At 40.1% G+C, this 576,716-nt stretch overlaps 1 protein-coding gene and 4 long non-coding RNA genes across 17 annotated transcripts in view; 3 read left to right on the top strand and 2 right to left on the bottom strand.

The window, feature by feature from the left end:
- LOC119716106 (uncharacterized) overlaps positions 1-3,498 on the bottom strand; it is a 12,829-nt gene extending 9,331 nt beyond the window's left edge. Inside the window, exons 1-2 of the long non-coding RNA XR_005263812.2 lie at positions 3,158-3,498; positions 565-672 (exon numbers count right to left, since the gene is read on the bottom strand). This is a non-coding gene — a long non-coding RNA (uncharacterized lncRNA). The remainder of the gene's footprint in view (positions 1-564; positions 673-3,157) is intronic.
- Positions 3,499-85,439: 81,941 nt separating this feature from the next.
- On the bottom strand, positions 85,440-88,512 carry LOC140001912 (uncharacterized). The gene is made up of 2 exons (XR_011807692.1): positions 87,122-88,512; positions 85,440-85,915 (listed from the first exon to the last, which is right to left on the bottom strand). It is a non-coding gene; the product is annotated as an uncharacterized lncRNA (long non-coding RNA).
- A 9,210-nt stretch (positions 88,513-97,722) lies between these two features.
- Positions 97,723-128,274, top strand: LOC140001911 (uncharacterized). Its single transcript, XR_011807691.1, has 6 exons — positions 97,723-98,757; positions 105,330-105,419; positions 107,240-107,321; positions 115,398-117,272; positions 122,683-122,766; positions 128,086-128,274. It is a non-coding gene; the product is annotated as an uncharacterized lncRNA (long non-coding RNA).
- A 15,942-nt stretch (positions 128,275-144,216) lies between these two features.
- Positions 144,217-527,121, top strand: FHOD3 (formin homology 2 domain containing 3). 13 transcript variants are annotated; one of them, XM_027451784.3, is made up of 30 exons: positions 144,220-144,623; positions 175,725-175,831; positions 191,485-191,549; positions 316,092-316,159; positions 334,012-334,117; positions 369,825-369,919; positions 400,340-400,451; positions 406,659-406,753; positions 412,186-412,329; positions 415,828-416,066; positions 417,325-417,411; positions 429,919-430,020; positions 432,488-432,868; positions 436,355-436,480; positions 447,623-447,757; positions 451,123-451,173; positions 455,617-455,831; positions 462,301-462,606; positions 466,435-467,324; positions 472,310-472,468; positions 480,723-480,905; positions 484,941-485,060; positions 485,539-485,700; positions 494,130-494,320; positions 496,030-496,222; positions 501,547-501,570; positions 504,100-504,271; positions 506,580-506,741; positions 507,543-507,580; positions 521,136-527,121. In XM_027451784.3, exons 1-29 carry the CDS (start codon positions 144,459-144,461, stop codon positions 507,557-507,559), a joined length of 4,872 nt encoding a protein of 1,623 aa, XP_027307585.2. In that variant the 5' UTR covers positions 144,220-144,458; the 3' UTR covers positions 507,560-507,580; positions 521,136-527,121. The 13 variants fall into 13 exon arrangements, with proteins under 13 accessions (XP_027307589.2, XP_027307585.2, XP_021132128.3 ...); XM_021276453.4 differs by lacking the exon at positions 507,543-507,580 and having other exon boundaries at positions 144,223-144,623; XM_027451788.3 differs by lacking the exons at positions 462,301-462,606; positions 507,543-507,580 and having other exon boundaries at positions 144,217-144,623.
- An 8,628-nt stretch (positions 527,122-535,749) lies between these two features.
- LOC110353823 (uncharacterized) lies at positions 535,750-542,342 on the top strand. The gene is made up of 3 exons (XR_002404875.4): positions 535,750-535,909; positions 540,779-540,903; positions 540,999-542,342. It is a non-coding gene; the product is annotated as an uncharacterized lncRNA (long non-coding RNA).
- Positions 542,343-576,716: the final 34,374 nt, after the last annotated feature.

Raw genomic sequence — 576,716 nt, 5'->3', positions numbered from 1 at the left:
TTTGATATTTACATGTTCAGTAAAACAGAGTACGTGGACACTGTGAATGTTTTAATTTATGTGAAGGAGTTTTTCATCAATGATTTTTATCACTGCAGATTTTCTATTCCCACCAGAGAAAATGCCTCACTCCACAGGGGAAAAAAAAAAAAAAAAAAAGAAAAAGAGGTGAACATAGCTATGGTAAAGTTATCCATGTAAGGTATACAAAACTGAAAACAGTTGGGAACTAAGAAAGGCAATAAGTTGTGAAACAGATAGGGAAGAATATGCAACACCTCACTTTGGGGTGAAATGAGTTGTATCACAGATCCAACCAAACGAGATCAGAAGAAATCATGAAAGACAATCGGGAAAGTGTTAGTTACAACAGCGTATCACAGAACTGTTTGGACATACCACATTGGACGCAGTTATACGGAACTGTATAACTATCCCACCCATACACTGATATAGCACAGCACTGAACTGTAAAAGCTCCTGGCTAGCCAGCATTTTTATGGCGGAGTGTTTATGCCTATACAACAGAATGGTTAACAGCAAGGGAATATAATGCCACTGTACCGAGCTGTTATAGATTTCAAACGGCAGGTGCTATCACAGTCTTCGAAATTGGCTGGGAAGAATGAAAGATTCATGTGAAGGTGAAGTCCGCAGAACTGCACAGTTTGACTACAAAAGAGAAACACAAGAGGTCAAGAAGCAGCTTGTCTGACAGGAGCAACTCCTAAAACATTCACACTGAACACCAGGAAGAAAGGCATTATTTTCATGTTTTACTGCAACAGCTGCAGAAGTATGTCATGGCTTGTGGTCTTTTTAAACACCAGGTAACCAAAACAAATAAAAATAAGGTTATCTTAACCAAGGCAAGCACCACACATAATTAACTGTAAGAAACCTTTCTTACATACAGGAATTTATAAATATTAATAAAACAAAATGAACAAACAAAAAGATTAAGCTGATTTGAAGAGGTGATACACTAACTCTAAATGTCTGAAGCCATTTTACACAAGTAGCCATGGGCATGAAGGGAAATTGCAGTTTCAGATGCTATTTCTTCTTCTGACAGAAGATGTATATGGGATCACTAACAGGAGTAAGGAAGTTAATAGCAGATGCTATTCTGATGGATGCATTTTGGTCAAGCTGCTGGGCTCAACACAGAGATAGCTGAAGTTTAGCAACCTGTGATCTGCAAGAGATTACACTAAATGATTCTTCTGCCCTCAAACGTATTGAAATTTCTTATTGCCTGTGTTGCACATACACCTTGCTGAAGTTCACTTTGCAGATGTAGAATTTGATTATTACAGATCGTAGTATCTTCCAAAAGAAAAGAAATCAGTAACAAACTCTATAGGACCTCTTACACATTCTCCTGCAAGTGAAGGAAATCTTTCTACAAGCACAAAACAGGATCTTATTTTATAAATTCTTAGGAACATTTAAATATTGATGGCAATAGCAAGAGTCATTCAACAAATTATTTTCCTATTTCAGAATCAGCATGAGCAAATTAAATTGATTATATCATCACAGAAAATAAATTTGGAAATGTAGAACTACATCTCTGACTCATAATATTTGCAGATATCAGATCAAAGAATAATCCTTGAGCTGTTTCGATCAGATATTTCTTTACATGTCATCAAGATTCACTCCAGTAGATGTGGAAAAATATGTAATTAGGGCTTTTAAAATTTACAAGTGATCACTCATGAAAGACATGGGAAAAAATCAATTTCCCCTTTTTCTCTAGGATTCCAGCCCCTCCTCCCCAGGCAACATTAACATAGCTCTAGTTAAAACATCATTTCAAAACCTGGTAGCTGACATCCACTAGAGGATTGTACTGGGAACCCTGCAGAAGTCTTCAAGCAGTAAGTGATCTTCAACAGGCCTTGTCTGCTCTACTTATCCTTATGCATAAGCCTTGAGAAACCCATATGTTAGCATGAGTAGCAGCTGAAAGGAGGTCTGCCAGAGTGCACTGTGCCAGCTTGTGCTGCGCACTGGTGGATGTTAAGGGATAACACGCCAATCTGTCCGAAGAAGATGCATGATTCTGTTTGTTGTTATTACAATGACAGGCACAATGGTATGCGAGGGAGGAGGAACTTCTCCATGAATGGGATTGGCCCAGCATGCTGTGGGAAAATCCACGCAGCATCTATCCAATGCTGCACAGAACTGGGATTCCCAGGATCTGTAGGGACATAAGATTTATTTGCTGCCTAGATGCCTCTTTTTAATCTATCTTATTAATACAGCTGTTTTATGATGCCATTTGTTGTCAGGTCTTTCTTACTGAGATGCAGTAAGAATGCTGCACCATCTCTCTCTCCGCTCACCCCCCACCCCCCATCACTCCCAGTGCAGAATAAAGATGCAGATGTTATTCACATACAGAAGTTCTACAAAAACAAACATCTTATCATTACTCGGCTTCTCAGGTGTCAGCACAGCAAGGGAGTACAACAGCAATGAACATTTTGCTTATCCATACAAACGAGGTTAAACTTAACTCCACACAGACCCTAGTATGTATATCTAACTGCAAGAACATAAGAAGATATTACCTTCTATTGTACATTAAATCCTTCTGCCAGAGACGACTGCTTTGTAACAGGAGTGATAGAAGTGCTGACTAAAGTGGGGACCATAACTTCTTCAAGAGGACTAGAGGACATTTACAGTTGCAATAATATCCCAAACACTGTAATATTTTTATTTTAGAGATCATACCTCAGAGCACTGAGAGATGGAGTTACAATGATCCCTTTTATACGCTTTAAACAATAATGTAAAAGAAATAGTGATATGCCACCCACATACAAGTTTGTCAAATTGCTCATTGTCACGGAATTGATTTTACACACCTCTCATGTAGCAGTAATTAAGGATTTGTTATATACTTTTACGGTGAATAGCAAGGTTAGATTGTATTGTATATTGAATTTAACAGCACTTAATCAGCATTTAATCATCAGCCAGTTTAACACAATAATTTCAACAGAATTTGTTACAATAGAAACAATGACAATTAAAGGCTAGAGAATAGTAAGGTTCACCCAAGACTTACTGCAGGGTCCTGGGGGGGTTCTAAACCTGTTGCATGCTTCCAAAATACTCCCTAGAGTGAATTACTCACCCTGCACACTCATCAGCATTTGTCCATGGACAAGCTTGTTCCTCAAGGAGTCAACCTTGAGATGCACATCCCCTCAGGGGTACCCTGAGAGGCATCCCCGCTCAGGGGGAGATCGAGGGTGCAGCCTGCTGTGGTTCCTGGAGATCTCAAGGGGCTCTTTGCTTCAGACTACTATTTATAGGACCGTAAGATGATTGTTAGTCAGTACTTTTCCATCCTGCCTATGGTTCAGATAAGGCAATTTTGGTATTTTCCACTAACGCTGCCTTCCAGAATGTACAGTTCTGGTACTTGCCAGATAGGGCTTGTCCACGCTGCAGCGTTCAAGATGTGGTCGGGGTGTGCCTGTTTGTACTCACCCATTATGCTTGTTGTCTATTGACAAGGCTGGTGTAACATTAGTTAATCTTGTACCAGAGCTGAGTTGGAGAAAAAGCTACTGCACCACAGACATCAAGGGTTACTGCCCACTGAGATCCATGGAGAGCTCCAATAAGCTTTTCTCCAGATGCTGTATTTATAAGATAAAGATACTGACTCATGGTCATACTCAGATTCCTTACCATGTTCTGGAACTGCTGTGCAAGGCATGGCCAAATTGAGGCATACTTTGGCTCATAAGCCCGAGCAAGACTTACATCAAGTGCAGGAGTAGAGTATACCCTCCACAGTCATCAAGTTCTCTAAGTAATGCTGCAGCTTTAGCTGTCCAGGAACATGGAGAACACCAATCGGTAGAAGTAGTTGTGCCAGAGAGACATATGACCACATTTTTTAAACAGCAGGAGAGCTTATGAATAACCCAAATTTCTTTAAATTTTAAAACTACAATAAAGCAATAAGAACAATGGCATACCAGTTTTTCTAGGTTTTGTATCTGTACATAACTTTAGCAGCAACCGTGCTGAAGTACATTTTTCCCAATGTCACTTGGAAAGAACCACTGGAAATAATAAACAGAACACATTACATATGCAAACAGCTGCCGATTACAGTTACCTATTAATCCTCTGTTTGATTTCAGGACTAAGATTCCCTTACAACTTCTAAATCTGTGACTGTCCACATAATTTCAGTAAGAATATTGCAGACTGTGTGCATGTACCACTCAGTAAAAATTAAAATAAAAACAAAAACAAATAATAATAAAAAAAATAAAATAATCAAAAGGGTATAAAATACAGGAAAGGTTTTTCAAAACATGAAACTCCATTTCTAAAGCTTTCTCTTTTTATAACAGCTGCAAGTTTTACCACCTAAGAACCACAGAAGAATATTTTGTAAAAAATTTTCCCTCATGATAGAGACATTTGCTAAATAGAAGCCTAAAGAAGCAGAAGATCGGTCTTTGAAATTAAAACTGCAAACCATGCATGAATACAAATAATAAGTACAGATATGCAAACAACTTCATCATCTTACAACAGAAAAGAGAGCCTAGATGCCTCCTTATTATTTAACACAAAGACAGCGAGTGGGTTAGGAATGGAGGGAAGAATCTACTGATTTAGTCCACCTACACATGACAGTAAGTAGGAATTACTTATATTAATATGACTGGCAAAACATTACCTGGTTGTTTTGGTTTAACCCAGCAAGCAGCTAAGCACCACACTGCTGTTTGCTCACTCCGCAGTGGGATGGGGGAGAGAATCCAGAAAGAAAAAAAAATAACAACAAAAAAAGTAAAACTTGTGGGTTGAGATAAAGACAATTCAATAAGACAGAAAAAGAAAGGAAAATAATGATAATAATTCTAATAAAGGAATATACACAGCAAGTGATGCACAGTGCAATTGCTCACCACTCACTCATTGATGCCCAGCCAGATGCCAAGCAGCAGCCTCCTCCCCCTCCCCAGGTAACCCCACAAGTTTTATTGTTCAGCACGAAGCCACGTGGTGTGGAATATCCCTTTGGCTAGTCTGGATCAGCTGTCCTGTCTGCCTTCCCTCCCAGATCCTGGTGCAACCCCAGACTCCTTACTGGCAGGGCAGCAGGAGAAACTGAAGTCCTTAACTCTGCGTATGCACTGCTCTGTAACAACTAAAACACTATCAACATTATTCTCATCTGAAATTCAAAACACAGCACCATACCAGCTACTAGGAAGAAAATTAACTCTATCCCAGACAAAACCAGGACACTGGTTCTCTTCAGACAGGAGCTGCTCATGAGTAATTGCAATTTTCAGCGCTGTGCTTTGAGATGAAAACTACAGTTCACGAGCAAAGGATGAGCAGCACAGACAGATACAAAAGGGGTAGAGCTGTGGATGGATCCCATCTGCTTTTCTTTTCTTTTCTTTTTTTTCCCATCCCACACATCAGCCAGAGACCCCATTATGTCAGATATTTTCATCTTTTTTTCTTAATTCTTTTAATTAATATTCTGAAGTACATTTAGAGCGAAGGCGTGCAGCAATATTAAACATAAGTCTAGATTTTTGGAAAGTTACTTTTTACAGCATTTTATTGTGTGTTTTTATAGGACTGTTCAGAAAACTGTCAGTTTCCTATTTCCCTGTTGACACATTGGCTTGTGTGATTTGTCACAAGGGTTGTCTGTGTCATATTATGTGACATAATACAAAGAAGCTGAGAAAATGAGATGTGACAAGCCAACTAATGCACTGAGCCAACAGGGAAATTTAAAAGCAGTGCATATCTTAGAACAGAGTTGATATCTCCCTTTTCCCTTCTCCATCCGTCCTGTCCCCCAAGCCCACACAGTTTCTCCTGCAACATGGTGAGGGTCAGTTCTTCATTACCTATGTTTAAGCAGCAAATTTTCCTTCCAGCATTGACTGTGACAAATACGTATTTTCTCATAAGCTAGAATACAGGCAACTAATTTTTATTTAGTGCTGTCTGGAGTCTGAAATCATGTGTATAAAGCATCTTCCAAGAGTAAAGAAGTATGCTATGAAGAAAAAAGCAATATTCAGAGAAGATATATGAATAAAATTCCAGTCTGCAAGCAATAATAAACAAGGTTAGCTAGAGAAAACTGCAGTAACCATGGGCAACATAAAAGTAAAGATGCATCCTTTACATAGGTAGTGTCTTTCAATAGCAGTAAATAATTTTATTATCAGGTTCATTTAGAATTGCAATACTACAGCAGTATCTGTTTGCCCCTCCCTTATCACCTGATTCCTGCTGGCTCTGGTTTGCAAAGAAAAACAATGCAACAAATTCCCCATTATCAGTTGTCAGCATTCCTGGAATTATAGAGAAACCTATTCTCCCAATACTGAACTCAGATATTAGTTTGTAGCAACAGTGTGAGACAATAAGTCCCTTTTTCACATAGCCTATTCTATGCTTTCATGACACTGGAATACTTCTAGGGTAGATATTCCAGATTTAGAAATATTATGCTAGAGTAAAAATATTCTTAGAGTAATTTCAATTAAATTTGAGATTTACAATTAATTGTGGGCAAAGCCTGAATTTTTGTTTAAAGCATTTGATCAAGCTACACAAAGACATTCTCAAAACATTTGGATGACCAATGGGACAATTTAGAGTTACTGTGCCTTAATAACCACAATATGAAGAATATTCTTTTCCATAATGGAAACACTATGGATTTATAAGAAATCATAAAACAGAATACAGGAATCTATGTACTCTCAGACTTCTATTTGATCAGTACCTTGTGTTTTTTTTTTTTGGTTGGTTGGTTGGTTTTGTTTGTTTTTGTTGCTTCATAATAGTGTCATCCTTTTCCTGTTTTAACTAGTGGTAAAACTGTGTATACTTAGGGAACATATGCAGAACATAACATTTTAATCACTTTTATTCTTCAGATTTAATGGATACAATCAAAAAAACATAGTTAAAAAAAAACTCAAATCCCAAAGCAATGTCTTGATTGAAGCAGTTTTAAACCATAGTGCAATAAAATCATACTTTAAAGTTTCTGTAAAAAGAATTAGGCAGTGCAGAATATCACTTAAAGTACAATATGTTTTAGGACTTTCCATTTAGATTCATTTTATTCACCTCTTTCTTTCTTATTGCAACCCTTATAAAGCTACGGTAAAGTAGAACCCATTAATACTTGTATAAACATTTCCAGATTTCCTCATAGAAACTTCTACAGAGGTGTAAAATAAACATTATTGTTTTGCTGATGTGTGGTCTGTGAGGTGGCTGACTTTCGTATCATCATTACAATCATACCTGAAACTTGGTACCAGTAGCCCTGTTCCCTCAGGGCTGTCTAACTCTGTGGGGCTGGGACGCCATATATACATCCTGTGTTCCCAAACAGAGCATAAGTAACTGGGGCTAGATATACATGCACAGCATGGAAACTAAAAATAATAATAATAATAATAATAAATGCTGGGACCCCTAAGTCTGGATAGGATAGGGTCACAGTTGGACCCCCAGCACAAGAAAGATGTGGACCTGAGAGAGTGAGTTCAGAGGGCTACGAAGTCAATCAAAGATCTGGAGCACCTCTCCAAGGAAAACAGTGCTGGGACTGTTCAGCCTTGAGAAGAGAAGGCTCTGGGGAGACCTCATTGCAGCCTTCCTGTACTTAAAGAAAGCTTTTAAAAAAGATGGACAGTGACTTTTTACACAGGCAGATAGTGATAGGACAAGGGGAAATAATTTTACAGTAAAAGGATAGATTTAGACTACACATCAGGAAGAAGTTCTTCACTGTAAGGGTACTGAGGCACTGGAGCAGGTTGCCCAGAGAAGCTGTGGATGCCCCATCCCTGGAGGTGTTCAAGCCAGGCTGGATGAGGCCCTGGGCACCCTGATCTAGTGGGAGTTGTCCCTGCCCACGGCAGGAGGGTTGGAACCTGATGATCTTTTAGGTCCCTTCCAACCCAAGCCACTCTATGGTTCTATGACTGTGATCTACTAAATGTCTGTAATCAGTTCTTGCTTTCTTATATTGCCTTACCTTGAGGAAAAAACCTGAAGTCTTAAATCATCCTATAAGAAACATAAATATTTCATCACAAAGAAGGTGGCTTGCATGATTCTTGACCTTGTAGCAATTAATTTTGTACACATTGACCCCTGTGGAACTGAAAAAGCAACATGAAAGCATTTTGCTTTCTGCCCTATGCAAAGTATCTCTAAGCTGGTCACAGGAATCAGGTCTATGTGCTGAAGACATAATTCAAGGTTACTGAAATCTGAATCTCTTCCATTGGCTTTGCATTAGCTAGATAATTCTGCAGTCAATTATGCCATGCAAACCTTGTTAAGCTGCACTAAGAAAGTGACTGAGATTAGATCCTATATGGAGAGCAATCACAAAAATTATACTCAAAAGACACACTAGGTCCATATTTGCAAGTCAAATTACTTTTGCCATAGCGTACTAACCATCTTTCTTTCAAGCTAATCAATGCAAGAGACATGTCATGTCAAATCCTTTTATTTTTATACCCTCATTGCCCTTAAAGTTAAATGCTTAGTATGAAGGGACATGCATGATTATTAGACTAAATATAATTAAAAATTGACTAATGACTACTTTGCATTCACACCATAAATATAGGACAACTGAGTCAGGCTTACCAAATGGTTAGGAGTTAAGAAATTTACAAGTGATATTAAAGTGTTTAAGACTTGTATGGATCTCCCAACCTATGCAACTAGTGAACCGTCTGCACAGAATGCCATGTCGTAAGCACCTACATTACAGAACAGATGCTGTCTTCAGGATGTATAGGAGCTTACACCCATCAAGATCAGTACATAGAGCACACAAAAACTCTTGCCACCTTGATGTTCCCTAGGTCACAAATACAGGGACAAGACAGGTGTACTGTGGGGACCCATCAGTTCTGTCTGAGTTACCAGAAGCTGCAATTAACTTCTCAGACTAGGTCTCAGCCAGAGAATTTTACATTCATTCAAGTGGGCCTGGGTCACGTAAACTAAAAGTGATAAACAAGGTAGATAAAGGTTGAAATGTAATATGTAGTCAGCAGAGGAGAGACATGTAAGAAGGCTTCTTCAGTCTGGTATTTCCTGCAAAAGAGGACAATTAATGACCAGCAACCTTGCAGGTAATCTAGATGAATGAAGGGCAGCAGAATTCAAGTGAAAAAAAAAAAAATACCAAATTCAAAATAATTGCTTCTGTATTTTAACTCACCAGTTCCTAACAACAATCGAAAAAAAAAATTCCTTTCAATGGTGCACAAAAACTGTAACCCAAAGACCCATAAGTGATCTTTTTTACTGAAATCGCTTCATTATTTTTCCCAAATAATTTCACTATGCTCAGACTTCTCAGAGACTGGTAACATGTCAATGTATTATCAGCATTCATACATTCGCCTTTGACTTTTGAAATGTCTTTACAATTGAAATGTCACCACTAGACTTGATATGGTGTCCAGAAAAAGGAAGTTTTACTATGCCTTCATTTACACTTGGTACGTCTTTGCTACAGGGACACTGTGAGTCCTTTGCTACAGGGACAAGTGCAGGGTTCCCTTTTTGGTAAGTTTGCCTTGGATTCATGCAGCACGCTCCTGAATTCAAAATAACTTCCCTTCTGGGTGAGTCAAGGTTGAAACTGTGCACTGGATGACCCCACCTACAACACAGACGAAGCATACCTCCATCAGAAGGGAAGTGCACCTTTTCTAATGTCCTTCAGCATTTGCTCTCTACATATGCATGGGATTGTATTTTTAAGATCAAAGCAATCTGCAATAGCTGTACAGAAACCTATTTCACATCACCTGGTAGATAAAAATGCATAGAATACACCCAGAAGAGACATCTGGCATAAAAATCAGTGCCAGGAAACATGCAACATGGGCATGCTAAAACCCTAATGGATCACACCAAATCACACTAACTGTGCTTCCCTCTGCACAACATACCAGTTGTTTATATAGATACACCTTCTCTGACCAAACAACTTTTCCCAAACAGGAAATTTTCTCTCTTCCCTCAGCTTCAGTGATCTTTAGAGGTCACCTCTGTCCTTCACATAATAAAAGAACAAGGTCATTATCATCTTCATCATATTCATGTTCTATTCAACAGACTGAATTTTTCATGTTAAAAGTGGAACTGCATGTACACGTAGATAGTTACAGAATATTGGTTAAATGATTTTTTTTTCTGTAGTTTGTAGTGAAAGGAAAGTACCTTTCTTTTTTCTCGAGAAGAGAAAAATACATAAAAAATAAATATTTGGAGGGAAACTTTTTAGGTTGATCAGTTCGAAGCAAGTTGAAAATAGCAGATTACCTCCACATGCATGTAATAAGAATACATAGGAAATAAAGTAAACTTCATTATAGCAATAGGTATGAAAGACCTTATATTTTTCATCATTTTACCTCAGCACCAATAGTACCATCAATGACAAACCACCTCACAAACACACAAACTAACTTCACTGGAAAATGCTGTCTGACATCTCCCATGTATTTTTGACATCAAGTTTAAATCAAGTTTAATTTTAAAACCAGCAGACAGAGTCTTGAGAGCTGCAAAATGGTTGCACAATGATTTTAGAAACAGAAACTCTTAAAATGCTTTACAAAAAGTTCATACAACCTATCTCCCTATGGTGGTGTTTACCCTGATAGTTTTTAACATTATTCATTAATGGTTAATTTTCAGTCATAACAGTATTGGAATAGGCTAAAATTAGATATGCATAAATATAGGATATAATATAGGATATAATATTCACTACTTCATAATTGTGAAAGTAAGGGAGACCAAATGAAATTATAAATGCTATGTAATTTAAAAAGAGTAGGACAACTAAGAGATTTTTTTCTTAAAACTACAAGAACGCATCAGGGAGTAGTAAACTAATCACATTCTCTGCCTCAAAGAAAAATTAATTGCATATGCAAATTTGGCAAAGTAGCTTAGCCTCAGTGAAAGAGATAATTTGACTATATTGAAACATTTCCCAGCAACAGTTTAAAAACAGGGCATTTCACTCTAGAAAGTTGTAAAGTTTCATTGTTTATATTTTCAATATAAAACAATTCAACTTTTCAAAAGGTATGTCAGCAGGCAGAATTTCTTCAACAAGGTTTTTAGAAATCAGAGTCATACAGGAAGGAGAAAATATAATCCAGTCCCTCATCCTATATTCAAACCAAACCGAACACTAAGAGAATGGAACATGAGTACTCAGGACATAGTTCTTACATTATTGCCTAAAATATCAATTCATAGCCCTGTGCCCTATTATGGAAGTCAGTTTCCAGTCTTATAGTACCTCCTATTGAAGCTAGCACTTTTGTGATGAAAATCTTCAAGTCTTAGTAAGGAGATATAGAATCTCAAAATATAAGTTGTTGGGAGGAGGGAAAGAAACATACATTTTTTCTTACTATTTGACAATATATATGATCAAGAGAAGAAACAAACAAACAATAATTAATTAATAAAGGTGCACCAATTAATTGATTAATAAGGTGAATTAATAATTCACCTGCTGAACCAAAACACAAATCTTGAAAAATGTTTCCCTCTGTTTGTCTGAGCAATTTGCATCCATTTTGATTAAGACAAAACTTACCTCAAAATACAGAAACATTTTGGAAAAGAAAAGAGCATGTTGTTACAGTGCTGAAAACTTATATTTTCAGGAATTTATAATCAAAGAAAATCAGAGTACTGATTAAAAAAACTGCCAGAGACAGCAACAGCAATGGTAATAGTTTAGCTTTTACCCTGTAAAGCCTGTTGTTTCTCTCTGCATGGACAAATACCACCAGCTGTAAAACACTGCCAACAGATATTAAAAGCAACCCATCCTAAGACACCTATGGTGGTCATATACACACATACACAAACATCTACGACATGATTAAGATTATACGTATCACTCTAAAGGCGTTGAACGTCTGCTTGAAATTAATTTATCAAGGAAAGGAAGTATAGGGCAAAACTACCCATGCAACATATTCCTTACCAACAGGAATACAATCATTTTCAGCCACAAACATGCCCCTATAGGAAAAATATACAAAAAAAAAAAAAAAAAAAAAGCCATAGCAAATCACCTACTAAAGTGATGCTACAACTGGTCTGTGAGAAAATGGACGTGGAGGTTTGTGGGTTTGTGCAAACCTCATGAAAAAGCATCTTACATAATTGCCTTTAAATATGTCCTGTTTGAAACCAGACCATGTTACTATAATCTTAAAAAAAAAAAAAGTCACTTTTTATTCAAGTGACAGAATTTAATCTGATGGAAATGAGATAAACAAGATTTTATGCTGAAGCAAAACACTCTTTAGGTTAAATAAAATGAATTGGAAAGAGATCATGTTTAGGATTACCCATTCACATTACCATATGTTAAGGGATAAAGTGTAAAAAATGTGGTATGCGTGAATGAAATGTACCAGTACATGGCTTATTAAGCATTCCTAGTTATCTTCAGGAAAGCAGAGCAGTTCTAATAAAACACAGACATGTTGATGTTTTTCTACTTTCCAGTTAAATCATCCCTTTTAGAATTTAAAGAGCCTGAATGAATTTTCCCCTTAAAAATACACAGCTCCTCTCATCAAAAGCAATCGACTCAGACCCTCTTAAGTTTAAAGGATTGCTACTGCTTGGGTTACATGCTGTAAATGGTATGCCCCAATTTACACATTCATGAATTAATTTCTACTTGATGGCAAATAGAAATTAATGGCATACTTTTCTTAAGACAGACTGTGAGACTGTTATTTTTGATCCTGAGAACACCTGCTAAGACACCTTTGCTATGCACAACAGGTGGACCAAGACAGACAATAATTCTCAGACAATTGCACATGAAGAGAAACCAAACACTGCGAAATGAGCCCTGGTTTCCTTCTAGGAAGAGAAGACAGACATTTCAGTTACTACTTATAAGAAACGAGAAGGGGGAAGTAATGAGAAAAGAAATTGAGAAAAAATGAATGTGGCAGCTTTAAATAAATACTAAGAGTTCTGTAGCCCCTATACAGGAAAGATTTCAGGATTCAACAGAAAAAGCATCAGAGGAAACTAAAGACACTTGAAGTACACAGAATATCTAAATTATGCAAAACAACTGGACAAAAAGATATTGAAATGATAAGTTTAAATGAAAGTACACATTTTTTACCTCTTTATTAAAAAAAAAAAAAAAAAAAAAAAAAAAAAAAGAGAGAGATTTGGAAAGATCCAGAGCAAAAGTGAGAATTTTACTTCAACTGTTTCAAACAATATTTTTTTAATATAAAAGGAACAATACCAGGTGTCATAAAACAAGATCACATGGTATAAAATTTGCAATTTAACCTGTTCTATGCTTTTCAATATGATAGAGTACTTAAGCTTCACTAAACAAAGCTGTAACAATACTATGAATTTTAAAAGATGCTGGCAGATAAAGAATAACGTAAAAAGCAAATATTTATCAGAAGCATAATTTAGTTTAATTTATGAATTTGTACTGAAGTTGTATCTACCCAAATTGAAGAAGATCAATGAAGTTACTATTTACATTTCTGCAAATTATGAAGCTTTCTTGTATATCACAAAATGTTGGTACCACAACAGCACGAGGTCCAGGACTGCCCTTCAAGCATACAGTAACAGGGTGCCTGGGTACCCTGGTGCAGTGATAGTGTGGGGCTAAGGCAGGAGCTTCAGCCAAACATACGTGTGGAGCAGAGGCATTCCCATTGTCCAGAACACAGCGTGGAACCTAGGCATGCCCATAAGCCAGACAGCAGCATGGGATCCAGCCATGCAAATTGATGATACGGTGGTATGTTATGTAGGCATGCAAATTGACCACATAGTGGTGTGGCACTATGGCACACCAACCAGCCTGAAAATCACACGGGTCAAAGGCATTGCATTCGTCCTAAAATGACATGGGGCCCAAGCATGCCTATCAGCAGGACAACAGCAAAGAATCCGTGGAGGTGGATTCACAACAAGATGAAGAGGAACCGATGGAGGTGAATCCACCACAAGATAAGGAGGAACCAATTGAAGTAGGTCCATTGGTTTTGGATTCATCCAGGTTTTGTTTGTTTGTGTTTTAAAGTAGTAAGCTGTTCCAGGGGCCAGTCACTCCCACTAAAGTTTGTCCTTGCTTTTATAGACACAGGTCTTTATGCCAGAGGTCTGGGCTGTTAATATTACCTGCAGTGACAAGATAACTCAAGTAATAAATGATATATTTTGTAAAGTAGAACTATGAGTGAAGAGTAAGCAGTGCACCAAGAAAAAAAAAAAAAAAAAGAAAAAAGAGAGAGAGAGAGAGAGAGAGAGAGAGAGAAGCACATATTTCCATAATTGTAGCTATATTTTCACCTGCACTAGCTCTGTGACGGGAAGAGAGCTGGTGACATTGGTTTAGAGTACAGAAGTTTAGCTTAACAGAAGTGAAAGCTCTTTCCCATGTACGGGAGTGTTCTCCCATCACAGTAACAAGAAGGAAAGAACATCTTGTGATCTTGGAAGAAAAGCTTCTGTCCTGCTCTTCCCTCCCATCCATCTACGTCTGCATGAAAGACCAGCTCACAGAAAGCCTTCCTATGGATATTTGATTCCATCTCTTGTTTCCCACTTTTCTTTCCCCATCTCAATTATAACTAATAGAATCAGTTTCTTTGTTGGGTTAGGTTGTCAAACAGCAAGAGCTTGGGGCCCTTTCACAATATCTATATAAATATGACCCACAGCAACCTCCAAATACATGCAAAATGTCTCTCCAGCCATAAAATATCTAGTTAACTGTCTGATTGCTCCACTAGTACCTTCTTTATTTAGAGTTCCCTAAGTGACTTGCTTTTCTTGTTTCCACAACAATCAGTGCTCTTTTCTGTACTGAGTCTGGCTGAGATGGAGTTAACTGTATTCACAGCAGCCCATATGGAGCTGCATTTTATATTTGCGATCAACAAAAGTGTTGATAACACACCAGAGTTCTAGCTGCAGCTGAACGGACCTTGCACAACATCGAGACCTTCTCTGTTTTTCACTCTGCCACCCACAGGGAGCAGGACTGGGCAAGAGGTTGGGAGGGGACATAGCCAGGACATCTGCCTCAAATTGACCAAAAAGATGTTTCATACCATCTGATATCATGCTTAGCCATAACACTGGTGGGGACATGTTTTTCCAAAGTAGCCATTGCTCAGAGGCAGACTAGTCATCGGTCTGCTGGTGGGAGGTGGTGAGGGCTTGCTTTTGCATCACTTGGTTTGTTGTTTTAGTTTTTCTGTCACTTAGTATACTGCCTTTATCGTGCACTACAAGTTTTCCTTTCATTTGCTCTTCTGTTTCAGTTCCTCACCTGGGGTAGTATGGGGAACACAGGACATGGGACGCAAGTGATTGGGTGGGGGCTTAATTGCTGGCAAGGGTCAATCCATCAAATTTTCAAATGGAGAGAATGTATTATTTTTTCTAGAGATCAAATCTCTAAGTCTTCACAGAAGTATCAGCTTAACAGACACTAATAATTCAGAAGCCAGCATTTGTTAGTGTACATTTTTCTGTAATATCCTGGCTCAGACTGAGGATAAAAATGCAAATGTTTGTTTTAGCAAACATCTGATCCTGATCTGCACAGCTGTCTACTGAAAATGACTTGAACTACTGCTGTGAAAAAGTCAGAAAATAAACATTAAGCCCTAGAATATGTGAGACATAACACCAACTCTAATCTTTTGAGTTGCTCCTGCTTAAACTTGGGCTAAATTTAACCAATTTCATTAAATAGTTTATTTCCTGAAGTCACGACATGCAACACTGTCACTGAAAAGACTCAGCTAGCTGAAGAAACCTGTTCAAGACTACCTATCTGAGGTTCTGCGATAAATAAACTGCAGAAAACATGGAAAATATTTTCACTTCTCATCACTTTAAATGTAAGTATTTGAGAAACATTTGCTGTATTATTTTTAAAATGACAAAAACATTCATAAAATTCAGATATTTATATCGTTACTGTTTTCAAATGAGCATACATTATTCATATGGTCTGTATGTCAATACGAGGATGACTACTACATGCAGTGCTTACCTTACTTACAATACTTCAAAGAAAAGGGATCAAAACAGGATAACAGCATGTGTTCTGGGAGGGAGAACAAAAAAAATTGGAGAGAGAGGGAGATAAATCCCATAATTGACGGGTAATTCACCATCACTTCTTGACTTTTCCATCTTTGTGTTGTCACTGTAAAACTTAACATTTTTTTCATCAAAACCTGCATTCCTCTCGGCAGCAAAGAGTTCGGGAACTTTTTGGATTTATAAGCATACACACACTAACCCTCACCTGAGCAATCTCTTGTAGCAACATTAAAGGAAAAAAAAAAAAAAAGAAGAAGCCTTAACACACAAATAAAAATCTATTTGTGACAGCATTTTACTTATATTATTTTTATGACTCAGTGTCTGATGATGGGAAAAACATTTAAGAATAAGCTCACTTTTCCTCATCAAACACAAGCCTTTTAGTCTGCTGAAGAAAAAAATGAGAAAATTTAACAGGAATATATGGTTTACCGCATGACACATCTACAGCTGGGGGAAAGGAATTATTTGGCAGTTATAGGTATATTTCACCTTGGAAAGCCAAATGCATCTTGCCAGATAATCTATCACTATTTCTCCATTTGTCCACAGGGCAGAAATTGGTCTTTCTATTGCTTCATCTCTACAACAATAAAAACATCCTTTCCTGTAAAATGACTCTCAAGATCCTGAAGACTGGAAGTCAGATTTTAAGTGTTTTAACTTACTCTAATTTATGCTAATATTTTGATAAACATGTACTCCCATACTATAATTAATAAGAGCATTACTATGACTAAGCTATCTAAAAGTTAATTTCCAATTTTAAAGTGTTTGGTTGAAACATACATACATAATAAATGATATTCCATGTATTATCAGCTAAAATGAGCCAATAGCTGGCACTGAGGGAAAACAAGCCAAGCAGTACCTGTTCAACTAGCCATGATTGGTGAACATACTTCATTCTTTGCTTACCAAAAAAATTTACATAATTAATATTTATTCATGTTCCACTGCACAAGCTAAATACAGAGAATATATACACATATGCATAAATTTCTGTTTTGGTGCTTCTCTATACATATATTTAATTACTCAGGCATGAATTTTTAAAAAGAAATGTAATATAGATTTAAACTGTCTAATAATTCTGCTTTAATTAGCCTTTCTTGTAATTCCTGTTGGTTTAATATCATATAAGTATTGTTTCACAGTGTTGTTTTTGGAAATCGGCAAAGTCTGACTAATTAAACTTCCTGCAAAACTTCCCATATTAATTAAATATAGAAAAATATGTTCAAGACATTTAAATAGAAAAAGGGTGCTATATCACTAAGTGGACTTGTGAATGTCCAGTTTGCTCAAGTATTCCCTGAACTTCCATTGAAGGCACATCTTCCTTGTTCCAGCTGTTCAACCTGGTCTCTGGGACCTGGGATTCCTGAAGAGCAGTCTTGCTGGTAAAGACTGAGGAAAAGACGGCATTCAGTACCTCAGCCTTTTCACTGTGCTGGGAAAGTAACCAGGTCTCCTGTTTTCTTCAGCAGTGAACCTCAATTGCTTTTTGGAGATTTCTAATTGACAGAGGAGACTAATCTGTCATCCTGAATTGAGGCTGCCATAGCTTCATGCCCCCAGGTCCAACCAGTAGCAAGGCTGAGAACATACTGCCAGTAGGCATGCACGCAAACATAAGTATGCACTACATATATGTGTGTAAACATGGCCAGACACACTTCACACTCAGACAATGTGCAACCCTGAAATGCCCTTCCCTTATATCTCATAAAGTGTCCTATGCCCATAGCCAGTGACCTCCTTAGTCCAAAAGGTGGTCCAGAGAGCTACTCTTCATTGCTCATCTTGATGGGTTTCACACCAGGACATCGGTGTGAAACTAGTGGCTTGCCTGGTACAGCCCTTGGTTCCTGCCTGTGCTTCTGCCTCTAGGCATACCTGGGCTTGTGGAGATGGACTGATGATGATCAATGGGCCTGGAAAGGGGACAGAGCAAGGTATTACTTGGGCTCTCCCACCTACCGTTGTCTCTCTGTGTTCCTCTGTGTGTATGCAGATGAGTTTTTTATTACATAACCTAACACTGATATATTCAGGAAATATATATATTTATACAATTTGCTACTCATCGCTGACCCTAGTCTACGCTATACTTGACGAAAGAGTAACAATGACAAATAAGCTATGCAGTCTAGTGCCAAATCATTTTCTGCTGTATTTTGTAGCTCTAGCAAAACCACTACGGTATTGAGTTGATATGAGTCTTGCTGACTGTTAAGATGAAAGTTAGGAAATGGTGTGGGCAGTTCCCACATTATAATCACTGATGGCAGTTTTGTTAGCTAAAAGAATAAACAAATTTAACCTTCAACTTCTCTAAAGGAAAGCCTACTTTGCCATAATGGGCATAATCGGCAGGCTTTTGACATCAATGGGAATACTCCTATTGACTGAAAGGGAGCTGGAGCACACCTATTACGTGTGTAAGAACTCTTGAAATCTGATTTTACAAACTGAGCTCTTGGTGGTGCTTGACTGATGGTTTAAATATGTGTTATAAACTTGTTTCTTTTTAGTCTTTCATAGGCTTGAGTGTGCTAACTTTAAAAAATCTTAATTCTGTAGAGACCTTGATGCCATTCTCAATTGAGGCAGCACAATATGCAGGTAAAATGCTTCCCAGTTTTTTTCCTTGTTAAGCCAAGCAGTACTAGTAACAATTGTGCTGTAGGAAAGTGTTATAAATGTCAGGCATTCTTAATGGTTTAAGCATGACTCAAAACTCTCCATGGGAACATTTCTGATTGACTGAAATACAAAACGAGAGGCTTGATAAAATAAATGGTTGTGCATGTTTTGTGCCTGCATAGACACACATCGTGTCCTTTGGTCAAACCAGTGCAGACAAGAGTGTGCCTTATTCCTCTAATTCCAGTGTAAGGCACATGAATAAAAGGATAGAGATGATAACAGGAAAACAAAGCTTTTCCTTAATAACTAGTTTGCAGGCACCATAACATTGCACAGATCCTTGCCTCTTCTCAGTGCCCAATTTACTTTCCACTCCTACCACTGGTCTGGCCGTACACAGCAGTTACCAGGGTACATGTTGCTGAGCCATGGTGCCTCTGCCAGGAGCTGGCAAGGAATCATACTCAATCCTCATGACTAAGATGGATGCATCTCTCAGTGAACCCCTGAGACAAGTTGATAATGTACAGAAAAAAGCAGGTTAGTAGTATTAGTCAGACTTAAAGGGCATGTAATCAAGGAGAGATGCATGGCAACCTTGAGATGAGAAACTTGTTTAGCAGCAAACTCATACTTGTAGCTAATCCTCTAATGGACAACATGACAGGAAGACTATATGATGGCTTTCTCTGTATACAGCCTCTGTGCTTACCAAGTTTCATGTTTTATGCTCCTCAGTTATAGCACATCTAACACTCCAGTGCCTTTTTTATTCTAGCATGCAGAGTGTCAGTAGAGATTTACCTTTATTTGCAGCCTGACATTTAAATATTTTTAGATGTCTTTTCAGGCTTTTTCTTGTATTCTAAATACTCAGACCTGTTGATTTCAATATATATACACAACTATCTATTTGCATTTGCTGGCTCTGCTGACATTTTAGAAAGCAGTAGCTATTTTTTTTTCTTACTCCTTGTGATGGTATGCTTCCTCGCTCCCTGTCACTTCTGGCCTTCCGTCTGCCTGTTGCCTTGTTCAGACACTGGAATCACAGATTCACAGAATTGTAGGGATTGGAAGAGACCTCGGGAGATCATCGGATCCAACCCCCAAGTTGAACCTGAATCCTTGCTCAGACGGATAGTGACCACAATATCATTTCAAGCTGCTTGCTGGAGAAACTGACAGACAGAGAGCTTGCTCAGCAGCTGAAGACCAGTGGAACACATGCACGTGCACACACACACACATACATATATTTATATATATAACTTATATAAGTTATATAACTATTAGTCCATCATCATACCCCATAAACAGTGAGGTGCAATAGCCCTAGCCCTTTGAGCTCTTCTGCATGGCAGCTGGCTGCACAACAGGATATCCCCTTGAGCTGGGATGCCTCTCAAGGTCACTCCTGCTGCAGAGATCCCTTATTCCTTGCTAGAGATGCCTTGCTGCAACAGATTCTTGGAAAGTGATGAATAGCTTGCTGTACTTTGTAAGCTTTGGTAAGGTTAAATCTGAGAATGATTGTGCACATATAATCCTTAGACATAAACCGTTGACCAAATCAGGCTAGGAGTGGATTCAGCAACACCTAGGTTCCTTACTTCTTTGGTTCAAGGAGTTTAGGAGGCAAGGGAGTCCACTCTGAACTTTGTGACTCTGGAATAGTTTCCCTGACAAATCTGATGTACTCTATCTTCTCTGTAGTAAATAATCAAGGGTACCATGCTATCTTGAATCTTGTTAACTCACTGTCTTATTTACAATTAAACTTTGTTAGATCACTACTTTATATCAATAAATATATTGCTGCTTCTTTCTCATGTCTGAAATATATAATTTCATCCACAACACTCCTTTATGCTAAAAGATATTATTAAAGCTTCATTAATCAACTGTTCAGAGTGTGATTGCTCCTGAAAAGCTCTCAAAATCTGGCTTTTTACTACTTTCATTAGTGCTTAATTAAGAGAGGAGATGTAAACTGAAATCTTCAGCCCACTTAAAGATGAGATAGTACTTCTCAGAAGAGGGGTTCAGAATGTGGTCTGTTTCACAAGTAAGTTGAAAAAAAAAAAAAAAAACTGTAAATTTAGACCAATGTAGACTAGACCATGTGGAGTAGAAATATGGCAGTTCTGTGCCAAGAAGAGTGGTAAAATTGGGCCATCACCTTAATTTGTAATCTGTAACTTCACTGAATGCAGAAATAACAGTATATAACAATAAATGCCTGAGAAAACCATGAAGAGATTTGCAAACAAGGATTTCCCATGGATAGTTAAAATCTTCACTCTATGCCCAGTCTTTTTCTCAGCTTGTGTAATACTGCTTTGATTCTCTACTCAGTGTAGTGTGATCTACCTAATGCAATGCTATAAAAAGGATGCAAATACTTGTGGTGCAAAAGAAGCTTGGGAATGATGAAGTTTGATGAGCATCTTGTTTTGTTGTTGTTGTTTGCTGGGCTTTGTAAGTAGCCCATGAGAACCAGGCTTTGTGCTATGACAAATGTGCTAAGCTCGAGTAACTGTGTTATCATATTATAGTTACCCTTATTACTCTTCTCTTTAGTCAACATCTGAATGCTTGGCACTTGTTCTGATTTCCTGTAATAGAATTAAAGGTATTTAGGGAAGAAAAAAAAAAAAAAAAAAAGGAACCATTTTTCCCCTATGCTATGGGGAGTCAGCTGTCATACTCTCAATTGCTTAATAAGATCAGAATGTGATTTCGCACTCAGGAAGGCTAACTATTTTAGTCTCTGATTCAAATTTAGACAGTGACACTGAAATTGTAAGTTGTGCTGATCCAACTAAGTGACTGAGCATCATGGCCCTAGTTGTTTGCAAAAGAATACATGGGCTTAATGTTCCATGGAAGCAATAAATGTTATGAATTCTGATGATGATGAAAGAGCTGCTTACAATGGATCTATGCATAGATCTGGAACATTTAGTAATGCTTAAAATTTGAAAGGGAGGATTTTTATAAAGGGTGTGTGAACAAGATGGATAGAAGTGTATGTGAACAGGAAGCAGGTGGTATTTTAGGTCTGAGAATGAAATAGGAGACTAGCTCAATATTCTGCTTTGAATTTTAGATCTTTGAACTGCATCAAGAATTAAATAATATTTGAGATCAGTGTCTGTCATCTAGCCCTCTTAGTGTATATATGCTTATTAACCCTAAATTAAACCCCATATCTAAGATTTTTGAGACATTGATGCTGGAGTTTGTGCATAAATTGTAAGGTGTCAACTTGTTGCAGAGATAATGAATTGGATATAAGTTTGGTGAAGGGGAAAATGGTTTGCCTAGGCTGGACAGAATGCATTTTAATTCATTTAAAAAGTGATGGAAAGCTATTGACTTTCACTGCATCAGTGAATCGATTTGATTCTCTGCATATTCTACATACAGGAGCACTTTGCAGACCAGGTTGTGCTATACCTGTGACAGTAGCCTCAAGACACATTTCTTTCCTTTGTACCTGTAGTATTTAATATTAAATTATTCCTTTGGAGCAGTGGCAGAGAGGAAGTATGATCTGGCCTCATCTTGATACATTCCTGTTGAACAGACAGAGATTTGCAAGGAACTGTATTCTTTTCACTGTAATAATTAAAAACATAGATAAGATTTGCTGATGCTGGGAAACATGCATACTTCTTAGTAGATACTCTCTGACTATGGTACTGATACATCCCATCTTTTACCCTAGGGAAGCTCAAAGCACACCTCTTGTTATGCATTCATTACAGAATTTTAATGAATTACTCTTTTACTTTGCATGTCATTTGTCTAGTCAATGTTGCTTTCCTCTGCATCGTAAACACATTTCTCTTGTTCTTGGCAAAAAAAGAACTTTGTTATTTCTGATGCAATACACATGTATGTTTTTCTCTGAGTCCTTTTGTTGAGACCCTATCACCATAATGACAGAAGTCCCTGTAGAACACAAAATTTAGCAACATTGAACTAAAATTTGTATGAAAGCAATTGCAGCCTTGTTACTCACACAGTTTATTCTCCCTTGAATGGAGTTTTGGTTATACTGGCTAATTACATTTTTGACATACCACAGCCTTTTTAACACAGATTTATTAAGGTACAGAATATTTATTTCACTATCTTCACTTTCTTCGCCCTTTCACCTGGGGAGGAAGAACCCCGGGTACCAGGACTTGCTGGGGTCCACCCATCTGGAAAGTAGGCCTGCTCTCATTATGAAGACATCTGTCCTCCTCAAAAAACACTACACATACCAAAACCCTGCTCCCTAGGACATGGCCAAACATTGCTCATTTTGGGGAAGAAGATAATATTTTTTCTTCTCTCTCTCTGTGCTTCTGTGCAACCTTTGATTGTTTTTTTTCTCTCTTTCTCTTCCCTTTAATTAGATTATTCTTATCTCAACAAGTGAGCATTTTTTTCTTTCCAATGTACTTTCTTCTCCCCCTCTTCTGAGGAGGAAGGAGAGTGAAAGACCAATTGTGGTGGAATTTGTCTGCACAGCATGGTAAAAACACCACAGTTCTTTTTGGCATCCAATGTGGGGCCCAAAGGCCTCGAGATGTTGACAGATTTGATTGCAGTGTGGAATGTGCTAGACCAAATTTATGGATGTTCTAAACCACAACATCAGTACAACAGAGATATGGACATACTAGAGAGGGTCCAAGGAAGGGCCATGGAAATGATGAAGGGACTGGAGCATCTCTATGGGACCAGCTGAGAGAGCTGGGACTGTTCATCCTAGAAAAAAAAAAAAAAAAAAAGGCTTGGAGAGGATCTCATCAGTATATGTGAATTCCTGAAGGGAAGAAGCAGCAAGGACAGAGCCAGAGACAATGAGCAGAAACTGGAACATAGAAGATTCCCTCTGAACATCAGAAAGCACTTCTTTACTGTGCAGGTGATGGAGCACTGGCACACAAGTTGCTCAGAGAGTTGTGGAGTGTCCTTCCTTTGAGAATTTCAAAAGCTGCCTAGACATGGTCCTGGTAACCTGCTCGCGAAGGGGGTTGCACCACATGGCTTCCAGGGGTCCCTGCTAACCTCAGTCATTCTGTGACTCCATGATATTTTAAGAATAAAATGTGTGAAGATGGTCAGCATTATATTATAGCTAATAATTTTTATTTTTTTTTCCTGTGAGTTGACCAGAGAGAACCAAGTGCAAAAACAGCCTGCTAAACAGCCTGGATCTATTTGGCCTGGATCTCACTGAAGGCATTTCTAGACATATTTCTGCTTTTCTTAACAGTGAAATAAGATTCAGAATTTACTTAATTTTCTGGGGAAAAAAAAAAAAAAAAAAAAAGAGAGAGATAGAAAAAGAAGAAGAAAGAAAAATTCCCTCTATGCTCTCTTCAGACTCTTCTCTGATATCCCTTCTGTTCAGAAACTCTATGTCATCTAATCACGGTCTACAAAAAATACATTTGTTCCAATCTCCAAACATTTAAAAGGTGAAAAAAAACAAACAAACAAACAAACAAAAAACAGATCTTAGAAACTAAACTCTGGGTTTAAATCTTCTAAACACCCAGAATATATTTGTTGAAATAAAAGCAGGACTTCACTCTTTTTCATTCTGCTTCAAACTACTGACAACTAAAATTAGTTTAAAACATCATATGAGACAGGTCATTCAGCAAAAGAAAAAGGTTATATACAGCAAATACGTTTTTCACAAGGAAACCAACCAACATATGCTTCTGTAGTCACAGAGTACAGAACATGTACAGACAGGTAATAATTTGCTCATTAATGCTTTTGGCTAATAACATTTTGACAAAAATAAATTTGGCTGTCTTAATTGCAAATGTTTCAGTCCATATGCAACAGCATTGCCAGGTGGAGCCCCAAAGCCTGTGAATCATTAAGAAAAATGTATGTGACAAACCTTCTGAAGTAAAAAGGGCCTTTCATGAAACATTTAGTCAATATGGGCCATACGGAAGAACTTTAAAAAACATATCACACAACAAACTATGGTGTTGTATTGAGTTCTTTGTTCCTCTCTAAAAGTAAAAAGACTTAAATGGACAGAAATGATGCAACTGTTCTTTGTTTTCCAGGGAAACAAAATACTTGTAAAAGAACTCTGTAAAAAATCTGTATGGAGATCAAGAACTGATGGTAAATCAGTCGATGTAATTATACTTTTAAGTTATTGAGTTTTTCTCCCAGTTCGTTTCCCAGAATCCTTTTTTTTTCTCATTTCTTCTTCTATTTTTATGAACAATTATCATTTTTCAGGAAAAGGAGAACAATCAACACGCAGTGCAGATTGTCCTCAATGCACAGTGCAGATTGTCTCTGTTGTTATAAATGACAGTCATTTTATGTTACAAAAACTGTTGCCAATAAATTGATATTACTGAACAGAACAGTAGGAATTTTTACCACGGATTCCAATGACAAAAATATGGTCCATAAATGATCTAATGATCCCGGAAAATATATTCTGAGGAGTCTATCTGAACCAACAGCCAAGAAGCCATAGTGAAATCTGGTTTATAATGTTAGAACAACATTAAACTGATGAAAGAATCCTCAACAAAATACTTGCAAACATTGTCATCAATGAGATTCACATGAGCAAACCCCAACCTCATTTCTCAGCTTGAGTTATTTCAAGGAAGTAGATAATTTTAACATTATAAAAGTGAACAAAATAGAAGCAAGTACTTTTTTTTTTTTTATGTATAACTTTTTTCTAGACAGAAGCATACTTCGTAAGGAAGCCCATAAAGTATGAGAGGTGATTCACAACAGTTACAGAAGTAAAAATCTGACAAAATTCCTATTGCAGATTGGGTTTCCTTTTTAATATTTCATCTTTATAGCTATTCTTACTCCATCCACAGCACATTAACTGTCATTTCTTACAATCTGCCTTAAGCACTTTAATCATCAGGCACTTTTCGTTATTCTTATCCTCATGCTACTTACTAGCCATGAACAGAGTTGAACAACTAGAATTTCTAAGTTCCAGTGCTTCATATTTTGTCTTAAATGAAATGCCTCAGATCACACTGGTTCTATAGGTATCATGACTAAATTTTAGAGCAAGAGAAGTTAGCAAATCAGGAAAAAAAATCTCCAGTCCATTAGAATATTGCTGTAAACTCCACTTCCTTCCCATGGAATGATTTAAGCTATCAAAAAATCTCAATTTCCAGTGTGTTTACTGAATCATAAAACCTGCAAGTGACACTCCAAAGTAAGAAGTACTGAAGAGAGCCCAAGGCTGCCACTGGAAATACCACCTGTACAGGGTGCAGGAATGAAAACACAAAATTCAATCACTTTATCATCAGCAAACCCAGGATAAGTTAAATGTGAAGGCACATTTTTATTTCATTAGAGAAGCATTGAAATGGCAATGTTGCCACAAAAGATAAACAATCTATGTTTGCTTCACTTTTGTGAAAATGGAGTGTTCTACTACAACAGAGATGTCAAAACAAATAATCATCAGCACTAAAATACCATTTTACATTTTCATAATTGTTCATAAATCAACATTTCTGAACACAGAACCTAGCACATACTCAGGAATCATAGAATCATAGAATATCCTGAGTTGGAAGGGACCCTTAAGGATCATCAAGTCCAACTCTTGACACCGCACAGGTCTACCCAAAAGTTCAGACCATATGACTAAGCGCACAGTCCAATCTCTTCTTAAATTCAGACAGGCTCGGTGCAGTGACCACTTCCCTGGGGAGCCTGTTCCAGTGTGCAACCACTCTCTCTGTGAAGAACCCCCTCCTTATGTCAAGCCTAAATTTCCCCTGCCTCGGCTTAACCCCGTTCCCGCGGGTCCTGTCGCTGGTGTTAATGAAGAAAAGGTCTCCTGCCTCTTGATACCCCCTTACGAGGAAGTTGTAGACTAGCTGTAGGAGCTAATGATAATTAAAAAAAAGCAAAAAAAACAACAACAACAAAAAAAAAAACCTAATCTGTAAATATTTCTATATGTATCCACACACGAATAGTCTTAGAACATGCCCGTCTTTTAAAAGCAGCAGTAGATTTACATTATAGATAACAATAGTTTTTAAAGTGATGTCCCTCCACTTAACAGTATGAGAGAAAAAGAACAGTGTAAAGTCCACAAGAGTAAGTGGTAGCATTAACTTCCACAAATAAAAACTGTAACAGATTACTGGTTTTCCATATAAGCATGAGAAAACTAGCCAAGACAGATGCTACTAGTGTAAAATAAATAAATAAATAATAAAAATACTTTAAAAAACAATCATAATAAAGCTTCATATCTACACCTGTTTCCTATCAGGCTTTTTTTATGTTTGGCCTTGGGTGCTAGGCTTTTAGGTTGGATTTTCATCAGGTTGTGGGAAGAAGGTGTTGAGGAAAAGAGTATAAAAGAACAGGATAGTTCATTAACAAGCCATTTCCTTACTTATGGGTAGGGAGACTACAGGCTTAATAATAATAATAATGATAATAATACACTTTGTCACTTTCACTTAAACCATTCCTTCAGAACGTTACACCTCCAATGAATGCTCAAAAAGTACAATTTTATAAGGAGCTAACACATTTTTTCACATCATAAAGGTGTTTAGAATGGAAACCTTTTCAGTTTGAATATTAGATACAAGAATGTAGCTATTTATAAATAGTAAAAGTTGACTGTTTTATTTATAAAGCAAGTTCCTACAGCTAGAAGAAAGTCACAGAAATTCTGTTATGTAACTCCAGCTTAGTAAGTATCTACTGTGTAGGCAACCACAAACAAAGATTCCCACTCCAAGTACAATTACATTCTGCAGAAAAGAGGCGAAGGGATGGATGTCTGGAAACAGGTATGACAGTTTCTAGTGTAAATTCAAGGGATTTGAGTCTGGCCTTTAAAGACCCGTGATGTAGCCTCACTATCAAGTAGACAGGATTGTGTTTTATGCAGTTAATGAATTTGGACAGTTGGTACTTCAAAGCATTCTCTCATGCCTAGGTATTTCTTCCACCTAGTGACAAAGTTATTACAGACATTAGAGCCATGCATTAATGAAGACATTATTGCCTGATAACACACAGCCATTAACAAGTTTTAGTGCTAATTACCTGTGTCATTAGAAAACAATAGCCTACAGCCATGAGGCTTTACAGGAAAATATCAGCAAAAATGGCTATCATCTTGTGTGAAGCACACAACAAATGGAAAAGTTTTACAGAATTTCATAGGGTTTCAGCCCTATGATAGGACTTCAACAGCAGCTATTTTACAGGCTATAGAAATAAATGGAGAATAACATACCACCTTGCTACAGTATTTTACAGATTAGTTTATAGACTTACCTAAAGGGACTAAGCTTTACATTTTATTCACAATCATAACTCAAGGCTGAGAGACCTGGGACTTTTTAGCCCAAAGAAGAGAAAGCTCAGAAGGATCTTATCGATGTTTATAAATACCTGCAATGAAGACGGAGCCCATCTCTGTTCAGTGGTGCCCAGTGACAGGACAAGAGACAAGGGGCACAAACTGGAACACAAGAGGTTCCATGTAAACATTAGGAAGCACTTCTGTACTGTGCAGGTGATGGAGCACTGGCACAGGGTGCTCAGAGATGCTGTGGCATCTCCCTCCTTGGAGATCTTCTGAGTCATTTCAATCTCTCAATCTTCCTTCATTTATTTTCTTAGTTATCTCTGCAATCTCCAAGCAAACCTATGATTTTTGCAAACAATCTGAATATGTTTCCCTGAGATCCTCCCAGAGATGCTGCAATTTTAAGTCTAAAGGACTTCAGGACAGATACAAACACTTGGGAAAGTTTATTAAAGAGCCCTAATCCACAAGATAAGGATCAAATTTTATCAAAAAGGATTTTGATTATATGTTAAACGTTCAGAAGAGTTTAGATCGTACATGGATGCACCACATATGACAGAATAAACTCTTTCTTACTTGACAAAAAACTGTTTCACTGACAATGAAAATCTCATTGTTTCACTAAATTAAAATGGCTCTTAGGGAAGAGCTAACAGTAATCATCCTACTGCTTAGTGCTTTAAACAGCAACAACAACAACAAAAAAATCTATTAAAATGATCAGTAATAATGGCTCTCTTGGGTTCTTATTGCTTATTGCCCCAGTGGTCTATTCAACTTCATGGAACAAACCTACTTTACTTGCTAATCCAACTTGGCACTGCAAAATACCACAAACCTTCCTTTCCAGATCTCATAGAGCTTTGAGTTTCTTTTCTCATCTCCCTTCCATTTGAAGCTGCTTTAGCCTTGTCACCTCTCTCTCAATTACTGCTTTGACTACACTTTTTTAATGTTTAGCTCATTAATTTCAACCTAGACCTTCTGTGCCACATAGCTAAGCCCAATGGACAGGCTCCTTTTTCCAGAAGAAATCTTTATTCCAAACACACCAGAAGTCAACAACCATCATGACTACTAATACAACATCATGGTTCCATTGTAGAATTCAGATCCCCACATTAAACCTGAGGTGGTTCACATTGCTATTGCTATTACTATTTCACAGTAGTGTATGTGAAATTATACATGATAGACTATAATGTAAATGGCTGATCTGGGCTTTGATATGGACCACATCCATAACATTTCACAACACAAGATCAGATCTGTTTCTTGACAAAACCAGATCCCAGACACACACCTTTTTATCATGAAGCAAGTCAAAGATTCATGTTTAATGCACTAAACCTTCATAATAGAACAACCATTAGAAAGAAGGAAAAAAATACCCTTTTCTGAGTAAGATTTAAAATTTTATAAGGCTAACTAAGGTACCTGAGCAGGAAAAACATAAAAAATAAAAATTCTTCCATTGAGATGAATGAGCAAGTAAAAGAAATTTAAAAATATATTTTCTAACCATAAAACTATCAGTTCTCATTATTTTGCAATCTGAAAGCAGTCTGTTATAAAATTTTAAGCATCTTCTTCTGTAAATTTTTACAGTTTCGATAATGTATTGAGAAGTGGTCTTTTAAAAAGATTTTCCTTTACATTTTGCTTTTTCTTTAACATTAATCCAGCTGTTTTGCTTACTAGAAGATGAGTTTGGAGCTCCACCTACAGGTACAAATACAAATCTTTCCTTGACAAACGACAGACCAAGTAACCCAAGATGCCCCTTAAGCAAAAGTGAAAGGGGGGCAAGTTTATTGATTGCGTTGAAAACAAAGCACGGAAAGAGAAGAGTACAGTAACTTCAGACCCAGAAGCAGTATAGCTCTGCTTCTACCATACTCCACTTGAGCTAATTACACCTCCAGGGTAGTTATCTTGAGTTCAGTGCTGCAGCCAGATGGCCTGGCTTTGTGTACTATGAGAATGCTTGATCAGAGCAACCTGTCTTGAGTATCTCTCTACAGAATCCCACCGCAGCCCAGAAACGTCCTCAGACATTTCCAAAAAGCAGGAGAATAAATGAGACTTCATTTTTCCTCTACACTGCAGTTGTCTTCTGAGGTTTTATAACCCAGTAAGCCTAAAGAGTCATATTACAATGTGTAATTTTACCTAAATGCTAAGCCTAGATCATTTTCAGTGGAGACTGGAACATGTCAATGGCTCTGCTGTTTAGATGCCACAGAATTCACCATTACAGTTTTGGTATTTGATCAAATATCTGCTTTGTAGGTCCTCAAATTAAATCATACGTATTTGTACTCAATGTATATTCTTACTGCTCCTGCAACAAGCCTGCTGCACCACTCAGCTTAGTGTCATATGCAACCTTTCTGAGGGTGCACTCAATCCATCATCTATGTCACAGATAAAGATATTAAACAGCAACAGTCCCAGGACAGACCCCTGAGGGACAACACTCATCACTGGCTTCCACCTGGAAATAGAGCCATTGACCACAACGTGTGGGCTGCAGCCGTCCAGCCAATTCCTTATCCACTGAACACTCGACCCTTCAAATCCATCTCTCTCCAACTTAGAGATGAGGACGTATGGGTCCATTCCAAAGGCCTTACAAAAGTCCAGGTAGATGATATTGGTTGGTCTTCCCTTGTCAACTGATGCAGTCACTCTGTCATAGAAGGCCACAGATTGGTCAGGCATGATTTGTCCTTGGTGAAGGCATGCAGGCTGTCTCAGATCACCTCTTTGATTTGCATGTGCCTTGACATTGCTTCCAGGAGGATCTGTTCCATGATCTTCCCAGGCGCAGAGGTGAGGTTCACCAGCCTATAGTTCCCCAGGTCTTCCTTTCTACCCTTTTTAAAAATGGGAGTGATGTTTCCCCTTTTCCAGTCACTGGGGACTTCACCTGACTGCCTGGACTTTTCAAATATGATGGCGAGTGGCTTGGGAACTATATCAGCCAATTCCTTCAGGATCCTGGGATGCATGTCCTTGGGCCCCATAGATTTATACCTGTTCAGTTTCATCAGGCAGTCTTGAACCTACTCTTTTCTTACAGTGGGTGGGACTTTGCTCCTCCAGCCCCTATCTAGAGGTTCAGCGACTCAAGACACATGGGGAGCCTGAGTGAAAACTGAGCCAAAGTTGTTAAGTACCTCAGCCTTCTCTCTGTTGTTATCAGTTCTTCTTTCTTGTGTATCAGAGGGGGTATCATTTTCCTTGGCCTTTCTTTTCCAAGCAGTGTACCTCTAGAATCCCTTCCTGATATTCTTTGCATCCCTGGCCAAGCTCAGTTCCATTTGTGCCTTGGCTTTCCTCATCCTATCCCTGCATATCCAAAGAGCATCTCTGCACTCTTCCCAGGCTACATGTCCCTGCTTTCATTGCCTGTGCTTTTCCTTCTTACACCTCAGTTTGAACAGCAGGTCCTTGCTCAGCCATGTTGGTTTCTTGTCTTTCCTTCTTGATTTCTTGCACATGGGGATGGACAGCTCTTGCTCTTTAAAAAAAGTGTCCTTAAAGAGTTGCCACCTCTGATCGGTTCCTCTGTCCCTAAAGACGGTGTTCCAGGAGATCTCATCCATCCACCAGTTCTTTAAATAGATGGAACTTTGCTCTTCTAAAGCTCAGGGTCCTGACTTTGCTCTTTGCCCATGTTCCTCAAGATCACAAACTCAACACTGGCATGGTCACTGCAGCCTAGAGTGCCTCCAATCTTAACCTCTTTAATGAGTTCATCTGCATTGGTGGGCACCAGGTCCAGTTACACTTCTCCTCTGGTTGGTTTGTCTAACACCTGGACCAGGAAGTTATCCTTGATGCACTCCTGGAGTCACCTGAATTGCTTATAGATTGCTGTGCTGCTTTCCCAGAAGACATTTGGGTGGTTGAAACCCACCTGAGTGGCTGTGAGCATAATACTTCTTGTAGCTGAAGCAGGAGGGCCTTGTCAGCTGGCTTTCCTTGATCACATGGCCTGTTCTAGACCCCAACCACAAAGTGTCCTTCATTGGTCTGGTCCTTAATTTTTATCCACAAGCTCTCAACCTGTCCATACCTGTTTCTCCAAGGCAGCTCTTTGCAATCAATGCATTGCTTAACATAGAGGGCAACATCCCTGCCCCTCGCTCCCCATCTCTTCTGAAAAGCTTGTAGCCTTCAATTCTGGTGGTCCAGTTGTGCGATTCATCCCACAAACCCTGAGCATGGCACCAGCCACACAGCTAATCATACATCAGATCCATTTGTCTTCTTCTTGTGTCCCGTTCTCCAACTGGAAGGGTAGAGGAGAACACTATCTGCGCTCCCCCTCCCTTCAGTGTATTTCTGAGGGACATAAAGTCCCTTCTGATATTTCAGTCTCCCCAATGCAACCTCATTTAACCCTACAAAATAGAGTAGGAATGGGTGGTAGTCATCTGTCTCTACCAGGCTTGTTAGCCTCTTTGTGATATCAGGAATGCAGAACCCCAACAAGCAGTAAACCTCTCTAGAGAGATTGTCTGGATGGCAAATAATTTTGTTAAAAAAATGCTTATACAAAGAGCTAGTACACTAACTCTATTGGAAAATAAACAAAATAAAATAAAATCAAACTGGATTTTTATACTATTGGACATTGTTGGTGCGTGTTTCAAAGCTGTGCTGACTTAAATCTAACATTTCATGTTATCCATTGCTTGAACTTTTTGGTGGTGTGCTCATGGTAGTATAATCCTCCAGCCATAGGACCTTTTTCACTAGTACAGCTAACCACTGAGTGGCTTTGAATAACTCTAGCAACTTTAGAGATCTTTGACTTGATATTTTTCATGAAACAGTTATTAACAAAAATATTAACTCTGCTCATGGGCTTGCTAATGAACTGTAATTAGTGAAAAGGCTATGTGGTAGCTAGATGCCACCTGTTTCATGACACATAACAAAAATGGAATATCATTTTATCATTTTACCTTTTTATTATGTTAGTGGGAAAACCATTTTAGAAAAGAAGTCCACAAGTACATGAAAAATACCCAGGCGTCTTGCTAGTTTCTCTCTACCTAAACATATTTTGTATACAATTCACAGATACTGAATTCAGTACGGTCATCTAATTCTTCATTTCATGTTCTTTCTTCTGTTAACATATTATGCTTTAGAGCACAGAGTTCCTAAACTTTCAGTTTTTAAAAAGGAGAGAAGTGAAACAAACACTGGGGCCCCCAGCAAAGGAAGGACATGGATGTGTTGAAATGAGTTCAGAGGAGAGCCACAAAGATGATCAGAGATCTGGGACACCTCTCCTGCGAAGAGAGGCTGAGGGATCTAGGGTTGTTCAGCATGGAGAAGAGAAGGGAGACTTTATAGTGGCCTTCCAGTACCCAAATGGGGGACTACAAGAAAGCTGGAGAGAGACTCTATCAGGGATCACAGTGATAGGCAAGGGAGAACAGCTTTAAGCTAAAAAAAAGGGCAGATTTAGATAAGATATAAGGAAGACATTCTTTGCTAACAGGGAGGTGAGGTACTGGAACAGGTTGCCCAGAGAAGTTGTGGATGCCCCCCATCCCTGGAAGTGTTCAAGGCCAGGTTGGATGGGGCATTGAGCAACTTGGGAGGTGTCCCTGCCCGTGGCAGGGGGGTGTAACTCAATACTCTTTGAGGTCCTTTCCAATCCACACCCTTCTGTGACTGAATGCAGAGAAGAAAACAGAAAAGATGTGGTTAAACAACCAACAAAACAGTAACAAAACAATGGAAGGATGCTTTTAGTATCAACAGATTGATGCTGACAGCTGAATTTTTAAAAGGTGGAATTTCAAATTGCAGTGGCAGGAGATTAAACAAGAAAAACTCCTCTTCAGCACGTTGAAAATAATCACACCCGGAATCAGTGCTGACTTTTTCAATTCTGTACAAAGCTACAGAAACAGCAAAGTAAAGAGAAAATCTTAGGTACACTATCCTAAAGAAAACATAGTTTTGAGTGAAAAATGTGAAATGGGAAATTTGTTCTCATTAACTCATCTCTGTGGAGCTGCTTTAATTTACTTAGCCCAATTAGTGAAGTAGTCATTAAGCTATATTATCCCAGGAACACACCAGTGGGCTTCCAACATTACATAGTTTTAATACCTAAACATTGTTACCAACTAAACAGCACAATGGAACAATGGACTTAGGAGACAAGGAGCATAAGATGTGATGAAAAATGATGGAATCTATGCCAAAAGAGTAAAATTAGAGTCAGAGGAGAATTCTGAACATCAAGTCAGAAAAAAATGACCAATATATAGAATTGAAGAATATCCTAAAGTGAGAGAAGGCCACAGCAACTGGGTCTACTAAAAGTTAAAATGCAACACTGAAAATCAGAGGACCAACAAAGAACGTGGGGGATTGAGGTGGTAAGAGGATGAGTGAAAATTCTTATACCAACACAACCAACCAAACACAGAAGAAAATTGCACCCAGAAAAAATAAAATAAAATTCAGTAAGGAAAATACACCAGGAACAAAGAGAAAGGAGGGACAGGCAATCAACATCCAACCAAAAGTGCTGTAGGCATTCAATACAAGAGCAGAAAAAGCAGACATCTGGGGTAGGGTGCCAAAGTTGCATTAGAGAAAAAAGGCAGCAGTGGAAATAGGTCATTATATAAATTGAAATTAGACCTGTAATTATCTTTAATATCTAAATTTTAGATTAAATATATTAAAAATTTGGAGGCAAAGCTTCTGCCAGTTACAAAACAAAACCTCTGAAGAAGCTGGTCTTTTTGACTAAGTGATGGATATGAGTCATAGAACTGGAAGTAGCTGGAAGCAGTGAAAGCAGAACATTGCACATTGACGTAACTCCTTGTTTCCAATCTTTGCTGCTTCTTCACATTCAATATACAGTACAGATACTCCTAATTAATTGCAAATTGCTTCCTAACTTACTGCATGCATACATAGCTGACAGATAACTATCAGGATACTTATGTACAGAAAAAAAATATGCATCTTGGATTCACAGTTGTTTTTTCCTGTTCTAAAATGCAAAGTATTTCCAATTAAGTGTCTGCTGCAGCAACAGATTTAGCATTCTTCAAACAAGTTGGAAGATTTAGGATCAGCTAAACTGGAATTGTGAATGATATTTAGCCCCTATGTCAGCAAATATCTGAAATCACGATCAAACAGCTTTCCTATTGCAACTATGAAACCTTATTCAAATACCCTAAAGAGTAAACAAATAGACCATAACAATTCTGGAACCAAATTGGAATATTGATACATATAGTTCCCAATTGTTTCTTTTCATCTTACAAGTTTATTTAAATATTATTATTTAGACCCTGTGAGGAATTACACATGCACGCATTCTCATTATGTGTGGTATTTTACAGATTTCCTTGTAATTGACAACTGTATCTAATTCAACTTGTTTCAAAGTTGAATGACTTCCAAAACAGGCATTCAGCAGTTTTATTTATGAAGGTAATCACATTATACAAAGTACCATTGCTTAAAATATGCTTTATTGTACAGAAGAACATTTTCTTTTGAAATCCGTACAGTCTTCCTACCTGCTGTGCTTCATTACAGAATCCAAAATTATCACGGAAACAAGCAAAAAGCAAGTTTGTCTTTTCATCTGTGCAGAATCTTTCATCAAAAAGTTTCAAAGACTTTTTAGGGAATATTGTTCACTCCTCTTTTCTCCTCCCTTTGCAAATTTCTGATCAGTTCATATGCTGATCCTAAATCATCAATGTAACACTAAAGGAATGTGTAATGTCTGCAAGATATGAAAACTCCACAGCCTACCAATATAAGTAATAGAACTGTAGCAAATCATTCCAGACCATACTGAATAAACACAGCAGACTGAGCCAAAGCATTAACAACTCCATCTGGGCACAACATTGCAATCCAGCTGGGTCTACCAGATGCTCTCCTATGGATTCACTGGAAGCAACATCACTGTTCCTTCAATGGTCAAAGGCAATGCTTTCTTCCTATCTTACCTTTATTCATTTCTCATACAATGAAAGAAACCATCTGAGACCCTTCCATGCAAAGAAGCTATCCTGTACAGGTGAAACATTCTCCCAGACTAGAAGATAGACAGTGCAAATTTATCCTGAGTGAGGACTAGATGCATCAAATCATCAATCACCAAATACGTGTTCCACTGAGAGGAACCATCACCAAGGAACGGGGAAGGATACGAAGCATCTGACTTGATGCCAAAATGCTGGAAGGCTGTGGATACGTACTTTTTTCTCTTATTATGATTTGCTGTTGTGCTTTTCTTTTCAAGATCTAGAAAGAACCCTGCACCCCCTCCACACAGAAGAGCAAGTAGCTAAGAAACAGCAGAACTGTACTCAAAACATCAAGCCCACTACCCAACTTCTTATAAAACTTTCTGCTGAACATCTTGTCAACATAAGAAATCCTGCATTAAGTGCATGTGTAGAAATTATAAACCTATCTCTTCCCAAACATTCCCCAAAAAACTCTTTCCAGAAATGACTAATTAGAGACCTACTGTTTCAGGTTGGTGATGCCTTCTGATACTCCCAAGTCAGGAAAATAAAGCAAAGGTATCATACCAGCCTCTGGGAGATGAACAAGTTGTCATTGAGCCCATGAGGCAGGCTGTCCATGAAGTATTTTTTCCTGCACAAGCCAGCTATACTCACTTCTGAGCAAAGCAGCAGCCATCAGATTGCCACAGGGCTCAATTATACTGATGAAGTAAGCCCACAACCCATTTCAACTGAGGTTCCTGTTCCTGCATCTCTTGCACTGCACATCCGTAGCACTATTCTTGGGCAATGTTCTGCATCAAACTACTTATTTTCTAGCTTTCTTCCTCATTGCACTTCTCCAGGGACAGGTCACACCAGGGGCTGCTCCCTTCAGGCAAGACAGATGATATCATTACAGATTTGGCATTCTGCTCCCTTTACACAGTCCTCCAGAACTGACCTACCACTTCAAGCATCACTCTCTGGGACAGCTGTCTCTACCAGGGTAGACTTAATCAGGTTGCACTGTTCAGAATACAACCACTTAGTTTAAAGACTGTTGACAAGCAGTTGTAAAAATATGTAAAAGTTGTCTTGAACTATGCTTACAAATACTGCTGTTTTGCTTTCTGTTTTTGACATTCTTCAGGTTGCCTTTTTTTGTTTGTTTTGTTTTGTTTTTGTGCCTCATATCTGTACCAATATTTTTCAGGACCTCCTCTGAATCTTACCAACTTCTTGGCTTTAGCAACAGCTAGTGGCAATGAATTTGTTTGTGCAACATTACCTAAGGCCTTACTGCGTGAGCTGTATTTCCTTTTAACATTTTGAACATCATCATCCTTTGATGTTTCACTATAAAATCATCAACAAAGGCTTTTCTTTGTTATTGGGTTCAGTCTCTCACCTTCTGTTCTCAGAGGTCCACAGGAGCTTTAAGAGTGATTAACTTAATTCTTTCGCCTGCACAGTATTCCTTTTATCATTTTCAATTGATAATATGCGTCCTCTTTCCACTTTTAAGAGGTGGAAATTAAACCTTATTTGAACCTCCAAGGGATATTTTTTTTTTTTTTTGGGGGGGGGGGGGGGCAGACTACCTCTGAGAAATCTGAGACTTTCCTAATTTCCCTTAATCTTCAAACACTCTGCTCTTCTATCTACAGCTGGAGAAGTAGCTCTTCTAATCAACTGCCCAACTGAAAGCTATTCTAGCACAAGATTTACATTTTCCATTGCCCTGGATCATCTTTAATGCATCCACTTTCTTAATCTCCTTTCTAAAATAGGTGAGCCTATTCTCATTCATATCCTTTAACAAGGATAATTAAGTCTTAAATGATTTCCACCACTTCCTCCAGTGGTATTTAGTAGCATGAAGGGAGGTGCAAAATGTATTCCAGATGAAATTACATTTATACTTTTAGAAAGGAATAATATTTTCCTTTCTGGCTTACCTGTCTATCACTGTATTCTACCTCTTTTTTTTTTTTCCTTTTTCTTTTTTTTTTTCTATGTCAGGATCCTGTTTGCTTTTTTTGACTGCATATGAGCAAAAGTCCTTTGCAAACTGTCCATGTTGATGCTCAGGTCCTTCAGCTGACACTGTTTATTTACTACAGCACAGGAAAGGATATGGATCTTTTGCATATTTTTCTCGTTCTTCTTCCTTCTTTGCTTCTATTTTGTTCCTTCTCCAGTATATTATTTTGCATTTATCAATATTTTGAGCTAAAAGTTCTGTGGCACCTCCATTTCAACACTTTCCACATACATATAATGACAGGGTAGACAGTCACTACATGACCACAGGGCAAGGCAACATCTTGGTAAGTACACATTAGCTTTATAATTGTAAGCTAACTATATAGAGATGCTGAAGTATTTCACATGCTAATTGTACTAAATTATCATATGATTACACAGGTAAATTGACATCTGCAAAGTTCTCTGAATACCAGGCAAACCCAGCAGCAACATATTGTAAAAAATCACATTTTATCAGCGTGAAGCACACTCCCACCGGTCTGCTATTCAGTTGTTGCTCTCGATCAAGCTCTCAGTATTATTTGGCATGATTCAGGTGCTTATATCTGTCAATATTGCTATATTACCTCATTCTGAAAGCCAAAAAATTAGTATACCCCTAAATATGTAAAATAGGGTAATAATTTAAAGTAATTACGCTCTGCTTATATATCACCAAGAAACTATTGAACTAACTGAACTCAGATTTCCAAACATACATTCATCTCCTTATTCACTTCAATTTGTCCCTCCTATATTCCACTGCTTATCACTTTCTCTTTGTAAGTTACAGCTATTATGTTATTTTACATATACTATCTTCTATGTTACAAAAATTATGCATAACAGCTTTTATCTGAGAGATATTTAATCACAACATTTTGTACTCTGCATAACAGAATTTGTGACAAGGTCTCAGAGAACTTTAGAGATGTCAGCAATGATTTCTAGCTTTTTTTCCTCAACAAACTGCGAAATACAAGATAAAAAAAAAAAAAAAGAAGTTTAAAAATTATACTATCAGCTACCAATTCTGCCCAAGAGTCCATCAGCTGAGACTCAGCTCAGATATCCATGGAACTCAAAGGGACTTTCTATGGGGGCAAGACAGAATGCCAGGAGGTGCTGGAGAGGTAAATAAGCATTCAAGGGGAATAAGGAAGAAAATTAGATTTCTCCTTCAAGCACAGTCCCAGATGCCCTCAGTCTTGAAACAACTCTTTATACCTTCCCATTCATACAGTGAAGCCTTACAAGCTGAAGTTCATCAGGATGTAATCTTCACCTTGCTGCTAAGGGGGGACAAAATATATAGTATTGAAGAGTATGCCTGAAGAGTGAAGGATATGCCTATAGAGTGAAGAATATGTCTGATTCTAGGAGCTCAATTTAAATAAGACATAGTCAAAAACTGGAATATCTAAATCAGTCTAGTTGCTGATTCCACAGCTGGTTAAAAAGTTACATTGTTAGTCATAGCTCGGCTTGGGGATTTAATTAAAAATAATGCAAAACAATGAAACCAGCCACCTTTTCTAAAATGCTCTCATTTTTTCATATGGAGTGATAACTTAGCAAATAGCTCACTGTCTTTTTCTCTTTGGTAACGGTGAGTTTAAATAAAACCCACATCAAATAGCTTTTGTTTGTTTGTTTGTTTTTACACATTTTATACAACATTCTGTTTAGTCTTCACCAAACAAATACAATATTTAAGAAAAGCAAAGCCGATACATTTAATTTGCAATAACTGATTAAAGTATCTCTTGAAAAACATCCATTCACTCTTGTCTTCTGCCATCCCAAACTCCCAGTATATCCATGCTGATATATTCTCAACACACAATTTGTGTCTCAGCTCCACCTTCAAATCTACCACTTGCTTTTGACCTCTTCTTAGGATTCATGAACTTGGTTAAGAAAAATTTTTCCTATATGTTTTTTGTGACCAGTATCACCCAGTGTTTCTAAAGGAAGCGTCCTAGGTTAGCCTTTGCCAGCAGCTGAACTCCCACCCGGCCACTTGCTCACTCTCACCATTATGTCTTCCCACAGCGGCCACCCTTGCAGCCCCCACTCTGATGCTACCAAAAACTTGATATCTATACCCAGTACAGTAAGATACATTTCATTCCAAAACCAGTAGTTCCAATTTCCCTGTACTCCATACCAAGGACTTTTAATAAAACACATATACACACACAGGAAACACAATCTTAAGTGAAAACAATGAGAAGTTTTTCCAGTTTCCCCAAAGGAAAATGCTAGCATTAAACAGTTTAAAATTGGACTAAACATCATTGTTGCCTCAGGATGGATAGCTTGTTTTTCAAAGCCAGACCTGACTGTTGCTGTAGTCTTGCAGCAACTTTTTTGGCAGAAATGTGCATCTCAACCAACATACCAATGAGAAAGGTAAGAAATTTAGGTCTGCTCTGGTCACTGAAACATGCCACCACTGAGACAAACTGCACTCACAAGGGAGCTTTCCTCATGCTGTCATCATAACATCCTTGCTGCCATAGGAGAAATTCAAAGTGATGCTGATCTGCTTCCGGCAACCTTTAATGACCAAGTATGTATTCTGTTGTGCTTCCTAATTCACTGAAAAATACTGTAATACTTAACTTCATTTCGGATAGATGCAACTTTGTTATAACCTTGATGTAGCTTCAGATGAAAGAGTAATATTATACCATATCTTTAGCAATAAACAACGAGTTGCAGGGAGTGAGACTATGAAATTCGGACAGTAGAAAAGAACTGCTTTTAGTTAGCCATGGTCCCACTGTAACTCCAAGCTATATTATAAACTGAAGTGAACCAAAAGAAGTAAAAATTACATACTGTCAGATTCAGTGCTCAGGGATGTTGGGTTCCCAGAAATACACTTCAAATGCTAACTCTTCGGAAGCAGGCATTACTGCAAAAGACATTTTCAGGTTGGGTATCTGGCAGGTAGCTTCTTCTAGCAGGATGCACTTCTGGGGCTTCTAGAACACTAGTGGGTTTCTACTGCCTGGCCATGCAAGGACCAATCCTGAAATACCACCTGTCTGGATTAAATGACCTTAGAAGTTCTCCATCTGTAGTTTTTACTTTGTGAATAGATGCTGCAAATGAAAGTGACTGAGGGATGAATAAAATGCCTTTATTTTCTAATGGTAATTTTAAGAGAATTGCCTATGCTCATAACTGACAAAAAATGTTTTCAATCTGTTGAACAGGTATTTGTTGAGATGGCTCTATAAACAGTTTAAATGATCCCGTAGGTAACTGCCCATATGGTTTTCTGTATTTCTTTGCTGGCCAGTATTAGAAACAAATAAAGTAGCACATGCTATAGTATTCTGAGCTTGTCTATTTGCCTCATTCTTGATATGCATTCCTATTATTTTTTGTCCTTCACCTTTAGCAACACAAAGATATTAATATTCAATTACCTTGATGGGTATTTTACATTTACGGTTTTTAGCACAACATATCACTTTAACAAACCAGTCTACTAACTAATTCCATAATATCATTAACCTTAGTACTATGCATCTGTGAATATATTCCATGGGGACTTAAGTCCAAGTTTCTACTTATTAGGGAAATGATTCTGTTACTTCTTCCCTTTGGTAAATGTAGCTCATTTAATGTCATCTATCCATACTAATGTATATTGAGAACTAGATAATGTCTTACAGCTTACACTACACAGCTGTACTACCCTAGTTGAATTCAATAGAAGTACAGGAGAATGAATACGACTTTTTCTGTGGCAAGTATTAAATCAGAAATCTTTATCTCCATGAATCCATGTACTTTACTTCTCAAACATGATTGAAACTAAATTTTACTCATTCCAAACAAATTCCTTGTATTTATATTCATAAGAAAGATCCCACCTTAAAAAAGTAAATTCCATTAGGACAGCTGTAAAATGACAACCTCATTTGTAACAAAATTATTTTGTACCAGAATAATGGAAGATTTATGACTTACTTTGTGAAGGGAAAACTGAACAACATTCTCAGTATAATTTAAACAAACTGATATTCAGCATCAAATGTTAAATATTCCAATACCCTGTATAGATCATTAATATCATTTAGTGTTCAGATTCTAGCAGCGCATAATGCTTAGAACCACAAGCTAGCTTTCTCCCTTTTTTTCTACTTTTTTTTTTAAGAAACAAAAAGGCTTTTTTTTTTTTCATCTGTATTCTTCAGTGTCAGTGAACAGGGCCACCTACAACCATTTCAGGCCTCTTAAAAATGTAGTCTAGAGACATTTCTGGGACACCGCTGTTGTACAATGTGAGCAAACAACAGCAAAACAGCCAAAGGGAAAAAAAAAATAACCATTCTACCATCTTATTTCCTTTAGGACCTCTTGCATTCTCACTTTTGCAGAACCGCAGCAAGACTACCCACAAATCATCCTCCTTTCGTCTCCACATAACATGTCCCTAACTTGTCCCTTCACAATAGCCTTAGCAACAGGAAACTACAAAACAGTCCTCTGTGCAACAATCTCTAACTGCAACATCTCTTCTTGATGTGATACAGCTGGGGGAGGAAAGCATCTTGTAGATGCTACCCTGGACAAGTCATAAACATCTTACTGTCTACTTTATATACCAGCAAAATAATAAAATCCCACCACCTTCTAACATCAGAGGCAAAAGGCACATCAACTTGCAGAGCCAGGCATTCACCCAGCAGCAACAGCCACCACCAATATGTTCAGTGCAACTGATTTAGATCTTCCAATGTGCTACTTCATTTTTTAAATCTCTGTTGCTTTGATTTTAGAATTACATCTTCAAGAAAGTTCATTATTTTAAAAGAATTGAATTTTATGATACAGTTCTTTGAAAACAGTTAATCAGTCTTCGATGGTTATTTAAGATTAAATGATTATTGCACATACTTTTTATTTCAGTCTTACCTTTCTCTAAAAATCTGTTGATCAGTGTTAGTTACAGGTACTGCAAAGAGGGAACATGCAATGCATGAACGTAGAAAAAAAAATAAGGACAGAGGCAAATGGCACGCAATGTCCCCATTAAAAATATTTGCAATTCAATGAAAAACAAATCTTCGTTTAGAAAAGAGCATGCACTTATGCTAGGCGTTGAAAGAACAAAGGGAATAGCATTTCATAATCTCAGTAGTGCAACATGAAATGCTGAATATAGTCTTCTGTAGCAGTCACAATAAGACCCAACAAGACGTTATTTTTACCCTCAATAGCTGGAAAGAATCCTGTGCCTCCAAATAGCTGGTGTAAAAGACATCAACTCCTGAAGAAACAGGCAATTATTAAACTCTGTTGCACTACAAAGAAGAGAAGCCCAGGCTACAAAATTCAAATTTAACTTTGTGAAAAATATGCAACTCAAAGGCTGGGGAAGGCAAGAAGGGAGGAAGAGAAGGAAGGAGTGAAAGTAAGGAAGAGAAAAGAGAGTTAAAAAAAAAAATAAACCAGGATTTTTCAGTTAGCAGTGATGAGATATTTGCACAGTAAGTAACTAGATGACTTTCATGCACCCATTAAAACAAACAAACAAACTATAAATGCACGAGTAACTTTTCATTATTCAAAGTGAACAATGAATCTAGTCAAAAAGAATGCTGTTTTCTAGTTCAGTTAATTACAGATTCAATACTGGTATTATTCCCTAATATATTAAAATCTTTTGACAGAGAACCTGTAAAAGTACACATTTCAGAGTTTGGGGGAAAACTTCCAGTTCAAACATGGTTACAGTAGCCACAGTTTCATTTAAAATTAACAAAAGAAAAGTCAGGAACAGGAAGACAGTTCTGAACTCACCAGAAGTTACCATGCGTGGGGTGAAAAGATGCATAGCGAGTGTTCATCAGAAGAATTGGTTGCAAACTGGAAGATTGTGATTGTGATTGGATTTAAATGCAAATTGTGCACCACAACACCATACAGACCTAAGTCTCTAATAATTTTCTTAATAGATATAGTTTTAACTTTTTAGAATTGTTATTTAAATCAAATAAGGAAGTAACAATAAGTTAAAAGTCAAAACGTTTTCATTTTCAATTAGTGAGATAACATTTTTGATACATCAAAATAGCTCGACTTGTCATCAGCTGAAACACACACCTATTCAGGATAGCATCCCCTTGGCTAGGACAGCACACAAGAATATTTTTAGATTTAGATTTTAGGCATGTACAAAAAACAACCTTAACAAGAGACATATGTCTATGTAAGTGGATTCCCACATCAGTATCTAAGGTTGAGGGTCTTCCTGATTAAGCACAAAGGGTTTACTTATATCATTTAAGATGGCTAGCAGAACTTGAGTTTTACAATGTTTAGGCATCTTTCTTCAGCATTTCCCTCTACTAAACTTAGTATCGTACTTATCTTTGCACTTGCCTGTCTCTCCACCTGCTTTTAATAACACTGCGCTGTTAATCCTAAATCCCCCCCCTTCCCTGAAAAATGATTTAAATCTTGGATTCAGGTATATGAGTGTCATTCTCTCAACATATGTTGACAGATGAACGTCTACAGAGCACTGAACTGACCAACTGGTTTCTCTTGCATTACCTCATGAACTCAAGGTCATGTGCATGTTCAGTCACTGCTCAAACACTCTGTGACTTTGTTCTTCATTCTTGTATAACAATGCTAAACAGTGAGTGCCCTACACTCTTTCAGCATTCTACATCTTATTACGGTCAGTTAGGAAATTACTGGTCAGTGGGTATGTATTCTTGCTTTTTTACAATGCTACTTCAAGCCTGACTGACAGTTCCACAACAACACGTAGTATTCCATCTTATTTCTATTCAATGATTTTCTGAAAACAACCAGAAAAATCTCATAGATGACACTTCCAGATGTAACACTGATATTTTTGCTTGTAGTGCATGTTTTGACTCTTGTTGCAATTTTAAACTTTGAGAATCTATTTTTATTTTAGTCTAGATCTCTCTCTCTCTCTCTACTCACAGATCAAGTCATTCTGCTCACCTTCTCCCCATTACGTGTCATGTCATTTGTCCTCACAAAATGTGTAACTCTTTTCTAAATAAGACATAAGAACAAACACCTTGCCTTGAAAACTATCACGTTAAATATGACATTTGCCTGTCTTAATTACTATAGTAAACTCCATACTCTTGAAATATGGTTATGAAAAGTGGTTGAAACAAGCACAAGTGTCTGGATATGGACTATTGGCCAGCAATGACCATAAATAAACTAGCTGGTTGTCCACTCCCCATCAGTACTCATCTTAAATATTGTGCAAATTTGGGTTCATCCGTAAAATAAAGGCTCAGCTGTTGGTAGAACTATTGCTGTCTGAAATGCTTTTCAGATGCTGAAACATGACAAAGAAATATATTCCAAACATTGGAACAAGGCAAACAGGATGATTTGGCAATAATAAATTTTTCAAATTCAAAAGAGTTAGACCTGCAAATAAAGTTTATTACAAAGAGAAGATTGATATTCTCTTGACCTATATCTCTTGATACTGTTTTACCTCATCTCCCAGAGGACAAACAAAACAAAACAAAACAAAACAAAACAAAACAAAACATATCTTATTTCACATGGAGTGAACAGCATTCTCCACACCTGTTGGACTGTTTTATAATACCACTGGCTTCTGACCATTTTACTTGGATTCATTTTGCTCCCCTTGGAGAATGCAGAACAAAGTCACAGGTGTTTGAATCCAATGAACTTAACTATTCAGTACGTTCTCAATCAATGAGTCATCTTAACAACAACAATTTCTAATGGCTAGCTGAAAAGTTTCTGAAGCCACTCTACACAGTGTCAACATTAATAAAACCTAGTTTAATATAGGAATATAATCTCCCTGGGTCCATTTGCATATTGCTAAGCTCCTTCATAGGAATTAAAGAGATGCTGCTATATTACTGCTTGAATTAAGACACTATCTATGCTGCCCAGACAGTACACAACTACCTTCCACTACTACGAGGAATAGGAACTGCAGACTAAACTCTACTTCTATCCACAGATATGCTAGAGGAGAAACAGAAGGTAAACTGAACTGCTGAATTTTGGGCACTAGCTTAAAAATTTTATACTGTGTTAATTTAAAACCATATTGGCCCACTGACTTCAAACTTTCCCATTCAGTTGGAATGTTTTTGGTTTAATAAATAAATAAATAAAAGAAAAACAATTTTTTTGTTTGTTGTTGGTTTTAATTCTTGCCATAAGTATACTTGAGTTTTATCATGCAGAAAGATCAAGCACAAAACACACTAACAACATAGCCAATGCACCCATTAAAAATAATAATATCAGAGTTAATTAAAAATAAAGGCATCTTAGTTTCAGAAGATTAAGATGTACAGGCAATATACATAGTATGACTTGTGTTGAAAAACATCTCCTCAATACTGACCTCTTCCCATCTACATCATATGTAGAAAGAGGAGCTTTTTGTCTAAAAATGGCACTGTCTCTAAATCAAGGTCTGTGTATTAAAGCGATCTTTCTTTTCTATTTCCTCCAGTGCTGTCTTTGCATTTTATTCTGATCCTAAAAGTACTAATATCACTAGTTTACTTTAGGCAGGACTAAATCGGAGGACAGCTCAGCTTTTCCTATTCATACACACTTTCAGTAGCAGATAAAAACTTAAAAAGGTAAATGTTAAATAGTCAAGGTAAATCGAGCTAAAAATGTTAAAATTGCAAACGTCACATACTCATAGAATTCTGTACTCGCTTCATCATAAACATTTTAAATGATGATAAGTAATTTCCTTTAAGCTGTAAGTCATAAAGAAAGATCACTTTTATTTATTAGTATTGCCAGCACCATGCCAAAGTAGGAAACAGAAACAATTTAGTTACTGGAGTTCATGCCATTGCTTCATAAATCCTAAAGCTTTCCTGTGAACACATCTGGAACTAGTTTTTGTTCAAAACAAAGGTATATCTTATTTCATAAAGAAACAAGTTTTTATGAACTTTTTTAGGATTTTTGAAATTACTTAGGCTATTCAAATGTAAAAGCCTGAACTTCTGGAGATTCAGTGGTGGATACCATACTTACCACATAAACAGGTATTTTCATACACACACAGATACACGTAGACCGTATGCATATAGATGGCCTGAACATTCTGCCTAAACAAGGTAAAAATGCAATCATCAAGAAAACTTTTTAGAACTATGCGAACACTCTTCAGGGAGATGAATACATTGAGAATGCAGAATGCAGAATGGCTTTAGGCTCAGTTTTCAGTTATACCTATATTCACCCATCTAAAGCAAGGCATACATAATTTATTTTGATCAAAAACAAAACAAAACAAAACAAAAAAAGCACAATAAAGCACACAAGCATTAATGCTAAAAAGTGCTAGTGCATTGTATATATGCAGTACAACATGAGGAAAAAAAAAAAAAAATTACCAACTTGGTGGTAAATATATTTTGCTTTGGAAACTTTTGTGAAAATTCTAGACAGCCTATCTGTTAGTAAATTCTTATTTCCCTTACTAAGGCTTTGCTTTTATCTCTACTTGTATTTGCTTTGTTTTTAACCTGTGGAAAGTCATGAGTTCTATGCATAATTTATTTTCGTAATTTTGGTTATACCATGCAAATATGAAGAAAATTGTTTTCATTCAGAAAAAAAATAGTAAAAAACACAACAGTATAATAATTCAATTCACATAACTGGGGAGAAGGGCCTTAATGATGAATTTTACTCATTGATTACCATGTTGATAAACCTACATGATATAAACATTAAAGCCTCCAGATCAAAATCGGGTTTCAAGAAATCTCCTATTCAATATAACTGCAAGTTAAATTAGACCCTGAAATAAGTGCCATCAGTTTTGGCTAATAATACAACTAACTAAATCATCAGTATTAACTGCAACACCAGCAATGAGGTGTTACATTCTTTATGTTCTTCTCACCATATACATATTTTTTTTCAGTTAAGACTCCTGACTCCTCAGTGACTCTTCTCCATTCAACTCCATTTATTGTCCAATTAATTGGTAATTGGGTCAATGTAATGCTGTTTACAATTTGCATACCCAGAATATAGTGATCCAATACTAAACCATAATTAGGAAAAGCTATTATTGCAGCATGTCCATTTTAATATCTAAAAGCTAAATCTTAGAAAATATGGTAGATGCTTGTCCAATATGTCATATTTCTTAAGAGATACTCAACTGTCTTTTTGTCCTTTTAAAACAATAAAGTGTTTCTATGATTTATGTTTCTCCTTAAAAAACACTTGATCTCAACTGAGCATTAAAAACATCTTCAGCCTTGAAAATTAGCACCTGGATTTTGAGTAATTAAAAGTAATTTGTTGCTTCCCCACAGAACCATTGTCTGCACAGAGTTGAGCAGGACTGCTAGAAGTAGGAATATGAAAACGAAGAAACTTGGTACTCAAAAAGAAAAGTAGAATTTACATCTCTGCATAGGTGGCAGATTCCGTGGCTGTGAACTACAGATGTTCCCTCTGAAGCCTATAACACGTAGTTTTCATAGGTTGTCAGCTCCTCACATACATACTACAGAGGCTCTGTCAGTTCTAATAGCCATACAATAGCAAGTGACCAACACATCATAAGGAACCCAACATGTTACTGGTAACATTGTGCCTTCAGGGGCTAGTGCTGTTATCTTACTCATACTATTTACCATGGGCAATATGGAAGAAAAAAGGCCACTGACCCTAATGGTTTAAGTGATGTCTAAACTTTGTACTGGCTACACAAGTGAAGAAAATTTCACCCAGAATCTGTAAGGTTCACTGCAAACAATTGTTCCCATAAGAGCATTGCCAAGTTTTTAATAAGACTAGTGTTTCATTTTTCAGAAAAGTCTAGCAGCTCCTAGAAATTCCTTGGGGATTTTTCTTTTTAATATTATACAAAATCCTTGTCTTCAGGTATGTCAATTTTTCCTCATTATATCCTACCTAAAGGCTTTGTAGCACTCAGAGCCACTTATTTCACAATTCCAGAAACTTCAGAACATTTACGGTCTTTGTTGTTTATTCAATGTTTTTACTGCATAATTATGTATGAGAGTAGATCTGTCTTTCCTAAATCAAGGGTATGAATTCATTAACTGTTTTTAGTGTTCATCTTAGCTCACAACATACTTATGTATTGCTTAGCACCTCACAAAATATTCTCACTGCCTCAGAGTTAGCTAGATATGATTTTTTTTTTTTTTTTGCAGCAAACCTGCTTGTGTGCACTAAGTAAACAAGGCTTAAATTGCTTTCATTTTATGTATGTGATATTACCTCCAGTCATTCCTGCTGTGCATTTTTTTTCCACAAATGCACTAAAAACAGGCTTGTTCCATATTTTTCTTCACTCAGTCTATGTTGTGATCTCAATACATTGATATTTTGTTTGTCCAACGTAAAATTTTTGGATATACATACAATTTTTACAACTGTTTTGCTCGTATAATAGCATAGTGCCTATAGTTACTACATTGTTTATCTATCTTTTCACAGAGCGATGATTTTCACATGCTTTTCACAAAAGCATTTGATGCTTTTCATAAAGCATTTCTGATGATTACGATCAGGAATCACAGAGTCAAAACAGGCTTTGACATCCAGATGCTGAGACAGAATAATCTTATTGTCCAGCTCTTTCTCCCCCAGGAAGGGAGAAGTCTTACAGGTATGATATGAAGGAAACCCAGCAGAAAGTATCTCTCACCGAAAGACACTTCTTTTTGTTCTGCTTAGAAGAACTACATTTAACCTACCCAACTGCAAATGGAAATCTTGGTTTATTTATTAGTATCTGTGCCTCCACAAATACACATACCTTCATTCCAAATGCACTTGTAATGGATAACTCTCTCAAAAACATGTGTCCTGAAAAGACTCAAGCATGTATCTACCCTAAATCACACAGTGATGTAACCCCATAATGCAATCAACATTCTTTTCCTGAATAATGAATACAAACATCTCTGTGTATTACACATCCTTGAATACTGAGAAAGAATGCTCTCAGAGATGAGAAAGATTGAAATGTTCTTACTGAATGAACTAGCAGGTTCAAATTGCAGTATTTCATCAAGGCCCCATGGGGATCCAGCACTTTCTTCAGTGGCCAATCTGCATTGCCTTGATGAAGAGTGGAGGTCGCATAGTGGATCTTGGCATCTAAATATTCTTAGAATCATTTTAATGAATTATTTACCTCTCTTATAGCAGAAATGTTCTCAAGCTTATCAAAATTAAAGCTGGTTCACATTGTCAAAACTGGCATTACTCTAAAATAAGCCTTTTTCTACTCTCTACTCTCTACTTTCTCTACTCTCACGTAGCATAAACCCATAGATTTATTGTCCACTACAAAACAAATAAACAAAAAACATAGTAGAGTTTAGAGCCACTAAGTAATCTGCATAACTGATGCACTAACTAATCTGTACTTATTGTAATATATAATATATATATTTTATATATATATATATATATATATATATATATATATATATATATATATATATATCATATACATATTGCATTTCCAGAATCAGGTTATATTTTACTGCTATGAAAAGGTAGGCAGCTAAAGCTATTGAAATGAAAGCTAAGTATAGATATTTATTTAATATTTAATGATTATCTATCATTATTACATCACGTATTCATCATTCTCAAGTTGATAATATTCCAAATAGATCATAAGGTGGAAGAAAAGCCCTTAGGGAACTAATGCATTTGAACTGAAGTAATTAAAGGGTTGAAAATTTAAATTTCAGAAACATAAAACTAGTCAATGAGAAAATGCACATATTTAGTTTGTTACCTCATAAAGATTGGATTTTTATTTTTATTTTTAAATTTGCTGTAAGGGAATAATTTGAGGGAAACTGTCCTATAAAACAGTCCTTTTTCTTACCACGAATGGAGTCAAGTCTAGCCTAAGTTCACAGATAACTGCATACTTGTTCTCCTGCCAAACTTAGTCAAAGGCTTTAGCTAGACAAGTAACTAGATGTTGAGAAAAAGTTTCTGTCATTTAGTACATAAAATTTACATGAAGTTAGGGTCACTGAAAAGATCACCAGAATACGTTAACTTTTACAAATAAAATACAAAATTTCTCTAAACCGCAAGGAAGTACAACTCTCAGTAATTACAGGAAGATACAGAATGCCAAGCAATGTCATACAATGCTATACAATTTAGATGAAGAGCATCCTCACATCTGTTGAAAGAAATTTGCTTCCTTACCAAGCATCATGTAGATTTTTCATATTTTTGGAATAAATACATAATTATGCACTATTTTTAAACAAAATCTTGATTTTTGATTATTTACTGCAATTGTTCTCTCTCCTTCCTCCCTCCTAAGCCTTTTCTTCATAACCAAAAAAAGTATATAGAATTTCTTGATTTGTTCTAATAATCATTTTCTTCAATTGCGTTTTTGCCAGTATAACTTTGTGATATAGGAAACTGAGCAGTTTTAAGGACTACGCAGTACTCAGTTGAGAAACCATCTGGTTTTCTCAATATCTTAATAATTCTTTCTCTGAAACCCAGATCCCATAAACTGAAGTGTGGATTTTATATACCATAATAATAAATGTAATTCAAATTATCTGTTTCATTGCTGTTATCAGAATCAGACAGACAGAAAGGGAAGAGAGAACTGGAGATCTCTGAAGCATTAAGACCAGCAGTTCATCAATAAAATAAGTACTATACTTGGTTATAATGATCCATCCAATGATTTGCAGTTGGACTTCATTATTTTTGTAATCATGACATTCCTTCATGGTCAATTAAATGCTTGACAGGCAGCTTGACACAGTAAACCTCATACGCGGACATGAAATAAGTTCATAGACCAAAAATTTGAGTAACACACACAGTACTTTCTTGATGCATGACAACAGTGCAGATCAGATAGGATGTGCTTCTCAACTTACAACCACCTGCACTTAAACCCAAATTGGTATCATACTAAAGGTGAGCACAAACAAAAGTCAGAGAAAAAAAAAAAACTTAAGTTTGAAGGCTAATCTGACTAGTTCCTACCTCAAATGTTTGCTAACAGTATATGAGAAACTACTGAAGGTGACATAAGAAATTGCCAAACATAAACGTGTGACTGAGCAGCTAACAAAAGTCAGAGAGCACCATAAGGTATAGCTGGATTTCAGAGATGGTTAAGAGGAAATTGTGCAAGAAAAATCCAAAACCCTGGGGAGAGTAGGGGTTCTTTTGAGAGGCAAACCTTCCTAAACCAGCAGTATCCAGGTAATCCCATTAGTACTACCATTCTTGTGAGCTGGGTGGAGGTCTTTGTGTATTCCACTAGCATAATTTAAACCTGACTAGCTAGAGACAAGGGTCAGGCCAGGCCATTAGTTTTGTTCACATTTTATGTGGATGCAGTTTGTGTTTCTGTAGATGCCTGTACGGGTGTTTTTCTCCTGCCCATTTTAATCTATGTGCAGACAGTTGTGCCTGTGTTGTGTGAATGCACAAACTGGAAGTATATGCTCAGCCTCACAACTGCCTGAGTCTAGAAACATCCCACAGATTTGGAGCAGAGGAATATCTCTGAGTCTTCATGCCAAGGTATTTGGCTACCCTTGGCAATATATATGGAGATTTGAGAATGCCAGTATGAAAAAAATAAAATAAAATAAAATAAAAATGATTTTCTGTTTGAGAGAGGAAAGAATAGTGTCAATAATAAACCAAGAATTTAAGGCATCTGTTTTTCTGATGGTCTTTCTAATCACTAAATGCCTGCTCTGATGATGCTACTTTCACAAAAAGATACTGCTTTCCAGTGACCAACTTGTAACAAATATAGAAAGCCAAAGCTGTCATATTTTATGGCATGTTGTATTGGTACACATATTTGATTAGAGCTTTTTTGTTTGTTTTTGTTCTGTTTTGTTTTTACTTAAATATTTTTGTGAGCAGATTCATCCTTTCACATCATTTTGGAAAAAACAAGTTTGTAGAACTATCTGCCATCAATGTTTTGGCAAATGCTTCCATAGTGACTTCCCCTTCAACACCACAGGTTATACTGACAAAAGCAAAAGGCAAGGGACTGTGAAATCTGTCAGCAAACCAATTTATCTTCCTTACAGATAATAAAAAAAGGGTTACTAGTACTGGGCCCATAACTGCATATTGTTGGAAACAAACATTCTGTTCCCAGAAAAAGAAATCTAGCATCCTGATAAAACTCCATGATATCCAGCTTCCCTTATTAAATCAGGGGAGACGTTTTTACTCCCAGAGGTATCCGTTCCTTAAATACTTAAGATTTGGGACAATCGCACCTTTTGAAAACTAAAATGTTTGCCCTCAGAAGTATCTCAAGGGACAATTAACCTTTGGCAAGGATTAGAGAATTAGTACATAACCACAAGGAAAGGAAACGCCAACCTATTTTGCATATTCATTGCATCTGCACACAGGGAGGTATAAATTGAGTTTTTATTCTTTCAAGTAAGCTTCAGTAAACACATACAAGTAACCTGATAAGATTCAACCAACTACTTACAGAGCATCTATCTTTTCCACCACTCTTGCTTGGTGGCTCAAGTCAACAACAGTGTACTTCTGGTCCTTAAGGAATAGTGGGCTTTTGTATATTTGCATACTAAATATCTATTTCTGTGCTCTTCCTTGGTCATACCTCTACCCAGCTTTCAAAACAAAGTGATTAAAACAGACTGCATTTAAACAGATATATTGTGGAGAACAGCTCTGTTACTGTGTTCTACCACAATAAAAAAGATTAAAAAAAAAAATCCTCTTTTAAATGTGGAGTTTTTCCCCTGCCAAGAAAACTTACTCTGTTCTTTTTAAGACAGAAAAGTGACATTAGATTCTTTCAAACATTTTAGGGATGAAACCTTTAGAAATGTACTCCTTAGCACTGAAGCCTAGGTATTCTGTCGGTCTACACATAGAATACCTGCAAAACAGAAAACTGTTTCCCAAGCAGTAGCAGACTAAAATAGAACGACACAGAACTGGCCCTCTTGAGAGCTGCCTGGAGTACTTCAACTTTCCGCAGAAGTATTTCCGAGGAAAAAAAAAATAGTTGTCAAATATACCCACTTACATCTCTTTACAAGACCTCTTTAAATGCTGTTTCAAGGGGTTGCTGATGCTGCTGTGACAATAGAATACCTTTTTTTTATAACACGTTTTGTGTGAGTGTTTAGAGAGCTGTCATTGATCTTACGATCACAGGACTAGTAAGTTCAAAGATATATAAATTAATTTTACCCAGGGAACAGTCCAGTCTAGTTCAGAATCAATTATGATCAAAACAATTTTAGTTATCAAGGAACAGGGGGGAAAAAAAAAAAGGAAAAGAAAAAAAGGATGCTGTGCTATCTCTGAATTTTAGGAAGCAAGTAGCAACAAAGCAAAACAGAGCTGTCTGTGCTGCAGTCCTAATCCACATCCCATGCTGAAGACAACCAACCACAGGGACTCATGCGGGCTGGAACAGCAATTAAAACCCTCCATGGATGCTCTGACATGAATTGTCTCCTTGGTTCATCACTCCAGATATGCTTGGAACAATTACGTCATATGGGGAAAGAAAGATTTTTTCTCTTGTCTAAATGATGACAGTTCAGTTACTGCCATCTAGATAATATCGTCCTGTTTGCTGACCTGAGGCAGAGGTGGTTTGAGCAGCACCATACCATTACTTTGAAGAGAGCTTTTTTCCAAACCTATGCTGCTACCAATATAGCATCAGGACAGAGTCTACACTCCAACGACAAATTCTCCCCAGAGAAAACAAGAAATTCCTTCTTTCTCTCCTCCATAATGCACTATCAAGAAAAGCATTATCGTTATTCTTAGTATGAACTCAGTTCTTATGTCTCCTAGCTCTCAAATACAAACAAAAGTAGTTATGAGGAACAGCTCTACACCCCCTACTTAGGAGTAAGGTGACAAACCAGAGTAATTTTGGATATCTGGGGAAGAAACAGCATTCAATATCTTTTCCAAACTAAATGATCCTGATTCTATGAATGCCCAAGATGGCGAGCCAAATGATATTAAGACAGGATTCATAATCATTTGCATGGGCTGAAATATGCACTATAAGAATAGAAAGAGGAAGAAGAGGCTGTTTGAAAGCCTGCAAATTCTAACACTGTCACAGGTTAGGTAACTTTACAGCTATTTAGTGATATACTAGTGGGGAGGTACAAAGATGTTTAAGTTGTAGGTTAAAATACGCCACAGCATTTCTGGATAAGCTTTCTGGAAAATCCTGTATTACGCAGGAGTATTGAACTGAGATTTTTGGCAGAACTAGTGCAATACAAGCAGCTGCTGTTCTAAAAAATAAATGGATACAAAGGAAAGTACTGCTGAACAGAAAAGCATGGCTTGGATGTATTGCCAGAAATAAGACAAGTTTTGGAAGTATTTTCCTTTAGGTGTTTCAATATCTTGTCCTTGCAGAAGACAGCTATATCACAGCTTTTTGAAAGTCAAAACCAGCTGACAAAGCTGACCGGGAAACAGCGTTCAAGTCACAAAGTATTACCTAGCATATTTATTCTGTGATTCATTGAGCCTTTTATTTGTTGTTATTCAGGAGCAAATGTAGTAACAAATTATCCATAAACACCATTTGCAAATCCCAAAAGTCTTACATATTTTTAGAATGAATGCTTATTCACTCTCATTAGGAGGATAGTGTAGCATTCCTCTTTTCTGCAAAAGCCAAAATGACAACACAACAAGAATAGCACAGAGAATCAGAGAGAGAAAAAATCAACAACACAACACAAACCAAACAGAGACTGATAATGACTCATCTAGGTTATTTTGGAGGTATCTACCAATAACTACATACACTGAAATCAAGACTGAGTTGTTAGAGAAATTATATAAATAATGATACAAAATTATTCACTGTGTGAAATGAATGAATTCATCTCTGTTTGTTTTCACATGACACAGAAACAAGGGGCAAGTTCTGCAAACAGTTTTAAAATGCAATACAATCTATTTTTTTACTTGAAGTGTCTTCTCAGCTAAACTACAGAACGTAAGAAACACACTCCAATGTAAACATAAGTAATATGTTTGTTTGTATACTTTGAAGTGACTTGTTTGGGTATAAACCAGGAAGTTTTAAAAAAATAATAATAAAAAAGTAACAAGCTTTAAATTCAGATGTTACGTATTTCATGAAGCATAAAGTACTGCTGAAAGGACCAGTTACTCAAGCCAGCATTTTTAACCAGTTGCTAACTATTGAGTTCTGTACAACCTTAAGACACAAATCTTACTGGTCCAAGTCCTGAGACACAGGTTCTTCATTTTAGCAAGAAAGCACATCAGACTTTTGGGTTTTGGATCTGGTACAGCAGAGTGTTAAGATGCTGAAGTGTAAGTCAGGTGTTTCACACTACATTTAGGATGCAAGAGACATGTCCAAGCTCTTCGTACAGTCACCTGACTCATTTAGTGCATTTTCCTCCTAGAAAAGACAAAGAAAATAACAGCATATGAAAGTAACAGGAAAGGAAAAAAAAAAAAAAAAAAAAAAAGGAAGAAAGAAAATAGAAAATAAAAAAGAAGATGAATAAAGAAAGAAAGAAAGGAAGGAAGGAAGGAAGGAAGGAAGGAAGGAAGGAAGGAAGGAAGGAAGGAAGGTATCTAAAGAATCTCCCCTATTTAATCTCAAATTCTTATTGCCAAATCTTGCTCCTTCCCAAAAGGGTAGTAAGATCATTACTGGAACAGGTTAAAATGACTATTGTCTCTCCTTATTTCAAATTTGAACACAGTTAAATTTAATTCTTTCTAAGGCCTTGCTCAATAACACTCTGATTTTTATTTTTCAATTTCATTTGTTTTTCCTTAAGAACTACTCAGCCATACATGACTCTTCTACTTTTATATGACCATTGGGCACATACTTGGAGAGGATTGTAAACCACAGCTAAATGCTCTGTACTATAGCTTTTACAACACTCCTTCCTCTTTAACCACTTAACCACCTAGTTTTCAGTCATTCCAGACAAATTTAAGAAGGAATATACACACATCCAAACCACGGCTTTCACACTCATCAGCTTGATCATCACCACCAGCAAGCCAACAGAGCATGGGTTAGGTAAGTGGATAATGAGGTGGAATGAAAACTGACTGAACTGCTGATCACTGGCACCAAGTCTGGTTAGAGGCAAGTTACTCTTGGTGTACCTCGAGGGTTGATACTGGGGTAAATACAGTTCAACATCTTCATCATTGATCTGGGTGATGGGGCAGAGTATGTCCTCAGCAAGTTTGCAGATGACATAAAAAACAAGAGGAATGGGTGATACACTAGATGGATATGCTGCTAATTTGGTGGGAGCTGGATAGGCTGCAGAAATGGGCAGAAAGGAAACTCAAAGTTTATTAAAAGGAAGTACAATTTCCCTTTGTAACTTGGGTTGCAATAACCCAAACTGAAAAGTCGCTCTGCAGAAAAGGACCTTGGTGGACAACAAGCTGACTGTGAACCAGCAATGCACCCTCATATCAAAGCAGGCCAGCAGCTAACTGGGCTGCATCAAAAATAGTTTTGACAGCAGGTCAAGGGTGGTTCTTTCCTTCTGCTCAGCACTAGTGAGGCTGCATCTGGAGGGTTGTGTCCATGCCTGGGCTTCCCCAGTACACAAGAGACACGGGTACAAATTATTCACCTGGACTTAGAACTGGCTGAATGTTCTTAGGAGCACTGTCTCACCTAAAGGCATTTAGATCAAATTTGCAAATTTTCCTTCGACATCATGGAGGCTAGAATAACTATTTTAAACAAAGTCAGATTCCAGATGTTAAGACTCATTCCGGCAGACAAAGTTCTCTAACAAGAAGTTGCCCCTTGAAAACTTAGAATGACTCAAAATTCCACCTCTTCCTCCTGAATCAACCTATTCTTTCAATAAAGATTTTCATTAGTGTGGTCTCATAAGCATTCAGGTATCATTTTGCCAAGAAATAGCAAAAAAGAAGACAGCATTAATATACTACAGCAATTAAGCAAGAAAAGTTGAGATAGTTTTCTCAAATCCTGAGGAGAAAGTTAAGCTTTTCTTTCAACACTTAAGATAAGATAAGATATGATGCACTTCTAACCAAAAGCAATAAGACATCAGTGAATTTGTTGTGTCTGACCATGTTATGACATGTAATAGCATATACGTTCCTCTTGCATCATTCGGGAACAACTCTGCCTCGGCATCTCCTTGTGTTTGGAAGTGATTTTTTTTTCTTATCAAAATCTTCACCACCAACCTAACACGTTTTGTACACCAATCATCATTTCCACTCAGATTTCATATTTGAAAAATTGATCTCTCAGCAAGATGTAGGTGCCCTTAAAAACAGGAGAATAATGAGTTATTGATTTCATCCAGCACTGCCAATGATTTGAGCACCCATACTGAATTTGAGCAGAACAACTTGGAGACTGAGAGAACACTGACTGAAACAAGTTGGGGAAAAAAATAATGTCCAGTTAAAGGGTATATATTTATTGATTAACCTTTTATTTGGGGTGGGAAAAAAAGAAAAAAAAAAAGAGAGAGAGAGAAAAAAAAGAGCTAATCAAGCACTCATTTTCTTACATTTAGGGACAAAATTGTTGGACAGAAACAGAATGAAGAACTCCCCCTTCCCTTCAGGTAACAAAAAAGTCAGTCTCATTTTAAATCTCCCAGTGAAAATTTACTTCTTCCCTCACTTACAATCAAAAGTGACAGATTAGAAGACCAGCTAAACTACACCATTAGTACATATATTGTGAGCCAATTTGTCCAAATCTTTTCCAAGAATACAGTAAAATAACTGCTATAGTTGCTCCCAGTTATGTTACTGAAGAACTCCTGAGAAGTACTAAATGAAACTGCTGCCATGATGGCATTGTACCCAAAGTGTATATAAGCACCAAAGCACATAGTGAGAATTGGTCAACAAAGCAAGAGCCAAACATGGTTCATAGCCTTCCCAATGCTTCTCCCTCTAGGAGGATGGCCAAGGCTTCACTTTGTCTTTTGAATCAACCAGTAAAACCAATGGGTTGATACATCATAGACAAGTAGCAAAGACAACATAAGTTTTCATGAAGTGGAAATCAAACGAACAGCTAGGTAACTCTTAAAATTATCTCAGAGGCCATTTGCTATTTCCTTCTTGCCTTTGAGAAGGAGAATAAACCTACACTAGCACATACAATTTTTGAAGGAGTGTGCTTGCTTACTGATTAGTTCAACTCTTTTGAAGAATACACCATGCTCCAAATATATATACGAGAGTGTTTATAGCTAGGATTCATTATTGACAAGGTCATCTCTGGCATTTGGTTCTCATATAGAAACACTTCCAGCAATTCAAGCTGCTGAGTCAGAAATTCATTTCTTTATATCACATTTAGTTCACAAACATTCCTCACTTCATTTACTTGCACTGTTTCTTTTCTTTCCCTGAAAAAAAAAAAAAAAAAAAAAAAGAATTTTTAAGTAAAGGTACTTCACCATGCCTCAGTAATTACCTCTATCTTCAAGCATAAATCCTTCTGCTACACACCAGTGTTGCATATTCCAAAAACAAGGTTTCTCAAGCAGAAAAGTGACATTTTCAGGCTAAGCCTTCAGAAGTTTTATTACACAAGTTAGAAAGTTACAGAAGTAGGATTTCAGCCTTCAGAATACCCAGGGAAAACTCACTGCATAAGCAAAAATGACAGAGTAGGCAAATAACAGAAAAACTACTATCAGAAGAATGACCCTAGGTCCTGCCCATCTCAACAGGTCACTGGATTCATAAAAGGTTGCCAAACAGCTTCAAACAGTATGGAGAGAAGCAGCGTTACCATCTCATTCAGCCATGCCCATACGTTTGGGGAGATGGAGCAGAGAAATCATGCTACTCTTAACCAGACCTCAGCTCTATCTCTTGTGCCAACGAATTTGGAAGAAATGTCACCACAATCTTCCTACATATCTGAAATCCCTCCCTCAAGCAAATGTCACGACCAGATTTACAGTTTTCCAGGTAGCAGTGATAAATTTCAAGAACAGGCACGTATGTGTATGCCATACCCACACATCTCATTTGTTCATACCAACAGAGAATGGGATGGTGTTATCTTCCTCACGTCCCCAAGTACTACCAAACACATGAAAAACTAATTCTGCACCTTGCAATGAACCCAACCAGCACAATAACTGCAAACCTCCTTACAACTCTGATTATAGCTTGGGAGTACTTAGTAGGGGGCTTTTTGTTTGTTTTGTGGGTGGTTCCTCAAGCCACTTACCCCCTTTTCAGTCTCAGGCTCCGAAAGACCAAAAGCAAGCAGTAAGTACAAAGATGCACAAACAATATCCATTAGCTGGTCTTAACACAATTTCTGCTGTAAGAATTTATTGTAGTTATTCTGATGACAAAAAGATTAGCATCTAAGATTAAGTCATTTTCAGTAACAAATTCCAAGCTGACTACAGAACATCTTCCAGAAGTAGCAACAGCAGTAGCTGGAACATTGTGTTTAGGCTGCTATTTAAGGCTGGCTTTACAAAGACTGCTAACATGCAGGCAGACTGGGAAGCATCTTTTAACTAGATTCACTTGGCTCCTTTTCCAAATCATTAAGAATGAACTATTTTCACAGAAGACCTCCACAAATTAAAGTTAGATACTCAGTTCCTTTGGCATAAGTATGATTCAATGTCTCTGGTAAACTTTCAATGAAGAACTGAGACAAGACAGGATGACAAAAAGACAACCACTACTTTCCTAATAGCAAATACACTCGTCCCTTTTTAAAATTATAAAATGATCATTAAATCATTAGCTCTCTAGTCACTAAGGAATGTACCCAGACTACAAAGGAAGCTAACTTGGCATAAGTAATGGTACCTCTTTCAGAAGGTAATACACAAGAATTCATAACAGTTCCCACAGTCATGCAATATAACTCCCCATAAAAATGCCAACAGACCATATAGAGCCAACTAGCCTGCCTATAAAACTGATATGATATGCAGGGCAATAACATAAATAAGAGGAACATTATTGCATGTATGTTCTGGCAGAGACATTGTTAGGTCCACGTCCAAACACCTTACTCTGTTTACATTATAGCTGCATTACCTGAACAGGGATACCACAGCCACTTTATTAGAACAAATGCTGAATTGAAAAATAATGGTTACACCAGACTATCACCCACCCCCTTGAAAAAAAAAATTACACGTGAGAGGAAGGGTGAAGCTCTCAGCAATGCAGTGGCTCATGTTAGGGTCCTGGTCTGCTTTGCTATAAATCCATGAAAAACAGCATTTAAAGCACTGTCACTGTCATTCAGTCAGAACCATTTTAAGAATTTGGCACCTTTCACTCTCTGAAGCATCTAACTATCAAAAAGATAGATAAGAAAAGTGAACTTTCATATAATAATGAAAGATCAGTTATTTTTAGCCAAAACATGAATATTCCTATCAAAAACTCCTGAGTGCTTGCAAAGAAACCACTCAGTTCAGCAGGGGTCACCAGTTCTTTCAGAGGTGAAGGCAGCACATGTAAGCCTGCTACTCTTGAGAAAAACACGTCTGAAACAGAGATGTAGCTGCCTCTGAAAGCATCTCTCTAGTCAACTTCATTTTGGCTTAGCCTAAACTTTTACTTAGCACAACCCTGTAAAATATTCCTTCCTATTTATATGTTTGTCAGCATATAGCTAAGCACACGCTAACTGCGCTTAGTTTGTACAATTAGTCAAAGCAGGCTACCCGAGCTTTAGCTCAAGAGCTTTTGATAAAAAACACACATAGCATGGGGAAAAAACAAGAGAAAATAGAGATGTACACACACCTGCATGGCTATGACCTCCCTGGCATTATGGGACGTGTTAGGACCCCTCCCATGACTGGGGTGTTGGAATGGGAGGATACAGGCTAACTTAGGAAGGACAGGCTGGGGAGATGAAAAGAGGGCATCACTCTCTATGTCAACGAGCAGCTGGAGCGCGTGAAGCTCTGCCTGGGGATGGGTAAGGAGCTGGCAGACAGCTTATAGATCAGGACTAAAAGGAGGAAATAGACAGGTGATCTTATAGATAGCTTGTAGACCAGCTGATCAAGAAGACCAAATAAATGAGGCCCTTTATAGAAGCAGTGTCATGTTCACAAGCCATGGTCTTCACGGAGGACTTCAAACACACCAATTATCTGTTGAAGGGACAGCACAGCAGGGTATAGGCAATCCAGGAGGTTCCTGGAGTGCATTGATGATAAATTCCTTCTCCAAGCGATGGAGGAGCCAACAAGGGAAGGTGCTGTGCTGGACCTCATTCTCCCCAACACCTGAAACTCAAGGGCAGCCTTGGCTGCAGCTAAGGATCCTGAGGAGGGAACACAGTAAGCTCACTACCCTGTACTGCGGGAAAGCAGACTTTGCTCTCTTCAGTGATCTGCTTGTGACAAAGCTGGTAAAGATTTACAGAGATGCTACAGGCTTTTATCACTCCCACAACACAGAGATAAATCTGCTGAACAGGTAGGTCTGCTGCAGTCCTCATGTGAGATGGGCAAGAAACCACTGCACTCTTCCATTGTGCGTTTAATAGAAAATGTGTCTTCTGTGGCATCATTTACATACCTCTCGAAAGTAACTGCCAAGGCAAGGAGATCCACATGATATAAGACTGAAGAGGTAGTGGATATTTATGGCTGTTTCAAAGGTTTATAATATCTTTATTCTGAATCTCCCCATAATGACACATCAGACTCCAAAATGACTTTACAGTGCTGATTTTTATTAAGCTTATAAAGTGGTAGAACATTTAAGATTTTAAAGATACACAAGTAGCACAGATCCTGGCACAGAGGTATTAAGTGAAGCTCCATATACAAACAATAACTTTTTCCCCAGCTTCCTCTCATGGTGGTCTTGGTTGCTCCACTCTATGATCTTGTCTTGTCATGCCAAACTCTTCACAAGATCACCACACTGATGGTGTGAGGCAGGACTTGGAGAAAAGCTGATGTAGAAAAATCTTTCTATTTTAAAATTCATTTTGGGAGTTGGCACAGTCTTCTGGGGCAGCAGAAGCATTAGAGCTAAGACACCTGGACTTCAAAGACTTCGGGGAAAAGAAAGGATGAGGGATGTAAGTGGAGGACTGACTTTTCACCATATAGTACAGTTGCTTAGCAATAGGCTTAGAGATGCACTTTGGTCACAGCAGCAAGAATTTCTACTGGATCAGAGGTGACTGTGTACAACACAGTGGGAGGGTTGCTTTAAGGGTTTTAGGGGCTTTCTGTATAAAGGATCTCAGACACTGGAATTACTCCTGTAAGATAAAAACATAAAAACAACAAAACCACACAACCCACAGATAAAAAAAAAAACAACCACTGTACCACTTCCCAGTACCTCCTCCCTTCAAGCGTTCCAGATTCAGTAAAGCGCAAGGGAGTCTGTTCCATTGTGATCAAAGAAGAATTGTTAATTTATTTTAATAAAAGAAAAAAAAGAAAAAAGCACAAAAGAAATCTTCAGAAGAGCCTGCAAAGACTGAGTGTCCTACTGCATAACATGTTGGGAAGAAAAGGCTGATTGGAACAGTGGCCAATGGTCATTTAAAGAAACATTTGCACACTGATGCTGGTAGGAATTTTTGCTCCTTCAGTTCTCTCAAAACCTTAATTGAAATAAGTAGATATTACTGACACTCACAAGTGATTAGTTACAAAAAGGAAAACTAAGAAAAGAAAACATCTTAAGCCAAACCAAACCCAGCACCCTTCTGTTTAGTTACAGAAAATCCTGAGTTGGAAGGGACCCACATGAAACACTGAGTCTGACTCCTGACTCCACACAGGGCAATCCACGAGTTAAACCATATATCTAAGAAGCATTGTCCAAACACTTCTTGAATTCCAAAGGCTTTGCTGGCTGTTACTTGGTAACAAGTGGGGAGGGGTGGGGGGAGTGAAAAAACCTGCTCAGATGCTTAAAAGCAAAAAAAAGACTAATACTTTACTTTGGTCTTTGTATTGTACAGGACTGGGTTTACTTCAATTAACTAAACTATCAAGTCAGGTAAGAATCCTTACTTATAGTAAAGCTCAAAACAGTTCAGTTGTTTTAGTTCTATGTAGGCTTTTGCCAATATTAGCAGATACAATTTCATTAAATGCATTACTGCAAAAGACTATTTCAGATCATAGAGCTGCTGTTACCTTGTTTAAAGAAAAGGAAAAACTAATACACTTTTCCTAAAGAAATATTCCTTTATACTTGGATAAATATTAATATTATTTTTAGACAACTAAAAACTCAATTGCTCATCATTTCCTACAGAAATGACTGTTTACCATTGTGTTCAGACATTGAACTTCATTTGAGATAAGCATATTCTGCCAACAGATATATTAAACAAAAATAGAGGAGAAAAGGTACAAATAATTTTGAAAAGGTCTTATTAAAGTTTTCAATATTTTATAAAGCGCAAAGCATTTCTGTAATCTACACACAGCTTTCACATTTAAGTTTGTGTTGTTCTGACTCCAATAAAAACTGAGTGGCACTATTCTAGTCATGTTGCATAAAACCAGAATTTATTACAGATCAAACAAAATGGGGAAAAAACAACACAAGTGTTTTATTTGAATCTGCATCTTTCTCTGGGGAGCTGTTCAGCAGAACTATAGGAAAACACTGCTTAGAGTGCTTCTAAGAAGAAGGGGGCAGGGAGAGCGAAGGGGAAACAGCGAAGACTTCATTCCTGCCACAAGATTTACAGATATCCCTTGTGCAGAGGGGATCACTCTTAACCTAGTGATGATAGCAAACATCACTGAAGAATTACAGCACCATAAAACAGTAGCTAAATGGGTGGCCTCAGCTACGCTGAGTTCCCAGCTTTCGTCTGTGAGCTAAAGGTTAAGAAGTAGGATCTTTGCAATCCATAATAAAGATTCACTCATTTTTGTTCTACTCACCTTCATGCTACTTTATACATGTTAGGACGATGAATATAATCAGCACTACAAATCTCAAACTCCATCACCATAATAGACTTCCTCCTATCCAACGAGGAGGACACACACATACCCTGCACAACTAGGTGAATGGTTCCCCCTAAATTAATTTTCATTCTAGTCTGTGCCTTTTGTTTGTTTAGCAAAAACTGTAAATCGGGATGACAGGAAGTTTTCTTAAATCTTCAAATTTTTCCAAGGAGTTCATCATTTCATTATTTCTTTTTTACCTGTATTCATTCAGCTTCAGTTTTACGTCACTGGTTCTTGTTTAACTTCCAAGAGCTTACCAAAACACTTCTGTTACTGAGGGTTTTTCCCCCCCCCATGTAAACACTTTTAGAATGATCATAACCTTCTCCTTCCTATAGCAAAACCAACAGATAATAATAAAATGCTGCAGGCAATATAGCCACAGGCATCCAAACACAAAACATTAAGTATTTGCTATGTAAGCAGATCACAAGGGTGTTTAACTGTCAAAATCTTGAGGTTGGGAAAAACTTAATAACCTCTGTTTGGAATTACGATGAAAATGAAGTTTGACAGAACTTTTAAAATCTTTTTCTAGCAAATGTATACATATTTTTGCTGTGGGAATTTAGTTCACTATCAAAGAGCATCTTTTAGATAGCCTGCTGTTTTTCAAAACGGACAACAGATACTATTTGGAGTGTTTTAATTTTATTGTTCTAAATAAATTTGTTCTGTTTTCTTCAGATTAGCAGGGCCATCCTCTTGCTTGTGATATTCCATATGCAGTGGTACATAAAGATATAAGGAAGTCATTGATTTTGCTTTTTGTCTGATTTGAATTTTGAGATTCCTCTAGCTGAAGCATCCTGATTTTGTTTTGTTCCCCCTCCCTCCCCCCCCAAAAAAAAAAAAAAAATAGCCTACCACCTTTATTACTTCTCTGTAGACCTCCACAATCATGCATTCCTTAAGCTGCAGTTCAGCAAGTATTAACAAGTGTCATACTACATGCCTTCAGCCTATGCTATTACTTCAACACACCTGAAATAAGTGCAAGTCTTCTAGGACTTCTTTGGAATTATGAAAAATCACATCATCTTTGGAATTATGAAAAATTCTTGAACTAGAAAATTCTTGAACTATTACTTGAGGAGAGTTCATCTTGCAAAAAGGTGCATTGCTAATCAACATCTTGTCCTTACCTGTTTTGTACTACCACATCCAAAGAAGACAGACAGTCATGTCAGCTTCAGTCCTTGAACATCAGTTTACTGTTGTTCAGTTGCTACCCTATGTCTTCTTTCTGGAGAAATTATGGCCTGAGGTGTGAGTCTCTCCAAGATCTAGAAAACCCCAGAGGATACAGAGAAACCTCCTGCCCCAGAGAAATCCACGGGAACAGAGGGCATCCCTGCAGCCCAGCTCAGTCCCCAGCACTACCCCTGTCAGGTCAGGTCCTTAACACCTTTGGTCATTAGCACAACCTAGTGTTAAGCAGCCGTAGTGGTTCACGTTGTTCAAGTCCTGGTTCTCCAGGTCTGACGAGTTCTGAAACATTTCAGATAAGTTTCCACTGACCTTACATGCTAATTGTTGACTACTACAGTGTTTTGAGAACCTGTAATTGAAAGCTCAATAGCTATTTATTTTACCAGTTACTGCCTCGAACAAAGCAAGGAATACCTGTTTGGGGATTTCAGTTCCTCCGGGAACCCTAGGGGATTCTGCAGTCCCTATGAATTATCTTCAAGACAAAGAGAGAGGTGCTTATATTGGAAAAATAGTAGCAACAGACCTAACGTAAATCAATACTGATTTTCTACATCAGTACTTACAATATAATAAATGCTTTTCACAGTTGACAAATACAACAAACAGTTCTCAAATATGCAGATCCAACTATCTAGTGTCTGTAGGAATGAACTCAGAAAGCCAAAATGCAGTTTATGCTTATATAAACTAATATAGCACAAAGCAATGCTGCTCATTTATCACAATCCAGTGCAATCTAGCTACACAGCTCACTAAGGAGTATCAGATGATAGTGTTAGTGCTAACAGTGTTCAGAATATGGCTCAAAAATATGGTTCAGATTTCATCTCAAATGATAGTTTTTATACAAGGAGATTGTTTGACCAAAACAACATCTGAAGTGCCCAAGGAATTGTCGAAGGGCATTTTGGTATAGGCTTAATAAATAAATAAATAAACAAACTCACCTGTAGAAAAAAAGCACAAGCAACTAAGTATTCCAGATGGGTAGATCTCCAGAAACCCCCCAAGGGCAATGTAATCATTACAGGAGACTTGTTTTAACAGAAAATACAGAGAAGAGGGTTGTTTTCTGTCATTGTTTTTTCTTTAAATCATAATCACAGAAGGTAGCTAGAGATCCTAGTTACCTTAAAACATGCTAGTGACCGCCAGGCACCTCTGCAGATACACAGTTTTGAAGACTTGGAAACACCAAAGATACCCTAAAAATGGCCAGAAATCAAAGCATGTTGCTGACACTGAGGACTTGGACACTGAGAGGCTCTGGTACTAACTTCATGAAAGACTGGCTCCAGAGGAATGATTAGAAGAAATAAAACTCAAAGATACACATCCACAGGCTTAGCTGTTTCCTTTTGTTTTCTGAGAGAAGCACAGAGGAAATAAAAATCTTCTGCAAACTTTTAAAATCTATTTTCTTATATGACATATCAACAAATAAAAATTTGCTAGACTGGAGCTTTAGTCTGTAGAATTTGCTATATTGCATAAGCTTATTAACATGCTATTGCACTGCAGTTTTTCCCCAATGTGGGCTTTTTTACCAAAAAGTAAAACTGGTATTTCTCACTAAAACACCTTTTGAGACTAAAAGCTAAACCAGCTAAAGGCTATTGGCAAGAGATTAGACAGTTTGTTTAAAGGAATACATAACGATCAAAAGAGTGATTTTTGCTTTTGTTTGGGATGGGCAGGGAGGGTTGTTTTTTTGTTTTCCTTCACCACAAATAAATCCTAACAAAGCAAAATGACAAAGGTCAACCCTGTCCCTAAAGGAATATGTTTGGATAATTTCTTCCCCAACACAAATAGAGTAAACATATACTAACAGTCAAAAAAGAGCTCCTGCAGTATGGCACAGAATAAATCTGTTAAACGTGAAAGCAGCTAAACACTCAGAATTGCTACCAAATAATGCCAAGAAAAGAAGAAATATAAAACTGAAGTGACTTCCAAAGCTCATGCACTATCCAGTCGTACTGTTGTTATAGGCAACATCTATTGTTTAACCTACAACAGATTCATTCTGTTGGTCTGAAGTTATTATGAGTAACAAGCTTTGGGGAAAACCAGCTTCTTTTAATTCCTTCTACGAAGTGACAGCAAAGTTCTTCTTAGTCCATGATGTCACCAAAAGGCAGACAAAGAACAGGACATCTAGCTGTTCCATTGCAGGAGTTTTTCATTACCACCTCAGCTATGGAAAGACAATGGAAATCTATTTGCCAGAGGACAAGAAGAGAATCCTCTATCATCTCAGTTCAACTTAACCTGCTTTGTCTTCTCCCCCATTTTGTTTCCTGAGGCTTCTCATTCTTTATAGGGTGATAAATCCAGGAGGCACTGAAGGAAAAAAAAGAGGGGGCAAACACATGAACAAAAAAGAATTAACAGAAAGTGAGTGTTGTTTCCTGGAAACAGAAGAAACTGAGTGCTACATCTTTTTATACAAGTTCCCTATGTACTGCCTTGCTAAAGAAGCCATCAGTTCTTGGAACAACTCGGTTTGCTGATTTTAAAAGAAATAAAAGAACTACAGGAAAAAAGAAAAAGCGCAAAACACAGACAGACCAGTCCCTGGGGAGAAATAACATCATGCTGCAGTACAGGCTGGGAAAAGGCAATTCCACTAAAACATAAGAGAAAAAAAAAAAATGATCTGTTTACTCTGAAGGTGATCAAACAGAGGAACGGATTGCTCAGAGAAGTCACAGAGTCTCTATCCCTGGAGAAATTCAAAACACGAATGTCTCAAACATCTGCTCTGAGCTTATCAGGCTCTAAGTAGAGGTGTTGGACTGAATGATCTGCAAGGGCTTCCACCAAATTGAGCAATTTCGTGACTGGAAGGTAAAAAGAAGTAGTCTGACTGAGGTGGAACATTGCACACCTAGTGACAGTAAGGCACAGAAACCCTCCATTTTCCTTTTTTTTTTTTTTTAAATGACTGTTTTTGTTGAATTACAACAGAAAAACAAGTTCTTCATTCTAAGCCCTATCTTTAAAATCTTTATGATGGTGAGATGCTAGATTGTGAGAACTGGGCTTGGGCTACATTGAGATAGCATGCCGTATTCTCCCTGCTGGACATCAATAATGCTGAGCATTATTTTGTGAGTTAACCAGAGATCAGATGTTAGTTCATGGAGGCAAAAGAAAACTCCAACAGAGTACTAGCTGTTAGCATTTTCTTACAAGATACAAATGATATTACAGTGATTTTACGGTGTTATCGTGATCACATGCAAGACTGATACGTATTTTTCAACTAGGTAGTGATATTTTTTTACAGTTCATGCACAATACAAGATGCTCTTGTGCAGCTATAAAAAGAAAGTTTTAGAAAATTAAATATTTTAAGAATCTGAAAACAGGTAAAAAGCAGTGTATTAATTTTGTTGTGCTCCCCACCAATGTCATTTTTACCCAGAACCTTGTAGTGAACCAAATGCCACCAAGTCTGTATTTGAGCATCTTCGAATACTGGATGCCTTGGGAAGTTACTTGAAACACTGGGTATGCTGGGAAGTAAAGCTTATTATACTCACTGAACAGAATGAAGAAATCTCCGACGCTATTTCTCCCCAGCCACTGGAGTGAACAGCACAACACAAAGGAATTCATGTATTCTTAGAGTGGCTTTACTCTCCATAAAATGCTCAGAATTCAAACAAAGTGTTATTTTCTGGTCATCGCCACTTGCTGTACTTTCAAAGCACGCTAGCTAGCTTTCTTTTGGATGATACTACACCCAAAGGTGCAGTTAAACAACTTATGGAACCTGACTAGAGGAAAAACCCTTGAAGAGTATATAGTTTGGCTACAGGATCCACAACAGCAACTTTTAGCATTACGGTTTTGCTCCTTTTAGGCTGCACTGCTTGCAAAGGTAGACACAGCCTTAGTCTAGCAGAGGTGGCTGGCAAAGGTAACCCACGAGCACAAACATAAGAAGCATTAGAGCACAAACAACACAGGAATTCCTGTGCATCTTGTACACTGCTTCCAACAGAGCAGGAAGCCTCAGAACTCCTTCACGGCAGTAGTTTCAGCCTTCGACCCTGCCAACAATTTTGGAGGTGCAGAGAGTGTGCCCAGAAAAATACCCAAGTTCCTCACAAGGAAGAAAGGAGGGCTTAACAAATGAAAAATAAGCTAAGTAACAATTTGTTGATTAAATCACTGACTGAAACGATCTGATTGATCATCACTCAGGAAGCTCCTTGTGGGAAAGCATCTTGAGGATCTAAGCATGAGTTAAGATAATTTCGGTATCCGTAAGCTGCAAATACTGACAATGTTCTCTTGTAACACTCGTGTCACTTTCAGTGTTGCTGTGTGGCACATAAACACATTTCTGCAACTACCTAGTTTGAGTGTTAGCTGTTATTCCACAGGCTAAGCACGAATCAAAGATCTTCATGATCTACTGGTCAAGCTGCTGAAGACTGAGGAGCATTCAGACTGAAGCCAACTCTCCTCATGCACCTAGGGACTTCAATAACCCCCACCACTGGATGACTAAGGCAAGATCTGCCACAAATACACTCATGCTCACACACACATACACCTAGAATACCTTCAGAAAGCATGTAGGTATTTCCATGTAAAACAAACTATTAGAAGCAAGGTCCTAAACTGCACATTCAGAATAGATCCCAGTAATGCAAGTGAATGCCATTGTATTCCTTACCTCAAAGGAACTAAACCAAAGGCTTAATGCCAGCTCAGTTAAGAGCCATTGAATTGACAGTCCTCTCTTCAGGAAGAAAAGGCCATCCAAATGGCCTCTCAAGTATTAACTAACCAGAAGGATAAAATTGCATGTGGGATAAATGAAACAAACCAGCAATACCCATGGAGTCAAGTGACAGCCACAACTTCCTGACACTAGTGTATCACAGATATTGTATTGTATTTCATGGTACCCAGGGAAGAGACAAATTGAAATACCATGGAGATTGTACTAATTTTGCATAATTTCCTATGCTAGCATAGGGAAAAAAAAAAAAAAACAGCTCTGAGGGCTTGATACATTGCACCATTCTGCATTACAGTGTAAGGCTGACCTACAGACACACACGTTAATGTGATTACACTTCCTTCACTCTTCATGAAAATGAAGAAACCCCATAAATCAGAACTCCTAATGAATTAGAAAAAGACACCACATGCATGCATACACAACAGATAAACTGCAACAGTGAAAGCAGTCTACAGAAAAACAAGATGTAGAGCTGAATGTGATTTCCTACAGCACTGCTAAGTATACAGTTCCATTACACATTTCAGCATGTTTTCAAGTCATTTTTCCTAAAATAATCCCCCTCATGCAAGCACTCTTGTTGAATGACACAGAACTGTTTAGAGAGGCTTTTTTATTATTATAGATGTAGTACTTAGCACTTCTTCCCCATTTGAAATAATGGTCTGCTTTTGTCACACAGAAAAGCTTCAGACACATTTACATCTTTATACATTTTCAGATATAATCATAACCCATTATTTATGGGGGAAAAATAATCACCATCCCAGGACATTTCAAATTTAAATTCTGATTTTATAGCTACAGTAAAATACCATCTGTCTCATCAAGCTAGAGAGACTACTAAAGAATCAAGGTGAACAGTTGCACAGTAACAGGACAGCAGAAGAAGCACGCTTTCCTAATGAGTTTAGATTTGGGCTCAGTCTCACACTTACTACTTACTGCTCTCTATCCATATCCATGCATACTGTCAGCTGTGACTTCAATACTACAATATGCTTGCTTCAGAGGCAGCAGCAAAGAAATCTAAAGCAGAGGAATCCTCATCTTTATTGATTTAATAGCAGGCATATTTTTCTTCACTTAAAAACAAAGAGTAGGAAAAAAAATAAAAGAATGTGGTACTGTAATCAACTTCTACATTAACATTAATACAAAATATGGATTGTTTGTCCCTCGTATTCCTGCTGAACTCAGTACAACACGAAACGCCAGTTAGGTGACATGATGTTGTGGTCTACCCCCAGCAGGCAGCTCAGCACCACCTAGCCACTCACTCACACTCACCCCAGATGGGATGGGGGAGTGAATTGGAAAGGTAAAAGCACAAGAATTCATGGGTTGGGATAAAGACGTTTTACTAGGTAAAGCAAAAACTGCGTGCACAAGCAAAGAAAACCATGGAATCCATTCGCTACTTCCCATCAACAGGAATTGACTGAACCGCAGCCAGGAAAGCAGGGCTCATGCGTAACAATTTCTTGGGATGGCAAGCGTCATCACTTGAAACATTCCCCCTTACTCCTTCTTTACAAAAGACTTTGTTGCTCAGCATGATGCCGTATGGTCTGCAACATCCCTTTGGCCAGTCTGGGTCACCTGTCCGGGGTCTGTCCCCTTCCAGCTCCTGCTGCACCCACAGCCTCCTCGCTGGCAGGGCAGCACGAGAAGCTGGAACCTTGGCTCTGAACCCCATTCAGACTTGCTATTTATTCATTCTCATCTGTCAGCGCAGATCTGTCTTCAGTTAGTGACATGAATCACTTCCATTAAGGAAAAGTGTGGAAAACAAAATATGGTATTTGTACAAATCAGAGAACAGTCAACACACCTGAACTACCAGAAACAATGATTCCTGATCATCACACCTGTCGTATTCCTTTGCAGATTGACAAGCCCCGCATTTATTTGGGGTTAATTGATATATCCTGTGTATTGCACTGCCTTTACTACCTTGCTCCCTCTTCCATGTTAACGAAGTCAGAGCTAATAACAAAGATGCTTAAACATGTCACTGTAAACACAATAATGGACATAAAATATATGCCAGCACCACACACACACAAGAAGTGAAAGCTGTTCCACTGAAATGGTATCTTTTTCAGGGTTTCTGTAACCTCTGAAGATGGAAGGCGTCCATCTCCACAGCCCCATTCTGCTACTTAAATTGGAGACTAAAATTGTCTCTAAAATACTTAAATTCTGAAACTCCTTGCCAAGGATATAGTACATATAAAAAAAAAATCACACTAGACACATTCATGCAAGAAAATCTAGTACAGGTTAAGAATGGAGAAACCACAAGTGGCACAGGAAGTGCCTAAGAAAGGCCAAAACTGGATGAGAATTAGGAATAAATATTGGAGACTGTATAAAAAAGGTAAAAAAAAAAAAAAAAAAAAGCTCTGCTCTTGTACTCCTCAGGTACATGTTTTTAGCCATTTAATCAGAGATAAACAAGGATGAGTAAAAAATTATTAGGTATGATCCAATACATATACTCCTGTGGTCTATGTTTTGACATGGAAAAAAATCTTTTTTCCTCACACGTGGACAGTTCAGACTTCTGGATATCAACATCAGCTCTTGGTTAGTAAAGATACTAGCCAGTAAAAATTGCCATTTAAAAATAAACATTAATGGCATTGCAAGTCATAAGAAATCTAGAAAGCAGTGTTCTCTATTGCTTTGTGAGTAGTTTCCTTTCTCAATCCAACAAATGTCCTAGAAGGGTTTGCCCCAAAGGAAACATCCCAAGATCTTCTGCCCATTTCACCGCAAATCAATGGAGTCAAAATAACGTGTCACTTCTTCAAACATATGCCTGTCAGTTCCTGTCCTCCCTTCAGCCCAAATGATGACTGAAACTGGTAACTCGGTCAGCTGTGTCTCTCATGTTGTCCTCAGTATTGTTTTGCTCATATCTGACTACATCTGTAAGACATATCCCCCAGATGCCATTGTTTCCCAATGACAGCCGCTCTGTGCATATGACATTATGGTTCTCCAATTCCACCTGGGAACACAGCCCTTTTTCTTCTGTTTTATGCCCCTGAAATACTGCACCCCAACCAGCATATTCACAATGGCATTGGAGTCATGGAAACCTTTATCAGCTTACCTGTAATAACTCCGCTTATCAGTCCCAGCCATGCAGTCAAGCACAGCTGCTGACAATGCCTAGCATCTCTGGCTCTCTGACACATTTCTGGTAAACCTGAAAATATTGCCCCATAGTTCATCATTCCTCTCATTGCAATGAGGTCCAAAGTCATCCTCAGATTTAGATGCCCAAGGCAATACATAAAAACAGATGAAATGTTTTCCTGCACTAACTCAGAACAATGAAGACTAAGGAACTTATGTTTTCAATATATATCAATACTTCAAATTAAGACCTCCAAGTACAACTAGATCTATATTCTATTTCTGACATATTCTACCTTCACCTCCCTGTTATCTTAAAGAAAATTAAAAGCACTGCTTTGTTTGTATACATATTCAAAAACAGAGACAAAGCCAGCCCATCCAAAAGCACATTTATGTGCATCTGTTTTGATATCTGTAACAGTGCTTACCACAAGGAGAATTTAATGACTTTTAAGCTGTCCTTATCCTCATTCAATTTATTGCCTAAATGCTCTTCAAAACTCATTCCCACCAACTCCACTTTCTTTTTGTGTGAAATTCTCCATAACAAGCTTCTCAAGCTGTGTGTTTTCTCAGTTTTCATAGTCATAAAAAGGGATGAGGTGCACAGAAGTGCACGTACATACACATGTTCAGAAAACAGATTTAAGTGGCAGAAAGTTATGCATTTTTTGTTTTACAGATGCCTTCCTCGTGAAAATGAGCATCCCTTCCTAACAGCTGGCAGTGCTCCACAGAACAGCACTTACTTGTCCACTGACTACCATGTAAGAACGTCTGGTACAAAAAAAAATTAGCTGAAATCATTAAATAATTACTCTGTCCTGCTATATATAAAGCATCCAATAAATTGAGATTTTGACATTGGAAGTCTTTATCTCAAAAATCTTTTTGTCATTACAACTTAAATAGCTCTCCCGGGTGTATTGAAGACTTACTCATTTGTGCACAGCTGAAGCATTCCTTTGCTTGCAATATAATCCTTAACTGTCAGTGTCTGAGTGATAGCAATTACTTTATGCAATGCAACTTTTAAGTGATTCAACTATTCAGAGTACTGCAAAAAGAGAATTCAAATGACATATAATTTTCAAGTATAAGACTCCTGTGTTCTTCCCACAGTTAAGAAAGATGCTGCTGAAAGGGAATGGTTTGCCACTGCCTTCCCATTAGGGGGTTGTTGTTGTTTTTTATTTTTATTTTTTTTAAATGCACTCAAGATTCTCCACTAGGCTACAGAGCTTGTGGACTTGTACCTTTATGCTTAATTACAAAAATATGGACTAGGGACAGTGTTCTCTTGTAGCATGTGTTTAAGGGCAGTAAATGCAGCAAGATCAGAGTTGAGAACTGAGCAAAGCAGTTTTACAAGGACCAATATCATGCTTCATTTCTGTACAAGACACTAAATAGTGAGGAAGACTATGAGTTGGACAGAGCAAGTCTTGGAGATCACAATGGAAAGCCTTATTTCTGTAATCCTGGATGGACTGGGATTAGTCAGATTTTTAGGTAGCATTATTGCTCTGTGGTTCTTTTAGACCACTTCATCTACTTTTAATATATACTTTTTAAATTCTTTAATCAAGCTCCAGTTGAATACAACTTCTATTTTTTATACATACAAACATTACTGCTGTGACATCTCCTCTGCAGAATGCAGGACTTTCATCTTGCATTTTTTGGTCCATGGGCTTTCTGGACTTAGGTGATATAGCATATAGACAGAAGTCTTGGCCTCACTGTACCAAACAGGACCCTTGTAATGGATCTCATCTGGATCAGTTTCAGCATCCATTTAAGATTAAGAGTAAGGTGAGCTGTCAAATATTTTCAAGGCTTTGGCCTCCTTTACCACAAGGAGGCAATGAATTGAGCTAAACTGGTATCACTATGGAAGAAACATGCTAAACAGTCACATGCACAGAGCCCCATGGAACAACATGTTTTGATCAATAATTGTGGATTTGACAAAAATAATAATGATAACAAAATATAATTGAAATAAGTGAGTGCCTTCAAATCTGTGGGTCCATAGACAATGTTGTCGTAACTTTTCTCTCTGAAGTTTCCACATACACCCTTTCCCCTGCTTTCACAAACACAATCTAACTGTTAGAAGGCATTTCATTTGACCAGATTTCTCCTTCCTTCTGGTATCACACTAACAATGCGGCAACCAAAGCACAGCCACCAGAAAGAAAGTTGAGGGAGGTAAGTAGATTTTATATGGAAACATAGAAAACAGTAATGAAAAAGTACTTTCAAAAGATGCACTTTACTTTAAAGGTTACAGAAGGCTAGCTCTGTGCCCTTAGGAAGAGAAAGGCATTCCCTTCTCCTCCCAGTCCGTACCACGGTTTGATGCTCTTGGTCTTTCCAACTCCCCTACCTAGAGATTGATGTTCTGCATTTACTGAGGCCATTTTTCTCAACATTAAGTGTATTAAAAAAATGCACACACACGGTAGCTTCACTGCTGGTAGAACAGAAAAGCCTCTTTTCATTTTCTTAACGTTTTCAGTAGCACTCTACATTTTTCTCTTTAATGGCAGAGCATAAGTATATACTTTTAACTTTTATTTCTTGCCTGTAGGTTTCCCTAGGGTTTCTGCAAGAAGACAGTCATTTTACTTCCACAGTAACCTTTCAAGATGCAATCACACAGCAGCCAATATGAAACATCTGGACAAAGTACTCAGAGAGCAAAGAGAAGGCTCCCCCACAGTAAAAGGATTGGTATGACTGTCATCATTTTAGCCTTAAAAGTTAGAGTATTAGCTGTAACTATTTCGCAATATATTTGTCTTGCCTGTCTTCTGTTCAAAAGACTAAAAGAAGTTTCCTGTACACGTTAATTAGGCAAGAAAAAAATATTATCCTCTAATATGCATCATAAAAAGGGCTTTTATATATATAAAGTTTGGTGACAGACAGTAAACACTTTCACAGCATTATGCCTGCAAAATGCATCCTAAATGACTGAGCAAGGGAAGGGGAAAGAAATGAAGAAATGTCAAAGACAATTAATTCATAGGTACAGATGAATTCTGCCAGAATTCTAAAAGTTCATATACTTAGAGAGACAGCACTTTTGCTTATTGCCCAAGCCCTTCATTCCTACAATAAATAATAATCTCTACTGGAGACACTGCCTTTACACATGCAATTAAATACAATTATTTTATACGCACATGTAGCTGTTCTATGGAGAGACACTCAATGCTTCTACTACCTCCACAATGAAGATGAAGATCTAGAACTATGTAGAAGCTGTGTCTACTTAAATTGATTCATCTCAGGTGTCAAGCAATTTAGGAATACAGCCTTACTTTGAAAAGCATCAAATCCTTTAAAAGGTTTACTTCTCATTGGGGTGGGGAAAAAAAAAAGATAAGTTCTAGGACTTATTCAGTAGCTAATGCACTTTAGATACTATCTGCTTTTATTGACAAAAGCTTACTTTACAAGTTTTCCTTTATAAATTAGGCTCTCAGTCCCACACTGCACCCTCCTCTTTTCCCCATATTGTATGGTATGGTTCTCCTTTCAAAGTGTTTTAGCTTAAGTAGGAACAAAGCTTAGAATAGAAGGTCTTCAAAAGATGAAAAACTGAGAACAAATGCTCTTTGAACAAGCCACTGTGCAGATTTTTAACGTAGTCGCTGTTGCTGTTCACACTCCACTTATTTTGGCACCTTGCTTAAAGAGGCAGAGATTCCAACTAAATCTGCTGGAGTGCATACATTTGTACTGCTCAGAACTGTGATGTTAGTATCACGATTCAGTTTAGCATAAGATCCCTTGGAAGACATAAAGGACAAAGCTAATTGAAAGCCACAACACTTAGTCTGACTTGCTATTAGGAGCTGATTTGTGCTATGGGAGAGATGCTTCTTATAATACCATTTATACACAAAAAAATCTCTCTGAAGTTTCCTCAACTGAATCAAAACTAAGCAGTGTTTTATTTTTATTTTTTTTTTTAATCATTGTTATTTTCTTCCCTGATAGAGCAAACAGCATTTCCTGGATGCTCAAATAATACAGATTTAGGAGGAAGTCTGGGTTTGTGGGTCTACTCCAAGAAGTATTTTATTGCATCACTCCTTTGCCTACAAGACTCAGAAGTAAGAAAAGCCAATAAATTACCTGGCCTCTCTGTACCTCAGAGTGCTCAGGAGATTTCTCCAGCCACAACAAGAAATACAAAGCATGACACATTTGTACGTTTTGGAACTCACCAGCCACACAACATTTATGAACCGCGACAGTTCAGAAATTCTCTCGTCACTCTGCGAGATGATTTTCACACACGTTGACCTAGACTATTCATGATTTACACTTAGGTATGTTAAAACCTTAAAACCCCACAAAACTTGAAAGCATAGGCTGAGGTTTTTTCCCTCATTGATCTATAGTTCATATAGCACTTTTCTACACATCGAGGTTAAAGTAAAGAACTATGCAAAACACGTGACTTCAAGTCACTCAGCTGCAATACTCAAGCTCTGTCATCAGAGCAGGATGAAGGTAATAAAGGCAAAAAATGTGGCATCTCGGTGGCAGAGGAATTTCTCCTTTGTGGCTAATCAACTGTAAAGCTGGATACATTAAGTTGTCTGTAGCTACAGCAGTCAGACCTCTTCACTCCGTTCAAGAATTTTAAACATATATTTAATATTTAACTAGTTCTTCAGTGAAAGCATAATCTAAATGCTGCTCTTGACTGCCAAAGATGGTTTCAGGGAATGGAAATCAAGGCAGAATTTGGAGCATTCATCCTTGAGGCAGATCCTCATCCTGGTTGACTAGGCAAGACAGAAAGAAAAAGGTTGGAGTTTTTCTAAAAATATCACTAAAACTGAGTCTGCATTGTTTCCTGCCCAATCTGTTTTGTTGGTTTGCTAACAGTGAAGTTTTGTTTAGCTAAGGCAAAAGATATAGAAAACATTAATTTTCTTCACAAAATATCACTCTGCTCTCATTCTGATTTTGTTATTCTTTCAGGCAGAATCACAGCAGAAGAGTGGAGCTTAAGAAAGATTATCTGCGCTTATTTTGCTGCTTCAGCTTAAACACTCATTTACTATAGAACAGAGAAAAAAAAGGAGAAAATAAGGATGACAAGAACAGTAATAGTAAAGGACTTAGAATAAGTAAACTGAACTATAATACTAAGTAAAAATTAGCATTCACAAGATTAGGATGAAATACAGGTAAGGCCCTGGACTTGGTTTGCTTGTAAACCAGAACTAAATCTATGCTTAAAATAAATTGAAAAGTGGAACTGGACACTCTCCAGTCCCTTAAGAGCTGAACACTATATTTTACTTAAGTAATAAATACATTTTACTCACAACTTATTTTCATGCTTCTGCACTCCCAACATAGCTGTGGAAATTCGCAGAAATAGATGGCAGGAGAGGGTTAATTTCCTTCCTCAACATTTAAAATATTAACATTTACCTGTAGATTAAGATCTATTTATAACAAATGCAGTGTCACCAATGTCATCTTATACTAATCACTGGCAAATTACATGATTATATACAGATTCTAGGGATGCAGAAGTGAAATTGATCAAGATGTCACTCTTTCATATTAAACACCTGACTCATTCATTGCATCTCCAGGGTACCACTTAGCAAAAATAACTAATCCAGCTTTGTCTGTTACTTCCACTGTTTCCCTTTATTAGATATAAATTATTAATGCAATAAAACTAGGAGGAACTTCTCACAGAATTGCAATTAAATATAAAATAGATGAGGTTTCAGGAACTGAAGCAAAACAGTAGAAAACAAATGCTTGGAGTTGTTCGAAAGTCACCCCAAAGAGAGTAAAACCAAACTTCCTTAATAAAATTAATCCATTATGTGTCCTCCAACAATGAATGGATACAATTTATTCTATACAACAGCAAGTAAATAAATAAATGAGCTGGAGCCTTGGGTAGAAACAAAAACCACTATTTTTTAAAACATGGAAACAGCAGCTCTTAACAGGAAGATAGAAACATTTCCTTGTAGTTTGGCTTAATTACTGAAGTAAATCCCTCTCCAGTAGATCTCTGTGTTATATTTTTTGGCAGTGCATTTTCTAAAACTCAGAATCAGCAGTGGCACACCACTCACTTCCAAAACTTGCACATAAGCTGCATTAACAATTTTTCCTGTGGTCTCCTTCTGTTTGCAGAAACAGACCTAACTTCTTTTCAAGACAAGCTAAGCCAGCCCAGCAATACAGATTTTAATTCCCCACACACAGCAGTTACTGGAGAACAGCATAGACAGGTCACCCACACTGCAGAAAGGGATGCAGCCCACCCCAGAAGTTGTCCTGTGCCCAGCACCAGCACACTTGTAGTCAGAGTGCAGGGGGTGGTGAATCAGCATCAAAGAACAGTGGTAGGGGAGGTTTGGTTTCTGTGATCCTTACAGTTGCCTTAGAGCCAAGTTATTGCTTAAACCTTGGAAAAATGGTAGAGGTATTCCACTTGTACAACGACACAAGTGAGGTCACCCACCAGGGGAAAGGAGCAGACTTTACAGTGGGTAGGAGGAAAAGTGCACAGGAACACCACACACAAAAAAGATGAAACTCTAAATAATGAGACATAACTCCACAAGTTAGTCTTTTGTCCACAGAGAAAAATAAGATGACAAGCTGGATATACAGAATAGTTTTTGCATAATTCTGTTTCACAGGAGATGCATCTGTTTATTCCCCCCAATTTCAGTTCATGCTAATTACAGCAAGCTCCTTTTGAAGTACGGCTTACCTATGGGTATAAATACAAGTTGTGCCTGTATTGTCATTTCCTCTGAATAGAGCATACCAAGTACGATGGAAGCTATTAGAAAATGCATTTAAGAATTGATCAAACAAACAAACAAAAGCCTGAACAGCATTTCCTGCTTCGATTGCTATTATTCACAGTAAAGGCATTTTGCTGCCAAGAAATTATCATATCAAGGAACTCTATTATCTCAGGCCATAACTTGCACATTTCAGTTCAAATTCTAGATTTTTGTCTGGGTGCAAAGTTGTGCTGTTAATAAATGTGGTTTAAAGTTTACTTCATACATACACAAAAATGAAACTAAACTTTTGAAGAGAATACAGAAATAGCACTATAAAATAAAAACAGAGAGTTTAGCTGAAATGAGCATCAAATGTCAGTGATTGCATTTTTGTGCAACATTTTCAAAAAAATAAAATGTGCGAACCCATCACCATAGAGCAAAGCTTGGTGTTCACATTGAAGTCTATGATTATACAGTCACTCATGTAGAATCAACATAAAAAAGCATCAGGTTCTGCATCCAGAGTTGGCCAAGTTTTGAATCTCCACATGCCTTTCTTCAGGTCATTAGTCTTTTACCATTGGTTCAAAAATTGCTATATAATCAGAAATACATGAGCACATATATAGCTCTCCAGAAGGAATATGTCTTCATTACATACCTAGTATTAATAAATATCTATCACTGGGGGGGGAAAAAAAAATCTGTTAATAGAAGGACATTACAGACTAATCAAGGTGTCCTTGGCTGACTTACACAGTGGTATTTCATGTAATGAGGACCATGACAAAGTTTGTGTTCCAAAACATTTTATGTCATTTTAACCTTGCCACAGGCATCAAGGTTGGTGTTAATCACTCCAGTCAAAGCCATTAACTTTGAAAAGCTAAGAGCTAAAAAAAATTACATTACTGAACTCAACAAAATACCAGATGTTAATACGTAGGCTCTTTAGCTGAATTCATTATTCAGACACTGCACAACGTGGGTCTCAGAGCAGCAGCAGCCTTACAGGGCACTGCATTCTGTTACAGAACAGATTCTGCTCTGAAACATCTTTTGTGAAACAAACTGGTCAACCACAGGAAAATTTCAATTCCCCTGTAGTGTAGGGTATTGCACAAAATGAAGGAAGTCAAATGATTTAATCCATTATTTATTGTTCACTGTCTATTCTCTACATTAGCAGTTTGCAAACTTTCATAGAATCATAGAATATCCTGAGTTGGAAGGGACCCTTAAGGATCATCAAGTCCAACTCTTGACACCGCACAGATCTACCCAAAAGTTCAGACCATGTGACTAAGCGCACAGTCCAATCTCTTCTTAAATTCAGTCAGGCTCGGTGCAGTGACCACTTCCCTGGGGAGCCTGTTCCAGTGTGCAACCACCCTCTCTGTGAAGAACCCCCTCCTGATGTCAAGCCTAAACTTCCCCTGCCTCAGCTTAACCCCGTTCCTGCGGGTCCTGTCGCTGGTGTTAATGGAGAAAAGGTCTCCTGCCTCTCGACACCCCCTTACGAGGAAGTTGTAGACTGCGATGAGGTCTCCCCTCAGCCTCCTCTTCTCCAGGCTGAACAGGCCCAGTGACCTCAGCCGTTCCTCGTACGTCTTCCCCTCCAGGCCTTTCACCATCTTCGTAGCCCTCCTCTGGACACTCTCCAACAGTTTCATGTCCTTTTTATACTGTGGTGCCCAGAACTGCACACAGTACTCGAGGTGAGGTCGCACCAGCACAGAGTAGAGCGGGACAATCACCTCCCTCGACCTACTAGCGATGCCATGCTTGATGCACCCCAGGACACGGTTGGCCCTCCTGGCTGCCAGGGCACACTGCTGGCTCATATTCAACTTGTCTACCACAACCCCCAGATCCCTCTCTTCTAGGCTGCTCTCCAGCGTCTCATCGCCCAGTCTGTACGTGCAGCCAGGGTTTCCCCGTCCCAGGTCAACTTTCTTTGATTACACTCTTATTAGTAAAAAAAATCACTACATACATCTTAGTATATTGATTTCTTCAAAAATTGCATACATATAGAACTGTACTAATATATTATGTACATTATAACACACAATAAAAAGAATGAGATAAAGGTGAAATAAACACTAGTTTTAACTTGTACTTAAAAAAAAAAAAATCAAGTATGTAGCTGCAGACTATAAAATGCCAGAGATAAGATTATCTCAATTAACTAAGATAGTAACTAGAGGAACAATAATATGTGCAATTTTTAAAGGCTGCATAACAACAAGTGTATGCACAGAAAAATCTTACTAGATGTAAAGTAATGATTAAAAAAGCCTAGTGAGACCTCATGTACTTTTAATCTCCGGAAGTATTATTTTTGTCCTGAGTACCTCAAATGCTACACCACAGGTCAGTTGTTCCACAGAACAATGAAAATAAGGTCTCAGAATCGTATTTCTTATATCTTCAAAGCATCATCAACCAAAATGCATGCTACCAACAGAAAAATTCGTCAGTTCTTCACACAGCCACCAACTCCAAGAAGCGAGGATGTTGCTTGCTCGCTAAATAAAATGTATCATTTGGATGGGATCCAAAGCCCTCTCATTACAGGCAATGACTTCATAAATTTGACAATCAAGCCCTTGAATTTCATTAACAGAAGGCAAAGAAAAAAAAAAAAAGCTTAGACCAAAGCTTTTGATAGTGGCATTCATGCTCCACAGAGGCTGTGTCATCAAGATCACTTCTTAAAGTGATATTCAGTATTCTACTCATTAGCATCTCTCAAGGCCTTGTTAGAAGTTCTGTTCAGCAACACTGCAGAATTCCTGTTCCTCGTACCAATGAGCTCATAAACTTTGTTCGATATCCACAGTCTCCATGCTGCAGTATGTGAACAAGTGGGACAATTAGGAAACCTTGAAATGTTTTAAATGATCATGTGTGCTTACTTCATCTTAACATGCATAACAATAAAATAAACCTAGTGATGATTTGAAATTTCTATGTATGTCTCACCTGATAATTGTTCCTCCCTTCCAAATTATATACAACAGATACTGTCAATTTGCTAGAAAAGTCCTGTTTATCTCTTGGATAAACAAACTGTTTGGTAAGAGGATTGTTTTATGCATAAATGGATACCAGACATAATAGTAAAAAAATAAAAAATTGCTAATTTAATTTTAAAAAGCAATTAGCAAGCACTTTATAAATCCCATCCACTTAATGAGTCCAAACTGAGGGAACAGTGACGTTACCAACGCAGCCAAGAGACTCCAGGAGTAGATCCACAGTTCCAGCAGCAGGATAAAAGTAACATTCAGCTTGCCTTCTTGGTGGCCAACAGATGGGCCATCTAAACCTCAGTACCACCTCTTTACACATAAAGGTCTGTGCAATAAGGTCTTTTCCAGGGTATTTCTGTATTCTACCTATATCTAATAACTAATCACTTTTACAGAGTAGCCATTAAGCTCACAACCATGAGTGATTCATGATGAACAACGGGTGCAGTTGTTAATGAAAAGCTTTCTGCTTCAGTCTTTCTTTCTTTAAGAAGGAGCAAATTGGCAAAGTTCTAGGAACAGCAAGCAGATATTAGGAGAAAAAAAAAAAAAGCTACAGAGAGAGATCTCCCCCCACTAAATTCAGGCAATGTGCCATTATCCCTTCATCTCAGGCATTTAGCCAGATTCTTCAACGTGCAGTTTGGCACCCCACTTTAGAGAAAGGGCACAGCAACAACAATCCTACAGAGCTTCACAAAAGCTAAATACCAATATGTTTACTCAGATATTCGTAGTCAGCCTATAACATCACAGTTACTGCATTAGCCATACACAGACTAGTTAATTTAAACCTCACACATGGGTGCCTCATCTACCTATCACCACACTTCTAGAGAGCATCAGAGGTTAAAGAACAAAAGAAATAACAACAACAAAAAGCCATATTCTGATTCCTTTTAACTCAGTCCCAATGTGATAAAATTAACAGGGGTATGCAAGAGCACCGTATAAGCTAAACACCAGCAGCTGCTAAGGGCTCATGTGAAATAACTTTATTACAGTTTTACAGCATATGAACTCATGTGCTTTTTTCCCCTCTTAGTAACGCACGCATTGCTGTTTAACTTCTAAATTCAACATACTTAAAATCATTTAACTTTCATCTACATCAAACTTAACAGTTCAGGAGCATATATGTGCAGTGGGACTCTAAAATAACCAACACTGAGCATATCCATTCTGCAAGACAAACTTCCACTTAAGGCAGAACCTGCGCCTTAGTTTTCAGATCACTCCTCCTGGCCTTTCCAGAGGCTCTGTTCTCTTCCTGCAATATCTGGAAGCCTTCTTGAAACAGAATAGCAAGGGTGAGTGGGATGCTCAGGGAAGATGAAGCTCCTCCTTTATGCAGCAGGAACTGTGAATCATGCAGATCCTCTAGCAACAGACTCAGTGAATTGCTTTCTCTCAGCTGAGATCTCTGCTTGCCTGAGCACTCTTCTGCTGCTTCAATGCAAAAGGAAAACAAGTGAGCTTCAGCATCTCTGAAGGAGGAGACTGATACATACTGATTCATTCAAAATATACAGAAATTATCAGCAAAATCCTGAAACACACATGATTATAGTTTACAGGCAACTGACTCAATAAAAGCAAGTCTGAAGCTTAACCACAGCAAATCCATTTTCCTCTACACGTTCTGTATAATTAGAAAGTAACATCTATTCTGTAGTACAGGAACTACTTAGCATGATTCATTATCACATGAGAAACAGTCAGTCAGCCCTACATATTCTGGCCTGTGCTATTTAAACAAGACAATCTCTCAAACATTGAGCACTCGCTCTTTGTTTTCCCAGGTGGGTGCCTCTACTGTCAGCCTAACAACTCAGTCACACCATCAGCGTCTTGAAGGGCGATGCTCCCTTAGCCAGTATGCTCCTTCTGTTCCCTTTCCAATTAGCCAGCATGCTCCACGGAGCAGGAGGAATACCTTCCACTCCAGCCACATAGGGATTAGGACAAAGAAAAGCTTCTCCTACATCCTTGCATCTAGTATCACAGAATTTCTAGGTTGGAAGAGACCTCAAGATCATCAAGTCCAACCTCTGACCTAACACTAACAGTCCCCACTAAACCAGATCACTAAGCTCTACATCTAAACGTCTTTGAAAGACCTCCAGGGCCCAATCACAGCTGCAGTTAAATGGTTCCTGCATCAAGCCAGCTGACAGGACACTCAAAAGAGATGTAAGGGCAATTTGAGTGAAATTACTCTCTTAACAAGCATTTTAAAATATCATCAAGTACTGGAGTATGCTTCTGTTTCCAGATACAGTAGTTTCGAGTCTCTGTGACAACAAGAGATTGTTTGCTTCCTGACCTTAAACCACCATTTTAACCTTCATCTATTAGTGTCTTCCTCATGCAAATGGGTTAAAAACACCAGTCCCTCTTCCAACATAAGCTCCCAGACGGTCCCTCCAGCTAGGCTTCACTCTAAATTGACTTCAAATCTCCACCCACAGGAACCTGTAATTTCAACAAGTTAAGCACAAACATGTTACTTGCCCTTCCGCAGTCACCAGGAGCACCACTGCGTACACACTTTTGCTCTTAATTAATCCAGTTCCCCACGTGCAAGTACCAGGATTTCCTGCTGTTAAATGGATGGGACCTCTCGAAGTGCCAGCAGGCGGCACAGCCCCATACCTGCAGGTGCAAACAGCGTAGGTACGGTTGCTGAAGCAGCCTGAAGATTTAGCTCCACCTTGTCCTTTGGCACGGTGACTTTTCCTGGAACATTCAGTATCATCTTTGCAGAAGAGGCTCACTGAAGTGTTTTCTACTCTTGCAAGCACCACAAAGCCAAAACAGCCACAGGTGAGGAAAACACAGTTTGTTTAAATATATAAATTCTGACACATCACTGCATTGCTTCAATTTTAACTGCTGTGCCAAATTACTCCCTCCATAAAGCCTAGTCCCACTAAAGACAATTAAGTGCATCTGTGCAGCCTCAGAGTCATAGTCACAGGTGTAATGGCACATGATTTCAAAAGGGGTTATTCCACCCTGTTAGGCTTACCCATGTGTGAACAGTCAACAGCTGCAGTTCGTGAGATGTCTTTCACAGACAGACACCACTTAGATATTTTTAAGGTCTTACACTATGCTCTAGTTCAAATAAATTACGCTGAAAGTTCTTCCATCTCATTTGGGACATCACACGGGTCATAGGAACCTGTAGTCATCCACCTTGGTGCCACACAACTAAAACCATTAGCATGTTTTAATGACAGCCCAACAGCATGCAAGATAGCCTTCCAGCAGGAATTTAAACTTGTTAAAAACTTGTTTAAACCCATAGCAGCCACTTAAGGCATCAAAAGTCCCAGATCAAGAACACCATGTACCTCTGAAACTCTTTGATCTCTGTCTTTCATTGCCCCAAGGCTATAAAAAGCTAATTTCTAGAAAGATGAGAGACAGAATAAATAAACATCACAGAAAAAGCTGCATACACCACACAGATGAGGCTTTCATTTATGTAATCAGGGCTGTATAGGTGGAAGACACGGGATAATTAAACAGTTTTGTCAGTGGAAATCTCTGGTGTTGGCAATGAGACATAAATTAATGTTCTAGTTTGACCTCCTGGTCCCAAGTGTTGGGATGCACAATTTGCACATTCCCTTTCTTTCTACTTTAGAACTGAGCAGACCTGGTCTAAAAGTAAACAGAATAAAGATGGAATTATGAACTGTTTTTACCACTTCCATTGTAAAACTTCAAGGTAAAACATTCTGCATAGCCTATGGCAGCATATATTTCCTGAATTCCGGTCTAGTGCTCCATGCATTTAATATTTTCTCTAAGGAGTATTGCTACAACAGCTTGTTTTTATTGAAAAACTACTTCCCTAGGCACAGAGGACAGATACAAAGATGTACACAAACTATAGTAAAAGGTGCGGTGAAGGCAGGGAGGAAAAGGAGGCTGTGAAGAAAAGTGTGCTTTCTCACAGGCTTCCTAACAAACCTTGCTGCTTCTACCACCTGTGAAATCTGAAATGGTTAACTGCTATACCATTATAAAATTTAGGCTGGAAATGGGAAAAAAAAAAAAAAAAAAAAAAAAAAAAACAACACGATAGCCTTAAAAGAATAAAAACTAAATAAATAAATAAATAAATTCAAGGTTTTACGTTAACAAAATTGTGAGTGAAAAAATACAGATTAATTGTGTTGCCCTATGAATAGCTCAAATTACATAATAATGGCTAGACTCCATAATGAGATAGCTATACTGTGAAGGGTGTAATAAATTGTTAAAAAAGGAGACGTAATTGAAGGGATTACAAAGGATACCAGATACCTTAAGGTGTCTGAGGGGAGCGCTTCCTGACAGATATATGGCTGCCATTAAAGAGCAATCCATTATTAGCTTAATTATCCCTGCTAATAGTCAGGTGAACATATAAACTGCCTTAGAAAAGAATGGTTTACATCTCCCCAAGATGCTCCCCAAGAGCAAAACTAAAATCCCCCCTAGATTATTATCTTGTCCACACAGAGCACGCTATTAAGAATTGTGCCTACTTTTGCTTATTGTTCACCAAGAGGTTCTCTGCTCACAAAGAGAGATGCCCAAGAAAAAGCTGCAGGAACACGGCTACCAACAAGCCAGCCATTGTCAAGGACACCCCTTGCTGCGGCATCCCAGGGCTTCTAGTGCTACTGACAGAAGAGGGTAAATCCTTCCAAATGAAGCAAAAGGGACTAAATTCCCCACAAAGCCCCAGAGAATTGCCGGCTACTTATTAACTATTTTTCCCCAGACTAAAATATCTGGATTGCTTCAGTCAGTGAGAAAAATCTTATCCAAACTGCATGACCAAAATAGTCTTGACCATTTGAAGACTACAGAAAAGAGAAAACCTGCAAGAAACCATGTCAAATACCTGTAGTCGTAAGCCTGCTGGAAATAATATGGAAAACATTAGCTAATATTGCACAGTGTCTTCCAAAACACAGATGTGGACAGGGCAGCCGTGAAACACTGACAAGAAATGCATCATATCTTTCCCTTTCTACACAGAGCACATGATGGTCTGCTGTAGACCAAGACATGCTAAAGTTACCACTGACAAGGTTGGGGTCTGCACCATTCTCCCTGAGGTATCCCCTCAGAGTTCCCTTCCTTCAAATAGCTTGCCATACCTTTAAGGAAATTTAAATTCAAACATCTGCATCAAAGAACACCTATGTTACAAGATTAAGGATAGAAGCAGGTTACTCAAAACAGGTAAGACAAGGAAATCAATACTGAGACAAGCCAGTGATTCTCTAGACTGCATTAAAACCAACAATGTCTGGGAAAAGAAACATCTAACAAAAAAAACAAGAGTGGGTGGAACACGATCTTCAGCTATACATTGTACGGTCTACAGACATGGGGTCAAGACTTCAAGGCAACCCTCACTCCAGAATCTCCAAACAACCTGAAAGTACAACATTTTTTGGAGCGTTATATAATGGTATGCGATTAGCCCACCAGTTAACTGCTTTGACTTTCCCACTATTACACTACTGGAAATCATTGTTTAAGTTGCTCTGCTGTAAGACTGGAGCTGTAGTTGTGAACTCAGCCCCCAAACTGTCAAAATGTATTATTTTGCTGTGGTGTGTTTAGTTTTGCCAGGAAAATTAAAGTGAAAAAAAGGTATCTTAAGCGCAGTGCCAAGTCTCTCCTTGGTTAGACAAAGTGCTCTTCTCTGCTGCCTCAGCCCATTTCCCAGTACAGAGAAAAGGAGGATTTCAGCTCCTCTGTCTTCCAGCTGGCAAGGCTCCCCAGCTGCTCCATCTCGAAGATCAAAGAGTGTGACCAATACTGCTCAAAGAACCTGGCTAGCTGTAAGTACTCACGGCAGCCTCATTTCTCATAAACTAGATCATTTTGTACATCTAATTTAAAAATCCCTGGAAGACATTTTTTTCAAGAAAGCCAATTAGTTCTAAGCCCTCTCTCCCTCCTAAAATCTGTTGGTTTTGTTTTCCCATCACGTATCTTGGTCCAAAAACTCATGGCAATGGATCTTCCTTTAGGCTTTTTGGAATGAAGTAGAGACTGCTGTTCCAGGGAGCAAAAACTCTCTAAGTCACTGTAACAGAAGAGCAAAACACTCATAAATACACAAACTGAAAAGGAAAGGAGGAAGGTTAAATTCTGCTGAAAGGAGCTTGCATTAAAAGATCAGAGGCCAAATGCAGCATTTATGTCATCACTTCCTTAAATAACTCCAGCAGCTGATGGACTGTCGATGGTATGACTTCAAAATAGCTCTTCACAGCTTTTCCTCACACCGTTCCCCCCAGTATGTCCTTTTGTGAATAGATGTCTGTGTGAGGGGAAAAACTACCACATTACACTTGAAGGTCCTCACCGTACTGACAGGTTAGGAGAAAGCTACTGTCTAACCAGCTTGGCATACTAAGCTATTAAAGTTTTGCCTGCAGACAAGCTTCTCCATATTTCGTATGCTCAAAGTGCAAAATCCTTTTTGGATGAATATTGAAATAGGCTTACTATGAGAGTGGCATGAGTTCCCACCGCCACTAAGGGAAATGACAGCTTCAGTGTTCATCAGACAGACTCGCAGGTTCAAAATACGTAATTAAAAATAGGTGCAGAGGCAATAATGACTTTAAAAGGCTCACACTGATTACCATTATCTACTTTACTACAAGTGAAATAAGAACAGCATCCAATTGTGCACAACAATCCCTCCCCCGTAAGATGACAGCTTTTGTTGTCCTGCCTACAGAGCATTTTCCTGCACTAGGCTGACAAGAAGCCTTTTCTCTGTATCTCGGGTTGATAACCCCATTATTTCCCATCGTAATACCAAAACAGTGCTGCAGTATCTCAGACAATAGTGCATGCAATCTACTGTCTATTAGGGTCAGAAAGCCTGCCATTTTTTTCACCTGCTGTGATATAGTAGGACAAGATTTCAGCTGGCATCACGACGCTCTCAGCAATGGAAGCTCCTCCAGGAAAGGCACCCCGTAACATCTGTGATAGGGCAGGCAGAAAACACTTCACTGCCTGGAGCTGAATTCTCATCAGAACTGATGATACACTGTGACATTGGAAAGGGTGGGATTAAAATACATTTTTAATAACACGAAGATAAAATAAATCGAACTTTCTGTTTTTTCCTCCTACCTCTTGAACTGACCTGCAGCGTCTGCTGCTTTACTCTTTTCTCAGGGCACCAACACACCCCATTATCTCTCTTGCTCCTTCCTCTGCCTTAATATATTCGCTAGCCTCTGTCCGGAGTTTTCTTGTTAGCCTAGACTCTGATGTCCTAAACCTCTGTATAGTTATATGGAGATTATGCAAAATTTAATTTTAATGGGTAGCCTTTGGCAAATTTTCCAGCCACTTCAGAGCTTGCAATTTTTGATTTATGGCAAGAGGTGAATGTCCTCCCCCCTTCTCCCCTCCCAACCCTCCCTTTTGCAGTTCATCCCCTGAAGATCACTTTTAATGTGAACCATGAAGTTGATAAACACTATTAAAATTCCCCATATTTAAGGATTTCACCAGTCTTATAGAGAGGGAGAATGCGAGTTAGTGAGCTTGCTGAGAAGCAATCATCACAGCAGGCCCCGGTATCTTACCCCTCCCTGCAAATCTTCACTTTGTTGTTCTTTTTATTTTTTTCCTTCATTTTTTTCCAAGACAGATTCTGAGTAGTCCCAAGTTTTATATTAGAAAACCATCCATTATATATATATTATATTATATATATATATATATGTTTTTGAGGAGAGAGAAATGGAATACAGAATTGCTGTTTTTCTAATCAGAAGCCTTCAGTAATAAAGACCTAAAAGCAAGCCTACACAGAATCACTGCTACACTTCAGCAGGCAACAGAGTTCAAAGGAACATTTGTTGTGTCAGATAACCACTTACGGAGTCAACTGTGAAACCAGTGCAGTAGTAGGCTAATTTCTGTGGATTGCATTCCCAGCTATTCCTTCTTTTTAATTGCGTAGCTTTAATCACTTCAGCTCAGCACTGGTAGTAATCAGAAGATTCCTACACCAAATAAAAACCCCCAAAGTGCAACTCGTGAGGCAATGACTCAGCACCATCTGCGGCACAAACCTATCAAGGAGAGAGCACCCCAGCAAAAAATCCTGACAGGAGAGGTGTTCGGGAAGACACGCAGGGATGTCTAACAGCTGAAAGGTCACTGCTCTGCAGATGCAGGGAACTGCTCCTGCTATTTTTGCAGTGTGTGAGCGGAATGGAAACTTCAGGACCAGAAATGACATCCGTAACATAGTTTACAGTCTGTTTGACACACTTCGTAAGTTTCAGCCTGCAATTCACATATACGAGTAGTAACAGCATGTTCTAAATAAGTATGCAAATTGAGTAAGATATCAATAGCAAGAAGGATTATTAATCCAAGTGCTGCATATACTGCAGAGTCTTTCAGTTTAGTGCTCAACATTTAAACACCAAGATGCTCAGTGAGGAATGTATATGAATGGTTTAAAATCTTATTTGCAATCCTTGTCCTCAGTCAGCTACGTGACATTTCCTCCCATGCCTAAGGATCTGGCCCCCAATTTCAATATTGCCACGAGACTTCAAGCAACTGAGATTCTTCCCAAAACTGAGACTAGGATTAAAGAAGTAATCTATTCCACCTGCACCAGTCCTAAAATTCATTCCTTTTCCACTCCTTGGAGACTCCCTGTGGGACAGCACAGATTTTTCATTAAGCAAAGCAGAATCTGACTAAGGTTCAAACCACAGCAAGTACAAGGGCAAGCTACTCACCTGAAAACAGAATGGGGGAGATGCTAACATATCACTTGTATAGCCACTTGGAAACTTATTCAGCATAAATCGAAGAGGTTAAAAATATTCCATATTTGATGCCTGTGAATCACTGTAGTATGTCCAATTTAATAAAACTTTCCTGTAAAAGGAACTGAGTGAACTGTGTAGCTGGTACATTGGCATAAATATTTATGAATTGTTACGAAAGCTAACAGGATCAATCAGGGTGCAACTTAAAAGGTTACATCGCTCCTGGTAAGTACGGGTCCAATTCTGTTGCAGGTCATGTCAAAAGAAGAGTTTATCACTGCCTCTCAAAGACTCAAGACAGGGAGCACAAATGCGCAGAACTAGTCTGCAGCCTGTATCGTGCTCTGAAAGCAGCACTCATGGTTTAAGGGTTGCTTGCAATATATCGGGGCTGGTGAGAAAAAGTATCTTGCAGTCTAAAAACAGCAACAAAAATAATTCTGTAAAATGGCAAGGGGTAAGCACAAATATGGATTGTTCTGAACAACTTTTTTTTTTTTTTTTTTAATCTGAGAAAAAGCTGATCTAACGTTCCCACTAATATCACCGCTGGACAGCTGCTCCCTTCTCATTCCCCTGGGCCCTTGAAGTTAAATATCTGTATGGGGAGTTTTCTATCTGCTGTTTTACCTTTCTGTTTCTGTGGGGGTTTTCTGTACCTGACTCTGCAGCACCACTGGCTGAGGGCCCCTGCAGTTTCTTCTGTCAGATCCCACTGTTTCTCTCAGAATTAAGACGGTCCTGCTGGCTTACAGTCAATCAATTAATATTTCAGTGTTTGCTTCAGGCAGCACATTATCCATACCCAGTGTCCCACTACAAAATACCCTGTAGCAAAGCCTACAGAATAATCCCAGGAGGGTTCAGTTTGAATCTGCATTGGTGCAGGAGGAAGGCGGCCAAGCACACCCCTGAGAGGAGCATAGCCCATGAGAGGCCCACACCAGGCTGGAGGAGCAGCAAAGGCCCTGAGTTCAGAGGTGAGCAGCCAGGGCTCCTTCCCTGGCCCTGCTGCTGCTGGAGCTGGCAACCAGCTGGGAGAGAGGCCAAGACTTGCCCAGGGGAGTGTCCCAACGCATCAGGTGGAGAAACAGAGGGCAGCAGCAGCAGGCTTAAAAACTGAGCATTTTCTGCCTGCCCCTTACAGCAATAGAGCAGACCTATGGGAAATTGCTCCCCAGAGTGCAACCACGCTCTGCAATTCCCCTGCTCCAAGTGAAATTACAGAAATGCTGTCATCGTAGGAAATGCTGCAGTGGTAATGCTGGGAAACCAGCACTGCTGAGCTACAGGTGATGGCTGTATGAGAGCCTAGATATGTGTAATTTGGGAAATCAGCACTTTGTAAACACTGCCTGGTAGAATAAAGAAGACTTTGGGGTCAGAGATGGCCTGATCCTGTTAAGGAGATACCCCTTTGCAGTGAGAAAGTGTGGAATTTGTAATGCGTGTGTAATCAAACTGCTGTCGAGTTCTTGGCTGGGAGTTTTACAGGAAGAAATTCAGAAGTCTGTAATGGAAGTTAAAATTATCATGAGGACTAGCTGTAGAAATAAAGGGTTGAGTCTGTAACGGGCATGTGAGCCCAGCCCCCAGCACTGCCTGTTGCCTCACAGAAGGAATCAAGAGGGAACTGAGCATAAATAAAGGTGAAAACAAAGGGAATTAAGACTAGAAAGAGAGGAGGACAGGTGCTAGACTGAAACTGAGGATGGGTAATGGAGAAGAAAGGTGCTTCTATAAGTGTTATAATTGTTTATCATCTTGCTTTTGTAAATATTCAAATCAGTAGGTTAAAGCTTCCCAATAGAAAATCTGTGAAATCCTCAAGTCAAGACTGTTTTATCCACACCACTGGTGTTTAACCCAATTCCTGCACAACTTTTGTAGTCCTGGACTACAGTAAAAAGTGGAGAGGGTTTTCCACTTCAGATTTGCGAAGTTAGCCCTTTTGTTCTTTTGTTTTTCTTTCAAATCTCTGGATTGAAATATTACATTTCTAAACAAAAAGAAATTTAAATTTTTGTTTCGTAGGGTTCCATCACGGTTTTTGAGTTGAAAGGTCAAACAGAAAAACAGCCACATAATCATTTTTTCATGCAGCTCTACTGTAAACAACATGTTACAAGTTTCTGTAGGACATTAAGTATATTTAGCAGTCTAATAGTTGTAACACTATATCTTCTCATTACACTTTCATAACATTAAAAGTCCAGATTGTTCCTGAAGTTGTTTTTAGTTAGGTTGCAGGATGGAAAGGGGTGGGTTTTTTTGTTTTATTTTTTGATTGTTTGTTTGCTGTTGGTTTTGTTATTGTTTCATGTCAGAAACTCATTTAGGCAACAGTAACTGGAAGGAATGTCTGAAGACATAAACCAAGTCCCTCTCAGAGAAGCACCATTCTTAAGAGCAATGAGTAAGAACAACATAGGGGAAATCAGTAACAAAACTATTTTCCATGGAAATTGTCTGCTGTATTAAGGCACAGGGGATAACGAGTGTTGTACTAGAAAAAATGCACACACAAAGCACAGAGCATGATGTCTTTGGGTTTAGGGGGACATATAAGCCTTACTATGATTGCTGACAAAGTGCAAAAGGCTCTTCTTCCTCTGAGTGGGTGCATCAAAAACACCAGTAAAAGAGAGTCAAACCTCCCTTGCTTAGACTAATAAAATGATATTGGTCACCAGCAAGGGATAAGGTCCTAGACATTTCAGAAAACATTAGAAAGCATTGAGGCACAACAAGATGAAGGTGTGCAACCTTAAATTCTGGCGTGTTGCTGAGACAGCTTTCCAGTACTGGAACAGTCTATTCAAGACCTGAGTTAATGAGTTTCCACTGAAAAAAAAAACAACAGCCCGCTTAACTGGTTAGGGGTAGCAGCCTTCAAGGCCCCTCGGTGAGGAAGGAATTTGAGGGCTTACTTGTTTGCTAAGTCTTGGTTGCCAAAAGTGATCAGATTCAGAGATGATGAAATGTTCTCTCTGTCCTTTTTTAGGCAAGCTCTCAGCAAAATCAGTAAGGATTCATCTCTTTAAAAATCTGCTCTTTTCATGTCCTTTCTATGAGGCATATGAATAATATCTTGCTAATGATTTTTAAATGCATCTCAGTAGGATATTAAATGTGGATTTGCATGGACAACTTTAGTGGTTTTGAAATGACAGTTAATCTCTAATAACCACTCAAAATTCAGTGTCAGGGTTTGTGTACATGTACTTGCATCCCAGCAGCATCTTAGACTTGTCTTATATAATGGCACTTTTAATTCTTTTGGGCCTCCTTTTTTTTTTTTTTCTTTTTAATTGGCTTGTTTTGCGTATTGAAACAGATGCGTATTTTTCCATCCTAAATATTTAAGTGTTTGTTGTACGTTTAGTAAAGAGGTCACTCTTCCCATTTCCTCTTCCCTTACTCAACACCACTCTAATAGCAATGGAAGGGGTCTCCCTCACATTACACAGGACCTTCTAGTCAACGTGATGCACTGGATAGCATAGGACTTGAGCAAGGTGCAGGCAGAGGAGATTGCCCTGGTCCTGCCTGGGAGGGAGGTGACTTTCTTCAGTGCAACCCCCATGCTGCTGTTTTGGATGTGACTTGAGACAAAGAGCCACCACAAGAAGGCTTGGGAGGGGGCATTTGATGGTGGAGGGAAGGTGTAGCTAGGACAGCTGACCCAAAGTGACCACTGTGGAACATCATATTCAGAAGTAACACCCGTGGGTTTGGCCTTCCAGAGTAGCCATTGCTCAGAAACTGGCTGGCCACTGGTCTGCTTTTGGGGGTGGTGAGTGATGGCTCCCCACTTCAGCTTACCTCTCTTGTTCTTTTTCTCTGTCCTTCTTCTCTCCCACTTTCCCAGAGGATGTGCATACCAGGGATGGATGAAGGCAATACAGGCAACCTCTGTTGTTTTACTTCATACACGTTATTCACTGGGGAGCAATCCCCCGATTCCCTCCAAGAGCCTCCTGGGAGCCGTGGCTGTCCAAGCAGGTGGAGCAAATGCTCTCCCCCTCTTCCATGTCTTCCACCTTTCTCTTCTTTTTGGCTCTCTGGGTCCTGCCAGCTTTTGGGTGGCAGAGGTGAAGCTCTCTTAGGTGCTTCTGCATCAGGACAATGTTTCCTTCCATCTGGCATAACACCTAACAGCTGTCGTAAGCGCTGTGGCAGCACGTCCCAAAGGAAGCTGATGTTGCTCATCGCCTAGAAACAAGAGGACAAAGGGGGTAAGGTGAAAGGGACATGGGTCTTGGGAGGCTAAGGGCAACTGCAGCTGGGCTTGGCCTCATCTTGAGAAATTTGGGTCCTGCTGGGCTGCTCCAGGCAGCATAATGCACAAAGAAAGCCTCAGGCAGGCTCCATATTTTTCTCCCTCCTGGGTCTTCCTGTCCCTTTTCCTCTGCTGAAGATGAGACAGACCTCTGCCTCCCAGAGGTGGAAGACCCAGGGCACCTTAGGGTCCCTACTGAGTCCTTCATGACCACATGGGCTGTTTCTCCTTGTCCTACCCATTACTGACCCAAAGTCCAAGGCCCGGCAGTCCCAGCAACCTGGCACTGTCAGGCCTGCCTGACCTCCGTCACTCACCTCTCTGTGGCATCTCCTGGCTTTTCTCCACATGCAAATCCCCACAAGGAAAACGCCGCCAAGCAGGCACAGGGCTGGGCTGCTCCTGTATAGCACCTCCACGTGCTCCTGTATAGCACCTCCACTATTTTGGCTGTGCTCCAAAATGCTCAGTGAGGAGGAGCTGTGCCAGTGCAGGGGCATTGCCTGGGCACTGTAGACCCATGTTTGCTCTCCTGTGCTGCTCCCACAGGCTGTGGGGCAGCCGTGGCATTGCCCACAGCACCAGTGGGGTGCTCAGGGGCTGTGGTGGCACAGGCAGGAGCAGATTGCGGGTCCAGCTTTGGCAGCTCTGGGGTTGGAGTGGCTGCAGGACCTGCGGTGGGAGTTGGATCCGTGTTGGGTGCAGCTTGGTAGGTGCAGAGCAAACCTCAGCACCTTGTGCTTTGTGTCCCTTGGGGATTGCCAGTGTGCTGGCTAATATGGGCAAATGGACAAGAAAACTGACAGTTTCTTGGTTTGTATCAGAAACTGTGTGACCAGCAGGACCAGGGAAGTGATTGTCCCCCTGTACTTGGTTGCACCTCAAACTGTGTTCAGTTTTGGGCCCCTCACTACAAGGAAGACATTGAGGTGCTGGAGCATGTATGAAGAAGGACTGTGAAGCTGGTGAAGGGTATAGAGAACAAGTGCTGTGAGGAGAGGCTGAGGGAACTGGGCTTATTCAGCCAAGAGAAAAAGAGGCTCGGGGGAGACCTTATCCCTCTCTACAGTGAATTCAAAGGAGGTTGTAGCGAGATAGGGGCGGTCTCTTCTCTCAGGCACCAAGTGACAGGACAAGAAATGGCCTCAAGTGGCACCAGGATTGAGGTAGGGTATCAGGAAACGCTTCTTCACTGAAAGAGTCGTGTGGCACTGGAACAGGCTGACCAGGGAAGTTGTTGATGAGGCACGGGCAGAGCCAGCAGCAGCAGCGGCAGCAGGACATTTACACCGGGCGGCGCCGCCATTTCGCAGCCCCTCGCCGAGGCGACCGGCTCCGGGGCAGTCCTTTTCTGCAGCGGAGCGGGGGATGGAGGCGGGCAGGGCTTTTTTTCGGCACCGAGGCCACTCGAGGCAGCCGAGGCAGCCGCCAGGGCCCGGCAGCCCTCACAGGAGAGGCTGACAGGTGATGGTGCCAGCAGTGTCCCCTCCGCTGCTGTACAAAGGCACCCCCGGGGAGTGGAAGGGACCTGTTCAAACAAGTAAGTGTGTAAGTAGTTCAACCCCACTGAATTTCTTGACCTTTGCTAAGTAGGAGAATTCAACAGCTCACGAAGAAACACACAATGGCAATGCACCTGAAGCTTTATTTAGTTAGAGTTCCCAGTCCCTGCATGAGGTGCTGAACGTGTTGCTTCTTAATCGGTTTATTTTGGCAAATGAGTATAATCTAAATGCTCTCAATATATATTCACGAAGGTTAAAAGGAAAAAGCAGTATATGTTCCTAACAATACCTTTTTATTAGTCTAAGATTCTTACTTGCTAGTTGAGAAAAATTCCCTTTGTTGTCAAGCTGCTACAGTAGGAAGCAGATGGCTGTTCAAATCCCAGAATTCCCACCAGGAAATGTGAACAGATGTCTGTAAACAGGAAAAAAAAAAAAAAAAAATCTTTCTGTAAGTCCATATTCTGGAAGCAGAGCTATTTATCAGATTTTATAAAAATCTGCTTCCAGAAGCTAATAAGCCATTTTGTTTTCCATTACCTTTTTCCTGTTCCTTCCCCACACTTTGAAAAATACCTATTCATGTTACCTATCGGTAACATGATCAAAGCCTATCGGTAACATGAATAAGGCTTTGATAAATAAGACTAACTTCTAGTAGTGTAGGAATAGTTCCAGTAACCCACCTGACAATTGTGTATGTGTGTGTCATCCCCAAAATGATAGCTGCTTTTTCAGATTTGCAAACATCGCAGGCACAAAGTCTGTCATTGGCACAAGCGTTGTGCTAAAAAGCAAGGCTCAACACAAAGCTGAATTCATTTCTGGAGACCTAGCCATTATAAAAGTACAGAGATGGTGGTAGGAAAAGTTTGAGGCTCAGCTAAAGTTTTGCTAACACAGCCCAAATCCTGTATCATTTTCAAATACTCATTTGTCTTCCTTGTTTTTCAGCGTTGTGTATCCAGTGTATCCAGTACACTAGAAAGGAGGACTACCTACTCTTAATAATGCCATTTGATCTCTAACAATACATGACATTTAATGTATGAACATGGAACAAGAGATTGACAGCTGGCCATAGGCACCATTTAGTGTCATGGATGCATTTTTAAAAAATTACTGGAGGGGTGTGTGTGTGTGTAAAGAAAAGAAAAAAGAAAAATCAGACTTTCAGATATGACACCCCTTGGAGATTACAGAATATAAAAACAGCTTAAACTCAGTTATTGTACCCTTAAGGATTCCTCTCTGATTTTCTCCTACAGCTGACTTTCAGACCTTGAAACAAAAACAAGCGTGTCTGAGCTTTCGTATGTCTGAGTTTTCTCAGGTTACTGAGAAATAAAGTGGCTTTATTGCAATTAAAGGAACATCAGGGAAACAATTCTGTCTTATATTCACATATAAGACAAGGGGTTTCAGCCAACAGAATGTGCTCTTGGGGTTGCTGTCAACTCAGTGCTCAGTAGTGGTCAGAAAAGCAAACTGAATGGAAGGTATTAATAGGAAAGAATTAAATAGCAAAATGGATAGCGTCATTCTCAGAACATGTACAATCATGGCGGAACACCATAAACAGCAACAGGCCTTCCCATTCCCTCCAGAGAGGGTTCAGAGAAGGACAATGATAGTGATTTAATGTATGCAATGGCTTCTGAAAAAGAAGAACAGAGTAGGTCTGCTCAACTTGGGAAAAAGACAACTGTGGAAGGACATGACAGAGGTCTTTAAAACCTGTGTGCAGTGATGGGAAGATAGACAAGAATCAATTGCTCTCTGTGCCTTCCAGTGTAAGGGCTGCAGGCCTCCAATAAAGCTACTGGTTGCCTAGTTCAGGATAAACAGAAGGACCTAATTCCTCACACAGCATGTAGTTAAACTATAAAATTTATCATGATACGTGGTGGATGTTAAAATTTTACACCAAATGTAAAATCACTGGGTAAGTTCATGCATAAATCCACTGAGACATTATAAATGCATAGAACCCCTCAGCTAAAATGTAAAATGTTTGAAGGTTGAGAATGCATATGAGCTTGTTCTGCTCTCATTCCCTGACATTTTAGTGCTTTCAGAAAGGAAGCTGGACAAAACAGATCTTTGGTCTAGCTCAGTTTGGCTCTCTGTTATTTTGTGCAGACAAACATCTACTGCCACCACAACTGAACTGTAGAAAAGATTAAGTACCTCTGTTCTTCTACATACTGGGAAACTACAGACATCTCTTTTATGCTGTAGAGAGAAAAAGAAAGAAAATAGAGCCATGGCAAATGCAATGATGTATGTAAATCGTTTAATTTTGCTAGGAGAATTCTGAAGGTTATTAGGCCCCAAATTTATCCTATTTCGACTCAGGTATGTTTTGTAGATACAGACTTGCATGCTATAACAAAATATACACTTTTCATGTAGCATGCATGGGAAATTCAGACAGCAGCTGCATGCATTCAGAGATAAAATAAGAAATAGATGTGAACACAGAACTATTGCCAAAAGGACTATTGGAAACAGTCATCCCATTAGATATAACATCTTTAATTTTTTTAAATAAAATTGGGGAAAACACTGCAAAAAGAACAGGTATTAACCAAAATAATGTTTCAAAACAACTCATAATAACATACAAAGAAGCATTCTCTTTTTACTAAGAGTTAACCTAACACATTAGCATGTTTGGCAAAGCTGATAATCTGAGTGGAAAACATCGTCATTGGCACAGACACAAAAGATTATTATTTCAAGAATTTTAACTTTGCATCCTTGCTCTCAGTCTTCATTTATGATGAAAAGCTGAAGCTGTGAATCACACAGATCAAAGCCCCTTTGTTTATGATTAAATGTAGATAATGAATTTGTAAATCCGTGCCAGTGGCAATTTTGAAATCCATGATTCAGCTCAGAGCTATGAATTTCAGCAGGTTATGTTTTTTTCCATCTTGCCATATATACCCACAGTTACAGTATGAGTCTATTCCTGACCAAACACAAGGACACAGTCTAGCTGTCCCGTTAATTCTGATAAACTCATAATGAATTTTCCACATAACTTACACAGCCTGTTGTTTTTATTCAACTGTAGGCACTGCCTAGGTTTTGGCTTTGATTAAGAAGTCCCTAATTCTGCAGAAACTATGCTCCTTTCTTCTTGCCGGGGAAAAGAAAAACTGAAATCCATAAAATGAAGATTGTTTTCTACACCTTTCTGTCTCACTTTCCCTCGAGAATCTTTCAGTATTGACAGACAGTTATTACTGGTATCAGAGTTAATTTGATATAGAGCCATCATTTCTTTTACTCCTCAACCAAGAGATGCCAGCATAAGATTTAACAGAATACACTGATTTAAAGTGGACTGTCTTCAATGCTACTTCATTCGATTACTTTGCAAAGTAAACTAATCACGCAGGAAAGCAGACGATGGATATGGAGGTGAGAGGGTAATATTCAGGCTTCCTAACAATGAAACTGCTTGAAATACCCAATAGCATTGTTTTCTAAGCTGACGCTACTCTCCTGACAGCTATCGTGTGTCTTTGCCAGAGGGCCTAAGTGACCAAAGCACCTACTTTCAAGTGACACTCACGAGAATATAAGTAGTTCTTTATCACCAATTAGCCGTGACCTTGGCTTGTGAGATATTCCAGCAAGAGCTGTATTTTTAGAATGTAGGTTAATACACTGAACTCAAATCTGCAGGGTTCATTGCAAGCCAGACATTCATACGTGAAAGAGGTGTCATAGGAAGATCGTATATCAGGATAAGGAGCTCATTAAATGGAAAGGAAACCTGCAGTAATTTCAGAAAATCTATCACTTTTGTTAAGTACATGGTCTAAGGACTCATGACAAAGTATTCAATTTTAATGCTTCTGTAAAACCAAAATCAATAAAACAGGAGCCATGCTATGTATTAGGATCAGCGTTCCCAGGCCGTGCACAGTGCAGCTATTTAGAACCTCAGAGCCAAGATGTCTCTGTTTTCCAGAAACAGTGAAACAGTTTTTCTGGTGGCCTTCTGCTCTGGAATGAACACTGGGTGAGAGAAGAGAAAAAATAAAGCTGTCTACATTTATGCAATGAACTTCTAAATAATAATGATAATTAAAGCCACCATGCTCGAAGCAACTAGCCTGTGTATACAGCAATGCGCTGTTCAACCTTCTGCAAAGTGCAAGATGTCTGGAACTTCACCTTCAGCTGCACACAAAATAAAATGTTCAATTTTGATTAAAAAAAAATCTAAATTTAAAAATTTCTATCAAATTTGTGATCTGACTGTCTTTAGAGAAAGCATCCAAACTAAGCCTTCAAATGTCTGTTCCTTCCACCTATCCTGACATGTAAGTAAATGCAATTCATTTCTCCCCTCCCTTTTCTCACTAGGCTTTATTTTCTGATGAATGAAAATGAGAGGGTCTTCTTCCAGTGAAATTGCAACCAGAGTGCACCTGATTTTACACTTGCTGTCGAGGAGTCGTACAAGCCAGCAGAGCCACTGTTTCACAAACACACAAATGCTGCGCATCAAGTGGTGCAATGCAGAAAAAGCCCACATGAACCACATGCCTTTGCAGGAATTGAGACAGTGCTGGAGCCTTCTTTTCTCACTGAGGATGCAAGAATGAGGCAAAGAGAAAGTTTTGAAGACAGAGAAAATAATAACAGAGGGCTACAGCTGGGGGCCTGGCTAGTTAAAGGAAGAGCACAAGAGGAATTTCTGTACTTCCAGAGTGCTGTTCTCTCTCCTCCCTATATTGAAAAGAGCTCCACAAAAGGTGAAAGAATTAAGTCAACTGCTTCCTTTAGGATTTCACTATATTACTTTCAGAATTAAATGTCTGTGACACCAGATGTCTTATTTAAGATGTACAATAAGGTGAGCTGGAAAACCCATACAAAACGTTTCTTTACCCTTAGCTTATCATCCAGCTGCATTCATCTCCAGACATTTTATGCTGTTAAGGGCAGTAATTTCTTTCTCCTTAAACTGTTTCTCTGACACAGCATGAGGACTTCCCCATTACAACTCCTGCCTCATAGACAGCCCCTCTGCGTCTCACTCCAGTGCTTTCAATAGTAGCAAACTGGCAAGTCGGTTCCTTTTTTTAAGGTCATATCTCTGAAAAAGTCTGTGAATACTGACAGGAGCAAAATGTTTTAAAGAAAAAAATACCAAAATCTAGATTTGGGTTTTGATTTTTTTTTTTTTTTTGTAGTAGTGTTGGTTGGTTTTTGTTTGGTTTTTTTTTGCATTTCAATTCAGAGTCCTTCTTGTAGAATATTTAGTATATAATGAAAAGGTTATTTAATTATCACAACAGTAACACACAGTATTCTACTCCTTTTCCTCCTTTTTTTTTCATAACAGAACAACTATGATTTACAAAACTTTGCATCATTTAAGAAACTAGGCCACTGGCAGTAGGTGTTTAATTTCTACGGGTGCTGTAATTTCCTGATGCCCGTCTCTCCAAACTGTTATTTGGTTTGCCATCTGTTTGTGTGTGAAAATCTGCACCTCGCTGATGATCTTATACAGATTTGTCAAACTGCCTGGAGTTCTGTGGGTATCACCAGACCACAATATTAAAGAGGCTGTCAAAAGAGCATTAAACATACTGTCATAAGCATCGCATGCAAGCTGGTTTTAGCAGGTTTTTCTGCGTAAGTGCCTATCGCATACACCAAGACAGACTTCAAACAATGGTGTTCTGGATGTGCCTTTTGCATATAAGACCATGCAATGTCAAAAACAAAACACATTTCTCTTTTTCTTGGAATCAAATTACAGGCACAATCCCTGATTCCAGAAGTAAAACCTCTGTGTAAACAAATAGCTGTTTCATTAGAGGCAAAACACTTTAAAAAAGACTTTTTTTGGTGGTGGTATAATGCCAGAGTGAGTTCTTTACAACATAAAGGTCTGGACAACACAGAACATGAGGCTGTCTCATAACCGATCAGCAGTGGACCTCTATGGAGCTATTCCATACAGCTTTAGAGTAGCTGTTTGGGAGGTCCGGAGTTTGCTCACACTCATTTTTATTTGCAACCAAGTTTGAAATTGGAGATAGCAGTTTGACTTGAAAGTAGCTTTCTGCATCCTGCACACGGTGGTGGTCAGTCACATTCTTAAGTCTGGGCAAAAGTAAGACTGCAATTACAAGTCAACTGCATTGGAACTAAGAGTCTGCTCAGCACTGGAATACATTTGTACATTTTAATTTCAGATACTATCTCATTTGAAATACTTTTGGGCACACTGGAATTCAGGGAATAATGAAGAGTCTGGCTACTACAGCAGGAGGCATTAAAACAAGGTGAGCAGGGCTGTCATGGATGGCAACGCTGCATTTGATGGTGGTTTTCTCACTGCTTTGGCTATATAGAGAAATAGTGAGCCACTGGAAAACTAAACTGGAATTTGTGTGTCAACCAGGTTAAGTGCTCTGTTTATTCTCTTAGATTATGCTCCGCTTGTTATCTGCCACTTCCTATACATTTGCTGCTTTAAAAATATTTTTGATTTGTACGTTTTGTGTATTAGATGAAATGCATGAATGACAGGAAAAAACAAGGGACGCTAAAAAGCATATGATAGATTTTGCTCAAGAAGAAATAAAATGTAAAAAAAAAGAAAAAAAGATGAGGCAAATAAGTGGAAAGAGAATGTGGAGTGATCTGGCTGTATATTCTGGCTCATGTATTATTTTTATTTTTTCACTTAGAAATCACTCAAGTCACCACAATTGCCTAGGCATTAGATGCACAATAAATATTACATCTGGATCTTTTTTAGCTTTGCCATTACTTCTTAATCCTGCACAGCACTACAGCACATATATATCACTACCTCAGACTCCTAGACCAGAAATCAAAGTATAAGCTGGCTATACTTTGCTGGTACAGTATGTTAATGTGCTAGTTGCTATGGCAATGCACTTATCAAGTTAACTCTTGACTAACAGTTTGCCTAAATAACGCGGCAATGTGAGTCAGTGCAGAGCGCTGTGCAATGACAGCTGGATCACTCCTGATTTTTAAGTTGAGTCCTTGAAAATTAGCAGAGGCATATCTAAGTTACATGGCATTTTTGCAGTGCAGCTTTTCGATATGCTTCATTTTCAGCAACTGAAAAATGCCTCCCTGTGTATCAGAAAACAAATTCTGCTTTTCTTCTCCTGCAGAAGGATAGCAAGAACATCGTGTTCTGGATGCTGTTACAGAGAGAAAGCAATTGAGACACAGGCTGTCGTCTCAATGCTCACTTGCAATCTATTCATAGCTGAGTGATGTTAAAGCCCTAGTAATGAACCCACAAATTTTGGATGCTTGAGTCAGAATAAAGATTAAGGGAGCAATGAGAAAACAACCTTATTGCATTCTCCTGCCCTTCTCTATCTGTACTTGTATCTCTATTCAGCCAGAAAACATTTCCCCTCCTTGCAATTTACCGAAAAACATTTAGTGACACTATCATCTTCCTACTTTGTACTTCTAGCCACCTACAAGTGACATTGTGTTTCTCTAATAGGCCATTATGTTGTCTGCCTGAAAGCGTTTGTTTGATATAATTCCTTACAAATGTACTAGAAAAGACAGATTTGTTTCTAGCTTTCTAAAAATGTATTTTAGATTTATTTTTTTTAATGATGCTGCTTTTATTTCAAACCTCTTTACCTATAACTTCAGTTTTGTTCTCCCATAGTATGATGGATCTTTCCTGCACTCAGGAAGGCTGCAGTTAAGTCATTCAGTTTTAGCACTCTTCCTGAACTGACACACAAGAAGCCAAGTTTTATGAAAAATAAAAAATAAAAAATAAAAAAATCCAGCTCTCTCAAGGAGGGCTGATTCATTCCCAGTGATGTGGAGGGGCACAAATGCTATAGGTCTGCTATGGGAGTAAGGTTTTCAGAGCCAAGCCAAAAGAGAGGAGAATTTCAGTTCTGCCCTTAAGTTGCAGGCATTTTTGAAAAATGATTTTTCTAATTGAAGTACTAGTTGCTATTAAAAAAAAAAAAAATCATCTGTTTTCTGGGCATAACAATTGTACATCCACATTGAAAGCAGGGGGGGGATTTTTCACCAGATCTTTCATTTTATAATCTTATTTCATACTTATTCTGCTTTGAGATAGCCCGGATCGACCGGAGGAGCCAGCTGATGCATCCTGAGAACAGCAGACTGGTCCAGGCACGTGGCAGAAAGCAACCACCAAGGTGAGCATTTGTAGATGCAGATGAGCTCTAATACCGAAATGTCTGATGTGCATTACATGAAGGCCACTCTGCACCAGCACTGGGTGATTCCAGATGTATCAGTGTGTAACAGGTTGAGAGGAAATGGGATTGTTTACTCATCCACTTCCATTTTATCATTCAACCCACAAGTGATTTCTAAAAGCAGAGATATCCAAAACCTGTGTGTGCAGTGAGGAGTCTGTTGAACAAGAGAAGTAGCAGGAGAAGGTCCTGACCCATAGAGGATCTCCACACTGTACAAACATTAGCCAGACAGAAGTAAACACAGGGAAAAGCATTAATTCCTTTATAAGATCAGGCTGTTTGTAATATATTTTGATTCAGCACCTTGATGCCCCACTTTAACTGATCTTCCTTGGAAGTTTTCTATTCCCCGAAAGATTTCCCTCGAGCAGAGATAAGAAAGAAAAAGCAATTCAAGTAGTAGTCTTGAGGAGCTCAAGAGGCCACAATGGGACTAAGCAGAAATATTTATTGCTGCTCTGTGTTCCTTTTCCATAGCAGGGGAGCATCCTAATGTGAATTACAGGAAAGAAACTTACTGAGAATTAATTCTGTTTTGTTGACAAAGCCAGCAGTATAAAAACATAGTAAATTAACCAAAATAAATAACTAGATAATAATAATAATAATATAAAGAATGTATTGTATGTTAGACCAGTTGCTAGTATTCTGTCTCCTGTCAAACTGTTGATACTCTTAAGGACAATGCTAGAAAAATGAGCTAATATGAACTAACCTGAGATTCAGCAAGGACAAATAGAGGAAACAAGAGCCCCTTGCAACACCATGGGCTGGGGATGGACTGACTGGGGAGCAGCTCTGCTGAGAAGCCCTTGGGGCTGTTGGTGGGTAAGTGGCAAGCTGAACATGAACCAGCAATGTGCTCTGGCAGCAAGGACAAGTAACAGCAGCCAGGGTTGTATTAAGAGGCAAATAGCCTCTAATTTGATGAAAACAATTATCTTTTCTTTCTCAGTGCTCATTAGAATACATCCAGGCACTGTGTCCAATTTCCAGTCCTGCAACACAAGAAAGTTATCAGTAAGCTGCAGCAAGGTCAGCAGTGGCCCCTGGGATAGTGGGGGCTGAAGGTTGTGGAGTTTCTTTCCTGGAGACATTCAGAAGCGGCCTGGACATTGTCCTAGGGAACAGGCTCTAGGTGACCCTGCTTGAGCAGGAGGGTTGACCAGATGATCTCCAGAGGTCCCTGCCAACCTCCTGTGATTCTGTGAACTAGCGAACTCCAGAAGTCCTTCCACCCCAAGTGATCTTGAGATCCTAAGAAACACTTCAAAGAAAGTAGGCATATATAGCCACTCTCTGCTTCCCTAGCATTCGGAATTGGCATATAAAAGATACTGGAGTTTATATGCCTGTTGCTTTTTGTCTATTAACTTCTTGTCCGTGAACCTGTCCAAAACTATTTTCCTCCCTCTACTAATACCAAGCATATGATTTTGCAATGCTAATTTTAGAACAGTTTACAAGTATTCCCCAAGCAGAAAGAAACTAAATTTAAATTCCTGGGGGGGAATGATTTGCCTAGCTCTGATGGCCACAGTAGCAGCTGCACTTTTAATCTCCTATTCTGCAAATATTTATGAAAGCAATTTTACTGACTAAGCAGTCCATCCACTCTTCACAGGATTTCTATCCATTTTTCACAGGATTTCTCATCCGAGTGCTAACACTTATGTTCATGTTTGCAAGAGTAGGTAATTAATGCTATTTCTGATTTTATCTTCAGCCCAGTAGGAAGACAAAGTACACAGAGATCTGTTCAGAGAGTTTTTTGAACATAACTATTTCCAAATCCTTAACTGCATTTTCTTCCATGCGTTTGCCTTCATGCTATCTCTCAAGCAGCAAACAAATGAAAAGAATATAGGCCAGAATATGTCATTTCACTGTTTCTGGAAAGCACTGTGAGCATCCAGAGAACTGTTTCACTTAAACACATTGCACAGTGGCCACTGAGTCTCATCTCTCATTCTTTATTCTGGGCTCCAACCTGAAATTATTAAAATCTCAGAGGTTTTTTCCTGCTGCAAATATTCGTATTACTGTGAGCCAAATAAGCAAGCACATCACGAAGTGAAATTAGCATGTACAATTTGGTTGTAGGATGGTTTTTATTTTTTCCGATGTAAGGAGGGGATCTAAATTTGACTTTTCAAGTTGTTTATTCTTTGTAACAGCCTCCTCTCCCTGCAAGAACCCCAAGGCACAGACCAACTATGAAGCATGTCTGTAGTTGTCTTGCTGATGGTCTCCTACACCAGGCGGACCTACTTGCCCAGTGCTAGTGCCAGCCCTGTGAAGTGTATGTTGCTTTTTCTTGTCCTTTTGGATAATATATCTCTTGCGAGTTTCTCAGGATGGGATTCCAGAGGCCCTTAAAAGAGAAAGGGCACTGTGCTGGACTACAATGGTGGATTTCTGTCTGTGCCCAGCACTGTGAGGCATTTATTTCATGTTCTGGCTTTCTTGTGCTTTGCTCTAAAATCACAAGAGTTTCTTGATTGGCAAGAGCATTGATCAGCCCAGTAATAATCTGCTTACATGCTTCACTGATGAAACAGAGCTAGGCTACAGCAGGATTGCTCTCCATGTCATTACCATACCCACTGGGGATTGGGATGCTTATTGCAGTGAGCAAGGTCATGGAGAGAATTTTGTCCTGACCATGCTTTTCCCGCTGATGCGCTGTGGCAGCCATATCCCCAGTCAGGTTAATCAAACCCCCTTTAATTTGTATTTTCTCCGTTAAGATGGCAGCTGCAATGGAAAAGATAACCTCTCTGACCTCGGCGATCATCTCTCACTGTGTTTTTTCATCCCTGAATCTGTTAATTGAAACTACAGAGTGACAAGAGCAGCACTCCACGTAGTTTAGTCCCGAATCATGTAAGGCCTGCATCTCAGCTAGGAATTTATGTATAACACTAATTATGACTGACATTGCCTGTTAGAGTGGGAGATAAAAATCACATCGCAGTGTAGCTGGAATGGTCCTGCAACCTCTTTGCAGCTGGCTTAATGTTTCTTCACAAATAGCTTGACCTTTAGAAAAGGGAGGGGGAGGAAACGCAGGAGGTGTTTTGAGCTTTAAATGATTCCCATTTGTAACTCCGTGAATGGCACACTGGGTCCGATTTCCAGTCTCTGGCATTTCTAAACTGACATGTTACAAACAGGCAGCAGGCTATAAGCTACCCCCCGGGGGGAAGGAAGGAGGGAAGGAAGGAGGGAAGGAAGGAGGGAAGGCGGTCAGGTAGGTACCCGGCCAGCAGGCCTGCGGTGCCACAGGCACCCACAGGCCATGCTGCAGCTCCACAGGGTTATGGCACATTCGTAGCACCGTAAATACGTTGGGCTGGTGCCCTGTTGCTGTGTACAGATTGATGATACCTCTGCAAAGCGATTCTGGAGAGGATATAAAGGCTGTGGAGAATTGGGACTCGGTGCCTTTTACCCACGCTGCTCTTAATTCACACAGGTACCGGAGAAGGCGGCTCCAAGCCTAGTATTTCTTCCTGCCATCCTCAAATGGAATAAAAGAGACTGGGAATAGAAAATAAATAAATAAATAAATCAATCAATGTGGAAAGAAAATGGAGGCTTTGATTGAAATCCACAAGAGGAGTCTGTAACCCTGCAAGGCTTGCCTCGTGCTGGCATCACTAAGAAAAGCTATTCTACTCCAGTTCATACACTGAATTTCAGGAGTAATCACTGATGACAGCCAGCCACTTTACAATGTAAATAAGTAACACAAGTGGGGGATTTGTTAGAGATTAATTTTTATTTTTTTTTTAGGAACCAGATCTGGTTGGTTTTCTGCAGACTTGAATTTACTTCCTATTTCACCCTTAGCTGCTCCCTGATCCAGGAAGTATTGAACATTGGCCTACAGATGTGCTCAGGCAGAATAAAGTCTAATGGTTCCTCATTTAAATATGTCACACATACCCTTGCCAGAAAGCTACTTTGTGATAGTAGGGATCATCTCTCAACTGAGGGCAGTAATCCAGAACCAAAGTAGACAGTACTGATAAAAGTGGAAAGCAAACCCACACAGCGGCTAGCTGTACATGAGGCAAAAGCATTTGCTGCCCCAACTGATGCCAAAAGGGAGAAGCCCTTTGTTATTAAATCAATGGCCAGAGAGACAAGATTTATGGTCTCAATTTAGTGACCTTCCATTGGGAAACAGGACACTCATTTACTCCCCTGAGAGTAATGAGGAACTTAATGCAGGAATTGTTTTACAATAGCTTCAAAACAGCACCAAGCTGTCAGGTGGCAGCTGGTGACCCAAGCTCACAGGAGCTACGTCCCTAACTGGGGATGGTGCGCTGTGGCTGCAGACCCTGGGTGCCCAGCCACATGCCCAGCCACTCCACGCAGTGTCTGTGATGTAGACAGAGCTGCAGTCAGTCACTTCTACTCCTTGTAGGTGAAATGCCTGCACGATATCCACCAACCAAGCAGGCAAGCTCCCCAGGCACACACCAGCTGCTAGGTACAAGCTTGACTGTTCTCAAGTGCAGCTCTCCAGTTGCCGCGTACAAGAGCAATTCGCGTGTTTCTCATGCACTCAGTTTCTGTATCCCACTGGGTTGAGCACCGCAGGCAGGAACGATGAGCTGACAAGTACCTGAGAGAAGCCTCTCCTGCCTTTCTCCAGCACCATGCTATGCTCAAGTCGGCAGCAGTCGGAGACCAAACTACAGTCAGGCTTGTTTACTTCCTGACCTAGCTTAGACGTGCACAATCTGCTCCCCACTCCTTTGAGGCTGCTGGAAGCTTCTAGGAATCAGTGATTCCTCGGGCATGGATCTTGCTAGGAGAAGAGTCTGTCAAGGCGTGTATGAACAGAGGGTACCTAGAGACTGGCAAACTACCATTAAAATATCAAGTGGAAACATCTACAGTTTATAAGGAAGGTTAAGATGCTGGGGGAAACAAACTTTGGGGGGCTCTAGTTGGCATTAAAAAGCTTTTCAGTTGAAATTCTACAAATATGTGTAGTTAAAATGTTTAACAAAAGCATGAGAAAGTAACATTTAAAAAATAATCAGGAACAGTTGAGGCATTTGCATGCTACAGAGAAGGCAGGCAAAACAAAGAAAGATGACTGAAATGAGCTGAAAAGAAAGAAAAAAAATCTGCAAAACCTATATGAACTGCAGCCCCCTTTTTATGGCTCCCTTAAGCCTAAGGCCTTGTGGCTCTGTTAAGACAAAGGGTCATCTTTTTTGATTGCTCTACCCTCAAAATGCAGTTCAGCTGTTCAGTTTTAGTTAGAATAATTGGGCTTTCTGAATTCATTCTTCTTTCCCCATTGCAGGAGAATTTTAAACTGCCTCAAATCTTGCTAAAGCCCTTTGTATGAGAAAGATAGTCACGTAAGTCTGCTTGAATTTAGGCAAAGCTACTAGTTCAAATTCAATAAAGAATGATCTGGAATTTATACTAAAGAGAAAAGGAAATAAGGCTTTCAGAGAAAATAAGTTCAGAAGATCATGCTTTAAGAAAAACTGAGGCAGCACACCTGTGCATGGATAAAATCAGTCTCCAAGAGTAAAAAAAAGTCATCCCTAAATAAAAGGAGAAAAAAAATTGCAGATATATAGTAGAAATGTTTAAAAACTGTTCAGAGAGGTGTAATTATACAGCATCTAAAATGAGGAGGAAAGAAATGATGGAAAGCGTAAACACTCACTAAACAAATTACCATCCGTGGGTATCCATCTATTTGGTTAAAGCATCACAGTGTATCAGTAGCACAGCTAGTAAGCTTTGTACTAACGTTGTTTTTTGTTTTTTGTTTTTTGTTTTTTTCCTTTTATTTCATATGTTTTTCCTCAAAGCTGGTATGAAAGATAGGATTTTTTTCCTCCTGTAGTGGTCCCGGCAGACTTTCAACCTTTTGGCTGGTATCGGCTATCTTCACAAAAGAGAAAATAAACACCCAAGACTCTGAAAACATGCTCCTTCAGAAACATGCCTCTCAGCACGTTAGCCTCATCCAAACTCTCTTCTGCAGAGAGAAAAGTTGTGCAGGATTTAGGCCTGTAGGGACCGTGCTTAGACTGAAGGGTTTTATGTTTGCAGGGAGCGCTATGCTCACTTGAGACGCGCTGGGAACAATATGCACTGCAGGTGGCAGAAAAATACTGCCTTGGAAGTGACAGAAGACACTAATTACTTTCAATTTAAAGCTGAAAATACACAAATTTACGTGGCGTTACACGTCAGTAGTCAACTTCTCCGTATCATTAGTCCTTCCACTGACTTGAAAGCAGAGCAAATATCTTTCACTAAGAAGCATACTTTCATTAGTGGTATAGTAACATGGACTAGTCCTTCTTTTCCTCTCTTGTCCTTTCTCCTCTCCCTTCCTCTCTTTCCAGTTCCCCACTGAAAAGGAAACTAAATTTCAAATCAGCTTTCCTATTTTCTTGCACAGGTGCTCAAGACAGACCCAAAAGAATAGCAGTTTAGGAAACAGTGGGAGAGAGCAGCCTTTGAAAACATGGAAGAATCCTACTGTGAGAGTCTTTCTTGATGGATCAAGAGCTGTATTTACAATAAGGGAATTAAAATAATCCTGCGAAATAAAATGCTCATTTTCACTACTTCACCAATTGGGTACATGCAGAACTTAAATAACTATATGCATGCTGCAATATAATTAACAACTCCATTACATGTACTACACAACTTCTGCACATAGCTTAGAGAAGCAATTCAAGGATAAAGTCTTCCCCACAGTGTTCAAAATCTGGTGGTCCAAAAAGCTAGTTTTGAGCAAAACAGTAATTTGGTATCTGCATGCATTCATATACAAGGCCACTTAAAATGATTTTACTAAGCTTGACAGACAGCAAGATTGGCTCCTGAATCAGATTTCTTTCTTTCCTTCTCATTTTAGCCCAACAGGAAATCCATTTTTCTTCTCAGACAATAGGTGAGGAGGGGGAAGAGAAAGATAAAAGCAGCAGTCTTACACTTCTTCAAAAGCATTCAGAAGAATGGGGGCTGGAGTGCAGGAAAATAAATAGTTAGCCTATTATGGGTGTCCAAATAAACAACAGAAACCTTCTCAAGTCTGTACACATAAGTTTTGCATTTAACAGTCGAAACAACCTTCTGGTAGTGTGCTGTCCCAAACTGGCAATTATTAGAACCCTGTCTTTCTGTTTTATTTAAATTTTATCTTTTGGAGGCAGGCTAGTTCAGTTCCAGTGTCACCACCTCTGCTTCTCCAAAATGCTGGAGATTATTCTATATGAAAAGCTTACTGAATTGAAATTACACCCTACAGCATTTTGTAAACAAGGGGAAACAGGGACAGGAGACAGCATGGAAAAGGACAGGCTTTTATTTGCAGAAGACAGACAGCATAACCTGGCTTGTACATGCATTTTAGGTTTGATAGCAGTTTCTTGTGGAACTGCATTTGGATGTATTTCAGCTTTCTGCTTTGGACTACAGCTGTAGCTATTTACTTCATATAGCTATAAGGATTTAAGGTAATTAAATATTAATGAATGAAAACAACCATTCAGGCATTCACCACTACCCCCACCTCCTGTTCTTTCAGCATGGCCTTTAAGGCAGATTTCTATAGGGTTTAGCCAAACAATACATCAGATTGGCAACTAAATTTGGTACAGAAAGAACCATTGCTAAGCAAATGCTAGGTAGCAAAGTAATTTGACAGGAACTGTGCTTGTAGATTAAATCAGGAATAAAGGGAAATCTGAAAGAATCAGTATTTGGGTTTGAAATAGGCTAGTTCAGACCATATATTTAGTTGTGCTTTTGCTTGGAGCAAAGATAAAATACAGGTGTCAAGTCAGGAAAAAAAAAAGTGTTTATGTTTTAATAATATTTCTTTTTTCCTCATCAATTTCATGAAATACAGGCACCTACATATGTATTTTACCAAATCTGCCACTGAAGTTTTACAAACAGAAAGATGAGTTAAATGTTTACCATCTTTTTTTTTTTCACTGACAGGTGCACCAACAGAGTAATTTGCACATGGACAGAAGTATACCGGCCTTCTTCATTTCAATTTTCCAGATACAACAAGTTATAGCATAATTGGCTGCTGTGAGGAAAAAACAAGGGAAGATTACATCACTGCTTTAAGTACAATGCTACTTCTCTTAGAGTCAGTAAAGATTTGGGGTATTTCCAAGCTGTATCAACCAACTGTATGAGCTTATGAGGCAATATTTCTATCCTTCACCAATATTTCTAAGTGTTAAGCCAATAAATTATTATGATACTTTTTTTTAGCTCTTGGAAGTCTTGCATTTTTAGTAAGAGAAAACAGATAAAATGACATGCGTGTTATTGCTTTAATTTAGAGATATATCTAATATATCAGAATGTAACCTACCATTAAATGCTTCATTCTGCTTTTTCTCCCCAACTAAAAAAAAAAAAAAAAAGTATGAAGAGAAATGAAAACCTATTATAGTTTTTGTCTCACTGAGGAAAGTACAATGAAGTTTCATTCTCCTTTATTTATAAAGCTTTTAGATTATGCTAAAAGTGCTCCAGGCCAACTGTGACAGATGTGGTAAATATAATTTCAGAATTCACATAAAGAGAAACAGCAGAATAATATGTTCAATCCTTTATGTCCCCATTCTTTTAAGAACACTGAAGGAATAATTCATTCCTGTTTAGTGACAGAGCATTGGATGGTATTGTTCAAGTATTTGCAGTTATATTTTTAAAGGTTATGGATTTTATTTTATGAGCAATTCACCTTTGTTCTGTCTTACTCCTGTTTTTCTAATCTAATAAAAAAACACAAAATTGTTCCTAAGTGCTATGTAGCAGGGCTATGTATGTAGTTAGCATCCAGGTTCCAGAAGCTGGGTCAAGGAGCGAACTCGTCTCAAGAGCTGAAGGCATTTCTTGTAAGAAGGAGCCACGGGGGAGAGTCTTCCCCATCTCCATTTACTTCATGTAATGTTTTACAAGAGCAAAGTTCAGGAAAGTAGCTCATCTTCTGCATGCCACTTCATGCTGGAAAATGCAGCAGCACAAACAGAACAGCAGCAGATGAGGAAATAGGATCCACAAGGTGCCTGTTTTCATGGTTTCTCATCTTCAGCTCTCTCTCTTCCACTTGGAACAATGCTAAGATATCCGTTGCTTTTACAGCCACCCTATTGGGTGGATCTTGGTACAAGTTTAGCCATAGATTTCATGTTAATTGTGCCTAAAACCTGCATATTTATACCTACCCACCTAGGATTTTTAATTAAACAATACTGTTCAGAGAACCCAGACCTCCAAATATGTTTAGGTACATAATTCCTACTGAATTAATTTATGTGGGATTGAAGCATTTTCATATTTCATAGACGCTTGAAAACAGTCATCACCCAATTAATATCTATAGATTTCAGGTAGTGCAGATAAGAAGGAAGGAAATACTCAGGAGATCTTTTTGTAGTAGATACAATTTCCATAAACATCAGACATAGAGAAAGATTTGTTAGTCTGGAAAATAATCATACTATGTCTAAAATATCACACAACTAGCTGTTCGAAATTTTTAAGCCAAGAACTAATTCGTTTCTAAGTGCACACATTTCACTGCTGTTCAAAGTTGCTAGATAACTCTGGTCCTCTGGTCTCCATGTCTGTTATGGGTTTGTTGCCCTGGATTACCCAGCAGGGACATGGCACTCTCCATTCTCTCCTTTGCATGCCTCAGTGATGTACACGTGAGCTACTTTTGTGACAATTATGAAGGCATTTACATTCCTACACTTTTTTTTTTTTTCTTTACAGAGAAGAGTACAGCTGACAATGCAGGATCCAGGAGGCGGAACCTGCGAGCAACACAGGTCAGCCTGTTCAACCAAGGTATGATAAGTCCCCACCCCAAGCCTTTCCAGGATCACTTGTATGCAGAAAAGTAACAAGTGCATATGCTTGCAGTCAGAGAAAATATCCATTATTTTCCAGAACTCATATAGCTGTATAATAAGTTTCCACAAGGTGATATTTCAAAACAATCATGTTAACAGTGAGACTTAATCTGTACACTGAGCAGCTTCAAGACCCGGCAAGGGAAATACACGAAAAGTCCAATTTTCAATGCAATTTGCAAATCACCAGTTCCTCACAGCAGGAGAGCAGTGGCATTTTACAGCTTTCAGGTCAGTCACAGAAGCATGACCTCTCTCACCTAAATTCACTGGAGGATTCAGAGTGAAAACTTGTTTGGTGTTTACTAGCAGCTGAGCATCAGCCATCATAACAGCTTCAGTACCTGGGCTTTCTACACAGCCTGTTGGTCAGATAACCAAGAGCTCACGAACAAACAGATACCTTACTGAAAGCACAGGCTGTCCAATACCTGAGAGGCAAATTTGAAGTTCATACCCTCACCACAGTCCAGGAGGTACCTAGAGAAAAGGTACTACTTTTTTCCAGCACTAATATGGAGGAAAAAAAATATATCTTAAAAAACTACTAGCAGAATTTGAGTGCCAGAATTCTTTTGGAAAATAAATAAAATAAAATAAAAATACAGGAGGGGGGAACACTTTGTATGGCCTTGCATAGTGAACCAGCAGTGGAAGACAATGAAGACCTACTTGCCTCAGAAGAGGCAGCAAGGGGGAGTTTCAACTCTTATCTAGATACGGTTGCTCTTTAATCATGATAAACAACAATATGAACAGGAAAGACCTGTGCTGCAGTTCATATTACTCAGATTAATACCCTAAACTTGGAAACAAATTTAAATTTTTGCTCTTGTGAGCAAAACAAGCATTAGAACACATATTCCATCTCTGTTTTCCCATAAATATCCAATTTCCTTGAAATTATCATATTTTCCTGTTAGTTGGAAACTTCAAATGCTCTCTCAAAGAGAACATTTAATCTAAAAATATCCTTACTTTAGGTTAGTGATGTCACTGCTGTTTTCTGCTTAAGGATCAGGCCACTTGTGGCTGTGGCCTACTGAAGCACTTCATATTAAATGACTTTACTGATACACTGACTCTGTTTCTGATGCTCCCCTCCAACCTTGAAACTAGTAAACAAGTACTGCTAACTTTATTTGTATTATGCAACTGAAAACTCCTGTTCAATACCAGAACTCCTCTAGCAGAGAACAGCAGAGTAAGACACAAGCTTTACCCTGAAGATAGACAAATTAAACTGCTATCTCCATTGTACAGACTTAAGAAGCAGAGGAAGAGATTAGGCAGGTTGCCAAAGGTCACATTAGAAAATATCTGCGATAGCATAAGGAAAATGCCTTGAATCCCATCCAGAGCCACCAATCATCGTTTTTCTTCAACCTCAGAACTTGCTCTGCTGCAGGAAAAGCTTTACCTGCAAGAGCCTGGAAGGAAGGCTGTTTTTCAGATTTATTAACTTCATGAATAGCTTTGTTGATCTTCCCTGTCAAATTCCATGCTGTTGTTTATAAGGGTCTCACACTGCAACAAGGAAGAGAATATTGGTGTTTGAATAGCCAGGAAATATAAATCTTGTGGAATCATCAGAAGATCTAGCAGGCAGGCAGAGCATCCTAAACCACTTTAACACATTCTTTAATTGAATTGCTTTCAAGCTGATTGGGCCCCTTAGGTTTTTTATCCTAGTATACAGACCATGTATTAAAAAAAAAAAAAAAAAAAAAAAAAAAGAACCGTCATTTGGTCTGCATTTGTAACCATATGATTCAAGGTCAATTCCAAGTATGAAATCTTCACACAAATCCTCAAGATGATTTAAAGATGATTTAAGAAAAAAAAAATCTGGAAAGAAAATTAACCTCAGATGAAAGCTAGTAATAGTCTTGACTTCTGACTCCTGATGCTCTTCTCAAAGTGAAAGAGGGTTATTATTTCCTCCCATCCCCTTAAAAGAGGAAATCCCAGACACAAGCTAAAAAAAATAAGAAATAGATTTTTCTGAGGCTACACTGCCATCTATTGTCACTGCTACACTTTGCCCACTTTTAAGCCTCATTTTGCAGCCCATCAAATGAGTGTTCAAAAACAAAACCTTCCCTTCTCCCTCAGTCCAAAAGTGAATTAACTCCAGCTCTCATATTCTGCTGAAGATGCATTCCACAGTTTCAGAATTTTATTACCAGTCTTTACAGCTACAGTAGACAAAACAGATTTAACTGAGATGAAGCTCATCTCCTAGTCTACATTTTGCAATTTAGACTCTCATTTTTTTTTTCATTTAGTTACCTTTATTATTCCTAATTTCTAGTTTTTACAGTGTACATCTTCCTTTTACAGCTCATTTCCTTGTACATATTCACACATGTTCTACTCTCAGATCATAAATACTAAGATGTTTTCAGGAAATACCTAATGGCGCTGCATAGGTCCATGTATAGCCTCAGTAAAACCGTGAATTATATCTACTCCCATAGACTGACTTTATTAAGAGGCATGGCAAGGACTTACCTCCTGAGCCAAACCTTGAGTTGCACCTCTAGTGTAGCCTTCTGAAAAGGCCTGAAGAATCACCTTTCAAAATCACCTAGCAGGTAGGTGATATGAGATAGAGTCATTTCTCAGATTTTCACCTGAAGGCACAATCTTCAGGTTGTCAGATATCCCTCAAAATATTTATTTTTTTGGCATTGCTGGGCTATTTCAGAGGGAGCCTGCCGGCACCACCTGCCACAATGCTTTCAAATACAGTAGATCATGCTCTGAATATATATTAATACCTTTGCGTGTTGGTGACTCTTTGTCTTTCTACAACCTGGGAAAAATGTTCAAGTGAAGACTAGTCATGGTACCAAAATCAAGTGCAGGCTCATGTGCTCACATACTATTATTACGATGAAAACATCACGGTTAGGACCTTTGTACATCTTACTCAGATATAATGGGAAAAAATACATCACTAAAGGCTTCTACTATGGCTAGAAGTAAATGAGTCACCATTGCTAGAGGCGTATTTTTGCTATTCAAACATTCGTGTATTAACTTTAATTTGGAACTACTCATGTATAAATGTAGAGTGAATATATTAATATTGATGCATAAGCACTGAGTAGGTGAAAAGCAGTGAAGGATCATGTCCTAAAGGTAACTTCTGGAACTGTTTCTGGTTTTTGTCAGTTACTCTTGGTGTCTGGGTTATTGTACAAGGAACGCTGCTTACAGAGGTAAAAATTCATGAGATGAGTTTAAATACAAATGCAAATATTTTCATATTAAAAACCAGTTTAATGTTTGCTGCCTAGAACCACCAAGTAGCAAATCCCATTACTAAACTAGAATTTCCCTTTTTAAAGGCAAAATTTGCTTTCTCTGGTATTAGAAACCTTGCAGCATCATTTATTTCTGCAGCATTTTATATGTAGAAAAATCTAAGGATGAATATTTTCAGTCTTACATATCAAAGAAGCTGAGCTGAGAGAATACACATATCTTTGAAGGGAAAAGAGGAAAACTTGTATGTTGATTTCATTTTTAAAATTACATACACTTTGAGGTTCTCTGGAGATCAAGATGCTACGTTTAGCACCAGAAATAGCACAGCAACAGCCAAAGTAAGGAGTGCAAAGGCAGCAAACATACAGATTTACTTTTTAAGTGGTTCAGTGGTTCATCACAACTTCCGAGTGTCACCTGGGGAAGCTGCAGTGTTAGGCAGGGCCATAATCCCCTCCTCAGCACTGCCCTGGGGGTCCCTGGTGTCCTTCTGCAAACTGCTGTGGTCGCAGTACCCCAGATGCTTGTGTTTAGTCTGGATGGGGATGGCTAGGTGCTAGAAGTGTGATAGATGGCAGGAGAAATAAGATTTTAAAAGTTATTTTTTTCTTCAGCCATTCTTGGTTGTTTACTGCCAGGGTGATGATTCCTCCTCTGGCTGGATCTGACCCCAGCTTTGCCTCAGAGAAGGTGAGGAAGGTCCCTCCTGCCTTCAGGCCCTCTTTGCTCAGGCACATGCACACACCCTGATACTTCAAACAGGAGCTGCAGACACTTCCCATAGCCCCTGAAGGGTCTCGAGTGCCATCCTTCCCCTGCCACTGGAAAGGACAGCCCGTTTGTTGTGCACGCCGTAATTCTTTCAGAGATGTACTAACAGTTTCACTCCACAGAGAATTTGCTAGAAGCAGTTATTACAATAGCAGTTTTGAAGGGTATGATCGTGCCTTGCAAGTTCTTCCTCTAATGTGTTTTAAGTAATAAAATTTAGTGCCAAAGGAACTTCTTGGCAAGACATGATCACTCAGGCATGAAAATCCATTTGAAATATAATTACTTCAAGTAAAGCCAGTCCTAGATACTCACCAGAAGCTGTTAAATCCTCCTAGTTAACAAAATAACAAATGGGCAAACAAATCATGTGGGGGATGGGGGCAATAAAAAAAAAAAATTAAGTATTTTGACAAAGACCCAATAGCAAAACATGATAGGAAGTTGTTTTCTGCACAACTGGAGGCAGTGATACAGTGATGCAGGAGCTGGGGAATGTTTCCGTCAGGTTTTTTGAGCCATTTAGTGGCTGACTGAACCCTGCAGAAGAAGTCATGAGGTCAACCTGAGGCATACACAGAGCAGTCCAGTGCTGTATATAGCCATTAAAAAAGCAGGTTGGGGTAGGGTGTGAAGGGGAAGAGAAATCATCTGGCTCCACGTCTTTGCTTTTCCTGCATGATTTGTTAAATGAAGATACAACAATTTTGAAGATAACTTCTGTAGCAGATCTCAAGCTGAGACTTAGTGTTTTAAAGCAACCTTAATCATATGGAAAAAAGCTTTTGATTGAATTGTAAAGTCTCTACAAATACAAGCCCCTTGGGGAGAGTATTTTTCCTTATTATAGTCACTTCTGTTTATTTTTTCTCTTGATGATTCTTGCCCTTTGACACGGCTGAGCTACATGGGGTAGTGAACAAATGTGCAGCCCCAGCAAATGAACTTGTGGATCCTGTGGGATGGAGGGACACAGGGCTGAGTAAACATCAGGAAGCTGACTGGACCCCAGACCATCTTATCCTCAGCACGAGGGCCCATGCCAGTTGTTGAACACCATTTGGAAAAAGTACAAGTTTGGATGTGGTCTCTTCCTTGTAGCTGGCAATAACACGAATACCAAGGAGACATATTTTCCATTGTATTTTTCTCTTAACCTCTCTGCAGTGATTTCACTTTCCCTTTTTTATCTCAACTGTTTGAGATTTGTTATAATTTCCTCCCACAGCCTTCCCCCTCCTCACCCTCCAACCTCACAATCTACTTTTCTTAATGATTCCTTCAATTTATTTTTCTAGCTTTTCCCTACACGAGATCAAAATCCCCCGCTGTCACAGCTGTGTGCTGCTCACTCTGTTCAGTGTGACAGTCCAACAAGCCAAGTAAGTATATATGCTTAGATTATCTGAGTAAAGCCATTAACTTCTAACAAGCTAGTTAATATGAAGCGCAGCCTCACATCATTTGCTAGGCAGGCACTAGTTTTTATGGAGCATTGACCTCTAGAACCTCATTTCATAATATTCTTCCCATCTCACCAGGATGACAGGGGAGATGGCAATAATATATGCACATACCCTGTGCAACAGAAAACCCAGAGAATTGATATTTGCTGCCCACTGTTGACTTAATCTCAGACTAAAGAGTTTTATCTTACAACTCAGGTAGTCCTACGCAAAACCGAGCTAAAATAAATTGCATCTGATGAATCATATTGTCAGCACCACCTCCTACAAGCAAGTAATGCTATTTTAATATTTATAAGTGCCATCTTGTGGAGATTCCAGTATTAAATGTTCTTATTTTAGGATGTAGCCCCAAATGAGCTGTTGTCAGAGGGATGCTCTTTTTTTTTTTTTTTTTTTTTTTTTTTTTTTTTTTCCCTCCCCTCCCCAAGACCTGGCCAACAAACTTCCTATAGAAGTGAAAGGGATGCTTCCTGTGCTTTGGGAAATTTTACATTGTGGGAGCCCCTTCGTAAATATCCCTCAAATCTTAAGGCAGCATTTCATGAAGCCTAGTTCAGACTGGGACACCTCAAAGCCCGCTGGCCATAGCCAGCCAAGAGGCCGATTCCTATGGGACTTCACAACACAGAGGCTTGTCCAGGGTGTCACAGCAGTCACTGTCACAGCAAAGGGACACAGGGGCAGCAGCTCCTCCCAGCTTACCTGTCCCTTGCCCTGGCTGAGGTGGGCGGTAGGGACCAGACCCAGTTTAGGCAGGAGCCACTGGAGGTACCAGCAGCATCTGTTGATTCTCCTGCACACAAACCTCAGGCAAGGCTGCTCGGCCTCCGGACATGCATCCAAAAAGGGCCTCATCTCACAGCCTCCTCTCTGAGCCTTTTGGTGGTGTTATTTTCGGTGAGTGACAGACTGCCAGCTCCTGTTCAGTTCTCAGCCCACCTCTCCCTCACCAGCAGTGGGAGTTGTAAGACTACTGTGAGCTATTTAGAATTGAATGTTTAATCTTTGACTTTCAGACTTCTCTTTCAGGTTCCTTAATATTACCCAGTATAATGCAGTGTGCATGTATGTATGCACATATAAATATATGTATGCATATGCATACACATACATATACAGGCACACAAAAAGGACTATGCTAGAACTGAAAGTACAAGAAAGGAAAAATAGTAAGCATTGCATTCTCCCGCTGCAAATCCACCCTTACTGCATAATAGGTAGTATTTAGAAATGAGAGCTACTGACAAGACATTGAAAACTCAGCTTGCTACACTACTTTGCATTAGCTGAAAATCCAGTCTTATGATTTCAGAGCTTTCTTCAGAAATGACAAAAAATTCTTTTCATTTTTTTGTATTTTCTTTGAAAAAGATGACAACATCCTTCCAGATCCTTCAGCTATAACCTAAGAATGTTGATTCTGTCCTTTAACTAATTGAACTCTAACTTATTGAGGCGCACTTGGGGGACAAAGCAGTCACTGGTCCCAGCCAGCATGGGTTTGTGAAGGGTAGGTCCTGCCTAACTAACCAGATTTCCTTTTATGATAAGATCACCCGTATGGTGGACCAAGGGAAACCAGCTGATGTGATTTTTTTGGACTTCAGCAAGGCTTTTGACACGGTTTCCCATAGGATCCTACTGGACAAAATGTCCACCATACAGCTAAATAAAAACATCATACGATGGGTGAGCAATTGGCTAACGGGCAGGGCCCAAAGGGTTATGATGAATGGGGCTGCGTCAGGCTGGCGGGCGGTCACAAGTGGGGTCCCTCAAGGCTCCATTTTAGGGCCGGTACTTTTCAATATTTTTATAAACGATCTGGATGTAGGAATAGAAGGTATTTTGAGCAAGTTTGCCGATGACACCAAACTTGGAGGAGTTGTGGACTCGAATGAGGGTGGAAAGGCCTTGCAGAGGGATCTGGATAGGTTGGAGAGCTGGGCGATCGCCAACCGCACGAAGTTCAATAAGAGCAAGTGCCGGGTCCTGCACCTGGGACGGGGAAACCCTGGCTGCACGTACAGACTGGGCGATGAGACGCTGGAGAGCAGCCTAGAAGAGAGGGATCTGGGGGTCGTGGTAGACAGCAAGTTGAATATGAGCCAGCAGTGTGCCCTGGCAGCCAGGAGGGCCAACCGTATCCTGGGGTGCATCAAGCACGGCATCGCTAGTAGGTCGAGGGAGGTGATTGTCCCGCTCTACTCTGCGCTGGTGCGACCTCACCTCGAGTACTGTGTGCAGTTCTGGGCACCACAGTATAAAAAGGACATGAAACTGTTGGAGAGTGTCCAGAGGAGGGCTACGAAGATGGTGAAAGGCCTGGAGAGGAAAACGTACGAGGAACGGCTGAGGGCACTGGGCCAGTTCAGCCTGGAGAAAAGGAGGCTGAGGGGAGACCTCATCGCAGTCTACAACTTCCTCGTAAGGGGGTGTCGAGAGGCAGGAGACCTTTTCTCCATTAACACTAGCGACAGGACCCGCGGGAACGGGGTTAAGCTGAAGCAGGGGAAGTTTAGGCTTGACATCAGGAGGAAGTTCTTCACAGAGAGAGTGGTTGCACACTGGAACAGGCTCCCCAGGGAAGTGGTCACTGCACCGAGCCTGACTGAATTTAAGAAGAGATTGGACTGTGCGCTTAGTCACATGGTCTGAACTTTTGGGTAGACCTGTGCGGTGTCAAGAGTTGGACTTGATGATCCTTAAGGGTCCCTTCCAACTCAGGATATTCTATGATTCTATGATTCTATGAACTCATAAAATGAGTTTCTATTCATGATAATCATGCATGACTAGCTTATTTTGAGTAAATTGGTTGTGTCTAATAAGAAAGTAGAGGATATTTTAGGGTAAAAAAAAAATAAAATTAGAAGTTATCTGTATTTCAGTTTTTATTTTCTGTTGTAGTATTACACCTTTCTTCATTTTCACCCTAACCAAAAGAACAGCCGTGTCCCCTGTATCCTCTTGGCTTATTCACAATACCCAGTTCCCAAGATGATGCTCTAGCAGGTTAATGACAGGTTTTCTGAGATTAAATTTTTTTTCCCAAAAAATCCAGTAGGGATTCAAGGTTTTTTATTCATTTTCTTGTCTGAAGTGTTCTTTTCTTTAAAAATCCTGCAAAGGGTAATTCAGAAAAAGTAGGAACTTGCACAAAATATCACTCAGCCTAATGTATTACAACAGATATTTTACACGGATCATAAGCAGACATCCTTGAATGTAGAAGCTGCAATCTGTCTCTATTTCAGAATGAAATGGAGCACTTCTGGGTACTTTTGTATCATACCCTGCTTTCAGGTATTTTTTCCTATGACTACAGAAAAGGAGTTACGCTTGAAAGAAATAATATTTGAATTCAGTCCTAAAATTCAGGCCACTTTTTCTGTCCTTGAACCTTGACAATGTTGTTTAAAGGCCTGAGGTATATTATCTTCAACTCAGGTTGGTAGTAAATAAAATGAAATTGCTTAGAGCAATTCCCAAGGCCACTTTATAGCACTTAACTCACTCCGCACAACTCATCACGGCTAATGTTCTGCTTATTGCCCACCTCACCCGGGAGCACAGCAGCACCAACACACCTCGCCCAACCTCATGGGCACAATCTCCAGGGAGCAGCAGGGAGACCAGGGATTTCCAGGGCTCTGACACATTACACAGTTGCTTTGCTTTTTTGGGATAGGTGGGGATTACTCCCAGCCACTCCAGGCTGGGTTGAAAGCCATACCCTGGTGACACAGGGCCCTATGCAGAAGACAAGAGAAAGGTTGTATGGGCAGTAAGCCCATTTATCTGTTTAGGAGGAAAGGAGTCTTCATCCATTCAGGACAAGGAGTAACAATTTTAAACTCAAAGAGTAGTTTTAGATTAGATATAAGGAAGAAATTTATTACTATGAGGGCAGTGAGCCACTGGCACAGGCTGCCCAGAGAAGCTGTGGATGCCCCATCCCTGCAAGTGCTCAAGGCCAGGCTGGATGGGGCTTTGGGCAACCTGGTCTGGTGAGAGGTGTCCCTGCCCATGGTGAGGGGGTGGAATTAGATGGTCTTTAGGGTTCCTTCCAGCCCAAGCTATTCTATGATTCATTTCAGTGATGATTCATTTCATGATCAAGCTATGTTTACATATTGACTTTTTTTTAACTAATACAAATAAAGTGTGCATTTCCCTAAGTCTTAAGGAGTTTTGGGAGCAAAACTTAAACATAATTGCAATAAATATTTGCTATTCATGATGCCTTTTCACATACATTTCTATATATACATGTAGTCCACTTAAAGCTTCATAAAATATGAGATCATTTTACTAAATTATGTACTGTCTGTATCAATTTGTTTACTCCTTTTGATGATTCATTAATTTCTTAGAAGTATTTCAAAGGAAAATAAGAAGCACCTTGATTTTTAAAGGCTCTAAAATTTCAGTTCTGTGTATTTGTCCGTTATGCCCTTGAACAAATAAGACTTCTTCATAGTTATGGCTATATTTTTATTACACATAATTTCCAGCTGCAAACTTTACTGTACTGTAGGTGGCAGTGTAGGCCCAGCAAAGAAATAATTCACCTTCAGCACAGTAAAGTCTAGCTGGTTTCCTGTCCTCCCAGTGCAGGAACTGAATAAATGATTTAAATCATTAAAACATGCACTAGGAAATAATGGTGCTTATCTAAAAAACAAACAAACAAACAAAAAATTATGGAGAAACTTTTGGAGCACCTAAATCTTCAAATAAATATCCAGATTAAGATAAATAAATAAATAAATTCATTTATCTGGAGGGCAGATGGACTAGTAATTTAAATAAGGAAGCTACTTGGTAGGTTTTGTGTGTAGCTAGAGCACTGCATTGCACAGTAGCTACTCATAGAGATAAATGCTAGGAGGTTTAAGCAGAATTCAGTAGAAACTGAATAGAGATAACATAACAGGCTCCTGGTACCCTCTTTGAATAATGAATTGCCATGTTTGCCGGGCTCTAAGAAGAATGCCTACTTCCCAAATAGTTTATTTTCTATTTTGTGTCCACTTTAGCATTATAATCACTTCTGTGGATGCAGTCTCTAACACATATTTGGATAAAGCCTTACACCACTGGGACCCCATTCTCTTCTAATCTCTACACATTACTGTGAAAATAAATGCAAAAAGCTTAAAAACATGATCTGGAGTGAAGATATTTAATAACTTTGTTTTTTGTTGTTGTTATTCTCCCCCCTATCAGCTGATTCATAATGAGGTGGGCCCATCTGAGGCTCTAGTTTACTGTTTTGTAAGTGAAATCAAAACCAAGGAAACTAAGAAGAATGAAAAGAATGAGAGGCTACATTCTGACAGAACAGGCTAAAGAAGCTACACAGAAAATATGGAGGAGTAAATATATTTATGCAAGCATGATGCCTCCAAGAAGCCCAGTAACTCACACGCTGCACATGAATGAAAGTTACAAGTGACCCCCAAAGGTACAAAGTCCTTTTTCACTTTCTAAAAGAGTTAAATTTCAATGAGTTAAATTTCTTTTCCTACTGCTGACTAAGTCAACCCAGTATCCAACTGCCTTGGGCACTACAGTCTGTACAGACTGATCCACTTCTTCATGTTTTCTATGATGAAGCCTCATCACTCGGATCACCAGCCCAGCCCACATACACCCACATCTTGGGCAGAGGTAGCCAGAGCACTGAGACTTTTCTATTACCATGAGTTCAGGAGAAGCTCTGTTGTCTCAGTAGTCATTAGGGCTACTGACCTGAACAGCACCCTTGAACCCAAGGGGACCTCACCCACGCTTTATTCAAAGCATCTGACTAGAAGTCTTCCTTCCCACAGCTCTGTAAGGCCAGGGACACTCTCAGATAGATGGGATGGGAGCCTGTGGTAAGGGCTCTGGTTGCACTGATAGGCCTTGATGGCCCTGACCATGCTCACCTGCACATCCCCAGCTCTACCAAAGGGCCCAGGAGCACTAAGCTCAGTCTAGGGGGCTCTTTCCTCTTCTCTGAGCTGTGGGTATGCCTTTTCTTAGTGCTGTTGTCTGCTTTTCACAAAGTGCTACTTGATTGCCCTGCCGTTATTCCACTTTTTGGTGCTCAGTGAGGTGCTGATGAAGCCTGTGCGTATCCTGTCCTTCACCCTAACCCACTGACGTGCTGTGGGGCAGTCTTGTTGGTGAGACATTTGTCTGGCTTGTGGCCATCCTCAATTTCCAGCTCTCTCTTAATTGTGGAGTGGCTTTGCCCTCACTTTTGACCCTGCAATTTTTGCCTATGCTGTGGTCCCTTTCACACAGAATCACAGAATCACAGAATTTCTAGGTTGGAAGAGACCTCAAGATCATCGAGTCCAACCTCTAACCTAACGCTAACTTCCTACACTTCTGACTTAAAAATGGGGTAGTGAGTACAAGGATTTTTCCGAGTGTTTCTCCTGTTTATAGGAGTGAGACAGATGAGTTTGGGAACCTGGTACCGTAGGTGGGCACTCAACACGTGAACTGGTCTGTCACAGCCCGGCCTGGTGTGAGGCCTGGTTGTGGGAGGTGCTGTGACCCTTGGCTGTGCTTGCTGTTGTGGTTCTGTGCCCCGTGCTCAAAGGGGACCCTGAAAAGCCCTTTCCCCAGACAGCAATATAATGCTAATTCCTCCTCCTTCATGTGACTCCGTGATTTACGGGTCTGTGGCACTGCCAAATACCAGACATCTGCCACTGCTTTCTCACAAAACACGAGGCATAGTGTGTCACGGACTGGCGCTGGGCTAAACCGAGAGCTTTGCCTAGGGAGTGCCAGAGTATAAAAAGTTGGGTGCAAAATGCAAATAGCATGAGATATCCCACTTGGCTGGCAGCAGAGCCAAGTGAGGCTGTGGCTCAGGATATAAATGTACTATGCATGGGGCAGGAATTGGCTTATCATTTGATCGTAACAATTATTTCTGGAAGATGTCAGTCAAGGAAAATATTACGATGTTGCTTTTCACATTACTTTAATTGGAACAGGTTGGGATGTGGAGCTGCTTGCTCCCACCCATGAAGAACAAAGGTTTAAGAAGACAAAGGGGGAGACTTAAAAGACAGAAAAAGCAGAAGAATGTAAAAATTGAGCTTACATCAATATTTTAAAGTATGGAAAAAGGTAGTAAAGCAAATACTAGTTTTCTTCATTACATTCCTGGCGGTTTATGACTGTTAAGCTTCAGTTAATTAACATACCTAAGCAGCGACGTCATGTAAATACATTGTTAGTATTTTAAGTAACATGTAGAAATTACAAACAAGAAAGTTGCTAGCACTTGTGTAGCAAAGTTTATTTTATCCAAAATGTGTTCATATTTATTATAACCTTATGTGAGAATTCACTGCTGTCAAGGTATATTTACTGACTAATGCCAGGTGACATGGAAGGATTAATTCTCTGGCAGTGGCAATCTGCAACACCAAATTTATTAGGTCATGTCAGTGCTAACACTTCCAGTACTCTACTCCACAATAATTACTTGCAATACTGACTTGACCTAATAGCACAATTGCAAATGCTAGCTGGGATATTCCACAAATTTTTCTTCCAGGACTCAAATACTTGTGGTTTTTCTTCAGAATGTCCTGGAGCAAACATTTGTGGCATGTCTAGACCAGCACTTAGTGTTGAATTCAGTTAACCTAAGTTAATTGGTGATCAATTAACTGGAGGTAAAATAGAACCAACCCCTCTATTCTAGGCATATTCAGACCCATCAGGCAACAGAAGCAGTGCCACAGGCTGACTCTGCATGATCCTCATCTTTTCTGTTTAAGTGTAAGGTACTTTGAAAAACATTAGCATTGGAAAGTCAGCAGCAAAAGAAGTTATTTGTACAAGAGCCCTGCATCTGTCTGTAAGCTCACTGTGTCTCAGAGGAGTAAATTTTTCCAGTTATGATGATCTCCAGGGCATAAAAATGAAAACTTTTGTACAACTGGTCTACAACTGATCTGGAGAAGTAACGCAGTGGGGATGTGCATGGGGGGCACACAGCTGTAGGTGAATGCATGGCACGGCTGGAGGCTGATTCCCCAGCTGCATGACATGAGGTGGCCGCAGCATCAGTCACAGGGGGCATCACAGACTGTCGGGTGGCTGCTGTTGGGGCTGACTAGCCATAAACAAGGTTCAAAGGGCACACTGGAAATTGCCCTCAATACGTGTGCTGTCAGTGGGTACTGAAGCAAAGTGTTGTCCAGAATGTGCAGTCTGTGGGCAAGTTCCCCCAGGGATATTGCCTGGCTGAGCAGTGCATTTATTAAATAGCAATTGCTTTTGCTTTTTTTTGTGTGTGTGTTCTTGGCTGGTGTTCAGTTGGGTGCTCCTTCACAGGTCCTGTAGCCTTCACAGCAGGTAAACAGTACTAGTTTTTTGACCTGGAAGTGATTGTACTTCAGTAGTATTTCTGTTTGTGTGCATAACAAAAAGTGCATCAAGTGTGCTGAGAACCCAAATCTTTATTTCACCTCTAAAAATGAGGCAAGCTAATCATCTTGCCATGATGCCACCCGATGATCTTATAGAAATGGCTAATCTGAGGGCTGTGTTCATGTAAACAGTAGCAGTGCTCGTTATACATACATACAAATGTAATGTCTCTGTAGACCCATTGATAGATATTTTTTTTATATATATATATCCCGTATTGTAGAACCTCTGCGTTCCTACATTTGAGCTATGTACAACAGTTACAGTATTATCCTTTGATAACCTAAGTGTGATTCACCCACTAAAAGAAGTGGGTACAGCTTAGTCTGAGTTAGCTGTTCAGGGCAGGCTTCAGCTTTAGCTCTGTTATAACACAGTCGTTCCTCATGTGTCAGCCACTTGCCAAAGCTCACTTTATGATTTTATTGATGCATTCAGCTTTGTCTTTGTCTGCACAGAGAGAGTTGGGGCTGCCTTGCTGCTAGTTTCCAGGCCCAGAGGATCCTTGAACTGCTTTCCAATTAACTGCTGGAGGTGCAATAGCAGTTTGTAGCAGACAAGGTTGTCAAAGCCTGAGGTTAAGCTCCCAGGACTATATTTAGGCACTTCAGCAGGTGGTCTGATGTACAAAAGTGCTCAGCCTGCAAGCTCCTACTCAGCTACTTAAATACTGAAATCCATGGACCAGCTGAGAGGTCAGGACTAGTGAATATCCAGACACGTGCTAAGTGCCTAAATGTGTTCATAGGAACATACTATGAAGTCTTTCCTTTTAATTTCCTTAATCTATTTCTACTTTTGGGTTAGAAACAGCTTCATCTAGGTAATCGTATTCTCTTCACTGTTGTAGAAAAGATGATGCCTTATTTTCCCGATCAGTTCTCTTCCTCATACAAGTGTCAGTTCAGTTTAGATCCCACAAGTAGTACTGGAGCAATACTAGCTAATTTCACCTTTCCGTTAGAAAATAGATGGCAAAATTCAGCGCTGATTAATTATCAGTCAGTGTTTCACAGGCAAAAGATGAGCTATACTTTAGTTTCCCCTTGTGCAAAATAATTTTGCCATGTAGGAATAGTTTATGGAGCGCTGCTCAATTTCCTGACAGGTTTTGAAGTCTGGGCATCTATTTTTGTTCACACTGGGTGGAAGACAAGTCCTTGGAAGAATTTCACAAAGCAGAACTCTCTCCAAATTCTCTCCAGATACACAAATTCCGATCAAAAAGAGCATCTTGATCTTTTTCTGAAGTTCATATGAGGTGTGATAAATCCTGCATTGAAACTGCTGTTAACACTGACACATCTGTATGAAATGTTTTAATGTTGATGGAATCGTGTATTTCAGGGACTTACACGTTCTTCAAAATAATCAGGATTCTTGCAGAATTCCTGAGTGTTTGAATGCATCTGATTTTGCAGCCTACTATTGTTTTTCTCGTGGAGGTTATATGTAAAGTTGCTTTTTGATACATAATACAGCTGTTGAAAGTTTAGTGATCTTTTGGTATGTGTCAATTTAAGCCATTATACCTTGCAGACAGTTCATAACTCCTAGACAAAAGCTAAATACTGCTTTATCCAAAGTTCTTAGATGTGGCCATTGCTTGGATCAGAAACTCCCTTGTTTGGTCTAGAGGCAGACCTGAATGTGGGCTGATCCAGCGCAAAATCTTGCTGCCCAGATTCTGAGATCGTATGAACAACAGACTGCGCCTGTAGTGAATAATTAAACAAATGAGCCTAATGTTCCCTGCCTGTGTTGGTTTTGGCTTATTAATTGTGTGTGTGATCCCATGGCCCATACTTCATGCTCCGTGTTCACTGCAAAGAGCAGCCCCCTCCCTGGCATCGTGTCGCGCTGCCTCCTGCTTTGTTCTCCACCACTGAACAAACACAGTATTTCTAATGTATTTAGTTTAACACCCCTGCATAAGCAGGCTCAGGATTAGACCTTCTGTTTATAAGACGAGGTTTAAAGCAAGTTTGTTTTCTCTGCTTAATCCAGATTAATAAAAGATTTGCATTTCGTGTCATTCTTTATTAACTATAAAGTCCATTAGGATATATTGCTTGCTGTGGGGTTGCACAGACACTGCAACAATACTCTTTGATCGTGAACTCAGATATAAGGACATGCTTTATAACTGAGTGCAATGGATTCTCTAATTGCTTTAACATGATGCATCAGTTTTGTTATACTTTTAAATTCAAAACTATTGACTCTCTTGAGAATTATCAGCTGCATTAAACCTTGATTTAGAAACAGTATAGGGCAAGCACAATAATTTATTGGTCATAAATCATAATTGCCTGTTTCAAAATAACAATGTGTATCCATACACTGATATTGTTGTTGATGTTGCATTACTTTTAGCTGAATATTCAAGATGTTCTTTGCTTTGCTTGAGCTTTGTGACAAGGTAACTCTTAGCAGGGTTTCACAATTGTTTGTTTGTTTTTCTTTTGAGGCTGAACTCTGCTGTCATGGAATCTGATTGCAAATCTCCCTTGAACATGGATCTGAGAGTGTGCCATAAAAAAAGAAAGCAACCTTTTTACATAATAAAATCATAATAAAGTGCATTTATGCTTTTTTTGCAGTCATGCCTGGGTTTGGAATGAATATGACCACATCAATGAAAGTATTCTAAGCAGTTTTTGACTACTAGAAACCAAAAGATGGACTATCTATTAATCTGAATACCACAGAACAAAATGGTAGTTAATGTTGCAGGTATGAATTCCAGTCTCACTTCTGAGAAGGAAACAAAGTGTGTATTATTAGGGGGTCGTATGCTGTGTTGTTGCCTGTCCCTCCTTTCCCCCTCACCATAGACACACAGATTTTTGCAATACTAGTCCTTCACAGATTTTTGACTGTTGCTTTGATTTTTGGTACATAGCCAGCTCAAGTTAAAATGAGGACAGAAAGAAGGGAAGGATGTCTGTGATATCTCAAGGATTTTTGAAATCAAAGTAGATAGCCAGATTCAGACTAGTTCAAAGAGCTGGAAAGGACTGTCGCTGATTCTGCAGCCCAAACTGCTGAATGTCAGGCAGTCCTTTATCAACCATCTGGCCTATCCAGGACTTTCCTCCCTGGCAATGTACTAATTCACATGAAACCTGGGCGCTGTGCAAGTGCCATATTTCATCATCTGGGTAAGTCCGGGAATGACCAGACCCCAGCAGTGTATGGTGCAGGGAGGGGAGATGTTGGGGTCGCCTCTACTGCTGATGCAGAGCTGGGAAGGAGCAGCTTCTTGCTGAGTGGTAGACTGTCTATAAGCCAGATTCGTGTATCCCCATGGGAATTAGGACTTTTCTCCTCTTTATCTAGGTCCCAGCTGAACATCATTGCGGACCCACTATCTTTCTCTTTAACAGGAAAGCTGTCTGCTGTCCTCCTCTGCCATCTGTGCTTCATCCATATTCCTGCATGTCTTATTCTGGCTGCAGCCTCATGAACTTTCAATGCTTGCAGCCTAACACGACTTACACAGGGGCTTGAAAGGAGAGGTAGGGCAAGGTCATGTTCTGAATCTTGATTAAATGGTTTAGTAGGAGCTGCCTGAGTCTGTTTGAACACAGAGGCCTTGAGCAAAAATTCCCCTTGCTGCTCCTTATCTCAGCAGAGATCTACAGGTTATCTGCACTGTTCCAGCAGTGCTCAGCAGTTAAGGGGGGGAAATCAGACTGAAAGCTTTTCATAGAGATAAGACTGTGAAGTGCCTTTGTACAACAGAGCAATAACAAGCAGAGGGCAGCACTTTGATGCAAAGGAGATCATCCTTCCAATCAGAGGACGTTTGCCATATTAATTGAGAATCAGTTCATAAATTATTTTGTAAAATACTGTTTCATGATAAGGAGAAAGTGTCCTCTGTCTTTCTAAAACAGAAAGGAGGAAATCATGTTACATTAAAGTACAGGTTTTAGTGCCTCCTGAATTAGCAGTTTAAGTGTTAAGCTGAATATACCAGTATCCAGAAGAATTTTAGGATTACAATAAACTGAAGAGACAGCTTCTCCAGGAGGGGCTCTTTTATGGATTAAAAATTCCGTCAGTGTATTATAAATATCAGATGTCACTTTCACAAGTGAGATCTTCTGTGCATGTGAAGTGCTCAGCTGGGTTAGTTTTTATCACTCTTCCTTGTTAAGAGACGAGTTTTGGTATGACTGGTGTTGGAAGCATTAGCCCCATGTTTATTTCAAAGGCTCTGTAGTTCACTAGAATAAAAGACCCCCAGTGGAAAAGAAACAAAACAAAACAAAAAGTCAAAGTTTTAGACACAGAATGTATTAAAAGCTTTCAAGCTTTCTAATACTGAATCGCTGCCCAAGGTGAAGAGGAGGATGTCTGTCCTTGAGCCATTGCCTGTCCTAGGTGAGGGCTGTGGTTGAACTCTCAGAGAAGAGCCTGTTTGTTGGGACCATCTGGCACTACAAATCCACCTGAGGGAACTGTTGAAGTGCGGCCTCTTTCCTTCTTTACCTAACAGTTCAAGGAGACAGACAAGCAACCTCTCTGTGGGGTTTCTACTTGCTTGTTTTCTTTATCACTTAGTGGAAGTCCAGAGGACTAAGCTGAAAAGTAAAATTGAAAGGCAAACTCCTTAGTGACTGGTATCAAGTGGCACAGGTCCAGGGATTGGGCCTGCAAGCTTTAACCAGTGGAGCGGGTTTCTCTCCTTCTGGAGCACCTAGGGATGCCTTCATGGTCCTTCAAGGCATTTTCTGACATGCAAGACACAAACTCAGGCTACAGCCCAAGTAGAAAACTTTATAAATTAGCAAAACAGAAACCAGCTCACTGGTCTGAAGGCAACAGGATTCTTGCCCCATTCAGCTCTTAAGCAGATTTTAACCTAGAATCCTAATCAGGAATATTTTGTAAATTATCAAAAATCCAGATAGACACCTGCAGCCCAAGAGAGAGATTTAATTGTTCCCATAAGCATGGGATCTGCACGAGATCTGTTTGCTTATGCATACAAATATTTATGATCAAATTTACATTCATACTGATTTACACAAGAGAGATGAGGTAAGACTAGTCTTTCTGACAAACTTTTCAGAAACCTGAAAATATTTAATGTGTATCTGCTATACATTGGAATAATCAGTATGCATCTGGTACATTTTCTTATTAGGTTTTATATTATTGTGCCCATTCCAGGAAAATATCATGATTTTACTGCGAAGAGTTAGATGAGACTCCTGCTCTGTGTACACCAGGGGCCTGAAAGGCAAAAAAATATATATAAATAAAAATATTTGGAAGCATAAAGAATGGGATGAAAACTAATACAGAAAATATTACAATGGCTTTATGGAGATAGTTGCTCTTTTCTCCTACAATTCCCTGTCCAATATTCATCAGCCCTCTTCTAAAAATGTAAACCAACAATACAGCACATTCAGAGATGGATTAAAAAATAGCAGAGGAATGTAAAACTGCCATGTGAAAAGAGGAGGAAAATATTAGATGTGTTCATATTACAGAGGAAGTGTAAAATGAAAAATAAATTGATAGAACTATTTAAAACAATGAGTGCTGTGAAAAGGAAAAAAAATAAGTATTGAGATCTATACAGTTATCTTGTAACACAAGCCTTCTAGAAAATTGAAAATATGGGCATTCCAAGTGGAAGGAATGCTTTAAAAATACATATTTAGCCTGTTGAACTCAGTGCTGTGAGACAGTGGTGAGGTCACGTAGATGCTGGCACTCAAGAAAGGAGTGAATGTTTACACTGATAAGAACATCTGAACTCGGGAAAGTCCATAAAGGAGAAAATTTATAGCCAGAACCGTTGTGGAGTATACAAAACCATCTGTAAATAGGGATTATCACAGAAATTGTATGCATGAATTACTTTGCAATTTCTTACAATGAAGTCTCTTGCTCTCCACTCTGGGATAGGTACTATCGGCTACTGGATAAGACTAATATTCTGCTGATTTAACTGTTCCCCCCAAATTGTTTATAATCTTGTGTTTGCAAAATTAGTAACAAGTAATTTTGCATTGAGGATGTTTATATCAGCACGGGACTTTTTACGTCAAGGTAAATAATGCTGGATTATCTCAAGTCACTCCAAATGTTTATATTAATTGACATGAACACTCCCCCTGGTTTCTTCAAACTACAAATATTTATTTTTGGTCAAAGCTTGGAATACACTTGTATGTGTACACGCTGACTGGGAAAAACACATTTTAAGTAGTATGATAATTACCTGCTAACTGACATAGGATGCAGAAGTCTGACCATGAAAACAAGTTTTAAATCCCTGCAGGAGCTCATTTTGTTGACATAAAGACAGATAAACTATTAAGCACGTGTTTGAGCATTTGTCATCTTTTCCCATAAACACTTTTCCCTTGAAACATGTTTGTTTTAACTTTCATATTTTCTAGATCAATTTGCACTAAGTGAGCATCCACAATGCGAAATTAAAAGGTGTTTTTTTCCTCCAAAGTTTATCTTATGGAAGTCACCAAGACAAAGCTCAGTACTACACTAGTGAAACATAACGGGATGTGATAACAAGTACCTATTCAGTAGGTTAGTGCTGATGGTAAGATAGAAATTAAAGCAAATTCAAGCTTCAAAACAGTTGCCGTTTCCCTCAAGAAAAGGCTGTTCTTACTTATATTAGAATATGCTTTAAAAATATACTAGCAAATGGCTATCACACTCCCTGCTGTTGGCTCTTGAATGTCCTTCTTGCTTGTGTCTTGTCTGATGTAGACTGGAGGAAAAAAAAAAAAAAGAAAACAAAAAGGTAACGATGGCTACAGCATTCCTGTATGCTCCTTCATTCCCATTTCCTCTTCTCGTTAGTCCTTAAATAACAAACTTTTTGGAGAAATGGGCATGAAACACAAGCTTTTTGGCTTAGAACCATGTTCCTTTAAAGAAAGTTAAAACCAGTGACACAGATTCCATCTGAAAACATAATTTCCTTGCAAAGAAATGTAAGCCTTGTTAGTCACTAAACCACATACACCAGTAAATGTAGTCAATGTCAATGTCTCAATGTCTTGCACTTTCCAAGAAAGGCCAATTAGCTGAGTGTTATGGTAAGATCTCATAAACCTTTACATTTGACAAAATCAATGCCAATTTATATTGAAATCCAAAAGCCTTTAAAAAAAAAATAATAAAAATAAAAATAAAAATGCTGATTCATTTATTCATTTGCTCTTTTAACAGGGATAAGTGGGATATTCTTTATTTTACTGAAATGTAATTATCAACTTCCACTGTTGAGCCAAAAAAAATCAGTTCTAATGATGTTGTCAGATGACTACTGGGCAGGAAATGTATGTATGTATTTATTTATTTTGGAGTCCTTACAGAATTTGCTATACCAGGATAGACAACTGGTCCACCATAGCCTCATCTTGCTTCTGGAAGTAGCCTTTGCCTCACATTCTCTGAAGACCAAGTTCTGCAACCCCCTGCAACCACTGCATTGTTACCCTTTAATGTACAGCTTGCATCACAGAAATAGATGGAAAGTGAAGAAAGACTATCTCCATCTGCACTGTTCCCTAAAATGAACTTGTCAAAATAGATCAAATAGCTTCTCAACTCAAAAGTCAAATTGTAGTAGAATATATTTTCTAATATATAATTTCCACATATAATACATATTATATATATATAAGGCATTCTATGATGGTGATGAAAGAAGAGGATTTTGATCTGTATGTTAGTTGACTGTGATTTTAATAGCCAGATCTGGAGAATCATTCGTCATTCAAAAATCCCATGTGGTTCTGGCTTCGTACATTACAAATGGTAAAAAATAGGTCTTAAGGGATGCTTTTTTGTTCCCATTGTGTCTCATCTATGTCCTTAAGATACCTTAGCTACCTTTGTGGCCTCACTGACATCCACAAGCTTGAGAGCTTGAGCAGTTACAATTAACTGGAACTTGATGAAGCATAGACAGTCCTTGGTCTGAGGTTAATGAGTAAACAGCAGGAGTCATTCCCTTTAGAATCAGAGAAAATGGCTGTGAACACATATACATGCTTTAACGGATGCAGAATTAATTATTTTCAGAATACGTTTTACTTTACAACTTTGTATGCCACATGCTTTCTGAGGAAAAATCAGGACTGTCCAGCAGAGGAGGGCAGTTTCTCTAAGCTCACCCACCCCCTCATTTTTTGAGGAACTAACAAGTGAATGAATCTGGTGACTTAAAGAATCAGGCAAGAGGACTTCATAAGTAAGCCCTGTAAATGCCCCTATAAAAAAAAAATGTGAGTGCGATGATATAATTAGTTACAATGACTTTTTCGGAGTCTTGATGAGTGCATTTCCTTCTTTTCTTCACAGGCTGGTGTCATTTGCAGAGCATCCATCCAGCCTAAGCTGAAGTTGCTGGCAGCTACACTTTTAATGTGCCGTGTTCGTCAAGGTTTTGAACTCCAGTCAGGGGCAGCCTGGACTTCGGCAGACAGCCGTGGTGGTTACTTTTGACTTTGTCTCCATTTTGTCTGGTAACACTCCATCCATAAAATGGGGGTAAAATTACTTCCACCCTGCAGAGGAGTGCTGTGAATGAGTATTAATAAATAGTTGTGAAGCATTCATCTGTTATAGTCCTGAGCACTGGAGGAAATCTCTTGAGGAAATTAGCTCTGTCAACAGAACAGGGCTTAAGCAGCATGCAGTGATTACAGCAGGAGAAGGCCTTGAGCATGAAACAGTGAAAATAAAATAAAATGCCTGTGCATATGAATTAAACTCCCTTGCCTATGGGCTCAAGGAGGCAGGAGTCCTGTGAGAGACTGCAAGTGTGCTGTATGAAATGGCACTGTGCAATGTGCCCATCACACAAACCTTATTTTTTCCACCCTTTCATCAGTGGCAATATCTTCCAGAATTGGCTACCTAAGGGGAAGAAGTTGCAGAGGGGACAGGGAACGCCACGGCACCACTGTCAGAACATCCAGTGGGGTCCAACATCCTGCGACAGCACGATCCATGGAAAAATACAGCAGTTGGTTTTTCCCAGTTTGTGCAGGATATTCAGATATCTACGGCCCAGTGATTTTGGAAATGTACACCGTGAATTCATCTTCACCACCAAAATACAGTATTAGCCATTTTTAGTAATATAGACTATTGCTTCCTTTACATTATTACACAGCCATGACATGAGAACAATTTTCAGTAACACCCAACTGATTTTGTATGTGTTGTGCGGCTGTTAAAGCTTGATTCAGACCACTGACAAACTTCTGGACCGTTACAAGTCCTTACCTCCCAAATAAGAAGTTTTCTGTTAGTTTTCTTTATTATTCCCCTTATATCTTATTATATAGGATATTTTCTGTGATTCAGTCATATGAAACCCATTGCAACCAGAATACCTTCTGTAAAATAAAATAAAATAATAAAATAAAAAATCATATTAGTATTGTATCCCTGAACTACCACTCCTCAGTTTCCCCATCTGTAGGGTGAGAATAAGCAGGCAAAATTTAATGATAACAAAGTGCTTTGAGATCTGTGGATGAAGGAAGCTGAAATCCACAGTATTATTCTTGGTCTCATGACAGACTAGATTTCACTTACACTCCATATTTTGAAAAGTGTGTTATGTTATTTGCCTGTCCACTTTAACAATGACAATAAATCATTTCCACACTTCAGTAAGAGAACTAAGTTTTATTTATAGATTATAGTGCGGATAACGCAGAAATACTGTTCCCATCACTACAGTAAAGGATCTGTCAGCGCTTTCATTAGCGCACTTTAATTCCAGTGGTTTACAAGCCCATTTTGATTACCATTACCAAATAGACTGCTTTTTTTCAGCTTTATTAATGTTAAGTGAATAAATCATGGAAGTTAAAATTACTTTTGTTCTCCCACAACTAAAGTCGGCTTGAAGTTGAAAAATGAAATTTGGAGAGCAGTTCCATTTGTCCAACAGAAAGAGAATAAGAAGTGGAAAAAACATTTGTTTCATATGCTCACGTTATAATTTAGCAATCATGCATTCTAGATCTGTATTGACATGATAATATACTGGAGAGAAACTAATATTCCTGTGGAGCTAGTCCAGTTGCTTAGATACCTTGCGTCTTTTTTTTTTTTTAAAAAAGATGGATCTGCTGAAAAACCTATTAACGTTGTTTCTGGGTGGTCCTTGGATTACGGAACATGCTTTCAATAACTTTCCATCAAACATATATTTTTTTATTTTTTAATAAAAAAGAGGAAATTAAAGACAAAAAAAAGTGTTATTTTAACATTCAGGTTTCAACAATAATGAAATTCAAAGTTAAGCTTGACACACCATTTTAACTCATTCAACAGTGTATTTTTAAGAAATGCCAATAATGGGATGAGTTAAGAGGAATAAATCAGCCCTGAATGAAAACTCCTAAGTTATGTTTCATTCCTAAAAGAATGTGCGCGCATGAAGGATTTCCCTCTTACGCTTTTGTAATAAGAACTCGGGAGCTTAGAACTGTGAACTCCATTTGATCATGCACAAGCTTTATTGTTTTGGAAAGTGCTTGTGAGATGCACTTGGGGACCCCAAGGTCAGCAAGTAATGGAGTTCGCCTTGGTTGCCTGCCCCCAGAAGGGGACTCGCTCTTCCATGGTACTTCCAAAGGTGTAGGGACCGCAGCCTGGACTTGGCTGAGGCTTCCCCAGAGGTTCTGAATGCCCCGGCTGATTTTGTTCAGCATGAGCAAGAAAAACAGTCTCTCCCCCTGAGAAGACCTTATCTTCTGTGAAGAGAAATGCAGTGAGACAACCACATACACCGTTCTTGTCAGTGTTTTTGAGACATTTACAATAAGGAAAAGGTATAGGTAGATGTGACTCAAAGCTCTGGCCAATTCAGGATCCCTTCATGTTTGCGTTCTCTATTTTCTTTTCCAGCAGTCTGGCCATATGAAGCATCTCTGCTGGCCACTTTGTATCTGGAAATACAACTGAAGATCATGACGCACAATGTCTGATTCTTCCTTATGTGATTTATAGTCTGTGGCTAGCTGTTTTGATGTTGAACCATCCGATTTCTATTGGCTACAAGGACTGTATTCACCCTTTGCTTTTGTGTTCTGGTATTGGAGGAAAGATAGCTGATGCTGTCACACAGACACTATATAAAATCTTGGATTCTGTGATTTATCTAAAATTGTCCTCCAAGCGTTAATGCCTCTGTAACGAGGTAAGTGCCGCATATTCATTTAGTAAAATTCAGGATTAATACAATGAATGGCAGTCTTATATCACCCAGTATTGATCACCGATTAGCAGCAAATGTACTGATTTGTTTTATGAAAATGAAAGTTCAATATAAGTGGCACTTGAGTAAATTATGATTAACAAAAACAAAATATGCTGGTTAATCTTGGCTTTACATTGTGACAGAAAAATACAACATATATAAGCAGACAGATATGCTTTAATATGGTTTTATCCAGAATCTAAATATACAGTACTAAAGCAGATGCAAAAATATATTTTCTTAAAATAGGAATTTTAAATTGCTTGGGTAAGAAACTCAAAACGAAGACTTCACTGAATGTAGCTTTTGATGGTGCTTGAGGATCAAAAGAGAGAGGCAGTAATGAGAAATGGGGTGAGACGACCCATATGCCCTTTTTTTTGCCGAAGATGAGGAGGAAGAAGAAAAAGAAGCGTGTAACACATTGGCTGTGAAAGTTCTGAAACAGCAAAGTAGGTCCTAAGTTTTAAATATTTGTTGATTTTAGTCATCTGTGTGCTCTTTCCTGAAAATATGCATAACTGTAGGCAAAAACAAATCATGACAAGTCACTCCTGAGAATATCAGAACCAGTGGGTCAGACTGCATGCATGCAGAAATCCCCTTTCGTCCTAGGGCTGACAAATATTCCCAACCCAGTAATCATTTTGGGCAGGAAACAGTTGCTTCATCCGTATATTACGACCTAGAGGTCACGCTTTCTTGCTCAAGACGCTTCGTTTCTGTGACAAATCCCCCCAATTCCTCACAGCAGTCCAGTTCCCGTCCTGCAGCCCCCTGCACGAAGGACGAAAGGGCAGGCAGTGGTGGATCACGGCCATAAAGCTCGGCGCACCCGGGAGTGCTGACAGACATCAGGCCCGTGCTCAGTGCCTGGAAATGCAGCCAGTTGTCCTCTGGTACTGTGAGATCCTCCTTGCCTGGCCTGCAGCTTGCTTCAGGTCCCTTCTCCTGCTGCCTGTGCCTGTAGGAAAGAAGAGCAGGGCACGTTCCCCACAGGCAGGGCTGCAGAGCGATTGGGGCACACGCAGAAGGCTCAAGGAGGAGGCTGCCATTCGGTGTGCACACCGGGTGCTCAGCTCAGTCCAGTCCTTTCCCTGAAACAGGCCAGTGTGATGGAAAATAGGGCACAATACAAAGCATTACTTTTAAGATTTGTCTTTTGGGGGTGTGGGGGATACAGCGTGGGGTGTGTGTTGGCTGATACGTCAGATAACCCCCCGAAACATATATATCAACCCCAATAATTACAGGGGGGGGGTTGTATACATCCTGAGAAATCCACCAGAGACACTTGATGCCCAGGCTGCAAGCCGGTTCCCGTTACTCGGTAGCAAAGCAGGCATTATTTCCATTTTCCCCTCTTCACCCGCATCAGCACCCCCCACAGCCGACTGGGTTGACCTGGCCACCAGCTGCCCCCCGCCATTTGCAGCCCCTCTCCGGGAAAGGGGGGGGGGGGCGAGCCAGGAGACCCCCCTTCCCCTTCCCCCTCGGCTTGGGGGATCCCGGGTGGCGAAGAAGGGCGAGGAGGAGGACAAGGAGGAGGAAGAGGAGGAGGAGGAGGAAGGGGCCGGCCACGATCCTTGAGGCAGTGGCCGCGGGGGGGAGCTCGCCGCCCTGCGCTGCCCGCGGCAGCCCCGCTGCCCCCTCAGCGCGCTGCGGCCGGGCACGGGGGAGCTCTGCCCGCGGCTCCTCCTTCTCCTCCTCCTCCTTCTCCTCCTCCTCCATCTCCTCCTCCTCCTCCTCGCCTGCCGGCCCGAAGCGCTGCCGCACTCCGTCTCCCGGCGGGGAAGGGGCCATGGGCCGGCTCCCCGGGGCGCGGCGGCGGCTGTGAGGCGGGGAGCCGGGCAGGCAGCGCCCAGCCATGGCCACGCTGCTCTGCCGGGTGCAGTTCCTGGACGACACCGACCCCTTCAACAGCACCAATTTCCCCGAGCCCACCCGGCCGCCCCTCTACACCTTCCGCCAGGACATCCCCCTCGGCACACAGCTGCCCGGCGTGCACCGCCTGCTCCGCGCCCCGCACAAGGTAAGGCAGCGCGGCGGGGACGGGGAGCACCACAAAATGCCCCAAAATGACTCTGTGGGGTGCCTCTGGCAGCTAAAGAGGATGGTTTGGGGGTGGCAGAGCTCTGTGGGGCTCTGTGGGGCTCTGCGGGCCCGGCGGCTGCTGCAGGGGCTGTGCTGGCTCCAGGGCTGCAGGCTGGTGCTGGTGGCAGCCGCTGTCAGCTCTCACCTTGCTGCCTGCTACCTGCTGGCAGCCTCAATCCTGCCCTCCAAACCGAGCATCACCCTTGAATTTTTCAGGTTTTGCGGCAACGCCATCAATTAGCGGAATTTTAACATCTTTCCCTGTCAACCTTGCGTCCGCACGCTGGTTCTGCAGGGTGTGCCGGAGGAAAAAAAAATAAAAAAAAGGCAAAGATGTGCCCTTCTTTCATTTCTTTCTTCCCCCCCAAGACAACAACAGTTGTAAAACTTTTATGTGCTTCTCTGATGAAGTGGGAGGAAAATGCTCTCTGAACATCACTTGTTGCGCTGCGTCTTCCCCTTGGGAGCCTGCCGGAGGATGACAAAGGGCTGGCTGTGTGTGCTCCTCGGTGTGAGGATATCCAAAGCCCAATAAAAGTATTGCGGAGAAAAGCTCTGGGAGCAGACAGAAGTTTTGCATTTGTAGAACAGTTTCTTGCATAATAGTTGCCAAGGATACAGCATCCAGAGAGCAGAGCGCTGCCTAACGCACAAAAACTTTGGGAGCTCGCGGTGCTCTGGGTCAATGCTGTTTTCATGTGCTCAGTAGTCCCTCATTCAGAGGCTGGTCCCATTGTTTCCAAGGGAGGCTTTTTTCGGAGTCAGAGCTAATTAAAAGAAGGACAGGGCAGATTCTGACACCTAATAAAGGGAATAAAAAGATCGCTTTTATCTGAATTTACAGCTAATTCAGCCTCATTTCCAAGAGGATTCCTCTGTGTTGTGTTTCGCTTTTACTATCCATTCAGTGCTGCCCTTGCATTTTTTTTTGTAACTCTTTACTAGCCAAAAAACCCCGAGGTTTTTGTGTTTTAGGAGCCACCCCAAATTCAGGATCGTTTCCATACGTTTATCTCCTGCCTGCATTTCAGCATACGGCGTGTTTCTGAAGTTTACTTCGTGTTTGGAGAGTGGACTTACAGGCTTTGGATGAAAGATGGCAGAAGTCCCTCGAGGTGCCACTGAAAGCTAGCTGCTGGGCTAGAGGCCGCACCATCCTGGTGGCTTGTTAATGTGAGGCTCTGGCTATTGCAAACATTTGTTTCTGCCCGTTTAATTATGGGTAGGCTCATGGGAATCTGCTTACGTGGTTAAAGTTACCTTTGTGCTTGTAGAGTCAGGGCCTGTTTCTGGGGTGCCTTAATTGTGTCTCTTGGCGTTCCCTTAGCTTTTACTAGGGGAAAAAAAAAGTTGATTAGACTTGTTTACCTTTACTAGATGTACGTAAAGCTTAATTCTGTGTGTGCACTTGCTGTTAGAGCAGCGATGCGGTGTTCATCGTTAGACCTTGTGTGTATGCTTTTGTAAACCCACTGGTTTGTGTCACTTCTTAAGGAAAGGCTTTCCACTTTTGCTTATGGTGGCGAGGATATTTTTTTCTGCAGCTTTTCCTTCAGACTGTATTCACTGGGTCTTGAGGAGGTCACCACGTCAGTTGACCCAGCAGGGCTTTGCCCCAGTTGTCCTCAAGTTTGCCCGGATCTCAGTGATCTCAGAGGAATGCATCTGTCAAAGCGGAGTGCAGCTTGAAGCTCAGTTGTCAGTTCAGCTTGATGTATTTGAGGCTTGATTGATTAATTAATGACTTTGAAAATCAGTGAGTTAATCGATTAACAGTCCGTTTGGTGTCTTGACGGTGACTAGTGTGAAATATCTTGAAACAGACACAGGCGCGTATAGCTGAAACGGGCAGTAACACTGATGTCTAAATCATCCTGAAATCTTCTAAGCTGTTGGCCTTCTTGCCAATCAGTCCTGCAGGTGAATGATCGATGCTTTCTTCCTATCATCAGTTTTTAAGTTATCACGTTTTGACTTAGGTGAATATTGACTGATACTTTTGTTTGGAAGCGAGGTGCCTTCAGATCACCACTTCGTACATCTGCATGCATGTGTGCGACTTTGTGGGGTTGTAACTGGTGGTGACACTGGTATTTTTATAGCTAGTAAGAAAGTAACTTGTGTATTTCAAGTCACTGTAAACTGTACATTATAATAAATTATTAAGAATCCCCCCTAAAATTCAAATGAAAAAGCCTTTGACGTACTGAGCTGCTAAAGAATCACGTTATTAGCTTTTTTTTGCAACCAACAAATGTTATAGTTTGGCTGCAAACAGCAATTCAGTTCTTTGGAAATAAAGCCAATGTATGAAATCAAGAGGTGTGTTTCTTCTTCTGTGTAAACTTACAAAAATTTGAGTTTGGAAGCAGGTCTAGAACCGTAAAGTATCTTTTGAGACTACAGTGTCTGGCAGTGCCTTTGGTTCCTTGTGGAAGAGTGCACTGAAGCTGGATGGCTAAGATCTGGGAGCACTGGCTGGAATGGGATGGACGTGGATGAGGTGAAGCACTGCAGCAGGGAAAGCTGAAAAGGAAAGGATTCTGCAATCCTTTTTTTCCCTTTGGATTTAGGTGTCTGATTGTAACCTCCTCCCTCTCCCCATTTTTTCCTTGCTTCTCTATGTGCACACACTTTTTCCTACGGCCATACCTTTGGATGAAGCAGCTCACCGTGCGCGGTGTTGCATCCATCCCTGCCTCGTGCACCCGGTAGTTGTTCCCAGGGTTATGTGCTGAACTGAATCCCATGGGGTGCTGCCTCCAGGAACGCTTGCCTGCTGTGCCCCGCGAGGTTTACGATGCCTTGATAGGGGGTTTCACAGGGATGGTGACTCATGGAGGTGCAATTGAGTGCCACAAATTCTGTCATATTATTTCTGGTTGTGTCTAAAAGTTCTTGTTGAGAAACTAAGCCATGCTACCGAGTTTTTATGTGTTGCTCGTGTTGGTTTGGTTGCCAAAGGTGCTATTTTACTGCATAGTTTCAGAGTATTTTATGTCTCTCTTTCTCACTGTCCGTGGTATTAATGAGAGCTGGATCCAGTCTGGTCTCTGAATTCAGATGTCCCTTTTGCCCATTTCTGTGAACCTTGGGAAAATTCAGAACTGGATCTAAATTTGTGGCTTGGGCCCTGTGCCAATCATGTTCTTTGAATCTAATTCGGTGCTTTGGGTTTGTTGGTTTTGAATTGCTTTGAGTTACTTGATACCTCTGACTTGCTGACACAGGGTCATTCAGGAGAGTGGATATATATACATGGCCAATGTCAAGTGGTATGCTTTTTTTAGAGATCTTCTGAACTTATTCACATAATTACAGCATGCTGAGTGTGTTACCCATATTTCGTTTTCACATCCCGACCATACTGCTCAGTGTTAGGACAGCTCTGTAAGAAATACATGTCAGTAGTAGTATAGGAAATCACACTGTTTAATTTATAAATAAAATGTAATTGAAATACTTTGTACAACAGCGGAAAACCAAGAAATCTCATGGTGCGTGTGGTGTGCTGGTTGTCATGGTGGAAAGGGGGAAGATAAAATGCCATGAGGATTATGTGTTTGACCTCTCGTTCCCCCTGAAAAAAGTTGAGGCAACTTCTCTTCCAAGAATTTGTAAGCAGGAGCGGCGTCATTTAAGAAATAGTGGTATGAGGAAATAAATCCAATCAGTGCTACAGGGCTCGGGCAGTTTCATTCATAAAGCAGCCATCCGGATTTCCACCCTTAACTGCTGTGATTTAACCCTAAATTAAAAGCCCCGGCTGAGCCTGGGGCATGGCATGGTGCAAGCTGATAGCAGGGACTGTTCCACCAGGGACTGTCGTGTCCTGGTCTGGGGCTCAGCCCTGGCACTGAACTCATCCTGGTTTTCTGAGAGCAAAAAACATATAAATGGGCTCCTTTTCCCTAGGTTTCCTTGAAGCACAGCGGCATTAAGTGCCTTGGAGCATAGAGGCTATGCAGAAGGATAAAAAGAATAAAAGAGAGGAGCTGCAACAGTGTTGTACCTTGGAAAATGATCCCACAGGCAAGGGAAGCTGGCTGATGTCTGCAGGTATCGCTGTTAAGGGTTGTGATGGTGTGGTTGAGGAATGTGTTCATCAAGGGCTGTCGAGATGCTTGGGTCTTTCAAATTCTCCCTGTGGCCGGTGAACATCAGCCCTTTCTCATCCCTCTAGAGACGAGGGGATTTAATAGAGCAGTTATTTCCAACAGGTTTTAGCGTTTTCTGGATTTAACCAAGTATTTCTGTAGTTCACAAAATCTCATACTTCAAGGGATTGACCCTGGAGGGGTCATGTATGTGTGAATTTCCTGGGGAAGCATTTACAAGGGCAAACGAGGTAAAATCAGGCTCTGTCTTTCGACTTGAGAGCATGGACCGCATCAGAGCCCTTTATGAACCATGCTGCTCTGCAGGAGCATAAACATACTCAAAAGCACACACGTGAAAAGCTGCCCAGGCTCTGGCAGCTTGCTGTCTTCTGCAGTTTGGACCTTCACAGAGGCGAAGTTTGCCCTACAGCACGTACGAATGAACTGTAAGACGCTGGATTTTATCTCAGGCAGTTTAATGTCACTGAAGTTCTTGCAAGATTCATTGGATGAGTCGTAGCTTGGACAAGTCGTAGTTCAGTTTGGTTGCAGTTCAGTTTAGTTGTTTGGTTTGGGCTTGAGAAGTGGGTTGTAAAAGCAGCGGAGCAGACCTGTCTGCAAGCTCAAAAGTCTCAACTTGATGCTTCACCCTTGCAAGATCTAAAACTTGTCTTTCTAAACTTGTAGATGCATCCTTTCTTCCAGACTCATCTGGAAGTGCTCTGTGAGGATTGCTGATGGCTTCAGTTATCAAGAGACTAAGAAGACATCAGTCTGTGTCTGTGGAGGAATGGTCAGGGAAAGACATGGGACTTGCTGTGCTGTGGTCTCTTCATCCTGTGTTGCCCCAAATAAGAACAAGACTTTTAAAAACTTTTTGGAACAGTTTTCTCTTGCCTGTGCTTTCACAGCCATCCTGCTTTCTAACCAATTAGGGTCTGAATCAGAGCCCCTTTTCTTTGTCTGATGGGCCGTGCGTGGCTGTGAGGAGGAGTATTTCTGTGTGCAGTGCCCCATTGTAAGGCCAGCAGGCACTGAGTCGTCCATCCATCATGTTATCACCTATCTCCCATCTTTAAAGTCCTCTTGGCTGTTTAAACATCCACAACTCTTTGCAGCATCAGTCTAAAAGGTTCACGGAAACACCCCGACTGGAAGGGAAGCTGGTACCTACACGAAGCTTCAAAAGCATGCAGTCGTCCTGCCTGGAATTCAGCCAGGTTAATTCAGGTTAGCACCTCTGCTCCTTCAGCAAACATCTTGTGGTTTTCGGTGGCTGCAGGGGGTCTGGGCAGGGGCTGTGCACCTTCTGTAGCATACAGTGCTCCGGGAGGCTGTGCCTGTGTGCGAGGATAGGATACTGCTTCGGTACGGGCTCGGGAAAGGGTGCCAGCTACTACGCCTCTGTCATCACTTTCCACACCACCTGGATTGCATTATATTCATATTAACTTTATATTGTATTACGGTTATTAAGAAGACAGCAAGGAATGTTGTTACATATTTTTAACAGAGGAACAAGTTGGGACAAAAGTAGCAGGGAGCTCTCTGGTAGGCTCAGCTCCCTTGAAACATCTGCAACCACCTGGCACGTGAAATTATTGAAGTGAAGGTGAGTGAGACTTAAAAGTTCACCCTCCACATGTCATCAGCTTAACACATATATGTTAAAAAATGCATTGCAGTTTCCAATTCCAAACACGTAAGAAGTAATTCTATCATTCCCATAGTTTTAAGAATGCTTAAAAAAAAAAAAAAAAAAAAAGCTTAGATGACCTTTACTTTTACTTACAGTATGACTGAGTGACTTTAGTAGTTGTAGTACTAAACTGACCCTCAGCCTGTTTTGTGAGTACAATATTCACCTGAATTACAAAGTCTGGAAAACTCTTACTTTTGATCCTGGATGACCAATCACTGTTGCTAAACAAAGACTTTATTTAAAATTCTCCTATATGACATAAGCTGATAAACTCACTGTGTGTCATTCCTCATACAGTGAAGATCACAGAATCATGGCCTGGGTTGGAAGGGACCTTAAAGATCACCAGGTTCCAACCCCCTGCCATGGGCAGGGACACCTCCCACCAGACCAGGTTGCCCAAAGCCCCATCCAGCCTGGCCTTGAGCACCTCCAGGGATGGGGCATCCACAGCTTCTCTGGGCAGCCTGTGCCAGTGCCTCACCACCCTCTGAGTGAAGGATTTCCTCCTCACCTCTAAACTAAATCACCCCTGTTTTAGTTTAAAACCGTTCCCCTTCATCCTGTCATTATCTGATTGAGCAAAGAGTTGCTCTCCATCTTTTTTTGTAAGTCCCCTTCAAGTGCTGAAAGGTTGCAGTGAGGTCACCCCGGAGCCTTCTCTTCTGCAGGCTGAACATCCCCAGCTCTTCGTAGGAGAGGTGCTCCAACCCCTTGATCATCTTTGTGGCCCTCCCCTGGACCTGCTCGATCAGCTCCACATCCATCTTGTGCTGGGGGCTCCAGGGCGTTATTATTAGTCTCTTGGTAATATCAGTCATCATCTTACATGGCAGTGCTCAGTAGGTTGTATAGCAATGAGTGGGATGACTGAATCTCCCTTGAGTCATTTTTCTAGAGTGTTCTTAAGACAAAGTACATATACTTGAAAAAAATGGACTCTGTGGTGCCTTGTGATCACTAACAGTTAAACTCTTGGTGTTGTGAAGATGAGAAAGAGCTGCATAAGTAAACAAGCTGTAATACAAAATCATGCCAGGTAGGTATTCTAACGCATATGAGTGAAGCTTTATGGCCTTAAGCCATAAAAATAACAAATCATTTCTTGTGCTTTGTGTAAGGAAAGTTGTTGTATTGCTTTTAACTGTATTGATACCGACAAAGCAATACTCTTGTACATAGCAAGCTGTAGTGTTTTTTTTTTCTGGCTCTGTTACGAGCAATGAGAAGATCAAGTTCTTGGCCCCTGCCTGGTGGGGCTGCTCAGCATAGTCTTTGCGAACCACCTGGCACATTTTGAGGACTGGCAAAGGAGGAAGCTGTAAGCCGTAATTTGGCTACCTTGGTTGCCCATCTAAGGGTCATGTGCGAGGTAAGGCTAAATGAAAGACCACGTGTCTTGTTTTCGTTATTGTGAGGCTATTTTGCAGCAGAGTTTGCAGGGAAAGAGCATTAATGGCAGAGCATGCAATCAGGACACCAGCAGGAAACTCATTTGTGCTAGTGAAATGCTGATCGGGGACCTGTGCCTGGCTTTTGTGAGGGCAGAACAGCAGTTCTGGGTTTTCTTCAGAGCACCGGGGATGGCACCTTTCTAGCTGTGCGGTAAATAGCAGTCTTTCAGAAAAAATTGGCATTTTTTGTCTACCCTGTGTTTATTACCATACTGCAGCTGCTGTGCCTGCAGGGTGACCGTTGGCTCCGCATCCAAATATTTATGTATTTTATCCCCACCACCCCATCTCTGGTGTTGTGAGGAAGTTTGCCTGCAAAAATCTGCAGTCCTCAGCCCTCTGTATGGTGTAGGCCCAGGCAGACCCCTAGATTTGCCAGGCAGAGAATTAAGGATGCCTAGTGAGCTTTATTTCTTGCACCTGTGTGGTGCAGCAATCCTGCAGGGGCTGGGCAATTAAAGATAATGGGCAGCTGGAGAAGAAGGAGGAATCACCAACAGTGGGGAGAAACATTTTCCTGTACTCTGAGGAGTCCTATATCTGAGGAAAAAGAGGTACCGGAGGGCAAATAACACTACTTGTGCTTTTCAGTCTACACTTCTTGTTCTCGTTTTCATCGTTACTTTTTTTTCAAGTAATCTGTATTATGCTACCACCTGAGTTAAACTTCTTTTATCAGTGCAGAGGGCCCCTAACTCTTCAGCAATGCCAAGTAAGGTATACAGTTTTATTAATGGGTGAAAAAGTAAAACAAGGTATTTTAATTCAGGCAGACATATCAGATTTAATCTGTTAGTAGTCTAAATGATTCATATATTGTAATGATCATTACCAGTCACAGTTCAAAGGCTGTTATTTCACTGTGAATTTCTTGTTCTGGTTTTATTATAATACGTGACACATTTTTTCTTGTGGCTGTACAAGGCAGAAAGAAGTGTAAATTGACTGGAGTTGGTAGATGTTGCCTTGTTTGTGTGTTACTCAAGCACTCCTCTCCTGTCTTATGCACCTTTCATTTTATATTGTAATGTTCCTCACTGTGTGTTGCTTTTGCTCCCTTTTCACGTTTTTGAACGGAATAGGGACTTTGAATAATTAAAATGCATTAAAAGTAAAGCATTTAAATTTAGCATACCTGCCTTGTAGATTGTGGTGTGTTAGATGCTGAGTTCAGTTGTTGCTTTTTCAGCCTTGTTAATCAGTGAACTTGTGTGCTGTAGTTGTTCCATCTGTTGTGCGGTAGGTTTACTCTTCATTTGGGTGTTTTTATGTTTCACATGTGTTGTAGTTAAGAAGCTTCCTCTAGGCTGAATTTTGGTTTAGGAAGGAGAAGAGGTTATCTTTCTGATAAAGCTGGATGTGCGTAGGGAGGGGGAAGAAAATTCTGATTTTCAGGAAGGCAAAGAAAACATAGTAGTTTCCCAGACTTGGGCTCTTTCTCAGTTCACATGTTACTGAATTACGCTTTTGGGGATTACTGTTTTCATGGTGAACTTCTACTTGGGTTTGATATATAGAGAGGGGTGGGAAAGCTACCACACTTACACATGTGAAATGGTGCCAGTCTTAGGGTATGCCATTATCTTTGCTTTTCTGTACTTGGAGTATTCAGAGTTGGTTTTCCTGATGCTTTATTTCACTTGCTGAGGAGAAGTGATCCACACCCAAAAAAGCATCCTTCAAGAAACAATATACTGAAGTAAGTTTGAAACGTGGAAGCTTACTGTAAGGACCACAGCTATCTCAAGATGCAAATATTCTTTCTTTGGTAATTAGATGTGCCTTAATTTATAAGTCTGTTGAACTTGAAAGTCTTCAGATTTACGTGTTCTTGTAACCCCTCTTGTCTCATCAAAGGGTCTGTTTTAGAAGCAAGTATCTCTGCAGAGATGGTGAACAGGAAAATGGTTTAGACTAGTTTTCAGAAACTCTACCAAAAGCAAAATTTAAAAGATTATTTGTCTTTGGAAGCTGGTGATGAAATAGTTACACTTAGGCACTTCATTGGTTAGCGTTTAGCTGCAGTTTTAGTGTGTGAAAGTTATTGCTATTTGGTATAGTATTTAGATATATTGTAGAGGATAAGTGATTACATTTTTATGTCATTACTTTTTTTGGTCTGTTTTCATAGTCTCGAAACATTAGGACTTAGGTCTGAAATCTAAAGCTGTCTATATAGTCAGATATACACCAGCAGGCTGTATGTAACAACAACCCTATTTTTTTTTTTCTTTAAGTCTGTATAGGTGCAGAGTAAAGGCCTGAAAAAATGTCTCATGGAGATTAAAAGTAAGAGTTCACGTTCAAGTGTTAACTGTTAATTAAAATGCTATAAAAACATACTGGGTGGCTAGAAGAAAATACATTTTGCAATATTTTTCTTCCTCAGTCATGTGACGGACAGGTATTTCGAAGCATCCTTGTAAAAGCTGTTTAAGTACAGGTCCTGTAACTGCTACCTCAGCACAGAAATTGAGGATCTTGCAGGACGAGGATGCTCATCTCCTCCTTGGTAGTGTTTTCAGGGCAGGATTGAAGTGGGCTACTTCAGTGTTGGCAAAGCTAAGTCATCTGAACAGCTGCCAGTGAAGGTAAAAGGATATTGATTTTTCAAGGTTGCCAAAATGTTATCTTCCTGTCATAAGCACTAGATCATATTGAAAGGAGATGGAGTAAAGCTGTCATTTGTTTTAATGTTTTGCTTTGTGGGCTCTTAATCGAGACGGGTGAGATACAAGCGTGAGCTCTACTGATAAATACATTTGCTAGCACACAGTAAGCAGCTTCCTAGTGCTGCTCCTCACCACACTGACTGTAGCTCACGATCACGTTTTCTCAGCATGTTTCAACATGTAATCGCACTGGCCTATATACAGTAACTTGGCTGTCTTGAAGCTTTAATCCCAGCCATTGTAAGAGCGCCGATTGAATTGCAGGCTAAAAATAGGCTGTATCCAGACATGCTGTGTGCTATCTGTCTTGGCAGTTTGCTGCTAATATGACATAATTAAAAGTTGACAAAGGCAGCAGGCAGAATGCTGTTCAGTGACTTCTAGGATTTTGTGCTTGACCAGGGTGTTTTCTTAGCTTGGTGAATTTGACTAGTATGCTCACACCTCAAGCAAGTGGCCTACTTTATTAAATTCTCTGGTGGTTCTGCTAGGCTGCTGAAAGAGTGCCTTTGCCTTAAAACCATTCTGTAGATTGATGTTACTTCTGCGGGGAAGCTGCTGGTAATAGGCCATAGCATTTGGAAATCATTACAGCTAGGTGTGATCGGAGTGACAAAAAGTAGATTAGATATATTTTTCAGTGAGGTGTAAGCTGAGCTATATTTACTTCCTTTATGTTGTTATGGTTTGTCACTGGTATTCCAGCAAATGCTTCAGGAAGATGCATGCAGCTGGCGAGGAGAGAATAGCTTGCTATCTCACTAGTAGTCATCAGCCAGTGTTATTTTAAGAAACCTCAAGGGAGATTGATTAAAACTGTACTCTCGTGTTCTTCATCCACCAAATTAGGTTCCTTGAAATAAAAGCTGTAATCTAAATCTCTGAGATAATTAAGCACCAACTCATAAAATATACTTTGGAGAATTAATCAAATGGAAGGAAAAAAGAAAAACGCCTCAATGAATTCTTCAGAAGGAACTGGCATGTGATAGATGCTGGAAAGCAATCCTTTTCTGTGTTTTTAATGCTAAGATCAAGAAAAGTACAATCAAGGCAAAATGAACTACAAATAATTACCATAACAATATTATTTCTAGAATTGTTCTATATGCATATGAAGAGGAACTTAAAGCAGTTTTATACCTACCTCTGTCTTCTAGCGTTGATTATTTGTCCATTTCATCTAAGTAAAGTCAATACTGAAATGTGTCCTGTAGGTGTGTCCTTCAATATTGAAGTTGAACTTGTTCCTGTGTGTTACTTTTTAACAGGTTGTGTGTTTGACTACTAAAAAAGAAATGTGACTGATCTAATGTTCTATTTTCATGTGGCTACTAATAATTATTATGGTTTCAGTTATTTCTGAAGCCAAAATCCCAACAGAACTGAAGGTTCTGGAAATCTGAGTGTCACATTTGCTGTTGCAGAAGAACTTTTAGTGGCTTGATTGTGAAGGTGTTACTGCTGAGCTGTGACCTGAGCGGTGCTCAAGGTCCACCTTTATGAACTGCAAAAGGAAATGGAAAAAGCTATTTACTTGGTCAGATACAATTGAAACTAATTACAGTAGTTAGTTCCCTTTTGCTGGGGAGAAGGGAGGTGAATGCAAATCCACAGCCACAGAGTGTTTATACAAATACATTTTGGTGTTTGGGCAATTAGGATTCCCTGTGTAGCAAAGCAATGTTTGTCATCTCGCATTCTTCCTGCCTTCCCCTTGCTGTTTGTTTGGTGTTTTTTTTTTTGTTTTTTTTTTTTTTCCCCTCAATATCACAGCCTGTGCTGTAACAGAAGGTGCAAGCTCAGTTTACAAGTTGAGGTGGTTGGCAGGTCAGTCTGAGACAGCCTCGTCTAGGAGACAAATTTTTGCCCTTGAGAATAACTTCTGAGTTCCTCTTGCTTGACTGAGGCCGTGTTGATGGATGTTTTCTGCAGTGGGACAACTGTCTCAAGTGTACCCAGTGCCTGCTGCTGTCGTTACTTACTGTAGGCAACAGTGGAAGGAAACTGTCCCAGGAAGAGGGCCATTTTTGCACTGGGTGGTGTAAAGCTGACTTGTAGGTTTCTGAAGTCTAAGCGAAGAGCTTCTGTTAAAATGGAGCAGAATTAAAGATTTGAAGCTCCCATGTGCAGGGGACAGGTCTCAAAAGGAAGAAACAAACAACCCTTCTTACGTAGACAAGGTCTGACTTGCCCAAAGATGCATTAGTACCTTTGTGGCGGAATGGGGAATGCAAAATAAATGTCCAGTCTCTTTCCTGTGCTAACTCTTGGATATTGACTATTCCTTCTTCCCAGAAACACGAGAGGATTTGGAGCCAAAGGCTTGTGCTACTTGGGCGCAGGAGTGGGTGGACAGAGGAGAAAGGCATTTGGGATTCCTGGAGAAGTGCTTTAGCTGAATGCTTCCTAATGGCAAAATGGTGTGACATTTAAATACCCATGTTGCTGCTTGCAGATTTTGAGAGTTAACACTTTGTTTATGTGGTTCTCCTGTGGGTATTATATTGTGCCCTTAGCTCCTAAAGCTATGCAAAACAAAGTACCAAACTGATGAGCAAGCCTTTATTGCGTATGGCACCTTGTTTTGACCTTGTCAGTAAGAAAATAGGGTCATACCTCTCTTGTGCCTGAATTGTAATATAACTATTCATATTACCATCTTTCACTTACAGAAGCTTGAAGAATTTAAGGTTAATGAGGTATGCCTCTTGCTTTGAACAAAAAATATTAAGTCTTCCCAGCTTCAGTGGAATAAGCTGTATACCTGAGCTAGTCCCTGTGAAAACTCTCACAATTCACAAATGAAGTGGTATCCAGCTATTTTACTAGTCCGGGGGAACAACGATGCTTGTATCTCAGTCTCATCAGTATCATAGTGGCAAGTGTTTAAATTTGCTGTGAGGAAAAAGTGTCATGTTAATATATCCCAGATGAAACACATTTAAGTTGTTAAGATTTTAATACACTAGTTCAATGTGGTAAAAATGACTGGTTAGTGCAATAAAACTGTATCTGGATGGACTCTTTTTTTTTTTTTTTTTTTCCCCCCAAGTGTAAACCTCACACGCTACAGGTCAGAGGAGGCATTTTTCTTGGAAGTATGGCCTTGAAGTGCAGCTCAGCTAGCCTTTCAGAATGTCTTTATCCAAGAACTTTTGTTTTATGGTGGAAAACAGCTTATGGAGTAAGTTTCTGTGGTAAAACTATTCATGTGTAAATTATAAAAAATGTTTTATTATTCAAAACAATGTGCTTCTTTCAAACATAAATACTATTTGATTACTGAACAGGTGCTTAGGTGCCTTTTCAGCACAGCTGACATACATCATGTATCCTACTTCTTGTGACTTCATATTTGTATCACCTGTTACTCCCTCCTTAGTGTGCCTTGATCATGCTGTCAAATTATTCAATATATATAAGATTAATCTCCTTCTGTTTTTTACTTGTCTATTGAATTCAATAGTTCTTGCACTTTCTTCTTTTTCTTGGAAAAAATACATCCTACTTGGTATTGGAGTGTGTTTTTTGTCAAGAGACATTATTTAGGCTTGTGTAGCAGTCAGCCAGCAGCTGCTGAAGTCTTTGCATAGAATTTGTTGCATTTCTTTTATTATTGTTCTAGGCTTGGAAGCAAAAGAAATGCTGCTCCCTCTTAGATAAGGGGATACCCAAGACTATAGAGCTATGTGAAGCCTGACATATTTAAGAGTAACTCAGCACAGTGGTTTGTGCATCAAAAGTGCTCTCAGCACAAATTTAACAATATACAGTAATGAATATAGATTCCTTTCTCTTAGCATCCTGTTGAGGTTTTGGCAACCACTATACAGTTTCCAACCAAAGAAGGGTCAGCTTGTTATCATGACATCATTATTTAGTAGGCAGGGCTCTGACCTTTCAGGGGTGGAAATTACTGAATTACTTGTGTCTGCTCTTTGGAAGATGATCATAGTGTACCAGAATGGTTTATGACTTCGGAAAGGAACCTCTTGAATATTTTGTGCTAAATGTACCACTGTTCTCAAATGTAACGTGTCATCTGAAACTGAATTCCAGCGAAGACCATGGTGGGAGGGAAGCCTGGATTAGCCCCTGAGAATCTGCAGGCCCACGTGTTACGGTTACATTATATGCTGAGGGGCTCGTATGCCCTTCTGCCAGATGACCCTGTGTGCACTAAAGCTGTGTAATCTTTGTTGTTGTGTGTTTTCAGTTCAGTGTCTGACCAAACTGGGTGGCTGAGGGCAGGGTTCTGTCACTGCACTGGGGCTGTTGCCTTTGCTTAGTGAGGAACCCAGCTCCTGTAGCTCATGCTGCCACTCATGTGCATGAATCTTTAAAATCTAGACCATCTTAGTAGAGTCAGGTTAAAAAAAAGTACTGCTCATGTCAAATGACTGAAAACTTCAGTCCACTGATGCTTTACGACTTCGGAGTCATTGTAGATCTCACTTGTGGTGGTGGTCTGATCTCTAACTCCCTTCTGTAAGGACTGACAGGCAGTCATTGGGAAACCATATCAGGTGTTTTGGTTTAAATTCAAACTAATAACATGAAGCTCGAGTAAAATTAAAAAAAAAAAATGTAGGTGTGATTTAGAGTGATGTGGCTATATTCTGGGGTGCATCAGGCACAACACTGCTAGCTGGTTGAGGGAAGGGATCACCTGAATCTGCTCTGCACTGGCGTTGCCTCACCTTGAGCACTGTGTAGTTTTGGGCACCACAGTATAAGACGGACATTATTATTTAATTAAAAATATTAGAGAGTGTCCAAAGGAGAGCTATGAAGATAGTGAAGGGACTGGAGGGGAAGTTGTGTGAGGAGCGGCTGAGGTCCCTTGGTTTGCTCAGCCCTGAGCAGAGCAGGCCGAGGGGAGGCCTCATGGCGGCCTGCAGCTCCCTCATGAGGGGAGCAGAGGGGCAGGCGCTGAGCTCTGCTCTCTGGGGACAGCGACAGGACTCGAGGGAACGGCATGGAGCTGGGACAGGGGAGGGTCAGGCTGGGGGTTAGGGAAAGGGTCTGCATCCAGAGGGTGGTTGGGCACTGGGACAGGCTTCCCAGGGACATTGTCATGGCACCGAGCCTGCTGGAGTTCAAGAAGCGTTTGGACAATGCTCTCAGACACATGGTCTGATCTTTGGGTAGACCTGTATGGAGCCAGGAGTTGGGCTTGATGACCTTTGTGGGTTCCTTCCAACCTAGGGTATTCTGTGATTTTACACCCTTCTCCTGAGGGATATTTCCTTATTGGGAGTGGTATTGTTTAATGTTTTTATTAATGATATTGACAGTGGGATTGAGTGCACCCTCAGGAGTGCTGAAGATGACACCAAGCTGAAGTGCCAAGCTGGCACTTCAGAGGGATGGGATGCCATCCAGAGGGACCTTGATGGGCCTGAGAGGTGGGACCACATGAACCTCATGAAGTTCAACAAGGCCAAGTGCAAGGTGCTGCACCTGGGTGGGGACAATCCCAGACATGGATACAGACTGAGGGGATGAATGGATTGGGAGCAGCCCCAAGGAGAAGAACTTGGGGGTAGTAGTAGATGAGAAATTGGACATGAGTATTTAGTGTGTGCTTACAGCCCAGAAACCCAGCTGTATCCTGGCCTGCATCAAAAGGAGCATGACCAGCAGGCTGAAGGAGGTGATTGTTCCCCTTTACATCCAGATCTATTATTTCCTATGAGGCTGGTAAGGCACTGGCACAGGTTTCCCAGGGAAGCTGTGGATGTCCCGTCCCTGGAGGTGTTCAAGGCCAGGCTGGATGGGGCCTTGGGCAACCTGGTCTGGTGGGAGGTGTCCCTGCCTATTGCAGAAGGGTTGGAACAACATGGTCTTTAAGGTTACTTCCAACCCAAACTGTTCTGTGACTCTGTATTGCCTTCTCTTTGGAGAACAGTGGTCGGCTGTGCATTTATAGCCTGGCTTTATTTCTCGCAGTCTGATGGCAGCCAAACAGAGATTGAGGTGGTTGCTGCCCCAGTCTCTGCACAGAGAGTCTTGGGTGAGACTTGAGTCTCAAAGGTTCCTTTTAGGAAAGGGACCAGCTGTTTCAGTACACCCTAACCTCAGCTTTTCTGGCATTTTGGGTGGATGTGGTCACAGACCCATCTTTTTAGGTTGAGCATAGGAAAGAGGTAGGAGGAAGGAGGAAGACAGAGACCAGCCAAGGTCCTGGAACTTAGGATCTGGTGCCTCTGTGGCCAAGATTTCAACCACTGTATGTAGGAGGTTAGTTGGATGGTTTATTTATTTTTGGTTGTTTTTGTTTTGTTTTTCTTCCTTGGTCTAAACAGGAAAACCAGGATTGCCAAAGCTAATTGCAAGGAGCCTGACACTGAAGTTAAGAGACACTAGACAAGCTTAAATAGTCATGTGCTTGCAACATAGCTGGATTTTGTATGGCACGCTGAACATGGAGTTTTATGGTTCCCCTCCAGTGTAAGGACAAGGTTACTGTTTATATAACAATTGAAAAGTATAGCAGAAATTGACTGCAGCTCTGTACTGCAGGCTGTTTACAATCCCCTGACTATTCAATAAGTCACTTCTAAAGAAGAACCATGTTTATTCACTACTAATCAATATTTTCTTATGGTTCAGGAATTGCTCTCAGGACAAATGAACTGTGCCTATGAACTTTTTAGGGGTTGGCATATTTAGGTCCAATTACTCCTTGGTGCAATTTCTTATTATAAATGTCATGTCTAACTGAAAAAGGGGAGTAAAAGAAATTTTTATTCATATATTAAAAAGATTTGATGCCCCTATAAACATCAAAGCAAGAAGTTTAGTGCAACTCAAGGTATAACATACTTAGTCCTTTTTTTTTTTTTTTTTTAATGGTATCTATCACTCTGCTACAGATCATCTTCACTGAACATGGTCAGGCTAAATGAGAGCTAATTGAGACGAGAACAAACTGCCTCCAAAGCTAAACAAAACTAACACACTGTAAGCAAGTCTGTGTGAAGCAGATTGCCAGGGTTACTCTGAGTGGAGGCAATGAAGACAACCGTGTCCAGATTTGTGGAGGAGCTGGGCTTATGGTGAGAATGTGAAGTCTGTGTGTAACTGTGCTTATGACATGGTCCCTCTCTTACTCCAGAGGGGCAGGATGCTTTTTTGTTTGTTTGCTTGCTTCCTGCAAATCAGGGCCTTGATTTCTTGTGCTGCTGAGGAAGAATGGTCTAAAATAAGCAAGACAAAGCTGCAAAAAGTAGTGGTATCCTTTTCTTAGATGGGTATGAGAGCCTTTTCTCAGGTCTGAAGTAGAAATAAGATACCTTGTTGGCCTGGATGCTGGGCACACTTGCTGATAGTTTAACTGGATCATGTTAACACACTAAACAATTAGAGAAGATGGCTGATAACTGTGGTGCAGAGACAATGTTAGCAAAGGTAGTTGGCTCCTGTATTGGTGGAAAGACATCAGTTGTTGCCTGTAAGGCACTGGGAAGCTACCTGTTGATGGGGAGATGCATACTGGGGACATGACATATTGGCTACTGAAAAATCATGATCGGGGTTATGCATTTTAGCACTTAATGATGTCAGGACCCATAAAACACTCCATAAATCCACAGCAAAACTGTCTGCTCAAAGTAGTCATTTCCAAGTCATTTTATATAAAGGAAAACAAGCCCTCATTTTGACCTACCTCATCTAATTGCAAATGGAGATCATGCAGTTTTTAATTATGTTATTTCTGACAAATTTTGTCTTCATTGGTGTGCCAAGTAAGAATAAAGAACGTGCAAGGTACAAGGACTAGGAAGACTTACTTGCTGTTCACTCTGCCAAATGATCCTAAAGCCAGCTGCAATGGGTACAGTTTGCAGCCGTAATATTGGATACATTTATAATAAACCCATATGGAGATTACTGGGGGGAGAGAGAATATTCATGGCTCTCGTGTAGGAAAAATAAGTTTGGACTCAGAGATACCTGAGACATCTGGAAGGGCCGTGAGTTTCCTGGTGAAAAACCTTCTCAGTGAAACATCTGGGGCTTATTTCTCTGCCTAAACCAAATAACCTGAAAACTGTTTGAAGCATGTATTTAAACTTAAAAGCTAGCAGGATGTTTTTTTTCTACCAATGAATGCTTTAGGGAAAATAAAAAAGAAAAGAAAAAATACTACTGATGTAAAATTTAAAGTATCATTTAAAAAAAAAAAGGTAGGAATGGCTTTCTGTGTGCATAGTTGCTCTTTACGCTGCAGCATTGCTCAGAAAATGTTTCCTGATTTTTTTGTGGAGAGGAAAAGTATATTTTTAATTTCTTACTTTGAACTTTTCTTCACGCATGACAAAAAGGCACATTCCTCTTCTGTTTTAGGATGACTGAGTCAGCTATTCCTTGCCTGGCCAAGCTGAACGACCATAGCTGTTGTTTGCGTTTTAGCTGGACTTCACAATGGCTTTTGGATCATCAGAAACATCCTACTACTCAGGTTGTCAGCAGTTTTCCCATCTGTGAATCTTTTCTGGTTCCTGAGTGGTTTTTTTTTCCCCCTTTTGGATGACAGCTGGCAAGGTCTTAAGCATTGCCACTCGCTTTATTAAGTTGTGGTTTGGTTGGTGGGTTTTCTCTTGTTTTGTTTTTGTGGTTTGGGGAACAAGAGCTCAGTGGGAGCAAGCGCAGGCACTGGTAGCATGCATCCGCATGGCGTGGGGGTGCTGTGGGTGCCTACATCTGCTGCAGCCCAGTGCAGCCCCTAAGTGCCTGCAGAGTTCCTGAACTTGTTCCTCTTTTGCTGATGGCCTCCTGAGTGCATCCTCAATATCTGGTCCTTTTAAATAGAGCGGAGCTAGCTTTCTTTGCAACAGGGGAGGAGGATTCGGGCGCTGAAAGCCTCCCCAGACAAAGGTTTGGGCTGCCCTGCATGCTGAAAGGACCTGTTTCTTATTTCCCCGGCACGCGGCTGGAGCAGATGACATCATCCCGTTGGAGCTGATAGAGTTACACCGGTGTATAAATCCTGAGATTAGCGTGGTACCAAAGACCTTCATGCTTTGCACACTGCTATTGTTCTTATGCTTTTTTTTGGTTTTACAGAACTGTTCAAGAGTTTTGCATCTGTCCTCTTGCTGTGTAGTGTAAGACAGCTTAACCAAGCTAAGCTACTCTTCCCTCTTAAAGGACTGCTTTTAAATTAATTGGCAAACAAAAGTACCATGAATAAAACACAGCTTTGTGCATCATGTTTCAGAGTTTTTGATTGTAGCTGGCTCATGCTAGTGTGTGTGAGCTATTTGAGACACTTTCCTGTAGTGAATGGAACTGGAAGGATGAGCAGCTACAGCTCTGAGGTAAAGAAAGCTCAGCTAGATTTTGAGTTGTAACAGAGTTAAGCTCATACTGACAATAAACTAGTTCTTGATGTAATTCTTAGTGAAATCAATACCAAAGAGAGACTAATAGCTGTTCTTTTTTTACTTGACTGTGTTATTTATTTGTGTTTTAGGATCATATTTTTTTTTTATTAAAACAGCAAAGAGAGCATCATGACTATAGAGGGAATACAAAAAGTAAGTAGTGTGGAAGGAAAATGTATTTTATTCATTATCATTAACTAACACGGTGCTTTATCTAGCATAAAGCAGTATATAATTACCCTTTCTTCTTACATGAGAATTGTACTTCTGGTTTCAGACTTCTGAGAATGCAGCAAGTACCAAAAGGCCTTGCTTAGAGAGGAGGAAGGATCTTGCGATGAATGCCCTGATCTAAGGATTGGGGAAACATTTGCTCTTTCTGAATGTGCCAAAATCTTGCTCTGTGTCTGTGGGCTAACCACTTCAGGATTGGTTCAACTCTAAGTGTGACTCTTCACACTGTTTAAAAATTACTCGTAACTTTTGATCCAAACTGCAAGGACTGGGCATGTTTCTCCATGTGAAAAGCTTCACTCTTCTCTGCTTTTAATATTGAAGATGTCTTCTCTAAATAGTTAACAAACTGACTGCTTTATAACCACCTTTGCATTTTCATTCAGCTCTGAAGCATAAATCAGTGTTTATTGCAGCTTTTTTTTTTTATTTTGCCAAAGAACAGCCCTCCATCACAGCTGGGAAATCCCTGGTTTTATATGGTGTGAGTGTAGCGTTTCTGCACCTTCTGGGAAGTAACTGAGCAGCAAGTTCATACAGCTTCAGGATGCTTGTGTGCATGATACGATATTCCAAGTGACTGTGCTACAGGTAGCTGTGAGGAACACTTGAACTCAACCAAAGGGTTATCAAGGCTTATCTGTGGAACAGAATGTTTCCTCAAATAATTTGGGATTAGAGAGGTTTGTACAGTCTAGGTATACTCCTAAATAACATTTTCCCCAATCAACTTAGGTGTCTCTAAAATAATTTTGACAGCTTAGTCCTCAAAAGATGTCCACAGAGTCTCCTCTGTCCTTACTATTTTCTATTTTTATTTTTATTTTTTTTACTATTTAGTTACTATTTTTTAGAAATTTGTTCTTCCATAATACATTGGCTTTGGTGACAAGTCAATATCAGGCATTTCCAACCAGGTGCTCCTGGGCTGTTTCAGGAGCTTGCTGCTCAGTTGTGTTGCAGGGAAAGCCTTGTCAGGACTTGGATGTTCAGTGGTCTGTGTCAAAAGGAACCACAGGAAGGCTGTTGCAAGTGAAGGACAGTGGAGTAGGGTATGGAGATGCAGCTGGGCTTTAAAGCTGAGAAGTGCCAAGGCCTTGGCTAATGACAGCATTTATGTACATAAAGCTGCTGTGTGTGTTTGGTCTTGTATGAATAAGTAGAAATTCTCAGCATCTCTTCTGAAGGCAAATAGGTTTGGAATCAACCAGCCAGACATGTGCAAGCTTAATTCATTAAGGACTGCAAAAAATAAAACCTCTTCAGTCTTAGTGGGTTTGACCAATATTACCTATTAAAGTTACTATTACTGTGTTTTATTTTGGTCATTCAAATGTTTAAAAAAAACCTAGAAGTTGAGAGCAGGCACTGGAGTCAAGGACCCCATGAATATTCATTTATAGGAGCTTTCATGCTTATAACAAAGTGCAGGCATGTTCTGGTTCTCTTGTGCATAGGAAAAAAAGTGGTAACTATGGCAGTGATCTCTTACAGTAGCTGTACCAGATGGTTCAGAGGGATATTTGAGCACTACCATAATGGATAAACTCAAATAATAGGTATTGGATGCTTGTTGTCTTGAAGCATACATGTTTTATATGCTCTTAATTATGAAGTAGTTTTCTAATTTCTAGAAGCATTTAATTGCATTTGATCTCTAAGCTTTGAACTCTAATTATGAGCTTTATTGGCCCATTTTGTACTGTATTTAAGTCTCACTTTTAACTAGTTTCATAGTTTTTCATTAATTTATTCCTTTGTTCTGTAAAAGTCTGAGCATAATGGACTTTTTTTTTTTTTTTTTTTTTTTTTTTAGCTTTTCAGTACCATCATCCTCTCAGCTTTTTCTGAGCTATCTCAGTTGTTTTGTTCTCTTACGGCATGGACTAGTCCTCACTGATACCACTTAGAGCTTGTTCACTTCTAGGGAAAATAGATCAGGAGTTGTTGCTGAAGCCATTTGTATTTAGCTATGTTCTCTGTATGCCTTTTGAAACAGGACGGTCAGAGTGTAAATGAGGGATGAATACTTGATATATGTCTGGTGATAATACTACACTCATCATTTCCTTACAGAGTTGTATTTTGCTTGTAAGTGGGTTTGAGTGTGCGGTTTTCTGTTTGAGTATTGTTAAGTCGTGCTCCTGATGAATGCCAAAGTTCTCTTTTGTTTTCCTATTCTGGTCCAGGCAACTCTTTTAAAGCTGGGGCTTGAAACTGCTGCTTGGCAGCTAATCAAACGGAAGGAAAAATGGATGATAAAAAAATAAAATAGGTGAAGCAGAAGTGCCAAATAAATTCTGCTTAAGGGTAAAAAACTTTAGATCCTTTGTGCTTTTATAAATTTGGGAGTAGGAGTTAAAAGAATCAGCAAGGTCCATGATTCTTTACCATTTGTCTACTGCTCTCTATTGAATTTCATTCTCATAAACTTCTTAATCATGGTCTTTTAATGATTTTTACAGTTGATGTTAAAGGTTTTGTGATTCAAAACTTAAGAGTCAGTGTAAGTATCAGAAAGAGTTGATGACAGTAGTCATTAGAGCAGTTGTTAATAGACAAAATCTTTCACCTAAACCTCCAAGATTCAGGTTGTGTCTGAAAAATGGTTCCGTTGACAAGTGCGTGATGTTTTCTTCAGTGATCCTGCCATGCTTTATTTTTTTTCTTTCACATTTCCGTATTTTTTTTCCCTTGGTGTTAATGTGTTTAACACAATGCATTTTCCCTGTACGTTAACCCAAGGGGTTGTGCTTTTTTTTTTTTTTTTTTAAATAGCTAACCAGAATCCTCCAAGTCAAATTTTGACTATAACGAAGGATAGTTTACCCCGGGCTTCCTGTTTCCACTAGTGACTCTCTTTGACTATCGTTAACTCTAAATCTCCCCTGCTTTCACTCTGAAATGTGTAAATTTTGCCAGGACTGCTGTCAGGTCCTCTCTCACTTAAGCTGTCTCGTTTCCCCCCAAACCTCCCTGCTCCAGGTTTCCAAATGGCCTGATGTCTTGTCTCTTCTTTCCCTGTTTTCCTTACTTTTGACTTCTCATTGAGGAGGAATTAACGATGCAAACACCCTGTTCTCTCAAATACTGGTTTGAAGCAGAGCTGATCTCAGGACTGATGTTCCAGCTGCCCTATATATGAAAGGGTGCAGATGTGGGTCGCGTGGTTGTGAACACAGAACGTTTGTGGGGTTTTGGTGTCTTGCTTTTTGTGGTATGCTGTCTACTAGGTGCTTAGCCACTTCATTGATGAAACCACTGCTAAAGATGGATTGCAATTCACTGCTTACTGCGTCCTTGTTGCGCCTCTGTAAACTATGCAGGTGGTGGTGTGGCAGTCCAGTATTTTAGATTTGTGGTAAGGTAGTGAGCAATCCATAGTGTACCACATGCAAATAGAGTAGCAGAGGTGGAAGTGCTAGCATGCAGCCTGTGTCTTCAGCTGCAAACTGGAGGGTGCTGGGAGACAGCTTGTTCGTAGGGACATGCATTAAAATAAAAGGCTGCAAATCCTCGATTTGTTCTGTGACATCACTTAAAACATATTTCTTAAATATGACATATTTCACAGTTTGTAGTTCAATAAGTACAGAAAAAGTGGTTTGAAGATTTGTCAGGAGTTCAGTGCAATTTTTGCTTCCTTGGACTGCGCCTTATCTTTAAAAGAACGATTTCTGTGGTTTCCTACACACACAAGTTTGAACAAAAGATTCCTCAGATGATAAACTCCATTGAAGCTAATCCTTTCCCTCCTCCTCTCCCTTTTCTTGACCTATCTGCTGCTTAGAGATTATTTCCATTTCCCTGGATACCTTCACAGTAATTCCAACCAAATGGTAATGAGAGCATGTCAGCTGTAGGCATCCCCTGTGTACCAGCCAAAAAGCGGTATAGGCTTCCAAATAAAGGCTCCTGTTCTTATGGCTGCTCTCCTTTTTGTTTGGCTGAAAACATACTTAACCACGAAGGCCAGAAGAGCTAGCTCTTTGTGTTCGTAGTGAGGAAAAGCTGAACAAGGATGGGGAAAAGCAATGGAAAAATCGAGGTGCCAAAAAGTTAATGAGCAGATGCAGAGGTTAGCTTTTTAGCATCATTGTATGTTCATTATCTTTACCGTGAGAAAACTAGAAAATGCAGTAGGTTTTTCTGGCTTGAAAAGCTGGAGAGATTTTTGGTCTAAACAATTTCACTTTGAGCTGTGCTGTTGGCTGTTTGGTTCGTGTGTTGTCTCTAATTTAACTTAAAATGATTAAATTAGGCGGGGGAGGAACGTGCGTCAGTTCTCATGCAGAACGAAATTTTGCGTGGTTCTTATGCAGAATCTCAATTATTTCTAATGTCTTCTGGTTTCTTTGTTCGTACGAAACATTTCAGTAGCCCCCATCTCTAGGTGAATTTAATTTGCTTTCTTGTTCCGTGCTTGTTGACATTTTGAGCCCTCGCACGCTTCCCAGCAATGCTCATGTGGCTACTGATGGAAGCCCTGGTGTCTTGTTTGGAAGCAGATACTCCAGTAAACTCTGAACAGCTCCCTGTAGAGCACTGTGTTAAAAGGGGTCACAACGTGAAAGCTCTGGCGAGTCAGGGGCATAATCCACTGCCTAGGAACTGCAACAGGTACGCATCCGTGCGTTACGCTTTCACTGCGATGCCTTGCCTGTGTTTGAGACCCCCGAAATAGCACAGCTCCAGAATTTTGAACTCTGAACTTCCTTTTGTTATTCTTAAGTCAAACCCATAATATTAATGTAACAGCTTTCAGTGTTTGTTTTCAGTTTCTTTGTTATTTCAGCAGAGTATTTGTATTGGCAGCGTGTTGTTGCAGTGGCTCTCTAGGATCTCACGTGGCATTAATGTTTCGCTTTGTGCGCTGTCGTACCTGACCCCAGCAGTACTCGGTGGCGTCAGCCAGGCCTGAGAGAAAAGCTGCTGTTTCAGACCAGGACTACAGGCTACATATGAAATACCAACATATTTTCATCTTGGAGTAGTAGTTCCTTTCAAAGGAATTGTGCTCTGACTGCCCTATGCCTGGTCATGCAAACCTGCAGCCTGTACTTTGTGTAGGTGCCATCGATGAAACTGTGTGTAAGCTCTTCAACATGCACAGGGGCTGTGGAGCAGTTTGACATTAGTGTGCTAAAAAATAAACCAAAGGTGCATTAGCATTAATAGTTATTCCTACGAACTATGCTAATTGCTCCTGAGGTGCCACAACACTGGAGAATGCTGTTATGCCCGCTAAATTAGTTGAAAAGGTCAGTGGTCTAGCAAACAAGTTTCTTTCCCTATCCTTGAAATGGGTATGGAGGAGTGAGTTTGGTAGGGTTTGGAAACTGTGCTGGATTTTGGGAGAAGAGCCTTCTTCAGAAGTAGCCATCTGTACAGAGCCTGTGGCTGAGCTTAACTTGAAAACTCTGACCTCTTGGAAGTATGGGCTTTAAAATAAATTAAGTACATGGAGAAGAAAACACAAAACTATTAAAAAAAAAAAAAGTATGGTGGGGGGTAAGAAGTTTAAAGCTTTGTTTTAAGCAATTGCAGTGGCGTTGCTGAGAGCATTGAGATTTTTAGATCAAGATTCAGCGATTGTATGCTGTTTTGGGTGTCTGTCAGACTGGAAGATGAGAGTAGTTTTTAGCATACACCATTCATTTTGAGTGCTGACATCTGGCTTACAGATTACTTGCTCTTATTTCATCCCATCGATGTCAAGCTTTGTACCTGAGATGGATCATGCAGCATCACTCCTGAGCTGGATGCTTTGGTCTCTCTTTTGTTATATTACCTCATGACTGGCATGTGCATGTCCGTGGCATTCCTACTCTTACAAGAAGGAAGGAATCGAGGCCCTTGGCCAGAGGGTAGATGATAGCAGTTCTGAAGACAGGTAGGTGGGTTGCATGTGGGATGCGTTCAGACCACCCCCTTGTTTCGTTTCTCTGTAAGAACTAACAGAGACAGTGATGCTGTTATGTTTTAAGAGGCTAGCAATGTGCAAATGCAGAAAACTTATGTCTGGTGATCCATACTAAAACTTCAAAAGCATTAAAATGTGATGCCATCTGAATAGAACATGGTCGTTTTCCATTTGAAGCTCAGCTGTGGGTGAGAGTATTAAATATTGATTTGCACCATTTTGGTTTCTGCAGTTTTCTTAGGAATACATAATATGTTTGGTAAGCAGGCAGAGCTGTTTTTTTTTTTTTTTTTTCACGTTTTTGCTGAGTAGAAATTGTTTGTTTGTTTTTAATTTAATTAAAAAAAAAAAAAGTAGGGGTAAAGGGATGAGACGGCAAAGCAGAGGGAAAGCTAGCATTTGTAGGCCTTGGTAACAGGATTGCCATCCCAGTAGAAGCAGCTGAACCGGAAAGGAGCACCTTTTAAAACTGTGTAGCTGGAATGTGCAAATGTGTAAAGCTTGTGAACTGTAAAGCAAAACAAGGCTTTGGATTTAAAAATGGAAAACTGAGTGTAAAGGGACTGTTTTTATTGTCAACCATTCCACCTATTCTGCAAAGCATCCTGTAGGTGAGTAAGGAGCACGCCAACACTAATAGGAACAATTACCACCAAATGATGTTTAAATGAAAGATGAGCTAAGACATTTGAGTAAGATAAGGATTTTCCGAGTCTGTGCCAGAAGCTAGAACTGAAGAGGGATTTTATTTCTACAGCTCGTACTGGATTATTCCAACTTTTTTTTTTCTTTAAGGCATTTCCTTTCCCCCTCATTCTGGAAACAACAAAATGAGCAAAATAATCTGCCCAGTAACTTTAGCTAGAAACGTGGTGAATCTGATGTAGTTCCAGCTGGTGGCTGAGGAGCCGAGCAGTTTTGATAACTTGTGTGGTAACACTGGAAAATAAATTTATCCTTTGAACTCATAACGTAGGCCTCTTCACACTGTGAATGGGACTTGATTGCTATCTGAACTGGATCTCTGAGTGGTGCCTACATTTATTTAAATGGAAGATAAAATCAAGAAGGTGTTAGGAACTGTCTTTGCACACGCTTGCTGTTGACTTGTCAAAGCCTTATGGTTTGGGAGACGCGAGCAGCCACTTGGTCAAAATCTGAGTGGATTCTCGGGGTGAGGGAAGAGCAGCTCCCCGAGACTGGTTGTTGAAAAATGCACTGATGTGGTCTCTGAACAAACAGTGAAGAAAAGCTTTTCTAATGGTTTGTGGTTTTGCTGTTGTGATTTCTGAAAAGCAGGGAAGGGTACATGTGGCATTTCCACTGCCCTTAACCTTTTCCAGCCTATATTGCCTTGGGACGGGGGTTAAAACAAGACGAAGGAAGGGAAGCCCACCTGGGACATCTGCTAATCTTGCAGAGCCCTGTGGAGGAAGAGAAAGCAGACTTCCAGAAGTTTCTCTTGGCACAGTACGGTGCACGTTGCCTCTGTGTTGAGGCATTTACCCGCAGGCTTCTTGATCAAGATGGCCGGTGCGTGCGGGGGGTGCTTGTGAGGCAGACCCTGGCGCTCGGCCTACGCGTGGCCTGCTTCACGCGCCTGTGCTCCCCTCTTGTGGCCGCCAACACCTCGCTTTCAGTGTTTCTCTTGGATCATGAGGAGTAGATGAAAACAACAACTGAACTCTGGCTTTTCTTTATTTTCATTCAACCAGTTCCTCTTGTAGGGTCTGAAGGCAGCAGTAGTCACTTACTGGCATTGTGTGACTGGTGGATGGTTGTCTTGCTGTGCTGCTGCTTTTTTTGTTTGCTTTTGTTTGCCCTTACAATAACTTGTTCCTTAAGCTGTGAAATCTAGTGATCACAGAACGGTTTGGGTTGGAAAGGACCCTAAGGACCATCTCGTTCCACCTCCCCCCAGACTAGGTTGCCCAAAGCCCCATCCAGCCTGGCCTTGAACACCTCCAGGGATAGAGCATCCACAGCTTCTCTGGGCAGCCTGTGCCAGTGCTTCACCACCCTCTGGGTGAAGAATTTCCTTCTAACATCTAATCTAAATCCATGAACTGGCGAGCCTTCCTGTTGCACAACAAGGACTTCTTTATGATTTTCTCGTCAATGAAGAGAAATGGGTGTTATCCCTTCCTTCAGGTTACTGTGTAAAACAAAGCGAAAGTCATTGCCTGTGTACTGTCATCAAACTAATTTGAGTCCTGTGAGGTTCAGTGGCTGTGCAATGCAAATGACTTTGGCCCCATGGGCTGAGGGACTAGACAAAACTGACTGAATTTGGTTCCCTGTGGAAGATAGTGACCGACTGAGCTTCTGTGCTGGGTTCTTTGTTTCCTGGTGGCCCATAAGGAGCACTTGCAAGAGATGCTGGCTTGACATTGCCCTGCCCGTGTGATTTCATGGGGAAAGTGGGTAACGTTTGGGCTCATGGGGACTCCCAAGGGCAGGACAAAGGAGCTCAGCAGGGCTGACCTCGCTATGCCTGCTCCTGGCCAGGACTGAGGGCAGGACACCTCTCCTCGGGTATGGTGTGCTGAAGCTTCCCTCTGGCAGCGTTAAATGGCAGCAGATGAGGGATTAGTAAACACTGGTTTTAAGTGTTCTGGTATTTTAACAGTTTAATCAGTTTGTTTGCTTTTGCTTAATTATTTGTGTTCAGTGTAACTATAAGCTTGTAGTAGTGTAACTGTTGCTCATACTCTTATGGTCTTACTATGTTCTTCCTGTTTCTTTTTCTTACATTTCCCTGATATAATTATCTGTGGGAAAACTCTATTTCAGGGTTATTTAAAGAATTTCTAATTGTGGTGATGACTCACTGGGGCATCGATACCATTTCTTCTGCTGAAACTATCATTCTGTTTCAATTCTTTGTTTAAAAGCTTTTGAGTACTTTTGTGGAAACGATTAAAAGACGACAAACTTTTATGATGCACAAAATAGAAATTGTAAATGTCACCTTGACTACTTTGTTGTTATATTACATAAAATTTTGGCTCTTCTGGGCAACATACAGGTGTGATGGAAAAAATGATTAATGATTTGAAAGGACTGGCAAGAGAGATTCTAGAAAAATTGCTTTTTATGTTTATGAAAAAAAATTGCAGCAGTAGTATTAACAAGTTGAGCAGTTCAACAACAACAAAATGCTCATCTGAGTTTTGGGACCAGTAGGGAATATTGAAAAGTCAAAAAGAATAGTAAAGAATAAAGTGAAATAAACAGAAATAACTTCTAAAAAGTTGAATAGCCATCTTGTTCATGGTTATGGAAAACAGCTCTATTAAATATTTTTGAAAGACTCTTTATAGATTCTGCCTTTTGATCATTGTCGGAGAAGATGCGTGCTAATAAAGATTTTTAACGTGCATTGTGATCAATGGGAAGAGCACGTCTGAAATGAGCTGGATAGAAGCTGTCTGCGAGGGTCTCCAGAGACAGGAAGAAGTGATGCGTGTTAGATAAACATGGAATTAACACAGAACAGAGGGGGGAGACCTAACATCTTGAATTGCTACTAATAAGCACTAATGAGTGAACATTGGCCAGCCTTTGTGTTGAAAAAGACAGGCGATTTACTAATTAAAAAAAAATCATAAGGTAACAAATCTGTGTGTTCTGTCTATAAAATACAAGTCCTGGTGAAGCTTGAAAGGGAAGATGCGAAGCAGCATAATGACCCTATGTAAGGGTGATTCCAGAGTTTATTGCATTAGTTCTTGCTCCTTTTCAAAGTGTTGTTTTGCTCCTTTTCATGTCTGTGTGTACACAAGCAAGAGAGACTTTTCTGGCAAGATTCACTGTTAAGTAAGGGAAATAAAAGATACAGTAATGGAAGCAATTGCAGTCACTCCTATTAATGGATAAATGGATACTGCGAACAACCCTTTAAAGCCTGGGTGAATGCTATGTTCAGCTGAAACTATGGAGATGAGATGAAAATAGGTAGAATGCACTATTTTCCTTTATCTTATACGCGAAGTACTTCCTGTTCTCATCATGCTTTTTATACGCTAAAGTCAGAAAACATTAGTAAGGCACTGTTCCTTTCCCTAATTGTGCAGTATAATTGGGAATTGTGGGCAAATCTCCTAATCTCCATAGTGACAGCAGAACATTTATCTAATTAGTAGTTTGCCTTTTGGCATTACTTTGAATAAATTAGCATTTCATTTGATATCCTGGGCTACTGGGAAAAAGTTTCCCAGAGCAGTATTTAGTCTTTCTTCTCCAAAGAGTGTATTTTGAATTAGCATAGGTTAATAATATCCTTTGTACCCGGTGAGATGCAGAATAGTAATACTGTTGTAATTCTTAATATCAGGGAGCTGGGCCTGGAGGTGCTTTTCTTTCTTTAATCCCCAGGAGTCAGGGTGAGAACTCATGCTGCATTATTTGGTGTGCTTACTCTTTCACTGAGGGGGAAAAAAGAGAAAAGAGAAAGTGGAACAGGTTCAAACACAGCTTCACCTCTTCCCTCTACCCTTTCCGTTCTCCAGAAAATGAACTTTTTTCTTGCAAGCTGTAAACAGTGCTCAGCACAGTGATGTGGGCTACCTCGAAAGTCATGCTCTATCGGTTGCATGTTAAAAAGTTGCTCTTCTGCAGGATTACCAATGCAGTTAATCCAGAATGACCCTGAGAAGACTTCTGGTGTTTTTTCTTGGACAGGTGATAAACAGGTGGTTCATCTTAGATGGAGTTTCAATTATTTTCTAATGTTAAAAGTGTCATTTCTTTGACTCATTGGCTACTTTGTACCCTTGCTAAGTTCTTCTAAGAACTGGTTTCCACCTGCAACAGCAGGTTGGTATGGTGAGAATTGTTCTTCTCTTCCCAAAGTGGTCTCTGCCGTGGGGCTGTAAGTTCATCCTCCCTCCAAAAGAAGCAACTATGACAGTGGTAGGGTTGAGAGGTATGCAATGGAGCTGTCATCTTGTTTTGCCACAGCCAGAGGGATGAAGTGTCTCCTGTTTGGCAAGTCAACCTGAGGCTGGCTTGTATATCTAGTAATGTGAAACACCTGGGGCTACAATACTGTTGAACGTGAAACTGGTTACAGAAGGACCCCAGCACTGTGACACACCGAGGTCCCCAGCAGCTTTTGTCAGACTGGGCTCCATGATAGCAGCTCCTCTGCTTCTGGGCAGGGTTTCCCAGGGTGTCTGAGGTGGATGGTCACTTCTTCCCTACCAGGAAGGTACGACACCCCGTATTTCCACCTGCCCTTTTTCTTGTTTCCCTGCCTTGGGAAGGGATTTTCTTTGTTTCTTGTGATTTGACACTGGGCCGTCATGGTGAGAGAGAAGTTCATGTTGCTTCTTAGCTCTTCCTTCAGGCTTGTTTAGTTACAAATTATCGTAGTGACCAAGCATTATCTAGTGAACGTGGACTTGGGATTGTGTACAATGTCTAACATCACTCTCTTCTACTTCCAACATATGGTTTGTTTTAGGGAGATTTTGGACCTGGAAAACGGAAAGCCTATGTTAGAGCTATGTCAAAAAATTACTGCTAAAATCTGATGTTCTGAATTTTGTCCTACAGCTTGATGACTGCACTCTACAATTGTCTCACAACGGTACCTATCTGGATTTAGAATCCACTCTAGCAGAACAAAGGGATGAGTTGGAAGGCTTCCAGGAGGATGCTGGGTAAGTCAATGTTTGCTACATTTTGATTAATAAGCATACTTGTCCCAGAAGCATTGAGGTTTTGGGAGCTTTTGTGGTTGACGTGGTGCATTCAGGTCAACGTAGGAACAGAAAATGTAAAATTCTTTCCTTAGTAAGCACATGAGCCCCTTCCCCCCCTTCTGTAATTAAGAATTTTTTGACTTCTCCATCTATGTTCACTTATGCGATCTTCTTTTAGAGAAATGGTACTACAAGAAATCTGTGAGGAAGACTATTGCGACTAGTCTAATCCATATTATAGCTCTTTGGGGTTGGTTAGTTCTGGGAGCTCAGAGGTACCAACCTGTATCATAACAGCCAGAGTAGAAGAATACATTGAAGTTGTGCTCTTGAAATTACAGACTCAATTTCTTTGTGCCTTGAAATTTAAGTCCTTGTTACATATTCTTGAAGAAAAAACTTGCATTGGCTTCTTTTCCACTCTGACTCACAGTGTGTGGGATTTTCTGTGGTGATGGTAGTGTTTTTTGATGATCATTGTGTTGCCTTTTTTTTTTTCTTTCTTGAATTGCTGGCATACATTTGATGCTATAACACAGCTTTCCATAAACTATCTGTGGTGAGAATTGTGAAAACAGAAGGATGTTTTCTGGGCCTTCAGGTGACTGTCTTGCTCCAAATGTAAAATGAAGAGACAGTCTAAAGCTATTTTAGCTTTGTTTGTTGCTATATTGGACTGGGTAGTTGTTATTAATTGCATGGGTGCGTTTTGGCATAGACTTGGTGCATGTGAGTAATGTAGCTGTGCCAGAAGGAAATTAACTGCATTCTTAATTGGTCAGGGCTTGTTAACGTTAGGAGGTGTAGCCCTTTTGCTTTTACTGTTTCCTCTACCTTTTGTGGTAGCTGTCATGCCTCTGATGAATACAAATACGAATTCCTAAAACTTGAAACTGTGCTTCTGATGATTATTTTATATGGAGAAGATTTTTAAATAATGTTACAGATGTCTTTCACACATACCAGTTTTGGGCATGTTTTTATAACTATTGGAAGACAAAGAAATGGTTCAAAATGAAAGCAGTTACAAAGAATGTTGCTCAACAGATAAGAGTAGCCAATAAAGCTGAACTGAGCATCGCTTCCTGTTCAGTAGGAGCGTGAAGTATAGAAGTTGATCTAGTCATCAGTTTACAGCAATTTTTATCACTGCATAAAAGAATGAGAAGTACTTATTCCCTGCTAACTTGATAATAAGTTAAAATCAAGTAAAGATAGACAGTCTTCTGATGGCTGTTTACAATGCTGTAGTAACTTTGTATGCATGAATGAGTTGTCACCTCACATTTCTTTTTCCTTTCCACTGATGTCTCCACGATAATTCTGGTAATTTTAACTCCATTGCCTTTGATACCCCACAGTGTCATCACTGAGCAATTTGGCAAGCCAGAGGCCAGTTGGTGCTTTTCCTGCCAGACTTCTCACTCACAATTGCAGGCAACCTTCCTTCCAGCTTAGTTTTAATTTCTGCTGCCTTTGGGTGTATAAAATCCGTGATGTGAACTGTTCCTGAAACACAAGTCTAATTTTGTCTGGCGTGGTTTTCCTAAGGAAGAAAAGATAAACGAGCAATCCATCCCATCTCCCCTAAACCAAATACCAAAAAAAAGTAAACAAAAAAAACAAAGCACCTGGACATGTGAAACTGTATCTGGGGACTGCATGACTATGGTATCGATCTGATCTGAAAAATCAGGTAATATTTCTGTGTATTTTGCACGTATGTGCAGGCTGCCTCTTGTGCAACCAACCGGCTGTCAGTTGAGCAATTCATTCTTGCAGTGGTTTGTGCTGCCAGTTCACGTGGAGCGTGCTGGGAGCTCCTCCGTTCCCGTGCCAAGAATGGGTAGGGAGGTACGATGCACCTTCATATGCTCAGCTTCATAAAAGCTTGGGATACAAATCATTATTGTAATAGTTTTACTAAAAGGTTCGTATGAAACAAAACAGTTTCTGCTGTGTAGCCCTTGCCTTCGTCGGTCTTTGCCCTGTTCTCTGAAGTTATCCCTCTAGTAGCTGTGGGTGTATATTCCTAGAGTGTGCTTATCAGCAGCGCTGCTTAATGACATGGGGGTTGTGTTTTAACATAAATCGTTGTGAGGTTGAAGAAATTTTAGTTCCATATTCCTCCTCCATGCACACATCTACCCTGTAACTTGCAGGCTGGAGCCTTGAAAACTTAACGTTTTGCTTGGCTGCAAGGGGATTCTGCTTAGTGAAGTACAAAACCTTACATTTAGGAGTAATTGGTTAAGGGACAAGCAGGTACTGGTCAGGCAGAATGTGAAGCAAGAGGAATATTTGACTTGTCAACAGCTTTTCAGGAATGGAGCTGACGTTTTAGGGAACTGCGTGCTGAAAGCGAGACTGATTACGGTTCTGTGTAAAAGGTAAGGAGAGCCCTAAGGTGTAAAGCGCGAATTTAGCCCATGGAATACAGTGAACTTGGTATCTTCAGTACTGGTTAGGCTTCAGCCATGGATTTCTGCATCCTGCTTTTGTCCATGTTTAAAGGGAGTATTCTCTCTGTAATAAAAACAAACAAGGAAAAAAACAAAAAATAAGAACAATCGCCAAAATTTCTGAAATCTGTGAGGTAGCTTCCCTGTATGACTCCGTAACTTTGTCACTTCAGACTAAATGCAACTCTTGTGAAACTATCCAGGAAAAAAAAAATGAAAATCAGACATAGGATAGCTGCCATACTAAGTTTCTGGCAGACTAAAATCTGTTTTGGGGACTTGTGGCTCTGATCTTTTGCCCCTGCAGAGACCAAAGCACTGAGCTGGAATACTCCTGAGCCGGAGTTGGCTGAGGGCATCTGGGGCTTAGCAGCCTGCTTTCTGCGAGTGACTGGCTGCAGAAACCACTTAGTCTCTTTCTTTCTCTCTGGGTCATTTCAAGGTCCTGCTCTTAATCTTCAAAGCTTTTAATTTTCTGAGATTAGGCTACCTCAGGATCTGCCCCTCTACCATTCCAAGGCTGTTGTGCTCATCAGGGTCACTGAAGCTTGCTGAACTCTGAATGAAGGATTTAGTAGCTGGATATTTGTGGCATTTTTTTTGTTTAAATTTCAGATCCTAAACTCCTATTAAAAGTGACCAGAATGTACTGGAATTAGTTTTCAGCAACTTTTTCCCAAATGTTCCTGTTTGAACTGGCAAAACTGTTAAAATTGATTTTATATATATATATATATATATATATATATATATATATATATATATATATATATATATATATATATTTACATATAAAAATACTTTAAGCACACTGCTAAAATGAGATTTATAAATAAAGAAATAAAGCGTTCAGGAAATGCAATTTTACTTTTTTCTTATTGGTGTGGGAGATAGTAGGCATCTCTTTACTCTAGTAAGGATGGGATGAACATACTGAAAAAATAGGAAGGATTTTTCTTCAGGAGGAGGAAAAGGATGGTGGCAGTTTGGCTGGAATCTATTTATGTAAAATTGTAAATAACAGGGATGAGAAGGGCATGCACCCATACATGATTTCGAATGACTCATCTTCACTTGCTGAATACAATGAAAGAATGTTTTTAGTAGTTGCTATCCGCTCCAGGAGAGCCTAAACTTCTATGTAGGGGAGGAGAAAACCCAACCCACAAGCCAGCTCCTTTTAGCCTGTAGGGCTAACGGTGAGTGAAACGCAGCCTGGGCCAGGACTGTTTTCCAGCATTCACAGCTTTGTTGCATAGCTGTGGGACTGGGGAGAGCAGGAGCATCTCTTTTGGGGACGGGGAGGATACACAGCCTGGCCTAGCACTGGGGCTGACCACAGAAATGGTGGCCCCGCAGAAGGTATCAAGGTCAGGAGACAGGTCAATAAGAGCACCTAATAATTTCCTTCCTCTTTGAGCCTGGCATGTATTCATATTTTTTTTTTCAATTATTATTATTCTCACACAAATTGTTTTGTGAATCACTAATTGTGTAAGGAGGCAACGTGGAGGCAGGCTGAGTTGGCTGTCTGCTTCTTTAAGGAGTCTGTGACAGATAATGATCTTCCCCTTTGTTTACTTGCAATTTTGTAGGATGAGCAAGAACTCTCACGAAGTTTGTGTGTTTGTATTAACAATAATTGTCCAAGTTCTCGTTGTGGGCAAGTCTTAACAGACCCTAATGGTAGTCTACAAGGTAACACAGTCCTGAACCACAGAATACAAAAGCTTCTTCAGACAGCATGCTGCAAGCGATGGGGATTTCCTCAGGGAACACATTCTGAAGGTTTCTATTTAGCAGAAGGATTGTTTTGAAGTACTTCTGACAAATCATTTCACTGTTGATGGTTTTGCATCCCTTTCACGCTCCTTGGCTCAAACCAGTTCTGCTGGGTGAACCCCAGTCCAAGTTGGATTCCCCACACTTTCCCCCTCGATGCTGCTCATTCTGGACTTGATTCAGGATCTGCTGAAGGCAGGGAAGTCTTGCAGGGATCTGTAATATTTTTTTGATGCCAACGTACTATACTTTTTACCTGATTACACTTTGCAGCTAACTCAATTGCAGAAATGAAAACTTCTGTTGTGTGTCACTTCTTTTGCATGAGGAAGTTGGGAATGCACTTGAAGGTTGACTTCAGTTTTTGCCTAAGAAAAATGATGTGGCTCATATTTTGAAGCAGTAATGCAAGCTAGCAGATCGTACACTGATATTGTGTTATTTCGGGCAGAGTATATTTGTGTTGGAAGACTTGACTTCCGACAGCTTTCTCGCCAACTTTGTCATCTTCTCTAATGTTTCTCAGTTCAAACAGCAAGGTAAGTTAGAGAGGTGCCTATGTAAGATTGTCATGGTGTTACAAACAGCAGAGACTGGAATAGTTTAGTGTAATGGTTTATCTGTGTTTTGCAAAATGCACCTGATCACCTGAAGCTTTTGATTTCTGTGATGCCTAGTTATTACTCTGAAATGCTGAATGTGGAAAAAAGTGATGAATGGTCACAGAAATTTGGAACAAAGGAAATAAGGTTTTCAGGTTAAAATAGCATCAAGAAAACTTCTTCATATTGAGATGGATTGAATTGTTTGAAGTGGATGTGTACCTAGAGCAGGTGGGGTGTGGAAGTCTCACATTCTGTTTAAGGTATTTGTATCTTGTGTAACATCCCTTGTCCTTATCCACTGCACAGATGCAAGGAGTGCAGAGGCTCAGAAATCCAGAGGAACGTGCTGCTGCATGGGGCCGAGTGGCAAAGTACCCAAAGGACTGTGTTGTCCTGGCCCTATTAGGCCCCGAACAGCCTGGTGTGCTGAAGGATTTCCCTAAATGTGACCCCCCTGCTGTTTCTCCTGTTCTTTGGTTAGGGTCTAGATCTATTTGCGTTGTCGTATAGCTGAGAGGTTACAGTAAACCTTGTAAAGCTCATGACTTTCTATAGGGCAGCAGTATTACAGTCTATAACATATCAGATGAAGATGTTGAATTGCATTTTGAAGTGAATAGCTAGCCAAAACTTTTCTGTTGCAAAAGAAATGGTTATAAAGTTTTCAGGTTTCTAACTAGTTTTTCTGGATGGATAGGTCGCAGATTTTTTGCTTCCCTCCCTCCCAAAGCTAGAGAGAAGTAGTTGTTCTTACATGTGTTCACAACTTTAAGTAGCTTTTAAAATTCTTTATGTTCTTTTAGTCCTAAAAGCATTTGCTTGTTTATTTAAAAAAAAAAAAGTTGAAATTTATATTCAGGTGGAACTATAAAAATTAATTTCCATAATTGCCTTGCTATATTCCTTGACAACAAAATGAAATAAATCTCAGGATTTCAGGTTCCATCCGCTTTCCCAGCATCAGAACAGTAGGCAAGCCCTAAAAATGCTCTGCAGTCTGGTTTTCGGTGTGAGTTCATTTATTTATTTATTTATTGGGGACGAGGAGGTGACTTTTATAGCTTGGGGTTGTCGATAGCTGTGTCCTGCTTTGCCCTAGATTTTACTCACAGCCCTGCTATAGAGGGAATCGTCTACATCTGAATTGGATATTTTGGAAACGTTTAGAGATCTACTCTTTTGTCGTGATCATCACTGGCAAATGAACGTGCTGAGCTTTTCAAAATCATTTACACTGCAAAATGTATTGTGGAAATATTGTGCTTAGCTGTCTCTCAGCATGTTGCGTGCTGTATGCGGTGCCAAACCAACAGATGTGTGAATGACTCTTACAGCTTTCCCGAGGACAATGCTTCTTAACATGAAGTCTAATTTGGCATTCAGGTTTGCACATGCAAATATCTGAGGAGCCCAATGTTTTAAGGTGGAAACTTAAAGAAAAACAACTATAAAACAACTGTTGCCAGTTGTTTTATTTATAAAATATTTAGTTTTTTTATCATTGGAGCTCCCCAGCAGCTGCATTTGCACTTTGCCACCCTCACTAATGAAGAGGTCACAAAGTGAGCAGCTCCTGAGGCATGGAAATGTATTGCTTTTCACTTTGCAAGGAGGAGACCCCTTCCCTTCTGCATAAACAGATCATTGATAGGGCTGTCAGGAAGAGCTGTAGGGCTGCTCAGAGCCCGACTCCTGTCGGCAGGAGAAGCATCAGTGTGAGGGTCCAAACCTTGAACAACAGCCCGCAGGAAAATGTTGCACACCCGCTGTCTGCTGTTGCAAGTTTCACACTGGTGTGGAGTTGCCCAGAGCATGCAAGCAGCCGGGCGAGCTTCTGCTGGGTAATTAGTAAAAGCTGTGAACTTGCTACACTTCCTATTCCATAGCAACTGTTCGTGTGCTTGCTCTCACCCTGTGGTAAGTACAAAGCGGGTTTGTATAAGCAAGTTTACACTCCTGTTTATCCCACGGGAATTCATCTGCCCGTGTACTTGGTGTGTGGGTTTTGTTTGCTTATTTGCTTTCCCACTGGCTAAACTAAGGCAATAATAATCCACTTCTGATTTAATAAATAAATAAAAGAATCTCTGGTTTAACCTGCAGTGAGGAACTAACAGCTCAAACCACAGCAAATACGGGAGTAGCCCAGGCTCTCCTGTAATGAAGCTGTGGAACTAGTGACCTATGCCAGGGGTTAAGAACATAAACAAGCACAGCAAATATTAATTTGCTTTTTCATGTTTATTGCTCAGTAATTATGCTTGCTAGCAAAAGCATTGGTGGCCCAGCAATAAATGCAAAGCCTATTTCAGAAGTGGGATTAATATGGAGAAACAAGATTTGGCTTGAGGGCAAAATGCTGTTTAAGATGTCAAATTATGAAGCAGCCTTTGCCAAATATGAAATAGAAAAGTTCCAAAAAGCAGAAAGAAAACCTGAGGAAGTATACTGACCAATTTGAAGTAAAACCTATATCTATGTATATGTACTTACAGGTGTGTATATCCTACTGCAGGGTAGGACAGCTCTAAAATAGTTGTTGCTGAGTCTGGATAAACTGATGACATTCTGGAAGTGTAACTGGCTGATTAGGTCAGTAGGACATCTCTTTGACATGTGTTTTCTGTCACCTTGGGAAATCTCATCTTCAGGCTGTTATTTTTTTAGTATCATCAATTAAACTGGAAGAATTGCAGAAGCTAGGGATTCTTCCTCAAGGTATTAGAGCATGATTTCTAGGAGAAGGGAAAAGTTTGTGTAAAAATCATTAAAGCTACATTTTTCCAAGCTCATTTTTGATTATTTTAATTATGAAAAGAGTAGAGCTGTGTTTAGTACTGTAAGTCAGGTAAGTTAGTAGGGGTCTTTGTGCGAATGAAAATTACTGTGCGGGTGTCCACTGCAGTTGCAGGACAGCAGCAGTTTTCCTAATGAGCTCAATCTGTCATTTTGTTCTCCTGGAAGCAAAGCTGAGTCCCACAGCGTGACTGGAAGCACTGGAGGAGCTCTGCCTGAAGAGGTGGAAGTGCCACGTCATGTAGCAGTAGGAGATTTGTTTCACTTTTTTCCTTGTCCCTTAGTCCCAAGGTTTGTGGCTGATCAGTAGCATAGGATCATAGAATCATTCAGGTTGGAAAAGACCTCTAAGATCATCTAGTTCAACCTTTAACATAGTACTTAAGTCCACCACTAAACCATGCTACTAAGTTGCACACCTGCATGTTTCTTGAAGACCTCCAGGTGTGGTAACTCAATCACTTCCGTGGGCAGCCTGTACCAATGCTGCACAACCCTTTCAGTAAAGACATTTCTATTATCCCTTTTCAAAAGTCCTGATTATTTTAAGGCATCTGTTGCTTCAAGTGAAAATCCAAATGTAACATGAATGTCAAAGTGCAGGTGACACCAATACTACACGACCAGAAATTACCCAGTCTAAAGTTGCCTGTGAGGAATGTGTAGCCAGTTTGACAGTTACTGACAGCAATGGGAAATACATGACTTGAGGCTGGAAAAGCACTGGTCAAGTGATGTTATCTCTGCAGATGAACACTCTGCAAAGTTGACAAGAAGTGAGGAAACAAGCCTTTTTTTTTTTTTTTAACCCAGGAGCAATCTTATAATTACAGTAGCACTTCTAATGCACATCTCTTTATGAGATGGCAAAGAGTAAAGTTTGTGTTTTCTTCATGCATAAATAAAGATGGAACTTTAACTGTAAATGACAACAGTGTTTCACAAAATGAAAAGATACACTTACTGCTGAAACAGGTGTTTATGGGTTGAGATTTTGATTAGCTTTTGGGGAGGGAAGGGACACACAACTTTGTATGTGAGTAAGGACAGCTCTTGAAGAATGGTCACTGTCATACTGAAAGCAGCAGACAACCCTTAAGAATTTCAGGGGCCTTTAGAAGTTTATCGTTTTACTGTGTGGAAAATGAGGCATTGGAAACAGAGAAATGACCATCACGATGATTCAGAAAGCAGGGGGAAGGGAGCTGAGACACAGATTCTCATATTCCAGCTCCTGAAGTTTGCCTGCACAGAAACTACTGAAAAGAGCAAATGAAACAGATGTGTGTCTCCCCCCCACCCCCATTAGGCTTGCTACAATTTCATAGCGTATGAAAGTGATTCACTCTTTGTTGGCAAAAATCATTGCTTTGTGGTAAAGTACACAGAAGACTTTATCAACATTTACTCAGAATACATTAGTAAGAATAATTATGCACTATTAATGTAGATCATGAGACATACTTGGTGAATCCTTTGAAAGTTTTACTCAGCCCTTTTTGATGTTTCTCATCCTCTTCCCCCTTCTGTTTCCAACCAATTTCTTTTCCATTTTAAAAGGAAAAGAAAGGAGAACTCTGCCCCGTTACTGTTGTTCTTGGGAGGAGCAGGTGGGTGTAAAGACCATGACCTTGCAGTGGCAATCTGTGTGTAGTCCTCCCTGCCACAGTTATACAGGCACTCACAAATTGCTCCCTGCATTGTGTATAGGTTGTTAGTAGGCAAGAAGGCAGTTAGTTGTTATATTCATGGTGGAAAATACAGAACATAATAATATTGGAATAATCTCTAGGGAAAAAGTGCATGAGTTTCAGCATACTTTGTTCCATTGCATACTGTTGCTTTCGCTGATTAGTCTGCAGCATTTTGCCTGCTTAGTTTTCTTTCTGGGAATATGCTGTAGGAGTTATTTCTACCTGCACTGGTAAAGTTTTAGGGTGTGTTTTTTATTTTTATTTTATTTTTTTAATAATGAATGGTCATCTGACTAGTCTGTCTACTTTTATCCGTTTGAATGGGTTTTGCTTTAGTCTGTGTGTTATTGTCTAGCAATGCTCTGAATAAAAGTTCTGTGAAATGATTAGATGACTTGCAAGAGTATTGCAAGAACAGGATGCAGACACATTATGACTTCAGTCTAAATTTTTCAGTGGAAAAACTGAGGTAAGAAAGGAAAGTCTACTGAAATCATTTAAAGATGAATTTGTGTGTTTGCCTCTAACTATTTCTTGTACCAGAGAGAGCTACTATTGCTGTCATCCATTTGTAGTGTACTTGGAGGTAAATTTTAGCATTTGAGAGTATCTTTTCTTGGTTTTTAACACACTCCTGACCCCTTTGTTTCTGTTATTTAATGAGAATGTGACAGTTAAATGGTCAGATAGTAAAACAAACAGAACCCTCAAAGGTTATTTGTTTGGTTATGACTTTATGATGACTTTCAGAGAGATTCTTAATTCCTCTCTCCTTGCACGTGCATGCTCTTGGCTTTTACACAGCATTTTTTTAAAGTATCAGATTATTTTTTTTTTGCATTTCTTCAATCTACAACTGAACGGGGAAGCATATCATATTGAAACTGCACTCAAACCATATCATAGTGGCTTTGAAATCAAAGCCCAGGATTTATGCTGTCTGATTAATGGCAGATTAAGAAACACTTTTTTTCTTATTGTGTACGATCTGGCTTGCATATCTTTTTTCAGGGAAAACCTGATAGACGTGAGTGCTTGAACTCTTGCAAAAATTCCATCTCTTACACACACAACAAGGAATAGTTTGTTTTCCTCTGATCGGGAATAACTTAAACTATGAAGCAACTGAGTATGAGGCAATACCCCATTGTAGCAGCATTTTTCACTGTCTGAAAGGTGTGTGCAAGTGAAGATGGACATGTATAGGTGCTGAAATGGAGACGTGAAAACCAGCTGCATTGTAAAAATACCACGCTTTAGGGAAGGCCCATTGCCATGTGTTTGCTTCTGGTGGCATGCTATTGACCAGGCTCTACTCGGAGGAGGCAGTGGCTCGTTCTTGAGCTTAGGGATTGCTGTTGGATGCTGTTCTCATTAAGCTACTCCTCTTGAAAAACCTGGATGTGATTACTGGGGGGAGGTTGATGGTACACCAAGAAACCTGAGTGCTGTGAGAGGCTGTAAGAAAATGCAAAGCATGTGTTCTGCATGTGTGCTCTGAAAACTTTCCACTAAGAGCAGCATCTGTGTTAGATAGGTTTTCATAACATTTGGATCGTTACGTCAGGCAGTAGTAGATGCAGAGCTGTTATATGGGAAGTTGTCATGTTGGGCTGGCTTTATGTGCTGGCCAAATCTGCAAACATTTCCAGTGCTTATTATGAACTGGTAGATGTACACAGGTACTAAGTTGAGGTTAGTTTTCAATCCAGCCTGATGCTCTCCTTGGGGTGAAGGGGCAACAGCTGAAGTGTTAGTTAACCTCGATTTGGTAACCTGGTGTCTGCTTTGCTAGTGGTCATGAAGGATGGTGAAAATAACAGATTATTTCAGAGAGGCTTGGGCTAGTTATGTGGATGCCTGGCTCATCTGATACCACCTGGTTCACAGTTGGCCTTGCTGTGAGGGATTTACTGACACTGAACTTGTATAACAATGGGGAAGACAGTGTAAAAGCAAAGACAGTCCGATAGCAATAACGAATCTGACATCAATGTAGATCTTAGCAGAATCTGACATAATCTCATGATGTAAAATTTGCCTACTCTAATATTGGTCTTAAGGCTATTGAATACTTCTTGGCACTTCCTTAACATTAAAACAAACACCACCAACAAAACAAACCCAAAGTCATGCTAAGAAAGCTGCAAGTCTTATAAGCCCTAGGTAAGAGTGGAAGTACAGTCTTTATGACATGCGTAGGTTTTGTTCTAAATAAATCAAATAAACCTGTTTATTTGAAATAATTTCTTCCCCCATATATTTCTGAACCCTTTTTGTTTTTAGCCCAACTGCTCTGTTATGCTGTGGAAATTAGTTGGCCTCCTCCTAGGCAATAATCTATGAAACCAAGTAAGATGAGCTTTATATTGATGGTTTAACTGGCTGTCTAAGCCAAATTTTGGAGATTTTCTTTGATATGTAAAGGGTGAGGGTGGGAGGAATTCAAATGTCTTTATTTTTAAAAGAAAGATCTGATCCTTCACACTTGCTCTGTGTAATTATTAGTGCTCTTATTAAATGAAGAAATGCATGTAAAGAACATCTCCATAAGAAATTTTTCTTGTTTTCAGGTAGAAATGTAAGGTGTTTTTTTTTCTTTAAATCACGTGCAGGATACTAGGAAATACGATTTTACACTGGGGGAATTCAGGTGTTGCTGCCCTGAATTGGCAGCTTACCATCCCGCTGGCTTGGTGTGGTGGAAGGTAAACAATGGCTTTAAACAAATCGAATCAATCTTCCCCGTGCAGGACTTGAAATCTCATATTTAATGCTACCGTATTGTTACTTAATTTACAGAAACCTGATGCCAGTTTTCATGCACGATAGTTAACGTGACCAAAGGCTGGTTTGCTTCTCTATCCTCTGCCTTTATTTACTGTGGGTTGGTGGCAGTTTCTGGAAAAAGGATCGAGTTCCCTTCATCCATCTCAGAGCCACAGCATGGCAGAGGCTGGCAGGGCCCCCTGGAGGCTGCCTGGTCCAGCAGGCCGCCCAGGCCTGGATGGCGTCCAGGTGGGTTTTGAAGATCTTCAGGGAAGGAGACTCCACAGCCCCTCAGGGCAATCTGTGCCAGCGCTTTGCCACCTTCACAGTACAGGAGCTTTCCCTCATGTTCCTAGGGGACTTCCTCTGTCTCAGTTTGCCTCTAGTCCTGTTGCTGGACACCACTGAGGAGTCTGGGCCTGTCATCTTGACTCCCTCCCCTGGGATATTTATGTACATTGATAAGATCCCTTCTCAGTCTTCTCCAGGCCTTTGATTTTGGTAGGGCGGCCTACACATAACATAAAGCGTTGTGGACACTAGTAGGAATAACATTGCAAATGAGCTTTGCTTTGGTTTCAGATCAGTGGGTAGAGTTTTGGTGTAATCATGAGAGGACTGTACAAGAAAAACTTGAATTTAACTGCATTGAGAGCAAGTTTTTGAATTCTGACTTGTATTGCATGTAACTTTCTTGTCCCTTAATAGGATGTTCCAGTGGATTTATTGCCTGGGCTGGAAAATCCAGCCTAAACTACAGCTAGAGCCTTTTGCTCAGTGTAAAGGAATGGCAGGAAGGACTCTATTTCTCTCACATTGTTTTGTGTCTGGCTCTACCTAATTCCTAGGATCCCCTTCCTACTTTGCTGTTTCAACGTCCATCTTCAGGCTCATGTAACTTCTTTCGTTATCACCTTCGTTTGTACTGAGTTTCTCTCCACTTTCGAGTGACTTCCCCAAAGTTTCTGGAGAAAGGAATTTCCATTGTTGTTGTGAAGAAATTTCTGAAACAAACAAACAAAAAAAGATTTTGAGCAATAATGGTTGTTTTGTGCTTTATTTTGAAATGTATGTGGTCAACTGGTTTCCTCCTCCCCCTTTTTTCTTTATAAAGCTTTTAGTAAAATGAATTACAAGCCAGGAAATGAAGGTGATACAGACTTAGTGCATTTAAACAGATAATTTTCCTTGCTCAAAGAAACATGCATTGAAGCTTATGAATAGCCTCTGAGTAGTTCTGTCAAGGTCAATGGGCTCACTCATGCATTCGAAGCTGTGTGTGTAAGGAGCAATCTAATAGCACAGCTGTCTTGGGACCTTACCATGAGATGTTGTCTTTGAGGATGAGTACTTCAGCTTGCCAACAGCTTTGAATCTTGAGAGCAGATGAAGCAGCTAGCTGTTCTGCTGATGGCGTGCTGCATTTATCTGCGCTTTCCTTGTCCTGTAACTGAATGGATACAACTGCAGCTTGGCAGTCAGGGGCATCTTCATGAAGGAGAGCATCTAACCCAAGGAGCTTAGCAAATTATTTCCCATTTACAGAGGTTTCAGTGACATGAAGAACTGTGGTGCCCTTGAAGGTAAGACTGGCAGGATAAGGCATCAAGGAAGGGCAGGTGAAAAGAAACATTTCTCTGCACTGAATCTGGTGCTGGGGAGGGCAGGGGATGCAGTAAAGGGCAAGGTGGCGGTGTAAGGTTGTTTTGGCAAAAGTGCTCAAGAGTCCTGGGTGCCCTTCCTGTCAAAGAAAACAGAAAATCAAGGAAACCATGAGGGAAGGGTGGGGAAATTAAACAAACAAAAAAAACACCACCACCTGGAACAAGACATTAATCTTTTCTTTCCATAAAAGATTTCTTCCTTTCGTCTCAAGTAATGGGGGGTGAGTAGGATAGTGCCATCTTCAGATGAGTTACTAAATATACCATAGTACAAATATGGTGAGTCTTGTTCAGGTGAACTTGAAACATCAGCAAGTGATGGTAGCACTAACATCACATCTTTTTCTACTGTGTCAAAGATTCCTCTAGTACTTAATGAATTAAATATTTCCCAGGTGTCCTGGCACCCTTGCTGAGAGGGACAGCTGGGAGCAATACGCAGGACGTGAAGCCCAGCAAAGCACAGTGTCCAGTTGAAGCAGCAGGAGGAGTTTAGGTAGGCAGGGAGTCAGTCCTAATGCTGGAATTGCTCCAGGAAAGTTTCAAGTCTAGACTGCAGACCATTTTTGTGGGGGAAGAGCAGCAGCATTAAGGCAACTTAGATACTTTTCTTGCTTTGTCCTTGCAGAACAATCAAAAACTGATTATTTGATTTAAAGTTTGATTTTTTTACTTTTATTTTTTAACCTAATTAGAGAAAAAGGTTGCCATTTGGAAACTAGAACCAAGTCATTTATTAGCAGGTACATAATTTCATGTTAACCACTTCATAAATTGTTTATTATGCTTCTTTTTCCCATTTCCTTTTGATAGTGATGTTTTTCTGAAAGTTTCTTGTCACTACTTTACCAACATGGTTTCCCTGCAGAGTTTTCTAGCAGGTAGTATAGAGCATGCTATTTTCTTGTTGAAAGTAATGAAAAATATTTTTATTCCTCATAACAACTATGGACAGAAAGCTGAAATACAGCAAGGTGGGGGAGAACCTTTATTGTTTTCTGGGAAACGATGGTTTTGTTCTGATTAAGTTATATCCAGTGGGAAATCTTGCTGGATGTCCATGCAAAAGATTGAGCCCTGAAACTTCCCAGCAGAATCATGAAGCATGACTGAGGCTCCAGTATCATGGTCATCCTCATGGACATCTTCTGGACTTTCTCTAACAGGTCCATGCCCTTCTTATGCTGGGGGCCCCGGAACTGAACTCCAGTTGGGGTCTAATAAGAGCAGGACAGGGGGGAGAATGACCTCCCTTGCCTTGTTGGCAATGCTGCTTTTGATACAGCCCAGGATATATTGTAGGGACTTCAATGACAGATCAGGGTATGTGAGCAGAATTGTGAAAGTTCAAGCAACTTCTACCTTGACCTTGCATTTTCTTTTCACATCTGACTCTAGCTTTGAAGTATTTATGTGAAAATTAAAATGTGCAGTCATCACTTGATACTTCTTTAATATAAATTTCTAGAGAATCTTTTTGGTGAGTTTACCTTGGACTAGCTGCTAGGTGCACCCCTAGCTGCAATCCCCTCTTGAACAAGACAGGGAGAAAACAAGATGGAAAAACTCTGGGATAACGACTGGGAGATTACTTACCAATAACTATAAGGGCAAAACAGACTTGACTTATGGAAAAGTAATTTATTGTCAATTAAAGTACAGTTGGATGGTAAGAAACAAAGACAAAAGCCAAAACACTATTCCTCATCTTTTTTTTTTTTTTTTTTTTTTTTTTTTTTTTTTTTTTTTTTTTCCCAAGCTCAGCTAAACTTCTTCGTTCCTAACTCCTCTATATCCTGCCTACGTCTTCATATATTTTTCTTTTCTTCTACTTTTCAGGAGGGGCAAGAAGCACAGTATAATTTTGAGGACCCAGCTGTCAGTGAGAGTCCACGCCTGCATCGGTAAGTGAAGTTCCACATGCCTGAAAAAAAAATAGACAAAATGGATCCCTTTGAAGCACATCTAGGGAATATGAATCAGGCTTGCTGTGTTAAGGATTGTAGGCCAGTACATCTATTTCCTTGTTGTGTTTGTTGCTCTGTAAAATTGTTATTGGTTACATTATCCTTTAGTGATGTTAAACATCTCAGAAGTATATCATTTGAAAGTAAAATGTGATGGTTGGAGATGCTTTGGAGAAGAATTTTGGATTGTTTGTCTTGCTGCTGCCTTCGTATGTGCCTAAAGAAGATGGTGTTCTGAACTGAGAAGGAAATCTGAGGTATTGTTGGCTCACAGCAGCTACAGCATTTTAACAGTGTGTAATACTTACTGCTTCACGTCTTTCAGATCTTGGCTACTTACTGTCATTATCGCAGTGTTGGTTTCTTGGAAGTACCCTGGTTAAAACAGTGCTGTCATGAGGAAAATCTGAATTAATAAAGTGTGTCACAAGAGCTTTAAGACTGCCTGCGTGGAAGCAGACGTGCTGTCACAGAGCTCATGTTCTCCGCTGTTCTACAGACCAGCGTGTTTCACTGAGTGTTGGTGGCAGAGCTCATGCTCATGTTTGGGTAATGTTAAGAGATATTAGAGATGTCTGGTTTAAAATCAAATCCTGTATCTACATGCCACAGGTGCTTGATTTCTTTTCAGTTTTTCTGTAGTAGATTCAACACCCTAACTTGTTTACCTTGTGGATGGTTTTGCTTGAAGAGATCACAGCTGAAGCATTAGAACTTAGACACCTTCCTTAATAAAAGAAGAATAACAAAGTTTGTGTTACATCCACAGTGCTGTTGCTGTTGGAGGGCTCAGGCTTTAAGTACATCTAAACTTCTTTCCCCTGCCCCCAGGACGTGTTATGGAATGGCCTTTATGGGAATTTGAACTGAGTCTAAGCAACCTACAGAATTCCTCAAATACCTACCATTGAGAGCAAACTTCAGGCTGCGTCGTGCAGGAACAGATTCCCAATTACTACCGTTGCTGGAGAACTACAGCAGAGCAAGCCTGTGTGTTAAATATTGGAGGAGAAACAGAGATAGTGCAGAGTCTGGGCTGATTTTATAAATATGAATGAAATTATGAACAGCTTGGGGAAGCTTGTTTTTGTTGGGTCTGTGGATATCTTCAGCAAATATAGACCAGTGCAGTGTGAGAAGATTCCGTATGTTTTCTGCATTGACATTTTATAAAACACTTTTAATGTAAAAGCTATAATTTTCCCAGATTTCAGGAATTGTTGCCAGCTTCTTGGCAACAATTGTGGCTACTTGGTTTTGATCCGTTTGCGATCAAGCTTAGTGCAGGCAATTAGGCACATTACTGTGCGTGTATTGTCACTGATCTTGCATGGAAGCATATTCCTTTGTCAGGTGCTGCTGTGCTCTGGCAGCAGCGATGCAGTCAGTGCTCTGAGTACAGAGGAAGCCAGGCTGCAAAACTCGAGTCCAGATTTTAGCATCCTAGAACTGAGGTGTGTTTGGATGTGGGTTTTTGGCATGGGTCAGTACAGGCATAAAAGCCAAATGCAAGATCTGGTTCTAATTTCCAGCCCCCCTCCTGAAGTTTAGATTTTCAGTGTAAGTATTTGTTTCAGCCCATAGTTTGTTGTAATGCAGTTTCTATGCTCTCCTTTTTCATTTTGATGTATCAAATGTGTCTTATTTTTGGGAATGTGTTCATCTGCAGTTCTTACTAGTGGCATTGTGTGATAAACTTTGTCTGCCAGTCAAACTTGTCACAGGACAGGAGGGTTGTTTCTCTGTCAGTGGTTGCTTTCCTTCACCCTGCATGTACTTCCACGTCAGCTGCCTGTTAGGTCTCTTCTGAAACAGAAGTATTAGGTTTTGAGGTTAAAAAATGCGTTACGTATTTGGAGCAGAAGCCAGGAGCTAGAGCAACCTGAGATACTGATACGTGGCATAAAAACATCTTGCTTGGACTATTTTCTTTCATTCCCACCTGCCTGTTGTTAGAATTACGATTGTCTTCATGTTATCCCTGGAAAGCATTGTGGTTAGAAATGTTTCTGACTGTGCAAAGTGAACACCAGCTAGCCAGGGCTGCCTTCTGAGGAGTTCTGGCTTGTTCTGTAGTGCCCTTGCCTCAGAGCCATCCTTGCACTGAAGGTTTGTAAATCGCTTTAAAGGGCCAAGCGGTGTACAGAAATAGCTTTCATGTCACAAATTCTCCCATTGGGAAGCTGTACCAACATCTTCTTCTCTCCAATATGTTATACTTTTAATTGTGGGAAATGCACAGCTGTTTATGTTCAGATGTCCAAGTAAAGTTTTCCAGCATTAGTGGCTTCGATTCTCCAGGGGATTCAGTGGGCCTTAGTGTCAGGATGTATTGACTACAGGCCAGTATTTTTTAAGACTTAGGAAGCTTTAGTAAACCCCAAGTCAAATGTGGTGGTGTTTTTGTTTGTTTTGTGATTGTTTTTATTTTTATTCTATTTATTTATTTATTTATTTTAGCAGGGCAGGGAATGAATAAATAACCTGTGAGTGGAAACTGAGAGGGAGAAGTGTTCTCTGCTCTGTTGCATACCAGTCACTCCAAAACATCTCACCTGAGTTTAATGCATTGGTATATATATTATTTTCTCTCAAATTGAGTTCTTGTCACGTGCTTAGACTAAAGGACTTTCAGCATCAAGGAGCAAATTTTCATTTAAATATAGCTCTGCTTATTTTCCCATTTTGGCTTGATCCTGATTACAATGTCAGTACTAATTAAAAGATAATTTCAAATATGAAAGTGAGGGTTTTTTTTTCTGTACTAACTGCCATATTTACAATGTTCTTTTGTAGGAAAAGATTTGCTGAAACCAGTTTTGCTCATAGAATCTAGGTAACTGAAAATTACAGAGGTATTCTTGCACCTGTTGATGTTAAGGGTACTTAGTGGAGGAAGATCAATTATTAAATTTTACAATGTCAATTGTTTTTTTCCCCAAATCTGTCAAATTTAGCCTTTTATTTCAATTAGATTTATTGTGACTTAATACCCTGTGGGAAAAGTCTTTCTGGTATTTTTGGCAGCCATGTGACTTTCCTTTTTTATATTTAGTTGTGCCTTACCATAAATTTCATTTGTATGCATTTAACAACTACAGGGCTTCAGATGAAGCCCTGATAAAGTCTGATGTAAATGAAGGATGTAGCTCTGAAGTGGGAACCCCAGCAGGGCCAAAAACTTTTGCCCTTAAAACTAAATGGAGGACTTTAGTAAGAGTGACTCTGACAGGGAGGTTTTAAAGCTGCTGTGGAGTTTGAGCTCTGCTTTTCTTGGGCTTGGTGCCTTCGCTGCGTGGCTGTTTGGACAGCTCTGTTTGCTTCAGCTGCTGCTTCCTTCGTGCTTCATGGGCCTGTTGGTTGCTTCTTAGTAGTTTCCTCTCAAAATCCTGGGTTTCCCTGAGGGAAAAGGCACCGTTTGCTATTGTGTACCTGTGTGCTGTACCTAGCCCAAGAGTCCTGTGTCCTCTTTTAAAAAGGTTAGGTTTGGGACTGAATACTTAGGAGAGTTACTCTAAATATTGTGAACGAGCTTGGGCACACCCATGACAATAGCTTAGAATGCTTCTGCCAAAAAAAAGAGTGAGATTTAGGTGTTAATACAATGTAATACAAGAAAAATGCTAATATTGATGGCATATGTAGTTCTGGATACATGTATTGGCCTGGGATTGGCCAGAGTTACATAGCTTGGAGGAACAGAAAATGTTGCAAGGTGTATTAAATGTTACTTCTCCTTTACATCAGTCCATTATTAAAAATGGAATACAAAACAAAACGACCTTGGTTGGTTACTTTTTTTTTTTTTTTCCATTATAAAATTACACTTTAGGATTGTTACAGCCTCGTCCTGCATTTAAGTGAAGTCTTGCTTTCATCTGCTGCTAAACAGGAAACACCAGTGTGCGTAGGTATTTGAGTATTAAGTTTGTAGCTTGAACCAGGTAGGTCCTTACACAGCGTACAAGTCTATGACTGCAAGGGTCTTGTTAAAATGTGTAATCTAGCTTCATTATTAGTCATCATAACTGTTTTATAAGCCCATTCTCTTGGCTTTTGCACATAGGCAGTTGCAGATTTACTGGAGCTTAGCGGATCTACAGCGTGCCTGCCCTTCCCCATCCTTCCACGAGTGCTGAGCCGTGGATTGCTCCCAAGTATGTGATGTAACGTTGGCCGTGCAGCACTGCAGCTGTTTCTAGCCCCTGTTATTAGGGCATCTGCTTTATCTAGCCATGTTAGCACCAATATTAATCTTTTTCACGCAGATCTTTGGGCTGCCTTTTTGACATCATCTTGCTCTTGATACCTCTTATGAAACCTGGCCATAAATATCTTTGAGTTGTTTTTGTTCTGCTGTACCTGAGGGAAACTACAAGCTAGCTGTAACTACAGGGCTAGTGCAAGCCAGCTGTTTTTATTTGTCCTTTCATGGCTGAAATATGCATCTAGTCCTCTTTTCCATGTACAGTTTTCCCTTCTGTTTCCCATTACGTGGACTTGTTGTATGTATTAGGGCAGATATGATTAGGGCCTGCAACTATTTACGCATACATTGAACCTTTGGTATGACCTTTCGCTCCAAGTGCTTGAGCTGCAAGTCCCTTCCCGGTGGAACCGTGTGCTTTCCTGGAGACAAAATCAAGGCTCGAGTCAATAACTGCATCTGGCACTTTGCTGCAGGGATGTAAAGGTACACAGAGGTGGAAAAAAAAAAAGGGGGAAAAAAAAAAGCTTTGTCCTTCTGTGAATATAGTATAGAAGAGTTGAAAAGACAGCGTGGTTCTGGTTAAGAAAACATGAAACCATGTTTTATCTCCTTCTCAGAGGGCAGAGTTAAACTTGTGCCTACAACCCATGTTATGTTATTGGTACTTTATCACTTCAGATGCTTCTCCCTCCAAACCTCATTATCATATTATCATATTGCATTTGTCTGGCCCATCCACGTTTGCAGTGTGCTGAGGGCTGAAATGGAGTCCTCAAAGCTATGGAGACTGGGAATGAAGCTCCTGTAGTTGATGCTTCAAAACTTTCTGCTGTCTCTCTTTGTTTTTCTTTTTCTTAAAAGGAATAGCTTATTGAATTTAAAATAAACAGCTTTCTTGTGCATGACTGTCCAAAACACACTACCAGGAAGAGTCTAATTAAAAAGTTTTCCTAAAGGAAGCTTAGATGTGGCATTAGGTCTTCCCTTTGAGCTCTTCATTTGGGCCAGCTTGATTTATATACTCAAGTCTCAAGAAAAGAGGTACTTTGGGTTGTTTGAAGGGCATTTTACGGTTTTCTGTTCAGAGTTAGGCATTCCTAATAGAAAACATTTTCTGCTGGGGAGAGAGAACATGTGGAGAGCATTAGCATTAGGATTAGCATTAGCATTAGCATTCAGCAAAACGTGCAACCGATTCGGATTTAATTTAAGGGGAACAAAAGAGGTGCCTTGAGAGTTTGTCGGAAGCGCTGTGGTTTTCAGTTCTGTGCGCTGCTGGTAACAGAGAGGTGAGTAGAAATTGCTTTATCAAATACGTTCTTAGCATAATTGGGACGGAGGAGATGGTGATAAATGGGTTTAATAGTGCTACGTAGGGATCCCATGTACATTATGGATTTGCAATCATGATACGCTTCCTATGATTCTTGCTGTTACTTGCTAAAAGTCCTGGCTTAAATGAAGATCATAAACAACATGTTTATTAGATGTAAACTGACATCACACAAATTGAAAAAATGTGAAAAATGATGCTGGAGTTCAGAGCCTTTTTTTTTTGATTTTTTTTTTTTTTTTAATGGTATGATGAGTTCTGCTTAGGACAGTGCAGACAGTATTGCGGCCTGCTTCCAGATGTGGTTGGAGATACGATTGGTTCAGCTTTTTTTTTTTTCCAACTTGAGTGAATCATGAAATAGCTGCAAAGGCTACGATAAAAATACCTTTTTGAGCTTTTTAGGCTTATTTAAATTTGCTTCACCGAGAATGTGGGACACAGATGCTTTAAGTGAAATCCTATGGTCTCCGGATCAGATTGCTTTGCAAAAATTTATCTGTATAGATAACTTATGGTGTTTCTCTTCAAAATGTACACCCCTTTAAACTGAAATATTAGACTCATGTTGTATTCCTAGTGCATGGTTATAGTCAGCCTCCTTTGTCGGATCAACCTCAGCTCTTCCTCATAACCTGTTATTTGCCTGCCTGTGTTGGTTCTGTATGATTTGAGACGGTGTTTGAGACGAAGCAGGGAGCTTTCCAGGAATTGTCTCTGGATTTCACGTAAATTGCAATTCTTAAAGTAGGCTTTGCAGCGAAAATAACCAGGAAGCTGTAGAGCAGATAAAAGCCTCTGTGAGCAGTGGGTTGTTGCTTTAGAGCGCTGAATTCCTGTTATAAAAGGACTTGTTCCAGTTTTGAAAGGACCGCTGTGGAGCATGCAGTGGGACGCTTTTCTTGTCTTGGGAAGCTTTGTGTTACAATGTGGAAGCTTATCTGACTTGACTTGCACCTTGAAAGTGCTGCAGAGAGTGAGTGAGATGTCTTTGAATGGGGATACGCTCTTTATGACTTTTTTTAATGACAGCTTATATTTCCATTGCAATTCACTTTTCTTACGTGTTTAAAAAAATAAAATTGCAAGGGAGAAGAAATCTACTTTTAATTCTTAACAAGTGAGAAGATTTAAAACAAACTTTGTTTTTTGAAAAAGCAAACTAAAAAGTCAAGTCATCTTCAGTAGTATCTTAAAGGAAACCACCTCTTCATAAGTCAGGAAAAGACGAAGTGTGATGCTTTGTTTCCCCCCTTTTCCCTGATACAAGCCAATTTAGACTTGTTTCAGATACATACACATTTTGAACGAGTTATTAAGTGCCATGTTATTGGTAAGTGGATTTTTTTTAAAAGTGGATATTTTTTTTTTCATACAGTCTAACCACACGTTCTTCTGAAGATTAACAGATTCTACCAAAATACAGTGTTGGTCTTATTTTGTGTATGTAACCATCTGCATGGTGTTTGGAAAGTACTGCACCCGTGCTAATGAATTCAATTTCATGAAAGAAAAGGAGGACTAAATTATCAAATTAACGTGAAACTTCATCTCGGGTCACCCAGGTGGGACAGCTGGGGGTCTCTCATCCCCTGGGCAGTGTGAAGGGGAAGAGGTGCTCATAGCTGTCCTGCTACGATGGAGATCTACAGAAATCATTACTGCTGTATAGCTGCTCGACGTGAATGTGGCAAGCCTGGTTTTCGTACCTCTTAGCAGTCCCCAGATTTTCAAGGAGGTATCCTAAATTTCATTAAATATAGGAGTTTGTGTAGTTTTCTCAAAAGAAAAATAGAAAAAAAAAAAGTTTCTTATAACCTCTTAATTGCATCAGTAGCTCTAGTTAGTTTTCATATAGTTTCCCTCCAGCTGTTTATGTTTCCTACCTCATAGCCTCTGTATTGAAAGGCAAAGCAGCTCTCTTTGTCTTTTGGTATATCTAAGACAGTTGAACTAATCTTGCTGCAGACTGAAGCACAGCACGTTCAAGCCCTTAACTAGGAAAAAAAGGTTAAGTTCATGTTATATATCTTCATTCTCTTCCAACCATAACACTAATTTATTTGGAGTGATTTGTTTCCTGCTGCTATCTAAACCTGTTCCATCAGAGCATATAACCCAAATGAATTTGGTTCAGATTGGTTTTCTTGGGACAGCACACAACTCAGGCCTATTCTAAGCTTTGCCCTGCAAAACTTGTTAGAAATGCATCAATAAAAGAAAATTAAGCACTTAAAATTATGGAAGAGAAGTCAGGAACTGCTACTTAAACGCTGTGGGTTTGGAATAGGAAATGTTGGTAAATCTTTTGGCTGTCATTCTCACTCATACTGCTGATTTCATCCTTGATTATAAGGAAGGTGGAGGGATGCTGCTTTTGCTCATGTGGAATTAAGGTAAATGCAGCTCCTACCTTGCTCAGGTGTTGTTAGATCATGGGTGGAATTGGCTTTGGTTTGCCAGTTGTCTCTAATCATATATGCTGAAGAGGCTATTAATATTACATATGTTTTTTGTCTACTAGCTTTGATGTATAGAAGAGTGTTATTCTTCACCTCAAGTTGCCCAGAGTGGTTGTGGAGCCTCCCTCCTTGGCGGTCTCCCAAAGCTACCTGGACGTGGTCCTGGGCACCCTGCTCTGGGTGTCCCTGCTGGAGCAGGGGGTCGGATCAGGTGGCCTCCAGAAGGCCCTGCCAACCTCAACCACGCTGTGAGTCTTACTCAGCTGTAGATTTTAGCTCTTGGTTTGCTAAAATTTTGGGAGTTGTGTCGTGATTCTGAAAGTGTCTGTAGTGCAAGCTGTGTCTCTTCCACAAGTTTTTGGGTAAAGACAGAAGTGGATTAGGGATGATTATTTTTGTACAGCATACTTCTACTATAATATAAGAGCAGAAGTATTGTTAGTCCATAAAGTATGAGTTGTGCTACTATGGAAAGGAGGTACCAGTCTGTTTGGAGTGAATCCATCACATGGAGGGCGTTGGAGTGGGAGTCCTGGAAGGGTTTTGGTGTAAGGAAACTTTACATATCCTCTTTAGTACTAACAAAATACTAAGCCTCTCAAAATACAAAACCTTTACGTGCCTAGAGAATGTATGGGCTATTTTTTCCCCAATAAATTGCTGAGGGAGATCCTGTGCAAGAAATAGGGAAACATTTCATGTATGTATTCTCTCTGTATGATTTTTTTTTTTTTTCAGGCACTACGTGTCTGATTTCTGCTTTCTGGTGGATGGTTTTGTTCTGTTACTTGACTGGCATGCACCACAGAGGAATGCACGCTCAGTTACGCTTTATGGGGTTTTATTTCTTACTAGCTTAAATAAGATAATGTATGTATGTATACCATTGAAACACAGAGTCACAGGATCATACATCTGTTTCAGTCTGCTTATCTTTAAGACATTAAGCAAAATGGTCACTCGTGCCTCAAACTGATGCAATTTTCTAACTTTTCGTGAGCTCACTGCGAAGCCGAGTATACGGATAGCTTCTTTCTCAGTCTTTGTGTAATGACAAGTCAGTTAAGTTTTGTTACCATCTCAAGATCTTATAGTGGGTGGTGTTGTGATATAACATACATCTGGTTTCATAAGGTAGTCACACTAATTTTTAATCCAGTTTGCTATGAAATGTAATGCTAAATGCACTAATAATTCAACAGGTGAGATACAGTTGCTCAGGTACCTGTATTACTCCTGGATTGCACGTTACTCAAGTTTTCATTGTGCCATTCAAATAACGTTTGCTGTTCTTTTATTGCCTTCAGCTATCCTATTCTTCTCTCATTTATATCTTTTGATCTTTTTCATGTGCAGCTGCTTTTATTTCTGTATAAGTGAAGATGATTTAATTTGTAAATTGGACGCGTATCAACTTTCTTTCCTTCTTGAAAGAAATATCCCAAGGACTATGGAGCTTGATTTAAAATAGGTGGCATAGCTCCCTGGTGTAACATGTTGCCTTCTGTAAGACTTGCAAGTGAGTATATCTGCTCGTATTCAAGAAAAGACATGTACTATTGTGCATAGTATTTCTATGGTGCCTTCAGAAGCATTTAGATAAAATGTTCATCTCAGTTTCAGAGTACACCACAAGCAGAGGTGGTGATCACTGATGGCCTTCACTGAGGTTGTCGCTATCGTTTTGTACCTGTATGAGTCTGATGAAGTTAAGGACATCGTATCTCCATCTGGAAATGGGAGGGTTGTATGGGCTTTTTGGAGTATTTCATTGTCAGTATGGTAAACAATACAAAACGTAATGTAGATAATTTCCCGTATTTCACAGCTTTTGGTATTTTCTATTGTTACTCTGTTAGCTGCCCTCTCCTATATTTTAACAGTAACAACATCTCAGTTAAGTTTTTCTTTTCCCCATGCAAGTTTCAATAAAATAAATAAATAAATAAATCAGGCTCCAAAGAGGTAAAATTGCAACTTCTTAATGTAAAACCGAAGCAGAAGTTACTGTGGTTGGCCAGCATGCTATTGTAAGTGGTGGGATGTCACAAGCCATGTCAATTCATATTTAGCAGGTTGAGATGAGCCTGGTATGTATGGAACTATAGCTCGGGTTTCTTTTAACCTTTCAGGCATTAAATATTTAGCTCTGGTCTTATTATTAAATCGTGAAGAGGAGTGCATGAAGTTGACTTGTTGATATGCTGAGGAGGGACATGTAACTGTTGGATGTGTTCCTTGCTTCTGCAGTCCAAATTTAGGTTCACTGGCTGTTTAGGAGCCTGCTCAACATCAAATGCCACTGGAGAGATTTGCTTGCTGCCTGGCCTCATTTGTGACACGGACAGGTGAGAGTGTGGAAAGCTCCTTGGCATATTGGGCACGGGAGGAGGCCTGGGGTCTACTCACTGTGCCCCAGGGCCAGGGTTTACAGCTCAGCCCTTGCCTGGCTGCAGAGCTTGTTCTGATAAAGAAAACATGGGCATGTCTGGCATCATACGAAACAGTATCCTGAAAATCTTTGGGTACAACCCTCAGAAGGGAGCATCATCATCCATTGCTCATTTGTGTTCATTAATTTCTGATACCTTACAAATATTTCAGATCTAGAAAGATTAGGTGAGGAAATAAAATCCTCCTTATTTCTTTGCCTGGGTAGCCAGATAGTACTATGATATTTCTAGGGGTTGTGTGCTCTGGGAGATGGTAGTAAAAACCGTGCTCGGAAGAGCTCCGTAAAGCCTGGGCATGTGTATGCATTGCACCACGTTCCAAAGGTTCATACGAGGGGTGAGTATAGTGCACAAGCAGCCATGCATACCCTAGATTATTTGCTGTGGGATGCCCTTGTAGCTGTCCCTCTGTCTCCTGGGGTTTCTCTCTGAGGTTAGTGGTCTGTGCATTGCTGTTGCTGTGGTCTTGCTGTTTCACGACGTGTACCTGTGCTGTGGGTGTTGTGTGGCTTAACCAGCAGCTGTTTTCTGTTCTGTGCTCCTTCCTCAATGTGCTGTCATTCAAGTATCTCGTGTATTTCCAGCCACCCTCTGAGACTGCTGGTCAGGGAGGCAGGAGGTATAAGCAATCCAAACACAGAGGTACCCAAACAGCCCCTAAGTTTCTCTGTAGTGAAGATAGGAGGGGAGGGCCCATGCTACACAGAACAAGCATTTTTGTAATTGCATCTGCTTTATGGAGACTGAAAACCTGTATTTCTTATTTTTATAATTCATTTATTTAGAAAAACAACAAAAACAAGCCAAGACCACCACCAACAAAACACCATGGACTTAGTTCCTCCCTCTTCTCCTTGTTGCAGGAAGGACGTAGGAGCCTTGCAAGCCTAATCCAGCTGACAGGGAGCTTCAAGTCAGGGGCCTTTGTTTTTCTCCAGATAGCTTGAGTTGCTCCTAGCTGTGGTGTGTGTCTGAGAATAGCTTCTAGGTGAAGCTTTAGTGCTGTATCATTGCCATGCTGTCTTCTTGTCAGCCTCCCAGTCACTCCAGACATGCAGCCTGGCGTCTGTGTTACCCTCTAGGCTCCCTCTGTCATCGGTGAACAGAGTTTGTCTAGAGGGCACTTCAGAGCATCCCAGTTATGCTCCTGCCCTGAATTGCTCTCCTTCCACTGACCATAAAGGGAACGGACAGGGAGAGGAGCTGCCTGGCTGAGAGGGTGATGTACTCGCCCTTGTTCCTTTCTGTTTTCTGTCTGTAGAGCCCCGGTAGTCATTCTGGGGTGACAGCACTTTTCAGTGAAATCGGGTTCTTTGCCAAGCTCTGAAAATAGTTGCACTGATTTCTTCTTCCTAATTTCTACCAGCATCTGATGTATTTTGCCATTCAAGGTGGAGTTGTCAGTGAAAAGGCTTTGACCAAGGACAAAGTGGGAGCTGAGGAACAGCTGCGTTGAGCATTGTATTCTCCTCTTACCTGCCTAAAAGATACCTGCTGTATTTTAGTAAACTAATATTGTCTCTAGCAGAATTAACCTGCCTCAGTGAATGAATTTTTTCTGCTGGATGTTGTTCTTGTTATGATGGTTGTGCTGGGATGATGATGAGGTCCTTCAGCCCAACGTGCTATAGGAAGAGCAAGAAAGATGTCAGGGGCCTGGGCAATGAGTTACCCTCCTTGTCTCTAAGAGCCGTGGTGTAGTTGGAAGCAAATGGAGAGAGAGGGGGGTCTCTGTGGCTGTGTCCAAGAGCTTTGTTAGGGCTGAGGCAGAAATTTTGGATGTGGAGTCACCAGTTTGTCTGGGCAAGTTCCCATCTCCCATAAGATAGTTTGGGGTAAGAGGTGATCATTCAGCCTCTGTGGAGCACTTGAACCTGATGGTGCTTTTTGATAGCTTGTACTGGTGTTTCCTGGAGGGCAGGTTTGCAGGCAAGTCCCTTCCCAGGAGAAGGAGAAAGTTACAGATCTGCTTTAGCTCCAGGCGTGGTATTTCAGAGCAGAACTTCCTCAAAGTAAGCCAGCGCTTCCAAGAGTCACAGCGCCTGCTGTGCTGCATGCAGAGCTGCAAACACCTCCTGCCGAGCTACATACATAGAAGAGGAGGATTTTTTTCCTCCTCACGTCTTTCCTGGTGCTGTAGTTACTTTTTTTTTTTTTTCCTGGTTCCTCTGAGCCCGTGTAGGCTGGTGCCCCATCACCTCACCCCTCACCTGGGGTTTTTCAGCTGCTGCCTGTCTGCTCCTGTGGATGGATGGATGGATGGTGGCACAGCACGCTCGCCCTTGCTCATCCCTCCCTTGGAGGGTCAGGTCGGCTGTACTTCAGCGTTAAGCTCCCCGCTGGAAAGATCTTTTTCCTCGTTTCCTGTGAGTAAGGAGGAAAAGGAGGAGAGAGGGGCTCTGCAGGCTGCTGCCGTACCTGCCCTCCCTTCTGGGAAAGCAAAGGATCTATTTTCGGGGCAGCTGCCTGCTCGGGGGGTTGAATGTGATACCTTATCAGGGGCTGCTGTAGTGCGTGTCACCGTTCATCCCTTTCACACCATCTCATTGGGAGATAAGAAAAGGGTGCCTTTTGCATATCATTTCTGCCTTCATTAGGTGATACCACCAAGAGCGTTACGGTGACCCAGCCATGGCCCTGTGACCTGATCATAGCTCCTACAGTTCGGTGCTGCTGTTCTCCACATGCTTGCTCATACGTGACAACGTTGTCCTTCAGTCTTCTCTCTTCTCCTACCTTGATGACAGCATTTTGAGTGTATCACAGCCTTAGTGCTCCTCAGGGATGCCTTGTTTTCTCCAGAAAGAAAAGCAGAAGCATGGTTTGGACAAACAGCTTAAATTTCCATCCCTCTACCCTCTTTTTCATGATTTTTTTGGTGTTAAATAACATCAAAATTACACAGGGAAACTCTTACTTTTCTCAACCTCTAATTTATGAATAAAACAGCTACTTGCTCACAGACACGTATTTGGGGCTGCCTGGGGCTGTGAGTATTTTAATGTTGGAAGGCTTTTAGTTGGCTTACACTGGCACATATCATCCTCTCCAGCATCTGCTGCTGGCTCTGTCTGTTCAGCAGTAGCCAGGGCAGTGATGTCTACGTCTTTCTTTTCTTCCAATGCTTTTTCAGTTAATCCTGTGGTTAACATAGGGCAGAGAGAAGTGTGCATGCAACTGAGCCCCTGACTATTTATGCCTGAGACTGAGATTTGTGAGCTGCTGACTGATAAGGTGGGCAGCTTCATGGTGGTGTTCAGGAGTTTCAGTCTGACTGAACAAAGCATGCATTGGGGAACAAGTTGGTGATAATGGCCTTCCCTTGATGCCTCATTGTGCTGCAGGTTGCTGTTTCAGTTCCTCCATTCTGATGTTGTTAGGGTTACGTTTCACAGGTTCATTTCCTTGACAGTCTCAGGCAAATACAAGAAAATTAAATATCTTGGAAAAACAGGGTTGCTTAAGGATTGGCATTTCTCTTCCATTTTGATTTGGGACGCTTCAGTTAAGGACCTAATAGCACAATTTTCTCAATCTTCTGTTTCTTGTCCCACGCTATCTTGTGCTATGTGACTGTCTCAACTCGATAGGCACGAAGGCAGTGGTGTACTGATAACTTTTGCAGAGGGTGACTGAACACCTCTGTGCACCTGTGGTACAAATGCTGGTTATTGAGACACTCGATTCTCTGCATTCCAGCTCTAGTAATTTCCAGTGTGGATGTCTTTTCATTATTTTTTTGATTGCTGCCTGTCTATAACTCTGCTTTCTCCCTCATTATCTCTTGAAACCCATTATATCATTCCTATTTAGCAGCTGAATCATTTTCACATTTTTTTTTTTAAAAGGGTTAGCTTCTTGTGACTGGTGTGCAGGTAGGAAATAGGGTGTCTATGGGCAGGATCTCTGTGAGCATTCCTTGGCAACAAGCACGATAAAAGCATATTCTGCTTTCTAAAAGGAATGTAAATGAAACCGTTTCTTAATCCCTAGCAACTAAGCAGAAAGAATAATAAGGACTGCCCAGTCCTTGCAGCATGGATTTGCAGATTTGGAAAAATAAGCAGTAATAGCTTAATAGGAAATAACTCTGATTTTTTCCTAAGGAAGTAGCTGTTTGTAGGGAAAGTGTGTATATATTGTCTTGCTATTGTGCTTTACTGAAATACATTACAAGTACACATGGCCAACAGGTATAACGCAGGTGAGTGCAGAGCTAATTTATGTTATCTTGCATGATCAAAGACATGATCAAGGTGGTTGCCTTATTCTGTAGAGGGTTATCTTGCAGAAATATTTAGATTATTCCTGAGGGATAACTTATGAAAGATTTTCATCTTCTCTCATGCAAAGAGTGGGCAAGTGTGAAGTCAGTCATGAAAGGGCTGTAGGACAAAATGTCCTTGCTGGGTCAGATCCAAGGTCCCCCTGCTTCTTTCTTAATCAGCCAGTAACAGCTGCCTAAGGGAACAGTACAAGAACAGAGCAGGCATTTCACCAGAATATTATGCAGCTTCTTTCCGTTTTGTGCTTCATGGTTTTCGTGGTGTTGTCTTTGCAATTAGTAACCCTCTGGAATTTTATTTCGGGAATCCATCCAGTTACTTTTAAGACACCATCCATGCTTTTTACTGTATAGGAAAGGTCACAGCTGTGAGCTCCTGCAGTTCAGCTGCACTCAGGGTGAGACAGCAGCTCTTTTTGGTTAGTTGGGACTTTAAGCTTTCATTTGGTAACCTGTAGCTGTGTTGAAAAAGCTACTACTGGTTGACCATACCTTGCACTGAAAGCTCGGTAGCGGTCGATGTCTGTGTCTGTCCTGCCCTCACCCCAAGCAGTCATTCTGCAGGATGGAAATCCCTTGACCTGACTGCCCATTCCTCCAGAGGAAGCCTCACTGTACTTGTTATGTGATGTTTCCTTAAAATACTTCAGCAGTTATTTGCTATTAATCAACCTGGTCATTGTGTCTTTTCTAGTTCTGCTATGTAGCTTCTGAGACTGGGAACCTCAAATGTACCCCCTATTAAAAATGTCACTACACAATTTCTTTAAATCGTGCTTATAATTACATTTTCTACTTTGTTTTATGTTCCCTTTAAAACAATTCCCAGGGCAGTTTAGCTCAGGAGTGGATAAAAAGCAGACTGGCTACTTACCTGGCATCACCTGAGCATCCTTTAGGTGATAACAATCAATTCAAATCCACAATTGTATGGAAGGTTTAAACACTTTTTCTTTTTTTTTCTGTGATGCTTCTCTACACTGAATTTCCTCTGTCACTTGTATCATCCAGCCAGGGCCGTGTGCTCCTTTGGCAGTTCTTCACGCTTGGAGCTCATCTTACCTACTCTGAGTATCTGAGGAGTAAGAAACTTTGCTCCTTTTCTGGGTACCATTTTTGTTCATATTCATTGTTTGCAGGGATCAGTGCAGGCCCTAGCACCCCTTCAGTTAGACTGAATTGTAATGTTAAAGTAATAAATTGGATATAATTTTAGGTCTGGAATCTCTGAGGGTATAGTGAAAGGTCTGCATTTGCCCTAATAAATCCACTCTGATGTGAAAATGAAGGTGTAACCATATACACGTTCAGGTGTATTGAATGAGCCAGAACTAACACATGTTCATTGTGCCAGGGTAGGCTTGTCTTGACTTGAACGTGATTAGCCACCACACATCTGTTTTCCATTCTAATTAAAACGTAACCAATACCTCTTTCCGCTTGTTCACCATCACTGCTTTTTTCAGGGATTCATAGCAGCTAGGCTCAGGAAAAAAAGTTCAGTGCGTTTGGCTGAAATTTGAGATCATTTCTTCTCGGTATAATTGATTGAACATGACCCCTACATTTTAATTAACAATATTGAGTAAGAATACCGACTGTAATGACTTTAATTTGACACAAAGCGGGTCTTTGCCGCATGAGCTCATTACCATACCTGAAATAACACAACTCGTCTGCTACCACACGCTCCTCTCTTGTTGAGCTGCTGCAGGGACAGCACGCATGGGGTAAATTTCACTTCTTCCTCATGGTGGTAGGTGCAAACCATCTGAACAATAGAATTTTGTGTGGAAAATTGCCTTTTTAAAAAAAAAAAAAGTTTTGGAAAGGTGACTTGGTGAGCCTGTTGATGACTTTTTCTGTTGCTAGAGAGCGCTTGTCTTGTGGCTGTACCCACAGGTTTTTGGCATGGGATTGGGAACGGGGCTGCTTTTAACCATGGTACGTAGCACTCACCACTTGTACACACAGAGAAGCTGGTGCCATCACCTCATCTCTGTCCTTTACTTTTGGCTAGAATTAGCTTTTTTTTTTTTTTGCCACTTCCTGAAATACCTAACTGGTTTGTTTCCTTGGATGACATGGATGACATAAATGACTAAGTTCTGGATTTTTATGGAGTGCTGACATGTCAGGAGGTCATTCATGCTACATGGAGAGTTGGTGTGTGGACTTTAAAGGCTTTTGTGATTAGTCAGGACCCTGCTTACGTGATCTTATTATTGGGACTTAGCCAGAGATTAAAAAATTGTGGAGGTGCCAAGGCCATTGCATCAAGCCCTTCAGCTGATAAACTTGGTTTCTGGGTTAGAACACATATTTAAAGAGCCCTAATTTAAAGAAAAGGGCTACTAGTGCTAAAGGACGTCCTATACACTCCTCAACTGTAACAAAAGATGAGTTCCATGTTTAAAATAAAATATGGAAAGAATTTTCATGTAGATGATGAACTTTGGAGAATTGAGAAAAACCAACATATGTTCCCTGTTCGCACTGGGGAGTATATCATCCAAACCAATAAAAATGTTCTGTTGAATTTATTTTCCTGTCCTGCTTCATTAACACATCTTAAATCTCCCATCTTTGTCTTCCTGGTACTTTTATTCTCTGATCAATTTTTTTCCCAAGTTTCCAGCATGAAACAGTTGCGTTAATTTCTATTGAAGCTCCATGTGTTAAGCTTGCCTGAAAATCAGTCCTTGCATTTGTCAAATATTTCTATTTTTGAGATTAATGTTTTTTCAGCTATAAATTTTGAAATTGAGCCATTGTAATTGCTTGTCCCAAGATTACCTTGTTGCAATTTATCCTTAGGTCTAATTTGAGGAAGAGAGTAAATTGTTTCTTGCTGTTGAATGAAAGGTTTGCACAAATGGAAAAAGTAAAAACTGAAAAGGTAAAATCTGACCATCCACCCACAGAAGAAAGTGGAGAAAAAGCCAGTCCTTTCTGCAGTTTTATAGGACTAACCCCTCTGGTCATTTGTTCGCCAGCAGGCAATATGCTGGTGACTTCAGTTCTATTATTTACTTGCTTGTTAATTGTGATTTTTGTTCGAAATTGCTCGAAAATCCTAAAGCTTCAAGGTCCGTTTTCATGTGTAAATCTGTCCCACAGAGGCACAAAACAGTTTGAGCATGCTGAGGGCAATTAATGGTGAGCGTAGAGGGCAACTGATCTACGCTTGCTGCGGAAAAGATCAGCTTACCACAGAAACTCACAAAAAGTCTCTGCAAATCTGCTACGTACATCAGAAACATAAAGCTACTAGGGAGGCGTAAGCTTTGCTTTTCATGAGAAAAAATCCTCCACAGCTTTAGTTTTTATGCACAAGAGTGTTTATGGATGTTAATTTGAAAAGTTGTGTGCACTTTCAAGACGCTGTAAAGAAAGTGCTCTGGGAAATCAGTAATATTTTGTTCTGTTTTGTATTAAAGTTAGTTTACTCCATCATGTCTAGTAAAAATCACTTTAGAAGAGTATTTCTTTTCTGATAGTCTCTATGCAGGGATTTAAGGCTGGAAAGCACATCCTCTGAGACCAGTCCTCTGCTGTCCCATGTTACATAATCTCCTCTATAAAGTTACTACCTAATATACATGAATGTAGCAATATTTTTTTTATTTATTTTTTTCTCTCAGCTGCATTTACAAATTGCTAAGTTTGCTCTGTAGATACTGGATAAAATCGAATTTCTGCTGGCTGTGCAGCAGCCTGAGATTTAATTACTGCTGACCTCACTTGGCATCCCGACTTGGGGAACAGCTGTGTGTGCTGAATCAGATCTTCAGCCTGTGCAAAGTAATTCTCCTCTAAGTCAGCTGAGAAGCTCGTACAGCCTGTATGTCACTTCTGTCACGTATAGACAGAAAACACTTGCGCTGACTGAGCTCCCTTGTTGCTCCGTGGATCCTGGGTTCAAAGCAGCGAGGAGTTTTCCTGGAGGAACCTCAGGGTGGAAAGAAATCAATATAAACATCCTTATACTGAGGGAGGAAGGAAGGTCTCGTGCTTGAATTTCAGATGGGGTGTTTCTGTGCCTCAGTTATCCCCTGGGTGTCCTGTGGAGCTTGTTTTATGCTGAGCATCCTCTCGTGGCACTGATTTTAAACAGGAGAGTGCTCCAAGTGGCGTGTGGTCACTGAATAATTAACTTAGAAGCATAAGCATGTTCGTGTAGGGAGGTGGGAAGGCAGAGGGCACAACTTGGTGGCTGGGTCTTGACTTTCTGAATCTGGGCTATTTGTCTTGAGCAAACTGTGACAGAGACCGCTGCTGGATGCGGCCGTGCTACATACCCTGCAGGTTTCTGAAGGAGCAGCTGTGAAAGGAGCAGCGAGGACTTCCACTGGTGTTACAGTAGGCTGTTTGGCACTGACGGTGAAATGTGAGTACGTAGAAATACACAGGAGGCTACTGAGTGGGCAGAGGGAGGGGAACAGGGGGTGCTCCCCTGTTAATGAAGGGAATGCCCGCCTCTGAGGATGAGGAACATGTTGCTGGGTGTATCTATACAGCAGGGTGGTCACATTCACCATCGTATCCAAGGTGAACACTGCAATTTCATCACTGTTTAAGAAAAAATGATACCAGTAGAGGAGATGTGGCAGGGCTGGCGTAAAGGGACACCTGGATTTAAATGAAGCTGAGTTAATTCGATACAAGCTCGCTGCTAGAGGGCAGGTCAGCTGAACAGGGGTAAAATATTGCTGTAACAGACAGATAACTGCTTGGGAAAGAGAGATTGAAATAGAGTAAGGTAATTAGGGCGAGAGACAGATGTATTGCATGACACTAGGTACATGAAAAGGGCTGGAATCAACAGTTACCTTCCTGAAGGCTTTTGGCTGTAACACCAAAAGGGAGGCATGTAAAAATGGAAACAAAGCAACGTTTCTATTATCATTGCTTTTATACGGTTACAGGCAAGGTACTTTCCAAATACTTGAAAAGGATAATCCTGTCTTCAAAGCACTCATTTTTGAAAGGTAGAGAGAGGTTAGGGGAAGGGTAACTAAATCAGGAAAGTATATTTAATTGAAATGCCTAATTACATATCCAGAAAATATTTGAAATGGTCAAGGTTGAGAGTTAAAAACCTCAAAAGTCAGAAAACACTGGAATTATGGTAGGGTTCAAAGCTTTAATGGTTTATTTCAAAGCTTTTATTTGTGCATCTCTGTTCTTGGCTATGCAGGCTGTAGAAGAAGGAAAGACTGAATGGAGATCCCTGGCTTATGGAGCCTAGCCCCTGCTATTTCTGACCCCGTGCACGTTAGGTGTCTAGATGAGAGGAACCTGTGAAGCACAGGGCACGGTCTGGGTCACAGAAGACTTCTCACAGTCCTGCAGGCAATCAAAGAGCAGCAGTGAGTCCTGAAAGATGTGGATATAGCCTAGAAGAGGGCATTTCACAGAGAAGTGTTCAAGGAGCTCTGTGTCCGACTCGCAGAGCTTTGTGAAAAGGACCCTGAAGGGGTCTGCTGCTCGGAGCTGAAAGCTGGATGCAGTGCTTCTGGCAAATCTTCAGATCAATTTCTTGGCACTTACAGTGGCATGGTAATGGATGGCAGGGGCAGGCCGAGGTCTTCTGTAGGAATTTGTATTTTGCCAGTGATTTTTCTTGGTTATTTGCTGACATCAAAATAATGTTTACATCAAAAAATAAGTTTTAACTTCAGGTGCTGGAGGGAATTTGCTTTAAAAACCACAAGTTTTTTTTCCTGTATCAGTAGATACAGATTGTTCAGGTTCTCTTTCTAGTTACTGGTACAGGGGAAAAAAAAAAGGCACAAAGCAAAGTTTCTCTGTTGTGCAGAGTTAACCATTTTTTCCCTCCTTATCTTTCGCTAACTACCTCTTTGCCTCCAAGGAGGGAGCGAAGAGGATAGAGACAGCAGACCATATGGCTGAAGCTGGGCTAAAAAAATAAACAGCAGAGAGTGGAGTCTTACAATAACAAGTGTTAGGTGACGTTAACTAGAGGCAAGGCTACCAGAGTGACTTGTAGCTAACCTCCTGGTGTTCATGTGGACCAGAAATGTCACTCAGAGGTTGTGAAGGATGACTGGTAAGACATCTGCTTCTTCAATCAGCAGTGTTGGTCTAGGGATAATAAGATTCTCCTTAACAAATAAACGTAACTTTGATTTTATCACGTTTCTCTGTTACTAACACCGAGTTGGTTGGTGCAGTGCAGCACGGAAATCTTTTTTTCCTCCTATTTTTAGAATAGTACTCAGTAGGGTAACTTCTTTCCTTTGGTAGAAATGCTGCGAGAGGAAATCTTCATTAACTAGCACACGTTTGAGCTGTTTGAATCTTCTTTCAACTATAAATATCTTTATATTTGGACAACTCAGTTGTCCAAATATCTTTCTGAAAGGAGGTTCTCACCAAGGACTTCTTGTAGAGGTGTACCATGCGTGATTGCCAGCACCTCCAGAATACAATTTATTGCAGGAAAAGTGTCATGTTGAAGCATAAGTACCTCAGTTGCCAGACACTGGATTTTGGGCTGTAGTGTTTCTATTTGCAGCTCTGTGTCCAACATACATGTTGCATGCTCGGATGTCCATTTCTTTCAGATAAACATCATTTTGAGAAGTGTACAGTCATCTCTCCTCTCTGCATTGATACAGTCAAAATATTTAATTTGAATAATATATATTCTCTGCTGCAGAGCAAGCTGGCCAGGAATGGGTATATAATATATGTTTAAAATATCAGCCACTTGTTTCTTCATATTCTTTTCTGGAGATGGTTAAAATACTCAGGAGGTGACAAGGAGGTGACAAATTTTCCAACCATTTTTTTAATATTATGAATTCATATATTCTGGCATTTGAACCACACTATTTTATTTAGTTGTCTGTTTTTTTAGAAAAAATAATCTGTTCAACTTTTCCCCCCCATTTTAGGAGATGCTCACAGCAGTGTGTATGTTCATTCCCTTTTTCTGTTTTCTACTTCAATTTAAGTATCAGTTTAAGTACTTTTTTAGAGGCTATCACTGATCTGCTATCTGTAAAAGTCATGAATAAGAGGCTGAGAGAAACGTGAAATGGTATTGCAACGTGATGGTTGCAGGCATTACGAGAGAGTTCGTAACCTCTGCACAAAGCCTAAGGCTCAGTTTGGGTGGACATCACCATTTGGTCTGCCAAAATGTAGATGCATGTCTGTCTTCTGAAAAACACTTGGAAAGAGCAAACTTTCTCCAGATGCTCAGGTAAGTAAAGATTTTAAAGACTTAGGCTAGGACTCTGAAGTGTTTCTGTGATCAGTTACGTATGATGAGGCTCATGAGTTGGTTTTGCTGTTCTTGTTGTTTTTTAATTTTTGGCACATAGTGTTTGAGGTGGTCTGGGTTGAGCTACTGCTTGGCTGTCCTTAGACAACGACGTGTTTTAGAGGTGGTTTTGGTGTGGAAAATTACCTGGTGATAACAAAGCATAGATCATTTTCATGAGACTTCTGATTGAGGGAAACAAATTGTGGATGGTTTCTTTTGTTTTGCTTTTTTTCCCTTGTGTGATAGACGAGCCATGAATACTTATACTTTAAAAACAATTAAAATATGCCAGCTATTAAATGCTTTCTCAGACCACACTGACAGCACAGGCACATGTTCAGTCAGTCAGTCTGCTATGTAAGTTTCTCCTCTTGTCTCCAAGTAGTTTCCTTTACCTACACGTTACTTCTGTCTTAATAACTATAAAACAAAATAAACTAAACCTTGCTTATTATTACTTATGCTTATTATCATTACTTATGCTTATTATTACTTGCTTATTATTACTTATTATTACCTCTAACCTGCTTTGGCAGGGGGATTGGACCCGATGGTCTCCTGAGGTCCCTTTCAACCCCTGCAGTTCCGTGATTCTGTGATAAACCAAAACAAAATAAACTAAACGAAAACAAAAATCACCTCCACATGATAGAGGATCTCTTTGTTCTCTTGATAAGCTTACTTACTAGGTTTGACACCATACTAGACTTACTGTGCAACTGTGAAAGAGAACTGTTAGGCTACACATGCTGCATCTTTGGTTTGAGCATCTTCAGTGGTAGGACGCATCAGTTTGGTGGGTCATGTTTTGGGCATCTTCCACAGTAAATGTGAAGCTACAGAAGCAGCATTTTTGTTTATCCACCTATACAGAGGGTAATGACATTGGAAAAAATGATCACCTGTTAAAAGGGGTCTGTGCATACGTGTACAGGAGTACATCCATCCATGTTCAGCAGGGAGAGGCTGTTGGGCATTTGGAAAGAAGTCTGCTTTTCTTTGGAGAAGGAGAGAGAGGTGGAAAGAAGAAGAAAAGTGAGGGTATCGATTAAATACCAATAGTTAAAGTAGAAATATCCTTGCCTCCTTTCTCTTTGTCATCCTCTAGAAGATGGGAGCACTTAAGCGTTTCTTTTGACAGTAACCACCACCACGTTCAGCTTCTTGGGCGGTTTGTCTAGAGCAAACTGTAAGGCATTGCTGTTTATTTTCACTGTTTTGAGAAAAAATACTTATAAATTGCAAAAGCATTTTGTAATGTAGACAAAGGAAGCTAAGTGAAATTTATGGCACTAAATCTCATCTCTGATGGCCTGTATGTTATTGTTTTGTATAATGTCTTCATTCATTTGTCAAATAATGTTGACAGACTGTATCATATTTGCCAGATGAAGATTTGTCTGCGTTTTCTGAAATAATTTTCACTTTTCAAATAGACCAGAGAGTGTGCTGCTCCTTGAGATTCAATGAGCCCCTGCATCTGGCGTGGCTATCATTGCATGTGTGCGCCACAGCAGTGCAACAGCTCTGTAAGAATTCATCATGTACATTTCCTAAAGCATTGCGGAGTTATTTTTTGTTGATGCCATGTACCAGGCCTTCTAATTAGCGAAGTTCAAGAGTCCTATTACAGCTAAATTGCTTCCGCCCTTACTAGCTTCTCAGAAGACTAGTGAAATATATCCTGGATTAGAGTGAACAGAAATAAATGGTCAAATTAATACGACACTTTCTCCTTTGAACACTTCTGCATTCCTAGGATTTGGATAGCAGATGGAGGTAATCAGATTTGGTTCCTTGCTGAAGCATTCAGCTGGGTACTGCAGGGCTGCTCTGTCTGTCAAAGGAAATCAAATCTCTCCTCTTGGGTAAGCAGAAACCTGTTAGGATGGAGGGAAGTGCAATTACAGCTTAAAATTGGATGCAGCACTGATGTTGTCCTGTTGTAGGAAAGTTTTGCTCTTTATTAAGGATCCAAAGTTTGCACTTTTTAAAAGAGCTGGCACAAGGGTGAACACGTTGTAGAGGCGGTCTGCAAACAAAAGGGAGATGTTTTCTCCCTTGGTGTTACCAGGCACTGGAAACTGCTGGGTACAACTGCTCTCAGTGATGGAAATGATGCTGAAAAGATGAGAGCACGCACTTAGCAACGTGTATCTAAAGGAATCAGGCAAAAGGTAGAACAAGGCTCTGGAAAAACCATCAGTAACACCCTTCCTCATCCTCCTGAGCAGAAGTCAGGACAGCCCCTCAGCATTTCACATTACTTTTTGCATTAGATACCTTTCCTTTTAGTAAAGTGTAGCCTCCTGCTTTGTTTTGTGTCTCTCTTTTTTTTTTTTTTTTTTTTTAACTTAATTGTACCCAAATCCCAGTTTGTGTCTCCTTCGTTCTTGTGATTCCAGTCCTCTAAAAGGACCATACAAATCCCAGGTTATTTTCTTTAGATATGCCGTATCACTTGGTTTGGGAAATGGCTCCATTGACATACTTCAGCTATGACCTTCAACCCGAATAAGGGGCTTTGGGAACTGGGCAGTCTTTCTGAACAGCAGAACTGTTCAAAGAGCGCAGTAAGCATTAGGAAACATCAGTTACTGTGGCACTTACCAGATACGTAACACTTTCTAGAAATGCTTTAAGAAAAAGAGCAGAGCAATGGCTTTCCCAGACCTGTCTCTGCTGTGTGGAGAGATCTTTTCTGCGTTGCTGGAAAGTTAGGTTCAGATTTCTCTTCTATGCTGGAGAGGAGGATATGTCAAAGAAATTCCAGGCTGGCTTTTCTTGCTTGTCTCAGCTGAGCCCTACCGCTTAATAAATGTTTGCTTTGCCATCGGCATGGATCAGGGAGCTCTAAATGCCTCATGAAGAGAAAGTTGCTCGTGGTAAAGCACTTCCTTTCATTTGGTCTGAAATCAATTCTTCCTGCATTTTTGCTGCTGCAAGGCTCAAACAGCCTGTCCTGGGGCAAAGACAAACGCTAATGGTGGAAGCCTTGTGTATCTTCAGGTAAAGTTATTTGCTTATTTTAAAATAAATCTTTGAGAGAATGGGGTGAATGTCTCTCGGAGAATAGTATAAGAAAGTTGCTTGTATAAGAAAGCAACTTGCAGAACAGTACCCAGCCTACCCCCAAAAGCCTCAGCCAAAAGCTGTCCTTAATCTGCAAGATTTTCACATTCATCCTTCTCACTTCTTAGCGTGGATCGTTTCTGCTCTGAGAGCATTCTGCATGGGGTGTGGGAGGAGAGGACAGCAGCAGATGTATGGGGTGTGGGTGGCAGCCCTCTGCCAGTACCTGGTGGCTGTGGGAGTCTGGCTACAGAAGGGAGACTTGGCCTGGGCGTTTCCTCCTTTGTTTTGCTCAGAAAACAGCATCAGGGATTTTTCTTGTCCTCACGTTGAACAAACTGGGGGGTCCGGGCACTTCACACTTGGGATGCGCCACTGTCATCTCCTCCTGAGGGATTCCAAGCTCTGGGATTTGCTGCGAAAGTGCAGGGATCGATGCAGCTGATAAAGAAATGATTACTTTTGGGTGGGATGCAAACTCTCTGGTTACCACTGAGCACAGTGGATAGCTGCCAGTGAATTAAGACAGCACTGTATCTAGAGGAACATACAGAGCCAGTGGAGATGATGATTCATAGTGGAATTTATAGACACACAGAAGTTTTCTCCCAATGCTCAGACCTATGGTCTAGTAATTAGTTATTGCTGGGAGCACAAAGGTAGCAGGAGATCAGATTTTAACTCGAGGTCTGTTGGAGCTGGTGGAAAACTGCTTTGGCTTGAAAAGTGCTGAGAATTTGTTCCTTCTGTGGCAAAATATTAAATAATAATAATAATAAATTATATGAAGCGCTCTTCATCTAGTGAAGATTTTACGTGATTTAACTCCCGTGTTGTATGTTGAGATCTGTATCTGATATAATATAAGCAGCAACTCCTTCTTCACCCTTCTTCAAGAAGCTGCACCCTTCTTTAAGCTACCCCATATTCTCCCGGTTCAGTTGCGTGATAAAAGGTGCCTCCTGGCTGGGGATTGTGATGAATGTCACTTACTACATCTATTCCTTAGCTGGCAACTGAAACTGCCCCAGTGAAGGGCTGAGTTACACACAGACAAATACTTATTTTCCAGAATACAGAAGAAATCTCAGTGAAAAGCAGGTAAGTATCTTGCATGCTGTAAGGAACATGCTGACTCTAATTGGAAGTAGAGTTTGGCAGCTTTAAAATCTGCACAGTTTAGCACTTAACTGCAAACATTTTGATAATAGTGTCCCTGATCACTGCTAATATAATGGTTGTCTCACCAATTGCTAATTTTATGAGATGAGAAACTATTGTATATTCATAACGTGATTGTGAAGTTTGTATATTAGATTTTCTCTGCAGTAGAATTGATTTTGACCTGTCATCTCCTGGCACACACCTGAGGAATCTGGACTAAAAAAATCCTTCTATGTGACATATATAGTTACATATATTATATATGTATTCAATCTAGAAGCTCAGTAATGAATTGCTGTAGGTCAGAAAAACTGCTATTGCTATCTTAAAGATGATACTTTTTTCTTTTTTTCTTCATTGAACTTAACAGTAATGCTCATTTACATTCCTGGCTCCATCTGTGCTCAGGCTCCAGCCCAAAGGAGATCCTGTACCTTTCAATGCCAGGTTGTTACTTCTAGAGATTTGTGGCAGTGGACTGTGTTTGCTGATTAGGCAATGCAACTAGAAATGCAAAAACATGTATTTTTAGATTAGGGTGTTATTTCAAAACTGGTGTTTCCTTCAGGCTTAATGTGCTATGTAAGAGCAGCCTGGGTGTATACAAGCTCCCGTCCTCTTTATGGTTAACATAAACCAGCCAGTGTGAGAGAATGGAGGAAAACTGAGATCAACTGTATTCTGTTTGTCTAGTGAGTCATGAATGCTGTTTTGTGATAGCACTAAGAAGTCTGATTGCTTTCATTTGAAGTAGCAGTTGAGAAAAGTAATTTGAGTGAGTTGATTTTCATAGTACCGTAGCAATTTTTTCCTAATAACTTGTCTTAGATGAAATCGATTAGTTTGTCTTCTGATTAATATTGGCTGTGCTCTAGAGGATGTTTGAAAGAAGCATTATGTTATATACCATGACTGGTGGAGTCCTTTCTCCTGCAATCTCTGTGTACTTGATGGAACAGATCTCTATTTATATTGGTTTTCTACATACTTTGCTGTATTAACGTGAGTCTTAACTGCAGTAAAAATCTCTCAAAATAAAACTAGATTTGTGTCTATTTTCCCATCAACTCCGTTATTAAAGGATTAAAAAATTGGAGGAAGATGTGAGGTGCTTCTTTTCGGTTTTATGCCAGAAGAAAGAAGTTAACGTTAGTTAATTAGAGGGAACGTGCCTGAAAGATTTTTGTTCCAGCTGAAGTAGTTATTTTGCTATATTAATAAGTGATACTGCAAATGATCTTTGTTACGATTTTAATCTGGTAGAGCAGTGTTGCATTTAAGTAACTCTTGGGCATGGGAGTTGGCTTCAGTAGTTCTGCTCGGGGCCCTCTTTCAGGTGCTGTTCTCTAAATCAGGATCTTGTATGAGTTAACGTGCCAGCAAACTGACAGTAATATTGCACCTCCCAGGAGAGAACGATTGCTCTGTAGCATTCAGAAGTGGGGGACAAACAGGACAACCGTAGCCGACCAACCTTTGTTGCATCTCAGGTGAACAGAGGACACACGCTCTGTACTGGCCTTTGCCAAGTCATGGCTGGAGAAACTGTATATGTGGTCCGTAAGCGTGCCAAAATGCAGGACAGGTGTAGCCTGCTCGCTTGTTGTAAACAGGAGAGAATGAAAAATAAGCCTGTGACTAACTTCTGAATTTAGACACGAATCCTTGATGCTCTCCTTGCGCTAACGCCTTTGGTTTCTCTGGAAGTGCCAACAGAATTGTTAAAACTAATTTGGGGTGATACCGTATCCTCCAGCAGCTCGCTGCAGGTCTTTTCTTGATGCTGGAATAAGTCTTGAGCAATGCAGACATGGAGTGTGGTTTGGGAGGAGGTAGGATTAGCTGTCAAGGAGGACTCCAGGGAAGCCACCTGTTAGCGCTTTTCAGCAGGGTTGTGAAGTAAAAATACCAAACTTTTTTTGTTTGTCCTTGAACAAATGTATTAGAAGCCACTGGATCAAGTCTGCAGTAAGGTTTTATCAGTCGCTTTGTCTTGTCCTGTATACGTCTCCAGGGTGTTCATTCTTCTCCTTCGCCCTCCCTGTATCTCTGTTCTCAGCAGCACTGCTCTGAGATGAATATCAATTTTTCTCTGGCAACATGGGAGGTTATTTTGTCCTTTCAAATGGCTTTAGTGTGGAGGTCTACAATGTATATTTGGAATGAATTAAAAGGTTCAGCCAAAAATATCCAGTCCTCCTTGTGTGACACTAACTATGGAAGTGTGTGCAGTGTTCATGAGAGGTACGAGCCATTCATACATGAACACGAATTCAGTATAGCCTTCTCTCCATTTTTTCTGCTGGTGCTTAGTTGTGCAGTGTAGGCTGTCATAGACAAAATGGGAAAGAAGAAACCTGTTAGATAATGCGGTCCTTTGTTCTTCCACTGTAAGTTAGTGTTTATATATTGTTTTAATATGCTTTTTTTACTGCATTTGAATAACTGGCATTTTATGAAAACTTGCTTTTCATCTTCACACATGTGGAAGCTTTTATCCCTTTGGTATTGGTTGGTGATTATTGCTTTTATTTCTCATGATAGTTCACTGCTATTTGTCCACACCCTTTAATCTTGAATTCATTACCTTGTAGACTGATCCCGCAACTCATGATTTCAAGAGGGAGGATGGAAAGAAGTTTCATTTGTGGTGCCATTTTTTTTTCCACCAGTAGTGCTTCAAACAGCATTTTTCTTCCCCCTTTTTTTTTTTCCAAACGCATGAGATGTTTTAAGCCAAACCTTTTTTCACTAATTAAATATAAAGCTGCATCAGCCGGCTGCATAAAAGCTATTGTAACTCTGTTAACATCTCAAATGGCTTTATTTTGCTTGTTTTAGCGTTACATATTCTGTCTTGGTAAATGCTGCTAATCAACATGTAGAATTGCCCCGTATCTTCATTAGGCCCCTTATTCCCTGTTAATGAAATAAATTGTTCTAAACTACCAGCTGTCATGTTTACCATTAACAAATAATTCATCGTCAAAGAGCAGAGGTAAACAAGGCAGCTGCTGTAGCTTGTTCACAGATTACAGTGATTTCAGCAGCAGCTCAAGTGCTCTGCTTCCCATCTGCAGGGGCCATCACAGCTAAAACCAGAAAGCTGGTGCCTATTCTTTTTTCATAAAATAAATACTCGTGCTTTCAGCACTGCAGACACCTGTTTCAGTCTGCAGTGGGTCAGCTAATATGAGAGATCTGGGATTTAGAGGGACTAGATGCTTGCTGGCTTACTGTGTGCATCATCTGGCATAGTTAGGTGTTTTTTTGTGTTGCTTTGTTCACTATAGTTTTCCTAAGAGTAGACTTCTGTGCTGTCTTTAAATTTTAGAGAAGGCAGAATCCTTATTAGTTAACATTTAAAACAAATGATGCTAAAAATCTGTGCATGTTTACCATATGCAAATTGCTGTTGGGTGAGCATTTGGTGAATATGAATCTCATATTTTGCAGCAGATTACAAAATTTGTTTATGCTGTTGTATATCCCGTTGCTTTTGCTGGAAAGCTGTAATTATTTGTATGAGTCAAGAATAATGGCTCACAACAGAGCTGCTTGGGAGAAACAAGGAGACTTTCATAAATTCTCGGATAAATATGTTTTTATAATTTCTACTTCTGAACACAAATAAGAACACGGGAAGTGTTTTTTCATATGGATGTCCTACTTTTTAGGAGAATTATTACAACCTCTTTCCTCTTTTTCCCCTATTTATGGGCAGACCTTGATTTCTCGGCCATGCCAGCCTCTATCAGGACAGTTCCTCTGAAACCAGTGAAGCTGTGCTGTTAAATCCAGCTCAGAGTTGTGCCCACAGGAGATATGCCAAGTGTCCTGCAGTTGACACCAGTGCACCTGTCTGATGCATGTTTAATGGAAGTACCCTGCTGTTGTTTCTCCCTTGCTCCAAACTGCTGGTTCCCCGTGGCTGAGGCTGAATGGTGACAGAGCATGGTGCAGACAGGAGTCCTGCTGGAAGGAGGGTTGTCCCCTGTGCTGTTGTGCCATGGCCCTTAGGAAGGTGTGTGCACTCATCAACACAGCCAGAAGAAAATTTAGAGCCTTCCTGTGGTCTATAGGAAGCATTTTTGTAGTGTTTTGGTGAAAACAGATTGGTTGGCTTGAGCACGCAGATTGCAGGGACTGGGTGGCAAAAGGTTTTAAGGAGGGGAAAACAAAAGGAAAAAAAATCCTTCTAAATGAGCTTATTCACTAGGAAAATTCTGCTTATCACAGGGTGCTGCCACCAGGGAAGCCCCCTGAGGTGGGCACTACCAGTGTGCAAGGCTCAGTATAGTAACACAGACATCCAAAATACTGTTGGTTTTTTTTTTTTTTTTATGGGAAAGATTCACTTTTTGAACGTAAAATCAATTCAGTTCTGTGATGTCCTTCGCCTCTGAACTGCAGGCATTCCTGCTGCCAGCACTGTGCGTTTTGGAGGCGAGTCATGCTGCAGGCATTTGACAGGTGGTGACTCCACATGCCCAGCAGTTAAGGAGCCTCTTCCGAGTGAAATCCCCATCCCAGTCAAGTCAATGAGAACACTATAACCAGCTTCAGAGCTGACATTTCTGCTAGGGGCATTTGGCTTGTCTGTGGGCAAGTAGCTCGTGTCACAAGAGAAATAGAGTTGTACTCTGCCTACTCTAAGAGAAGTTTAAAAGTCTCTTAAAGAAAATAAATGAGCATATGTTGAACAAGGAGGCACTGATAGTTTTCATCTTCAGTTATCAGCGCTTCTCAGTTTTCGTAGTATCAATATCTACAGTAAATTACTGCGTCTCATCCACTGCTGTGGTTTAATACTAAGCTTTACCTTTCATCTTTAAATGTTAGACCTTCAAATCATGTGCATAGCACCAAATGCTTATGCCATGAAAGGGGGTGCTTGCATGCATGTGACTAATAGGAAATGTTTTACATATTCAGAATTTGCTACAAAGGCTTCCCTCTTAGGCTGTGCTTTCCAAGGTGTTTGGGAAGGATCATGTGGTGCATCAAAATTACCAAGGTACGTTGGACTTTGGTAAAATTGTTTGACTCTGTGCAGAGTCCAAAGTACAGGCATGCCTGCTATTACTTGTTTCTGTTTCCCTAATTTGCCAATCGTTATGTTTTGTGTTCTGCATTAAGCAGAACATCACAAGCAGAGAGAGGCATGTGTTTGGAAGGAGATGGTGAGCCAAGCAAAGCTGTTGTTTCGAGCTAGTAAATAATCACCAGTTCTGGCTACCAGGCCAAATACTCATTTGTTTCGTTTCATTCTGGGTCCTGTAGTGTCTGAAGAAGTAAGCTGACCTCTGATTTGCCTCGTGTCCAACCCGTGTATGAGCACAGGTTCCAGTGAAGAGCTGAAATACTCCATGCTTCTGCAGAGAAGGATGCAACCTCTGGCCATCCATCTGATTTCACACTTTGTTCCTTCAGCACCCTGTTGATGTGGTTCCAAGTTTTATCTGCTGGGCAAATGGAGACATCACTACTGGCTTCCAGCTTTTGCCAGAAATTAATTATGATGTAAAAAATAACCAATGAAAAGAAAAATTGAGGTGTGATGGAAAGGCTGAGGTCACTCGCAGTGCTACAACTGCAGCATTGCACAGGTTGCCTGTGTAGCTTGAAGGATTTTTGTAGGCATAAATGATTACATACTTATCTCATGTTCTTTTACATCTCATCCATATGTCTCAAGAGCAAGGAAGAAAAATGCTTTTTAAAAGCTGTGTTAAATGTTTGCTTCCAAGACATTGTTTCTGTTTTGCTGTCCAGTTTCGGTATAAATGCTATTTGGTGTCATGTCCCATTTCAGTTCAGGGAATGAAAAATAATGAATGGGGTATGAAAAAAATGAATTTTCCCAGTGGTTTCCAAGTAACAAACTCTTCTTTCTAGACCCATTCTTTTACTTTAGAGAGTGGAAACTGAAAATAATTGAAATATCCTCTTCCAATAAATGCTGTGATGGGTAGGACCTGTTTATGCACTCTGCTTCTGTTGCCATCATTCTTTCCCTTCCACACTTTATTTTCCACAAGTTTCTCCAACCTGAGAGTTCACTTTACAGTGAACTCTCCTATGTATTCCTGCGTTTTTCAACTGTGTCTATTAATATCGTTATTTAGCAACCTAAACAGAAAAGCTTTAATTTGCAAACTGGGATGAGTGTGGACTCCTCTGGTTCAAATCTTTGGAACACATCTGTAATTTTAGTGTTTCTGAAAACAAGTCTACTTTATTTCAGGTAACAGCTGAATCTTGAAATCTTGAGCCTCCAGGTTGAAAATGTTGGCCTCAAGTTATGCTAAACTGGAGGGGAAAGATGCAGTTTGATTTTGGATGTGTTTATAAGTAGGGAGATGCAGCTTGTTCAGGTTGAAAATAACAGTGGAAACCATTAAAAAACGAAAAAAAATAATGGGGGGGACTTGGAAGTTATCTGCAGGATGACTTACCTGTGAAGTCACTTGGCTCTAGAGTGAGTAAGCTGTATTGAAATTGGTTGGTAAACACTGGTGTGTGAAGCAGGACTGATATAAAAAGGAACCAGAGCCTTTAATTAGGAAATGCTTTTTTAATGATTTACGTTGGATCTCCAAATCTAGCGTGTGTATATGTGCATATATAAATATAAACTATATATATACTTAAATATAAACCAGTCTTGTACTGAATCACTTGTCAAGCAGACAAAAGCGAGGTTCTTAAGATCATCTGTTCTTATTAGGAAGACGAATGGTGGTGCTGTGGAGCCCCTGCCTCCCATTCCCCTCACTGGTCTCCTTTAAGTCTTTCAGATAATCTCAAGGAGAGCCAGGCCAGCAGCAACCCAACTGTACTGGGAACAAAGAGGTGCCAACTGGGGAGCAGCCGCGCATGGGGACGCGTCCGGGGCCCTCCTTCTCCCTGCTGGGATTAAAAACTGGCATGGAAAAGGAATTAACGTAGAATTGGTTGGAAGGAGGTGGCGTAGAAATGCTTCCTGAGACTCACATGCTTTAAGGATGATTTGGAAAAAAATGACTTGCCAATGAGCTATTGGTATTTAATAGACCTACCTGTAGGCGTTGTAGGGACTAGCCCTGTTAAATTACTTGGAAAGTGAGGTAGTAAAGCAATGGGCAGTTGCATCAGTCATTTTCTAAGTCTTAATAAAATAAAAAAAAAAATGTTGCAGGCATTAAAACAATTTAAAAGTCTTGGTATCTTTGTATAAGTTAATCAAGTTTCATAGTAGAAGTGTGATATAAGTAAGCTTATTTGTCTGGATGACTGACTGTAAGTTTGTTTGACTGGATCTTAGTCCACCATAAAAGAGTTTCCACCGGTGCTCCTGTGTTCATCTGGACTTGCTGTTGAGGCTGAGGAAATACGCCTCAAGTGGAGCTGACAGCAGGACTGTTCCTCTGCTGGGTATCTTCTGTGCTTCTCCAGAGTAAATCTTCTGTGGCGCCCTTTTCGCTTATGGCTCCTAACATAAGGCATTCACCCTTGTATGTTAGAAAAGATTTTATGAAGTTGGTTAGGTCTCAAAGTTTGTTTGTTTGTTTTTAATCTGTCAAAATTTGATCAATTAATACACAAACACTTTAGTGAGTGGTACCTTCAAGGTTAAGAGCACTGCAGGTGCTTTAAGGGTTGCTCTTTGAGCATAGCGCTCAGTAGCAGCATTTGGGTTTTGGTCATGAAAGCATGAAGTGTGTCGCTTTCCACCTTGTCTGTTTTATTCCTGGGGTGAGATAAATGCTGCTTATTCCAGGTTTTTCATGAAGTGCTGTCCTATAAGGAGCAGAACAAGTATCCTCCTCTCTGAAAGTTGTTTCCTAAGAACAGTTTTACACAACTTACTTTTGGAGTCAAATCGTATGAGCTTTGCATTAGACATGCTAATGCATCTCTGTTGAATCTGAGCAATGAAAACTGTGGGAAACACTTCAATCTGAAACAGAATCTAGGAGACAATTTTTATTATTTGAGCTTGGATCCTCAGAGGCACTATGAGTAAAGTTCAAATTATTTAAATTTTTTCTAGTGCCTTCAGTCCCTGTTGCTGCAGGCTTCATTTTTGAGTCAATGTCCAAAGAGGACCACTTGGTTATGTTAGCATAGACAATCCTAGATCCCCTAAGTGGGGTCAAGTCGGTATCATTTTAGGATTTCCTGACTCATTGCATTTGGGTTAGTACTGAATAACATTTAATAAAGAGGAGCAAATATTAGCAGCTCCTACTGATGGAAGTTGCAATAATAAGATACTGCTTGTGACTACAGGTTCTGGTGGGGTCCTGTTCTGCTACAAAATCTTCCTGTGAAAGTGTGAAGCGTATCGGTGGTGTCACAGCTGCTTGTTGTGGGATAAAGTCTCAGTGTTGCTCCTCTTGATTTCTTTGGATGGAGACAAAGGCTGGTTTGGCCCATGCATTTTTAAAGAGTGTTTTTTCTTAGTCTGCCAGTGGAAGAGGCCTTAAAAGGAATATTTCAGTAGACCACAGCAACCTAAGTGAGTTTTAGGCACTGCTGCTGTCTTGTAATAATATATTTCTGAAGGGTTTCTTCTGATCATTTGATGCTTAAGAGCATAGTAGGGGACTCTCAGGAAAAGGTAGAAGAAATTTAAATTAGCCAATGTTTTCCAATATTGCTCCCTCTGTGTTTTAAGACCTCACCTTGCTTTCAATGAATTTCCATTTTGGAAGGTGCAATACTGGCTTATTCAAATTCTTAAGATCACCTAAAGTGAGAGGATAGGAGATGCTTGGAGGAGAAGAGAAGAAGAATAAAATGAGAAAAGAAAAGAATATATTTGACACTTTTGTACACTTCAAATTTCAGAAGAAGGAGGAATTTTAAGTAGAAGTTCTGTCGGAAGACTTTTAGGGAGTCATTTCAACCAGTATGATTATATGAGTTTGCTTTCTTATGGCATGTGTTATATTTAATATAACGCAAATGAAGAATGACTCTCACAAATGCAGGACCCAGTCGAAAGTCTACTAAAGTGATCTGGATTCTTCCTCCTAGCTTTTCTCCGAGCACTGGGTCAAGCCCTACAAAATCAGCTTTCAGAAAGGCTAAACCTAAGAAAGCTTGGAAATGCAAGAAGTTTCATTTCTGTGTCACCTTAAGAAATGGTCAAGGAAACCATACCACGAGAGGAGAAAGCCATTTTTGAACACTTGTCAGCAGTGGTTTGAATTCAGGCCTGAGAAGAGACCTCTCGTGGGACTGGTGTGCACCTTGGAAGTCCAGTTCAGGGCTTCAGAACAGAGCAAGTTGTGTGTAAAATGTACATAAACCTGCTCGGGTGTTTTCCCCAGGAGCTGGGTGATTTGTATTGATGTCTTCTTGGAAGTGTCTAAAATGCTTTTGGTCTCATGGATTCAGTAATTAAGGTATTATGGTTTTGTTTGTTTTTAAAGGTAAAATATGTCTGATAAAAATGAAAGCCAAAATTCTCGTGTAATTGCTGGATTACAGGATCTCCAAGGAGGAGTGAAATGCTATGATTCACAGGATTGTAATGTTGTGCTGCTGGCTTTAGCTACTTTTAATTGTGCCCAAGATGGTATGGCTGTGTTTAAAAAATGATCTTTGAAAATTCCAAGCTTTTGTTTATAGGAAACGTGGGCTCCCAACATGTTAGTTTTGCCTATAGATGATTTTATGCTAAATTAATTTTTTTCTTCCTTTTTATTCATAATTACTATTAAATTATAAGGCAATTAAAGCTGAGAGGTCCATCTGTGAAGCATAGTACCTGCTTGCTGGAGAGGAATCAGCTGTGCTGTAACTGTGCTGCGTTCACTCTCCAAGGATGCTACAGAGCCGATGGCAGTCATCTGCATGCTGAATTTAAGCTTGACAATAGGATTGCTTTCTTAAATATTGTTTTCACACCTCTTTGAAATGGTCTGTGGACCAAAGCTTGAAAGTTGCCAGTGTAACATAGGATGTGTGAGAGCCTGTACCGCAGGGCTGTGCAGTAGGATGTGGATATAACCACCTGTAACGTGGCTCAGTGCTGCCTGCAGCTCCGTGAGGTGCACCACAACGTGGAGACGCGCCTTGGATGCTTGCTGTGACGATAGTGGGTTTCTATTTCCAGCTGCTATTATATGGTCTGCGTTCCTTCTCAAATCCCTCTGTTTCGCAGGAGTGCTGCTCGGTGGTTGAAGTCATTAGAGGGTTGCTTGAAGAGCTTGGTCGTGCATTCTCCATGTAATTTTAGCAGACTGCTCACATGCTTAGTTATGCCAGGCATGACACTGAAGAGCATTTATTATCTTTGGAAACTGTTGACATGACATAAACATATGGGCTGGAAATTGTTCTGTAGGCTAATGTTGTAAGCGGTTGAAGTCAGCCTCAGATAAAAATGTCATATCTGCTCTCTGAGTAGCCGTTTCATTGATAAGTATGGTGAAGCTGTAGTAGACTCGGGGGGCAAAATGTAATGCATAACTTCCACTGTTTTTCATTTTATTGTGTTTCTATCATATTACTTTTTAATTAATAATGATAGTTTAAAACTTGCAACAAGCCCAGAGTATCACTTGGTGCTCTCAGTTTCCAACCCTCTGTTGAGCCCCACTTCGGGGCAAATGGGAGAATCTTTGCAAAGGTCAGGACGAATGAAAATCCTGATAATAATCCTTATTAATCCTTAATAATGTGTTTTTTTTTTTTTTGAATGCTGGCCAATAACGGTCAATGAAATTGTGGAGCCGGAGTTGTAGTGATGCTGAAGGTAAGGCAGTTTTGGGGAGTCTACTAGTCGGAAAGGAGTTAAGTGTCTTCACTTCCCAGAAACAAAATAAATCTCCTTAGATGATGTCAAACTGAAATCATGACCGTTTGGAATCAAGAGGAGTGCTGGTAGTGTAAAATTAGCATCAGTCAGATAAGGGTGGGGACTGAAACGTTAGTCCTGAGCATTATTTGATAAAGTAGCAACAGATTTTATTTCGTGGTGTGAGGGCTCTTTGAATTCCTGGCTTCTTCTGATATTTATGTTTATTTCTTTATTAGACCAAAAAAGGGAGATTGGGGACAGAAAGATGTTTGTCTTTAAGTATGGATGCACTCATGTTTGAAAACATGTATAAATGTGTTAAAAGGAAGAAGCCAGAGCCTCGGAAAGATTAAAAAATGTACTTCGGTGTGGTGTTGAAAGAAGAAGCTATTGTTAGAAATACAACACCAACTGGGATTTGAAAGCGCCTTTCTTGCCAGAGACAAGAATAAATTCCATTTTATTTTCTTGCTTCTTATTTCAATAGGAAGGATTTTGCCTTATTCTCATGGGAATGGTCACGCTTTTGAGCAGACTGATCTCTCTTTAATTAAGTTCTTGGGTCTTAATCACTAACCAAAGTTTCCATGTAACAAGTTTTTCTTAGAGGAATGGGAAAGTTGTTTGTGATTTTATTTTTACAAGAGGTTTTTAGAGAATGCTACAATGAAGACAGAAGGTCAACAATGAAATGTTGGATGTTCATAGGAAAGGGAGAGATAATAGCGTACGGCCATTTTTAGGCCCCTTTGTGCATTCCAGTTTGAGTTTTATGTTCTCTGTTCGTAAATACATGGTCAAGCCCATGTCCTTAGAGTTTTTAGTACTGCAGGTGGTTTTATACAACGAGATTCTGAAATCATATGGATGGTTCATGAAAAACCACACCTATTAGTGGACAAACTAGCTGGAGAAATAGACTGCATGTTGCAGGGTAGGTCTTAGTGTACCATGAGCATCACTCCATCCTCTGTCCTCTATACAGGACTTCTTTTTAAGACCCTGAAATGTATGGGTGCAGCCTTCCAGTGTGAAGGGGGGCAAACCTCTTAACTCTTATACTCCGTGAAAAGTAGGAGCGCTTTCATTATTCAAATCCCAGTGGGCTCTCATCGGCTGTGGGCTTAGCATTTTAGATGTAATAGCCCCAAACCAAATGGAGACCCTCAAAATTACCTTTTATAATGCTAAAATTTACGGGGCTGTAAAGCTTCTGGGTTACTCTTATACTGTGCTTTTGCATTTCTGGATCCTTGTAGTATGCTACAGAGATGTTAGCTGTGATGCCGTGGTCAGGATTTGGCAGTGCTCCATCGCTTCCTAGAAGAGCTAGAAGAAGTCTGTCTTGGCTTGCAAGCAGCAGGCAGGCAGCTGTGCTGTATTGGCTTTCCCTCTCATGCTTTATTTTCCGATTCAGAATTGTTGTTGAGATTTTGCACTAAGTGGTGAAAATAGCTCTTCTTTCCTTACTGCAATGTGTGCGTGTGCTTTAATCAAAAGGCACGAGCTACATCCAGAACTGACCCATTTTTTAGTTGGAGGATCATGGTGTTGGTTCAGAGACTATCTGCTGCAGGTCTCGTGTTTACAGCTGACTTCACTGGGTCGCCTCGTGAGCCGAGGATATAACTAGGTTCTGGACAAGAAACATCTTTCTGAGGGGTGGGCTGTTACTCCATGAGCACAAGCCACCTGTTTGATTTAGTTTTTCTGCATCTGGGCTTTTTATCTTGTTAGGATACAATGTTCAAGTGTTAGTAGTACTTTAGTGTTGGTTTGCACTCTGATTCCTCTTATGGTGACTATGAATTGTTAAGGACACTAGGAATATTAAAATATTTGTATGAAGAATTGCTTCATGCAAAGTATCCAGGTAGCTGCTATTTCATTCTCCTCCTACAGTCCTTGTGATTTTTTTGTAGGTGCCTTTTCATAGCATTGCCTTACAGATTCCTGCCAGCCAGCCTTTTAGTCCTGGCCATTCCCATAGAGAATTAAGAAATGTGAAGACAAATTACTTAACTATGAGGCAGATGGGTGGCAAAAGTTTCGCTAACTGCTTTGAATCTGCAGGAAGAAGACCTCTGTCTCTTTGAAACTTGAAGAAGCCTTCTCTGCAGCCGTGAGGCTCCTTGGAGTGTACTGCAGTCCTGGGGGTTGCATGCAGGATGGGTGAACTGTGCTAGTTGTACGTCACCTCTCCTCCTAACGATGTGAACTGCAATTAGTGTAAAGCTCTTCTGGTAACACTCAAAACCTGGTCTCGAAAAGGCAGTGCAAAATGTCCTGCAAGCTGGCCAAGTGCGTTTGTGGGGTGGGCTTGTGGCGTGTGTGCGCACGCAGCTTTACCCTCTGCAAGATAAACGAGGAGTCTGGGAAGTGCTTGGCAATCCTGTGAATGGGCTGTGCCCGCTTTCAGGAAGATAGCACAGGAACACCAAAGTGGCCTTTTCTTTTCTTAGTCTGTTTACAGATAGCAAAGGGCTGCTCAAAGGACTCCTGAAACGTGGTGCTTAGGCTCCCTCGGCCAAGTATTTTGGTAGGGCCTTTTGTTTGCTTGTTTGTTTTTAGAGTTTGCTTTTTCTTTTTTCAATTGCAAACACCAGGAATAGTTAATTCTTTGGTTTTCAAGATGACCTGTGGGAAGCTAATTAGGAGTTACTGTTTCAGATGTCTTCAGTTCTAATTCAGCTGAAGGAAAAATTATCTTGACGGATTCGTATTTTCTTTTTGAAAGCAATGTTAAGAACTCGAAATAACGTGGCAAATACTAGAAGTTCATATGCATGGCCTAAAATCTCTTCTGTTCACAGATGTTCAGTTTCATCCTCTTTATTCTTTCAGTGCTCTCATTTTACTACCTCCTGTTTCTCAGAGCGTCTCGTACGGCAGGCAAGGCTTCCTGCATGGTTAGAGCAGAATATTCTCCCTAACAGTCCTGCAGTGCTAGAGGTGGGTCTCTGTTCAGCCTCAAGTGTGTATTTCCCACTTTGCTTATCATGTTTAGTGAATGCATTTTTGAAAAGAGGAAGGGTTTTTGCTCGCCCACTCACAGCAAGGACTGGGGTAAAATGGGGTGAACTGATGAACCTGCCCTGCAGTGTGCCATAGAGCTGGTGATAATTGTGAGGGCAGAAAGAGGGGAGCTCAGAAACACTGTAGGGGCTCCCTTTCCTCTCTGCTGGCCGGTGTTCCCAGGAGGCTGGGTGTTAAACCTCCATTTCACTAGAAAAAAGCTAGTCCTAAATCATGCTTATGCTGTACCTGCTGCTGCTAAAGGGGAACTAATTGCAAAAACCTGTACTCTGAATAACTTGGCAAATAGCTGGGATTTACAGTGTATAATGGACGAAACGCTCTTGAAATTACATTTTCAAACTGCTGCAGCCTCGCTGAACTCCAGTGCTGCAACGTGCTGCTGGAGATTAGAGGTCGAAACACAAGCACCAACTCATCCACAGATTTGTAGCGTAGTGACTCGTGTGTGCATGTACAAGAGAGAAAAAGAATGAGCTCTTGGCACTGTGTGGCATTCATCACAGTGTACTTATTAAATTGGGTAATTTTTTTCATACTTACTATTATTTCTCTGTGTATACTCATCATAAGGAGCAGGAAGGAGTAGCTTTGCACACACTTGCTGTTTGTCCTCCCATTGCTCCTGCGCTGGTGTGGAGCGAAGAAGCCTGGCTGGGTTTTGTGCCATCTGCAAGGGATGCATTTGGAGGATGATGGCCTGGCATTGATGGAACAAAGTCCACGTGGAGAGAATAATTTGCAGAACAAGCCACAGGGCTTTGAAAACATTGCCATTGGACAGGCTCACGTTTCTTGGATATGCGTTTGAAGCAGTTCTTTTTAGGGGTGCCTGTGAATTTTGTGGGGTTCATGCTCTGCAGAGCTCCGGATGGCTTTTGTGATGAAAATGGATGGATCACTGCACAGAACCCAACTTTGCTTTGAGTTTCTGTGGATTCGGGGTGCCCCCAATGCAGCTGGCCTGGAGGAACTACAAGTCCTTTTATTTTCCATGTGCCCTTTGGAGGGAAGACTAAGGCTTTCCATAAGTCTGTTGGATGCTGGGGAAGGAGCCGTCAGCCTGGCCCTTAGCTTGATATCAGTGTGATTGCAGCAAGTCTAGCAGGAGATTCGAAGCAGCTCCTCTGGTCGAGGCTGGTGCCAGCCAGGAGTCAGCCAAGTTGCTGCTTTCCAGCTGAACTTCTCTCCTCTCCATTGCATCCAAGACTTCCAAGCAGCATCCTGGAGCAGTAAAGTGACTGGGACTTTCTGGCTGCTCTGAATGGAGCTGTATTTATTTGACCCGAATGTGGTGGGTTATGTGCCTTGCCACAAAGCAGTCTATGTTCTTAGGATCAGGCTGACATTACTTTTTCTTCTGTCTCCTTCCCAATGCCTACTTGTTTGAAAGTACTCTTACTGGTCCAGAGCTTCCTTTGGTAAGATGCTTAATGCCTTACTGTTCCTGCAGTGTACCCTGCAGTAGAAGGTGGTTTGTTTTCTCTTTTTTTCTTACTTGTTTGTTTGTTTGTTTCACAAGAAAGGCCCTCCCTTCTGCTTCCCCCCCTTGATGGATCTATTGTTTTGTCCTGGTTTTTGGCACTCAAGTGCCAAAGCATCACGCATTAAATGTGAGGCAGCATTCCTGCGAAAACCAAACATGAATAAAATGTGTTTGTGTTTTGTCTGACCTTTTGTGAAACACTCTTTTGTGTATTATAGTTGCACAGCCTTTTCCACTTCATTCGTGTGCTTTGATTGTTTTGTAAGTTCCTTAAAGTGACAAAATTTAGACCTGCCTGGCTGGAATAGCATCTTATGTCTTACACGAAAAATAGGAAGGTAGTGGGACTAATTACTAAGTCACTAGTCCTGCTGCCAGCATCCTGCTTTTAACATGTGTACTGTATTAGAGCCTGGATTCTTCCTCATTTTGATGTTGTTTTCACCCTGCCAAAATAATAATAATATTTAAATAAATAAATAATAATAATAAAAAGGATGAGGCTTGCTTCATTATTGGTGCTTAGCTGTTGCCTGCAGAACAAAGGGAATAAGAAATCTCAACCAAATCCCAGGCTGCCAATATTTGTTCCATGATTGGGTTGATGGTGTTAATTTAAAACAAGAGGAACAAAAAGAAAAGCATGTTGATCTGTAACAGAAGGGCAAAAGAAAACAATAGAAGAATGTTTTCCTCCTGTTCTCACCCTGCCATCCCTTAAGGTTTCAACAAGATGTTGAAGCAGTTCTGTAAGAACTGGTACACAGATGCCTTTTCTGTGCAACTTCAGCCAGCAAAACTGGGCTGAGGTGTGTCGCTGAGCTTGAAATCTTTTGAGAGAGGTGTGAGAGCTTTGGAGCTGGCAGGAGGAGGGCATTTTGCACTGAGAACAGCCTGATTTAGCTGCCTGCCTCGTAACTGTCTTTGCCTGAAACTGAAATTTGCCCCTTTTTCTTTTTTTTCTTAAGGAAGTAATTCAAACAAATTTGCTAAAAGCACTTGCAGAATAGATTTCTAGACAGCTCTGTGACATTAGTCAAATACCATCTATCGTTTCATTTCTCTTGCATTGCAAAGAAAAGAGTATTTTGTGTGACTGGCTTCTACGATTTGCCTGAGCCCAGCCTGCAAAGCAAACAGATAATCTGCGATAGCCCCTAACCTGCAAGAGCGGCGACACAGGAGGAAATCTCAGCATCAGCAGAGGAGCACCGTTGAACATAATATTGAACAAATGTTTGTTAAATACCTCTCACGAGGCTGTTTGTGAGAATTCAACTGAATGTTCAGAATGTTTACATGATAATCATAAAATAATAAAGGAAGCCAGTTATGGCAGTAACTGCTGGAGGTTTTAAGAAGGTTGGGCTTGGGTGTAAACTTTGAGCAGCCCTGGCAAGTGCTGCAAATGGTGTGAAAGAGTGGAAAAGGGACTTTTGTTTGCTGCTTCCTGTGTGCCATTGTATTGGCTTGCTGCTCAGTGAATAGTAGGTAGGGGTGGAAAAGAAAAAGCTAAAATAGTGAACAGCAGAAGACTCCTAAAGAAATAGGTTAATGTCTCAAATCGCTGAATGGCTCAGAAATGCTAGCTTGCTGTTGTCAGTTTTAATTTTCTATGGGTGCATTTCACACGTTGCATGCATCGATCATCTGCAGAAGAGAGCAGCTAGTGAGCCTTAACCCTTTGTGTCACTGTATTTTCTCCTCCTTTTACTCCTTGTGCTTTCACTTGTGCTGTCTTCCAAGATAAAGGCAACACAACAACAAAAAAAAAGATGCCTTAACTCATCATAACTTAAGAATTTCATCATTCAGACTCCTTATTTGTTCTCTCTCTGAAATACTTTTTGTTTGTTTGCATGATCCAGGTGATAATGATGTTTATATATTTTTCATTTGGGAAAAGGTGCTCTGGAAAATTTTGGCTTTTTGGTGATAAATGTGTAGAGAGAGATAAAAGGCTGCTGCTGCTGTTCTTTAAACTTTTTAATAAACACAGCCATTAATAATGATTTAATTAAGAAATAAAGATTTGGTTTAGTTTTTTTTTGTTGTTTTTTTTTTTTTTCTGTGTGATGTTGCCATGAATATCACTTCTTTATCCATGCATAGAGCATCCTGGAACTGTATGCTGCTCGCAGACCTGTCATTTAGTGGTGAATGATGAGATGTATGTGAATTTACCATATGAACTGTATTCTTTTTTTGTTCTTTTAATGGAATATATCCTGATTTACTTTAGAGCTGTTTATTTCATTTCACTTCAGTGAGCTCCAAATGTGTTAATGCAGTTTAAAATCAGAATGCGAGTGCAGGTGCAGAATTTGTGTGGTGACTTTATTGACCAAATCACATTTTCATAAAAGTATTGGTAGGCTTTGTGCAAGCGTAACCATGGGGCAATGACTGGAATAAAAACTGCTAATGTTCACCCAAAGGTTTCTGACATTATGGCCAGGTATGTTACCTTCGTGGCGCAGTGTGCATTGCAGTAGTGGTGAGGGTTCAAAATACCTGACTGTGCTGCATACATATTTGTCTACACAGAGCTATACATATATTAAGTATCTGCCTGATTCAGATCTGGAAGAAATGAAGGTTCCTTTATTGCAGGTAGCCTATGGTTACATACAGAAGTGACCTGTGCCTAATTCTGTTTTAATATCTTGAGGAGAAAGGGCTGTAGAAGAGTGTGACTTAAAAAGCAGGGATACAGCTACATGCAACCCATGTCTTCAGAGGAGCTTTTGACAAAATGGTTAAGTAGCTTTAATGCCACTATGCCAGAGATGAATGAAGCCTAGGCTGCATGTAACTTAATTTGGAAAAAAAAGGAAGGTTGGCTTCCTGAGCACACAGCAACAAATGCGCAAGGCTTAAGCCTCAAAAATTCACTGCTTACAACAAATATATGTAGAAAGAGTTTTATTAAAATACTGTATATTAAATGCCATTCAGCAACTCTGTTAAAGCATTAGAGCATATTCTGCTGACCATAGTTTGCTGATCACTGCTGAAGTAGGGGATCTAAGGTGGGGATCTAAGACGGAATGTAAAGTATGATGTTAGGGGTTCTTGCCTTGTTTTTCCTTCATAATTTGCTATTTTAAGTAGCAGATAAGTTTCTCATGAGAGGCTCAGATTTTTCTTGTTTCCAGCTATCTCCAGTGCCATCAAACTGCAGAGCGTTATAATGCCGTATTGTAGTATTGTTTATCAAATTGAAGTTGAAGCATTTATTCCTAAGCTGTTTATCTTGGAAGCTTGCTACTTCTATTTTAGTCCTGAAGAAGCATTTGAATTTCTTCTACGTTTCCATATTTCTTCTAATTGAGCCTGTTGCTCCGATGTCTCTTCCTACAAACCTTGCTTGGAACAGTGGACAGAAAATAATAGCAAAAAGGAAACTGGGGGCTTCTGAATTTGCTTGAGAAGTCATAAACATCTAATTTTCAGAAACTTTAAGCCTTTTCCTTTTGAAAGCCTGATTCCAGTGGGATTTGTCCCCAAAACTGAGATGTTTAAAATCCCACTTCATTTTCCCTTTCTCTTGCCATGCCTAGACCAGGTAATAATGCCAGGTAAACTAATGAAACACATCTGTGCACAACAGAAGCCAATTGAACTTCGGACATCCATGGTAAAAGCTCTCAACTGCCCTGTGGAAGTGCCTACCTCGGCCAGTACATGCGTAGGATACATACATAGTTGAGTCCTTATCTTACGCTGGCCTTACTTTCTGTGTTAGGAATTTAAAGATTCTTACAGCATGGCAGTGATCTCCACCGCATGCCGATGGAACCACCTAAGCATGGTAAAATCTTGCCAAACATAGATGCAGTATTATTGAAAGAATGATGTTCTGTATCAGGAGTTATTCCTTGCTGAAAAGAAGTGACCCGTGCCAGCTGAATTCCCCTCAGCTCTCATGCTGTAATGCAACTGCAACTATATAATCACAGAACCACCAAGGTTGGAAGAGACCTCCAAGACCATCTGGTACAACTATCACTATACTACTACTGTTACATACTAACCCATGTCCTTAAGCACCACGTCCAACTTTTCCTTGAACACACCCAGGGACGGTGACTCCACCACCTCCATGGGCAACCCGTCCTGATGCCTTACTGCTCTTCCTGAGAAGAAATGTCTCCTCATTTCCAGCCTGAACCTCCCCTGATGCAACTTGAGGCCGTTCCCTGTAGTCCTGTCACTAGTTACCAGAGTGAATTGGGTGACCCCCAGCTCCTCACACCTTCCTTTCAGGTAGCTGTAAAGAGCACTAAGGTCTCCTCTGAGCCTCCTCTTCTCCAGATAAACACCCCCAGTTCCCTCAGCTGCTCCTCACAGGACTTGTGTTCCACAATGAGGAGTGTGCTAAAAGAGCCTTTGACTTTAAAAACAAAAAACAACCAACCAAAAAACAAACAAAAAAAAACAACCCACAGAAATCTAGAAATGTGACCTGTTCAAAATCAAGATCTTAAAGGATACACCCTATTTAAGAATTGAAATTTTGAACCAAAGGTTTTCCATTTGTATGTTCCAGTAATCCTCAAAATAAAGATCGAGCTTTCTCTTCTTGAGTGATCAGACTTTCCAAAGAAGCTTTTGAATTCCTACTTGATAAGCTTAAATGCAAATTCTTATCATCTAGCAATTCACTTTTCATTTCTCTGTGCTTGAGTCCTTAAATAAGTTTTGAATTTTCCAATTTTTTCTTATATTGGTGGTTGACTTGATTTTCTGCTCATGCCATTAATATGCTAGTAAGTCTTCTGCAAATAATTTACAGTATAATAATTTACTCTATACTACATGTATTTTGCAGCTTTCTTAATTTTTTTTGTTCTTAGTTATTTACTGTAAACAGCGCCTGCATTATTTCTGCAAGTAATGATTGTTCTCTAGATTTTGTGAGAAATTCATTGTAAATAGCAGTATTTCAAATCATAGTTGACCTCTAATTAATCCCTTGGATTAGGTGGTATTCTGATCTGTTCTCTAAAGCAAAAGTGATTAAAATGCATTTACAGTCTAAACATTTGTATTTGCTTTCAAGTCTCCTCTACAGAAGTTCCCAAAACAATACTTAAACCATATTTTTTTCAGAAAATCCCATCAAGATCTTCACTAGCATCTCTATAAAACACAACTCAGATGAAAGATGATTTTTCTTAAGCATTTTCAATGTCTCCTCCTTAATGTTCACCCGCTATTTTATAAGCAACCTTACTTATTTTCATTACTGTTTTAAAGGTTTGATGCTTCAAAAATTGTCAACCCTGGGCTTACTTACCATGTAAAGAATGACTGTTAATGTAGTAGTTACACAGGAGCTGTGAGACACATCCCGTACCACTGCCTGGTCAATGGCATCTCCACCACTATTTCAACTTTTGGCTCTCCACAAATTTCTTGAAGACAGCTTAATTTACCCAGGGTTTCCAGAACGTTGCTAGAACAAGGAAATAATGCGTTTCACTTAATCCATCTATATACCAAAGAGCGAGACGGTGGTGTTGATGTTGAGCTGCAGTTGTACTCTGCTGCAGCTGCTGTTGGCATCCAAAGGCCCTTTCCTAGGAGCATCCTGAACCCAGTGTTCCTCCCCAAACAGACAGTCCTCGTTGTTGTGACAGGTGAGAGCTCGGGCATCAAAGTGAAGCAGGTACTTGAGGAAGATGAAGAAAATGCAGAACGCCTAAGCAAGCATGTGTGTCAGTGGTAGTAGTGCAACACAAGCAAAGACCTGAGCTCCATCACAGCCGGTGCTTTGCTTAATGCTCAGCACCATGCAGGCTGCTTTTGATAGCAAATAATTGGCAGCGATACATCAAGTTGGGTTTGTTCTGTGTGCTGCGCATCGCTTGCGTCCAGCAAATTACAGATGAAGCAATAAGATGCTCATTTCTCTGTGTAGAAAGAGGATTAAGTTTTACCTTCTGCTTGAAGGTAAGGATTATAGAAGATGATTTTGGGGGACAGAGTGCAAGGAACAGAGAAAGTAACACAAGTACCCTAAAAGTACCATGATATGGAGCCTGCATGTCTACATCAGCAATTTAAAGGGATTATAGCTTAACTAGTTGGCATGCATCATTGTATTTCAACCTGAAGGGACCTCTTTGCTCCCCTGCCATCCGTGGAAACATGAGAAGCTCTTCAGGCCCTCAGCCTGGTACAGTTGCTGTGAGAAAATTGCTAGTGTAAGCTCAGTGTAAGATGAAAGAGCCTCACACAGTAAACTGTTTGCAATTTAACTTGTCCTGTCCTATGGGATTTTGAATTCAGTGGTGTCAAAGCATTTGTTTAAGAGTGGACACAGTAGGAATCCCACCTGTTTTGAACCCACTGACTTCATCCTCATGCAGACGCACATGTAAGTGAAAATACCCGGCATCTGGAAGGCTGCTGTAAATGCCATGGGCTCTTCTGAACGGTAAAAAGATTGGGCAACGTTTTACACGAGCTTCTGATAGTATCACTTCTAAAGAATATTATTAATGTCTGAATCATCCATTTGTTTTCATGCTGTTCTGTCACTACAGCTACTTCGAGACTTTCTCACATGAGCTGCCAAAGATTAGTCAGTGGCCCTGTGACGTTGTACTCAACCTCTTCTTCTCCCAAGGGCCAAGGATTTTATTCCCCTTGCCTTGTGGTGGTGGTTTGGGTCAGTGCTTTTCTTGTGGCTCTCTGGAGATAGGTTCACAGATTTTGGCCGATGTTTGGTTTAGGAATAGAAAGGGTATAAAAAGAGCCTGTTGTGGTGAAGCAGCAGAGATATCTGCTGAAGGGAGGGAAGAAGAGGAGGAGGAGGAGGAGGAGAAGGTCGCTACCCAAATGCAGCAGCAGGGAGCTCGTGGTTCCTCCTCCTCTGCTTGCCACTAGATGTGAACCTGCTGAAACACGAGGCATGGCACCACAGTACAAGCTCCAGAGGGAAACGGGTCTCAGGTCAGCCAGGTAGAGAAACTTCAAAAGAAGACATTAAAACTGCATAAATATTGGTAGATTCACTTCCCTCCCTTTGGTCCCTGATCCAGTTTGGAAGTTGTGCGTAAACTCCAGTGAAAGAGAAAGCAGGGCATAGCCACGCAATCTGCTGCTGCAGAAAGTAATGGCAGCCCTCATACACACCTCAGCCCTTTGGATTCATGTAGGGAAAACAGCCAGGGATCAGATAATAAATGACCGAAGGTAGGTTTCTAATCGCACCCTGCAGTACTACCTGAAGCGTACAAGCTTCTGGCTTGCTGCAGCTGGGTGTATGCAGGCAGACCTCTCTCTGCTTGCTTGGCTTACGCGGTGGGAATGGGTCACAAAACTTGTGTGCAGCATGCAGGATGTTGTGATCCTCTCAAAAGCAAGCTGCTGATTCAATTAATGGTGATTTATTGCTTTTATTAGGACCAGAAGGCAGCAAGTTCTGGGAAGGGGTGAAGAAGGAGGGGAGGGAGATTTATTAGGAAACGAGCTCCAATCCTGATCTCGGAAGTTAAGGGTGAGAGCTTTCTACAGGAACAAAGTAAATATACACCAGAAATTTTGTAAGCAAATATTACATCAACTTACTGAGAAGATTAAAAAATTAGGTGAAAGTTTTAAGTTCCCACCGTGTAACTTCAGGGTCAAATTGTTGGCTTTCGTAGCCTTACCACATCCTTTCAACTTCCCGATTTAATCAGTGTTCGTGCTGTCAGGACAAAACGCCGAGAGCCAGCGCAGGAATCAAGTAGCAGCCCACGTGTTTGATCTCCCCTCTGAAAACTGTGCTTGTCCTCTAGATTTACAGCTGTGTTTGCTGCAGATTGCTTTTTGTGGGACCAAGATGCAACGAGCAGGGTAGAAACAGAGCCCTTGTGTTGCCTGTCCAACCTGGTGCTGCTTTTTGTTAGAAGGAGGAGTGGAGCAGGCGACGTGTGGCCAGCCTGGTGTTGTCCCGTAGCCCTGTGGGGTGGCCGAGTTTTCCTGCCCAGTGCTCCCCAGCACGAGGAGGAAAAGACAGGGATTTGAACATGTCTTCAGACGATGATCTGCAGTGACATAAAGCATTTGTGGTCCTGGGTATCTTCATGCTGAAATTGCCAGTGTGGGTGTTTTTTTTTCTTCCCCTTCTGTTGTCATGGCACTATTTGTTGTGGCCTGATAAATTTTCCAACACTTGAGGTAATGCACGTTTTGGATCAAAGCTAATTTTCGTACACTCAAGATAATGCACGTTTTGGATCAAAACTAGTTTATAGCCTTTCACGTTGGCCATCTAAATAGCATGTCTAAGTCTAGATTGTTGCTAGATACCACAGGCTTGGCAAGCTCTGGCTTTAAGCAAGGCAGACAAAGTGCAGAGCTTACCGTTGAGTGGTACTGGACTTCTTGGTAGCAGCCCAGTGATCAGCTCCGTGCTTACAGCTAAGCACAAGGTAGCAGCTAATGGAGTTAATACCCATCATACTGGGAATTACTTTGGACATTGTTGTCACCGAATTTTGAAGTATAGGTCATCCTTTATCCTTGGTGATTCGATTACATGCTACAGGAGGCAAATGTTATGAAGTTATATTGTTATGCTCAGCAGTGCAGCCTTTTTCTAATACATTAAAGCTGATGGAAGACATTTTTGTAAGCGTGGAACTTGTCTTACTGTCATTGTCTGTATGTCCTTGCAAAAGGTTCTGGCTTCGTATAAGAGAAATGAAACTGAAAACTGAATTGCAAAGCAGCTCAGAATTGGTGTATTTCATTTTAAGCTTGTGATGGTTTTCCTTCTCTTCGCTTAAAAAAAAAATGCTCTCGGTGGTTTAACTTCCCTCTTAAACCAGCTGAAATTAGTGGTCATCTCTTCTTTGTGAAGACATTGTTTAGTCTGAAGAGGAAAGAATATTTAGGGACAGTAATTTGAGACTTGGGTCAGTCAAAAAAAACCCTTGCATTTCGAAAGTTCAGTTCTTCTCATTTTTAGAAAATTTTGGTCGCAATTTTCCTTTATACTTCCGTTTGTTTGATTTATTTATTTATTTATTTTCAAGTTTTGAAACTTCCCTCCTCCTTTTTCTTGTCATTTAGTCAGCCATATCGAAGAATCAAATTTCCTAAAAAACCTCAGTTCATGAAATCAAGGGTTTCTACTGGAGATCGTAGCTTTGGGTGGGAGAGTAAGTCTGCGTATTTTTTGGTTTGCTTGCTTTATTTTTTTTTTTTAAATAAGCAATATCAAATTTTGATCTGCTTAAACTGAGTGAAAACCTCAGTTTAATGAAGTATTCCACAGTTAACTGTTCACATAGAATGGAAATCGTTAATTTTTAATTATCTGAATGATTTTAATGAGTCTTAATAAAATATTTTTTCAGCACCCAAGTGTACTTGTTGTTTTTGGAGCTTTTGTATCCAGACATAGGTACTGACTTGTGATTTTTTACCCCCCTCTTGTTATGCAGTGGTTTCCAGAAAGTGTCAGGGGGTAAGTTGTTCCTTTCTCATCTCATCAGGGAAAAGCAGATTTGCTCTTGCAGCCTCGTTGCTTACACCCGAGCACGAAGCGTGCGCTCACCAGCAGCGAACAGTCTCTGTATCGAGGTTCTCTAACAACAGAAACTAAACTTCTGCAGGTTACTGACAGAAAAGCCCACGTGAAGTCCAGCTAGCTGGGAAAACGTTGAATTGTGAGCTCATGCTCTGGGGTGTTTTTGCTTGGTTTAAATCCATTTTTGGTTATGTTTTACGTGCTGTTGGCAGTGCGATGATAGATCCCTCTGTGTACACGGAGCGTGGCACACGGAGTACTTCATGGTGGTGGCTCCAAAGGGCAGCTCAGATTCCTGGTCACTAAAGCGTGAGATAACAACCAAATAAAAAATAAAGGCAGAGAGCACTTCGGGATAACACCGAGCTTTTACTGTTCTTGCTTTTGTAGCTTTTGTTTTAGGATGGCATTTAAAATAAATAAGGGAATTCTCTCGAGCTGAGCAATGCTGAGTGAACGGCTTGTCCTTAATCCTTGTGAAGGTACCTGATGTTAAGCAGCGCTTTCTTTCCTCTGGTAAGCAGTGTTCTCCTGCAGACACGCAGTGCTCTGAGTCCCATCGTATGACACCCGCAGCCAGGCCTATCAGAGCTTTCATCTGATCTGTCCTTACTTTTTCCTGCTGTGAGAAGGGATGACAGCTCATTTTATCTGCCCTGTGAACAAACACAAATGCTGGATTTCCTGCGTGCTTTTTTTTTTTTTCTTCTTCTCCATGGGGATGAAGGCTTGTATATGAAGCGACGCTGAGTAATTCCAGCTGTTTCGTTTGCAGTTGAGGATGGGTCCAAGCTGAAGTGCTGGAGACATTCACCACCACTGGAACCTGAACACAGCCCTGAGATCTCAAGCTCTTTCCCTTCGATAGGCTTTTCCAAACCCAGAGTTTGAGCTCCTCGGACGCGAGGTGGCAAATCTGGATCTTCATCTTGAGGCTCAGTTTTCTGCGTATGTGTATCTATCTAATCCATGTTGCCTATCTAATCTGTGCAAGCATGAATAAGCCATTAAAACACTCAGTGCTAAAATGTTTGCTGAAGCTTTTGTACGAAGGAAATGATACGGCACAGCAGATGGTTGCAGAGCAAGGGACTGATAGTTGGCTTTTGACACAGAAGCTGACTGGAAGGTCTGGCTGGGGGGTTCTGCACCAGCACCATTCTTCCCTTGTGCCCCCCTTTCGTTTCTGCCCCTTTTGATTTTCCCCCATCTCATCCCTCTCGTTTCTAGGAGAAGCCACCAGCAGTTTGTAGAGAATAACAAAATATTGGCAGCAGAAGAGATTTTTAAAAAGCTATTATGAGAAGGGCAGCTTCCTAGACAAACCTGCCCTAGTTTACATCCCCCAAAAGGGGAGTGGGCTCTGAAGAGTGCACTGAAGTTGGTGTGAAAACTTGATACTATGGAAGGTCAGGACCAAGGAGTAGGGACACGATTAGCAGCAAGGGAAAGAGGATTAAATGTTTAATGTATATTTGCGTAACCTAAAGCATATCAAATCCAACGTGAACCTAATGCATCTATGTTTTAAATTGTTTTTTATTTTTGCATAATCTGTGTTCTAGAAACTTCTGTGCAGTATATACGTTACTTGGAGCACGAAATTGTTTCTCCAGCCTTGCTGACAGGTGATTGTTGATGGCTGCATGGGTTACTGCCACATGCTGCAGGCCAGGAGCAGGGACCTGACGCCTTGCTAAGGGCCACTGAAGCCTTTCAAACAGCTTTTGTGGGCCATGTGTTGATGCGTATCTTCATGTTACCTGATACAGATAGGATACAGAACATTAACTACAGGTCATGTGAAATAAAGCTGTGGACTGTATGCATCCCAGTAAGTGCTGGGTGATGAATCCTGTCAGTTTATTTTGTATTCAGTCTTAATGTAGTTAAAAAATATATAATTTACTCAGTGCTGTATGATTCTAGTGCTACAAAGCAAAAACATACAATGTACACAGTATCTCTCCTTTCAGTCTGGTTTTGCTCCATGTGTTTCTTTCTAAAACGAGAGAAGACTTCATGTTTCCATACGTTTACACGATGTACTTTAGGATGCCTGATTGAATTTATCAGGACTGGGAAATGGAGAGTTGATCTGTACCATAGGGTATCAGTTCTCAAACCCAGGCTGCTTTCTGGAGACCTGTCCATGCGAAAAGCAGATGGAGCATGTCCAGTTTGGAATATTGGCATTAGCTTTTGAGGTAAGCTTGAAATTTGACTTTGGATGTTTTGACATGTTTTCAGCATTGAAAGAAAAAGCACAGTCCTGCAACTTTATCTGCTGTAAGATGTAACATTGACGTGGTATATAGTTTGAATTGCACAAGAAAATAGTTCTTTTTTACAATGATACTTTTAACTTATTTTCTTGACAATCCCGTTCCGCTGTTTCTGCTTTTCAATAGTTATTTGGCAAACCTCACAAAGAAGTTTAGCATGTTCAAGAGAAACATGTTTTGCAATGTGGCAATTACGGCTGGCATGGAAGTCCCTTAGAATTACTGGTTTTATGGATAGCCCTCTTGGTTTGACTTTTTTTTCCTTTTGAGAGGGACTCTGATTACTCTTTATTTTTGCCCATGATGTTTACTGCGATCTATAATTTTCTTTCAGTCATATGCGAAGCCAGCTGGATTCATGTTTCAAAACAAATTGCCGCCTTTTCTTATTTTAAAACTTTTTAAAAATTCCCTTCTTGTTAGAAATCTTTTAACTTGGCAGGCACTGTCTTCTGATTTAATAAAACTCTCTGTTCTTTCGGCTGTGTCATGGCCAAAATCTTTATTGTTTTTCTATGTGGGGATAGAGTTGCTTTTGAAATTTGTATTGTGTATTCTATTTCACTGTAGACGACTTCTGCAGAGTTGCAGTTTCACGGAGAAATTTCTCTCAAGATGATTGTCTTACATGCAGTTGCATGCTTTGTCCAGTTACCTGCTGTTGTGTTTCTCTTCCACGTTGCTCAACCTTTTCTTGCATCTTCCTTTGAGAATCTGTTGGGCATCCTTTGGTTTTCCTCTCCATGTTCTGCATAGCTTCCTGAAGCTAGTTCCATTACGGATAAAGGCTTTGGAGCTTTTTTGTCTCTTTCCAATGCAACTTAGAGCATTGTAGCTGTGTGGTCTGTGCCTGTCACTTACAGAGCTTTTTCATGGCATCCTCTACAGAATGAGTATATGGACTGGGGCAGAGAAAAGTAGATTTATACGGAGCTGTGAAAGGTGAGATGTAAATCAGCAGGCAGCGCTCTCAAAGTCATTTATAAAACTCACAAATAAGGCAAATATGTGTCTCCTTGAAAGGACAGCAGAGACTATAAATCACTGACGTCAGTGGAAGCCGCTTTTGGAGACTCGAGAAAGCTGTAAATCAGGCTTCAAGAGAAGGCTGGTGGGAAAGCACTGAAGTGATGCAGAAGAGGATGAGGCAAAAAGAGAAAGGGTAAAACCACCACAAGGGTGGTATCGGGGCGATGGGTCTGCCCATGGATGTGCTGCGGACCCCCGTCACCCATCTCCAAGTGCTTCCCTCCCTGCCCGGAGGAGGTGAGCAGCTGGGAGAAGGGCAGGCACAGGAAGAGAGACAGGGCATTGAGACAGAAGGCATTAGCAGATCTCAGAGCAGGGCATCGTGTTTGGTGTTGGGTTGCCGTGCCTTTGTGCATGTTGATGGTAGCTTTCCATTGGTTGTGTTGGAAGGATCTGCTGGTGTTTGTAAAGGTGTTTGAAGACGCAAAATGAATTCCTAAAATGTGTTGGTGTGGTCATTGCAGGCAAAGCTGGAGACTAAAGAGACTTTATTAGTTCCTGCTTATTTTTGTATAAACCGGTGTCTTTTTTGCGCCTACATCTGTTTGTAGCTATGAGGTTGTAGTATTATTTCATCCATAGACTGTTTCACTTCAAATAATATTCCATTGAAGTAAATTGCTTGTGTAAGTCTTGTGTAAGCTTGTGTAACCTTGCCCAATAAGAGGGGAAAAAAGAAATACGTGATGAGCTCCTGTTGTGCATAACCTGTGGCAATCTTAAGATCAAGGCTGAAACTAAAATGTATTAGAGGAGATCTGATCTGGGCCTGCACGCAATGGCAGACTTTCTGAATTGCTGATAAAAATGTAGTAACAGAATATTTTTTAAGGTGCTATCGCATGCAGAACTATTTTATACCCAGGTGGGGAGTGGAGAGGCCATAAGCTCCTTTGAGACAAGGGAAAACCATCTGGGCTGTGGGGCCAACTTGCAAAATGTGACTAGATCAGGATTCCCTAGCCTACTTCTCAAGGAAGAAGAAGGTATCCAACATAATTTCTAAACAAACAAACAACAAAAAGAACAAATAGTTGCACATTTGGACTAAGTTATCCTGACCAGTATTATGTATTACAGATGATTGTTTGGTTTCACAGAGCATAAATATTTATATTATTTTATTTGCAAGTCAAGGGGCATAGAGTGGTTTGACTCTTCCTCTTCTTCCCCAAACTATGCTTTGAGGGAAAGCTTTCTAAAATTTCCGATTCAAGGATTTCCAGTATCTGTGAATAATGATTGACTGCTTGAAAAAATGCATATCATAGCATAGATGCTGTTTGGAGTCCCAGCCTCCGCTCTGATTCCTTGATATCAGCCTTGCTGTCCCTTGTGGGTGGTAGCACATCCAGCTCCTTGGAGCCCTTCCAGTTGTCCTAGAGCACATTTCTTTTGGAGAGCATGTTTTAGGGCCGTTGTCTCCAAAAGAAAAGCATAGTCTTTGGTCTTCCCTGGTAAGAGTAACTGTTGGCGTGGCTTAGGAACTCCAAGGAAGATGCAGTGGGAGCTCTCATTGGCATTGTAAAGTAGCATCCTTTGTACGAGAGGCTCTGGGTGTGTTACAAGCTTCTTGTCTTCGGAGGAGCCGCTGTGCTGAGCTGCGGATGCCTCATCAGTCAAAAATTGCTGCCAGTCAAAATAGTTCCGGCAAGGAGTCAATGAGCGCTCTATCTCATTTCCTTTGTCTGGCCACTTTCTAACAAAGCGCCTGTGTTCGCAGGGTGATGGAAATGCCATTCTTTACCACAATAATCTAAATGGAGGCTACGTTAAAAGTTTCCATCTTTAGCTCCTCTTAAAATAATGAACGGAATTGTCTTGGGCAATGTTGATATGAAAAGAAACTTTGAACTATTGAATAAATAAAGCCACTGAGCGTACGTGCTTCCAGCTTTGAACAAGCCACTGAGGTGCTCAGAGTTCTTCCTTCCTCAGACAACTACATTTAATTCTTCGGTCAGCTCAAAGGTGAAGTTTGCCATTTAAAAATAGCCATTACAGAGCATTGCTGAATTCTATCATTTTCTCCCATAATAATTCACAGAAGGTACCCTGTCATTTTGTGACAACTCAGGGGCTTCCCCACTACACTGTTTCTCTCCTGGACAAAACAGGTTGCTTTTATCTGCCCCCCAGCATAAAGATACCTGCATATATCCTTTCTCCATTGCTGGTGTGTTTCAATATCTTTTCCTAGAGCAGGATACAAGGTGGTAAATGAGACTGCTTGTGTAACACATGGTTGTGTTACTGTATGTGTCGGTAGTTAAAAGACAATGAGTAACGTGCTTTGAGTATTTAAAGAAGAAAAACCAAATAACAAAAACAAAGCTCAAAAGTATGCCAGAGCTTGCTGGCACATCCACAAGGAAATCTTTTTGCTGTATGTAAATCACAAGAGAAAGAGAGGGCGAGACTCCGTATAGCTAACAAATGGGATGGCGGTCAGTGCAAGCAGAAGTGTCAGGTTATTAGAAATTTTAACTTGTGCGATTCCAAATTTACTATAAAATGATTGATTTTTAATTTGGCTGAATACTGTTAGCAAGACAGTTGTTTGTTTGTACTGTTTTGCCCAAATCTCAAACAGAAAAATAAATTGAACAATAATTTATAGGACGTATAATGGTATAACTTTTATGGCATATGTTGGCAATGGTGAATGTGTAGCAGTAGTGCTCAGGGTCTGTGGGCTTTATTTTCAGTTACTTATGTGGCCTGAAATGGTGAGAAGCTAGAAATGTGGAGAGGCAGCTCTGCAGAGCAATGTGGCCTGTTTCTTGCCCTGGTTCATGATGAGCTTTGGCAGCCCTTCACCTGGCCCTAAAGAAAAAATGAACCTCAAGGAGGTTCCTGGCAAGTGAGCAACTCTGAGCCCTGCAGAAGGGGCTCACCCTCTGCATCCTTGTGTGGCACCAGCCTGGTGAGACCCAGGTGGCCCCGGTGCCACCCCACAGAGGGCAACCCGCTCCTCTCTTGCTGCCACCTCCCTAGGGTGGCTTCGTCCTTTGTGGAGCTGAGCCACACAAGCAGTAGATACCCTTAAGCCTGTGTTTAAACCTAATGATTTTAGGGTGGTTCCACTAAAATTCTCTTCTTCTGTGTTTTTAAGTTAACTGTTTTGCTCCTTTTGATTTCATTTTTGTAGTGTTTCTGCGGTACTCTGCTCTTGTGGAAAATTCATTTCCATTAAAATAAAACCTGCAGTTAAAATAAATGAATAAAAAAAAACCCTAAAACACAAATTCAGAATCTGTGGGCCTTTCAGATGAAATATACTAAGGAAGGGAATGAAGATAGAAGACTAGAGAAGGGAAATGACTAACTAGGCCGTAGCATTTACTGAGCTCCGACTTGCAAAGGAAAGCAAAATGCAGAAGCAGATAAAGGAAGGATGAGAAACTGATGAGACTTGAGGAGGCCCAGGGAAAGAAGAAAGTAGGTCTGGTGATAAATATAGAGCTTGGAGGCAGAGATGAAGGTAGCATTTATTTATTTATTTATTTAATAATAAAAAAAGGGGGTGAGAGGAATGCTTCATGTGCACAGATGTACATATTTTCGTGATGTAGCTCAACTGGAGGATGTAGCACAGCATGGTCAGTCACTCATTGTGTTATGTCTTTATGGAAGAAACATCATCGGGGTGGGGAGTAAAGGGAGAGAAGTCTTGCTGTCTTTTAGTTGGCCTCAATGAAGTTGGTTTTCTTGGCAGATTTAGGCCGTTTATAGCATCCGTTTCCCAACATTACAAAATGTGGGAGCTTGGGAGATCTGTAAACTGGAGAAGGCTAATAAATGTTTCACTTGATACGTACTTGCAAAAGCTTTTTCTCTGCCTGCAATGAGTCAAGTGTGTATGTTAGAATGTCTTTTAATGAAAATCCTCAAATATTTTTTTTCATTATTTAAAGCTATGAAGTTGTACAAACAGTTACTGTTTTCCTAGGAGACTTAACTTGTTATTTAAATCAATACAAACCAGGTATTTTATTGACTTTTTTTTTTAGTGCTATAATGGATCAAAGTTGTATAGATTACAGAAAAATAACTGCACTTGTGACAGGCTGAGTTTTAGTGGAATACATTGATATCTTAGCCAAGGCAGATATACCAGTGATGGGTATTGTTGCCTAGTTTATAGTGTACATTTATAAGAAAGGGTGGCTACAAAGGAATAAAACAGAATATGTCCCTTATAGAAACCTGGAGAAAATTTCTTTTCAACTTGATGTTGTGTGTAAATTTGGAATAATTTCGTCTTAAGAGTAAAGATAAAACCACTGGCATTCATAGTAAATTCTTTTTATTATAAAATTTTTGATAGAGCTTGCTTATTTGTCTTCCTGCATACTTATTTGCAAGCAGATTTTATTGTGTTTTCAGCTGTCAGAAGTAGTGCGGCTCAGCATTAATGTCACTATTCCCTCCCTTTTATTTGTGAACGTTGCGCCTGTCCTTTACCTTCTGTGGCTGCTGTCTGACAGCCTTTTTATTTTACTCCTGCTTCATTTGAACGTGTTTGCTGTTGTGATTATTTCTTCTTGTATGGTAAGATGTTTAACAGAGAGCTGAACTACCACTTCTTAGTCATAGCTGGTAGAGCCAAGGGTCTGGTGGCAGCTGTCAGTGAGACTGCTAATACCCTTGCAAAGATTTTCCTCACACATGGTAGATTTGAAACTGCTGTGCATCCACACACTGTGATTTCTGCGCTGCTTTTGAGATTTTGTTTGCTTTCTGCATGTTCTACACATGCGTTTTTCACATGCTAGGTTTTGCTTTGTGATGTCTGACCCATTTGTTTTGGTTGCACAGTACCTGCTTTTTCACTGCTGCTGTTGAGTGCAGTGGGTGATCCTTTTAACATCCACCAGTTGCTAAAGATGCTTATTTTGGTACTATTTTTAAACCTGAGTGTTGCATACAGAAATCTCCTTTTGTGTTTGGATTAGCAGATAAGACACCTACAGCAGTATTTGCTATCACTTTTTCTGCTGTAAGCAACCAGAAATTGTAAGGACATTAATCCTATCAGACTTTCAAAGGTGGGAGTGAGATTTGACTCTTTCTCACTCCTCTCTACTTTCTGACACTTCTGGAAATTGCAACAAATAGGGCAAGAATCTTCATACAGACTTTGTTGGCTTAACCTCTGCAATCTGATGTCATGAATATCTGCCTTGTTTTCAGGAATTGCTCCTGGATTGCAGCATTATCTATCTGAAGTGAGTCAGGGGATATAGTCTTTGTCACTGGCTCAAGGGCTTTACTTTAGCATGTATTTGGGATTGCCCCTCTTCAGCTGCAGAGCTCTGGGGACAGGTGGTAGAAAAGTTTTTGTTCTGGAAAAAAACAGGGAGCTGTGTGTGGTTGGCCAGGCACCACCTCCATGCCGAGTAGGCATTGCCATTCATTCCTTTGAACACAAGTAGCTTTATATAATATAGACTGTGAAACACAGATAGAAGGTACTTTATGCTACAGACAATCCCTCCATTTCTCAGCAGCTTGGAAATATGCTGAACAGTACTTAGCATAATGCATGATAAATAGTACTTTTGTCAGAAGCAGCCAACACACATTTGGCACTTTTTGCTCTTCTTCTATTTTTTTGCCTTCTTCTTATTACTTTTCTCGCCTCTGGCTATGCTCTGTGGAGGAAGCTTGTTTATAGGAAACAGAAATGGTGCTGCAATACTGAAGAGTAGTGGAAAATTCAATGTGCTGTACTAGCTGGAGTGTGACAGAAAGATAAATTTGTATTAAATACTTTCTTTTACACTACGGTGGGATTTTTTGAAGACTCACTGCCCTTGCTAGGGGAAGTATTTTTAATTATTGATAAAATTATTAAACTTCAAACTGAAGTTGGAAGATTGGTAGCACACAGGGTATTATTGTTCAAGTGCTGCAGACTTCTACGTCGCCCTTCTGAAGCCGCTGCTGACCGCAGTCTGAAGTAGTGGATTAGACCAGGCACGCACTGGGTCTGGTCCAGCACATCCATTGTCCTAAAAAAGCCAAGAATAGTTGATGCTCGGTGGTGGTATTAACACATCATTTAATAAAGCTTGTTACTTTCAGTAAAGTTGTTCTCAGGAGTGGAGTGACTGGGGGAAAATTTGGGGTAAGAAGGAAATTTTTAACTGTCAGGTTCTTGGAGGCTCCTGTGAAAATGTTTCTAAATGTCTCCTAAGACTTAAAATGAAATGGGGAAGAAAAATACATAAATAAAGGCAAAACAGAACAAAATTTCAAATTGACTAATTTTTAAATGCTTGGTTTATTTTTAAAGTCTTAAGATTTCTTGGAGCAGCTAAGGTTGACAGCACTGGGTAATGGCTAGCTTTAAAGATGCTGAATACCTTTGCTGCCAAGTATTCGTATCCAAAGCAAGAGCAGGACGCTACAACCCACTGCTGGTCTCTGAAGTATCATGTGCTCAGAGATGGAGGTAGAGGTTCTTGGAGTTGGTCTGCTCTTCTGACAGCTTGCTGTGGGGTGGCCGAGCTGTGACAGTGCCAGATCTAGCAGCAGTGGTATTAATTTAGGATAAATCATGTACTCTCTTGGGTCTAGACAGCCAGAAAGTTGTAAACTGTATGGGGTACAGCTAGGGCTGTGTTATTCTGTGCTCCTTCTGCTGGAGTTAATCACTCGCTGCTCCAGCTGTCAGCATTGCTCTGCGTTTAATACTCGTGAAGAGAAAGGAGGAGAAGAACAGGGACCAGTGTTCTTTGTCACATTCCGATTTATCTCGTGATGTTGTCAGGCTCTTTTGGACAAGCCTTTTTTTTTTCTTTTTTCTTTTTTTTTTTCTGTTGCTGAAATTCAGGACCAGTTTCAAAAGTGAATATGCTTTTTCTCGTATTTCAAAGTGGAACAATTCTGATTCAGCTTCCAGGGGTTGAACATACCCCACTGTTTCCTTCTAACCACATTTTAAAGAATTGTCTGTCTTTTCTTGCGCACGAAGGAGGTGCAGCCAAAACAATCTCGTCTTCATTCCTGCCATTCAGCATATCAAACTAGTATTTATCTCTGAGCTGACCTTCAGGACTGTCAATTTGTTCAGTTTAATTTGTGTCCAGATATTGTCTTCTGAAAGTAATATACTTCAATTGCCTAAGTGAGAGAAATACAATTTGATGATGCACGTTCGTTCTTGGGCTTGCTGCCTATCAGGATTTAATGTGGTCTTACAAAACAAAGAAGGCAACCATATTAAATGCTTGTGGTGATTCCAGAAAATATCAAAAATCCCTTGTCTCTGCAGTATTGAAAATGCCCCCAAATATTGCAAGATTATTCTGTTTATTAGTCTGGGATGCTTAACAATTTCACCAAGTCTCCTGAGACGAAAGCAAATGGAGGTGGTGTTGGGACTGGTATTGCCGTTTGGCTTGTAAAAGCTGACAGTTTTTGCAGCCCAACTGCATATAAAGGAAAGTGCAGTTAAGGAATGAAAACAGCAAATTGAATCAGTAAATCTGTGTAAAATTACTGTGCAGTGGGGGTCCAGTGAAGGTGTAAGTATCTTCCAGTTCCCCTCAGAAACATCAGGCAACTCCACTTTTGAGGCAGAAAAATCTACATCTTCTGAGGCACGGGAGAAGAAGTAGATGGCTTAGAACAGAAAAATGGAAGGAAGAAAGAGCTTTATTTAACATTAAAACTCAGTCTTTGAGAAAAGCCCAGGAAGACCAGGTAAGCAGCTGGGGAGGCCTGCAGAGTCTGAGGCTGCTGACAGCGTGCCAGGAGGCCCTCAGGCCTTTTCGAAAGGGCCAAGAGAGTGACAGGAGACTGAAGGAAATACTGGAGGTCTGAGAGTCTGGGGAAACTTCAGTGGGGTCTCAATTTGGTTTTAAAATGTAAAAATGAGCCGAATCCAAGTTTCTCGTTGTGTCATACGTGCAGATAAAGACATCTGCAGAAATCTGGTGCATAGCTGCTGTTTCCACCTCCACATAAAGAGATAATGTGTGTCAGCCATTTTATTACGCTTTTCTGGCATAGCCCTGAAAAATCAGCATGGCAAATCTCCTAAATGTTATTGGGTATCTTCAAAGAACAAAACAAAAGAGAAAAAGGAGCTTGTAAGTGTTTTGGAGACTAAATGGAGACACAAGCACAGGTACACAGGCTCTGGGAGCTGCAGGTGCAAGGGCCTGTGTCCTCTGTTGCTGGCATCGACAAATGATTTTATGTTTCATTTCATTAAATGAAAAGAAATTTCAGTTGTCAGAACATCACAAGCATCAAATCTAGAGCAGTTTTGTTGTTCATGGCATTCCAGCAGTTGAAAACTTATCAACTCCTTGTGCCTGTTGACCCTGTGTCTGCAGGATGACCTGGAGTCATTTGGGCAACCATAAGAGGATTGATCAAGACCACAGATTTTTCTTTTTCCAAGGGTCCTTCATGGCTGCAGTCATGACCACAGATGCTGGAGGAATTTTCTTCTCGATCACATGAGCAGAGAAATGACTGAGGTGTTTGTCCAGTGTTGTTAACAAAAGTTTATTGAATGCAAAGTGGAATTCCGATCTGTGACTGCCTTAATCCGCTTTCCTTACTTTTCACCCAGACACAACCAACCACATACCACTGCTGCAGTAACACGTGCTGATTATGGCAGCACACCTGTGTTGGGGAGTTTTCCTGGCCAACTTTTTATGATTGCTTTTAACTGCTTTTTATCTTCAAACCATAATTATTTTATTCATCACAAAGAGCCTCTATCGAGGTAATGAAATTCATTGGAAAATGACTTTATCCAGACGTGCAAAACAAATTCCTTTTTTAAATAGCTTGCTGTTGGTCTGCTTAAGAACCTCCTAAGACGCTTCTCTGGTAGAAAATAGTGTCTAAAATGATAATACTTTCACTTTTCATGGTTGCACTACTATATTATCAAGAAATAAAAAAAGAAAAATGCCCAAATGACAAACTATTACAATCTGTGCTGGTTTTCTGATTGCAAGCTAACACTCTGTGCTGCTAGAATGCGTTTTGTGTCGTAAGAACACTGAAATACCACCAGCAAAAGAAAGCAAGTTTTATAGGACAATATACATAAGGACTGCTAGAAATAAAGCCAGACCCTTACTGTTGAAATTGTAGTGGGTCTGGAATGTAATCAGCTCTTGCTTCTTAATAAAGGATGATGTCAGTGTTGTCTATTAAAAGATGTGAAAGTAACTTTTTGGTCATTATGTTATTTATTTTTTTGTGCTTTATATCAATATGTTTTACATCATCAGTAAGTTTATAGAAAACAATGTAGGTTTCATTCATTTTGTTAATCATTACTGCTTTCCACTTCAGCTCCCTCTGAGTGAACGCAGCTGCCAACCCACTTGATTCTTGAGTGAAGCCAAACTGGTTTTTCTTTTTTGTAATTTTTAATGTGTGATGACATAAGTGTCCAGTAGCAGATGAACAGATTTTTAGGAGTAATTGGAGTAAATGCTCTGAACCTATATGAGAGCTCTTACTATTTTATTTAATTTTTATTTGGTAAACGGATATATTTAATTTTGCTATTATTCTATAATTGATTATATTACAGCACAAAATCATATTTAGGAATTGTTTGGCAATGAGAAAAAAATCTGTTGATTCCCATGTCCATTAGAGTCCTTCTTAAGTGGAACGTGCAACTGCTCTTGAGTTACAGCAGACAACACGTGAAAAGGTCTTTCTGAAGTACACATACCTTCTGTTTGCCACGTAAAGAAAGATTGCTTGAATTTCTGCAAATCAGATAACACATTACAAGTCAGAAAGTAAACAGCGTCCTTTACCATACGCAATACAATTGTTAGATCAGAAAATTCACAGTGTATTTGCATCTGTCAGTTAGGGGCGGCCTGGTCATTTGTTCACAAAGCTATGGTCAAGGAAGCTATTTTAAATTTTGGGAGTGGGATTTTAGACATGCTGCACAGACATTCATGTAGTTTCATTTTTATTGTTAATAAAGCTTTCCATGTACGACCTTTTCTTCCCCTTAAATTTCACTTAAAATGTATGTGTTTTATCATGTACAAAGTAAATTACATGCCGTGTATTAAGCCCTGAGTACCACACAAATAGGTATTCAGGCAGAAGGATGAAGTAAGTCCTGCCAAGCAGGAGAACCCACCCATGGAGGCGAGCCTGGTGATCAAAGAGCTAGGAAATTTGTTTAATGTTTTGATCTGCCTGTGTAGTTATGAAATCATTTGCAGAAGCAGCTGACAGGGCAATTGATTTAGGATCTGTGTTTGACAGTACCTTGAGATGCAAGTGCAACAAATTCAGCTTCTCTGTCAACAGTGGAGGTGCTACCACCACCAGCTGTGGCAGTTGAATTGGATAGGAGGAGTGAGATGTATCCTTTCCTTGTACTGTGTGCTGTGTATTCCCAAGTTTGGGAATACAATGGTACAAAATATATACTAAATATAATATATATAATATATATATATATATAAAATATAATATATATAATACAAAAATACATGTTTGGGAAACAATGGTAGGCATCAGGAGGGAACCACAGATAAATTAGTCATAATAGGGAATAATTAGGGAAATAGTAATAGCAGATGCAAGTTACATATTACAAAGTTAATCTGTATTTTAGTGTATTTCACTATGTTGTTTTACCACCAGTAATAGCAAGACTGATGCTTAGTATTAACCAAAATTGAAACAGCCGCTGTCAGTTTGCTCCCACTACCCCCTGTAACTCCTTCTCAAACCATCTCCACATTCAGAGACAGACATTGAATTTTAATGCATGTGCAAATCCCCCAAACGATAAAAAATAAAAAATAAAATAATTACAGGCTGGATAATTATCTGTGTATTGACATGTGTTGTGAGCAAGCGTAGTGACATGCGCAATCTCTATAAAAATCTAAATCGTGCTTACTACCTTAGGCATTAAAAAAAAAAAAAAAAAGAAAAAAAAGATATGTATTAGGAAAAAAGACTTCGTGAATAGCAGATTAGAGATTAAGGTGGAGTTTATGTGAGCCACTGTCTACACCATGCTATACATATAGTATAACATACTATACATATAACGTAATGTAGCATACATATAACATACTATACCATACAAAATACTTCTTTTGCAGAAATACCATAAATTATAAGTGTTATCTTCCTTAGTAAGAAGCCATCAGAATGTGTTCTGAATCTGTATACATGTAAAGGTTAGAGGGAGAAAGATGGGTAGCTTGGGTTATCCCTTTCAACCATCAGTAACTTTACTGAGGGGAAAGAAATAATTCCTTAGAGTGAAAACAATGAAAACAGTACCAAAATAGCATGTATTACATGACTTGCAGAAAAAGGACTTCTTGAAAGGTACTTGAAATACTGTGATATATCTTCAACTTTCATTCCATCTTTGACTAGGTGATACAATTCCTAGAAATTCCAGATTTCTTTCTTCTTTGCTAAAAAATGATACAGTGTTATCAATCCTTCCTTTCCCAGATGGATGTAGACATGAATAGTACTTGGGCATCACTATTCTGCTTCTTGAACCATCTTGGATCTTGCTTACAATTAAGGAAAAAAGTGGCAAAATAATGAATAGGTGGCACAATCTGATACAAATAGCATTCACTTTAACATACCTCAGCTGAAAGAAAGGGAAAGTTTGTCATATTAGAGAATCTCATTTCATATACGTGAAATATATGTATACATATACATTTAATGCATTTTGTTCAGCATATATCATTCAGAGATTTTGGATAGTGTGTTATATTTCTTATTCTTTGTAAGGTTTCTCATTCCTGGTTATTCCAGACGTGACCATGTCCAGTGTGCTGCCATCTCCTTCAAAAATCAGAACCAACTAAGCACCCCCTTTCCCTAAATAAATACCTAGTTTTGTTCTGAAGTGTATATGATTCATTCCTAACAAAATGTGTGTGCATGTGCATATATATGTAAAACGCAACAACATAATTGCATATACACATGCACAGAACCACATACATTAACAGGTCATGAAACAATTCCACTTAAGTAAGGCTGTGATATAAATCACGTTTCAGCAGCAGCCGTTCTGGTTTTGTCAGGTTTGTGGAACTGAAGAATGTAGCACTTAGTAAGTGATGCCATCATTATTTATAATACAAACATAAGCTCCTACCTTTGTGGTCTCTTGGCATACGTTACGTGAGAGATTTAATTCCTGCAGAAGAGATTCTTCAGTAGAAGTATTTCCTTACCACTCTTAAAAGTCTTTCTAAATCTTAACCTAACGGAGTCCTCAGAGCTTGGATAATGTTCAGTTTATCTCATACTAAAGAATTAGGAGCTTCAAAATGAATATTTACTTATTTTAGAACACCAGTATATTTTGCACGTTAAAAGTCTGCTGCTCTGGAAAGTTGATAGAGGATAATACCATTGCCTTTGTGAAATACCTAGAGAAAGGAGATATTTGGTAGATGCTATCCTCCTTTTTACAGAATGTTTTTGTTTTCTTTTACAAGCTTTTGGCATTAGTGAGAGCATGAAAAGTCAGAGTAACTCAAAACTCGTCATAAGGGTAGGTTAGCACAGGCAGGCAGCTTGCTCAGGGCCACCCGTATAGACATTAACACTGCTTCTTTCCACTTCCCTTAAAAACTGAACTGATGTTGTTCCTGCTCAGCTGTATTTCAGAGTGAAGGCACCGAAGTGCCAAGATCATGATTTACATCGTTGATAAGACTGAAGCCACAAAGAAGGCTTTTCTAAAGAAGAGTGTCGGGGTAGCTTGATGCTTTCACAGGAAATGTCTGCCTTCAGCCATCTGGTTTTACTAAAATGTATCAAACTGAACCTGAATGCAGATGATTCTTTGGAGTTCAGTTGTTTCCTCTGCTTATTTATTATCCTGAATAAAATTTCTGTGTAAGTGGGAGTTAATTGTTCGCCTACTTTTTGGTCCCAGACTGAAGAAACTGGAGGACAAGTTTGGGCTCATCCATACCATATGAACACCCCCCAAGATCCCCAAATAAATTAGCTAGAAAGTTTGGTAGAGCTTGAAGTCACCTAAATTCCTGTTTATTTTACAGAATTATGATAAACTTTGCTAGTATTTGTTCATCTGGGACACCAGGGAAAACTCTAAGGTACTTCAGTGTTTTGAAATGAATTATTAAAAGTTCTGTTTGCTAAAACCATGGATGATTAGATACGTGGCTGAAAAGAGCAGCTTCAGCTTTCTTCAGGAATTTATAAGCATTGGAGAGACTTTATTTTGTAAAGATTCCTTTGCTAAAAGCCTTAAAGAAAAGCCACAAATCTCTTAGAGATTTACTGGTAGTTATCACAAGAGCAATAAAGGTCTGCTTATATCATGACTGCCCTTTTATTTGATGTTGAGTGCATATTGGCATAGACCCCAGATACTGACTGAAACTCTACATGTGAAACCAAATAATTACTCCTGATAGGGATAATATATCAGTACTAGGACACTGATAGTGGTAATTCTCCGTGTCATTTAGATAGTAGATAACAGCACTACGGCAATTGATAAATGATTAGCTTCAATCTTGAAATGAGGTACGTGTGGGTTGGTCTTTTCTTTTCCCTGGTGAGGTATGTGAGAATTACAGATAATTTTTACTTACTGAATGCTTGCAATATAGACAATGATTTCAAATAATGGATTTATTGAATCAGGAAGAGAAGAATGTTTTCTCAGCTCCCTGTTAGATACCCCTCATTTTCCTTCGGTATTTCAGAGCATGTGGAAAGAAGGGAAAGGCTTGGTAGGTAGGTCCTATAGAGGTGTTTCTGAGTAAGACAGGAGCTCCATCATTAGTCCGTAGGGAGTTTCCAGACATCCCCATGTCCATAGGATGCTCTTTTCTATTTCCAAACCTGAATTGGAGGGGAGGTGGAAGGAAGCATCTGTCTTTTCTTCCTGTTTGACAGGCAGTGGCTCTGAGGCTGCTTCTGCTAAGCTTTTGGGCACATAGAAATAGCCAAGGGAAAGGCTTAAAGTCATTTGTCCACCCCCACCCCCTCCGTGGGTCTTTCTCCTTCCCCTGTAAATCTGTGTCTGGTTACCGTTCATGAAGAGCTGGTTAACCATTATCTGTCTTAATCTAAACTCTTACCTGTTAGAGATCAAGATGCACCTCAGGATCCTGGCTGATTATCCCACATCTGTCTGTAGTGGAGGTCTTGCAGCCCGCTCCGCAGCAGCTGGGTTTTGCAGCTGTCAAGTGGTAGTGCATCCAGGCTGATTTAATGCAGCAATTTCTGTCTTCATCGGTTCCAGCTTTGCCTTCCATTATGAACTGATTTTCATATCATTCTGAAATGATGAGCAAAATCACGTATAAAATACACATCATGCTTTTCTTAATGCAGCCAGATGTACTTAATGAAAGCACCGAGTCAGATGTAATGAGCTCATTAATGAGGCCGAATATCGATCCTTTGCCGTACATGCTACCTGCATACACTTGGAGTATGGAAACTGAGTATTTTGTATGCCTGCTGCTGCCTGTTAAATGAATTGTTTTGCTGGTAGTCACTCATTTTTGCTATGAGACTGTGCATTTGTATGAATTTGAATGAGCTTGTGTGAGGAGATTGGTTAAAATGCATTATAAAACTTGAAATTATGCCAGGAACGGATGTTCTTAACAAGGGTTATTACCTTTATAACATTTTTTATAGATACTTTCTTCTCCTACAATGTGGCTGAATCAGGCTTTAGCAGCATGGCCTGAAAGTCTGCCTGTGTTTGATGAAAAACAGAATATCCTGTAAGAGACGTAGAAAAATTGCAGTGAAAGAAGCATCGTGGAAGAAAAAGCAGATTCAACCAATTCTTTCAGCCACCCACACTATCACAGCAGAGCTTCAGGAGGTAAAGACAAAGGGTGGGGAATTTACAGTTTGATTCAGATCTTGAAAAAAAAATCCAACAGACCATACTACACGGGCTGTGGAGATGCTCCTGAGGCCAGCAGTGATGCCCTTATATTTGCTGGATATACCTTCCTCCCTTGTATTTAAATAGTGTAGCACTGTGCAGTGCATCTACAAATGTTAAAGCCATACTTTTGGCTGCAGGGGTAGCTTTTGTCTGGAGCACTGCTTTGAACATTTAGGGGAGAGACACGTAAAAATTGAGTGCTTAGTCCAAGACACCCCTAACCGCAATTAAAGTTGAAGCAGGGAAGAGCAGTCAGACTGTGTAATCACTTCTTACGCATCTTTTGGCTGCTGGAAATGTGGTCAATCACCATAAATCCCGTTTTATATAAAGATAAGTAGAAGTCATTACGGCTTTTTGGCTGTTTATGTTTCGCTGGTGGCTATTGATACGTGACAAGGCAACATTAATCTTGTCCCTCTGGCAGCTAGTAAGAAGAGAACTGCACATGGGCATACAGAGGCTGCAGAGGAAGCACAGAAATATACACACTGGAAAAGGTGGAGAGGTCAAGTTTAGCATTCAAATCCTGCTCATGACTAACTTAAAATATTACCCTTCAGCTGCTAAAGGCTGGATTTCAGCAGCAAATTTGACCAGACAGACCACACAATGAAGTCATCAGCGCTGAGACCCACCAGCTTGAAAAAGCAACAACCCCTGGTGTTAAGACAAATGCTTTGAAGAGTGGTTGATATTAATCAGGTGGTGCTACTGGTTTGGAGTTCCTTAGTCATTCCGTATGAATAAAACCCCCTGATAAAGGACATAATAACATTACAAAGCCAAAGCAGTTTTGTAACACAAGAAGCCACGCATCTGAGCCCTACTTAGAGGGAATTGGTCAGGGTCCATTTTAAAATTCCTGAAGCCAACTTTGTCTCTGGGCTAACTCCTTTGAAGTCACCGGGGTTACACAAGGAATTAATTTGGTCCTTTGGCTCTGTACTTCAGCAGAGGATCTGAGTAGTGATCCTGCTTGCCGTGTTGGAGGTTTATCGTTTCAACATGGTTTCCTGAGAGGAACTCCCAAGGCAGCCTGTTGCATTCCCGTTGCGGGCAGCCCTTGTCTTCCCCACCCTGTCTTCTCATCTGTTTCTTAATTGCCGTATCAACAGCTGAGCAATTTTGTTATATTTTTATTTTTTTAAACTATTTCATACTATGACTAGATCTCCTTTTTCATTTCAAATGTTTGTCTGTAACTATATTTGGTGACCTGAATAGAATTGCTAACGTGTCAAAGCTGGGCATGGCCTTGAGTCACTGAGAGAAATTAAAATTTGGTGTGCTTGGCTCTGCTTAAGCTGCAGGCACAGCATCCCTTGTAGCACATTGTCTGTATAGAAAACTATATTAGCTGGGGTAGATAGAAAATAAAAGGTGCCAATGACCATTGTAGCATTCCCCTTTCCAGTTCCAGTACTACTCCACGAGGTGAGGTGAACCAGGGAACCAATGCGACTAAAAATTAACCCTGCATCTCTAGGACCGGGCCCATGCTCCTGTGTTTAACATGATGGGTTGGGAGAAGGGAGTCTAAGAGTAAGATAATATGACACTTAGAGGGATAGATGATACCCAGTATTTTCCAGCTAAATGTTGTTGTTGTTTTTTTCTTGTTTGTTTGCTTTTCCCTAGAAGAATGTTTTAAAATAGAACAGACTCATATCTAAGTATTATTTCTTAAAATACATTTTGTTCCAGTACGCTTGCTTCTATCAAAGGGTGCTTTGGATTACAGCCCTGTTGCTAACGTAAGGCTTCCCCTGAAAAGTCCATGTCTTTTCCCTTGAAGGAAATATATTCTGGCTCTGGCTCTTATCAGCCGCGGGTCTTGACAGATGGTGAGAATGAATGGCAATGGAATAGATCTCATGGTATTGAAAAAAGTGAAGTTGCTTGCATACATAACTTCTCCTCTTGCTTCCCCTTTAAAAATCAAACAGCAAAAAGGACCCAGTGGCACAGGGAATACTGAAAATGTGATCTGTAATCAAGAATTAATAGTAAAGTCTTAAACAACCAATTTCAATTATTAGTTTGATTTTAATCTGTTTTTCACCAAACAGTGGCAAATGGATACTCATTTATTTTTTCATTTGATTTTTGTAGTCCAGTCCCATGCCTGGAAATGGTTACCTTTTGGCTTAGTGCCTTAAAACTAGGGTTTTACTCATACATCTGTGTCCTAGATTTTCATCATTTGATCTCCAGGTTTATAGCATATGTGGTATTCTTTTATTTAATGCAGTGCAGGAGAAAACTTTCGATCATAATGAAGGATTTTGATAAACTGAAGCTATTGTTACTATTTCTTTCAGCATTTCTGTAGGGTATCACAGGATAGTTGGTAGTTGACTCTGCAATTTCAGAGTTCAGAAAACATGTTCCTTAAAGTAAAGCACACTTTTATGTCCAAGCTGTGCAGTAGATGGTACTGGAAGTAATGACATAACATTGTTTGAGCACTAGGTGCCACGTACAACACCTGTAGAACATTGCTTGCACAGCCAGAACTGATCTCTCTGTACTACAGCTTTTCTTGCCATAGGATGTAATGTTTGTATAATTCCTTTTTGAGTACAGGTTAATATTTCTCCCATAAGGGAGAAACCAGTATGAAAAACAGGAGAAGGGGAAAGTGGTTCAACTGTAAATAAAATATCTAAGTGAGAAGGAAGATCTGATATTTTAAAAAGCCTGTTAATCTTTCTGTGCTGCTATCATGTGCTTCTGCAGACTTCAGAGGATTGAAATGGTTGTCCCTTTCTGTATAGCAAGTATTTTAGGTTTGAATCTGAAACAGATTTTTACTGGTGCTTAATTTTAAACACAAAATGAGATTACACATGTACATGAAGTTCATTGTGTAAAGATCATAGTAGACTGTGGAGCTTTATGCATCACTACTGTAATCTCCTGCAGTCTTCTGTGTATGACTGATCTTCCAGTGAAGGCATCTCTATGTGGTGGACTCATGTTCAGGACCTGAATCCTTCACCTGCCAGCTTGATAAATCTGTCCTTGATAAGGAAGCATTAAAAAGACAATGCCAATCTGAAATTATGAGCATGAACACTAATAAAAGGTTAAGGGTCATTTCTAGAACCAGCCAAGCTCTGCATTCTTTAATTTTTAATATTTTTGTGTATCCCCCATGAAAACCAAAATGTTTGTTTTCTCCTTCTGGGGCCGAAGAATCACAGACTCACAGCATGGTCCGATGTGACAAATTTCCATGGATGTTTAAAGGCCTAAATTCAGGTAGGTTTAGAGAAGTAGGATGTCAGCGAGCGACACCTGAATCAAAGTGTGGATGGGGAGTTTTGTAGGTTCTTGTAGAGCAAGAGAGAAGTTCTCTGGCAGGCTTTTCTGTGCTGTTTTGGAGCAACATAATTGAATACATTAGTTCACTTTTTTGTTTTGTTTTGTTTTTTTTTTAAATTCGATGTGCTGTCTAGGATAGGTGTGGAGATTTTCTGGTTTAAGCCAGCAGGCAGCTCAGCACCACCCAGCCACTTGCTAACTCTCCCCAGTTGGGTTGGGGGAGAGAATTGCACGCGTGAAGGTGCAAGAACTCATGAGTTGGAACAAAGACAGCTGACAGCTTACTAAGTAAAGGAAATCCATGCATCCAAGTACTTAATTCAGTATTTCCCACAGACAGGCGGCTGTACAGCCACTTCCAGGAAAGCAAGGCTCATCACACATAACAGCTTCTTGGGAAGGCAAACACCATCACTCGCACATTAACATCTCCTTCCTCTATCTCTATCACAGCTTTTACTGCCAAGCATGATGCCGTAAGAAGAGCTCACACAAGCCTCAACGCTTATCAAAAGCACTATTTATTTACACAATGTCTTACAGGCAAGCCTGCAAGACGTCCAGTCTGGTGGTTCTGCCCAAGTTAGTGTTGGGCGCGCCGGCTCTGCCGCGCGTAGGGAACTGTCCGGGCACTCTTGCGATGGTCTTGCCGGACTCTGACGACAGACCCCAGAGATTTGCCGGGGGATCTCCATGCTTGTGTCGGTGGTAAATCCACATCCATTGGTTCTTCCGCATCTTGTGGAGGATCCACCTCCATGGGCTCCTCCCTGTTGGCTGGCAGACGGACGTGCCTTTGTCCCTGGTTCTTGGCAGGATGATTGTAGGGCCATGGTCTCATGCCTTTCTTTGTCCAGGCGACACGCTGGGGCCCTGTGTTGGTTACAGCTGCCTGCAGAGCCGCGCTCTGCGTTCTGCTGGTCATGTGGACGCTGGCCATCGCCGTCTTGCCATAGTAGCCGTTTGTCATCCTGGTCTGGTTTGCTGGATGCTGGGGCCTCGCACTGCTCCCTGATGGCTTCAGAGCCGCGCTCTGCATTCTGCTGTTGCCGTGAGCGCTAGCCATCACTCTTGTGAGCAAGCCGATCTTCCCCTCCCGCTGCACTTGGTCTTCTGCTGATGCAGCCTCCTCCTTGGGTCTGAGAACACCACCAGACTCTTCAGTGCCTCACACAATGATGGGCACCCACCCGTCGTCTCGCTCTGGCTCCTCTTGCTTCCGCTCCGCCTTGGCGTTCGAAAGCCTCGAAGCCTCGCAAGTGGTGGGCCGCCTGTGGGGCTCCTGTATTTATAGGGCCCAGCAGGAAAGGCGCGTTGTCTACTGTGACAGAAGCAGGCCACTGTGATGGCCATTGTGACGGGGGCCCACACCTGTAGCCAAGCCTGGCCGTGTTGCCATGGCTAGGAGCTTCAGCCTGAGGGGCTCCCATCCCCAGGCCCTAAGGACCTCAGGGGCCCTCCAAGAGACTCCCTCTGTTGCGCTGGCACTGCAGCCCAGAGGAGGGCAAAGTTGCAAGCGAAGTTGAAAGGCAAAAAAATGTCCCCTTCCAACTTCTGCTGCACCCCAGCTTCCTCGCTGACAGGTCAGTACAGAAGCTGAAAAGCCCTTGGCTCTGTGTAGGCACTGCTCTGCCACAACTAAATCATCGAGGTGTGATCAGCAATAATGTCACCCCAAATCCAAAACACAGCATTTTGTGTTCCTCAAGTGAAGAAAATTAACTCTATCCCAGCAAAAGACATGAAGAGCATTTTGCAAACTGGGGACAACAATTTCACTTATTCACTAATGCTCACTAATAAACATTTTTCAGGCTGATATTTGAACCTGAACCTCCCCTGGCACAACTAGAGCCCATTCCCTCTAGTTCTATCACTGTTTACCTGTAAGAAGAGGCTGGCCCCCAGCTCCCTATACCTTCCCGTCAGGTAGCTGTAGAGAGCAATAAGGTCTTCCCTGAGCCTCTTTTTCTCCAGACCAAACCCCCCCAGTTCCCTCAGCCACTCCTTATAGGTCTTGTGCTCCAGGCCCTTCTCCAGCTTCGTAGCCCTTCTCTGGACATGTTCCACAGCCTCAATGTCCTTCTTGTACTGAGGAGCCCAAAGCTGAACACCACACTCAAGGTGCAGCCTCGCCAGAGCTGAGTACAGGGGGACCATCACCTCCCTGGTCCTGCTGGCTATACTATGCTTGATACAAGCCAGGATGCCATTGGCCTTCTTGGCCACCTGGGCACACGGCTGGCTCATGTTCAGGTGAGCATCAATCAGCACCCGAAGATTCTTTTCCTCTGCACAGCTTTTGAGCCACTGTCCCTCAAGCCTTTAGCACTCCATGAGGTTCTTGTTGCCAAAGTGCAGGACCTGGCACTTTGCCATGTTGAACCTCATCGTGTTGGCCTCTGCCCATCGACCTGTCCTGTCCAGGTCCCTCTGCAGGGCCTTCTTACCCTACAGCAGATCAACACAATCCCCTAACTTGGTGTCATCTGCAAACTTACGGAGGGTACATGCCATTCCCTCATCCAAGTCATCAATAAACATGCTAAAAAGGATGGTCTCTAACACAAGCCCTTAGGGAACACCACTTTTGACCAGCTGGATTTCAATCCATTCACCACCACTCTCTAGGCCCGACCATCCAGTTTTAACCCAGCAGAGTGTACCCGTCCAAGCCATGGGCTGCCAGCTTCTCCAGGAGAATACTGTGGGAGACCATGTCAAAGGCCTTACTGCAGTCTAAGTAAACTACATCGACAGCCTTTCCCTCATCCACCGGGCAGCTCACCCGGTCACTGCTTCAACCACTGGGTAATAGCCCAGTTCTCAAATGATCCAAGTAGACTGGGGGTGAAGGACTCCATGCTGAACACTTGAAAACCTGGCCATTGTTGACTGCACTTGTTCTTTCTTAGGATTCAGCAGGTATCAGGGCCAAACACTTATATATGTGGCAAGGTGTGAGCTCTGCGGTCTGTGTTTTCCAGGTAGGAGTTAGTGTCCCCATTCAAACGTAAACTATGCAGACAGCAGCATTCCTTACATTGTATGAGGCATTAATGCGCTCTCCTTTACTGCTTCAGGATAAATACATACCCCAGATTCAAGTTGCAGCAGGCGTTAAAAAAATGAAATAGTCACTAAAATCACATTTATTAAGTACGCTCACATATTGTCTTTTGAAGAGTGCGTGAAAATTCAGTTAAAGGCTGGCGTTGTCATGTTTTGGTCTATAAGAAAAGTCTCTGCTTCACCTTGAGACTGGAGGGAAAATGACAGTCTCCTATTGCAGTCTCTGATTTTAGTGTTCTTAGCACTGTTTGTGTTTTTAATCAAGCTTTGTTACTGCAAGCTGCTTTTATTATTGCTTTTTTGCATGCATGCTCGCCAGAATGTTTTGTTTTGATTTATATTTTATTAAGCAAATAATGGAAGGAATTTGGGTATGCAGTAAACCTGCATAAATGAATATAAGTTTTGCCAGACCAGAATAATGGTAAAGAGAGAATCATTGTTACTTCAGAGAGGCATGAAAGTGTAATTGAGTGAATCTGGTCTATTCAAATCTTTGAGTATTGGGCTGGGTACCCATGGACCTGGATTAACATTCATAAAATGCTTCCTTCACCGTTTCTCACTTTCGGGGAGAATGGCCTTCCCTGAGAAGTGTTTTAATCAATGCTGCTTTCCTTTGGGGGTAACAATTATTGTTAGTAAGTCAGAGTTTGGACTTCTTGAGAAAACAAGAAATCATTTAAGGCAACAACAGCTGAATTAGCAAATGAGTACTTCATTGTCTGTAGAAGCCAAAGTTAGAAAATCGAAGGGAATTCAGTCTGCATTTCTTCTTTCTTAAGGCACCATGGATTTGTGTGGAATTCCAGTGTTGGAATTGCAAAATTAAAGCATGTTTTCAAAATCGAGTCTTACTTATTTATGGTGTCTTGATGAGGGCCTCTCGAAATACGGAGTAGTCCATTTTCTTGAATAGCCTTTTGTTTATGAAATGTTTAGAAATGTATTTAGTGGAGCCTTTTTGTTCATGTTCTGCTTTGTTGCCTTATATGGCTCTTTCGCAGCTATATGCTAGATTGAAATCTTAGACTATACTTCAGTTGTAAGTAAAAAGGAATGGCTGCTTATCTTTTCTGGAACTGACATGCGGTTCTGTAGCTTAGTGTGTTTTTTTGGAGAAGCTATTAATCTTCTATGCCTTTTTTTTTCTTCTTTGTTCCTCTCCACACTTTGCCAGTGGTTTTTCCTAGCCCCAGTGTCGTGTTCAGCTGCTGACATGCAATCCTTGTCCACCTCAGTGGGAGCTGTGTGAGTCTGAATGGGTTGATGAACCCCACGTGCTCTTTGTTTCTTTGATTTTTTTTTTTCCCAGTCATTTTCTTAGCGTACAACTTCAGCCTTTTCCTCTGTTACACTTGCCTGTTTTAATAAATGATTTGATCGTTCTGACTTAAAAGCTTTGAGGATGATGGTGAGAGGAGTCTTTTAAAAGGGTAGGAGTTTCAAAAGTGTGCTATAGTATAGTATAGCGTGTGGTGTATCCGTATATGATAATATGTTATAATGCTTGCTCTTGCCAAAGCCTAATGATACTATATAGTCAGTAGCATACTAACCCCTATATAACAACTACAAAACAGCAGAGAACATACAGCTGATTTTGCAATGTTGCATACTGGAAGACCTTTTTTTTTTTTTTTTTTTTTTTTTTTGCCATTTATGTATAAATGATAGTTCATGCAATTATCATTGTTGAATAATCCTGCCTGAGTAATTTCGGTCTTATTTTGGTAATTTAGATACATAGTCTAATCAGAGATCACATTTAAGATGCAACTAAATCTCTTGACATGTTTTTATGAAGTTTTCTTTTCTTTTTTTTTCCAAGTTGCTGCTATCATTAGAATTATCTACTGAAAGATAAAATCTCATAGGATTAATTTTCTATCATTATGAGATAAAATCTTGTGCAACTTCAGCTTAGCTGAATTGGAAAGAAGACACTTCTACCCCATCCCATGTCCAAATTCAGAAAAAAGTAAAGTTTTGCACATTTTAAGTACAGCTCATCTCTCCTAAGCAAAATAATTTTTGTTCCCATGTTGTATTGCATTAAACTTTTTTTTCTTTATTCTTTTTTAATGCCCTCTAGAAAAGGTAGTTCCTTCTGAGGGTTGTTCCTGCAATAATTTTGAATTGAACTCAGTTTGTTCCAGGTGGCTTTTGTCACTACCAAAACCTTGTGAGAAGAAACCAGGCTGCAAAACTGCAAGTCGTCTTATTCACATTGAGCCTATGCATTCATCTTCTTCCAAGCTCTTTTTGTAGTAGGCTCTAGAGTCCTGCCAGACTTGTCCACTCTGCCATGTGCTGAAAAATTGAAACAAGCAAACAAACAAAAAAAGCCTTTAATCTAAAAGCAAAGGTCAGAAAAGCACAAATAATCACAATGGTGTGTTCTTGTTTCGTTTGTCTTGACTTCTACCTGCACAGCAAAAGGAGGATGGCCCCAGCTGTGTCCCGGGGTGGCTGGAGCACAGCCTCACCATCCTGATGTGGCCTCAGGGATGCAGCCCTGTCCTTGTGCTGACATACAAAGCATGAGTGAAAGCTTGGGCCAAGCAGCAGACCCAGAGCTGCAAAATACACTGCAGTGTCTTCTGATATTTGTAAAAACTGACAGTAGTTCACCAAAGGGTGAAAACAGGATATGAGCGATTACAAAGCCCGGCTCCGTGGCTCAGACTTGTCTGCTGTCTGCCTCCCATCATTGTGATCCATCTGGTGGACACCGGTGTCATAGAGCAGAACAAGCCAGTGTTGGAAACGGAGTCCCTGGACGTGCTGGTCTCCACAGAGACCAGCATCCTGTCTGGAGGATGCATTGCTGCCTCTCTTGTTCTTCTTGTGCTTTGGTTTTGCCTCAGGATGAAAGGTGTGGCTTACAAGAAAGGCTATCTAGAACTAGGATAGGTAGAAAGCACTTTCTAAGTGCCCTGAGCTTTCTGAAACTCAGTGTGTTTTATAGGTGTTACGGACCCTCTTTGTCTAGCAGATGCTTGTGCTGAGAGTTTGCACACAGATGCAGAAGTTGGCACGCTGACCCTAATTAGCTGGATCCAGTCCATGGTCTTCACGTCACTTGGCCTTATTAAACGTGTGCATCTGTGAAAATTCCCCTAACATATACTAATTCCTCATTCTAACCAGCGCCTAAATATTTCAGACAGAACAAGTAATAAATTAGACTGAGGAACCAGTACTGACTAGTGAGATAAGGGTTAGATTGCCTGTACATGGTGATGAGTGAATTATGATTCACGGGGTGGTGAGACTGTCTTGCTGATGCAAAATGAAGTTGCTGCTAAAGGAAGGAAAAAAAAAAAAAAGACATTAAAAAAACTTGTTACAGACTATCAGTGACCAAACAGCTTTTGTGTGCAAAGGTTCTCTCTTGTTATCCATACACAAAACAAGCCCTGTGTGTAAATCTCTGTATTTGAGCCCTAGCAGCTTGGAGAAGAACGACTCACTCAGCAGAACACAAAATGTGTAAAAAATGGTGTGGGTTCATTGGGAACAGTTGAGTAATGTTGTCTGGCAGTGCTGGTAGGCTGACGCTATGTTGTGAAAATATTCTGAAAAAAAGAAATAATTTGTAGCTATGTTCATGTCCGTATTTTTTATCCTCCCTTGTAATAGAGTAAGCAGTAGTTATTACAGAAACATTGCAGTGTAATGTATCCATCTAGCACGTGCTTTGGCATAACAAATGATACGTTGCAGGCATTCTGTTTTTGGTCATATACGTGACCATAAGATAATGATTTTCAAAATTAAATTTTATTTTCAAAGCATAATTCAATTAAGGAGCGAGTTTGGCGTAGATTGAACAAAAATAGTGCGTGCGTATCTGGTACCTCATTGAAAGTGGCTGCTTTGTAGGAGATCCTCGAGAAACCAGGTGTGCGTCTTTTTGGTCGCTAATGTTTCAGGTTCTGAGGGATGCCCCCAAGCAGTAGGTGCACAGCATTTAGCCAACTTCCAACTGATTGCTTTTCCTTTTGTTTCCCTCTGGTATTAAGAGTTGGTCCTCTCCAAATGCAATACTACGGCCACCTCGATGGGTATCATGCCGAAACGCATGCAATTGCAGTGCTCTGCTGAGCAGTCACCCAAAATCTGTTAAATGAATACATTGCTCACTAGTCCTTGAGCATCAGTGCTGTCACATGTAAGATATATTAGTGTTGTGCAAGCCTTAGTTGCATGACTTTTTTTTGTTGTTGTTGTTATTTTTTGGACACATTTATTAGATAGTTTTTGTTTGCTTATGTTGCCAGGGTTTGAAATGTTTCTGAAGACTGTCTTAAAATACAGAAAAGAGTCTTAGGAGAGGATCTGTTAAATCCTGAGCAAAACAGCAGTATAATTTTGCGGTGCCCTTGTTTGTGCTTGCATAACTGTAGGTGTGAAGCTCAATTGGAAGAGTGGCCGGAGGGTTTGGCACTGAGCTGATGACTCCTGTAAGGCCCCGAGTTCGAGCTTCTCCATGGTGCTGCGTGTGCAGAAAGTGGGGTCCGGGGGCTAACAGCAGCTACAATGAAATTTTTCTCTCTCCACACTTTTTTTCTTTTTCTCTATAGCAAGCACTTAGAAACTTCTTGCAAGATAAATGAACTGTGATGGAAAAGGGGAGCTGAATGCTTTCCAGGATTTAAAGAAGAGGTATAGTATTTCTGATTTAAGGAATGCTCTCTGAGAGAGAGGAAAAGGTGTGTTGTGAAAGGTTTTTGACTAAAATACTTCACGTGTGTTCATTCTGCATCGCCTAAAATCCAGGTGGAAGTCTTTTATTCAGTTTGCAGAAGAATCAGGAAGGGATTCAGTGTGGAAGCTCTGCAGAGTCACCAAGTTAGCAGTATATAGCCTGGAGTGATGGGTCGACAGAGGTTATTTGGAGGATGGAAACACCAGCTATATCAATTAAAATGTTTGTTTACTAGCTCTGTAATACTGAGTGACAGCATGGAAAAATCCTATTTGCCCTCATTTGGAAAGCTGTGCCAAGTTCTGCTCGCTCTCTGCTGGTGGTGGTGAGCCTGGTGCCCTTGGAAAAGCAGCTCACGCTGTCCTCTTTTTTTTCTTTTTTTTTTTTTAATGTGATTTGTAGCTGCTGCTTGGGGGTAGGAAAGCAGTGACTCCTGACTGTAGCACGTGCCCTTCTAATACTTTGCAAACTTGCAGAACTGTTTGCTACCAGTGATTTGCAAAGGAACCTGAGCTCTGGAATTGTGCTGACTCAGGGGTTTTCTCGGAGTTACTGCAAGAGCACAGCAGGCCAGGCGATGCAGAATCCAGGTTGTCTTGTGCTGCTTCCAAAAGCAATGCCTTTAGAAAAGCTGAGGGAAGCAATCTCTGCGAAATGGAAAAGGACAGTGGGAATGTGTAAAATGCGATTAAACTCGGAATAAGAGCATAGTTCAGAAGGAATCACTTGTTTAATTTTTAGCACATGTGGTGGTAAAAGTGCTGGTCGTCTGTTCACAGCAGAATGGATGCTCAGCATCAAACTGACTGACTTCTTTAAAGCTGCCTTCCTTTGCTTCTCTCTAGATTAAAGCAGCCAGGGGAGGACGTGGTACCAGAACTGAGGGCAGATGCCTGCTCTGCTTTCAGCCTCGCTTCCCTTTTTCAAACTTTCCTACCCCTGTCTCCCAATAGCTGCGGGGGTGGTTTTAAGGTTGTGCTGCATCTCACCTCTTGACACGAAATGTGGACAGACTCCCTGGCTGGTGCCTGGGTACTTTCATGTAGGAAAGTGAGGGTTTCTCGTTGTTTTAACGGGGGCAGCTTTAATCATTTGGCTGACTTGCATTCAGAAATCCATACTTCAGTCAACACAGATTTTGTTGTCAGAAAAATCAAGTCTTAGTGACTGTGACAAAGCAGCAGACTGTTTCTGTCAGGCCTAATTGGAAAAGCAGAAAAGAGGACAGTGAGCAGTGCTTGCCTGAGTGAATTGACAAGTTGTTACAGGGATGAACAGGAATGGATTGGATTCACGGCTTGTTTTAAATGGGTGCAGGATAAGATCCCTCTCCTTTCCCAATTCTTCTTCTTTTTTTTTTTTTTTTTTACTTATTTAAAACGATAATGTTAATTTAATAAATAAATTAAAAGAAGGTGATAGTTGTACCGTATGCAGGTAAAAATGCAAGACTTGTCCCAGAATGTTTTCTGGAACATCTAGGGACCTGAGAGCATAAAGATGAGACCATGAGCCTTAGATGATGATGACTTGAAATTTCACAATAGCATTTGTAGAAGCATTTGCTTCTACACATTGATTTCATTATTTCATAGTTTCAGATGTTTTAGGGGCTTTTTTAATCCCAAACCTTAGAAAATTGGAGCACAGAAGTTAACAAAGACAAGACTAAAAAATAAATAAATAAAACGAAACCACTGATGGTAATATGCATTGTGTGACAGAGGTTGACTGATAAACCAGAGCAAGAGCCTGTGATTGCAAACAGATTGTTCCTGCAAATAATAATACGCATCATATGTCTGTGGTTAACAGCGCGGCTTAGATGCCATGGGAGGTTGTGGTACATGTTTACTGTAAAGAAGGCAATCAATGCTAGTATGAATAGAAATTTTCTGACCATACCAGAAGATTTCTGGATGCTGAACCTCCAGTCCCAGGAATGCATGGATGGGTTTGGTTTCACGTCAGGTCTCGCAGGGCTGAGAAGAATGATCTTCCATTTCTGATGGAGCTGGAAGTCTTCGAACGTGATGAGCTACCTCATGGAATTCTTTGAACGTTTCACGAGTTGACCTTCAAAACATAGCCACCCTTTGTTAGCTTTTGCCACATAACACGTTTCGAGCAAGGATGAAGGTGTATTTTAGAAATATCATGGAGTCAGTCTGTGCATTGCCATGAAAAAATGTGTAAGTTCATTCTTGAGTATCTTCACCCTCTCTAAAGACAGTGGAAGCTGACGCTGTATATTTTAGGATATATTCTCCAGTTATTCAATGGAAATATGAAATTATTTTAATCATGAGAAGGTTTTGAGACATTTTCATAAGCAGCTGCTGAACAGATGGTAGAATATTAAACGTTGCAATGTACAGATATGTTCTATGGGTTCTGTTCAGCAGTCTTAAAATACTTGTGTTGAAAGGATTTTAAGTGATTTTCAGTCTGATACCTTTCCTCAGGCTGATATTCATCAGAAAATGACTCACTAATTGCTTTCTCAAATTGCTGTTATGTTGATGTGGCTTATCCTGTATTTTTAAGAGAAAATATACTGATTTTAATGCTTTAGACATAGGAAGCAGGAATCTTCAAAAACGTGCTACCAGCTCAAGAATTTGGACTGTAGTGTCCTGGAAAACAAGTGAGCAAACAAACTAGCTCTGGCTTCTTGGAAGGTATAGTCCACTGCTGAGGAAAAAAATGGATGCCTTCCTTCTATCCTGCTGGCTGTAGTGCAAGCGTAAAAACATAGAGAGCGGGTTATGGATGCTTTATGAGCAGCTGTGTCACTGCTGCATATAACAGCATTCTTACTGTGGAGCAGTTTTCCTAAACTGAGTTGGAAAACTTCAAAGCTTTCATTGCATCTCCAGTGGAATAACATCTGTATTTAACCATGCCTCTTTGCGTAAGCCCGGTCTTGGACGATGATGTCTGTCCATGGCTCAGAAAAGCTGTGTTTTGGGATCTCCATTACTGTCTGAGTTGCATCTGATTCCAAATAGCTTGATATTTTTGCTGGAGAATGGAGAAATCGCGGTGGAAACCACAGAGCCGGTTGGGATAGAAGTAGGATGTGTCAAGTTTTGGAATTTAATTTCCTCTGAGTCAGTCTTTTGAGGTTAATAAGCACTCATGCTGCCTTCTGTGGGATAGCTTTCTAATCCTTCATGCTGTACTATTTGTTGACCACAGGGAAACATTGCCTGGAAATAGGGAAAAAAATAATTTTATTATTGGCTAATTGTAGAGTTAGGATACAGCTAAGGATGCAGTGAGTGGTCATGGTGATTCTATTTTCATAACGTTTAGGCTATTTTTTCATCGTTCATTTATTTGTCTAGGAATGATTCTAAAAAGTCCACTGCTTTTTATACTGCTAGACTGCGGTGTTATTTTCACAAGTGTCTGAGATGTAGAGATTAGTGCTCGCATGGCCATAGGATGCATACATCTGTAAAGACACGTACAGAACATTCATATACTAAATGGGTAATTTAACCATTTAAAAAGCATTATCTACATTGCTCAGAAGGCACTTTTCAAGCAGATTTTTATGGGTGCAATCCTTTACTTGTGTTTTAAGTAAAAATGACTTTGAAAGGCTAACTTTGCAACAAACAAACTAAAATCAAGGGCAACTTTAACATGAAAACTAGTTTTCGTTTCTTGGTAATTTGACATTGGCATAAATGAAGAGCTTTTGGAAGGGATGGCAGCCTTTTTTTTTTGCCTCTGAACAGCTCTCAATGCCAACTTTTCTGGTTTTGGCTTTGTGATGAATTTGCTGATCCTCAGAGTCAGTCATAGGACGGCTGCCACACCAGGCTGCTGATTTCATTTGTGTTAATATGTTAGAAAAAGCAGAAGGTCAGAGCGATCCTAAGGTCTTCCAAAGGTATAACTGCAGGAAGGAAAAGGTCAGTTTTGCACCTCAAATGCATGTGAAGAAGAAAAGCTAATGCAGACTACGGTTTTGTAGAAGAAAGACACTTCAGGAGTCACAGAAGGCATGGCTAAGTCTGATGTATGGGCAGGGAGATTAGATTTATAAACCGCAAGGCAACAGTAATAGTTGTTCATGTTTAAGTTGCAATTTGAGATTTTTCTGCTTATTTTCTTTAGGGTGCTGGCAAAATAAGATTTTTACACAAATACTTGGCTCAAATTATTTTGCTTTATTCTCCTGTGGGTCTCGGAGCAGATACTTGAATTGAGCAAACTATTTGGCCCCCGAAGCTATTATACGACAGACTGCTAACATATCTGCTAATCTGAAATACAGTAAGCACATAACCGAAGTGTTTATTGCCATTACAAATATGCTCTTGAATCTTTTTTGGAAAGAATAACCTTCGGGTGATTGCAGTCTTTGTTTCTTCAAGGTTTAATTTTCCTTTTTTTCCTCCTCTTTTCCCTCCCCTCAGGACGCCTTGCTGTAAGGCTATCTGTGAATTCTTGCTTTGGCAGTGACTTGTCAGTTATTCTTCTTCACAAAACTGCACAGACACAGCAAAAAAAAAATTATTCAGCTCCTACCAAGAGGGTTTGCAAGAAAATTCTTGGTCCTGGGTTGCTCTTGAACCCTCTTGGGTGTCAGAGGAAAGGGCAAAAGGTTGCCTTGCTCCGTCTCCTCTCGTGACCGGTTTCCTGAGCCGGCGCCTGCCTACAGCTTGTGGAAAACTTTATCTGATGCTGTGCAGGTAATAAGGTTGGTAAATGAGAGATCCCTAAATATCCTAAGATAACCGCCGCCATGGTGTGTAAAGACATTATTTTAGCGTGAGGCTTTTAGGCATCTTAGGGCATGAATCCTTCAACTCTTCGTTAATGGGCTGAGACTTGTGCTGCAGAGCCCTGCGGTTTTGGGTAACTGCATCAACAAGCCAGGCTTGGGCTCAGTACTTGCTGCCCTGTGTTTCTTGGTGGCTGCGATGGATTTGTCCAATGCAAGAGGATTGCTTGTTTGTGCACGAGGCTCTTCGGTGGGGTGCTTTTAGTAAGCCTTGGAAACTCACAATTCATGAGCTTCTCCTTGCTCTGCCCCATCTCCCCCGCCGCCCCCTGCTGTTTTGTCATCCCCACATCAGCCAGTTTTTAGATGGAGTTCCCGTATTCTGGTCCACAAGGGTAATTTTAATATACTTCTCAGTCTTTGTTTCTGGTTCACAAAGTTTGCCTGTATCCTCTTTCACATGAGAACAAGAGTGGTCTACTGCATTGATTTCTACATCGTAAGGGAATTAGATTAACTCTTGTTCTTTGGCCTGGGCCCCAGTCCAGAGCTGAAAACTGAATCCACGTATCCAAGCATCAGTGCTTGCTTCTGTTTTTTCCATATATTTGTAGCCTGCTAATTACTCTTCTTGGGTCTTGAATTGGACGATACTCAATAATCACATGGCTGGTGCTTAATCTTCACCTGCCATTGTTTTAATTTGTGCAGGAATATAATCAGCAGTGTGTCCGGAAGGATGTACATAGCATTTACACAGGGAAATGCAATTCACAGGCTCACGGAATGGTTGGGGTTGGGGTTGATGGGACCTCTGGAGCCATCGGGTCCAACCCCCTGCTCCAGGGGGCTCAAACTCCTGATTTTTACATTCCTGGGCCATGCAGTCCTTTTGTGTTTTTCTTTCCTCTGTGCTATCAGCACTGAAGCCGCTCTGAAGTACAACAGGTATTCACCTGATTTTTGGGGTAGCCCTTCAGGATAGAGGGGTCTCTGAACAATGCTGACAATAGCATGTTACCCTCCATCTCAGTGGGAGCCACCAAGCCACAGGTATGTAACAGGGCATGTGGTGGAGTGGGAGCTTCGTGCCCTGCAGCTCCTCACAGTGACTGAAATCAATTCCAGCTTGCAGAGGACACAATAGCCCAGCGAGGCCAAGGCTCTCTGAGGCTCCTGCCAAACTACCAGCGTGATCCTCTACTGTAAGTCAGCTTAGTCTTTATTAAGATTTCCCATAACTTTCATCCTAGGCTTTTAATCAGTTGTTTAAATACAAAAGAAACATGGATGTCATGTTTTGATCCTGTGGATACATTTGGTGAGGCTGTGATTGGTCTAAGAGCAAATACGGCAACACTGCACAGAGGAGAAAAGATAATTTTATGATTTTTTTGAAGAGAAGTTTTATTAAATGATGATCTTTCTGTTAATGTGAAGCATAAGTGGAGGTCAGGAAATAACCTCCATGAACTTATCAGTTCAGGAAACTGATAAGTGAACTTATGAACTTATCAGTCAGGAAATAAACTCCATGAACTTATCTTTCTAGAAGATTTTATTGGATTCTGTCAAAAAAAAAAGACAAAGATAGACAAGATATCCAAGGAAGACTTTCTGGGTTTAATTTTCATTGCAAATGATAATTTCCCACTCTGTGACATAGAGAGCTGAGGTGAATTCGCCGAGTTGGGATCAACAAACTGTGGCCTCGTCTGTTCCAGTTCACAAGGCAGTGTGTCTTCCAGCAGTACGAATAAAAATCTGCTTTGTAAACTGAACAAGATTCCTGGAATAAACTCATTTCTTCATGCTTTTCTGTAAGTACTGGTGTTCCTTCACAGGCCAGAAAAGTAGTTTAACAATAGCTGAAGGAAATACGCAAGCATCGTGCTCTTCACCTCTTTTCTTCCTTTTATGTCTTTTTTTTTCCAGAACATCTGTGCTCAACTCACTTGACATGGCAGTAAAATGATTACTTTTTTTAATGCCAGCCACAGGTCAGTGGGCTGAGCCTTCCAAAGGAGAACTTCCCTCAAAACCAGTGTGCCGTGACAGCCAGAGGCAGAAAGCACAGATACATTCCCTATCCTTTGTTTTTTGTTGCTGGCGTTTCCTTGGCAGAAGGCTGTTTTTCGGGCACTTCAGCTTCTTTTCTCACTCTCCACCTCAAAATACTCAATTTCTTGCATTTGCTCTTATCACAGTCCTGTCTGATTGTCAGAATGAGATTTCTGTTTGAGTGGCAGTGCTGTTAGAAAGCAGTGGGGTAACAGGAGTTAACCACACGTTTAATCTACTCGGGTTGGTGTTTGCTGAGAAGGTAGCAGCCCTCTCCTCTCCATCCAGGTACGGCCTGGGAGCTGAGGAGCTGCTGCTCAGGCAGCGGGAAGGGTCCAGTGACGGTACAAAAGATGACTTGAGATAAATGAAGATACACACCAGCTGCTCTTGTAGCATTTTGATTAATTTCTTGTTCTTGGAAGGATAGCTTTTCCTCAAGGCTTTTCTTGCATTCGACAGCACAGAAGTTTCAGACACATTAATGTTTGCTTTAAAACCATCTTGAGTTAATTCTCTAGAGACAAACAAAGAGAGAATATCTGCAAATACTGCTGTTCGTGAATATTTGTATTATTATTCTGAAATATTCTTTGAGACCATTTGTTTACACAGTTTCAGTAAAATTGCATCAGAAGTGCAAAATATTAATGTGAAACTATGATCATTTTATTATTATTATTTTTAATGGAGTTTTTTCTGTTATGTACTGGGAGGCTTTTTGTGTGTCATTTCCAAGTAGTTTGTTTTTTTGTTTTTGTTTTTTTTTTTTTTTAATGGTAATCTGTATTACCTGCATTTGTTTTCTGTGTGATATCTTATCTTCCCACTCCCCCCCCCCCAGTTGCAGAGTCAATGTCCGTCTTCCCCTTGAGTCTGTAGTCTCCACGCAGACTTGTATATATTTAGGGGAGAGCCTTCCTGACAAATATGAGGTAAAGAACATTGCCTTTTTTTGTTTGTTTTATCTCAGTCTATTTGATATAATCTGCTGTGGTATGTTATGCAGGCGTGTTTCAAAAAAGCCTTAAAAAGCAAAACGAAACACATTTTTGTGTGTTTCCATTGTCTAGTGTCACTGCAAAAGCGCTTCAGAAAGCAGGGGTGCAGCAGAGCATGGTTTTGGAAAGCGTAATGCTTAAATTCTGTGATTTGTGTGAATGTGGGAGTCTCCGTTTGCCATCGCAGACTTTCCCAGTGTGGGGGTCATCTTGTCAATGCCTGTAAATTCCTGAGGGGAAGATGCAAGAAGGATGGAGCCAGGCTCCTTTCAGTGGTGCCCAGTGCCAGGACAAGGGGCAGTGGGCACCAACTGGAGCACAGGAGGTTCCTTCTGAACACCAGGCAGCACTTCTGTGCTGTGCAAATGACTGAGCACTGGCACGGGCTGCCCAGAGAGATCAGGACGATAGTGCCGATAAATTATTCTTTACAGAACTAAGAGAGGCCTCGAGATTAACTCCCCTTGTCCTTATGGGGGACTTCAACTTGCCAGACGTTAACTGGGAGTGCCACACAGCTGACACGAGCAAGTCCAGGAGGTTCATGAAGCACCTAGATGATAACTTCTTGGTGCAGGTGCTAACGGAGCCAACTAGGAAAGGTGCCCTCCTAGACCTGTTGCTAGAAAACAGAGAGGGTCTGGTGGGAGATGTGGTAATTGGTGGCCGCCTCGGTCATAGCGACCATGAAGTGGTTGAGTTCAAAATTTACGGTGACAGAAGGAAAAGTGCCACCAAAACCTCATCCCTAGATATGGGGAAGGCGGACTTCAGGCTGCTCGGGGAACTAGTCAGCAAGGTCCCCTGGGAAGCTGCTCTTGAAGGCCTTGATGTCCACCAGTGCTGGTCATTCTTTAAGCGATGCCTCCTAGAAGCACAAGATCAGGCAATTCCTAAATACCGCAAGTCAGGCAGGCGCGGCAGGAGGCCGGCGTGGCTGACCAGGAACATTCTTATGGAGATTAGGCGGAAACAGAGAGTGTTTCGCTACTGGAAGGAGGGCCAGGTGACATGGAAAGAATACAGGGATGCTGTTCGTGTTTGTAGGAAGAAAATCCGTGTGGCTAAAGCACACCTAGAGTTGAAGCTGGCTGTGTCTGTGAGAGAAAATAAAAAGGGTTTTTTTAGATATGTGAATGGAAAAAGGAGAACTAAAGAATACATAGGGCCGCTCCTTGATAGGGAAGGTCTTCTCACAGACGATGACATAGGCAAAGCAGAGACGCTTAACGCCTTCTTTGCCTCTGTCTTCAATGCCGATGATGGGCTTCGGGACCCAGGGTGCCCTGAGCTGGATGACCGGGACGGTGGGGATGACAAACTCCCAACCGACCCTGAACGTGTGCGGGATTTGCTACTCCACCTGGATCCCTACAAGTCCATGGGTCCGGATGGGATTCATCCCCGGGTGCTGAAGGAGCTGGCGGACATCATCGCGGAACCTCTCTCAATTATTTTTCAACGATCCTGGGAGTCTGGAGAGGTCCCGGTAGACTGGAAGCTGGCAAATGTTGTGCTGATTTTCAAGAAGGGTCAGAAAGAAGACCCTAGCAATTACAGGCCTGTCAGTCTCACGTCAGTGCCTGGTAAAATCATGGAGAAGATGGTTCTCGAACGTATTGAGGCGCACCTGGGGGACAAAGCAGTCATTGGTCCCAGCCAGCATGGGTTTGTGAAGGGTAGGTCCTGCCTAACTAACCTGATTTCCTTTTATGATAAGATCACCCGTATGGTGGACCAAGGGAAACCAGCTGATGTGATTTTTTTGGACATCAGCAAGGCTTTTGACACGGTCTCCCATAGGATCCTACTGGACAAAATGTCCACCATACAGCTAAATAAAAACATCATACGATGGGTGAGCAATTGGCTAACGGGCAGGGCCCAAAGGGTTATGGTGAATGGGGCTGCGTCAGGCTGGCGGGCGGTCACTAGTGGGGTCCCTCAAGGCTCCATTTTAGGGCCGGTACTTTTCAATATTTTTATAAACGATCTGGATGTAGGAATAGAAGGTATTTTGAGCAAGTTTGCTGATGACACCAAACTTGGAGGAGTTGTGGACTCGAATGAGGGTGGAAAGGCCTTGCAGAGGGATCTGGATAGGTTGGAGAGCTGGGCGATCGCCAACCGCATGAAGTTCAATAAGAGCAAGTGCCGGGTCCTGCACCTGGGACGGGGAAACCCTGGCTGCACGTACAGACTGGGCGATGAGACGCTGGAGAGCAGCCTAGAAGAGAGGGATCTGGGGGTCATGGTAGACAACAAGTTCAATATGAGCCAGCAGTGTGCCCTGGCAGCCAGGAGGGCCAACCGTGTCCTGGGGTGCATCAAGCACGGCATCGCTAGTAGGTCGAGGGAGGTGATTGTCCCGCTCTACTCTGCGCTGGTGCGACCTCACCTCGAGTACTGTGTGCAGTTCTGGGCACCACAGTATAAAAAGGACATGAAACTGTTGGAGAGTGTCCAGAGGAGGGCTACGAAGATGGTGAAAGGCCTGGAGGGGAAGACGTACGAGGAACGGCTGAGGGCACTGGGCCTGTTCAGCCTGGAGAAGAGGAGGCTGAGGGGAGACCTCATCGCAGTCTACAACTTCCTCGTAAGGGGGTGTCGAGAGGCAGGAGACCTTTTCTCCATTAACACCAGCGACAGGACCCGCGGGAACGGGGTTAAGCTGAGGCAGGGGAAGTTTAGACTTGACATCAGGAGGGGGTTCTTCACAGAGAGAGTGGTTGCACACTGGAACAGGCTCCCCAGGGAAGTGGTCACTGCACCGAGCCTGTCTGAATTTAAGAAGAGATTGGACTGTGCACTTAGTCACATGGTCTGAACTTTTGGGTAGACCTGTGCGGTGTCAAGAGTTGGACTTGATGATCCTTAAGGGTCCCTTCCAACTCAGGATATTCTATGATTCTATGATTGTCAATGCCTGTAAATTCCTGAGGGGAAGATGCAAGAAGGATGGAGCCAGGCTCCTTTCAGTGGTGCCCAGTGCCAGGACAAGGGGCAGTGGGCACCAACTGGAGCACAGGAGGTTCCTTCTGAACACCAGGCAGCACTTCTGTGCTGTGCAAATGACTGAGCACTGGCACGGGCTGCCCAGAGAGGTTGTGGAGCCTTCGTCCTCGGAGATCTCCCAAAGCTGCCTAGACATGGTCCTGGGCAACCTTCTCTAGGTGTCCCTGCTGGAGCAGGGGGTTGGACCAGCTGGCTTCAGAGATTCCTGCAAACCTCAGCCATGCTGTGAGCCTGTGAAGTTGTCCTGAATGCTACAACCAGGTTTTACTATGTCCCTGGGCTGTGGTAAATCCTGGAAATTGCAGTTCCACTGTCAATTCTGCTCTTAATTGGTAACAGAAATAAACAGTTCGGTAAGCGTGTGGTTAAGATGAATATGCCTCTTTGAGTTATTAATTTATTGGTCAAAATTGGTCGGTGCAATTGCATAGGAAAAAGGTTGAAAATGAGCATCTCTGTGGAAGTTTGAGTAGCTTCTAATATTGCTGGACATGCCAGTTCTGGAGCATGAATTGCTTGTCTCCAGTATATTAAATTCCGTAAATGAGAACAAGTCAAAATTCCCCAGGTTAACCAGGCAACATGATTCAACAGCCAGCCTTGAGGTGACTGCTGGCTTCTGGTAGGTATTTCATTTGGTAGGTAGACCCCCCCGTCCACCCAGTGGCACACAGGACTTGCAGAGCTCATTGTTCTTTCCTATTAACTTTGACACAATATATTGCTAATCTCAGAGCTGAGAAAGACGTGGGAAAGTGGAGTCACAAACATTTGTATTTTTGTAAGTCACAGCAGTCCCTCCTGATCGGCTCTCTTCTCATTTCACGTTTTAATAGCGCTGGAGAAAGTATTGCCAGGATGAAGTTTTTTTTTCCCAGGCTGCGCAAGATCTCTCTTAATAATTTATAGCCCTGGGGTAAAACTTTTCTTAGTGTATTCTTGTGCTTTACAAAATAAGGGGGATGTGTGTTTTTTATTTCCATACCTGGAGAATGCAGAAACACGGTCAACGTATATCTGAGGGTATCTTGCTGCTTTATTCACAGACGTATTTAGGTGAATTTTTCAGGCTCGTGCTTTTTGGCTGTTTTAATACCAAAGATTTTAATGATGTCCAGAAGACAGGTTTCTCAGAACAGCGAGCCAATTGTAGCAGGAGGTTTCCCCAGGCCCTCTTCCAGGGACCGCTGCTGAATTGCGCGCGTGCTTTGTTCTGCGGGCTGTGGAGAAGACAAAAGGTTGTGTGTAACTGAGGGCTGAAAGGAGCAGGTCAGGAATAAAGGGAAGATTGATTACTTTCCAATAACTTTTTGTGCCTGGGTAGTCTCCCAGTGTTTTCCTGTCACTCTCTTGCATCTGGGGAGGAGGGGGGTGTCTCAGACCATATTTCAAGTCTTAAGGCCAATTACAGATATGCAGTGATTTTAGAGCAGGCTGTAGCTAAAAGTTGGGTCTGGAACTGCAAATAACTCTTGGAGCCTCGAAGGTGATGAGAACAAATCATGTGCTCAGACGTGCTGTGGAATTTGCCTAAAGAATAAAGAATACAGGATAAGCCAAGATTAAAAAAAAAAACACTAAAATGTTTGGTGCAATTTTATATTGAGACTTCAGGCTGCATTTCTTGATCAAATTATATATATATATATATATATATATATCTAAAATTCAATTATGTCAAGGATATTTGCCAAGAAAGATAGCATTACAACCATAATATCTTTGGCCTTTCTGTAGTGCATATAGAAGAGCCTGCTTTGTGATCAGAGGCAACTTTTTGAGAGGCACAGAAAGGACTGCCAACTGCCGAGTTATTCGTGGCACTGCGTTACGACTAGCAGGGGAGAGCAGGCTTGCGGCGAGGCTCTCCATAGTCATCTAAGTGTGTTGCTGGAGGTGCATCATGAATACTGATGAACATTAGCAAAACATCAGGTATGGAGGCTGCACATACTGCTGCTCACAAGCACCTGCAGCCACTCAGGACTCAGCAGAAACGAAAGGGCAGGTGCGGTGTGTGTCTCACCACTGCTGCCAGCAGCTGAATCAGCTGGGATTTCTGTGTCACCCCTTGTGCTTCCAAGCAAGAATCGTGGAAGGGAGGAATCAAAACATTTTTGAAAATGCCTGTTTGGTTTGGGGGAACTTCACTGTGTAACTGCACTGAGTGTTCAGGAAGCATTTTCCAAAGTAGTTTCTGAACCTTCTGTAATAAAAAAATAACAAATAAAAGCAAAAATGTTGAAATAGTTCAAATTTAGAGGATGGAGCAATCTAAAGGCAGATCCAGAGGCATCTGTGGCAATGTGATTTTCTGCAGGACTGAAAAACTGACTGCCACAATGTGGTAAGTGTTCACAAGTATAACATTGGGAAAGTCGTAATCCCAACTCATATTGCCCCTATGGCAATAATTTGGCAATAGTTACAATTTTAAAAGTTGGAATCAAATTGTCATCGTGGCAAGCCATTGCAGGTTATTCTTGATTACTCACTTACTGGAATAATTTAGTTTAAATGTATGTCAGAATAAATGAAACGTCCTTGGAGGGATTGCGGATTCTCATGAAATAAGGGAATTTCATAAATGAATTTACATTAATAGAGTTTGAATTGTGATTTTGATCTGAAACTGTGAGGTAATAGGTGTGTATCAGATAGGCTTTGTGAGCGTTTGGTTATGGATGGGTACTGATGTAAACTGTTTATTTTATGAAATTAAATCCTAACTGCTTAGGTTGAAAAGATGTCGTAGATGCGATAGGTCATTGCATTTAGAAGGTTCTAAAATTGTTTACTTCAGCATGAGTTATGGGTATTTTATTTTTTATTATTAAAATAGAAAAACAAAACAAAACAAAACACGGCAACTTTTCTTGGTAGGCTGCTCTCAGATGCCTGGCATCCCTCCTTGCTGAGAAGGGGAGCTGCATGGCGGCAGTGCCCATCCATACCCCAGTGTGGGTAGCCGCCTGCTCGTGCTCTTGTCCATCCCAACTGCGTCCTCACTGTCAGATGCTTCATCTCCTCCCGTCATGCCCCGAGAAGACCTTTGAAAAGCGGGATTTTAAGTTACGTGACATGTTAAACACTGGCTAAACAGCAGCGCTCGGCAGCAGGGCCGCATTATGGCTGAATGTAGCCTCTCTCCACAGGTGTGGCTGCAGCATTTCTGCTTCCCCTCTGTCCCGGGGCACCCGTAGCTGAGCAGCACAGCCTGAGCCTCGTGCTCTGCATCGCTGCTGTGTTATTTTTGCTGCTCTGGCAGCTGCTCGATGGGGCTCGCTCAGCGCCACCAGAGGCTCCTCTTCTGTGAGAAATTACACAAGCGGCCTTGTGGTTTTGTGTGGTGAATACCCGGCCCCGCTGGCCGGACACCGAGGGTCTGGACATGTCCTCAGCATCAGAGCAGCCCCGGCCTGGACACGGGGGGTTTGTGCTCAGCAGAGCAGGGCTCCAAGGGGGACGGAGGCATCAGGAAGAGGCCAGGCCATGGCGGAGGGGGCCGCAGGCTGGCTGTAGTTGTATGGTTTCTCTGAGAGGTACCTCAGGGAAGCTTCTGCAGGGGGAAAACACAAAGTCCGGTTGGTGTAAGAAGCAAGGAGCATGGATTGCTTTGTTTCCACAAAGCTGTTTTAAGGTGCAGTAGGATGTGCGTTTAATGGAGTACTTGGCAATAGCTTGTGCAGGACTCAATATCCTTATAGGACAGAGAAGGGGAAGATGGTGAAAGTAGTACTAGAGGGAATGGCCTCAAGTTGCACCAGGGGAGGTTCAGGTTGGAAATGAGGAGACATTTCTTCTCAGAAAGAGCCGTCAGGCATTGGGATGGGTTGCCCAGGGAGGTGGTGGAGTCACCATCCCTGGGGGTGTTCAAGGAGAGGTTGGACGTGGCGCTTGGGGACATGGTTTACTGGGTGACATTGGTGGTAGGGATGGTTGGACCAGATGATCTTGGAGGTTTCTTCCAATTGTAATGATTCTGTGGTTCTATGATCCTAAAGCCTGATCCTTTAGGAACAAACATGAACCTTGCCTTTCCTTTTGGTGAAGGCAGGGTTACACCGTTCAATCTGCATTTTGCTCAGGCATTGCATGCCTGCAAGAAAGCCAGTGTGGAGGGCTTCAGAGTTGAATTTAATAAACTTTGCAAGCTGTTGGAGCTCTTCACGTGACATAGCGACATGAACATGTCCCTGAAGTCCCTACCTTCTGCAGCACTGAGCAGTACTGCCATTTTGGAGCTGAAACTCATACAATGAGAAGGACAACGGGAAGGAACAGCAGCCATTTATCTCTCAAGTACCCCTGGCTCTTCATATTTGCTCAAATGCTGTCAAACTCTGGAAACTATAAAAGTTTAAGCATTAATGCTTTCTTACTCCTTCCTTTCTTCTTTTTTTCCCCCACCCATAATGTTATCACTTCGTACATTTAGTCTCCTAATTACAACAAAATATTTCTGGTCAGCTCTCGTTTTCAGCTCAAGCAAGATGATTCCTGGTTTGCTCTATTTTTTTTTTTTCCCTGTGTAGATTCAGCCTCCCTTTTAGCCAATAGCTGCGGCATCTCACCCTTTGCTTCTAAGCACATTTCTGAATAGCCGGGCAGAGCTATTTCAGTGTGTGAGCCCAAGCAATTTTAACAGCTGCAGATTCTTTGGTGTAATGGATGTCTTTGGATAGAAAAAACAGCCCTTGAATGATATGACCCTTGCATTTGAGAACCACTCAGTGGAAGAAAGGGGATTTGATACTTTTCATTAGCGCAACAGAGACTTCGCAAGTGGATGTAGCAAACTGTGGCCCCGTTAAAGGGAATGCTGGGTTTGTGTGTCCTGGTATTTCCTGTTTTTATTGCATGCAGTGTGGCAGCTCGTTCGTGTGTGTTTTGAGCGGGGGCTTGGGCCACATGTCCTTGAGTTCCCTTCCCACCTAGATTATTTTTTGTTTCTATAACTTCAAACACTTCTTTTTCTAAATTTGGATGACGTGTAAAAGTATGTTTGCACCTTGATTTCTCATAGCACATATGACATGCTGAAACCATGGCACATCACAATTAAGGCTGTCCGAGATTTGTTCCAGAGCTGGATGATGCAATGCTGGTGATTAGAGGAGCTGCTGGTTGACACTGCTGATCCCCTGTTATGAGAATGGGTCTATTGCTCTCTGCACAGTGTAAATGGAGATCTGCTGCACCCTTGTCCTCCTTCTCCCCTCTGTAAACTCACTGCTTGTGCCTCTGCAGCAGCATGGACCCGAGAGCAAGAGCAAAAACCTCTACAAAGTGCTGAGCTCCAGTTCCTCTGTTGTATCGGAGGCTTTGTAGTCCCGTGTGCTTCATATTGCATGTTCCTGTGTTAGGATGAGGGTAGGCTCTGCTTTGCAGCAGCATCGCCAGAGTTGCTCTTGATTTACTCTGCAGCAGGGTTGGATCAGGGATCAGGAGTCCTTGTTTTATGTACCAGGAATCATGTTTTACACAATCTCTGCCTTCCTTGTACATGCTTTGTCATTTGTGGGACTGAGTAAAAACCTGCTTGAGGGACAGAACTGTGGTGTTTGAACACCATGGCCTGGGTGGGAGGGGCAACCTGTGTATCTCCCCCCCAAAACATGATAAAGAAGCTAGTAATGGATTCTGGTTGAGAAAAAAGTCATCAGTGTGAGTGAATGAGCGTCACAGCAGAGACTTTCCAGAGCTGGTCTAGGAAGCTGATATTTCATTTAAAAGGCAGTCTGTTTCGCCAGTCACCTAAGATTCAAGGCTGATGCTTTGTGGGACACTTGGTTTTCTACTATTTTGAAATTGGCTGGAGATGTTTCAAACGTATTGAGGCATCTAAATACGTTTGAAAGGCTGACATTTGCCTTAAGGTATTTGTTAAGAAAATAGTAAAAAATTACCTTTGATTTATTTTTTTCCTTCTCATGAAGAAATAAACCAGGATTGCAAGAGCTGTGCTAATAGCCCCAAGGATCCTGGGCTGGCTCTGTAGGGGCTGGCTTCAGTCCAGTGTGGCACAGTAGCTCAGGCATCAGACTTCGCTGTCAATTTTTGTTAACTTGACGCTGAATGCAACGGGATGTGTGGTGCGAGGTTGTCTGAGCTTGACTCCCAGAGATAAAAGTCAGAGAGCGGTAATGTTGGCTGTATTTGCTCTTAACGAGAAAATGAGCATCTCCCTCACTCCCTGCTAGGATAGCCAGTGCAGAGTTTACTTCAGCTAATTACGCTACTTAAGCCTAAAATCCCTGCTTCTGGGGTCTAAAAATACTTCCCAAACTAAATACTAATAATGTCTGTATTCAGAGCTTGTGAGTCATATCTTTTATACAATCTTTAAATTCTGTAAATTTTACAGTTTGTAATTTTTTGAACATTCTCTGAAATTTTGCAAGCTATGGTTTTGAGAGGAGGATGTCTTGGGATTAAGTGTGGGGTACGAATCACCGCAGGGCTGTGAAACCATCTGTTTCTGACCAAAGACAGGGCTTGGTAAAGCAGGGCAGTTGATTAGTCATCGGTAATTTTATTATGCATTATGTGAGACATTCAAGACATAACAGGAGACGTTCCAGGATATACGATATGCCGAAGATCAGGCAAAGGAATTGCGGCATCCTCCTGAATCTCTTCCCCTCTTCGTGGTGCTCTGGTGGTGCCCGCAGGAGGGGAGTGTTCTCTTCACTGGTATTTGAAACCGGTCCAGGCTCAGAGTCACTTATGCTCCAAGAAGATAAATGATGGGGAAAAGCTGAAGGGATTATTAAGGGAAAAAGAAAAAAAATAAAAAATAAGAAATAAAAAAAAAGCCCTATTCAGTCAAAACATGTTGTTCAAAATGTAACCTCCGAACCTGGACAATATTAGTGAGCTAACTATTTTAGGCACCATAGCACAGTAGGGTTTTGGTGAGAGTGTTATTCCTTAGCTAGAAATATAATACAAGTCTCTTAAAGAATTTCTGGTCTGACTGACAAAATGAGATACATTTTCATCACAGAGGGACTGAAGGTGAAAAGTTCAGGTCTGGATCCGCTTTGGGTTTGGTCTATTTATATGGATAAATGTGATAAAATGCAGCTGCAAGCTCCAGACTCATGTTTTTCTAATGTTTAGGAGAACTTTGATTCAGCTGGGTTTTGCACCTTCTGCAGTTTCCGAGGGTCTGCTGCCAGGAAAGGAGCGGTGCCACTGAACAATGGAGCTGGGCTTGCGTGGGAATCATGCTGTTCCAAAAGTAGATTGAAATCCTAGATCATCGACCATCGGAGCTAAACCATCTTGACACCTCCCTCGCCCCCCTCCCCTTTCTGCTCTAAAATTATTCTCAAGTCTAAAATCTGCTGAGTAACAGAGCAAGACGCCGTTCGGGTCTCTGATCTGGGGCTGAGGAAGAGGCAAATAGCTGGTCATGCAGCTCAGTCAAATTCCAAGTGGAACAAAATTTGTGAAGTGATTCGGCTCCACGAGCCAGCTGTGCGGAGAGCCAGGTGCAAATGGTGCATAGCAGCAAACCACATGCCTCTCAGGCTGGAGATTGACATTGTATGTAATTGCGTCGGATGAATCAGATTTGACCCCGCTCCCTTTGCATTGAAACCAATTGGGTTTGCATATAACATGTTTGGTGCTGCCTTGCATCCAGTAAAAAAAAATGTTTGTTTGACTTGTGCTTGTAAATCTATCATAAAACAAGCTAACATAGCCTGCACCAAAGGCATACCTGAATTTCTGTAAAGCATGAAAACACGATAGCGTCCATTTTAAATACAGGAAACCAAGATACAACATAATTGAGCAAAGATAGTGCTGGTCTGAGCCTTATCTCTGCACATAAATGGTAGGTTTGTCTTTGGGGCTTCGTTCAGAATTAAGAAACAAGTAGAAATTTCTTAGATCAAAGCCTGTTCTGCTTTCAGGATCATATAGAGGTTGTCTAAGATCACCTTCCTTGTGATTGTTTCTAGGCTGGAAGAAAGTGTTGTGAAGCTACTCATAGCATAAATGCAGAAGCTGGGGAGGCAAGCAGTTGATATGCAAGGAGAAACAAAAAGATGGACACATGCACGTGGCCAAACATATCTCCTAATTCTCTCACCTGAAAGCTTGAGCAGGTGTTCACTTTGATGTGATTCACAGGCAGCTGGTAGAAGCTATCAGTTGGAATGGTCTATAGGAAGGTCTTGATGAGGCTTAGCAAGCATTTCAGTGTGAAATCAAAACTTGTTCTGAGTCACCAGAACAGAGAAAACCTGCCTGACTGTAAGTCCTCTATTTCCCTCTTTCCTGCAGCGTGAGTCCCATCAAGGGAGCGCTGCTTCAGTTGAGTATCAGTAGCATGATACCTGCTTCATATGCCACAGGCAAAAAAAAAAAAAAAAAGTAAAAAAAAAAAGTGGGATTATCACTTGAAACATATTGTGCTGTTTGTAATCTCAAGTGTTGCTTTGCATGAAGTTAAGGGGCTATTGGAGAAGTTGCAATTTTAAGGCTGCTTATCAGTTTAGGGGCTGCCCATGGATGTCCTGTGACAATGGATTCAGCCTACTGAAAAGCTTGAGTTGAACCTAAATTGACCCATGACTTTTCTTGAGAAAGCTCAGGTCTTCTGGGGAGGTCTGCTAAGCAAAAGCCATCACCACACACGTTTATTTGCAAAGTTGGCTTTGTTTGGCCCATTGGGGCTGTGTGGAGTAGGGCAAGAAGACAGACAAACACACACACAGATGCACCCGTGTTACCCCAGCACAGAAATGGCATAGCTGTGGCTACCCTTGCCAATGGGATTTTGAGGCTAAACCAGAGGTTTTCAGCCCCACCAGCGTGCTGCAGAGCCACCTGGAGCCCTGACAGCCCATGGGTCCCTAAACGGAGCCAGAACAGTCCTGATTGCCTCCCCTGTTAGTGCTCAGATCCTGAGGCACCTTGGATGGAGCTGCAGCTGGCTGCACATACTGCAGTGCAGCAAACGGGCTGTGCAGTCGAGTTACCTGGGGTTTGATGAAAAACACACATTTTTGACAGGTTCTGTAACACCTCAGTTCCTAACGTATACGAGAAGTCAGGGATTTGATCTGATAATTTCATCTACTTCTGTCAGTCCTCAGTGAATATATAGTGGTAGGCCATACTGAGCACACTCAGCCTTTTCAAGAAAACAGCTTGTTCCCATTGTGACCTTAAATGAACACTAAAAGTGGTCTTCTCTTGTTGCAAAATCCCTTAAAATTACATTCATTTAATAGTAAGAGATTTTGTACTTCTACCTAGCTTAGGAATTGGGTCTTTTATTGGGAGACAGGACCACAGAGCTCTTTTTATCCCCACCACACCTTCCTTCTGAATCTGAGTGGCTCTCACCTATGTTGTATTAATATATGATGTTTATAAAATTTATTTTCTATTGAGCTATCTCCTCAAGATTTTATTGTGACGATGTCAGATCCCAGGCAGCTTTGTGTAACAAATTGTCTTTGTAAGTTACTTCACCAGAAAAGTTCCCTTTGTTACACCCCCGGCATGATCTGATAGTTAAAACCTGTGCCTCTGCCAGCACAGAAAATTCAGGTTGTGCTGTGAATGGATACCTAATGAGAACTTAATGGGGATGAGCTGATAGCTCATATAGCTGATGAGCATATATCATCACATAGCTGATGAGCAATTCCATTCAATTTAGTTTTTGCCTAAGTTACTAATTTAAAGCTGTGCTTACCATTTCAGCAAAATGCTTAGGCTGTAAATAGTACCCATAAATTTTCCAAGTGGCCTAGCAGTTGCTTTATTCCTAGTGAAATAAAAAAGCCTAAGCCTACCAGGCTTTGGTTGTAGTAGCGACTGTGGGCAGGAGGAGATGTGGGAGCACCAGCACCAGGTTCAGTACGGGTGAAAGGGAAGATGATGGTCAGCATTGAAGGTTTTGGTGTCACGTAAAGCAATAGGTGAATCAGGCCAATAAGGTAACCAATGCTGAACTGGAAGGAAATAAAATAAAATAAAATAAAATAAAATAAAATAAAATAAAATAAAATAAAAGAGTAGATGTCAGGAAGTAATTCACAGATTGAGTTTTCCCAGCCACGGCCAGGCAGCAGTGATGTGAATGTATCCGTGAGTCATCTCAAAGAGGTTTGTTTCTTCTTCCAGAAGCTCTTTTCTGCATGCTATAAATATAAAACAGAGAAATCTCCCAGGTTTGTCAGTTGTGCTGAATGGCAGAGGTGTTTGCACTGCAGTATGCATAATTTCTTGTCTTCAGAAGTATGCAAAATAGAAGTCAAGTTCTGCTTTCTAAAATACATCACAGCACGATGGTCCTGCAGTTAGATTAAGCACTTGGAAAACAGAATTTTTGTTTCTCAGCAGAGTATACATCCAGCCACACGCATTTCTGTTAATGGGGAATGAGGACAGTGAAGGAAGCCAGCATTTGAGGACCGCTTTTATGATCACCAGATGGGGAAGGAGCGCCTACATTTTGATATTTGTGCACGTCTAATCCCGCCACTGTCAATGGGATTTAAAATGCCTACTAATCAACGTGATGCATATGGTATGTGTCACGGAGTGACTAACACGATGTAATGCAGTAGCCACTGTATACAAAGAAGCCTCCCATGTGGCTGTAAACATCTGCTTTTGTTATCAGCCACTCCGGAGGCGTAATAGTTGGCAAAGGGGAAAAACCAAACAAAGGAAGGTTAGCAAAAGAGGCTTCGAGCTTTAATCTACGTGGAGGCCCCTGAAGTGAAATACCCTATGGGGAGCAAAAGGGGCCATGCGTGTCCTTTCTGCATAGGGCTCAAATAACCCCGGGCTTCCCCCTCCAAGTGACTGTCCCCAGGCTGAGGGTCCCAGCTTCCACGCAGAAATCACTCAGAGGCGGAGGTGGTGAACAGTAAGTTTTTGTGCATGGGAACGTGAGAGAGTGACAGACCCTAAAACAGGGTCTGACAGGTACAAGGGACATAGCGATGGATCTCCTGGTGATGGTGCTTCTGTCAGTGGTGCTTTTTGGGGCAGGAAGGTGCTGCTGCTGGGTGAGCACACCTGCTGGTTTAGGCAGATTAAACAGCAGAAAGTCACAGCTCCTAGGACCAGTGGCACACAGAGGTGGAAAGCACAATCTCAAGTTTAGACCACTCATCACCCCTCATTTTTTTCTTTACCAGGGTGGTTCTTGTCACTCCAAGTCAGTCTGTAGACGCATGGGACAACTTAGTTGAATAGAGACGTGGAATTAACAGAACCTCCCACCTTTTTGACAGGCTTTGTGTCATGGGTAGCTCAAGTGCCTACTCCCATTTTATGTTGGTATTGCTCAGAGACTGTAAGGCAGTCAGAAAGCTCTTAAAGAACAGTATCTGTGAGTGGTAGCAGCAGGGCTTGGAAGCAACCTTTTTTTTTTCCTTTACTGCCTCCTTGTCCTCATCTTCATTCCTGTTGGATGTAATATTTTTCCAAGGTATGAATCCAGTGAGCTTTTTCTAATATATGGGCTCTTTGTTTCAAGGCAGCTGTAGTGTCAGGCCCACCCACACCATGCTGTCCCCGTTGCTTTCAAGCCAGTACTTCTAACATAACATAGCCATCCAAAGCCTTTGGTGTGAAAACAGCAGGTTTTATGTTCTGGGCTCTCACCTGAATAAACCAAATGAGCAGAAGATTACAGGACTTCAGCCTTGGGTTGTCACTGGAACTACTTTTGAGTAAGCAGTTCGGGTAGGTGTTGGTGCATACCGTGTCTCCGTACCTTTTCTAAATTCACAGCAGTTTTTTGATGGTCTTTGCGTGAAATTGAGAAGAAGTATTTCCTTGTTACCCTCGCTTAATTTCTTCAGATTTTGGCAGAGCCTCACCTGTGGATTTTACACGTGTGGTGTGGGAAATGGGAGAGCAGTTTGGCTCCAGGCAGCACGAGGCAGCGTGACTCCGTTGTGCGCGGCCGGACCGGGGCTGCATGGAGATGCTGCCGTGTGATTTCCCCGTTCAAAAACCCCTCTGCACAGGATTTTCACGGGACAGCACCTCAAAAGGAAAAGGAAATACTCCTTCTGGCACACTGATTTAATGGAGTTTAACGCTAAGAAAATAACTGCCAGGGAAAATTGAAGCCAGATACGAGACACTGCGTATTCCTGAACGACTTAACCTGCCTCCAGCAGCACATGTAGCACGGCTCGAGCACCCCGGCTTCAGGAATGTGGATTTCTTTAGGCAAATTCTGATGTAATGACAGAAAAATGGTGCTTGATTTTAATTGCATAATAAAGTCTCGTTTGTTTTGATAGTCTGTAGGAAAAGCACGTTTACCACGTTCAGATTCATCTACAAATCTAGGGCTCGGGGAATAATTGAATCACTTCTCACAGGAACTTGGGTATTTTTTCTTTGCTTTTTTCTTGCTTTGGAGATGTTTGAAGTGAGCTGATGTTGTGATCGTGCACAACTCGCTGCCGGGCACTGGCCAGCTTGTTTGTCCAGGGCATTTCACTTGTAGCCTATGAACTGTAATCTGGCTGTTGTCACATCCCTTCATGCTGGGAAGAAGGTCAGCATGCCAAAGTAAGTGCATTTGCAGCGGGTATTGCTTTACATGTTTCAGGGCATGTAATTTTTCAGTGAAATGTCTTATGTTGGTATTCAGGCAGTTGGTAAGTACCATATGTAAGAAATCCAGTGTTTCAGTGATGTTCTGTTTCACTTATGCTGGTAGATTTGCTATCCTGTTTATGTCCCCATTACTGCAAGCCACGCCAGCAGAAAGGATGAGCTGCAGAGTCCAGGAGGCTGCTCTGGGCTCCTTTCCTCCATGCAGTTTGCCAGTGCTAGATGTGGGGCTGCTCACAGGAGAAAATCTAGAAGGCAGAAGCAAGTGGTGGGTTTTTGCAACAAGCCTTGCGTTTTGTCTCTTCTCCATCAAGGTCGGTGTTTGTATCTTGAAGCAGAGCTTGCAGAGCAGGGTTTGAAGTGTCTCTACGCAGCAGCACGCTCTTCCAAAGTGACAAATGATGGGAGCCAGCTCTTTTGCCCCAGATCTTTCCCGGCCGAATGTTACAGTGGTGCTTGGCCTTCTCTGCTGGTGGATGGTCCCTGGTTGGCTTGGAGTAGTGCCGCAGGGGAGGCTAAGTCCATCCATAAAGTCAGTTGTGTTGCACTTGATCCAAATTGTTGCCATATGCTGATTTGAGCAGTAGGTAAGATTTGTTGACATTTGTTTAAAAACCCAGACATTTGCACTGTTTTGGAGGCTGGCCTGACTCTCGTGGTGGTCAGGCAGAGCTACACTGATGCTGGAGGAGCGTTGCCCATGTTTTTGCTGGGAGCAGACACAGGGAAAGCAGGCAGCAGGCTGAAAGAGTTTTCCAGACATAACCAGGGCTGCTGCAGGCAGAGGCCGTAGGAGGCTGAGGGCTCTCAGAGCTCATTCCACCCCCCCTGCCATGGGCAGGGACACCTCCCACCAGACCAGGCTGCTCAAAGCCCCATCCAGCCTGGCCTTGAACACCTCCAGGGATGGGGCATCCACAGCTTCTCTGGGCAGCCTGTGCCAGGGCCTCACCACCCTCTGAGTGAAGGATTTCCTCCTAATGTCTAGTCTAAATCTGTCCTCTGTTGGTTTAAGACCATTCCCCCTTGTCCTATCATTATCTACCTGAGTAAAGAGTCCTTCTCCATCACTTTTATACCCCTGGGGCCAGGGTGGTATTTCGGTGCTAAAACCGAGTGCAGCGTGCTGCGCAGGGGCAGAGCGAGCTGCATGCAAACTCCTTGCTCTCTTGTTGTTTCTCAACAGATGTTTCTGACAAAAAAGCCTGGATGTCGTTATGCCACTGGAAAAGAGCAGTATTCTCCGTGTGCTTTAAATAACCTCGTTAGCTGTTGTCTCCACTAATTAAACTATGAAGTGTTCAGAGAGAGAAATGGTGCTCGTGGTGGATTTGCTGACCTTGTGAGGCATACCGAGGAAGCTGAAGGAAAAATAAAGGAAAAATAACTGTCCTCTGCTGAGTGGTGTTCCCTGAAAGAATAGGGGAGATGTAAATACCACAGACAGGCTTTCTAAAGACAGCAGTCAGAGTAAGCCAAGGTTGCCTCCCATATTTTTCTTTAATTGTGTTATAGGAAATGGTTTTGAATTGTTTTATTTCCTAATAGTCACATCCTTATTAGCCTCGTGTTTTTCCTTCCCGTGCCTCTGCTATGGGCTCTGTTGTACGTGGGAATTTCTACACTGTAAAGTCTAAAAACTTGTTAGAGAAAAGCAGTTCACAATTTATAGAATTGTTAGTCATTTGTAGCCTATTTTTTTTTTTTGCTTGCTCATCTACGTGCTCATACTGAAGCGTCCTGTGTTTTACTGTAGATATGGGCGAGATTTGAGAGGATTATTCAAGCTTTTTAATTGGCTATTTATGATTTTATTGGTCTTCATAAATTACATGTCCTCTTTATTTGGGAAGGACATGTCAAAAGGCGAGAAGGAAGGGACTGAGGACAAGAAACCCGTTGCTCCCTTCAGATGCAAATTCTTTTCTCCCCCTTTCTCCTGCGCACTGTGGGGTGACCGGAGTAGCGCAGTTTGTCTGAAGCTCGAGCTCAGCATTGCAGGGAACCCTGTGATGTTCGGAGGAAGAGGCTTATTGTTACCTTTGTCATTACATGTGCAAATTCCTTTTTTTTTTTTCTCTTTCTGCTGTTCTTAGACACTAAAGAAATCATAACACATCATTCTTGTTTGAAGGCTGTTTATGTACCGAGGAAAAGACCTCTACCAATTTGCGTCTTTTTCTGTAGCTGTAAACATTCTCAGTCGAAGCCATCATCAGTGTGCATTTAGAAATTATTCATTTTGTTTCACGGTTTTATTGGTTTGCTTCCTAACTGTTATCAGTGAGTTAGAGCTGAGCTTTTTTAATTCAAATGGCATGATGCCCAATCCTCTGAGATTAGTTGGCAAACGATTCTGGGCACCTTGCCACCTGGCATTTTTCAGAAAGGGGCTGCTAATAAAACACCGGAAAAAAATAAGATTGTTCCAGACATGCAAGCCCCTGAAGTTTCAGGGAGTGAGGAGTGACAGAGCTTTCACAAACACACCCAATATTCTGTGGCATGGCTCTGAAACTGCTCAGGAAATACCATCCTAATACCTCTGCACAAGAATGATATGGAAGCAAATGTACTTTGAGTGCAAATTAATTTTCCCTTTCTTCAGTTTGCAGCTGAAATGCTTGTTCCTCGTTTTTTTGATGCTTTGGCTCCAGATTGAGCTCTCTGCCTGCAGTGGTGTTTGGGCTCTGAGAGATTTCGGCCTTGCAGGAGCAGCAACTTCCCAAAGGACCATCTTAGGGCTGAAGACCACATGTGTCCCAAGTCCCCGACTATAAGGAATCTAGGCAAACCCCCTTAGGATCCTATTTTGAATCTAAATAACATTTGTTGGCTGCAAAAGACTTTGAATGCAATGTTTCCAACACAGTGACCAGCATTTTCTGCTTATAATTCTTGTTTCGTCAGAAAACCTCCAAGAAGTTTGACTCCTGGATAAATAGGTCCCAAGCCATTTAAAGCTTTATAGGTCTAGACTAACATCTTAAAACTAGCAGGCTGCCCAGGCAGATTGTGCCTCGCAGATTTAATATGCTCATGAATTAAAATGCCACTAACAAGCAAGTTGCCAGAGCCTGCACCAGCTGAAGTTTTCTAAACACATTTGACAGGTTGTCTCATACACAGCATATGGCAGTAGTCTGTCGGCACTCATTTGCATAAGTAGCCTAGCCAAAAGCAATAAAAAAGAGGTGCACAGTAGGAAATAGTTCTTGAGTCCAAGAAAAAGGATTTTTTTTCTTTCTTATGGTTGTTTTGTCCCTTCAGCTTCACTGTCTGCTTTCTGTGTCGCGAGGATTAGTAGCGGTTGCAGACTGGGAATGCCACTAAGGCAGCCTTGAACAACTGGTTATTTCTTCATGGTTTTCCTTCTGTAGAGAGCAGTAATAATATGTCCTGCGTTTCTTCTTAGAAACCACATTTTCCTGTTTTCTGAATGTAATAGAATATAATCAGATGTATAAACCCTTTTTTTTTTTTTTTTGCTGGAGCCTTCTTCTGTACTCATCCCCTGTCATCATCCCGATTTTCTAGCGGCTTTGTGTAGACTTTAAAAAGAATGACCATGTTTGCAGGGGTCTGGTGGAGAAGGCAGTGGGATCAGATCCATATTGGCTCCTGGAAGGTAAAGACTTTCCAGTGCAGTGTTAGAGATTTGATTGACTTCAGAGAGTCAGAGGCTTTTCACTCTGTTTTCTGCTGTAGCTTGCACCTGGGTATTATTATTGTCTCAGAAGTCCTCTTTCTTTGTGGCAGTCCTTTAATTTATATATAACTTCCTCTGTGTGTTTCTCAGCCATCACGTAACATCAGCATGGTGTGAAGTTACTACTGAACAAAATTATCTTTTAAATAAAAAACATAAGTGGTCTTTCTATCCTTCATAGATACTTATGGCTACTTTGGGTGAATGAATAACCTTAATTTCTGAAAGACCTCTGTTCTGTGAGCTGGACCAGTAGTTAAGTAGTTGCCATGATAAATGAGGCATCAAGCAAGGTTCCCAAGTTGTTGATATACTTTTTTTTTCTACCCGTTGCTAAAGCTACAAAAGAGCAGTAAGAAGGAACCCAAATTTCTGCTCTAAATAAGGCTGTAGAAGAAGGAGGAGGATAAAGCTGGTCTGCATCTGTGAAGGCCTCGACTTAAATGCCATGAGTAGAAAGCAGTAGGAGAGCACCCTTCCACCCAGAGGCCCTCCAGAAAGGTCTCCTTGGCTCCTTGGCCAGTGCCAGGGTGGTTTCCCAGTACGGGAGAGGCTTCGCAGGACAGCAGAAGCCCCCATGTCCTTTACCCAGCTGGGGTCCATGCAGCCCAGGGGGGTTTGTCAGGCCTACTCCTTCCCAAGGCTGGGGGTGACATGTGTGTCTTGTGCTTATCCTCCTTGCTCGGTATCTGAGATGCCTTTCAGCTGGCTGGTTAAATCCTGGCAGCCAACGCAGATGCCAGCAAGGGTGTTTGATGTCTGCGGCAGAAGAATTTGGCTCATTTTGATGACCGTATAAATGAATTAAATTTATGTTTGGTGTCAACACCCTTACACAGGAGAAGCCACTGGTGACAGGAGTGACTTTATTTACAAAAGAGACTTGGAGAAGTGACTGGATGCTTTTTTTTTTCTCCTTTTTCAAGCAAACTGGGATGGAGATTGTTGTTGGGAAGAGTCTAGCAATGTTTACACTCCACTTTTCCTCCTTACCTTCGCCTAACAAACGCACCAGGAACAAAGGGAAAATGCCCTAACAAAAAATACAGTATTTGTTACCTCCCATGGAATATCTGAAAACTAAAGCTGAAGTGTGTGTGTAGTACTCCTTTTGGATTCAGGCTCACAACAAATACATTTGGATAGGATCATAGAATCAGTGGGTGGAATCACAGAATGGTGTGGGTTGGAAGGGACCTCACAGACCACCCAGTTCCAACCCCCTGCCATGGGCAGGGACACCTCCCACCAGACCAGGTTGGTCTTGAACACCTCCAGGGATGGGGCATCCACAGCCTCTCTGGGCAACCCATGCCAGGGCCTCACCACCCTCTGAGTGAAGAATTTTTTCCAAATATCTGATCTAAATCTCCCCTCTTTTAGTTTAAAGCCATTACCTCTTGTCCCATCCCTACACTCCCTGACACGGAGTCCCTCCCCAGCTTTCCTGCAGGCCCCCTTTAGGCACTGTCAGGCCACTGTAAGGTCTCCCCAGAGCCTTCTCTTCTCCAGGCTGAACAACCCCAACTCCCTCAGCCTGTCTTCATGGGAGAGGTGCTCCAGCCGCTTGATCATCTTTGTGGCCTTCTTCTAGAAGAAGATCTGTGCAGCCAAGTGAAAATGTGATGCTGTAGTTCACAACATTGTTTTACACAGTTCTTCAAGGAAAAAAAAATACGTAAAATATGAGACAGCCAAACCATGCAGGAAACAGTTGCGGATTTACCAGGAGCAGTCAGTGGATCTTGAGTTCTCATAACGTGTATGATACTCCTTGAACTACGTTTTTTTTTTTAAATCTGCAAAGCCTATCAAGTACCCTGAAGGGAAGATCTCGTCCTTTAATGTTCTTGCAGATCCTAGCTGTTCACTTGCTTTTAGTTGCATGGTTATATACTTGTCAGTATGATTAATGAGCAATGTTAAGTATGCCAAAAAAAAAAAAGAGGGGGGAAAACAATGAAAGATCTTCCTTCAGCAAGAGACAAGAAATGAAGAGGAAATACATTACTTGTGCTCAGTAATCACTGAAAGCCAAACAGTTTTTATGTTTCAGTTGCAGGATCTGATTCCAAAATACATTCTCAGTTCAGTTGATGCTTATACTAACTGAATTTATGAATTTTATGTTCCAGATTTCACAGTTTTGCATTAAGTAGTTGAATACGTGTAATGTGGGTGCTGTAGTAAGCACATGCTTCAGCTCCACTGAGTGGAGAAGAAACTGCAGATTTTTTTGAAGACTCTTCACACAACCATTGAGGTGGGACATCGCCTCCGGTGGTTGTCCAGTCCCAGCCAAACTCACCTGTTCAGGGCAGGGTCGATTTGAGCAGGCTGTGCAGGGTATATAGTACTGAATACCTCCAGGGTTGGAGACTGGACAACCAGTTGACTGTTTTAACTTATGTGCAAAGTTATTTTCTTATGTTTGGTTTAGCTGAGCTGATAGGAAAACTGCCTGTTCACTAACAGAAACCGTACCTTTATGCACATTGTTGTGCAAATTGTTTATGTAAAAGTCATATTGAATTTACCGCAGTATTTCCTCAGTGAAGTCACGAGTGGTATACAAATCCACAAGAGCTTGTGGAAAGTGAACCCGGAGTGATTGTCCAGTGTTCATTGTGCCAACTCTTCCTTGCGTGTTTTGTTAAGATGGTTTTATGGTTCAAGAATGGTTGCACTTGTACAGGATTGTGATAAGAAACCAAAGTTGTGTAATGCTGTGGCTGAAATAGAAGCTGTAGTTTCATGACCTTAATACTTAGCAGTGAATCATTTAGTTTTGTAACTAAGATAAATACCCTTTCTGAGATGTGCAGCAGAATTTGTATGACCTACCCAGGAGGCATCCTCAGTCAAAGTAAAACTTTCCACATCTTCATGTACATGAGGGATGTTGGCTCATTACCTGTGAACACAAAAAGGAAATCTATGTGTTGATCCAACAGATGGAATAACTGGCTAACTTTTTCATGTAACTGTGTGCTAAGTTTATCTTTCCGTTCATCCTCTCAAGACATTTCACTGTCCTCAGAACAACTTCGAAGTTAATATTTCTGTTCAGCTGTTGTTTAGGGCGATCACTGGAACTCACCCAAGCTGGCCCAAAAGAGCATTCTCAGGCTTTAGTTAGAACAGAGACCTGTTTTAGAAATGAAGTATCCCTTTTGCAACAAGATCTGCTCCCACTACTGTAATGCATTGCCGCCCATAGCTGTAAGATTTTAGCCTACGCCAGGAAACTGGGAATTATTCATGTCTTAGCAGCTCTGCGCTGGGTGACTGCCTTTTGCTTCACAGTGAGTTGCTGTCTTCATGTCGTTCGTTGCCTCCCAAGAAATATTACTTACCAGTTATCAGCGGACAGAAGGGGTGGAAGAGAGTGTTGTCGTAGGTGAGTAATGCAAGAGCAGTTGAATCACTTGACTTAGCACTCCTTGAAGAAAGACTGAGCAACACACTGATGCGTGAATAATTTCTGCAGCAGTATCAGTGCCTGTATGTCTTTTTCTTGACAGAATTTACAGCCAGCTGTAATCATCATATTTGTGATATACCACATTTTGGTAATTGGAAATGATGGAGCTAAGGAAGATAGTAAAGTGGAAAAAGGAAAACACAAAATGTTCTGAAGAGTTCATAGTAGTTTTCAAACTCGCTTGTAACCAGTGTTTTGAGGCTATTAATATAATCCTGGATGGGGTTGTTTTGGAAGCAAATGGAAATATGTGATCTAGACAACTGTGTGTGTGTGCATAGATGTATGTGTGCATGTATACTTTAAAAAAGTGTTGGGGGTGAAGCTGGAAAGCTTTGGAGTCAAGCGTCTAGTCGGTCAGCCTTACATCAGTTCTGGTTTTGTTTGGTGTTTTTGAGGCTCTGAAATGCAGATCAGCAAGTATTTGCTATGACAAATGGGAAGCTTAAGAGGAGGAAAAAGTGCAGTATTTTATTGAACTATTAAATTAGTTTTAAATTTCCATTAGAAATCCCATTGCTGAGAGAAAGACTTGAGAAAAGGCCCGTAAAGTTTCTAATGGCCTTAAAACTGGAAACATCTGCACAAGTCAGGTGCTGCTCGTTAGGTCTGTTCGGCAGCTGAAGGGATTGAAGTTGAGCTATGCCGAAGCCAGTGCTGAAAATGGGTTTAAAGGGAGATGGAACCAGAAGCAAATGGACCAAATGTGTGTTTGGGCTCAGGCTGTGAAGGCTTTGCCATCACTATGAGTGGAGCAGAAGAACCCATGCTGTCACCCTGAGGGTCACTGCAATACTCATGTTCTCTGTAAGAGTGAGAGAAAGTGAGGAAGCAGCACTGAGGGACCTTACACTTTGAGTAGAGAAATGCTTTGCACAGCAGGCAATTGTATTTATATTACAAAATAAAATTTCCAATCCCTGTGCTAATTAAGCTGCTTTTTCTTACCACATGGAGCCTCCTAAAGGGAAACCATTGCCTTTATATGTTTATAATATGTGTAACTAATATATAAAAATATAAATATATATTTGAATATATATAATATTATGTACAACTAATGCGTGTACATGTGGTGTCTGTATATATTTAGCATGTGTGTATACATAGCTGATATTCCCCTGATTAATTAGGTAAGTAGGGCAAGGGCTTTTTACAGCTAGTGCCTAAATTAATAATGAACAGAGAAAAATGTAGTGTAGATGAATGCTTTCGTGTGGCTTTGGTCAAATTACTTTGAGGTGGAAATAATCAGCGGTTGAGTTAAGTGAGAGGCATGATATATGCTGGAAAACCTCCATCATATGTCAGATCTTTTACAACTGTGATAAATGACTTCAGATAAATAATGCTAACATGTGTTAAACAAGTTCAGGCCAAGTGCAGCACGGTATGGTAAACAGAGATTGCACTTCAGGAATGTTTGAAAATATAAATGGATGATAGATGGTTTTGAAGAGCCCTCTGAGGATAGTGCTTTCTCTGTGGAGGGTAAAAGAAAAATTCTTCTAAAAATGCTTCAGAAATAGCTTTTTATTATTATTACTGTTTTTAACAAGTACAGGCGTAGAGGTTTGCTGGTGCTGACAACGCTTGTTTGGGTTGTTCAGCTGTTAAGGGGTGAGCAGTGTATTTCGTGCCTATTTCAAACCTGCCAGGACCAGCACAGAACCGACCCATATGGAAAGGAAAGCAATAGCTGGAGTGACTTCTCTTTTAAGTTATATTTATTAGGCAAATAGTTGATGGGGGTGTGAAACCTCACCAGAAAATTAGTTGAAGTGAAGCTAGAAGCTCTGTAGGGTCCGTCACCGTCATGAGGTCTAGAGAGCTGTTTCCCCATAGGGGAAGCATGGCTTGGGGAGGCATTAGGAGGCTTTTCCCTCAGAAGAGCAAACCCGTTGATGGAGCTGTTTTTTTTGTTTGTTTGTTTGTTTTTTTTGTTTTTTTTTTTTGTTTGTTTGTTTTTTTTTGGTTTGTTTGTTTTAAGAAATCTTCCAAACTGTCATGGTGCAGAAAAATATGTATATATGCATGTACATTAGGTTGTGGATGAGCTTGACAGTATATTGCTGCTGTGGCAGGGGAAGTTGGATCCTTCTAAGTAACGTGCCCTAGCTGAGTGAATTGCCACTTGTGTGTTTTAAAGCTCATAGTATGTAAATTCAAAGATAGGGATTTTAATTACATTTTCCTTTCACCATCTTTGGCCTGTAAGAATGATCCAGTGCTTGAACTGGACAACGAAGTAATAAAAGATATTTCCAATTCCTTTGTGAAACCTATGTCCCATGTGCTAACAAACAGGCAAAAAAAAACAACTTTCTGTCAATCTAAATTTACAAATGTATTGAAAAGTCTCTCTTCATTTTGCTTGTGAAGAGATGTATGGCTCGTAGTCTGCTGAGGAAGTAAGAACATAGTGAATACAGTTGATGAGGAAAACAAGAATTTGGAAGTAAAGTTGACTCCATTCCAAAGTTTCATTCTGGTATTTTTCAGTCATGTTTTGATATAGTTTCTCAAGTAATTTTCGCTGCTGGTCCTTCTCTGAACTTCAATCCTTGATCTGAAGGGCTTGGAATTTCATGCAAAATTCATTGATTTCCAAATGCAACTGAGAGAAGCATTTAGCACGGAGGTTTTTTATTTTTTATATCGTCGATGGAGGTGAAATGGTTGCTCAGATATTTTCCTTCACACTTAATATCCAACCATGCTGTTGTGGAGATTACCAATGCTACACGTTTTGTTCCTGGAACATATGTGGTATTTTTCACCGGTAGAAATGGAGGAAAAACTCATGGTCATCAAGTGAGAGCTTCACTTTTTGGTCATTTATTGGTAATTCACTTTATTTAAAAAATAAATAAATGCGTGTGGCTTTGGGCACCTCCCTTTACCATGGCTGTGGTACATGGGAAGAGGAACAATGCCCTGGTTTTACCTCATATTTATAAACATGTGAAGGGCTGAAATGCTTTCTCTGTTTTCTTTGCGGTCTGCAGTCCATTAGATAATACAAAGGCGTGTTTCCCCACTGCTGGAGAAGCCTTTGCATTCACAACAATCAGTAGTAATTAAAAAAAAAAATCACCTGAGGAAAACCAATCTGCACAGGAGAAACAGAGCAAGTGCAGTGCTGCCTCGCAGGGCTGCCAGGTCTGGTGCGTGGAGCTCGGGACCGTCAGCTCCCACATGGTGTTACCTTGCCTGCTGGCATGCGAAGCTTATCACAGTGCCTGTGCCACGTTCCTGGGATGCCTCTGCACGTCTCTCGGGCTGCAAGGCACCGTGTGGCGGATGCAATAGCGATGGGCCAGCTGCCAGGCGTCCACGGCAGGTGAGATTCCCGCATTGGCACGGATTTAACTAGAGGCCCCCTTCTGCTGGTTTCTAAAATCTTACCCATTCCATTCCAGTTTATTCTCGGGGCTTTCTTTTCCTTTCAGTTGTTAAAATGGTACGTTTTTCATCCATCCCAGTGATGTCAGAGCAATGGGAAGCTTGCTGACCCTGAACTATTTTGACATCTACTTCAAAGTATTTGTGCTACCCTCTGCGCACATCTGATGGTTTCTTCGTTCCTTTTTCTGTTACGAGTCAGCTTATGTTAACTTAATTTCTGTTAATTTAACTATATCCTTTGTGTATACATCCTCTTCCAGGATTTGGGCTTTCATACAGCCTTTCATGTAACTGTAGCATAATTTCTCTCTTTCTCATTTTGATCTGTATATCTTGAGTATGCCCCAGGACTGTACATAATGAGGTGGGTGTTGCGGGCAACCAGGTCACGTATCCAGGACAAAATTGATCTACTGCTGCTAAGAAGAACCCTAAAACACATCAAGCTGCATGGAAAAAGACTAGTCAACTTACCTAAGCAGGTTTTTTTCACTAACCTAATGTTTTTTCTGGGATCATGTCTGCTAGGAATTGCGAGACTTGCTTATGGGACTGTTGTTGGCTGTATGGCTGTGTACTCAAAATAGGTGAAGCCTAAGTTTGGCCAGTTAAGAATGTTCAACGACTGGCAGAAAGACTGGAAAGTCTCTGAGCGTTGGTAATGCAGATTCAGGTATTTAATTAAGTATGCATCATACTATCGCAACCGCTAGCAGCATTCTGAGAAGCAGCAGCTTTATCGGATTTTTATCACTGCTCCCTGCTGATGCTGTCTCTTTTGCCTGCTGCCTTGCTGTCAGATACTCATCTGGTCCGTACCTGCTGCCTGAATTTTCAAGAAACCTCTGCTGGGGTTCAAACACCTGCAGTTGATTAAGAGGCTGCATCCTCAGGGATCTCTAGGCCGGTAAACCCTGATGCACTTCCCGAGGATGGTCTGGGGTCACTGAATGCCCTAGTCCTGCAGATATCCTCTGACCTATTTTGGCACATCTTATGCAACAGTGAAACTTGGTCTGAACTTGAAGCTCAGGAGCTCGTTCACGTTCTTGGCACCAGTCTGTGTTCTCGTCGCACTCGGATGTTTTTGCCTTTTGCCAAGCTGTCAGCACAGATAAGACAGTCGTAATTCTAGGGATAGCAGGTGTGTGCCTACATTTTTTTGGCCTTTTTTTTTTTTTTGATTGGTTGCTATAATTTGCTCATTGCTGTTTGCCTCCTAGTACTTGCTGAATATGCAGGGCAGCATGTTGGCACAGCGTATTTAAAATGGAATAAACCAGAAGACTCGGATAATGACTAGCTGACTAGCATCGTGCTATTAAGTGCTTGTAATCCAGGAGGCACTGATCTGCTTGCTCAAGCACAGGCATACAGTTCAGCATTTCAGAGACCTCACTGTAAACTAAAACAGAGATTGCAGATTCGTCACGACTCATGTTCTTCTATAATTATTTTCTAGCCTCAGATTGGTTACAGTAATCTCTAAAGAAAACAGTAGGTTCTTCTATATTATTTTCCTTTCTAGCAGTTTTCCCTGGCTCCATTCACTTGAATTATGTAACCTATATTTTAGTATAACAACTACTTTCCTACTGTATTACTCTCTAGGGACCAATTCTGCATTAGCAGGGGGATGAACAAGATGACCTCTTAAGTCTCTGCCATCACCACTTTCTGTAATACGGTGCTGTAATATTTGACCTCGCTCTGTAGCCTTTTCCCTTCTCTAACCCTTTGACTCTTACAAAAGAGCAGCTACAGCATTTTTTCGGATGTATGGAAGTGCCCTCCTCTGAAGTTATCAAAGTGCAATGCTGTTTCCTGCACTTGAGAATTAAAGAGCGTATTAGTGCCTTTGCATTCAAGTGAGGAGGACCTATCTAAATAAATCATCTCAGAGAAATGTGCTGCAGTGCCTGCTCCGTCGCTGGAATGAATATGCTGAACAGGCAGAGGATCTTTATTTTGTTAATATGTTGGCAAGGCTGTAACTTTCGAATAAGCCTTTCTAGCGCTGCTTTTTATGTCACGGAAGGAAGGAAGACCTGCTTGAGCAGCCTCTGGCAGCTCAGTGCTTGGTTCACAGACCTGCACAGCGTGCTTCACTGCCACTGCTCTGAAGAACAGAAACATCCATCCCCCTGTGCTCAAAATGTGTCAGCAGGCATCAGACTGGATGCGAAGTACAACTCGAGGGAATTCGATATTCTAGCTGGCAAAATCAGGAAGGGTAAATGTGGGAGACGTAGTTTGGGAATGGAAAGAAAAGCTGTGGTGAACTCAAGTGATTAGTGAAAGATGCCTTGCTGTCCCTGCTTGTTCGCAGCCTTCAGCTTGTAAAGAAGGGCAGATGCTTTTTGTGGCTTTGGCCTGGCAATGATTTCCGAGAACTCTCCAGCTGGTCCAGGAAAGCTAGTTCTAGAAAATACTTTATTATTATTATTATTATTATTTTCTTCAATGAACAGCCCCTGTATTTTCTTTACCTCTCCAGAGGCAACTAATTTATGAAGCCTGATTTCTTTTTTTCCTCCCACTGATTTCTGTGCAGTTAGTGTGTTGACACTGGGTTTTAATCTCCCATTTTGATTTTGTAGTTCATAATTTAAACGTGTAACCTGCTGTTATGCTCTTCTGCTGTTGGGCTTTTTTACCGCCTACATCCTTGTTTTCCACAGCACCAGTAGGAGACAACTGGGATGGCTTTCTGCAGAACTGAGTGGGGAAAATAGCAGTGAAAAGTAAGGGAAAATGCAGTAGCCTGCTTCTGTCAGCCAGCTTCACCCCATTCTCAGCCCACATCAGCTTGTATTTCCTTCTTTGTTATTTATGAGAAAGCAGGGCCTTAACTGACTAAGCAAGTTAGAAATCAAAATAGTGAAAAGAAGCCTTTAGACCATCAGTTTTTAATATTCCTTTATTCTTAGCATGACACAACGTGCAGCTATGGAGAGTACCAGACTCCAGACCTGCAGGATCCAGATGAAAACGAAGATTGCCTCTTGCACTTTACTGTGTAAATTATTAATGTGTTTTAGCTTCTCCTTTTAGTGTAAATCACTGGCGTTCGTTGTAGTGAGTATGGACAGTGTGATAAATGTTCTTCCTAGTTCCATGTCGATGGGGCTTTTCACTTGTGATAGAAAGTAGTACTTTTGGTGCTTCAGAGAAACATTCAAAAAACATTAGCTGAAAGCCTCCCTCCCCAAATGAGGTCTATCCTATATTCCCTCCTTGTGGAAATGGGAAGGATGTTTGTTGCCAGTGGCTTCTTGCAGCAGGAAAAGCACATCTAAGAGGCAAGAAACCTCTGAAGTGTGAGTGTGGAGAGTTGCTCTGGCATCCTGGTGGTACTGGGTATCTGTCACTCCCAGCAGAGGTCCCACTGCTCTCCTGAGAGGTCCCAGAGGTTCTCCCAAGCCCGTGGGCTGCCCTGTATGTACAGATGCCTTCCTTCCACAAGTGGCTTGTGGCACCCACTTCTTTAAGCCTCTGTCTTCAGGATATGGGGCAGGACAGGATGTCTGAGGCTGTTTTGTGACTCTCTCCTCCCACTCCCCACCTGTGGACCCTTCACAAGGAACAAGGATGCAGGCTGACAGCGCGCTCTTCTCATATGCATGTGCAACAGGATCCTCTCCCCACAAAGGATCCCCCTCCTGGGGTGGGGGCAGAGGACCTCATGCTGAGGAGAGGGGCTGTCCCAGCTAATTAGCTAAGCAGCTGTGCTGTCTCCAAATGAAAACGAGCTGAAATGGGTTTTGTCCTCTTTGTGAGGCTGGGCGGCATTCCTCACCAGGCAGCAAGGAAATTCCTCGGGCTCGGTCAGTGCTGACAGTAAGGTGGGCTCGGGGTCCTGCTGCCAAGCTTAGCATGAGTTGTGCTCAGCCCGTTGCTTTTCATCAGGTCGTACTTTATTGTGGAAAACCCCTTTTTCCGTGCTAAGTGCTTGGCGTTTGTCCCTGGATTAGTGGGAGAATATATGGTTTGAGATTGTGTGACACTGAGCACTCATGAATACATAACCATCTATTTGTACATAGAAAATAAGATCAGATTCAGGATTCGGGGGAAAAAAAAAGAGTAATGTGTGAAACAAAGTGATCTCAGCAGAAGCACCAATTATGTTAATTTATTAGTGGGCAATCTGCCTATGAATGAATCCTCTCTCAGTGTATTTTCTAGGGGGTCCAAGAGTAAAAGGAGAATGTATTGTCTTGGCAGCAAATTTATTACTAGCTTTTGTGGGCAGAAACAAAACAACAGAGAGACTCTTCTTGGCATAGGACCAGGTCTTTTCTTAGGGTATTGCTTGAATTTGTTTGACGTACAGTGAAAGAATGGCACACTGCACTAATTACTTTTAAATACAGTCATTCTATAGATCCATAGTCCTATACATAGCCATGGGCCCACTTGAGTAATGGGGTGAGGTCTGTCAGGCTGTTCCATGAAGCCAGATTTCAGGATGGGATGCCTAACTTTTAACTTTGCTGCTCAGGTTTTTTATCCAATTCTCTGTATTTTTTTGGTGTGAATTCATTCAGATAGAGTAACACCCATTTAAAGTTGTAGTAACTTAGTAATAAATTTGGAGGTGTGGTACTTGGCATTTACAGAAAAGAGGTTTTTCTATTTTTTTTAAACAATTTTCTTTTTTCGTTTCACCTCTTGCTGCCCCACCCCACATCAGTGCTGGTGGAAAACTACCCAGTTGATTTAAATTCTCAAAGAGATAAACTATTACTTCCTTCTAGTGAGCACTTTAAACGAAAGTGTTGTATTCATTGTTTCAGGGAGGCAAAATGAGATTTCAGTTTCTAAACACTAGCCAGTTTGCTAGAGGAAGACGGAGAATATTGCTGCTTCTGTCCCATGCACGGACTTCAGCAATGAATGGCAGGAAGTGTTTGAAATGCCTTTTAATTAGATCTGCACCAGGTATCCTGCTAATGTAATCAAATGTAGAGTTAATCTTCCTTTCATGTTTTTGTAAGGAAAGGAGCTTCATCTTGAAATTATCGTTTAAAGAAAAGAGGCATAGATGGGAGATGTGAAGGTCATTCAGGCAGCAGCAAGTGAAGCAGAGCAACTCCCATTTGTGCTCAGCCAGATGTTCGTGAGCCTTTGCCAATAGCTCAAAAGGCTGATGCTACATAAATTACTATATCCCAGGGACTAATTCAATGGGTGTGATGGAAGAGGAAGGGAGGAGAATGGTACCCTGTCGGTCAGAGGTCAGGTGTAACACATGAGACTGAACCAGGCAATATTCAGCCAGTTATCTTGTTTATATTTTTATTTTTAATTGTAGATTGAAAATAGATATTTCCCCAATGAAAGTACTGACTTCTCTTCCACTTTCTCCAATAATTTAAAGGCCAGATACTATTTTCTTTAAAAATCCCATTTCAGTGTAGTTAAAGGAGTTGAATTCTCACTGAAACTTGAGCCTCTGACAGTCATTTCTGAAAACATATAGTCACCTTTGAAAGCTACTGGTGGTCTGATAAAACAAATACCTTTAAAGGCTTTTCTTGCTTTCTGAAAAGATGCCAATTGTAGACTCTGCTGCCTCACATCCAGCATCACGTTTTTATGAAATTCGTCTAGAGAAATCCTTTTTCACCTACCGTGTGTTGTTTTTCTTTCCTCTCTAGGAGAGTTATTTTTATAGAAGTAAAAGCAAACAAATAAAAACCTAGGGTAATAAATAATGGTTTTCTTTCTGAGCATGAAGCATGTTCCCCAAGTGCTGTTATTGCAAGAAAAGAGGTACTTCTAGCTTGCTGCCTCTTGTGTATGTGTTTATATCACCAGCTCAGTTATATTTAGCATCCTGCTTGTGGGAAGAGGTGGTGAGCAAAGACTGTCATTGTGTGTCAAGAAAATACACCTTATCCATATGGTGCAAAGGATAATTTAACAAATGTGACTCTTGAGTGTTACAGAAAGGCAGATGATGATGAAGCTTGTACCTGTTTTTCTGTCAGGTGGTTTCAGAAGAGTTGGCACTGATTTTGCATGTTTGAGGATGGCAGTGCTGATGCTTTTTGTTTGCTCAGGATGTCAGGCAGGCCACAACTAAAAAGTAGGCTTTCAAGGTTAACGAAGTGCCAATTTTAGCATCACAGTCAGTATTGCTTGATCAGTGGGAAGCTGCCATGGAGGGACAGAGTGCCTTTTCTTTCATAAAATAAAGAAATAAGCAGTGCCCTCTAGTGTTAGCTACCATCAGAAGAAACCACCAGGAGACCTCTGTCATCTAGATAACTGCAATTAAACCTTCTTCACAGATATAGATGCCACTCTTTCCTTTCTGACTACTTCTGTTCAAGAAATAAAAGCAATAGCACAGTTTATCATGACATAACTGTCAGAATTTTGGTCATTTATAGCTAGGTAGACACAGTCAGATACCTCAGACTCCCTGATGTAATTTATCTTTTCCAATCTAGAAGTGTGTGAGTGTAGTTTCTCCAAGTCCATACTTGACCTGTACAAAGACATAAAGATAAGAAGTTTTGTGGTGTGGGTGTTTTTTGTTACAAAAGGGCCAGAGGGACATTATGCTTTAGGGAAAGGTGTAGCAGCACATCTTCCTGCCTGAGACTGAGAGGTTCAGTTTCTGTGTAATGCAGGCCTGGCGTAAGTTTTTAAGTATTTATACAGCACGTTTACCCAGCTCAGGTCTTCTGGGCTGTCCTTGGTCTTTTTTTGGTTCTGGTAACAGCAACTGTGGTCACCTCTGTACGTTAAAGTGGAAAGTTACTTCTCAATCTCTTTAAAAGAGAGCAATGCTTTAAATTGCTAAGGTAAAACAGCCAGCGTTAAAAAGCATTTGCTATCTTCTTTGGTTTCTGAATCACCTTCAGCGTGAAAACATTGTACATGTAAGCAAATGTGCCTTTCCATCTCTGTTTTAATTTGTTTTTCTACCACAGCAAGAGGCCTTACTGGTCATGTTTGCCTTCTGTATTCTGCCCGTGTGTTTTCATAGCTTTAGTTCCAGTCCGAGCCTTTTGGTACCAGGCCGGAGGCCCCTGTGGTGTTAGGTCACTGCTGGCAAATGGGGATCCCAGAAGGGCCAGGAGCTTCTTAACAAGTACCCTGGAGCTTTCATCTGGTGAAAACACTTAGGGTTTTATGATAATACAGCACACAGAAACAGAATAAAGCTTGTAGAAAGCAGCCCATGACAGACTTTCTTACTCGGGCTTTCCTGCCTGGGCCAAGGTTGACCCTGGACCTGAGTTCTCTAAACCAAAACACCTTCTCACAGAGCATAGCTCAGAGGGGCGACTGTTTCGCTTACCTCCTTGGGTCACGCTCTGTGAATCTTTCTGGTGGCCACCAGCAGTATCAGAAGTTGGTTGTACTGTCCTAGAGTAAGAATATTGGATGAAATGTTGAGAAACTTGAGTTTCTGAGCTGATTCAACACGATGAGCTCAACGTGAGGAGGGAACTGTGTACGTTTGTGTAGATAGCTGTACCTTTGTAATAAATGTCTGAAATGAGACAACTTACCTGCACTGTTGCTCCTCAAAACGTGTGTCAGACCAGCTCCAGTGTCTGGGCTATGTGCTGCTGTCATGTTGCCACTGCTGTTACAAAACGTGATGCTGCCAGTAGGTATTGATCCTTCAGATCTAATGATAGGCCCTGTTATGGACTGCATTCAGTAATTTGTCGTCTTTGCTGTGTATGAAGAGGGATAGCATTGCCAAGAATGATGTTATATTCTGTGAAAAGACCAAGAGAAAAAATGTTTGGCATTGTTCCCCTGAGATGTACCAAAAATCTGCATGCACCAATGAAAGCAACTGGTGTTATAGGATCATAACAATGGTTCGTTAGTACTTTACCCCAGGCTGGGATGATGACTGTTCCTGTTAAAACAAAAAACAACAGCAACAAAAAAAAAACCACAGATGGCATTTGTTAGAAAGTTGATATTTATGTACAAAGTTGCCAGCACTTTAAGAAATGGTGCCTCTCTTAATTAAGATGATAATGTGCTGCCTTGTTTAGAGAGACTCGGCTTGTAATGATGCTGAATTATGAATAGAGGGAAATTAGTAATAACAAATGCCAGATGGAGGTATCTTTCAAAGAGGAATATTTTGTGTTATATGGCATGTAAAGTTGACAGAGCAGGTCTTTAAAAGGCCTTTATTATTCTTTAAGCTTTTCTGACAAAATTACTCTTTATCCTGCCAAGAAGTGTAGTTTCACATGCCAGTGTGTTTTTAAGCTAGAGTAATTAAAGTACGCCTCTAAATTTATGGCTTCAAGTGAAATCCATTCCTCCAATGTTTTGTCAGGAATCTATAAACAGTGCAAGGAAGGAGACAACTTACAACAACAATAGTTTTGCCAATTCTACACATTTTGCCTTTGAAATCAAAGGCAATTAGGGATGAACAAAACTACTTTCAAAGTTTACCAAAAAAAAGTGTAAGCTTTGCTGAAGTTTTATTTCACTTTTTTTTCTTGGTTGAAGATGACTGTTGGGAATAAGGAATGTTTTTCTAACATTAAAATCTGCCTTCTTTAATTTAAGTTGAAAAGGATTACTGAGTTATAAATGCATTAAAGCCTTGAATGCTGGGGCTTCTTTTTTTTTTTTTTTGTAACTTCCCGAGTGAGAAAATGTATTTTCTAGTGTAAATTAGTAATTAAAGAGAAATAGATGTGGGAAAGCAAGAGAGAAAACTCAGATTTTAAAAGTTTATCTTCTCATATGAATATTCCCACTCCACAGGCATGCCCACATTGATCTCGTGGCCTGTCGAGTCCACTACTACTGCCTATTGCAGAGCAGGTCCTTGTAGGATGATCTGTGGGTCAGGAGAAGCATGTCACAGCAGGTGGCCACAAAGATTAGGTTTTTGTTTGTAATTGACCTCAGATTGCATTTGTGTAATAAAATTCAACATGGTGAAACTTAAGATTGTATAAAGTGTTTTATGCAATGTCTCTATCAGATATGCCTGCGTAGTAGGCTAGAAAGACTCGAAGAGCCGTATGTTCTTCTCCATCCATCCATAGAGTTACAAAACACTTCCAAATACACAACAATGAACTTGAGACATATGATACAAGAGTTCTTCCAAAGGCACAGATGCTGTGTTAGGATACAGTATGATAGCAGAGGAGTTCCTTTTGTCTACTTAAAATTATTTCTACGAGTATGCACTAATAGGGGAATAAATGATGGCAGATATATTTCAGTACTGGATGATGTAAAGAAGACTTCTGCTTCATTTAGAAAAAAAAGATCAAGATCAGTTTTCATGAGAATAAAACACTGTTTTGAATTATGCTTAGAACAGACTGTCCGTCTATTTCTGGTATTAATGTTCATTGCCATTGTAGAATGGAATTAACAATAGAAAGATGAGAACACAAGAAAAGAATGTCTAGAGGGAAGGCAGTCAAGGATGGGATTCAGTGGCTCTAGTTTTGATAACAAAAGCAAAGACTGCTCTGAGTTACATGTTTTGATACTAATCTGGTATTTCAATAAACCCTACGTTTGCCTTAATGCAAGAATTTGATTATTTCTAGGCATTTTTGAAAACTCCTTACAGCATAGTTTCTTGCTGATGTAGTTGAAGCTATAGTGAATTTACCTGGGAGATGCCATTTGAAGTTATGGACAACTAAACCCAGTTTTTACTTTGTTTTTAATGAGTGAATACTATCTATATCTATATCTATATATAGATCTATCTATCTATCTAAATATGTATTAAAAAAAAAAAAGGAATGTTGCTTAATTTGACAGAACTCTACCTAATGGGACATTGGAGCACTAGCCATCAACTCTTTTGATATCTGTACTGTTTTCTTCTTGGTGTTGTCAGTTTGGTTAATACTGAACTTCCTATTGTTGTCTTCTTTTTCTTTTCCAGAAAAACTTTACAATTCCAATGGACGGGAGCTGAGACGGGCACTTTTCTCATTGAAACAAATATTCCAGGTGAGCAAATACTGGCTTTCCATTCTGTGATTTGAATATAACTTCCATTTCTCTCTCTTTCTCTCATAGGGAATAACTTACAGTTTCCGAGAATTTCAGACTTCACTTGTAATGTGTGATTATCTGATTGCTTCTTAGGGCCTTTTTTCTTTGTGTTCTTCATTCCTGTTTGTTCAGTCTGTCAAAAGGCAGAACCAGATGCAAAGTAACAGCAGACTTAGTGGTTGGAACCTGACAGAAGAGAGAAGAACACTGGAACTCTTGCATGGAAACTCAGACTGCTCATTTGGACTATGGCATAGTTTTGCACTGGGAAGAGTGGAAGAGGGGCAGAGGGGGGAGGAATAAGAAAAGAGAAGCTAGGAAACTGTAAACTGAGGTGGTGGCTCCATGTTGGGCTGATTTCCATCTACAGACATATTGTTGACAAATAGACCAGGTTGAACCCACACCAAAACCTGAGACGAGGATGCAAGAAATATAGAACAGATCTGATGAGGAACCAAAATGTAGTGGTAGAGCTCTGAAGATGTTAGAATTACTTATTTATGGATTAGCTCCAAGGACTCTTTGTGGAGCTGGAGGGTGTTAGTTGTGACTGATGGGTTTAAGTTTAAGGAAGGGCAGGTGTGTTCATGCTCAAAGGAGTGTTTGTTCATTTTGGAGGAGACCTGGAAACAGCAGGATTGTTTGGGGCCTGTAGAGAACGAGCTGATGTGATAGATAATTGGTGTGAATGATATGTAAGTGAACTGGATAAAAAGCTTAGATTTCAGATTGGTTTTATGGGCTAGGGAGATCACCTTGGAAAAGATGCAGGGCCAAAAGGAAATCATTGTTGGAGAGAAGAAGCCAGGAAAAGGAAAAGGAGGTAAAAATCAGAGCATATTGCAAATGCGATACTAAAATGGAATTCAGGATGACACATTCTGTCTTGATCAGTAAATATAAATAAAATCAATAAGAAAAACACCTGTCCTCCTTTACTAATGGATCCATATGGAGGATGACAACCTTCCATATGTTATTCAGTGCAACGGGTAGGTGCAAGTCTGTGCCATAGCTGCAAAGGTTTCAAGCTGTTAGTTTAGCAATTTTTATTTTCTTTTAAATAAACATTTCTTATAGGGAGAATAACATTTCAGAATTCTAGGACTGCAGAATTGCAGTTTTCCAAAATACGCATTTTATTTTATTTTATTTTATTTTATTTTATTTTATTTTATTTTATTTTATTTTATTTTATTTTATTTTATTTTATTTTATTTTATTTTATTTTATTTTATTTTATTTTATTTTATTTTATTTTATTTTATTTTATTTTATTTTATTTTATTTTATTTTATTTTATTTTTATTAAGTTTTAAGGTAAAGCATTCAGAATTTAGTAAATGCCAGGATGACGATTTTTCTGAGCACAGGAATAGCTGATAAAGGGTGATTTCATTTCACGGATAATTTTGTAGTTGAGGTTGTTTATTTTTTCTGGGTCAGAACAAAGCTTTTGAATTTAGAAACATTTGGAAAGGAAAGGAATTCCAGTTCCCAAACAGGTCTGATCATCTTGTAGTCAACTGATTGGGAAAAACATTGTCTCTTGAAGGCATTCCCAGGGAAAGGCTATTTAAGAATTGTGATGATGCAAATTGGTTTTCCCTGTGAGGCTGCCGAGTAGGTGGACTGTTTGCTTAGAGGAAATCAGGCAGCTTTTCAAGAGTCCTTTCTGGTTGCTTTTCTTTTGGCTCACCTTTGGAGAAGTATTTGTATTTCTATCAATTTACATATTTCTTACATGAATCTAAGCATTCAGACACACTTAACTGCGAGTGCTAAGCCTTTTTCTTCCCATCCATGCCACATCTCTCACACCTCCCATCAAAACGTTTCCCAGTTTGGATGTTTTCCATGTAGGTTCTTTGAAGTCTAGTATGTATTTCTGAGTACCTAGCGTGCAGTGCTTTCAGAGAACCCACCAGTAAGATATGTCTTCCAGCTTGTCAGCTGTTTTGATGGAGATGTTGTAAATATTTATCCATCTAGTAAATTTAATTGCAGTGGGTTGAAGAGGAAACGGAAAAGAGAGGCACATAAACACTGTATCTGTGAATGAACTGTGGTTCTGCGGGAGACCGGGATAGTAAAACTGTGATGGTGCATATGAAGACTTTATCATAATCTAGTCATAAAAGTTGCATAGGTAACTGATGTTATCCTCATGTTTCCTGGCTTTTAATTTAATTCCTGGCAGGTCAGCGTTACTCTCTCAACATTTTAGTTATTACAAAGAGATAACCAGGCTTTCTGTTGGAGATGCATTGCCTGCCTAGTTTTAAAGAAAAAATTCAGTTCAAATCTAGATCATTGGAAGTGCACCAGGAGTGAATTTAGTTTTCAGGTTGTCTGTCTGACAGTTTCAAAACATAACTCTCCTTGAAGAATTTGACTTCCCTGCTCCCTAATGTATATGATATAGAGAGGAATTTGGGAATCATCTGTTAGCACATTAAATAGCTACTTCTAGTAGAGCTGTGGCCATTCATCGGATGAAGGCACACTTGGTAGATCTTTGTATACTCTCAGAATACAGGTTCTCATTAGGGAAGAACGGAGGAAAAATCTTCCACAAGCTGCAGAGTATTCATCCTGTATGCTCAAGTATTTGAGGTGGTGTACTTAATACTGGAAAATGAAATGCTGCATGATGTAAGCTTCATTTTACTTGTCAGCTTCACTGTCATTAATAGTTAGCAACATTGCTAAAGGCACGACTCAAGCATGATTTCGGTTTATCTCAGAATGAACCATGAGAGAGAATAAGGTAACTTTTGTATGTTTTAGATAAATCAGCTATTTTTTTAGTGAAGAAAAATACAACTTAACATAAAACTATAGACCAAACACTATTGTCCAAATGGTCATACCCAATGTCTCTTTTAGTCTGACATTAAATGAAATTACCATTAGAAATCTATTTTTTCAAAATAAGCATCTGTTTGATTTTATATCTTATTGTATTTAGTATTTTAAATTCTTCGGCATTATATTGTTGCAGAAATAAAATGTTGACTTCAAAGCTAGTCTTTATTTTTATTTTAACAGCTTTCAGAAAGTTATGGAGACTTCATTATGTCTTTAAGTGCCAAGACGGTTCGTAACACCATGTTTTTATAATCATTTCATCAGAGCTGAGTTAATTTGGCGCAGTTCTGTGTCAGTATCATTTTTTAATTTAAAGAGCTTCAAGGTAGTGTGCAGTCGCTTATTTGCACTAAGTGGGAAACAGACCAAGTTTTACATCAAATACGAATTCCAAATAGTCAGAGCTCTTGGTTTTTCACGCAAGGCTTCAGTGAAGCTTAGCAATGTTTGGCAAAAGTAGTGTCTTTGTTTCAGATTTTAAATGAAAGATTCATTTGGCAAGTACAAACATGGAATTTCTGTTTGGTTTCTTATGGTGGGCTGTTCCTGGCAAAATGATAAAGCACATAAGAAGCATTTTGCTTTAACAGCAACGTTACTCGATTGTTGTAATTCACTCTGAAGGGTTAATATAGTCATTGCCATGATCTCTTGCTGGACTGTACTCCAGTATTATTCTTCGGATTTACCAGTGCTCTTTTCAACAAAGAAAAGCTGATGGAGCAAAGAAAGTAATATTTGTACTAGGGTAGCACTTGACCTTAAAATAACCGTATGCAAGTGTGTGTGCCTGTGTGTGTGTGTATACACACATGCATATACCCATACAGATGTAATTGACAGTCTGAAGGACTGCAGTTTAACTCTCTTGTAATGTATTTTCTGACAGATTTCCGTGGTGCCTTAAGTATTAGTTCTTGAGGTCATTAGAAACTTGTGAATTTTTGTGCAAAGTGCTGAAAGTCTCAGGGCAGACCTTATTGCTCTCTACAGCTACCTGAAGGGAAGGTATGGGGAGCTGGGGGCCAGCCTCTTCTCACAGGTAACCAGTGATAGGACTAGAGGGAATGGGCTCTAGTTGTGCCAGGGGAGGTTCAGGTTGGAAATGAGGAAACACTTCTTCTCAGAAAGAGCAGTCAGGCATCAGGACGGATTGCCCAGGGAGGTGGTGGAGTCAATGTCCCTGGGGGTGTTCAAGGAAAGGTGGGACCTGGTACTTTGGGACATGGTTTAGTGGGTGACAGTGGTAGTATGGTGAAAGTGCCAAGTTGTCCCAGGGGAGGTTTAGTTTGGAAAGTCACCATCCATGCGGGTGTTTAAGGAAAGGTTGGCCGTGATACTTAGTGACATGTTGTAGTTGGTGATATTGATGGTAGGTGCACGGTTGGACCAGACGATCTTGGAGGTCTATTCCAACATCAATGATTCTATGATTCTATGCTTCAATGGTGACAGCTGAACTATCAGCCTGAAAAATGTTTATTAGTAAGCATTTGTGAACAAGTGAAATTGTTGTCCCCAGTTTGCAAAATGCTCTTCATGTCTTTTGCTGGGATAGAGTTAATTTTCTTCACTTGAGGAACACAAAATGCTGTGTTTTGGATTTGGGGTGACATTATTGCTGATCACACCTCGATGATTTAGTTGTGGCAGAGCAGTGCCTACACAGAGCCAAGGGCTTTTCAGCTTCTGTACTGACCTGTCAGCGAGGAAGCTGGGGGTGCAGCAGAAGCTGGAAGGGGACATTTTTTTGCCTTTCAACTTCGCTTGCAACTTTGCCCTCCTCTGGGCTGCAGTGCCAGCGCAACAGAGGGAGTCTCTTGGAGGGCCCCTGAGGTCCTTAGGGCCTGGGGATGGGAGCCCCTCAGGCTGAAGCTCCTAGCCATGGCAACACGGCCATGCTTGGCTACAGGTGTGGGCCCCCGTCACAATGGCCATCACAGTGGCCTGCTTCTGTCACAGTAGACACCGCGCCTTTCCTGCTGGGCCCTATAAATACAGGAGCCCCACAGGCGGCCCACCACTTGCGAGGCTGCGAGGCTTTCGAACGCCAAGGCGGAGCGGAAGCAAGAGGAGCCAGAGCGAGACGACGGGTGGGTGCCCATCATTGTGTGAGGCACTGAAGAGTCTGGTGGTGTTCTCAGACCCAAGGAGGAGGCTGCATCAGCAGAAGACCAAGTGCAGCGGGAGGGGAAGATCGGCTTGCTCACAAGAGTGATGGCCAGCGCTCACGGCAACGGCAGAATGCAGAGCGCGGCTCTGAAGCCATCAGGGAGCAGTGCGAGGCCCCAGCATCCAGCAAACCAGACCAGGATGACAAACGGCTACTATGGCAAGACGGCGATGGCCAGCGTCCACATGACCAGCAGAACGCAGAGCACGGCTCTGCAGGCAGCTGCAACCAACACAGGGCCCCAGCGTGTCGCCTGGACAAAGAAAGGCATGAGACCATGGCCCTACAATCATCCTGCCAAGAACCAGGGACAAAGGCACGTCCGTCTGCCAGCCAACAGGGAGGAGCCCATGGAGGTGGATCCTCCACAAGATGCGGAAGAACCAATGGATGTGGATTTACCACCGACACAAGCATGGAGATCCCCCGGCAAATCTCTGGGGTCTGTCGTCAGAGTCCGGCAAGACCATCGCAAGAGTGCCCGGACAGTTCCCTACGCGCGGCAGAGCCAGCGCGCCCAACACTAACTTGGGCAGAACCACCAGACTGGACGTCTTGCAGGCTTGCCTGTAAGACATTGTGTAAATAAATAGTGCTTTTGATAAGCGTTGAGGCTTGTGTGAGCTCTTCTTACGGCATCATGCTTGGCAGTAAAAGCTGTGATAGAGATAGAGGAAGGAGATGTTAATGTGCGAGTGATGGTGTTTGCCTTCCCAAGAAGCTGTTACGTGTGATGAGCCTTGCTTTCCTGGAAGTGGCTGTACAGCCGCCTGTCTGTGGGAAATACTGAATGAAGTACTTGGATGCATGGATTTCCTTTACTTAGTAAGCTGTCAGCTGTCTTTGTTCCAACTCATGAGTTCTTGCACCTTCACGCGTGCAATTCTCTCCCCCAACCCAACTGGGGAGAGTTAGCAAGTGGCTGGGTGGTGCTGAGCTGCCTGCTGGCTTAAACCAGAAAATCTCCACACCTATCCTAGACAGCACATCGAATTTAAAAAAAATAAAACAAAACAAAAAAGTGAACTAATGTATTCAATTATGTTGCTCCAAAACAGCACAGAAAAGCCTGCCAGAGAACTTCTCTCTTGCTCTACAAGAACCTACAAAACTCCCCATCAACACTTTGATTCAGGTGTCGCTCGCTGACATCCTGCTTCTCTAAACCTACCTGCATTTAAGCCTTTAAACATCCATGGAAATTTGTCACATCGCACCACAGCAGGACACAATTCTCTCTTTCAGCCTGTGTATTTTCCTTTACGTACACCAAGGGTCAGTGGGTAAAAGCTGATTATTGAAATAAACATACTATCTTTTCTAACTCAAATGCTTCTTTACCTGTTGGGTAGTAAGAATCTTCAGAGATGATACTATCAATAAAAGCTATTTTCTACAACTTTTCCTACCTGATCCAGCTCATTTTGATTCTCAGGATATTTTCCATATATTCTTTCACAATCACTCTAGCATATTTAGGTATCTTCCGTCACTTCTGCCATTTTTCCAAAGTCAGCACAAGCATCTCACAACATTTGGGGAGGTGTCAACACACTAAACCGAACAGTAGCAACGGGGATTCAGGGTGACTTGGAATGTGAATATCCAGTCAATTAAACATTTGACTGGATTTCTTACTGTCGTCGCTTCCCAGTCCCAAAGCTTCTCTTGGAATCACTTGACTGCTTGCTTCAGAGGGGTTTGGCAACACCTGCAATATTGGACTTGGAACATCAAAGTCAGTGTTTGGGCATTTGGTATGCATCCGTATGGGCCGAGCACTGGGGGCAGCCTCATGGCTGGGGCTTTCTGCTGCCAGGACCTTGCTCGAGGGGGACCATGGGGTGCTCATCCCCTCACCTTTTTCCCCAGCAGCACTGACAGCCAGTGACGGGGCCCAGATAAGACAAGCCAACTTCATTCAACCCAGAGAAAACTTCTCTCACGGCCAAGCTGGCCAGGTGCCCCAAGGGGATTTCAACCTCTCCCTGAGCAAGGTGCGTTGCAGAGTAAGACAGATGCTTTGTTAACTACTAGATGGGGCCAGACTTTTTTTCAGTGGTGTCCAGCAACAGGACAAGAGGGAAGGGGCACAAACTGAGGCACAGAAAGTTCCAGCTGAGCATCAGGAACCCTTTGTTTCTGTGAGGGTGGCAAAGCACTGGACTATTTTGCCCAGAGAGGCTGTGGAGTCTCCTTCTCGTCAGATGTTCAAAACCTGCCTCGATGCCATCCTGTGCAACGTGCTCTGGGTGACCCTACCTGGTAGGGGAGTGGACCAGATTATCTCCAAAGGTCCCTTCCAACCTCAGCCACGCTGTGAGTCTGTGATTCTACGGCCCCAGAAGGAGAAAACAAACATTTTGGTTTTGTGTTGTTGTGCCAGGGGAGGTTCAGGTTGGAAATGAGGAAACACTTCTCAGAAAGAGCAGTCAGGCATCAGGACGGATTGCCCAGGGAGGTGGTGGAGTCACCGTCCCTGGGGGTGATTAAGGTTGAATGTGGTTCTTAGGGACATGGTTTAGTGGGTGATATTGGTAGTAGGGTGATGGTTGGAGGTCTTTTCCAACCTTAATGATTTTACGAAAAGACTCAAAGGCATACAGGAAGAGAATACAGTGACACATGGCACTTTGAAAATCAGCATCTGAAAACAAAAACATTGCACTACCTGATCTTGATATTTTAAAAGTGATAAAAATACAATTGCTTAAAACTTTTAATTCAATGCTTACCAATCTTTAAAGCAGATAAATTAGGTTCAAGCACTATAATATGTGTAAACAGTACTATGCCATTTACTTGATACTAAAAAGGTTTATTTTACAAGACCTCTGATATAAGTAGACTTAATGTAAAGTAAGCATGTCTTAGAAACTATAAAAAAGTGCCTTGCAGTTTCAAAGCATAGCTTCAGTTTATGGTGATTGCATAATTTCACAATATGAATAAGATGGATAAGAATATAATGTAAAAAGAGCTACAAAGCATATTTCAACTATGTGAAAATCTGTAATCTTGTAAATCTACATGGCTTCCTAACATTCTGGAAAGTATTTTTAACCAATCTTTAATCAATCAATGCATTAGGTTTTCTAAAAAGCAGACCCTAAAAGATATTTTAAAGTATTAAGGAAGAAAGTTTTCTTTTAGGACATTTTTCCCCACTAAGTGTCATCTGACAAATGTGGGAGACCTCCCACTGTCTTCCTTGAGGAGCCTAGATTCCCCTTTTGTGCTGCTACCAGAATATCAGACAATGCTGTTGCAAAATTCTCTTACAGAATTTTCTTCTATTGTTTAAAACAAAAAAAATCATTAACCATTGAACAGCTGAGCTTTGTATAAAATGTTACATTCAACAGCTACGTAGGGGCCCTGGAAACATTAACTGGAAGGTGTTTGGATAAACATAATCTTATCAGTGAATGAAATCAAATGTCACACACTTCAGCTGCTAAGGGGTCATCAATCATCCTTAGCTGAGTAGAAGGAGTATTCTGTGTGTGCCTCATTGATCTCAAGGAAGGAGGCTGCTCCTTCCACTCTTGCGAGCATGACTGATGACTCCTCGGGGTCTGAAGTGGCGTGGCACTTGATTTAGGGGCTTCTGTCATCGCTTGTAAAGCAGACTGCCACCTGTCCCCTCTTGGAGGGTCTCTTGATTAAGACATGAAAAACAGAGAAAGCTCTGTTGCATATCTGCTTTAACTTCCTCAGGTAGGTAACATAATGCAAGAATATTGTTTAATCTGCTGCTTAGCTGCCATCAAAGAATATCCCTATTCTAAGAAGTTGCTTTGATTTCTCTAGAGAGGATTCTTCTAAAAAAAAATAAAAAATTGCTAAGAAAGTTTAAAACTTTTAAATCTTTTCATGAATGCATGAAATATTTGTTGTCTACCTACTACTATACTTTTATTTCTGTTTTTGTTGGCTGGAACATACTGATCAAAATTTACCTTAACTGTGTCTAATAAACACTAATGTGACTGTAAGGAATCTCAACAAATCTAATAAAGCAACGTTTGATTCTTATCTATAACTTATTTCCTCAAGACTTCTTCCATATGCTACTGGATGGCTACTGGAGTAGCTATGCTGCTGATGCTGGATGTCTTAGGTGTCTGAGTATCTGTTGTTTCTCAGGTGTTGTTCCTTGAGAAGTCTTTGCATTCTGTGAAAAGACACACTCATACAAGCGTATAGTTGATGAACAGGTGAACAAAACCTGAAGATATTTCAGATTTCCTTCCCAATATCCTCAAGGTTGAAGTAATTCTTCGTGTACTGGAACTGCATGTTTGGTATTTGAATATTGGTTTAATTTTCATGTGTTTTAATTTGAAACGTAATGAAAACTACTAAATTGAAACTTCTAATTTTCCCCTGTGTATTCTTCCAACTCTTCAGAAGAAACTGCAAAATGGCATACAATTTAAAACTGTCCCTTTATAAAGCAGGTGTGAGATAACATGTTACAGCTTCTTTGCTAATAGGAAATGCTGGCAAATGCTTATTTGTTTTGCTGGTGTTTTTAATGCAATACAAAATGTATTGATGATGTTTCAGAAGAGAGACTCCTGGGGATTAATGGCTGTAAATAAAACATTACTTTTGTTTATCAGCTTATTTATGCCAAGGTGGGAATCCATAATCAGCAATAGTATGGACTGTATTTGAATTAGTTTAATTAGAAGATCAATTTTCTTTCTTTCCAAAATGAATGGCACAGTGTTATCGCAGCTGTACATGTGATGAATTGGCAAGGTGCAAAGGCTGGAGCAGGGAAGTGAATAAGAGATGTGGAATCAGTGCAGGGCGGTGGGTGAAAGCTGTGGCACAGTCAGTGAGGGCTGCAAAGCAGCTGAAGTGCATTTGCAATCAACAGATAGCAAGCAGAAGGAGCTTTGGTTAAGGGACAAACTGGCTGCTTCTGCCACTGCCTCGTTTACCTCCAACTGATTGCAATTTTGGGACGTGGCAGACTTGGGCACTCTTGTTCTTGAGGGACTCTCCTCCTAGTTGTGCTGGGGGAAGTTGCGGGGCAAAGGACAACAGCTGACCTTGCATCCTCAGCTTGGGATAGTTTCTGAGAAGAGCTGCCAAGCAGCAGAGTAAAAAATACTTTGAGATGGGCTCTTCATGACAGCAGAAGACTCTCATCCTCACTGCCCCTGGGAGATGCGCTTGGTTCATGTTCTAAAAGTAGTGCCCTGCATCAGAGCAGGTGTTCAATGGCTAAGATTTACCTGCTTAACCCCTGACTCATCCACATCGAGAAATGTTTCATAGATCCTTAAGTAACTTAGTTTTAAACAGCAACACAATCTTGAGGGACTCATAGCACTTGCACTGACGTGTGTGTATATGCATGCATATGTGTATGTGTTTGGGATGATTTCTTTCCAGATTTGTTTGCAGTAGGTGACTTAGCTCTTAAAATGGACTGAAATAAACAGTGACAATTGAATTAGATACTATCAGGCACTTCTGGATTGGCAGTGTAATACTTTAATTATATCAATAATTCTGGAGTCCAAAGAACAAAACTATAGTTTAAAGTGTGGGAAAATAACTATAAATTATGTCTTGGCGGTCCATGCTCCTTCAATCACTTCCTGACCATGTTTACTCAGTTTTCAAGCCAAAATGAGCTTTTCTGACTGCAAGCATTGCAAGCCAATCTTGATCTATAAAATGCAACCTGTTGCTTAGCCAATAAAAAAAGCTGGACTCCAGAAACGGCCTGGGATTTCTGTTTCTAATAGAGCACAGCATAACTCTTTTATTACTACATCATTGTAGTCTTGTCGATGGGAGCAATTATTTTGCTGGTAACTAGCAGATGTGGTGTGTACTGAAGGCAGGTAGCAATAGTTAAAAATATTCTCGTGGCGGCTTTATTGGGGGATATTTCTAATGTAGGCTCTGTAGTCGTGTTGCTAGCTAGGCAGCTGAAAGGGCCGAGAGGAACTGGCTGCTCATTATCCATTGCTACTGGGGCAGAGCACCCTATAAACATTTTAAATTATATGGGGGGCCTGTGGATGTGAAGCCCTCAGGTAAGGGAAGTGCCTTCTGGCCACATCCAGGTGCTCCCACGTTGCTGGTACTGATGGGCTGTCAGGCTAGGGACCAGCTCTGGGTGGTTTTGTATGTATTAGGGTTTGCCAGAACCAGGGGAGTGCTCTGGAGAGGAAAAAAAAAATAAAATTATATATATTTAAAAAAAAAAAGAGATTTCTATTCTTTGCAATATTAGGAATGTGAAGGGTAGACTAAGGACCATCATTAATACTATTGTTAACAGTAAGAAACGCAGATCTTATAATTCTGCTTTTACTTGCTTGCTAACAGAGGAGGCTTTTTGCTTATGTTGGGCGATAGTGCTGCATCCTTCTTGTGGCAGAGCACCAGATGTATTGTCATTTGGGATTTATATGAGCAAATGCTTGCAGTCGTGCATGCTTTGCTCTTTGACCTGCCTCCTTCCTCCCTCTCCTCACCAGTCAGCTGCTGTCCCTCTGCTGCTAATTTACATCCCCCAATGAATAAAGCCTAATCCCTAACCCTTAATCCTCCTAAAATCAGCTCAACTTTGTGATCCTATCTTGACTTTAAAGGAGATTTAAGGTTTTTCTTTTTTTCTATTTTTTTTTTTTAAGTCTGTCTGTCAGTTATTTGGGTGCGGGGGGGAGTTCCACTGAGTGGGCTGACATTTTAGTGATCCTGTATTTTTCCTCCTCTTTTTTTTTTTTATTTATTTTTCCACATTGAGCAGAATCATCCAGAGTTTCTTTTTCACTTCTGCCCCCTTGCAGAAGTGAAATATATCCCTGCAACATATATCCCTGGAAATAGAATCTGAAGAAAAGGGGTTTCCAAGGAGACATCGCTCTTACATGTTAGGGTGAGGACAGCACACTTTCCCAGCACACTATGTGATTGAGCACAGCTATGAATGAAGATTTCTCTAACTCCCCTGTCAAAAAGTAGGGATTTTTACCCCTGGAGCCAGTCAACATCTGAAGGGATCGTGCCCTTCTTGAAGGTTGGGCTCTGTGCACTGCCAGCATCCTGGCCCACAAAGTTTCAGAGTGCAGGGGAGGCTATTCCTTCTCTTTGAACCAGGTAGGGTTTAAATTTTTCCTTATGCTAAACCCAGGACGATATGAATTATCACGACATTAAAAATGTGAATGCGGTATAACTTTGCGAAGTTGTCTTTTTTTGGCAACTTTTCCTTTAAAGGCAAAATCAGAGGTGGCCTAAGGAACCAGAATAAATCTCTCTTAAAAGGGATCTTGTGGAGTGACAGAGCAGCGAGGGAAGCTGCTCCACAGAGGGTGAAATGTGTGAACCCTGGGTTCATGCTTGGTGTGAGAGCAGGCCCCTCCTGTAAGACAAAAGTCAAAACTTTTTTTTTTTTCTTTTCCTATTTGTGCTTAGCAAGAAGATTCTTGTGCATGTGGCTAGTACCTTGGCTGCCTCTGCTCTTGTCACTTCTACGCTAACTTATTGCAACTTTCGCATTTTGGAAAGTTTGGTCGGTACAGAATGTGATTGCTGGCTCGCGAAAGAGCGTGTCATGTGGAGAGCACAGGCTGGGGAGTCCCACAGCTCCATATTTAAATAAGTGAACTTTATGAAATGTGCGATGTCTAATTTTGTAGCAGAAACAGCAGAGACTCATACAGCATACAATTAAATATGGGAATGCTCAGGCAACCCAAAACAATGGGATAGTTCATGAAAGGAAGGAAAAAACATAAAAATGACGTCCCCTTTGGTGGAAATCTCATAGACAAGCATCTTGTTACGATTCCTTGGAAAGACAGTGCATTGCACAGCTGTTAGCCATGTAGAAGGGAAATATGCATGTGCATATCCAAGTGTGATTATTCAGTTACTAATCCAGTTTCCCCAAATACTTGGAATAGAGCTTTCACCAGTGGTTGTTAGCTAAACCAAAAAAAAAGTTTCACTTGAGAAACTGTGTTCCAAAACCTTGATTCTTATTAGAAATCGAAGCAACTTTTTTTGTGGCAGAAAAAAAAAAAAAAAAAATCATGCTTTGGGTGAAACTTTTCAAACATATGGCTCACAGAAATAGCAGGCTTCAGGAAGATTTATCTGTAACAGTACATAAACAATTTATCTTTGTACATGTAAGCTGCACGTCAGATAAGATGCATTCTTGCAAATTAGTGTTCCTTGAGAAAAGCCTCAAGTCTTCATCTCTGGGTAAGACCCTACAAAACTGCATTAGAGATGTACCCAGTGGTGCAGAGGCAGGAGAACAAGTAGGACTGCAGGAAATCTTGGCTATGCTTCTTTGCATTAGTGGCATCCGAGAGTGCTGGAGACTCCTTAACCCCAGGGTTTAGGGGGTTGCTGCTGATAGCTAGACTCTTGTACAGGTAAAAGTATGATTTGTGCATTTTTTCAGTCATTGGTGTGATAAGCAAGCTTTAAACTTACCAGTTTGAATATATTTAACATTTTTTTTCATCGTTTGTTGGTCTAAAACAGTTCTGTGACACAGCAACATACATGACCTTGTGTTTTTTGTTTTTTGTTTTTTTTTTTTTCCTTCCTTCCAAGATGCCTAAACAAAGGAAAAGACAGGATCCATTCCAAATTTGTGAATGAAAGTGTAAAATACCCAGTTCTGTGAGGGAGGCCACCAGTATCTTTTCATAAAGACTTTAAGTAGCTCGTCTTTGTGCCGCTGCTCAATCTTTATGGCCGCAGGAGCTTAGTAGGAAGCCTAGAGAGCTTTAACCGTGTTTTGCTGCTTTTCTCATCAGTGCTCTAATGCCTCCTGATTAGGGGCCCATAAATCTTCGCAATATTAGTGGAGGAGTCCATTTCCATAGCAAATGACACCCTTTCCCTGCCTCCTTTTAGCTGTTATCACACGCATGCGGCAGCTACTTGTCCATATCGTTGTCACACGCTGCATGTTCTGTACAATGAATGCTCTCTTCCTGGAAACCCGAGCCTCCTACCCCTGCTAGAGGGTAGCCTTTCCTCTTGAGGTCACCTAACTTGGCAAGTCAGTGAGTTAATGGGTCTGAAAAGATTATCCTAGCACAAAATTGATGTAAACATTCCCCTTTCAATTTAGAATATATGGGCCTGGGTTCCTTTCATCTTTCTGTGCACATTCCAGATGTTTGCTTCTTTCCTCTCATCGTATATACATGATGGGATAGATAATGTACTGAGTTCAAATTTATGTCTAGAGCGTGATGTGTTTGTGCTCTGCTTCATTACACCTTCTTTTTCCCTTTTATTTGGGGAAGGAGAAGTACCTTAAAAGCCTTTTTTAATTCAGGTTTGATTTGTTTATTCAGTGCTTTCCAAAAGCAGTCTGGTTAAAGTCCCTCATCCCCTTCATTTCCTCTGCAGTTCTCCTGTAATATATCTCATTTCAGTCAAGGATGACTCTATGCTGCAGCAGTTTACTCCTTCGGCTGCTTTGAAAAAGTTCCAGAAGGCACAGCTCACCATTTTCTTTTTGAATGTCCTTGTTTTGTTTTTTTAAATAATAATTAAAAAAAAAAAAAAAGTCACCAACATAAAGCAGATCTTCAGCATGGGGTATTTTGGAAACTAGATGCTGCTTTTTCCCCAGGTTATATCCTAACGTGCATTCAGTGTTAAAGATCATGGGGAACATCTTAAAGTTGTAAAGGGTTTCAATTTTTCTTTCACTGCATGTCAACAGCCCTTAATTGCTGTGTGCTGTTAAAACTTTACTTTCATTCTTGGTTTTGATCTGAAGTTCTCTGCAGCTGGACTACTTTTAACTTCTCTGTGCGTAGAGATAACTTGTTCAGTATCTTCTGATTATTTATTTTTCAGAAATGGAAACATTAGGTCTACTAACATCTACTAACAAATACCAGAACCTGCAGACCATGGTTACTCCTCCTCCTCCTTCCCACTTATCCAGTCTTGTATATTTGATTGTGGGTCAGTCCTGGATGAGGTTGTTTGTTTTTTGTTTATTCTTAAACTTATTTTTAAACTTTGACTCAAGGATATGCCACACACTTCTCTCATCTTGATGCAAAATCAAGATGTCTACTGAAATATCAATAAAATATATTTGAAGAACTAGGAAGTTCTGGGGCTCCAACAATTGTTATCATTGCAAACATTTAACTTCATTCAAAAAAAAAAAAAGGCATTTATTTGTCATCAGGTTTATGAGAAACTGTTCTGAAGGATGGATTTTCCTCACAGCTTCTTTTTTGATTCTTCAGTGTGTTACCACTTTGTTTTCCTTCACTCTGTGTACATCTGCCCTTTCTTGTCTCTTGCCTTTGTTCCCACCACTGCCCACTCTCTTTGTAGGGGAAATTTGGCAACTTTGCCTCTTTAGTTTAGTAGCGGGGAGTTTTTAAGCACTGACCTTGGCCTACAATGTAACTTACTTTCCAAGCACTGTGAATGCCATGCAAAGTCCTTGTTGAATTTCCACGGAGTTTAGAGTTAGCGTGTCTCAACCCTGAAAGTACTTGACTGTAAGCTTAGCCAACATATTCCAGGGAAATCTTCCTCTCCTTTGAATTTCATGAGAAATAACTTTGAAAAATCTACGACAACAAGATTTTCATTGAGTAAAACAAACATATAGAAAGGGACTTGGGGGAGAGAGCAGTTGCCTGGCTCTGAGGGGTGGGAAGTCCTCTGGGCTCCCCAGGGTATGGCTGTGCCTTCCTGGCCCAGTCATTTTATTTAATTTTTTTACATTATGCTTTTGAATTTTGTCATGAATTTTTTAGGGATGAATTGCTTTAGCATGAAGTCGTCTTTGTGATGGCGTTTGGTTAGGGCCCTGCTGCCTGGAGGAGGCAGCCGCAGGCCTGAGTGTCCCAACTGGCCAGGCCCCTTCCTGGGCCCTCTCCTGTGCATCGGGACGTGCTGCTTGGGTTGGCACTGTGGCCACGGGTTTGGTGGCCCTGCTCCTCAGCCCTGTGCCTGCCACAAGTCCCCTGCTGTAGAGAGGTCCTTTCCTCAGAGCAAACACCTCATCTGGCTCCTCATCCCTGTGAAACCAAAGGGAAGGCCCCACTGTTGCTGTGGGGTTGATGTTTGCATGCACCTGTAAAACACCATTAAGTAAAACAGAGGAATTCAGAATGTAATTAATGTCTTCTATGTTAATAAGCTGATCCTCTGCATACTCTTTCTCTGCTATCGTGGTAGGCCCACTGTGTTTTGAGTTTGGCAAACTGATGGATGGAGGAAACCTGTCATCTTCATAGAATTGTGTGCTTGCATATATAATGCCTGGTCCGACATGGGAGTTTGTAAACATCGTGGCTCTTCAGAAAATGTTATCAAGGCATTTATCTATAGAAAGAAAAACATAATCGCCTCAAATAATAGGAGTCAGAAATAAATAAAATTTAGAGCTCAATTATGGATTTAATCTTATTGATTTTGGGGGGTTTATAGTATACTTTTGCAAAGATGTGTAGAATGATTGATTGTATGCTTAATTTTATCCAGTTTTTAAAGAATAAATAACCTTCATCATTGTAAACTTTGTCTATATGAATTAACGTACAGTGTATATTTAAATTGTTTTAATAAATTTCACCATTAAATAGATTTTTCTCATGATTTCTAAACTTCTGATGACTTGTTAGGTCTCCTTACAAATATCCCTGTATCAGCTCTAGTGAAAGAAGAAAATTCATACAGAATAAATTGCAGGGCTAGAATTTTCATTGAATGAATTCATTAAGGGACTTGATTATTTTATTTCACTTGGCAGCTCTGAAAGTGTATGCAGTGAATTCAGCAATTGCTCAAAATGAAACTATCTAATATCTGGATCTTGGCTTCTCAGGAAATGTGAATTTCTATATAATGCGCATTTATATATGAAAATAATTATATTAAAAATAATCCAAAGAGGGATTCAGCAACAATGATGATTTTCTCCACAGAGTAGTTCTGTTTCATCAATATTTCAAATTGTTTTCATTCCTAATTTGTGCAGCTAATTCATGAAGTGCTGTTTAATCAAGTCTTTAACAGCCTCCTGTTTGTCTTCATGAGCCTCTGTAAGATGAGAAGCCAAGCTTTAGATACAGTGCTCTATATTCCCTTGGCATCATTTTCATTGTTTAGCTCCTGGTATGTGATATGGTGTCATTCTGCTGCACTAAGGAGTATTTGCTTTTATATTAAGTGTTTTCCATCATAATGTGAGAATCCATGAGCATTCTCTTGTTTAACAGTATAATTTTCCATTGTAAATATAACAAGTATCACGGAGTGAAAAATATAATATGTTGTAATAAAAAAATAACTCTAAAAATTTTGTATGCACTTCAAATACTGAAACTGTAGTGATGCTATGGCATAGTGGTGGCTTTCTCTTACTGATACTGACGCTCTAAGGCTTTTAAGTTGTCTGTTTATAAAATATGAAGAGATTATAATATCAGGTAGCATGTCTGCAAGCATTTAATGAAAAATCCGAAGTTGAATGTTTTACTGATATTAATCTTCATCAGTTGACCTAAATGTAAAAGCTTGGTTTTTATCACTTTGTATCATGTATTTAATTCTGATTTCAGTATGTCTTGTATATGACATCTTCCTTATAAACTCGCTTAAATCATCTGAAAACGTAGTCAGTGTTGCAGGCATACATTTGACTTTGTTGTGATATTTCCTATCTGTTTGTCTCCCAGAATTCTAACATAGCTTTTCCTTTCTTCTGTGGCAGGATGACAAGGACTTGGTTCATGAATTTGTTGTCGCTGAAGGCCTGACTTGCTTAATCAAAGTGGGAGCAGAGGCAGACCAGAACTATCAGAACTACATCCTGAGAGGTATGAGAAATGTGTCTGAAAGGTGTTTTTGTTGCTGTGAAGCTCTCACAGGTCTGCTACAACTTGTAGCATGTTGGAAATGTACCCCTCTGGTCCAGAGTCTTGCAGGTGTAGGAAAATTAAGGTGGGATTAATGCTCACTGCTCATCAGGATGAAATGGAAAAATAAAATACTGATATTCTCTCTGTTGTCCAGCTTTTCATTTCAATTATATTGAAAAGCCCTAATTCTAAGAAAGAAAAGGCATTCTAGAGCTTGCACTGGATAATTGTAAATGTCAAAGGTCACAGAGCAACATAACTTTGTGGAATGGGATTAGTAGCTAGTCACATGATAGGGAATAAACAGCGAGACAGTCATATCTTAAGGTAAGTTGGCTGGAAGCAGTTTCAGCTATCTGATATTTTGGAGCTAAATAGGTAATCAGAGGACTGTGTTCTGTTCTTTGCACTTAAAAAGACAACTGGCAAAGGTAACATTTGGGGAGTGATGTGGAAAGAGTCGTACTGAATTAGAAAGCTGACTTACTGTATAGTGTTCCTGCATGCATATCACGTGTGCCTCCATGCAATTTTTATTTAGCAAGGAAACCCAGTCTGCAAATCAGGAGAGTTCCTTCAGTGTTTTGAAAGGTTATGACTGAAGGCAGAGCAGTCATAACAAGGGATCCATACTGGTGGGTGATCTCATAGTCAATAGAGAGCACTAATGGATGCATAACTGTGGTGCATTGCTCATCTGAATTTTCTTAGACTGACGTACAAAGCTGTCCCTGAAAATGTCAGTTTGCTATATTTAGCTGACAACACTCAATCTGCAAATTGAGGAGTAAAATACGAAAATAGAAAAAGATTTTTCGAAGAACCAGAAGTGCTAAGTTACTGAAAGCAAGAATTCAAATAGTAAGTGTGGTTTTGTGCAAAGAACTTGAAGGCTGTACAAATATCAGCTTTTGGGATTGGATAAGACACCAAATCAGTACCACAGAAATTATGTTCTATGTCAGTAGTCGTGCAGTGATGTAAATGTAATTGAATAGTAGCTTGCGTATAGTCAGAAGTAAAAGACTGTTAACCACAACGCAAGTAGACAAGAACACAGAAATATATGAGAGGAAAAAAGGCTTTCTTTACAACTGGAAAAAAAAAAAAAAGAGAGAGAAAAACTTTCTGGGAGAAAATCAGCTATCAATACTCTCCAAAAATTCAGTCTGGAAGTAAAATAAAGGTGCTGCATTAGACAGTCTGGCCTTCAGTCCAGGGGGTTACTGCTTCATCAGCTGAGCATTGATCTAGTGGCTGGGTGATGTCTTTGCCCTTCAGCAGGCTTTTGCAGTCAGGTATTGGAAACTCAAAGCAGGGAAACCTGATAGGTGTTTACACTACCTGAGCACCCAAGTGGCCTTGCAGTCCAAACACTGATTGCCCTGCAGCTCTTCTTTTCCGGTATCAGATAAGATCCAGGGCACTGAGCCTCCTCACTGACAGAATGACCCACTAATACCAGAGTTGCTCACATCAGAACTAAGATCCTTACTTTAAGAAGATGCTTTCAGGGATTGGTACTATCTTACAAATACCCAAATAATGGCTTTTGTTCAGCCCATTTTACTGGCTCTTGATACTGAAGTAATTTTCTGGGTAGTATATCCTAGAGTCTGCTGCAATAATAGGATTTTTTCCGTGTGATGTGGCTTTTATTTCAGAAATTAAAATTTTCACGACTGTCTTTCAGTAAGTTCAAAGCTTGTTGCAACTCCAAGGTTTTGTCAGCTGGTTTTCAGTTCCAGCGTGTGCTCTCTGAATAGGTCTGCATGTGCAATGAGATAAAGAGAGGTTTGGAAGTACAGTGTAGCTGGCCAATCTTATCCAAATACATTGAGAAGTGCTGAAAAGAAACATTAAATACACCAGAAAAACACTCTTACATGATGTATTATTTTTGGAAGGCCATAGACAATGGCTGATTTTTTTTGTTATTGAGATTTAAAAAAAAAAAAAAAAAGTCTGTCTAGATTTTTTTTCCCTTACTGCTGTGGTGTCCTGGTCTTGTGGTTCCTATTGGAGTGGAATATATCCTCCTTGTTTTCAATGGGCTTAAGGTGAATCATAAAGGGATAGGATTTCTCTTTAGTCCCATATCTTGTCTGTATTTCTCCAGCACCTCTCATTTAATTCACTGTTTTCCTCCTATGCTACTAACACAGCTTACAGGGCTGACAGTAAATAGCAGCCTTCGCCATTGCATTGCTTCTGCTGGCAGGCCTTACCCACGCGCTGTCATCCTTGGTTTTGATGAAGTGGTTTCTGAGTGTTTCCTATTTGCCTGCGGTCTTCAAGAAATAACTTCGTACCTAGAAGTGAAAATAGATTAGAAATACAGGTATTTGTAGATGATGTAGGTGTTCAGTACCTTATGCATTCCCAGGTACTACCCATTTCTTGAACTTGCTTTCCTTTTTTTCTAAAAGTCCGTGTTGTTTCACTCTAACGCTTCCTGATTGTGCATTTCTGCTTAGCAGTTTTGACTGGGCTCAAGGCTGGCTGAGCTGCCAAAAAAATGACTAAATATGACTCACAAAAGTTTTAGTTACTTTAATGGGTGAATGGAAGATAAGTGTGCCTTTTGCATGCAATGCTGAGAAATCAGGACAATTGTTTGTCGAGTGCTGGAGAGTGACCATTTATTTCTGGTAGGTTCTGTGAAATAGGATTGTTTGACAGCAACTTTCCAAAAATGTTTCCTTTTGTCAGTCTGTAGTCTATGGATGTGAAACAACGGTAGTCAGGGCTTCACTCTTGAACTGTTCTGTTAAAATTCTAATTGAGGAAACAGATTTTCTTCTTCCTTACTAGTTCTTCACACTAAATTTTCCTCTTTGATTTTCCTTTTAATTGTCATGGAGATGTAAAGAAACTGTGTTTTGTGGGATTCCCCCCCAAACAGGCTTGCTTTCCTTTTTTTTTTTTCTTCTCCCCACTTTGGGAGAGAATATCCGTAAGAGCAACGAACTCCACTCATTGCACTGAACTTAAATGTTTCTGTGCCAGTTACAAGATTGCCTGAATTTTCAAAGCTGAATGGAAATGGTGAAAGATAAATGAAAATAATCACAATTGATGAATGTGACACACAAGCTAGGTGTCCAGTCCAAGCAGAAAGAGGCCCTGGCCTTACTGCAGCCCACGGTTTCAAAAATGAAGGGTGAGGAAAAAATTGCAGCATCAGTGTGTGCGTGTGCTAGGGTGTGCTTGAATGAACCTCTGCAGGATGCAGAAGCTGTATGCTTATATGGGGAATAAGAATTTGGGTTTAAAGTCTGGATGAGTGATGTTTTTTGTTTGGTGGTTTTTGTAGGTCTTTCATTTTTGAAGGAAAAATAGAAATGTTTGGAAGGAGGCTAGGAGTTAGGATTTGAGGCAAAGTTTGTGCTTAAGCCACCTCCTTCCCCCAGAAAATCAAAACCATTATAATAAATCTGAAAAGAAAGACGTGATGTGTCATCTCCTGGAATAATCTGTACGCCATTCAATAATCTGGGCAGAAGACTGGGTTGTAGTGGAACCAGTTTGGGGTTTTGTATTGCAGGGTTGCAGGCCCACTGCACTTCTGATGAAGTGATAAAGTCCTGTTGGTCTCTGCAGACACTGAAACAAGCACAGAAGATGAAGGTGATGGTCCTGGCTGAGGGATAGGATATATTCTCAGGGAAAGTGGCACAGCATTTAAAAGGATTAAAAGTCTGTAGCTCCGTATATACAGTCAGCAGCATCTTTAATCTGCTAGAACAACAGTTTAATTATTATGCCCAACATTATTTTTTTTCTTAGCAAATGTGGTTTATTTTGGAATTGCATTTTTTTACAAGCATGCTTTTATCTTTGCACAGATAAAATGAGCATATAACAGCACTCATTTTCTGTCTTCATTTTGTGAGGCCTTTGGGGATTTTTAAGTAATTTAATGGGAGGCTTTTACCAGAAAAGTCCTGTGCAAGCCCTAAAGTGTAAATAAGAAAGAACAAAGCATCATAGACCACTGAAATCATGTGTGAAAAGTAACTCCAAGGCACATTCTGATCTTTGTTACATGCTTAACTTATGTAGGAGTCCATTGAATTCCCTTCAACCTTAATATCTGTGATCTACACTGTTGCAAACTGCCAATGCCAGGGGACCGGGGAGGTTACCAAAGCACAGGAGCGGGAATTCAGGAGCCTGAAACTTCCCAATCCCACAGTGGGACTTGAGGATGAGGAACTCTTTGATTCCTCGCCAGTAAATGGGAGCCAAACTTTGCAAGGAGATAAATGAAGAGAAAAGAAGTATGGCCGTGGAAGTAAGGCCACGGGTCAGGTTTTCTACCACAGCAGGCAACCAGCTCAGCCATGAACGTGCGCTGAGGCCGCCAGCAGTTCGGCCTATTTATAAAACCGGAGGCACGCGATTTCACCTGCACACCAACTTTAGCACAACCAGCTCTGCTGCATATTCTGGGAAATCAGATTAAAGTCCTAAAACAGCTCGGAGCTGTGTGGTAAGAGACCATCTGGTTACTGTCTGTCACCGGCACGCTGTGTGCCCGGGGATGTCAAGAAGCTGGAGGAAGTAGAAAGCGAGGGTGAGGCTTTGCAAGCGGGCAGTGGAAGCTGCTGCTGATAACCCCTTGCTCTGAAAGCCAAACACAACGTTATCAGCAAGCTGAGGGTATTTCTGCATCAAGCCAAGGGCTACTTGGAATGCTTGGGTTTATAAATGTGCTCTCTGTAACAGGGGCAACCCATTTCTAGGAACCAGCTGGCTGTATTTACCAAAGAGACCCCTCTTTGTTGCAAGGACCAGAAATCCTCCAGCGCTCTTGAATTTTCCTCCCGCACCTGGACAGACTGTGGGGCTTTAGCCTTTTGCATTAAAAATTGGATACTACAAAGCATTTAGCATAAACCAGCATGTGTGTCTGCAGTAAATGTATGCAATGTTTTGTATCATTGGCACTGCTTGTACAAATACCAAGAGAATAGAAATAAAATGAATAAGAGGCTATGTCTATCCTAAATAAATGTACCTTGCTGATTTGGTAGCACAGCAGTAAAACAGGTGGTAGTAACGCACGTTTGGTAGTGGAAATAGAGCTAATGCTATGTAGCGTGCATACCTTGACATTATTTCTTTTTCAGTGTGGACTGGAGAGCTGTGTGAGGTATTCCAGCTGTAGGAAGGTATTCCAGCAACTTCAGAGCGATATGCTGAGAGCTCAAAGTAAATAGAACAGACAGCACACGATGAGGCTTTCCTTTACATTTATTTCTTGTTCTGAAGCCAAATACCAAAACTTTCCTGATGCTCTGGTCTTGACCTTCAGTGCACAGGTATCCACACGTAGCTGTGAAGTTCTTGTCCTTATCTCTACACATTCAAGATGGCTTCTTATGTGCAGTCCTTTAAAAATTATGTAAACCTCTCAGCTGATCTCGAAATAGCTTCAGTAAGGGCCTGGGCCTTAAAGAGAAATCAAGTGCCTGAAGCTCGATTACTTAGGGGTATTGCTTCTGAGAGGGACTCAATGACTTAATCTCCCTGTGAAGCCAATTCTTTGATCTTTTTGCAGAGTCTATTAGAAAGAGTATCAGAGTTGGACGCCTGTCCTGTAGGGATTTGACCAGTTTCATTCACGTTACACGGGACAGCAGATTGCAGCCCCGTGAAACTGTGCCAACACTCAGCAAATCCTCCTGGAAGCTGCATGTGGAGGTACAGCCTTGGTTTCCCCTAAGCCCACACCTAAAAAAGTAAATATATAGAATCACAGCTGCATTAGCAAATTAGTGTACCTGTGCAAGGAAGACCTGCTGGTCAGCAGCACTGCTGAGCTTAGGTACAGCACCTCTGTGATGCAGCCACGAGGTCTCCTAAGAGAATTCCACACTGCCAGATTTCCATCAGAGAAATACTGAGCTCATATCGAAGGTAATAGTGATGGCATGGTACCTTTTACTATGTACACGAACTGTAGATTGTTCATTCTTCTGTGTGTTGTGAAAAGCCATGGAATCAAAAAATATGAATGGATTTGGCATCCTGGTTCATGAACTCTTTAGAAATGATGAGGTTGGGATGTTTTTCATTGTACTGGAAAAGAAGGCACAGTATACCCTCTCCTCAGCCATAATATTAACAGCAGACCTTGGCTCAGAAGCTGAATCCTCTTTCATTTCTGCAGATCTCTCGTTAAGGCCAAATGCATTTGTTTACTTTTCCAAGGGTAGCAGGAGAGCTTGACCTTGGAAACCTTGCAGTTTAAAACGACAGAAAGCATCCTACTTGCTTTCCTCTCTATCCTCAGAGCACTTCCTTTCTTGTTTTCTCATCTGCGTGTTTTTAAATGACGTTCCTTAGAGTCGACCTACACATTTATTGCACTGAGAGTTTCCTACCAAACAGTAACCTTAAGTGTTCCCTTAGTTTGTGGAGGAACCCCCTTTCCTCTCCTTCTTTCCTCCTCCTCCTCTGCTTCCCTCCCTCCTCCCTGGATGCAATTCCGATCCATGATCCGTCTGGAAGCAGAGCCAGATGGTCCTAACGCACAGCGTACAGCGCGGGTCCTCCCAGCCTGGGATGGGAAATTGGCACTGAAGCAAATGTGAGTTCAAAAGTTGAACCACCAAACAGTAATTTACACATCTACAAATAAACCCAGCGGCTCCGTGCGCCCTGTGGGATTGGCCGTCCGTGTTGTGACTGCTCGCGAGGAGAAGATGGTGTTCTCAGAGCCCACGTGGAATTCAGCAATAACACCGCCATAAAATTATGGATTTCCCTTGTTTTTAGAGCTGACAGAGTCTGGAAGGCTTCGGGTTGCTTTCTGTCTACATGAAAATGAATCTTTGGGTTTTTGTGCAATTTTTTATGCTTTGTGAAATTCCCATGAAATGTGACACCTCGGGCTATGCAGGCTCCATGTAAAACGAGGAGCTGAACCATGAAAAATGCACATCCTTAACTACTAAGCAAAGAATAAGTACTTGGAAAGTGGTCTCTGGGGTCTTTAAAGCCATTTTGGATGTTATATGATTTAACTACTCGAACTTTATGAACAAGTCTTGAAAACAAGGCGCCGGTTCCAACCGGTAGGAGCACATTACAGAGGATTTCGGCCTTTTTGTAGTGATCTTTGAGCGTGAAGTAGCCAAAACCTGATTCATTAGAGAAGGGAGAGAATGTGCAGAAAATAAAGACATTCGTAAGCTGGCTCATACTTGCACAAAGTACCCTGCTATTAGGGATTTCGCTATGAACTGTTTGTAAAGAATATATGCATTTAATACGCTACAAGGTAAAGTGGGGAAAGTAATGTTTGCTTGTCCCCATTTCACGATAAGATGCTTCTACAGCTCTTTGTGATTGCGATCATTGGGGTCGCACACGGAGTGCTCTATCCCAATATACAAGCAGGGAAAATTAAGGACTTTAAATGGATGCGGGGGGGAGATTCAAATGTGTATTTTAAATGTAGGATAATTAGAAAGCGCTGACTGTTATTCCATCAAGATGATAATTATAGTGATGTGTCAAAAATGAGCTTGTTTGAATGTCTTCAGAGTTAATTTCCCTACACAGATATACCTGAATTATTTTAAGCTACATCTGAGCCCTGTAGATGTGCATTTCTATTGCTCATGTTCTCATAGGTGCAATCAGAAAATTAGTGATAGACAGAACTCCTAAAATACTTACCTTAATTGCTATGAATGCTGACCTTCTTGAAGCCTCTGTATCAGAATGGTTTTTAAAGCCCCAGAGAATTCAAGAAATTAAAATCTAAGATATACTTGCATGTGTTAGTGTAGTATTATTTATAAATGTATCATAGTGTTCGTGCATATGTGTATAAGGAAGAAAATATATAATCAGAAGCTGACAACAGTGAGGGATGATTTTAGTGAGCATATGGGAATATTAACATTTCTTTTTGCTGTTGTGGAGGGTTCCTGCTTACCTGTTCTTCTGCACGGCTCCGAAGACCACGGAGGAGAACAGAAGGTACACTGTGTAAGGAGGCAGAAGTAGCTAATGTTTGCAAGGGCTGAAGAAGAAAAGATGGGAACTCTTTTTGCTGCTCCTTAATGAAATACAGAGACCAGTTTACAGCCTGTTAGTGCTCTGCCTCTCCCTACCTCCAACACCTTCCATGTGCAGGACTCAAGCTACTGATGGTGGCATAGAGCGAAGAGAGAACATGCTCTGGTGCCCTTATAGATGTGAAGGTAGTCAGAGTATGTGGGCAGGGACTGAGCAAACCCTGGGTATGCAGCAAAGCCCGGACACCATGGCAAGGCAGACAAGTTATTGCATCTTCCCTCTCGAAGCCAGAAGGAAAAGAGGTGAGGTTTGCAGTCCCTGCCTGCTAGAGGAGGGAACACACAGGTTTAGTGCATTCCTTAGAGCTTAACAAAAAGTTGGAATTGAAGACCACCTTAAACTGTGGATTTATGAATTTTTAACATGTTTCTTTTCTCATCACGTTTCCAGGCAAGAAGGAATTTTTCCAGTTTTCAGTGTGTGAGGCATTTCCAGTATTTTCCACTTAAATTTCGGTAGCTACAGCCTGTGCTGTCAAGCCAGGAAAGAAGGTACTGATCTCTTGCCCCCTAGCGACAAGAGGCACTGAGTTTCATTAGCTGCCAAAAGTACTGTATATGCATTATTCAGGGTGTTTTTTTCATTAATGGGTCACTTTGAAATTTCTTCCTGGAGGTTTTAGTGAAGAGAGTCTATTGATGTAGGTGCCATGCAAAATAAGTCCCTCTTTTTAATTTGTTGACAGCTAGAAAACAAGCATTCTCTTCTCCTAGAGATGATGGAAGTGATTACAGAAAAAAAGAGGAGGGATTATTCAGGTTGTACAAGAGTAGGGAGGATCTGTTGCCCTAAGGCCAAGGCTGGAGTGTTCCAGTCCCACAGACTGATGTTTCTGAAAAGCAATGAGTAAGTTGTAGGAGTGGGGTGATGTATTGATGACAATCTTGCTCAGAAACCTAAACATCTTTGGAAGAAAGAGCACGTAGAGGAGTTTCAGCTTTGCACTGATGGTTCTGCATCATACTGGGCCCAAAAGGACACATCAGAGGAGAGAAAATGGTCTGTGAGCTACAGAGAGAGTCTCCATAAAGCAAGATCTCCCCACTGCCAGGAAGCCAAGGAGGGGTAACATGCCTCAGGAAAGATTACTGATTAAGGGCAGATCCTGAGGGTTAGCTTTAAGGAAAGGCTGTGATGGACAGACTCTTTTAGAGTTGCTGGTTTTCTTTTTACATTTCACAGTTCCCTGAAGTGCAGAAAGTTTTAAATAAATAAATAATCTGTTTGCCAGGAAGAATACAGTTGGATGGCTCTGATGTTACAATGCATTGACTTTAATTGTTGAGGTGCTACTCTGGAATACCTAGTATACTTAGAGCATGTTTTAAGTGGGTTTATTTAAATGACAAGTGGGGTCTTAAAGACTTCTGCCAATATTGAGCAATATCCTGTTTCCTCCTCCTATACCTTATCACCTGCCTAGACAAGGATCTGTTTCCCCTCTACCTGCCCTTCTGTGCCTCCCCAGCCAGTGCCCCGATTTCCTCATTTTGTAGTCCGAATCTTTGCTTCAAAACCAGTTCTGTCATTTTTTTAAAGTTACACCCCAGACTGGCTGTGGGTATGGTGGGGTTGCGCAGCACTTGCTCCTGCCGAGTTTCTTCAAGTCTCTGTTTGCAGACTTTTCCTCTGGCTGCTCCATAGCTCAACAGCCTGCCCCTGTGCAGAGGGCAGTGTCAGGGAGCAGACTGTTTTCTCACCCTGCAATGCAATGAGCAGAAGTTTTGCTTTTAAGGCAAACTTTTAAAGTAACTTTGAGACATGGTTTTCAACTTCTCAAAAATCAGTACTGGGACTCAAGGTGGTTACTTTTAGTATATAGGTTAATATCAGTGATGCAAACAGTGATTGTATTATTTATTAATCATGTATACTGGCTTCTAAAAAGGATACATCTATGAGGCTTTTGATAAATGTTCCTAAAAACTATGTTCCCCAAGATGATTATGAACAGATGCAATTAGAATGCCACTAAGCTTGATTAATAAAAGTCTTGAAATCTAATAAATACCTGTATGCCTTATTTTGCATGCGTGCATGCCCCCTTTGTATGCAAGCTGATAGTCTTTGATCACACAGTGGGTATGGCTTTTTCCACAGCTGCTCTGATTCAGCTAGTGAGCCCTGTCACACCTGTGCACTTCATGAACACCTTTTAAATAGCTTGTCATACCTTCAAGGCTGCTCAAGGCTTTGAGATTCATTTCTTGCTATGTAAATTCTGTTATGCTTGTTTCTCTCATGCATTTTTCTGTGGTTTGTCACTAATTGTTATCCGGGACCTTTACAAATGCCACGCTATTTCTAGAAGCTGAAGGGGCAGCGTTATCTTTATGTGGCAGATAAGGAAATGAGGTACTTGGGACCAGACGTATTCTGAATTCAGAATGATTCAGTGAGACTAGGTGATGTTTGAGACTATTTGGGCTGGTTTGTCAGACGTCATATGGTACTTTCTGTTCATGCCTTTTTAATCTTTACTTTTTGGACTTCTTTTCCAATTTAGACTCTTGCCTAGCCTGTCCCACTTTTCTCTCTCTCTGATCTGTATAGACAAGAACCATTTTCTCCTTCCCACATCAACTTCTTTTCACCGTCACCAGATTATCAGTTTGTTTACATTATCAATCAATATTTGTCAATTAATAATAACTGCACATCAATTCTCATCAATTCATTTGCACGAATTTATTCATCAGTGTAAACTGTTTTAAACATCTTTTCTCCCATCACTTCTTCCTACCTCTGCACTGTCTCCTGGGTTCTGGCACCACAGCTGTGTTTGTGTGAGGGTATAATGAATTTGACAGAAGAAATGTGGACATTTGAAAAATTGCTCTGTGGGGTAAAGAGGTGGATATGTTGCTGTTGTTTTGGATGTTTCTCAGTGCTGTCAAATAACCCGGTCCAGTTCTCTGTGCTGGGTCACAAGCCCCTGTGCTGGCAAAACCCTGAGTTTGACCCAAAACAAACAAGTAAGGGAGAGTGTTTCAGTGCTGCTATCAAGTATGTTGTCACAGTTTCGGTCTCTTATCTCTAGTCCATTTCTTTCCTCAACATCTCTCACGTTAGTCCTAATCCCTCCAGCCAAATAGCTTTTAGTCTTTCCTGTTACTTCCCTCATTTATCCCACTCACTTCACCTCTTTGCATAACTTTCAGATGCTCATCAGCACTTTGTCAGAGTTCCTGCTTTAATTTTTCCATTTCTTTGGGCTTCTCTGAGTTTAAACTTTGTTTCCTTGTGCATTCAGATCAGAATTCTCCTCCTCACTATCTGAGTAACCAGATAGTTCATTTTTAAATAATAAATATAATAATAATAATAAAAAAAATTAAGAAATACTACAATCACGGTTTCCATCACTGATACTAACCTATATGCTAAAAGTAACCGCCTGGTGTTATTTATTTTGAGAAGTTGGAAACCATGTCTCAAAGTTACTTTAAAAGTTTGCCTTAAAAGCAAAACTTCTGCTCATTGTATTGCAGAGTAATAAATACTCACAAGCTTCTTGGTCTTATTTTGAGTGCCATGTCCTTCCTTGGTGGGCAGTTGCTGGGATTGTTACAGGGATATTTTGAGCACCGAGGACTGAGGTTGATTTCAAGTAGAGACTACTGTAAGAATCAAACATGGGTCATGTCAAAACCTTTTAACTACACAATTTGGACACATCTTAATCTGGTCCATATGAGCTTTTTCACTGACACGATGTAATAGTCCTCCTGAATTTTCCAAAGAGCACAACATATTTATTTATGTGTTTTTAGAAATCAAACTCAGCAATATTTTTAATTCTAGTAGTATGGTCACTTTTTGTTTCCTCTTCCTGCCTTCCACAAGCCCACCCTCAATATAGGAAATGTTAGAAAATTTCCATGAAAAAAGAAAGTGATGTGATTCAAACACCACACAGAGGAAGTTTTAGTCCAAACAGAAAACTTTAAAAATTATGGACAACTTAGCCCAGGAGAGTTTTCAGGGGAATTATCAGGCAATTGTAGTAACAAGCAGCAAGACCTGTGCCATATGTAATGAACCTTCAAGTTTAGTTTCACAAGGCTGATGGCTCACTCCTGAAAACATGTAGGAAAATCATGGTTTATTGGCTAAAATGTAATATCCCTCTTGTTACTTTATGCATTGCTTTATTCTGGTCTTTAGCTATCATAATATGTTGTTAATTGTGACTAATAAACTGGCTACACTCATAGTGTAATGGTTTGATTTTTATTAAGGAAGAATAGACAAAAACCTCATTAATTTTTAAGTACTATTCTAATGTAGCGTTCTTGTGTAAAATCTTCGCCGTGAATCAGCAGAGCAATACTTGACTGAGCAGTAAATTTTGGAATGCCTGTTTGGAGCTTAATTTTATATCAATAGTTCAGAGTAAGTAAGGGCAGTTAAATGCACACTGTGTAGCATTTGAAATAATCCTTTTTGGCTGGTTTGAAGGGCAGGATTCATCTCACCTAATTCCAGTTAACTTGTCTCAGGCAGTCAGCTAGACCCCAAGAGAAAACACGCCTTTGTGATTGAGCTGGGTTTGCTGCTTGATTGGCAGTTTTTCATATCTGCTGTTATCTTTTGTTTTTGTTTTCCATCTCAGGCCATTAGACTGTGTCTGCAATTACAGTTTAACGTAGGAAGAATTTGAGCACTTGATGCAATTCAGTTCATTTCAGTCTGAACCAGTTCCTCAAAAACAGTGGAAGGAACTCAGCAGAAACTGCTTCAGACCTGGAAGCTATCTCTGTTATGACAAGAAAGTCATTGGTAATATAACGTCCCAAGCTGAATGTCTGTGATCATTTCCCTCAATTCACTTGATTGGATGAATAGGTGGAAAACAGGGGGCCTGTTTCTCTTTGCAGACATTCAGTGCGCTGTCATATAGTCAGCTTTGTGAAAGTATTTGTCCTTCAGTGCCTTTCATTGCATTTTGGGTTGCAGGGTGGAGGTGGGGGAGGTATTGAGGTGAGGAAAAAGACAGAAAAGCCCAGACAACCTGCTCCTGAACTCAGGCATCATAGAAAGCAAACATCTACACTTGACATTTTCAGGCTTTATGAGTCCTGATGGTGCAACACGTTCATTGCTCTAGCGTAGTTAATAACTTGCTGTAAAAAGCCAAGCCACCATTATGTGTTTAGTGGATGTGATGGTTCCCTGAATCATCCAGTAAAAGAGCAAGACTTGCTCTTTGATTTTAGGAGCATCTTAGCAAGACGATGCCCTTTGCTGATTTCCTTGGCTAGCATTCATGGATAGCAAAATGGTTGTTTCAATAATTTTTAGCCTCATTGCTGCAGTTGAACAATGATATCAGTAGAAACATTTGTGATTTCTGAAAATTGGGAGAGAAATCCAGGATTTTATTTGTTAATCTATGCCAGCCTTGCCAGCTTTGGCCAACAGGAGCTGTAGTGCATGTCCTAAACCTGATGTAACAGCTCTGTGGTCAGATGTGCCACCTCGAGCCAGTGAGGGTGGACGTGGTGGCCCGTGTGGGCCCAGGTTTGGGGAGCTGAGTACCATGGACAGGGGCGGCACAGCATCAGCCTGTGCACTTGCCAACAGTGTCAAAATAGTCGTATGAGCCTGAACAGTTGGTGCCAAATCAGCTAAAAATAGGTGTGCCATCTTAAGCTCTTTCTCGCAGGCATTTTGGATTCAGACCTCCTGTGCAGTTGTGTTTGGTCCAGATCTGTTCAAGGCCCTAAAATGCTGTGTGATAAAGAAAGCATGAAGCTTTGAGAAGGTGCTGCATGGGTTCATGAAGTCCTCTTACCAAGTGTTTCACACTTTGTGCTGAGAAAACCCTTCCTAATGCCTTTTTGTGTGGAGTGAATGTCAGGCTGTCATGGCCTGTACCCTTCAAATGACATTTTGTTTGAACGCAGCGATGCTGTGATCTTAACCAGCCCTGTTCTAAAGTGGTTTTTGAGTTTCATGTGAGCTAAGCTGCAGACGGAGCATTGACATGCTTCTTCCAGATGTCTATAGTACTTTGTTCCAGACGGAGCGCTCAGGCGGCTCTTTGGTGGTGGTTACCCATAGAGGGGTGTTGTTGGAAACATTCCCTTGCACAGGCTATGGCAAAAAAAAAAAAGGTGTTTTTTTGTTTGTTTTTTTTCCCCATACTGAAGTATAAAGATTCATTTCACTAATGACAGCTGACAACATCTTCTTGCTTCAGACAAGGCCAGGTACAAAGGTGAGACCAAGACATTTTACTTTGTGCTCGGCATGTTGGAGAGCCACATGCAACATCAGAGCGAGTCCAGGAGGAATGATCCATACTCGAGCACAACTTCACCACTTTAATCATTGCGTTGTCTTGCTTGTAGTTAGGTTGATGGTTTTTCCTTCACTCCAATGTCATGTTATTTTGCACTCACTGCTGTAATTCAATTTACAGGCTGAATTCTATAAATAAATAGTTTTTTTTGGTCTTCCTTGTCAGTATATCAGTGCTTTGCCCTGATGTTCAGGAATTCATTCATTCAGTGTGTGTTTTCAGCAGCAGTTTCTGGCCTACGAGACTGAAGAGGGCATGGAGAATCCCAGTGCTCTGAAGTTATGACTAGTTTAAAAAACAAGAAGTTATTAGAAATAAAAATAAATATATAAATAAATAAAACAACATGGAATCTTTCTGTTTATAGACAAATTTCTGCATGTAACAGGTATCATATTTTTAATTTTTACTCTGCAGTCAAAAGACCAAGAAGCTCAGAGGAGATTCTCAGCTAATGACATCACTCCAGACCTGAGGTTGTAGTTAAAACATGACCAGATTGCTGTGGAGTTACAGGAACTGCTCCTTATCAGATGATGGTGCTGCACACAGGCACGATGCATGTACATCGTGACACATTTTGGTCTTAGGTGTTGTAAACCGGGATGGTTCTTACCAGCAGGAATTTTGGAAGTCTCATTTCAAACAAGATTAAGACCTGATTGGCCTTGGTTGTGCTTTTGTTTATCTCACTGACACAAATAGGAGTTAACTCTTGATGTGTATGAAACACACAAATTGAATCCAGAACTCTTAAAAAAAGAAAAAAAAAAAGTCCTTCATAGTTACTTGCTTGTCATGTTATAATGTTCATGCAAACAAAAACACCGTTATACTGAAAATTATGTTACTATTGAAAAAATAATTTCTGTCTTTCCTACAGCACCAAAAGATGAGTCTTGATTATATTGACATTTACTGGCTTTTTTTAATTATTATTATTTATTTGAATGGCATCATAATCACTCCCTCAAAACACAAGAGCTTTTTTTAGGTGAACACTCTGAAAAGTTCATTAAAAATAATCAGGGTAATATAGTGCTGCTTTAGCTCAAATTCCCATTTTTCATTAATGTTCTTCTGTGTTTGTTTATAAACTTTTTTTTTTTTTTTTAAAAAAAAAAGCCCAAGATTAAAACATCCTGCTTACTGGGTTATCCCATGAGAACCACAAGCACATTGCTGCACATCTTGAAATGCCAGTACATATCCTAGTATATACTTCATATAGAATACATAGGACTGTGGTTTCTCTAAATATAGTGTTTTGTTTTGTTTTTTGGCATTTCTACTCTGCCCCCAGTTGTTGTGTTCCCAACAAGAACCATATTGCATCTATGGGCTTTTTTATATTCTTTAATAGCTTGAAAGAATTTTAAATCTATGTTCTTCTCGCTGCTAATGAGGAACACTTCATGCTGTATTTTTGGAAATGATTTCTTTTGCGTCTTACTTTTCCAAACAGATGAAATTCAGAGACCTTTCAGTCAAATGAAAGAAAATTTCAGTTTATGTCATCCCCTTGATGCTCCAGTTCTTCTTTATACTGCCATTACTGCCAGCAGAAAGGATCCAGCAGATCAAAATTGTAAAGACAGCTTTAATTTTACAGAATAATATTCCCACAATAATGGGCTTTAAGCTTTCTGTTGGCATCACTTAACAACAGTACACTATGACGTATGTACATCAGCGAAAAGATAGCTTCTGCTGCCTCTAGCTGGAAGAATTTAGGGAGGAAAGCATTGCCTTCCTGTCCCACCACAGCAGAGCAAGACAGATTTGACTCTAGCTGTTTTAGTCTGACCACCTGTAAAGTCTTGTTTCATTTACTGTCTTTAAAAATGTTTTGTTTTGAATTTTGTGCGTGAAATTACATAGTCAGGGTGTTCTATTGAGCATGAAATGAGGCTCCTCCCTGTAATGATTGGACTTTGATTACACTGCTTGAAGGTGGAAGCAGCAGGGCCCTTTCTGCTGCCAGAGGAGGAGGTTGTCCTCGAATGCCACAAATGGGAAGCACTGAGTTGCAGACACCTGGGAAGTGACCTGGAGAGCTCTACTTGCTGCTGCTCTGGAAGAGATGGAGGGGAGCAGCACGTGGCTACTACTGCTTGAACAAATTTGTAAGACGAGTGCTGGGAACTAAGTGTAGAATTCTTCTAAATCACGCCAGAGAACCTGCAAATGCTTTCAAAATAATTTCATGTTTTTATATATCATATATAATTTGTATATATTTCATATACCTTTTCCTAAGTACTGAAGTATGAAGCAAGACTAAAGATGTTACAGGATTGCTTTCCTGTACCAGACTAAAATGCAGCAGAGTGAAAGTTAATAGTGTGTATTAGGAAGCACAGATTGCAAGGAGGTTTAACTTTGTTTGCCATTTAACTCATTTTCTGTGTAAATTATTCAGGATCAATGATATTTGAATAGAATCTCATTGCTGAAGAGAAAAGCAAACTGACCCCCCCCTCCCCTTTCTCTGAATGCAGTCTTACTGAGGTGTTTGAGATGCAAAAATATAAGGAGGATGAAACTCTAACAGTTTGCAGATGTTGGCTGTGAAAGCAGGCTAATGTGATTCCATCCCTGACATCTTGATTATGACACTTAGCCCGTCCTCTCCCTTCAGCTAGGTTGCACCTGTGTTCACTTTGCCTTGTAAGAATCACGTTTCTGTTTTCTCCCTTGAATTGTTAATACAGTGGTGTTAATACATCATCTCATGCCATTTTTCAGATTTGGTTGTTGTAAAGCTGTTTTCTGAAATCAATCTTTATATCTGTAATAGAATCTGTATTGTGTAGTATAATCCGTAATCTGTAATTTTCCATTACGTTCTTGACCTCAAAACTCTGGGGCATCCTCTCTTATTCCCCTGAATGCGTGACAGAGCTGGCAGTGTGGGTACTTTGACAAGATTACATGGGCTCTGTAATATCTGCCCCTTCTATTATTCTCACTCGTTTGTGTCCTGCATCAACGGAGCTTCTGTCTCATGGAAGGGAAGGTGTTCATAAGCTAGTAAGTGCTGGAAATTGTCCAAAGGAAAGGCCCGTCCCACTTCAGCAGGAAATCTGTTTTCTGATATACCGCAGAGACTGGCATAATTTAGGTAAATTGTCTGGATAGCTCTGCTCCTGTAATTCTCTCTCGTGGAAATAAAACTTAATGAGAAGGCACTTCAACTTATTAGGAAGCAGTAGGCTCATATTATCTACATTTTTCACATTTCCTTTATGGCTTTTTATAGCTGTGCAGAAAGTCACTCAGAAAAAGTCAGGAATAGGCAGTGGATGTGCATTGCTTCCTTTTTTTTTTTTTTTTATTGAAGTTTTTATTGTGATTTACCCATTAATCACGTATTTACCTCAGCTAGTAGAATCAAGCATGGTCTTGTATACTCTCTCTGTATGCGTATACATATTAGTGGAAATACTTGGGTCCCCAGTATCTCTGTTGTTCTTTGTTTTCCTTTTCTTAAATCGCACATTTCGTCCCTGCTGCTTGTACCATTGCAGTGTTCTTGCTTACAGAAGGAGTTTTCGTGTAAAATGCGTCATTTGGGCTTGTTTAATGTAAGAAATCACAGGTGTTGCTCACATGTTTTCATATTCCTTCTTTCCAGAAACGTCTTGTGACGTTTTTCTTTTGTTTATTTTCCATCAGTGAAAACTGTAGTTGTGACTTCGATTGGATGGACTTTTTGCTCTTAAAAACTCAGGCTGTAAAGGTGCCTTGCACTGAAACTCTGAAGATGAAAGCAGCAGAACCATTGCTCTTCCACTAAATCCTGTTATGTTGGCTTAAAAGCAGTGATTCAAAATTTGGGTTTGAAAAACTTTGTTAAAGTGGTGGAAAAAAAAAAAAGAGAAAAATCCTTGCAGACCAGTGGAGACAGGCTAGGTCTCAAAATGATCTTTTCTTGAGCTTTCTCTGCAGCACCAACTGAAATGAAACTCGAGTAGAAAACAGTGATGAAAGCGATGTGAAACATCAGCTTTTCTGTCCACGTGTATCGTATCATCTTGGACGCTAAGCGAGGCAATATCATCTGTTGTTTGTACCACGCATTTTTGCTGTAAAAATAGAATTCTGAAACCACTGCGAAGGTCTGGGCTTTGAAGGCATCGTCTGAAAGACCTTGTACAAACAAACTGCGGCCCTTTTTTAAACTGATCGTACGCACGTGAAAGAATTTATCATGTACTGGCTTTACTGTGGTGCTATAAGACTAGTGTTTTGGGATGGGTATGTGTAGATGTGGATACATACAGGTGGGTGTGTTTACCTACACGTGGATTTGTGTACAGGATGCATATTTATGAATATGTATGTGCACAAATGCGCACCAAAACAAATATGTGTAGCTGCAAGATGTGGGGAGAAGAAAAATGTTGCTGGGCTGCAGAAGTGACCTGGAAGAAGTAATGTACACTGTAATAAAGGATTTGATCTCCTGTCTGGGATTTCCTAATCTTTTAGCTCTCCCAAATTTATTTGCTTAATCATAATTGTAAGTGCTAATGCTAGGTGGGTTTGGAAAACTAAAAGGAAAATATTTTCATGATTGGAAAGCAAAATTCTTCACACAGATCTTGTGTGGTGTTGCTGACACCAGGGTGTTCGTGACTGGGCATGCAAGGAAATGCACAGCATGGCTAGCCCTTGAGTTCTTCAGTCTTATCAGTTTTGTGTTGTTAATGTACATTAGGTGAGCAGTGCATACTGTGCACGCTGTGTACAGAAGGCTTGTTAAAAGTTGGCAGTCTCGATTTGAGGGAAAAACATGATGAGAAGGCGGCAGAGGCAGTAAGTGCAGCTGCATCCCATTCCAGCTGTGTAGCCGTGGAAGGCTGTGAGGGCAGTCAGCTCTCGCCTGTGGGGAGTAGGACCCTCTTCAGAAGATGGGAGGGTGCAGAGGGTCTGCAGCTTTTCCATGAGACGTTTTCAAATAGCTTTTTTTTAAGGAGATGGCGAGCACAGCTCAGGTTGACCAGTTAGCCCTACAGGTGCTGTTTCCATGAGGCGGCTGCTTTTCATGAAGCATGTGAAGTGCATGGAAAGGGTTTGCTTGTTTTGTTAGTTGGATCATTTCCTGCAAGCATGTTCTTAAAGCCCTTTGACTAATGAGAAAACTATAAAGTGTTTCTTTTGGCAAGACATAAATAAAATATCGTGCTGGAAATCATCCTGAAAAAGGAGACGTTCTGTGTTCAAGCAAATCCCCTCTCTCACCTTCTGAAAACTTCTGAAATATTCCTTGTTTCCTTCTACAAGGCTCGGGGGGGAGGAAGGGAGGCAAGTAAAGCAAAAGGGCATTATGTATGTGGTCAACCCAGGGGAGAAAAAAAAATCCACAATTTAATTGCTTTGCTAATGCTGCAATTCTTCTACGAGACCTTTCCCGAAGTGTTACCGCGTTTGTGTACCTGAAATAGGTTGTGTGGTGGTGAATGTGGCTCCCTCCCTCTGACCCTGCTCAGGAATTTGGGAGGCTGTAGGGGAAATGCATCTCTTTCAGAAGCAGCAGTATGGGGCACCTTGCTCACCCCAGTTCATTGCAGGCTGGGAGGGGGGCTGGTTTCCTTTCCTGCTTTCATTCAATAAGCACGTTGCAAGGAAGAGCAGTCATTCTTCTAAAGGAATGTTTTAGAGGAAAAGGTAGCTATCTGTCCTGCTAAAAAGCAGCATTAGGAAAAACTGGAAGGTTTCGTGGGGACAGGGCCTTACAGTCTGCAGAGTTTGTCTAGAGATTTATGTAGTTTGGATAAGAATTCTGGCTCTGAGCCCTTCTGCATGTTAAACTTGAAATGAGATTAAGGAAGATGAGAAAGAATAGACTTTATTTTTTTTTTAATGCTTGTACCGACAATGTTGACTTTTTCTCTCACCACTTCATATTTTACTTTCTTGTAAAGTCACTTGGGTTGCATGCAATTTAGGTCACTAATGTCTGTAACTAAGGAGCTCTCTCGCAAGTTGGTGTGCAGCCTCTCAGGGGTTCACACAGAGCAGTGTATTGGAGTCTCAACACTTTCTCAGGAAGATGTAAAACAGTTTAGTAACGTTTATTATGCGATGACTGTGTGTAATTTTTTTACAGGTTTAAATCAGCTTTGTTTCTGTAGTGTTGATTTTTTAAAGCTCTTTGAGATTTTTTAAGCAGCAGCAAGCAGCTGTCCTTATTCAACTGATATAGTAGGATAACTACTGTTTACATTTATTTTTTCTGCTATTTGACCACAAAATGTGAATTACTGGCTTTGAGGCACTTCTGTTTCTCTTGCACTTTATGCTAACATAAATTTCTTTGAATCAAGCAGTGAATCCAAATGGGTATATTTCTGTTCCACTAAATTTTCTTCACTGATGAAGCACCTCGAGTGTTTTATTTATTTTTATATTTTTCCATTATTTATACTGTATGGAAAGCAAAAGCCTACCTTTCCGCCTCAAGCAATCAAAAAGGATGAGGTTAGTGAAATTTAATTCCCAGTTGCAACTGTGAAGCAAATTTAACAACCGTAGAGATAATAGTGATCATTTTGTGAAGCGCAAGGAGTCGTATAGCTAAAGCCAGCAGCATGTACCCACCTCATAGCTTAGTTTTCTGTGGACAGAAATATGTAATTTACCCCATTTTGTTTCACAACCTTTCATTTTACAAAGAGAAATTGTTCTGAATGGCAACGGTAATCAAAGTGTTAGCACCCAGTGCTTGCAGCAGTCTGCCAGACGTGAGAATACCAGTCCTGAAACAGGGTGAGACATTTGTCAAACAGCTGCTTGGAGCTAAAGATGCCCTTCCAGGACAAGTGGGAGGCTACAGGAGCAGATCAGAGGTCTGTTGTCTGTCTTCATCTCACAATCTTCCCTTCCCATAGCATGGTGCGAAGAGGATGCTCTTCATTCTGTAGGACTTAGGTTGGGTGATGAGAAAGGTTGGAGTTAGTGACATTTTATCTGTGCTGCTTTTAAGGAAACAGGGATATAGGTAAGAGTCATCCCAAAAATAGGAGAATGATGTGGGAATTTTAAAATTAATATTAAGAAACAAGGATACCAGCTACAAAACAAACAAAGCAATATAATGCCTCTACACGCAGGTTTTCCAGACACTGGGAAAAAAGAATTGCCTGTTCCTCTACTTGATTTATTTGAATTGTGATCCAGTCTTTAATTTTATGATTTTATTTATTTATTATTTTCTTTCTTATGCTTCTGCTTTGTTCAGTATGCAAGGTCGACTTGCTTGGACAAAGAGGAGGGGCCATCTTGTGGAGGGGCTGTGCCTGTAGTGGCCCGTGCCTTTCTTTACCTCAAAATTTAGAACACAAATGAGTTTTGAAAGTGCAGGGGTGAAAAAAAAGAGTGGTGTTATGATTAATTTTTAGGTGTCCTGGAATGGAGACAGAGATTTTGTCAGAAACTCTGCCATGGTACTCTTATGCAATGAGTGCTAGGCGAGTAACTTCAATTAAACCTTTAAGAAAGTATTGTGATGTTCCCTGTTCTGCTGTGTTTGTTGTTTGCTGGGGAACTCATCTGAGGACATATTGTGACAGCTGAACATAACCTCAGCTCCAGCTGTATAATGGACCCTTGAAGTGCTGTTATAGCACACCGTATTCTCAAAAATCAGATCATCTTAAATATGACAGCTACTGGAAGCTGCGACTTCTCTGCAGAATAGAAAAGAATAGTGAGATGTTCTTTGTGTGTGTTTTTTTGTATTTTTTAACCCATAGGTGTGCTATGCAGAAAGTGCATTCAGAGCTGAGAAGTACTCAGTATGTTGATGAACATTAGTGAGAATCCTGCAGGAAATGAAATACTTTGTCTTCAGAGGATGTTTGCACTAAAACGTTCCTAGGACCACACATTGTGAAAGTGCTTTTTGCACAGTATTTTCCAGCCCTAACTTTGAATAAGGCAGTAGTCAAAAGCTCAAAAAGATATTTCTATAAATTTAATTTTGACATTAAGTTTATGCATAGCATTGACTGAATGAAGTTTTCTACAGGAATCCTAATTCTGCCATTTCTTAAATGCTGAGTGCTTAATTTTGGTAGGTGTAACGTTCCTTTAACTTCTCTCTAAGTATCCAGAAACTGTTAATTAGCCGTGGTGGATTTGTTTTGATTGTGGACTAGCTATTGCATCAACGCATGGTCTTCTGCACCAGTTACGCACAGATGGTTTGGGTTCGGTCCATGTTAGTTACTGGAAGAGCCTGTGTAGAAGTGTCCGTGATACTTAAAGGACTGGCTTGGGTCTGGAAGTAATTTAGCTGCTTCCATGTGCAATTTGAGTTTATTTCTCACCGAGCAGACTTCAGAAACCTTAATCTAATACGAAGAGCAATTAAATTTCCCTGTCCCCAAATCACCTCTTCATCATCTTCTTCAGTGTTGGTGTTACCCAAGGATCTCAGTCCTGCAGGCTCCAGCTAATGGAGTATTGACCAACCACGCAGACAGAGAAACGTGCTTGCATTCATACAGGGGTTTACAGGGGTCACTGAATCATATCATCACAACTCCAGTGGAATGAAATGACCCCAAAATCTTTTTAGAAGTAAACAGATTATTCAGTGGCATTTCCCATTTATGTAGTTACTGGTAAGAAAGAAATTTAGACTGCCACACTGATAAATCCTCCCCTTCCATCTTCATTTTTAGCCTGTATGTGATTCTCTCCCCTGCCACCACACAGGTGAAAACTAGCTACCAAGGACAGACCTTGTGTTCAGGTCAAATGAAATGTAGGTCCCCAAATACTTTCCTTCTGTTCTGAATATATTTTGCTAACTTTATAATACAGTAAGAAAATGAAATGAAAGGCACAGATTCTGTAATTTATCTTTGTGTTGACCAGAATTTAGGATTTAATAATTTTTATAAGAGTATTTTTGCCTGAGAATTTTGAGAAAGGGAAAAAAAGTGTAATCAGTGTGCACTCTACCTGGATATTCAGCCGTCTAAATTCAATTAGAGAAGAAAAAAAGAAACCTGAGCATGACAGTGAAGAAAGTGATTTAGCTACATTTCTCTGGAAAAAATTGCTGAAAGAAGATGGGATTCAGTATTCAAAGGAGTTCTCACATCCAGTATGCTGAAGGGAAAAACAGAATAGCGGGATTAAAAGAGAATTACAATTAATTTGGAAGGAATCTTTGCTCAGTATCTGTGATGAATGAGCAGAGACACGAAACAGCAATTTCAATCGATATTTTGGAAACGTGTGAGCTCTGTACTTTAAAAGGATTTGTAATGATGTCTCATCCCTCCACCTCTTTCTCATGGGAAGTCCACTTCAAATGCGAGATACGAACTTGTGCCTCCAGCACATTCTTTACTGCAAGATTTGAAAGGAGAATACATAACCCTAAATTTCACATAGCAGTAGACATACTTGAAACAGAAAGAATAAAAAGCACATTTAATGAAGTGTTGTATCAGTTTGCTTTCTAGTGCTGACTTTGGCTTTGTTCAGCCAGTACTTGAAGAATAGAGTCTTTCATTGATTTGCCCTAACAAGCATAAAATTCGGGAGATGAAAGTGAATTCTTTAATGGCACGCACATTACTGCAGGGTGGCGTCTGTACGAAACGTTAGAGACGAGCCGAAGAACAATAAATATCTGAAAAGTGTATCAGGAATTTGGTTTTGGTATCTGTCCTGGTCTGATTCCAGTGGAGAAAATCAGAAGGATATACTCACTATTGTTTTTAAGGCAGCATAGTGAATAAAACGTGACAGATGTATATTTTTTTAAAATCACTTTATGTTGGAATGCATTCCTCAGTAGGCAAAGATGCGGAGATCTTGAATCAATCAGCTTTTATTATCAGGAGGTTTTGTTTGAGCTTTTCTAGACAGGACACTATGGTGCAGAAATTGGGATGCTAGGATAGCCTTACTTCCAGTCTTTACTTTAGACACGCTTCTTTGTCCTTTTTGGTTTAAGAACTATTTTAATTTAGCTGCTGAGCTAAAAATATATTAAATTCTTACTTATCCTGATTCGTTCTCTTGAGTCAATACTTCATAAGCAAGGGAGGAAACTTTTAATTTAAATTTATTATTCATCATTGATTTTGGATGGTTTGTTATATAGTTGGACAGGAAAAATATGGCTTGGTGTGCAGTTCTGCAGAGACTTTTAAATCAGGTGGTTTCAAAATGACAAAAGCACTGAAGAAATAGGAAGTTTATATTGAAAACAATAATTATAGAAAGTAAAGCTTCTTTATATGGTTTTGCCACTATTTCAAGCACTACTCGAGTGTCCCCAAAATGACCACAATGCTCCTGTGTTGTTTGCTCGCTTGTTGCATTTCTGTCTGTTGAGATGAAGAGATGTGTCCATTAATAGAATCTTTCCTGACTTGTCTAAAAGCCTTTCATTTTAGCCACAAGTATTAAGAAATTTTAAGTATCACCTGCTAAGGTGTTCTGTGGTGTAATGTTTCTTCTTCTATTGTGAAACTTTTTCACATCCCTTGTTTTGGGAGAAGAGGGAACACCATTTAGCGTACATGTACATACACTGCCACATGAAGAAGCAATGTGAGAATTAAAACAGCTCCTTATAGAAAGAAAATGGCTGGAGACGCTTACTTGTATTTTTTGTTCCCAGTGCAGCTCTTCCATGGTATTCCCCAAGCATAATTTATGCTAGCAGTTAGAATAAATACTGTTCGAGTTTGACTGAAAATTGGAGAGCTACCTAGGTGTAACTTTTGGCAGCACGCTTGTTTCCTGCAGAACCCTCTGTGGGAAGTGATGGGAAACACCAGCGGTAGAAGATTACTATTTTCAGTGCTTCTTTTCACTCATCTTTTGTTGCTTCTCTGTTCTTCAAGAATATAGCACGTAAATTTTTATCAGTCCGTGCTTACTGAGAAAATACCATAATATTTGGATATTGGAGAGTGGAGCTTTTGGTTTTTAAGTAGCAGAAATAGCTTTACATTCCCACAGATACCGTTTTTGACTCTGTGCACGTCTCCCTGCTTCAGTTCCCTTACCAATTGCAATACTCCTTTTTCAGGGTGCTAGATGGGCCCAGTTTACCTGCTCAGAGTAGCACCCTGACGAATGAAGTTGAACTTACGCCAGCGCTCGTGATAGTAATAACGTATTGCTACGTGACCACAGAGCATCGTTGATTGGTGTTTCTGCTTTTACAAGGACTGTGCTGAAGTCCTTTTCTTTTACTCATCCTATTGTATGGTAATGATGGACATTCTTCTTGTGTGGTTCCTCATTCTGCTTCCCAAGAACCTTCCATTTTATTTAGGAAAAGCATAAATATTGGGAAATGTGGCTTTTCTTGCAAGAAAAATAGGGAGAAAAAAAGTCAGCCAAGGAGAATCCATCATTTGTTCACTTCAAAACTGTCAGGTTTCATCCTGGAAGGTTTACTCTTGCCCTAACAAAATTCTGTTAATCACCAAAAAGATTTGGTATGTGAACAGTTACCCTACCATTTGTCCTTTGTCTGTTCCTGTGCTATTCCACTCGCTAAGCAGTCCAACTATGTTCCCCCATGATTTTCTTTGTATGTAGGGCAGGAACCCCAAGAAACTCTGTTGTTTTTTTTTAATAATCACTTCCAAAGTACCTGAGTGTAGTCAGTTAAAATCCTATTTGCATATAATAGGAGGAAAACGAAACAACTCCATGTATTCCCTCGGTTTTCTGTGCCCCAGGTGTGCAATCAAAATAAGCTGCTGTTGCTCAGACCAAATCCTAATCGCAGTTTCTTCAAAATACGTATTTGACTTCAGCACGTTTCCCTGTGAGAATGCCATATTCATTCACAAGGCTTAGTTTCTTGATGTTTAGAGGAGATGCTGGAATTCCAGCCCCATGTGCTGGGTGTAACTGATAATGATGGATAAAAGACAGCTAGCACCTGCGAGACCTTTCTTTGTGCAGGGTAAATAGGTTTCTGAGGAGTTCAAGAGAAGGGAGCTGCAGAAAGTGGTGTGTTTTTTTTTTCTTTTTTTTCCCTTCTGCAAAGGTTGGTTTGTGCTTCTCTCTTTGTACCTTCAAAGTCAGGATTAGTATTGTTTACACAGACAGAAGGCTTACATTCATGATGATTAATGGGGAGGGGAAGGCCTTGAAATCCATCACATCTAGCACATTGCCAGACTAAATTACTCAATCGGCTGCCAAATAGAATGGCTAAGGCAATTTTCTTTGCATCTTGCCTACTGAAATATGTTATTTAGGGTCGTTGCTTGTTTAACCATTACAGAGTTATTAATTGGGAGTTTGGCTAGATTTCCCTGGTTTAGCCCTAAGGTTAAGATAAATTTTCTTTTCTGGCCTTTAGCTCAGCATGGTTTTGGCTATGGATTAATTTTCAATTTCAGTTCAGTTTAATTTTCAATTTAAATATTCTGGGAGGGAGTAGACACATGGCTGGAGGAAGTAAGAAGACAGAGCCAGACCTCAGGGGTGCCCAGTTAAAGGGAAAGGGTCAATCAGCACTGTCTGAAATACAGGATGTTCTGTTTAAAGTTAATCTAAAAAAGTCTAATTAATACCAAGGGTGACTGAATACTGACACGGGTTATCCAGAGAGGCTGTTTGGTTTTGACAACTCAACACCTGGCTGGACACAGTCCTGAAAAAACTGTTGTAGCTGACCCTGGTGTGAACAGGAGGCTGGACCGGACAATCTCCAGAGATGCCATCCCAGTCTTTGAAACTGCTGCTTTAAAGCACTCGGATACCCAAGCATGATAAATCCATTATAAAAAGTTTAAAGATGCGTCTTCTCAGAACTGTACAGAGACGTGAACTGTTTTATTGGAGATTTTTTTTTTTGGAGATGAGGTGGAGACACCTAATCCTTAAAAGTAGAGATTAATTTCTAACCTAGAACAAAACCATGTCTCTTTTGCTGCGGGAAGAAGTTGTAGCCCAGGCTTGCGTGTAAGCCAACTGGAGTTAATGCTTTAGTATTTACACGGGTGGTATCCAGCACTTACCTGGTGCTTTTGCAGAATACCTCTCCTTACAAGAAGATCTCTCAGGGAATCTTACCATCGTTTTCTTTTCCTCAAGAAATGATGATAGGTGGGCATGCGTGGAAGTCTCTGCAGAAAATATTTTTAAATCTAATTTTTTACAAAAAATACATAACTACATACACATTGGAAGAACATTAAATGTTTCAGCCTATATTGATTCTGTGGAGAAGCATCTGCCCGAGTTCAGCCCTATATATGCATACATAACAATCTGTAGTCTTAATTCAGGGTTACTACATATTCTGTTTTTACACAGGAGTTTTGCTTCATAAAGCTCCAAGGAAGAATGGTCATCTTTTAATAATCATCTAGTCAACCTTTTTTTTTTTTTTTCTTCTTTTTCTATATGTAGCCCAATGCTTAACTTTACACACTACTCATACTCTTGCCCTGAAGGTAGAATGAATTTTCTCATGGTCTTTTTCGTGCTATTCATCATTAATGAATGATGCTTTGTTTACCTTTGTAGCTCAGATTGATGCAGAAAAGAAATAGGAATTCCAGAGAAATCAAGGACAAAAAACTCCATTTAAAAGTATTTCTATTGGATATATCAGCAGGAGCCTGTATTTGTTTATGAAGTTCCATCAGCTTTGTCTTTGGGCTTTTTTTTTTTTTTTCCCCCCTGGAAATCTTGGAAATATGTGTCATTATTCCTCTATGTTTTGGGGAAAAAAAAAAAAAAAAAGCAATTGTTATAAATTCTTGATTTTCATGTGCATTTGTATCGGATCAATGAAAAATGTGACCATTTTGGTTTGCCATGCATGTAAAACTCTGTCCCTGGTTGAAATTACATGCACTGCCAGGCCTGAGGATTTTATATCTTTGTCTGAGATTTTGTTAGGAAAGCTACATGAGTGTTTCATACTTAGATGCTTGTAGTCAACTTGCAAAATAGTGCTCTAATGCTAGGAGACTTGCTCTTTTATTAATATTTTTGTTACATACTTATTTTTAATGGTTAAATGTACCCAGCTTATTGCATGTTCTTAAGTCTTATTAATCTTGTAAAACATGTTGGAATACATTGCATTTAAAAATGTGAGGTCTGCAGCATAAAATGAGAATTAAAACAATTACGTTTAACCAGGCGAGGTTTTTATAATGCACGTGCGTTAAGTCAGATTTCAGTTTGTGTAAAAACACTTTTTTCAGGTTAACTGCTGACAGAGTCAACTTGGAACATATCCTTTCCTTGCAGTCGTATCGAGTGAATTGCCAGAAATATCACAAAGGAAATGTTGGAGCAGGTGCAATTCTGGTGTGCTCCTTTGGCATCTGGCTGGCTGGCGTACTGCCACAGGTGGTGCACGTCACATGTAAAGGAGCAGCTTTTGCTGAAATACTTGAGCTGATTAAAGCTGCCTGATGTCCTTTGAACTTGCTGGGTGCTGTTTTTTAAAGGGAGGGGGAAAGGGTGGCAAGAGGAGCATGAAGTGGAGGAGGGTGAGGCCTCCTGTGAGGGCTTTCTGAGGTCCTGGAGTGGCGATGGGTTGGCCATCTCTCAGGGGAGAGCCAAATTCTCTGTATTTGAATGCTTGAGGCACTAAGGGCCATTGGGTAGCAGGCTATAGGGAAAGGAGATCATTGTGTGTGTGCCTTGTTGGAGTGGTAATCAAAGCCCTGCTGATTTAAGGGCCTTGGAGCAGAGCTACAAAGGAGTGCTCAGTGCTTTTCCCTCAAAAAGAAAATGGCTGGGGGGACCCCCTGCTCCCCACATGCCACAGGCACAGCTTGTCAAGAAGCAGCGCTCACCACATCTGCTTTATCTCTGGGGTTGCAGCAATTTCATGGGACCAAAACCGTGTGTCTGTCTCATAAATATCATCAGAGGTTCAGCAAAAATTAAGGTTGTTGAAGATGAACAATTAGGTAAAATGGAGTAGCAAGAGAATGTATCTGGAAGTCTCTCTATTGTGTCAGGAGTGTAGGAATTTATAAATCTCCTTCAATATTTCCTGTGGGCTTTTGTGGGTGATGGAAATTATTGCCAGCCTGTGCCATGAGCACAGTGTTAAGCATGTTAACGGCCTGACTGAAATAGTAAGCGTCAAAACTTCTGTGCTATCTCTAGAATTAAAATAATGTTTCATCCACCGAGTAAAGCAAGATGTTTTGTTTCTTGGTGAGCTTATACGTGATTTTTAAATGATACTTTAAGGGCAATGCTTCTTTACCCACTGGGTTACACCCAGAGCCAGCAATGTCTGTGGCAGGGCCCGAGCTCACTGAGCAGGGAGCTCCGTACTCTATTTGGCTTTGCCCAGAGGAGGCCTCTGAAAGGTGTAACTGGAGCCTACAGGACAGGGAAAAATCCTGCTCAACACTTCTGTCACTCATGTTCAGCGTTAAAAATAAGTGAATTGTACTGTATCTTTGTACATTTTGCTGTTAATCTTAATCTTCTTTTTTTTTCATCTATTTTAATCAGTAAGGCCTTTGTCTCTGCACTGCAAAAAGATCTGAACTTTGAATAATGCTTTAGGTCTACAACTAGCTTCAGAAGCTCCCAAATACAAATACTTCTGAGGTATTAAAGTAGTGCATAAGAATTGCCTCCCTTGTCCCCCACTGTGCCTATTTGGGGCAATCCCAACGTGAATAGAGCCTGGGCAGTGGGTAGACAGAGAGCAGCCCTGCAGAGAGGGACTTAGAGGTGTGGGTGGACGAAAAGCTGAACATGAGTTGGCAATGCAGCCCATAAAGCCAACTGTGTCCTGGGCTGCATCAAAAGAAGAGTGGCCAGCAGGGTGAGGGACGTGATTTTCTCCCCCTGTTCTGCTCTTGTGAGACCCCACCTGGAGCCCTGCGGTCAGCTCTGGGGCCCCCAGCACAAGAAGGGCATGGGCCTGTTAGAGCAAGTCTAGGAGATGAAGAAGATGATCAGCCTAGAAGAAGGCCATAAAGGTTATGAGAGGGGTGTAAAGCCCCTCCTACGAAGACAGGCTGAGGGAGTTGGGGTTGTTCAGCCTGGAGACGAGAAGGCCCATGGGAGACCTTACAGCGGCCTGCCAGTGCCTAAAGGGGGCCTACAGGAAAGGTGGGCAGGGACTCTGTGTCAGGGAGTGCAGGGATGGGACAAGGAGGAATGGCTTTAAACTAAAAGAGGGTATATTTAGATTAGATATAAGGAGAAAATTCTTTCCCATGAGGGTGGTGAGGCACTGGCACAGGCTGCCCAGAGAAGCTGTGGATGCCCCATCCCTGGAGGTGTTCAAGGCCAGGCTGGATGGGGCTTTGGGCAACCTGGCCTGGTGGGAGGTGTCCCTGCCCATGGCAGGGGGTTGGAACCTGATGGTCCTTAAGGTCCCTTCCAACCCAAACAGTTCACTAATTCGAAGACTAAAAGCTGTACTTCAAATAGTATCAGCTAGCATTGAAAATCTCATTTCTAATAGCAATGCTATACATCTAAGTCTGTGCAGAACCATCTTTCTGGCTTAAAACTTTATTTCTGTGAGAAAGTTCAGTTCTTAGTCTAGTATGGGTTAATGTAGGTGCCCTGTAAATCAGTTTCTTAGCATGTTTCAGCCATGATGCCTGTGATGATGGGAAAAAAATAGCAAGGGCTAAAAAGAAAGGATTAGGCAAAGAGGGATTTAAAGAAACTTTGATAAGAAACAAAATATTCTTGTATTTGTGGCCAGGAATAAAATGTTTTTAACTTCCTGAATGACATTAAAATATCTTTAACAGGAGGAAAGAAATGTGAATAAGTCTACAAACAACAGATATTGCATTGAAGCTTAAGTGAAGCATACCAATAGTAACAAAGAAAGAAAAAACATAAAAACTTAAACTGATTCTAAGCCTGTGGAGTGAGTATGAATCACAAGGTTTGGCACAGTGCTGCTTAGTGCAAGATGGTTTTCAGAAGCACTGGAGAGGCCAGGTCATCTCTTTCACCTGATTTCACCTCTTACAAGCACAGAGCTGTGCTGTGATTTCGTTAATTTTCGAGTAGCTGGGTGGTAACAAAGCTGTAATTAATGATGATTTTTCATCACCATCAGGGGAAAAGGATCTTCATGTAAACTGATGATGGTAACTGTAACTCCTCTAGGCCTTTGCAGTGTTTTCTGGCTTGTTTGCTCCATTATGGCATTCCCTAATCCTGACTGTGTGCTGCTGGTTGGAAGTCTTACAGCAATGGTAGGCTGTGCCATGCAAGTGGCAATGACCAATTGCCTTGAAATCCATGTAGGTTGCCATATAGGCTCATACGCCCTGTAACTCATGGTTTTATGGGTTGTGGCATGCAATGCTTGGACATTTCAGAGGCAATAAGGTCTTCCCTGAGGTGTGGTGTGCAGGTGCCGATGCTCATCGTTGTTACACAGCTCGCAGCAAACACCGCCGCGGCTGTTGGTGAAGTGCCTGCTGAATTTGGGCCAGGAGCTTCCCTGGGAGCTGAAACCTCCAAGCAGGGCCTGGCTTTGGCCTACTTCACTGTGGATGTTTGCTTATTCTGATTTAAACACAAGGTGCATCGCTGCCATAGCTCTTGACATGATGAATGGTGTTTTGGCTCTTTGGAAACTGAAAGCAAATAGTACTTCTGCTCATTCAGTGCTGCTGTTTTCTCTAAGCAGGCTTGTGGTAAAATATGAAGCAGATAGAGGTTATAGAAGCAGGTGTGTGGGCAGGAAACAGCTTTGAAAAGTTTGACAGCCTGGGTGGGAATGTGATGATGTTTTGTGCTGGAGTTTTTCCCCTTTGGTCCTGTTAACTTTATAGAGGATCCCGGGAGAGCATCAATGCCAATACCGGCAAGTTTTTAGAGATTTTCTTAAGCCTCTTATTTCACACAAATCTATGAAGTTTTTGGCTGGTCTGTCCTTCTCTAGCTAAGCCCTTCCTAAGAAATTCAGCAATTTTCCCCTCAAAAATAGCTACGGGTAAAGTCACAAACTACTCTCCCAAAAGATTAAGGGTTTGACAAGGGTGGTGGGAGCAAAGAAATTCCAAATTAAGTCTGCTCCGTATTTAAACCCCCCTCTCCCAGCCCCCTATTGCACAACAGCAAGCTTTCCTAATGCAAGTATGCTGTTGATATACTTCCAAAGAGAATTCCAGTTGGCTGAGAGATGGGATTAAACGGATTAAATAACCTCCTCGGTTTTCAGTCAAAAAAAAGTTTGGTTGAAGGCACGTATGAATGTGAACTTAAATGGTTTTGGAGCAGATTGTCCCGCTGAACAACCTTAGGCTGCCTTGCAAATTAGCTTGCCCTTCCTGGACAAGGCTGTGTGTGTTTGTGCATGTGCAAGCAGACATGCACACACGGGGTATGGGTGTGCATGGAGCATGCACTACAGCCACAGCTATCGTAGCAATCTATGGCCATGGGATGAGATGTAGGCTAACAGTTGCAGAAAAAAGCTGCAGGGAATACCAAATGGTGTAGGGTGCCATGTGTCCATGCAGTGCAACGCTGGTGTGCCCTGCTCAGTCAGTCCCAAGCTCCAGGAGAGCCCGGGAACCCTGCAGCCCATCAGCTGGGCTCCTACACTGGTGCTTTTGTGGTCTCCTCATCTTATTCTACCTCTGTACTGTTTGTTTGCTGGGTGTTACCTCTGCTTCTTCAGCACAGACACTTGACGTTAGGTGAAAAACCTTTTACATTAAAAAAAAAAAAATACAAAAAACGTTCCACTCTTCTCATAGAATTATTTTCCTTTCCAAAGAAGTTATCGGGCATCAACATTATAGAAAGTGCACATAGATACTCCATAACTTGTTCTTCCTTCTAATGAAAGTCATTTTCCTCTCAGCGCTGCCTATCATGTCTTGCTTTCATTTTTCTGACCCCTGGAGACAGGAAGTAACAATATGAAGCTCTGTTCCAAGGTCTGTCAGCAGCTGATAACTTGCTGATAACTTGATGTGTGGCAGATAACAACTGGAGCCATGCCTTGTATGTGGACAGCATGACTCCATAGCAAACGTGTCTCCTGTCTTAGATGTTTCATGGAATTCTTTGTAATTCTTTGTCCCGTGAAGCTTATTGGCCACTACATCAAGTGGCAGCACTAGTGGTTTTATTGTGTGCTTTCACCTATAACCAAAAAACCCCTTCTGTTGCTGGAAAGATGTAGATGCTATCATATACTTGGGATAGCGTTCATAATAACAGGAAAAAAAAAAAAAAAAAGAAAAAAAGTTTGTGGGAAGGAATTGGGAGATGGGGGGCAAGGTTAGTAGTAGTAGATGAAAGGAATCCCTTAAACTTTTCTGTGGCTTCTTTCTAAGGTCTACTGATTTGCCTTAACCTATTGTAGTGAAGAGCTGCATCTAAGAGGCTGAAGTAATGCATTCCAGATCCCCATTAAACATCCATTCTAATCGGTCTTAAGTATAAGCAGTAGGGTAATTTTGTATCGTGTGCATGTTTTGCCTTTAAAAGCAGACTTCTTGCTGCCTTTGATTTCTATATTAATTTGGAAAGCATGTGCCAAGAGTAAAATTTGTTTCACATTTGTTTCAAATTCAAATTAAATCCCTTCACCCCCAACCGAAGAATTTGTACAAAAAAAAAAAAAAAAAAGGCTTGGTGACCTTATCATGACTGGATCTCATCCTGATCAAGGGCCAAATCTTTTTGGTATTGAAAGGAAGTAAAAACAAGAATTAAGAACTTTCTCTGATTACTGATGGGATAGCCGTGTTCTCCACTTCCTTAGACCTGCAAGGAGAGTGCTACAAAGAAGCCATTTATTCAGTCGGCGCACTTCTTATCTCCTTTTATTGACTGCCTTACATTTTTGTTTTACCTTAACACTTGGGCCTGTGTCCCTGCCACCTAATGGTATTCACCTGAGCCGTGTCTTAGAAGCACGGTGAAGGATTTCTTCCTATACAGCAGTGGAGAGAGATGGGCACCTCCCCAGAACAGGGCAGCCTGCCTAAGATGCCAGTTATCCCCTGGACGCAGCACTCTTGCTCTCCTTTTCTCTGTCTTCGTGACTGTGGAGGTTCAAGCTTTGCTTCTAGCTTGGTGTAACAGATTAGATAAGGAATAAAAGTCCAGAGAAAAAGGAGGAGACTTGATGTAAAAATGAAAGCTGCTCAGCTTATAGGGGTATTTAAAGCTCTCGCTTAACATGCACATTTCTTTGAAGATCTCCCCTCAAGGAAAGCAGTACTGCATGGTTCACAACCTACATAAAATTCAGCAAATGTTTAGAATGTGTTTGGAAGATTAATAATGTCGTAATATTCCTCACCCTGTGGGTTTTTTCCTTTTTTCCCCCATAAAGCGATGTATGAGGGGCTTGTCGGGTTGTGCCTTATATAATTGAGCTGTTATGCCAACAGGCTGTGCTGAAAGGTGTTACATCAGTGATTTCTTTTTCATCCCACTGTGCTTTGATCTCCTGCTATAAAGCAGAAGATCTAACAGTGGAAACTTTTGAAGATGATAGATGAATTTTGCTAATCCACTTTTCATAATCCTTATGAAAAAATGTCTTTCCTTATCAGTCTGAAAAGATTTAATAGCTGTTTTCTCTAGCCTTACATTATCAGGATTACAAACTATGGAATTATTGTTATGAAATATTTTGCTAGCATGTTTTGAAACGTTGCAAATGCTTTAGAATCGATGAATAAAGATGATTCATTGTTGACCATGCTTTGTTGTATTTTCTTACTAAAATGCAAAACTCTTACTGCGAGCGAGCACTATGCAGTGGTGAATATTTGCTGTCCTTTTTGGTGTTAATTGCCCTGCTGTAATTTCAGATTACTGAAATTAACTGGAACGGTCAATCCAAATGCACTGATTAAAGCATTATATGGTGCTGAAACAAGTGGGGAAAGTTTTGACTCACAAGATCTAACGTATTTTAGGTAATGGATCTGTTAGGATAGTAAGCAGCACGTAGGATACTGTTTTCAGAGTTTGGGGCAATAAAACCTGACATCCTTTAGAAAGGAGCAAGTGACCATGCTTGCCACTGGATGAAATTCACACTTATATCATCCAGATGAAGTCAGTAAAGTTACTGCACTTGCCCAGGATCTTGTCCAGCAGAATCCTGCCCAATGTAGCTTTTGTTAGTTGGGCTCCCTATGTCCCTGGAAAACAGTGCTTACAGCAAATGGCCAGCAATTCTTAGGGTTATAATATATATATATATATATATATATTCACCAGGTTCAATTAAATTTTTTTCTCTTTTCTTTACAATAGCTTTGGGACAAATTATGCTCTATGTTGATGGCATGAATGGAGTAATAAATCATAATGAAACCATCCAGTGGCTGTACACACTTATTGGGTCAAAGGTAAGACACTCTCCAAAATTCTTGCTTTATATGTTTTTGGTGTTCTTTAAAAGCATTCTATTTGTATTACGTATGCATTAGGGTTTTAACAGACTGTGTTAGGCTCTAAATGAGTACATAACGCTCTGCATAGAAACCAGGGCACACTGGGCTGTTACTTCTTTTTCTAACTTTTTCCTACTCTTTTATGCTTTTGGTACTCACTCTGTCTTTGAAAGCAAAGGTACTAGAATCACAGAATATCCTGAGTTGGAAGGGACCCACAGGATCATCGAGTCCAACTCCTGGCTCCACACAGGACCACCCAAAAAACAGAGCCTATGTCTGAGAGCATTGCCCAAACACTGCTTGAACTCCAGCAGGCTCGGTGCCATGACCACTGCCCTGTGCGGCCTGTCCCAGTGCCCGACCACCCTCTGGGTGCAGACCCTTTCCCTAACCCCCAGCCTGACCCTCCCCTGTCCCAGCTCCATGCCGTTCCCTCGGGTCCTGTCGCTGTCCCCAGAGAGCAGAGCTCAGCGCCTGCCCCTCCGCTCCCCTCGTGAGGGAGCTGCAGGCCGCCATGAGGCCTCCCCTCAGTCTGCTCTGCTCGGGGCTGACCTAGAGATGCGTGTGTTACTGTCTGTGCTGCCAGTGCAGTTGACCATGGAGCAGATTTTTTTTTCTTGCAGTTGCAGTTACCAAGACATTAATTAGGACCAATTTGTGTGTGTGTGTGTGTGTTTTTCCCTTTGCATTCTGTGAACGCAAATCCTTTTCTACAGTTTAGCCATTCTGTACTGCTCAACTTTGCTGAGCATGGGGGGAGAACAAGTTAGAATGGCTTCCTCCTTCGTCTCTAGAGGGCTCTAGATGACAAAGTCTGGTACCTGGCTGCAGAGGATTCTTTGTTGTTCTCTGCATATGAGGAGGCAACAACTGAAGACCTATACCAGAGTCTATGTCGCTTGAGTTGCTATCATCCAACTTTTAAGGCTACCTATGTTGAAAGTTGAAAAAGAAGAACATATATTCTGCTAAGACTCCATCCTGAACAGTGATAGGGTAGGTAAAGCCATAAATCTGCAACCTGTTGCAACTCCAACTTTAGTTGAAGTCTGTTAAGTGCCACAGGGACTGCTCCTGCTCTTGCCGTCTCCCCACCTTCTTGGGACAGATCTGAATGACACAGTAAGTGGAATAGGGCATGTTAGCTATTGTTAACAACTTGAAAGATGCCATACTTGGTGGAGTTGAATCCGTAATTAGAATTATTAAAAAAAAATAAAAATTAATGATGTCCAGAAATTTTTCCTCAAGTGGCTGAGTCACAGAAAATTGCTTTGTGGATACTGCAGTGACACAGAGATGCTACTGCTTTCCCCCTTTCCCTCTTAAAAATAGTATCCATGACAGGAAAGAAAAAGAGGTCTGTGTCCCACGGGTGCTTTATAGCCACTACAGATTTTTTTTTCTGCAGTGTGAAAATTTCACTGCTGCAGAGGGCAATCAAACAGAGAATAGAAACTGCAATATTAACAGAACTGATTCATCTGAGTTGACTCCTGTTATCGGTAGATACGTAAAAGTAAGATCATAATTGTGGTCATCAAATCTCGGGCTTGCTGAGCATGGTTAATGAGCAGTTCATGTTTGGGAGATGATGAGACAATTTTCCCCCACGTAAAGTGTTCCACTGCTGGCCGGGTGTTACGCTGGGCAGTTTGCCCTCCTGAAGCAGGGAATGTTAGCCACAGTTGGAAAAGCAGTGCCAGAAGAGAGAGAAATGGTTTGCTTGTTATGGATGCTTATTTTCTATAGAACATATGAAAGAATCAAGCAAAGAAAGGAAAAAAAAATGCTGTGATATCCATAATTACTTTAATTCTCTAGTGCACATAGTCAGGGAGATACAAGTTTGTATTGCTACCTTGCAGATGAAATTCTGGCTAGATTTTCTTGACCAGAGTAACTCTCCAGTCCTTAAACTCATTCTTCCCTCCCCCATGGTCAGCCCAAATGATTATCTCCATATATCCTGGCTCAGTGCCTGCAGCTAAGGAATGCGGGCAATGTGCTTTGAATAGTTCGGTTTCAGGTAGCATCAAAGTTGCTTTTTTGTTATTATTTGACTGTCTTGGAAGAGATGTAAGTCCTTGTCTGTGTGCCAGAAGCTAATCGAAGGTATGACAGGCTTACTATCACAATGTGGTGTGACAGCTGCTTTATGCACTTCAAGATGGTTTTGGGCTTTCTGTGAAAAAGAGATCTGTGGAATCTGCACCATACCTACAGCCTAACTTGCAGTCCTACTATGCTGGTCCCTTCTCTGCAGCAAAGGAAGGGAAAATCTGTTAACACTGCTGAACAAAAAGGAACAGTAAAATTGCCAATTAAGTATCAAGACAAATCCCTTTAAGAGGAAACAGAAGGCACGCAGCCGTTCAGCTGCCACAGCTGTGGCTGGACACATTGCTTCTTGCCCTCTCAAAAACTCTGATGAGGTTTAATAAACTCAGCAGTGGAGGTGGTTGAATTCTTTCCACTGCAGATTTTTTCTGTCAATTTCTATAACGGTTTTGGCCTTTTGCTGTTACTTGCTCTGCTGTATTTGTGTGTGGGGCTGCTTCCTCTGTCTCCCTTCCTTGCTTAGAGCAGTATATGATTTCATGTGGTTTTCCACTGCAGGACATACATTTAGCGAAGGATCTTAGGGTTTGTCACACTCAGCACTGTGACAGCTGTAATTTTGGCACCCAGCTCCTATTTAGGCACCTAGCGATACTTCTGCACTGGATTAGGGGAAGGGAGGGGACTGAAACTTGAAATTAGTGAGACAAAAGAAGTATAAGCAATTAACTGAAAGCCCTTCTGGGTTGTCACCATTATATGTGTTACTATTGATAGTTCCACTCTGGTTTTATCCCCTAAGCATCAATAGATTTTTTAACACGATTAATTTTAATGTTGTAGTTTGAATTTTCCCTGCACAAAGTTATTGGTGAGATGGTTAAAATTGGAGCAGTGTGGCTGCACTAGTGCTGCTGCCCTTACACAAGGTTAAAGCCACCAGTGGCATCAGGGTGAGGAACTGAAAACAGGGAGGAAAGTTAATCTTAGATGACTCGTGCTAGTGGAGAAAGAGCCTCTGATTCAAACTGGTATTACATAGGCATTAGATTGGAAACTTGAAGTCGGCTTCTGCCATGCTATTTAAAGGTAAGAACATTATCAGCAAGTCCCAGACTTCCAGGGCCATTGCAAGACACCTGCACCCATTCTGGTATGTGCCAGTGGCCTTTCACAGCTTCAGTGTGCACTGCTTTCCAGTCATCAGTGGCTAGTAGATCACCAGAGCATCACATCCACAGGATAACCCAAATTTCAATATATGTATCACTACTGTTTCATCATTAGCTATGTACACAGCTATGTTCATTAGTCTTTCCCCATTTAAAAAAGCATTCAAGTATGTGCTTAATTGTAGGTGTGTGGTTACATCCTGTTCGCATATAGAGACCAGTAATCCCTAACTGAAGTCAGCAGTGTACTGCTGTGCTACTACAAAAGAGGGCTAAAGCATGACCAAGGGCGTGATCATCCTATATAAGCCAGAAGTTACATGTATAGGGGGTATCTGTGTCAATAGGGTTTTCTCTCAGCATTCATTGGTAGCATGGAACATTCATGCAAGATCGTTTGCTTAAAGACAGAACCCCCAAACAATGAGTCAATGAATGTTAGTTAACAGTGCTTTCAGCATTGCTCCTTTATTATTATTAATATATTTTTTAAGTAAACTAACCTTTGAACGATCTTGCTTTAACTGACCACATGCTGTAACTCAAACCAAGATTCAACCTCGCAGCATCTGGGAAATGATATTTCTACCACTTCCTTGTTTTTTCTGCCGGCTGTACACTGCTGCTGTTGAAATTAGAATTAAGTTTTCGTATCAAATTGCTAGTTATGTTTAGCCTGGTTGCAAAGGGACCTGAGGCGCTTGTGCTGGCACCACAGAGCCCTCTGGAGCTCTCTGGTGGCTCACCTGCAGGTAGGCTTGGTTTGATGGTGATGGCAAGGACTGTTGGAAAATTTCTCTTACGCAAAACAGGGGACACCAGGTTAGAGATGTAGAAGTGCTAAGCCACATTTAGTCCTTGTAATGTGTTTTTCATCTGTTAGCATGTATGAGGTAATATGTATTATCTTTCACATGCATTGGTATTCACTCAGAACTGTTAATAGAAAGCACACAACGCTGTATCAGTGCCTTACCCTCTCCAGGACTGGTTGCCGAGCGTTTACAAAAACTACATTTCCAAACAAAACATATTGGAGAAAAAAGAACTGTTTATATCATCCAGTAAAGGAAGCAAAAGTTCCTTAGCATCACAAACCTGCAAGGTTTTGCCCCTTCACGCTGGTCTTCAAATGTATAAGACATTAAGCATTCCATATCTTGAGTCTGGTTTCACCTTTTCTTCCCCTCCATTTCTGCCTGCTACTGATAATGATTATTTTTTCCCATTTGATGATCCAAGCCGTTCTAATTCTCCCCAGGGGAGCTAAAGCTCCTTTTTGGCATTGTTTTCATTGGAAAGTAATCCATTTTCAAAGTGGTGCTGGGTAACCTCAGAAGATTGGGAAGAATGCTAGGCCTAGGCTGACACAACAAGGTTGATTAAAGATTCCTATCTCACATCTTGTTTTAATTTTTTTTTTCTACTTTGCTTCTGTCTGGGTCCTATATTGCAAGGTTAAATATGAATTTTAGCTAGCAGGTTGTCCCTGTTCCTTGTGTGAATTTTTTGCTTCCCTTTGTATTGAATAGTGACTTTCTGAATATTTTAAATATAAACCAATCCAAAAGAAGAAAAAGAATGTGTTTTTTTCTCTTTGTTTTGAAATCTGTGTTCAAATGGGACATAGCTGTAGTGTATGAAATTATTGATTTCAAAATAAAGTTTCTGTTTTCAAAAGAAAAGTTCAGTAGAGCTTTTACCTGTGAGGTTACTGTGAAACATCTACATGTATATGGTTGGCAAGTCGTTTCATGATAATTTTGAAAGAAATAATATTTTTAGTTACACAAAGCACTAAACCTAATTTTACAAGTGAGTCATTTAAGGTATGTAGAAGCAAATAGTCAGTTTAAGCACTTGATTAAATCAGTGTGTTTCACAAGCCCTTTATGCCTGCACTCAACTGAAGTCATGAACAGAGCAGAGAATGCCATAGAGCTTGAACTTGTGTGGTTTTTTTTCCTCAAGAAAGTTCTCACCAAATCCTATAGAAATGGATGTTGAGCTGGATCTACAGATCTTACGGTAAAGTGATTTATAGCCATGGAGAAAGTTACAAACCATAGGGAATTAAAAGATCTGAATAAGACTGGAGATAGTAGCTTGAGTACCGCAGAAGAGCAAAACATGTTAAATAAACTCACCACTAGAGATAGGATGGTATACTTTCATGATGAGGTTCTTGGAAATGTCATGTATTTGCATTTCATGAATTTTTCTGACGATATATTTTGTAAATCATTGTGTCTGGATGGCCTGTTTTGAGTTAACATTGCCTGGATGATGAAATGGAATACACACAGGAATATGCCCAATTTTTGAGCAGAAGGTAGTGCCGTTGAATTCTCTTGCTCTTTATTCTTAATGTGTTTGGAGGAAAAGCTGGCCTGATAGAAAAATTAAGCATCCAGGAGAAATTACACAGCTCAAAGACCGACTTCGATTAATTTCATATGCTGTCATCTTCCCAATCTGCTGCCGTGGTGGTTAATGAACTCATTTGCAGCCTTTGACAAATGAGACTCCATATACAGCTAATGTACAAACAACATAGATCGCATTATCTCTTACCTCCAGCAACAAATCCAATAACCCTGTATTTTTGTCCTGTTTTCGTGTCAACCCCAGGTAGAAATGTCCATTAGGTGTCAGTGTTTCAGTTCCTCAGGTTCCTTTGCCTCCTAGAAGTGATGACTCTCCCCTTGAGTGCCCTGCTCCATGCTCGAGAACTTGAGCTGGGGTGAAGAGGTAGGACTGCTTGGAGTTCAGCCAAACTGTGACCATTCAGGTCAGCTTAGGAACTGGCTCTTAAATCTCATCTGATATGCAGTTAGCCATTGAACTGTTGTTATGAAAATGGTTGTGTACCGGAGAAAGAAAATCCTGGATTTATAGGAAATTAACTTTTCTACTTCCTGCCTTTCAGGGGCCTGAGCCAGTGCTTACTGAAGTCAGTGGAAAGCTTCCCTTGGTCTTCCACTCAGAATCTGTAACTACACTGTTGCATGAGCATAGTTTATTTTGAATTGTATTTAATTAGTGCTTTGAAGATAAACATCAGGATGTTGCAATAAACTTGGAATAGGATAAGCCAGCCAGTGCAGACTACATTATGTGCTCGCTGTGTTCTGTCCGACCTAGCAGACAGACTGCTTCAAGTCCTCTTTTTTTACCAGCCGTATTTGTAGATGAGTTTCAAAGTCATCCCATCAAATACGGCTGTTTGCTGTAGTCCAGTCCCACAGCTGTATTTATCAGCTCAGCCTGTTGCATTCACCCCAAGTATTTTGAAGGGATAAATACCTATTTTTCTATGTTCAGAATGAACTCTTGTAGATCAAGATGATGCTTAGAAAGCACGCAGTTCCCCCATATCACATCAGAGATCTTATTTCAACTCATTTGAAGTGGAGAATGAGAAAATATAATGATTAACTGCCAACAATGTGGTGAATGTTCAGGCTCAACTTTTCACTTGATCACATCTATTCAAGCATGTATGAGAAAATGTCCTGTTAGCAGGGAGTGAAATATATCCAAATCTTTTCCAGAAAATACCCCGTTTCTCTATAGATGTACAATTTTTTTGTTGTAAATGAAAGGCATGAAGAAAAAGAAAGTGTAATACTATAATTAAGTGTGGAGAAGAAAAAAAAAAGAGAAAAACATAAAAATTGATGCTAACTTTTAGAATAGCATTGCTCTCTTTCACTGAAACAGTTCAGAGTCACAGATCTATTATCATTGACATTTGTGAGCAAATTACTGTGCCTCAGGGCCTAGCTATTAATTTTTGCTGTTAGCTGCTAGTGTTTTTTAACAAGCAGTAAGTCCAGCATTAGTATGAAAGGTGAAGATGCAGGTGGAAAGCTGGTTTGTATTGAGGCTTGTAGGGAAAGAAAACGGAGCCTGCTTGTTGTCACCTCAGCCTGCACGAAGCCACCAGTTTGAAACGTTCTCGACTATGAAATCTGAACAAGAAAAGCAGCAGATTTTCAGCCATAAAATTGTCAGATGGAAAAGAGGGAAGGAATACAAACGAGTTGTTCCAAGGATAAAAAGCAGATGATTGTAATCCAAGTTTATAGTACGTGCCATCAGATGCAAGAAGTATGCTTCCCTGAGATACTCACACATATCTAAACACGGAAATCAACTTGGCCTGTATGAAACACCCTGCTGTCAGTATGCCAAACCTGTTGGGATAGCTAAGCTGTTCTTTTTGCAGGTAGAAATATCATTATTACTCGGTCGAGATTTTAGTAAACTGCATTTTAAGGGAATGCAGAGTGTTATGGAAATAAAAGAAGCAGTTGTAACTGATTTTTCTCTGGAAGCACCATTTAATGAGCTCAGATGCATAATGCTTCAGCTTTATGGTCTCTGGTCTCTGTTCTTAGCTGATGCAGGGGTGCGTCTTTTCTGGCAGTGTCTCTGGTGCTTGGTGGAGGGCAGGTGGACTACTGTGAAGTTTTGATGAAGAACAAGGGAAGCTCATCTGGTTACTGAAATGCTACCAAATTCAAAATTGGTTATCTTGGACCTTCAGATGAGGTGGAGTTTTTTACTCTAAAAATAAATGGGTGCAGAAATCCAGGTAATACAATTAATGCACTTCCTCTGAATTTCCTCAGATTTTATTTTCATAATCATTTCCCAAGTCCAGTCAGTAATTCAATGTCCAAGTACGAGACCTTAGCTGCTTTCAGTTTTGCAGCCCTGGGACGTGGGAGGGCTCAGGGAGTGCTTATTTGTGTGCACACTTGTGTGTGGCCTGAATGTTGACATCCTGGTAGGAAGCCATTCATCCATCCCTCCCCAAGTCCTGATCTCCAAAACTAAGACTAATGCTACCAAATTTTACAGCATCTGATATTGGCAGGAGAGCAGTAAAGGAGCCCAGGAGCAGGGCATCAGCCATCTTCAGTCTGAAATGACCATTACTGAGAAAAAAAATGACATTACTTTAAACCTGCTACAGTGCTCATCTGTCAGATGAATGGTTCTGGTTTGTGTACTTAATACTCCCAGTAAATAGGCATTGAAAATCAAAGTCGTAGGCTTACGACAGTAGCAAAAAAAGACTTTGTACTCTGTCCTCATATCCCCTTGGTCTCCCATGCCTCGTTCCAGCAAGCTGCTGGACAAGTGCTTGTGTTCAAGATGGGCACCAGATGTCCTGGTGTGCAGTGGGGCCGTGAGCCTTGGTGAGTGGGGGGATCAAGGCCTGCATCACATGTGGCAGGAGAGAAGTGTACAACATCAGCAGGGAAAAAAAAATAAGAGAACAAAGCATAGTGAATAGGCATGTTTCCAGAAAGCGCTACAGACAGGTACCTCATCTGTATTTCTTGCCCAATTGTTATGTTGTTCCTCTTCCCCCACACAGCGAGACCAGTATAAGGAAAAAACTACTCGCATCCAGATTCTCTGAGGCTTAATTAAGTGTCCTGAGCTTTGGAAACAGGTTCTTGGTTGCTCTGCCAGCAGAAAGCGTAGGTATGTATGCTGAGACCACATGTGCAGTTTTGTAGGAAGAAAGGAGGTGGTCAACTTCCTGCATTCCTTGGTGTGTTTTAAGATGCTGGCTCTTTATGACTGTTAGCAGGCGTTATGCCTAATTTTCATTTATTCCCTCAGGTTTGAAGAATGGAGGCAGTCTTTATTAACAGAGCTTTGGGCTTACCTTATGAATTTATGACAATATCCCCAAGATACTCAGTCTGTGACAAGCATAGTTTAGTTTAGAAGATATGGGCAAGATGATTTTAATTGCTTCATTTTTTCTCACTGCTTATAGTGTTTATAGTAAACTTTTGGAGCCCCAGAGTTAGTCACCAAGTTGCTGCATCATCTCCCCTCTGTTCTGATGATTATTGAATTGTTACTAAAGGTTTCTGAGAGGAACTGCACTGTTGGGGCTTAACCTTTTAATGGGATTTTGCCAAAACACAACTTGTAAGGAAACAAAAGCAGAAATTCCACGCAAACTCTGTTCAAACTTTTGGCTGCAGAAGGATCTCGTACTCCTCTAAAAGTCTGAACTGAATCCACTGTGTACTCGGTGTCTACTCATGCGGGCCTACCTTTTTCTGTTGACCTGTGCTGCTTAACCTTCTCTCTCCATCTTTTGTCTGAATTTCCTATCTTTCTGGAACTAGGAAACCCACTGAGACAGAAACTGAATTAATCAGTACAGCCTTGTCTTTATTCTTCTTCTTAAATTCATCTTGATTTTCATCCTAAATCAGTCACCGTCTTGGTTGCCATACATGTAGTGCGGTAGTGGGATCCCACCTACAGGAAAGGTGGTATCCAGCATTTTTCACAGCATCGTGTAAACCAGATCTGACACAGCTCAGCCAACACAGCAGTTAATATCCCAGTGTTTCACTTGTAGCTCAGCCTGGAAGAATGACCCAGCTATGGAAAGAGTCCAGACTTTGGGACACTGAGGCTGAATCCAGAGTCCAGGCACATTCTTGAACCGGTCTCCAAATCCCTTTGTGCCTCAGTCCCTCATGTAGAAAATTGGCGTTTGGATTTTACAGCCCTGGGGGAAGAACACGAGGGAGTGGAGGGACAGATTACATGCGTTAAAGACAGATATGTAGGTGAAAGCTGAACCTGATACTAATTGTTACCATATCTTTCCTTCTGGCATCTCTCAAAAATGCTCGTCATTCCTTTATTTAGCTATAGTCCTTCTTTAAAGCAACAGCTACTAGCTGAGGATACCTGGACAATGGTTAAAATAATAATAATATTCTGTCAAAAACTGAAACCATCAAAATGTACATGATGGCTTTATATTCAGCAGGTAGTGCATCCTAAGAAACCTCTGAGCTCCTACCAGCTCAGGTCACTAAAATTCCTGCACTAGGTTGTTGCCCTAGTACTCATCTTTGTTATCTCTTAGCTTTTATGTTTGGCCTCTTCAGCTCAGGAAGGAAGATGTGTGGTAAAATATGTGGACTTCGAGTACTTTTCATAAGATCAAGATCAAAAGAAAAGTTCTCTTTGCCTTTTTTTTTTTCCCTCAGTTCTCTAGTAGTGGTTTATACCATATAAAGTCTTTTCAAAATAGTTTCCAGCGTGCCAGCAGGTTCTCTAACTAGCTCCCATGGCACACTGAAATGTGTTTCATCTGGACCTGCTGAGTACTCTCTTCCAATATCATGATCCTCTTTGATCACAGCAACTGGACGAGGAGCTCAGATACTTCCTTACTTGCCGCCCCCTCCCTCTCCTGTTTTCCTCCTTGAAGACTACATTAATAAAAAGCAAGAATGTGTTGCTCAGTATAAAAGTACTGTTAATGCCTTAACCCATGTGGATTTTTTTCTAGGTTGGTCCCTTTTATTTTTGAATTTCCTCTTCTCATTAAAAGACGCAGTACTGCAGTAAATGTTTAGTTTCTTTCATTTCCAGCAGTGTGTAGCTGTATCCTTTAGTGATAAATTTAAAGCATCTGCTTCAGAAGCCTTTTTTTTCTTTCCTCCACAGCACTTAAAATTTCACTGTGTCATTGTCTAAGCACCTTATTGTTATGATTTTGTAGGGAAAAGCAACTCCTCTAACTCAAAGTGCGAATACTTCCCTCGTAGAGCTTTGCATATTTACAGCCTTTTGTGCAAAAAGTGAACAAAAGAGGAAAATTGGATAAGAGTCCCCAGCAGTTATTAATGTATGGGATTGCCTCAAAATTATTAATCCCATGCAGACTGAATTTATGTTCACCCTGTTTTCCTTCAAGTACAGTGAACAGAATTCCACTTTGCACTTGCTCCTCTGTGTCTCTGGTGGTATAATTCCCCTCTGACAGAGGAGATGCAAGGCAAACGCCCCGTGGAAGATCCAAGTTCAGAGCAGAGTATCAGGCAGAAAATGCCCGCTTACTAAGTAGAAACTGCTGTATGCATCAAGATAGCCATGTCACTTACTAGCTTAGTTTTTATACGCAAGCAGCAAGTACTCCGAGATCAACCCGAGGAGCTGGGCCGTGGGACAGGGCCTGGAAGCTGAGCGCAAGTCGTACCTGACGTCACCACCTGATGTGGTTACTCCTGCAATTACTCATCTCGGGGGTTGTTCTGTTTTCCTCCCCTTTTGCTCAGAAGGGTGGGTTAGGATTAGTTGTCATCTTTGGCTAAACGAATACAATGTTATGTGGAACAGATGTGATGGACATCACCAGATTGACAAATAAGGGTAGTGACTTGCACTCCCCTACAGGTCATGAGCACAGAGCGTTTTGACAGATCTGAGCAGTTCGATCCCAGTTTGCACTAGATATGATGTTATGGACACGAGAGCACTGATAACATCCTGCCAATTGAGTTATTTAACTCCAGAATGAAAATGAAGTCTAAAACAGCATCCTTCCAGTTACCTCCCCTTTCAGAGTGTTACTTTCTAAAGCTTTTTCAGTAGAAAGCCTTTCCCTGTGGAAATGAGTTGTAGTTCGAAAGGAAAAAAGAGTAATATTTTACTCATTCTTGCAGCCTCAGGAGGCTTAGGACTTACCCTTTCATTTGAAACCATGCTGCTGATTTGTGTGTATGTGTATTTTAACTTTAATTCCTGCTTTGTCAATAAAAACATTATTTGCTTAAATATCCTGTACCTTCAAACAAATATCCTGTACACTTCAAAACCACTGCATGCTTGCAGCAATGTGGCCACTGCATGCTTGCAGCAAGGAAATCACAAGAAAGGAGACCAGACAGTGCCCATTTAGTACAACCAGGAAGCAGAAGCCACTGCAGCTGTTCTCATGTAGAGGGGAAAAACTGAAACACCATCAGTGGGGAGACGAAGGAAAAATAAATAAATAAATAAAATCTGATCTCTATGCCTTAGAAAAGCCATCCCACAGCACCACCTAGCAGACATTGTTGGGTACAGATGGAAATGAGCAGACTGAGGATAAGATTGGGAGTACACAATGCTGAGCACATCTGTGTGCCTTCAAAAAGTGACTCCACCTATTATCTAGCATGGGTCACTTCTACAAGCCGAGGTGCTCTGTCATGCCCTTGTGCAGCTGTTGTTGCCCTTTTAGTCAGGTATTTGTAGCCTGATGCAGCTAGTTAATCTCCGTGCATGTTCAACAAAACAGATAATTTCTGCTTTTTATTTGTATTCTGGAGTTGTGGTCTTTGTCCCCATGTATTTTTTAAAGCCCTTAGCTTAATCAGAGTGGTGGTTTTATTAATTCTGTTGCAATTTGTTTACCTTCTTGTCCATATTAGTTCAAGATGCCAGAGCCCACGTCACCCAGCATCCTGCCAGAGCACAGATTTTGAAGAGCACAGGTTGTGCAGCATGGTCTCACCCACTGCAGCTGGGGGAAAGTGTTAGAAAATAGTCAAGCTGCAGCTGCTGGTTGCCTCTGTTTGTCCTAGAGGGATCAGAACTTGAGCTTACTTTTGATCTGCAGAATATGAAGTATTTATTTGTGAAACTGTAGCAGATTTCAGACTGTGGCATTTCTTTTGTTGCTTGATTACTCTTGCTCCTCTCCGTACCTTACACTGCATTTGAACCTCTATTGCGCCATCCTGAACAGGTGGACTGTGGAAATGCCCACTTGTGGGAGACTGTCTAGGCTCTCCAAGGAAATATTCAGGAATACACTGGTCTTCCTATGAATTGTATTGTGGGTACAGGCTGGAAGAAATATGACTCAGGAATGGAAAGGAGTTGTAGGACTTTCAGCTTGCAAAGCTTTTGAGTTTGGCATTACGCGTGTGGGCAGATCTGCTTTACTACTCAGAGGTAGTAGAGAGGGATTTCTGGCAGCCATCCTGAAACCCATTCCCTTCCAGGTTCTGAGATCTTATTTCCCTGGTTAAAGCAAGGGACTGGCTATCAAGGCTCTTAATTTGCTCTGTAGCATTGGGAAAACTTTATGATGATGATGGTTATTATTATTATTATTATTATTATTATTATTATTCAGAGCCAAGAACTATACAACTAAATCCATATGTGGACCCCTAAAATATTCTGACTTTCAGATATTGTGACATTTTACTTTTATTAAAGGAAATGTGCCTATGCAGTACCTTGGAAAACAGAGAAAACTACTTTTATCTGCTATTTCCATGATCACTGTGGTAATGTCTGTCGTGCCCCTCACACAGTTGCTCCATGATACTTCTCTTTTATGGAGCTATTTAGATGCTTAAGTAAATGCTCTCTGTCAAGTGCTGTGAAAGCCTACCAGGAAACACTTTCTAACATTAGGGAAAATAACACCAAAAGTCAGTCTGGTTTCAGTACTCTTAATATACTCATATCTTCAAAAATAATACTCTGCTGAGTTGAAAGGGTCAAATCTTGACTACATTTCCCTTGGCTAAATACATAGGAACCGTTCCCGTCAGACATTACACAGCTACCACAGTGCATTTCAGTTCAGCTTTCCGGGCTACAAAGGATCATGTTATGCAGTAGTTTATTTTACTGCCTTTGTGAACTGCTGCCCCTCATTAGGGCATCGTTGTATCTACTGATTTTGCCTGCAGTTACTCTTGACTTCCAAAAAAATTGGAAGTAATCCGTTGTGGTTACTTTAGGAAAAAGAAAGGGTTGGGTGGTTGGTTTTGTTTTTTGTTTTCCCTTCAACTTTTTCCCCTTCTTTTTCTGTCTCTGCTGCTCCCAAAGAACTGAAACAGCAACCCAAAACTGATCTATGATGCAAGTCAAATCACTGCTGAGTATGATCTCATGCTTCTGGGGGTTCAGCTCTTCGAATGACCATGGCGATTACTTGGCTAAAAATTATGCAAGTCCCAGTTGCTGGATAATTTTCAAATCCTACATCACAAATACATTTCATTCTGACAATAATGAAGCCAAAATGCATGTTAAATAATGACAGATTAAAGGCTTGTCTGCAACCCAGGCAGTGGCTTGGTCAAAGGTGCTTTTTTCTCAGGTTTGGAGCAGGGCAACAGAGAAGGGTCAAATGAAAGGAAATGTGGGATGCACTGCTCTGCCCCTGTCCTGGACAGTGCTGCTGAAAACCTGTCTGTAGCTTGGTAGCTACAGACTTCTAGGAATATCAACCCTTTTTATTCCCAAAAGAGGCAATTTAAACACATGTATGGCACGAATGGCATGTTTTGGGGGAGTTTGGAGGATGTAGGTGAGGGATCTGGTCCAGCCTCATCTTGGAGACACAGATCCAGGTTCCTAGGAAAACAGGCTGTGGGAGACTTGTACATGCGCCCGTGCGTGAGCTCAGAAGCAGTGATGGACCTGTCCGTTTAGAAAATGGGTTTCTGAGCCTTGCATACTAATCATAGCCATGTTCAGGGTCTGCTGAACGTATTTCTAACCCTTTCTGCCTGTCAAACTTGATCAAAAGTAAGGGTTGCTGTCACTCTGGTACTGATGAGGATCTGAAACACAGATCCTGTGAGTCAGTGTTGTAGGAGGCTCATTAGGAAGCTGCTCAGTATTCTCTACATGCTGGGGAAAACTAAGTCATGTAAGCTTGAGCATCACAAGTGGTTACATAGTCCCAGACCACACCTGAGATGCAGAGAACGAGTAGGAACTCATTTCATAAAAGGTCTTATCTTCATGCGATTTGTGCACTGAAAAGTGCATCTTGGACATCTCCATGGACATCTGAATCTTAGTGCATGTAGGACTGCTGTTATACCAAAATTACATGATCAATGTGACCTATATAAGAAGTGTTATTGATCTGTTTGACACCCCGGTGTCCCTTTCAGTATGTGTGTGTTTGGGGGTGGCATGGGTGTGTGTGAGACAGATGGAAAGAAAATAAGTTGCAGGTGCCAGGCTTTGTGAACAGAAGAGGGTTTGAAAATAAAAATAAGGAATTCTCCATATTTTTGCTATTGTACTTGATACAGCTCTTATCATTTAGTCACGTTTAATCACCCAAGGTGGCACCCACATATATATGTCTCATAAAGAAAGAAGACAAAAAAGTCAGATATTTTTTATAAGTTGTAACACAGACATTTGCTGTCAGTCAAGCTAGAGCTGGGAGCTGGGCATGGTGAGGAATCTGGATCCCAAGAGTCCTCTTATTTGAATGAATAAGATGAAGTTGAGACGGATGTTATCTCATTTGCCAACCTTCTGAACACAAGCTACCATCAGTGTGATTAGAGTTAACCCCAGCTCAGACTTGGGAAGCCTTTGCCGTGTCACCTGAGGAGTGCTTTATAGAAACACTTCCCTTTTCTGTTATTGAGGGTTCTCTTTGCACCTCTTTCTCCCTTCTGTAATTCCAAACCAAGCATACATTTTTTTTGTTTGATTTGCTGTGGCAGCCGAGAGTGGGTGTGAGCACCCACTTCTGCTCTGGCAGAAGTCAGAGGCAGACAGTAGCTGGGGACAGATGAATTGCATTATCTCCTTGTGTGGAAGCCTCAGTACCTCTTTGTCTTCGTTTTCTGAATGGATCTTAATTATATTTCTAATTTTTGGTTTTGAAAGTGAGAGGAGATTCACTTAGTGAAGCATCTTAGAGTTTTTTCAAAGCTTTGTATTAAGCTTGCAGTAAGGGCATAGTATGCTTCAAGTCTGTTACTCTAGGTAGACAAGAACTGAAAAGTTACTATAAGAAATTAACTTGCAAATATATGTATATTTCCAAGTATATGCATATATATATATATATATGCATTTTGTAACACTGGAAAGTGTGCACAGCCCTGCCTGTATTTTTTTTTTTTTATTATGGTATGAAAAAATAGGATGCTCAGATATGACCTGAAAAACAGATGTGGCAAACCTTAGCATTAAGCCTGGGAAGGCTGTGACAAGTAGGTGATTGCTGGAAAAATGAGACTGCTTTTGATATTTGTATTTCATAGAATCCTAGAAGGGCTGGGGTTGGAAGAAACCTTAAAGATCACCTAATTCCAACCCCTGCCATGGGCAGGGACACCTCCCACCAGACCAGGTTGCCCAAAGCCCCATCCAGCCTGGCCTTGAGCACCTCCAGGGATGGGGCATCCACAGCTTCTCTGGGCAGCCTGGGCCTGGGCCTCACCACACTCATAGGAAAAGATTTCTTCCATATATCTAATCTAAATCTCCCCTCTTTCAGTTTAAAGCCATTACCCCTTGTCCTATCACTACACTCCCTGACAAAGAGGAGCAAATTTGCTCCTCAGAGTGAAGCTTTATTTATTAACTTGATTTGGCAAGTTGTCCAAACCTAAATAAATGAGTCTGGTTTTGCAGTCAAAGCACTGCTTCTGGGTTCTTTTTAGTGCATGATAATACTCAGAAGTTTGAGAACAGAGAAAAACCTTCAGTCCATACTTGAAGTGAAACACTAGTGGCCTTAGTGTTCCAGTAATAAGTGGAATATATATCCTTTCTCTAGTTTTACTTTAATAGTTACTCTTTCAAGAAGGGTTTGTGGTGGTTTTGTTCCATAGCTTTACGTATGACACTTGTTCTTTCAGCAGTTTTATTATTTCAGTAGTTCAAACCACTAGTATTTCGCTTTTTAGGGTGCTTAAAAAGGATAACCTGTTATCAATTATTTGCTTAAGAAAGATGTTGCAGTAGAGAATATAATATGGTTTGAAACCTTTGCTAATACACTGACTTTAACCACTTCCACGCATTTCATACATAGATTGTTTTCATTTTGTGTTTTTGCTTTTTTTTTTGCCTTTTTTTTTTTTTAATATATTGTCTATGATATTGTACAGTGTCAGGAATGGACTGCCAGCCGTATCATTAAACTAACAGGGGTTTTCAGGTGAAGTTACTTAAGCCCAGCCATAGTTCTGGTATTTAATGTAAGTACTTTTTAATGGAACTGTTGAAAGAACAAATTTCACGTGCATAAAACCACAGAATAATAACAGAGTAGTTTTCCACTGTACTTACAGACTCAAATAGTTTTTTCCCCTAGAGCCCTTGAACTCAACCTTGATATTATTTAAACAGGACATCGTCAAGGCCGCTAACTCTAGCAAGTTGTTTCAGGAGCGGTAGGACGAACGAAGTGATTTGTTATCCTTTTTCTCCTCCTTCCTTGGTTTTTCCTTCCCATCCCACACCCTGTTGATACCATCGGTTCTGTTGCATGTCCTGTGCCCTCTCTGTACAACCAGCAGCATGTGGTGTGGCTGGCTGGAAGGTATGCGAGGGACTAATTTTCTAGCTGGCTCCCTTTCCAAATGGCTGGAAACTTGCTTTTCTCTGATAGGAACACCAACTTGGGGTCTTTCCTAAGGCAGTTTGCAATTTGAGTCGGAAAGTTGAGTAGCTCAGCATTACGACCAGGTATGCCTGAATTCGGGGAACAGGCTTCCATTGTCAGAGGGAAGAGTTAGCCTACAAAGGGACAACGTGGCTGTCTGAGGAAGCAAAGGTGAAAATGGAGTGCTGTTTGTGGCTGCTGTGGGTTTAATTTTGAAAGGAGGCTCCGAGAGAAGATAATCTAATAGTTTTATTTCTCTGTTTTCCTCTGGCTTTGGTCATAACTCAGCAGAGCCACACATTTTAATGGTAATGACTTTCACAGGTAGGGACAGGGTCCCCTCTGAAACTCCACCTGAGCAGCCGGTCTGTGCATTGGCTAGGAGAAAGGCTTCAGCTCCACATGAGTTCCTGCTTTGTACACATTTCCCATTTAAACACACTGCAAGTCTGAGGCTTGTGTCATGAGGAAATTCTCTTTTTCATCACCTGCAGGCCAATCTGTACAAACCAGGGATCTGGCTATGATAGGAGACGGGTCTCAGATGAAAGCGATTTGGTACAGAAAATTGATGTGGAGCAAGTGACTTCCATCCACATAGTTCCTAACCCCTCCTGAAAATTACGCAAGTGATTTAATCTTAAATTGAAAGCTCGCATTTAGAATTAGAAATATTTCCGAAAACACGCTAGTCAAATATTTATTTGGAGGCTTAAAAATGAAAGGAGATGCAACGTTACATCTTCCATATGCCTTGTAAACTCTCGGTATTTCAGCTTTCCCATATGTGAAATGTGGTGAATCACTTCCTGCTCTACACAACTCTTGCATGGCTTGATTATCTGTAGATGGCTTTCAGGTCTTTAAATGCAAAGCGTGAGATAAGTAACACATCAGTAACATCTTAGCACTTCGTCGTAGTAACAGGTTGTCTAGCTGTCTTCTCTCTTAAAAATTGATCTCCTTTTGTCTCGAGTGCTGTAAGTACCTTGTTTTATGTTAGGTGCCTTCACAGAGCAAGATGGCACTCAGCTGCGTAGTGGAAGGATGATGTGATACATGTATGAAGAGGATTTTGGAGAGGGGAATGAAGAGAAAGACCTGTCTGGGATTAAGTTCCTAAAAACTCTTTTCCGCTCTTAGTTTTTCTGGAACACAGCTAAGGAAATATCAACTTGGCCCTGCCCGAGGAAAGGAAGTTGCTGAAACTGCCATTCTCCCAAACTCTTCCTGTTGCCAGAGGTTCAGCCCAGTGAACATCTGCTGCGGACAGCAGAGTTCAAGGCTAACCTCATACATCAATGGGGAGGGATAGTGGGAAGGTTCAGCATGCAACACTTCTATCATCATAAAGGGGAAGAAAAAAAAAAGGAAAAAAAAACAGGTGCCAAAGGGCCATCTCGTGTAGGCACACACCCAGCTAATCTTGTAATCAATATAACAGTTCTCAATGGTTAAATTTTAGCCTGCAAGTTCATCTGTTGTGTGGAATTCTAATTACAAGTGGTTTCACATCTTGTTTCTTATTAACTGATTATTTTATTATCAGAACGTGAAATATCACTGTTGTGTCTGTTGCTGAACAGATCATGGGCGTAGTATTCATGAGAGACAAGGTTATTTTTCATTCATTCTGCTCACCAGAAATGCACATGTTATTTAATAGAAGTATGACTAATTCCTAAGCACCATTCCTGTTTAAAATATGGGATGTACTCTTCAGCTACTTTGTTTGTGACCTGTAGAGCTCAGGGTCATGCACTTGCAGTAAATACTGAAAAATTGACCAGTCAGTATGCTTCCAAATGCTAAGTTACATTCAAATGATATCATGTACTTCATAGTTTTTTTTGTTGGTGGTGGTGGTTTTGTGTGTGTGTGTTTGTTTATTTTTTTCCCCTATAGGACTACTTTCACATGTGCCCAGCAAAGGTCACATTATCAGAAGAACTGACTTCACTAGATAGTCTTACTCTATGATCTGTAACTAGAAATGCTGGAAAACCCTTGCTACATATAAACAATTTGAGGTGTGTGTTTGTAGAAGAAAAAAAAAAAAGAGAGAAGAAAAATGCATGGTCCTTATCAAAAGCTGTTTGATAGCACATTTCATACTAGCATGAGTTTTAGCAGAAATTGCTTCTCATGCTGCTGTAGTTTCTTTCAAGTGAAGTGTTTATCTAGGATAACATAATCACAGTCCTTACCCAGTTACAGGAGGCAGGTCAAGAAGTACTGCTGGTGTTCATTTGCCTGGAGTTGTCAAAAACACCATCATTTCAGAAGGATTGATAACAGCATAAATGGGTTGAAACTGCACAATTTGAAGAGAAAAAAAAAAAAAAAAAAGAAAAAAGAAGAAAAAAGAAGAAAGAAAAAAGAAAAAAAAAAAAAGAATCCTATTGTAAATCTTTACAATTGGAGCATAGTTCCTGTTCTGGAGACAAATGGCAAATTTCCAATGAAATACTTTTGTTTTATGTTTTGCAATGGAAAAAGCTAAAAATGTAATTGAAACCAAACTCTTCTGGTTTAGGAATTTCTGAAAGGTCAAAAGAGAAAGACATTCAAAATTGGGGAATAGCTCATTGCTCTGTGATTAGGGCACTTGGCACAAGGGTGTGACGACACCATCTCAGGAGTCACCTGAGACTAGAGTTTGACCTCGTGGTGTCTGCAGGACACTAGCAGTGTCCTGTTATCTCCAGGGTCTGTCCTCTCCTCCTTTCTGGCTGCAAAATTGTGTGTAATTTTCACACAATGAGCAGTTCTTACAAGAGAAACCGAGGGGATTGTTCTGGTTGTAGGGTCAGAAAACCAGAACAGACTTCTCTCACTTTGTGTTTTGTAGGGTAAAACTGTGCATGATCTTAGATGGTATCTTGTAGAACAATGAAAAAAAATAACTTCTAATTATTTAATGGAATGGGATGAGAAAATCATTTCCCCATCTCACTGGAAGAACATCATTGTTTTTTTCCAAAAGAGGAGAGGGAGGAATACCCTAAAAACCTGTAGCATTTCCTGTCTTATTCCAGGCTCTGCAGTGCTTAGCTTTTTTAATCAATGTCTGTATGTCTGCATGACATGGTAACTGCTGCATGAGAAACTCAGCTACATCATTAGTTCGATACCAATGTTTTAATACAGGGCCAACTTCTACCCCAAAAATATTCTTTTAAAGCTCCCATCAGAATTGCACATATTCATCTGATGGACACATTGGCCTATAATATGTTTTGATTTGTTGCATGAATTGCCTGCTTCTGTGTACATTTTTTTTTCATTTTCCCCCCTTCTGCCTCTGGACCATGATTGATGATGTAAATAATCATTTCCAGGCATGAGCCTTTTTTTTTTCTTCCTTTCTGTTGACCAGTCACTAATCACTACTTGCTCATCTCTGCGTTTTGTTGGTAAGCCAGATAAATTTCTTTTTAATGGCCTTCTTTCTCTTCATGTCAGAAATCTCACCGCAGATAAATGGCAGATACACACCACATATGTAACAGTGTGCAGACCTTATAATCATTATTCGGTACGTTACAAAGTTCTGAGAAATTTCATTGTGAGAATAGTAAATGCATGCATTTCTCTGCCCTTCCTACCATTACAGGGGCTACAGAAAGAAAAGCTTAAAGCAATATTGTGAATTTGAAGGCCGTTTAATTGATATTTTTGATCATCTCTCATCTATGCTTCCAGGGTTTTTCATCTTGATGGAACTGAGTGTATCAGGAAGAGAAGTAGTGTTATCCCCATTTCTCAGCTTGGAGAAAGGAGGCACAGTGCCTTGATGGGCTGCTCAAACAGCAATTCACTGCTAGCACATAGAATCCAGCCTAATCTAATAATCTAATCTAATTTCTGCAATGTCTGCACCTTCAGTCTTGAGCCTGCACAGCATTTAACAACAGTAAATTTGCCTTATTTAAGCATCCCTCTTTGAAGATTGGCAGAAAATGGCTGCATATGAAAATGGTGTCTAGTATCATTTTAATATACACCAACTTAAAAAAATTGCAGTGCTTAAAATATAGACCATGGCATCACACAAATTCTTATTTCCGTTACTGGTATATAAGCACATCAGTTAGATTCCTAGTGAAATAAAATGCCTATGTGTACGCAATGGTTCTGTATCTACAAGGGGGGTATTCATAGACTTTATGCATACTAACTATTTTTACCTGTTGCTTCTCATGCATCTCAGCTTTGTCTATAATATTTCTATGTGCCCTCCACACCCTGTGACTTGTGCCGTTGTTGCCTCCTGATAACAAAATGGAGGGTTGGCAGGTCTACTTTGCAGCCTAGCAAGCAGCTTTTAAGGTGCTAGGACATAAGAGCTCTTCTATCCCTTCTACAGAAGGGTGATTACACTCCTTTGAGAAGTTTTGTGGTGGTCTGTAGCTTATTTAAATTTTTTATCATTCTCCTTAAAGGAGGCTTCCTAGATGTCTTTAAAGCTTAGTTGGAAAATCAGGCTGAGTAGAAACACTCAGCTCAGGTGATTCAGAAGGCTGTCATTCATCTGATCATTCTTACATTCACATGCTATGAGTAGAAAGGGAACTGGATTACTAAATAAAGTTGTCACCCTTTTGGAATAAAGGCCATTTGGAATTTGGCCTCAAATGCCTTTGGAGAAGAGAGTCAGAGAATGGAAATGACTCTGTTTCTTTGTTTTGTAAGTCATTTGAAAATCCTAGTAATTGGGCTTTCCAAATGTTTTCCCTGCAATGTCTTTCTCTTTGTTTGACACCCTATTTCTCCCCATCCACCTACCTTCCCCCTGCCCCCCCCCCCCCAAAAAAAAAAAAAATCTGATATATTTTTGTCTGGCTACATAAAGACTGTATGACACATTTACAAAGCTCTTTGCTCTTTCTGAAGAAGGTATGATACTTTACCACAAACAGGCACCCCTACATGCTTCTGAGATAAATGATCTCCAGTCATCATGCCAGAGATGGCACTCCTTGCCTGTGCAGCCAGTTTCAGAGTTCCTGCCTAGCTGGAAGCAGTACAAGTTGGCTTTCATCCATACAGATGTTAAAAAGGTCCAGTGAGGTGCTGGTCACCCTGGAGATGTGCTTGCTACATAAATATGGGGTGAATAACTTGTAAAATACTTAAACGGTATTGTTCCAGAGATTCAAGAAAATTAGTATTTATCTGAACATACCAGGATGATGTGTGAGCCAGTTATGTTTTTAAAGGACTGGCCACAGATATGCATCCTTGGCCAAAGGCATTCATGTGTCATGCATCCACGTACCTGGGACTTTGCCTGACTGAGAAGTGAGGGCAGCCTCCTCCAGCTTTGTACACATCTTGATTCGTGGGCTGTTAATAGCATAATTTCTACCAACACTGTGCTGTGCAAGCCAATGTCAACATAATGTTATCCAGTTGCCTTTCTTCTTCCTCATCTGTACAGAGGATTTCAAGAACTGATGTTTGTCTGAGACAAAGGCAGAAGTATTCCAGGTGCATTTATACCTTCCAGGGCAAGAAAGCAACAAACAAACTGGTAAGAGTTCAGGGAACCACTACGGACTACACAGCTGATGCCAGAACCTCAGTAAGATATGGGTGCCTTTTAGGTCATTAGAGGCAAATGTTCTTTCATATAGAACAGACAGCCCTTATTGCTGATATCCAGTAATGCTGAAATTGAAGCACAACTCTGAGGCCTCTAGTAAACCAATAATAAAATAGTGAGCTGAGAGCAAACAGGTAGATTGTGAAAACAATGTTTAAACACTGCTTCTTCAGATCTTCTCTTGTAATAGCAGGAATGGGGAATGGCAGCGTGCTAGAGGAATGCTTGATAAATGTCAGAATCTATGTTAAAATTTGCTTGTAAGGCTGTTCATGTTAGAACATAAAAGTTGAAATGTACTTAGAAAGTTTATTCAATTTTAAAATTACTGCAGACCCTAAAAGACTACTGTGGGGCAGCCATGCCACAGTGTGACCCTCAGGAACTGCAGCCTTGCCTCTAGCAGTAGCAAGAGTTATTGTAGCTTACACAAAATAAGATTTTATACTGGAAAATACCCAGTTCAAACTGTAGTGTTGCAAATGCTACTGTTGGACAGTTAGTTGTACATTTGGTAGAACTTATTGATTATTATTACCTGCAAAATCTTGAGGTGCATCGTGCCAAAAGAAACAACATTCTCTGTTTCTTTTGTGCTTTTAAAAAGCTGAAGGGACCCACATTTACTAGAGTAATCTTTGTTGCAATGTGATCTTCTCTTACAAGACCTCTTTGAGAACTCCCTCTTGCACTTTCAGGGCACACTTTGATCTAAAGAAAAGGCTCATATCTTGGGCTAAATGAAGTTTATCAATCTTTCTGCCAAAGCTCAGAGAATGGAAAAATCTCCCAGCAGGTAAACAGAAATCCTCTGTTAATGATAGAACTTGAGAAACAACAGAGCCAGAGAGAGATTAAGGGTGTATCTGCCTGATATTTTGCAGGTAGATTGCAAGCTTACTCTACCTTCATTCCAAATAGGCTACAAGTGCTATGAGTGAGTAGCAAAGCTTTGACTTCAGGGTGTATGTAGTATGTTGCTGATTTGTAGGGCATCTTTGTTCTTCAGGGATAGATTTCTGTTCTGATGTGTCCATCTGGTTCAAAGTACGTATGTTAAAAGACATTACCGCCTGCAAAATATCTTGTCATGCTTTCAGACAAGTCACAAGTCAATTTTATCCTTGCTGATCTCATGAGGTTCATCCAGAGACATGCAAGCCAAAGCTATGCTTTGGTCTGACTCTTCTGTCTGAACCGGAGACAGAGACAGAGAACAAGAGACAGAAATATATGGTACATATAATGGGAGAATCTCAGTGTTTTGTTTGTTTGGTTGGTTTTTGTTTTTGTGTATCTTCCTTGAAAAAACAAAAACAAAAACAAACACAAACCTTTATTGGCATCAAGTCCCTGTAACTCTTCTTAAAACACATGGGAAATTATAGATGTTTCTTTTAGCATCACATCATTTAATTATCTACTCATTATGAATAAGAGAATATTAATTTGGACGAGAATTAGTAGTGTGCCCTTACATTAAAGGTGGCCAACCACATCCAGAATTAGTGGGAGTGTAACCACCACATTGAAGGATGTGGTTCTTCCCTTTTGGTTCTGGTCAGACTACAGCAAAGTTCAAGGGTCTTGTTTTGAGATGCTCTGTACCAGAAAGATATTCACCTCCTGAAGCAAGTCTGGCAGGGGTTCACTGTGAGCTCATGATATATGAGGAAAGGGAGCTGGGTTTTTTCACCTCAGATGAGAAGGCAAGTGGGGTTGCCCTTCCAAATTAAATTATCCTAAGATGCCATCAAGCTCAGTATTTTTCTTCTTCCTTGCTTATTACAGAGGAAAATACTGTAGTACAGCTCCTCACCTACTATGAAAAAACAAGAATGGGGGGATGATTTTCTCCCTCGTGCAGTTGTTAATAGGAAGATCTCCCTTCAAGGCAAGGAGTTTATACTCTGATCTTAGGGCAAGTACAGCTTTGATGCTTTCTGCACTGTTTAGCAGCAACAATAGTAGTAATTTCCCAGAGAAGGGCCGTGTAGCCACATAAAGGTTAGGTCTCAGAGACTGGGCAAAGTAGGCTTATACTCTGGGTAATGTTACAGACATTTAGGCCATCTGAGTAAGGACGAGGTCCTGTGTCGTTTGACTCTAGGACCAGCAATTTTTTTCCCTTCCAGAAAGGCCTTTTCTCCTCTTCTGAACAGACTATGGTTTTGTCCCGCTGTGCCACATGAAATGGAGCAGAACCACAGATGCGATTGGGAAACTCACGAGCTATTTACACAGTGCTGGATCTGAAGTCCTGTGAATCCTGACGTGCCACGAGCAAGAAGGATTTTTAGCTTTTCTGTGCACCTCTCATCAGCTGGTGTGGTGCATGTCGTACTGCCATGTTACTTCACCATCCAGAACGGTGTCTCATAATGATATGATGAGTGCGTGGCCTACTAGGCAGGGTCCACGTGGGGATTAGTCCTCAGATTAGACCTCAGATTAGGCCTAGTAAATTGCTAGTGAGACATTGGGTGCACATTTCCCTTCAAATTTGAATAATGCAAATGCTAAGCATCACCCTAAGTGAAATACTGTTATACCCAATTTTGTTTCAGTTTTCTTTCTTTTTAAAAAAATATTCCTAATTATTTTTTTTAAATCTGAACTTAACAAATGTTGCTTCGGGCTCCAAGCTAATGACATTTTTAACAACGTTCCTCGTAGACATCTAAGTTTTTCTCAGCCAGTGATTAATGGGTGGGACAAACCCTTCCATGGGACATTAATTTTGTAGTCTGTTGCGTAGTCTGTTTGGCTGGGTCTGTAACATATTTCCGATTGTCTAAACGTAAAGAGATAAAAAGGAAAAGGACTGCCAAACTCTACTGTATAATGTAAAGGAATGTTTATAATTTTTCTCCTTCCTTTTACATTGCTTGCTACATTTTATCTTTCGCCAGAAGATGCTAACATCATTTCCTCTCTCTAAATTGGCTTGCAAGTGATACAAAAATATAATTTTCTTTTCTAACTTTCTCTTCTTTTCTAACTTTTTTAATAAAAAGTTTTGATACTTCAGTGCTATGAAATTCAAGAATCCTGATTTAATCCCAGAGCTGTTAAAACATCACTTTACTGAGCTAGTGGGTATGTATATTGCTCTAGCAAGCCTTCTGTTTTAACTGAACAGTGATATTTAGGGTGGAAATTTGGAACTAATCACAACAGCCAGTGTTCACAAAGCAATGATACCAGCGATTCTTTTTATTTATTTATTTATTTATTGAGGTAGAACAACATATTTCTGTCTCTTTTATTGCTGTTATGACATCCAGTCCTGTCTGAACTAATAGTATGATTGTCCTGTGGATTCTAATAGAACTGGGACTCTGCTGAAACTGATTCAGAAAGCTGTCTTTGCTACTAAACAAGAGTCCAGTAGATCCCAGAAACAGCCGTAAGGCCTTCAAGAAGTTATTAACACTGATTCAAATAATTAGTGATTCACGTACTCAGGAATAAAATATGCAACTTGTTTCTGTTGCTCCCATTACTGTGCCATCTGTGTGCATTATGTGAAATAAAATCATACCGGTGACTGGCAAAAACTCCCATGGCTTCACAAATGGAAGTCAATGATTGGCTGCTTTTTTTTTTTTCCCTGTTAAATGATCTCCCTGTTTTTGGGATTTGCAGTCCTTTTATTTGCAATGTAGCTGTCAACTGTTGAAATAATTGGAAAGGCATGCCCTGCAAACACATTTCATAATTCACTCATGAAGATATGAGGATCTCCCACTTTGAAAGTCACAATAATTAATCACAAATGGAAACTTTCTAAATAGCTCTGGTATTTTTTAAAGTTGTGAAACAATCATTCTCGTTCTTGGTTGAAACCCTTCCCGTTGCGATAACCAACACTTAAGGTGTCATCAGTATCATGCATGAGCTGCTACAGGCACGTCAAGCCCATAGGGAGCTCGTCATGAGGGGGTCATTTAATAGGGAGGACATCGCTTTGGAGGCCATGTAACAAAATTCACAGTTTCAGACAGGTCTTGGCAACAGGTGTCCCTGGTACAGGCCTTTCTTTCAGAGACTTGGTGCCATTCTGGGTAAGAATTCATTTTAGCATGAGCTCATCAGGCTCTGGAGCGTCCTTGTGTATGGGGGTGACAGACGGCCAGATCTGGAGGGGCTTTGGTTGGCTGAGGACTTCGCTTTCCAAGGGGTGGTGAAGCTGCTTGATGATAGCCTGCTGTTGTTAAGAAGCACTATTAAACCAGTATTAAAAAGCCCCGTTGCAGGATGTGTGCAAAGGCTGTGGGGGCCACAAGTGGCTAGCAAGTCTCAGCTCTGGAGCCCCTCCTGTGCACATTGTGTGACTTAGTCCTTGGACTGCACTATTTCATTTTTGTTCTTGCCCAAAGTGTCCAAAGCAGTATGGAGGCTGAAAGTGCCTACACGTGTCTCAGTGGTGATTGTCTGCCAAGCAGGAAACAGCATGTTTTAAATGCAGTTTTTCTCAGAGCTGGTGGCCATGCTGACTACCAGCAGAATGCTGTCAGTATGTGCCTTCACCTCTCCTTCCCAGAGTTGGCTGACTGTTTTGTGAGGAGCTTAGCTTGCAGTGTCCTTTTACTAGCAAAACGACAAGTGAAACAAAGCCTTTCTAATCACTCCTTTTCTCCAGAGCTGCGTCTGGATGGTATTTATTACTTGTGCTGTCATCTGCAAGCGTGGTGGATGCAGGATGGCACCTGCAGGCCGCGCTCCGTCAGTCGGCCGGCCCAAGCCTGGGGCTGCCCCGAGGCCTTGGCAGCCACAAGCTGCGAGGGGCTAGCCGCTCCTTACAGCAGCTGCAGTGGCCAGCAGGCAGCAGCTAGAGCAGAGGCGTTACAGAAGGTCGTTCATACTTTCTGGAAGAAGAAGAGAGTTGCAAATATTTGACGTAAGCCCGCTATGTGCCACTGATTGCTGTCACATGGAAACATACGGAACCCTGCTGTTGAGTACTGACGAGTAAACACATCCAGTTGTCAGCATCTGGCCAAGACTTGAGGTTTTGAGAGCCATTGTGAGTAATATCCAGGAGTGAGATTTCCTTTCTAGGGAAAGGATCCTGACCAGATTTGCAGTCAGCACACAGCTGCTTACCCAGGACGTATGCTCTTCCAAGTCTTGTTTGCAATAATCTGGTAACTCCTGTTTTACAAAGAACCTTTGCAAAACAAGTGGAGACTTGCTGGAAGTTCTCCGAATATGCCTGTTAAGCACTTGAACTTGACTTGTAAGGGAAACATCATGGTACAGCAGAGGGAGTGTGGTATTCACATGCCTGGCGTATGCATGGGTGCCCTGTGCAACCATGGGGAACTGATTTGTTGCTTCCTCACCGGTGTGTTTCCATGGTATAGTTATGCTGTGTGTCATGGGATTTCCATTTCCTTCAATTTGGCTAGCTCATGTATCACAGGGGTATCACTGTGGCAGCACAACTGCTAATTAGAGTAATCAAATGTCTTAAGGGACCTGGTCAGGTTTGTCAGCTGGCTGTGAGCCCTGAAAGTGTCTGATGCAATGGTACATCAGGACCGAAACAATCTAGGTTCAACAACAGAAGATTTTGTATCCCTAGCAGCATCATTGCAGTGCATTAAGCTCAATTCACATGAGTGGGTAGAACGTGAGAAACCAGGGAAATACCTGGGTTGCTTGTTCACAGTAAACTCTGTGTTTATAGCTATAAGCAGCAAGCTGCATTTTAGCTCATTGCCATAAATTGAGCTCTAGTACGTCTCCGTGAGTGGCAGTGTGAACACAGTAGCATGACCCTATGCTTATTGCACTTGCAGTTTTTTAAGATCTAGATACACTTGCAGTGTTTACATATATCTATAAATGATTAAAGGTGATTCCTTGCCTCTTAGGAGAGTTATGTTGTGAGGAACTGAAAAACCAGGGGACTGGGAATGAGCTAATACTGGCAGAAACTTAGGTGTATACATCCCTGAAACAGTTAGGAAATGCAGGATAATGATGGTTTTGTCTCCCACCCTGGGTGAGACATTGCAATAACCAGGTGGTTTTGTTTCAGGCTGCCTACCAACTTAATATAATGAGACAAAGAGGGATTTTCTGGAGGGTGGCTTATCTCTACATGGATGCATCTGAGAGATCATTTAAAATCTATTAATGGTGAAAGAGATTAATGACCACATTATTATAGCTACCTTATTAAAAATCTCACAAACTGTCTGATAGATTTATTGCAATATAATATAGCACAACAATGCAATAGGCTTACAAATACCTACTTTTATGCAGCCTGATTTAGTCTCAGTGGACTGAAAATTGTGCTTCTGGGACCAACAATATATCCCCTTTTATTTGGCTTTAAATCCATGGTTTAGATTGAGGATATGTCATATTTGACCTAGAATCAATTCTCCTGCTAATAATATTCCTCTCAGCTGGACATGCAGAGCCCTGTCTAATAAAAAGTCCTCATTTTTCATGTTTCATGTATTATTCAAAACTCCCTTAAGTGTGAAGACATTTCTGATCACGCCGCGTACATACCTGAAAATTCTTACTCAGCACTTAGAAAGTTCCCTAATAGTCAAATACTCTCTGGAAATGGGAGATCTGTAACAAAACTGGTAGAGTTTGACTGTTGATTTCCAGTTGGTTGGTTTGAATGATGGGTCTTTGCTGAACTCAGTCTTGGAAATGTACAAAAATTAAGTTTGAAAATGTACAGGCGGAGTGCTCACTTCCAGCAAACCACACATCTTGTGACAGGGTGGGACAGTCAGAGATTAAACACACTTTCTCCCGGCTTGTATAAACAGTGAATATGTATTTATTTAATCATTTACCTGTTAAGTAACAGCACTACAAGAAAAGAAGAAACCATGAGGAGAGAATCATTCTGTCATATAGGAGTTTCACAACATTAAAAGCTCACAATGAAAGTGGGAAGTAAATGTTGTGTTGAGAAACAGAACAATACATTTATTCTTATTCCACCAGGTTATGCGTAGAGTAAGCGTTGAACAAAGATATTGTGGATAAGCATAAGTGTATGTATAGGTGGGACATTCAGTCTTTTATTATGTGTGGCAGCATTAAGCTTTTGTTGGGATTCATTGAGTACTGGGAGACTACTTTCCAGTGAATGACATTTTCATCCAAATAGCTACCTGTCATTTTTTTGATTTTGGCACAGCTTAATCTCTTCTGCACACAAATTACTACTGGATCTGGATTGTTCTGCTTGCGCCTTGCTCAGTCTCATGTAGCTCTTCTGGCGATGCTGCGGTTTGCTGAATGACAAGTCTCGTGCTCTTTTCTTCCAGTTCCGCCTGGTGGTAAAGACAGCGCTGAAGCTGCTGCTAGTGTTTGTGGAGTACACCGAATCTAACGCGCCGCTTTTAATCCAGGCAGTATCAACAGTTGATGAAAAGAGAGGTGAGTACCCTTACTCAGGGCTGCAAAATCCTAGCACTGCTGAGACCAAGGTGGCATTTTGTCATTGATGTCAGTGATTTTAGGGTTTCTGTTATGATTTCCGCTTTATATACCATTCCCCTGATTTCTGGATTAAAAGCACACTTTAAGTATTCATACAATTTAAGATTGTTTTGAGGAATGAATTATAGTGGAAAACTAAGGAGTGAAAAGCTGGAAAACCATGCTGCTTCCGATACACTGCAGTCATCGCTTCCCCTTCCCTGCACCCGCAGGCAATGTAAGCCCCATTGCATATCCTGACCTTGAAGGCTCCTCTGGGCTGGGCCATCTTTCCACTTCCTTCTGAAAAGAAGCAGTCTGATTTACAAGAGAAAATGATATCTAATCAGCGTAATCCCTTTGAAGAGAAAGACGAGGTCAGTAATAGTACAGGCTTTATAGTAAAAGCAAAACCATCTGTTGTTACATTAAAATAAAGCCCTTGAGCAGATATTATACTATGAAATCTGTTACCCTTCAGGCTCATGAAAAATACTTGAATATGCATACTGTATTTTTTACAAATAAATAGAACAAAAATGGTTCTTTCTTATTCTTCCCACAAAGCTATTGCTAAGCTCCCAGGGCAGTCTCCCTTGATGCAAAACATTCCTTTGCCTCAAGGAGAGTTTTTGAGGTTGGGAGAACCATTGTTGTGGTCTCAAACACATGGAGGTTTAAAGCAAGATCCCCTCGGTGGAGCAACTGCCTCCATGCTGAACTTGTTTGAGCAACTTGATATGGTAAAAGTGAAACAAAAAAGTTGGGGGATGGGGAGAAAGGGGGTGCCAGAAATAGGAGAAGGTAGCCAGATTTTGCTTTCAACTCTCTAGTGTGTTGAAAAGACCATAAAAAACAACCCCCAAATTGTTTCTCATGATAGGGAAGCAGGCAGAGAGAATCCAAAATCAATGTAACACTTTTAAATGGTATACTCTTCAGGTTGGCCTTCTGTTTTGAAATAAAACCAATAAACCTTACAATGTCATCAGCAGAAATGTAATCACAGTATTCATGTAATTGTGAGTTCTATGATTTATTTTTACAGCCATTCATAGCATTTCCTCAGCTCTCTGAACCCCCTAGCATACTCAAAATGTTCAAGTTGCCATCTGTTCACATGCAAGTAAATCTCATTAAAGAAAACAGAGAGCAAGTAGGACCCTGAACATACCGTGTGCTGTGTACTCCCTTCTGTATCTGTAAAACTGCCGCAGGCAAGTATTTCCATGCCCCAAAGCAGTAAAACTTCAGTATCAAGCTAAGACATGAAAAAAGTCATGCATTAGTTCAATGGGTGATTTTTAGTATGAGAAGAGGGTTTAGGGGAATTCTCATACCTGTGGGTTAACGGAACTCTTGTCCATAACAGCCCAAAATACCCAGTTTATCCTTTTTTTTTTTTTTTCTATAAGCAATTATGCTTAGCTACGAAAGAATTTTTTTCTTGTTTTTTATTTAGTTCCATTTTTATGTCATCAGTGGAATAGCCCTTTGTTTTTAGCAATGAAAGGTCTACATTTTACATGTATATAACATTTAGAAATTGGTGTCTTATAACTGAAGGGTACCTGCCTGTAATGACTGATTTAAGGGAACAGAAATAAAGTGGAAAAATAGGGATGTGCCTTTTCTTGAAACATTGTCATAAATCTTGCAGTTATATAATTAAGTTTAGCACTGCTTTGAAAAAAGTCCAATGTTTCATGTACATACAAGGTGATGAGATATGACATAATTCCTCAACATGTGTACCACACATGATTAACATAAAGAACCCCATAATAACTCAGCCTTGTTTCAAAGTGATCCCATCTGTGGTTTCTACGCAAGAATACATCCATATGCAAGCTGAAGTACAAAGATCTATGGAAGTGTCTGCTTTACTCTCAGATACAAGCAGATTATAAGTGAATAACTGGATGGTCCTCATCATGTACGATGTAGGTTCTAGTTATATTTCCATCTAGATTCCTCCCCCCAGCTTCTTCTTGTTTCGTAGCCCCAGTGGAATTTGCTCTCTTTTAAGGTTAAGCATACCAGGACTGTATGGGCTCTGGAGAGCGCAGCTGGCGTTGCACTGTGCTGTCTGGGGCTGTTTTATCACAAGCATTTTTTAGTACAGAGATTAAAGCCCAGTGGCTGAACTGGACACTGAAGCATTCTGTTTGTGAATTATGTTTCTGCTACCTGACTTATTGCTGAATTATTTAAGTGGCTGGCGTTATCAGTTCTCCCCTTTTCCTCCCATTTCGCACACTAAGATAACAAGTAAACTAACGCCCATCCTGTAGCTGTGATGGAAACATGTTCACACATATTTAAAGGGTCGTGAATAAAAGATATTGAGGTATTTCCAAAACTTTTTCTATCCTATGGCAACTGGAGACTGTATGTTGTGTGACAGTCCTTGTGTATGGTTCCTGCCTGATGCAAAGTTTTTCGTGCTTTGCATGTTATGTGTGCATCCTGTGTAGTTGTAATATTAAAAAAAAATGTGTAAGGCATGAATGACAGGATGAAACTAATTTTTATTATTTTTTTTTTATTCATTTGCAAACATATTTGAAGGGGAAACTGAGAAAAGATCAAGACTTCAAGCAATGGGCGACATTATTCAGTAGACAGTATTCATTTAATATACACCTAACTGTTGAAACCCCACAGTTCTCTGTGTGTTGATGGACTATCTGTGACTACTCAGAATGCTGTGGTAGCATCATGGGTGATGAGGCCCCAGCCTTCCAGACAGAGTAGCCACAATAATAGCTGGTACCAATGAGAAATCTGCAAAAAGCAGTTGAGCGATTCCCATTTTACCCAGTAGAAGGCAGGAGAACACACACAAAACTCGACCTTTACTGTTTTGCTTTAGTGAGCCTGTTACATCGCTCCCAGCAATTTTACCACAAGTCCTGCCTGGAAGTTGTAACCTTACATGAACACCGCAGTCTGCTCTCAGAAAAAGATCTGGGATGCTACATCGTCATGCTTTTACATCACAACCAGGTAGAGGAGACAGGCTGAAAGTAAGGCTTTTTGACAATTGGCACACAAAAATTATTGCACTGTTTTAAAAAATAAACTTTATAGCATAAATTTTAAATGAATTTACTTTTTTTTTTTTTTTTAATATAAATACCTGAGTTTAGGTTTTCCATAATCTGTTATATTCAGACCATTGAACAGATAGCAGCAAGCAGTAGCTTTCAGCTCTGCACACTAGCTTCCTCAAAGGTTCTTCTCTGTAATCAGAGAGCTTTTAATATCTTACACAATACAAATATCTTTCTAAAGCTTTTTGTATCTTTTGTATGAGCCTCATTGTTTTACTACAGCAATCCATGACTTTTCTAAAGTCACCAGTTTTTTTAATGCATGATCTTCCAAAGTATCTTTCACAAAATCTTTCTAGGCAGCTCGTACTAGAAGGTGAAGGAGGTTTTTTTCACTTATCTACCTTACCACACACAAAAAATTGTGGCTTGGAAACTATTTTTTTCACGTAGACTCCAGCCTATGGACTCATCTTTAAGTGGTAACTCTCCAGGAACAACATACTTGGAAATCCAACCTTCAGGGCCTGTGCGTGGATGAGAGGAGAAACCTGCTTTAGATCCACCCATGCCTCATGCTGCTGGGATCATAGGTTACAAACTAGAGACTCTCATTAGTGTGAGAAGGAAGGAAATGGTGCAGCTTTCAGACCAGAACTGCCTAGTCCCCAAACTCTAGACAGCATTATGTCTTATTTTGTGTTTATTTACTGCTTGGCTGTTCAGCTTGAGATGATAATGAGGAAAACAGCATTTGAAAAGCAGGGTTTAATCTGGTACAAATTGGAGTGGCTCAGTCAAAGTCCTTGTACAGCCTCCTGGTGATACCAATTGGGGAATAGATTGAATTTCAGTTGAAAAGAATTACAAATGCAAGCCTAGATTTTCAAAGTTGTCTAAGGTTAGTAACAGCATCCTAATTAAAGAATTCAAAGGATGTGTGAGCTGTTACTGGGCTGCCTTCCTGGCATATTTTTTTTTAATTGTGGTCTGACACAGAGAAGCAGCATGCATAGAGGAAAGCTTTGTCATCCATGCATGGAAACAGCAAGGGAATCCTGAAAATACTCTGTTGTGATAATGGAGAAGTACACAGATATCCAGGCAAAAAAATAAAGAAATAAATAAAACACCAGGATATTGTCCTTAGAAAACAGAATAGGATTGTTTCACTATGAATAAAACCTGTCTACAAAATAAATGGGTATTCCTCTAGAAAGACTGTCACTGAATAATGTGGTGTGGATTAAATAATTAACTTTTCATGTTGTTGGCAACTCACTTTTTTCTAAATGGCATTGTTATAAGTCAAGCTTGTGCAGTTTCCCCATTTTGTTTCTCTTTCTTATTTTCTTCCATTTTTATTTTTCACTAGAAACCACAGGAAGACATTTTTGTAGTGAGGATATCATTCCTGCTGATCATATATCATTTGTGAGCCGAGTGAATTTGTTCCACATGTCTTTTGAACATGTACTGAACAAAATGTCTGGTAATATAGAGAGTCTGGTAAAGCAGTGTCTAGTGTGTTCTCATTATAGCAGTGTACTGAAATTAGTACTTAATCAGTAATGCACATAAATACTTTCTGAGAGATGAGGGTGAATCCCCTCTCCTTTGATTTCTCTTGAGATAAGGAAGCTCTGCTTTATTATTCAGGAGAAAAGATCAGAGAATGTCTCCAAAGTGTGGGGAAAAGAAAACAGGAGAAATACTGCTGTCTGCGTGTTCATTACTAGACAGTTTTTCACACAGTGCACTGCCATTGCTTTGAAAATGGGTGCTTGGTTAGTAGGGATCCATGTCTGCGCAGCAGGATTTATCTGCATGTATGTGCAGTAGCATCACAAATAAGTAGTGGTGGTAATTGCTGTGAGAGCAGTGTGGAAATTTAACCTCGGGGTCACTGATCAGTCAGCAACAGGTTGTTGGGATGAAACGTTTCCTTTTTACTGCCTGATTGTCTTCAAAGTGTTGTCATCATTATAATTTTTAGGGGATGTGATCTGCCAGAATACTCCGCATTTTTCTCTCTGAATTGTAAAACTCTTGCAGTTACGATCTTGTAGGTGAATTGGGCATCTTTAAATTAGGGTTATCTTTCTGATTTTTTCTCCCAACCTTTAACTTTACTCCAAACAAAGCAGTGATTTGTAGTCTTTCATTATTTACTTCATTTTCCTAGATAAAATAGTCTTTTTTTTTTTTTTTTCCCCCATTGAAAATGTTGTCATCTGCCTTTTAGCCAAATTAAATGGAATGGTTTTACAAGGTGCCTTCCACACGAGACATTATCTTGAATCTGGTTGGCATTTCCTGCCTAACTCGTTTGGTGCAATAACTCGCTAAAGCCACGTGGGTTTTGGCAGCAGATAATCCTGCAAATGTATATCAAACATACTAATGCAAATCAGGCAAATAGTTCATAGCTAGAAGCACAGATTTTTGACCTTACTGAGTAAAAAAAAAAAAAAAAAAAAAGAGAGAAATGTATCTGAAAGATCCGTGGAGGGGATTCTAATTAAAAATAATCCAAGTAAGAACCACAGCAAAAAAACTTTTTTTTTTTTTTTTTTTTTTTAATATTACACGCAACCTGTAATTTGGGAAAATTGTCTTTCTCTGCCACACTGTTTTGTTAACAGGACTTATCTTAATGCAGTGTAACTCAGTAATATCACTAGGAATGTAAGCAACAAACACACTGGAGGAGTAGCATACAGACTTCTGTGTAAGATTTATCTAAGGCTGTGGGAGCCTACAATAGGTGGGGTAAAATTCCTCCCACACGATTTTTAGAAGTTCACTGTCAATTGAGTGGGCTAACAAAGCTTCCTTCATCATTGAGGGAGAGAAATTAGTAGCTCTGGGGAAAGTCCGCCTGACATTTTAGAAGCCTGCCTCAGGATGTACCATTGCTTTCGCTGACTGTGTTTACTTGGTCCTCCACGGAGTAGGGCAGACTGGAGAGGAAGCTGCAGATCCACTTGATCCACTTGATCTTCCGCTTGGCTACATCATTCCAACTCGTGCTGCCTCTTGGACAAATGTCGCTGCAACAGCTGTCCATTTTGGTTACCTTTACTGATGTTTTCTGCTTTATCTCTAGGAGCCAAGCCATGGTCCAACATCATGGAGATCCTGGAGGAGAAGGATGGGGTTGACACGGAACTACTGGTTTACGCAATGACCTTGGTTAACAAGGTTTGTTTGCTTTGTTACTATTACTTGGAGTGATGATATTTGTATTTTCAGTTGCATAATACAGGTCTGTATTGAGAAGATATGACAAAGACTTGTCTCAGAGAAGTTGCAGGACCAGAGATGTTGCAGTCACCCAGAGGCAGCAGCTGGCAGCAGCAGAATTGCTATTTTGCTCGTTGCTGTGCATAAACATATTATGACATGATTCCTCTCCCAAAGCTGGCACTACGGTGCAAAACAAAACTCAACAAACTAGCTTAACAAATTACCCAGAAGATAATGAAAGCAAGTACTGGTGAAAAGATCAAATGCTCACAAAGGCTTGCATTGTGCACAATTTTCTAGTTCCAGATTGTTTAAATTATGTTATTTTTTTCACTGCAAACCAAATATGGTAAATTAAACAGGTCTGAGAGCTGTGAGAGTGAGAGTGTTTCCACTTTAAAAACTGAGGTAAAAACATGCTTTGATTTTTTTTTCTTTCTTTGTATTTTCTGGTACCATTTATTACAAGTAGTAGTTCTGCAGTAAAATCAAACATTTTCGGAAGCAGTCACTTGAGTGATGAGGAGGGAGAAAATGAAAGGCCTGCAAAAGTTAGAAATTTATGAGTGTAAATTCCTTAAAAATTAGTGTCTAGTCTTCAAATTCTAAACAAATCCTAGCGTGACTAAAATTAAAAGTAAATCTTTTAAAGAACACAGAAGGTCAACATACTGCTAGAAAATCAAAATAGCTTTGTGTTTTATAATTATACTTAATAGGTCAGAGAACTGCAGAACATTATTACTATTCATTATATTCACTTAAAAATCCAGAGTTTGTCAGTGGAGGCCATATACCAGGATGACAGCTTTCTGTGCTTGTGGCTGGGGCAATGGGTTGTTCTGTTTGTGTGTTTGTTTTTAATGAAATGGTTTCTTAATGGCTGGTATTATCCAGTGAATATGCCTGAGAGGGCCTGATCTCTCCCAGTGACATCCCTGTTGTCACTGTCCTTTTACTTAGAGTTGCCCTTGCACCTGCTTACATGGCAGTAAAGATCCTCTTGACTTTCAAAGACCATCTTACATATTGACGTACTCTTTCTGAAAAGCATCACCTGCTCGTTGTGTCCGTAGCTGCTGTTAAAGCTGAGGCTACTAGTTTTTAATGTTTCTGTTCTAAGCCTTGTTGTATCGTGTACTGATTCCTCTGTCTGAAATAATTCCCTTCCCCCCCGCCTCCGTTGCAACTACCCGGTGTCTAACTTTAAAAAAATTGTTCTATATTGACTCCTTTGTCATCCTATAGTTAATTTCTTTAGTCCGAGTTTTTCACTACATTTAAAGCTATTTTTAGGAGGAGGTAGTTCTTTAAAAGCAAACAAAAAGAAAAAGCATCTCACAGTCAAAGGAGTTACGAAGATCAAGGAACAGAGGAATCCCACAATGCCACACTTGTAATTATGATCTGGCTTATGGACAGTTTTATGATGTTTTTAATGGGATTTTTTTTCATGATTATAGAGAAAACAGTAAGCAGCATGTCACAGTTGTAATTTTTTTCCCCCGCAGAGAATACAAAGAAGGCTCAGATGGTTTCAGCTTCTCCAGGCGAGGAATTGTCAAAGTTTTCAGTGCAGGCAGAAACTTCATGGGGAATTTGTCTTAAGGAAGCATACTTCTCCTACTCGGTTTTCTTTTTCCATGTATACATTTATACACTGCCTTCCTTCCTGCTCAAAATCTGATACAAGAATTGTACCAATCCTTTTATCCTCATCCTCTCCTTTGTTGACACTTAACCAATTTACTTATGCTACCATTTCATTAACCTTCTCTTAATTATGGGGGATTTACTCATTAATGAATCTCTAAAATGAGATTGATCTCAATATATATACCCCAGATTCTGTATAGTCCCAGTATAACCTTTGTCACCTTCCTTTGGTTAGTTCATATGGTCTGTTAGATCTTACTCTAATCCCTCTTTCTTTATTTTTATTAGTTGTTTCCCATGTGGCCCTTTATTGGAAGTTTTACTGAGGTCCAAACAGATTAAACACTTTATATTTCCTTTTACATATAGACACACACACACACACACAAATATATAAAAACTTCTAATCACCAAATGTAGAAATTGAATTCTGTGTTAAATTCAATTGGCTTTTCTGTTTACTTCCAGACTTTCATTTATATGTTGTTTTTTACATTTGCCTGAAAAATTTTCTATTACTGAGATTATACCAGTAGTTTTGTAGCTGTAAAATTACTGATGACTTTCTTTTTACCAGTTTTTTAAGACTATGTTCGTTCTCTTGCATTATACAATATTTTTGTTTTAAACAGGTAAGTATAATTATTACTCAGTATGTAAAAATCAGCATGTTTTAGTGTAGCCAGATTAAGCACTGAGTGCGTTTTAGCAGATCCAGGATAAGCCAAGTTTAAGTACAAGCTTCCAGGCCAGTGATTAGTAGTGGGAGCTTAGAGTGACACCCACCAGCGGTCCAGCAGCAGCAGCAGCTGGAAAAGTGCTGTTGCAGGCCAGTGTGGTGTTAAAGCAGCAGCTGGCACATCATTTCTTCAGTGACCTGCCTTAAGGACATTGCAGCTGCCACACTGGAGCAATGATCTTCTTATGTCCTGTATTCAGCATTGGCAGCAGCAGATGTTTTAGAAGAAGTTGTGGTTCCTGGGAAAACGCATGCATGAGACATGCTTCCTCCTATCCCAAAGCAATTGAAAACTCGGCTAATGCCCTTAAGTGTGTTTATTTACTATGTAAATTTACTGTGTTTTTCACCAAAGCATGTAGGATTTAGATAATATCTCTATATAGTGTGTGGCCTTCTATTGAAACCCAATCTGTTGGATGTTTAGTAACCAGAGCAGTACTTTTATGTTATTTGGACTTGCATGCAAAGCATGCACACCAAATACATTTTGTTGGACTTTCTGTTGTCTGTATTCTGTCTGCACCACTGCTTTGTGCTGTGAATGTTTTCTAAATGACAAAAGACACTATACTTATTAATTTTGCTACCTAATGTCATCCAGCAATACACATTTAAAAAATCACAGTTAAAGAGAGCCTTTCAGTCTGAAGCTAGGAATAAGGTTAGTGCTAATTTACATTTGGCTTTGTTAAGAAATGGAACCGAGGACAGGTCGAGGTAAGGTTATTCTGCTGTTACCAGTTTCATATGTCATCTAATAGGATTTATCGTGTAGGAAAATATTTGGCCTGTAATTCCATAGTACTGTGGTGGGTTTTTCTTTTCCACTGCCCATACAACTTCATCAGTTTCTTGCCTTTTTCCATTGAGACTGTTACAGTTAGTGGTAGGTAAAATGTATTGTTTAGGCTTTGGTAAAAATGTGGTTAAGAAGATATATCAAGCTCAAAACTCTCAGGCTAGGTTTTTGGTTTTAATTTAGTTCACCATTCCAAAAGCAGCTGCTTGAGAGAGAAGAACTCAGTGTTGTGCAAGCATTCCCATAAGGTCCTGAGAGCAACTTGCACAACTTGCACAAACAAATAAAACAATCTTAATTCAGGGATGTTTCCTCAAACCAAAACGGGATAGAAGCGTAAGAATGACTGTTGACATTCTTATTTATTCCTCTTTTGTAGACCTGAATTCTAAAGAGTATGAGATTTGAAGTCCTTGTTTTCCTCTAAGCTAGGAGTAACACAACAAAATACTGCAACAAAACAAAGACTATGGTTTAAACACACTTCTCCAAGTGGCTATATTTTAATTCTGCCTTGCCAAGGTCAGGTTTCATTTTTTAAGGTTGCTAGGTGTCAGTTTAGGAAAGACCAAAATGTACATGGTATGTATTATCAGCACTGTTCAGGAAAATGTAGTTCCATGGTCTTCAGTGGGTTTTGAACAGACGCCCTAAATACTGTCCTGGACAGACACAAATGTTTAATCAGATCCTAAACATATTATCCTAGCACTTTATTAGGGTTTTGTGCTAAGCATTCCTCTTTATTGTGCAACTCACTAGATAATCATCAGACAATAGTCCTTCAGTGACTGAAGAAGAAACACGGCTTGGCACGTTTCCCAGTGCCTCATTTCATAGGAAAGAGGTGCTTAAACAGGGCAGGGTATGTCAGCTGTCTATTGCTGTCTCTCCTTATTCATGTAATTCCAACTAATTTTTCTGAATGTAAAGTTTCTTGGTAGAGGGAGGTAGCCCAGAACAGCTGTTCTCTTTTTCACTTTGCTCCTCAGAGCAACTCTGGGAAAGCCATGCTCCAGAAAACGAGAAGAGCACAGCTCATCCCATCCCATTCATGAGAAGGTGAAACTGGCTGGAGAGTGTCTGCTTTTTGCCTGGGCTCTCTCTTTGCACAAGCTGAGCAGAAAATAATAGCAGACCAAAATAGTTGTGTGTTCTGTTGACTTTGTCTGCAAGACTGGTGGATGAAGTTCACTTATGCTCTTTTCAGAGCTGTGCAATGTCCATGTCCTCTTCCCAAGCATCACTCTGGAGTACACTGCTGAGTGGCTTGATTCAATTCCTCTTGCTATGTGCACTGCAGTGGAGTGTTCAAAGTACATGGTACACTGCAGAAGACCGCCTTCCATTTCTTCTCATTTTTTTGTATTCACCAAAAAAGGAAAAAAAGTGCTTTCTCTCTTGAATACAGAGTGGGCACCATATAAAGCTCTGAATTCAAATAGTTTATTTTCAGTAGCTGTTATTCCTGGCATTCTTGATTTTCTAGTGTTCTAATGCTCCAATGTCACTGGTAACAACTTACCCCATAATCAGGAATCTGTAGTACTTTTAACATTGTATTGGAGCTAAGAAGTCAGCATACCTTTAGTAAGACTTTTAAGGTTGAAAGGGAGGAAAGAAGTCAATATCTCTGTAATTTAAAACAATTTGTGCGTTGGGAGAATGACCTCTGCTGCAGGTGTTGAGGACAGTAGGCACATGGTGCAGGATATTTCCTGCTGTCCTGACATCACACAGCTGTGCATTCGACTTTTTCTTCTTACGGCCAAAGTTATAAGAATCAGTAGGAAATCAGCTTCACTGGTTTTAGCTGAACCATTTTTTTCTCTGTCTTTGCTTTTATCCTTGTGTTTGATGCTTTAACATTCTCTGTTCTTTAAATCTGTACTTGAATGAAGCCAGGAAGAATCCAACTGTGTATTTTAAAGACCCGCATTTTCCATACTTTTGTATGAAATAACAACATTGATTTGTTTTGCCAATTATTCATTTTTCTACACAGTGCATCGAGTTGTTTGTTAAAAGCTGTGCCACTTGTTTTTTATTTTCTAGCGGTGTCTCTAATCCCACATCATGGTTTTGTTTTATTGAAATCATACGTAGCACCACTTGCCACCCGCTTTTAAAAACCTTTGTTTAATTCTTTTCAAAACAAACAGATTTAAATGTTTTTCCTTTGATTCTTAGACGCTGTCGGGGTTGCCAGATCAAGACTCTTTCTACGACGTGGTGGACTGTCTGGAAGAGCTAGGCATTGAAGCTATTTCACAGAGACACTTGAACAAGAAAGGAACAGACTTGGACTTAGTTGAGCAATTTAACATTTATGAGGTAACATAACATGCCCTGTTTTATACATCTTACAGCTTGTGCAAACTTCAAAGCCTAGAGGAGGGGGGAATGTAACCTAGGTGAAATTCGGTTATCTATTTTATTTTAAAAGAAAAACATCTGGCTGCTAGAAGTATTATACACATTCGTATACGTGACCTGCTACAAGTATATAGCTGCTCATACAGATGCGTTTCATACTAATGCTGGGGTGTACTGCAAGGCAAAGCAGCACATTTACTAGCCTCTTTAAAGGCAGTTCTGCCTGCAGTGAAAACTTTCTCAGACTGCTTGTTACACATCCTGAAGTAAGCAGTTCTCTCCATATGCAGAAGTATTCGGCTCATGAAAAAGGTTCAGCTGAGCTTAGTTTCACAAATACCACTTGTTCTGCAGCTGAATACCCAGCAAGTCCTTGTTTACAAGTTTACGCTGACCACATCCTGTGCAGTTTGCAGCAATGGAGTAATGAATGACTCCACATTCACCACCTAGGTATAAATTAACTACTTCTGAAGTACTTATATACAAGAATAGGATATCCGATTTCTTAATAATTAGACTCAATTTTCAGGTTTTGGGAAGTGTTGGAAGTGGGAAGGTCTAGGCTGCAGTCAATATAATGTAAATGTGAATTCGTATTCTGATGCGATGAAATGAAATGACTTTATCTCCATCCAAGTCCAGCAAAGAATGTGGTAGATATGATTCTCCATTTTCTTCATCAGCTCTACACCCATGCCACTTCACAGAATCTCAGAATTGTCTAGGTTGGAACAGACCTCAAGATCATCGAGTCCAACCTCTGACCTAACACTAACGAGTCCTCCACTAAAGCATATCACTACTTCACTAACTTTAGCAGAGTTATTTTTTATATAGACCAGACTGTAGGACAACTGTCAGGCCAGAAAAAAAGGAATGTGAGAATAAGAGGGATCCATGTTCTTCTTTTTTTATTGTTAGAGGCATCAGCTGATAATGTCCTCTGTAAAAAATGGTTATTAAACTTAAAAACATATTATTTTTATTTATGCTGTGCCTACTGAAAGACCTGATTGCAAATTTACCAGTTTACCTAGTTACATACCAGCTTTCTGTTGATAACCAGATTAACTGTAGACATATCCACATACATTCCTTCTTTTACTACCAAATTTGTGCTTTATTTAAAAAATCCTTCACACTTTGATAGATTGTGCACCTTCTGCAGAGATATCCCATTTCCCCAACCTTAATTTTGTCAAAGTCTCTTCTAGTAAGAATTACCAGAATAACAAGACATAGAAACAAGAAAATACGCATTTTTTTGGTCACCCACATATCCTTTTCCTTTACCTCTTCCTATGTGAATGGATTCTTCTTAATTAAAGGTTGCTTAATCTTTTTGCTGCATTTCAGATGAGATCCACCAGTAATTTTGTTGTTTCTGCTAGCAGTAGTTCTCTCTTTATGTACCGTATGGTAGCACTTCTCTTTTTCTGTTAGAGATGTGTCACACTGGCATTTCAATGGCATGCCATAATTCAAGATACTAGATGCTGCTGTGGTGGTTTAACATGAATAGGTAGCTAACTCCACCACACCCTTCTCTGACTCTCCCTACACTCCAATTTATTTATTTTTTTACGATGAAAAAAACCTCATGGGTTGAGATAAGGACAGGGAGATCATTCACCTATCACTGTCATGGGCAAAGCAGACTCAACATAGGAAGAATGATATAATTTATTGCCTATTGCCTACAGACTAGAGCAGCGAGTGCTTTTAGTGAAACTAAAAGCAAACTAAAAAAACACCTTCCGCTCCATCCACCCTCTTCTACCTCCTCTCCTCAGGCAGTAAAGGAGAATGGAAAATGAGAGCTGCGGTCCGTCCCTAACACCTTTGTCTCTGCCATTCTTGCCTCCTCACTCCCTGCCCCTGCTCCCCATGGGGTCCCTCCCACGGGATGCCGTCCTTCCCCAGCTGATCCCACACGGGCTGCCCACAGGCAGCAGCTCCTCAAGCACTGCTCCCACACGGCTCCGTCCCACGGGCTCCATCCATCCATCCATCCATCCCCCAGGAGCAAACTGCTCCAGCACGGGTCCCCCACGGCTGGGCGGCAGCTCCCCCCAGACCCCCTGCTCCTGCGGGGGCTCTCCGTGGGCCGCAGCCTCCTCCAGGCCACATCCACCTGCTCCACCGGGGGCTCCTCCACCCACGGGGGGGCTGCAGCGTGGAGATCTGCTCCGTGGGGGACCCATGGGCTGCAGGGGGACAGCCTGCTCCACCGGGGGCCTCTCCCTGCACAGCCCGCAGGGGAACTGCTGCTGCCTGCCTGCAGCACCTCCTGCCCTCCTGCTGCACTCACCTGGGGGGCTGCAGGGCTGCTTCTCACTCCTCTCTCCCAGCTGCTGTCACACAGCTTTTTTTTTTCCCCTTTCTTAACTCTGTTCTTCCAGAAGACCATCCAGCTCAGCTCCCTAGCTCAGCTCTGGCCAGCAGCGGGTCGCTTTGGAGCCAGCTGGAGCTGGCTCTGATCTGACATGGGGCAGCTGCTGGGCTCTGCTCACAGAGGCTGCCCCTGCAGCCCCCCTGCTACCAAACCCTTGCCACGTAAACCCAATACAGCTACATCCATATTTTGTTCCTGGACTATTTCCAGTTGATGAGCTCCCAACCAATGTCAGAATTTTCTGTCAAATGTCATTGTGGCCATGCACAATGCATTCTCAGCATTGTTCCTTCCTTGTATAATGCATATGTTCCTCTGCACTGACAGTGCTTCTGAACTGGCAGGAAATGCTGAATTTTCCACTGAATGGCAGAAGAGAAAGTAATTATGCTAACCTAAAAATTGGGAAGCTTAGAGGAGATGTGTGGTCTGTGTGTTTTGCTTTTAATCCATTGTGGTATGAGTTCACAGAAACAGTTTTGTTAGTTTCTTTTCCTTTGTTTACTTTGCAGAGAGATCTGTAAAAATAGAGACCTTAAAGAGGAATGCAGTTATGTATGCATCTGCTATTCTCTTGATTGAGAATAAGTGATGGCACTATCCTAAAATACTAACCTATCTTTCACTCAGTCATTACGAGTGGCATGTCTGAACATCAGAAGTGTTCAACTGATCAGTGCCTAGGAGATTTTCTGTTGATTTCAGAAGTGCCAAGACTTCACATATGTATTTTAGAAGGAAATAAAGAGGGCTAGGTGTCTAGCGCTGCTTGGACTCCTTGAAAATTAAGTCCATAAAAATAAATAAATAAATAAATAAAAATGGTATGAATATATGTGTTGTTACAGGTCCTGTACTGTTTTATACAAGGTGTCAGTCTATAATTCAGTTATTAGACCTGCTACACTGCACTGGTGGATAGATAGCAACGTGGAGGGACATCTGTAGAAAAGGTGCCTCACTCATGTTGAGATCGGTTGTTTTTTAAACACTAGTTGTGAAGACCTGTGGTACCTATAGGACACATATCAGAAGCCTTGCCTTTCTTTCCTCCTCAGGTGACCCTGAGACACGAGGACGGAGATGAGAGCGCTGACCCCCCACCCAGCGGGCGCAAGGACAGAAGAAGGGCCAGCCTGGGCGCCAGCGAGCGAAGGGGCTTGGAGCGCCGACGGAGCCGCAGACACTCGGTACAGAACATCAAAAGCACTTTATCGGCCCCTGCCAGTCCGTGCAGTCAGTCGAACCCCAGCTTCATGCTAGGCCACGGACAGCGCGTTGAAGGTCTCAGTGAGAGGTAGGTGCCTGAGCTGGGGAATGGGCCCTGCTTTCGCCCTACTACTTTCCATTATGTTCATTGCACTTTATTAATCTGACAGCTTTTTTCCAGCAAATTGGAAGAAAAAAAAAAATAAAAATAAAAATAAAAAATTTGTAGATGACTTCATTTCATTTACCTACATATCCAAGTTCTTTGTCACCATCTACCCTAAGTAAATGGACCCAAAACATGGTAGGTAGAGCGTTTGATTTGATGGAACTAACCAAGGTTAATATCATCCATTGACAGATTTTATATTTAATATAGGAACATAATGGGAGGTTGTAACAAGGATAAAGTCACATTAATACAGAGGTAATTGCCCTGCTTATGTTACCATTCATTAATTGTTTTTCCCCTTTGCAAACAGCCAGCATTCCAGCATAAATATTTTCCTTTGAGGCTACGCTGTTGTAGTGAATGTATCTGATGTTTTATAATTAACAAAGGAGAGACAGTAATGACTAGTTGAGGAGCAGTCTGCATCACTGGAGTCAGTCAGAGCTAGCGTCATTGCCAGTACCATTACACTTGGCTTGGGCTATACATGCTTAGAAAAAATGGGAGCTGCAGATCCTCAGCACATCTGAATACCACACAAGAGGGATGGAATTAATTTTGCCTAAGTTAGATGTCTGATCAGCTTGCCTCCCTTTGATGTCTGTGGAGTGGAGCAAGTGCTTGTAAGACTGAAGTTATCTAATGTGTTCTACATGTCTGAAATTTCAGCTAAGATGAATCATGCTGTGAAACTAACAATTTCTCTCTTTCGACTATAAAGGGAATCTGGCTGACTAACTCACATGAAGATACGTTTGCTGCAGATAGCTAAAGCTGGACACGTCTGTCATCCAGTGGCTCAGGGTGCAATTTGCAAAACCAAAGTGTGCTCCATGAAGAGTGTTTCCTGTGTTGATTATAACATTTGGGAAGTTCTTTGGGGGTTTCTGTTGGAAACTTAGAGCCCTAAAACCCTGTATTACGTATAAAGCTGCCCATCTTACAGAGCAAACTGAAATGACCAAAGTTTAATGGCTTCTGTCAATAACAAAATACAAGACTCCAGATAATTTAAACAGTAGTTGAGTGATGTGTATCATAGAATGGTTTCTTTCCTTTTTTTTTTTTTTTCTTCTTTTCTTTCTTTTTTTTTTCTTTTCTGTTTTTGTTTGTTTGTTTCCATTTGGCAACACATTCATGCTTTTCCATCACGTCCTATTGGCTGGCTGTTCAGTGAGCTGGAGGCCAAGAGCCACATGGTCTTACAGGCTGATGACAAAGATGACAGTGCATTTGAGGCTGAGTTTAAAGCATCTTCAGTGTGAGTACAGCTGGGTGTTTTAGCTGCCCTGTGTGGAAAGCCTTGTGCATGACCTTATGCTCTGTTTCATGACTTACCAATGTGACTGGGAATCTATCAGCCGATGTGCAGCAGATGTCATTGATTTGTTAAAATGCTGAGCTTGGATTAAAAATGAGGGACCGCTTCAATTCTACAAAAATTGTTGATTCTCTTACTGCAATTAAACAAATACAAGTCGTGCATCTAATACTAAAACATTTTCTCACTGTTAATATTTGCTTGCTAGTTTTATTTTGCAGTCTTCAGTAATTCCTAATGAATTTATGTTTGAGCTGATTTTTAGTAATGAGTCAGTAGAAACATGGCAGATTAGTTTTGTTAGTTCTTTGAATTTTTTTTTTTCTGTTGTTTTTTTTTCACCAGTGTAGCATAATTTCAATAATTATCTTCATTTTCTGAAAAAATAGCCATTTCTACTCCAAATCCACCTGGAAGCTGCCATAATTTAAAGCATAATTTAAATTTAAAGCTGAGAAATACATCTTCTTTTAAACATTTACAGATAAGTACTAATTTAAACACTTATTTCAAGTTTAATATCATGTTGAAGTTGTTCTAGCAAATTAGTTTTTCCCCATTAGTCATTACAGACCAATGAATACATGTTGGTACCCGAAGATACAAGTTCTATGCCCAGTGAAATGTTCAAAGTTGCCATGACAAGAACCTGTCTGTGTTGTCTCCCTTAAGTCATGATGGGTTTCTGGTAAATAAACTTTTCAGCAAAGCTGATTCTGTCACTCACACTTTTAGTATGTTCAATCCGTAATCGTGGTAGGAAGACTAAAAACAGCCTTTCTGCTTTATAATATCCCAGTAAGTATCTAAACTTTGAGTGGAATAGTCCAGGTGAACAAAACTATCTCTACACCAGACAGCTAAAAAGGGACCAAAAATAAACAAAGATATTGAAATCAAATGACTCATACAAAGTTTTAGCACGTTTATAGAATTTGAATTAACTGTAAGTTGAAAGAAGTTTTCTCTCAGCAGTGTTCCTACTAGAATCTTCAAGTTTTCAAGCTTGAGCATTTGGTCACTGAAGCAACTTTTTTATTTTATTATTTAAAAAAAAATTAATAGAGCACCATTAGTTAGGCCTTACTGCAATTTCTAATGAAATTTTAAAATTGTAAGTTAAAATATGACATCCTGTGCTTTTGTGAAAAGAAATGCTTGTTGTGCCCATTCTGCTTCCATCACTAATGTTGCAGAGAGGAATCTGTAAGAATCAATTAAAAATATTTATTGCCTCATAAACTGGAAATATCTCTGTTCATCCAGGAAAGATCTGTCTTTTGCTATCAACTTTCTTTTAGTTCATAATCCTAGTCCCTCTGAACAAAGGAAAAAAGTTTGCAATAAGGTTTTGCAGTGCTGTATTTACAGAAATAAATTCTGCAAAAGAGAGTTCAGTCTCTCTACTCCTTCACTACATTTGCTTTACCAGTAGGAAATGTGTTCATGATAATTTTATTGTCTTGCTCCTGCTGGTATCTAAACTTTGTGTGTGGTTGCAGATTCCTGCATCTGGTTTTACTGTGGATTAGCACCATCAGGTTCAGAGGAATTGCTTCTGATGGGCATGATTAGAGATTAAAATCACACTCCTACACAGTTTTAGGCAATATTCTTGGTTATTTTTGGACTTCACTACCAAAATCAGTAGAAGGTTCAAGTTCTTCCTCAGCATTCTCCTTCCCACAGTGTTCATGTTTCTTTTCTTTCTAACTCCATCAGCTGGTTTGGCAGTTACTTTGCTTTTGTTTACCACATCAAACAGGTTGTCCACAGTCATCTGCTTTGTGTCGACCGATAAGTCTTCCAAAAAGAGAAAAATCCATGATGCCGGTAAAACAAAAAAGACAATATTGGCCAAATTCTGTTCTGTCTCACAATGCTGTATATCCAGAAAAGCTGTCTGAAGTCAATGGAGTTGCTCTGATTTATGCCAGGCTAATTGAGAGCAGACTTTGGGTTTTGAGCTGGGAAAAGTTGACCGTAAATGCTAAGGGCAAGCAAAAGGAAAACTTGCAGGCCTTTTTCATCCGTTTGGCAACCTTCTTCCAAAGTAAATGTATTGCTTTTTTACTTGTGGTTCAAAACAAATAAAGACCCAAGTCTGCTTTGTGTTAAAATAGTTTTCATGGAGAGTGAAACCCAGCCTACTGTGTCTGTTACAAACTAACTAAATAAATAAATTGATAACTACTAAATAAGAAAGGCTGAAGGTTACTTTAAGGATACGTAGCTGCAGAAGCATTCTTTAATTGACATGTTTTACCTGGCCTGGCCACCACCAGGTTAGCTTCGGTCAAACCTCCTTTCTTTTACCAGGATGGCATACAGCGCCCTAAAGCCTGGGGGCATCTTCTGTCCTGTTGATGTATGACACCAAGTGTTTCACTGAGGGTACCTCCTAAGGTTTTCTGCCCGAGTCCAAATTCAGCGCTGTCAATCTGTGGTCTAGCATTCTGTTTCTCAAGTGGTAGACTTTCAAACACATTATTTCATGGTTCTTTTTTTTGTGTGCTTTTTTTTTTTTTTTAAGCTAGCTTTTTCCAACCACACAATGGATAGAGTCAGGGAAAAATGTAAGGAGTGGCATAGTACTTAACACTAGGTTGATGTTTTTATTGTATGCAGTGATTTCTGGCTATAAAAGTCTTCAAACACAAATTCCTATCTTTCAGTCATATTGTGTCTGGCTTTGAGGGAGTAGAAGGCATGTAGTTTGGGAGTTCTTAGTGCTGTCTTGCGGGAACAGGTGCTCTGCAAGAGCCCTATACATACAAACCAGAAATGACAACAATTCCCAGTTTTTTGCATGAGTCTGCTTCTCATTTTGCTGTGAATTTTCCTTTGATCAGTACTGCACAGAGACCATCCCTGTCTCTCTCCCTCGGTGTCCCATGAGAGATGTGTCAACCAGACTTAGCAAACATACTCAGCGAAGCCTCTATGAGATTTACACTGACAGCTCTTACCAGAAGTTAACTGAATGGCTCTCAAAGTTTATATTCAAAGACCTTGTGGTTTATAAAGATGTGAATAGCTAGGATTAGATATTTACCCCACTTTGCTACACTCTCTGCTGTCTTCTGTTTTTTGTTTTGTTTTGTTTAAAAAAAAATAAAAATTCTTCCATAGCTCAGAATTGGTTTACGTCTTCAAAAAAATGCAAAAGATTTATGAGGACTGGTCACCATACATGTTACTCTGGAGATACCTAGACCGTGGTCAGGAGTTCTGCGTCAGTATTGCTTGGAGCCTAACATCCAGATCTGACTGACCTCTTAACCCATCAGAGTGGAGCCTGTACCCTGACACAGCGAGAGAAACTGCATTTCACAAACTGTCCTTTTTAAACCGTGGAGCAAAAAAGTCCTAAGGAAGAGCAAATGTTTGGGTTCACCTGATCTTTCCAGATATTTTAATCTGAAGAAACTTGGCCTTCAGGAGGCCATGTACCGAGAGGGACACAAACAGCAGAACACCCAACAGGGAATTATGTACCGACCATGAAATATAAACGTGTTGAGCTTCCTAAGAAAGGCTCTAGGAAACAAGGTGCTTTTTGCCTTATTAAAACTATTCTAGATGTGTTGGATCATTACAGAAGAGCAGCAAAGTTAGAATCTCCCTGGCAGTAGTGTTAGGGTCCTGCCTGGCTGTGATGACTCTTCTTCTGAGCAAAAAGTACAGTGGGGAATTCCAAAGTTTCCTTCAAATTTCCTGGCTAGTTGGACACAGCACTGTTGCATGGTGCATACTCAACTCAAGGACTTTCACACCCCGTATAATCCCAGAGAAAATTGGAAAATCGTTGTCTAAACAAAGCAAAGCTGTGCTGAGAAGCCATAAGGGTCTTTGTTAGAAAATACGTGTTTCTGATGCTTGAGGATTGCTAAGATGCAGGAAGGGATCTTGATGCTATTTTAGTTTTACCAGAAAACAATGAACATAGCTGAGCTGAAACATTTTTTCAGCTCAACTTCGGATTCCTGTCGAGTTTCTAACCAACTGCACAGGCCTTCGTTTGGCTATTATACCCCATTAACTGATTATTCAATTTGCTTCATGTAGAGCCAGGCCTGCAGGGGTAGTTTGCCCAAAATACAGCTGAGACTTCTTAATTTTTTTTAAAACGATTTTCCATGTTTTCAGACATCCTAAACCATAACTAATCTTTGATTTTCCGTAGCATTTACCATGGCAAAATGCTAGTTTTTGTCATAACGTTTTTAAGTTCTGGTGACTTTCCAGTACACTATGTGAAATGTTTTGATTATGTAAATACTTATGGTTCTAGACTGAAGTGCTGGGTACAATGGTAGGTGGATTTTACTTTCCTTTTTTTTTTTTCAGGATGGATACATTTCATGTCTCTTAGAGTTGCTGTCAGACATACAGATAGGTATGAAACAGCAGAGAAGGGAGACTCGGTGTTAGCATTAATGGAGGACTTGGGTTCTGATACAGATACTAACAGCCCAGAAGAGAAAAATAATTTATTTTTATTGGTTTAATAGAATGAACCAAATGTATGTTTTCTTAGACATTTGTCCCCGATTCCTGTTTTTGGTTGCTTGAAGCAACCGAAGCACAAATCTAGACAAAGAAGACATTTCCAGGACAAACACAGCCACATGTGTGGATATGCGAGGGATCCATTTAATACATGTGTGTGTGTGATCTGAGCCTCCGAGCATTCGTGGTGGCTTTGAAATAAAATGGATTCTGTGATATCATCAGTTACAATTATAACTGTAGAGAAATTAACTTACATTTTGGTTGGTATAGGCAAAAATGGAAAGGGGTTGTAAAAGCAAGGGTTTTGGAAAGGAGATTTTTGTGTCCAATCAAACAGATTGGTAAAGTAGCATCTGTTCACAGCATCCAACCTATATCAGCCTTTGACAACAGTTACATACAAAAAATGATTTGTTAATGCAATTATTGTTTTGAATTTTGGAGTAGGGAGGCCATGTTTACTTCTTTCATGTGGTTAGGGTTATGTGAGGCATGAAGTCAAGCAGATTTGAAAGGAGGATGAACAAAAAGGTGAAATTTGTGATCTTGTGCTTTGTAAGAATGTCTTGGAAGCACCTGTAAGAGTGCAATAGAAGAAGAGGCATCAGAAAAGGTTAAGAAAAGTTTTCTTTTACATTCATACCATAAATACTCTGTTCATGTATTGATTAATTTCTGTATCCCATGTACTGGTCCCATTACTGCCTCAGTTTTATACCAGTGGTTTTCATCTGAATTAAATACCTCTGTAGAAATGTCAGGTTTCATAGTAGGGGGTTGCTGTTTACTGTTTGTGGATCTTGCTGGAAAGAAATGTTTTATACTTGTTATACATGCAGAGACCAGTTGACAGCACTGGACTTTGCTGTAGTAGCAATGGTAGGTTTCCCTCGTTTGAATTTGAAAATGTATGGAAAAAAAAAACACTGAGCATTAAGTGATGTGATAGTTGCATGGCAAATGCAGGCACAGCATGCATACTGTGAATGCATGTATGCTTAGTCTTTTTTTTTTTCACTGCATATTTAACTTAGATGAACTACCTGAGGAAATGTAACACGGAACCAGGATTTGAATCCTTGTCTCTGGAGGCCAGTGGTAGTGTCTGATGGACACGTGTCTCAGGTAGTTTACCTCCCCAGTGGGTTTCCAGTATTTGTAAACATGATTCTCTGATGCCAGGAAAGCTTTTTTACACGTGTGATGTGATGGGAGGCAAAAAAGACAACGAATTGGCTTGGTGCCATTTCCAGAACCCTCCCTTTGAAGTAAGGGGCAACAACAGTGACCTTGAGGTGTCAACCAACGTGCAGCTCCAAGCTCTGAAAACACCGTTTCTTCTCTCATTCTGTATATGTTTCAGTATTTATTGCCCCCAAAGTTTCTCTACATCATGATTCTGTTTCTTTACGTCTGCTGCTCATGTAGATGTAAAAACAGCCACGCTGTTGGGTGATCAGACAGCTGGGACTCTTGAACTCTTTGTGCAGCCTTGCCAGTATCTTAAGCAAGACTCTGCTGTCTTGTTCTGCTTTGATGTGTCCTATATAAACTGATGGCAGCAATGAGAAAAGTGTGGTTCATTACCTACGTATTATTTAGGTGTGAAAAGTTCTTACTGATCGTATTTTAGGAACAAGAAAGTAACAGTAACCTAACGATGAAGAGCAGTGTAACATGAAGGCATGGAGAACACATGTACTTTACATTACTTCTGATTTTTTTTCTAACCATTTTTTTTTTTTTATTTAGGGCAGAAATACCAGGATAATTTTCCTTTTGACCTTTGTAATTATGCATTTTAGTTTCCTTTCTGTACAGGAGGCCAAAGTTTGAGGCTTCACAACTAACTTGTTTTCCATACCATTTCATGCACCTTCATCTTCACATAATTGCACCAACCACAACAGCCTATCACATGTAACCGTGGAATGGAATTTGGGTGTTTAATAGGTGGCTTCTTTGTTTTTAATGGAGGAGGAAAGCATTACTGTTTCGTACAAAGTAAGAAATGATGAATTTAAATTATTAGCACTTTCAGCTTTCACATGAAAGATTAGTCGAATCTATTCTGGCAGCTAGCATAGCCGAAAAGAGGAAGCAGCAGAAGTGTACCAAAGCATTTGTTTGTTTTACAAGGACTTTGGAATTTGGCTATGAATTGTGCTGTCTAACCAATGTAAGTGGAATTTTCACTCATAAATTGAGGACAATGGTAAGCAATTGCAAAAGAAAATAAAGTGTCATCCACTGTAACTTATAAAGATCTCTCCTTGATGGAACATTTTTCATTTTCTATTTGTACACCTGTAAGGAGTTCAGAGAAGCAGCTTTCCAAGTCCTATGCAAGAGGTAAAAGAAGGACAGAGGTTTGAAGTGGGGGGGACACTTGAAAGGAAAAATCGTGAGATCAACTGTAGTATTTCATTTAGGATAATATGGCAGAATGGCTAAGGGTCACCTTCCTTCACTGAAAGTGGCCTCTAGTCCTAGTCAGTAGCTGCTCCTCTGAAAAGCAGAGAGAGTTTAAATGGGAGTAATTTAAAGAAGCTAAACTGAAAGCACTTGACTTAATTACAAAGAGAAAGAGAGAAAGAAAATTCCTCATCAGTAATTTACTGCACATAGGGTGATTTTCAGAGAGTGTGGGAATAATGGCCAACAGCTCTACAATTCCCCTGTCCTTTATTTTCGGGGTCACTTCATAACGCGAAGGTCCCTTTCTTCACTGCAGTCCAGTGTTCCCACTTCTGGGGAATTTCAATATAATGCTGTGGGTGGTCTACAAAGGCTCAGACGTGCACTTAGGGCCTTGTCTGATGACCTGAAAAATTAAAAAGGAAATATTTAGTAAGACTTCGGTAAAGATTAAATAAGCTCTACATGAAGGAAGATTTTTTTAATGTGCTATTACCTCATTTATTAAGTTATATGTGCATTATATGTGCAGACTATAAAGTCAATAGTCTAATTATGGCTTTTCCCTGTTGTTCTATATTCAAACATTAGTGGTCAAATTCTTCCACTCTGAATTAAAATGATTTAAAGTATATCTTGCACTTAAAAATTTCTGTCGGTACCAAGCAGAGTAGAATGTATTTTTGTGCTCATGCTTATTTTCTGGCTTCATTTTTGTTGTTGTGGTGGTTTCTTTCTTTTTTTTTTTCTTTTTTTTTTTTTTTCCCTTCAGCACAGCCTTAGCCTTTGATTTTTCTATTAACCATGTTTTTGTTTTTGAAATAATAATAATTTAAAAAAAGTATTTCTGGACTGCAAATGAGAACAACCAGAAGCCTGAGTTTCAAGTTGCAGTCATCAAAACTGTAAAGGGAAGTGTTTTGGGAGAGCCTGGAGAGGACAGAGACTAGATAACCTTGTACACATTGTTCAGGTGTACATGTTGGAGAGGTTGGTTGGAGAGGGCTCAGATCTTGTAAATATTTTTCACAATGGAAGATACTGATTACTATTTTTGTGAGAAAGAAGTATGCGTCAGGATTGCTACGTGTTCATGGGTGTTAGGTAAGATGCCGAGCATCTTATGGGCTTTGCCTTGCCTTCTGATAAACTTGTAGATGAGTCCCTTGACTATCATTTCCTCTCATCAATCTGTGTTCATTAGTGTCATTAGTGTTTATGTCCATATGTAATGCAGAGTGGCTGTTTAAGATCAGAAGGATAAATTTCATTGGTGCTCTTTTCATTATTATTTTTTATTATTTTAAAAAAGGAGAAAGGCTAATCCATTAGTTTTAAAATCTTTGCCTAGATTTCATTTTGATGCCCCAATGGTTCTTTATCCAGAAACTGCACTTTTGTAGTCTTTTTAAGCATACATGTATTTTAAAGCACTATAAATACTTCAAATACATCAACCTTTGGTTGAAACAACCAAGCAACACTGTTTCCTAGTAGCTGTTTGTTAGTTGCTATGGCTGATGTTACAGTTTATAAAGATTTGTAAGATTTAGGACTTCTGTTTGTTTGGTGAGGCTGTCAGCGTGTAGCAGTAATCCATTTAAAGATGAAAATAAACACAGTGATTGTTTTTTAAACTTGTTTTCACTGCTGCAAAGGTTTTGTTTAAATATTTCTAATCTGGTACTATTGTCATGGAACTGAAATAACCCAGCAGTAGTCTTAACATCAGTTGAATATATCAGAACCTTCAGTGTTAAATGAAACCCTTCTTCCCTGCCCCAGGAAAAATATTTGCCTTGTGTTGAACAAGATAAGTTGCTCTGTGCTACTGAAAAATTTGCTGGCTTCTGCAACCTCGTTTAGTTGAAAACCTTCTTATAAATCATTTTTCTTAATTTATGTCAACTATTGCACTGAAACAAAATTTGCATTTGTGTGTGGGAAAGTGTTTTTCCCTGCTATCCATTCTCCATTTCACACAGAAATGAACACACAACCCTGAAGCATCCAGATGACTTCCCAAATCTGTCTGCTGTTCTGTTTGAGCATCCCCCTGTCTGACGTTCTTAGTTTTACAAGAATGTTATCTGTCTGTAGTTAGTGTTTTCCAGTTTCAATAAAGATTCACGTGATTTTTTTTTTAGGATATCTGGTCTCTAACAATACAGACAAGCAACTGCCGTTATTGTTTTTGTTGAAAGAGCAGCAGGCTCGATTCACCAGGTCTTCTGGCTGTGAGCTTGTACACTCTTATTTCCATTGTCCACATTTCCCTTAATCAAACTTGGCTGCCCTAGGTAATAATCAACTGGAGGGGCTGTTACTCTTGTCTGCCTCTTTAGAGTACAGCAAGTCACAGTGTCTGGGAAGTGGGGCTCTCGAGTTTTCACTTCCTCAGATGAAATTATAGATAAACAGCACAGCAGACAGAAGTATTTCCTTTGAGTCACGTTATTAATAGTTGTGACCCGTTATGAAGGAGGACAGAGCCTGAACACTTCCTTCAGCTCCATGCAGGTCATATTACCTCCCAGACGAAGTTCTGCTTCTTCTTGTAGGCAGGAGTGCTTCTCTACCTATGGGCTGAAATGAAAACTGTACATGTCCCCAGCTGGTCTCTCCGTGATCGAGGTTTCCATTTCTTGTAATTAACTTAAAGGTGAAGTTAATTCCCTGTTTATTACTGAGTCTTCAGCACATGCATATATTACACAGCTTACCTGGAAGCAGGGTGTATGTAAAGAGCTATGAGCATAGTTTTTACATACACACACGTTCTGAACAGCTATTTCTACCTTAATCATGCTTTCTAAGGAAATGCTAGTGGTTATGGAAAATATGTTGTTAATAGCCCTGAGAACTAAGATACTGTAGTGGGGTTTTTGAACTCTTAACCTATTGACCTGGGTTTAGTTTGAGCATTTCTGTTGTAATTCTGAAAGCTGCTTGGTTTTCTGGCCTTTTTTTGCAAAAAAATAGCCCTTCCAGAGTAAGGTGCAGTAACTGTTTTGTGAGCGGCAGGTCATACATCCTAATTTTGTAAAGGCTTAATTTAGGGTGTTTTTGTATTTATGATTAAGCTAGTTGAATGGGGATTAGATTTTCCCAATAATGGATTAGAAGGATGCTTTGCAAAGCAGTTAAAAACCCCAAGTACTGTATTTTAATCGATTACTGCTCACCTGTTGTATTTATTGTCTGGTTCCTTAGGCAGTCAAAAACTTCTTACACAGAAGATCAATATTTTGAAAACAAGTGCTTAAACACAGAATTGTAAGTGCCAATTGAGTTCCAAACTTCATCTGTCTCTAGGGAAATAGACTGTAGGGTAAAGGAAGCTTCAGGGCTTCAGGTACCAATTAAATATCCTAATCTGATAAGTACTGATTATAAAATCTTTGAGTGGTGGGGATAGGAACAGCTTTCACTGCTGGTAAATGAATGACTTAATATTAAGACTTCAGACCATGCATTCAGACTTATAAACATAAGATGCAAAAAGAGGATGACAAGATCTCAAGAAAAGTACTCAGCATGTGTCGCTTACCTCATAAGCATTAGTTTTGGGACCAAAGTGGTCCTGAACCATGGGCCATGCCTTTCTGGTTCTGCATTTTTTTCTTCTTGTCTTCTTTTTCCATTCACTGCAAATATAAAACTAATGGTTGCCGGTTCAACCCATATTGTACAAAGTTCCATTGCATCATTGCAAGCTTGTGTCCTTAATATCATTCACTCAGGTGAAAGAATAAAGTTTCAAAGAACAATTTCAAACTTATAGGTTCCATTGTATCTGATGAATATTTCATTTATGATTTGGAGCATTTGGAGACAATCGAGGAAGGTGAGGAATTTGACATCATCAATCTGGAAACCTGGTGGGAGCTTAAAATACAGAAGTAAATGGGGCAACTCTTGCTCATGTTAACAATAGCCGTCCTCTCAGCCTTATAGGATGCATTGTGTTCTTATCACAGAACTGTGATCTCACAGAGCTTCATGAGTTACTTTCCAAATGTGGTTGCTCTAGAGCTGGCAGATGCAGCTGTTTGCTCTTCACAGGAGATAATAGCAAAGCCAGTATTGATCTGCTCACTAGAAAGGAGAAGGGATTATATATATATATATATTTTCATTTTTCTTTTAATACTTATATATATGTGTGTGGAAGTCAAGAGGTATCTCTTTAGGGGAGGCGTGTGTTTGAGGAGAGGACAAGGAGATGGAGAGATGACCTGCTGCAACTAACATGGTTTTGTCACTACGATACCTTAGGAATGTCTAAAAGCGTGTTCCTTATAGATGTTTGGAAAAAGTTCCAAGTGCTGCCATTTTTCTGATTATTATAAGGCTAACTCCATACAAATGCAACCAAATTTGGATTGACTCTCTGCATTATCATGATGAGTTCACGATCTCACAATGTGAATATTCATTGTTCTTATGACACGGCACCGTATTAATTCTAAATGAAAAAAAAATGGACAAATCACCCCTTCAGAACTAGAGTAAAGAAAACCAGCTTTCAGAAAATTGCAAGAAATATATAAGTATCTTACAAACTTTATTACTGTTCATACACAGTATTTTTTTGCATGGAACATAACCTAATGGTATTTATCATTAAATCAAGGAGAACTGGATAAATTGCAAATGCAGGAGAAGTCCAAAGAGAGAATATTTTCTAAATTTTCAATGAGTCAGTTGGTTTGGGGAGGAATAGGTATAATGAGAGGGAGAGGAGGCAGAAAATGCAGCCTTTTTGTTTTGTTTAATACAGTTTTATTTTTACTTATGTGGTTTGTAGGATATGGAAGCTTTATGCGTGACTTAAAATTCTTCTCTGCCAGACTGACTGCTGAACCAAAGCCTGCTTCAGCTATACTAATGATTCTTTACTGAAATAATTCATGTACTGGCATCCAATAACTGAAATATTGCTGTTTGCAAATAGCCCCAAACCGATTTGGTCTCTGTTATTTCTAGCTTAATGGTTCACCCTGCTCTGTTTTCTAGTTGAGCTATTGGCTGCTTAACTGGAATGTTTTATTTGTGTTAATTTAATAAGTATGATGTCCAGTGCCAGCTGCCCAATGCCAACACAGTTTGCACTGTCCTTTAAGCCAGATACGGTTTAATGACAAATGGGTTGAACACTGCTATTTTCATGAGTGTTTTCCATTAATGCCTGTGTAGGTAGCAAATGGAAAGCCAAGCTCAAGAAAAAAAACCATACATGCATATATATATATATATGCATCTTTGTGGACTCGAAAATTAATAAGATAAAACAAATGGGGGAGAGGATAAAATGATTGTATTGATAACTACTCTTACACCAACACGTACTTTGCAGGAATTTTTAGGTGGCTGTCCCCAGTTTTCCCTCTCGGTGTTGTCTTTCCATTTCTAACCTCATTGCATTTCTCTTTCTGCGGACTCATGTCATTTTCTCTTCCACCTTCTCTCTTTCCATCCTACTGCATGCCTCTTTCCTTGGTGTGACCTCAGAGAGGAGGAGGAGTGTGAAGAAGAGGACGAAGAACAGCCAGTCACAGAGCCCAATACTGAGGATGAGGGGGAGGAAGAGGCCAGTAGGCAGGTCAAAGCCAGGTATCAGCATTCAGCATTGTCCACGCACATTTCCTCACTCTGGCATTAACTCACCACCCCATGTGCATCAGCATATACCTTGTCACTCACATTCCCATCTCTCCTTTTAAAGCCACCCCAAGGAAGTCCTTCCTCATCCAAAATCGTTGTTGCTGTGTGCGCTAATGGAAACGTGTTTAGTTGTGTAACTCAAGACACTAAGAACTGTTTGCACTCCCTTACTTTGGTACCAAGTGAGGAACAGTCACAAATCCTAAAAAGATTTAGCAGACAGCATAGTTTCTAACCATGGCTTAGGTTTATCTTTTAGTTAGGGTGATGCTGAAACATTGCTGTGCATTGCTGAGTTAGGATATTGCTTGGTTGCTTAGGTTTTCATCCCTTTTTCCATAATATAGCCTTATTAGCAGTATCTGTCAATATGAAGAAGATTGACTTTTTTAATGTTGCCTATGCTTTATATCAGTGTTGTTTATGTTTTTTAATAGGAAAGAACTACTTAGAGGCAAAGCTGAAGAGTGTATGTCATTTTATACATACTTGCCCGTCTGTGTATATATGGGTATAAACAAACCACCTATCAAAACAGTATTCTCATGTAAAATTTTCCACTTATTCTGAGGTATATATGGATTTGGCATCTGGCAACTTTATCCTAATAAACTGGAAGAATGAAAATATGTTCTTTCTTCCAGACAGCCATTTGATTTAGGTTAAATTGTTTGGCTTTGCAACTCAGCAAATGAGATTGGACTTTTTTTATTTTTTTTTAAATAAACCACATTCATGCAGACACTATACAGCACAGAAGGAAGAAAGGAAACTGTTTAATGTGCAAATTCCAAAGAAAATACTGTACTGTTGTTATTAATATCTTCCAGTCTGCAAATCTAGCCAATGGCTGCCTGAAATTTCAAAATTAAGTGATAATTTCCTCAATTCCTATTCTTAACAGTCAAAGCTAAGACACAAGTTATTAGTAAATCACATGAAAATACTAAAATACTGTGAAAAAATGTAGAGTGCAGGAGCCATGTATAGGGTGTAATGTGCTGATAGGGCATGCTTGTTTTGAAATACCTCACTTGGAGGTAACAGGGTGATATTCCCATGACTTCTCTAAATGCTTTCTTTCACCATCACCGTAGCATAACAAAAATTACCTTTACCCTGGCCATTTGTTTTAAATCCTGTCAGGAAGGGTAGGAATAGCCTGGTTTCAGGGATTCCTGTCATGCACGGCTGTTGAAATAGATGGAGGTTTCCAGATTCCCACTGTGTTTCAGTTGTGAGGGCAATTAACTGGTATATACCCAATGATTAATTTCATAATATCCTAACATATATAACCTATATTATATTGTTGTTGCATAGTCTTTGCCAAACCCATACTCCTCAGATAAGGTCCATGCCTTGTATGCACGGAGGTGGTCTCAGAAGAAGGAAGTCTTCCTCCTGCTGAGTGATCCAGCCCAAAGCCCGTGCACAGTGTTTGTGCTGGAGGTACTAGTGAAAACAGATATCCAGGAGTGCAGATCCCATGGCTTTTCACCTGCTTTGCTGCTTCTGTTGCTCACCAACACCTACCTTCACCAAAGTAAAGCAGATGTGTTTTCTGTTGCACGCGGTTGCAAATCTCTAACACTGAGTCTGAATGGGATGCTGACACTTAGATAAATTTACTGCCTTTGCTCCTAGATAACTGATGTGGTAAGGCATTGCTTTTAAAATCATTCTAAACCTTAATTTCGACAAAACAATGCTCATTTGATGTGGTGGTTGTTTGTTTGTTTTTTTTGCTTTTTGTTGTTCTTGTATTTTTCATCTTTGATGAATAAAGTGGTTTTGTGTTTTTAGTTAAAAAATATTGGTTCACTGAGGAGGATGATAATCAGATACCTGGCCTTCAAGAGGCAGTCATGCAGATTGTATTTTGAAGTATTTAACTCGGTGTAACATATCATCTGATGTGTTGAGACTGCTTTGTGCTGCTCTGACAATGTTTACAACCTATCTTGAAATACTTGAAAATTGTTCAGAATGTGGTTGTGAAAAGGTTTATGAAAATTTATGAAGTACCTTCCTTTAAGCTGAGTTGCTTCCACATCTCAGTATTTCCAGCCCCCAGAAGAATCCCTCTATGATACAAAAATGCATCTCCTTACTTCTGAGAAAAATAATCATTGTCTACCATTGGGAAGGTTTCTTTTTTCCTGACTCTCCTAGACTTTTTTTTTTTTGTATGATCCATTGATCTGTCTTTCCTCTTCCCTTCCCTTCCCTTCCCTTCCCTTCCCTTCCCTTCCCTTCCCTTCCCTTCCCTTCCCTTCCCTTCCCTTCCCTTCCCTTCCCTTCCCTTCCCTTCCCTTCCCTTCCCTTCCCTTCCCTTCCCTTCCCTTCCCTTCCCTTCCCTTCCCTTCCCTTCCCTTCCCTTCCCTTCCCTTCCCACAATGTTTTCCTCCTGCAGTGAGTTCCCAGGTGCACAGGAGGCTATGAAGGAAAACCTTTCACAGTGGTGTGATTCTTCAGCCATCTCCAGTGCCATTTCTCAAGCTGAGAAGTCTCTCCCCTGCTCTAGAGCAAAGAGCTCTTCTAGCAGCTCCTCTTCTGTGCCTGATTCATCTGTCTCTCATCATAATTCTGTTCTTTCATCGCCATCTTCACCTGCGGCAGCTTTGCTAAACTCTTCCCAGAATTCATCATCATCATCCATTACTCCAAAGGCATCTCCAACGGTAGAGAAATTACCTTATGTACCACATACTCCTTTTCACCTCTTCTCATATGACTTTGAAGAGTCTCCAGCATCTGTGAAAGAAAAGGAAGCAGAGGTGATGAGGGAAAACAGGTAGATTTTATACAGCTGATACGAATTTTTAGATAAATGAATGATGCCTTTCAAGAGTTTTATAGTGGTAATAATGTGCTCTGCGTGTTGTATTATTTCCAGAACATACTGTATTAGTTTTAGTCATGTAAGCCTGTGTTTTGGTTTGATTGATATTCTCCCCTTCCCTTTGTTGCCTTCATTTCATCTAACTCCTCTTCAAGGTTTATAGTTGGTAAGTATCCTGGCCTCCTTTATGCAGCAGTAGATATATAACGTGATTTGGTAGATCACACAAAGCAGCATCATTTTGCTCTCATTTACAACAGTGTAATATGTAGGCATGATTTCGTGAAAATTAATGGAGCTCTTCTGATGTAAAACTGAGAGAGATCAGATCAGTGCTTGGAATTCAGGGATGAAATCCTGGCTTCAAAGACTGAACTGCCAAATCCTGAATTTGTTGCTAGATTACACAGCATATCCCTGCCATGTGCAATTTCAACTAGTGCTTGTAATAAGAGAGGTAGATTAAACCCTATAAAGAGAATATAGCACTCAGTTTTCCCTCCACAACATCTGGTCATGTTCAGTTGCTCATACATTTCTCATAGTTTTTACTTTTAAATTTGATTTTTTCTCCATTCTACCCATTTAAAAACAACCACTAAAAAGTTTTTTTGTCTCAGCCTGTTTCCAATAAAACAGAATGACAAAAGGTAGCACTGAAAGCAATGTTAAAGAATCACCTTCAAAAGAAGTTAACAGTTTTTAGCTGTTTTTTTTCCAAATGATCAGTGCTCCTGAATTACATGCTGAAAATGTACATATATATTGTGAGCATATGTATTCCTTCCTTTTTCCAGCAATCCTTCTGAATTTCTGCTTCTGAACAAATATTTTGAATCCTTTGTTCCTTTTATTTTTTTATCTTTGCTTTCTAATACATGGGTGTTTAAGTTGCTTTTTCATTTTGATGAAAAGCTTTAAAACCATGTAGCTACTGACAGGTACCTTAGTTCCCATATCTTTCCTAAATTGCAAAATGAACACTGGGATTCCTCTGAGTTTTCATATCCCTGCATACGTGCATTTTCCCTCAGGCCTCTCGCACTCATTTATTGGTGTCTTATTGCTTCTGCCTTTGGGGTTATACTTTTTAGAGAGGATATGTAACTTAATTTCTAAATACTTCCTGCTCCTGCAAGTTTAGTATTCCTGCTGGTATTTTTTGCCTCATCATCCTTGTGCTTCTCATTTTCACATAGGATAAAGGGGTGGTGTGGGGGAGGATTGTATTCTGGTTATTTGGAGAAAATGAAGAGCAAAGCTTGCCTAACTTGGGCAGCAATGTGTTTATAGAAGAGGTAGATATCTGAATATCTGGGGTTTCTTCGGAGTGGAGGCTCCTGGGACAAGGCCATTGCAGTCTGTGGCGGTGTATGAAACAAGAAGGGAAACTGAAAGTAATAGCCACCAGTGGAAGAAAGATAGAAAGAGAAACACCATGAATAGGACACAGGCTTATGATACTGTTCCAGCTTATGTTCCAGATACCGTCTCCCTCTAAATTTGTTACAGAGGGATGCTATGTGCAGGCCAGTCCATCTAGCATAATTTTGTTTAAACTTGTAGCCCAGAGCTCATGGAAAGTGTGTTCTCTCCATTTTAATTAGAGTTGTCATTGGACTAATTGAAATTCCTTGATCTGAAAAAGGATTCTGCACTATGTCAGCTATTTCAAAGGGCAGAGGAGAAGAAAAGTAAGTGTAATAATAAGGTCTGCTATCAGTTGATTGGAATTGAAATGGAGCATCCTGTTAGTGTTAGGAACATAGACTCAGAGCAACTGAGTTTTGCTTTCTCGCTCAGTGTGGGCCCAGGCAGGATGTTTTGTGAGCTGAGGGTGCTGGAAAGGAGACCTGGGCTAGGTCTGTGCCATCGGGGGGGGCACGTCCTGCCCAGCTACACAGCTCTCCACTAGGACTGCTTTTCTAGTTCATTTTCTTCTAGGGCGGGAATGCCATGAAGTCAGTTATTTCCCATTCAGCAAAATTCCTTTTCTAGCTCACAAATATGCATGATAGCATTTTTTTCCCCAAAATGAATCCTCAGTTCTTGGGCAGTCAGCATGGTGTCTGGAAGTTGTATTATAAAACATAAAACTGGACTGTGGCAAAAAGGGAGCATAATCCCTTCCATTATAACTTTATTTTGATTTTAGCATGGGCCTTGGCAATCAGCAATACTATTGTACCCTAAGGAATGAAGCTTGAAACTTTGAAATTTTGCATGGCTAGATGAGGGCGTTAAATGGAGCTGAAGGAAAGCAACCAGTATTTTCAAATAAAATTGCTGAGTGAGGAGAAATTACTTAGTGCTGATGTGCATGGAAGAAGAAGCAGCCCAGGAAGGATAAGGTAAAAGAGGATGTATATTGCATTAGGAATTATAATAAAGAAAATGATGTTGCCCTTTTTCCTGAACTGAATTTCAGTTTTGAGTTGGCCTTGTGAAATACTTCACCTACAGTGCATCAGATTCTTTTTAAGAGGGAAAATGGTAACTTTTGTGAAAAGAAATGTTATAATTTTTCCAAATCAGGAATCTCTACATCTCCTGGATATGCTATTTAAATACAGTGGTTAAAGGGAACATAAAAGCAGCACAACAATCGCCCTTTCTGCTCAGCACAGGAGCCAGGATGAAAGCACTGGTACAAGGGACTCTGGGGAGGTGGCCACTCCAAGAGCCCTGGAAGCAATTTGTCTTTGATCAGCAAGCTCACATTGAAGCCAAGCATTTTTGTGTTGGTGTTTAGTTGGGTTTGGTTTGGTTTTACGTAGAGGGGATGGCTGATAGAAATTCTTAAAGCCATGCTTCCAGAGACATGTCATGTTAACCATGGTGATGACTTTTTACAGGCATCGTAAGAAATGGCACACGAGCTATGACTTATGCTGGGGGAGGGGAAAGAAAATACTGCTTGCTTTAATTGGGGAGGTTGTGGATGCTTTTCATTTATAAAGCAAACATTTGCAAATTATGTATGTCCGTGTTCAGATCGTGCCTTAAGAATGCTGCTGTTTGCCTTAATTTCCCTAGGAAATACTACTGCTGACATGGACTGCTGGGTCCCTTTTCTAATGGCAGGGTATCAGCTCCCAAAACAGCTAATAAATTTGAGTAACTAAGCAGTAATTTAAGTATTTCTGCTCAGAGTTGTCACTTTAGAGGACCATTCTGATCTCTCATTATTTTCCATAACAACAGTTCAGTCTTTGAATTAAGTATTTCCATGACATGGTTTATATTAAAGTGAAATGATAGGCTGCATATTTTGAAGCTGGGGTTAAAGCAATATTTTCAAAAGGTGGATATTTGAGAAAGTCTGGGGTATGGTATCATTACCACCCCCTAAACAAGAGGATCAACTGTTACATGTCTGCTCGCTGACGGATTCTTTCTGTCTCTCCCTTTCCCCTACTTTCCTTCTCACTTCTTCAGATACAATAGCTACGGCAGCAACTCTTACTCTTCACCGCGACCTTACTCTGGTCTGAGTGCCCCTACAACACCCACTTCTCGTTATGGGACAACTCTCTCGCCGCCTCAAGAGACCAAGTCTGACAGGTTTGTACTTTAACCACCATTTTACTACAGTTACGTTATATAGAGGACAAAGGAGATAAGTATAAGCTGTCCTGTAGGGTTATTTGAAATAGCCGTATCTTTTCTAATACTGGAAAGAGAATGTACAAAACGCTCAACACAGTCATTTCCCACTCATTCTCAAGTCATTTGCTCAGTTACTGTTAAAGGCTGGATATATTTTCATCCCAATTCTGCTTCTTCCACTCAAATGGATAAAACAGAGTTGTCTCATGTATGCTGTTCTAAGTACCAAAAAAGATAATTAAAGCACATTTTATTTGTTTACATGTTTTAAATTCAATTCAGACAGATCTATTTTCACTTTTATCAGCTTAAATCAAGTATAAAAACACAGAAATATGCTTAGCTCAGAATTCCCTAGGCCTTAATTTTGTCCTTCCTTGATGAACATGCATGACCAACATCATTGTATTTCATTGGGGCAAAAAGTTTATTGCTGTCAGTAAAGGAAACTCATATTAACCTACTGGTTCTCCTCTCACTTATTAAAAAATTACTAAAAGCCACCAGAAAAAGAAAAAAAAACTATTTTGAACAATCAAAATACTGTTTTGAGTTATGTAATGTGCTCTGGGAAGAAAAAAGATGGGAAAATGTTATGGACATATGAAAAAGATAATCTTTCTGGCACGAGATTTGGACCACCAGAAATTAACTGACTGTTACAAGCTGAAAGTAAGTGACAACTTCAAAGGATATCATGCTGAGATTAAGAAGGAAAGGTAGAAGTTTTTAATTATACATGCTGTCAGGATAATCTACTAATTTCCAGTTAGGCCAGATGGGCTTCAAATTGTTGCCAAATTGCCCTCTAGTTCATAAAAATCCCATCTCCCACCCCTGTGTTTGAACTGAGGGCTGTTTTTTCAAGATCCTTTGTCTATATTCTAATTCATTTTTATTAATGACTTTTGAATATTTATATATATGTATAGGAATACATTATATATATGCTTGTGCATATGTATATGTGTTTGAACCTACCTATTGCCTCACATCCTTATGAATCTACTATTCAGAATGGTTCAAGTTAGGCTCTTCTAGCATGTATGTATTTCTACCCATGAGGTATTGATTTAATCCTTTCTTCAAGTGAGTAATTGCATTAAGTTTATCTCTGGAGAAAGGCATTGTTTTTCATTTGTTCATCTTCCACAAATAACTTGCCTTGATTTGTCTTTCCTTATCTGAATTAAATTATTGCCAAGTGAAACCATAAGAAAAAACTCCATATCAGCATTTTTACCCACTTTTACCCTGGCAAAAGAGATTCAAGATAAGCAAGAATTAAAGGTATCCCACTGCTTCTGAATGTCAAGCTTTCTACACCCCTGCCATAGTACAGCTTCTGGTTGCTACTGCAGAAAAGAAACCCAAAAGTGGTCAAATACCGAGATGGCTAAAGATAGTTGGGCTGGTCCTGCAAGAGGCTGATCATCCTGGCCCCAATCCAGTAAAGGAAGCGAGCTTTCGTTTCAGCATGCGCATAAGTGCGTTGGTGGCTTGGAGCCAAAATGCCTTGGCCCCACAGGATGAAGCTGTAAAATTCACAGATTCATAGATAGTCGGGCCAGAGGGGAGCTGTGTGATCATCTGTTCCAACCTGTAATGTGTCTCACAGAAGCTAAATGAAGGCACCCCATACCTTCATTGGTTTTAAAGTGACAGTGGGTAACTCCTGGAAAGCATTCCAGTATTTATCATCGCTGCTAGGAACATATTTCATGTTTTGGAGGCGATCTTGTCTAGCAGCATCTTACAGCCATTGCACTTTGTTCTGCTTCTCACCAAAGCTGGCAAACACTGTGCCTGCAACAAATCTCTTTTACACGTTGCTGGAGTTGCATCTCTGTCTTTCCTTCAGGTTACATTTAACAACTTTCCAGCTCACCTGATAAAATCTCTTGTTTAAATTTGTAACTTGCTATTCATGGTAGTTGATCTCATCAGTCTTTCCACATTCTTATATTTGAGGGCCTGACACATTTTGTTTATGACTCCCTGAGAAGTGTGAAAAATGCCTTTATGCCACAGCTGCATGTTGCCGGCAGAATGGTTCCCTGTTTTTTTTTCTTGAACAATAATGAAATCAGCAGGTTTGGATGCCATTTTGCATCAAGTTATATTATTTTTGGGTGTGCTGCCAATCCAGATGTAGAGTTCAGCAGGCTTTAATGACAGGACCATTTTGAAAGGCAGAAATCTGCTTCTATTTCATTGTTCTGAAGCATAGGAGTTGCAGAAATAGCCACGTAGAGATCCAGGGGTAGCATTTGCTCATCAGAGAGTAAGCTGTATAGTGCATAATGAAATGGTCATCGTTAATTAGTAAGTGGAAAATGTTGTGAAAGCTTTCACAGCTTTCTACCAACATGTTTGCTTTAGATTGTGTAAAAACTATTTTCTACCTTCTGGTGGCAAAAATCTACATGGATTCAAACAAACAAACAAACAAAAGGTTAAAGATGGGTTGTAAGGTGGGGAGAGAGGAAGACTTGATAAGAAGCAGATGCATCTCTATGGTTAGCTCCAAGGTGAGTTTTCTGCTTTCAGCTTAGGATTGCTTCTATCCAAGGACTCTGCAGAAGGATCCCTGTCTTTTATCATGTAGGGAAGAGCTTCAGAGGCAGTTCCTGGTACTGTTTATCTGACCTTCGAAAAGGAGGAGGAAGGAAGAGGCAGCGTTTAGAGCAGTGCCCCGCAGAATGATTCATGTGCCATTCAGTTGTCCTGACAGGCCTTTCAAAACCTTGGCTGGGTTTTGCTTATGTTAACAAGAGCTACAACCTATGTGGAAAGAAGCAGCGTGGTTGACATTATGACATTCATTCTTTTAAAACCCTCTTTGGCTAAGATCAGTACGGAATCAAGAAGAGCAGTATGGTTCAGTGCAAAAGCAACTAGATTTTGTTCTTTGAAATACACATAGTGTATATATTTTTGATTGTACAGTAGAAGAAAAGGCTTACTTGACTGTTTCTCGGTTTCTAAATTCAGCTGCAGCCTTTTGCCAATTTCTTGCAATACTGTTCTTCTCTCTCATTTCTCTGGATCCCCTGTGGAGAGCCATGTTTCTGAAGTGCATATTGCAGCCATGGGAATCCTGCTGAAGGAGGGCAAATTGCAGGGCACTTTCAGCCCAGCCCTTTATTAAGAAAGAAGAAGGGGTTATTGGTTCTCTCGTATCTCTCTGCTTGTGAAAGTTGCTTCTAATGCATACGAGTACAACCCAGTCCTCCTGTTTCTAACTGCCAGACTGCTTTGCTCCATAAATATCCTGCTCCCAGTTTTCATGACTTAAATCACCAGCTAACTCTCTCCCCAATTCCCAAAGGAAGAAAAAAGTATCAATCTCAATTTCATAGCCTCATAAATTTTGCTAACAAAGGGGAATAGCCAGACGTTGCTGGAGCACACCAGGGAGAAAAACATTTTTCTGTACCTCCAAGTTTCCTTCTTGTCTGGGGGAAGAAGGTGTTTGTTGCAAGACTCTTTTGTATTTCGCTGCCTTGTGCTCACATCTAGGATATTTGTTTAGCTAAAGATTGCCTTCTCAGACTCTGAATCTAATATGGTCACTGAAACTGAAAACTTGCAGCATCAATCTACAAATCTCTGATTTAGGATAAAAACTGGGATAACAAACTCTGTGTTTGCAAAGCTTTATAACTCCTCTTACTGTGTTTCTGGTGTTGAAGTGTATGCATTATTGACCGTGGCTATAGTTAGAAGAGACCTTGGAGGTGTCTAACTTCTGTGGCAGAAGCACCTAGCTTGGGAATCAGCTTTGATTCATTCTGTTGCCAGAAAAATATCTTCTGTTCCCTGCTGTTGTGTTTGCCAAGGTAGGTTTCATCTGATGCATTTGCCAGGAGACAGATCCCACTGGGCTTGGTAGCCACATAGTTGTGCAATTAGCCAAGCTTGAAAAAGCCTCATTCTCAGGAGCTCATAGTCCTCATTTTCTTGTCTTTATCTGTTCAATCAAATGCCAGAAAGTTTGGCTTGGAGTCGGGATCCTCTTGGCCAGTCAGTGTGAATTTAGTCTCCACCTCTGGCTGGTCCCTCTAATGTTCCTCCGAATCTCCAAGCTTGGTAAGGACCTGTTAGGACATTTGCAAATTATTCCAGTTTGATACGCTCTCCAGCTTTTCCAGACCATTTGAAAACAGACTAAAGAAAGAAGAAATTTGTCACATACCTTAAACTTCCCTCTGTATTACTTTCTTTATGATCTACAGCAATAGGTTATCTTCTACTTTTTTGATAAACCTTGAATTTTGATTGTTCGACTCAATGTTCTTAATATGTCTTTTAGAGGTAGTGTACCTTCCAGTTTATCCTTAAAGCATTTATTTCTACAACAGGTGGACACAGACACTGTGCTTAGCATGACTGGATTGTAGATCAATTTTCTCCGCTGATCTTAAGGATATTTTAAATACCATACTGGAAGCCTAAGCAAGAATTTCAGCTGAAGTCTATAAATACTTTTCCTTTGAATGTTGTTTCCTCTCCAGATGCCCGAAAGAGTGATTTTCTGGTAATCTGGTGCTTTTACAAATTTGCATCTCCTTTAAAAAATAAATAAATAAAAATAAAAAAGAGTTTGAGAATGCTAAGAGCAACTTTTCATTTAATTATTTTTTTTTTACTGAAATTAAATTTTCCTGTAACTGACTTCACCAAGGAGGTGCTGCTGGATGAAGTTTCTTGGCAGGGTCTCACCTTTTGTTTTTTTTTGTTTGTTCGTTTGTTTTTTTGATTAGCCATCTATTGCTAACTAAACTGCACTCTGGAGTTATCTTATTCCAGCTGTCAAGCACTGAAGAAAAGCAAGAAACCTGTGAAACTAAGCCCACTATGCAGTCTACAAAGCTGCTGCTCTCCCAGGAAGAGTTCCCCTTTCCTTGGCTTTCTTTTCTTTCTGCTTCTACCATCTACTGTGTCAGACCAGTGGCTGTGGCTATTTTTTCTTGTGGTAAATGCCAAGCCCATCTTTCACTCTGAATAGCATAATGAGGAAGGGATAGCTTGGTACTTGATAATAGTGGCCCAGAGCAAAAGCCTCAAGTTTATTGCTGAGATTTTTACTAGGAAAAGCGACCTTGGGAATTACTGGATGATTTACAATTTGGGAAGCAGCAGTGGCTTACACTGGCCGGGTTGCTCATTGAACTACTGCGTAAGCAGTATTTTTGATTGCAGCTTTGGATGCTTCATCGTATGGCAACAGCATAGGTTTATACAGAAAGCATGAGACAGTTTGCAGCTTCAGACTAAAATGTGAGTATTATTGACTGAACACACAGCACGTGTGGGGGGCATTGTCACCCACAGGTACCTTCAGTGCTGATATTTAGGGGACATGGATGCTAGCCTCTACCTTAGCCTACCTAAGGGAGGTCTCTGCAAGCCACGTCCAGGTGATTTGTGACTCGAAGAAGGCTCAGAAGCTGCAGGTTGGCCCCTGTGTCAGACAAAGACAGAAGCACAAATTAAAAACTGTAAATGTCAGTCTGCTCATAGTGCATGTCTCTAAAGTCCTGGTCCATTGCCCTGGCTCTGTGCAGCTATGCCCTGTTATAGCTGCATTTTATGGAGCCTTTCAGGGCATTTTAAAGTCCAGTGTTAATCAGTTCTTCTCTTGGTCATTCTCAAGTTTCTTCCTCAAAGGAAGCCGTAGTCAGTATTTTTTTCTCTCAAATTTTTGTTTATTTTTGAGAGAAGTAACATAAAGATTCCTCAAGTAATGTTTAGTCTGTTTGCAAAATCCTATATCAACACACTTTTGAATTTGCCCTGTCATATAGAGAGACATAACACAAGGAGAGTTTCTTTAACTGTGAAAACCAATATGGCTCTTGGCAGCTTTGCCTTCTTTTTTGTCTCTTTGTAAGCTGGAAAGCGGATTTATTTGGTTAAAGCCGAGAGGCATTTAGAGTTACTTGAGGCCTGTCTTAGACTGGGAGCTGCCGACTGTTCCCTTTTTGAAACCTTCCCATGACTGCTGGAGCAGGAGCACATTGGGAAAAAAATGAGTAATTAGTGCTTGCTTATTGAGATTATTAATGATTCTGACCCTTGTTATATTTAGGAAAATTCTGAATATTAACTTCATGACCTAAAGGGATTTCATCTCATATATCAACTGTTCTTTTATTTTAGCTCCTAAAATAAGCTTTTGTATTTTGTGTTCTTGCTGTAGATATCCACTTCCATTTAGCAAATTTTAAAAATTCAACTCAGTGAGGAAAGTGCAGCCACAAAAGAAGATCTTTCCAAATCTAATGAAGAACATTTGAAGCTGATAAATGAAAATTTCATGTTACAAAGTGGCTTAGAATAAGACAGATATACTTTCTCTGTTTTTTAACAAGATTATAACAATTCAGGTCCCTTATTCACTCTTGCAGCGTATTGTTGGGTAACTGTCAGATATCTTGTCTCACAGAGCTTTTTATTATCATGACTACTATTTCATTGTGTCAAATGCAGTAGGTCAGGTGAGCTGAATTTTTCTTCAAAAGTGTTTTGGCCTACATACAATGTTTTTATTTTGTATCCTCAGCCCTGTTATATTTTTCTCACCTCTTTCTTTCTTTCTTTCTTTCTTTCTTTCTTTCTTTCTTTCTTTCTTTGCTCTTTCCTGTCTCCTTCCAAGGTCATAATGGTATGGTACAGACCTATAATCACAAATCCCTAGACTTGGACATATTCTTGCTGTGTGTTTTCTTTCTGGAATGAGAATGTAATAGCTTATCTTGTTTAGCTTTTGCTGATTTTAACAGCAGGCAGAACAAAGCTTTTCTTGGTATTTTTATATTAACAGTCCATTCTTAATAGCCTTGTGTTCTCTTTGAGACTAAAAATAGTTGTCAGAGCAAGGATCCTTCTGGATTATGTTTTTGGAATTGAACAAATGTTTGATATTACCATTCCGTAACATAAGACACCAACATTAAAATGCTGGCATATATTAGCTATAACCCAGTTTTGTGAGTGATTACTGTTATGCTTTCATTGAGCATTCACATATTCTTTTCTTTTAAAATCTCTTACCACATTCAGTGCCAGATTCTTATTTTCTTTTTTTTAATTTATTTTTTTTCTTACATACCCATTTTTAAAATGCAGCCTAAAGCAGTGTGACTTGAGCATTCCTGAGGCCCAGAGGTCTCATCACCCTTTAGAAAGCATCAGACCACCAAAATTATCTAAAGGCTTAGCCAAGCATTCTTGCCAGCTGGTTTGGCCAATCTCACTTCCATTTGCAACTCAACCATGAGTTCAGTGAAAGAGAACATTTACTTTAAGCATTATTGCACAGAGAGAGAGAGAAAAAAAAAAAAAAAAAAAAAAAAAAAGTTTTACAGACCAACCAGACATAGAAAAATCTGTTTCTAAATTGTTTAGAGTGTTTGAGAAGTACATCTTGCCTTCCCTTCTGGCTGTTAAACACCTGTGTACAACCTGAAAGTAACACCTGTTTTCTCCAGTTTTAGTTATGTAGAAAAAGAAGGATAGAACATATTAAATCCTAAAATCTGTTCATTTGCAGTTGCAGTTTACATTAAAATATATCTGAATACCAATTTGGTTACAGTGTTTGATAGCAGCAGCGAAGCTGTGAGCTTACTAAAATAAGGCAAATCTTAGCATTTGATGTGAGGTGTGGTCTTCAAGAAGGGGAAAGGGGTCCAGTTGAGTGGGCTGGGCAGGATCTGACCACAAAGCAAGCACTAACCCAGCTCTATCAGTGCTGTTTCATTGCCAGGTGCTTTCTAAATGTGACTGGAAACCCAAACCCTGCCACAAAATGAGTGAGCTAACTATCCCCACCTCTTTCTATCTTTCTTTAAGGTGCTTTACAGTTACCTAGAAGGAGGCTGTAGGAAGGTGGAGATTCATCTCTTCTCCCAAGCACCAAGTGATAAGACAAGACCAAATGTCCATAAGTTGTGCCAGCAGAGGTTTAGGTTGGTTATTAGGAGAAATCTCTTCACTGAAAAGGTTGTGAAGTATTGGAGCAGGCTGCCCAGGGAAATGTGAGAGTCACCATCCCTGGAGGTTTTCAATGTAGATGAAGATGTAAATGTAAAAGTAGAGCTTAGTGACATGATTTAATGGTCGACTTGGCAGTGCTAGGTTAAGGGTTGGACTTCATGATCTTAGAGGTCTTTTCCAACCTAAATGAGTCAATGATTCATTGCAATATGGCAGTCCAGAAGTGAGTGCATTTGAGATGTGAATTGGTTCAAATATGTGTGTGTGCACTACAGTCTAGCTTGCAACTCAGCTGAAGTATGGGGTCTTTAAATAACCACTGGGAAGTAGGAAGTTTTGGCTAGTTACTGTAGATTTGATTAGTTTCCAAGAGGTGGTAAACTAATAGGGCGTATGGATGTTCAGCAATTTCTTAGATTTTTTTTTTTTTTCTGACTATAAGCCTGTGGATCTTTTATTTAGATTGCGAAGCTGCTGTTCATACATCTGCAAATATTAACCAAGTGAACAGTGCTAGCCAAACTGCTCTAGATCAGACCTCCAAACAAGGTGTTTTGGCATGTGGAGACACTTTACTGCTAGGGTCAGGTTAGAATCCCACATGCACGACTGAGCTGCACATCTCCCTACAATTTCCCTGTAATCCCTTGGATAAGAATTCGTATTCACTATAGAGCCCCAAAGAGCTTAGTCAGAACTCAAGGTTTCCAACCTGCTAGACGCTGTGCAGACTACAATCACTCTGTGAGTCTCTCAGCATCACCCCATCCTTTCCCTTCATTTTCCTTCAGGTTTTATTAAGTCAAAACTTCCTTTGACTCTAAATGGAGATTGCAGACTTAACGAAGCTAAATGGGATGGGACAGCAAGTTAAATACATGGAGCATAGACTTGGTAGGAACCCTCTTTTCACCATCTCTTCCAGTTTATTTCCAAATGGTTTCAAGTGGAGACACTGTCCGGTTTTTTGATGATTGCTATGGTATTTCACACTGCCACAGGGATGGATCTCTGATTTTTTAGCCTTAGTACAGTGGTGCCACTCTTTTTGCTGAGAGCTTTCTCTTGCAGCATGTACTAAAAGGTCAAGAGTTAAAATCAATTTAAAGTATGCTTAAGGAAAAAATTCACCGCACGTACTTGACTGTCAGGGGTTGGGGATTTTTTTCCCCCCTTTTTCTTAGCGCAGAGGAATATTGGAGATTTTTATGGTTTTGAGTGTGATCCAGCATTGATACTGTAGCTCTGGAGGAGTGCCAGAAAGGAGGCTTACAGAATATCAAGTTTTATACCATCTTATGTAATGTTTATGCGGGTGGGATATAACATATTGAAATTCAATTTATTGAATTTATTGAAATTATATTCATACTGCCCTGCTTCCAGTAGGGCTAAAATGGCAATGTTCTGTGACATTGCTGCTCACACAGACGTAGACACTCCGAAGATTGTTTTGCATTATTATTTTTGTTTTCTCCTACACCTATTTTCCCTGGTGAACTAATGACATTACAGAAAATGCCTATATTTTGCACCCACAGGCATGTAAATGAAAAAAGGAAAAGACTCAGAGTTTTTAATAATAATGAAAATTTATTCAGATTTCCATTGCTGGTTTGATACACATCCTTTATACAGGGTTCAGTCTCTTTAAAAAAAGAGGCAATAACTATTTCTTTCATTAATCCTTTCATAGCAAAACTCATGTTACAACAATGCACAGAAACCGCTCTACATGAGCTATGTCTTCTTGATTTTATCAGTCTAATTCAATCAGTGTGGATACATTTACATCTGTATCAAGCTATCCTGTATAATTTAGATATTTCCTGTCTGAGAGACAGACAGACACGCACATTTGCTCTGAGGGAACTCTCATGCCATGTGAAAGGTTGGTGGTACCACTACCACCACTTTGGGGAAAAGATGTGCAAGAGGAGCCACTCTCCTAGCCAAAGTAGTAGGTGCAGTTAAATAGTAATAGTAATAATAATAATAATAATAATCTGTGGCCAAACAGCCTCCCAAGCAATAGCTGAAAGTTTGATATGCATTGCTAGTGGTGACACTTTAGACCTCTTCATTACAGTAGCCTACTGTGGAGCATCTAGTTTTTGGTTATGGTAAGAGGACTGCAAATTAGTGCCCTTTTGGACTAATTCTTGTTTAGCCATAAAGCAGCTTGTTCTTTTTGTTCACTGTGGACAGAAGAACAAAACAGGCTAAACAGCAAAAAATTTAAAAAAGAGTTAAGCTCTGAAATGAAGTGTCATTATCAAGAGCTTCTGAGGCAGGTCAGACAACAAGTTTTCAGGAATGGTATGAAAAGACTAAATCCTGCCTTGGGCAAGGCAAGGAAAATAGGTAATCTATTCTCTTCCAGCCCCATTTCATCTGATTTTTTAATAACTATTTTGATTACACTTAATGATTGTTATAGCTAGCTGTGCTGTTCCTGTGTATTTTATTTACATGTTCCTACACATGATTCATTTTGCCTTTACATCACAGGCAGCAAAGAAATTATGATAACAGAATTTGGTAACATGCAAAGGAAAAATAAGCCTCTACTTAAGAGAGCATTCAGTGCTGAAGGGAGGTTCTGAGATCTTCTACTTGTGTTTTTCTGTGTACAGGACTCTCAGGTGTTTGTGACACACCTGTTTTTAACATCATTGCATAAGACATTTGGGAAGTACTTGAAAAGTATTTCAGGCTTTTTTTTTTCCTTCTAAATTTCAAAAATCCATTATAGGGTTCAGTTTTCCATTAACAGGATTAAAAAAAAGGAGAAAAAAACATTTAGGAAATACTGCAATTTGAAATATGCTGAAGAATTCTCACAGGTACTTTTTTATTTGTACTTCATAAACTTGGCAATATATGAAACCTACCTGATCTGTGATTCTTAAGCTCATCATAGTATCTAAAATCAATTTAGCAAGAAGATACTTAGTCAGCGGTTTGAAATATAAATGTGTCATGTCATTCTCTTGGTTGGGATTATGTTACTTGCTGAATGATTGCTACTAACATTTTGCCAGTATAATCAATAAAAGTGACATTGAGAAATCTGATCTCCTTTTTCTGCAGGCCAGCTTTGGGTGGTCTCCTTACATCATCTTTTCGGCAGCACCAGGAGTCCTTGGCAGCAGAAAGAGAAAGACGACGTCAAGAGAGAGAAGAAAGGTTGCAACGAATAGAACGTGAAGAAAGAAACAAATTCAAGTAGGAACCATATTCACTATCACTCTGTTGTCTTAACATGATGGGTCCATAAATCATTGAGACATTTAATTGCAAAATAATTGAATTGCTGAATAGTTCATGGATATCTTTAGATACCTTTCTTGATATGAGTATCTTAAGAACTGATATATTAAACACATTCCAATGAATTTTGTCATTAATAAACTAGCACATTCTTCCAGACAGTTATATATTTGCCAATTTTTCAGGCTGGATATCCACACAGGCAAAGTTTGTTAGCTCATATGCTCCTTCTCAAAGTACAGTCTCGGTGAGGCATAGGTTTGAAGGTGCAACAGTGGAAGGAATTTATCAAGAAGGAAAGAAGGGACAGCACTGAGACATCTTTTTGCTTTCATGTTTTGCAAAGTAAAAGCATTTTTCTGTCTTGGGGTATACTTATTCCTGCTTTTTTGAGCATGTATCTCTCCTTCCTGGAAACAGCAAGTGACAGAAAATAATTATAAAATTATTGCTCAGTCTGTGGCCAGACAAAGGCACCATCTGAATATGGGACTCTGCATTTTCACATCTAAGACAATATCATAGGATCCCAAGATATCTTGAGGATAGTAAGTAGTAAGTCCTCTCTTCCTGTTAGATACATGTCTGGAAATCTCAGTACAGGCTGCAAAGACTGCAGTGGCCTTAGGACAGATAAGGTGCCTATTGCTGAGATGTCATGCCTACCATATGAAGAGTGTGCACTGAGAAAGAATTTTGTTGGTTTTTTTTTCGTAGTTGGGAGTGAAAAGTAAGTATATTTTCAGCAGTCAGAAGATATAATGCAGTAATCTAAATAATGGTAGGATAAATGTTTTGTTGCCTGAGAGTTGCTATTTAGGGAAAAGATGGCACTGGGTTTCATGCGAGTTTGTTTATTAGTATGCAGGATTGTTTTCACTGTAATCATCTCTAGTAAGAAGTGGAAATGGTTTGTGTCATAGTGAATTTGGAAAGAGGAATAGCTTGCTAGTGGTTGGTTGGTTGGTTGAAGGAGATATTCTACTGGCTCCAGAAGATAGCTAGTTTGGAAGAAAATGAGAGGTGGAGGGAAGGTGGAAGAGCACCATAATAGGATCTTTGGCAGCCAACAGCTTCCCAAGTTCTCCTGAAACGGAATCAATCAGGTCTCAGTCCTCAAGCGTCTTCCAAAAACTTTCCCTCTAAGTAGTATCATCAGGCTGCAGCAGGCTGTCGTGGAAAGCCAACATGATCTTTCAGAAAGGAAACTCCCAGGCCAAAAAAAGCCACCAGGACATTTGGCAGCTTGACCTGTTTGAAAAACAGATCTACACTTTTCACTAAAGGTTGGCTACAGTAGTTGTTCTGTCACTGAAAGAGCTTCCTTAAAGTCAACTACTTTTTTTTTTTTTCTTTAATTTTATTTACATCTCCATCCCATTACTTCAGATTCAGAAACTGGTTAACTAAATGTCATGACTGTTACATACTTATGACAACAATTTTTCAATACCCGGTGTTTTCATCTTTCATATTTGAGTTCCCTAGTCACCCAAAAGTTATAGCTTGTGTTTGAGTAGAGGAGGGTCTCCAAAGCCACCAAACTTTTCAGATGGCATCCCACAGTTGATTAAACAGTACAGAAGGAGGAGGACAAAGCCACAGCAAACAGTCGTGGACAGTTTTGTAAAAGTTCTTGGGATTTCATTATCGTATCATCAGTCTGGCTGGAAACCCAGCCCCTGAAGATGTATTTTTGATTAAAAATAGCACTTCCAATTCACAGCCTTTAAACTCGTGAGCAGTACTGGATTTACCATCATGACTCATGTGTTGTCTCATTCTTTCCAACTCTGCCTTGACAACGTTGCACTAGATTCTGGCACCATTATTGACAAATTGAGAATAATTTAGAGGGGAGCATCACCAGTTGTGAAAGAGCTTGTTTTTAGGAGAGGTGTTAAAATGCTTTAAAAGCTACTACTAGCAAAAGGAAAGCTTTACAAAATTAATATTTTTTCTCAGTAGGACTATTGTTCCTATTCCATATGTAGAACAACATGACCTAAAAAGAGAGGGGTATGCTTCAGCTGTAGGGAGAGGTGGAAGTAGTCAGAGGATACAAGTAACTCCTATGTTTTCCTGCTGAAAAAATCCTAGTTAATTTTGTTTGTTTGTTTGTTCATTTGTTTTACTTAGAGGTTATTCCCATAGTTATTTTTATTGCAAATAATACTATGAAAATATCTTTAAAGTATAACCAGTTCATTGATTCAAAAGAATATGGAGATGGTCTGAAACAATAAGGTGTGTTCCATGTTAATGCTGACTTCTGAAGGGCAGCTGCAAAGGGGTATTTGATAGCATTATAGATGGCAGGTAATTCATTTTATGACACGATATGTTGAGAAGAAACAGTGTATTCTTCAGAAATGGGATGATTCTGAAAATCTTTCTGGTACTCAGGTTACAATGGGGAAGAATCTAACATTCTCGGCCATTGTATCCAGCAGATTCAGCTAAATATTAAAATATATTGCACAGAACTATTTTGCTGTGTTATCATGGCAGGCTGAGTGTTCATTGAGTTCTTCTCTTCTCTAAGTTAAATTTTCTTGCTGAGGAATTTTTAATCCGTGGATGTGACAGGCCTACCTGAGGTTACAGTGCCCAGGCATCCTGCAAAGTTGACTTGGCAGAAATTAAGTATACAAGTTACTTGAAGGGCTGAGAAAGGGACAGCTGAATTAAAAGGAGGTTCGTGTCTAGAACTCAGGGTGAAAAACAAAGAAGTGAAAGGATTTCACTTGTCAGATGATCTTGAATGTACTTTAAAAGATTGTCCTACTTGGTAATGCCAAAGGCCCAGACAGTCTGTTCTTCTGTTTCTAGCTGTGGCAACTACCATACAATTAGGAAAGGTGTATTAGAAACAGGTTAAGGAGTCTGCTCCCCTCCTTGATATAACATCCCAGATACCAGCAATCATTGTTTAAGGGCGTTCCAGATGGAGCTAGTGAATAATTGTTTAACAGCCACTAATGAACTTGCTTCTTAAGAAAGAGACCAATTCCTTTTGTCTAATTCCAGATATCGAGTTTCAAAATGTGCTTCAAGTTATTATTATTATTATTTTTTTTTATTACTTCTAATGACTATCCAAACTGTGTAATGGGTGTACACATATATGTGGGGTAACGTGTACATAGCTACTTTTCAGCATTTTTTCAGAGGACAAAGTCTAATAACTGTTGTTGAAAACAGCTTTCATTGTTTCTGATAAGGTTTCTTGTGCTGCTCTTGGTTTCTCCTACTGTACTTCTGCTACTTACTTTATTCTTTTGGTTTCCTCTGCAACTTAACTGCAATTCTCTTTTTAGCCGTGATTATTTAGACAAAAGAGAAGAACTAAGACAAGCAAGAGAAGAGAGGTCTGTATATGCTGCATCCATCCTTCCCTTTGGTTGTTTCCACTTCCTATACTGTGTAGCTGTTGTGCACTTAAACTAACTATGCATGCACAGAACACTTTCATTCAAAAATAACTCTATAAGAAAGCTGTTGTGTTATTAAAGAGGAAAATCAAGTCCAGCTGTAAGCACAGCAATAAATAAGGAGCAGTGGGACGAGAATACATAAGAAAGATTGATGATCTATCTTTTATCTATTTGTGTGGGAAATAAGTTTACTTGATTTGCCTCAGAAATTTGACCAAATTTAGTGTAGTTATAAATTGAACAAGCCTGTCTTTCTCACCCAGTGGGTCCCAAGCTTTCTGGAGGGTCAGAAAAGGCAACTGAGGATAAAGGAAAGAAAGTGGGATAACAAGCATTGGAAAACTGCCACTACAGGCTGATGGAAATGGGTCTGACCCACTCCCAGTGTTTTTAATCTTTCAGGGCCAAGTTTTCTTTGCCAGTCTTTCTAAACATCTGTTAGTAAATTATAAAGCTTAGCAGCATTTGTCATTAAGACATTGTTTTAGTTTTATTTAGATAGCATATTTAAAGCTTTTTTCTTTTTATCTTTTTCTTTCCTTTTTTTTTTTTAACATTCAATTATATAATTTAGAAACTCTGGGCTAGTCTGGGAGCTATGTGCTTATGAAAACACATTTTTCAAGGAATACTTGAATAAAGACCTTTGCCTTTCAGTAGCTTCATCTCTGCTTCCACTAGTAATTACACCCTGGAGGGATCTCTTGTTTTTACCTGGAAAATATGCACATTACTGAACAAATAGTAGATGAAAAATCATCCAGATTGCTTCAATACTGCTTTAATGGCCCTCTAGAGGTTGCTATATAGAGATACTTTCCTGAATTATATTATCAGACTGTGAGAGCAGTATTCTCAGCAATTGTTGTGATGCTTTTTTTTTTTTTCATAAACTCATCATACACCAGGAGGCATTTTTTTTTTTCTGCAGATGGAATTCTCATCTGCCAGCGTATCTGTTGTGGCTAAAATAACTGTATTAAAATATGATTTTGACATCTCTAAGAGTAACAAACGTTTGATGATCATTCTTTGTCATTCTAGACACAATTACAAATTACTTCAAGGCATTTTCTAAAATGAAATGCATCTGAACACATAAGCATCATACACAGATCTCAGCTGATTACCACTTTTTGCAGCAAGCATGCTCATCAGCAAGACTTGAAACAAATTAAGTGAGCTCTCCAGCACTTTCAGGATGTAATGGAACACATCTAGTCAACTGGAGAAGTTTTTTGGAAATGCTTACCAGCAGACCATCATTGTTGTGCAGTCTGAGACAATTTTATTCATCAATAATAGTGTCCCTCTGTCATTAGGGGTTTTTTGAACTGAAACGTTTCAGTTCTTCCCCATAAAGAAGAAAGACACATTTGCTTTGACAGAATATAAATATTGGAGAAAATTCCTGCAAGTGAGGCCAGACATCAGTAGTCCATTACACTGTCTTTCTGTAACTTTTTTTTAAATCACCATTTTTGCACCAATGAAGTTTCGTTTCATATGGCAAGTTGAATTTTGACTCATTTTAAGAGAATGCAAGGACAATAAGAACATGTTATATCCAAAGTGTTCAAATCTTATTTAAAATCTATCGGTTAGGAAAAATAAAGGGAAAGATTATTGAGCACGTACGTAAGGACTGTTTTGTCTAAATTTTCTTAAATCTGTGATGCATTCTGTGTACTGTCACATCACCCTTGAGCTCTGGAGTACAGGCACCCATGTTTCCAATGCTTCTGGGTGGCCTCTGTATCAGGGAGAAATAAGGGTGCAGTCTGAAGGGCTCAGCACCATTCATTTTATGTGTTCTTTCTGTTCGATGATTTGAGGTTTTTCACTTTGCTTGGTTGGGTATTTTCCAGTGGTAGTTTAAAAATAACCCAGCAAAGGTGAGCTTCCAAACCCTCTCTAGTGTGATTTACAGCTTCGATGGGATGGGTCTGCTTTCCACCCAGCGACTCTGTTGGCCCAGAAACATTTTAAGTTGTCCTCAGGGCATTGCCCTGAGACCTAGAGAACTCACAATATTTTTGTCTACTTGAAGATGAAGAAGTGGAATGTAATCTTCACGAGACATACCAAATGGATAGCCCACAAATTTTTGGCTCTTCGCCTATAGAAATGAGTCAGCACAGGCGAGAGGATGGCTGCAGTTTTCCATGATTTGCAGGAGTGTGGCAGTATACACAGGGGCAAGGCATCGACCCTATACTGGAGGGACTAAATGCAGTGGAGGGATGGTACCTCGTCCTTTCATGAGACCTTCGTGAGACCTTGTGTATTTGATGCTGGTATTTATTCATCGCTGAGACACTGGGATGAAACAAGAAATCCCATAAATATATGTTGTTTATCGAGTGTGGAGCATTAATAACTGATTGTAGAACGATTTTATTTCCTGGTTAAATTGCCACATCTGCTTATTAGCTTGCCCATTTGATAACTGGTTATGCTCCTGTGCTGCCATGGGAGCTGCCATTCTGGTTTCCTTTTTTTCTTCCAGTATAATGAGCAGATATATTTTGAGAAGGCGCATTTTCGTGGTAGTCCTCTGCTCTGCTGGTTAACTGTGAAGTACACAACAACAGAAGCTAAAATGGTAAAACAGACAAAAAAAGAGCTGGGGACAATAAAACATTGTGGTTCCCCTGTTACCGAAGGATCTATCCAGATCTTGGTTGGCAAACTGCAAAAACCTCTGTTGCAGCCAGCTGGGCTGTACCTGTGTTAGCAAAGAGATCAGTTCGAGTGGCTCTTTGTGAGACTCGAGTCCCGTCTGCTCTAATTGCGAGGAGCTGGAAGACGCAGTGTGGAAGTGACCAAAGTGAAAAGAAAGACTGGTTTCATTAGCTGTAACAAAACATTATGCTAATGCCGGCAGAAGGCTTTCTCCTCTATTGAAAAGGCAAAAATCATTCTTTAGAATTGGCTTCATGTTAGAACTGTAAACAGTTCCTATTTTATAACCATACAAGTATGTGGCTTGTTATATTTTCATCCAGAGTCCGTAGGGGTTCTTTCTCTTGCAGAATTTGTTCAAAGCGTGTGCATACCTCTGGAGGAATAAAAGAAAATGAGTTTGTTCTTCATTATTGCTGTTTGCAATAAAGCAAATTGCCTCTGAAAACACAAGAAGTGCTCTTCAAAGCCACGTTTCTTTTTGTGCTCTGTATGGATGTTTGCAAACGTGCATGTGTGTGTGGTTACCATATGTACTAAGCATGTTTGTTGCCCCATGTGGCTGACTCCTGTACCCTTCCTGCTTTTAATGCGCACTTGTACACTAATTCAGGCTGTCAGGGAGGCAGGCTGGGGGAGGAGAGGTGTTCCCTGTTATGAAGTGTTTACAACAGTGGGTTAGAGGAGGATGACCACAGCGTTTCAGGGACGTAAGCAGTAGTCTTGATTAACCTGTTTAACAGTTCACTTGTGGGCAAGGCAAACAGTCTAAAGCCCGATCCAGCTGTATTCATGGCTTTATTCGTTAGCAAATAATGGTGGATAAAATTAGCAGACATCTGGAAGAGGCACGTATTTCAAAGTTATTTTGGTCGAAATGTATAAAGCACACTATGAAGAATATGATTGGTAGCTGGTCTTAATAAACAGTTAGTGAGTTCTGCCTGCCTAAAATGCAAAACAGATGTATCTTTGTTCTTTTAAAGTGACTTTGATGAATAAACTACATGTGACGTCAGGTCCAAGCTATTGGATGTCTGAGTCCGGCAGAGAAATTTTTTAGAATAGAAAAAAAGAAAACTTTCCATTGTAGGCTCCGGAGAGAACAAAGTGAATTCCAGTGCATTGCTCTCAGAGCAAATAGAAGCAGGTTCAGAGACTTGAGATAGTCAATCCAAACATTTATTAGTGGTATTATTTTCAGGGAGATCTGTTTTTGTCTGCTGCACTGAACCATTTTCCTCTCCTTGCAGCAAGTCTCAGACTTTGGCTATTTGCATCAGTATTAAGGGGATCTGGCTTTGGAGGTCGTTTTTTTTTTTTTTTCCCCTCCCATTTTAGTTTTGGGAGAGGGAGGGCTGGGAGGAGGAGGAGGTGAAGGAGGAGGGTGAAAAGGAGGACAGACAAATGCTTCCAAAAGGAGAAGGACTATGCAGACACAATACTATATCTGAGGACTCTTTAATTCTGCTGCTTTTTGCTTTTGTTTTGTCATGAGCAATTTAACATTTTTCAGGGCAATAGTTTTTGCTTTGGTGTGCATTTTTTGGCAGACTGACCAAGCATTCGGCTTAGTGCTGTACACCTTGTGTCAGGAAGTCAGCTCATTCTCTGCAGGTGTTTCATCCATAAACAAGCATCAGCCACAGACGACTTTTTCTTTACGGAAACCCTTTGGAATTTAACTTTCAGATACAAATACCTGGAGAGGTTGGCAGCTGAGGAGTATGAGAAGGAGCTGAAGAGTCGGAGTGTAAGCCGAGGCAGAAGTGAGCTGTCCTTGAACCTGCGATCTCCTTCAGCCCCATCCTCGCCTGTGCCCAAGTGTGTCAGCCCAGCATCCATAGAGTCCCAGGAAGAGCTGAAGACCCCTTCTACCCCCTGTGGAACCCCTCAGCACTCAGAAGGTAAGTGAAAAGCAAGGCAGGGGAAAAGAGGGATGGTTTTAAGATTATTCTCTCCAGCTAGCAGTGATTTTTCATGCATGAGTGCAAGGATATAACCTCTGAGGAGCCAAAGTAAAGGGTCTTGTTATAGTGTTCCATGCCGTCTTCCTAGATTTCCTTTTTTTTTTTTTCCACATAGATTTGGATATCTTCTACTCTATTCAAGCAAAGAATACACTGCTAATCGTCACTATGATTTATATTAGCATTGTCTGTTGCTATTAGGATGAAATAATTGGAAAATACAGCATACAGAGGGTCTTAATTTTAGCATCATGTTCCTTGTATATTAGAAGTTACTGAATATTAAACCAACAGTGTTCCTGCCAACAGATTTTGCTTATGTGGATTCTCTGAAAGAAATGCAACAGATGAATGCCAAGATTATAATAACCTTCCAACAGAGCACAGGCTGAATGGGACAAACAGAAAAGCTTTTGAATTAAAGGCAGGGAGGTTGTGTTGGTTATTTTTAACAACAACAAAAGCTCTTAAAATTGTAACAGAAGTAGTAAAGGACTTAAAAGAGACCACAGACAATTAGTGAAAAGGAAAGTATAATTAGTGTTTGCACGGTTGGTTTGCTGTCATATAATTTATTGGTGTACAGAGCAATATTTTTTCTATGTGCACGTCATTCTGCCACTTGCATCATGTACCCCTCCTTCAGTCCTCAAAAAAAACATCCACCATGCAGATTTATATTTATGCCACATGATGTTGCATTAACATTGGGAGCTAGAGTGCATGTTGGGGGTGAATTATTGCCATCATTCATTTTTATTTTATTTGATTTCCTGCTACGTGCTATTGGTGATTAATGCATTTGTAACTTGCACTGCTTGGTTTTATTGAGTGTTATGGCTGGTAGCATGCTATAAAGCAAGGTGACTTAAGAAAAAAGTTACAAATAGTGAATGTTGTATATGTTTATTCTCACTGTACTAAGTAGGTGAAGTTTATTTAATTTAGGTTTATATGTTTTCTCAATTATATTCCCAGTTTTCTTGTCTGGCACCCTAAAAGTCCCAGTAGAATCATCTGAACTTATAAGTCATGGATATTTTCTTGTGACTCTGATAGTTAGAAACATCCAGATACCCATTTATTTGAGTTCAATATTGCTTTTAGAGCAAACAAGCTGGATTTTTCCACCATTAGGATTTCAGAGCTGGGTAGGGAGCAAGTATCTCTTTTATGATGATTATTTTAACATATTTCTCCTGGAAGCATTCAAAAAAAAAAAAAATGTGGCAAGAAATGGAGCAGCACAGCCCATTTGGAGAATACATTTAGAGCAGGTGTACAACTTCAGGCAGCCAGGATATGGCAAAGCTATCAACACGTGGGTAGGCAGGACATCTCTAAAAGTCCTGACAATATCAGTAGGTGTCAGAGGGCAACACCTGGAAGCCCAACGAGAGACCTGCAGGGAGACAACATATGGATGGTGTAGGGTAAGTGTCCAGGCCAGGACAATGCAAGCAGACAGCATACTTCAGTGGGAGCCATGCATGAGGAAGGACTGCTCTTTCAGGCCTAACAAAAGCATTGGGAAGGTCATTTGACATAATGAGCATGTGAGCAGGACAAGCTCTCTCTGGAGGTGGCCAGATGATTGGATCAACCAGCAGCTGGCAGGCTTCTTTGCAGATTTTGTGCCATGGCCTCTAGACTGTTATCTGGATTCCTTATGCTCCATAATGAATTTAAATCTCAACTTTTCTGTCCTTAGGAAATGTTATGAGTTACACTTAGTGGAGAATAAACTGAGGCATTAACTTCTTAAGCCAGTTGTAGGAAAGCTGAAATAGAGTCATGGGCAGAACCCAGTTTACTTGAACTCCAAATAGTTGCTTTGAACAAGGAAGTCATCAGTCTTCCAAGCAAGTATAAAACTGCAGAAGGAAAATAATTCCCCACTTCTGTTCATAGGACCTTACAAAGACCCTGCAAGAATGGTGTTAACAGAGGTGTGATACTTGCCTGCAGAATTCAGACCTGAAGTCAAACAGGAAGTGTGTTCCTCTACTAGCAAAACAATAACTGGTTTTAGGAGTTAAATTTATTTTACCTTACTTGTGTTAAAGTATCCATTGGCCTTCTAGTATCTACCGGGCTTAAGAAGGAAATGGATTTTGTCTGTGGAACTTCATCCCATGCTGTGAAATGTCTCAGTATCTTTACCCAAGATAAAAATCCGGACTTACTGATCTGAAGTGTTTTCTCGTATAAAACAATTGGTTCCACTAAAGTAATCAAGTCTTGTATAGCTTACTCTTGTAAAACTTGTGGTACGGCATTCAGAGGAAATGAAGGCAGTCCTGTAACTGTAAAATGGAACTTTTTTTTTTTCTTTTGTAATTTCATTGGAGGATATCTTATGAAGTGCACGTGTGCAGTAAAGGAAAGCAACAATAACCAAGACATCTCTGAAGTCAGTCCAGAAAATCATCAGAGATGAGCCCTTCCCTGAGAGGTGTAGCTTTATGCAGGACTTGAGGAACTAAACAAGTCAAACCCAAGAGTGCCTTCTGGACAGTGGGAAACCTTCTGAACCTATTAGTAGCTGAGCAAGGTTCAAATCCTGCATGAAGTATGACTAGTGAAAATGTTTCTGGAAATGAAGAAGCACCAAAGCGTAAGGGTGCAGTGAGACCATTGCAGCCACAGATGGAGAGCCAGAATAACCACTGTACAGCAGGACAGAGGAGGAGCTCAGGCAAATGAGGAAAGTGTCAGAACCCTCCTAGCAATAACTTTATGCTAAATTTTACCATTACAAAGGACGGGGGAAAAAGGTTAGGGATTGAGGGCAGAGGAAGAAAGAGAGAAAAAGATGGGCCCAGCAAGAGGAATCCTGTGCTGGAGGAGCTGAAGGGAGATACAACCAAGACTTTAAACTTCGTGTTGAATTGCCCAAACAATTTAATCAGAAGGGCTTGTATGGGAACAGCCTTCTTCAAACTTATTGTATGCTTCTTCAGGAGACAGATGCCATTTCCCAACTCCAAGTAGTGAGCAGATAAAAGAGGTAGAGATGTGGTTGCCTAATTTATTACACTAATAGGAGATACGGTATAGGCCTGGAGGGGTATTTGTTCTCACTGAGGGCTTATAGGCCTGAGTGGTTGAGGTCTTATCAGCAGGTAGTAAGGATATGACAGCTTGTGTCTGCTTCAGAGTTCTCTGAGTATCAAAAGAAAAGTATTTTCCCTCCGTGGCTCCGTGTAGCATCTTGAGTTCATGGCCATGTTTTTCAGAAGGGAGCAGCTTGCTGTCCTTTCTACCCTCTCACTCAGAAGATCATGTTGCTATGTTGTGTTTTGTTTTTTTTTGTGGCCAAGTCTTAAAAATGTCAGAAAATGCAGATTCCAACAGCTCTCAAACAAACAAAAAAATCTTTACACATTCATTGAGGGGCCTTGCTACCATCTTTTTCAGTTATACAACTTCTTTGGGAGATTTCATTCTTCTGAGAAGTCTTCACGTTTCTTTTTTCCAATAGCATGTTTTTAGAGATTAACTTCTGGCAGAAGAAAATAAATGGACATGTGATTCAAAAATTAGTCCTTAAGGCCACATGCTTGTTTTCCTGAGTCTTCTCACTCTTCACCAGTAGTCAAAACACAAGGAAGGCAGCGTGGTCTGTGCCTGAATTTTGTTGCTGCCTCTAAGGTTGCCACTTACAGTATTGTTTTGTCCAGTGTGGAAAAGTGAGCCAGTAGGCACTGGACTGAAAGTTCCAGACCATTTCACTCATGAAGAATTTTGTTTTTTAACATCTTTAGAAGTTCTCACCATAGAATCATGGAACCATAGAATATCCCAAGTTGGAAGGGACCCATAAGGATCATCAAGTCCAGCTCCTGGCTCCACACAGGTCTACCCAAAAATTCAGACCATATGACTAAGAGCACAGTCCAAATGCTTCTTAAACTCCGACAGGCTTGGTGCAGTGACTACATATCATCAGTATCAGTCCAATGGATTACATGGTGAAACTGCAAGTGATGGACAAAGGGCTAGCCATCTGGCTTCATTTGCCTACTGGTGTTTGTTGACAAATTTGATTTCTGAACTGTTTTTTGAGGGAAGCACTGGATATAGCTCACTATTTATAGTTATTTAGGACATAGGTGGATTGTTTGACACTATCCCAGAAATGAAAGAGAGAGACTTTCAAGATGAGTGTCAATGCATTCCTGCTTTGTTCTAGAAGTGTTAAAATTTCGATACTCCTTGAATTCAGAAAGGTAACTTGTATCAGTATATTGCTATCTACTTCTTGGCATATATTAGGATCTGCTAAGACACTGTGTCTTTCAGGTATGTGTGGAATATTTCTGGTGTTCAGAGGGTTCAGAATTCTTTTGAATACTGCTTTTGTAGGTTTACATTCTCATTTTCTCAAGCATTTCTGATGTCTCCCCTGACTCTATTCAATTGAATCTTCCAGTGTAGCTTCATGATGATGAAGGTGCCAAAAGCATTAGCAGTCCTGGCCACATTTTAGTCAGCTTCTTTCTCTGCTTCAGCTGTTGAAGTTGACCTTTCTGGTCATTGCATAACAGCTTTTTTTTCCTTTTTTTTTTTCTTGTAGAAAAGTCTACTATTCACACACACACTAAAAAAAAAAAAAAAAGAAAAAAGTGACAAGTGACTAGTGTAGGGTAAACTGAAGACATTTGTATCTGTGCAGCGGTCATAGGGCAAGCTCAGAGTCTCATGTTCATGCTACAGGACCATTCTAGTTCCAGGATCTCCTGAAGGATACCTAAGTTTGCACCCCATTTATATTCAAACCTTAGTTTGATTTTAAAATTGGATTAGGTATACATGGATTATTTATGAAACATACTGTGTATACATTTCTTTTATATATATGTATTACGTATGCATATCTAGTTATTTAACTACACATTTAAAATGGATTGTGAAAGTGCAGAAGCCTAACTCCAATGAAATCAATGACAAAATTCATTTGCAGTTTTGTACACTTGAATTAAAGGAAGTGAAGAGGAATAATGTGGGACTGAAGATGCATTCCTGAAAGCTAGTCTAAAAACGTGTGTGGTATTGTATAGATACAACACAGACCTTGTTGATAATCACCATTCTTTGAGTGGGTGTCTCAGAAAAAAGAACAGCCACACAACGTGAAGCAGTCTTAAGAAAATATTGTGACTTTATTTTGACTTCTACTTTCCTGGGATAAATCTATTTACCTGCTCCCTAGAGGACTGACATATTTGGGTTGCATTCCAGTGTGATGCTTTTTTTCCTGCAAAGATTCACTTAGTTCTTGAAGGAAGTCTCATTGTACATCATGTGATCCAAAGATCATGACAAGTCCAGAAGTCTATTTTGCAACACTGTAATGGAAAGCAGTTAAGAGAGGGAAAAAACAAGTATGACTTGGTTGTTGTAGTTTAGCCACCTGACACAAGATTTAGTGCAAAGGTAATCTGGGGAGTATGCAGAGCTAATACGCATGCCTATTTTTGTCACTTTTGCATGGCTATTTCAATTTGCAGAAAACTGAGCTGCTTGATGTGAATATGTGTGGATGCTCTTCAGTTTCTTTGCAGCATGCAGAGACCATTTGCATGTGAAAGTCTGATGTTTTAGCTTAAAAAAATGAAAAAATAAAAAAATGAAGGAATTTCACTGTCTATGATAAAGCAGAGAAGAAGAAACCAAGCATACCATCAACAGTGTTTGCCATGTTGCCAACTGATAAAAAAAAAAAAGCTCAACATATGACATATGCCAACCCGTTGGAAACTAAATTTGTGCTATATGCCAAGCAGTTGGAAAGTTTGTTCAGTTTTGATGTGGCTATTCTGAAGTAAATGTGCATGAAAAAACATATGTTTTTCATCAACCAGATGTGTGACAGTGCCATTTCCAGACTGTGCCATTTCACTGTGTTAATAAAACTAATATTTGTATTTTTTTCTGTTGAAGTGTTCCTCATCAGGTGAAAAAAGAATTCCTGCAGAAACCAAAGAAAATACAGCCAAAAGCCACAATCTCCCTCCTTTTTGCTTTTTAAAAGATCTCTTCCTTCCTGGCTCTATCTGGGCACTGAGTTTCCAATGTCATACTCAGGTGGGATGCCCATTTTCTGCTGGTTCAAATCCTTTTGCGAGTCCAACACTCCAGCTGTGGGAGTACGTATAAAAACAGTGGATTGGCTCCAGACAGTAAGCGAGGGGGATTGCCAGGCCACTCTCATGTGCAATGCTGTCGTCACACAACATTCATCAATCTGTTGCTCATAATGTTAAGCATGCCATGGACTTGCTTTTTATTTTCTTTCCATAAGGCACTTGTACGATTTTCAGATCGCTCTCATTTAGACGGGTGAGCCTGACACGACTCCTCTGTTAAGTGCATCTCTTTCTCCCATTGTTCTCTCCACCAGTGAGTGCCAGTGAACCCGAACCAGAGACAGAGACAGAACCAGAAGCAGAGCAGGAGGCTGAGGCAGAGCCCGAGCAGGGAACGGAGACACCCAAGGAAATAGAGGCTGCAGAGGTGGGACCAGAGAGTGAGGTGGAGCAAGGACCAGAAAGAGAGCCAGAAGAAAGTGCAATACTCAGTGAAAAAGAGAGGCAGAATGAGGAAGTGAATGAAAAAGACAACTGCTCTGCATCCAGCATATCCTCAGCAAGCAGCACTTTAGAGAGGGAAGAGAGAGAGGACAAGTTAACCAGTGACAATGAAACTGGTAAAGTGAAGTTTTTTCAATAATGAAGGCTTTCTGATGGAAAAAAAAATGTTAAACTAACAGCTCTATTGTTTTGTTAATTAGCAAACAAACCCTTTTCTGCCTATCTAAGACTTCCTTCCTTCTCTGTGGCCAAATCCCCATCAATTCCCTGTTTGGAAATCTGCAGACTTTGAAGGGGTTTCTGTGTTTTAAGGACAGCAAGGCCTTGATGAAAGGAGGTTTCCTTCAACTCCAGACCATTTTCTTCCGTGCGTTTAAAGTAGTAACCATTGAATCATTGTGTTGCAGTGACTTGCATCTCTAGCTCCCAGAGAATTGATTTGCCTTCTACATAAAACAATGACATGAGAGGCCCTGATGATGCAAATTTTCATGAGATTCAAAACAAGTTTTTCCATGCCATTAGCTTTTAATTCAATAAGACAAGTGAGGAATAGGGTGTTTGTTCCTTCCTTCCAAATAGGGTGTTTGTTCCTGTCTTAGACTTCAGAAAACAGAGGTATATGTAGGAGCTGCTGTGTATAGGCTTAGAATAGAATAGAATAGAATATAGAATATAGAATATCCTGAGTTGGAAGGGACCCTTAAGGATCATCAAGTCCAACTCTTGACACCGCACAGGTCTACCCAAAAGTTCAGACCATGTGACTAAGTGCACAGTCCAATCTCTTCTTAAATTCAGACAGGCTCGGTGCAGTGACCACTTCCCTGGGGAGCCTGTTCCAGTGTGCAACCACCCTCTCTGTGAAGAACCCCCTCCTGATGTCAAGGACATCACTGGTGTCCTGATGTCAAGGACATCACTGATGTTAGGCTGTGACCATCCTTAGCTCATGTGGAGCACATGAAGTATACATTCTCTGGAATGTTTATTCCACAGCCCTGTTGTGACCAATGGTTAAACATGTCACCAGGCACCTGTAAAGGGTAGTCCAGCCTGGAAAACATCAACCGATTTACTGCATGGAGAGGTAATTATGACCAGAGCTAGTCATGCCGTCGAGGCAGGGAGTAAAAAGGCAGAATTTGACCTTTGTTATTTTATTTTATTTTATTTTATTTTATTTTATTTTATTTTATTTTATTTTATTTGTTTGGTAGAGATGTAAAGAAATGTAATATAATTAAGACAGTTTGTTTCCAAGCCTTTTTAGGGCTGAACAGTGGAATGAGTTGTCCTAAGTTCTCTAAATTCTAGATAAGAAAACAAAAATTGCTGCAAAGTGTGAAACAGTCTTTCTCTTTCCTGAAAGAAGAGAGATGACTGAATCACAAGGATTACTCCACAGAGATGAGCTGTCATGTTGCATTGTTCTTGTTTAACTGTATCACTTTTTTTTCTGAGAAGCATTAAGTTAATTTCATTCTAAGTTTGAGAGTGATCTTCTTTTCAACCAGCACCCAGATTAACTTAAAATAAGGCATTTAGAATGCTCTGGTACCCTTAAAGAACATCGATGGGTACATACGTAGGAAAGGCAGGGTAGATATGGTAGATGAGTGATATTATCGCACTGTGGCACTAGATCATCCAAGTGCAAATAAAAGTTACAATTTTTCCTCCTAATATTGTCTGTTACATCCTGATGCTTTCTCTCTAAATAAGTGCTTATGTAATTTTTGTTAAAAGCTATGAAATATACCCTAGTTATCGAAAAATCAGCATCCTAAAATTGACATGTTACCAGTAGGCTAAAGATTTACTAGGTTGTGCCACGTAGGAGGTCTCTTGTAGTGAGTCATTTGTAGGAGAGGAGATTCAGAAAGCGAAGGAGAACACTTTTTGCCAGAAGTCAGATTTCCAGCAAACATCTTGCCATTCATGAGGTGGCCCATTGGTTCTGCCCAGATGCCTTAACGAATAAAGCCTTTGGTCCTGGCTCCTTTGTCAGCCATGCTGCCAAACTTGACTTCCTACAATTCTTGTTTCTCAGGTAGCATTTCACAGCTTTACCCCTGTGGAGAGGGGGACAGAAGAGGGCACTGAGGTAGCAAGAGTGGGCTTCTTCACAGCAATAACCTTTGATCATCTACGGGAAATGGAGGCAGACTTGGGGACCCCAAATTAGAAATTTTGTCTGGGGAGGAATTTTGGAAATAGATGAAATCCTGGAGGATACAGCTAATGAAAATGGGGTGCGGATAGCTCATGGGATCTGCAGAAGAGATCCTGGGGACAATCTTGAACATCTGTGAAGGAGAGGCTAGAAGGAGAAGGCAGTCCTTGGTTGGGACTAATTGGATAAAATCTGTAGTGTGGAGACAGAGGTCATGTTATCTAGTGAAACTGCCTTAGGGACAAACCTCAGCTAAAAGAAATCTTGATGAGAAAGCAATCCCATGGAGAATGACTGAGGAAAAATAAATCAGTAAGGGAGACAGACAAGCCTCCTACAGGAAAGTAGAAGGAAACAGTTTTGGAGGTTGCATCCACTGCTGACAGAAAGTCTTTATTTTATCTGGAGTTAAACCTCTGGATTCATTTTAAAAATCACCTCTGTCCATATGCCTTGTGTTGGGAGACCTGTCCTACATTTTCCCATGTTCTTTTTCTAAATGGGTGGGGGTGGTGTTGCTGCAGGGCTCTGACTGTGGAGCTCACCGAGGAGACACCTCAGAGCACAGTGTAGCTGTCATGCTAAAAAAGCACCTCGATGGATAAATGAAAATAATAGAGATACTTAAAACTCTCAAGTATTGAAAAGTCAGGAGCATAAGGGGAGAAACAAAAACGAAACAAAAGTTTAAGTGAAAAGGCAACTGAAAAGTATAAAACAAAATCTTCCACCACAACTTACCAAAGGGAAGGCAGGCTAGCAATCAAAATAAAACATTTAAGAAGTAGAATTTGTAAAAATATATCAATAAAATGTGTAAATACTATGGGGAACAGAAGGAATCACATAAAGTAGATATGTTAAATGTGAAGAATGATCTTTGTCCGTATTTAGTCACTTCATCTGATGCCCATTGGGAAAAGAAGCACCACAATTTTTTGACACAGTATCCACATTGGTTAGCAGTATTATATTCAGGAAAATGTCGTTTAAGAGATTCTCAGATCATTTATTTTTACAAATTGACTGTTGTGGTTTGTTATTTATGGTGCTGTCTCAAACACATTATTCTGCAGATTTTAATATAAAAGATTAGTAGTCGGAAACATAAAGCTTCATTACAGTGACATGTTAAGTGGCGGCGATGTGGGAAGAAGGCCATTAGGTTTTCAATCCCATCATATGCTAGGAGAAGGGTAACAGGGACCGAGGAGCTGCATTTTCAGAAATCACTTGAAGTTTAGTTAGGTGCTCGTATTCCTACAGGTAACATGATAGGAAGCAGTTACTTTTTGACCTTGAAGTCAGGCAGAGAAAATCACTTTCATAAGGAAGTTTTTCAGGGGGACTTCCAGCTTATGGCCAGGTCAAAAGTAGGACAGCAGCCTATATTGCTCCACTGTCATGATACTGAAGCCCCATTTTGGATTGCAAAAAGTTCTGAGCATTTATGGATTGTGTAAAATGAGCTGGGATAGTATGTACCAAGAGAAATCTGATAGATTTTAGAACCCTAAATCTCGAAATCCTGACAGTTACGTAGTCCCTCCTGGGCTAAATTGATTATTTTCTGCCCCCATTCCTTCTTTGAGAGGTACCTGGGCCATATACCAGCGCTGTCACTTGCTTAAAAATTTTCAGAACTGTTGCCCAGTTTCTGGCTAGTTGTGCATGCATCCCCAGAAACATTTCTGCTGTGGTAGGGTGTGTCCTCGGTGCTCTGTCTCCCTGCCCTTGACTGTTCCCATCTGTGCGTGTGTGATTGCAGGTCCCTGGTCACAGACCATCCAGGATGCTGGTGTGAATGAGCAGTGCAGCAACATCCTCAACAACAAGCGGTTTATGCTGGACATGTTGTATGCGCATAACAAAAAGCCCAAGGATGAAGAGGAGAAGGAGCTGGAGGCGAAGGAGGAAAAGAAGGAGACGGAGGAAAACGAGGAGTCACTCACTAGTCTAGCCAGTAGGATCTCTATCCTTCAGGCCACGAAGCAGGCCAAAGATGAAAGTGTCAAAAAGATGGAGATTGGAAACCTGGACAACCAAGGCAGCGTGAAAGCCTTTGCGGAAAAATTCAACAGTGGTGAGCTGGCCAAGGGGACAGCCTTGCCTGAAGATGAAATCAGTGAACAGGTCCCTGAGAAAACACCAGCACAGCCAAAGAAGGAATCTGACTACATCTGGGATCAGCTCATGGCTAATCCTAGAGAACTTAAAATCAAAGACATGGATTTTACAGACTTGGGGGAGGAGGATGATGTAGATGTGTTGGACATGGATATGGGTCCTGGGGACTCCCTTGTTCCCCCTCCTCCACCTCCACCTTCTTTTCTGGGTTTGCCTCCTCCGCCACCTCCCCCGCTGTTTGGATGTCCGCCTCCACCTCCACCCTCTGCTAATTTATTGGCTCCCCCTCCGCTGTTCAGCACTCCTCAGGGTTTAGGGTCACCCCAGGTTTCTAGGGGTCAGCCAGCATTTATAAAGAAGAAGAAAACCATCCGTCTGTTTTGGAACGAGGTACGGCCATTTGAGTGGCAGTGTAAAAACAACAAACGCTGCAGAGAATTCCTGTGGTCGAAACTGGAACCCATTAAGGTGGACACTTCCAAACTGGAGCATCTCTTTGAGTCCAAATCCAAGGAACTGCCTGTCACAAAGGTACAGCTCGTATTCAGCTCGCTATTATTTTGCTATTGTATTGGTATTCGTTTTGACTTAGACCTAAATGATTTATACTGTTTATATGAAAACAGTGGAAATTACTGGATGTGTTTCTAGCTTGGCCTATGAGAGAAGATATTCCATAATCTGAAACTAGGAAATGAGCCTAGGGGGGTGTCTGTGCCAAGTCTACCCTCTTTTCTCAGGTCCACCAGTTTGGGGATATCACCTCAGGTGGGGAATACCAACAAATTCTGCATTAGCACGTTCACACTTAGGTGCCAAACCAGGTATTGGAATATGAAATATTTTCTGTTACATTTCTGCAAAGGTCAGAGCGTGATGATTCATATCTGTGTACTTGAAAGTTCTTCACTTGGTAATATTTTCCTAATCATAACGCAGAAAGGTTAGAATATCAGCCTAGATCTGCTGCAAAATGCCTACACGTGTACTTTATTGCACAGGATTGATTTATCAGCTGTACTAAGTTCAACTGCAGTTAAACTCTGCAGGATTTGGGGGAGGAATTTTTTATTTTTTTTTAACACTGGTCAACAGGCGTATTTTAAACCCTTGATTTGGACAATGGGGCTACCCAAAATTTAGGATAGAAGCTGGCACAGGAAATACCTTTGTAGCTAGGATCTACTGTTCCTTAGGAGCATTGTTATGAAATAAATTCATGAAGGCTGGTGTTGTGGCTGTTTAACATTGGACTCTACAACAAAGTAAAGTCTCTTTTATGTACCCTTAGTAGGAATTTGAAGTAGCATTAAAAAGGTTATTAGCTGAAACGTTTGTTTTTCATGGCTACATAAACTCCCTTTCTTCTAAGCAGAATAATTGATGTCAGGGAAACAACTTTCTTTTCCAGTTAAAATGCTAGTAAAAGATGCCCATCTCTCTTCTTTAAAAGGAGTAAATAAATCGCTTGTACGTTTTATAGTGACATAAAAATCAATCAGTATCTTGAATATTTTACTTCTCTTCGGCTGACAGAAGATATGTGTTGTGTCATAAATATTACTGGTTTCTCTTAATCTGGGGAGACTGAATGTCTCATGGTGAAAGTTCTCCCTGTCACTTGTCTGGATTACTAACTCAACGTTTTCTAATGGTCATTCTTCATCTTCTTGGCCAAGGAGAAACACCACAGTTTGCACAATCGAACACCCCATTAAGTACCTACCAAAGAATAGGTACATAAATACGTGACTCACCTACATCCTACATATCACTGGTATAAACTGCATTTTTTTGTGATGCAAAAACATCTTTCAGACATATGATGCACATAGCTCTGAAACGTGGGGAGTAGTAGCTTTAAAAACACATTCAGCCGATAGTTCATTTGGCAGATTTGGGATTAATTTCTTTCTCTGATTCCTTTTCTGGTGAGGAAGGAATGTTGGTGACATTGTGGCGTGTTACTCCTCATCTCTCTCCCTGTAAATACAAATCTACCCCAGATGGTTCATAGATGGAAGGAATGAGAATGTTTTCTTAGATCTGTGAAGCATTTAATTCCTTGAATCGAATGTGGAATTATGACATAGTTGCCATTTCCAAACTTTAGCTTTGTGCTAAATGCCAATATTGTAAGGAATCAGCCTGGCTGATTCTTGATCTTTTATTCTCACCTGAAATTTTGGTAGGATGTCAAATTGCTGGGATATTGACTTGTTTACTTTTCCTGTCATTTATCACACACATTCCCAAACTGCCTTTGGCCATTTTCACCCCCTCACGCTTTCTTCCCAAACCTTCCTGGGCTGCCTGATGCTTTGGCACAGCTTTTGGCTTCTGGCTGAAAGATGAGTGAGCAGGTTTCTTTGAAATTAGTGCAAGTCTGAGGAATGATTTAGGTGACTGCTTTCCTCTTGGAGACTAACACTGCTCTCTGCATGAGACATTATACTTTTGGCATGCTTTCCACCTCGTCCCGTAACACAGACATAGAAGTATCATTGTCTCGGTAGAGAATTCAATGATGATTGAGAATTATCCCAGTGGAAGCCCACGCGGGCTTCTGAGACTCCCGTGTGTTTTTGGTGAGTACCAGCAAATGTTACCGGGTAGGAGATGGTCCTTAGATCAAGTGAGAGTGGGAATAATTAAGCAGACCACTGAATCTGTAGAGGACTTGAGGTTTGGTATGAAGATCGCACTCAAATTAGGATAGCTCTCGCTTTTTCCAGACTGCTTGGTTTATTTCCAGGGAGCACATTCCCCGTTGTGTCTAGTTTCTCATGTCCAATGGCTGCAATCCAAAACAGGTTTATTCTATAATTTCGTAAAGTCTGACTCACAGCTCAGTTGGTTCAGCTGAAAAAAGAGCACGGAGCAACAAATCAAAAGTCAGACCTCCAGATTTCTTAGCATTAGATGCAAGCAGGTGCACGGAAAAGGAATAGTCCAGAAGGAGGAGGGGAAAAGCGAAGCCAGGGTGCGTGTGTTGGGGGGGGTTGGCTCTACCTTGTGCATATGCTCTTTCATACAGCTGTAACCAATTTTACTCCAGTTTTTAATCCTTCGCTGTGATTTCCACAACACAGCTATAAACAGCTACTTCCTGGCTCATGAGAAGTTTTTCATTAAACGCAATAGGCTGCAATAAAATAAAGTGGATTTTAAATTGTAGGATATAATAGGGGAGTTCAAGGTGGAGGGTGGATCTTGATTTTAGGAAAGTTAATGCCACGCTGGGCAGTGCACACATGGATTATAGTTGGAGGAGCACCTTGTGTTGCAGAATGCTTGTTTTCTGGTCTACAGGACCATGACATTTTGTTAGTGAATAGAAAAGGTGATCAGGTACCCCCTGAAAGCCAGTCTAAAATTTCTTTCTTTCTCACTCTGCCAAACAGAACCAGGTATTTTGGTGAAGTGCTTCAAAGCATTTATTTTTGTGCGAAGAGAGATGAAAACACATACACACTACTGAATCAAAAGTTATTGTTCAGCCCTTCTGCTATCCGCTTGGTTCTGCATGTCTTTGAGAGCATTATTTTGCTGATTCATCTGTACCCCATGGGACGTAGTCATCCATCATGTGCCCACAGACATAAGAACTAGCAGGAGTGAAAAATTAAGGAATGTGTTTTCACGTACACGTGTACATGTGTGCCTAGACCCATATACTCATGAAAATGTTTGTTGCAATGTGAGTAAATGCGAAGGCAAGACATAAATGTGAAATGAGATTTCTGTAAAAGATTGTAAGTTTGTATCCTGGACAAAGTCAATGGCAGCTGCATGATTCCTTTTTAAATCCCCAGTGCTAAATCCTTGCTAATTAAGATAGAAACCAAACAATTGCCATCTCACAGTTAAGGGATATCCCAGGTTTTTCTGTACTACCGATGCAGATTGTTCTGCAGTTTAAATAGAGGGGAGATATTTTTGGCTTGGTGCTCATATATAAACACTCATTTATACAACCATTGAAAAAGTGGCTTAAACTCTTCTGTTTGCTTAGTTAAATCAAAGAGGTGTATTTTAGACTACATGCTCACCAAACCACAGGTCACCTCTGTGGGACCGCTGGTGTTTCCGAATAACCCAGCCTTCAGTGAAGGCAACAGCAGTCGGCCAGTTAGGTCTTGTAGAAGTCTAAATCCACTGTAGTTCTTGGTACGTTGTAGTAATGATTATTTCCCACAAATTATACCACATGATTTATATTTAATAATACTACAGTTCAGGGCTACGTATCATCACATTAAGTGCCCCAGTTCCTTCACCCATTTGAAGTAATCCTCTGTTAATGAACTAATAAAACAGTTCATTAATATTATAAGAGAAATTATTTTAGCTCATTTTAGTACTCAGGCGCTTACACCTGTGCAGCTTCATTGCAGGCAAAAGGGAATTGTTTTCCTCAGGGTAGGGTAATAAAGTTCAAAGGAGTAAAATCTTTTCTCTTCATCCTTTTGTTCATTCAGAAAGGGTTTCTTTCTAACCTAAGAGATTTAAAATCTCTTTGGCCACTGCTATATCCTTGACGTGCAGCTACAGCTCTGGTAAATGCCTCCATGCTCGTGTCCCCGGCACAGCTCATCTGTCTTTCATAACCCACTGCCGAGGAGAGAGCCCTGGTGCAATCGCGGTCCTCCCAGTGGTTAGCATCAGATGTCCCCTCAAATGAATATGTCTGTCTTGTCAAACTTAGGAACCTAAAAACAGAGCTGCAGATCTGAGGCTTACTTACCCATATACCGCATGTGGGAAGCCTAAATTTAACTCCTTTCCCTGAGCCTTTTCCCTTCTGCACAAGCTGCTCGGAGCGGCGCGATCCTCAGCTGCGAAGTACGAGGCAGAGGCAGAGGTGTAAAGAAGGCTGCGTGCGATACAGATGGAGAGGAAGCAGGCTCTGCTGAACCCCGCTTGTTTTTATGTGGTCCTGGCCACTAACTGTGGTCCTGAAAAAGCGATTAATGGCCCGGGAAGTGAAAAGGACTGCTTTAAAGGAGAAGCGCCATCGCAGATCCCTCAGTTAGCTCCTCCATGGAAAGGGGTCTTACTAAAAGACTCTCTTACTCAAAAAAGGGGAAGGTTCAAGAAGGGTTCAGGGGTGCTTCTAAGGTGTTAGCAGAAGGGAGTTCTGACCAAATAAAATGGAAAACAAACATCATCTTTCTTCTAAAATTTATCCTGTTTATTCTGAAAGTTGTGTTTCTTTTTAATTTAAAATCCACCACCAACAACTCATCATTTTCACCCATCGTGTACATGAGGTAGTCCCCAGCTCCTCTACACTGCCCCTGCCTTCAGCCTTGTCAGCACGCAGAAGCTGCCCCGTGCCACGTCAATCGTATTGGTGTGAGGAATTAACGTGTTTTTTTTGATGGCTGTATATGAATTAGATAAGCATTCAGTGTCAGTACCGTTGCACAGAGGAAGGGTTTGGTGAGAGGAGTGACTTTTTCTTTAAAAAAGAGTGGAGGAGTAATTTCCTTGTTCCTCTCTTCTTTATCAAGAAAACTGCTGCAGATGGGAAGCGACAGGAGATCATTGTACTGGACTCAAAACGAAGCAATGCTATTAATATTGGCTTGACTGTGTTACCCCCTCCACGGACTATCAAGACTGCTATTTTGAACTTTGACGAATATGCCTTAAACAAGGAAGGAATAGAGGTAAGGAGTAGTCAGTATGTTCAAGTCTGCATGTTCAGTGTTTCATTTTATTCAATATTGCTCATCATACCGGCCATGTATTTAATGGAAGAGAGAAAAAGTGATGTATCTGTGTTACTGAAACCTGTTAGATCAATGCAATGTACTCAGAAGCAGGTCGTGTCCACCTGAGGTTGGGAATGCTCAGTAGATGTGATTTTCTCTGCTTTGTTTGTATCCAAGCTTGAATAACAGTGGTGCTAATTCCTACTGAGATTTTCAGAGTATTATCTATTCTTCTGAAGCTCGGTTTCTTCTTATGTTTATTAAAGCTATTAAAATACTAAACAGGACAAGTTCTGCATGCATACGTCGGAAATGTATTTAATGCTGAGCACACATAAAGCACCAAAGAATAGGCAGTGACTTTATAAAGCTGATGCAACTGGTACAGAGTTTAATAAAGTTCATGCCCAGCTAGCTGTTGTAGTCATTCTAGATTGTGTATCTAATGGAAAACAAATACAGTGACTAGTTCTGCTCAAAATAGCATTTCTGTGTTACTGTTGTTTGAAGAAAAGCAGTTGGTATAAAGATTACAGATGATGTAATTTTTACCATTACATGTTTGACTTTGCAGATATTCTTACCGAGATCCAAGATGAGCTCTGTTTATTATTTTTTTTATCAAAATACTTTTCTTCTACAAAATGTAAAAGAAGCCTGCTGCTCCCTTGTTTGTTTGTTTGTTTTATTGTGTTTGTATTCATTTCAAATCTTTCTTTGAATAAGCCTATATTATCCAATAAGAGTAATCTGCACAACTACAAATCTCAACCAGTGGTTGAATTGCATCGGTCCTGCATTGATTCATAGTCACCTTTCCGTGGTTTGGCTCTGTGTTTCATGATTTCCCCCTTTCCACCTTTACGGTGCTGACTACGGAAGAAAATGAGAAAAGCTGGCTGGAATGGAAATGGAGCTGCCAGCAGTTACACGCAAAATAAATACCCAAGGCAAAAGATTGTTCTAGCTAGAAGGCATGGCCTGATTTATCCCTGCTAGAATATAATTTCTTTCCAAAACTGTATTATGTGCTGTATGCACTCTTTATTGATATTGTGAAGGTTACAAATTAGACTTAAAAATAGGGATCAACAAAGGCTGCTCTTTTTTAGCCCAGTTGGTTAGATTGCAATCTTTGGGGCAAATATGGTAACCTCAGGTTTCCTACTGGCCAGTTACCCATTTCCATGACCCAGCCCCATGTTCCCACCACTGCATGGTGAAGTACTGAGTTTTCCAGGATAGGAGAGAAGCTCCACTCCAGCCAACTCCAACTCACAGACCACCAGTTAGACCTCAGTGCCGCAGGCAGTGTTCACATGGAAAGTCCAACATAAAGGGGGCTGATAAAGGACACATCTTCATTATCTTCAGTGTATCATCTCCTTTGAATTGTTGCCTTCCCTGGTGTGCTCAACAGAAGTTCAGCTGTCCTGCACAGCTCACCCTTGCAGTGCCACCGTTTGTAGCCGGGCCCATCTGCTGACCACCTGTGGTGTCCACAGCTGTGAGTGTATGGTACTACCACACCCTCATTTGGGTGGCCTTTCCATTAGCTGCCAGGAACCCATAATTTCATTGAAAATATATGTAATAAATGCATGCAGCTTTCAAATGGGAGAATTCAGAAACCAGGAAATGATACACTGCTGATCCCCATGCCCAGTGCTAAAGAAAATGAGATTTCTGAGTGTCCACAGCTTGAAGCTAAAGGACGTGGGTAATCCTGATGTGACTTTTCAGGTATTTAAAATCAAGAGAAAGGATAAATGGATCTGAGACTAGGTACTTTCCATGTTGAGAGATGACACCTTCATTAGTTGTAAGGGATGATGTTCATGGAAAAAAAAAATCTAAATGTGTAGGTCCATGTTTATTTGCTACTTGTCGAGTAAAAACATGCATTCAGGTTCCCTTCTCCAGTTCTCAGTTTGCAGATTTTTCTTCTGCATCATTACATAGAGAGACAAGTAGCAAGACAGAGGGTTGTACTGAGCTATACAGAGTTGGTCAAGAGGTACAAGAAGAGGCATAGAATTTCACCATCTTGAGTCCTGCTCCTTTCAGCAGAGGCCTTAATCAATTTTCTGTACTCCCCCTTTGACCTACAATGTAGATAAACTTTGTTCCCTTTCTCTTCTCTAGATTCATCTGTTCATTGTCTTTAGCCTTAGAGTTAGCTTGAGAGGAACAGAGGCTGTCTAAGTTTTTAGAAAATTTTCTGTTTCACAACAACTGTTTCTAAATCCTACAAAATAATTATAGTGATGAGGAATGAATCAGTAATGGTGTAAATATCAGCATCATTTATACAAAAACTGCAGAGAGTAAAGCAAATTGGTTGGTATAGAGTATCCTTTACAGTTAATCTGTGGGTTGCATGAGTATGACCAGTATGGAAGAAGTTACATGATTTATTTATTTAATTAAAAAACTGCATTGCCATGGGTACTTTTGAGTAGTTTTTGAGTACCCACTGTGATATCATATAAGATATGCATAGAGACCATCTAGAAGAGATGTCATGGCTAGTAAGCAGAAGAGATGGATGTAAGGAGTGCAGGGGAAGAGATGTGATGTGCTATGGTGAGGGCATTACATACTCTAATAAAAACTCAGAAAAGCTGAAGATTAGGATCATCTTCAGCTTTTAAGGGATCCAACAAGGAGGAAGGCACCAACAGAGTATAGTTACCTGAGCCTTCCTTTGCCTTGGCTGTGAGTTCTGCACCAAGTCCTTCACCGAGGTGCATCATCACTGTCATGATAGCATGTGTGTCACTTCAGTTTGGCATCTTGGTCCATGAGTTCAAGTTAAATGGTGCCTTAGAAGTGACCTTAGCAATCCCTTTAAGGACAGGGGACTAAAGCAGTGCTGACAGTAGCACTAATAACTTAGACAGTGAGGCAGTGGGATGCAGGCTACTAGCGTGCAATAGCCCAGCTCATCATAAAGATCAGAGCCCAGGGAATCTTAGGCTACCCATCCTAGATTCTGCTGAATGCTACTTCGTTTGTGGCATTTAGCTGTTGTTAGTAATGCATACTTTGCTTTTTAACTTAAAAAATTAAACTATGTGTTTTATGACCCTCTGTACCTAAGTATGTTGTGTATTTTTTGCCCATGTGTTCGAAGGGGTTTGGTACCTGTGAGAATGGGGGCACGCTGTTAGAAAGGCAGACGCAGTCAGTTTAGTATGCAGAGCAGGCACTGCTAGAAACACATTTTCACAGGAAGGCACAATGTGTGTCTGCGAGCACTGTGTGTCAAACCAACTAAAAATTTTTTTGCCACCTTACATTTGCCAAAGTGGTTGTGTTTTCCTTTCTTTGAAAGCTTGGCATTCATAGTGTTCAAACAACTTGGAGCTCCGCTGCAGAACAAAGACCTTCCTGCTTAGCATGGACGAGGGCTCTCTCTGAGTTGAGCAAAGAGGCGAGCTTAAAATCCTGGTGTGCAATTTTAATGAAGTGTTTCATCGGCAACAGCAAGCATAGTGCGCCAGACCAGTCCTTCCTGCTTATCTCCAGCAAAGGAAATGAGTAGGTCCTACCACAGAATGCTGCTCAGGAAGGGAACAAGGATCAAAATCAAATCATACCAAAGAGGTTAATTCATTTAGCTGAGTAAAACTGGAGCAATGCTGTGAGGAAGTGAAGGTGGTGTGCCTTGTGTTTTAAAAGGTAGCTTTCTGATGCTGCGTAATGGTGCATTGCTTTGGTAGGTATAGCTTTCAGTAAAACTATTTGAAATAAAAAAGCTGCCCAGATATGCCAGGCCCTTAATGCCCAAGAAGTTAAGTGCTTCTAAAGTCATGTGTTTGGAGTAGTTAGGTAGCTCTGAGATGTAAAAAGGGGTAAGAAATGAGAGCCTGCTGATAGAAAGGCAAACAGTGACATTCATAAACAACAACAAAATTCATTTTGAGAAATGATCAAGGTATTTAAATTTGTTCTGATAGTTTTCACCACAGCATGTTGGCATTCGCAGTTTCCAATTTGGTTAGTTAATGCTTTGTAAAAGTCTGATGGGGCGTTTCAAATGATGCTAGCTGACCTGAAAAAACACCTTTTTTCACAAGCCCAGACAGCACAGAGAATTGACTCAATAATGCTTTGCTGGCTGTACTTTCACAGTTAGTGTATCACTGCCCTAACAAGTTTCAGACTTTATTTAATGGGGAAAAAGCTACCCTTTCACTCCTTACAGAAAACAAAAACATTTTCTATGGTTTCTGTGAACAGCACTTGCATGCTGATGTATTGCAGTAGAGAGCTGAGGAAGTGGAGCAATCTGACTGAAGCCACAGCTGTCAGTTTCTGATTTACAGAGACCATTATAAGGCATTTTAGATACAGTCTCTTTTCAGAATTAGATCATTTTTTTGAAAAGTTCAGATAAAATTAGCACACCCAGCCTCATTTACTGTGAAATCCTGAGCTTCATATTCTTTTAGATATTCTATTCTACTCTTTTGTATGTATATCCTTTCATATTTTCTGCAGGCAGTGGGTTTCTTCTGCAAATAATGCAAACCACTGATGTGTCTCATGAATAGGTGTCTGAAAAGCTGAAGTGTCAGAGCCTTTTTTGATCTGAATCTTCTGCTGAGGCTTGTCAAATATTAGATGAAATTAGGACCCCAAACCAACCAGATTTTCAGTATCCTAGTTTTTTAAGGCTCCTGTTTGCCCAATAAAATCAACTGAAATCAAACGTGAGAGCTGAGCCACCCTTGCAACCTCATCACCACTGAGAAGACCCCTTATCTCTTGGAAGAGATAACTTAAGCACCTAATTTCCAGAGGTGCTCCAGACTAACAGTTTCTGGTTAGGTACTTCCTTGCATCCCATTTTTTATACCCTCAAGCAAACTGGGAGTCTGTCTTGCTGGTCATTTTAGGCAGTTGCTGGTGTGAACCCCCCTCCAAGGTGCCCAGCTCTTCCTGAATGCCTGAGGGACAGCCCGAATCTCCTACAAACTTCACCCTGTGAGCCCTGTAAGGCATTCCTCTGAGACATTTTTGGAAATCGTATATCAGGATGGCAGAGGCCAGGAAGTGATCAGTTCGATCCCTTCACTAAAAGTTCAAGGATCAAAACAATTAAGATCGATAATCTCATGTAAATGGGCTCACCAGTTTTTTTCTTTTATTATTTTTTTATCCATTACAAGGTTTTTGCACTTCTCAGAATTTTAGTCTCTTACCCAAATAATTGTGTTAAGAGTGCCCAGAGATTAAATAAGTGTATGACACATCTCTGTGTCACATTATGAGAGGATATGAACATAGGGCTCACCAACAACCAGTCCTCTTTTAATCTGCTTGAGGAATGCTGCATTGGAGAGAGTTTTCTGAACTAATCATTAGATTCAGAGCTATTTATGATTTAATGGTCATATCAGGTGCCAGTAACCTTCTGCCCTGCTGTGTTTTTATGCTCCTTTTACTGTCAGTGATGCTAAAAAAAAAAGAAAGAAAAAGCATTCAAAATAGTAATAATAAATTGGCAGGTGATGTACTCAACAGTTTTCAGCACTGAACAAATGGTTCAAGTTAGTCATAGAGTGGAAATAGAGAATAAGAGCATTTTACTGCTTGCTCAGGAGCACACTGAGGATGATGACCAGCAGGATAAGAATTACTTGCCTGAGCAAACTCAAAGCTCTGGTGAGTAAATAGTTGTTGTGGGGGCAGTTGCTCTGTGGCTGGGGTGAGACCTGCCAGCACATCGGCAGCAGCTCTGATTCCATCGAGGCAGCACTTTCAGCAGCCGGGGTGATGCTTGACAGCTGGCACCACATCTACAGGCTCTTTTGCTTGGCATTGCCTTTTTCACATACTGCAGTGAGCAGCAGAGCAGACTTGCAGTACTTGGACTCGAATACTTTTTGTCAGATCCATCTGGCTTGTGGTGTTTACATAAAGCTCAAGGAGGAGGAGAGTCCCTTTGGAAATAGAGCTTACTGTTTCCTTGCCCTCTTTAAAATGCCCGAAAGCAGTGCAAAATCTCTGGAGTATAGGCCCTGCACCACCACAAAATAGTTGTGGGATCCCTGGGTAGCTGCCAGAAGCCCTAGTTATTTGTAGGAGGCAATTGAAAATACTGCTGAAGTGTTAGCCTTCAAAAATGCATCAGAAGCATTTTTATATCCATCACATGGCTACTGCTCAACTCACCATGTATGGATGTTCATATGATCCTCTTTGCAAGCTGCTCTGGCTCACTGGGAGGGGTGTTGGCTTCTTGTCATTGTTTTAGAGAGAAGTAGGAACTAGGAGGCCTGACTTCTTCAGAGGTTCACATTGAAAAACCTCTTCTGGGTTTCAGGCTCGGTCTCTCTTTTATGAACATTTCTAGGTGGTTATTGTTTGAGCACTGAGAAGTGCCCTGAAGCAGCTACTTAAAATCTGTAGTTTGATGCCAGGTGTCACTTAACTTACAGATTTCAGCATCTGAGGATGGATACATAGCACAGCTCAAAATGAATACACAAATGCTGTCAATCTGAACAGAACATTTTCCAAATAGACATTGACAAGGGAAATAAAAGTGTACTGAGAAATATTCTTCCTCTTCTATTTTCCTTAGGATAGGGGTAGATCAAAAGATTTGTTTTCCTTATTACAGTAGATGCTCACAGACTTTTAACTCTCTCTGTTTCCTTTAGCTATAGGTGAGAGCAAGGGTAACTTCTTGCAGCGTTCAAGCAAGGGGGATTTTCTTCTTCTTGTAAACTGAAAGACAATGTTCTGACCAACATTGACAAGAAGAACTTCTTCCCTATTTGTATTTGTGGAAGTCTGTGTAAGAAGATGGTCAGCTATATGAATGATGTGGCTAAAATTAAATAAGAAGATGGTCAGCTATATGAATGATGTGGCTAAAATTAAATAAGTCCACATTCAACCGATTGAACATTGTTTGCTTATTCCTTGTTAACATTATTTGCTTCCTTAACTCTTGTTCTTCGCCAGATTGACCAGGAAAAGTCCCTAGTTCTCCACACTTAGCTGCAGCACTGTACAAGGAGCTAGATGAATTACTGGTACTGCAATACCACTATTGCTGCTGGAATTGGTACTGGAATACCAGTACCAGTTGGGGCAATGGTGCTACTTTGATAAATTGGCTATCTCCACTGCTGGAACAAGCCTGTAGTTTGGATTGGCAGGTCTCACAGCTCTTTGGCTGTATTTTTATTTTGGTCTCCTTACCTCCAAAACAGCCCTTATCATTATAGAAAGCTACAGCAAAAACATGTCATTCCTCAGATGAATAAACATAAGTTGTGCTGAAAATCTACTGATTTGTTTTAATGAGGCATTGATCAACAGGGCAAAGACTTCAACTTATCTGATGCCTTTATGTTGTTTTGCTTTTCTTTTTCATTTGAAAATGCATTCATTATGTTAAAAACTAAGAAGCAATACCTTTGGGAAGGAAAACTGCCACATGTAAACAAGCATGTAAAATCCAAGAATTAAAAGAAAAATATAAATGTTTTGAGCCATGCTGGCAGCAGAAACTGAAAATATTGAGATCGTTTTTCATCAATATTTTGGACTTTTCAGATCAAAAGAGAAAAAGACCATATGTTATGCAGTTCATAACTGTGTATTCAGTGAGTGTTCCCTGGGAAGTTGTCTTCACTTTGGGTGACATTTTTAGGAATGCCCTAGTATGTTGCAATGGTTTTCATGTTTCATAAAAGTCAAAACAATCTAAATGAAAAACAGTAAATGGTGAGAACAGCAAGGGCCAGGAGCTCCTGTTGTGCCACACAGTGGTATCTAATCCATCCCATCTCCTCTGAGAACCAGCCTTTTCTCCTTCTCCAGGCTTCCTTCCAAAAAGCTCAGTGTGCCACTTTGCTTAGAACGAATTGTCAAGTTGTGCTGTAAGAAACCTTCCTCCAGCTGTAATAGGTCCTCAAGCTTTTAGTTTATACCTACAGGTGCACTGGAACATGCATAAATGTGGAGGATAAATTAAACATTAGTATCTAGACTGACCTGCTGTAAATCACAGACCACAAAATTTTGCTCCTTAAAAAAACTTCACTTTGTCATCAAACAAGCTTGGGTGAAGTCAAAATGAAGCTTGTTGCTGCTGGTGTTCTTGCTACTGATGCGTCCCCATGCCCAGCCCTTACATGCATCTCAGCCCCTCCAACTGACTATTGTTTTTTATCTCCCCTTGCAGAAAATTTTGACCATGATCCCAACTGAGGAGGAGAAGCAAAAGATCCAGGAGGCACAGCTGGCAAACCCTGATGTCCCCCTGGGCAGTGCTGAGCAGTTCCTTCTCACCCTCTCCTCCATCAGCGAACTCTCCGCCAGGCTCCAGCTCTGGGCTTTCAAGATGGACTATGAGATAGTGGAAAAGGTGAGGCAAACATGGGGAGGCTGAGGTAGACACTCTTCCAAGTCTTTGCTTAATCTTTCTCTGTCCTCATTATTATATGAGTGTGTATTTTGTGGAAACAGTTATTAAGTCACTTTTATTTCAGTGGCTGACCTGGAAACAGCTGAAATGATCCTTCATAATCTATTTCTTCTATAAAAGAAAATTAGAGATTATGTCTTCCTTCCTTTAATTAGGCAGTAATGACATTGGAACAAAGAAGAGGGCTAATTCCTTGCCACAGCTGCTCCAGATGTTATTCAGGAAATGTATAACCTCAGATCAGTAAGAATTTTTCCTTGGACAAAGGTTGAATGAGGACTACAGGATTCACGCATACATCGTAAAATGAGAATATTGATCTTACATCCATTTGAACTAAGAAAAACACTATCCATTAAAGTTATTTCTGTTTATAGCTCTCTTACAAAATTGTAAACAAAAGATAGGATCATCCTTCAGGGGTGTTCTTTTCAGTTTGGTCACAGTTGACTGCCACCACCTTTTTCATAAACAGCGTTTATTCAGAGAACACTACAGTCAGGTTGTATCATGTATGACAAATCACATACAAAAATTTCAAAATTACAGCATGACATTTCGGTGAGTAGATGAAACAGAATCAAACTGTGAAGGCAATTTCAGCTACCTGCTGACTTCCACAATCTCTTTCAGGAATTTCAGTACAGGAACTCTCTGCTGCACTTCTAGTGCATACCCTGTGTGTTGCTCTGAGTTCTTCAGGCAGCTCTCTCCTATATATATTATCATACATGATATTGCGTGATTGATTCTGAGAAGTGGGACATACTTCTGTAAAAATGTCTTATGCTTATCTAGCCATGGATATTTCAAAACCTATAACAAGAATGGATTGATTTCCAGATGGTATTGTCAAGATTACTCAGTCTCTGCTTCATTTTCTTAGATTTTAGGAAATATCAAGCTAATATTCATTTTTCTTAAATGTGACTTTAATCTTAGATAATTTATACTTCTGACTTATAAAACATTAAATATATGTATCTGGTCTGAATATTTTTTGCCATTTTTTCTCCTCTGGTATAGATATTTATCCTGCTTTGAAGTTACCACAAGGCTAAATTGTTCCCTTCATGTGACCTGAGCTAGCAGTAGCTGTTAATCTATGTCTATACCTAGTATTTCTAGCTTGCTCTCTGAAACATTTGAAACACTACTAAAAGCAAAGGAAATTCTCGTTCTTTGCACTTTATAGGCAGTTACAGCACACTTGCAGCTTTCACTGTAAACTGTGACACTTGATCAAATCAATGCATTATTTTGGATTGAAGTATATGCATGTGAAAGTATATGCATTGAAAAAGGAAAACCCTTTCCAAATTGTCTGTTTGATGATGTGTATAACATTCTGAAGTGTTAACATGTGTCTAACATTTATGCCTACTGCATGTTCATCACTGGAACAGTAATTTTTGCACCTTTCTTTTGGTAATGTATTTTAACTACATACACAGAGGAGGTAGAGTTTCAGCTTTAAATCTTCATTTTCAGTCTTTTGATTGCTCTGTTCATAAACAATGACACTGTGTTACTGCTACCTCTTTATACTGAACTATTTCTGGTGCAGTTGCTGTCAAATTTGATTATCTTAAAGGGAGTTTAAAGGTCTTAGAAAGAGGAATAGAATGTTCCATTGTCCTAAATCTGATTTATTTATTTTTTATTAAGGTCATTGTGGGCAAATATATCCTTATTGATGACAACTTCAAAGGATCATAAATGAAGATAAGCAGGTGTAGAAATAAGAAAAGTTTGACTGGTAAAGAAAAGGGCTTCGTTTAGTTCCTCTTCTGAGGAGAAAGATTACCCCTAAGTCTAGGCTCCCTGAAGGTGGTGTGCTAGACAAATAGCATCACAGAGATTGTGCTTTTGAGTGATACTTAACCTGTCTGAAAATTGAAAAAAATGCAGCAGAATTTAAGTTGTACAGTATGGCCTTGATATTTTCTGGTCATTTAAAATTACATGATAATTTATGCAGGCCAGTCTCATTTAAATACAAATATGGCAAATTACATTTTTGTCATTCCAAAATTCCCATCCAAAGCTTTTACCCCTCCCAATAAAGCATGCTTGTGAACTTGTATAGGTAGAGTAACCTAAACATGTTAATAACAGAAGCATTTAACCTGACTTTATCAGATGTCTCACCACCAAAAATTCTAGATCAGCCCTCAGATTTCATTCAAGCATAATTTCTAGGTCAAAAACAAAAACATAGTAAAAAGGATGTGATATAGCTAAGGATATGAGGCAACTGCATTATGTATTTGCTTTTTCCAGGTAAAAGGTGAGTTTTAAAGGGAGCAACAATGGGTATTTCCCCTGTTGATATGGTACATAGCACACTTTTTTTTGTAGGGTTTTTGTTTGTTTGTTTTTATGCTACATAAATTCAAAAGCAAAGAGTAATGATAAATGTGCACTATATGGAAGAAAGCTTAAGCATGGATAGCTTGCATGTAAATAGTTAAATAAAAGGCTACAGTATGGCCTGCTTGGAAGCCTTTTATGATCCCTTTTTATCTATCCTCAGAATATTTCAAATCATTCTTCTAGGAAAGATTTTTAAACAGTTTGCAAGTTGATGCAGGTATACTGGTTCAAAAATCTGTGTTCGCAGCAGATGGATAGCATTGTGATTCATCTCCATAATGTAACAAAACAAAACAAAAAAAAAATCAGTCCTGACTTGTAAACCAATTCAAAGAATTGTGTGCAGCAGTTTATTGATTTTAGTTTAACTTGATAAAGCCTTGGATGATTTAGCAGCTCTCCTCTGATGTAGAAGTTACTGGGGTCACTGTGCCATTTCTTAATTTATTTCAAATTTGCCATACTGTTTTCTTAAGTTGAGAGTTGAGTTGTTCTGTAGTGACTAGAAATCCATGTTTCCTTTGTATTTGTGCTCTTATTTGTGGTAAAATATCAGTATAGTTTTTGAATGACCAGTTGTATTTCCCCAAGACAGTGAAGTTCACAGTTACTTTGCCTCTTGGTCTAAAATAACAGCTTAATTTTGGCTTCTTAGCTCATAAAAAGTGTAATAATTTGGGAAAAGAATGTTGCTCGGGGATTCTTTGGATGGCAATTGGAGATAGGAACAATGTGAACTGTAACTGTGCATATAAAATAAATAACCCTGGGCCTCACACTAAGATAGAAACAAGCTCACTCAACTCAATTACCCGCACTGTCTTCCTTTGAACTCTCTGGTGTAGTTCACTTCCCGAGGTAATGGAACTGAATTTATGTTTTCAAGTCTTATCAGTTCACATACCTATACTCAGACAATGTGTGTGGATGGAAGATGCATTAAGTTAAAAGATCAAAACGGGACCACTTTTAAAGCTTTATTTTTGCAGTATTTTATGTTTTTGTTGGTGGTGGGGTCTTTCGTTAGTTTGGGGTTCGAGGTTTTGTGTTTTGTTTTGTGTGTGTGTGGTTTTTTTTTTCCCCCATTTTTAAAGTCACACAAGCACAAAGTGGTATCTAAAACTCAGAGGTGACCGTCGTTTGAAGAAAGCTTTAGGGTCAGGCTGTGAATGTCAACTCAGCCAGAGTTCTAACTTTTTTGGGGGGTTGTTTTTTGAAGATTAGAAAGAATAGTTATAAGAAGCTTTCTTTTTTCACTTGGGACCAGGGGTGTTCATGTCCCTAATTCAGGTGCAACAGCCTTTTCAGTAATACTGTATCTCCTATCCAGAATCATAGAATAATCCCAAGGACAAGTAAGGCAAATGCATACATAAACAAGCAACATTAGGAAAGTATTTTATGTATTTCTTTGCTGTCCTTGCATGTGATTTATCAACTGGAACATGGAAGAAAGCCAGCACACATGGCTAGTTTACACTCTGCAAGACGCCAGTTCAGGAACTTTTTGCAGTAATTAATCTAAACCTTAGAATTAAAAACTAGAAGCAGCTATAGCCAACTACAGCCTTCATTTTCTTGTTTCTCTTCTCATGGCAGGAAGTTGCAGAACCGCTTCTAGATCTGAAAGAAGGAATGGACCAACTGGAGCACAATAAAACTTTGGGATTTATCCTTTCTACTCTGCTAGCCATCGGGAACTTTCTGAATGGAACCAATGTAAGCCCGGTGTTCCAGCATTTCCCCTGAGCTTTTTGCTTCAAAAAGCAGAAGTGAAAACCATTATGACACTTACAACCCAGTATTTATTGCTGACCAGAAATATAATCTAGAAAACAGAACCTACTTTTTCTTTTATTTGTGTTTCATGGATGTTCTTTGCCCTTTTCTGCATAACATGAAGGAAATTTAGAGCCAGGCATTCTCTTCGTGTAACTCCCTTGAGTTCAATGTTGATGCTCCCCATTCAGAATGAAGAACTTTGTCATGAGTCATTTCACTGTAGAAGGACTCATTTTAGGTCTAATCTTCAGCAAGTTAAGACAATAAAAATAAAAGCAATAAGTTTCTTTTTCTGTAAGATTCTTCATCTTTTCCTTCTACCCCTGCTTGGTAATCATTTTAGTCTACTAATCTGCATGGGATGGGATGGAGTAGCATTTTTGTTTTTATTTTCTTCCTGTTTTCCCTCTTACAGGCCAAAGCTTTTGAGTTGAGCTACCTCGAGAAGGTTCCAGAAGTCAAGGACACAGTGCATAAGCAGTCCCTCCTGCACCATGTCTGCACTATGGTGGTGGAAAAGTTCCCAGACAGCACTGATCTTTATTCAGAGATCGGGGCCATCACTAGGTCAGCTAAGGTATGTCTATAGGGTAAATATGTAGATTTATAAGCTCCTCTGTAAAGTCAAATCTTTAAGATTTAATTTTATTCTTTGATTTGTTCTTCTCTGGTCACAGAACTTGTTATGAATGTGGACGTGTTGCATTATTCCTCACGGAACTTCAAAGATGCCAGAACACTGTGTTTTGAGCTTTATATCTGTCTATCAGATGGTTTCCTCACCATGTTATGACAACCATTTTCATGTTTCTTATACATATTATTAATGTTATATAACTATTAGGAACTATTTTATGGTTACTTTATTTTACCAATATCTTCAAATTTGTTTACTTACTCTGTGGTTTGGAGGAATCTCTTCTTTAAGGCAGATACATCTCTTTACATATTTCAAAGGCACTAGACAGAATACGCTTCTGGGGTAATAAAATTGTCTCCATAATAAAAATGTCCTTGGAATACCTTGTGTAATTCTTTTACTGTCCTCCTGACAGCAAGTTTGATGAGGAGGAGTTAAGAAGGATAAAAACAAATAAAGGAATCCTGCAGCAGACACTTTTTTTAAAAAGTGGTAATCAATTACTAATGCATAAGTCTAGTCAATGGCTTAATTTGGAATGCAGAGTATTTATTGGTAGTACTTAGGATAGAAATACTGTAACCTCATTTTTGGGGCTCTCAGTGTGTCAAATTTCATGGACGACTCTTAAAAACAATGCATTACTCATTAATGGAATAAATTTGACAGAACATCACCAGGAAATAACCAACATGAAAATTCTGGTTTGTAATTCCCATCTAGTCCAGTATCTTGAATTGGACAGTGGCTGATACCAGCTGCTTGAGAGGAGAGCACAAGAAGCTTTGAAGGAGGAGGAAGATCTCTCCTAGAAAATCTTTTTTTCATGAGTCATAATACTTATTATATGCATCAAATGGAAGAATGATTGCTTTTCCAAAAAACACATTGTTTTGATACTTTGAAGGGAAAAAACTGCATAATCCTTTTTTTTTTTTTAAACTTCAAAAATACAATCTTATTTTGGCTCATAGAAAAGTTCTTGTGACAATGATTTTCATAATCTAATTTTTTCTGTTGTTGCATTTGCCAGTTTCAGGATTTGCTGTCTTGAATATATTGAACAGTAGAAACTTTTTTATCTCCCTATTTCATAAAATCCTAGAATTTTTTAGGTTGGAAAGGACCTCTGAAGGTCATCACCCTTTTCACTGAAATGCCAAATTAAGCCAGGCTGCTCAGAACCCTGTCTGTGTTTCAAATAATCCTTCCACATCTTTTTTAGACACCCATTTCCACACTTTTTCTCCATCTTCCCTTCTGGGATGTGTTAAATAATAGTAAATACAGCATTCTAACCTCTTCGTACAAATATTGCATGGTTACTATGTTTGCCCATTCTGTTTATACTGTCTTTTGTTAGACAGCCTGAGATTTTGTGTTGGTTTTTGTTGTTTTTTTTTTTTTACTATTGATGTCCTTCTGACACCAGTCATCTTTGGACTGCTCACAAGGGCATCCAGGCAATCTTCTGAGTTGATCTGGCAATTCAGAACCCAGCCAGACACGGAGTTACTCCAAGTTACTGCCTGCAAAGTGCACTTCGTGGCAATCTAAAGTAATGACCGTGATCTGCTGAAGCAGACTGACTGACTGCTTATCACTTAAATCCCTAATAGCCCTCTGAAGTCGGGACTAATCTGAGTTAATTTCTTGCCATCTGTAGATTTTACCCTCTCAGCATGCTTCCTTGGTCTCAAATAGTTTTTAAATATTTAGTAGAAACCACAAGCTACCTGCTGTTAACCCTGTCACCAGATGACAATCAATACGTATAAACTCTTTTATTTTGCTTTCAGCCTCACACTTCATAAGTTGCCTCCCATGAGGCTTCTTGTAAAGATTTTGAAAGTCTAATTTTTGTTCCTTGCTCTCATCTGTTCACCAGCTTATAAATATATTCATAATCTAGTGATTTCTTTGATGTTTTGTTTTCCTATTTTTATTTATTCTTTCAGCCACGTAACAGTTATAGTAATAAAGCTTGAAGCTCTAGAGTCCTCTGAATCACCCTTGCTGCTTTTGTCAAAGATAGGTGAAACTTTTGCTATCCTCTGATTCCCCAGATTATTAAGTATAGTGAAGGCAGACTCATTTTAGCCTGTGGCTCAATTGCTTTATTTTAATTGCCTTCAGAATTCTTGTCTTCTGGTTGTTTACTGCTTTGTAAGCTATCATCCTCCTCCAACACACTTGTGTCTGCAATTGAATACTTGCTATTTGTTCATGTCTACTAACAAATAAAATACAGAAAATAAAAACAAACGCCAGAATAGGTTTCTCCCTGACTTTCTTGGTGATGAAGTTAGACAAAAAGAAGTCGTCTTGCTTCCCTTCTCTAACTCTTGTCTTCCTCAGTTTCTCTCATCCCCAGTGATCCAGGACCTCTGACATGATTTTCTGTTTTTTTAGATACCATAAAGGAGTTTGTGGGTTTTGTTTTCTGTCCTTAGGTATTTGCTTTTTGGATTCTGTCTCTGCTGTTCTGGTTTTCCTCTTGTACAGCCTGTGTTTGGGCTCCGTTTTATTGCCTTCGCTAAGGCTGGTTTCTCATGTTAGGATTTTTTTTTATTTTTTGTTGGTTATGTTGAATGATTCTTCATATCTGCACACTTAGGTATATTAGTGTCTCCTTTCCTGCTTCCTCTCTTTGTTAAGAATTTATTCCATTTTTTTTTACACAAAGTAAAAAAAAAAAAAAAATTTTTTTTTATCACAAAAATGAAATTTGCCACAAAAGAGAACAGTCATTTCCTAAAATCCACACCACTATATACTGTGTACTCTCAAATGAATCTTCTGTTTCTGTTTTTCAACCTTAGGGAGAGGAAGAAGATTAACCCAATGCTGTCACTTTTAAAAAAATTTTAGGTCTAAGGGCATGCAAAATTGAGCAAAGTCTTTCAGTCTGTGGTTTGCTGATCTAGTGGCCCTGCCCAAAGCGGATGAAATTCTGAAAAGGCCAGACAAAATCACATTAAGAGAAATTATAGCCTTAACCTTCTGCGTGACGCCCAAGGTCTCCCTTCTTGGGATGTTCCTACATGTGTTATACCACTGATGGATTACTGTAACAAGCTCTATTCCCACTTGATCTTAGCTGCCACAAATCAAAGTGTTAGGACATGGAAGCCATCCAAGCTGCCCTCTTCAAGCAAATGTTCACAGAGTAGGCAAAATCTTGGTTTAGGAAAGCTGACAGGAAAGGAGAACTAATATTTCACTGTGGATTAGGCTGTATTTTGAGCTCCATTTTGTCTACAAACATCTTTCAGAAGCCACAAAGGCTAAACAATTTCCATGCTGTAGATAAACAGAGATGCCCCTTCTCCTGATGTGCACATCATATGAGAATTTCCTGAGCCTTAGTTCCAAAAAAAGCCAAAAAAAAAAAAAAAAAAAAAGACCGGCTCACCCAAAAGTAGATAGGCCAGAAAAAAAATAAAATGGTACAAAAGTATTCATAGTTGTATAAAAGTATCTAGGGTCATGCAGGACTACTGTTTGTTTAGGATCCCATGTTTATAAGCACTTACATATTTGTTCTTTCTACATACTTTAATTTGATCTTTTTATTTTTTCCAATGGTATTGAACTAGAATTGATATACCTAACACAGAAGCAGACACCAGGTGTCTGCAGTTGAACTCAGGGCTGTTTCTAGCAGTTTGCTTACCAGTGTGGTAGGGGAGGGAGAGGGGATTGCATCAGCACTAGTGTCTTCTGTTACTGAATGAAAAAGTATTCTTATTTAAAATGTTTTTCTTCTTTTTGATCCCCTTGAATAATTTTCCCCATGCATCCAGAAGCTAGCCAGCTACATAGGAATTGTCCTCCTTCCCTCAATTTTAATTTACTTTTAATTAAAATACCAATTTTCTGGCTGTTTTTTTTTTTTATCTCCTTCAGCAAGGTGCATGGTTTGTTACAGGTACCAGGCAAGGGAGAAGAAGGCAGCTTTAAGAGCAAGCAGGAGGAAATTATAACATCACAGGGACGTGGGACAAGGCTCGCTGGCAGAAAATAATTTAGGATTAGACTAAGCAGGGGAGGAGGAGGTCTGCAGCTGCCCCAGGGACTCAGTGTGGATGTGTGGGGAGAAAGGAGGTGATTGCAGCAGAAGTGCTCCTCTGGAATCTGCTTGATACCCTGGGAAGCAGAGAAAGGAAAAAAAAAAAATAGGGAAGTTCGTGCCTGCCTCCTGCTCTGCTTCAGCAGGGCTTCTCTTGTCTTGCTTGACAGAAGGTATTTCTCTGCAATTATCATTCGAGTATGCCTTCCCTACGTTTCTTCAAACAAAAACAAATGCCAAAAGTCATATTATTTTCCATGGAAGGAAGCTTGCTTGGGGGTGAGGGCACGAGGTTTCTTAGGCTGGGTCATTCCTCACGGTGCCAGCTGCAAGGACGGCTGCTGCTGCTCCAGCTCCAGGCATGGGTTAGCAGAGCAAGGGGAGAGGCAGAGCAGGGGGAGGCAGACTGGGGCGAGGGGGAAAGAGCTCCAGTGGCAAATGAGACTTACAGATTTGGTCTGAGAGAGAACAAATTCAGTTTTGCAGGTGCCTGACGGCATTGTGGTGTTTGAGTAATATTTCAGGTGAAATGACCCAAGTAGTGTTGTAGATGCCGTAACACCAAGTGACCTACAACACTGCTTACTGGTGTTACTTCCCTTCCTCCCAGACAGTGTAGACTTTCATAAAGCATTTGCAAGTAGATCCCATATTAGTGTGTTTATTGTAGATTGTTTGAGGATCTAAAATGTAGTGGAAAGGTTTGTACTGTATAGGTTTATCTGATCGTACCTCAATAAGCACATATGATCTTTAATTTTTAATCAGGGGACTGATTCAGGTTTAATCATTTCCAAAACTATTCGGGCAGGATGCCAACTCTTACCCTAGAACCAGAAATGTATGGACAGAAATTCCTTTATACTTTGGTTTTGCAACCTGGCATCTACTTCACTTACAATGTGACCAACAGGGCGCAGGTTGCGCTGATGTTGGTCTTGGGATAATTCTTGTGACATCCAGTGAAGCAAGCCAGTGTGGAAATACTGGAATAGACAGACTCGAATGTATGCCACAGAAGGTCGCTGCACTCAGATGACAGTGTATTTGCAAGGAGCAATTCTCAGAATTTCCTCTGGCACTGAACCAGCTCAGGAAAAGAGGAAGATTTCATGTTCCCTGCCAGAACTCATCCCTGTAATAATGTGAGAGTGAATGGTTTGACCCTAAGTTATAAACAGCTCAAGCTCAGCTGTGGTCCACTGTAGAAACTATCTTGAACTTTGAAGAAAGAAAGATTTTGTCTATGATTATGTGCATCTTTCTAGTACCCATGATAAAATAGTTGCCATTTTATTGTGAATTTAAGGCAACATTTGTTACTGGGAAGGTATCGGTATATTGTTTGTTTTTTCTTTGATCCAGGTGTAAAGTTTTTGACCCTATACAAGGGCTGAATATTAATAGAGGAATACTTTAATCAGATGTAGCACTGGTGATTTTAGTAGAGTTCTGTACTCTCAGTAGCAGCAAGCTTAGCCCAGAGAATAGAAGAGATTTAGCTGGAAATGTGTGCAGAGCGCATACCAGATGAAGAAATTCTAAAGGAAAACAACCTGTTCCCTCACAACCTGTTCTCTCACAATTGTAAATGGAGAGGAGCCCATCAGGAGAAAGGAGGAACATATCAGCTATATCCTACAAGCATTTAGAAAGTTGTTTTTTTCTAAATTTATAAATCAAAAAAACATCCGGTGTCTGAAAGGAGAGTCATTTTTATTTTGCATAGCAGCCTAAGACCTCTGTTTCTTTCTCCTGAGATAAAAATGAGATTTATTTTTGAAGTTTTAGCAGAAGATAATAGTAAGTAAGACCAGCAAGCTTCGTATCTTTTCCATATGTGTGTAGTGAGTTGTGGAGGAAGAAGAAGATGTTTCCACCTTCCTCAAAATCCTGGGGGCTGGGCACAACATCATATGCTGCTGTCTAAGGAGCAAGCTGTAAAGGCCATTTCAGATTACTGTTTCCTTTTATTCAGTGGAGTATACTCATAAAATAATACCATAACAGTTCTTGTCTGACTGCCTCCTGTTCTGAGGTCACCTGGAGCTGCAATGTGGTGCGAAGCTCACCTAAATTCCTTCTTAGTCACAGCTGCAGGCAAGAATTAGTGCACCTTTCCCTTCAAGAAAGAACGAACAAAAAACAAATCAAACCGCAAACTACATGTCCCTGAGATCATTTCTTGCTATTATAAGGTATTTGTATTTGTAATCCTTCCATTGTTAGAAGACACCCCAAACAGAACAACAATAATAGTTAAATTGACAAGAAAAAGAAGATTACAATGATATTGCTGAACACTGTGATTGCTTTTAAAAAGTTGTTTACAGTTACTGATCTAGGTTTGGACCACTGTGCTAATCTTTCATGGTCCATTAAGATGAGGCTAAAGTATTGCTTTGCAAAAGGATTTGTATTTTCCACTGATACGAGTACCTGCTGTTTTATGATAGAAATGTGCATAAAATAGAGAGGTTTGTTGGTCACATACTGATCGGATTGATGCTGCTCAGAATAAACTAAAAGTTTATTCATTGTCCCTGCCACATTTGGATTCACAGTGAAGAGAGAAAAATGGCATTTGAGATGTCATGCAGGTAGTACTCTAAAGCTGCTTTTCTCGTGTGTGCTTTAGATATACCATCTATGGAGAGCAGCAATGTGTTTATCATCAACAATGAAAATACTGACCTGGAAGGGACTTTTTTTATTTTTTATTTTCAAAAGCATATGCGTTGATATGCTAAAGAAAACAAAAACCCCACAGCTGCTCTACCTCCAGGGCTTTTTTGAATAGCAGAATGGATCAAAGGATGTTTTTATTTCCTTATGAAGAGGAAAAAGTCACCACTTTATAAATCATGGCAAGACCAAATACAATCAATACCAGGAGGTTTGTAATCATAATGCACTTCTCATGGCTATACTTAGAGTAGGTCTCAACACTGGGTACTGCATACAGCTGAAAACTTCATTCTGTGATGTATAACCAACGGAGGTTGGAACCAATATCAGGAATTTTGGACTTCAAATAAAAAGAAGAAAAATCATGTTGAGACTTACTTCCATTGGATATTGATCTCAGCTGAAAAGACTTTACCCCAAACCTCTGCAGAATTGTAATAGTTGGTATCCAAGGCTCATTTCTTTTGCAGCCATTAATAGCTTTTAGCACAGATAGGAAAATTCACCTCCTTTCAAGCACAGTCACTCATGCTGGAGTGAACTAAAACCTGTCTCTGTCACTGATTTTCATTTAGCATTAAGGAATTAACTGGAGTACTGGATCATAACATCGCAAACTACTGTGTTTGGAATCTGACGGCTAAATCTGTGTTTTATTGCTTGAGTTCATCTGAACTGTGAAGTGGTATTATAAAATAAATTTTTCCTTTCTTGGAGTTTTAGAACACACTGGGCAGTTTTATTTTTCATGTGGTTTTTTTTGTGTTCATATACTTATGTGCTGTGGAAGGGTTTTTAAAGCACTTCGTCCAGTTGCTAGTAACATATCCTAAATGCCTTCTCTAGACTACTATGATTTGAAAACCTTTTTTGGTTGATGAGTAAAGGAGAACCTCTCTTTCACCTTCAGTGGAACGTGTTGGCCTCTGTCCTGATCAACATTACTGTAGGATGCAATAATTTATTTTAACTGCATTGACGGATTTTCAAAACCATCATATAATCTTGTTAGAAAATTCATAATGTATATCAAGGGATGAAAGTTAGTACTGAAATCACTAAATAACACTTCCTTTGAGTAGAGATTTAAATCCTGGCCCATGAATTTTGTGATCAGAAGTAGATCATCTATTAACAAGTCAGTGCACAGCTAGGGAATATATCCAAGTGCTTCCTAAATTGGCAAAGTGTTGGCTGGATACTACAGTGAGCAGCAAGCATGGAATAAAAAGCTATGAGTAGTAGAGAAAAGGATTAAGGAAAAGTGAGAGAAAGTTTTTGTTGCCTCAACAGAAATAATTGGGTCATGCAATTGCTTGATGTAGCTATGAAGATTTTAGCAAGGGAAAAAGCACATCACAGTATTTTATTGTCCTTTCTTCAGGTCCTAGGCCTCCAAGACAAAATAAACAGAAAGATATAGACAAAGTAAAACAGAAAGGGGCATTTCTTAATTATTTAGCAGTAATTAATAATGTGAATTAATATTGTTCTGCCACTAGAGTGACCCTGTCTTACACATGAGTTGCACTGTTCAGATATCCAAAGATACTGTGATAGCATTTTGAGTAAAGTGTTATATTTTCTATTATTTTCTCTTTTTAAGGTTGACTTTGAACAACTCCAGGAAAACTTGTGTCAGATGGAAAGAAGGTGCAAAGCGTCATGGGATCACCTTAAGGCTATAGCAAAGCATGAGATGAAGCCAACTCTAAAGCAAAAGATGTCTGAGTTCCTGAAGGACTGTGCAGAAAGAATCATAATCCTGAAGATTGTTCATAGAAGAATAATTAACAGGTAAAGAATTTAACTGGTGACAGTACTTGATGATATGTACTTTGCTAAAAATATAAATTATGACATAACACGATATTTTTAAGTGTGTATAGGTACATATTCCAGCAAGTACGTCTACCAGGATGTATATGGTGCATATGTTCTCATTCACACCTGTTCAAGAAATATTCTTACTCAAGGAAGTTTCTGTATTTCCTATAAAAAGAATTAATAATCCAGGCAATCATTTGTTCTCATGTTGCAATAATTGGGCCTTTGAACTCCTAACCCCTTAAAGCTAGCATCTTTGTGACTAAGTTGCTATATTTTTTGTCCTTCCCTGAATACTTTTTAGAGGGATTGGTTTGCTGTCTGGTTAACAAGAATATGCCGTGGCAAAATATTGAAGTTCTGATGATAAATTTGTCATACGTGGAAGCTGAAAGGGGTCATGTACAGTGAGTTTTGTAAGCAGCACCACCCCTGTCTGCAAGATCTATGACTACTTCTTTTATGCCTAAACAGTAGGAGACAGATTTAAGATTCCTTTCTTTAGGACTTGCCCTTGGATTTAGTTTTATCCAATGAAATTAGCCGTAATTGCAGTGTTCTGAAATGTACTTACTCATGATAATTCTGTATAAACCTAAACTTTTTTTTTCACATACACATATGTGAAAGCCATCGGATTAATGTAGCTATGTTTCTTCAGTTTATTAATGAAATGTTGAGAGATTTTCCAACTACTGAAGAATTTCCAAATTACTTTGGTCAAAATTAGGATCTGCATTCCAAATGACCCCAAATTTGTTGATATACAACTGAGAAGTTAATTCAGTACTTCCGTTTTTGCAATGACCTCTTTTTCATGCTATAATTAAGCAGAAATCCCAATTGCAGGAGAAGGGAAGTGAATTCACCAATTTACTGTAGTGTTTATCGTATGCATTGTATAAGTAAGAAAAATACTAACTTTTTCCTGTTAAGTGCTGCAGAACTTCTGTAGACTTATCCAAAAATGTCTCTGTTTAAATGCATCTTTCTAGGATTAGGAAAATTTTTATCATCAAGGATATGGATGCTGTTAAAAGGGATTCACATGCATTTTTAAACACTCAGTGTGCTATTTTTGATCATGCAAAATAGAAGCAATAGTAAAAGTTGCAAATAGTGCAGAAGCTATGAATGCCACAGAAGCAGTAAAATTGTGAATTGAGAGTATCCCAAAATAAATTACTTGGAAGATAATATAATTTTATGGTCATTTTTGTGAACGAGAAATTCTTTTCTTCTTGTGTTTGCTAGCCTGTAAATCTGCATTCTTCTTGTCTAGACTTTTCCCAACATCCTAGCAGCCTCTTTGAAGTTGCTTAATACAAATAAATAGGATTGAAACTTAATAAATATTTTTTTTCTATAACTGAAATGAAATTGGTCATTCACATTCCAAATTAATCATATAAAGTAGATAGAGTTCCATAAGCGTCTTATCTCCTGCATCAGCCTGGGAAAATGGACTGGGATGAAGTTATCATAGACTAGGCTTTCATGTTTTTAATTATAAACCATGCCAATGTTACGCAAAAAATCCATGAAAATTTTGTAGCACAAAAAAAATATGGGAGTTAATAAAGTAATAAATGGATGCAGTGAAATGTTTTGTTTTGTTTTCCTATAAATGATCGATAAAGATTTTTCCCCTTTGCATTCATTAACTCATTGTTTTCCAGGTTTCACTCATTCTTGTTATTTATGGGCCATCCTCCCTATGCAATACGCGAAGTCAACATCAATAAGTTCTGCAAAATTATTAGTGAATTTGCTCTGGAGTACCGCACCACCAGGGAACGAGTCCTGCAGCAAAAACAGAAACGAGCTAACCACAGGGAAAGAAACAAGACCAGAGGGAAAATGATCACAGATGTAAGTGGCAAAATATATGTCCCACAGCACCAATTTTTAAAACAGTCTTTCACTGGATGTCTTATATGAATTGTCGTTAATCTTAATTTTTATTATTAACGAGTTCTTCTGCTGTAAATAGTGGCCTCTGTTCTTCTAAAAGACAAAACTTGCAAGTCCTTGAGTATAGGTATGTTTTTCTTCATGCTAATTTATAGAATGAGAACAAAGCAAGATTATGCATCCAGAAAGACCATCTCTTTGTTGCACAGACAATGCAGAGAATCTCTGGTAGTCACTGGAATCTGTGTGTACCTAATAAGACAAGAATATAAAAAGGAAGATTAATACTGGAAAATTAGGATTCTAGTTGAGGACATGTGCACGTCATGAATGATGAACCATTGTAACCATTTAAGTGGTTACAAGTGAATTTAAAAAGTTGTTTTTTTCCTTTATCTTTGAATATTTTAATATACACTCTTTAGTGTTAGTATTTTACATATTATTACGTGTGTAGATACCTTTATATTCACACTTATGGGTGTTTTCTTCTGATCTTTAAAGCACAAAACAGCCTATTTTATGGGAACAAAATACTTCGGGGTTCTGAAAGAGCTGACACATTAATGTTCACAGTACGTGTTACTCTTCAAACTTTGCTGATAGTATTCCTGCATACTGATAAATTAAAATAAGATTAGTTTTCTCAGCATAGTAAGCTTTAAAATCCCCTTGACTTTTTAATCTTTTTTTTTTTTAAGTTGATGTAGTTCGACTCAATCCAAATAAAGTTCTAAGAAGTGCCAGTACTTAATAAAAGTTTCCATCTGTCTCAAAATCCAAATCTGGAGTCTCGATTAGATGAGAGTATATCATTGCATATGAAGCTATCCCTACTTATAGCATGAAAAGTCCTAAGCTGATTTCACTTTTATGAGTCCTGAAACTTAAGTTGAAAAATTTGTATGTGTTGAGATTGATATAAATTAAGATCGTTATTAATTCATTGACTCAAAGTCATTTGTAGATCTTTCCTGGCAATACCCTCTTTAAATCTGGATATCTGCCTCATTTACAGTGAATGTTAAACCTGTGCTATTATCTCAAAACGTTTTCCTTGTGGTCTTCCTTGGGAAAGGAAGGGGCTGTGTTTTTACTCAAAGGATATAATATAGTCAGGCAAATTTTCAAAACTACCACTGAAGAACTGACATTATTTTATTCAATTGCTTCCCAGTTTTTCTACAGTATTCTAGAGGACCTAAAAGATAGCATTAACCAGAGAGATTGGTAAATTAAATTTTTTGTTTCCTGAGGTAGCTTGAATACTTTTTACTAGTTTAAACAATACAAAGATATGAAGGAGTTCCTGTTTTCCTAGTATATGACATAGTGTTTCTGTCTTATTTGGTTGTGGTATGACTGAGAAGCTTCTCTAAGTCCTGCAGAAAATGTGAGAGAAAAAGGAAATCTGACGCTTGGAACCTGGATTGAGGAAGCAGAGAAGGGACCCTTTAAAACAGGAAAAGGATGAGGGTTGATAGGTAGTCAGTAATGAGTGAGGCCAGGATGATGGTTGTTTGCTGAAAATGTAAGAAAAGAGGTAGTTAGGCCTCTCCCAGAAACAAATACTATTGGGAGATGTCATTTGTTCAGCTCAAAACAGTGTTGAGATTTGACAAGAATTAAATGCCATCTGACAGCTGGTATTCCACCTAAATCTTTCAGGTCCACAGAAAGGGAGCATTTTTTGCCTACTGCTATTTAATAATTATATAATGGTTTTTAAAAAAATCCATTTGGAGGGGAAAAAAAAAAAAGCGTTCTTTGAAAGTCCCCTTATAAAGATGTTCTTTAAGAGAGTTCTTCCTGTGGCCATATGGTTATTTCAGGAATTAACTAAAACTCTTTATCTGTAGCCCAGTAGTTATGGCCTCATTTACGTTTCGTTTGATTGCAGTACCTTCTGCAGTATTTCTGGTAAAACAGAAATAAAAAGTTGCATCAGACTGTTTGTCCCAGCTTCCTTTGACAGCTGCAGTAATATCTATCTCAAAGTGAGCTTCCAAGTCAGCAGGATGGAAGATATTTGTGTGTGAAGAACGGTGAAAAAAGGGAGTTTTATTGTAGCATTGTGTTGGCTGTGCTTTGTGCCTGCTTCTGATTTTCTTACTGTCTTATATCTGAATGCATCGGAGAGGGAAGGTATATCAGTAGCACACTGACAGTATGTTGAACTAGGTAGAACTGTAACACCGATGGAAGAAATTCTAGATCTTGGCATTGGAAAGAAACTCGTTGTAGAAAGTAGTGCTAATAAGAATAGTCATGCATAATCTTAACTTCTGCTTTGGGTGACCTAGAAGGCTATTTATTTAATTGGCTATTTGATGTCTATTTCACTACCCTTTTGAACGTTTCCTTGGGATCCCCTTTTCATCGCCTTATAGTATGTTGTTTTCAGGCAGAAGAAGAGGGATTTTAACAAAAACAGGAAAGGAGTGAGCCAGAACCATCCCAGTCCTCGACAGGAAGGCACATCTCGCCTATACCTCGGCCCCCTGCAGACTTGGAAGGCAGAGGGGTGCTGGCTCTTTGCATGGAGAGAGTCTGCTGGCTCCTCGCATGGAGAACTTTCATCAGCTTCAGCAACAACTCGTAGGGAATAGGGCTGAGAAACAGGCACGATGAGGAATATTTCCATTTTTATTTTAGCCTTTTACCGCAGATCTTTATGTTTATGTGTTCTTTAATAGCTGAAATGGACTGGGCACTGTCAGTTTAAATCTCGGTGAAAGTTGTCTGCAGGAGAGAGAGGGAGCAGAGGGGAAAAAGAGAAGAACAGTAAGTTGCCACAGTTTCACAGGGAAGATTGCCTGGTCTGTGTAACTTTATATCTGGCTTTAGCCAGTGATAGCAGTCACTTATTTCAGGCACACTAAAAATAACAAGCAGGCAAAAGAGGGAAGAAATGCAATTATAGATATGAGTCTGAGCTTTTTAATGATTTTTAATAATAGTAGGTAGTATAAGCATCTGTCTCACAGATTTATGAAGCTCTGCTTTTTATGATACTTGAGAGTTTCAATTCCAAAATTACTATGTAACAGAAATAATATTTTTAAATGGCAAATCCACCATATACGAATGCTAGCCTAAGGGAAAAATGGGAGGGAGAGAGAGAGAAGCTCTGCAAATTGTCCTGCAACGTCCAGTATTGGATGACAGAAGAATGGAGCAGCCTTTTTTTCTTAAAATTAGCATCTTGTGCTGACAGGAGGTATTTAGTATAGGAATATTGTTCCAGTGCTTTTTGGTAATATTACATCTGTTAAAGTTTTCCTAATTTATTAACATTTCTCAGCGTATTTTCAATGATGAAATGAAGAAAGAAAGGCAGAAGGTACACAGCTGGGTGAGAGCAGATTCCCTCCCTGAAAAAAAAGTTCGATTGATTTTTTTGCTACTTTGGGTCCTATTCTCTGTATTTACTGATTTACTGGGGGCAGATGGCTCTCCAGATGTGGAAACATGAAGGGGACCTTGAACCACTCCTCCTGAGTAGTTATGGGTGTCAAACAACAGTGGTTCTGGGTTTGAGCCCCTTCCATCCAGAGCAGGGGGAAGAGAAATGGTAATGCCCTGAGAGCCAGAGGAGTACATTGCCCTTAAGATAAGTCCCCTGCAAATTACTTTTAGGTAGACTAAACGGTCAGGAAGGCCAGGAACTGAGACTTTCCCTGTAAAGAAGAAAACACACTTTGGTTTGGAGTGCAGTCTGTAATGTGTGTATTTTGTTCTTGTACCTTTCCCTGAGTGCCTTTGCATATTTTTAAGCTTAAATCGCTCTCTTTCTGCCTTTTATTTATTAGATAGGTTTGCATATGGGTTAGAATACAAACATGTTCTTGCTTCCCTTTCTTCTCCTTTCTGTTTCTTATTCATGCCAAAAAGTAAACAGTGGCAGCCTTCAGAAGAATAGCTTTACGGTGTGACTCCCCACCCCCCGGGGGGTGGAAAAAGCAAATGGATCTTTTCATAATGCAAAGGGAAATACCTGCTGAGGTCCCTCTGCAAAATATCTGCTTGTCTTACTGTCAGTGCCACTGTGTCCAAAGCAAAATAGACATCTCACCCTTTGAATAAAACATATCCTTAAAAAGTAATGTTAATGTGCTGCACAGCACTCTCACAACTAATCTTCTTATGGAGATTGTGCTGAAACTAAGCTAAGGGCCAAAGTAAATCAGGCTTTCATTTTTAATGATGAATGTTTCTGGAACAGAATGTATCAATCCCAGACAGAAATCACAGTTGAGATGGAGATAAGGTCGAAAATATATATTAGTAACACAAGGCAGGGGAATAGAATTGATGGAATGCTACTTAAAAAAATAAAAAATAAAAAGATGCATCAAATTTCTAGGGTATGTTTACACTTTATAAACAGTCTAAATGAAAATTATGGAAATAAGGAGCCCAGATACTTGAGAAACTGCTTCACTCTGGGAACCATCTATGTGGGGTTTTGTACAACAAAAAAGAATTCCCCAGGCACTTGGGAACACAGCTCTAAATACTTTGCTACTTCCCTGTAAACTCCCAAATTCACAAACACTCCATATCCAGTAATATTTTGATATGCCCATTACATTTTATGTAATGTAACCGTCAAGGCAGTTTTACATGCCTGCTGTCACAGAGGGTAAAAGCCCTAAATGACAAAGGTTACTTGCATGTCTGTAATTTCCAGCTACTGAAAAACTTCTAGTGCGTATTCAGAGACTGCTCAGCACTTGATTTTAATACTCTGCTAAATTGGAACTTGAAGATTAAAAACAGCTTAAAAGAAAGAATTAAAGCAAGCACTTAAGTGTAGAGAAAATGAATTGCCAAGAAGCTGACCTCTACACTGGGAGAAAGGACCTCCCTGTTCTGAACAGAGCTGGCAAAAGGAGAGAGCCCTTCCTAGTGCTCTCAATTTCCACAAGGTGAAAAGCGGGCAAGCCACAGCATGACTCAAGGGAGAGAAATGGGATGGTTTAGGGATGATCTCAGTTCATAATTTCTCTAAGAAAAACCAGGAAATTCTATTTCAAACCCTGTCCTACTGACAGTGACAGTCTGTTCTGTGTACAATAGGATAGTGGCTCATTAATTAAAAGACATTAGCCAGCTGATTGTCTAAGGAATGAATTCCTTATATGTTTTGTGTTTTTATGGCCTCCTGTAACTGCATAAACAGTACCATGGTTACTCTTATTGTTGTGGTTTGGCCATGCTGTCCTTCCTAAATCTTGCTGTTTGTCCTTCTCTGCCCTGTCCTCTGTTTCCGGTGGCAGACTGATGAAGAAGAGGATGCCGAGGTATGGTTCTTTGAAAGAGCATGCCATTCCCATGTCCCCTGTGTGCTGTGACATCTAATTCCTAACTCAGATAGTATGGACTGCTCGACTCCATCTGCTCAACTGGAACTATGAACCATGACATTTTTCTCATAGCTTTTTGGCTCTATCGTTAAGAGTGTGTTTTTGCAGTCAGCTTTAACCATATGCATACCTGCTCTCTTGAACAGGGCTATCTTGATCTGAGGCCTTAATAATTTTAAGTTTCATCATTTATTTTCTTCAGTGTCTGTTCGCTAAACTGCAAAGTAGCTCTACTACCCAAAATATCAGTGAATATCTGAATATCTGAATGTTATGGGGATCATCAGTTTCATTGGGCTAAGGATTTCAATGATAATTTCATAGTCATTATTAATCCGTGTGTCCAACTATAACTATTTTATAAAGTGTTCAAAAGCATCAGGATATAGGGATGCAAAGCAAATTGTAATGGTTATCTTTGCTGTATGAAAAGTGACCAAGATACTTCAGGAACCATAGAGGTAAGCCATGGACTAGTTCATACATCTATCATAAATTGCTCCTGAAGATGATATTGAAATTTAATAAGGGAGTGAATAAATAACTTAAGAACTATCAACATTTGCTCAAGAGGTTTGGGCTTGGGCATTAATCTACATCAGTGCCTGAAAACTAAGAAGTGAAATTAAGCTTCCTGGCTATGTAGCTTCTCCCTAGTGATGGTTTATGCTGTGTAGCTTAGGCTGCAGAAAGAAAATTACAGAAATTAGACTTTTTATGCCAAAGTTTAACTAATGTGTGAATACTAACAGTTATGTGAATACTTTATCCTGTGTTGTTTTTTTTTTTCTAAGGTGATACTCATTACATTTACAACCCATTGAATATAAGTATTCTTAGTGCAAAAACTGCATGTACTTTCATGGAAGTTTCTCTCTAATTTTGGGTGGGGTTCTTTTGTTTTGTTTTGTTTTTATGTCTTTTAATTTCACATGTAATATTCTAGCACTTGCACACTCCACATCAAAATATTGCAAGCTAGTATTTTAAAAACAAAACAAACTTCTCAGTATTAAAACTCAGTATCACACTGGTATATTTAGTTTAGTGCCTTATAGGGATTAGTGTTTCGCTACTCAGCTGGCTGTCCTACCCTGAAAAGTTATCATGTTAGCATAAAATCATCCTGTCATTGATTTCTTGATGGAATATTTTCAGTTTGCAGTCTAACAACCCAGGGAGACTTGATCAAAGCTCTGAAAGTAGGCCTGAGCCTTTTCTTTCAATTTGCTGTTCTCTGAAAGAGAGGCTCTGCAGGTTTGCATCGCCGTAGCTGACTGGCTTGATACCGTCAAGTTAATAAGTAATGTTGTTTAGTATGCAGAGGAGGAACAGAGTGCAGCACGCCTCCCTTTATCTTTCCTGGATCTGTGGGAATAAGAAAGATTAAAAGAAAGAAAAAAAAAACACTTGAGTTTCTGATAAGTGATCTGACTGAAAACACTGAGGGGTATTATTATCTGTTGATGCCTGTTTGCTGGTGAGAGCCTGTCCTTTCTGCAGCTGGGGCTGTATTTCAGATGTGCTGTCGTGCTTCTGTAGATGAGAGCAGTGGGGAGAGCACCAATACTGCAGGCCGGAGGAGGAGAGCAGCCCCCACCTCCCACATCCAGCACACCGCTGCAGACCCCTGCCCTCCTTAGAAAGCCTCCATTTCTCCCGTCATCTACCTGGCTGCCTTTCCAGGGGGCTGTTTTCAGCCACCAACACAGAGCTGTCGCTCCCGGGCGCTGCGTGCGTGCGGTTAGCTCGGCCGCTGTTGTTCGCGTTGTTGTGGTGACAGCGAAGTCACGGGTGGGCCGGGGAAGCAGAGGGCAGATTCCAAAATCTCTCTAAGGTTTTGTTTGTTCTTCTAACTGCTGACTGCAATTTTTGTGTTTTGGCCATGGAATAATTTGGCTGGGTGTTTTGGGACTGGGGATTTTTTCAGCATTACTGGTGATATATTTTAAGTTTACTGTACGTATCTGCATTTTAGAGCAGCGTGAGAGCTCTCTGTGGAGCAATGCAGAGAGGCAGGAGGGAAATGTCTTGTCCCCAGACCACCCTGCCAGTCCTGCCGTGTCACAGGACGGTGATGCTACAGGAAAAAAAAAAACAATTTACTTGTGTCAGGTCTCGTGCCGTCCCTCTCAATGTCACATCTGACACACAGCCTGGGTCAAAGGTTTCAAAGCAAGCTTTTGCTTTGTACCTTGTCCTCGCAGAGAGGGGACCAAAATTACAAAGTTTGAGCTAGTGCATCCATTTTTCCTCTGATTTTGTCCATGCCCTGCTGCTGCTGTGGTGTATTTTGGCTCGTGGTGTGTGCTCTGGGAGAGGAACCACCGTTGTTGCGCTCCTTGGGGACTATCTGTACTCCCAACCCCATCCGCAAGGACAAGGATTTAGGCTTCCACCCTTGCAACTTGCAGTGTCAACGCTGGCTTTCTTGGTTAAAACAACAAATCCTCTTTCCTCCCGCAGTCCGGCAAGTTCTCCAGCACCTCGCCCCCCTCCCAGGGCCAGCCCCAGGGCCTGCAGTACGCCGAGGACGCTGCGGAGCACGAGAACATGAAGGCCGTGCTGAAGACCTCCTGTGTCGGCGGGGAGAGCACCACGGCACTGGGGGTTCGCACTCGCAGCCGGGCCAGCCGGGGTAAGTGCCAGCAGCTTCTTCTTGGCCACCTTCCTGGTGGCACGGCAGCCTCAGGGTGACCCGAGCACACATGGTGGCCCCCTGGCAGTGCCCTCACAGCAGAAAGGGTCAGAAGACCCCGGTGGTATTTCCGTGCTGGAGGTGGTGAGCTGGGGCATGGGGACGCAGAATAATAGCCCTGAAGTTTTAAGGTGTGGGTTGCAGCTGGAGGGTGTTGGGAGCACAAGCTGGCGCAAGTTGTTTCCTCTCCCCCTGTCAACTTGATTGCCCACTCACACCGCAGTTTTTATTCCTGTTTTCGTTGTGGGGCATTCATGGTTCATGTTTTCAAAATGCATTCATGATGTAGTTTTCTCCTTATTTTCAACAGAAGCAATAGAAGGTAGCAATTCAAACTGAAGAGAAAGGGCCTTGCAACATTTTAGGAATCATGGGAGAGAAAAGGGACAGGAAAAGACAATGAAGCTTTTAAAATCTCCCCTGCTAAACTGTAAAGCTACTTGATTAAGTGGGGCCTGGGGACATAAAAAAAAATCTGTGGACAGCCCTGCATCTCCTTGCTGTCCCGACAGATACCTCCTTCTCTGAGCTCCACAGTGCTCTGCTGTTTCCGATGTCAGCATGGGTAATTTCTGAAAGCTTACATGGAGGAAATGAAAACCTGAACCAATCTGCTGTTTCCAGCACCTGATACTCTAAAAGGAGGGTTCACTGGTACAGCCGTTTTTGGCAATGAACTATCTTTGCTTCTTGTCCAAGGCATGATTCACTGATACACCTCTTCAGAAGGGCAGTCTCTAAACCACTTCCTTGTTGTTAAGTCAACTGGTGAGACTGGGCTCACCAGTTCATTTTCTGTCGTCTTCCCCTCACCCCTTCCCATACAAATGCTACCTGGAAGATAGTTTTGAAATAAAGGGGAATGCACCAACATTTAAGTTGCTACTTTTCTGTTTTCATATTTCTTTTCCCTCACATCTAGATATCTTAAACTTACTTGGTTCTTTTTGATGGCACTGATACCATGGCCAGAGCATTCACCACTAAGTGTGTGTTTGTGTAGTTTATTAAGGTTTTAAACCCTGATCCTGTCTAATTTAGAGGTTTCACAGCCCCAATTTCAGAAGCAAGCCAACTAGCTGAAGTATGAAGATGGAATAATTCAAGCTGCTCTGCAACAAGCTGAACAGCTGAAGTAATCCACTGAATGCTAACGAGCAGCGTGTCCTGATAATGAGAGTCAGCTTGTGTTCCCCTGAAGAATAGCAGAGGCAGAGGAAGGGTGAGCCAGACAGAAGCTTGTCAGGAGCACTATCATAATAGAAATGCTCTTGACGAGAGCCAGGAGAAAAGCAGCAGAACAAAGTGCTAATCAAAGCTGTTGTTTATTGACATCATGGATGTGATATGGAGCGGTCTCGCCAGTAATTTTTTAGCTGTTTGCAATTCTACCACACCCACTCTTTTGCAAAGCTCACTGTCAGTGTCCTCAATACATACTTGCCTTCAAATTATTCAAAAAACAAAAAGCATGCGGAACAGGAGTCTGTAGTGAAGGAACCAAAAGATGTGTCTGACACACAGCTATGAGGAGCAAGCAGTGCCAGAGACTTGGGTTCGGAGACATGGCTCACTTGTTTGTTTGTGGTTTTAACCAAAATTGCTTATTTAGCTTTTCAGCTTGCCAATGACTCTTGCTTTTCTGCTCATAGCAGCGTACGTGCAGTTGTGCCAGGACACATACAGCTTTGTGATGAGAAGGTGAATTCTTTCTTGTGAAAAGGAAAACTAGATATGTCTAACCACATGTTTTCTCTTTTCCATATCCTCTTTGCACAAGCCTGTGATACAGATGCTTAGAAACAGATTGTTTCCTTCTTTTGGTAAAAAAGGACCTGTCCTGCTGATTTTCATCAATTCCTAACATGCACCCTGTCTTCTAGTCAATGTGTAATAGGAGCAGAGGGGAATGTGGCCACACAATACTCCAGGAATTCTCATCTCCTAGACAATCTTTAGCAGACAGTTGCCAGTTATATGGTCATGAATAAGACTCGAATGCCAAAGGGAATCAAAAGTTGTAATTGCATTTGAGCTCTCCATTCTCTGCTGATACAGCAGAGAGTCTAGGGTATTATTTAAAGATATTCTCCATTATGCAGAATCTTCTACTTTGGCTGGTTCAAAGTAGCAATGACTGGGTTGCCTTTTGCAATTCTCAAAAAATAAAAAATAAAATTGCATAACCAAAGTAACACAAAAGACTCGTGTTTTCTTTTTTCTCAATTCATTTGCTGGACTTTTCCAGGCCGTATCGGTTCGTGGAACGCTGGCAATGACGATTCACCTAATGCAACGGATGATGCAGCAGATGAGATCATGGATCGCATTGTAAAGTCTGCCACCCAAGTGCCAAGCCAGCGAGCGGTGCCTAGAGAGAGAAAGCGGTCACGAGCAAATAGGAAGTCGTGTGAGTAAATGGCTATTAAACATCTCAGAATAAGCAAGCATGCACGTTATTTATGTATCTTGGTGTATGAACTTGGCCTGTACCATGCAGACATTCATCGGTAGTAGTTTGAGAGTATACTTATGATTGGCATATATTCCTCCTACTATTGTTTCAACAGTGTTGTATGCAGTGGGTGACTCTTTTCTACGGAACTTCAAATGTCCTTAGCAGTAATAGAAGAAGAATGTTTTATGGTGCTTTAGAGTTTCTCTTATGACAGTACTTACTCAAAATTAGAGAAGTCGGATCAGGACCTCAAATACTTGATGTTGCTTAAATGTCATAAGGTACTATGAACTGGCATAAAGATTAATAGCTGTATCTGTAGCTGAATTTAATCTTAAAGCAAAAAGTAGTTTGAGAGATTTCACCTTTAAAAAAATTTTTCTTTTTCATGTTATATACCATCCTTCCACAGCCCTGAAATGACAGATGACAACTGCTGTTTGGTTGCAAAGTGGTTGTAGAGAAGCTTCCCATGGGAAGAAAAGGTTGCACTTTAATAAGGTGGTCTAGTGATGTAGTGTGTCCACAAGGCAGAGCTGTGGCACCTAAGTTCAAGCAATTTGATTTTGTGCTGTAGAAAATGCAATGCTTAAGAGGTGATGATCTTTTGAGGTTTGCTTTTTTTTTTCCTTATGTGCAGGGACTGCTATAATTACTGTGAGATGGATAAGTACCCAAAGGATATAAGATTTTGATGTTTAATGTCATTCAACATATGTGGCTTTTTGACTACCTTTCCATCCATCTTTTTAGCATTTCTGGGAAGTTAGGACAAAGAGGAGTCAACAACAGTGAGTGAAAAATCACACGGATTTTCTTTTTTTTTTTTTTTTTTTTGCGGAATTGCTCTAACAAAGTTGGTGATCAAGAACACTTGGTCTAAGCAGTAGCTGATTGCTATAAACTAGCATGTGCTGAAAGCATATTCACTTTCCCCAACATGCTAAGAAAGGAAGTTCTGCATGTGGCAAGAGTAAAAAAGCAAAGGCAACACTGGATAGATGAGACAGACCTTCAGCAAAGAAAATGAGCTGACACTGGATTGTCTGTCTTACTTTCTGTCATGCACTGTGCCGTACCTCCCTGTGGCATCACCTTCTGCTGCTACCCACTTCCCCCACACAGTTCCGGTGTTCTGCACGTGCTGACTGCCCTAGTTGGCTTGTGCATATGAAATAAGCCTCATGAATGTGTGACTATTTCTGTTGTTTATCTTGTGCTAAAGTATTTCCTCTGTTAGCAGCACTATCCTCATGCACACACACACACACAAGTCTTATTTCTGCTTTTTACCAGGTACCTTTTTCCCAAGGAAACACTTGCTGCAAGGAAAAAAAAAAAAGGATAATGATAATAAAAATAATATATATTTTTCCATGGAGTTGGTTTTTATCCTTATTCAGTGAAAACAGTAACAAGGATTAAGCATTTAGTAAATGTTTAGGCTGTGACTGATTTCCACTGTAATTAATCATGATAGACTCCAGCTCTTTTGCTTGTTTGTTCTTCAAGATCTGGATGAGGCTCTAAAGTGGATTAAAAGGCAGTTTCAAAACAAACATTAAGTTCAGTAGTTTAGCATCTCTTTTAGCTGACGTATGCTGAAAGAAAGTGTGAAAGGAGAATGTCTTAATTGAACTATTTTACTGCAATAGATAGTCAATGTACCTTAGTGATGAAAAATGAGGTAGTTTAACTGTAAAATACACTCAACTGGACTGGTAGTCTGGCACCTCCAGGAAATGAGCAGAGACCAGCCTTTGTCAATGCAAAATATGCGTTAAACAAGCAGAAAATCTCCCTGGTAGAAATACAATGCAATTCAGGCTTCAGGCTTCCATACGCATCCTTTTGCTTAGTATTAAATCTATTTGTGAACATCAAAGTGAAACTCAGTTGTAAGGAGTGATTTTCTCTGTGCATCATGTTGCACATGTCTAATTGCTTTCAGTGTAAAAGTGGAAATCTTGCAATGCTCACTTAAAATTCAGCAAAGGTTTTCGTGAAACTGAGTTGAATTCTGTGTCTTCAACAAAATGAGAAACCCAGACTTATATGCATTGTATACGTTTCCCATGGTTTAGGTAGAAGGATCTCATGGGCAAGGGATTATTTTTTTTGCCATAGACAAAGACATCAAAATATGAAATAAAAATCAAGTGCTACTCAAGTCATTTATAACTAAGGGAAAACAGAAACAGGAATGTGTAAGAGGTTGTTAAATTCAATAAGTAGTTGTAATGGGAAAATGAGATATTTTGATGTGTTCATTTAGCCATTTTACCTTTTGTAATTGTTGAGAAATGTGACTGTATGCTGTATGCAGAGAGCTTAGTTAGATCTTAATGCTGTGGAAGAGTTTGAACTCTCAGAGCAATCAGCAGAACCATAAATTGGGAGGAGAAATAAGGCAGTGAGTCATCCAACAAAAGACAGATGGAAACGTCTGTATCTGTTAGTTGAAGATGTGAAGGTTCACTGATAAATCCAGATATGACTGAAGCTGACTGAGAACTAGTAGGAAGGAATTTGTTCAGCAGGAGCTGAAATGGACTACTGAAAGCTTATGTACAGTAAGTACATGATGACTGAGTTCCTGTGATGATCTGCAGAGAGACAGAACTTTATTCTCACCAACACAGTGAAGGCTTTTAAAGATTAAATCTGACATTTAAATGTACAGTGACCAACTGGAAATCATTGCCTCATAATGGGTGTTCAGTGACCTGCCTACCAGACATATTAGACTGGTGTTATATATGAGAAAACAACATTACAGTTGTATTCTTTCATCAGAAGCCTCAACAGAAGGCCACAGGATTGAGTGAGCCACAGAAGCTGAAATGTTCTGTCACCCCTCGAGGTGGTCGTTCAAAGACAGCTTCAAGGCAAGTTGCCATGGGAAGCTTCTGCAGTTGTTTTTTTTTTTTGCTCTTATGTCTTTATTCTGTGTGTAAACAGACTCCAGCCTCCAGAGATATCAGTTCAGCATATTTTAAAAGCATAAAATACAAATTAGTTTGCAAATATACTGTTTCCGTTCTTGAAGATTGAGGGCAGCTTTCTGTGAGAAAGGTTTTTATAGCATTATGGGGAGCTGTTCAACTCAGTAAAGAAATAAAAAATAATATAATTAAGATTGTCTGGTTCTTCTATAAGGTTAGGATGACCTTCAGAAACAATGTCAAAACAAACAAGGAGTGCAAAGGAAAATTGGAGTAAGGAAGTTTTAAAAACCGTTATTTTATTTAATAGTCCAAATTCCAATTGATACAATTGCTAAAGATAATTTTAACAGCTTACAGAACATTATTATAGATGTTGCAACAGTGGAATTGGGGGACCAAAAAATGAAACTCCCTGTATGAGATACCACTGAGATTTCAAATAACAACCATCAAGAAAGGAGTTTATTTAATACAAAGAGAGCTGAATTAAAAGACTAAATGCAAAGTGTATAAGCAGAGCATGCTGTGAAGATTACAAGATGTGAGGTGAGAGAGGAAATATGTAAAGAAGACCAAGGCTGTTCCTAAATGGGAATTTCATACTGTGATAAACAGCCTGTGTCAATTGTTGCTATTTGGGGAAGCAGAAGAATAAGTATTCTTTTCATGGCAGCTTTGAGACAACAGAAGACACTTAAAGATTAGGAATATCATCCATAAAAGACTTTGCTTAAGTACATCTAATGAAAAAGAACCAAAAAAGACCTCGATAGACAAGTAGGAAGTTGATGCAGTTTTCCTTTCTGTCGTGGCTGTTTATTTAGAACATCTGTCCCCTAACCTAAAATCATTCTTTCAGGTCTAGCTTTTGATGGAGATGCCTTGCCATTTTTATGTTGGTCCCATTGAACTGAATAGATCTGCCTCAGAAGTATGATACAATGCCCATGAGTCAGTGTCACAGAGATCATACTTCAGTTTAGTAATAGTGAATCAGCATAAAGAGGGTATTCACACTAATTTTGGCACATGCAGCACACTACCTGGAAATGTTGAGCCAGACAGGGTAGATTTCCAACCTCTGTGACCATGGCAGGGCTCTGAGAAAGAGCCAGAAGTCCTAAGGTTTCATTGCCTTGTTCAAATGCTGATTAAGCCACAATGAATCACAAACAGACCATCCAACATGCAGATACCATAAGGCAACTAGGCTAAAACGTGAACCTGCATGTATCTTCCTCCTTTACGAAGTATTTGTTGCTATTAGCGACCTTCATATTTGAAAATGTGTTTCCTGGCTCCCTAAAGTAAAGGCAGTTGACGAAGAGTAGGGATCCCATCATGTTCTGGCTGACAAATAATTTCAGATAGCTGTGCCAAGTAGACAGGTCATCTTTAAAGATGAGTTGACCCTGAATGGTCATAGTGTAGGATTCAAGTGTGACTAGTATTTGATGGTAAGGAGCACATATTCCAGTGGTGGTTGCACTGGATTCTGCTGGAGGCACTGAATGAGAAAGTTGAATAGCAAGGACTTGGTATTCCCCCACATTGTTTTTATCTTGGAGCACCTCTGTGTGTGTGTGCTCTGATTTCTCTTAGATTTTATTAAAATTATAAATAGACTTTAGATTTGTGTTGGAGAATTGGGCTTGGAGCAGATGATTAAATCAGAATTTAATCCAACATTTGAATGCAATAACTTGATTCAAATAATTTGTGAAGTTTAAGAAAGGAGACAGGACGGACATGATAACACCTTGTTCTTTTATTTGGTGTTGGAATCATATGTTAGTCCAGTAATATATACCCTGTGACTTACCTCTGGGGTATGGAAACATCTCATAAGGATTTATTGATTTATTTGCATAACGACTTGTGGGGAGTAAAAAATCTTGCAGTCTTTATGCAGAAATGGATCTGAGGCATGACTCAAGTAATCTGTGAGACTCATGCAAGGGGACTGTGGAGGAGGTAGGAATTGAACTGAGATTATCTGAATCCTAGACAAATAAGCTCAGAGCTGATGGATTAAATTTAACTACAGAACATCCCAGGTCAGGTATTTCAATACGAAATTCCACCTTCAGTAAAAGTGAAATAGGAGTTAGTATGCTGCAGTCATGTGCCAAAATAACGGTAAAAACTCTGCCAAAGGACCAGGCTTGGAGACAAGCTTTAGACAAGTTTTAGTAACACATTCACTGCTGCTTTGAAATAAATGTGTTTATAAGCAAACAAAATAATGGGTGGGAGCCTATTCAAATCCAGAGGTGTGTAACTTTTGTTTGGAAATCATAGGGTGCTTCAGTTAACTTTTTCTCCTTTTCTTTGTTTTTTCATGATTTTTCATTTTCATGTCTCTCCACTTACTTTTTCTGGCTATGAGAAGATACAGAAGTGCCAAAATACCAGGAGGGAGACTGTTCTTCTGGTATTTATAGCCTGACTAAAAGCAGGAGTTAATGGAAATTATGCTTGAAAAATATATACAAGGAGAAAGTCTATATAGAATACTTTAAAGGCAAGCAACTTTACCTAGAATTTGCAGCTAATTATTTAGGATTTGAGTAACTGAATCCTATCAGGAGTTAGAGGAGGTGTAGAATAATCTAGAATAATCACTTATACTATAAGTGATACTTATTCAGCAGCAATTCTTTGCATTTAGAAAAAGTAAATGTTTCGTAGATGGTATTCAGTATCGAGGCAGTTCGTCCTCACACAAAGTACTGAGCCTTCAGAAGGTCAATACCCAGTTAATAAAAATCCAGTTATTGGATGAAAACACAGCGTGAGATAAAGCACTTAAAACTCTGGCAGCTGGAAAGTTAGCTCCACTAGGTGCCAAGATAGCTACTGTCTTTTGGATGCCTTTTAGTAGTACATTCTTTCAGCCATAGGATGGCAAGATCTTTGTAAGACTGAAAGAATCAAACTCAGTGGTCTACAATTTAAAAAAAAAAAAAAAAAAAAGACAATAAAAAGTATTAATACTAATTAATATGAATGAATAATGCATACAGCTGACCACTGTAGGTGGTAGCAATGGATGTAACGAGTCTGAGACCTATATAGTCCCGTGTCTCATCTGTGCAAGAGGCCAACATAAACAGCTGTAGGGAAGAGAACCAGAGGGGCAGGGTAATTCTGTGCAGTCCTACGTGAGATATCCTTCAAAACAAAAGGTTTTCTGAAAGCCTGGTTTAAAAGTCTAGTAAAAAATTATCTGTAAAAGAAGCTTAAATTAATTTTCCAGTCGCTGTTTTAGAGGAATCTATGAGTCGTTTCCGTAATTAATTTTATTCTGATACAAGTTATTTGTTCTTGGGCTCATATCCTCAAACTTTCTCCTCAAAGCAGTTTTATCATTCTTATATAAGGAAAGTCAGATATAAAACTAACCTAGCCCATACCATTAAAATCTACAGTACATTCCTTAACTTGATCAGAGTTCATTGCATAAATCATTGCATAGTTCATTGCATAGACCTAGGATATCAGAATTCAAAATGTGATTTACTTACCAAAAAAAAAAAGGTACTTTTTGTCATAGGGAGAAGACAGAGGTATTGAGCACTGTACAGACATTCGCATTTTACATTAACAGAAGCACAGAGGAGATGTTGTAGGTACAAGGAGGAAACTGCTGCTGCAGTGAATTGTCCCTAGCGATATTAGAGTGACCACCACTTTGTGTGATTAAATGCCTTGCCCAGACATGCTACTCTGTGGAGGACAAGGTGACCACTGCACAGATTTTGGTCTGAGCAAAGAGTACATCCTGGTGGCAAGTGAAGCATGTCCCAGCAGGATTCCACAGCTGGCTATTAGCCAGACCATTGCCACATCCTTGTGCTGTGTCACAGCCACTGGGAGAACAAAAAAGAAGTGAGTGATCTGCAACCTCCACTGCACTTCTAGACTAACACTTACAGGTGCTGGAATTGCTCTGGGTATCTCTTCTCAGCCAAATGGCACTTTCTTTATTACAAGAAAGAAGCAAAAGTAATGTGGGAGAAACTGGCAAGCAGTGAGCAGTTGGTAAAAAGCAAGTGATGTCAGTATATGCAGGAGCTGTTCATGTTCCCTGGTTGCAGAAGTTTTGTATTGAAATCTTAATTTCAAATACTTTTGTTATGATTTACACTTTTGGTACTTTTCCAAGTGTAGTTCAGTAGAAAAAGTTAATTTTACATCATTAGTTTGTATCTTCCATGAGATACAAATAGGTGATCTCACTTTTACCAGTTTGCTTTTCACTGTGTCAGTGAATTCATTTATATTACCCTGTTTACTTTTTAGTTGTTATATCACAATGGTATATGTCAAGGCTTTTGAATTCTTGTTACAGGATTCATTCCCAAAATTGGGATAGTCACGTTTTGAGTACTAAAAAACTAATAGACGGTTGAGTTGCGCAGTGTTAGCCTAAAGTTGATAGGATAAGTATTTTGTTTGGTTTCTTTCTGTGATAAAATGTCCTTCAAGTTTACTAATGCTCAGCAGTATACTCTTTATATACATCTTTCCTTCCTGAAAGATAATTATTTTCAGCATCCAAGTAAGAAATCAGAAGCAGTGAGATGATGGCTGACAAGATCACACTGTTGTTATGGCAAGCACATATGTTTCCGAGACCAGGAAAAGATAAGGAAGTACAAGGTTGCTTTTCAAGTCTCCTTACAAAAGAAGTGCATTGACAGAAACGATCTCTCCTGGAGCTTTCCAGGAGACCATCGTGATACCACAGCTGCCAAAGAGAGCCCTCTGCTGCCATGAAGAAGTTTAACACGAGGATCTCTGAAGGCAGGAATCTTAACTACGCTGGAATGCGAGTGTCAAATGCATTTGGAGGGAAGTCTTGTTAGGAGATAAAAATACGGTCTACACAAAGCTACTTTGAATTTGTCTTTCCTCAACAACATGTCAAAAAGTTTGTATATATATATATATATTTTTTTTTTTATGGCTTCCTCTATGGAGAATTACACCACCTCATTAGCACAACTACAAGATTCTTGTGATCATAGTTGTTTTTTTTTTAATCTGATGGGTTTGTAGGACTGATCCCCTCTGCTGCTGTATTTGCCAGCACGGATTCCCAAAGGGGATAATTGATTTGCGTTCCCCAGAACCCGTCTGTTCAAACATGGTCACACTGCTCTGCCAAGTCACTCCTGAGCAGACAGCGCTGTGTTTATAAGCCTGAGCTACCCGCTTAGTGAAAGTCTATTACCTAATAATATATCACTTTAAAATAGACTGCGAGGCATTTTAAAATTTGAAATGGAATTTAAAGGCTGCATGCCCAAAGCACTTGTGTTAGATGGCTTACTTTCTGTATCCTATTTCCTGCCTTTTTTGTCCTGTGCATCATTAATGTATAGTCTAGTTTTATATAGTGCTTACATTCAGACTCAATTGTTTTTGAGGTCTGTGCTCTCAATGCTTCACATATTAATAGTGATTGATTAAATTAAGTGGGAGAAATGAGGAAAGGGATGGCGGCAGGATTGCTTCTAGTTGTAACTTTTTACAGTGGCATTCAGAGAAGTCCTAAAGATTAGAGTGGGTGGTTTTGTATTTGTTTCTTTTTGTCTTGGAAGGTTTTTGAGGAAAGAGTTATTCTCTTTACTGTTGGCACTGTACAAATGGTGACGTGAAATACACAAAGCTGGAAACCCAGTTAATTCAACACGTAGTTTCAACTGCATGTCAAGTATTACTTGAAAAGCAGTATCTTTGTGTTCTCTAAAGCAGTGTTACTTCTTGTTCCATAAAATGTAAGCCACCTACAGATGAAATTCAAGTTAAGCTTTTCATGCAGAACATGCCACTTTGTCCATTTCCACTGCTATGCTCCTCTTTATGTCACCGACAACATATATTACACCAGGAGGTGGCTGAACTATGGTTTCTTCTTAGCACTTGTGCCATCTGTGAAGCCAAGCTGAAGGGCAGCCATACATTGTTTCCTGGAGCTTTCTGTGCCACTCACCCAGGCCAAGACCACATATAAGTTGGCTGTACTTCTTCAGAAAGGTGCTTGATAAATCCAAAAATTCACCTACAAAACCCTGTGAGAAAATCTCGACACATAATTTTTTTAGGCATCTATGCCTGCTAGTACTAAGCAATGATACGTGCATCATAGGCATAAGCATGGGTTATATAGACAATGACATAAAAAAAAATACACAAATGCAGGAAAAGATTAACAGGAAAGAATGTGATCAAGGGTGTCTGTGTTAAACTATTATGTTGCAAATTGCGATTGCTGGACCCTTCAGAGTAAAGTCCAAGAAAATATATTGAATATAAGAGAAAATAGACCGAGCGCACAAGCTGTGAGCAGAAGGGTAACAGAAAAAACTATGAAATATGAAATGAAACAATATGATGGGGCTGGTATATATTGTCTCTTACAACCTGCTTTTTTGTTTTCCTTGCTGTGTATTTTACAGCCACCTAGAATTTTCTTTGTGCCAAATCAGCAAGTAGCAGCTGCATTACCTGGGCTGTTGAGCCCAGAGGAAAGTTCTGTGGCTGTCACATCTTTTTACAGTAGGAAGGGTACTAATTCTGTGACTGCTCAAGCAGGAAAATGAGCCTATCTATGCATGGAACATCCTGCATTTCAGATGACTTGTCCATACAAGTGTTGTGAACATAGATGCCAAAAGCCATTGTAAGTGTAAGAATAAATGGCACCAGCAAGATTGTTCTTTACTGTTTGTTGCATCTTAAAGAAAACAAACAAAAAGAAAATAGGAGGAGGAGGGGAAATCGGGAATGCTATTTGTCCTTTAAAAAACAATCAACCCCTAGATAATAATATTCTTTAACAAATCTACACTTAGAAAATCACTTTTTTTTTTTTCTTCTAGATATCCGCAGTGTTCTGTGAGGGCTGTATATCTATGCAGATGCTGACCCAACAGGCACAGTCAAATTCATTGGGTTCCTCATAAGCACACTGTATTCTGCCAGGATTTAAAATAAATTTTTAGATTTCCTGATTAGCAAAGAATATCATACCCTCTGACCCCATAAAAACAACATTTGGTTTCTTGGTTATGGGATCTCAGCAGTCCTTGATTGTGACAAGAGTAAAAGTTATTTTCTGTCTATGTTATGTTTCTTTAGCAAACGTTTTAAAAATTGCTTAAAGAACCTAAAAGGTCATTTGAAAGCCTTATTTTTATTGTCACTGCCTCCAAAATACATTCCATAACTCAGTTTAATGTGATCTGCAGCAGGCCAAGAGTTTTACAAGCCAAGATATTATGTCTAGTCCAGTTAGAGACACGACAGAGTTCAATGAAGAGGGGAGAATGAAGATCTAGTTTGAGAAATGTAATTTTGCAACGTCTATAAAACATGGAAGGAAAATATCTCTCTGCATTCAGTTCTGATGACTGAACGTGTCCCTGACCTCTCCTAATGTGAAGGAACCCTACCAAATGCATTATGAGGAAATAGAAGAAAGTGAGGACATCTGTTTAGCAGCATCTCAAGACAAGGTTTGCCCACCTCCCTGACTAGTCCTTGCTCCTGTAGATAACTCAGCCACCTTCTGGCTTCATCATCCACAAGACCTCACAGCCCACAAGCCTGTGCAGAGAACAGTGAGAAGCTCTCTTGTGCTGCTACTGATGCTACATCCATCAGCTGTACTGTCAGATGAGATGTACTGTAATTTGCACATACTATATATAATTTTCTTACAAAGATACCCTCTATCAGGACACTTCCATCTCCCTAAGTGCAACGTCCTGCAAACTGCAAGTGGATTCATCTATGTCAGGTTGGCCTTTGGCATTATAGGAGCCAGAAGTCACTCATTTGAGTCTGGACATGATTTCTGTCAGCTGTTACCCTTCAGGTTGCTTGTTGGCGGTGGACAGCTTTAATCTAGCAAGTAGTCGCAGTTCTTTGCAGTATTTGGCCTCACATGCTTAGTTTATACAAGTCAGCAGCTGACTGTGTTTATGGGAACCATTCTGGCATTGGCAAGTTTCTTCACATCTTTGCTTTTTATTAACCATTTTCTTGACAGTCTCATTGTGACTGCCAAGCTCTTGCATTGTTTGGGGCTGTTTCCTCAGAACTGCTGACCTTAAAAGCTCAGGTCAACGAGATGTCTTAAATCCAAGTTATCTTTCTCTGTATTACAGGGAGAGAACTGAGATAACTTAGATCAGCTGAGGGTTTCAAAGAGATTCTTTTGCTTAATTACTACTGTATGTGTCCCGGCAATTCACTGAGTGTTGTCATTCCTTCCTGCTTTGCAGTGACAAAAAAAAGTACAAACCAGGGGTTGGTCTCCATTGTGTGTCATGTGGCAAACCCAGCACAGGGCACTGGCCCTTGCCACACGCTGCACACAGTATTTTTTTAAGTCATCCAGAGGTTATTTGCAAGGCTCTCAGACTAAGACTTCAGTTCATTCAGTAGGTCTGCCTCTGGAGATTCAGAGAGAAGTCTTGTTTATGTAAAGAAAACTCCTCTGTTTCCTACTTTTTTTTTTTTGGTTGGTTGGTTGGTTCGTTCATTTTTTTTAATTGTTTGTTTGTTTGTTTTTGCTTGTTTTTTTTCCATGAAGATGGTTTCAGCTGTGGTATTGTAGCACAGGCTATGATTTCTGAAAGTAAACTCATGAAAGTTTCTTCAAAGAGACCAATACGCTATTGTAAATCTGTTTGCCTTTTCCTAGTAAACTAGTAAGCAATTCCGTAACTTGGGCTGACGGAGGAATTTAAACAGCTGTATTCTGCTTGGTGGAAGTTACAGAGGCACACGTTTTCCTTTCCAGTAGTCAAGAGTCACAGTCACATATGTGCAGTAGTAATTGCACTGGCCTAAAGAAGGTTGATCCAAATTTACTCTGGCATAAATAAGACCAGGATTTGGCTTATTCTGGTACCTGGCCACCAATAGCAGAGTATCTCAGTTCCTATCAAATATTATCAATATTACATATATTATATAAATATATTTGATATATTTATCAAATATATATCAAATAGGGATAAAAATTGCTTGTTCTCTCACTCTTCATGTCATGCCATCTGACAAGAACAATAACTTGGTTTTAGAGTGGTGGTTGTGCTCAGATTGTGAATGGGAGGTGAATGACTGCGGTCTGAGTGTATCAGGGATGTGTGTGAGAGCAGTCCTGAATACATTTGCTTTGGAAATTTGTTCTGCATTCAGTCTGCCTGTACTGGGAAGAGGTAATGTTGTTGAGGCAGTCATCTGGTGAAAGTTTTGTCTCTTGTATTCATGTTTTGTTTTATTTTTTTCTACAAGAGACAGTTTCCTTGCTTCAACAATATAGCTGTTGTGGGATAGTTCATGTTTACAGAGGAAGAGCAATTTCTTAGTGAGCAATGTCGAAATGCATTTTGAGTCCAAGTAAACTTTCAGTTGTTCTCGGAAAGCTCTTCTTAAAATCACCGTGTATCAGGCTATTTTAATACCACTCCACTGTTGGTGGCCAAGCTAGCTATGGTGCCTTCTTTGGCTGCATGTTATAGTGTGTACAGCAAAAAAATATGTTCAGGAGAGAGGCAGTGTAGGCAATTAACCAGGTGAACAGCTCAGAGAAATCTTTGTTTTTAATGGGGGAAAATTTCCTGCTGCAGCTTTCTTGTATCTGTTCTTTCGCGCCTGGTGTAGTTCATTTTGATGTAGAAATAAGCATTGTATGATTCACTGAGGCCGTAAGGCCTTAGGGTCTTACGCTCAAATCTGGAAGTGAATATTTGTCACTGTAGATATGTGTATATCAAGTCTGAGAAATACAAGAGTTCCAGTGACAAGGACTCATTCAAAACAGTTGAGTATTCAACCAACATCATGGAGACCCAAAGCCTTTTGCTCTTCGGGTAGCACTTGTTTAGTCTTTCTTAATCTTGGCTTTATCAGTTGCAGTTAATACTGTGCAGCTTTAAGCTAAGCATTGTTAAACTTGGAAGATGTTGCTGATCTGTATTGTAGGAAAAAGGGATTATCAAAAAAGGCTCCATACAGACTCCTGTGATCTTTAGTAATTATGCAAACACTGCAGGAGAAAGGAGACAATCTTGAAGGAAATCTTTCAAGTAAGTGTTTGGTAATGGTGGAACTTGTAGCACTCTAAGTTCACTTCATTTCAGTAATTGATGGAAATAGTAGATCATATTCATCTTACCTGCATGGTATCAAGTGTTCAACCATGCTGTATTTTCCCTTTCTGTTAAGTCCTTGCTTTCTGTACCGACCCATTCACTCCTCTCTCTCCTGCTAGATCCTTGAATGTGACCACCCAGTTTCAGTTCCATGCAGTAAATATCTTCACAAATTAGAGGTCTTATCTATGTTAGATGACAGCAATGCCAGAAGTTCTTAACCACTGTCTGCAATTCGTTTCTCTAGAGTTTCCTCTAGACTTCATTATTTTGGGACTACAAATGTATTTTGTTTAACATGGTCACTGTTTATGCTTTGCATGCAGCTTAAACTTTCAAACATGCATTTTGTACTTAAGGAATAGCAAATTATGGCTCAAACACCTCGTTTGCATCTTGAGCTAAAACGCATTCACCTGGAAATCTTGGCAATAGAAAAACAAAGACTGTGTGTGCAGTCACATAGTCGCTTATTTCTGAATAAAGAATGAAAATGCAAATTTTAAAAGCTTGTGTTGTGGCTACTGTTCAGAACACTTCATAGCAAGTTAAGAAACAAAAATTTGACCCAGATTTATTGTTTAAATTCGTCTAAAATGCTGAACAAATGGCTACTAATGACAAAGATAGTACAGATGGGGCTAACGTGGGGGAACATTACAGAAGAAAGCAGAGCGTGTACGAGCACTGTATTTGTAATGATTTGAATTGACTACAAAATTATCATATTTTAATATTTTAAGTTTAAGGGGTTTATGTTTACACCTTGAAAGGTTCACGTAGGATTTAATAGTGATAAATTCAACTGAGATCTATAAAGATCCAAAAGCTCTTTTAAAAATTCTTTATGAGATAATAGGGCGTATAGTACTTTCTATGGACAGAGAAGCAACTGATGCAATTTCAGAGAAGAAAAAGAATCTAAAAATGCTGGGTTATTTCCTTAGAAATCTTCGTTGTCTAAATGTCAAATGACAGATGGCTGTTTGCCTGACTTTTTGGAGTTGCTGGGTAATTGATGATCCCCTTGATTTGGCATAGGGCATTACTCTGTATTTCTGAACTTGAGAAATTGAGTACATAGCAACTCTGGATTAGATTCAGCATGCAAAGTAAGTGTTTTTCAGCTGAAAGTCTTGTGTAATTGCCGCTTCTAATTGTTTGCATTTTCTTTTGTTTTATTATTTGTATTTTGCCTACTTTTGGAACGCATGGCCACGCAGTGAGAAGGACACTAAAGAGCGGACTGACCCCGGAAGAAGCCAAAGCACTGGGCCTCATCAGCACCTCCGAGATGCAGGTTTGACGTCCCAGAGGTGGCAACAAGAAGAGCCGTCATCCGAAACACACAGGCTGACAACCCTTTGGTGTGGCGCTGTCCTGCCAGCCTTGTCTGCTGCTCCCAACGTCCCGTCCTCCATTAGTTCGATGTTAATAAGCAACACAAAGCAGAACGCCACCAGCAGGGCAGAAGAAGGGTGAGCCGCAGCCCAGCACGACATCCTGACAAGTAGCTGAGGAAGCATACGAGTGCTTGTAGGCGAAACCTTACGCCTGCTTCCCTGGTGGCGTGGGTAGGAGGGGGCTCTCTCTGAGTTATCTGTCACTATGTAAGCTGTGTTTGCGTTGGCTTTCCTTGTGCCCTGTTTTAGTCATTGTAAATGTATGGCATTTTTGTCAATGCAAGGAACAGTCCTTAAAGAGGCAAAATAACTCCTGTTACAGTGACCCCAATTTTCCTGAAGCAGATTCATTAAGCAGACACGCAGTCTGTGCAACCCTGTGGTGTTTTTTTTTTCTATTTTATTTTATTTCTATTTTTTATTTTGCCACCAAAGAATGTAAAAAATGTATGTGTACCTTTGTATATGTACAGAATGAATGTGTGGATATATGTGTGTGTATCTCTACACATACAGTCATGGTGTGAAGTCATGCTCCTGCTGAAGCTAGCTGGACCATGATTGTCACTCTGGGGCCTTACCGTTCCACCTGGACAGGAGGAAAAGAATGTCTTTTTGTAGGAACTCAGAGTTTTTCAAAGGGATTCATCCTGTGGGGCAGGAGATAGCCTGCAGTACAAGTGGAAAGTTTAGGATCCCAAATTCATGTGTATTAATACACACTCATACTGTACATAGCACCATGCACACAGAGGAGAGGTCGCAGAATACTTTCCTCTCGATGAGCTTTGGCTATGCTTTCCATTTGTACAGTTTCAAAGAAAACTATGCCAACAATTTACACACTCGATAAATGCATTCAGATGGTAAGATCAAGAAGTTTTGTTCACTTGCCTGTGCCCTTCATGCTGCTTTTCTCTGCTGCAAGATAATGTGGTGGTGATTTTTTTTCAAAGTAATTGATCTGAATATGAAATGGCCCTGCTAAAAGCCTGCTGTGTTTTTGCTGTTCTCTACTCTTTGTTTTGTGATAATCCTTGATGCAAGTGGAGAGGGTACCCCAGTGAACACTCCAAAATGCTTGCCCGTATCTCGCTGTTTGATAACTGACTTTTGTAATTGCCCTCAGCATGTGTGTTTGAAGAACCTTTAGTCAACTCATCTGCCTTTAAGTGGAGGACATGCCCACTGGTGAAGATGAAATGAATGCAATCACCCTAGCCAGTGCTGAAGCATTTTGAAGAGAACTGCGGATAGCAGTAACGTAAAAGGGAACTTTTCAAGCCAAAGTCTGTAAATGACCAGTTGATCCTCAAGGATGCACAAGATCCTCTCTTTCCATTGCCTTAGACTCAAAGATTAAGGGGGGTGTGCCTAGCAGTAGCAGCTGAGGCTTCCTTCAAATCAGGTAGCTGGGGAACTATAGCAGTTTCGTCATGGTAACAGGGACTAATCTTGGCTGCAAAACACACTTGAAAAGCAGAATTAATTATTCTATGCTGGGCTCGTCATGCCATAGCTATGTTGTTTCTGGCACCAGAGGTAGGTCAGGTATGTCCACAAGTTACTCTGCTCTCATTAAGGACAGGATAATCCCTGAAGATTGCTCAGGATACTGGCACCAAACAGAATAAATCTTTGAAACTTTGGTCATCCATTACGTCACATTGAACAGAAAATCCAAGTGAGTAGAGACCCAGGTGGCTGACAGCACTGCAATGAGACCTGTGGTGCAGCATCCTATCTACACTGCCTCCCCTCTTAGTAGTAACTTTTCAGTCTTTATTTGCTGTTGCCTTGAATCTTCATGTGTCAAAGTCTGTGGAGTAAGAAGTCACTTGTGAGTAAGGTTCTTAAGGATGGCATTGAGCTGGACGTGGCTTTCCCCTCAGTTTCTTAAAAGGCCAATTTTGTAAGCAGGCAGAAGGCAGTAGTTGTGTAATTAATAAATGTGTTGTGTGTTGGAAAGCTATGAAAAGGCAGAAGCTGGTCAGGAAATAGAAAGAAGTGGCATATAACTATCTCACTGTAAAATAAGCAAGACCTATTAGCATCTGGGCTTGAAAGTGGATCTTTATATGCTGCTTACCTTTATGGAATTTTTAAATCTCTTTTAAGGATGCTTTGAACAAAGAAATGAAGGTAATGGGGGTATGTGGAGGTCTTTGAGGTCTGAAACAAAGAGGAAGACACCCTGAATGTCATGATTATGTTGAGCTGTTATACCTGTTTAGTGATAGAAGAAGCCCAAATGCAACAAAATGTATTTACATCGACAGAGGTCCTACATATGATTGAAGGGAGAGAATTAAACATTTTTCAAATGTAATTTTTAATAAAAATATGCCGAATGTGCAAAGTGGTTGGTGACCACTCGCTAACAGGAAATAAATCTGTGTTTTATTTTGACACAGCGCAGCATCTGTGTCTGAAAAAATGATGTTGCTGATGACTTTTAAGTAGTTGGGTGTATGTATTTTCTAGGAGTTCTGCAAAAATTCTACAAAATTTCACGTACTCCGTATCAAGGAGAAAATTAAATATGGTGAATGGGGTTGGAATAAGTTCAGAAAAAAATACCAATTTCTTTCAGATGAGCTGGATGCTATTGTATACGTGTAAAGCATATCCTTCCTTGTCCATTTTTCCACTATGTTTTTCTGTGCTTTTGCCTGAGCTTTTTCTATCTACCTGTAAAACTGATACCATTTTTTTCTGAAGGATAATTTGTTCTTCTTTATGCAGTAGTACGCAGTAAGATCATTGGCAATGTTTACTGCAACGAGGTTATCAAAAACAGTAACAATGCAATAGCTACAGAAATGTTTTCTGTTTCAGTTTTGCCTAAAAATGGCCAGTAGCCCAGAGTGCTAGTATTTAAGGTGTTATTATTTCCTCCTGAGTCTGCTGGTATGTCCTACTGCGGGAATAACATTTGTTCCCCGTCATCTAACCAGTGGATTCCAGATGAAATGGAGGAATTGGCTACATTTGCATGCCTCTTTCTGTCTAATCACGTTGTAACCTTCAGGATTTGAGTTGCTGCCTGCCCCTTCACCATCCAGAGCTCACCGTAAGGATATACCAGTTGTTTCCAAATGCATGTGAAAGGAGGTTTATTTCTGTGACAAATAGAAAGGTCTTGGAAATTCCACCTAGTAATATACGGTCCCATTTCTCACTTAGAGATCCATTGAGGCTATGTTAAAACACTTGCAGCCATAATAACTACCTCTCTCCTCTTTCTCATAGTACCAGCCAGTTGCAAGTTTAGGGCCCAGGGTTTTGTGCCTCCACCAAGTTCTCAGAGTCATCACTGGTGTTCGTTTCGGCACCCATCTGCTGCCAATAACTTGTCTGTCCGTCTGCCACCCTAATACCTTCCTGATCGGGATGCTGAGGTAAACTTTAGCATATGAAATGGCTGCCAAAGGGAAGCTGTCCTAGTTTCCTTTCATCTCCCTTGGTGTTTAAAAGCAGACTGCATACAAATACTTTGTGTTCCCTTACTCCCAGCCAAGGGATAACTTTCAGCAGCAGTTACAGGGCTGTGGTGAAGAAACACCCCCAGGGAACGCTGTGTGCCACAGCCAGGAATGAAAGATCCCTCACAAAAACTAAATGCATCGCTCTTCACCTTTCAGTAAGTCCAGGCACCAGCCCCATGGACTCCAGATGTTTTATAGCCCATTGGCTGCTCCGTGTGATACCTCTCTTTGTTATACCCCTATCCATAATCCAAAACCAACAAAAACGAAAAAGGTGTTTTAATGAGGGTCTTTCTTGCTCCGATAAATACTAGAAGCAGTGTCAAAAGCAGTTTTCAAAATACATTTCTTTTCCCTCTTCTGATCCCTTTTCATTGTAATTGTCTGTACTAATTGACCCTTAGCAAAATCAGGCACCAGATTTGCAGGTAGACAAGAGCTTGGTTTTCCCATAATGAGAAGTCACATGCAAGTATCCAGCTAAGCCCTTCTGCCCCACCTTAACAGAAATTTGGAGTCAGAGCCTTGACGTGACCCATCAGCGAGGGCCTCCGGCAAGGTGCTGCGTTCCTCTGAGGTAGCAGATAGCAACGAGGCAGGAAAAAGCCATCAGTCCCTGGAGTGCTGTGCTCTTAACAAACCCTGGCTAGCAGCTGCTGAAAAGTCACCACAGAGGACAGAGCAAATGTGGGCAGCTCGATGCCACTGCAGTTGCAGTGATTCCTCTTGCCAGGTGTCTGCTTGACGCTGGTGTCCCCATATGTTGGTGCAGCAGAAGCCAGCATCTATCCAAAATGCTCTCAAAACCATCTGATCGATGATGTTGGTCTTCATTCAAGTGTGCGTAGGCTGGGAGTTGTTTTTAGCAACATTTTGACTTCATCCCGACGAAATGGGGACAAGGAGGCAGCCCAGCAGTTTCCCATTCGCTGTCATCCCGTGACCACTTGCAGGCAGGTGTCCATGCCACCTGCCTTTAGCTACAGGACGTGCAGGGGCACAGTGTCCACGGGCACACCTCTCCTCTCTCTTTTGCTCCTGCACACTCACAGCATGCACACCGTGCACACCGCTCCTCTCGCGACCTTCAGGGCGAGCTGTGCGTGCCGATGCAGGCAGAGAGCTTGACCCCGCGCCGCGTTCAGACGGCGCTGGATTTCCAGCATCTGGACTCAAGAAACTCTGTCTAAGCTGTAAGGACTGTGACTGTTGATGTTTCTCTGCAGGGAAATCTGCCAGGCACTTACAGGCTCCGAAAGAAAATAAACCGAAGCATTTTCGTAAGGGAAAATATTTGATTGTGGGAAAATATTGATTTGCGAATGCATGAGCAACACGTCAGGTTGGGGCAGCAGCTGGCTGGACTGGCATTTCAGATGCAATACCAAGAGGTTTTTGGCAAGCAGTTTAGTAGTTCCATAGCAAGTAATTCAAGGAGTTTCAGAGGTGTTGTATAGTTCTATGTTTACGCATAAAAAATAAAATAAAATTAAAATTATTTCTAATTAGTCCATTTCACATTGAGTGGCATATAGAGATATATTTTGTTTAATCACTAACACAGAGGCTTCTGTGAAAGAAAAGGTTTATTTGTAGTAATGGGTGCATTTCTCCTTTTTAAAGACTGTCTTTGCGCGTATAGTGTCCTTTTTTGTGAGCTGGGAATTGTAAAAAAATGTAAAGTAGAAAAGGACGTGTTTCTTAGACGAAGGAGAAATACTGTAAAATTGTGTAAATGTCACTACTCATGTTTTTCGTGTTCTGTGTAGCATAGTGTAAAATAGGCTTTCCAGCAGTGTTATTCTGTGAATTGTAATTTAAAAAACAAGCCATGCATGGTCAGAGATATTATCTACAGGTCCTTTTGGTTGGTTGAGTTTTTGTTTGTTGTTTTCTCAGTCTAGGTAAATTTGTTCTATGTTAAATTTTATTTGTCCATGAAACTGCATATTTGTTTCTCAGTTTTATTTCATAAAGAACTTGAATTACTCTTTCAGATTTTACTACACACACAGCTCACCTACAGTTTGTATTCATCATTCAGAAGCTTTGTCACATTTGTTGTAAACCAGGAGGGTTTTTCTTTTCAACACACCCCTTGTCTGCCTCTTCTCCCCACACTCTCCTCACTTGACTGTCTGGAAAGATGCAATCACACTTTTTTTTTTTTTCTTTTTTTTTTTTTTTCTGTGCCATGCAGGGTCAATATGGAAAACTGACCACAGACCTGTGTCCAAAATTTCTTGATATAAGTAGTTAAAAAGCTCACCTCTACAGCATTATGTAAACACATCTTGCAATAAAGCTTTATAAGGCACTGACTGTGCTGGTTCTGTTTTTGTTCATGGAGCCAATGATGGGAGCTTTGGTGAGAAATGGGTGGGAAGGGGACTCGTGGGTTGTTTTTTCTCATATCCCCTAAGTACCTGCAAAGCCGGCAGGTGGACTACAAAACGGCTATTATTAAACCATCTGGGTGGTCTGAGCATAACAAAGTGATCCTTCACCCCCTCTTTTGCAGTTTGGATCCAGTTCCTAATCTGGAGTGAGGAAAATGAAAATGTGTCTCTGGTTCTCAAGGATTTCAGTAATCCAGCCCTACAAATCCTCACTAAGCATAAAGGGTTACTGCTCGCTGCCTTTGGCTCTGGGTTGGTTCCTGTCTTGAAAATATTCTGTGCTCAGAGCACTTTGTGTCAGGGATGGGATTTATAGCAGCAAATATAAATAAAATGAATGACTACCTGTATGCGGAGGAGCATTTCAGATCGCCTCTGCATCAAGACATGAAATACTTGCTGTGTCTGCCAGTGCTTCCAAACTGTAAAGGTGGCCCGTGAAGCGAGACGTGCCTTTAACGTGGCTGAAATACATCGCATGCATCACCCGGCTGCATAATTTGCTGGTGGCCACCTCTGGGCGCCTGGACAGGTGATGTTCTTGCCACTTGCCCTAATCGCTGGGGTCTGGTTCTTTCTCTCTTGCAATTTCCCAATGCTTCTGAGAGACTGAGTCGGCAACCAGAGGATCTCTGAGCCTACTGAGAAGAAGCACAGTGATTCTGGCACCTGCCCTGCCCGCAGGTTCGGTGGCTGTGGTGAGGAGCAGGGCTCAAAATGTCACACAGAAATGTGAAATGCTTAGATTTCCCCTGCTAGTCCTGCAGCACACTGTTCACATGCATTTGGCCTCTGGTGTTGTGCATATTATCAGGTCAAAATACATCATTCCGAGACAGATAGGTACGTTTATAGTAGCATCCTGGGGGATAAAATAGGTTAACTGAGAGTCTGAGAGAGTTTTCACCTGAGGTTTCTGAGGATGTAGAAGCTGATATAAAATACCAGGCATGTAAGCCTCCCTAGGGAAAGGCACCACCTTCCTTCTTTTAATTAGTTTCTGAAGTTATTTTAAATATAAAGAGTGCCTTTTGGAATATGGCTACATCCCCAAAAGAGCTGCTTAGCATTCCAGATGCACTGGTGTAAAGTCTAGAGGATGAAAGGCTACTAGCCAGAAATGTGGTAATGCTTTTTAAAATAAATATATAAAACAAGTTTATTGGCCAGACACTTTTCTTTTCTATCACAGTATATCCATTAGTAATTCTGAATTCCAGATGTGCAATGACAATGCATACATATATTTTTCAGACCCGGTGCCCGGTCAGAACTCATATGTTGTCGCAGAGGAGCCTCTGGACTGCAGTCAGGGAGCAAATAACTTTACAGCTTATCCATTGCACAGCTGCATGCCCTGGTTTATAGACCCTTCATAACAGTTTGACTCTGAGAACACACAACTAAAGAAAAAAAAATACGTGTTTTTTTGTTTTTTTTTTCCTATCGTAACTTCTCCAAGTTTTCTGATGGGAATGCAGTTTGGAAAAGGGAGAGGGCTGGTCTTGAGTCTTCACCTCTTGCGAGTTTCTTCACAGGAAATGAAGACTGACAGCTGCACCACGTTACTCAGCTATCTGATGAGACAGACCTCTGCTGGGAAACCCCGAAAGGAGCACAGCCTACGTGAGGTGTCATGCCAGCGAGGGCCACTGCTCCCAGCTCCTTGTGGATTATTTTTGAGCCGGACACGTCTGTCGGCAGAGGTATTGCACAGAGCACTGCTTTTCTGTTCCCGGTATTCAGAGGGGGCTCTTCTCCTCCCCGCTGCTCCACCAAGCTCTTGCTTTGTTGCTTGGGCTGAGTCAAGGGCCTTTTCTTTATTATTTCTCTTGGTCTATCTGGACAACGCCATGGGGCATTTCCATTTCCAGATGCTATGGAAGCACCGTGGAAGGTGAGATCCTTTCAGGGTCACTGGACACATCCTATGATGTTATTTCTGTAATGATGGCCAAACATTCTTTAAGCAAAGGTTAAAATCCAACAAATGAGTTTATGGCCCTCTCTAGGTGGGCGTTCGGATCCCTCTGCCTAGACAGCAGACAAAATGACCAGTCTTAAGTTGTACATATTTTCCCCCATGTGATCCATACTTAGGGTAATACAAGAAGAGCAGCAGTTTCAGAGGAAAAGAAATATCAGTGAAACCCAATGGCAGTTGAAAGTGGACAGAAAAAGGCAAAGGTGAGGTCAAAGCCATTTCATAGCCTCCAGTAAACAGCAATATCTTCTGCCCGGTACAGGGCGCTCAGAGGCACACCAGAACCAGGCAGAATTCGGGTACGGGCCCGGAAGGTGGAAAAAGCTCTGGAGTGTGTCCATCACCACAAAGACACGGGAATATATCTGGGTTGTGCCGTGACTGCATATTGGATATAAATGTTTGTACTAAAAGCCTCACACTAACCTGTGAAAAGATATTTCGTGCAGGTATCCAAAAGCTACAGCAGGGTGAAAATTCTCCTTTTTAATAAAGCAATGAAGTACCCAGACTCTCGAACGAGAGCTCAGAAAATGAATCCTCCTTCCATCCTTGTCCAAACTTCCTATAAATATGCACTGGGAGGCTTAAATAATCTTGGCAAGATATACCAAAGGAAAATTATTGTTAAAAAGAGGCCCTGGATATCGTTTCAACAAACTTTTTCCCCACATAAACTTATGGAAAATTATTGACCTCATACCAGAGTCAAGAAAGAAAGAAACCTCTTGCAAAATGCTAAGATACCTATCAATATTTGAATATAAAGTAGACTGCCTTTAACATAGGTTTGTCTGGAACACCTCACAAGTACGCTGTGTTAATATAGGGAACAATAGCTGAGCAGGTTAATAAATAAAAATCTAAATGATAAAACTGTCAACAGTTATGATCTGAATAAAGCTAGCAGGGAGTATTATGATAAAGAAGTTATATTAAATATCAGGCAGTAGTGACCAGAGCCAAATGAAAATTTGATGCTATTGGCTCTGTGAGCGATGGAAAGAGCCTGATGGACTTCAGTGATATTGAACCAAAGCCCCAAAGATAACTATTGAAATGTAAAACATGATGGAAAAATGGAATTGTTTCTCTGACACAGAGGCCCTAAATCATTTTAACCTCACCACTTTCACTGGGGAATTCTCTTTCAGAAATGGACAGCACATCATATAACCTCAAAACTAAGGGGGAATCCTTGCTTCCAGAAAGGTTGTCTCAAATGTGTTCAGATTTCAAACACATGGGATGGAACACAGCTAGCATCCAAAAGTATATTGTCTGGAAATTCTACATCTCTTTAGAAACAAAAACGTTGCAAAGTCTGCAAACAAAACAACCTGAAGCAGACAATTGCCGTCTGGTTTTTGACTACGGAATATGACAACTGTTGAATTTCCTCATGGAAAAATAACATTTTGGTAGAAACTCTAACACTTTAACAAAATTCTTTGCCACATCTTCAAAGACAAACAGTGGTAAGTGATAGATAGTTTACTAGAAACTAGTAAATGGCCAGTCTTAAGAACTACTGGTACAAGTATCCTGCAGTACAATTTTGCCTCACGTACTAATTCCTTGTCCAAACCTACATCTGCCATGCAACATTGTTACACCACGTGCAGGGTTTGTTTGTTTGTTTGTTTGTTTTGTTTTCCTGAGCTGAGAATGGATTGGTTGGCATGCAGAAGGAACATCTTAGTTGCTTATTATTCAATAATATGTTATAAATCTTTCTAAAGGTAATGAGGGCATTCATTAAGTTGTGATCACTTGATATTTGATAATCTGATGGCAGGATTTATGTTAAAATATGTAAAAGATAAATATTTGTATTTTAAAATGCCTCTCGGCAACATTATATAAATTGTTTGTGGGGAGTGCGTCTGTGTGTATATTTGTGCTTATGGCATTTCACAAGTGGATTTTTGAATAGGCAAATGGATTTTGTAATCCACTATCATTTTGCCTTCTAAGCATATTTTTGCAAGGCAGAAAGGCAATGAGATGGTTACACGAGTGGTTTAACTTGTGCAAGTTATTTATTGGTAAAGGAGATAGTAGTGTCCTAATAACAATACTTACTGCTCTTTTTATCTTTCAGAGTTTGAGCTCTGCAACCCGTGATGAGACAGAAGAAGAAAAACAGCAGGATATGGGTCTTGAGAAGAAAGTTAAACCGTTTAAGTTACCTGCTTCTTACACTTAGAGCCCACTTCTACAAACACAGCTTACTGTGTTGAGGCATCGTAAGCTCACGAAGTCCCAAGGCAAGGCTCACAGAAAGGATTTATTCCAATGGCTCTTCTGGGCCTTGCTGCCTTCAGACGATCACAAATCGCAGCAGTGTGTGGCAGCGGGGGATCACCTCTTGTTAGGCTGTGTAAAGTCCCTGCTGAGGTGCACCAGCTAAGCTGTGGTTCGGCTGGTGTTACACCTCTGTCTTGAGCTGAAGGAGTCTGTATTCCTCATCCTCTGGTTGGGGGGAGGACCATCAGATTTCTGGCATTCATAACATCAATTGTTAAAGCAGTGGTGGAAACAGAAATGGCTGGTTGCAGCAGTTCTCCATGGTAAAGGCTTGCTTTTCCCTGTTCATCACATAAAGTAGCATTAGGGGTGTCCTGAGGTTCTTCAGGTAACACTTCATACCCTTGCTAAAAAAATGTATACAGTACTACCAGTGTTGATGAGGGCAATGACCAAAACAGGCTGGGAGGCTGCAGATGAGATGCCAAATAATTTTTTTAATCCTGCCTACCCCAGTGAAAGTACAGAGAGTCTTCTCATGTCTTTGAATTTTGTAGAGATGTCTATACTGAGCTTTATGTTGTACAAAACCTTGGTAAGAAGTATTTCAGTTATCAGCTGGGAGAATTTTGCAAATCCTTGCCACTGATGTAGAGTGCATCTGGGGGTGTTGGTCAACACTTGCCTGAACATGAGCTGGCAGCATGCCCAAGTGTCCAAAAAGGCCAATGGCATCCTGGCTTGTATCAGGAACAGTGTGGCCAGCAGACCCAGGAAGGTGATCATCCCCCTGTACTCAGCTCTGGTGAGGCCACACCTCAAGCACTGTGTTCAGCTTTGGGCCCCTCACTACAAGAAGGACAGAGAGGGCCTGGAAGATGTCCAGAGAAGGGCTACAAAACTGGTGAAGGGCCTGGAGCACAAGTCCTGTGAGGAGCGGCTGAGGGAGCTGGGGCTGCTTGGTCTCGAGAAGAGGCTCAAGGGAGACCTTATTGCTCTCTACAACTGCCTGGAAAGAAAGTGTGGGGAGCTGGGGGTCAGCCTCTTCTCACAGGTAACTAGTGATAGGACTAGAGGGAATGGCCTCAAGTTGTGCCAGGGGAGGTTGAGGTTGGAAATGAGGAGATATTTCTTCTCAGAAAGAGCAGTCAGGTGTTGGAATGGGTTGCCCAGGGAGGTGGTGGAGTCACCATCCCTGGGGGTGTTCAAGGAAAGGCTGGACATGGTGCTTAGGGACATGGTTTAGTGGGTGGTGGTGGTAGGGTCTTGACAAGATGTAATGTTGGTCACTTTCCTGGTAATCAGGTATCTCACAGATATCACATTTGGTTAAACTTGGAATTTTCTCCTCCTTTTTCAGTCTCTCCTTGTCCACCCTGATGAAGTTATTCTTTCTTAATAAACTGGGTCACCAGATACAGGCTGAGTTGAATGCCATCTATCCCCAACTGATGAAACTGAGAAGAGAAAATAGGAAGATAGAGGGTGAAATAGCTCTGTGGTCTCCACAGTCAGGCTGTTAACAGCTTAACTTTCTCCTTGGCAGTGAAAAGGGTGTAATTTTGGAGTGAAAACTGGCTTACTGCAATGCAAAAAATGTGTGTGTTTTCTGAATATAAGGATCCCAATTTACAAGAAAGTTAAAAAGAGTTGCACAGATCATAGAATCATAGAATATCCCAAGTTGGAAGGGACCCATAAGGATCATCAAGTCCAACTCCTGGCTCCTCCTATTGTTCCTGACAACACTGCCATCTTTTTGGAGATCTGGAGTATATTTCTTGCAAAGTCCGAAGAAAAAAATAAGTTTCCTGGAGAGGACTTTCTAACTCCCGGTGGGTAGAGGTTTGCTTAACTGAAATGAGTAAAACCATACAAATTCTCTCTTTCATCATGATGGAGGTTCTAGTTATTATTTGTCCTATGTTTCCATTAATTTTTGGCAATAGGTTCTGGGAGTTCATTTAGCATGTTCTATACATTTTCTTTTGAGGTCTCCAATGCCTGAATGCTAATCTAGGAGTAAGCACATGGCCATCAGAACATGGCCCTGATGAGACAATGCTAATTTCCTGCCATGTACCACTGTGCATCCCTGGGCTCCAAAAATGAGTAATCGCATACAGGCCCATTGGACTGAAATAGTGACTTTCTAATGTCAACTTAATATCTAATACAGAAATTACTGCTGGTTAGCAAGTAAGACATATAAACTGATACTCTTTTCTATTTCATGCAGAAAATTTTCTGACTAGGTTCTATGGTTACTGGCACAGGCAAAAGTAAGTGCTTTAAAAGGGAGAACTTGAATGTGCAAGTCATCAGAAAACACAGAATGTTAAAGAGCAGAAAAAATTGTGTGGGGTGGGTGATTATGGAATCAAATTTCAGAATTTGAAGTAACTAGAACTGATTTGGATTGTTTTGAGGAGAAAACTAAAACCAGCGCTGTTTGCAAAAGTCCTGGAGAAAAAGTTTGACATTCTTTATTTTCCTTGTCTTAATTGAGACCCTGGGGCATGTCTAATACCTCAAAGGTATTAATAGGACAGAAAATTCACTTTCTGTCAAGCTGTGGAGGTAACAGATTGGAAAGCCAAGGCAATCTTGAGGTAAGGACATAACAGAACGTGAAATGCTCATGTTTATTATTATTATTATTAAAATAATTACTTATTATATGCATTTTGCTTATTGACATATCTTCCGATATGTATTTGAGACCTAGAAAAACTGAATTTGGAAGAAAAAAAAAAGGTCAAATTTAGAAGTCTGTGTTTTATAGACTGCAGCTTTTGAAACCCCGCAGCAAATTAAAGGGAGCCAAATACTTTCATAAGTGATTTCTTCATTTAGACTGCTACAATATGGAAAATTATAGGTAATGGTAGTACTTCAAAAGGAGTGTGAGATACTACCACTAATACCCATGCTCGTGATAAGAGTTCAAGAACTCTCTCAGAAAAAGGAGGTTTAAACTGATTGCTCTGACATAATGTTTTTGGACCATGTAAATGGATGTATAATTTTTGAATAGGTGATGGATTAAATTTTGTAGGCAATTATATCTACTCAGCTCTGTTGACTTGGCAGGTAAGCAGAAAACAGAATTTGAGTTTCAATTACTACTTCTTTGTTCTGATATCATAAGATTTTCTTAAACTTTTATGAGCTGCAGGTTTGAATTGAAATTTGACCTCACAGCACAAGCTGATGGAGAAAGAGAATTTCTTCCTTCTGCTTTGAATCACATTAGACCTCTTTGCAATTTGGGTAATTAGAGATTAAGTGCACTTCAGAGTAGACTGTACTACCATTAGATACAGAATTGCTTATATAACATTTAGTCCTTGTTACTCATCTAGAGCCCAGCATTGAATCAGACTGAAGGATGCTTGCATTCAGTATGACTACAGTATAAAATAACGTTTTGCTACAGCAGTGAGGAAAAGAGGCAACCTTTGCTTGCTCCCATTATAAAATCTGAATGTAATCTGAGTGCAGAAGTGTCAGAAATTTCTATGTTATCAAAGCCTACTAGTGGATTTTCCACTAAAGATCCTTTTCTGAGATGTTTTGGCTTTGTAACGCATCACAGCAAATGAGTTCTTAAAAAATACATAATCCTTAAGAGCAGCTCTGTCAACATTTCAGATGTTGCAACCAACCAATTCAGGTCTCTTAACTGAGGGGACAGTGGTTGCAGGATAATTGCCTTGTGGCATATGTTTTCAAAGTCTTTACTTATGCTTGGCAGAAATTACATTATCCACAGCTTTGGAAAGAACTTTTGGCTGAAGTTTCTGGCGATGATCAACCTCATGAATATAGTTATGCCCAGAGGGTAATTAGAGTTGAAGTAGACCATGATACTTTGGAGACTTTTATTTCTTATGATGATAGCATTCTCTGTCTGTCACCTCCAAAGTTTTAAAGTTTGTGCATGAGGCTACAAAATATTTCTGCAATTAAAAATGCCTGTCTTTTGGATTATAATGGGCTCTTTACTGCTGATCTGTCAGTTGGATTAGTCGCAACTGCCACAATTTTATCATGCATGCAAACAAGGATTTTAGCACTTACTGGTATACCATTTGCATCTCAATGCAATGTGCCCATGACTAATACTTGTTTGCACAGATTTTCATATAGCACATCTGAAAAAAAAAAAAATCCAATAACTCTAGAAGAAGGTCTTGAAAACTCTCACAGAGATTAAGGGTGATTTCCCACTGTAGTATATTGCATGCTTGATTAACTTCTGATCAAGGAGGTTCTGAAAAGTAGAAGCCTCCTGTGATACCACACACAGGTGACAGGAGAGGTTAAATAATCATCACCTGGCAGAGTACCCACTAGAGGCAAACTAGAGAGCGTAGGGTCAAGGTTTTATGAAGCTGAGAGGCAGGTGACAGCGGGTCCTACTACCTCTGTGTGTGTGTGGCAGGTCATATTTTGGCCAGGATCAAGCAAGTAACCAAATTTTGATGTGACTATATGTCAGTAGATCTCAAAAACTTAAGGAAGGCAGAAAATGTGTGTCTGAGAGAAGGACATAACAGGCAGATTTGGAGTGTGAGAAGATCAGAAAGTCTTTAAGACTGGAAGATTTGTGTTTCAGTTGCTATTGTAACTGATATTTTATTTATTTTTGCAATAGAGATAGATTATCAATTGCTCTTACCTGGTCTTTCCTGAACTTTCCCGGGAATTGATAGATCAGGAAATAACAGGTAACCACTGCTTAGTGTGAATAAATACTGTTAATTGCACCTATTCGGTATCTAAGATGTGCTAGCACACAATCTGTATGTATAAACCAACCTTTGTAAGCAGGCATCAAGACCATGTGGGGCCTTGAGGTGTTTGGAAATGTGATAAAGGATTTGCTTTGCACGATAAAAAAAAAAAAAGGAAATCGAGCCTCCATCATTGTAACAGAAAAGTACCTGTACCTTGTCCACTTTGCCACTATCAAGGCAGTCGTTGTATCAATATCCTAGTCCACTGGAGTATGGCATATCAAAAAACAACTTCTAAATGTTTTTGAAGTGATCTGTTGATGGTCTATAGTATCCATTTGTATTAAATTGAAATGAAATGTGCTCTAAGGAGTTAAATGCCTTCAGAATGCCTAATGTATATTGTATGCTTAGTTACCTGAAAAATCCAATTTTGATTTCTTATCAAGTAATGATTTGAAACTTGTTTAAATGAACTTATTTCCTAGGAGAAAAACAAAACCAAAACCACATTAATTATATCACTGTCCTGGAATAACTCCATCTGGGGCAATAGCATAATAACTTTTCCATTTACCTGGGGGGGATTAACAGGAGCCCGTTGTAGTCTACTGGGTTATCCCCCTCAGCCTCAATGACTGACAAAATGTTTGCATTCTGCAATCCTAGTAGTATTCAAAGTATAGTCAAACAAAAATTTGTTTCCCTGGACCAAGGATCCCCCATCAAGATTTTCTTGTTTGTGTACAAGATATTCATGCCTGCTGATCATTTTCATAGCTTCTGTCTTATTGAATACTGCATAGTGGAGTGGTAAACAGCTTATTTTTCTCTTATAAAATGAACGTCTCATTCTGCTTCTTTCCAAAACTAGAAAAGAAACATCAGTGCTATGCCTCTGTCTTTTCTCCATCACCATTCCTGCACTAACAGCCTCATGGCTAATGAGCCATCCTATTGCAAGGATTAATGTCTGGTATATGCAAATTTCTTCTTACCATTCTTAGCTCTGCCAGTCAAAATTTCTGTTTCTGTCATTAGTTTTTCTTTGTTTGACATGTATCACCTTACAGGTTTCACTTTACCAATAAAAATGATGGTCTTTTATCCAAAGTTATACTTTTTCCTCAATGGAAAATCAGGAAACTTGATTATCTAATCAACAGCTCTTGCAGAACTCCAAGTTTTCATTCACTGTTTTCTCTCTAAATTTTCTGTCACATTTTTTTCTCTCTCAAATTTTTCAGGATTAAATACCAAAAATAATATTACATGGAGCTGTTTTCCCTGCATATGTAATCTGGTTATGATCACAGTGATTTAACTGTTTTTATTTGTCATTAAAAGGTTCAGAAGTTAGAAACAAAAGTTAGAAAGTGTTGGAGAGTTATAGGGGCAAATAGGGATTCAGTTATGCTGATCATCCAAAAAAAAAAAAAAAAAAAAATAATCGTGGTTGTAAATAATGAAGGTAGCAAGGTTTTTAAACAAATTCCCTGAACTTTTGTACTAGGAGATTTATTGGACAAAATGTAAAATTGTAAAAATGTCAGTAATCACAGTACACTTTTTCTGAATATGGCTCCACATACATATTGTCTGTCATAAACACTATAAATACCTATTTTTCAGTCCACTCAGTTTGCAAGCCTGCCAGTTAGATTTATACATTTTATGTCTCTATTGACTTGAGGAGGATGGAAATTAGAGAGAAACTGAAAGCCTAAAAGATGCATGGAGTACCAGTGTAACCCTGCAGAACTGCAGAATCATTTTTAATGGCTATTGATTGCTAACAGCAGAAAGCAGAGTTTAAATCTCACATGATGGCAGTAAGTGTCTATATCTGTTTACCAGCCCTGTATCAATTAGAGCCACACAGTGCTAATGGAGCCAACGAAAACTTGACTCTTTTGACTTCACTTGAAAATGCCATTGCAGAGCTTATCACCAAGCTAAAGCTTTTGTTTCTCTGCCCTGAATGAGGGAGCACCCTGTTGGACACATCCTGGGTATAGTCAGCTGTAGTAGGAGGTTTGCCCATGCGGAAATCCACTACAAAAATATCATTTTAAGAATGCCAATAGAGAGAAAGAATTTAAAAAAAAAAAAAAAAAGAGAGGGGGAAAAAAAAAAAAAACACCACCAACAAAAACTTTCATTTGTAACAAGATCCTGATCCTAATGCCTAGGAAACTTTGGATGAGCTGAAGCTCTCTGGACATGTTTAAGCTCTATACCTGCCTCGTTCAAATACTAGAGTTTTGTTCCCCAAAGCTCACATTTAATACAAAACATTTCTATTTTTATCACCTATTCATAGTTCTTCAGTCACACTTCTGATTGGTATTTTTATTCCATTAGCAATCCCTCTATTCTTAAACGATCTATAGAAGGAGAAGAGGCAAGCCTTGTGTAATTTTTCTTCCCATGGCATACAGATTTGGCAGCTTGGGGTAGGCTACATTAGTTTAAAAAAGCTTCTTTCTCCTGTAAATCCTTTTCCTAGTGATCTAGAAAATTCTTTCAACATCTTCCTTTTCCAGTTACTTAAGGAAACCTTAAGAAAATATTTTAATCTGCCCTGAGAAGTCCAGAAAATGTGAAATGGTGGCTGGAAATCCTGCCCCAGCTGGGTACCCACCATTGCCATGGTCAGTGGTGGCTGCCTCCTGTCCTGATGAGGTTCTGCTTGCTTTCTACGGAGCGAGAAAGCACCCAGATAAGAAATGTGAATCAAGGATGGAGTCCATATAAGCAGTCTCACCCTGTCTCTTGCAGCACTTCCCGTCACCCTGACTGTATGCTGAGGGTGTCCTTGGCCAAGGATACTCCAGGCCTAGTACATGGAACAAAACTTGGATCTTTTGTATCTAAAAAAGTAGTTGCAGAAGAGACCTTTTATCTTGAAGGTTTAAGAGACTAAATAAACGACTTTAAGCTATTTAATTGGCAGAGAGGGGATGTGGTGGGTTACTGGGTTACACAGAGATGGATATTATTTGAAGGGGGCAGCTTTAGGACAGGAGCGAGTAAGATCAGTGCACTCATGGATTGATGTTGAAACTAGATACAGTCAAGATGATCTCCAGGGTATTCTTCCTGATCCTTTTTATTACTTTGTTGTTGAAATTATTTTCTAATAGTATTTATTGTCTCACGTATCACGTTCCTATCTCTTGAAGAAACAGGCTGCCCAGTCTTTCATCTTCTGGTTGTACTTCTTTGTCTCATTACACATTGTTTTTATGAAGTATTTGATCACATCTTCCAAAAAATTTTTAAGTTTTGGGTATCTTTCTAAAAGATTTTTTTTTTCCAGTTCAGCCAAGATATTTTGGGCCTAAGGCAAAAACTATTAAATTAACTTCTGTCATCTCTACAGTGACAGAAATCAGAAAAGTTGTTAACTGTTGTGATGGATAATAGTGGGCCATAATAATGCATAAATACACTGTTGACTTTGTTATAGGGCAGTTACTGTATGAGTGCATTGATTTAGTCTAAAAAGAGGCTGCAAGGAAACAATGACTCAAGATAAGCCATTCCACAGGAATAGGATAATAGAAGACCAACTGGCTCTCAGAGTACTGGCATGATTTCCTGCTGAGACTATTGGACTGGTTTTGTCTAGAAGGGCAAAAGCCCAAGAACTGACAAAAACAAGAGGACTCCCTCGTTCCAGAGAGGAGCTAGTTATTGGAGTGGGAAATCAGACTGGTCTCAAGGCGTACGGGGCCCCATATATAGAAAAAGACTGTCACAGCAGATGCTAATGTAAGCATAAACATAGTAAGGACTAGGATGATGTTAAATATAAATGTACATGCCCTTTTTGCTGTGTTTAAAGCAATTTGCTGGATTTCTATTATTCTATCGTAGCTAAGGGAGCTTCTTCCAGATCTCTAACTTACAGTGCCCTCTGAGCAGATGCTTTGTTTTAAGGTCTTTTTCTATCCTTTCCTTTAGAAAAACCTGGTTTGCAATGAAGCCACTGGGGTTACTACCTGTAGTACACCAACAGCTGGCAGGAGCTGCTGGCACAGCAGTGCTGTGATGTGGCTCCCATGTGGTGATTTGTGGCCACATCAGTCACGATTCACTTGCTCTCCTGTCGCTGAGGAATTTTCCCAGGAAATTTGTCACCTTGCTTTCACGATTGCTCATCTATACAAATTCAAAATTGTCCACACGCACCACTTGTAAACTCAATTTTGTCAAGTATTAGGGACCTTAAGCCCAAAGTTAACTTACCAGGTGTTTCTGAACTGTGGCTGTCCATTGTATATGTTTGCATCAGTATTTAGTGGCATAACAAGAATTTTGAAAAAGCTCTATTGGTAGGATGCATTTTTGGCTTTGCAGTCTGGAAGTACTTGCCCCAAACTCCTACTGACCTCTATGTGAAAAAGAATTAATTTCCATTAAATATTTTGAAGTTGTTATATTTTAAATTGTTCCTCTGTTTATATGATAATTCCTCTGTCAGATTCCTTACTTATCATTTAATCTTTTTATCTTATCTTTTTATCACTTATCACTGGCACATAACCTACACCATGCACCTGTCCTAGACTAATGCTGGTTTTCACATCTGCAGCGTCTGCAATGCAATGCACCCATCCCATTAGTAGCCATTACGGGAGACTGAAAGAATTCAGTTTGCACCTCAGCCCAGCTGGAGAAGAAAACACTGGCATTTCTGCAGCAGCAACCACTGTGAAAGTAAGCTGGGACTTCAAAAAAAAAATTGTTCTATCTGATACTTTTTAGAGCAGAGAACAAGTGCAAGCCTTCCACTGTCTTTTATTTTATGCCAGGAATACAGAGACCCTCAAGTGCCTGACTTCTGGAGACTAGTACGTGTGTGGGAGCTATTCAGGAATCCTTTTCAATTACAGTTGTGTTGTGATAGTCTCTGACTGCTGATTGTTAATCTTCAGCAAACTCTGTCTTGTCTTTCTAAGGCTGTTATTAAAACTCTTACTGAGAGAAGTAAAAGTACCGAGGAAAAGAATGCTAAAATTCAGAGTGTATGTATGCATTTCCAAATGTACAGGTATACTATAATATCCTATTTCTGTTGTTATTACCAGCAGCAGTAGAAAATAAAGGTAAAAGCTGATTTAGCTTTCCAATATTTGTATAACTACTCTGAAAGATGGCCTCGCAATTTCCTCAAAGAACAGATGGATGATCTCGGTGAGGTCTCCTCAGCAAGTACACGGGTACGTGTCCTTAGGTATTCTGCTGTAGTCTGACATTGGTGAAACTGAAATGCCTACACTAGACTTTCTCTTTTAACTGAGATTGTCCACAGTGCCAATGTCTAACGCTACTTTAATTCTTTGAATGGCAGGGACCAGTGACAAACATACGAGCTGATTTTTGTGTTAGTAGTTCACAGGTAAACATCCATTTATGTTCATGTACTGACACTGACTGCAGGCAGAAGCTCTGCAAGAAAGTACACGTGAGCCAACCATTGAAGAAGACAGATAGCTGGGAGAGATCCACAGATGATCCTACTTACTGCCTGTCACTTTATGAGAAAGTCAATACATAAAATTAGTTGCTATTTTGAGGTTGGGCTTTTGATTGGAATACAACTTCAGCAGCAGAAGGGCAAGCCCTTACTCCATGACTACTGGCAAAATGGACTTGCATGGAGCCAAAGACGTGAATGTGAATGTGGACATGAGCCTCTTGTCTTGTGCTGGGCTCTGCATGAATCAGCTCCATGATTTCCCCTTACATTTGATAGTTTTCTGTTTGTTTGTTTGTTTTTTGCGGGGGGAGCAATATGACAACAGTGATAATGGTATTTTTGCATATAATTTCTGTGCCTGGTCTATATATCTGATATATTTCTTCTTCATCAGGGAGGCCTAGATGAAGTAGACAAGTAGAGAGCAGACTTTTGTTTAGAGCAGGTGCTTAAATACATGTGTGTACACACAAATGTACCCACACAGATGTGTTTTCATCTCATCCTGTTGCTGATGCAGAATCTTTGCAGTGGGATGAGTAGTAGTTTTTTTGCTGCCAGGCTTCCTCCATATTTCTGCTGTGACCAAATCTGGCCATACCTCTATTCATCTTCCTTATATTTTTATGTAGTGCCTGTATTTATGATAAAGGTTGTTCTGCTATGCCAAAGAAAACCATAAGCCTGTGCATCTTTGTTCCTGATACTGAGTGCCTTTCTCTAACTCTTGTAGAAGGGCCCCCTGTTGAGCCAAATTAAGGCCTTTCCATGCTTCACTTGCTTCCATGTTATTCTAAAGCCTTTCTGCACACAAAGGGGCATTGCTATAGTTTATGCACATGGTAAGATGGAAATGAGGGGTTCGTATCATATGTTTGTCAAATACCTTTCCACATGGCACTTCCTCTTTTACCAAATGCCTGGGATTACCAGAGCTCTTGGAAAAGTTAACACACCCGAACACGCATGCAATCTGGCTATCGTGTTCAAGGACTGTCAGCTATAGGCATGCAGTAGGGGGAAATAACCCTTTTAGCTTTTAGGAATCTTCTTTTTCCCAAAATAATGCTTCTCTGAACAAGAAACCAAAAGGAGCACCTCAACAGGAGAAGAAGGAATTAGTGGAAAGGTTTTGCAGGAGGAGGACCATGTGGGACAGAATTGTTTTCATAAGACAAGCCACTACTGACCCAGAACTGCTGGAGACTGGCCCACCAGAAGATAATGGAGGTAACCCTCCTCACAAAGGTGTTGAACCCATGGAATTGGATTGACCCCAAGACAAAGAGGAGCCTATGGACATTGAACCATCTCTGGTGCTACTGCTGCAGTGGGACACCACAGTCAGCCTTCAAAAAGATTTCCTGGTGAAATTTTTACCCTTCTAGATATTTATTTTTCATGTTGAGTAGAGGGAGATACTTGGGAAATAGCTTTTTAAAAAATATTTTCATAGTCTCTTAATCTGGAATTTCCCAATCTGAGAGTTTAATTTCACATTTCTAGGCTTGCAAGGATAAAGAGGTAAAAATATTTTCCTAATGCTAGCTGTGTAGTACCCTGGGTTCTTGACCAACTCCGTATTTCTAAACTGGATGCTTGTAATGCCCATAGCTCTTTGCCAATATCTCAATGCTCACACAAGTTGTCCCATGCTCAGAGCAATGATCCAAAAGTAGCCCAAGAGAACTGTGTCTTTTTTTATTTATCTTTAAGAAGAGATTGCTCCTCAGAGGTTTATTGCTCTCTTCAGGTGCCTAGAGGGAGGGAGTTGAGGAGATGAAGCCAGGCTCTTCTTGGAAATGAACACTGACAGGACGTGGGCAAGAAGCACATGTTGCAACGTGGGAAATTCTGATTAGACATTAGGAAAGAAAATGATTATGAAAGTGGTCACACACTTAAACATGTTGCCCAGAGAGCCCATAAAATCTCTACCCCTGTAGATGTTCAAAATTCAAGTCGATGAGGCTCTAAGGAACCAAACCTAGGATTAATGTTGGCCCTCCTTAATTATGAGGCTGGACCATCTCCTCCAGATTTCCCTCCCAATCTGAATTATTCTGCCATTTGAAAGCATCAGGCCTACAAACCTGCTTGTCTGAGGGTCTCTTCAAAATTGCCTTTGCACAAAAAAACATATAGCTTCAAAAATTCAATATCTGCACCTATATTCTGGAAGTCCTAGGCAGCTTTGTTCTTCCAAATAAATTGTCAACCCACATAATGAGGGAACAGACAGGGTTACATAAAAATTGATAACTAAACCTTGTTAAACAAAATTTCCAAATGCCCTTTTTGAATCCATTCCCTTTATAAGGGTCTTATACCCATCTCAGTTTTGCATGGCACATTATCTGCTCTGACAATTAAATCATTACGTCAGTTAAAACAAGCCCATAAAACAATGTTTGGATAACTTACATGTCTTCAATATTTTTCTAGTGGATTTTTGATTATTATTATCTTTTTTATTATTTTCCTTACAGAATAAGGGGAATCAATCCTAGTGTTGTAAGCAGACATTTCTGGAATCACAGAAAAGTGATCGTAGATTAAGCAGTTCCATTCACAGTGGCTAGTGAGAGGCATGAGAGGTATCTTCATAACATATTCAAAAGTAACTAGCACACATATGTTTCAATGTGATCACTTTGTGTAGACCTTATTTTTCAATCTTCTGTTTTTATAGAAGGCAATTGTGTGAATCTACTTGAAGTCAGATTGTCAGATTTCAAACCTATCTGTACTCTGTCTTTCTGTGTCTGGGAAAAAAAAAAAAAAAGGAGTATAACTACCTGTAAGTATGCTGTAAGGACTATAAAACATCTGGTCAACAGCTGCTTTCTAAAGACAGTTATTCAGATAATCTCACTGAACAGTTTTAGGGTGCTGTCTAGCAACAAATGGCAGAAACAACCTCATTATGGCCTGTGCCTAATGATAGCCAATATGTCTCTTTTTTTTAAGTACTTAACACCCAAAAATATGTAGCAGGGTATGTTTCCTGGGCATCTTCACTGCATTAATGCTTAGAAGCCTGCTGCCTGTAAAAGTTGTTCTGAAATCCATTTGCAAAATGGATTGTTTCTTGTTAAGGACGTACATTCCCTTTGGTTGCTTGCCATGGAGGGAAGCAGCAGGTCACAAGTTATGTGCAAAATTGGTAATAAGCCCATGCAAAGGAAATAAATACACCACAGCATGTTGCCAGCAGTTTCTGGAACCTTGCTCTGCACTTGCACATCATATCTTCAAAGCTCTGAGGGAAACTGTTGGGGTGGGGGATGATCAGGCGTACCTCAGAAAAATATTCTCTCAATCACTTGCACCATTTCTTTAAAATGAATGAAAATCTGAAGAACACTCTTGAAACGTGTATCTCACATTTAAACTCCCTGTGGGCTTTGTATTTAGTTTGAAGACAAAACCAGAGTTCTCTTTTCTAGAAAACCTTGAGAAAGCAGACCTAAATACTTGTCAATCTCTCACCTTGTTGATAATTTCATGAAAACATGAAAAGTCTTAGAAAATAGAGAAAAACAAACAAACAAATAGAACAGACAGAGCCATTCTGCCTAATCCTCTGCCCATCAGCTGAACCAACTGTTCCCAAACCATTCCTGCCACAACTGTACCTAACCTGTTCTCATGTCCCCAAATAGCTCAGAGCCTCCCAGACTTTCCTTTCAAAGCTTTGGTGGTGTTGCTCATAGTATTGTGCCAGTGACTAACTTACCTCAATTCCTGAAAATAAAATACATACTTTTATTTACTGCAGAGATGGTGTCGTCCTTTAAGTTTCTGAAGACTGTTCTCAGACTAAATTCAGCCCGCCTCCCCCCCCCTTCTTTTTTTTTTTCATGGGCCATGTCATCATGTCATCAAGGAAAAGCACGTAAGTGACAGAGTTGTTGGAAACTCTGGAAAGCTGTACTTCACAAAATGGGATCTGCTGTTTAGTGCTGTAAATCAGCCATATGCTGTACTTGATGAGGTGAAGATTCATTTGAAGTCTGTCTCACATACTATCTGGTATGTATTGCTTCTGTATGTAAATGTCTTTAAACAGGCTTATATCCTAGTGTACAGAGAAGCTGTATGTCTACAGTAGATTTTATTAGGAAATGGTAAGAAAAAAGGCAGATTTTCTCTTAAAAAGTAAAACAAACAAACAAAAAAGTACATATGGCTCTGTATATCTCAAATCTATAAAGATAAAGTACTGTAAATGTTTCTGTGCCATCCTCTACTGTTGAGTCATCACATGTGTGGTACTGTGATTATAGGTACAAAAGAACTTCAGATTCAACTGTTTTAAAATGTTTTTCTCTACTGTGTGAAATTAAGTCAATTAGAAAACAGAAGAAACAGTCAAGTAATGGAAAGACTACAAAATGCACACACAAAAATCACCTTCCAATTTAGTTAACTTCAGTCATAAGTGGATATTGAGAGCACAACCATCATAAAGGAAAAACTGCATGCAAAGAATAAAGACATGAATAAAGAATAAAGTGTCAAATTACAATTGAAATTTGCCCCTATTTCTTTTAATATCCTTAGGGTTAAAAAATAATTCAAAGTCTCACCTCCAACTTTTCTTGCTTCTGTTAAGAATCAGACTCCATAGTAACACAACAGTTTTTTTGGTTTTGCTTGCTTTGCTTTGTTTTATTTTTTTTTGTTTGTTTTCCAGAGGTTTAAATTCCTTTTTACCTCTCTGTGAGAGATTCTTGGGCACTACAACATGCCAGAGTGCATGTGAGCGATACAGATAAATACTTTTTTCCTTCTACAGTACAGGCTATATCTGAAAAGATATGAAAAAAATAATATGAGAGACTACACAAGAAAATTAGCTTTATAAAAATGTTACTCCCTTAATGTAATTCAAAGTGGATTTACATCAAAATATTTTCAGAGGTGGGTTACATTTTAAGTTAACGATAATCATCATAATTTTGTCCAAAGTGAACATGCAATGTAAATCAATACTGGAAATCACCTTAACAGGCTGCTAGGCCAAGAAGACGAAAGACCTTATTGATGTCCAACTTGGCCTTGGAGAACTGTAATTACTTTAGGATTAATTAAGATTGCACAAAAGAGCAATGTTTTCATTATGCAGCAGGGAAATTTTTCAGACACATTTGCTTGTGTCAGAGCTCAGCCATTTGTGCGTACTCTCTCCTCTGCAATCTCAGTAGCAGCAGAGCTAGAATGACAACATTTGGAGTCCACAGTCACATATTTTTGGTGCTATGACAAGTCCCAGCTGGAAAGTGGGTTGCACAGCAACATAACGAAGGAAGTATTTGGAAGAAGCATTCATCCATTTCAGAACTTCAATCAACTTTCAGGCCATAGGACTGCTCTGCATTCTTTGCTACCGTCATGGGTATAAAGGCCATAATGGGATGTTCTACTCTGCCAGCATGTAGGGAGTCTCATTTTAAACATAGTAAAAAAAAAAAAAATCCACCTACAAATCCTGATTTTAAGTATTAAGAATAATGTGAAGAGCAAAAGAGTGTTGCTTGATTCTAATAAGCAGTTAAACTACATCCCTCAAGTGTCGTTCCCCCCTCCCTCCCCCCCCCCCCCCCAAAAAAAAATACTGTGACCAAAGAAAAGTAGTGGACCAGATGCTCCCCACCACTCCATTCTGTGCTATTATCTTTCAGGACTTGCCATAACAGCAATGATCCTATTTTTACCTTGTTGAAACAGTCATTCTTACAAATCATACAGGAGTGACTTATTTTTTTATGAAAAACAAACACATTTTCTTTAAGAACATATTTACTTTGAGAACTCTGTTTTCTTCTATGATTATTATACATGGTCTGCCATGGACTGAAGTTCAACAGCCCTCATTGTCTAAAGTTATATCTATGAAAAGGGTGGTGAAAAACGGCGGTAGCTGGCACCAAAACCTGCTAGATAAACCCTTCATGTTTACATTGATTTGTGGTGTATGAGAAGCTCAAGCATTCTATGTCATTAGCGATCACTAACCAAAGTCCTTATTCAACATGAGTCACACCAGGTGCCATTCTCATCAATTTCTACCAGAGACCTTACATTATTTTTAATAATGATATTAAAAAAGCAGTATTTACACTTTAAAATAACAAAACTTAAATTACTCTTGTGCTATCTCCTCCTTCTCTGAAATGAAAAGACCAGTATGACATAAAGAACAATTATCCACACTTGAGCTGAATTCAGGGATTTTTCATTAGTTAAAGTTTTCAAACTTAAAGTTTAGGATGTAAGTCCTAACTCTACTGGAAGGGGAAAGAAATTCTGGCATGCTGCTGACTGACAGTAGGGCCTTCATTTTCACTTACCTGCCTTCTTTCCATAGGTACTTTTAGAAGGGCTGTTATAACTTGACACCACTAGGGTATTGCCTTTCGTGTTGCTACACCTTTCCACCTTCCCTAGCTTGCCTTCTTTTTCCTCCCTATGTCCTTTCTCTTCATGATGTGGTGAAGGATGCACAGCTGAAAAGCAGATCAAATGCATGACATACTTTTACATGATTTACAGTTACAGCTTTACTGCAATAGAGATGCAGACAGATGTCTGCAGGAGAAAACTTTGTCTACTCAGGTGCAATACAGATTTGTATGCCAGACAGCTTGGCTCAAAAATAAAATCTCCATTTTGAAAGGTGTTGAGGAGTGTGCATGGCACATGCTGTAAGTCCTTCATACCGTGGAGGTTTGGGGGTGAAAAATAAATTTGCAATTTAGACTGAAATATGCAAGTGTTGAATTAGTGAATGTTTGAAATACTACTAAATGTATTCTCGTTATTCAAGACTGACCTTAGGCTCAGGTGGGGAACTGAAGAGCATTGTTCTCCTTGTAGTCTTTTTCAGGTGAAACAAAAAGTCCTGAGCACACATGGCTTGTAGACACCCTGCTCTTGCTTCAGTGTTTGAGATGTCTAGAACTGGGTTTAAAAAGAACACAAAAAAAGACTTTGTAATTGCTTATCATAATCCCTGTACTGAACATGACGTGTCATGAAATGGGTACTTTCCCAGGTACCTCAGACTCTATTGCCTTAGACAATACCCATCTGAATGTATACTATTCAGTCAATGAAAATAGAGAAATTGTATAGGTATTGGCACATCTACAGAGTCCGAGATTTCAAAAATGAAAGCCCAGATCCCCTAGGTTGATGGGTAATTAACATCTATGTCTTCAGTTCACAGTTTTGATGGGGGCATGGTGCAATTGCATGACAGAGAGAAACATGAGACTATGGCCCTGAAATATAAACTAATTTTTTACACTGCTGACATTAGACTGTCTAGGAGGAGAAAACAAATGTTTCTTCAGGTCTGTTTCGGCCCATACTTTTTGTCCACAAGAGACAAAAGTCTGGTATCTTGCTTGTGGTTAGAACATAAAACTTTTCCCATTACATTTTTGATAACTTATCAAAAAAACACTTCTTCTTGTTACAAGGAATTCAGAGTTGTGACTTAAGCAAAATAAATGGGAATTAAATGAAACCCCCAAAAGTGCAAAGCTAAAAATTATAAAACCACAGAGAACAAAACAGAAGTTCTGAGAAACATAAATCCTCCTTAGGGACAGACAACAAGTGGGACAGGAGCTAGTGATATACTGCATGCATATGTGTATTAAGAGATGTTTATCCCTTCACACAAGGAAGCAAGTTAGATTTATATTCATTGGTTGGGTTTTTTTTTGTTTGTTTGTTCAGTTGCGGGTTTTTTTTTTCCTTAATTTCAGCATTAATCTACTTCACTCATGTTCACCTTAGTTAGACTTCAGAATAAATCTTTTTTTTTTTTTTTTTTTAGTTTTTTAGTTTTCTCTGTTGATCTAAGTATTGTTGAACCCATTCTCTTTCCTCTCCCTTTATGGATTGCTGGGGGAAAATGGAGTTGAAAGACTATGTTTTTTCTTTATTTCCAACATGGTTTTGTCCCTCTCTGAAAGAAACCAATTCAAGATAAAGGAGATGCTGCATTTATTCAACCCACAGAGTGGTTTGGCCCCTATAAATTCTGCTCCCTACTTATAAAAGGTGAACTGGTGGGGTGATGGTCAGGTCCAGGGGGCTACCCTGACCTGCTAGCCCCTACAGTTTCTGTCCTTCATCATCCTTTGAGAGGACTCTCAGGTCTTTCCCAACAGCAAAGGCAAGTGTAAGAGGCACAAGCTGTTGCTGCCTCTCAGTTGCAGAGCCAGTGGCTGTCTGTGTGAGCTGTGGAGCAAAGTACACAGATGTACTTGCCCAGGTAGTGATGTGCTTCAGAGGCTGCAGCTGTAAGAAAGGCTACAGGTTATCTGTGTCTCTTTACATCATCTAAAGATGAGAATAAACTTTGGGTTCGATTAAAGTTCAGTTACTTTTTGTCAGCCTGTTTCTCTGCTCTTCATTTTCCCAATGGGTGATTTTTTTATTATTATTGTTTTTTTTAATCTCGACACAGTGACACGAAGAAAAATTTATTTTTATTTTTATTTTTTTTCAAATTGCGGTTAGAAAGTATGGGGTATATTGGCTCCATGTAACACATTACAATGGTGACAGAGCGAAGCATTGAATGCAGAAATCTGGAATCCCATGGCAGTGCTTAACCCACAAGGTCTTTGTTTCTCTTGGAAGGAGACCACAAAGCCAGTGCTGTCTCTGCTGTCTTATTGCTGGGAATTATAGATAGCCATAACCTTTATCATTCACTAACATAGTTGCATGCTACTCTGAGCATATTTGAAATGTGACATAGAATAAGAAATGGTACAAGACTTTATTTTTCTGCCATTATCGAGATCCTGCCTCACTGATACAAATAGCTGAAAATTCATGTTCAAAATGCATTTTCATGTTTCTAATATACGGGCTTACTACAGTTTCAATGATATGATTTTCCCACTTGCTGTTAGAAGGCATAATTTTAACAGTTCAAAGCGAAGAAACCCAGGAGTTTGTCCTTTAAAATAACTCTCTTACTACACCAACCCTATAACCTATTCAATATGACATCATGCTCATTTCATTCCTGAAGCTCAAAACAATCCTGCAGTATGAGTTTCTTTTTTCCCTCCCTCCTCGTGACATATCATGATGATTATATATATATATTATATATGTGTTCATATATATAATATATATTCTCCCTCCCCAGGCATTTTGTATAGTCTTCACAATAAAAGCCATAAGACTTCCAAAGCAGTAAACCAAAAGACATTTGGAAATAGAAGTTGACTTATATCCTGTAGTAATATTCTCACAATATTCAGCAGCAAGCAACTGATCTTTGATCATACTTCCAGATGAAATACTTCTGTTACTTTTTTTCTTTTTTTTACCATATGAAGTATTAATTGAACAATGATGCTTTAAAAATGTGCATATGGAGAGAATTAGATCCACCCATGTTATTGTAAAGCAACTTGTTTGATGTTTCATATTGTTCAGCACAAGAACATCATTAGAATATCCTGTCTGGCAAGAGAAGATGTAATTTTGAAAATGAACCTTTGCCTCACATTTAAATTGATTTTTTTTTTCCCTTTTTGCTCTTTATTTTCAGTTGAAATCTGACACTCCAGCTGCCGAGCTCTGTGCATCAGGCTGGATTCAGAGATCTCTGCTGCTTCACATGGACCAGACTGTCTGCAGAGAAGCTGGTCTTCAGCTTCCCACAGTCCTGACCAGACTGTTTGACAAATTGGTGTTGAAGAAGCACACAGCAAATGATTATCGTGTTGTGAATGCCATAAAAATGACAAACAGGACAAGTTCTTAGCTGGTATGAACCAGCACAACCTTGATGTATCACAGCCGTGTATCTGCTTGCACCAGCTAGTGGATACCATACAAACCTATGTGAGATACAGCACTTACACATTCAGGAGGGAATGTTAGGCACTTCTGGAGTACCATAAGTGGTTGGTACAACACAGCATTGGCAAATGTGTCTTTCTAAGGGAGGTCAGTAAAGATCAGAAGGCAATTCTAAGAATTTAACACAGAGTTAGTCCAGGAAGCCCTTTTCTACCACAGAATAAGGTGAGAAAAATTCAACATAATTCCAGATATGCCATGTGTCAACTGTGTGGCTTTGCTCTGTGCCCACCAGTTCATGATGAAGGGCCAGCCCTTGGAAAGCAGATGCTGAGCCTACAAGTGACACTGCTGTGAGCGAGACAAAGATAAGGGCCTGCTGCCACCCTCAGAGGTTTCCCACCTTATGGTGAGGTAACGACTGAATTACAATGCCTACACATCTGCTACTCCTTCTCAGAGCAGCTCACATTATACACATGTTTTGAACACCTGTCAGGCAACAAGAAGCTTCTACCATTTGACTTAGCTGATTTGCCTTATAGTGGCAAAAGTAATGCTGCTACCTGGCATAGTAACCATGGATCACAGCTGCCTAGCTATCCTATTAGCCTTAATGACCTGCTACTGTGTCCCCATTAAAGAAGGCGGCTCCAGTTGCAGTAGTTGCTATCCTCTAACAACAACAACACTAGGAGAAGAATCTGATTTATCTGGGGAAACCTGTCATTTCTGCAGACTTCATGCTTTCCTTCCCTGCTGCTATAACACAAAAAGGTAATGCACACTTGGTAAGAAGGAAGCCAGAAGAGTTGCCCCAGGAACCTTATAGAGTTGTTGGAGAAAAAAAATGGAGAACCTGAATTTCTCCCTTTTTTGGTCTAGAAGCCTTCAACAAACTATATTATGCACTTTATCCATAAACTATGCATAAGAGATACATACCACCTTATGATTATATTTTAACCCTAAACTTTAAATCTGTTTTATCAGGTTCTATTGATTTTGACATTGACTGATGCAATAGTCGCTGTCTCTTGTGCAATCTCTGATGAGTCGAGAAGCTGACTTGATCTCTTAGGAGCTTAACTTAGTGTTTCTATACCCCATCTTCTACGCTGAATTCTTGCACTGAGTTCCTCTTCCTTTTGCTTCTTCGCTGAAATGGACTAGGAATAAAAACTTCTTTCTCATTTCAGACCATCCTGATGCTCATATTTCACTTTACTCTAGTCAGTTGTGAGTAAGAATGACATGTGTCTCTTATCTCATATCTGTCCTGATCAGGTGCAATATATAGTGCACGTCACTCATTTTCTATTTGCTTTGGTTAGGTAAGTGAATCTGCAATGCCTTCTAGTGGATCTGAATCAATTTAAGTTTCCTGTTTCCAAAGGTGTCAGAAATGCAGGACTCTTAATTCTAAGGTAAGACTACAAACAATGTAAGGCAAAGTACCTATTCCAGTCTGCCTTCACCATGGATATGGAAATGGAAGTTCTCATACATTAAATGTATTTCAAAATTTTGTAGGACATAAAGTTACTTTCTTGCCTTTCCTTCTCTGTTATTTTTAGTCAGACTGGGAACAAAGTTGTCTAACATCACTGAACCAATTGTTTTCGTTTGTCTTTTGGCATAAATTGGCAGTAGAGACACTAATATACTGAGATTTGCATGGACAAGAACTAACTAGCCAAAAAAACTTGCTTATTTTAGGGTACCTTTACAAAATAAATCTCTGGATGCTCGAGAGAGAATTTATCCCTCAGAACTACACAATGCAAATTCCATCTCCCTCCTGCCTCATCTAATCTGTTTAAGCTCTTCTGGAACATAAACCTATACTTATTGCTTAATAATAGTAGGCCTGGAGAGATTGCTGTGATTCTCCAGTGTTACATACTGCATATCCATTGGAATTGGTTGAACTATGGAGTCATAAAGTGTTTTTATGTGTGTGTGTGTGTTTTTTATTTTTTATTTTATTTTTTCTTTTTATGTCCTGTTCCCGCTGGCCTTGTGCAGCTCTGTGTGTACCTTCTCAATGGTGACTGTGAGGCTGTTCAAGCTCTCAGCTTGACTCAAGGCTCTGTGACATAAATGAGGGAAATGCCTTTTTATCGGAGAAAAGGGGCAGTAATTGGCACAGACCACAGAAATAATTCTTCCGTTACTGGGCTTGTGATAGACCTACTTCCTCTTTAAATGGAGGGTGTTGACTAGGAATCTGTATTTCATGGTTGATGTTCAGGGGGTTGATTAGAGCTTTGGGTAAGCAAATGGGAAAGATTTGAATCAGATGGAAATGAAGGGCAATAAAAAAGGAATCCCACCACATCTTTCAGCTGGGCAGCTTCTAACAGTGTAACTGTAAGTGAAGGAAACTCTTCCAACTGAAAAAAAAATATATATATAAATCCAATGTATTTCTTACTTTAAAGGCATTAAATATCTCTCTTCATGAGAACTTAATCTAGCCTTCTTTAGTATAGGAACAGGTATGGTTGTATAAACTGAAGGTGAAGGAAACCGTCTGGTGGGAAAGGAAACATATTGCATTGAAAGACAGCAGATTGAAAGATTGTCTTTTGAAGGCAAACAAAGCTGCCAGGTTGCCAATGAGATCTCATTCATATTACTTATCCAGCAATTGTCATCCCACGCAAATGTATGTGAAAGACTAAAAGCCTTTCTGGCTTTTGTTTGTTTATTTTTAGCTATGTCTGGTAGCCTACAACTGTATTATCTTGTACTACAAATAACTTACGTGTTTAAGTCATCATTGCTACAGCGACACTGTTACTACAGCAGGGAATTGAACATACAGCTCCTGCCATTTTTAAACAGGAATTTGGCGTACAGCTCCTCATCCATCAGCTTAATAATTTACCGTTTGTTACCTAAAGACATCAATATAATTTTTCCAATTAAAAAGATAACTTTCCACTAAGTTGACAAGTGACTCCACCACTCAACACCCATTGGTGTTAATGTGAACTACATGGCTAAATGCTCTCCTTACTGTTCTGTAAACCTATAACAGATCTTGAAACACTTCCTCACTGCTGCTTAGATCATGTGATGATAGTGAATTGTTTCCTTTGTACAGATAGATCTCCCATTAAAAGTGTGTTATTTTTTTCCTCTTTCATAGTAGTTTTTTAAAATAACCTTCAATGCAAAATACAGTAGACACTACAGATGAGCTCAGTAGGTTCTTGTTCGGAGACTTGAAGACACTCAGTGGCCTCTTCTGATCTTGAAGTATTCCACTAGGAATATTAAATTTCTGTCCCACCTGTTTCCTATACTGTGTTATGTACTTTAAACTCTCTGCCAAAAACATGAACAAAGTTACTGTGTTACCAATAAAAGGCTTTGAAATTGCACTACATAGCTTATACAGGCATTATTTTGATGTGTTTACAGATGCCTTTTCCTATACCATTATTAGAGACTTTTTTTTTTTTTTTAATTTGCCAACCTGTAAGAGTGATATAGCTGCTCACACCTGTTAGTTACAAACAGTGGACATTTATACAGAAAAAAGTTACAGTATTTCTCTATAGACAGTTCTTTGTTCCAGGAGAATGCTAAGCCATTTCAGTATAGAAGGATAGCTCATTAAAGTCACCATAGCCAAGTTAAAATCTTTCATTGAGCATAGTTGATATGTTAGAAATCACTTTGCTCCATTCCTTCAAGTTCTGATTGTATTAACTTTATTTTGTATTAACTTTGCTCTTTAAAAAGAAAAAAAAAATAGTGAAACCCAAGTATTTTTTGCTTATGTATCAGTTCTTGGTGTTTTTATCAACACTGTTTCAAGGTCAATTTTTTATTCTCTAGTTTAATTACCAACTTCTGCCAAGTAGTATCTGGTTGTTTCCGAAATTGTTTAGTTGGATCTCTGAATATCCATAAGTTCTAGTCCACAAAGAAATGAACATGTAACATCTAGTCATGACAATAAATAATATTTTCAGTTGAGTCTTCAGAAACTACATGTATTTCTATTCTGCAGGGAACTGGGAATGGGGCTGAGCTTACTTTTACTTAGATAAACTTGATCTATGGAAAACCCAATGAACTTGCTTTTGCATTTCTGATACTGTTCCTTTCTGGAGGCTTGTAAGAAAAGGGCTCATCTTTAAAAGAAAGGCTTCCCAATACGGTTTAGAAAGACCAAGTTTTGCTACTGATCACATTGTGCAATCTTTCAAATGAGAACAAGCTTGCACCTCTTTAAACCTGAACAAAATCTGACTCAATATTCCATTTTTGTTGCTATTAACAAAGCAAACTGATATATGGAGGGGGATTTATTTTTTATTTTTTTATTTTTTTAATGGGGGAAAAAAGCTTTCACCTATCAAAGCAAGAATGTCAAAAGGAACCAGACTAAGTACAGCTGTTGCCATAGTAACACACGAATTGCAAAGAAATGCCTAGCCCTCTAAAATCTTAAATGCATCCATATGCAACAGCTTACATGTACATATGTGATTTAAAGGATTCTTGGTCTTTTCTCTGCTAAAATTATATGTCTCTATTTGGAGGTCTTTTAGTATCTCTTAGTTTCTCTAATGGAAAACAAACATGCTAGAAAATGGCACATAAACTGCCTTCACCACATTGTGCCACTAAGAAGAGTATAACTAGGTACTAATTTAGGTCATGTGAGGTGAAAGGGAGCCAGAAGTGAAGTCTAGTCAGCTTTTCTGCAAATATTTTGACTAGAGCAAAGATCCTGGGAAAATCTGTGTGGTGAGCAAGAAAGATGTTGTAGCAAATAAAGCTTGCCAGGATCAAGAGCTTAGGGAATGAATGGCACCTCCAGAGGAACAGGAGACAGGATAACACTTCATCAGAAACCAAAGAAAGGAGATAGAGCAGCAACAACAACAAAAAGCACTTATCAGTCTCTGAACACACCGTCTTTTCTCTCTGTGGGTCCTTTTTTAGACAACCCAGTGGAGGAGCTAATCTACCTGGGGCCTTCTTCAAAGGCAGAATGTCAGTGGTCTGCATACAAACATGCACATTTGTTATGAAGATATCTAACTTTTACATAACAAGAACAAAATTTACTGAGAGACTCAGCTTTCAGCTTTTGTCCTCAAAGTAAAAACAGTCTGATAAAATACATATATACATATATCCCTCAGCAAGCTCTATTCTTGGTCCAAACAGCTATTTCCTATATTTACCCTTTCTGGGTCAGGAGCAGATTCTCTGAACTTTTCTATGCTCAGATTTTAACTAGCTGAACATAAATGGGAGTAGATGCTGCTTTCATTTTCTCATAACTTTTCAAAATGCCTGATGCTCTGTAGTTCCCATTACAGCTCCAGTTCAATTTCCACTCAGTTCAGCACGGCTTGTCTGCAAGCCTAGATTCCCTTACTGGTAATTACCCAAGGAGCCAGTGGTGTTGCAGTTAAGGCAAATTTTCATCAGGCTCACGGTAGCCAGCAGAAATGCTGCATATGAAAATGCAGACCTGGCTTACAGTGTCACAGCAGGTGTTTCAGGGGTGTAGAGATAAATAAAAAGTGCACAAACAGCCCTGCTTTGTTGTTCAGGCCAGCAATAGGATAAAATTGTATGCCACCTGCCCACATCACTACCAGTAAACTCCATTTGCTGGGCCTGGCAGCTTATTCATCTCCTGTCCATGACCAAATTGTAATTCTCTCCCTTCCTACAAAAGTTCTGCTCAGAAGGTTTTGTTTCCCTCTGTCCTTGTTTACACCTATGCTGCTGCTGCTTCCTCCCTCATTCTTCTTCATCTGCTCCCATCATCAGCTCCCCAGACCTCAGCCCTGCCCTTGTGCCCAGCCCCTCTCCTCAGGTCTGCTCTGGCAGGGACAGGCCCAAAGCAAAGTGAACACAACTGAGGTGGCACCAGCCTGGGCCCCACAACACTGCAGCTGTCCCCCAGGCCCAGTGCTTCCACCTACTCTTCCTTAGGCACACACGTCTCATCCAGCACCTCCTAACAATAGTGTTTTCCAAAGCCCCTCATGCAGTCATTGTCAGGAGTCCCTGCAAGCAGTCTGTCTGAGGTCCATCTCCTTTGCTGTGTTTACTTGAGATAGTAGGTTATGGTGGTCACATATATTGCACTATGTTTATATCAACCACTTGCAAAATCTACTTCTTACATAGGTTTGAATTGGATGGGTCAAAGCTGGAGAATAACCTTTATTAACTACTTAATTTGCTGAAGAGTTTTGGAAAGTACACATAATAGTATAAAAATATCATGTATACCTTTCAAGAAGTATTTTGGCATGGGTTTCTTCTTGTAGTAACCAAAGACAGTCTTGTTTTCTTTAGTGTATTGATTTTTTTTTCTGTTTCTCTGCTGTGATGTTACGAGAATCCAGCATTGGTTCAAGACCCTGTGTTTCTTCCAGACCCCACAGACCAGGCTCTGTGGAGCATACAGTTCACCATCTTCCCTCTCTATTCTTTTATCTTGTATTTTCAGGGTAGACTTCCCATAGAAATACACATGATATTTACTTTATATGATCAGTAATTAGCTAATTCTATACACAATTGCTATGCAATAGCGTGGCTTGCTGTAGGAAAAAAGCATCCTTCCCCTATCCTCCCCAATTTGTAGTTTCTGGAATCTTTTGATGTTTGCAATCTTTTTTTTTTTTTTTTTTTTTTTTTTTTTTTTTCCAATTGAGTGACTTCTGGTTGTAGCTGTGTACTTGTGCTGACCTGTAAGCATCAAGCCATGCATATCTCTTGATGTGCTGTATCACACTGCTGATAATGCCCTGGGAGGGAGCAGCCTTCTGCTCTGGTGAGGCTGCTGACACCTTTTTCTTCAGAACTCAGTAACAGAAATGGAGCAAACCTAACTGTACATTCACCTCAGCCTTTAGCCTGGCTGTGTGTGTTGATGATGTGAGGTGATTGAATTCCCATTACCATATAAACTGGGGATTAAACTGGAATTCAATTCCTATGGGTCCTACAATTTGGCCTACTTTAGTGGCTGAAAATCTTTCTTTAGTGGTAGCTGCAGGAGTGTCTGAGAGTTTGTCTGTACTTGTGAGATCGATCCGTCTTGCCAGTCATCTGGGTATGATCACACCAGGTATGATCAAGTGCTCATATACAGGATGCTATGTTGGACACAGTCTCTCTTGAGAATCCAACATTAGGCAATGGGGAGGGCTTCTCTTTTGCTGTCTGGCTGTTCCAACACACACTGGCCTGTTAAAGCTGCTGCTTGTAGTGTGCTCTAACACTCTTGCTAGCTACTGTGCAGAAACTGGCCTATACTGATGTTTGCTAGGCACACGGTATTTGATATTGCTGTAAGTCTCATATTCTTTCTTGTCACTGTATTTTCATGCTACAAGTCTAATTGGATAAGACTTCATTTGCAACTATTTCAGCTCCTCCCTGCTCCTAAGCTATACTGTTGCCATATGTAGAGCATAGTGGAGGTGTTTGGGGCAATCAGCAGTGTCTTCTGAATGATGCTCTCTATCTGGTTTACCATCTCTTTTTATTTATATTGTTTCTTCTGTTTTAAAGGTTCAAGTCACATTATTTTTTTTTCTTGCATAAACACTATCTAGCAAGATAGTCTTTGTCTAGTTTATACATAACTGTTGCTATCTGAGGAAAACTAAACTTTAGCATTGACTTATTCCAGGCATGTCTCCTGGTGTCCTCATTCTGTGTTCTCTTCTTCCTTTGTCGCTGGTCCTGGCCTATTTTGCAAGCCATTTATTTCTGTGGCATGGTACTGCACTCCTATCAGTTATATGTAAAAAAACTCAGCTTCTGAAACACTGGATCAGTATTCTGCATTTTTCTCTTTTAGTGAGCTTTCACACAGTTTCTGTTGCCACAATTCTGTGACCCAAAAACAAGGCACTTACCAATACCATATTTTCTCTAAAAATCAAATAGTTCTTAGCTTTTTCTCTTTTATTTGTAGTTTTTGATTTGGCTTCAGAGTTTGTATGGTTTGCTGTTATTGTTTTTTCCTTGTAAATTTAAGCTTTTCATGTGCTAACTTGTGTATACTCCATTCATGGTTAGCTTGCTCTCTCCACATTCAATTCAGGGTTTAGGATGGCTCTTTGAATTTTTGTCTTTATATTCATAAACTAAATCCTCCTTCAGTGTTTTACCTTAATGTTTAGCTTGGTATTTAGCTTAGGCTGACTGGTTTCCTGCTTCCCCAGTTTTTTGAGCATCAGTGCCTAAGAACATCTTTTATTTCCTACACAAGATGTTTCTTAGGAATATTTTTAATTGCCTCAAGGATTTTACATGGCTTTTTCTCTGTCTTCTCCAATATCTCTTGTCCATTACACATAATCCTGTCATTGCTCATATTTTGATTTTGCTTCTTTTGTAAATCTGTGTCAAATTCAGAATTCTTCCATCGGGATCTAAAAAATATCCAATCTATAAACCACAGTACTTCATGGGCTTTGTTTGTGGAGTTGATACATAACCTTGAAAACCTTCTCTCTCACTTATTTCAGAAAATGTTGTTTGCAACATTCTTCTATTCCTTAATTTCTGCAACAGTCTACATCCTGGTGCCATTAACTTGCTCGGTAGGTCCACTTCTGCTTTATTTCTTCTTCAAATCTGCATTGATAACAAATTCACAGCAATGGAATATTTAGGTTTTACTCTTTCTTTTATGTGCACCATTGCTTCTTTCCAAATCCCCATTTTTAAGTCGTAGTCTTAAATACCTAAACAGTCCTTGGAAAGAATGTAAATAACCCATCACAGGCCTAGAAGGTCTAGAAACTAAGCTTCTGCTGCCATACTGACCCCAGTGAGGTACATGCCCTACCCACTAGGCAAGGAAATCATTCGTATGCTAAAACTTTGTTTGCGATAGCTTCGGTTTATAGTTATTCTGTGCATGTTGTACCAGCTTTAGTGAGAGAGAGTCATCACACCACTGCATCACACACTGAACAGGTAACTACACAGGCCTCAGTGGAGTGTCTTGAGTCTCACCAAGGATAAAAGTTAGTCCTGGTTGTTCCTGTATGAAAGGAGAGCATCAGCCCAACAGTTGTGTGAAAGGAAGGAATCAATCACTCTTCAATACTGAAGGATTTAGGTGTTTGCTATCAGAAGACCATTCAATGCTATTAATTCAGAGTTTATCGTGCCTCTTGCAAGGCTCTAATCTTCTGTTTCCTTGGGGTTGATTTATATTACTTTCTTGTCCAAGGTGGTGTATTTTCCCAAAGTATTGTGAAAGGAGGTGGTGCTCAGGTCAAGTCTATGAAGTCTCTGTGGGGAACAGGAGACATAAAGTTTGGTTTCTCACCTTGTGAGGTGTTCAATGGGGCTTTTAGAAACAGCTGTATTTGGTAGTGTAGCAGCAAGCAATTAGTGGCTGCAGATTTTTACACTACACAGGGAGATACAAATTATCCTTGATTATTCACAGCTTCATTCTCTCACCTGGAAGTATTCACACCTGCAAGGAAAGATTACCACTTCTCTATTCTCCCCTTCCCCTCAGCAATTGCACTGAGATTAGTCATAAAGGCAGTAACACATTTAAATACCTGAGAAACACTGGATTAGGCATTGCAATTTGTAGTTGTCACAGTGTCTGGGATCCTTTGTGGAGAAATTGTCTCCTGTCTTGTGTCATGCTATAGTGCCTCCTAATGGAAGGTTTATGAATTATAACGCCGGACAAGAGTTAGAAACTGATGATGCACGACCAAAGGTCAAATGTATGCTGCCTGTCATACACTACCCCAAACCATCCTTTTTCACAGAATCACAGAATTTCTAGGTCGGAAGAGACCTCAAGATCATTGAGCCCAACCTCTGACCTAACGCTAACAGTCCCCACTAAACCATATCCCTAAGCTCTACATCTAAACATCTTTTAAAGACCTCCAGGGATGGTGACTCCACCACTTCCCTGGGCAGCCTGTTCCAGTGCCTAACAACCCTTTCAGTAAAGAAGTTCTTCCTAACATCTAACCTAAAACTCCCCTGGCGCAACTTTAGCCCATTCCCCCTCGTCCTGTCACCAGGCACGTGGGAGAACAGACCAACCCCCACCTCACTACAGCCTCCTTTAAGGTACCTGTAGAGAGCGATAAGGTCACCCCTGAGCCTCCTCTTCTCCAGGCTAAACAAGCCCAGCTCCCTCAGCCGCTCCTCGTAGGACTTGTTCTCCAGACCCCTCAGCAGCTTGGTTGCCCTTCACAGGACTAAGTGAAGCACTGAGGGTTGCATGGTCACCATATGCCTCTTGCACTGTTACTGCAGTCCTTGGGCTGCTTTAAAATAAATAAGCTTGAAATGATAATACTTGAGGTGAGAAAATATAGCCCAAGATGAGACTGGTTTTGCTGTCGCATAAGCTCCAATCAGGCCTGTGTGTAAGAGGAAAAGAACTTAAAGTCATGACATGCCGTTGAGCTTTCATTTTGGAACCAACCCATTCAGGCCTGAGTCATCTGAACTCATCTGATTTGATGCTTTCCTTCAAGCTCTTTATCCCAAAAAGGAGAGAGATCATAATGGAAGACAACACTATAGAGGTTGGTGTGTTTTAAATAGCTGCTTTAGTGGCAAATATTCCTCATTCTGTATGATTTTATTTAAAGTTTTCTACATAGTTTTAAGATTTGGGGCTTCATTTTGTTCTAGTTTATTTCTTTTCTTTTTTTTTTTTTTTTGCCTTTTTTATTTTTTTTATTCATTTGTTTTTTTTTCTTGCTAGCTGTACAACTGTCTTGTGATTTTTGGCAGGTGTTCTAGGCTTGTTCTTTAGCAGAAACTTTGGACTACGAGCTCGTGAGTTCAGAAGCATTTTCTTGTCTGAGCTGGGATCTCTGGCTTGCACCTCGTTCCAGCACTAGTGTTGGTGCCATACAGAGCTTGCTGGCTGGTTCAAAGTTATGACACAGACAGCACTGTGTGCTTAGAGGAGAGTCATTCCAACTGTCCAGGCAGGAAAATTAGCCTGAAAAACTTACAAAACCAGATCTAACCTGCAGCTGAATGTTCAGGGCCAGCTCCTCAGATAGATTAAACCATCATTAGGTCATTCATATTAATGGAAGGATGTGCTGATTTACCTCAGCTGAAGATTTTAGCTGGCCTGTGTATGTGCCTGTTGAAATGAAGAGGGCTTTCCAATAAGTGATGTGATTTTGAGTCATTTGTTTAGTACATTTTTTCTTTTATTCCATTTTTACTGTCTCCCATTTGCTCACGAGGGCACAGTCATCCCCTCACTGGTCCACTCGAAAATCATAACCCTTCTCTTTCCAGGTCTGAAGCTTTAAACCATGGCCAATACCAGGTCAAACAGTGTAGTGGCTATTTAGTATCAAAAAGCACTTTCTGGTGCAGCTTTTAGCACCTTCTGTAAACAGTGTTTATGTCTCTTTACCCCAGCCCCTGTCCAGACAACATATACAGAGCTTAGATCCTAAGCACACAACATTTCAGCTATAGAAGAGAACTCAACATCTTACTGCTATTCAGCATCTTTGCTTTGGCTTCCCTTTGCAAACAAGAAGACAAAAGAACTCCAGTGGGTAATTACTGCAAATAGTTTTCAAAATTATGAATGCTATTTGTACATTGGATACTTCCAACTTTCCATCACATCATCAAGAAAATGTAAAGAAAAGCAAAGAAATGAAGGGTGGCACACTTATTGTTGGCAAAAAGCACACTTTTTCACAATGTCTGATCAATCTGTGGAAGTCACTATCATAAGATCCTACTGAGGCTTCAAGAACTTGGATGGTTTCAGTATTATAGCCAAGCATGTATTGGATGGAAAATTCTCTGTACTTCATAAAACAGCAATGGAACATTTTTTGCCCACTGCATTTGACATTTATTTCTGTCTGCAGCATTTGGTAGGACCTTTCTCAAGAAACTGGTTTTATACTATGATTCAGCCTGTCATAGAAAGTCTTGTATTTCTATGTTTTGATATGCCTTTGCAATATGCTTTTACCAACTAAGTAGCAGAACAGCGTTCAGTCTTTGTATGAGAATTTTTACTCACATATGTCAAAATTCTTTCCAAATAAGAGTTATTGATGAAACTGAGGCTTAGAGGAACAATTCAATTATTTTGGTGTTACAAATCACAAGTAAAATCCAGGTTCCTTAACTTCGTCTAATGACTTTTTCAGTTCTTCCTGCTTGAAGGCTGACTTGGAAAATGTATGTGTATTCTTAATTAACTTTGCTTTGTACAGTTGCATTATTGTTAACAAACTCAGTTTAATATACAATTTTTTGAGAATAATTAATAGTCTTACTTTTTTTGGTAATGGTGGTTAATACATTATTACATAGTTGGGATGTCTTTTAGAAATACGAATAGTTTCATCCTAAAGATTCAGTGGTGCAATAAGAAGTCTTCTTGAATTCTTTTAATAATTTGGTAGACTAACAAGCTTCAAGCTTTTTTTTATTTTATTTATTTATTTTTTTTTTTTAAGAGAGGTCCCATGGGCATTAGAAAGCAAAAACAGTGGTTAGTAGACTTCTGGGGATCCGCAGTCTTCTGGTAATGAAGGCACAAGCTGTAACTAAGAACAATAGGTTTATTATCAGTAGGATTATATTTGCTATGTGGCAAAATGCCACTGCACTGGAAAATGCGTAAGGACCTGCAAATCAAAAATGATGGAAGGGTGCTGCTCTAAACAGACTGCATGCTCCTGCTCCACAACAGAGCCATGACTCGCTCTTTTGTTGTTTTTGACTTTCAAAATCCAAATCATGGCTGCCAAAAATTTTATGAGTTCAGAAATGTAACTAAAGAAATGTGTTAGAAGATCCATCAGAGGCTATGAAGTGCAAGGGGCAGCTGTAAATCAATGGAGGTGGGGAAAGAGTGCTGTGAAATATCAGTGCACAGTTGCCCTGCTCTTGTGATGCCTTCTCTAGGCATCCACTGGAGGTCATTGGCAGATATGAGGTATTGGAAAAGATAGATTTTTAGTCTGTCCTGATATAGCTGTTATTCTGTTGTCTGCCTTCAGAAATGGGTATTGTCAGTGTAGACTTTTCTTGCACAAAGAAGCAGTATCAACAGTTGCATAATGTCTTCTGTCTTCTAAGTTTAGGTCCCCCCCCCTCCCCTTTTTTAAATAAACAAAACAACAACAACAACAACAACAAAACACATTATATCCTACCCTATTTCTTTCAAGGACTACTAGAGAAACAGTCCTAGCTGTCTGTTTGTGGATCAAAACCATCTTCTTGGTTCTGTAAATTCAGAGTGTAAAATGTCTGAATGCTGGGATGAAAGCAACATTTCTCATATGTAGTTTTCAAATGATACTGTACACAGTGGCCACCAAATCAGGAAATTTGGCAGTAGTCCCTTCAGACAAATTTGCTTCATATTACAGAACATGTATGGCCTCTAAAAATAGATCTCATAGGGTTGCTGGCCAATGCTCTCATCTGAGGTAACTTCTTTTGTCATTAAAGTTGGTCCTCAACATTGGGTGATAAGTCAGAAAGTCACTGTCTCTAGACTACTTGCTGAGCTTTAGTCTAGACTTAGAATCAAACGTCTCTAGTTTCTGTGCTGCTCCCATAAAAGTAATTTCCTAGAACAATAAATAACTTGTCCAACATCTCAAATACTTTAAAAGCTACACTTACAGTTACAGTTGGACAAATACTGCACATTTTTAATGTAAATAACTATATAAAGTTTTAAATGGTGCATGGGTCAATCTCACACTCCTTTTACATTCATTTCTTTGGAAACATAAAAGCGATGAAGTTTTAGCAGCACTTACGTTTGTGGGAACAAATTTTTGAGGTCATATGTACTAACATATTAGTGTTGATGAAGGCTAGACTGCACATATAACTATTCAGATCAGAAGGGCCTATGGTTCACATCCCTGCTCCAGCTCAGTTTCTGTTTGTGCAAGCTAACCATACCCAGAATTACAAAGGTTATCCCAAGGTGTACATAAGCACCTAATAAGAACTTCAAAGTTTTGAGAAATTTCATAGAAAACCACTTAAATTTAGGCCCTTAAAGGACTTAGATATATAAAGCTTGGCTTAGACACTTAAGTCTAGAATGTATATTGTTAAAATCCTCGGTAGGTGTTTATGTGTTAAAGTCTGTCAGTGCTTAGGTTTTTGATGTGAAAGCTTCACAGGTGCCTAGAAAGCCACCTGTTGGATTATTAATAGTTCTCAAAGCAAAGAGTAGTGCTCCTCTGGTTTTCAGAAGTATGGCCTCACATGCTTCAAGAGATTGCAGCACAATGAATCCAAAGTAGAAAAGATCAGCCTATCAAAGGAAGGGGTTAAGCCTTGCTTCTGTCTGAATGCCTTTTTGTTGATGAGTTTCGTCATTTTCTTGTCCTGAAGCTTCCAACTCTGTGCAATGTGTGAAGAGTCCCAGCATCTAGCTTGGAGAATGGGTTCTACCTGAGGATACTCCGATATCAGGTTCTGTGGTGCTCATGCTCCTTAACAGGCTTGAGCATCTGCAGCCAATTGCATCTCATTGAGCTAAGTGCCATCAGTGCCTTGCTGAATCTTTAAACACCTTGTTATCTTGGAAAATATGACTGGCAAGCTGGCCTGTATCTCATACCCATGAATAGCTCGAAGGGATCGTTCTACTACCTCGCAGAGGTGTTTCACCTCTTATTACTTTTTTTTTTTTTTTTTGTAAAGGAGTAAACTGTATTTCTGATGAAAAGAATGGGTGAGGTGACAAATACTTAACTGAACAGATCACTAGTGTGCTACAGCAGAAAACTAGGTTATGCTGATCAGATACATTTGTTGTAAATTATTCCCCAGCTTTGACTTGTAATGCAAACACAACAGTGTGTTGTCTCTACAAATCTCATCTTACCTTTTGGATTCTTTAAAACAATAACAACAAAAATAAAAGCTTCCATAAGATTAGGTGCTGGTGGTAAAATTTCCCAAGTAAAGAGGAAAAAAAAAAAAGAGAGAGAACGTGCATTGACATTAATAGAGTTGTTATTTTTCCTTTCCAGGCTTTAATCTTGAATTTTTGGATCTTGACTTACACACAGGATCCAAAAATTGCTGACTGAATAGCCATCAAAACTATAAGACGTAATGGCTGATTTTCTATTGTACTGTCTGCAGGATTTTGGTACAGAACACAAGTGGCTCTTAGGAGTTTAGAACCTTACAGGATTAATCTAAAAAAAATGAAGAGGGAATATATTTCTATCGAATATAGAGCTCAGCTTCACTTCCCTTTATGTTATAAGGTATTTTATCAAAAAATATTGGTGAAAAAAAAATGAGAAGGAATACCCTATGAAGACATTTAAAGAATTGGCATACATGTGATGACCACTGAGAGTAAGGATCACAATGTAGTTTTGGAAAGGTTTTCTAAATGTGCTGCAGACATTCTTGGCTGCCTGCAATCATCAGATAAGATTCTACACAAGAATGGTGAAATGAAGAGTAATAACCACATTTAGAAGATTGAGGATTTGCATTGCTAGGTGAATAACTCAGGGCTAGAAGAAGTTAAGTTGACCTGTAAGCAAAAGATACTTACTAGGTGAGAGAAAGCAATTCCTCTCTTATCTGGAACTCGAAAGTAGTTCAAATCAATGAAAAGCAATCAGTGAGTCAGTACTAGCAGCTTAGAAATGAAATATAAAGAAACACTGAAGTTCAAAGAAATCTCCAGGCCATATTGAAGAGATCAGGCAGAGCCAGAAATAGGTAATACAGCCTTGGAAGAACTTTGTGGTAAACAATTTAGCCTCAGCTATTGTTTGACATTCTGAAGACAGGAAGGCAAAACAGCAACTGTTCTCTTCAAAATGGAAATAAATCTATGATTCTGTTCACTTTGAAGTTGCATTTGGTTACATAATCAAACAATGTGAAGCTCGAAGAGATGCCAAGGGTACATAACAGCTGAATTTACTGCATATAACAGCACAGATTAACCACAGTAGAATGACTGGTTACAGGAAGAAGAGTCACCAGTAAAATCAAGAAAAGTGTCATCAAATGTGAGTCACAGTAACAGTTCTTATTATTTAATAGTTTGGAGATATCCACTAATTAAACTAACAGAAGACTCGAAAAGGAATTTTTTCTTATTATTTTTCCCATTTGACCAACTCACATACTGACAGGTTTCTTTAGTTTTTCTCATCAGCAGTGCTGTCCCCTGAGACACTTGGCTTTTCACAAGCTGAGGGCCAATGGTTTTCTGTGGCCACTCTTTAATAAATTACTAGCAGCATAACACCGATTTGACCCTGGTTATTCAACAGTTATCATAAACCACAAACTGTTATGGGATGTACAATGTAATATTACCTTCCCTAATCTCATTTGGCCTCAGCATTAGACACCTGAGCCAACAGCTATTCTTTTCTGTCAGGAAGAGATTGATCGAAATGACAAATTGTAAATAAAGTTTACAGGTTTTTCCTTTTAAACAGGACCAAACTGAGTGCAGTGGGGAGATTTTTCCTTTGATCTATTGAAATTGTCATTGGAAAGGAAAAACACCTTACTCCAAACTGAACATGTTACTTTAAATCTCCGTAATGATGTGAGAGATATATCGGCCGGAGCTGTTTTGCTCCTGAAATATATTATCCAAAGAGTGAAGTCCTGATGTTCTTGTTTACATCTTCAATAGAGTTTGATTTGGCAAATATTACAATACAAAAGAAAAGGATTCAGTAACTGGAAATTTAGGCCTGTATTCATTTAATAGTTCCTCCTGTCCTACAGGTGTCTTTTTAACTGACCTCCATGCCTTATACTTTTAAGTAATTTCTAAGAAGGTTTTAAAATCCTATTCATCTACCTGGCTAGGGGATGGAAAAACAGAACGACACACATGGCAAAGAAACTAGAGGGCCATTAATTTTGCTAAGTGATTTTCTGCAAATACATCAGATTCCAAGCTCTTTTGTCCATACTGAAGATGGCTGACTGGCTGCAAGCCTGCACATGATAGAAACCAGACCAGAAACTCAACAGCCAAGCAGGCAGTAGATGGGTAGATGAGTGATAAAAAGCACAGAGGTGGTAAGGTAGATAGCTTAAATTTGTACAAAGTGCAGTCTGGCTTGGATGCAGCCTAGCTTGGAAATATCTCCAGATTATAGGAAGCAATGTCTTTATTCTCAGACATGCACACACAGACACATATGCACAAAAGTAGGTTTTGATAGTGCAGCACATTAGAATTCAATTCTGATAGCAACTGTGTAAAGCAAACTTCAGACTTCTTCTCCCCAGAAGGCTTGCAAATCATTTGCAGGCCCTCATTAAAGAGAACTTTGTTTAGCACAGTATGCTAAGAAAGCATTGCCACTAGATGAGAGCATAGTAAAGCTACAGTGAACCATTAGAATCAGGTATCACTTTTTCCATTTGCAATGCAAGATTTTCCAAGTCAGTGTCTGGAATTCAAACCCAAATACGTCTGAATCTCAGATGAGGCTTTTATCTGGAGGAAAAATACTCCCATGAAACAAGATTTCAAACTAAGAAGGGAGCAGGCATAAAAATCAGGAATGATTTACCTTCAGTCCCATCTCCATAGTGGCTGGTTTGCCAGAAAGATCTCAATGTCTGCTGGAGATCAGTGCAAATCTTCCTTAACATCAATAGAAATGCCATGAAAATACTGCATACACAAGATTTTTTAAGTACCTATGCCTGTTCTTTTGCAGTTTTTCTATGGTTGAATTCCAGAATAAAAATGCAGAGTGCTCTTGGCTGTAATCAATGCAAGCCCTAAAGCCTGACAGCTGGTTGGCCTCATTATGGTGCCTCTGTATATGGAATGTAATCAACATAGCATAAGAGATTGCAAAGAACATACACTGGAATTCAACCTGCTGAAAGATCCTTGAAGAATCTGAGAGTTTCCCAGACAGGGAACTGCAGCAAGGAAAACTCCTGCACAGTGAGTTTAGGAGTTTGTTCGGGAGATACTGGTGCAGAGAGCACACTATATTCCACAATCTCACTGTAAATTTGCTACAAGGTTTTTTTAAGGAAACAGCAAAGGTTGCAAATATTCTGCTGAGCTTTTCCCAGCAACTCTCTTTTTTCACAATAAATCGAAAAGACAGAAGATTATACAAGGGCTACTTTCTAAAATTAAGTGTTCTTTTCTCCCCCACAATGCTGTCCAGTGGAGGCAGATGGTGGCACAGACAAACGAAATGTCCAAAATCACCAGAAGCCTCTGGTAGAATGAGAATGAGCTGAAAAGTGATTTCCAAATTTCAGCTGTAATCTGAAACTATGAAGCACCTCAAATTCCTGACTTTTTGATGCTTAGGGGTTTGTAAATAAGACTTAGGACAAGAGCTGGGTTCAGTGGGGGTAAAGCTCCTTCACTTTCTCCAGTGCACGAGGGAAGTGGGGAGAGACTTCTCCTTGGAGCCAGTTACTGGCTTCAGACAGCAGGGTTCATCCTCTGACGCCTGCCCAGACTGCATCAGCCGATCAATTCAAAGAAGGAAAAAATGTCATGCTGTCTTACAGAGGACAAACAGCAGTTCTCAGAAACACAGCAAGGAAGAGGCCACATTGTACACAACAAAAATACCCAGCCCCTATGTCCTTTCCCAGTCCCCAGGAGAAAAAGCTCTCTGTGGTGATTATCACGCCTCCCAATTTAGGTATTCACCTTGGGTAGAGTGAGTAGGCTAGGGACTACCCAGGTGTCTACAGTTGATGAGGAAATAAAGGCTCCCAGAGTATGTAAAATGAGCTCTTCCACTGCTTTGCTCTGGAAGACCTCTTCTCTCAACTGTACAAGGAGTCTTAGATGATGAGTTGATTAATTTCTTCTAGCGAGCTTAGACTAACTTCATTTCTGCTGCTGCTGCTCTGCACAACAAAGAGGGAGAGAAATTCTACCTGAGACAGTGAGATCAATATGCAGTTTCATAAACATTTTCACACACTTAACAGCTTCTTCACTCCCTGTCCCACAGTTTCTCAGAAGGGCTCTGGAAAGCTTTTTATTTCTTCTCTACCCTCACCCCGCTCTTTTTTTTTTTTTTTTTTTTCCTATAAGGGGAGCATATAAATGTTTCTCTTCCAACAGACTGTCCTGACTTAACACCTTCTTCTGCAGGCCCTAGGACTGGAAATGCAGAGATTTCTCAAAATGTCACATTTTCAGACTGAAGAGATTGTCTCACAGCTGAGTGCAGCTGTTGCCCATAGGACTCAGAAGTACTGTTTGCGAGATTCTATAAACAGTTCCAGGTTGCACTGAATTGTGAATCTTATTATTTGATAAATAATTTTAAAATACATAAAGCATAGGTTTACTTGAAGGCATAAACACAAGGGTTCAAATTAAAGCAGAGTTTTCAGACTTCACTCTGCATTTCCTGCCTACTTGATTTAACAGTCTTTGCTTTGCTTTAGTGTTGGTTTTGTTTAGAGTAGAAATTGCTGTATCTTGCTTTGTCCGCCCCCAAAATCATAGTTTATACCTCATTCTCCCCAGACAACTTGAAAAAAACAATCAAAAAATTGGTTTAAAATCAAGAAACTTTAAAAAATGAACCTCGCATTATCTTTTCATCTTCTTTCTTAATTTCCAGGCACTTAATGAGCCTTTCTCAGTTGGATAGGTGGCAAATTCCCAAGTATGTTCTATGCTGGCTGAACTCCCAGGTGTCTGGCGTGTTAGGATTCACAAAGACCCAGTAAAGGCAAGATGGTGGTTAGGAAAAGGAGGGGATAAAGAGGAGTTCCTAGAATGCTGTGGACTACATGTTACTTGTTTAGGACAATTTCAGACTTTTTATTTTCAGTACCTGCTTGTCTTGGAAAAGATAGTAAATAATGGTGAAAACAACTTTCAGAATGGTGGAGCTGCTAAAGGAATTTTACATCAAATCTATCTGAAGTATGATGTTTTTTCCAGGGATCCTTGAGCTTGGTTAATGAGAGACAGCTAGGCTGTCTGTTCTTATATCATTCAGGCATCTGAGAGCATTCACTAAGACATACTAGAAAGATGTGAAGATCCTGAAACATGACTACACAGATGATCATTTGGCATGCTTGCTGTGAAATGCATGTCTCATTTGAGAAGACAAGACTATGAGATGCTTCACTCAGATGCACTGGCTGGTTGTCAGTGACATGGTACAGGGCATACATGAGATCTGGGGTAGAAGAACAGATTCAAGTGGACTTCTTAGTGACTTCTGTCAATCTACTGTCATTTCATTATTTAGTGTATCTTAGAACTTAACCTCTTTGAAAGGTTAACTTAACCTCTTTTGGAGGCAGGTTGGTAGCAGATTATACATAGAGTTGAAAAGCTACCTGATACTTGGCAGTGAAATGCTCTGAGACCCAGAACATTAGAGTGGTCTTACAAATCTTTATTATGGGAATGCTTTGTTATATCTATACTGAAGGTAAAACTGAAAGGGAAGAATAGAGCATACCATCTCTAAACTTGCAACAGATGTCTACATGATACTTCCAGTGTTTAGAAAGACACAGTAAAATGGTCTGAAATTAATTATATATATATATACATTAAAGAATGTTAACATCTCTTCCCTACTGCAAACACGAGCGGCATTGCCTTCTGGCTTCCTCAATGGCTAGTGAAATACAACACCTAATGGCTGATGCTAGCCAGAAGAGGGACTTGTCTCATAAAAAAAATCTCTCCTATATCCAGCGCTTGTGTTTAAATCAGGTTGGTTACAGACTTTTGACCTGCTGGACTCCTTGAACTGTCAGATGGGAACATGTCTTGTGGAGAGAGAATAATAATGGCAGTAATTTACAAAGAACCAGAGATTGCATCATTTCCTATTGGGCTCAGCCATAGAAACTTATTGGGCTTAAGCCATAGAAACTCAGGAAGACCCCTATACTGTACGAGATATGGCAGCCAACTTGCTAGCAGAACAGGTTGCTGGGAAAGTATCATACTACTGTTTTCTCCCCTACAAAGCCCCCAAGGTAACAGACTCACAATTAAGATGTCTGTCCTCTATACTTTAAGCTCCCTGTCAGCTGAGATGTAGATGCTCAAGGCATCTCCTTGTATTTTTCCCTTTCCACGGTAGTTGTGTTCTCCTGGAATTATAAAGCCATTTGGCTTGTGACATACAGTGGAAAGTAACTGCTGAACCTTCTTTTGGGAATTTATTCTCATAAAGAAGAAGAAAAAAAGGTTGTTATAATCTGGACTAGAGCATTCTCACTCATTTCACTTGATTTTATCTCAGAAGGACTTCACTTGGGACACCTGGGAAGTGTCCTGGAAAAGAACAGAGCACTCTTTATGCAGTCTCTGTATTAGGGCTGTGCCTGACGGCAGATACCCTTCCACTGGGATGAAGCAATTCTTTTTTCTCACAACGTGATGACCAGAATGCCCCTCTGTCATGAAAAGAACATCATATGACTGTTCTGTAGTACCACATCATGCTTCTCTAGGCCTTGAAAGAATAGACGACATACTCTGAAAAATATCTTTTAGGTACAGTGAACCTAGAAAGAATTTCATACAAAGATAAATCATGAGGACAGCATTTCTCTACTTCATTTCATCTTGAACTGAATGTTTATGATCCACCCATGACAAAGAACTGTATTTCCATGTTAAATGCAAACATTTTTCTGACACTGTCTGGCCTCCATATGCCTTTTAGTCTAGAGAGCATTTTTTCTTTGCATGGAATGAAAAGAGCAACCTAAAATGTCTACTTGCTAAGCAGCGTGAAAGAGATCATTATCTTTACTATTCTGACACATCTACATCTATGCAAAATCAGCTCTAGTAGACCAAAATACAGCTCTCCTTTTGAACTGTAGTATATTAGCATTTCTCTGTCTGCAACATGTGTAGGACAGGACTGAATCTTTTTCTAAAAACCAGGAAGAGATGAAAAAAATTTGTAGTCTTTGCCCATCGATGTTATTTCATTATTAACTTGTCCCTGCCTGATTTTTACAGCCATGGTGTTGAGTTTGATTCTTTTGTCATCCTTCTTTATTTACTTATCCAACAGTAGTTACTCATTGCCAGAAATTACATATGCTAGGCAGATGCAGAATCCAGATATTATTGTGAGTTTTATTTCTCTGGGACTGATATCTGATTTTACCTTTTGCTCCTTTCCTTGTTTGTTTGAAAGCCTTTCTAATGCCTTTTTGGCTGTTATCACTCCTTTGCAACAACAATTTCACGCACAGTGCCAACTTCTGGGGTCAGCAGAAAAGAATCTGAAAGCTGTGACTCAAGACCATCCCTGAAAAAATAGATGTATAACTGAACTCTCTGCTTAAAGACTTCAGAAACAGCCATTTTAGAATCTGCTCTTGTTCAGACTGTAATCAAGAAAGAATTTTACTGCTAATTTTGGGGAAACAGGATTATCCTTGTATTTTATGATCTTAAAAAGTTGGGGAAAGAGTTTACTTCCTGATTTAAACAAACTTTAGAGGAGCCTAATTATGAAAGAGGGGCATAGATGAATTCAACCACCAACCTTCATAGTCTCCTGCTCTGTTCTTTTCTTTATGGGCTCTGAAAAAACAAACCAAACAAACAAACAAATAAAAAACACTAAATAAGATGCATCAACATTCCATTTTACAGCATTTACGCTTGTAGTTCAAGACACCATCAACATGCAACAGAAAGAAATAGTTGTCTTCCATAATACTCCTGAGGGCATCTGAGACAATAAATCATCGTATTTAATTCAAGATGTGTATGTGCTAGCAAACAGTTTGTTTGCTCTTTGCTAAGTAATACAGATCACTCATTGTTCATTGATGTATCTCATTGCAAGATTATTTGTTCCCATCCTTGCTCCTTTCTGAATTCTGATGACACTGTGGCAAGATACATCTGTTGTATTCAAGAGAAAGAGCAATTCTGCAATGATCCTTAAGCTCCAATGATTTTGACATAGATATTTATGCTTATACTAGGCTCTGACTTTAGTAACTTGCTCAATTAAGATTTTAAACCACTACATTCACCAGTGGTCTTCTTTTTATCTTTGCATAAAAACATGAAACCTCTTAAATCTGATATTACAACATAATTTTAAAAACACAGACATCTGAGACAACTTCTATTATAAATGTATCATTAAGCATTTCAGTGACTAGAGTTATCCACTGTTAATAGGCTTATTCAGCTGGCATGACAACCCACACATTAATTACTCTGTACTAACTTCACTGTTACTGACTGAATATCATAAATCATTCTACTCTACCACTGTCTAAATGAAAAACTACTCATCTCCAAGATAATGATCTGAAGCAGGAGTGAGAAACTGAACTTCCTCACAGTTTCCAGGTGGATCTGGAAAAAATTACACTACAGCACACCTGAGAAGGGGTTATACAGAGAGTTGTGAGCAGTGACTGATACAAATATTTCATTGACTAATCCTTCTAATGCAATCAAATAAGATTGCATAAGCTATCTTTTTATTAACATCATGTGCCTATGTTCACAAAATAATAAGAACTTAAATTCTTTGTTTAACTTTTAAAAAATGGGTAAGTTCTATTGAATTTGTCTTATGAAGAGGGAATCCAGAGAAGTCAATTTGTAGCCAAAAGAAATGTGAGATTTTCTGATTCCCAGTACAGTCATTAAATATTGAAAAAGTCCTCTGTGTTCACAAATCCCCATTGTAGCAATCAAAGTGGAATAGCAGGTGCATCTAGGTGCATCTTACCATCCTAGGCCCATCTCTTTCCCAAAGGACAAGGATTCCTGGAGAAATGCTGTGGAGAAACAGGAACCTCCACACAGGTTTCTCTGTGGTCTTCTGTTTCCTAACAGGGTAGCCATTTCTGGGTGCTCTAGCCTCCAGTAGGTGCCTATTTTCCTCTTCTCTGAGAATAAAGAACTTTATCCCCAAACTGAACAATTACAATTTGTTTTGTTTTATGCAAATTAGCTAAGGTAGTTAGTTGATGTAAAGCTTGTTTTTTGGTTCTGGTAATGAGACTGAGTCATCACCATCAGCCTCAAGAGCAAAGCTATCAAAACTTTCATTACAAAGTCTTTTTAATGAATAATTTACTTCTCATTTTCCTGATGTTTTTTCCATGTTCACAGAAATAAACTTAGTTTGAATGTTAAACAGATTTTTCACCTTTTTTTTTTTTTTGGCCTCTTCATACAATAAATTGGTATCTACCATCTTCACCCTGTGCCTTTATTTTCATACATATTTCTTCACTGTGGTGGGAATTTTTCAGCACTTCCATGCCTTTGGAAAAATATGTGAGTGAAGATCTGATAACTGCTTTGAATTGGAGCACATTGGAATAGCTCTAGAATAGCAAAGAAGAGAAGTAGCTGGGGAAAAAAAAAAAATAACCAACCCAAAATAAACCTTGAACTTTTTTTCATTTTCTACACATGATGGAAAAAAAAAAAGAAAAAAAAAGCAGAAACAGGAAAAAACAGGTATTTGAATATTCTTTTCCAAAAGGTCACAAACATGTTGGTGGAAAAACTAAAGTCTCTACTCTTAAGCCTTCATCAACAAAAGAACTTCAGTATGGCAATACATTTTGCAAAATTATTTTTCCATGGTTTGAACCAGTGCAGGACTAAATGTTCAATTCTGGACAAAGCTCATGTCAACCAATGTGGTAATGTTTAATGGTTAGAGAACTTGTATGAATCATACTATGATTTATACCTTATTACGCGCAGAGAAGTTAATAGGATACCGCAGCAATTGTCAGGGAACTGGTATGTTATCTTCTGCATAGCTCGCCAGCAGGACTTACACAGTTTGGATGATGTGTTAAAATACTCTTGCTTTAAATTATAAAGGTACAGCAGTAAGTTTAATAGTCCCTATCCAAGGGAAAAAAAATAAGGAAAAAAATAGGTTTGTTTGTGTTCAGTCCCAAAATGTCCTTTCTTACTAAGTACAGATCCATGCAAGATGGGTTATTGTCAAATGTGGGGTTCAAATTTCCTTAAATTTTGCAGTGTTTGAAATCCAGAACCAGATCTGAATTATAGCTCAAGCTTAATAAAATAAACACAGGTGAAGACCATGAACCTTACAGAAATCAGTGAAGGTTTTATTATCTGCTCCAATGCAGAAAGAATTTCACTCCA

The sequence above is a fragment of the Anas platyrhynchos genome, chromosome 2 (assembly GCF_047663525.1).
Source record: "Anas platyrhynchos isolate ZD024472 breed Pekin duck chromosome 2, IASCAAS_PekinDuck_T2T, whole genome shotgun sequence".
In the NCBI taxonomy this organism is placed as follows: Eukaryota; Metazoa; Chordata; class Aves; order Anseriformes; family Anatidae; genus Anas; species Anas platyrhynchos.
The sequence above is the reverse complement of the archived record's forward strand: the minus strand, read 5'-3'. Positions and strand labels throughout refer to the sequence as shown.

What these genes read in the sequence shown, in the direction of transcription:
- FHOD3 (XM_021276453.4), top strand. Translation starts at nt 144,459, where the DNA reads ATGGCCACGCTGCTCTGCCGGGTGCAGTTCCTGGACGACACCGACCCC. An exon ending in ACACACTTATTGGGTCAAAG is followed by an intron (nt 369,920 to 400,339) that starts GTAAGACACTCT and finishes CTTTTCTTCCAG; the next exon opens with TTCCGCCTGGTGGTAAAGAC. An exon ending in AGACAAGCAAGAGAAGAGAG is followed by an intron (nt 451,174 to 455,616) that starts GTCTGTATATGC and finishes TTTAACTTTCAG; the next exon opens with ATACAAATACCTGGAGAGGT.